General features: G+C 40.4%; 1 protein-coding gene and 5 non-coding genes across 11 annotated transcripts; 2 read left to right on the top strand and 4 right to left on the bottom strand.

Annotated features, from left to right (window-relative positions):
- Positions 1 to 10,994: 10,994 nt before the first annotated feature.
- Positions 10,995 to 11,066, bottom strand: TRNAH-GUG (transfer RNA histidin (anticodon GUG)). The gene has a single exon. It is a non-coding gene; the product is annotated as a tRNA-His (tRNA).
- Positions 11,067 to 12,506: 1,440 nt separating this feature from the next.
- On the bottom strand, positions 12,507 to 12,578 carry TRNAH-GUG (transfer RNA histidin (anticodon GUG)). The gene has a single exon. It is a non-coding gene; the product is annotated as a tRNA-His (tRNA).
- A 70,016-nt stretch (positions 12,579 to 82,594) lies between these two features.
- LUBEL (Linear Ubiquitin E3 ligase) lies at positions 82,595 to 454,013 on the top strand. 6 transcript variants are annotated; one of them, XM_067145436.2, is made up of 23 exons: positions 82,595 to 82,693; positions 209,936 to 210,022; positions 273,763 to 273,916; positions 296,872 to 297,023; positions 299,821 to 299,955; positions 324,754 to 324,862; positions 325,784 to 326,043; positions 341,574 to 341,897; positions 344,314 to 345,406; positions 346,232 to 346,710; positions 355,691 to 355,891; positions 369,581 to 369,874; positions 370,073 to 370,222; positions 372,361 to 372,624; positions 382,080 to 382,332; positions 405,530 to 407,847; positions 409,296 to 409,493; positions 422,780 to 423,052; positions 423,138 to 423,227; positions 429,356 to 429,703; positions 442,112 to 442,278; positions 443,026 to 443,194; positions 453,729 to 454,013. In XM_067145436.2, exons 1-23 carry the CDS (start codon positions 82,688 to 82,690, stop codon positions 453,756 to 453,758), a joined length of 7,554 nt encoding a protein of 2,517 aa, XP_067001537.2. In that variant the 5' UTR covers positions 82,595 to 82,687; the 3' UTR covers positions 453,759 to 454,013. The 6 variants fall into 6 exon arrangements, with proteins under 6 accessions (XP_067001537.2, XP_067001536.2, XP_067001542.2 ...); XM_067145435.2 differs by lacking the exon at positions 443,026 to 443,194 and adding an exon at positions 443,217 to 443,385; XM_067145441.2 differs by lacking the exon at positions 443,026 to 443,194 and adding an exon at positions 443,217 to 443,385 and having other exon boundaries at positions 405,530 to 405,609.
- Positions 239,016 to 239,087, bottom strand: TRNAH-GUG (transfer RNA histidin (anticodon GUG)). Its single transcript has one exon. It is a non-coding gene; the product is annotated as a tRNA-His (tRNA).
- TRNAH-GUG (transfer RNA histidin (anticodon GUG)) lies at positions 244,819 to 244,890 on the bottom strand. Its single transcript has one exon. It is a non-coding gene; the product is annotated as a tRNA-His (tRNA).
- Positions 250,024 to 250,095, top strand: TRNAH-GUG (transfer RNA histidin (anticodon GUG)). Its single transcript has one exon. It is a non-coding gene; the product is annotated as a tRNA-His (tRNA).
- Positions 454,014 to 525,139: the final 71,126 nt, after the last annotated feature.

Consider the following 525,139-nt stretch of genomic DNA (forward strand, 5'->3'; position numbering starts at 1 on the left):
TGCTTTAAGTCCTCACTTAACACTTTCTGAGCTTCGACCTTATTTCTACAAAGATCACCATATTATGCAAGGGCAGAACACCCCTCAATACATGGAGCACTAGCTCCGTGATTTACAATGTCAAGCCTCCTAGAGGCACTTTTACAATACTTGAAAAGAGCAGACACGCTCTCAGCTTTTCCAGCCTAGTCAAGGCAACACCAAAAATGTCTTACACTTTCTGGCCTTCCATGGCCCAGCTTACAAATTGAAACAGGGGTATCTCGTACCCAACCTACAGGGCCTTCGAGTAAAAGAAATAACCGTTAAATAAATGGCCCAAACAAAAAAGGAAGAAGGCGGATACTTGCACTCCTCTATGTAGCTTCTTAAAACCTAAAAGGCACTAGGCCAAACTATGGAGGTGACTCGTATAAGAATTGTTTAAGACATTAAGGAAGAGAAGAAAACCCGTTACCAAAACGTAGTCACATCAAACCAAAATAAAGGGGAGCTCGAGAGGGTAAATCACTCTCTATCCCCGAATTACAGTTACAGATTTAATTAAGTTTTTACATAAGCCGGCAGAAAATTACATGTTTAGAAAGATAGGTTGCATGGTAAATGTTTCGGACCTTTCCCGCGGGTTAAACTGCTGACCTAGCAAGACATAAAGATGTTAAATGGCCATTACCTTGCTGAAGACCTGCTGCCTGATGAAAGAGGCACCACCCGCCTCCTGCTTCACATCCACACACTTAGATAGACGTTGATCAAATGGCCAAGAGACGTGAAAATCCGCAGTTTATAAACCCTCAGGGAAGGTTCGAAACCTTTCATGAATAATCAAGCCACGCCCTCTCACTTTTATTGGTAGATGGAAAAATTACGCACAAAATCGAAGAAGAAACCTGTGATAGGCTGAAAATTAATTACAGAAATTAGGGGTTGGCTGAATTCAAAACTGGTGGAAAGAAAAGGTTATTATTATTATTATTATTATTATTATTATTATTATTATTATTATTATTATTATTATTATTATTATTATTATTGTTACCGATTTTTTGTGGTAGTTATGCGTGAAAGAAGGTGCGGGGTGGTGAACGGGTCTCAAGCTACTAAAGTAAAATTAATTTAAAATTAAATCAGGTTATATTTTCTTTTCAAAAACAAAGAAATAACAAGCATGGCAGGTACAAAGAAGCAAGTCCAAGGGTAGTTACAATATTTACAGAATTTGGGCTTCGAGCCCTGAAAACACAATGCTTGGGCAATCAGCTCAGTTTTACCTCCAAACACAAGTTTCAACAGAGGGGCAGAAAACCCCATTCATGCCTAGGAGCCCTAGCTCCAAATTACACTGAAAAGCCTCCACGAGGCATACAACACTCAATTTTCAAAAGAGCCACTCGCTCTCAAATTTAAGCCTCTCCCAGGCCACACCAAACTCCACCTTCAAGCTGTCCTCAACGGACGTAAACACAGGGGTAAAATACCCAATCTACTGAGGTCTATTAAAAAAAAAGGAGGTTAATTAAATGACCTCTAAAATAACAATTTGAGAGGAGGCGAACTTGCACTCCTAATACACTTTGATTAAGACCTACTTGGCACTAGGCCGTTAATACAAGGGCTAATCCCATACTAAAGAGGTGACTTAAGAAGAGAACAATTTGTTTTACGTTAACGAAGAATAGGTTGAGAAAAAAGTTCACCTCAAAACAATATGAGTGGGAGCTCGAGAGGGTTAGCACTCTCTATCCCAGTATGTAGCTTTAAAAGAGAATATATAAAAGGAGTAGTTACATTTAGGAAAAGGTTACATGGTGGAACGCTTAGAACCCGCCCCGAGAGTTAAACTGCTGAGCAAGCAAAGAAAGAAGTTATTAATCGGCCATTACCTTGTTGTTGACCGCTGCCGAGGAAAGAGGCGCTTCCCGCCTCCTGCTATGTACTAAATACACTGAAAGATGGAACAGAAGTGGCCCGGAGACCCTAAAATCAGCAGTTTATATACTCTCGCGGAAGTTTCTAGGCGTTAGGGGAATGAGAACACCCTTCCACGAGGATTTTATTGGTTCATCCATAAACCCCCTACACAATACTAAGAAGAAACACATAATTGGTGGAAAATTAATTTAAGAAATTCGGGATAGGCTAGATTTAAAACAAGGGGAAAGAAGGGGTTAATATTGCCAACTTAACCAATGACTGAAAGAAATTTAGCAAAGAACGAACATTTGAAATAAAAATTTCTCCAACAAAATAGTTCTTTTACTCCGCACTAGGGTGCACTATTGTTGATCTTCAGTAGTGTCCTCTAGAAGAGAAAGTTCACACTTCTTACTTCAAGCAAAACAAAAACACATCAAAAAATGACACAGTTCAAAAACTCAAAATTTTCCACGTGGTGACATCTTCTGAGAAGGTAGCGAATTAATAGCGTATATAAAGTTCAGACTTCCTCCAGCAGAGGAGTTTCAACTGGCGCAAATTTTAAATTAGCGGCGTGGAGGTGTACCGCCCGGTACAGACCTCCCCCCCCCAAAAGTACCTCCAGGGGTGACACATGAAATCTGTTTGAAACAAGGTCCAAGTTATGCTGTGGATATGAAGATTGATTGCAGAAGCATTTATAAGATTTCTTAATTTGGTTTGATTCAGTTTCAAAATTTTGTTGTTGCAGGTGAAGTAAAGTCTTTATATTTGTAGAAGTTGAATTTCAGAAGATAAACTTTTAATACTTAGAGGTGAAGAAAAATTTTGCAATTGCCACCAAATATTGCTGTTAAATTCCCAAGTGTAGTCATTGCTTATCGTAACTGTCCATGTAGTTGATGTTGATTAAGTTGAATGGCCAGACCGGCCGTTGCATCTTGCGTCCAAAGGGAGGCCGCTCGGACCCCTCAAGTACCCTGAGATACCGCTCGCCCGCACTAAGAGGGGAGCAGAGGTGTTGAAACACGCCGCGCCCGCGGTGAACATATACAGGCTGCGGGCAAGTAGCAGGTCGTGCGCCGCGCATCAGCCTTGGCCGGGAGGAGAGCTCCGGCTCGCCGTGCACCTGACGTACTCGCTGGAGAAGAGGGGGCCCGTCCTCTGCCCCAGTTGCTGCACGGCGCCGCGCAGCTGCGGGGGCACTGAAACATTAAAGCTAGGCGGCAGAATTGTGTTGGACCATCATCTTTTTGAGGGCACAGGCTTGGTGAAGAGGTTGAGGGGTCAGCGGCGTGCAGATGTCCATGGCATTTAATATAATTCAGCCACAGTGTGTATTGGAGCAGGAGACGGGAGCGTGGTAATGGCCGAGGCAAGGACAGGATGGCAGTTTAACAAATCGGGGGAGGTTTCACACAAATGCTTACATATAAAACAAAATGTTATAGAAAGGGCAGAAAGCCTTAAAAGTGAAACTCAAAAAATATATATATATATATATATATATATATATATATATATATATATATATATAACCTTCATATTCCTTTCAAAATAATATGAAGCAAGTTAACACGGAAATTACACCGGTTTCACCTGTGACAGGTGAACCCTAAATATCCTCTCGGTGGCTGGATTGCTTACTAACAACGTAACTGGCGTAAGAAAATCGAGAATGATACAAGGCCCATGAAATCTGGGGGCAAGCTTGCCCGCGGGAACAAAGTTCTTGACCATCACCTGGTCACCTACATTCAAAGTGGTGGGTCTCCGTCCACGATCATACCTTTCCCTAACCTTTTCATGAGATACCTTAAGATTGGCTTTAGCCTTCTTCCAAAGATCTTTAATATTATCCGGATCTATTGTCTCGGGTAGAATGTCACTCAGAGACCAGAGGTTAGAGAGCGGCGAGTTGGGAACAAACTTGAACATCAAAGAAGCTGGAGTAAATTTATGTGATTCATGAACCGCCGAATTCAAAGCAAAAGCTAACCAATGCAGGGACGTGTCCCACCTGGAATGATCATCATGATGATAGGCAATAAGTGCGGACCTGAGATTACGATTAACCCGTTCAGCCAGAGATGGTTGAGGGTAATAAGCAGAAGTAGTTACATGAGAGATGGATAAGTCAAAACAGAATTTACGAAAAAGATTTGATGTAAACGCCTTAGCATTATCGGACACAATATATTGGCACGGACCAAAAGAAGCAAAAATAGAATTTAGGCAAGTAATGGTGGACTGAGCGGTAGCCAGCTTAGTCGGAAATAACCAGGAAAATCTTGTAAAACCATCTACACATACAAAGATGAATTTGTTGGCATTTCCCTTCGACTGGGGGAAGGGTCCTACATAATCAATATACAGGCGTTCCATGGGGCGCGATGCTTGATGCGAAGACAAAAGACCTACCTTGGTGGACATGGTGGGTTTACTGAGCAAACAAGATTTACAAGCTTTTACAAGTTCACGGATTTCACCGTCCATACCTTTCCAGATGAACATTTCACGAATCTTTTCACGAGTTTTAAATATTCCCAGATGCCCCCCCAATGGGGTCTCATGATAGTATTTTAAGATCATAGGCACAAGGACAGCTGGAACGACAACCTTCATCATCTTGTCATGCCTCGAAGGGCAACATAAAACACCATTCCTCAGAACATAAGGGACGACATGTTCCCCAGAAGAAAGGGTTTCCATTATCGGAGCCAGCGTCGGATCTTCATGTTGGTATTTCTCGATATCCCTAAAGAGCATGGGGGCATCCGTTAAGATGGCATTAACATCAGATAGTATGGACTCGGGAGGTGATGAACTGTCGACCGGTTCTTGGGTCTCGACGTCGTTTGAAAACATACGGCTGAGTCCATCAGCGACAATATTTTCGGTACCTCTGATATGTCTAACATCAAACTGGAGGGCAGAAATACGGATGGCCCAACGGGCTATACGACCAGTACGACGCGGCCTACCTAAGACCCAGCTTAAGGCTTGATTAACTGTCTCCAGGTCGAATTTAACATGTTCCAGATAGAGACGGAACTTCTCTAAGGCGAATAAGACTGCCAAACCTTCGAGCTCATATATGGAATACTTGGCTTCTTGAGCCGACAAGGTCCTAGATGCATAGGCGATGGGTCGCCTCCCTAGTTCAGTCTCTTGAAGAAGGACTGCAGCTACTGCTGACGACGACGCGTCGGTTTGGACGATGAATTTCTTCGAGAAATCAGGCATAGCAAGTACAGGGGCATTACAAAGAGCTAATTTAAGGTCTTCAAAAGCGGCTTGTTGAGAAGGTCCCCACTCGAATTTGATGCCTTTCCTACGAAGAAGGTTTAAGGGCGCCGCTCTATTAGCGAAGTTAGGAATAAACTTCCTGAAGAAATTCACCATACCAATAAACCTGGCGATGCCTTTGATGTCCTTGGGAGGTTTAAAATCACGGATGGCCTGTATTCTAGAATGATCGACGGCTACACCATCAGGTGACACAATATGCCCTAGGAAAGACATAGAGGGCTTAGCAAAGGCAACCTTGGACAACTTAACAGTTAACCCAGCTTTACGAAGGCGATTGAGAACTTCTCGCAGATGATCTAGATGCTCTTCAAAAGTCTCTGAAAATACGACGACATCATCCAAGTAGTGATATAAGTACTCAAATTTGATGTCGGAGAAGACCCTATCTAGCAGCCTAGTGAGTACAGCTGCTCCCGTGGGGAGCACGAAAGGCACGCGGTTGTATTCATATAAATTCCAGTCCGTGGCAAACGCTGTAAGGTGTTTAGACTCTTCGGCAAGGGGAATTTGATTATAGGCCTGATTCAAGTCCAAGATAGTAAAGAACTTGGCCTTACGAAACCATGAAAAACAAGAATGAAGGTCGGGAAGGGGCACAGATTGTAACACCACCTTCCGATTGAGAGCCCTGTAATCAATGACAGGCCTGAAGCCCCCTTGGGGTTTCGGGACTAGAAAAATAGGCGAGGAATACGCTGACTTAGAGGGCCTAATAATACCGTCCTTCAACATCTGATCGATAATTTCTTTCAGAGCCTTCATTTTAGGTGGAGATAGCCTATACGGTGGAAAACGGACAGGAATCGAATCCGTGACCTCAATTTTGTATTCTATCAGGTCAGTAACACCAAGAGTATCAGAGAACACCTCTGGAAATGACTGACATAATTTACGAATACTATCAGCCTGCTCCTCAGGTAGATGTCTAAGGTCTAACGACATCTTATCCTGGGTAGGCGAAATAGAAGAACATGATGCAGAATTACACTTTAATAGAGGGATATTACAATTAGAGGCAAATTTGAAAGTGCAAGACCTACTCTGAAGATCGAGCACAAGACCAGTGTGAGAAATAAAGTCCGCTCCCAATATAATGGGGCAAGACAAGAGCTTGGCCACAAACAATTTAACTTTCCAAGTGAATTTAAAAATACGAATTTTGACCAATAAGGAACCTAGAATTTCTAATGGGGATGAATTAGCCGAAACATATTGAACAGGAGATGAGACATAGTCAGGTAGTTTACAAACAGATTTCAATTTAGAATACCATTCAGCCGAAATAACCGAACAAACACTGCCTGAATCTAAGAGAGTTGTAATAGGCTCGTTATTTAACTCAATCTTAAGAAAAGGAACAGGTGCGGGGGAATCCGCCGCAATCCTAAGACACTCTTTGGGACCTTCAAAAGATAAATTTGAAAATTGCTCGTTCCCTGAATTTACAACCTGTTTACCAGGGGCTGAGTCCCGGGAAGATGGATTAGTCGACTCAGCCGAAGCCAGTAGTCACTTTTTATTATTGGCATAGGTAGAATTTGCACCAGAAGTTGAGCAGGAGGGGGTGCTATTCGAGTTTGGGCAATTCTTGGCGATATGTGAGAAAGCCCCACATTTAAAACAGCCTTGTGCTGAACCAGCTCCATTATTTGCCCTACTAGTTTTGACCAATGGACATTTATTGCGAAGATGGTCAGGCGACCCGCAAGCATAACATTTACGGGGTGTGACTGGTCGGCGAGGTGGAGGCCGAGTATTACTAAACGAAGGAGGGGGTTCTTTTGCCACACGCAAAGAATCGGCGTACCTAACTCCTTCCGCTGAGACGGCCAACGCTTCAAATTCAGAGAAAGTTTGCGGGCACGCCGCGAAACACAAGTATGACCTATAAGATGGCGAAATACCTTCCACAATAGCTTGTACAATTTGATCCTCAGGGAAGTGAAGAGCAAACACCCTAGTATAAAACTTAATGTCTTGTATGAAATCAGCCAAGTTCTCATCCAAGCGCTGTACACGATAATAGTACTTCTGAATCAGAGATGACCTCGCGCGGGCAGGAATAAAATTTGCAAGCAAGTGTGCATGAAAATCTTCAATAGATGACTGTTCGGCTATGGCTCTTACTATTTTGTCAGAAAGAATACCAATTGCATAAGGATAGATGATTTGCAAAATTTGACATGGAGAAAAAGAAAACACAAGGGCATGATCCTGAAATTCAACCAGAAATCTTAAAAATGAGATTACTTCACTGGTGGTATTAACCGAAAACTTAGAGATACCTCTGAGCAACATTGCCAATGGATGAGGCAAGCTGCTAAACCCGGGTGACATAGTAGGTAAAGGTTTCAATGGCAAGGAAGTTAATTCAGAACGGATGTTACTCAACGATGCACGGCGTTCAGATTCGTTGTCCAATGGGGCAGAGATAGTTTGAGCGGCGATGGTTTTCCTATTAACTTCTCCCTTATGAGGCTCTTCCTCGCTACCTACATTCACTGTGGTGGGTAGATCGCTTTTGGGAGGAACCTCCCCTGTTAACAATTGAGTGACCTTGCTAGATAATTCAGACATATTTTCAAGCAGCGTACTAGCTTCCTTCTTCTGAACGTCATTCAACTTTAGAGACAACAGATCGTTAACTCTATTGGAAAAATGAAACAGCCTAGCTTGCACACGCTTAATTTGATTAGGAGAAGGATCATTTTCATCAAAAAAACTAACTACAGAAGCTAGCCCAGTAATATTCTCCGTGATCGTGGAAAGAGAGTCGTCAATTTCTTTCTCTCCCAAATTGGGGATGGAAATGGGCAAATCTAGGGACTCTCTAAGCTTGTTTGTGTCTACTGCAACCGTGCCTCCAGATTGTACATTTCTAATAGTCAATTCATAGATCAACTCCTCCTTGCGCAAATAGTTAAGATGGAGAACATCGCGAGGGCCGGGCATGGTGACAGAACAATTTTGAAAAACTCAAAAAATTCCAGCAACTGAAAAAATAGTTAGAGTTCGGAACAAAACAATGTTTAGCCGTCAAAAGGGGCTAAATTGAGACCCATTCAACCACGCTCTGCTACCACTTATTACCGTGTTTTTGTGGTAGTTATGCGTGAAAGAAGGTGCGGGGTGGTGAACGGGTCTCAAGCTACTAAAGTAAAATTAATTTAAAATTAAATCAGGTTATATTTTCTTTTCAAAAACAAAGAAATAACAAGCATGGCAGGTACAAAGAAGCAAGTCCAAGGGTAGTTACAATATTTACAGAATTTGGGCTTCGAGCCCTGAAAACACAATGCTTGGGCAATCAGCTCAGTTTTACCTCCAAACACAAGTTTCAACAGAGGGGCAGAAAACCCCATTCATGCCTAGGAGCCCTAGCTCCAAATTACACTGAAAAGCCTCCACGAGGCATACAACACTCAATTTTCAAAAGAGCCACTCGCTCTCAAATTTAAGCCTCTCCCAGGCCACACCAAACTCCACCTTCAAGCTGTCCTCAACGGACGTAAACACAGGGGTAAAATACCCAATCTACTGAGGTCTATTAAAAAAAAGGAGGTTAATTAAATGACCCCAAAAATAACAATTTGAGAGGAGGCGAACTTGCACTCCTAATACACTTTGATTAAGACCTACTTGGCACTAGGCCGTTAATACAAGGGCTAATCCCATACTAAAGAGGTGACTTAAGAAGAGAACAATTTGTTTTACGTTAACGAAGAATAGGTTGAGAAAAATAAGTTCACCTCAAAACAATATGAGTGGGAGCTCGAGAGGGTTAGCACTCTCTATCCCAGTATGTAGCTTTAAAAGAGAATATATAAAAGGCGTAGTTACATTTAGGAAAAGGTTACATGGTGGAACGCTTAGAACCCGCCCCGAGAGTTAAACTGCTGAGCAAGCAAAGAAAGAAGTTATTAATCGGCCATTACCTTGTTGTTGACCGCTGCCGAGGAAAGAGGCGCTTCCCGCCTCCTGCTATGTACTAAATACACTGAAAGATGGAACAGAAGTGGCCCGGAGACCCTAAAATCAGCAGTTTATATACTCTCGCGGAAGTTTCTAGGCGTTAGGGGAATGAGAACACCCTTCCACGAGGATTTTATTGGTTCATCCATAAACCCCCTACACAATACTAAGAAGAAACACATAATTGGTGGAAAATTAATTTAAGAAATTCGGGATAGGCTAGATTTAAAACAAGGGGAAAGAAGGGGTTAATATTGCCAACTTAACCAATGACTGAAAGAAATTTAGCAAAGAACGAACATTTGAAATAAAAATTTCTCCAACAAAATAGTTCTTTTACTCCGCACTAGGGTGCACTATTGTTGATCTTCAGTAGTGTCCTCTAGAAGAGAAAGTTCACACTTCTTACTTCAAGCAAAACAAAAACACATCAAAAAATGACACAGTTCAAAAACTCAAAATTTTCCACGTGGTGACATCTTCTGAGAAGGTAGCGAATTAATAGCGTATATAAAGTTCAGACTTCCTCCAGCAGAGGAGTTTCAACTGGCGCAAATTTTAAATTAGCGGCGTGGAGGTGTACCGCCCGGTACAATTATTATTATTATTATTATTATTATTATTATTATTATTATTATTATTATTATTATTATTATTATTGTACCGGGAGGTACACCTCTACGCCGCACATTTAAATCTTGTGCCTATAAGATTTCCTCTATAGGAGAAACACTGAACTTAAAACTAGACCAGTAAATCTACCGACACGAGGCTGACGTACTTGAGCACCTTCAAATACCACCGGACTGAGCCACGATCAAAGCTGCCAAGTTGGTGTCAGAAGGTCAGCGCCTCAACCGCCTGAGCCACTCAGCCCGGCCCAAAGAACATTTTAAAACTTGTTAGAATAACCCTCATCTCCAAACACGGCACGTAAAGGAAATCAATTTCATCAGTGATTAAAAACCGCCTCTGTGGTCTAGTGGTTAGCGTGATTAGCTGCCACCCACGGAGGCCCTGGTTCGATTCCAGGCTTTGCCACAAAAGTGGTACGAGGACTGGAACGGGAGGTCAACTGAGTAGAGGTGGGTTCGATTCGCACCTCAGCCATCCTTGCAGTGGTTTTCCGTGGTTTCCCACTTCTCCTCCACGCAAATGCCGAGATGGTACCTAACTTAAGGCCACCGCCGCTTCCTTCCTTCTTCCTTGTCTATCCCTTCCAATCTTCCCATCCCTCCACAATGCCACTGTTCAGCATAGCGGGTGGGGCCCGCCTGGGCGAGGTACTGGTCCTCCTCCCCAGTTTCATCCCCCGACCCAATGTCTCACGCTCCAGGACTCTGCCCTTGAGGCGGTAGAGGTGGGATCCCTCGCTGAGTCCGAGGGAAAAACCAACCCTGGAGGGTAAGTAGATTAAGAAAGAGGGAAAGTCTCCCATGAACTACCCTATCAAAAGCCTTATATACGGTAAATTGCGATACAGTCCGTAGCTTATAGATCTTTTACCCAAATAGAGTTCTATAGTGTGTGTGTGTGTGTGTGTGTGTGTGTGTGTGTGTGAGTGAGAGAGAGAGAGAGAGAGAGCGAGCGAGAGAGAGGGGGGGGGTGAGATGGGGGGTAGGTAAATCCGCCCTTATGGGTATTTTGTGCTGTTGAGTTGATATTTTATTTCCTTTTTATTACAGTGAACTATAAGGATATTTCACGTAGGAATATTGGCATATATTATGTAAGTCTGATTGAAAGCGAAATAATGTGGTAAAAATGCCTCTACCGTGACAGTGTTCTACCACTGCCGTGACCAGGATTCGAACCTGGGTTATTGCGGCCACAACGCAATGTCCTAACCACTAGACGATCACGGCTAAGCGAGGCTCATGGAGCGAGGCCTGTTGACAAGACACTTGAGCGCTGCGATGCGACCCACTTACCCGCAGTGCAGGAAGAGGAACTCTTGGATTGATTGGGCCGGGCATACAGCGCGCTGTTTTTAAAATCTCGGCAGGGCAGCCGCTGAAGGAATGTGATCAATGTTTGACTGTGGTAATGGACTGGTCTGAATTTGTTCATCGAGTTGTACGTATTGTCGGAGGCGGAATAAGTCTGCAATGGAAGCCAGGGGATTAAGAAGCATTCAAGTCCATTATTGTTCAACTTTTGAGAAAAACGCAAATGAAACACTTTTTCTGCCCTTCTGACTATAATTTTCACATGATTATTTTCTGGTAAAATTAGAGAACAATATACCTTTTTTTTCAAAGTCGTGACTCTTTTGTAAGAATCCAAATGTTTACTTAAAACTTGCAGTAATTGAATGGTTATTCATCTCAATTAATAAATTGCTTTTCTAAAGAACAAAAATATTGATTTATTATTCTACAAGTTTTATCTGAGTGGGGAAAGATAAGTAAATCGATATTCCAACCCTCGGCAGCCCTGAAGACGGTTTTCCATGGTTTCCCATTGACATCTTAATTAAGGCCACGACCACTACCTTCCTCCAGTCCTAACCCTTTCCCATCCTCGCGTCGCCGAAAACTTTCAATATGTTCGTGCGACGTTAAACCATTAGGAACAAACCAATAATATTAATAATAATAATAATAATAATGCCCACCTCTGTGGTGTAGTTGTTAGTGTGATTAGCTGTCACCCCCGTAGGCCCGGGTTCGATTCCCGGCTCTACCACGAAGTTTGAAAAGTGGTACGAGGGCTGGAACGGGGTCCACTCAGCCTCGGGAGGTCAACTGAGTAGAGGTGGGTTCGATTCCCAGCTCAGCCATTCTGGAAGTGGTTTTCCGTGGTTTCCCACTTCTCCTCCAGGCAAGTGCCGGGATGGTACCTAACTTAAGGCCACGGCCGCTTCCTTCCCTCTTCGTGGTCGATCCCTTCCACACTTCCCATCCCCACACAATGCCCCTGTTCAGCATAGCAGGTGAGGCCGCCTGGGCGAGGTCCTGGTCATTCTCCCCAGTTGTATCCCCCGACCCAATGTCTGAAGCTCCAGGACACTGCCCTTGAGGCGGTAGAGATAGGGATCCCTCACTGAGTCCGAGGGAAAAACCAACCCTGGAGGGTAAGCAGAGGGTACCAACAAATCTATCAACACTGAACTGGGATCGAATACGCCAACGTGGACTCAGAAACCCAGCTATCTACAGTCTGAACATCTGAACCTTGTAATATATTTATTAATGAGGAAGTTACTTTTATGGAAATATAGTAAAGAAAAAGAGTTACGTTGGCATGAATTTATATGTTTTAATGTGGTAAAAATAGCCTCTACCGTGACAGTGTTCAACCACTGCCGTGACCAGGATTCGAACCTGGGTTATTGCGGCCACAACGCAATGTCCTAACCACTAGACGATCACGGCTAAGTGAGGCTACTGGTCTAGCGAGTGGAGATAAGTAAATACTTAGCCTACATACTCAACGTGACGTTCCGCTTTCTTATCTTTGTTTCAAGTTGCACAGTTTGTGTCACGTGCTGAGCAGGGCCGGGAGTTGCACCTCTCTCACCTCGGTCATGCTCTTTTTTCTTTCTTCTCTCAGAGAATATTAAATGTGTAGCACAGCTAGTTAGCGACTACCAAGCTGCAGAATCCAATACCAGATGGCAGTTTACATTTATGAACACTTAACTGCGAGAAATCCTTGAGTGGGGGTTTATAATTATTGTTTGTTTATTACTCAGCCCAAAGACTTGTTGGATCCTCACAGACAGCCTAGGCTTCGCTAAATATGAGTACTGGGGAAATAAGCCTAGCTAAGATGTTTTATTTATCCCTGATGAGGCAGTTTTCCGTTGCTTTTCTCACTGTGCCAGAAGGTGCTAATGCATATCGTTCTGCGAAGTCCACTGAAATGCACACACCAATTAACCCTAGGAGTGATAGTTTCACACCATTCGATATAGGGACTAGCCGCAGAAGGAATGGTATTTCCAGTTTTATTCATACACCAGATTTATAATTTAAAAACATTAAAGATTTATTTGACAAAATTATTGGAAGCGATAGGCAAGGATGAGAAAAGGAAGCGGCCGAGGCGTTAAGTTGGGTACCATCCAGGCATTTACCTGGAGAAGAGGATAGCTGAGGTAGGAATCGCACCCCGTCTACTCAGTTGACATCGCGAGGTTGGGTGGACCCCGTTCCAGTCCCTACACCACTTTTCAAACTAAAGAAAAAGAATCATAATTCCTCAGACTGTCCGCCTCTGTGGTGTATTGTTTAGTGTGATTAGCTGCCACCTCCGGAGGCTTGGGTTCGATACGCGGCTCTGAACGAAATTTGAAACGTGGTACGAGGACTGGAACGGGGTCCACTCAGCCTCGGGAGTAGAGGTGGGTCAGCCATCCTTGAAGTGTTTTTCCGTAGTTTCCCCACTTCTCCTCCAGGCAAATGCAAAGATGGTGCCTAACTTAAGGCCACGGCCGCTTCCTTCCCTCTTCCTTTTCTATCCCTTCCAGCATAGCAGATAAGCCCGCTTGGGCGAGGTACTGGTCCTTCTCCCCATTTGTACAACCGACCAAATGTCTCACGCTCCAGGACACTGCACTTGAGGCGGTAGAGGTGGGATCCGGTGGGATCCCTCGCTTAGTCCGAGGAAAAAACTAACTCTGGAGTGTAAATGGAAACAGTGACGTCATCATCATCATCATCATCATCTGTTTACCCTCCAGGGTCGGCTTTTCCCTCGGACACAGCGAGGGATCCCACCTCTACCGCCTCAAAGGCAGTGTCCTGGAGCTTCAGACACTTGGTCGGGGATACAACTGGGGAGAATGATCAGTACCTCGCCCAGGCGGCCTCACCTGCTGTGTTGAACAGGGGCCTTGCGAGGGGGGTCTGATTGGAAGGGATAGACAAGGAAGAGGGAAGGAAGCGGCCGTGGCCTTAAGCTAGGTACCATCCCGGCATTTGCCTGGAGGAGAAGTGGGAAACCACGGAAAACCACTTCCAGAATGGCTGAGAAGGGAATCGAACCCCCTCTACTCAGTTGACCTCCCGAGGCTGAATGGACCCCGTTCCAGCCCTCGTACCACTTTTCAAATTTCGTGGCAGAGCCGGGAATCGAACCCGGGCCTACACCACAGAGGCGGACATATTAATAAGGTATTTATCAAATTATATTTTACATTCCTGCATTTTTTATATGGGCAGAGAAGTGGACAGGGACAGTTTATTTTTATATTAAAAAAATTAGTTAATTGTTGTCTAATTTAAAAATAGTTTCAATACGCTATGAAAATCGTCCAGTTCATCGAAGTACCTTCTAATTTCCTGGAATCGAACCCGAGCCTCCGGTGGTGGCAGCTAATCATGCTAACCACTACACCACAGAGCCGGACATATCAATAAGGTATTTATCAAAATCACTCTTGCATTTTTCATATGGGCATAGAAGTAAACAGATACTGTTTATTATTGAATAAAAAATGACAGACAACTGTTGTCTAATTTAAAAATAGTTTCAGAACGCTGTGGAAAGTTTTCGTCTTATTCATTTTGATTAAACCACAGATATTAAGGTGTCATTGTCTATCAGCACTTCACTGATGTTGTGATTACAAAAGTTCGCAAGGTGCTGGTGGTGGTGATTATTGTTTTAAGAGAAAATACAACTGGGCAACAATCTTCTATGGACATTAATCAGAGGGGAAACGTGGAAGGGGTCCGGCACTTCGACAAATGAAGGTGTGGGATATCCCACAAATTGAGTCGCACTGGAATAACCATTCCTACACTCGTACTGCTGTCTATAAAGCCAGTTAGTAATTTTTTTTTGTTATTTGTTTTACGTCGCACGGACACAGATACGTCTTATGGCGATGATGGGATAGGAAAGGCCTAGGAATGGGAAGGAAGCGGCCGTGGCCTTAATTAAGGTACAGCCCCAGCGTTTGCCTGGTGTGAAAATGGGAAACCATCTTCAGGGCTGCCGACAGTGGGATTCGAACCCACTATCTCCCGATTACTGCGACTGCAGCTATCGAGCTCGGTAGTTAGTAATTTCGAAACGTGTCTAATATAATCAAATACAATAATAATAATTTCCCAGAGTTTACACGCAACACATGTCAAGCCGACTAGCCTATAATTTATCCGCTTTATGTTTATGTTGTGCATTGGGACTACTGTGACAACTCTCCTTTCATTTTGTGATGCCTTCTTCACGCAGTCAGATGAGTTCTTCAGGTATGGCTTATACTGTACCAACTCATTGCCTCTTTGGTTAGTATATCCCCAGAAATCTTATCAACTCCAGCTCCGTTTTTACCTTTCAACGGTGGTGGTGATGGTTATTATTTTAAGAGGCAAGTACAGCTAGACAAGCATCCTCTATTAACACTAAGCAGAGGGAAAAGTGTGAGTGCGATGCTAATGGAGTAGGGGAAAAAAATTCTAAAAACGTAGTGTTACTTTTTACCTTCGTGTGGGTGAGAAACTCGGCTTTCATCTCATTTCTCAAACATCGTTCGTTCGTTCGTAATCTGTTTACCCTCCAGGGTCGGTTTTTCCCTCGGACTCAGCGAGAGATCCCACCTCTACCGCCTCAAGGGCAGTGTCTTGGAGCTTCAGACTCTGGGTCTGGGGATACAACTGTGGAGGATGACCAGTATCTCGCCCAGGCGGCCTCACCTGCTATGCTGAACAGGGGCCTTGTGGGGGGATGGGAAGTTTGGAAGGGACAGACAAGGAAGAGGGAAGGAAGCGGCCGTGGCCTTAAGTTAGGTACCATCTCGGCATTTGCCTGGAGGAGAAGTGGGAAACCACGGAAAACCACTTCCAGGATGGCTGAGGAGGGAATCGAACCCCCCTCTACTCAGCTGACCTCCAGAGGCTGAGTGGACCCCGTTCCAGGCCTCGTACCATTTTTCAAATTTCGTCGAACCCGGGCCTCTGGGGATGGCAGCTAATTACACTAACCACTACACCACAGAGGCGGACCTCAAACATCGTGGAATGTTAAAAAGCTAGCCTATTTTACGAATTAATACTGCATTATAAAATATAACTAATTCCACACATATTTTGAAAATTCATCTGAGAACTCTTTTACAAACGTTTTGTGACAAATTGTCATGTTTACTTACTGTAGTTACTATTCTCTTCTCACATATTTCTTTTCCCAGAGTCGTGTGTATAGCGGTGACGTCTCTTATTTGCAGACCTTTCTGCACACAGAAGACGTTGCGTTGCTTGTCCACAGCTTCCGGTGTCGAGAGAACGCCTCGGCGGAAACTTTTGTTTGCAAGAGTTCCGGCTAGATATCGATTTGCAATTAAAAATACACTCCTACCCAACATTTACATCTTGTTGTGATCTCAGTTACAGCTCGGCAGCAAGATGTTACATGCATATAGTGTCTGTTCATGTGCTTCGGGTTCTAAAGTAAATGTTATTTGCAGTTATGGTCATTTCATGCATTCATTACAGTTCCTGTCATTGAATTATCTTTGGCGCTAAAGATTCCGTCTGAATTGTCGAGTTAAACCCAACATATCGTACTAATCCTATATCGGAACAAGCTCATGTAGCTGGTCAAGGGCTTGGCGAATGTGCCGTCGGGGCATGCATGCTGCGTGTTCACTCAACTTAGCTCAGTGGCTCACAATAAGGCCTTATTCAGTGTCTTGCATCTGTGAGTGAGGGAGGTACATGTAGGGCCCCAAGCGATACTTCCGTGCAAGGGCGCCCATGCCCGGGGCAAGGAGGGCCGCCCCCCACCTAGCTCTCAGGGAAAGGAAAAAATCTGATGTAGTCAGGTATTTTTCTTTCAAGAAAATGATTTAGAAGTCGGTATTACGTAGAAGTGGTAGTACCGCCCCCTCCCCCCACCAACAGACAGGGGATACTGTGGCTGTTATTCTACCGCGGAATACAAGTCGCCATTCATCTTCCAAAATATTAAAAATAATACATACCCCCAGGTCAAGCCCCCCCACCTTACAAACTGTCATATGGGCGCCCATGCTTCCGTGCAAGCAGTATTAAAGGCAAATGAGACATATGCCAGCTTGTGACGATACTATGTGGCAAACTCGTTCTGCTCATGTGATCGTTCTGAGAACGAAGTTTTTTCTTTTTTGCAAACGAGTGCTTAAACGTAATATTGTCATCGCTTGTCGCGAGCCCAATTTGCCGCTTGTAACAAAAAATAAAAATATTATTGAATATAGCCATACCATGATATAGATGTTGATTTCCATAGGTAATCTGAAATATCTGTCCCGAATGAGTAAATTTATAATACCAATATAAATGGTCCGTTATTGGACATTATACATTTTCTAGCTAACTCGTTCCTGGTTGCCAGCGTTTCGCCCCCGTGTGCTAGGTTGGGCTCGTCAGTTGATACCTAGCACACCTACCAAGACGCATGGCTAGTACAAACCGTGGAGGCCACTGCGTAGGCTACTTGAAGCCACCGGCAGTGCCAATGCACTATGAGAGACTTTGTCTCACTATCAAAAATGGATGCCCAGCACACGGGGGCGAAACGCTGGCAACCAGGAATGAGTTAGCTGGAAAATTTATAATGTCCAATAACGGACCATTTATATTGGTATTATAAATTTACTCATTCGGGACAGATATTTCAGATTCCATATGGGAATCAACATCTATATGGCCAAGCGGGCATCAATTTTTGGTAGTGAGACAAAGTCTCTCATAGTGCATTGGCACTGCCGGTGGCTTCAAGTAGCCTACGCAGTGGCCTCTACGGTTTGCAGGTGTTGGTAAGTGTGCTAGGTACCAACTGACGAGCCCAACCTAGCACACGGGGGCGAAACGCTGGCAACCAGGAATGAGTTAGCTGGAAAATTTATAATGTCCAATAACGGACCATTTATATTGGTATTATAGCCATACCAGTTTTGTAACTATAAAAATACCAATTTCCTGATTCCTGACCTTGTCACTGCATAATTTAGTACATTTTTAGCTATTGACTGTAAAATTAGGTCTACCGATAATCTTTGTTTGGTACTTTAACTGTATTCATTTCTAAAATAATTACTTTTTTTATTCCAGGTCCCTCGAGGAAATCCTGTTCTATTAGTCAGAAGCGGTGTCAAATGAAAATTTCGGGAATACTGTGCAGAGACTCCTATTTGAACCTAAATACAGACTACAGACCTCATTGATGCAGTCTTTTCGCTGATGTCCTTCTCTTCCTAAGACAGGTGGTTGGATCCTGTTTGATCTCAGTAGCAAGTACTTGGAGTCGTTGCCTTGCTGTACGTTGAGTGACATACAGATACCGCCATAAGTATTCGTACACCTGTGCTGACGAACGGTGTGTAGCATTGAGTTGTTTGCTATACGATACCTGTTGGAGCTAGAGTAATAGGACTGATTTGAATAAATCGTGTGCACAATCTCTGGTATTAAAGAAATAATGTCAAGAAACACAAAAAGCTATCTTGTCAAAAGTATTCGTACACGTGTTATGTTTGTTGTGAACGAACTGAATCCAGTCTTTCTCTAGATGTTAAATACCTCGTTGGGTTTCATTTAGCTTTAATGGCAGCTTGACGACGCCGTAACTTGTTAAGATAAAGAGCAACATTGATAGTAGACATCCTTGACGTACGGACCTATTAATTGGAATTCGACGTGACAAATGGTCGTTGATCAGTAGCTGTGATGTAGCCGAAAGGTACAAACCATGGAACCACTTATCCGGAGACTAAAGAGCACTCTGAATGACCTTCGTTTAAACACTGAACACTTTATGTTGCGTGCTTAAGAAGATGATTTGACGATACTCCTTACCGATGGCAATGACCTGCCAGACGTGCGTCGTGTGCTGGTGGAATTTTCAACTGCGTCAGGGGCAAAGGCAAACTTTGAAAAATTATCCATGCTCCTACTAGGATCTGAGCAACGCACTATTCGTGCAGAAGAGATCGGTAATCCCCCGACCAACAAGTGCAAAATGTTGGGTATCACATTCTGCAAGAACATACTCGAGACAATAAAACTGATAATTCTCTCCAACAAAAGACTCTGCAATTAGACGTTCCACAACGATCGAACAAGAAAAAGGTCGCAGTCCTATGGTTTCTAGCCGCTACCATTCATTATAAAATTTCTGGCTATAAACAAGCAATGTTCCTCACCCTCACTGGCTCACGATCATCTGAGGAAGGAACGATGGAAACTTTCCCGACACTTTTGATATTCATCAACATAATGGATGTCCTGCAGTCGTGGTACATTTGGTACATATGTTTCAGTGGCTAACTAGGATGCTAGAGACTTAGTCACTTTAGTGATGGAAAATTCCAGGCATAAGGTGACCAAATTCCTCAGGAAAAGTGTCCTTCTTTTTTCCACCGAACTGAATGGCATACTTGTAATTATGAGTGTTTTAGATATGTTTGTAAGTTCTTGTTTCTAAAATATTTGGTTGAAATTATGTTTATAAATATCTAATCCAATTATATAAAACAATATAAAAAGTGCAGTTCTTAAAAAGAAAATATAAAATTATTTGCAACTTTCTTGTATTTTAAATTTTTTACTATTGTTATTTTCATTTAATACGAATATTACCATTTTGTACATTATATTCATAGTGGTTTATTATTATTGCTTCTATTATTACTATCTCCGTGGTGTAGGGGTAGCGTACCTGCCTCTTACCCGGAGGCCCCGGGTTCGATTCCCGGCCAGGTCAGGGATTTTTACCTGGACCTGAGGTCTGGTTCGAGGTCCACTTAGCCTACGTGATTAGAATTGAGGAGCTATCTGACGGTGAGATGGCGGCCCCGGTCTAGAAAGCCAAGAATAACGGCCGAGAGGATTCGTCGTGCTGACCACACGACACCTCGTAATCTGCAGGCCTTCGGGCTGAGCAGCGGTCGCCTGGTAGGCTAAGGCCCTTCAAGGGCTGTAGTGCCATGGGGTTTGATTTGGTTTTATTATTGCTATCTCTATTTTTGCTCTTAATTTGATTATTCTCATTTCCTCATCAGATACATTATTGCATTTGTAGCTGTGTTGTTACTTATTCGTATTATCATGTTATTTTCTAATTTGTATGTTGTTCATTGTAAATGAATCACCCAGAACAAATCCTGCCGTTTTCCACTTCTCGTATCAAGTAGCCCTGGTGAGGGTCCCATGCACTGGGGTCTTACCAGAGACTTGTACGTCCTCTCCTTTACATCCTTACTACAACCCCTGAATACCCTCACAACCATGTGAAGAGATCTGTAATCTTTATTTACAACCTCGTTTATGTGATTACCATAGTGAAGATCTTTCCTTTTTTTTTTTTTTGCTAGTTGTTTTACGTCGCACCGACACAGATAGGTCTTATGGCGACGATGGGATAGGAAAGGGCTAGGAGTGGGAAGGGAGCGGCCGTGGCCTTAATTAAGGTACAGCCCCAGCATTTGCCTGGTGTGAAAATGGGAAACCACGGAAAACCATCTTCAGGGCTGCCGACAGTGGGGTTCGAACCTACTATCTCCCGAATACTGGATACTAGATCTTTCCTTACTCGTATATTAAAACTTAGGTACTTACAGCAGTCCTCATGAGGTACATTCACTCTTCAACACAGTAATTAAAAGAAAAAAGGACTTTTACTTCTGGTGAAATACAACCTGACTTTTAACCCCGTCCATCATCATAGCATTGTCTGCCGTCCATCTTATTCCAAGTACAGTATCAGCTAGTAATTATTATTACATAACTATTTACAAAGTGGTTATACTTCATATTACTATTTTATTGTAATAGACAATTATTTATCCTAACAGTGTTTAAAATGTACAAATAGATAAGCAAAACCTATAATGTGTATGAATAAATTGGTTCGTTTTCCCCACTGTGAAGTTATGCTTAACAGTGTGTATGTTAAATATTCATCCCAAAGACTGGTTTGATTGTCAACAGTTCCGCCTTCAGCTGTCATAGATGGCCTAAGTGTACCTGTAAAGGCATACTAGGAAAATCAAGAGTGAGTTAGTTTCCCGTTGCTTTCCTCGCCAAGCCAGCCGTTCCTATTCCATTATATCAGTCTGCCAAGCCCACTGAAATTCTCGCACCAACCGTCCTTATGAGGGACATTTTCTTACCATTCATAGCAGGGACTGGCTGCATAAGGAATTGTATTACTAGCACCGCTTATACCTCAAGTCACTTGCATATTGTCAAACCCAAAGATAAGACTGAGACAGGTGAATGAAAGTACTTAAAAATTTGTTCTAGCCCATATCAGAAGACAGAGTGCACTGTAAATAATAGGTCTCGCCAGCAATAGTTTATGGTAATTGTATCCACGGCAGTGGCGTATATTGAGGGCTACCAAGGCTATCAGTGAAGCCCAAACCTCAAATGCGAGCGATGGAAATCTAAAGCACGTTATATTGTAAGCATCTGACACATTGTTCCATTTGCAAAACTTGAAAGCAATGAGAAAACACGTCGCACGTATTTCTCAGCACAAGGCTTCGGAGACTGATATTGCAGCCCAGACTCTCGTCCCTTCCCATCGACTCGCCTCACGCGACTTGCTGCTGTCTGCCTACAGGCGCAGGGACCGGCGGAGGATAGCTGTGCTAGGCTTCGGTCCGTCAGATCGACACTGCTATCACCATGCGTTACTCATCGTATATACTTCCTCACCTCATCCTTCTGCCTTAAATAAGATAGATGACGGAGTGCTGGTATTTCACTCCCGTTTACTTCTACATCCTTGTAGGAAGACATTGCAGGGCTGCTGTTATAGGAGTATTATAGTTTTCTTTTTATTGGTAGATCTGCTAAAATGAAACGCAATCTTTCAGGTTTAGTGTTCTCTTTTGTTGGTTGGAATCGAACCCGTGATCATGGGACGGACACCACCACTGATCTTCCGAGGAAGATAATTAACCATTGAACGATGGGCACGACCGCTGTAAAATTCAACAATGTTATTTAATAATAATAATAATAATAATAATAATAATAATAATAATAATAATAATAATAATAATAATAATAATAATAATAATGGTGCAAGGCATCTACATAGGCTTGGTGGTGACCTAATAAGGATAAAATGAATGGCGAAGACGTCATAAACACCCAGTTCCCAAGTCAGGGGAATTAACACTATGAGGGGGTTGATTCTGAAAATTGATCCGGGGCCCTCGGACCAAAGACAAAGCATTCTATTCATTTAGCTTCAAAGCTGGACTTAAATTTGCTAAACCTTAGGCTACCAACTCGATTGATCAAGTGTTGAGTATTGACGGTGGCAGAGGCCAGGGCAGTAGCTTGTGAAGCAGCCTTGACACCACAGCGGGCAACTCCGTTGGCTGTTGGCTGCAGCTCAAAATGCTTAAGGCTTGATGTTCCCTAAACCAACTATCGAAAAGGGGTAGCCTAAGTCTAGTGGTAGCCCACGTCTTGATACCAGCATACGCCACTGATCCACGGCAGAGTACACGAATGTGCTATGCCGTTGTTAATAACGCTATCCATGCCGTTTTTGACTAAGTTGTTTCTCTAAAGAAAGAAAATACGTATATTAAAATAAAATGCGTCCATGTGCAGCTAAAGGAATTTTATTTTATGTTAATATATTATGCTGTGTGTCGAGATTAAAATTAACCGCACACTTGTGGCGAAAACTTCTTCGAAACTATGAAAAGGCCCAAGCACACGATATGTTTGTAAAGTTAGTTTCACTCAAGCACGGATTTGGAGTTCACGATAATAGGCTGCACATGTGTGAAGGAACTGACTTCCTCCTCCGTGTTGTTATTTATAGGGCGAGCACAACTACTTGAGGTGGCGTCCTTTCTCTTGTTGGTGATGTTGTTGTTCATCTATATATATAAAATAAGAGTTTTGTCTGTACATTGCTCAGAATTTCAAAAGAATGGTATTTCTGTATCGGTCATTTCCACAGTAACAAGGAAATGAACTTTTTACTTTTCCGTAATTTCTATCTTGTCTGTCTACGCACATCACGAGAAAACGGCTGAAGGGAATTTAATGAAAATCTGTATGTAAAGTCGAGGAATGAGCCAATAGAATCTAGGCTATAAATCATATTATTCACGCTGAGTGAAATTGTAGTTTAGGGGAAACCACGGAAAACCATCTTCAGGGCTGCCAACAGTGAGGTTCGAACCCACTATGTCCCGAATGCAAGCTCACAGCTGCACGACTCTAACCGCACGGCCAACTCGCTCGGTGAAGGCGATGGTTAGAATTCGTTTTTAATGATTGACTGTCGGAGCCACTCAGCCCGGAGAAATATTATGTCAACTGTCAACTATGAGTTCTAAACAAACCCGTTTATGGCGATATTTTAGAGGGTTTGCAGGAGGTAAAGGTAGGACTGAGTGAGCTCACTACTTCACGAGCAGTAGCTGACAAGTAGACGTCCCCACTTCACCAGCGCGCTAGTAGGATGATGTAAAATACAACGTATACTACGCAACAGTAGAAAAACAGGTTTTAATTGCTAATAATCACGGAGAATGTAGGAATAATGTTTAAGTGTGATGTTAAGGAATCGATAAGCGCAAACCATTATATTTCTGGTGGTGTGAAAGATGAGATCCGATGGCTGTAACTCTAATAGAGAGTCTTGCATGAACAGCCGGCCGAGCAGGTTGTCTGGCCGGTCCGATGATAACTTGACGAGGGCAGTAGTGTGGGTGTTTGTTTATTTGCAGTTCAAGTTGTTGAAAGAGTAAAGCTAGGCAAAATAGCATAAAAATTTGCACGACAAAACACGCTTAAAGTGGTTTTGGACAAGGATCAGCAGAGACCAAAATCCCATGAAATTGACCAGTGGATGGAAGACGTTCTAAAGGTATGTGCATGTTAGTGATCGGTAACCATACTGAGTTTGCGATAGTGCTACTGGAGTAAGAGAATCAGCCGTCTAGGAATAGTCCTAGTCCGTTGTCCAGGAGACATCCGGATGTATGACGATATCACATGTAAATACACCCTTCTGGGATGTTTCTCTACTCTGGAATCAGAAGATCCCTTTTCATCCAGAACGCTTAAAATTGGAGAAAAAGCTTCCCCCTGGTCATGAACAAACCTGGACTACATGGAAGGCACTGAACAGACTAAGAGCAGGCGTTGGAAGATCAAAGGACAATATGAAGAAATGGGGCCTCCTGAAGGGCGATCAGACCCTATGTGAATGCAGCGTGGTATAAACGACAAGGAACCTTATTCATTGCCCTCTATGCCCTGTTAAATGTACAGACCATTATCAGTGCTGTTAACGTGGCCAAATTCTGAGCCGATATTTTGTAAATAACTGTTTAATTTTATGTAATATTGTAATTTCATATATTTTATATAATTTGCATCTGTAATCTATACTGTACAACTGACACGAATAAATAAATACTGATCGGTAAACAAGTATAACAAATATTGACGGTAAGCTGTCACCATTGTAACGGTCGCAGGCTTTTGAGGCTTTCGTAGACTTATTTATTAGAAATAAAATAATAAATTATATAAATGATAAATTTTATTCAATAGAACGTGGTGCACTTGGAGTAACTCGGTGTTGTATGGGTCTGTGATAGGGGACAAGAGTTCGGGAGTAATATTACGAGTCAACTTTTCTTGTCTCCTAACAAAGTCGTACTTGATGTAGATACACCTTCATTTACTTCAAAGTAGTTACACACTGTAAATTGTTTTCGCTGTTTCAATTTCTCATATTAACGCCTATTATGCTTTTTTTGTTTAATTTATTTTATTCTTTCATCATTCACTTTTTTGTTTCAACTCTTTCTTTTGCATGTCTTTGCCGAATCCTAATAAAATCTTTCTTTTCCATGATTACATTTGTTTTTCTATACAACTGACCACGATGTATTCACAACGACAGCTAACCTCCAACTGAGCACGCCATCTTATAACAGAGTATGCGTGTGACGTCACATATTTAGCACAAATGTTGCCTTACTTTGAAGCGCTATTTTATGAAAACTATGATTCAGATTTTCAATTTGTTTTATGCAACAGGTAGCCTCCTCTTTTACCTGTCAAATAAGATATTAAACATAATCGCAAGTTAAATACTCTGGGTGATATACGCGTCCTACCCAGACACTAAAAGTGTCTTAACATTTCTTTTTCCATGTACGGTACCCGTTGTCGAGGAACGCAAGTCTACGTTAATAATAAGAATTTATTGCAGCCAGATGGCCATATAATGGGATACAAGAATAGGTTTCAAGGTTACAAAATAAGAATGAAATATTGTCACACTACATACTGCGATTCACAGATGCTCGAGGCGGTTTAGTCTTTGCTATAGTCAACTGTGCTCTTTTCCCTTTTACTACACAGTGTTATGTGATATTTGTCGCATGGATTCTCACACAGAGAACATATACATTCTTTGTTCGGTTCATGATATTTTATGTTTTTGCAAATTTTGTGATGGAAGCCGTGTACGGCGAGTCTAGTGATTACGTTTCTTAGTTCCTGATTTTCCTGTGTCCATCGGTTATTGCTTCCGTTGCGTAAAAATCCAGTGGTATGTCCTGTTGTTTCAGATGCTTCTGCTCAAGTACCTTCTCCATTTGCAGGGTAGATGACAGGTGTAGTTTGAATCGGAGGTCTTCTATATAGAAAGGTTTCCTTGCTAATTCATAGATTAGTCTGGACGGTGACGATCTTGCCACGCCCAGTGCTCTCTTAAGGAACAGTGCTTTCACGTTTTCTATCGTGGTGAGGTCTGTTGTGGTTAGCCTTTCCCATATTATCTCTAGGCCGTATGAGATAGTGAGAGTTATTTTGGCGTTGAAGAGTGTCATTGCTGTTCGTAGTGAGAGTTTGGTTATGTTCTTCAGATCGTATATTCCTCATGTGGCAGCTGTTGCTCGTTCCTTATGTGGTGTCTGAAAGATTGGCACGTTGTTTGCAGGGTGACGCCGAGGTATTTGTAGGTATTGACCGACGTGAGTTCTTGTTCGCCGAGAGTCATTTTGTTTTCCGCTGCTAGTTTTCCCCCTTTTCAGAATATGTCTACGTTAACAAGTATGTGATGATGAACTGCAAGCCATCCAATTAGTAGAAAAGCAGAATGCAGGAAACCTAAAATTTAATACTGACAAAAGCTATCAAAGCACTTAAATTCGTTTATAGGTACACTCGAAATATTTAGTATCTGGTGGCCAGAAATATTTATTTCAGGCAAGAAATCAGTACAGCCCTCAGAACCACTCACTACCTGCTTACACACTTTCTCTTATTGCTCACATCCATTAGACGCGTTAACACATCCACACAGCTGAAGAGTGAGGGGAGGAGGAGAAAACGAAGTACGAGGCGTACTGACCACGATGTATTCACAACGACAGCTAACCTCCAACTGAGCACGCGAGTCAATACAACGCCATCGTATAACAGAGTAAGCGTATGGCGTCACATATTTAGTACAATTAAATGCCATATATTGGGATGGGATTGCATTGTGCACACTTCATCGCAATTAAATTACAGTTAATTACTTGTTTTCCTTCATTAGGAAATGCTAGTATAGCAAATCACATAAACATGTCAATCAGTTCCCGAAAAAATGGAGTTGGGAGTGACCTCTGAGTACGCAACGTCGCAAGCCACACCTCCTGGAAGACGAACACATGTGACGTTGCCATGGCTACTTCTGCTTCATCCTCAGGGTTGGCCAAAATCTTCGCCCAAACTTTACCTGTTTCCCTTTCCACCCGGAATTGTTGTGATCGCGATTGTACAACTTCTCTTACATTAATGAATGGCGATTCATTGACTGACCGTATGATTAATGAATATACCATCGGAAGTAAAACACGAGCGGGTGCAGTACGTACGTACTCCAGAATTATGGAAAAGTACAACGGATAGAAAACCAGAAGTGGTCAAATAGATATCGCTGTCGAGTCGATAGAGGAATAAGTGTAGTTCAGATGTTAATTGAAAACCCTAATTCTTCAACCCTCTGTTTAGCGAGTTATGAGGCATAGTAACCTATCCCGAACAGGAGCAATAACTTTTTCATGTGGAAGTTCTTCTCATATTCGGACTAATTGCCCCACTAGATTCACTAACACCAAAACAACAGCGATCTATTCAAACCTCCCTCTTTTGACAGCCCACGGTCAGATACTGAAACAGCTCTCACGGGACAGTGCAGTAGACAGGATCATAGGGAACATGGTAAATGAAATGGCGTATGGCTTCTAGTGCCGGGAGTGTCCAAGGACATCCTCGGCTCGCCAGGTGCAGGTCTTTTGATTTGACGCTCGTAGTCGACCTGCGCGTCGTGATCAGGATGAAATGATGATGAAAACGACACATATACCCAGCCCCCGTGCCAGCGAAATTAACCAATGATGGTTAAAATTCCCAACCTTGCCGGGAATCGAACCCGGGACCCTGTAACCAAAGGCCAGCACGCTAACCATTCAGCCTTGGAGCCGGACACAAGTCATGGTAATAAGTTAGAACACATGGAAGTAGTAAGACAAATATTGTTAAACAGAGACTCACATTAAAGTCGAATGACATCTAAGACTCAGACACCATCTCACAAGGGGGCATTCCCTACTCGTCACCACCGATTTCGCTCAAATTTTTAGAACATGCAGGACTTGGCTAGAAATGAAAGCACCCGAAGTGGGAACTCCAGATGGCCTAGCGTATAGAAAATAAAAATAAAAATAAAAATGTTGGCGCGGCTCTCGCACCGTATAAGCCACTTAGCTTATTGCGCCCGTTGAGCAGTAGTTGGCGTAGCGGTAGGAGCTTGGGCTAATAATTCGATGGTCGTGCGTTCGAATCCCTGTGTGGAGACTTTTTGTTTGTCTCTCAACTTTTATATTATTCATTTTCCAATTAAGCAAAGAGATGAATAATTCATTTTATTTATTTATTTATTTATTTATTTATTAATACACAAAAGGCATAGAAAAGGTAAGACATTCGGATTTCATTGTCAGACTTTTTAACAAGGGATTGTAATTAAAGCTCGTACGAAAAGACTTGCCGCCTCTGTGGTGTAGTGGTTAGCGTGATTAGCTGCCACCCCCGGAGGTCCGGGTTCGATTCCCGGCCCTGCCACGAAATTTGAAAAGTGGTACGAGGGCTGGAACGGGGTCCACTCAGCCTCGGGAGGTCAACTGAGTAGAGGTGGGTTCGATTCCCACCTCAGCCATCCTGGAAGTGGTTTTCCGTGGTTTCCCACTTCTCCTGCAGGCGAATGCCGGGATGGTACCTATCTTAAGGCCACGGCCGCTTCCTTCCCTCTTCCTTGCCTATCCCTTCCAATCTTCCCATCCCTCCACAAGGCCCCTGTTCAGCATAGCAGGTGAGGCCGCCTGGGCGAGGTACTGGTCATACTCCCCAGTTGTATCCCCCGACCAAGAGTCTGAAGCTCCAGGACACTGCCCTTGAGGCGGTAGAGGTGGGATCCCTCGCTGAGTCCGAGGGAAAAACCGAACCTGGAGGGTAAACAGATGATGATGATGATGATGACGAAAAGACTTTGTACAATTTCTACAATTATGCGCTCATTAAAAATGACGTCCTATATGCCTTTTGCATATAAATAAATAAATAAATAAATGATATAAGTTATTCACCGCTTTGCTTAATTGGAAAATTAATAATATAAAACTTGAGGAAAAAAGTCTCCACACGGTGGTCGAACACACGACCATCGAATTACTAGTCCGAGCTCTTATCGCTACGCCAACTACTCCTCGGCGTGCGCGCTAACGTACGTGGCTTATACAGTGTGAGAGAGGCGTCAACATTTAAAATGTTTATTTTTATTTTCTATACGCTTGGCCATCTGGATTTCCCACTTCGGGTACTTTAATTTCTAGCCAAGTCCTGCATGTTCTAAAAATTTGAGCGAAATCGGTGGTGACGAATAGGGAATGCCCCCTTGTCGGTAGAAGACACATTAGGAACCAGGGACTTGCACGTATCACATCAAGGACATTTAGAAGGAAATAAAGCGATCACAAAAACACTGAGACTTGAAGACCAACAACATGACACAATGGCCATCACTCTCCAACCATTGAAAAGGTCAGGAGCTGCGAGCCAGCGCCCCCAGGAAAATAATTAATCTTCGTCTGATGTGGATAGTTTTATGAATAAAGAACAGAATCCTCCCAATCTAGAATCGTGAAGCAGTCAGATGGAACTAAGGAAGTAAGAGTTAAGGAGGGAGGATCCTGTAGCGGAAGTATCGCTTGAAATAACAAAAATCACCCAGGTCAGCAGAAAATCGGCAAGTCAGCAGAAATGAAATGGCTTATGGCTTTTAGTGCCGGGAGTGTCCTAGGACATGTTCGGCTCGCCAGGTGCAGGTCTTTTGAATTGACGCCCATAGGCGATCTGCGCATCCTTATGAGGATGAAATGATGATGAAGACGACACATACACCCAGCCACATGCCAGCGGAATTGGTTAAATTTCCCGACCCTGTCGGGAATCGAACCCAGGACCCCTGTGACTAACCATTTAACCATGGAGCGAGGTAAGTCAGCTAATAAACCAAGAACTCATCCGTACAAGGCAGGGTCGAGTAAGCAAGAATTATTTCCCCCGTCTATAACTACCAATATATAGTCTGAGGAATATTGATATGTGAACAGCTTTCTATATTTCTCTGTGTTGTAGTGTCCTGACCCTCACAATAACAGTGGGACAGTCAACTTCAATAACAATTCTTCACCATCTCTACTGACATTTCTACACTGTCAGCATATACAGTAGATATTGTAATGCTGCAGGAGGTCTCCGTCAATGATTTTTCTTCGGTATACAACTACAATGGTTATGCAAACACTGAAAGAGATAACCTAGGTACTGCTATTCTTACTTCAGTCAGGTATTAAACTGCAGTCAATAGAGAGGCTTCCCTCTGGTCGTAGAATGAGCGACAGATTTCAAGATTACCTGTTTTACAATGTTTATGCGTCATCTGGGAGCAACGCCAGGGAAGAAATTATTTTTCAGTCTGGCTTAACATATTACAGTATTTCGCTCCTTGCCTACGCAGCATGTGCTAGGGGATCGGAGGGGGGGGGGGGCAGTATATATCCATCGGGTAGGCGCAAGGCCAACTTTTTATTTTATTTTATATTTTATAGATAGACAGGCCATAAGGCTACCCCTCCACTTCGGACGCTACGTCACACGAGCCGCCAGCCGCTTCACTTCTCGCCAGTGACTTGTAGGCTGATCTGAACCTCGCAGCAGTGAGGCTATCGATGGTGTTGAATGATTTAAACAGTGGCGTATCCTGGAATCTCCACGGAGGCATGCAACTAGTAACCGTGCAGTTAACACAATGTATTAAGTAAATTTCAATTCTACTCACCCTAATTACATGTAGGTGAACTCGAGCCAAACAGTTTTACTGTAAGTTTCTGGATTGAACGTGCGTACACAATACTTGTTTTCTGTTTTTAAATTTACGAGGGTCCGCCTCTGTGGTGTAGTGGTTAGTGTGATTAGCTGCCAACCCCGGAGGTCCGGATTCGATTCCCGGCTCTGCCACGAAATTTGAAAAGTGGTACGAGGGCTGGAACGGGGTCCACTCAGCCTCGGGAGGTCAACTGAGTAGAGGTGGGTTCGATTCCCACCTCAGCCATCCTCGAAGTGGTTTTCCGTGGTTTCCCACTTCTCCTCCAGGCAAATGCCGGGAGGGTACCTAACTTCAGGCCACGTCCGCTTCCTTCCCTCTTCCTTGTCTATCCCTTCCAATCATCCCATCCCCCGCAAGGCCCCTGTTCAGCATAGCAGGTGAGGCAGCCTGGGCGACGTACTGGTCATCCTCCCCAGTTGTATCCCCCGACCCAGAGTCTGAAGCTCCAGGACACTGCCCTTGAAGCGGTAGAGGTGGAATCCCTCGCTGAGTCCGAGGGAAAAGCCACCCTGGAGGGTAAGCAGATTAAGAAGAAGAAGAAATTTACGAGGGAAGGTAGAGGTCTCCCGGCTTTAACTATTTGAATCTTTTTATCAAACGAACGGCCAGTAAATCGCTTTTCAAACTGATTTACAATTATATCCGTTTTAGACTCATCTATCGTTAATACCACATGTGCGCAAAATATAATAAAACACCGAAAACGACGAATAGCACAGGAACAGCACACACAGAATGAACTCACTAATCAGCAAAACACACAATGGATTAACTCACTAGTTAGCCACAACTCAAGCACTGGAGGTAAATCACCCCAGTGGCATTGGTCAGTTTCGTCACGTTGGGTTCTCGCTGGGGGGTAATTGTGGGTCCCGTTCGCTGTAAACATGCCGACTTTCTCCAAGTTGCTAACAGATGGCAGAGGGTAGCACGGGTATGGGGTGACAAATTCTGACCAAGTTTCAATTGCAGCGACATCGTTCGGAGGGTTTCAGAACTACGTCTGCCACCGAATGCAATTTTAAGATTGAATGCCTTACATCCTTAACTCCTCCATTTGCTGTCTCTTTCTTCCTAGAGTGGAGTAGACGGCGGGACTACACGGGCACCACACGCAGTCAAGCAACGGAACTAGTACAGCTGCGCGGAACTTTTGAACTTCTGAGAGATGAAATCGGTAATATTTGACTTGAAACAACCTAAAATCGTACATCAGACAGTTCTTTGTGTTATCATAATGCATGCAATGAATGCCTTGCATTCAATGAGAATACGCCCCTGCTAAAATCGTACATCAGACAGTTCTTTGTGTTACCATAACGCATGCAATGAATGCCTTGCATTCAAGGAGAATACGCCCCTGGATTTAAACGTGTGTGAACATTGTGAATTATGGCCACGTCGTGTTGTATACCTGGTTGTATTTCAGTGTTTAAATTTCCTACTGACTTGTTTCAGAAACAAAAGTGGATCATAGCCATCCATCGAACCGAATTCGTCCCTTCAGCAAGCTCAGTTGTGTGCATAAAACACTTCGACGAAGTTTCGTAATTAGGGACGATTCTGTTAAAAGACCTGATGAGTCTATTTTAACTGTAAGACCTAACCATTTAAAACTCTCAAACGACGCTATTCCTAAGTTTGAAAATGTACCTGCCTATCTGTCTAAAAATCTTCCAACATCGAGCAAAACTCCTATTCAAAGACAAGAAGAAATTGAAAAACGGAAAGAGGAAGGAAAAAAGAAAGCTGAGGAAGAATATGACAGGATCAAGGACTTCGATGACGTTCAGGGTAATTTCAGTATTAAACACAAATTAGATTTGGACAAAGTTTTCGTCAATTTTAACATCCAAAGTATCTGTATTTTCAAAATGTATATGACTGAGGAAAATATTCCAAAAATTGGTACTTCCTTAACATTAAACGAGGCTCTTGATTTTAAAGCCATTAAACATGATATTTTAATGAGTGATAACCCTGATATACGTGCATTAGGTGACGGGGGCAAGATATTAAAATGGTCATATTAGAAAAGTATTTATAACTTCCTGTTTAGACCTGCTTGTAACTCAAAAGTGACTGTCCACGACAAAATAGAAGTATAATTTTGTAAGGAACAGTTAAATATAGCCTTTGCAAAGAAAGTATCTTAGTCCTGTATACTAATAACATGGCTCACTTCAATATTTTTCGCATTTCCTGGGGCGTAAAAGAAGATAAGACAGTCAACGTTTCTTACAATGCCTCACCCGGTTATTCACAGTCTTTTACTGCAAAACTAGGCACGGGAAATTCAGGTATTGATGATTCACATTGGAATTACTTGAAAAAGAAACTAAAATTGTTAAAGGAGCATGAAAGATTTTGTAACTTGTTGGATGGAGTTTACGTAAAATGTGAGCTGAACTATAAAGGAGGACAGGTTTTATTTTTTATTTTTGTTTTTGCTAGTGGCTTTAGGTCGCACCGACACAGATAGGTCTTATGGCGACGAGGGGATAGGAAAGGCATAACAGCTGGAAGGAAGCGACCGTGGCCTTAATTAAGGTACAGCCCTAGCATTTGCCTGGTGTGAAAATGGGAAACTACGGAAAACCATCTTCAGGGCTGCCGACAGTGGGATTCTAACCCATTATCTCCCGATGCAACTTCACAGCCGCACACCCCTAACCGCACGGCCAAATCTCCCGGTAGGAGGAAAGGTAGAGGGAGTTGCTTTTAGTAATAAAAGCGGAGACAATACCACTACATTAGCTACAACTGCACAAACTTTTATGTTGTCATCCAGTCTTAAAAAAAAATAAAGACGTTGTTGATTTGTTTCCTTGTAAGAACCTAACGTGACATTTCTTAGAAGAACTAACTTTTCAAGTCTTTAAAGTATTAACAGATAGGCCTATGGCTTATAAGGTAGCATGCATAATTTCTAATAATAACAGTGTTAGTAGGAAAATGTTTGAAAAGCTGTGCAAAAGCAATTTACAAACCATTTTTCAAAACCCATTTGACGAAACACAAAAAGTAAATAATTGTTTGATACTGGTCATTTATTTAAAATTTTAATAAATAACTGGCTTAATCAAGCTGACAAGTTATCCTGACTTTGACAACCCTGAGTCAGGCAAAAAATGTCTATCTGATTCTATCTAGTGCGGCCTTGGTTTGCTCTTGCCCTGGACCAAAAGGTGTTGTACCAGACTCTTTTAGAGCTACAAAATGTAAACCTGTATACTGTTGTTTTTACATGAAGATTCTCAGAGAAAAATTCTGATTTCGCTTGTCAACAATGTTCTGGAAAACGAAAACGTCATGTTTAAAACATGCAGTGATTAAATAAATAGTTTTAAACATTTCGTTGACAAATGTATATACATCTTTTGTAATATATTATTGAATAACAATAGAAAAGTTACCGTAGACAAACTCATGGCTAAGAAGAAGAAATTCTCAGGAAAATAAAAAATGTATAAACTGAAACCTTAGGAATTGTTAGGTAAGTTTTAAGTTGCAGCTTAATTTCTAAAAAAGGTTTCAGACTATTGTTGTGAATTGCCATCATGTATTTTCCTAGTAACATTACAACTATTTGTATACGTCTTATGCGTTCTAATCTTTTACATGATACCGTGTTCAGTTACAAGTGACAGACGTCAGCATAATTTTACGTAAAGAAATGTACATATACTGCCCAGCCAGTTTTCTCCCCGCATAAAACTGGTGTAGTATACAAGCCTAAGTAAAGCCACAATTGAAGAGTGTTCAGTTATATCGTTAAGGTTGAATAAATGAACAATATCATGGTGAAAGTGAGAGCGGGCCCTACACTGCCATGCTGAACGCCAGCCACTCTTGTGACGTCACGGTCCGAGCCTTGTGGCCTGTCTATCTAGTGCGGCCTTGGTAGGCGCTACTGTTGGTAATCGTCTCTGTATTACTTTGTCAAGAGCAGCGGCCCTTTTAGGGAATGATGAAAGAAGCCCTGCTAACCCAGACAAGGTCTGAAAAATATACTTTGCATTCCTTAATGTTGTGCCGTTCCTGCGTCCAGGGCAGCTCGCGAAGAAATCCAGACTAGCCCATTTTTGTCTAATTTCCATTTAAATTTCATCTTGTGGTCGTGGATTTGAAGAAATTGCAAATGATATTATGTTTGACGGCTATTTCTTTTGTCGATGATTCCGATGGACGTCTCCACCGTATCAACCAACCTTTCTCGTAAAATATAGTTTCGTAATTCCCTAGTACGCCTCTTCAGTGATGCCTAGGCCATCTATGACAGCTGATGGCAGAGCTGTTGAGGATCCAACCAGCCTTCGGGCTGAGGACTAAACATACATACATACAATTCTTAAACTAGAGTTGATTATGTTACTATAATGCTTACACTCTCATGAATATCATCATCATCATCATCTATTTACCCTCCAGGTTCGGCTTTTCCCTCGGACTCAGCGAGGGATCCCACCTCTACCGCCTCAACGGCAGTGTCCTGGAGCTTCAGACTCTTGGTCGGGGGATACAACTGGGGAGAATGACCAGTACCTCGCCCAGGCGGCCTCACCTGCTATGCTGAACAGGTGCCTTGTGGAGGGATGGGAAGATTGGAAGGGATAGACAAGGAAGAGGGAAGGAAGCGGCCGTGGCCTTAAGTTAGGTACCATCCCGGCATTCGCCTGGAGGAGAAGTGGGAAACCACGGAAAACCACTTCGAGGATGGCTGAGGTGGGAATCGAACCCACCTCTACTCAGTTGACCTCCCGAGGCTGAGTGGACCCCATTCCAGCCCTCATACCACTTTTCAAATTTCGTGGCAGAGCCGGGAATCGAACCCGGGCCTCCGGGGGTGGCAGCTAATCACGCTAACCACTACACCACAGAGGCGGACATCTAGCATATTAAAGAAAAGAAATGAAATATTCTTGGAAAGAATGACTAAAATTGGTTAGTTATCTTGAATCATTTTATCAAAGATTATTAAAATATTCATAATTATGTACAATGGAAAAATAGAAAATTGGAATAATTCTGGAAAATTATATCCATGTAAATTAAAATCACATTTGTGTTTCATTTTTCATGTGTAAAAGATAACATTCCTAACATTCCTACTTTACAGTAATTAATGTTATAAAAATATTTACTGATCCTCCTGGGAACTCGTTTGTTTCAGCATCAATCATTTGCCTTTAACTATAGGTATTCTGGTCTTAAATATTTACGTCTTCAAGTTATAATATAGAGGATTAGGAAATGGTTTTCATGTATGCATCAGGAAAAAAATAAGTAATAAGTAGAGCCCGGATTTCCATGCACTATCAAATCTCAAAATATGCATGCATACATGCACTATCATATGGCAAAATATGCACAATAAACTGGAAAATATGCACTATCAAAATTCAGTTCCTTTTGAAACATGAACAAAAACTACCCTAATTTCTCCAAATTGTCTTGATTTAAGCTCATCCGTTTATCATTCAGCACATACTTAAGCACAGAAAATTATCTTTTTACGTCACGAGAAGTAATAGATGCATAATTCAATGAAGACATTTGGACAAAGTGAGGTCAAATTGTACGTCCTTTGCATTTCACCACAATACGTCTTTTATAAGCTTGACGAATTCAAAATCAGGATTTGAACGAATTAGTTTGTTCAACTTATTTCTATCTGCGGCAGCTGCTTCTCCATGCAATGATTGCAGACACATTTGAATGTCCTCAATAAGTGGCAACGATTGCTTGCTGCGATAACACAGACGTGTGACGATTGAGAGTTCCGGGTAGGACATTCCAGGATAACAACGGTAGAGGGTTCGATGAAAAACTAGAATTTGTAAGCTGCTATCCCAGTAACGCGGCGCCACAGAAGTGCGATACAAGGTTTCTTTTGTTCGTCTAATAGACGAAAAATGAGCCATCAATGATTAATGCACAATTTACGGTTCAGTTTATAGCATTGTACAACTGTAAAACTGGGACACCTTATTCCTAAGAATTAGATTTCGACGTGGGGCCTTCCGACTTACGTCATTGTTTACTCAAGCAACAGATAAGAAAGTGTTTGGTTAATTGCATTATACCGTATGTAGGCTACTAACTATGGTTGTCACATAGGATGCCAGGAATACATTCTCTCCGTCTCTCAGTAATAGACATATGCATTATGCATGAATTTTCTCCGAAAAATGCCAAAACATGCAAACATGCACGGAAAAAGAACGGTTATTTGGAATTGTTAAGCCGTAAAACGAATATTTGCAAAGTTTGAGAAGTGTAGCTAGCTTATTTAAAAACATGCATAAGTCATTTACATCATATGCTTCTTTTTCTTCTTAATCTGTTTACCCGTCCGCCTCTGTGGTGTAGTGGTTAGCGTGATTAGCTGCCACCCCCGGAGGCCCGGGTTCGATTCCCGGCTCTGCCACGAAATTTGAAAAGTGGTACGAGGGCTGGAACGGGGTCCACTCAGCCTCGGGAGGTCAACTGAGTAGAGGTGGGTTCGATTCCCACCTCAGCCATCCTGGAAGTGGTTTTCCGTGGTTTCCCACTTCTCCTCCAGGCGAATGCCGGGATGGTACCTAACTTAAGGCCACGGCCGCTTCCTTCCCTCTTCCTTGTCTATCCCTTCCAATCTTCCCATCCCTCCACAAGGCCCCTGTTCTGCATAGCAGGTAAGGCCGCTTGGGCGAGGTACTGGTCATACTCCCCAGTTGTATCCCCCGACCAAGAATCTGAAGCTCCAGGACACTGCCCTTGAGGCGGTAGAGGTGGGATCCCTCGCTAAGTCCGAGGGAAAAACCGAACCTGGAGGGTAAACAGATCATCATCATCATCATCTGTTTCATCGGATTCAGCAAGGGATCCCACCTCTACCGCCTCAAGGGCAGCGTCCTGGAGCTTCAGACATTGGGTCGGGGGATACTACTGGGGAGAATGACCAGTACCTCGCCCAGGCGGCCTCACCTGCTATGCTTGAACAGGGGCCTTGTCGAGGGATGGGAAGATTGGATAGGACAGGCAAGGAAGGGGGAAGGAAGCGGTCGTGGCCTTGAGTTAGGTACCATCCCGGCAAAAGTTCGTCCTGCGAGTGTATCCAGGGGAAAAAGGACGTTGAAGCGTGGCAATCTGGCAACACTGTAACCACATGTAGGATAACTACCTCTGTCAACAAGTATTACTCGTACTCTACAGTTGGTGCAGTGGAAAGAGTTTTGGGTTAGCATGCAGGAGGTCGAGGGTTCGATCCTGGGTTGAGGCGTATGTTTTTTATTTCGTAAATGTAGTCCAAGTGGTATGGTATCTGGCATCTTAATCGTCAACAGCGATTGCAGTGGGTCCTTTAGAAACCATTATTTGCACTTACATACTACGATGTGGTTAGCGTGATTAGCTGCCACCCCCCGGAGGCCCGGGTTCGATTCCCGGCTCTGCCACGAAATTTGAAAAGTGGTATGAGGGCTGGAACGGGGTCCACTCAGCCTCGGAAGGTCAACTGAGTAGAGGTGGGTTCGACTCCCACCTCAGGCATCCTGGAAGTGGCTTTCCGTGGTTTCCCACTTCTCCTCCAGGCGAATGCCGGGATGGTACCTAACTTAAGGCCACGGCCGCTTCCTTGCCTGTCCCTTCCAATCTTCCCATCCCTCCACAAGGCCCCTGTTCAGCATAGCAGGTGAGGCCGCCTGGGCGAGGTACTGGTCATTCTCCCCAGTTGTATCCCCGACCAAGAGTCTGAAGCTCCAGGACACTGCCTCCCTTGAGGCGGTAGAGGTGGGATCCCTCGCTGTGTCCGAGGGAAAAGCCGACTCTGGAGGGTAAACAGATGATGATGATGACATACTACGATCCTAGAAATGGACGAACATTCGTTTTCATTGGTCAGCTTTGAAAGACGCTCATTCCACTTCGTTGACGTGAATTACACGCACCACTTCATCTACTAGATGCGTTACAACGTGTTCAGCGTTACTAAATTTTGTAAATGTAGGATACATGTGACCTAAGGAACGGTGTCTTACTGTATTACAGTATGTAATGTCCGATGGGAAAGAAAACAAAAGAAACCCCGCCTCAACCTAGGATCGAACCCTCGACCTCCTGCATGCTAACCCAAAGTTCTATCTACTACACCAACTGTACAGCACGAGTAACATGTGCTGACAGAGGTACTTACCCTACATGCGGTTACAGTGTTGCCAGATTGCCACTCTTCAACGTTCTTTTCTTGCCGGATATACTCGCAGGACGAACTTTTGTGAGAGACATTTTTTTTATGCTAGCATGTGAGGAGTCGCGCTGTGACGCCCGAGTGCGCGAATTTCGCTTCACTCTGTATATGTTTCATTCATTACATCCCTGACCCGGTCAAAGACTGGAAAACAGGTTGTAGGTTTTCAACCTTGTCATAATAATGGATGTGGTAAAATAAGTGTCATGTATTTGTTTATCAAGTAATCACCATTATGGTAGATATATGGGTTAATTTTGGTTAATATTCTACTTAACGTTCAATACATTCATTGATGACTTACATGTGCCTAAACTCTGCATATGATCTACATAATATATTTTTAATATGTTGGATATGGAATATCTAAGAATTATCACTCATCATGGAATTAAGTAGAATATAAACCCTAAATTGCGTCAACCCTCTTAGTTTAATCATTACAACAAATCATTCTCTTCTTTACCGGCAAAACAATAAATATCACTATCATTACTCTTCTTCATATTCAATCACTATTCATATACCTTTTCCTTCATATTTCATTATCATATGTCTTCTTTCATTTGCCCAAAACCTTCATATACACGTTGACATGACGCATTGAATTCCGTAAACATCATCTATCTATTTGATTATTCCATTTCTTAATCCATTTCTCTTTCACTTCATATCATTCTCATATCCTCTCATATAATATATATAAAATATATAATCCAACTATGTTCTATATATGGCACTGTACTATCTCAGTCTTATAAGATACTAACCCTAATTTACTCATAATATTAACCATTATATCGTTATAGCTCTTATAATTCACATATGATAACCTCATCTTTCGGATTAAATGTCATTACGAACGCACTTACATGTTATATATTTCACATACAACCTAGCCAAGAATTAGTTATATTGTATAGATGACTACCTATCATACCTTCACTTCGACACAAATGTATTATTTCACGAGAATCCAGTATTTCTGAGCTAAGTTAAAGATCTCACTGCTTCACTATTTGTTCACCACAAAAGAAAATATAATTTTATTAAAAAAATATTTTACTTCCTGCACTAATGTGTATGACTTATCTTTTTCCATCCGCTCCATTGACGTTTGCGGTAGATGTACTGGGACATGTATGGATCAGACACGGCCGCTACATCCTTCGCTGGTCACTGGAATGTTATGGGATAGGCCGGGTTTCCCTTGCCGTCATCTCAGGCAAGCCTCCTCCGGACATCGGGCCATAGTCTTTTTAGCACATCTTGACAGCCATTTCTTGCGCAAATGCAACAAAAATACACAGAGAAGGAGTCAGTTTCGTCATCATAGGGATTTCATAGCCTTCTAACATACAGTAGTAATGTCTATATCAAGTGTGCCGTTTTTTAAACTTCAATTCTAATTCTGCTTGTAGATCACCAATATGTCTGCTTTAAGTTCAGCTATTTGTGTTACAGTTGCTGTTCGATACGTTAATTCAGTTATTTGCCGTGGCTTAAATATCACTTTGGCAGCTATTAATGGTTATCCCTTGCCAATTGGAAGTTGTGACCAGTGGCGTATGCTGAGTCCAAGATGTGGGCTGCCATTAGACTGAGGTTACCCCTTTGCGATGGTTGATTTAGTGAATGACAAACGTTTTAAGCGTTTTGAGATGCAATGAAGAACAGTTTCCTTATGGATAATACAGGATAAACAGGGGCATAATTATCCAAACTACATGGTCTTAAGAGTAAAAGAGAAAAGGTTGCACATAACCGGCCATTAACAAAAGGCGAGGAGGTGACACTTCAATACTCCTTATGTAAATTACTAAAAACCTAAGTGGACTTACGGCCCAAAGATACAGAGGTTAATCCATACTATAAGAAGGTGTCTAAAGGAGGAACTTTTAAAGCCAAGACGAGATTTACAAAATTTAGAGTTTGAACACTTTAGTCACCCAATTGCAAGGTTGAATGGGAGACGGCAGAGGGTCACCACTCTTCTTTCCCTTACATTACATATTTCCCGGTAGGGAATAGAAACAGAGACCTCAGACTTCGCCGAAAATCCTACTTTCAAACCACCAGTTTACAAAATTACATTAAAAGAAAACGGTTAAAACCTACCCCTCAAACTACCCGCAGGCGCTGTCACATGTTTAGGAAAATTCTGCCATTACCTTGTATCGCTGGATATTCTTCAAGCAGGCCGCGCCCCTGCCTCCTAGGCCTCCGTCAAGTCACACTCCCAGGCACTGGAGCAATTCAGACAAGACGGCTCTAAAGTGCCCTGCTTATGTAGTTCTGTAAGGGGAAGCTTCCCGATTAAATTGAACCACACTTTGCTGATAGGCTGGATTCCTGTACACAACCCCGATTTTGATTAGCTAGAGAACATATTTACAAGCATCTGATATTTAGATTACAGTAGAGGCGGAACCTGCTGAAGTGTTGACAACATCGGCACATTAAAAAGAAATCAGTCTTCAGAAAAAGGTTGCCAATAACAAAAATGAAATTTCCTAAGTTCTAGTTTTGTTTTTTGTGCGTGAGAGTGAGCTAGCAAATCGATGTTAGAGCCATCTAACTGTAGAAGACGAAATTCTTTGGAAGTTTACAAGTTCAAGTCCGTTGGCATAGATGGCCGTAGAGAAGGCGCGCAGTTTAAATAGCCGGAGAACCGCTGGTATTATTATTATTATTATTATTATTATTATTATTATTATTATTATTAATATTATTATTATCATCTTCATACACTTCATACACACTAAACACATCACACTACCATCCAGCACAGAAACACGTAATACTGATGACGTTCCACCACACAGCGTTGGCGTAAGGAAGGATATTCAGCCGTAAAACTAGACCTAACTACGGTACGGGCTGACTAATGATTTTAGTAATAGGACAGGAACAATAATAGCAATAATAATGTTACTTTCCCCCTGTGGGTGGGACCGGTAGAATACACTCACGAAATCTCTAGTCTGTCGTAAAAGGAGACTAAAAGGGGTCCTAGAGGCTTTCATTTTTGTAGCATTTTTGAGCCTGACATTGCTTCCAGTTATTTGTGTCAGGCTACTCGCTTTCGTATTTCCTATCCGACCTCCCTTGGTCAACTGTTGATTTTTTCTGTTCCGACGGAGTTAGGTTTCCGAGGCCTGAGGAGTATTTCATTTTCAAGCCCTTTATGGTGCTTGTATTTCTTTGGACAATACATTCATTCTAAGCATTGTTGGAAGTTTTCAAATTTTGCTTAGGATGGTTGCCAAGTTATACTTCCTATTGAGTCAATAGAAACTTGATAAACTGCATTCCTTCAGACCATTTACAAATGAAACTGACCAATTAAAGGATGATGTACATGAAATACAGGCATTAGTGTAAGTAATCACCAAACACACAGTTTCCTTGTGCGTGCGTGCGAAAAGTTTTCATTCCCCGCCCTGGAGGGGTGGGGCGGGCCATCTAGAGGGTTACGCCCTCTCTCTGGCCAGGAGAGGTGACGGGGATGAGGAGAAGCGTTCAAGGAAGGAGAGGGGTGAAGCTGTGTTGAAATAAGGAGAAGTGGCCGGGGGGGGGGATGCGACCTCTGGGCTAATTAATATGAAATGCTTTATTGAGAATAACACGACATAACTACAAATAGCAATGACAATAAGCGTAATGGTGTTAGTCTAAGTTAGAGGGAAAGAGGTGAAGGGCTATGGTATGGTAATAGGAGGAGAAGTGAATCAGGGAGGTAAGGATGAGGCGAAGGATGTCACAGGACGGTGGGGGTGTGAAGAAACTAGGGATAGGTGGGCGTGGATAGTGGGGAAATGAAAAACTAGGTGGGGAGGCAGGTGTGGCAGGCCGGGGGTGACTACGATGTGGTGGGGGATGGGGAGAAGTTAGAGGAGGTGAGCGGGAGGGTTCAATTCTATGGTGTCGGCCATGGAGGTTGATGCCGTTGGCAATGAGGCGTTCTGCGTCTTCCAGCGTAGGGAGATTAAACCGCATTAGATAGGTTGGACCATCCGCGTTGAATATCCGGAAGACGCGTTGCAAGGGAATCCCTGTCCGGCGAAGGTCCTGGATGATGGTAGCTGGTGTTATGCTGGGGTCCACACCACAGACTACGCAGCTGTAGGTAGAAGCGCCGTTAGATGGTGGTGTGTCCAAGTTCTCAACCGGAGCTGGAGATGTGCGTCCCTCGGTGGATGATGGAAGTGCAGTATTCAAAGTTGGGGTAAGATGAGTGGAGGGAGAGAAAGGAAGAGATGATGTCATGAGAGAGGGGGGATGAGACATAGTCGTAGTAACTAGGGACGGGCAGGAGGTATGGGCGAAAGTGTTGATGGCAGTAGTAAGAGTAGTAGCAGTAATAGTAGGTGTGCAGGACACGATTGGCGGGGGTGAAGGGTAGGGAAGTGGTGGAGTCGCGGTGTGGCGAGCGGTGGTGATAGGCAAAGGCGATTCGCTGTGCACGAAGACTCTCCGAAGTGGGTCTACGTAGTAGTCGAAATCACCGATACGGGCGCCATGTTGCAGAAGGGTAGAGACTTCAGAAGATGTGCGGCAGTAAAGCAGGACTCGGCGGACGGTTGGTAGTTGGAGCTGTTGAGAAGCCGAAGAGCAGAAGAGACTCCGGATCGACTGAGGGCGGTGGCGATGGTGTCGTCTGTCAGCTCAAGAGGGACAGAACGAGCGACGCAGGTAATGAGCATGATGGGAAGGCCGACCTCCTTCGTGGTGCCAGCCAATTTTGCTTTGTTGGGCTCGGCCTGTGATATGATCGAGATGAGTAGTCACCCGGCCGAGGAAAAAAAAGTGCGTCGCTTCAGGAATAACAGTCGCTCTCCTCCCAAGGACCAAGGGGGATGTTTTCATTCCCCTCCCCGAAGGGGAGGGGCGGGCCACCTAGAAGGTAACGCCTTCTCTCTGGCCAGGAGATTTGGCGGGGTTCGGGGATTTGGAATGGTTTGAAGTTAGAAAGGGGGAGCGTTAGGTTTTAGTGAATTGGGGGAGTTTGACCTCTTGGCTAAGTGTGCAGCATGTGCCCTTGTGCTTTTTATTAAGAATTTCTTACAATGGTTACATGTGATTACAATAGAATACAAAGGTTGTACATTAGTTTCTTACTTACTAGTGAGTAGGATGGGAAGGATTTGTTGGTAAAATGCGGTGATATTTGCTAGGGACGTGAGTAGAAGGTGGAGGAGGTTCGTATTATGGTGTGGATTCGGGAGATGGTGTTGGGGACGGGGTTGGTTGCGAGGTGGGTTTGGGCGGTTTTGGGTTTTGGGTGAGGAGCGAGATGGTTCCACTCGGTGTTGCTTCCCGAAGAGCTGAATTCCGTGTTGGATGAGGCGCTCTGTCTCTTCGGGAAGCTGGAGATGTAGTCGCACCATGTAGGTCGGCCCGGCTGCATTCTGGATTCTGGTGGCTTTCTTTGGTTGGAGTCCTGTGTTTCTGATTTCCTGCAGGATGAGCTCCGGTGGGATGGCTGGGTTTATGCCTCGGATGACGCAGCTGCTGGTGCTTTCTTGTGTAGGTGGTGATGGTGACTGGGTATTTCGGTGAGGCCCGGAGTCGGACTCGGGAGCTGGTGGTGGTGGTCGTTCTGTTTCCATTGCGCTGTTGTGGACTTCTTCTTCTGTTGTTGGTGGCCGGGTAGGGCTGGGGAGGGTTGATGTGGTGGGAGACATCATGATGGGAGTGGAATGGGCCATGGTTGTAGTAGTTACAGGAGTAAGGGGAGCGGTTCGGGCGGGGGTAGTAGCAAGGGTGGTGGTGATGGTAGTTACTGGGGTGGTGAAAGGATGGGTTGACGGTTGGTGTGGTGGGAGGTATGGTGGGGGGGTGTAGGGTGGTGGAGGTATCTTCGTTGGCGTTCGAGGTGACTGGGGTGGCTGGGTTCCCGGGTCCGGTCCGAGATCGTTTGCCATGTACGGTGGGCATGGCTCTGCTAGGTGTGGTTTGCCGTGGATATATATACCATATCTGAGGGCTGCGTGAACTGCCCGTTCTGTGGCTAGCTTGATTAGCACTCTGTCAGTAGGGGTGAAGTCAACTTGGATTCTTGAAAGATTAATTGCTGGAACTCCTTCGTTCTTGAGGTAGGCCAGTAGAGCTGCATCGCTGAAGGAGAGATCTACACCGGATAAGATGATGTTTGGCATGATAGGGGAGGCCGGCTTCCTGCTTGGTGCCTGGCCTGATTCTGTTTTATTGGGACGGCTAGGGCACGATAGTAGAGTTGTGGAGTCCCCTAGCCGTAATAAAAACGGTGTAGATCGTTTCTCGGATGATGGAGAGGCGATGCTCTCCTCCCCTCCAGTTTCCTTGAAAGTGATTCAAATTTTGCACAATGAATGATGATGACATTTCATTAATAATAATAGTTTGTATGTAGATACAATGATCTTTCGTTGTTTTTTTCTTTTTTTTTTTTTTACAGAGAACTTTGCGTCTTCAAAAGATAATCTCGTCTGTTCACGAGTAAGATCTCAAAAAATGAATGAAGGTTTGAATGACTTTAACTTAAGAATGCTTTACCGTTGTCTATAGTAAGTGGTACTCTCGTTCGCCACTAGATGGATCCCTGTGCGCAGTGCGAACCATCTCGTGGTGAGGAGAATACGAATTTGAAAAATCGGAAAGAAATAATAATATTGAAAGGACACCTATATAAATGCTTAATGGCTGGCAACCGCGTATTGCTTAAGTGACAAAGAGTGTCCCTGTTGAAATACGTATTTTACAGCTTCCCGTAAAATCCCAGACCTGTAGTGTTTAGTGTGGGTAAGAGCTTGAACATTGGGTCGGCGGATGCAGGGTGAGCCTGGGCCTACAAGTGGTCACGGCTGGTCCGTGGTCCAACAGCTCTGCACTCTGACCGACCAACCGAGCAGAGGAGGGATGGCCACGGCTCTACTCCTCTGAATTCGGGAGACGGAGAGGGGATGGTCCCCACCTTCGGCTGTCTTGAAAATTGTTTTCCGTGGTTTTCCATTCTCCTGCACTAAGGTGAATACCGAGACAGTTCCTAGTATAGGCAACGAACGCCCACCCCCTCACTTTCTCCAAGCATCTCCTGGTCTGAGAGACGGCGTCACCGTCTAAGGGGCTCATCTCTCCCTTCAAGGAAGAAATGAGAACATGTTAGTAGTAGTCGAACGTCTTGGAACGCGACATCATGACCCGTTGATAGGGCGTGCTCAGCTATTGCTGATTTGTCTGGCTGGTTGAGACGAATATCACGTTGGTGTTCCTTGATGCGAGTACCAGTGGAACCGGAATGTTTGGCCAATGTATTACCTTGCCGCAAGTACAGGGAACTTTGTACACCCAGGGTGTATTTTGTATGGCTTATTACTAAGAGTGGTGCAGCCTTTGTAAGGCAGACCCTTCAACGATGAGGGGCACCATGTGTTATAAGTACAATGTACCCTTAACAAAATAAGGAAACAAGATTTTGCACGGAGAAACTTTATTTTACAGGCAAATAAAATAATACACATTAGTACACACTGCTATTCAACATACTCACTATTCTTATCCAAGCTCTTGTTCCTCTACATCAAGACATCGATGTTTGCAAGGCAGAAATCTGCTTCCAGTTTCTGAAGCCACGTCATGACGTTCATCCCCGTGCTTCATCAACGATCCGAAGAGATGGAAATCACTGGAGGCCTGGTCGGACGGTCATCGCTCAGCCCAGCTCGACAAGGTTTGCCTTTTTCTTGAGCTGTGTTAGTATGTGTCTTTTGTGTGTGTGTGTGTGGGGGGGGGGGTGCCGTGAGGCTCCGCCCCGCCTCACAGCCCGTGGTGACCTACCTGTTTGGACAAATGATCGACAAGCGAGTACTAACGCAGGAACATAGCCTAGTACAAGAGTACAGAATAACTTGAGGTGCAAAGGCTAGTCTTCTGCCAGCTACTTCCACCCCTCCGTAAAGGAGAAGTTATGAGAAACCTCCCTAAACCCACCAGGCAATCCCATATCTCCTTTCGGCACTGGTTACCCTGTCGCGGTCATACCAAGACATCCCCGGCGTTAGACCACTGCCGCTCAAGAGCCACTGTCACCCCCGGTCCATGGCCGCCTGCAAGGCTTTCAAGTAGAAAATGGGGAAGATAATAAAATAAAAAATACATTTTGACGCGCGGTCGAGAGAGAATAAATAAAAAGCAGTCTTGCAAGCGACCATGCGGATGGCCAGTAATGCGAAAGCTCTTCCCAAAGGAGCTACTTCGCATACCCCCTTCAAATTAGGATATTATTGCAGCCACCTCTTATAACATTAAGGACGGACCGCACAGAGAATATGGTGCCGTACCATTGTTGTCATAGCGGCGGTGGTGAATATTGTTTTAAGTGCACGTACAACTGGGCAACCATCCTCCGATAACATTAATCGGGGGAGGGAGGTAGAGGGGATCCGACAATTAGAAAAATGAAGGTATCAGACAAAGAAAGACAAAGTCCACTACGGGCATGAAAATGAAAGACTCCCTAGGCCTCGTAACCTAATACTGTCGGGGTTTGAAATGAACAAGAGTTGATCAACTAAGGGCGGGCAGGACAGATGAAAGTGAGGAGCCTGGCACAGCAATGCCAGGGCTCAACTAAAGACCCCGTGGTCGCCAAACCTACGCTCCCAAGTTAAGAGTCCTTGGAGCCCCTTTTAGTCGCCTCTTACGACAGGCAGGAGATATCATGGGTGTTATTCTAATACTCCCACCCACAAGGCAAGTTAAAGTATAGGCTATTAAAGCTCTCCCACAAACTTTACGTCTGCTAGAAGAGAAATAACTGACATGGCGAGCATCACATCTCGACTAGTATTCATCTCTGGTCTTCTGGAGGTAATTCCCGTAATATTAACGTTGTTACTGCTGATTGTTTGACTAGATACTAAGGAATAGTACACGGCAAGGTATATTGAGGAAATATTAAGGTTGTTGTCAAGAAAGGTTACAGATTTCTCCACACGGTTATGGGGGTATTTAGGGGGTGTAGTACGGATGTAAGGAGAGGGCGTGTAAGTCTCTGGCAAGACCTCAGTGTATGGAATTCTCACCAAGACCACTTGATACGAGAACTGGAAATGATTCAAAGGAAAGCAGCACGATATGTTCTGGGTGTTTTCCGACAAAAGTGTAGTGTTACGAAAATGTTACAAACTTTGGACTGGGAAGACTTGGAAGTAAGGAGACGAGATGCTCGACTAGGTGGTATGTTTCGAGCTGTTAGTGGTGAGTTCGCGTGGAATGATATAAGTAGACGAATATGAGTGGTGTTTCAAAAGTAGGAAAGAAGTATGAAGATAAAGTTGGAATTCAAGGGGAAATTTGGGCAAATATTCGTTTATGGGAAGAGGAGTTAGGAACTGGAATAATTTACCAAGGGAGATGTTATATTTCCAAATTCTTTGCAATTATTGAAGAAAAGACTAGGGAATGTGCCACCTGGACGACTACCCTAAATGCAGATCAGTGGTGACTGGATTGATTGATTGATTGATTGATTGATTGATTGATTGATTGATTGTTTGATTGATTGACTGATTGATTGACAGGCAGGAGATATTATCGTGGGTGCTATTCTACTGCATCCACCCAGGAGATCGATCAATTGATTGATTGATTGATTGATTGATTGATTGATTGATTGATTGATTGATTGATTGATCAGTGGCTTATGCTGGGATCAAGACGTGGGCTACCAGTAGACTTAGGTTACCCCTTTTCGATGGTAGGTTTAATGAACGCCAAGCCTTCCGTGTTTTGAGCTGCAGCCAATAGCCAACGGAAATCTGCTTCACAAGCTACTACCCTGGCCTCTGCTGCTGCCAATACTCAACCCCTGATCAGTGGAGATGATAGCCGAAGGTTTAGCAAATAAAAATCCGGCTTTGTGGCTAAATTTATATAATGCTTGCCTTTGGTCCGATGGCCCCGGATCAATTTTCAAAATCAACCCCCTCATACTGTTAATTCCCCTGGCTTGGGGACTGGGTATTTATGACGTCTGCCATTCCTTTTATCCTCGTTAGGACACCACCAAACCTACACAGATGCCATGCACCATTATTATTATTATTATTATTATTATTATTATTATTATTATTAAATACACATGCTGAATTTTACAGTGGTCGTACCTATCGTTCACTGGCTTATTAGCTTCCTCGGGAGATCAGTGGTGGTGTCTGATCCATGATCACGGGTTCGATTCCAATCAACAAAAGAGAAACTGAAAGATTGCATTTCATTATGGCAGTTGTACCTATAAAAATAAAACTATATTGCTCCTATAACAGCAGCCCTGCAGTGTCTTCCTACAAGGATGTGGAAGGAAACGGGAGTGAAATATCAGCACTCTGTTATCTATATGATTAAGTCAGAAGTATGAGATGAGGAAGTATATACGATGCGTAACGCAAGGTTGATAGTAGTAGCATACCTATCCCCCCCGGTTCCCGCTCCTATCCGATATACAGCAGCAAGCCGCTATGGGCGAGTAGAGGGGAGAGGGATGAGAGTCTGGGCTGCGATATCAGTCTCCGATGCTTAGCTCTCAGAAACTGGTGCGACGTTTTTTCTTCAATCAATCAATACAATTAATCAATACTAATCTGCATTTAGGGCAGTCGCCCAGGTCGCAGATTCCCTATCGATTGTTTTCCTAGCATTTTCTGAATGTTTATTTAGTTTTTTGTGAGTTTCTGTTTATCTTATTTTTGTAAAAATTCCATGGGGTGGAAGGGGGACGACTCTGAACCCCCCAGTGATCCCCCCTCCGGGCACTGGCTACGCCTCTATGTGGATAAGATGCTCGTTCCAGGCGTTCGATTTCGGCTACGATATGTCTTCTTATTCCTATCAAAGGTTTTCAGTGGGGGGTTGGTTATAGACATCGTACCACCTCATTAACAGAGGCATCCACAGGGTGAGTCCCGCAAGGGTTGCCGTCCTTTCTGTATGCTGCGTGTCGGTAAACGAGAGTACAGCCGCCGTCATATCGTTCCCGAGCTCACGTAGAAAATCCATCAACTTTGATAAATGGATAATCAGACTAGAACACAGACATAAAACAATACAAATTACTTTATTACAGTAAAAACGATGTTCTCCCGCGGTCCATTGTCATCTCGTCTCTGAGGACTCTCTCCGTTGTACTGTCTATGAATCGTCACCTTGGTCGTCTTCTCATCGTTTTGCTGGTAGCTTTACTTCCAAAATATCCTCATTAACATGCCAACACCACCTTTGCTCAGCTGCTTCTTTTACTTTCTGCGAGATTTTCCCCACCTTAAGCTTGTCTCTTACCTTTTCATTTATCATTCTATCCATTCTTGTTCATCCAATGGTAAACCTGATATTTTATAATTTCGGCCACACTCAGCTTATCTCCCTACTCCTTTGTCAACTGCCATATCTCTGTTCCACGAATCATTGCTGGTCTATCATCTTGTGCCCTGTGCCTTCCAGGTTATTCGGCACCTTTTTATCGCACACCGCGCTAGATACCTTTCTCCAGATCAGCCAACCTGTTTGTATCCTGCTTTTTATCTCTTTCTCAAGTCTGCCATCTTGTTGGATAATTGATGATGATGATGATGATGATGATGATGATGATGATGATGATGATGATGATGCTTGTTGTTTTAAGGGGCCTAACATCGAAGGTCATCGGCCACTAATGGTACGAAATGAAAGAACAAAAATTACAAAAGCATCCACTGACCAAAATAAAAAATAAAAAAAATGTCATGAAGAATGAATGGATGGACAGGAACCCAACAAAACACAAAACAAACAAACAAAAACCAGTGGATCGGATTCAATAGAGAACGAAAATAACATTATTACCGACCAAGGGACCACTCATAAAGCACAATGATGCTTAGTGTCTAAAAGGGGTGCAAAATCCACGTCTAAGGCCCCACAGAATGGTACATGTCGCGAGTAAAATAGAACCATGGCATGTGTCATGTTGGGGTATTAATCAGAAGTAGCGAAGACTCACGGTGTTCCACACAAGATGGTACTACTCACAAGTATTGTACTTCGTACAGGTAACGCAGACCTATGTTGTTTCGCACACAATGGCGTCACTTACAGCCAACGCAAACCGATGAGTTTCCGCACCTAGGGTACTAGTCACGGGTGCCGGTCCCAAGGGCCCCGTGGTGTTCCGCACATAGTGAGTACTAATCACAGGCAACGCAGACCCACGGTGTCGCTCATATAGTGGTACAACTCACAGGCTACGCCCAGACCCGCGGTGTTGCCCGCATGGGTACAACGCACTGGTACTGGAATCCACCCGGCCAGGCTTTTTACTGCAACGAATCACAAACATATTTCGTACCATATTAGTAATACTACTCGCAAGTACATGCAACCCATGGTGTTCCCCGCATGATGATACGAATCAAAAGTAGTTGCATGGTTCTAATTCATTCATCCCTTGGTCGCCCCTTTTAGTCGCCTCACACGACAGGCAGGGGATACCGTGGGTGTATTATTCATCAGCCTCCCCCACCCACAGGGGGTGTGTGTTTGGTCCGCGAGAGGTATTTTATTTCCCTCAAGTCCGCCGGCAAGCCGGTTAGGACCCCCCTATCCGCCACCTGGGACGCGCCACGTGGGAGTATCACCTCTCCCCGTGCTACGCCTGCGTAGCAGGTTCGTGGTGTTGGATAATTGATCCAAGGTACAGTACGCGCACCTTTTAGCGACACATGGACACCCTAGTGCTGAATAGGTCGACCTCGGGTATCTTCGAGATTCGTATTGGCAACCTTTGAAACCATAGCCGACTACAGTTACAAGCCGGAGTCATATAAGTTTGGCAACGTCCAGTGGAGGCCAAGGTGAAAGCGCGGATCTATCTGTGTATGCTGATGTCTAGTGAACTTCGTCTCGTGTTTTTCGTTTAATTTTTAGCGAATATGTTCGAGTACCTATATATAACAAGATAAGTGATAGAATAAGCATACGTAGAGCCTATTATCGAAATAATGTGAAGGCTAACCAGGGCTGAATAATACATTTATTATTATTATTATTATTATTATTATTATTATTATTATTATTATTATTATTTGCACTAAAAGGAAAAAGGATTAGGCCCTACTCAAAATGTTTCGTTTGGAACTGTGAAAGCAAATTATTTACTGTCAAGAAACTTTCAAAGTGATAACTTAGAAAGAAGGTTGAGTATAGCTTATTGGTTGTAACTACAATGTTACTGCACCTGAAGTCCTAGAAAGTGAAATGAAAATTAGGATTAAGAGTGTTCTGGGGTTGCGGTGGTGGCGATGGTATGTAAAAGTGAGGTTTGGCTGTAGCCAATTAGAAATGTCTTGATTCCATCAAGACAGATGTTATTGCGCTCAATATGGAAACAAGAAACAAGTTAGACTCACATTTATCATGTGAACTTTTGGTGGGCATTTTGAGATGTCAGGGGCAATATGCGGTACATTTCTGGGTATACACTAAGGACAATATCAAGGATAAGCTGTGACACTTGTTTATGTCTCCTGCAGACTGATGAAACAGGTGATTCCTATTTTGAAGAACTTGAGAGAGGTGCCATCACATTGTATTGCGTGTGTGTCTGCAGAACAGTGGTATACGAAGACCATCTGGATTGTGAAAATTATAAAGAATTTCTCTTTTCTCTATCCTGAGCTGCTTTAGCAAGAAATGACAATCAACAGTTCTGGTTTGAACGCCGTCATTGTGGGCGTGACAATAATGGTGCGATATTGTCTTCATTTTGCAATGTCGTATTAAATAAGTGCTAAAAGCAGATGAAGAACACGAGTTATGTCAGCAGTGAGGATAAAAAACACTAAGCGGAGAGAGCTGTCAACACTCCACACTAATCGACCTTGTGAGTACTGTTCCTAAAGTGTTTTGTTTTTATTCGTGTAAAATGTGTATTCCTAACTTCAGTGAATTCATTTACTGATGTGTGTTTCTTAGCACCATTTTACGAAGAGTGTGCATTTATCACAATCGTCGTGTTGGTCTAAATGTAGTGAATATGGGCGAAGTCATTCAAAATCGGACACGCCCCCTTTTCCCTCGGCCTCCGCTTGACAGATAGATACAGCGTTGCCAAGCGTACCTTCCGGCTTTAACTGTAGATGGCTCTGTTTGAAACACGAACTATGAATCGCTTATGCATCGCTGTGCGACATCTGGCGTACACTTTCCGTACTAGTACTGTTGTTGTCACGGCCGACTGGATACCTCGCTGCGCTCCTTATACCGGCCTTGACAATCGCTTGTGAAGCCCAGCATAAAGCTGTAATTGGAAAGTTTCACCATAATGCCGCTGGAGCGCTGCCCTACTACCCACTGACAGGAAGCTGTATACCGCAAATTGCTGCATTTCCAGTTTTATATTTTGGTTTTGCAGTCGTAAATGTTGGCAATGTGTTCACAATGAGGAGCTTGTTGGCTTGATAATGAGATCTGATAGTTATGCGCTAGTGAGTTTATTTTTTATTGTGTAGTGTGGTGATTACATTTTTTAAATTGTGTTTACAAATCTTGGAATTTGAGACATTCTTGTGCACCTTTTCGTACTTCGAGCAGAAATTTTATGGAAACAAGAACAAAGTGATTTCTCGCTGTAACTTCGTCCTGAACAAGGATTTTAATTTATGTGCTAATTCGTTTTTTAATGGTGTGTTGATTTGCTTTTCTTTAACTGTGTTAGGATATATTCGAATATATATTGCTGTGTGCCTTTTTTGTATTCCGAACAGGAAAAAAAGCAAAGGGACACTATCATTTCACGAATTCTCTGTAGACCAGGACAAAACTACGGAGTGGCTAAAAGCAGGTTACACTCTCGTCTTAGTTTTCCGTTTCTGTGTCGGGTATTTACCTTCGTTCTTTCTTTCTCTTTTCTTACTCTGTTTACACCTCCAGCGTTGGCTTTTCTCTCGGACTCAGTGAGGGATCGCACCTCTACCACCTCAAGGGTAGTATCCTGGAGCGTGAGACTGCGGGTCGGGGATACAACTGGGAAGGATGACCAGTACCGCACCCAGGCGGCCGCAACTTCTATGCTGAACAGGGGCCTGTGTTGGGGATGGGAAAATTGGAAGGCATATCCAAGGAAGAGGGAAGGAAGCAGCCGTGGCCTTAAGTTAGCTACCATCCCAGCATTTGCTTGGAGGAGAAGTGGGGGGAAACTATGGAAAACCACTTCGAGGATGTCTGAGGTGGGAATCGATACCACCCTCTACACAGTTGACCTCCTAAGGCTGAGTGGACCCCGTTCCAGCCTTCGTACCACTTTTGAAATTTCGTGGCAGGGTCAGGAATCAAACCCGGGCCTCCGTGAGTGGCCGCTAATCACGCTAATCAGGTATTTTTACCCATACATTTTCTTTCATAGAATAATCCTTTAGGCGGTGTCGTGTTTGCCATATGACAGCAACACAAAACATTTTTGTTCAAGATAATCTGAACTTTAACATTTAAACATTGACAAGTAAGAATCACTACCGGTATGACGGTAAGGCCAACGTATGATGTGTTGTTACCTGAGCAATGGAGCCGATGACCTAGATGTTAGGCCACTTTAGACAACAAGCATCATCATCATCGAGCAGAGAACAGTTTACATTTTATTTACTCAAAATACTTTTCTCTCACTGAATTTTTATTTAAAATTCTTCTTCTTCTTTCGCTATTTGTTTTACGTCGCACCGACTCAGATAGGTCTTATGACGCCGGTGGAATAGGAAAGGGCTGGCAGTGGGAAGGAATCGGCCGTGGCCTTAATTGAGGTACAGCCTGATGTGAAAATGGGAAACCACGGAAAACCATATCCAGAGCTGCCGACAGTGGGATTCGAACCACTATCTCCCGGATGCAAGCTCACAACTCACAGCTCCACGCCGCGCGGCCAACTTGTTCCACCCTACTGCATTTCAAGTAAAATTTATTTTCTGAATTTAGCATGGCCGGCTTGCCCGGTATTTAATATTCTAGTGAAAGGTATGAATGAAATGTAATCTGAAACTATATATATTGAAATTAACATTTAAACATGTTTAAGTCAAAATATTTATGTTCTGCATACAACGAATATGGAAAAAGTAAGACTCTTATGTTTTGTCCAGCCCCCTTCCTGAGAGCAGCGCTTGAAGAATTTTAAAACTCTAACTGAACAATGACTCTTAATCTCAATATTAACATCAGAAGACAAAAGCATTGTGGTAAGTTCTGCTACGTATCTAAATGCCATGATAATAAAAACGATTACTATTATTCCTCACAATTAAGGAACGTCAGTTGGACTACTCCATCATACGCAGGTTCATTTCACGACGTTGTTTTAGCACATATCAATGAAAGTAGCCTTTAGGATTAATCATTTTAACAATATTAGTCAATGTAACGTACTATTTTATTCCCTAAATTAAGATACATCGGCAATCAGAGTCAATATCAGAACGTCAGCTGGACTAAGTCATCTCCCCGCAGTTTCATTTCACGACATCATTTTGGTAAATATCAACGAAAGTAACCTTTAAGATGAATCATTTTAACAGTATTAACCCATGTAATATTCTCCATAGCTCTAAATTACGATAAATCGGCAACCAAAGTCAATATATTTTCCATAAAGAAGTATGCATTTCTACCGCAAATAGGTCGGCCGCCAGCGCCGCGTGTCGAGTTGTGTAACTACTCCGATTACAGTGCGTTGACCCGATTGTCAAGGCCGGTAAGGAGCTAGCTAGAGCGACGCATCAAGTCGGCCGTGGTTGTTGTTTACACAGCAAAGCCAAACTATAGAATTCATGCTGGGAACAAGATTTGCATCGAGAAATGTTATATAATGTGTGTGTGACACAGTTGTTGGCTTAAGATAATAAAGTTTTAGAAAATTCATATCGATCGATCATATTATCGATTCAATTCAGATTTCATTTCCATTCAGTTGGCAGTATTACTGGAACCGGGAGAGCTCCCTCCTTACTCCTCCAGCCCGTACAAAGAAATATCGTTAAAAGGTGCGCGGACTATACTTGAACTTAGTTAATGTTGGTATATCCGTCCCGGCCAGTTTCACACCTCTCTGCTTTCCACCCAAACTCGTGAACTCTGCTTTACTCCTAAATAATTAGCTAATTTCTCTATCTAGATCTTGAGAGAAATTATCGCATATATCTAGTCTGAATTTGAAGCGCTGTTTGAAAGTTACATGGCTTGTTAAGAGATCACATCGCTAATAGTTATATTATCTGGATTGTAGCCATGCTGTCCAGCTCCATTGCTAACTGGTTAGCGTGCTGGCCTTTGGTTACAGGAGGGTCCGGGTTCGATTCTCAACAGGGCCGGGAATTTTAACCATAATTGGTTAATTTCGCTGGCACGGGGACTGTGTGTCTGTACGGGAGTCAAATCAAAAGACCTGTATCTGGCGAGCCGAATTTGTCTTCGGACACTCCCGGCACTTAAAGCTATACGCCATTTAATTTTGTAAACGTGCTTCCACTTTCCTCCATGAAATGAAGCTGACATCTTTGGGTCATGAATGAGCTTCAGCCCAGTTTTCAAGCTGTTCGCCATTAATATCTGTTTGGCGGTATCTCCACGCGGTCCTACGACGATTAAAGTCTCCTATTACACGTTTGTTTATATTTTCTTTCTTTCTTCCTACCTTCCTTTCTTAATCTGTCTACCCTTCTGGGTTGGTTTTCCCCTCGGATTCAGTGACGGATCGAAACTCTACCGCCTCAGGGTCCGTGTCATAGAGCGTGAGACTTTGGGTTGGGGGATACAACTGGGAAGAAGGGCCAGTAACACGCCCAGGCGGCCTCACATGCTATGCTGAACAGGGCCTTGTGGGGAATGGAAAGATTTGGAAGGGATAGACAAGGAAGAGGGAAGGAATCGGCCGTGGCTTTAAGTCAGGTACCATTCCGGCATTTGCCTGGAGGAGAAGTGAGAAACCACGGAAAACAATTTCGAGGATGGCTGAGGTGAAAATCGAACCCACCTCTACTCAGTTGACCTCTCGAGGTTGAGTGGACCCCGTTCCAGCCCTCGTACCTGCAGGGTCTCTAGGGGTGGCAGCTAATCACACTAACCACTACACCACAGAGGCGGACGTTTTAATTATCTGATTATTAAAATGAACAGGTTCACTAAATATGAAGTTGGTATTGAATGACTTTGTACAGACGTTCCAGTACGGGACTATTCAATAGTAAGTATTTCTATATCATTAGTGCAACCTACAGCAGTTGAAAGGACGGCTGGTCCAGCGTTCTGGGGATAGCGTACCTCCCTCTCATGCGAAGGCCCCGGTTTCGATTCGCGGTCAGATCAGGGATTTTTACCTGGATCTGATAGGGCTGTTTCGAAGTCCACACTCAGCCTTCGTGATTACAATTGAGGAGCTATCTGACGGCGAGATTGTGACCCCGGTCTAGAGAGCCAAGAATAACGACCGAGAGAATGCATTTTGCTGACCTCATAATCTGCAGACCTCCGGGCCGAGCAGCGGTCTTTTTGTAGGACAAGGCCCATCGGACCTGTAGCGCCATGGGGTTTGTTTGTTTTGACAGGACGGCTAGCGCAGGTTTTATTAATACGGCACTTCCATACTGGTGGTGTGGTATTTCTAGAACTGGATTATGTCCACTGATCTTTGGTTTTTGACTATACCCGTATTATTGAAAGAAGCATTCTGACAGTTAGGGTTGGAGGGAGGAGCATTGCACGAGCCATTGCATGGTGTTGCCACATTCTCCGCCCTCCCCCTCGCTTCTGGCTCACTTTCGTTCAGACCGTTCAGAAATGAGAAGTTTGGCAACTCCAAGCAACACCAGCCGGCCAGCAGACTTACTCCCATGGCAATTGCAATGGGTACGTTCACGTTTCCATGGCAACCATACCTCCTACTCCCTTCTTCCCACCCAGGCAGGCAGTAGACGGACTTCCGTCTAAGAATCGTCAGAACGCTTCTTGCAGTATTACGACCACAAATGGGCCTCTATGGATCTTTGCAAGAACAAAATATCATAGTTTCATTCTTTACACGCATTATTTTTTTAAAAAATGTCTTTATTTGCAGAGAATACTTCAATTTTTTGAAGACTTCGCTAGAGTTAGTTATAAAACAACATTTTCGTGGTTCCGATGTTTGAAGGATTAGCCACTGACTCTTAACTCGCCTGCGTTGCCTAGGGATAGACCAATAGCAATTATTGGAGATATTTGTGTTAACAGTCTTCTGGGAGGCTCCTTTAGCGTACCCCATTTACTTTAATTGGATATGGAACTCCCACATGTTCACAGTAAGTGGACCTTCAGTCTACTGAATTGCTTTCAAAGCTTCCCTTAAATGCCACCGACCTTACATTTTGGGAACAAGTCACTGACTAACCTAATGTCCCTCTGAGGTCACCAACTACTGTTTCTTTGTTATTAGTTGTACGTCCCCCTAACTAATTTTACTGTTTTCGGAGACACCGACATGCTTCAAATACCACCAGAATGAACTTGGATTGATCCCACTACCTGAGTCACTCAAACCAGCCATTCGCTGGCAATTCATAGATACTGTGCACACTTTGACGGGGTTCTGTAAAATATAGCCTGTCATTCGTCTACGATGTAGGCCTACATAAAATTTTAGTTCAGCTTCTCAGACGAGAAATGGAATAACTTGAATTTCTGAATATATGAGTATTAAGATCCGCATAACAAGTGTTCTATCCCGTTATCGCCATTTCTCTTCAGTATGAAGCAGCTGGGTGGCAGTAGATATGGTTCATCACCACATCATTATTTCATTTACAGTCCGGCTCCTTTGGTCCAGAGAGTCAGTCCCGGGTTCGATTCCAGAGGTTTTAACCTTTATTGGTTAACTCCAGTAGCTCGAGGGACGGATGTGTGTACCGTCTCCAGCATTAGAATTGGTTCAGCTCCATCCTCACAGACGCGCAGGTCGCCTATAGGATGTCATTTCTAAAGACCTGCACCAGGCCACATGCCATTAATTAAATTTCATCTACAAAGCTTGTTAAGTAGGTTAATTAGCTTTACAGACAATTCTCTGCCGAGGTATTCAGACGCAGATTGCACTCAGCGGAATACAATTCTTATCTTTCCCCACAGCACGTACGAATACTTACAATGCTTATTCGTATCACAGCAGTAAAGTTCCTCGCCATGATCCTTTTTTTTTTTACTGTTGTCTTCACGTCGCACGGACACAGAAGGGTCTTATGGCGACGATGGAGTAGGAAAGGGCTAAGAGTGAGAAAGAAGTGGCCATGGCCTTAATTAAGGTACAGCCCCAGCATTTGCCTGATGTGAAAATGGGAAACCACGGAAAACCATCTTCAGTGCTGCTGACAGTGAGGTTCGTACCCACTATCTCCCGAATATTGGGTACTGGCCGCACTTACGCGACTGCAGCTACCGAGCTCGGTCCTTCCCATGATCGACCAGATTGGCGACGTTGTTGCAAGGTTGAAGGATGCTGTTCAGTAATATTAATTATAATAACTCATGAAAAATGCTTTATTAACATCAAGAACGACCTGCAAGAAATTGACGTCACAGAAAAAAGACATCTACGACAGAACCATATTTAGGAAAAGAAAGATACAGATATTTGAAGGGATTCTAGATACTAGAAACAGCGACTAAGAAGAAACAACTTTGGAAAGATGAAAAGAAAAAAAGAAGCAAGCAAGAGATGAGAATGAATTTAAACTGGCGCCAAAGAAAATTGAAATAATAATAATAATAATAATAATAATAATAATAATAATAATAATAATAATAATAATAATAATAGCCTCAGTTACAGCGTTCTAAACATTTTAGTTGACCCCGATTAGGCTGCCTGTCTGTCAATTTGGACGTTCCGTTTTCCTCTACCAGATGACAGAGAAATTGGTGCTGTGTTGGACGATCTATGGCTGAGTTTTAAATGCATTGACGGGTAAACACTAATTGTGTCACCAGAGATCTTATACATGCCGATATCGCACGACATCGAGTGCCGAAAGGACTTTCTTTCAAACTTCAATAATCGAATAGAGCGAATAAAGGAAAAGATAATAATGTTAGTGTTTTTCTTTCTTTCTTTCTTTCTTTCTTTCTTTCTTTCTTTCTTTCTTTCTTTCTTTCTTCTTATTTCTTAACTAGCAAGATACCCGTGCTTCGCTACGGTATTATAATGAAATTTATAATTGAATGCTTAACGTTTTATATTTAATTCAACGAAATTCCCGATCTAACTCGTTTTCTGAGAGAATCCGCCAACATTCGTGATCTGACTCGCTTTCTGAGAGATTACGGCAAAGTTCCTCCCATTTTTCAATCTTTCTTTCCAGCAATCGATTTCGTACTTCCCGGGCTAAGTCCCTAAATCTTTGCCATCTTTTCCTATAAGCATTTTAATATGGATCAAATCCTTGAGGAGGTCCGGCGTGGTGTCGTCTTGGGTGCCTTGGCTGTACTGAATCCGCGGTCGGACTGCAATCGTAGTCATTACCCGGCCAGGACCCGTTTTCAGCGCGGTCCGCACATTTTGACGACGGTCCAGAACATTATTATTATTATTATTATTATTATTATTATTATTATTATTATTATTATTATTGATGGTCTGGAACCCACAGCAAGATACAAGACTGCTACTTGGTGGTAAATTACATCCTCTGCGTTGTCATTGCTGACAATGTGACCAGCACCATCGTCGCGCGTAGGCAAGTGCGCAAGATTTCTGGCGACACGAATTATATACTTCCGTGAATTATTGACACGGTCAATATCATTCATATCGTTTATTTCAAATGTGTTTAAATTTTTATTTATAAGCCAGGGGAATCTACTGTAATCTCTCTATGTACTCCAAAGGAAAAGATGGTTCTTGAAAACGAACCCAGGAAAGATTAAAAATGATCAGTTTATGATCAGAATAAGTACATTGTGAACAGTAAAATCAATTGGTCTCAATTCCTTTTTCACCCCACTGCCGTTAAGTTGATTTACCCCCCCCCCCCAAAAAAAGAAGGCGTGTTTCCTTATGTTTAAAGGAGATTCCAAATACCAATGTTCACGTCTGTTATCTTCAGTTCTGAGATATAAGTATCCCCATAACAATAATTCATTTTTTTCACTTCCTTTCACACTCCCCCCCCTCTTAAGTGAATTTCCCGTTAAAAATACTTGTCTCTTTAATAGTAAAGGATCTTCTAAATATCAATTATCACGACTCTAACATCTTCAGTTTTTGAGACATGTGTCCACATAAAAGGAATTCAACTCTTTTTCACCCTCGCCCCCAAAATGATTTCGCCCAAAAACCTTTTCTCTTTGTTTTTAAAGGAGATCTAAATATCAATTTTTACGTCTGTAACAACTTTAGTTTTATTAGATGTAAGTATCCTCATACAATAAATTCAATTCATTTTTCAATTTTTCACCTCCCCCCCCCCTCTTCATTGGATTTTCCGAGAACACGTGTTTGTTTAATTTTAAAGCAGATTACAAATGCCAATTTTCACGTCTGCAAAATCTTTCGTTTTGGAGATAATAGTATCCTCATACGAATAATTCATCTAACTTTTCAATTTCCCTCCTCCATTTAGGTGGATTTCCGAAAACAAAAAAATACGTATTCCTTTATTTTTAAAAGAAATTCCAAATACCAAATTTCACGTCTGTGACATCTTCAGCTCTTGAGATATCAGTATCCTAATTAAAAGAATTCAACCCCATTTTCAGTCACTTTTACTCATCCACCCAAGTGGATTTTTAGAAAACAAAAAAGATACATGTTTCTTTATTTTCAATAGAGATAAAAATACGATTTTCCACTTCGGTAACATGTTAAGTTTTTTAGATATACTGTAGAAATGCTCATTTTAAAATTTTACACGCTTTTTAGTTCCTCTTAAGTGGAGTTTCCAAAAACAAATCACCTATGTTTCTTTACCTTTACAGGAGATTCCAAATACCAATTTTTACGTCTGTAACATTTAACGTTTCTGAGATATACTCTAGATATAGTCTTTCTAAAAATTTACCTCAATTTGTCACTCCTGTTTAACCCCCATTAATTAGATCCCCGCCCCCCCAAAAATACGTGTTTGTTTATTTTCGAAGCAGATCCCAAATACCAACTTTCAGGTCTGTAATATCTTCTGTTTCTGAAATATAAGTATCCTCATTTAAGGCATTCAACCCCTTTTTCACTCTCTTTCACCCCTCCTATTGGGATTTTCCGAAAACAAAAAATATGTGTTTCTTTATTTTTAAAGGGGATTGTAAATACCAATTTTTACATCTGTACACTTTAAAAGTTTGAGATATATATACACTCATTTTAAAAATTCACCCCCCTTTTCAACCCCCCATTAATAGGATTTTCCTAAAACAAAAAATATAACTTCTTAATTTTTAAAGGAGATCCAAATGCCAATTTTCAGGTCCATAATATCTTCACTTTCTGTGATATAAGTATCCTCATTAAAGGCATTCGACCCCTTTTTCACCCTTTTCCACCCTTCTTTTGGGATTTTCCGAAAACAAAAAAAATTCGTGTTTCTTTATTTTAAAGGAGATTCTAAATACCGATTTTTACATCTATAAACTTTCAAAGTTTCGAGATATAGATACACTCATTTTAAAAATTCATTCCCTTTTTCACCCTCCCATTAATTGGATTTAAAAAAAAAAAAAAAAAAACGCGTTCTTTATTTTTAAAAGAGATCAAAAGTACCAATTTTCAGGTCTGTAATATCTTCAGTTTCTGAGTTATAAGTACCGGTATCCTGATTAAAGGCATTCAACCACTTTTTCACCCTTTCTCACCCCTCCTATTGGGATTTTCCGAAAACAAAAAAATACGTGTTTCCTTATTTTTAAAGAAGATTCTAGATACCAATTTTTACTTCTGTCAACTTTTAAAGTTTTGAGATATAGATACACTCATTTTAAAATTTCACCCCTCTTTTCACCCCCTTAGCGACGGGATATTGAAAAATCCTCTCTTAGCGAGCACCTACATCTTAATATGAATGTATCCCCAAAGTTTCATTTCTTTATGTCCAGTAGTTTTGGCTCGGCGTTGATGAATCAGTCAGTCAGTCAGTCAGTCAGTCAGTCAGTCAGTCAGTCAGTCAGTCAGTCAGTCAGTCAGTCAGTCAGTCAGTCAGTCAGGACAAGTTATTATATATATATATCCCACCTCTACCGCCTCAAGGGCAGTGTCCTGGAGCGTGAGACTTTGGGTCGGGTATACAACTGGGGAGGAGGCCGTGTACCTCTCCCAGGAGGTCTCACCTACTATGCTGAACAGGGGCCTTGCGAGGGATGGGAAGATCGAAAGGGATAGACAAGGAAGAGGGAAGGAAGTGGCCATGGCCAGCGCCTCATCTGTTTGAGGCACCCAGCCCCACTAAAGAAAAAGAAGAAGGGGAAGAATCATTTGAGTGGAAGTCCGTCTGTTATGAAGTTGCTCTATTGAAGTTCCTTATTTTTAAATTAATGTAAATACTATACAAGCCATCGATCCTCTACTGGGGCTCTTAACTCGGGGGCGAGATGTGGCCCTAGCTGAACCTGCCATTGGTTCCAATTATTCTCCTATCATCAGGGTTAAGCGGAAATGCTTAGCTCGTTGTATTTCCCCTTAATCCATTAATTAATCTCCACCATCGCGATTACTGACCTTTATTAACAGAATGCTACTTGTCTCTTGTAGCGTGGAGGTAAGATTGATTAACATACTCGGAGGTTTGTTCAGCCGATTTATCGGGAACGAACTGCTTTAGCGAATATCTCAAGAACCGGGAGAAAGCAAACTTGTAGTTTTCGTGACTGCTGATATCGTTTATACGGGATTCGAACAACAGGGACGCGATTATATATATATTTAAAGAACCTGTGCATTGGTCCAAATGACTTTGGTGAAGAGCCATTGACAATACCACTCAGATTTCACGCCCTTAGACGGGAGAATTCGTGTTTGATTTGTTTAGTGACATCGAACTCTCAGTCTCGATTTAAGAGAAGGGTTGGCTAATGACCTCGCAGTTTTGCTTCTCGGATATTTGTAGTCCGCATTGTATTCTACGACGTATGTTACTTTACTAGGTCGTAATGACGATGCAGTTTCTCTCCTATGAAGGTACTGTGTACCAGGCAGTTGACGATGGATGGCTACCCAGAGGTCAGGAGGATCAGAGCTGCAAGGTCGTCAGGCCAGCATGAGAGCTGTTAACTGGTGTCAGTCAGCAAGTGTTGCCCTCACTGCACGAGATGAGTTTGTTGACTTCTATGTTTAGCTACGTCTCGGTGCGCTGCCAACAACCATTCAACCCTGGGACCTTTATGTCACGACAGCCAAAAATACCGCCTCTTTTCCTTCCTTACTTCCTTGATGAACGACCGGGCGTGGTAGCGAGTTATTCCCTTCTGTAGGGATGACAGAGACGGAGAAGTTTCAAACAGATCTTAATTTTATTCCGTGCGTATCGACTTTAATGGCTGATACCAGCACAGTGTGCTATACGAACCGTCAATGGTTGTTCTTACGTGATATACACGGTGCACAGCAATGGCGCATACTAACCCAGTTTCATTGGCTGGGTATCCACGGCCTGAGTGACTAATACTTCCCCGTGGCTGCAGCAATGGCTCATGCTATAGGTGGGCCGGCACAAGGTTGCACTTGACAGTTGTAATTCATGTTGGCACCACTGCAAAAATGAAATGAAGAACGTCACCTGTCAATCAGAATCACCAATCTACTACTTTTTATGTCACATACAGTTACGCATTTTATTCATGTTAATTCGTATTTCATTCCGTATAGTGCTTATAATATTTTATTTGCTTACATAAATACGAGCATTTTAAAAAATATTATAAGGTTTAAGCGAGCCACAGAATAAATACGAACTATTTTCAGTTGATTGTTGTTGGCAATGTGGGTAGTACAGTGGTGGCATCTATATCTAGCTTGACTACCATGTTGGAGTGTTGCCATTTCGTCTGTCGTCGCTAGCACGTGGTCAGGTATGATTGGCGCGTTTGTGAACGTTTTGTTTTCTTTGTGAGATAATTGTAAAATTTTATTTTAACTAATGCAGTGCGATGTCACGGGAACGACAACATAGTTATGAGGCGCGAAGTGATAATCCTTTGCGCCGTGAAGTGGCCCTTAATAGTCAGGCATTAGAATTAGTGCGCAGAACTCGTTTTATGAGAGGGAGAGGAAATTCGTACGCTTGTATAGACGTTTCTCTGTTCCTGCAGATCAAGTTGTGTAACGCATTTGTCGAACATTAGGGCTTTCAAAGCGTACTGTTATTCAGACAGGTGTTCGCCTCCAAGAACAGAAGGAAAAAGGGACTGGAGAATATAGCAGTAGCGGAAATTGGGCTTATAGTAGGGACTTGTTTCACAGCACTCCGGGAAAGAAACGAATTAAGCTATCTCCTGTAACAGGAATTAATTATTTCCAGGCTGATGCAATACGAAGACACGAGTACGATTATTACAGCTCAAAGTCCCTTCTGTCATTGTTATGGACAATGCACCTTACCACTCCTTAATAATGAACAAGACCCCTACTTTGAGCGCCCGTAAAGAACTGTTAGTGGAATGGCTGCAGGAAAGAAATAACCCAGCGAATGTGTGTATGACTAAATTAGTCGACGAGGTAGCGAAGGAATAAGGACACGAGGTTATTAGTTTGCTGCCGTACCACTGTCACTTCAATCTCATTGAGTTGGTACCGGCACGGTATGGGGTGAAGTAAAACATTACGTACTCACTAATAACAAGTCCTTCACAATTACTGGAAGGACTGTTCCGGGAGAGTATTGCTCGAATGAATGCGGCTTTATGGAGGAAGAAAGTTAGCCATGTCGCAACATTCATTAACTCGGCAATGGCAATACATGGCATCAACAGTGACTATCAGGGGTTGATAATCTGCCTAGACGACGATGACAATAACAACGAAGGCGACGGTAGTGATAGCAGTGATCTGGAGGGTATTGAGCCTCTACCTGTATGAATCAGGTATGAAAATAAGGTTTCTGAATTTTCGTAAATTTTATAGATTTTGCTTGAAACCTTTTGTGTTAGCACCGGTGTATATTATGGTGCATTTAAAGTGAGATTCTTGCCGGCTGATTTCTTCCGTATTTTCTAACATCACGATGAAAGAACTTCGTAGTACATGTATCTCGTATCATTTAGTGTGATGAAAATTTTTATTGTAAACTTAATCGATGTGTTGAAAGTTCGATTTTTGTCGGCCGATTTCATTTGTATGGTATATCATCGCGATGATACTAAAATAATTTCTCCCATGATATTAAAAACTCACGTGTCGTGCAATCAGCTGTGTTGCGACGGCTTAGCGCGCCATTGCAGTGTGACCAACATTGGGCGCAGCTGTCATGTGCAACCTTACGCCGGCCCACCTATAGCACAGTCACAGCCTTAGTAGCTACAGCATACGCGGTCAGTACATGCACGTAGACACAGTATGGTTCATACCCGCTCAGTGTCACTGGCCAAAATACGAGTACCTTCTGTTCGAACGGACACCAGATTCTGTGTGGTCATAGAGTGTCCATTCGTCCCGCTTTTTCCGGGACAGTCCCGTTTTTTGGCCAAACGTCCCACTGTCCCGTAAGTTTTATTGGAGACGCCCAAATGTCCCGCTTTTTGTGATTCTGCTTGGCCAATATATCTTACGCTACATTGTGTTGTCTCGTTGTTTACTTTGAAGCGCCAGTTGTGCAACTTGCTCAATAATCTTTGCCTTTTACTTTCAATGTTTTGTGTTATTGGTAACACTGGAACGATTTTCAATTGTATTTTGACCAGTTTTATTTTTAAGGTAGCTGTTGAGTTTAGTTTAGATAAATAAAATTACTTTTTTCAACGTGCCGAAACGAAGGTGTAATTTTTAATAATAATAATAATAATAATGTTATTTGTTTTACGTCTCACTAACTACTCTTTTACGGCTTTCGGAGACGCCGAGGTGCCGGAATTTAGTCCCGCAGGAGTTCTTTTACGTGCCAGTAAATCTACCGACAAGAGGCTGACGTATTTGAGCACCTTCAAATACCACCGGACTGAGCCAGGATCGAACCTGCCAAGTTGGGGTCAGAAGGCCAGGTGTAATTTTAACAGCAACATAAAAAGTTAGTTTCCTTTTATCACCGGTAGTAGAGAGACTGTAAAATGCACGTTGTGCAAATCAAAATGTGATATTGGAAATGGTGGACGATGTAACATTGTGAATCACGTTAATACGAAGAAACATCGCATGAGTGTCTAAATGACCGAGCTCGATAGCTGCAGTCGCTTAAGTGCGGCCAGTATCCAGTATTCGGGAGATAGTAGGTTCGAACCCCACTGTCGGCAGCCCTGAAGATGGTTTTCCGTGGTTTCTCATTTTCACACCAGGCAAATGCCAGGGCTGTACCTTAATTAAGGCCACGGCCGCTTCCTTCCCACTCCTAGGCCTTTCCTGTACCATCGTCGCCATGAGACCTATCTGTGTCGGTGCGACGTAAAGCAAATAGCAATAAAAAAAGTCTAAACGAAAGAGGAAGGGGAAATTACTTTAGAAAATTTCACAGTTATGCTGACATTTTCTATGACGCTTGCATTGAGTAAATTAATGAATGGTGCTTATCTTTTCTTGCATTTTAAAATATTTGATTGGATGATTTTTGAATGGAAGACTATTCAGGATTGTTGTGCTTTTGTTAAAAGTGTTGTACCAAACATTTCTGCTGACGAAGACAAACTGTTTAGTACCGGGTGAGTTGGCCGTGCTGTTAGGGGCGGGCAGCTGTGAGCTTGCATTCGGGAGATAGTGGCTTCGAACCCCACTGTCGGTAGCCTTGAAGATGCTTTACCGTTGTTTCCCCATTTTCACGCCAGGCAAATGCTGGGGCTGTGCCATAAGTAAGGTCACTCCTAACAATTTCCTCTTCCATCGTCACCGTAGTATCTATCTGTGTCGGTGCGACGTAAAGCTACTTGTGAGTTTTGTGAACTATTTGATGAATTTTCATGCGTTCAGAACTACTTAAAAAGTGGAACTGAACGCAGTGATGCAAGAAACAACGTAACTGTTTATGGAAAGTGGTGCAAAATTATTGCCTATTTCAATAGTAAAAATATTAACATTAACAACGTGGGTGAGTTAGTAGGGTTTTGTCTGTTAGTTCCTGGGTTAAATGCTGCTGTGGAATGTGTCTTCTCTCTAGTGAACTCTTTGTGATCAGATGAAAAAAAAAAAAAAAAAACAGAATGAAAACTTTAACAGTTAAGGCCTTGCTCATTGTCAAATACACTTCAATGGGATATCATGTGCTGACTTTTATGACAAAACATCAGAAGAAAAGACACTTCTTGATACAATGCATAAAAGTGCGAGGTTGAGGCATCGCGGAATAAATAATATATATCAGTCTGTAGAACAAATTTAAGAAGTAATTTTGGATTATTTATATGCACGGTACGAAGATTTATCGTCAGTATTCACTAAATGTTGTCAACAACATTTTTGTCCCTTGTTTTTCTTAATTTGTCCACGTTTTTTCTATTTTTTTAGATGTATATTTTTCATTAAGACAATACTGTTGAGGGAGATTGCAGCTTCATGGCTTAGAGGCTCGTTAGACTGGAGAGGTTCACATTCGGAGACTGCAGGGTGGAATTTTCATCCAGTACGTAAAATTAAAACAAATAAAAATAAAAATGGATCCGTTCTGTAAAAGTTCTTAATTCGTCCTAGTGAAATATATGACATAGATAATGTTACATGATAGCAGCTTCGGTAGACCATAAGTAGAATCGTGGCATTCCATGTTAAAATCTCAGATTGTGTCCACTGGGTCTGTCTGACAAATTAATTCAGCCATAGGAGCCGTTCAGTAGGGTTCAGCTTCGGTGTTAGGTGGTAGTACAGTACAATCGGAACGTCTAAATTGGTACGTAGGCCACCCGAATGGCACCACTCAAGAGGTGTGCAACCTGGTAGCTGAGGTCATATTACTCTGGAAGAAGGAAACTGACCTGAGTAGTATCAAATTCTCATACTGATTTGTCTGGTTTGATGGTGGTGGTGGTCAAAGACTTTAATATTAATTATCTAGACTCACAGAGGGCGCTGGTGCTATGCGGAGAATTGAATATCTTCGCGCATCGCCATGTTGCGGGCACTTTCATTTCGAATGCATGGTTAACACGTGGAGATGTTTACAGTTCCTTGTGTGTTTTTCATGGTGATTCCTATCGGTTAGCGGATCTGTGGTTGTGTTGTGATAATTTATAGTACTGGCAACTATTTTTAGTGATAAGTGCGAGCTTACATTGATCGGCGATATTAAAGGAGAGTAGGCCTACGTTAAGCCGTACACCTAAGTGCGTAGTGGAGAACTATTCACGATGGTGACATCTTGTGCAGCTTTTAATGGTACAAATCGCATTAACATTTCGATAAACACGGGCCTAGAATCTGGAAAATATGATTGATAAAGCTTGATAAAGTCATCTATTTTTAAGTCAAAATATGGCTTCAAATTATGAACAATTAACAGAAAAATAATTTGTTAATATGATTATCCGTGTTTTCACATCTCCTTCATAATAAAATAACCGTTAAGTATGCTGTTCCAGAGAAGTTTGACTAGGCTGACTCCTACTTTGCACTAGAAAACGCTAATCAAACTACCTGTTTAACTGTTATATTCATCTATGCTTGATATTCAAGCTCCTTTATCTTCTTCCTTATATGAATCATAATGCTCCCGTAATAGAAAAGTTAGCATATATCTTCAATTTTAATTTGTGTTCAGAAAATCATTCAGTTCGAGTTCATAAAATCAGTAGGCTTAATATTGGTATTTAAGATAAGAATAGTGTGACAGGGAATTTTGCATCCTAAATGATATATTTTTCCTCTCTTATATCTAACCAACTACTAAAAATATATTTAGCTCAGAGAAACTCAAACTAAGCTAGGTATTCTTTTCATTGTTAGAGACATTTAGAATTATGAGGTAGAGTAGCACCATTTACAAACCTGATCATTATAGTAGGCCTAATGTTAGCTACATAGGGCCTATTACTTTTTGAAGATTATTAATTTAATGTACAATGTATATACAATGCTTTTCTGTTTCTAGAGAGTGTTCTCTAAGACATCTGTTTATCTACCTAGGTATATATTTACTATCATTTGTAGTGTATTTTGAAATCTTCTTATCCAGATTTCTAAATGTTGTTTTATTGCGCCTGTTACTTATAGGCCAGCTATCCAAACTATTTGTGGAGATTAGTTCAATAACAATGCAAATATGTTCAATGTGTATGCATAAGTATCAAAACAGACAGCGGTGCTATGTCTCAGGATGGTTTCCGTTATGTCAGCCAGGTTGGGGCCATCATAACCAAGGCCCTACACCGCTGGCTGCGCAGTAGCGTGTACCCCCAGAACACCTACACATCCCCGCCCCTCTACACTCATTACACAGTGCTACAATTGCCTGAAAATGGGCCACTCTGCGGCTTCATGCACAGAGGCTACAAAATGCAATAGATGTGGTGGCGCTCACCGCCACACTGTCTGCACGATACCTAAAGCACAGGCGAGGTGCGCTGACTGCGAAGGCAGTCACGCTGCCTCCTATCCTGGCTGCCCCTACATAAAGCAGGCAATTAAAGCACACCACAAACACTCACAACACTTACACACACACACACCCCTCCACAGTCCCTCAGCCTCTCTTTCGCACAGTTAACAATTCAAACCCAGCACTCACTCCCACCCACACCCCCGCCCTACCAAGTCTCGACAACCCCACCCTGCTCAACCTGCTCCTTATCCAGTTACTTACGTCCCTCAACCAGACCATGCCAAGTCGTCAGTTAATTATCAACTAATCCCCCCCCCCCCCTGCTCAAACAGCACCCTGCACCAAGATGTTTAACTCCTCACCCCGTGTTACACCATCACCCACACAGACTGCCCTAACCTTCCTCCTAACGATTAGGTAAAATCCCACTACTATATTATGACAGCAACATTGGGCGTGGTCACCTATTGGATGGGTGACCACCCACCTGATGCCGTCCCCCTTTCCGTTGGCCTCTTCTAACTAGAGATCCAACGTCACTCCCCAACCCCCGCCCTAGCAGGGCACCCTCCTCAGGCCATATTCTGGTCAGTTCGATCCCCCACACAGTTCCACTCCACACATCCATTATGTCACTACCACCTTAACTAAGAAATAGCACTCAAGGCCTTTAACTGGTCGATGGGCTATAACCATCATTGGTCCCTCGGGACCACTGATAATAGTGGCGTCTTAATATTTGTACGGTATATTTATTGCGTGTATTCGCGTTAGTCGGTGTAGACTGTGCAATTTATCATTAATGAGTTAGGACCTGGGAATGGCTAAGTTTCCCTGATGCTTGGAATGAAACAGTATTAGACGCTTACCGGAGATTAATATGAAGGAACACAGAGACTTTCACACTTCAAGATCCACTGGTACTATTCAGACCTCAGGATTATTGTTCTGTATAACTTCTCCGAGGCTTTTGATTTAAAATTAGTACAGTTGTTTTGGTTTGCGAACTGACGGGAATTTCCGTACGGATCTTCTGCTTTCTAATGCGACGCCTATTTAACATCTTATTTTGGATGTATCTGACGAACATGTCTTACCGTGTTATCCTGTATTGCAGGACAGGTGTTTTCATTCGTGCGTAATGGAAGTTAATGCATGAATTCCATATTACGGTCTCCTCGGCGAGCTGGGGAGTGCCCGCAACATGGCGGTACGCGCATGGACAGCTCTTCCCCAGTCACACGCTACTGCGCAGCCAGGGGTGTAGGGCCTTGGTGGTGGTGGTGGTGGTGGATATTGTTTTAGGGGGAAGTACAACTAGACAGAGGAAACAGAGGACATATGGAATCAAACCTCTGTACCTGGTATTTCTGTACATGACGCAATATACAGTACAGTACATCTCGTATAACCTCCGGCCACCGAAAACCTCCCAGAAATTTATTATCTATCGACCATTGAAAAATATAAATATAGACTCTTCGAGGACGCAGGCAAAATACCCTGGCATAACATAACGACCTATAACAAACTAGACGAAAAAGTCACCTTCTTTAACAGCAAAGTAACGGAAATATTTGACAAGCATGCCCCTAAGCGGCGAGCGAGAATATCCAAAGGACCCTTCCCGTGCTTAAATGACGACATTAGACAACTAATGAAACAAAGAGACTGCGCCCACAGACAATACAAAAATGACCCTACGAATATAGGATGTTACGAAACAAGACAACACAACAAATACGGAATGCTAAACTGCGGCACGCTTACAGTTTAATTACGCCTAACGGTAGAACAGCGACGACATTGTGGAAATCTATGAATAACCTTGGACTTACGAAGGCCAGTCTAGCCTAAGTAAGCAACGGGTACGGGCGTGCTGAGTCGAGTGTGCCGGTATAGTGGGAGTTGAGTGAGATCGGGGAGCGGACAGGTAGAAAGATTGTAGAACAATATCGGGTCGTTATAGAAAGATGGCAGGGGAGAAGGAAGAAGGAAACAACCAAAGGAAAGGAAATGGAAATGAAGGGTGAGATGACGTTGGTGGCAGCGGTGACAACTGTACTGCTAATTATTGGGGGTGTGGAAGTAAGCCCCGCCCCGAATACAAGTGGCAACATGCGCTGGACCGAGCTCGATAGCTGCAGTCGCTTAAGTGCGGCTAGTATCCAGTATTCGGGAGATAGCAGGTTCGAACCCCACTGTCGGCAGCACTGAAGATGGTTTTACGTGGTTTCCCATTTTCACTCCAGGCAAATGGTGGGGCAGTACCTTAATTAAGGCCACGGCCTCTTCCTTCCCACTCCTAGCCCTTTCCTGTCCCATCGTCGCCATAAGACCTATCTGTGTCGGTGCGACGTAAAGCAACTAGCCAAAAAAACAAAACAAAAATCAGCTGGGAGGACGTGGAAGTCATAAGGAAAGTGATAAAGGAGGCAGTGGAAGAAGTTTGTCCGTTTGAACAGATCAAAAAGATGATGCAGGAACAAGTGAAGGGGTTCGAAAATATGAGGTAATGGATACAGGAAAAAAACGGATGAAACAATGAACAAAGTGGGAAACAATGAGAGAGAAATTGTGTTACTAAGAGAGAAAATAAAAAACATGGAAGAGGAGCTGCTGAATCTGAAGAAAGAAGTAGAAGACAGCAGTCATGAACGTAGCAAGAATTGCATATTTTTAAATGGTGTGCTGGATGAAAAGGAAGAAGACAAAGTGGACATAATTTACAAAGTAGTGGAGGTCATCCAGAATAAAATGAAAATTTAATTTTAGCGAAGTTGATATAGATGATGCGGAAAGGGTAGGTATTGTGAGGGGACGCAGGCCTATAAAAGTGAAGTTGTTATCCACATTGATGGTGGAAATAGTGATAAGAAACGCGGGAAATTTACAGAGTGAAAAAAAATTGTATTAAGACAGACATGGGAAGAGAAGGGAATAAGAATTTGAAAATTTTAAAGAAACATTTAGTGAGAGCCATACATCAAGGACTAAGTGCGCACATTAGGGGCCAGCAATTAGTGGTAACCAATAGTAGATGGGTACGATTTTGGTCAGTGATGAAACTACGGGTAACAGAAGTGTGACTGAAGCAGGAAGAAGTGATGGCGACGAGATCGGAGGAAAGGCAGTTAATAGAAAGCAGTGCCGGAGAAGACGGACATAGTGAAAAGGAAAGAACAGTGGGAAACAGTGAGTTAATAGAAGTGTTTGTGGAAGCAGTTAGGGAACCAGGAAGAGATATGACTTTGGAGGGCCGTGCAGAAAAAGGAAAGCAGGAGGTGTTGGGGGAGGGAAAACCTCAAGAAATAGCAAGTGGTCACAGGCATAGTGAAAATGAAGGCTCGAGGGAGGTAGCAAAAGTAAGAGAAACTATGCACGAAGGGAGAAGTCTAAGTTTAAAGGAGCTGTGGGGATAGAAAGCCAAAAGTGACGAGGGCATAGTAACGAGAAATAACACTTTAAGTAATATTGGAGGTTTGTAAAGAGTGATTATAATTAAGTATATTTGAAATGGAAGTTAGTGTGATTGGATTGGAGGTTTGTATAGAGTGATTGTAAAAATGAAAGGAAATAAGGTTAGTTAAGAGTGATTAAGTGGCAGAGATTGGTGAAATAATGAAAGTTTGTTATAGTTAAGTATAGTTGAAGTGTAAGTTAGTATGAGTGATTGGAGGTACGGTTTGTGGAGTATGGCTTGTAAATATTTGAATGGTAAGATAATTTTAAATAATATTGGTAAGTTAGATAATGATGTCCTGGTGAGTAACGAGAGGCAACATGAAAGTAGAATAATGCATAAAGTTGAAACGTGAGAAGAATGAGGGGCACAGACTCAGCTGATGACGCAATGTTATGACTGGATCAGCAAGCTTTAGTAGGTCGCGAGTGAATATGGTATGTAGGTGTGGAATGTGTAAAGACTTGCTGTTTCAGTCAGGGGAGGAAAGGAAGGGCATTAACCTTCCCATGGGTGGCCATGGGCCATTTTACCGTGTTGCCGATAATTTTATCTTGCTTTATTTTGTTATTTTGTTTATTTGTTCATTCAGTTGCCGTATTGCCATGGCTATCTGATCTCCGGATAGGAGTTGTCCGTGGGCCATTTGGTCGTGTTACCGATTACTTTATTCTAATTTATTTTGCTTTTCTTGTTTGTTTGTTTATTTATTCATTAGGTGGTATATACTTGTTTTGTTGTGCTGATTTGATTGTGTGGGCTGATGACATTATTTTCTCCGTAATATGATCGAATAGGTCTTGTACTGTAAGATCTGGAGATAAATAAATAAACTTACGAAGACCAATAACGAAGACGAAATTACAATACTGCTCGAGATTCTTAACGAGTACTTTATTGTTAGTTCTTCCGCAGTACGACCTGTCGACAAACAGAAACTTATGAACCTTTACGATACACACCTCGCCCCCGAGAGAGATAAATTCTATTTCAGTCACATGTCACCTCTCCAAGTCAGAAAAGCAGTCCTTAGGATGAGCACGAAAGCGAAAGGAATTGATGACATTAGGACTGACATGGTCAAACTAATTCTTGATTTTATATTACCAACCCATATAATCAAGTTCTCTTTTCTATACTCGACATGTCTAACTCTCTGGAAGAAGGCTCTTGTGCTACCTATTCCGAAAAGTCAAACGCCTTCGAACGAGGGAGACTATCGTCCAATCCGTATTTTATCAGCTTTATCTAAAATCTTCGAATATATAGTCCATACACAAATGTCAGAGTACCTCCAAACGCACAATCTCCTTAATCCTTTCCAGTCTGGTTTCCGACGAGGACATAGTACAACTACAGCCTTACTTAAAGTGACTGAGGACGTTTGACAAGAAATAGCCAGAGGACGAGTCACAGTTCTAGTACTACCAGATTATGGTAAAGCTTTTGACAGCGTAGACATTGACGTATTAGTTGTAAAACTGAAGGCTCTACATTTTCTCAGAGTACGATTTCTTGGATGCAATCCTATCTTCACGGACGTCAACAATGTGTGAAATGTAATAATGGAATCGTTTCCTCTTGGTGCCACGTGAAGAGAGGAGTCCTTCAAGGCTATGTACTTGGACCTCTTCTTTTTGCACTCTGTGTGAATGACATATCATCGAATTTAAAACACTGCAAATACCACATGTACGCTGACGAACTTCAACTCTACACAGCCTCTAAAGCACAAGACCTTTAGGAAAATATTTGACTTACTAAACATTGATTTACAGGCTGTTAGTGAATGGTCTGCTGCCCACGGCCTGAAGTTTTAGTAAACATCCATTGCCCAGAGTAATCCTTCAGAATGTTCCAATTCCTTTTGTACCACAAGTGAAGAACCTCGGCGTTATCATGGACGAACGCATGACTTGGTCTGGACATATCTTACATATCTGCCAAAAGGTTTTCTCTGCTCTTCACTCTTTATATAAATATATATTTCTAATAAAACTTAAGCAGAAATTAATCGAAGCTCTTGTAATGCCGAAATCGACTATTGCGATGTTGTTTTCAATGATGTGAGGCCACTGTTGTCCCTAAGGCTACAACGCGCTCAAAATGCATGTGTGAGGGATATATGCAATCTAAGAAAATATGACCACGTGTGATCATCTTTCCTAGAACTAGAGTGGCCGCGACTCCATATTCTTCGTAATTATATTCTGTCTCTCCTCCACCGAGTCCTTACTACATCTTCCCCATCTTAACTTTCTTCGTACCGTATTTTCATTATTTCTCAAATGTGCATAACAGAGATACAAGGGTTCAAACATCAAACCTGCTCGTCATTCATCACCATCGAGCAGCCACATATAATAACTCATTTCTTGTGTTTGCCGCCCGAGAATGGAATCGTTTACCGGATGACGTCAGAGGAATACCAACCACATGGTCATTCAAAAGAGCGTTAAGAGGTATAGGAGGATACGAATGCACTGTGCATTTCTAGTCTTTTTACTGATCGTGCTAGTACATTATTACCATTAGCTATTATTATTAATCATATACAGTCATATCAGCACACTAAATTTTATTTCAAAACCAGTTCTCGGACTCTAACGTCCATCATCTATGTTGAAATTATTTTAAAAACATTTGATTTTACGAGTGTGTTGTCACACTGAGTATTAAACAGTTAAACAGGGCTCCATTTACGTTTTATTCTAGGCCTGCTAGATGGCAGACAGAGTAAACCGAAATTCTCTTGGGCGTCTGTGGCTGAGATTTAATGAATTTTGTCGGGTAAACACCAAATGTGTTATCAGAGATTATTTACATGCGACATCGCACGACGTGCTTTGTCGAATGGACTTTTTTCCGCCCTTCAAAATCCGACTACTTCTGCCGGGTTTGAACACGCTATCTTGGGATCCGGAGGCCGACATTCTACCACAGAGTAATTAGCAATAATATGTTCTTCCTACATTCGGCTGTATGGAAACCTGCGTTGTGTGGCGGATAGGCCTACAGTGGTAGCCTACTCCCACCCAACGGGTTGGGGGATACCGTCTGGGCATTCAGGGTAGTCACACACGTAAGAGGGCCCTCCCCAAGCAGCACGCACATCAAATTTTGATTCGGTCTGCAACCAACCCTCAAGAAAAAATAGAAAGTAAAGAGGGGACCGATGGCCGCGAGACCCTTTTAGTCGCCTTCTACGAAAGGGAGGGATTACCTGTGGATCTATTCAGCCCCTCCCATCCCCAGGGGTATAATTCATGGTACCAAAGCTACAATCCATTTCCGCGCCGTGGCTGTATTGTTCAACTGCGTTCCCCACTCACAGTGGGTGCCAACGGTGGGATTCGAACTCATAATCTCCTGAGTGCAGGCTCACAGTTACGCGACCCTAACTGCGCAGCCAACTCACTCGGTCACACTGTGCTGCAGCCGCAATAAATCCATGCTATTATTATTGAAACAAACACAGATTTGAATGTAAGTATACACTGCTGGCAAAACATATCTATTTATATCTGTATATATACAGTTCCGCCAAAAGTTTAGGGGCACACTGTGATAGTACATATATCACACCCCCGAATTATATGTAGAAGTTAGAGATATTATTGTCAGTATTCGATTTATTATTATTATTATTATTATTATCAGTATTTCATTTGTATATTTTGCCATTTATATTTGTAAGCTGGAAGATATCCACATATGTAGGTATGAGTAATTTGTTTTGCACGAGTGGGAAAACATTGCTTTAATAACTCTGGTAATTTGGATGAGTCATGTGGCTACCCCAGTGTTTGTTGTGATGTACTTGTGTCGGGAAATTCAATGAGTCATGTATATATCACAGCCTGATGAGATGAGCTTGTTGTGGTATTAGGGAAGTTCGTTGACTCATGTAACAAACCCCAGAGTTTGTTTATCTCTTGGGAGCGAGGAGAAGTTCAGGGCATGGTCTTGACAAGAGGTTCACTCATGATTGGCTGGCAAGCACCAATCCAGACGTATCATCTGAGAGGAGGGGGATGCTGATGTCTAGAAAGGTTGATCATACGGCGGCAACCAGGGACATTGTAAAGGAACGAGAAGGAAGACAACTACAACCAGTGACACTGTATAAGAGAACCACTCGGTACGGACAAGAAGGACAACTGACACACTGTACGAGTAGGAAGTACTGCTGGATATACGGTATTCGAGCGATACGGCTACAATGGACTGGACTTCAAACGTTCATGGAACGTAGTCTTGTTATGTTCGTGGAAAGTGGCTGATCAACAAATTGTGGAGGGCGTATGCATTAAGTATTGTAGTACTTGTGGAGGTCTGGCATTATATGTTGGTGAAAGCTATCTCAGACTTTCCATAATTTATGTTGAGGATCGACAGACGTGTGTATATATCTTTACAACAAGTGTTAAAATATGTGAACACAGTATTACAAGGTACAGTATCTGTGGGATGTGAAAACTGCCGATTATGAGAATCGGTAAGTTGAATTGATATAGAGACAGTGAAGGGTATTTATCTTCGTACATGTACATTGTTCATCGAACTATCTACAAATGGTAGTTTAGTTCTCGCTTTCGTTTTCCCACTGTTTTTCATTGTTGTTGTTGTAAATATGGAGTCTTCCAGCAATATTTTATGTGTGTATTATATGTATAATTTTGTGTGTTGATGAGGTGCTCATGCATGGATGTTGTTAAGAATATAGTTAGCTATTTTAGAATCAGTGGAGTTATTGATGAACCTAGGTGCAATTCCTACGTATTTAGTCGTTTTCAGGAGGTTAGGTAAGGCCTGCAGCAGATGTACCAGTACGCAGCATTATGTACACGCCCTTTGATATAAAGTTTATCATGCTCTATTAAAATTCGAGGGATCCATTCTGGTGAAATCTGACGCCCATACTACGGACATTTCGATTAAATATTTTATTAATTTATTTCAAGTATTCTATGAAGTTTTTGAGCAATATTTTATTCATGATTTTATTTATCAGTATCATCAAAAAGGTTACAACACTACGATTTCATCATACGCGACCTTGTCTATATTACTAGATGGCATGACAATGTTTTCAACTGATAATTATCGTAGGGAACGAATAGTTTTTGGCGCAAACTATGTGTTTCTACAAACATGGTTACTGTTTCTACAAAATTGTAGCAAACGAAAAATTCTGACCTTTTTGACAATATAGGCTAATGCAAAATAACTGAGTAAATAAGTGTGATGCAATTTTGGTTTATTGCTGGATTGTTGATAACATATTAAATTTAAACTAGCAAGGATTAAATATCCTTTGAGACATTATTTCGTAAACGTCCGAGCACTTTCTGAGTTCTGGCGTTTCTAGACCAGCGCACGCGGGACCTGTCTCACCTACAGAGCGGATCACAAAGAACGCTGCTTCGCAAACCGTGACGTGCTAGTTGCTTCCATTTGGAAGTTATATCAAACAACTTAGGCCATGATTTTCTAGAAAAAGAAAAACTTAGAAAACATCTGGACGTTTATGAAAAAAAAATTCAACGACATTTCATCCCTATTAATTCAAAACATAATACGTTAGAAACATTCCAGCAATAAATCAAAATATATCACATTTAGTTACTCAGTTATTTTGAATTTACTATCAAGAGATCAGAATTTTTTTGTTGACTTAAAAATTATGTAATTTTCAAAAAAAGAGTAACCATCGTCGTAGGAACGTCTAGTTTGCGTCAATTTTTAAAATAAATTCTGAATGTTAATTAACAGTTTAAAACATCGTTATGCCATCTAATAATACAAGGACAGGTTCGCATATGTTCAAATCGCAGTGTGTCCCTGAACTTACTCGCGAAACTGAAAATATATTTATACTGTACACAGTAACACTTCCTCAATTTTGAGGTTGCCTAAAAGACAAAGTATACTTTGTACGAACTAATACTGTGTAATGGACAGATAAAGAAAAAACAAACAATCGGCAATAATAATGCATCCGTCAGAAACCCTTGCATGTGCAGGCTTCCTGTGAGTTCTACTGTGTCTGATTTAATGTCAGGATCTTGTGAATAGCAAGAGATTACTCAACGCAGGGGTATCCAACAGTATTTGGCAGCCGGCCGTTAAGTATTTCTGTCGTCTTGGTCATGGCTCACGCATAAAACATCCACTTGGGACGCTGTATTGCTCTGCAACTTCTGCGTTAAGCAGTTCTTGAAAGAAACTCATCCCGAGGATCTGATGAATACACTCATGGAGAGAGTATAGCAAATGATAGATAATAATAATAATAATAATAATAATAATAATAATAATAATAATAATAATAATAATAATAATAATAATAATAATAATAATAATGGCGTATGGCCTCCAGTGAGGTTTGGGGCAGGTAATTCGAACTGACGCCTGTAGGCGACCTGCCCGTCTGTGAGGACGGGGTCCTACCTGTGGTGAATTCTAATTTCAAGACAGTTCATACACCCAGCCCCGAGCCAGAGAAATCAACCGATTAAGGTTTAAATCTCCAACCCGACCGGGAATCGATCCCAGAATCCCTTGGACCAGCCATTTAGCCACGGAGTTGTACGAAAAATTAGGTAAAATGGTCAGATGCACATTGAAAGAAATCTTACAATTTCCCGCTGATATGCCAAACAACATGCTGTATTTCGTGACAACATACGTGTGTGAGTGTGCCTTTTCTCTTCTCACACAAATGAAAAGGCAGTGCAAACCAGAGCTAACGTAGAGGCTGATCTTCATTTCAAGTGACTACGCTTGTGAAGCGCTTGGTCTTTCGAAAACAGCACAATCCGTCCCATTGATCAAACAACCGCAACAAGTGATTTTTTAAAAGTAAGTTTTCAGATCCAGACTTTTGTAATTATTAGCAAAGTGTTACATTGTTTCATAATTTTTGTGCATTTATAAAATATCTGTATGTAAATGAAGGGAAATTAAACTTAAGAAAGTAAATATTAGTCCTAAATTATACGAATAAAATCAAACATGGTATCATTACAAAATTCTGGTTTTTGTTTACTGAATGCAGTACTATGTTCTGTTGCTAAGGGGTCCTTGGTCATGCATGTGATATGTTCAGGGGTCCTCAGAGAAAATAAGTTTGGGAAACTCTGTCGTATGTTGCAGAGCCTACCCTGAAATATTCAATCCAAGTCTCTCGTATTTGACAATGAAATCATATAGGCCTACGTCTACAGATACTAATCAGTCATTGTACAATCAAATCCTCACAATTACTTTAAAATTTCCCTTGTTTTACTGTATAGTTTGTCCTCAAGGGTATTCTCCGGTTGGGGAAGTCGAAATAAAGAAATAAATAAATAAATAAATAAATAAATAAATAAATAAATAAATAAATAAATAAATAAATAAATAAATAAATCATCGGTATAAAACACACCACAGAATCACGCAGTAGAGAACATATCCCTCTACATAGGGTTGGCGTCAGAGAGGACATCCGGCCGTAAAACTTGGCCAAATTCGCATGTCATGTGGACCCTAAGAAAATGAGACAAAATCCAGGAATAATAATAATAATAATAATAATAATAATAATAATAATAATAATAATAATAATAATAATATGGGCGAAGATTCGCCTTGAAGCAGCAGAATTGTGGATATGGCGCAAAATTATAAGAACGAGCAGGACTGAAAGAAAACCATTTGAGAAGTATGAAAGGATGTAAAGGAGAGCGGAACATTGTTAAAAGGAATAGCATCTTGGAAAAATTAGATAGAACATCTTCATGACTAACACACCTTTGAGCACGGCTGAGTGGCTCAGACGGTTGAGGCCCAAACTGGCAGGTTCGATTTTGGCTCAGTCCGGTGGTATTTGGAGGTGTTCAAATATGTCAGTCTTGTGTCAGTAGATTTACTGGCACGTAGAAGAACTCCTGCGGGGCTAAATTTCGGTACCTCAGCGTCTCCGAAAAGTAGTTAGTGGGACATAAAGCCAATAACATTATTATATATTCACACTTTTGAAGGGGAAAGCGTAGGCTACCAGGAGGACGGCAGTGGCAGAACAGGAAGATGAAACGAGAAGATAGATAAGAGTGGTTGTATCGACAAGGCATAACATCTAAAAATGAAAGATGGTTAGGCTAAGGTGCCGGAATTTTCTCCCTCAGGAGCTGGTTTACGTGCTGGAAATTCTATGATATGAGGCGGAGGTATTTGAGCACCTTCAAATACCGTCGGACTGAGCGAAGATCAAGCTCAGAAGGCCAGTGCTCTACCGACTGAGCCACTCAGCCCGGCGCTACCTACCTCTACTAGAATCGAACTCAGTATCTTAGGAACAGAAGGATAACGACTGACCGACTACACCACTGAGGTCAGCGATGGCGTATGTATGTAGTTATCGGTCTATCTTACAATAATCAAGTTGTCAGAGCCAGTTGTAGCGGCAGACGGCGACACCAGCGCTCCGAGCCCAGTTTAATTTAAGCCTCGTTCCGTGGAATGCTCACGTTGGATAGCACAAGACACAAAACTTGGCTACTTTTCAAAACAGCGGGCACTGAAACACCAAAATTAGCAACTGAGAGGGCAGGGCAGGGCAGGGTGCGAGAGGCGTTCAGTAGAACGCCGAGTGTCGGTCTGATCAGTGCACCTCGCTGGGGATGTACCTGACGAGCCGCCGACATGAATGTGAGTACCTCTTATCCTTGATTGACAAGTGAGATGTGTGCTGCGGCTTGCCTCAATTCCAGGGGATACCCTCTGCTATATCCGATGGCATCAATATCAGTTTTTTGTTGATCATATTGCTATGTGATAATTACGTTATGGAGATCATACATTAGTGCTTATCGTGTGGTCAAGTTGTTAGTGCTCCGTTTATGAAACTGTGGTCATCAATACGTGTGGTTATATATTGAGTACAACTTATCTGATATTATTTGTGTGAATATAGAGTCCGTATATTTTATATGGGAGCATTCTGGCAAAGATGTGATTCTAGACATGTTGAAAGTCTCTTTGATGCCATTATCCTGGAGCTGAAATGGACTATCACTTCGAGGGATATCGTGATATGTTTACAGTGTGTTTGAAACAATTCCGATAATTTCTACTGGAGTAATGTCTCTGCTTTATAATGAAATGGGAAAGCAAATTGGGTATAATGTGTAGAAAAGTGTCATCAAAGAGGCTGGCTGCAACTGAAGTGGGGAAACCACGGAAACCATTTCTAAAGTGACCAATAGTGTTGAGCTAGCTTGGTGGCAGATTTACGCTACTCTAAATCTGTTCTTTCTCGGGGAATCCCAATTACTGCATCGTGACTTTCAGTAGCGAAAAATCACAGCGTATGAACCTGGATTAGGACCACAACCACTTAGCTGTTGATATAGTTATGCAGTAAATACGCCAGATAGTGAAATTCAAGACCATTTGCCTCCCGGTTATGTGGATAGGGACCCGTAGCCATTGCTTAAGTGGAACTTAAGTGGAACTTCCATTTTTTCACTAAATGCTGTTCAGCAATCAGTGCTTTCTCTGAAAGGATGTGTGTCGATAAATAGTTAATATTTCAGAACTAGTGAGGCTTCTATGCGAATTAATGTCAAGAACTGTCTCGAATCCGAATCAATGCGTGTAGAAGAATATCACTTAGTTTACATGCCGAAAGTTGGCTTTTCTAAGGTTCGAACTACATAGATTTACGCTACTCGAGATCTGTTCTTTCTCGGGGAATTCCAATTACTGCATCGTGACTTTCAGTAGCGAAAAATCACAGCGCATGGACCGGGATTAAAACCACAAACACTTAGCTGTTGATCTAGTTATGCAGATGTTCGCCAGATAGTGAAATTCAAGACTTGTCCACGATCCATGTGCCCTGGCGCACTCTACGATGCAGGCAAGCAGGTGCTTCCTGAGGGAGATATACGATATCACTGGTAGTCTGTTATTTTTTTGGAAGGGGGAGGACACAGTTAGAGAAGAAATTGTAGGTAAGTCTTTTTGGAAATTCTAGTCGTAACACATTCACGCTGTGGCGGTGTGTGTAACTTAATGCGCGCGGCAGTCACGTGTCCTGCGCGTTACGGTAATGCGCACCTCTCTGTTGAACTCTCTTCCGTATATTTACCTCTTACCGACACTTGCTATGCAGTTAACCGGTAGATATGCTTTAGTTTATGGACTTCAAGTGTATTCTGACACTAAAGCTAACCAGACTCCTGTACGGAAGAATCAGCGTATGATCTTTTGAAATTAAATATTTCTTGTCTTACTTTTTAGTATAAGTTACATTTGCCTGCGGTGATCATACGTCCTCTTTTTCCCGGACATGGTCTCTTTTATTGGGTAATATGAACCTACAAGTGGTTTTATGGCCATTCCTGTAATGTCCTCTTCCTTGGGATTAGGAGCAAATTTTTTTATTAAGTCGTCGGCGTTGCCTCTCGCCATCTACCCAACATCAACTAGCCACAGCAAAGAGCATTCAGTCACGGTCACTGTAGATGCCGAAAGATTGATTTCTGTAGTTTATTTATAGTGGATAAAAAAAGGAAACAGTTTTAAGTAGAGACAGTAAAATAACTAATAAGTGTCCAATACAATTTAAAACATTCAAACTGTTCGGAACTTCATCATTTTTTTTTTTGCTAGTGGTTTTACGTCGCACCGACACAGATAGGTCTTATGGCGGCGATGGGATAGGAAAGGCCTAGGAGTTGGAAGGAAGCGGCCGTGGCCTTAATTAAGGTACCGCCGGGCTGAGTGGCTCAGACGGTTAAGGCGCTGGCCTTCTGACCCCAACTTCGCAGGTTCGATCCTGGCTCAGTCCGGTGGTAATTGAAGGTGCTCAAATACGTCAGCCTCGTGTCGGTAGATTTACTGGAACGTAAAAGAACTCCTGCGGGACTAAATTCCGGCACCTCGGCGTCTCCGAAAACAGTAAAAGAGTAGTTAGAGGGACGTAAAACGAATAACATTATTTAATTAAGGTACAGCCCCAGCATTTGCCTGGTGTGAAAATGGGAAACCACGGAAAACCATCTTCAGGGCTGCCGACAGTCAGATTCGAACCTACTATCTCCCGGATGCAAGCTCACAGCCGCGCGCCTCTAACCGCATGGCCAACTCGCCCAGTCATAAATATTTTACTGGTAACAAATAGTTGCTTAAGGAAACAGGTTCTCAAATGAAATATTCTTGGTATCGAAAGGAAGATAGATATTGTAATGACGAAAAGTGAAATAGTGAAAGAAATGTCAGTATTGATGAATAATGAGATAACAATTACCCAGTGCTTAATTTAAAACTGAAACTAATTGCGGAAATGTTGCTTTCGAACTCGTTCTGAAGAAGTGCATTCTTTTATTGGCAGAATATAGATAAACATTTAGCTTTTAACAAACCAAGAAATCTGTATGACAATGTGGCGTTTATTTTCGATAGTGCTTGTACTCGTGGAACTTCAAGGAACTTCATGTATACTCATGACACAAAAACTAACCAAACACTTGTGTGGAAGAATCAGCATCAAAACTTGTTTATCTCATCTCCGGATATGGTCCTTAGAAATGAAATATTTCGTGTATTACTTTTTAGTATACATTTGTCTGGGATGACCATACATCCTACTTTCTCCCGGACACGACCTCAGCCGGGTCACTTGTTCGTATCAGGAAGTGAATATCACTTACATGATGGCATGAGTTTGACATCCTAACATCTAGCACCACTTGTTAGAAAATAAGGGGATTTAAGAAAATCTTCGTCCCTTGAATGTTGTTAAAGTTTTAATATATTCTGACTCTTACTGCCTTATCTGGTTCATGAAGCACGATAGTGGTGCTAGTGTTTGTATATTTAAAGGGAAAGGTAAACATACTTTCCGTGTCCAAGACAAAGCCATATTCATCCAAAATCTTGGAGTCGCGAAGGCATCGGATAGATCTTGAATAGTGCAGGCTTCTCTTCGTCAGCTGAAGGGAATTCTGTATGTCACCGCATTCACACGCTGTGTTGAATCCCACAGGTTGCAAGCCACCTGCTGGTTAAAGGATTTAGCCGATTGATTATAAGTTACAACGTAACGTGGGGTACGCGGAGGCTTCATCTTGATAGCCAGATGTTATAGTTCCACGGACACAGAAAGGAGAAGCGTTATGACTTCTCCAAGAAAGTATAAAAGTTTTAACCGGGTGAATGTTAAAGAACTTCCAGTCAGTTAACACTGTCTTGTATGAAAAGTCAAGACATAAGATATGTCATTTAAACGTTATTATATACATAATGAAGAAGTTGTCCTTTCGGTCGGACAAAGCACGTGGTTCTGTATTTGTTGAGCCCTTGTTTGATTTTGCAACTATTATTCTATTGTTTATTATGAATAGTTTTAGACCAACTGGAATTGTTTCACATTCTCAATTAGTACTTGTTTTAACGAACAGATTGCATACTGTACTTCAACCGAAAAGTAGTTTAAAAACTACCTCAGTACATTTTTGGATAATTGAACATTAATAATAATAATAATAATAATAATAATAATAATAATAATAATAATAATCGTATGGCCTCAGCTACCGTGTGCAGACATTTCAATTTGACGCCATCTGGCTGTCTGCTCGTCAATTTCGACGTTCCGTTTTACTCTAGGCCCCCACTAGATGGCAGACCGAGTAAACCGAAACTCTCTTGGGCGTCTATGGCTGAGATTTAATTAATTTTGTCGGGTAAACACCAAATGTGTCACCAGAGATCTTTTACATGCCGACATCGTACGACATGGAGTGTCGAATGGACTTTTTTCCGCCCCTTCAAAAACCCGACTACCTCTGCCGGGTTTGAACCCGCTATCTTGGGATCCGGAGGCCGACACTCTACCGCTGATCCACAGAATGTAGCCTTGAGGGCTTGCGAGCGATTCACTCCTTGGCATATCACACAGCCAGTACTGTACTGGTTATTTTTTTTTCTGAGTGTAGGTTAGGTATGAATAAGCGGTGACAATACACTTTGTGTGTGTGTATGTATGTATATATTTGACTTGAATATTGTGTTTGTTTGTCCGACTCGTTGGCTGATTGGTCAGCGTTGAGACCTTCGGTTCAGATGATCCCGGGTTCTATTCCCGGCCGGGTCGGGGATTTTAATCCCTTCTGATTAAATCTTCCGGCTCGGGGACTGGATATATGTGTCCGTCCCAACACTCTCCTCATCATATTGAGACAACATACCACACTACCAAGCACCACAAAAACACGCAGCAGTGATTACATCCCTCCATATAGGGTTGGCGTCAGGAAGGGCATCCGGCCGTAAAATAGGGACGAATCCTCATATGTGTGACGCAGTTCGCACTCGTGGCCCCACAGGTGTTGGAAGAAGCGGTAGAAAAAGAAGAAGATTGTGTTTGTTTGTTTGTTTGCTTGTTTGTTTTGGTTGGTTGGTTGGTTGGTTGGTTGGTTGGTTGGTTGGTTGGTTGGTTGGTTAAGGCTTCAGTCTGATGACTGGTAGAATCCCCACGATTTTAACAACGGATGTCATAAATGGCGGAGACATCACTGAAGAGGGCTATTTGCAATCATAAAGCAAAACAAAAAAGTACGGTAATCCTCTTGTACAAAAAGTAGCTAATACTCTGATATTGGTTTGACAAACACAGCATCATGTTACATACAGGTTAATACACTGAACGCAAATACATGTTGACAGTGATCGGTTTCGATAAAACGAAAATTATTCCTCGTCAGTAGATGTAACTACTTGTGTGTACCGAATTTAAGTTAGAACTTTTCTGAAAAATGGTTTAGTTGACTTAGGTTTGACAAGACTTTGTACTTCTGAAAACATGTCATATGGCACAGTTATTGTTCGCAACATAAATTGAGTTATGATACTTGGAATTCTACCACGTGCACAATATGTTCAAATGAAACAAGATGAATTTGGAAGAAAGTTATTTTCTGCGATGGCCAATTTTTGTGCGATTGAGTGAACATTATTAATTTATTACTTCCGTGTTGGGTCAGTTAGAGGGGCGTGTCGACTCAGAAGTACATAGTTGCTTCTAAAGCTTAAGATTATTTTTAAATATACATTTTCAGTTTTAACGTTGAGTGTATGTTGGGGATCTATCTATTAGTGGATGTCTATACTGTAAATGTCTAGTTCTTCCTAAAATGTTCATTTTTATCCTGTTTGGATGAGTGTGTACAATGGCGAGAAATGTCTGTATGGTAGAAGTGCCGTCAGGTGTTCTTGAAATGTAATGTTAAATCATCTTTTCGTTTACCCTATGTAAAATCATTCACAGTTTTTACTGGTGATTTTATATGTACCAGTTTTTTTGAATTTATGTGCTGTATTGACCGAGTGTGGTAGAATCTTCTTTTCCTACCGCTTTTCCCACACCTGTGGGGTCGCGGGTGCAAACTGCGTCGCACACGTGAATTTGTCCCTGTTTTACGGCCGGTTGCCATTCCTGACGCTAACCCTATATGGAGGAATGTAATCACTATTGCGTGTTTCTGTGGTGGTTGGTAGTGTTGTGTGTTGTACGAATATGAAGAGGAGAGTGTTGGGACGGATACAAACACCCAGTCCCAGAGCCAAAAGTATTAATCAGAAGCGATTAAAACCCCAGACCCGGCCGGGAATCGAACTCGGGACCCTATTAACCAAAGGCCAGTACGCTGACAATTCAGCCAACGAGTTGGACCGAGTGTGGTAGAATCTAATAGTATAATATTCTCTGAAAACAATTTTGTGTAGGAATACATGCCACCATTTTACCACCTGACGATGGAGCTGTCCGCCTCTGTGGTGTAGTGGTTAGCGTGATTAGCTGCCACATCTGGAGGTCCGGGTTCGATTACCGGTTCCACCACGAAATTTGAAAAAGTGGTACGAGGACTGGAACGGGGTCCACTCAACCTCGAGAGGTCAACTGAGTCGAGGAGATTAGATTCGCATTTCGGCCATCCTCGAAGTGGTTTTCCATGGTTTCCCACTTCTTCTCCAGGCAAATACCGGGATGGTATTTAACTTAAGACCACGGCCGCTTCCTTCCTTTTCTTTGCCTATCCCTTCCAATCTTCCCATCCCCCCTACAAGGCCCCTGTTCAGCATAGCAGGTGAGGACACGGGCGAGGTACTGATTCTTCTCCTCAGTTGTATCACCAACCCAAAGTCTCACGCTCCAGGACACTGCCCTTGAGGCGGTAGAGGTGGGATCCCTCGCTGAGATCGACGGTAAACCGACCCTCGACGGTAAACGCATTATGAAAGAAAACAGGAAAGAAAGACGATGGAGCTAAGTCTCTGAAACGCACAATAGAGTGAATAATTTAATAAACTTGTAACAGTGGTTATTATTTCACAGTCACGGACGAGGTCTGCATGAAAACATGGATGTGTTTCAAACGCACTCACTGTACGAGAAGACAGTACAGCTGTTTCTAGAGCTGACTTTTCTTAGCTGTTGTCTTTCTACACAGACGGCCAAAGAGTCTGAAGTGGAATTTTCTACTGAAAAATTACCTGGCAACAGGAAGAGTATCTTACTTTACCCTCATCTAGAGGGTGCTTACAGAGGTCTCAGATATGGCTGAGGATTACTGTTTCCTGTCTGCAGATCCGGCCATTTTTAAGAATTTAATAAAAATCAAAACCTAAACATACCAAGCAGGCCCTTCAAACTGTAGATGTATAAATCCTCTTATTTCCACTTGGGATGAAGCTGGTTCTACGTAAGCGTTTTGTAAATATCTGTGAATTATTTAATTGCAAACCGACGAAAATTAGCCAATACACGAAAGGAAAGAGAAAATAAGCTGGAGGGTGGTTTTATTAATGGGATATTTCTTCAGTTTTGCGTGTTTGAAACCTGCTGACACCTTGTTTTCATCAGCAATTGTTCGAGGCATCTGGTGTTTACAAACAGCTTGACCGACCTAGAGTCTTTTTCTTTCACCGATCGACTTACCTGCACCATATGGACCGCGTAGCTGTAGACTTGTATTCGGGAGATAGTTGGTTCGAACCTCACCCTCGGCAATCCCGAAGATGGTTTTCCAAGGTTTTCCTTCTTTCAGTTTTGCACCAACCAAATACTAAGATCTGTACCTTAATGAGGCCATGGTCACTTCCTTACCAGCCCTAGTTCTTTCGTAAATATTATTCTAAAACAGGTGCTATGAGCTTCAGTGACGAACTTAGCTACTAGAAAACAATATCTGTTTCACACTTTTTATTTGTCGCTAACAGAATCTAAGGGATATTGACACCTTGTTTGTAGGCAACCAGAAGCGCACAGTGCGATTTCTCCTTATTATTTTCACTCTTCATTGACGCCTAGGCCACCTATGACAGCTGCTGGCGGAGCTGTTGAGTATTCAAACAAGCCTTCGGGCTTAATACTCCACGTATATACTGCATCCTTATTGAGCGATAAGTTCTACATCGCATGGAAAATGGAAGAATCATAACAAAGGAACAATGAAAGAAGAAAAATAGAATACGATTATCGCAGTGATAAAAACCTCATCCGTTTTAAAATAATGTGCACCTGCTGTGCCATTCTTTGACGAGTTAATGTACAGTAATATCTGACAATCGTAGTAGCAGCTACATAGGCTACATCATTTTAGAAACATTATAAATTTATAAACATCAACTGATAGATCCAAAAGACATCCTCAATTATACAATCGAAAAATGAACATGTGAAAATAGTGTTAAGCTTTAGCAGCAAATGTATATTTCTGAGACGACATACACCAGCCAAATACTAAGGTATTGTAGTGAATGTCTATTGATGATGCTCTGCTGACCACACTCCTGTCTTTTGAGTGATAACAACAGGCCAGGTTGAGTGGTTCAGACAGTAACACGTTGACTTTCTAAGCACTAGTTAGCGGGTTGAATCCCAGATCAGTTCCGTGTTATGTGAGGGTACCCACATATGATAGCCTCGTGTTGGTAAATTTACCTCCGCGCAAAGAGAACGCATACCGAACAGAATTCTGGCACTTTGGCGTCTCCGAAAACCGTAATAATAGTGGAATGTAAAACCAATAATGAATATTTAATTTTTACGACCGCATTGTAATCGAAATAGGTTGAATGTCGGTTTCAAGAACCAATAATGTTATTTTGATAACAATGGAAGTATTCATTTTAAATTGTTATTCCATGTAAGAGACGTCGGATATCTTGGTAATCAGGCCTGTACACTTACTATATCTGAAGTGTCTGTACTGGTCCGTGAATATGCAATTATTTGGGCAAGCATTGTATTGGAAAAGGTCGTGATCATTACTATCCCAGCTCCATCCCAGATATTCAACTGGAGTTGCATTGAGAGGTAAATGCAACAAAAAGAAACTTTTAAGGTGATCGAGCGACTTGGCTACGAGGTACGTTTCGTGAAGCTTTGCGCCTGCTTTCGGAAGGTATTTGGTTTGGTTCGACAATCAGGCAGTTCATTCATTCAGCCAGTCACTCATTCATTCATGCACTCATTTAATAATAAAAGCTCTTTCCCCAACTGTTGATTATTCGTGGCTGGGAGAGAGACCTCTCTTCATTCATGCATAAATACAGATCGCTCGTTGATGCAATCATTCATTAAACATTCATTCATTAATTCGTCATTCATTCTGCCATGCGTTCATCCTCATGGAGTGTTCTCATCATACCTGCTGGAGTTCCGTAGATGTAGCCTGAGAGCATTCAACACATTCAATCACTTATTCATTCATTCACTGAATCATTCATTCATCATGCACTTATTCATGCAGTGTACTAATATAACCCAATCAGGCAAATCATCCATTTTGTCATCCATTGATTCATTGATTAATCGATTCATTCATTCATAATGTCTACTGTAAGCTAAGGATAACTCTGTTCAGACTAGTGACACAAATAAATACTACTTGTACTAACACGAATTAATAGGGGTAAGATACATGTTGTCCGAGACCTAGACTATGTTAAGGTCTAGGACAAAATAAAAAAATAAAAATCTTATAAACTACAATTTAGAGATTTGGTGTAATTAGTGAGTAGGCGTAATTGTAATATTTAAGGTAGTAAGAGATAAATTAATTGTAACAAAATTATGCATGTATCAAATAACTTGTATTGTCTCTCTCTCCATTCGTTCTACTCATGACTGAGTATCGTGACCCAAGGACTTTGTTGTTTCTTTCATAAGCTGATACCATTCTGTACGTACTTGCGTTTTTCGGACAGTAACTCTCCATGGTAAGTCCATGATCTCTCTTACTTGATCACCCCATCTTTTTGCGACGCGTCCTCGTGTCCTTGTGCCGGAAACTTTTCCCTGGACAATTAATTTTTCCCGGTTGTCATCCTCTCTTCTCATAATGTGACCAAGAATTGCAGGATTCTCTGGTACACAACTTGGCATAGACTTTGTTGTATTCCAATTTCCCGGATGACAGAATCATTTGTTCGCCTGGCTGTCCACGGTATTCGCAACATCCTTCTCCAACACCACACTTCAAATGCGTTGATTCGGTTTCTGTCTTTAGTTTTTATGGTCCAAGTTTCGCATCCATACAGGAAGATCGAGAACACAAGCGAATGCTTGCTCGTCCCCAGTTCTTGGCGATCTGGAACTATGAAATGGGAGTGTTCTAGTCGATTCGAACCTCCTTGTCGACAGCCGTAGGACATAGTTCATAGGGACTTTGGAGTGTATTATCCACCCAACCGATTACTTTCCACATGTTTAGGAACTACGGCATGGTCCAATCAGGACGAAGAACGCACAGTGATTGTAGTTCAACAGACCGCAGAAACATCAGTCGTTTACTTCACTTTCTTCGCCGCTTTTCCTCGACATAATGGGGTTGTGGTTGCGATCTGTGTCACACTTGTAGATGTGCCTAGTTTTACGAACACAAGCACTCAGCCTTCACTTCAGACGTCTAAAATCCCCGAACTGTGCGCTGATCATTGAACGACCAGACACCGTGGAAGCCGCAACGTAAAAACGTTATTGTATTTACAAGCGTTCTGCTCTATAATGAACAGACAGCAGCACTAAATGGTTTCTTATTCCACCGCTCTGCTCACACACTGGTGGTGCGAGCTGTGTAGCACATGACAACTTGATTCGGTTTTACGACCGGCTGCCCTTCCTGACGCATCTATAAGCTTGTTCCTATGCTGGTTGGTACTGTGGTGTATTGTGTGTATATAGTCTCCGAGTCAGAGGAATTAACAAGAACCGAGTGAGTACGGCGTGCGGTTAAGGGCGCGCAGTTGTGAGCTTGCGTTCGGGAGGTAGTGGGTTCGACCCCCACTGTCGGCAACCCTAAAGATGGTTTTCCTTGGTTTCCCACTTTCACATCCTTAATTAAGGACACGGCCGTTTCCTTCTCACTTCTAGCCCTTTCCTACCCCATCATCACCTTAACACCTCTCTGTGTGGGTGAGACGTAAAGCAACTTGTAAACAAAAGTGTTACAGTTCCCGATCCGGACAAGAATCGAACAGGGAACTCTCTGAAACAAAGGTCACGACAATGAGCATTCAGTCGAGGAGCCGGACACAGTAGAGGATTTAATACTGAATTAGTCTATTAATTCGTGTCATCTTATGTGGTCAGTCGACAGGAACGACGTTCTCTGACTCTCAGATTGGTGGACAGCTGCTTGCTCTGGTTCTCATCACACTTAAAAATAATGTGCTGGCTCCCATCCCGGAAGTTCGTCCTAGCTATATTTATTTGAGTTCTCTGCAAAATACGGACTTATCCTCTCTTCGCGGAACGAGTTAGGATCGTTATCTCGCTTCTAACATACAAGAGTACTTTATATTGAAGACAGGCTAGTACGTTTCTGTCTACTGCACGCCGATATTATTATTATTATTATTATTATTATTATTATTATTATTATTATTATTATTATTATTATTATTATTATTATTATTATTTAATCTTCATAAGTTGAAATAATGATAGGTGAGCGATTGCTGGTTTACCTTTTTGAAATTTTATTTGGCTTTTATCCCCATCAGCCATATAACCAGCAAATCATTAAACATTTACAAGCCACACAGCAATGTATACCTATATATAGTACATATGGCAAACGGCCTGAAGAAATTACAGAAATGGCAGACGGAAAGTATCACCTGAGACAGTCGGCACTGACCGTGTTGCACTATACTTTGAACAAACAAATACAACGTGTTTCAAATCTGCGACACACGGAGCGTCGCACTCACACGTGAGAAAGTCCAACACTTTAATACGGCAGAGATGGTCGCCATAATATCCGTGACTGCGATAGAAGGCAGTTCGGTTTTAGGAAAGGTTATTTCACTGAAGCTCAACTTGTAGGATTCCAGCAAGATATAACGGATATCTTGGATTCAGGAGGTCAAATGGACTGTATCGCGATTGACCTGTCTAAAGAATTTGATAGAGGGAGGCTACTGGCAAAAATGAGTGCAATTGGATTAGACAAAATAGTGACTGAATGGGTTGATATATTTCTAGAAAATAGATCTCAGAGAATTAGAGGAGGCGAAGCTTTATCTGACCCTGTAATAATTAAGGGGGGAATTCCACAAGGCAGTATTATTGGACCTTTATGTTTTCTTACATACAAAATATATAAATGATATGAGTAAAGAAGTGGAATCAGAGGTAAGGCTTTTTGCGGATGATGTTACTCTGTATAGAGTAATACATAAGTTACAAGATTGTGAGTAACTGCAACGTGACCTCGATAATATTGTGAGATGGACAGCAGGTGATGGTATGTTGATAAACGGGGTTAAAAGTCAGATTGTGAGTTTCACAAATAGGAAAAGTCCTCTCAGTTTTAATTGCTGAGTTGATGGGGGTGAAAGTTCCTTTTGGGGATCATTGTAAGTATCTAGGTGTTAATATAAGGAAAGATCTTCATTGGGGTTATCACATAAATGGGATTGTAAATAAAGGGTACAGGTCTCTGCACATGGTTATGAGGGTATTTAAGGGTTGTAGTAAGGATGTAAAGGAGAGGGCATATAAGTCTCTGGTAAGACCCAAACTAGGGTATTGTTCCATTGTATGGGACCCTCATCAGGATTACTTGATTCAAGAACTGGAAAAAATCCAAAGAAAATCAGCTCAATTTGTTCTGGGTGATTTCCGACAAAAGAGTAGCGTTACAAAAATGTTGCAAAGTTTGGGCTGGGAAGAATTGGGAGACGAGCTGCTCGACTATGTGGTATGTTCCGTGCTGTCAGCGGAGAGATGGCGTGGAATGACATTAGTAGACGAATAAGTTTCAGTGGCGTCAGTATTGATTGATTGATTGATTGATTGATTGATTGATTGATTGATTGATTGATTGATTGATTGATTGATCGAGTCTCATGCGTATGAGTGACGTGATGTAGTGTCTGGCGAGTATGATGCTGTCCAACCATGCTTTCTAAGGGTACTAGCAACTAGCTTGAAGTGCGGCATAATATCGTCCTTTGCAGCCCATTCCGTTCATCACCATTTTCTTTGAGCGTTCATACGGATAAGGGGGAAGCCGGTATCTCATCAACGCGGCGACAGTTCAGTTCCCCGTCATATACCTTCATCAAATGCAATGTTTTATTTAAACCACAAATCAACATATAAAATAAAAAATATATATTCTACTTACCGAATGAGTTGGCGACGCGTTTCGGGTCGCGTAGATGTAGTCTTGCATTTGGGAGATGGTGAGTTTGAATCCAACCGTCGGCAGTCCTAAAGATTGTTTTCTGTGACTTTTCTTGGGGCTGTATCTTAATTAAGGGCACGGTCACTACCTTTTCATTCCTAGTGTTTCCTCGTGCTTGTGTTGTTGAAAATGTTCAGTGTGTCAGTGCGACATTAACCCACTAGCAAAACATATGTTCAACCACAACTCACGACGAGTTTGTTCGTCATGTCAGACATAACCTGAGCATAGGAGGCGAGTATGATCAACTACACTACAGTATACAGGTGGAGGATACTTGCCCAGAGACGGAGTAGACATGATTGTGTTTTCCTGGCTTTCTTTTTTTTAAATAGTGTTTTAACGACGCAACAACACATTGAGGGTTTTCGGCGACGCAAGGACGGGAAAGTGATAGGATTGAGAAGGTAGCGATCGTGACTTTAATAAAGGTACAGCCCCAGAACTTGCCTGGTGTGAAAATGGGAAACCAAGGAAAACCATTTTCAGGGCTGCCGGCGATGGGATTCGAACCCACCATCTTCCGAATGCAAGCTCGTAGCTACGCGCCGCCTACCACGCAGCCAACTTGCTCGGTGCTAGCTTTCTAACATAGGTTGGGCAAAGGGTTAAGTCTGACAAGGAAGCGTGGCCGTGGTCTTAATTAAGGTACACCAGGTGGGAAAGAACGACTGCCAAAGGTAGGATTAGAATCCATTACTTCCCGAAAGCAAGTTTACAGCTACACGATCCTGACCGCGCAGCTAACTCAGTCCGTGTGCTTATTTGCAAGTGGTCTGCTTGTAATTCTAGCTTTACTCTAAGATCGTTCGAGTCTTGTAAAGTTAATGGAAAGAGAAATTCTAAAGCGCGAGTAAATGAAGCTAAGAACAACGGACACAGGAAAATTGACCTAAATAAAGCAGGTGGAGACCGGTATATTCACCGGCTAAAAGGCGTTAAGAAATCTCTCTCTGGAAACGTGCCAACAGAACTATTAGCAAGACCTTAAGACCGACGGTAGTTAAAACAACCTTGTAGTTTTTACCTGCCTATTTATAACGTAACCATAGCTATAGAACCTCCAGATGTATATAGAATCCGAACCACCGGGTGAGATGGCCGTGCGGTCAGGGGCACGCGGCTGTGAGCTTGCATCCGGGAGATAGTGGGTTCGAATCCCACTGGCGGCAGCCTTGAAGATAGTTTTCCGTGTTTTCCCATTTTCACACCAGGCAAATGCTGGGGCTGTACCTTAATTAAGGTCACGGCCGCTTCCTTCCAACTCCTAGGCCTTTCCTATCCCATCGTCGCCATAAGACCTATCTGTCGGTGCGAAGTAAAGCAACTAGCACAAAAAAAAAAAAGAATCCGAACCACAGAAACGTGACTTTTTATTTTAAAATTGCACACGCATCATGCTGACAATAATCCTGGTCGCAGAGTTAAGTTAGCCTACAATAAAGAAATCCTCCCACCACAGTTTCTAGTTATCCAGAAGTGGGGGAAGGAAATGTAAAGTTGAGAGTTGTTTTCATGTTAATGCATACAGATCATGGATTTATCATATGTTCGTGTTCTGTATCGTAAAGATATATTTTTAAATCTTATTGATTTTACGCCCCTCTAACTATATTTTTATGATTTTCGAAGACGCCAAAGTGTCGGAATTTTGTCCCGCAGGAATTCTTTTAAGTGCCAGTAAATCTACCGAAGGCCTTTGCTGGCAAGATGTAGTGTTTACAGTTCACTATGTCTTCTGGTATGGGCTAGAATAAAATTGTTACTTTCATTGACCTGTCTCAGTCTTATACTTGGCTTTGACAATATGAAAGTGGCTGAGGTATGAGTGACGCTAGTAATACCATTCCTTATGCAGCCAGTCCCTGCTACGAATGTTGTGAAAATGTTGCTCATAGGGTCGGTTGGTGCACACATTTCAGTGGGCTTGGCAGACTGATGTGCAATGGCAACTTGTGGCTCAGGGAGGAAGCAACGGGAAACGACCTCACTCCTCATTTCCCTAGTACGCCTCTTCAGTGACACCTAGGCCATCTATGACAGCTAATGGTGAACCTGCTGAGGATCCAACCAGCCTTCGGGCTGAATACCCAACATACATACAATCTACCGAAACGAGGTTGTAGTATTTGAGCACGTTCAAATATCACCAGACTGAGCCAGGATCGAACCGGCCAAGTTGGGCTCAGCAGGCCAGGGCTCCACCGCCCGAGCTACTACACAGCCCGGCTGTCGTGAAGATATCAAACCAGTCACACACATGTTGTGTATTTATTTTATCTTCAACCTCTTCTTTCTGGCCTTTTCACAATTATCAGGAGTTGGCACTAATGTGAATTAAGCCTAGTTTTACGGTCGGATACCCTTCCGGGTGTCAACTCTATGTGGAGGAATGTACGATACTCATATATACATTTATTCAGATAATAAACTCTTCCCCCCATAAGGAGATTGCCCACGTGGACAAAGTATACTAAATACGTTTATGACCATAAAAATTATTTCTCAGTATGCATAATGAACCTTTCAAGGCTTTGAGGGCCATATTCTTGTCAATCTTTAATCTTGAGCGAAATTCTTCGAAGAACTTAGGAATTGTTCCTCTTGCACCGATCATGAGGCCTATAACCTCGATTTCCAGTCCGTATTCACGTCAGTAGAAGGGGATAGTTGGCTCGTAAATGATTTGTTTTTCTCTTGTACCTGGTTAGCGTACGATTCAGACTCAACTGTAGGATCAATAACATATCCATTGTTATTATTTTTGAAGGCTATTATATCAATCCTAGGGGTACTGTCGTTCTTTGCATACTGTATACTGTAACCAGCGCACCGTAATGACAGCGATGGAGCTTCGTATCCCGTGGTGTCTTTCGCCGTAGGAACAGTATCCCAAGACATGAGAAAGGGTTTCTATCTCGTTGTGGTTGTTGTCCTGGTACCTGCCTGGCACGGCTTGAACGGCTGCGATCATCTCTAGAGCATCACGTCAGTTATTGAATGGTTAATAGTGTGATGTGTTGTATGTATATTAAGGCAAGCACAATCACACAGTCTCCGAGCCTGCGGAATTAACAAGACGCGGATTAACACCCCGACACGACCAGAAATCCAACCGGGCATCCTCTGAAATGAAGGCTTTACAATATTTTTTATTTTTTTTCACGAGGTATCTCATTATATCGATCCTTTTTGGGCCGGCTCCATGATCACCGTGTCTTTTAACAGAACAAGCTCAATGCAACGAAAGGAAGATTACTCAAGATCTAGGATCGAATACCGAAGCAATAGGATGGCATTTAAGAACTGCGAGGAACTCCGTATCAGGTCATCAGGGTGACTGACATTTTAAAAGAGGACATAAGTATGAGAATGCATACTTATTTTATATTTTATTTTATTATTACAATTTGCTTTACGCGCACCGACGCAGACAGGTCTTATGGCGACGATGGGATAGGAAAGGGCTAGGAGCGGGAAGGGAGCGGCCGCGCCCTTAATTAATGTACAGCCCCAGCCTTTTCCTGGTATGAAAATTGGAACCACAGAAAACAATCTCCAGGGCTGCCGACAGTGGTGTTCGAACCCACTACCTCCCGAACGCAAGTTACCCAAACCACGCAGCCAATCGCTCGATTGAAAAAATATCATGTGACTAAGTTTAAAGGCACAACTATTTTCTTTGTATTTTTAAACAAGCCATTCCACAAATTTGTAGTTGTCATTTTTCTTCTCTGGGACCAGCAATATGAAGCTCACCGTTCCCATGCACTTTTCGCCCTAGTGAATTCTGCTGAACGATCTATGTTATTGTAATGCCTGCACTAGTGTTCACAAAACAATGCATTGTTTTAGAAATCGCTTGGGAAATGAACCATTGTAAAATAAATTTGTAAAATATAACACCTATAACACTCATATGTATAGCCATGATGGTATTCGCATCAATTAATATAGTCAGTTTTGTGAGAGAAAAAGTCTGCTTGTGGCTTTGCATTATTTGGACTTTTCTGACAAATGAAATGCAATGTATTACAAGGATCGATTTAAAACTATTTGATTTTAATTATTCTAAATATTTTCTCATTCGAGCAAAGTTTTGATGTTTTGACATACCACTCTTCAAAAGTAAATGTTTTTGGAGTGGTTTCACTTAGAAGACTGTGGTTTGCTGCTATTCTACAGTCTTCTACACTGTCACCGAATCCTGAAAGGATAGAGTAACGGTCTATAGTTATGACGTATGCAAGTAAGGAAGCAAGTAGTTTTTTATACTTTCAGTCTGTTACCAATTCATCCTGTCTTAGTTAACATTAGCCTTCAAAGCCTCCACCCATTTGTGGTTTGTTGTGTTTGAAAGATTAAAAAAAAAATGCTGTCAATTATTGCAGCTTCTAACTTGCTTTTCTGAAGAAAAAAAAAGATCTTCTCAAAACATGTCATATTTATCGCTAGAATCATAAGGCCTAGGCATCTTAAACTTTTAAAGCAGTTTTATAATACTTGAACACACAAACTGGAGCTGCAAACGTAATAAAATATTGAACATCTGTAAAATAATAGCGTTCATGTTACTTTTCTTTAAAATTTAGCTTCCCGTGAACAATTCTAGATTTCAGTCAGATCCACCAATCTTATTTCTAAGGTTTATTAAAATCTAAGGATATATCTTAATGGACTGTATAAGTTTCAGGATACTACCTCTCATTGGTTATGAGAAAATTAATGTTGTATACAGCTAATTCAACATTATCGAGATAGGACTAGCACACTCCTCTTAAAATTGCTTCAAAATGTTTATGCTTTTATTGTAAATGCGGAATAACAATAGCTGTCCTGGTATTACTCAGACTGGCACTATATTCCGGAATCATAGGAATCTACTTTGCCTTCCCAGTCGCCTAAATAGCACAGCTTCTGGTGGTGTCATTAAAAGGTCTGAGCATCTGATATCCTGCTCTGCTTACACGTTTAAACGTTACTATTGAGTAATGTTACACTGTCTCTGGATCTCACTTCACTGCTTGTACGAAAGCTTCTGTTTCACAGGTTACTCTGAAGATTGATATCTTCAAAGGAATGTGTAGCTCGAAGCCGACAGGAAGGAAATAAAAACGTTCTTTGAGCCAAGTTCCTCTCTACAAAGAAAGAATCCATCAAGGAAATTGAGGTTTTGTTTATGGATGGATTTACTGCTGTCAGCCGACGCCAGGCTGACGATCTTTTCGACAGTCTGATACAATCATGTGAGGGGAAAATATACTGTAGGTTGTACCCGAATTATGATATTGATATAACTGTTTGTAAGAGATTGATACATACATACATACATACATACATACATACATACATACATACATACATACATACATACATACATACATACATACGTCACCGAGCTCGATAGTTGCAGTCGCTTAAGTGCGGCCAGTATCCAGTATTCGGGAGATAGTAGGTTCGAACCCCACTGTCGGCAGCCCTGAAGATGGTTTTCCGTGGTTTCCCATTTTCACACCAGGCTGTACCTTAATTAAGCCCACGGCCGCTTCCTTCCCACTCCTAGCCCTTTCCTGTCCCATCGTCGCCATGAGACCTATCTGTGTCGGTGCGACGTAAAGCAACTAGCATACATACGTCATCAGTATAGACTGTTAGTCTATTCCTTTGAGGGTTCAGTCTGCAAGCATCTGTGAATTAACTACGCTCATAATCCTCTATTTATAACTAGCTCTGTGACCTCGTCTAGTTCTTTAAATCACACTTACCTGTGCCACTTTCATCTATCCTATCCGACCTTCCTTGGTCAATTCTTGCTCTTTACTGACCCCAACGATATTACGTATCGAGGCCTAGGGAGTCTTTCATTTTCACGCCCTTGGTGGCCTTGTCTTTATTTGGCCTATACCTTCATTTTTCGAAATTGTGGACCCCATCCATGTTTCTCCCCCTGATTAGTGTTGGTTGCCTAATATTGTAATTCCTCTTAAAACAATAATCACCACCACCACCACTGTTTATAAATCATTAAAAACTGAGTCTTAACTATCGTTGCCTTGTTTTTCCTCTCATTCTGTTACCCTCCATAACCGAGTTCATTAATCTCCTAGGTAACCTGTTCTCTTCCATTTGCCTCACATGACCCTGTCATCGAAGCCGTTTCATGCGCAGAGCTTCTTTAATCGAGTTCACTGAGCGTACCCATACCCTCTTGCCATTGTCCTCACCTGTTTGCACCAGCAACCATTCTCGCTACTGGTACCTTCATGTCTGCTACTTCCAAATTATAAATAACTAGCTGATGTACCTGTGCTTCGCTACGGAATTCTACATTGTATACAGAATTCTATGTAGTGTACACCTTATGAGCAAGATTGTACTATATTGCATAGCAATGTTACCCTAGAAACGCGACGGGGAAGTCACCAAACGTCTTTTCTCATATGAAGACTGGATTAGGGAATTTTCATTGTGATGGTTGGTCTGCTTGCCTATCTTTTTGACATTTGTTTTACGTCGCACCGACACAGATAGGTCTTATGGCGACGATGGGATAGGAAAGGCCTAGGATGTGGAAGGAAGCGGCCGTGGCCTTAGTAAAGGTACAGCCCCGGCATTTGCCTGGTGTGAAAATGGGAAACCACGGAAAACCATCTTCAGGGCTGCCGACAGTGGGGCTCGAACCCACTATCTCCTGATTACTGTATACTGGCTGCACTTAAGCGACTGCAGCTATCGAGCTCGGTTGCTTGCCAACTATAAGTCACAATCAGGATGGGGAGTTTTCATTGTAATGGCAGACACTCACTGTCCACCTGCTTTTTTAAGACTGCCTTAGTGGTTTTCCCAAGTCAAATGAAAATAGGTCATTACAATGACTTCAGTAGGAATGGCGCGATTAAAAGCAATATGAAATACTCGATCAAATGAAAAACCACGCATTTTCTCACTTTTAACGAACAGTACTCCGCTGCCAATCTAACAGTCCAAAGTTCCAGAGCTGGGATGGCCAAGCCGCACAGCCTTGATCCGTGAACACTCTTCGTCTTTTTTCGTCGGGGGGGGGGGGGTGGAGGTCGAATAGCGGGGAGTCCCAGGAGGACAAATCTATGCCCTTTCACCAATCTCTTTCCTAGGAGTACCGGATGAGTCGAAAAATCTCATTTCACTACACTGGTGGCGGAAAAATCTAACTGACTTGGAGGCAAATTTTTCCTCCAAACCAGAGGAGAAAACCCCTCTTCACTGCTAATTTGGAACAAAATGAATGTAGAATTTAATAAAAGTGAAGAGGAAGACGCGTTTCTTAAGTAACTTCTTTTTTCAGGGTTGAATTTTGAATTATTTAGTGAATTGTAGTGCTATAATTTGGAATACACCTAAATTGTAATTCTAGACCAGGTCATACTACTATTACTAAGTGAGCCTCTGCCAAATGTGCACACTGCTCATTCAAAACAGCAGGTCAGGGTAGGGAACGAATAGCTGGAATACTCATGAACCAGTGTGTTACGTACCAGCAGTATCAGACAATGTATGAACCTGAGGAATGGCGTGCTAAAGAAAAACGTTTCCTAACTCCCCAGCTCTTTCCCGCCAATATTGAGTCAGGCTGTTATACTCGGCATGCAACAGTAATCCCATCTATCGGAGTTGAGGGCACCATAAGAGACAAAGAACATCACAACAAACAATGGTCAATGTAATGTTATTGTTGATCAATTTTATGCGCTTTCGATATTGTAGGCCTTCGCATTTAGTTTTTTTCCGACTCTGAAATACTACTCTTATCACAGTCGGTAAGGTAAAACTGAATAAAACATAAATGATCGGAGATTGTATTCCCTATAACTTTTGTTGTGTAGTACTTTTCTATAGGAGCAATAACGAAGGTATTTAAAAATTACATTTTAGGCGTCTACCCCTAAACTACCATTTCACCCAGGTTCAGTAAAATTGTTTATAGCTTAGACTACAGTTTTTTATTCCCCGACTCTATATACCGATTTTCATTAACTTCTGTTCACCCATTTTCTCGTGGCTCGGCGTTGATGTGGACTTAGCAACAACAGTCGAAATTCATAAATATCAGTGTTATCATAGCCGGTACGGTAAAATTGTATAAGACAAAAATGATCGGAAATTTAATTCTATATAACTTTAGTTATGTAGTATTTATCGACAGGACCACTTAAAATATAAATATTTGAGAATTGAATTTTTGGCCTTCCCCTAAACTACCATTTCACTCAGCGTGAATAAAAGGATTTATAGCCTAGATTGTAGTGGCTCATCCCCCGACATTACATACCGATTTTCATTACATTCTCTTCAGCCGTTTTCAAGTGATGCGTGTACATACATACATACAGACAGACAGACAGACAGACAGACAGACAGACAGACAGACAGACAGACAGACAGACAGACAGACAGACAGACAGAAATTACGGAAAAGAAAAAAGTGCATTTCCTTGTTACTGTGGACATGAACGATACAGAAATACCATTTTTTTCAAATTCTGAGCAATGTACAGACAAAACTCTTATTATATATATATAGATATAACTGAGGCTTCCTTGAAACAGATCGATGTAAATATTATTTCGTCCGCGTGTTCACTTCTTTGTTACTATAAAGACTCATCGTTAATATTTTCTTACGATGCGCTGCACGATCACCGTGGAACATTTTAAGCGAAAATTTGGTCGTTATTGCAAACTGAGCTGAAAATGTGAAAAATTATTATCTTGGAACTTGAAGCGAACTCCACATTATATGCTATGAAATTAAGCAATTCCGTAACTATAGTAAAGTTAGGTCAGTTGGGAAAAATTCCTAACAATATTGGTTTCCAATTGGAAGTAGATATTAGAACAAGTGACCATTTCAAATTCTTAGAATGTGTAGTGAAGGAAATCGACTGATATAACAAAGCTAATACAGTGAGTTCTTAGTGTATAAGAAGGACGTGTGTTTGCAATCAAATAACGTCACAATACAACGAATTTCCGACCTCAATAAATTGGGGAAAAGGCTATAAGGAAGAATAATAATGTTCTTCGTCTTCTTCTGATGCTGTCTCTTCAAAGGGCGATATTCATTTGTGTTTTGCGACCGGACTGCGCCCCTTCTTTCGAAAATACGTGTATAGCACTGACTTATAAAGTGGACCTGGCTGTGTTTGCTGGGAGATACAGTCAGCCAAGATCAGTGGGTGGTCTGCCAAATAGTCTTGAGGCATGATTCACCCGCTTGTTCCACTTTTGTTCTCGCGTGCTCTTTCGTGCGACAGGTCAGTCATCTTTCATACGGAAGTGAATTGGAAGTAAATATTATCCTTGGACAGAGCGACTCTTCGATACGGCAAAAATAACCCCAACTAGTTCTCATATTTATACGCTGTGCCGTGGGTCGTTCTAGACATCGTACTTCTCTATTTTCTGTTAATAATATTACTTAACACCTCATTTATTGCTCGTGACACTGGCTTCTCACGTAGGCAGCCGCGGTTTAAATCTTCGCTAATACATGTGTGATTGTTGAAATGAGAAGTCAAGTCCCTGCGGTTCGGATTTCCCGTAAAACTGGAGGTTTCGTGGTTATGATCATGATATCAACAATTGTAAAAAGAATTAAATTTCGATCCCTTGAGTTTCGTTTTCTCTTTACAGAATGGTAAATGCCCTCTAATCGCTGAGGGCAATATCTAAACTTCAGAAATCATGTCTGTCCGTTGAAGAACTACTTGTGATGGTCTACGTTTTGAAGATGTGTGTTCGAATCCCATTAGCAGTCATTGTTGATTTTATCGGTAGTTTTTCTTCTTCTTCTTCTTCTTCTTCTTCTTCGTCTTCTTCTCCTCCTCCTTCTTCTTAATCCGTGTACTCCTACAGGGTTGGTTTTCCCTCGGGCTCAGCGAGGAATCCCACTTCTACCACCTCAGGGGCAGTGTCCTGGAGAGTGAGACTTTGGGTCGGGGATACAGCTGGGGAGGAGGACCAGCACCTCGCCCAGGCGGCCTCACCTGCTATGCTGAATAATAATAATAATAATAATAATAATAATAATAATAGTATGGCCTCAGCTTACCGTGTTCAGACATTTCGATTTGACGCCATCTGGCTGTCTGCTCGTCAATTTCGACGTTCCGTTTTACTCTAGGCCTACTAGATGGCAGACAGAGTAAACCGAAACTCTCTTGGGCGTCTATGGCGGAGATTACTTAATTTTGTCGTGTAAACAACAAATGTGTCACCAGAGTTCTTTTAAATGCCGACATCGTACGACATGGAGTGTCGAATGGACTTTTTTTTCCACCCTTCAAAAATCCGACTACCTCTGCCGGGTTTGAACCCACTATCTTGAGATCCTGAGGCCGACACTCTACCACTGATCCACAGAGGCAGCTTTGTGGGGAATGGGAAGATTGGAAGGGAGATAGATATAAGGAAGAGGGGAGGAAACGACCGTGGCCTTATAAGGTACCATTCCGGTATTTGCCTGGAGGAGAAGTGGGAAACCATGGAAAACTACTTCGAGGATGGCTGAGGAGGGAATCGAACCCCCATCTACTCTACTCATTTGACCTCTTAACCATGGAAAACCACTTTGAGGATGGCTGAGGTGGGAATCGAACACCCTTCTACTCAGTTGACTTCCCGAGGCTGAGTGGACCCCGTTCCAGCCCTCGTACCACTTTCTAAATTTCGTGTTAGAGCCGGAAATCGAACCCGGGTCTCCGGGCGTGGCAGCTGATCACACAAACCACTACACCATAGAGGCGGACTTATCAATAGTTTCCCATTATATTTCAAGGAAAACTTCAGACTTAGTTTAGTAAGCCTACATGAACCAAAACAAAACAAAACAAAACAAAACAAAACAAAACAAAACAAAACAAAACAAAACAAAACAAAACAAAACAAAACAAAACAAAACAAAACAAAACAAAACAAAACAAAACAAAACAAAACAAAACAAAACAAAACAAAACAAAACAAAACAAAACAAAACAAAACAAAACAAAACAAAACAAAACAAAACAAAACAAAACAAAACAAAACAAAACAAAACAAAACAAAACAAAACAAAACAAAACAAAACAAAACAAAACAAAACAAAACAAAACAAAACAAAACAAAACAAAACAAAACAAAACAAAACAAAAAAGAAAATAAAAACAAAACAAAACAAAACAAAACAAAACAAAACAAAACAAAACAAAACAAAACAAAACACAAAACAAAACATAATACAAAACAAAACAAAACAAAACAAAAAAGAAAATACAAAACAAAACATAATACAAAACATAAAACAAAACAAAAAAGAAAATAAAAAACAAAACATAATACAAAACATAAAACAAAACAAAAAAGAAAATACAAAACAAAACACAACGTAAATGAAATGCTACCGAGTTTAAGTAACAGATTTACGTTTGCAGGTTTCATTATTAGGGTATCGAACATATTCAACGCTATTATAGAGAGATAAAGTTCTATATTTTTTTACTTCAGCTTCCATGTAAGAAACCTGTCTAATTTGATCTCGCAACGACTATTTCCTACGTAAAACACGATGAGCATACAGCTGCAAGTGCTAGTTCTTTAAAAACACCACACACAAGAGATGAGTGTCTTCTTTCAATATGGCTCGTGAATGTGGCTTTAGAATTGTCCACATCATCTATTTTTCTAGCTCTGTAACGAGAAGACATGATTCAAGCTACTTTAAATTAATATATCGTGGACGAACTGCAGACATACTTTCTCTCTGGGACTGCATAGCCAGCCTTCTCATTATTATTATTATTATTATTATTATTATTATTATTATTATTATTATTATTATTCCTGTCCTTTTCCAAATTTGGGTTGGCACTTGATGTGGATCTGGTCCACTTTTACGACCAAATGCCTTTCCTGACGCCAACCCTATACGGAGGGATGTTTTCACTATTGCTTTTTTCTGTGGTGGTTGGTAGTACACCGTACCCAGGGGTAATAACCCTCTAGGACGATGCCTCCATTCCTGTATAAACATCCGACTAACTCAGGTTTGGGCAGAGAAGTGGGTTGGTTGTCGAGGGGCAAGTCTAAATGTCGAAGTTTATCACTTAATTATATGACAGGAAATGGAGGTTTAACTCGAATGAGAAACAATAATATGGGGTAGGATGTGTTTTTTCAATAAAATAACCCCGAATCATACTAACACAAATGAGATTCAAATAATCAAATGAGTATAAATTGTCAAAGAAATAAAATAGAAAAGAAAATGGACATCAAAAACGTTAAGTTCGCAATCAATTAAATGCAAGAAAATGAAAGTTCAAACACAACATTAAATACTTGTGAACTTCAAATGACTTCACATCATTGTCCAAAGTTCATGTCCATATTTGTATTCGTATTCGTATGCTTATACGTATTTGATTCGTATGGAGTAGCACGATTTTAAGCATCACAACGATACGGATTTAAATTCAGGAGAGTTGTCGCAAAAAATTAACATTAAACGAAAATTAAAACGCAATAGGACATAATATGAACTATGACAAATACTAGTGGCATTTACCTACGCTATATTTACAATGATCACAACTTAATTAAAACATCTCAAATATTTACATCGGATTAGGAAAGGGAAATCTTATATACTACACTGACTCGACGTGAATTGCGGTTCACCAAAAGGATCTAGCGAGAACTAGATTGACCACCAACATTCACTCAGCACTCGGGCTGTTCTCCATTAAACAACAAGTCAACATACCAAAACAACATGAAATTGCACAAAACACCATCCTGTAAGAGAAAACATATAATATACTTTAATAAACATGTGGAAAGCAATGGGCAACAGTGCGTTCCTCTGCTGCATTTGCGTATCAGAAAATGCGTTCATCTGTCACATATTTCCTGCTGTGCTGTGGGCTGAAAAGTAATGTTAAAACTCAATACTGCACTGAGGGCTTGGTCACTCTTCGACAAGATTGTATTACGGAAACGACATCTCATTCACACTGTCTATATAAACACGGCTGATAAGTAAACCTGTAAGGTGAGCTCATATTTCCTCAACTGCTCGGAAATTCACATACAATCGTAATTCTTGCTAGCATGCTATTATAATTCAACACACACATCAGACTCACTGGCCTGACATTAATTTCCCGTCAATTATGAAATTCAATAATCTCTCAGAATACAATTGCAGCACTATTCTCACTGCACACAATTCTTATCACTTCATCAGGCATGCAATCGGCCTGCATAGTCAACTTCATAAATCAGCATGCATTAAATTCTCTTGTATTTCGTACAATCTCATCAGCCTTCCTCATTATAAATCCGGGTTCGATTCCCACTCAAATCATTGTACGAAACAGTTTCCAACCCACATTGGAAAAATCCTATTCTAGTCATCGTTGCGATGCAGCTCTACACGGGTCACAGCTCCTGAAATAACATGCGTCATGCAATCTAAATGTTACTAACTTTCTAAATGGAAAAATTGAATTTACTCTCAACGCAGCAAGTGTTTAACTCGGAAAGTGGATGATCTTGCCACTCTAATCCTCCTATCTCTAACATACAAGAATATCGGAATAATTCTAAGCTAAGTAACATGCATAATGTCACAAAAACAAAATAAATCCTAACAACTCCCTCAATATCCCATCTAACTAATCGTAAAGTAAAAGAAAAATATAGAAATCATGCGTTCCCCTCCTATCCGTATCTATAGCATCACAAATGCAAAATAAACACATGCCGTCCGGCAAAAATTACGTTAAGAAAAATCCCTACACTAAGCTTCACTAATATTAAACATAATTCATATAACATGCCATCTAATTTAAAAACATGCGTCTTATCTTTAACAACTCCTTGGACATCGGCAACGGCTCACATCCTCGCACTGATGACATTCTATTCCATTTTCAGCACAGCTTTAACACATGAAAACTATCTTCTTTCTTCTATGGGCGGTGCCATCTTATTGATGAAAGTTCCTGTACACTGCAACACAGAAGACTTCAGGTAAATACCTCTTCACCGCTCGATGTGCACGTGCCGAATAAACACTTGTCAGCTGTGAACTAAGCCAACATTTATCTGACAGAGCAAACACACATAAAATTAAGAACATTAATATTTAGGGTTTAACACAGTTAGAGCGCCTCGCGGTTCCATACGAAAGTCCTTCGCGATACGCGAGCGACTCGAAAATGCAATGCAGCTGAGCGTCTCTCCTTCACTCACCAGTCTGCGGCTGATATTGCCGTCTATGACTTTAGAGTAAAACTTTGCGTCATAATGTAATCGGCAATTTATCACTATACCAATTAATTGAGCAAACTTCACAACTAAATGCACTGTTTTTCGGTCGAAATGACCATACAATGTTATATGTCTACCCACGTGGCAACATTTGCGCACAAATATCAGAGCAGTATAGACCGACGTTCACTCCCGGCGATTCACACTATCAGAATGACGCTCCCAATGCTTGGGACGCTTACGAAGCTTAGCTAACGCCGTTGTCGCTAGGGGATTCCCGTATGTTTAAAGAATCAACCAATCAGCGTGCTTGTTATTTACAATGACTTTTATATTAATTACAATTTACATTAAACACACTCCTGATGACTTACAAATGACTCAGATTATTTCTATAGTGTATTCCTTATTATTTTTCACTTTCAGACCTGTGGAAATCCATCAACTAACAGAATTGATTCCTCTAGATCCGTGTCTTCTTCACGCAGATATCCATGTTGGTCAACCTGGGATTTTAATTCCGCGCGATCCCGACTTCATATTGGCCACAGCCACGCGTTCTAATTGGCTGAATGTTCCTCTTGGCCAACGTTTTCTACACGTGTCGAGATGTGCTAACTTCTTGTAACGCTGAACATTTCGCACGGTCCCAGGGAAGCATCGCGCAATATTCAGCGACTTTATGTTTCCATGGACTTCCGGTCTCAACTATCCTACAATCTACTACTTTTACAATGCCTGACTGAAGTTTATCTCAATATAATTATTTAATATGGCAAATATATATCTGTCCGCCTCTGTGGTGTATTGGTTAGCGTGATTAGCTGCCACCCCCGGAGGTCCGGGTTCGATTCCCGGCTCTGCCACGAAAATTTGAAAAGTGGTACGAGGGCTGGAACGGGGTCCACTCAGCCTCGGAAGGTCAACTGAGTAAAGGTGGGTTCGATTCCCACCTTAGCCATCCTGGAAGTGGTTTTCCGTGGTTTCCCACTTCTCCTCCAGGCAAATGCCGGGATGTACCTAACTTAAGGCCACGGCCTCTTCCTTCCCTCTTCCTTGCCTGTCCCATCCAATCTTCCCATCCCTCCACAAGGCCCCTGTTCAGCATAGCAGGTGAGGCCGCCTGGGCGAGGTACTGGTCATTCTCCCCAGTTGTATCCCCGACCCAAAGTCTGAATCTCCAGGACACTGCCCTTGAGGTGGTAGAGGTGGGGTCCCTCGCTGAGTCCGAGGGAAAAACCGATCCTGGAGGGTAAACAGATTACGAACGAACGAAATATATATCTGATTGTCTCTTATGGACCGTTAGGATACGGCTCAGTTGTGTGGTTTTGTTGTGTGTATATAAAGAGAAGTGTTTTAAGATGATCACAGACACCCTTTCCTCGAGCTCGAGGAATTAACCGAAGGTGTTTAAAATCCCTGACCTGGCCGTGAATCGAAAATGGAGCCCACTGATCATTCGCCCAAGTAGCCGGAAAACCTTCCCATTATTATCCTACTATTAAATGGCAGAGCTATTGGTTTATACAGGAAGTACTGACTATTTTTCACAGTAACAATGATGGCGTGTGGCCTCCTGGGAGACCTGGTGCAGGTCTTTCGAGTTGACGCCTGATAGGCGACCTGCACGTCTGTGAGAATGGGGCCCTACCTATGATTCATTTCTTCAACGTAGAACCGGGATGTTCTGGAGGAGATGATGATGATGGTGCTTGTTGTTTTAAGAGACCTAACATCGAAGGTCATCGGCCACTAATGGTACGAAATGAAAGAACAAAAATTACAAAGGCATCCACTGACCAAAATAAAAATAAAAAATGTCATGAAGAATGAATGGATGGACAGGAACCCAACAAAACACAAAACAAACAAACAAAAACAAAAACCAGTGGATCGGATTCAATAGAGAACGAAAATAACATTATTACCGACCAAGGAACCACTTATAAAGCACAATGAGGCTTGGTGTCTAAAGGGGGTGCAAAATCCACGTCTAAGGCCCCACAGAATAGTACATGTCGCGAGTAAAATAGAACCATGGTATGTGTCATGGTGGGGTACTAATCAGAAGTAGCGAAGACTCACGGTGTTCCACAAAAGATGGTACTACTCACAAGTATTGTACTTCATACAGGTAACGCAGACCTATGGTGTTTCGCACACAATGGCGCCACTTACAGCCAACGCAAACAGATGAGTTTCCTCACCTAGGTGTACTAGTCACGAGTGCCGATCCCAAGGGCCCCGTGGTGTTCCGCACATAGTGAGTACTAATCACAGGCAACGCAGACCCACGGTGTCGCTCATATAGTGGTACAACTCACAGGCTACGCCCAGACCCGCGGTGTTGCCCACATGGGTACAACGCACTGGTACTGGAATCCACCCGGCCAGGCTTTTTACTGCAACGAATCACAAACATATTTCGTACCATGTTAGTGATACTACTCGCAAGTACATGCAACCCATGGTGTTCCCCGCATGATGGTACGAATCAAGAGTAGTTTCATAGTTCTAAGTCATTCATCCCTTGGTCGCCCCTTTTAGTCGCCTCGCACGACAGGCAGGGGATACCGTGGGTGTATTATTCGTCAGCCTCCCCCACCCACAGGGGGTGTGTGTTTGGTCCGCGAGAGGTATTTTATTTCCTTCAAGTCCGCCGGCAAGCCAGTTAGGACCCCCCTATCCGCCACCTGTGACGCGCCACGTGGGAGTATCACCTCTCCCCCTGCTACGCCTGCGTAGCAGGTTCGTGGTTCTGGAGGAGAACAATTCTAACAAATAATAATCGAATTTTCATTTATTCTGCCTCTGTGGGGGTAGTGGTTAGTGTGATTAGCTGCCACCCCGAAGGGGCAGGTTCAATCCCCGACTCGGCCACGAAATTTAAAAAGTGGTACATGGTCTGGAACGCGGTCCACTCAGCCTCGGGAAGTCAACTAAGTAGAAGGGCGGTAGATTCCCTCCTCAGTCATTCTCGAAGTGGTTTTCCACTGTTTCTCACTTCTCCTCCAGGTAAATGCCGGGATGGTACCTAACTTAAGGCCACGGCCGCTTCCTTCCCTCTTCCTTGTCTATCCCCTTCCAATCCTCCCATCCCCCCCAAGGCCCCTGTTCAGAATGGCAGGTGAGGACGCCTGGGTGAGATACTGGTCCTCCTTCTCAGGTGTGTCCTTCCGACTGAAAGTCTCACGCTCCAGGACACTGCCCTGGTAGAGGTGGGATCCCTCGCTGAGTCTAAGGGACAAACCAACCCTGGAGGGAAAACGGATTAAGCAAGAAAGAAAGAAAGAAAGAAAGAAAGAAAGAAAGAAAGAAAGAAAGAAAGAAAGTTTCATTTAAACAATTTAGCGGTGACTGAAATAAGTGGAAATCGTAATCCTAAGTCTACAAATATGGGCATGGGGCTAGGTATGATGCATCCTCGAACAACTTCCTGTGGATGACTGAAAGCGCTGCAAGTCTCGCATTGCCTTGTTGGAAGCACGATACGGTGTTAGTTACCTCTGGCCTTTTTGTTGGAGGTGTTTTGCAACTGTATGCAGAATACATTCAAGTGGATCATCTGTTTGTGTTGGAGAATCTCATAGTAAGGGATAGCATTGTAAACATTCATTATAGTCTACCAATTGTAATTTCTTCATTTCAAAAACGTTTCACAAATGCTAGCAGAGTATTGCTCCTACTCTTTTTGTCGAAGGTTCCGTTTCCCAAACTCAGTAAGGAAACAACTTCCAGTAATCGGGAATGAACTTCCCTGAGGGACGCCAGTCGAACATTATGTTGCTACTTGCTAGTGATACAATAGTCCGGCCCCATGGCTAACCTTTGGTCCAAGGGGGCTCGAGTTCGATTCCCGGCCGGATTAATTCCGATGGTTCGGTGTGTATATGCCGTCTTCAGCATCAGCATTAGAAGTCATCAAGGCTGGGCTCCTTCCTCAGCGCAGGTCGCCTATAAGGTGTCAACTCGAATGACCTGCACCAGGCCTCTTCCAAGAACACAATATATCTGGTGTATTCATTCTGAAAAACTGCAGGTGGTACATTCAAACACGAACCTGTCAATGATACTCAAAATCTTCTGAAAAACCCAGTTCTGATTTGTATTCGGAACATACAGAGAACTCTACAGAATGTTGCATAAAATGTTAAACATGTGAGCAGTTTTGTGCCACCTCGAAATGTTAGCCAATAATCATCAATCGTTATTCATCCAGTGTATGTCAATGTTGAGTGATAAAGTCTGATTTTTAGAAGAGTAGATAATTGAAGCAACTGTCAAGATTCATTGTTTTAAAGGTTAAGGATTAATGGGTGGCATTTCAGTAACCACGGCAACAAAAACTCCCCCTTCCCAAACGCGATGGCGCAACAGCCCCAAAGGACCATGGCCTACCAAGCGACCGCTGCTCAGCCCGAAGGCCTGCATATTATGAGGTGTCTGGTCAGCACGACGAATCCTCTCGGCCGTTATTCTTGGTTGCCTAGACCGGGGCCGCCATCCCACCGTCAGATAGCTCCTCAATTGTGCTCACGTAGGCAGAGTGGACTTCGAACCAGCCCTCAGATCCAGGTAAATGTCCTTGGCCTGTCCGGGAATCGAACGCGGGGCCTCCGGGTAAGAGGCAGGCACGCTACCCCTACACCGCGGGGCCGGCAACAAATCTCAGGTAGCCTATATATCAAGGAAACTTCCCGTTCAAAGAAACACAACCCCCGAATCGAATGTCCCGATGATGATGATTAACGGTGTAAAAGAACGGGATTATCAGTCCCACATTTACAAGCTCTCCGAAACCTCCAAGTTACAGCACGAGCACTACAGGTTGACCTTCAGCAGGCTTCTGGAGTACGAGTTAGTGCCCAAACAGTCAGAAACATGATTCGAGAGGCCAATTTAAGATCCTAAAGACCCACGCAAGTACCTGCACTGGGCATACGACATCGTGGAAGGAGATTGTAGTTTCCTAGATATTATTTGTACAGGCAGCCAAGACACTGGCGTCCTGTGATGTTCTCGGATGAATCCCATTTAACGTTTTATCATTCGTATGGTCCTCTGCGAGTCTGGAGAAGACGTGGGGAGCGATTTCATCCGACAGCTGTACAGTCTACCGTTGCTTATGGAGGTTGATCTGGTATGGTGTGTCTTGACACGAAAGCCGATCTCTCTCCTGATTGTTTGCAATTGATCCTAAACTGGTCGACGACACGTGGTCACATGGGATTCCTCGCGTGAAGCAACTTGAGGAAACGCATTATTCATGCATGATAATGCTAGAATGCATCATCCCAATATCTTTCGGAGATATTTGCAAGAGTAACACGTGCAACGAATGGAGTGGTTATCCAGAAGTCCCGACTTGAATCCGATCGAACAAGTCTGGGACCAGCTGAACAACGCATCCTAGCAAAGAACCCACCGTCAGAACCAGCTCTTGAGGACACCATTTTGGAAGAGTGGGGACGTCTGTCTTAACTGAACGTACGGCGCTTTGTCGGAAACATGGAAAGGCGTTGTGAAGCTGTTATCTGTACGAGGGAAGGTGCTCAATTGTCAGGAAGACATTTTGGTGTATGACCAGGAAGCACACCACTTTGTTTATGGAACATTGTGCAATTTCGTCGTATATTGAGTGTCAAAAGAATGATTTTAATTCTTACTGAAATTGTCGCAAACAAGAAGATTTTATTTCCATTGCGTTTCTGTTTTCATTTAAATATATATGCGGATCAGAGAGGTATGAACACATAAACGAGTAACCAAATTTCCTTTTTGAGCAATGTTAGAAAGGGTGTCACTGGCACATATTTCCCTCTGGCAAACTAGCAAACGTGACAAACTAGCGAATCTAGAGTATGAAATTAAAGTACAAATGTTACTATTTATATTTTATCTACCATCTGTCAATGTCTCGCATCTTCCGCTTTCTTTGTATGACTAATACATAAAGTCAAGTATAAAAGTGAAAAAAATATTTTACATGAGAAATTACTTCTTGTTTTAACTCTCTCTCGAGATTTATTGACATTTTGCACTTTCGTTATTCTGTCAGAGGGAATAATACGCGTCATCTTATTTCCTATGCACTCTCGTAGAATGAAACGAGCATGTCGTGCCGTTGCAGACTTGGCGCAAGCTCGCGGAAGATGAGACTGATCTCAAAATATCCTGCGCGTCAGCTCCACTGAACTCTCCGCACGTATCGATACGGGCTGCAGATATCCAAGGTCATCTGTAACATTATTGTCACTGCTTATTCAACATATCGTGTACTTACTTTCCTATATCTACGATGGTACATTCTGACTTACCAGGAGGCACCACGCTCTATACCACCGACTTATTTACACTTTGGAGAGATGAAAGGGCACCTCTTATGGTTTAAAGTGATGTATAGCTTGTGGTGTCAATAACCCTCCTTTTAGATATATTCACGATTATTGGAAATGAGTCGTGTCAAGTATCGATTACGAAAATCTACGCCTTTAGCTTTCTGCAGCTCAGTACAAAGGCGCTGGAAAAAGATTTTAGAGACCCGGGTTGAAACCCGATGCCCACGAACGTTTTCGTCTGTAATTATTATAATGTTTGCTCTTTATTATGGTTATTTTTGTTTTCATTATTATTCTTCAAGTTCGTTTTGTCCTTCAAAATATTTTACACTTTATTTCGTTTTATACTGTACATTTTATTGGTTGTATTAATAATAATAATAATAATAATAATAATAATAATAATAATATGAATAATATGAATAAATAGCCGAAAGCCGTCAATGGGATAAATATTTAGTGAAGGGTTTCCTTATAGGCTATATGACATTTTTTGAGCAATTTCGGTTGGGTAGTATTGCAATCTTAAGAGCGTCAAAAGATTGCACTCTCGACATTGCAGCATTTGGAAGTACACCAGTAGAAATCGATTATAAGGAACAATAAAGGATTGTTGATTTCCACATTGCTGCCTTGTACAGGTTTGGTATATGTTCTTTGACTTTTTTCCACTGCAATAGAGTTGATAGCCATTCGCATTCTCTTTAGTTTCTGGAAATAATCTTCTTACACCTTCCATCATTCATGCAAAGTGAATTAGGATTGATAAAGCCACATGTGTGTCTTTACTTTGCACAATATGGATCTGGTATTTCTGAAGAAATATTTTATCAGTGTCACAGATTTCTCGTAATTTACAAGTATCCGGAAGACATACTAAAAAGTTTATATGAGGTAAACCTCGCTTTGGATCTCAACTATGCGTAACAAAGTTTGTACCTCGCCAAAAATTTGCTTCTGATTACTTAAACGTATACACGTAGGCGTTCCTCTATTGACATAAATATATCGTAGAGCTGAGGGTCAGCCGATAATTTGTGTAAGGAAATAGTGTTTTGTAACAAAATGTGTGACGGTAGAGTAACTTAGCAACCATGCAGGCTGTGATGATGGCTGGCCGTCAACCGAAATTAGCAACCTTTGTGGATGGCCATAACCGAGACATATAAGACGTTATGATAATTTGATTTTCCCATAGGGAAATGACTCGATTTTTTCCATGAAAAACGAGAACGACGTCAGGTTTTCGTAATGGTGAAAAAAATGAAGAGATCCAGCTTATCAAGTTTTCTCACAATTGCCATTGCATCTTCATAATTTATATCAAAAATGAGATGTATGGCTTTTCAGGCGTTTGTTCTATTAACCAGCGTTTCGTCTTAGGTCTGACACTAGACTCTTCAGAGTGGGATGTGTGAGACCCTACCCACTGACGCTGGGGTGTATGCAGGTTAACTTATCAGAAGCCTATTTAACAGGCACAGTCTGATAACTGCATACGGGAGATAAAACTCCACAATGGAATTAATGCCCGCCTAGCAATTCCGAATGGAAATTCTAAGTTCCCATGGAGGGAATAAGATATTTTTCCACCAATAGAGCATATCAAAATACAGATCAAAAATTAGATGAATGGCTTTTCAGACGAAATACTGGTTAATAGAGCAAATGCCTGAAAAGCCATACATCTAATTTTTTATCTCTATTTTGATATGCTCTATTGGTGGAAAAATATCTTATTCCCTCCATGGGAACTTAGAATTTCCATTCTTGATAATTTTGCAACAAATTTTGGGGGACTTCCAATGAAGGATGAAGGTAAAATAGCGATACAACCCGCTCTTAAACTATCATTTTCTGTTCTAACGTGTAAGACATCAGTAAGACAGACATAGGTATCGACAAGCAGTTTTGTTTGTTGATTGCGAATTAATTTCAGTCTATCTCCTTCTATTCGACAATAATAGTAAACTCTTACTGTTGAGTAAGTTTACCAACATTAATTAAAGTGCTGAACTTTCCTGCAGGAGGACAACCTCGAATCGACCGTCTACAGTATACAACATATATTAGCGCATTGTCATATTTTGCCTAACATTCGTATTATGATTTTCTCCTGTTGGCAGTGAACTATGCCAGCCTGTTTCTCCGCAAGGCCAGACTGAAACATAAGTTAAGGGATCACAATGCATAGGCCTACTGTCAACCTCAATTTTTTTTAAATTCCCTAATTAGAAAATGCTGTTATGTGAGGGCGTGAAGCCGGAGCACCGTCATTTGTTTCAAAAAGAGCGGCAGTCCCTGAGGAGATTGGGTCTAGAATCTGCTTGAGGTTCATGGTAGACATGCATGACAAATCTAATGGCTGACGTTCTTCTCTTAAAGCCAATTCAGGTATTTTTTATATGCGTTACCTTGTGCAATTGATTATACTGTTACAAAATGTTGGTTGAAATATGAAGCGTGTCTTCCCTGATGCAAGAATTCGCTCGATTTGCTAGTCTGGTTTGATTAGCCTCTAAGCAATCGAATATGTACAACTAACCGTAACAACTGTCGCTAACATTTTTGGAACATAACGAACATTTTTTATCATCATATAGATATTGAAACACCAATACAAGCCTCCTATGAATGACAATGCAATTTTTTCTTAGTTTTTAAGATGTTAATTTTGTGTGCAATAAGCTTTGAAACTAGATATTCTTTAACAGCACCTTGATGATGTAAAATTTCAGAAATGTTAAATTAATATGGACCGTATCCAGGTGGCGTGGAGAGATTGCCACCAAAGGAAATTTTTTTCTTGTTTTACGAGTATTACTCTAGTTACAATTGTATGTGTTTGATAGTGAGTTTCAAAATGCTTATAGCTCATAACATTTCTACATAACTTACTAACCTCGCTTCTTACTTTTCCAGCTCTATCAAAATCCTCGAACGGTTTACTTTTAATGCGAATTCTACAAGTATTCATTTTTATGTTTTAACAATCAACATTTCGCCTTTTATTTTAAACGGCGAATTAATGAAATGTTCACAAATAATGTACTGTGGGATCTAATGAAGAAACTAGCTCAACAAGAAATGATATCGGAGGAGTGGACGTTTTTATATTATAAAAAATAACCTGAGAAAATAATGCAAGCAAATGACTACAAATAATCATATTATTAATAAGAAAGAGCATGTTGTAAAGCAACTTTTATTCGATTCAACCATTATAAACACGATCGTAATACCCAAATGCGCTCTGTATGAGTAACAATATACTCATGATAGTTAATTATTACACACAATACTGAGTTACCATAATATTTCTCCTCCAGATAAAGTTTGCAGTAGATGTTTATTTAATTTCTTTATTCTAGCAATAAATGTGTTATTTAAAATCTGATAATTTCATTAATTGGTTTAATTTGAAAATTTTCTTGTTATTCTTCAAACTTTCAATTAGTTTTTGATTTCTGTGAAGATTTATAATTTCAGAACTACTTTTCCACTCACAACATAGTTTTTAACGCTTGTGCTTTTCCTTCCTAAACAAGCTCTTGTGAAATATACTAACTTCGGTATGAGAAGTACCCATGTTTAAGTCATCTGGAGACTATTTAATGGAGATCTGTAATAGTATATTTTAATTGTTTTCGGAGAGTGTACTGGTCTGCAACCTTGTTTCATCTCCCAAGGCCAGCCAATGTGACACCATTCTTGTGTATATTAGAAGCATTTCGTAAATCCGTCTCAGTCGTAATCGATCAATGCATGTACTGTAGAAATTGCCAATATTTTTCAATGTTATGTATACATTTTTATAAGTTATTTTTTTTATCATCACCTGTATATTGAGACACCACTACAAGCCTCGTATGAAGGCAATGCATTTTTTTTTAGTTTTTAGGATGTTAATTTAGTGTGCAATGCGCTTTGAAACTATTCTTTAACAGCACTTTTAAATTAATATTTGTTTTAATTTTAATGGGGAAGCATTAAATATATTTATACATTCATTAAGAATCCCTTTTTGGTAACATGTTTAGATGGTATTTTATTTTTTATTCTGGCGTCAGAAGCACTAAAATCGGCTACATATAAAAGACAAAGTTTTCAATATTACAGTATATACATATTAACAACAAAACATAAATAAAAACAAATAAAGAAAGAAAGTCGAAAGTGTTGGATCTGGGCGGTGTAGATGACTCTGTACCAAGCACAGCGTTTGGAGATGAAGATGCTGCGTCGGGATGTTGACTCCTTACTATGAGGCCAGCCTTCAGAGGGGATTAAATACAACAGAAGGAATCTAACAAGGACGACAAGCATGGAGAATGAACGATCTTATATACTGTAGTTGCTGACCAGAAATTACTTTCAGAGAGTCCGGTGATGTATTCATAAGGTCTTTGATGATATATTTTTGTATTTGATTTATGTAGATCCACATTTTTTGTGAGCATGCAAGTTTCTGGTAACAATCTGCTATCTGCTCATTATTAATACATATGTTTACCTGGAAGAGCGTCCTATGTCGTAAACCTGTCATTATGAAGACTGATTATAAAACATGAAAAATCCAGGAAAATGCATACGTGAATACAAGGAAAAAGGGGGAAAAGTATATATACAGAAACTCCATTATCCCGTAACAACATTAATGTGGTAATGACGACAGGTCAAGGCACAATAAATTACATAAGAAAAAAATGTTAATAAAATACAGAATCATATATGGAAGAAGGAAAAAATACTGGAAAGAGAAAGGAAAATAGATAGCCTCTCAGACAGTTAGGTTTCTGATGCAGTACCTACGAACCAATTTTTCGAAATGTTTATACACCGCTTTTTAAATATTCTATTTCTTACCTTTTGTAAATTTGGTGAGAGTGATAAGTGTGTGTTATTGATGTCCTGCTCTATGCTATCCATATGGGAGTTGGAATCCATTAATGTCCACATTAACAGTTTTAGTCAAAAATATTCAAACTCTTCAGCCCTTTTCAATCGTGATATTACTAGCGTTTCGCCCCAGTGTGGCAGTGGGCTCATCATTTGGATTGCCACACCTTTCCAAGACAATAGGGGTTAGTGCGGCACTGAGACACTACTACAAGCCTCCTATGAAGGACAATGCAGTTTTTAATTTTTAGGATGTTAATTTTGAACCACTAATATCAAACTCCCACCCTTGTTTGACTGGTATAGGTTATTACTTTTATTTTATATCCATTGGTTCACAATTATTCGTGGAGCTATGAGCTTGCATTCGGGAGATGACGGGCTCGAATCCCACTGTCTGCAGCCCTGAGGATGGTTTTCCGTTGTTTCCCATTTTCACACCAGGCAAATGCTGAGGCCGTACCTTAATTAAGGCCACGGCCGCTTCCTTCCCACTCTTAGCCATTTCCTATTACCTATGCCATCGTCGCTGTAAGACTTATATATGTCAGTGTAACGTAAAGCAGATCGTAAAAAAAAAAGATACGATTAAATGAGGGTGAATTAGCTTTTTTTGTAGTTTTATCGAAGAGTCTGGAATATTTGTATATGGTCTGATGGTGGAAGAGTCTGGAATAATACTCTAAGTATTTAATACGTTATTGCTTTATTCAATGTCACATGGCATTAGGCGTCCGACTCGTTGGCTGAACGGTCAGCGTAACTGGCCTTCGGTTCAGAGGGTCCCGGGTTCGATTCCCGGCCGGGTCGGGGATTTTAACCTTAATTGGTTAATTCCAATGGCATGGGGGCTGGGTGTATGTGTCGTCTTCATCATCATTTCATCCTCATCACGACGCGCAGGTCGCCTACGGGAGTCAAATAGAAAGACCTGCACCTGGCGAGCCGAACCCGTCCTGGGATATCCCGGCACTAAAAGCCATACGGCATTTCATTTCATGGCATTAGGCGCGAGTACGTGTCGCGGCACAAGGCCGGGTTCAATTACACTACGATTACGTCATAGCATTACATGAAGTGTTACGATTTTTATAACACACAATGAAACATTATTAACCCGTTACAGCTTTAATACCGCGTTTACACTTACGTTATAAAAGTCGTATGAACTACCTACCCACACTGGAGATAAATCACCGCGCGCAGCTTAAACGCCTTTGGTCTATGTTCTGAATCACTGTCGTTGGTGACCTTTGGCCTTGTTGTTGCGGTAACAATTTATACATGGTACAAGCAGTAACATAATTTTGAGGGCTACACGTTATACGTCTATACCAACAACTCTATAATGTGCGTACGAGTTGCTGAAGTAAGGAATCAACACAACTAATTAATACGCAGAAAATTCCAGTCGGTTTTGAATACCATAATAACATCAATAGAATTAAATCTTGCTTTAGTGATCTGCATTAAATTCACAGATGTGAATGACCACAGAGATTATAAATGACCCCAAATGTGATTGGCTCAGATTTTTTAATTTTGTGACAGGCCACAACATTTTATTTTTAATGAATGAACCCAGACACTTTATTTTATGGATGGCCCCAAATGTTTATTTTTATAAATGACCCCAAATCTTTATATTTGACAAAGACCCTGGATTTTTACACTTTTTTTGTGATCCCAGATTTTACACTTTTGGTGAATGATCCCAGATTTTTATTTTTAATGAAGGAACCCAGATTGTTATTTTGTGAATAATCCCAGAGTTTTGTTTGCAATGGCTCGCAGATTTCTTGCTTATTCTTCTTTACTGACATACTATACGTTTCCAGTAACTGCACTATGTAAAAAGTAAAGCCAAGTACATTTTATAGCAGTACGTATTATGAGTATCTCAACCATTCTTAGTCATCAACGTATTTTGACTGAACATCAATGATGCACATTTTGTAATTCGTATACGACTTCTAAATACTTTCATTGTTCAATTGGCGTTTTTGTACTAGTCATTTTATACGTTTTTGTTCGATTTTATGGATCAGCTGAATGAGTGAAGGGGTATTATGTACAATCTGAGGCCATGCTACCGCCACACTAGACGGTAGCTGCCACGACCTTAATTTAGGTACAGCTTCATGTGAAAATGGGAATCCACGGAAACCCGTCTTCAGGGCTGTCGACGGTAAATTTGAACCCATTATCATCGAATGCAAGCTTACAGCTTTATGGCACATTCCACGAGGCAAATACCTTCGGTCCTTCAGGCTGATGTCTGGATCAACAAAAGCGAGACAATGTTTTCAGGTGCACAATAGGAACAGACAAAGAAGATGGATGGAAGTTACTGGTTACGAAAAGATAAATAACGTTGTGTCTACTTGAAAAGCACAACACCGAGCTCGATAGCTGCAGTCGCTTAAGTGCGGCCAGTATCCAGTATTCGGGAGATAGTAGGTTCGAACCCCACTGTCGGCAGTTCTGAAAATGGTTTTCCGTGGTTTCCCATTTTCACACCAGGCAAATGCTGGGGCTGTACCTTAATTAAGGCCACGGCCGCTTCCTCCCCACTCCTAGCCCTTTCCTGTCCCATCGTCGCCATAAGACTTATCTGTGTCGGTGCGACGTAAAGCAACTAGGAAAAAAAAACACAACATACTTCATTACACGACAACACAGGTTTCTAAGACTCGCACCCCATGTGCGACTACATCTGGCCAACTCTCCGGCAATGTTCGGTGAAAGTATGGTCTAATTCATACCTGACGAATATTTGGCCAAGACAGTGAGCTCTACCGGATATTTCCTCAATGTGAACGAAAAGTAGGCCTATTACACTCTGCCGAGTGATGTGACGAGTAAAATGACCGAATGAATGAAAATAAACGGCTTCTCTTTTCTTTTTTGCTAGTGGCTTTACGTCGCATCGATACAGATTGGTTTTATGGCGACGATGGGATAGGAGAGGCCAAGGAGTTAGAAGGAAGTGGCCGTGACCTTAATTAAGGTACAGCCACAGCATTTGCCTGGTGGGAAACTGGGAAAACACTGAAAACCATCTTCAGGGCTGCCGAAAATGGGATTCGAACCCTCTAATTCCCGGATGCAATCTCACAGCCGCGCGCTCCTAACCGCACGGCCAACTCGGCCGGTCTCTTTTCTTGGGAGAGTGGATGCCCTCACTACCTGTGGCAGTAAACTAACGTGAAATAAACTAAGTGATGCTCTCTCTCTCTCTCTCTCTCTCTCTCTTGCCTTTGTATGTCCTTCACCCTCACTATAAACGATCTCTGATTTCTACTGCCCCTACTACTCCAGACATCCTGCCATATGTAACCCATACCCACCCTTTCCACATACATTTTAATCTTCGAAAGCCAACTCCCAGCATACATACTCTTCAGTTGTTGCTGGTAAGCCACTTGCAGCACTATACCCTCTCCCTCTCTCTAAACACATCCAATAGTTACTATCCTCTTTACACATTACACTTCTATGTACTCCCTACGCATGACTACCGCTCCGGCACTTGCTTTACACTGTGGGAATAGCATTACCGTTTTACTAAATTTACAAATAATTTTATTTAGCATATCTCTTTATCCTCTAGAACCCATAATTAACACTTGTCTTTAACACCACCCTTGACTTCTATAATTTATACCCGGGAACTTTGTCTCTAGAATTTTGACCACTGAGAGAGCCGCGACCCCTTCCATTTCGCTCTCTTAATTTGATCCTCCCATCCACCTCTTCTATTTATAAGCACTCCTAGATATTCCAACTTTTCTACTTCTTCAATCCTCTCTCCCTCGACCACCCATTTCCTTTCCTCCTTTCTCCCCCTATTCTTACGCACTACCATAACCTTCGATTTATTAGCGCTAATTTTTAGGGAACACTTCCTAGCATATTCCGAAACCACATCCAAACTTCTCTGCAACTCCCCTCCGGCCCCGTTAAGGTCAATAAAATCACATCATCAGCAAAAATCAAACCTGGGATCTCTAAATCGTTTACTACCGGCGCCGCCCAGTTATTTTCTCCGTGACCTTGCAGTATGTCGTTTATGAATAGTAAAAATAAAATCGGCGATAAGGTGCAGCCCTGTTTTGATCGTATCTTACATTCTATCAAACTGCTTACCAAATTTCCTTCCAGTTTAATACAACAATAGACATTCTCGTATATCGCCTCAATCGCTCGGATAATCTTTCTTGACACACCCACCCTTCCTAAATTTTCTATTAACGCTCTTATACTCACTGTACCGAATGCTTTTTTCTAAATCTATGGCAGCTAGATATACTTTACCTCCTTCTCTGTTCAGATATTTTTCCAGGATCATCTTCACTGTCATATGATCTGTCATCCTTCTACCCTTTCTAAACCGACGCTAAAAAATTGACAGTATCTACTGCTCGTCCGCCCAGTCTCTCAGTCTATTCGCTAGTACTCCCGTGTAAATGTTACTCAGGGAGTCTAGTAAGGTTTGATTACTCTTATATTGGGCATATAATCCCTATTTTCCGCTCTTTTGGAAACCTGCCACAATCAAAGATTCTGTTGAATAGTTTTACTATCTCCTCTATCATCTGCTTGTGTTTACCTATTTCTTTCCAAAACAAGTTTTTGGTACCATTGCTTTCCTCCGCCGACCTACCCTTAAGTTTACCTATCACCCCTAGTACTTCATGTTTAGAAATTTCTTTATCAAGATCATATATCTGTACCTCTATATCTCTCCACGTTATATATAATTCCATTTATCATTTCCCCCTAAATATTCTTGGAAGTAGTCCACCCATTGGTCGTAATCAATACTAGGTTTATCAAACCTCTTACCCCTCTTATTAATTCTATTTATTCTGTCCCATATTCTCTCGGGTTTATTCATCCTGCATTTCCTTTTTATTGACTCTGTTTGTTCCCTCATCCAAAATGCCTTCCTCTCAGCAATTTTAAGTTTATATTCCTTTAGCTCAGAAAACTTCTCTTTCACCAAAACAAAGAATACTGTATGACCTGAGGTGGTACGTTTGGAAAGTCCTTTAAACCTGCAAGTTACCGAGAACCACCATTTAAGCAAAAGAACGCATGCATACATAGATGGAGCGGAACACTCGAAGAACGTTAGCAGGTTGCTTGTGAAGTCGAAGATATTGCTAGATTTTATAACATTAATGCAATTTCAGTATTTCTGAAATATGTCCCCGAGCCGGGTGTTGCATACCTAGATCTACCAGTTAAAGCTGGAAATAATGGAAAACGTTCTCAGCCGAAAGAGAGAAAGAGCTGATGGATAAATCGAAGTCAGTCTTAGGTCTTTCGAAGCGTTTCGTAAACATACTTACTGACAGACCAGCAAAGCGACTGTACTGCTGTCACGTAGCCAGACTGCTACTTCTTCCCTTGATACCACAACTACACCGTGCTCGGCGCGCTGGGCAGGATAGTAGCAACACGGAAACCGTAAGTTATTCAGGGGTGTTTTGTGTTAAGGACCACAAGATCACGCGAACACCCTGGTAATCTCAAACAATTGCAATTTACACGATAATGTATGATGAGAACAAGATTTTGTACGTATTTAAAAAGTTGTAGGTGCCGATTCACTTTCCGTCTCCATTTGAGTAACGCGCCTCGCCAGCTCGTTTAGAACACAAAGTTGGGCGTATTGCATACCTAAGGCTTGAAGGGGCAATGCCGTAGGTATGGCGAATATGAGCACAATTTCCTGTGTGATCGCGGTCCGCTGGTCTGCTTCTAATGCCTTCTCCTAAAGTTCTTCTCAGATCCCAAAGATGACAGCATGAATCCCGTAGAGTGGCAGTAGATAAAGCACAGGGCGTGAGCTGCTATCAAGGGGTTAATTGTCAGTTGCAGATGAAGCGCAATAATTGCTTAATGAACAAGAGGCTTTCAGCTAACTGCTTGCTAACAAAATAAATTTGTACTTTCAGCTTGTGTAGTTGAAACTATTAATTCATTACAATTATGTTGGCAACCCTTCAGTAGGATAGGCGTGTATATTCGTTGAAATGGAGGGAATAATTTGTTTCACAGCAATATTACCGGTATGGAAGTTATTTTTAAATTTCGGGTGTTAACTTCATATTTGTATTCATGTCTGTTTATTATATAATATTATTGACAACACAATATAGACTACGTGGGCAGCCGTTAAGGGGCACTCATACATAGATTTTTTGATCTACTGTCTACTCTGTTTGCACACCCAAAGATCTTAAGCATGTGACGCTACTGAAGTTATTCAATCAATTGTTACTTCTTATCATTATTTTCAGCCTTATTATTTCTAAAAGAGAAACGTTCAAATATTAGGCTACTTACCGTATTATTAAGATGTTACAAATGACTGGCAACAACTTACAGGGACAGAAAGGGCATTCCCTAAGAGTGTGTGCCATGTAGCACTGTCCTGCGCTCGTACTGTTAAATTGTTTCCTCGTCAGCGGTCATTACGACTTTAATATTTTGCATTTTCAAAGCATTTTAATGATCTTTTAATTTTTGTGCTTCTTTTACAAGCTGTGCTGAGTAGCTCAAACGGTAGAGCGCTGACCTTCTGAGCCCAGGTTGGCAAGTTCGATCCCGGTCCACTCCGGTGATATAGGAAGGTGCTCAAATAGGCCAACCTCGGGACGGTAGTTTTAGCGGCACGTAGAAGAATTTCAGCGGAAACAAAACTCTGGTAAACAGTAAAGGTAGTTATTGGAATGCAAAGGCAATAACATTATTACTAGTAGTAAATATAAATGTAGAATATTTAACTAGTTTGTTCCTTCCTCCTGAAAAAATGAAAATATGAGTTATCTCCTTTTTATATCGAGGTTTACAACAGTCTAAAAGTGTGATGAATATTCTCTTATTTTTATCGAATTTGGTCATTTACGGACACATTTTTTTCAATTTGCTTCATGTCGCACCGACACAGATAGGTCTTATGGCGACGATGAGACAGGAAAGGGCTAGGAGTGGGAAGGAAGTGGTTGTGGCTTTAATTAAGGTATAGCCTCAACATTTGCCTGATGTGAAAATGGGAAACCATAGAAAGTATCTTCAGAGCGGCCGACAGTGGAGGTTTAGAACCCACTATCTCCCGAGTGCAAGCTCACAGCAGCGCGATCCTAACTGCACGGCCAACTCGCTCGGTACTACGGTCAATACATTTACTTTCCTTCTTCTTTCCTTGCTTTCCAATACATCATCGTCCTTGTTCCATCTCTTTCTTCTGTAAATACGTTATTATTTCTTTCCCCTTCTCGTTCTCCTGTGAACCCTTGAAGTTTTGTATCAATCTTCTAAACGTTGTTCAGTTTTGTTTCATGTCTTCTGTTATCCTCATTTATGCCATATTTCTTTTTATTTCTTGGATCTACTGGTTGCTATTCTTGCTGTTGTGCACGTGCTTTAACAATAATTTATTACTGACCATAGAATCTAAAACTCTACAAATTATAACACTGGGCCATGTACAGTACCTCAAGGGGCTGCCTGACCGAGGTGGTTAAGACGTGCTCAGTTCGCTCGGAAGTACACGGGTTCGATTCCACGTCAGGAAGTCGTCGAATTTAAGAAACGTGATTTCCACTTTCGGAGGTGCACATGGTCCTGAGGCTCACTCAGCCTACACCAAAAATGAGTACCAGGTTAATTACTGGAAGCAAAGGAGGCCGGGCGTAGACCCCATCAAGTGCCGAGGTTATGGATAGTCGAAGCCTTTACCTTCCACCCCTCCAAGGACATTCATTGCCTGTCCGGAAATGACTTTGCTTTGCTTTTTATGTATAGTACCTCTTTAAGGGATATGACGGATATTTGTGTCATGAGCTGAGATATCCTCGGGGGTGGCTCTCCTCTCGATGTTGAACTCCCGCCCTTACATGCTACGCAGCATTCATTACATCCGCTGATCAATAAAAGAACGCCACTGGAATTCGACTGTGGCACACACAGCATTATGTATGGCCGGCCCGCCTGGAGCGCTTCTTCTCTGCAAAATTGAAGGCAGCAAGCCATCTCATCCTCCCATAGGAGAGGTTCGGTCCTGCTCCAAGTTTCTTATCGTAGATGCAGACCGGGCACTGGGCCATTCCCTAGAGACATTATCTGCTACCTGCTGAGAAACTCTTCTAGAATTTATTACGTCTGGTCCACTGAATAATTACCTTCTCGTTCTGCGGTACGAGTAAATAGCCTCTGTGTACCTCAGCGGTCACACCAAGTGGCAACCACGGAGATCCGTCCGAGTCTGCCATCATTCGTACTCACTTATCGCCTTTCTTCCGTCAATTTACTCAACTTTTCTTAATAATAATAATAATAATAATAATAATAATAATAATAATAATAATAATAATAACAATAATAATAATAATAATAATAATAATAATAATAATAATAATAATGTCCGCCTCTGTGGTGTAGTGGTTAGTATGATTGGCTGCCCCCCAGAGGCCCGGGTTCGATTCCCGGCTCTAACACGAAATTTGAAAAGTGGTACGAGAGCTGGAACGGAGTCCACTCAGCTTCGGGAGGTTAACTGAGTAGAGGTGGGTTCGATTCCCACCTCAGCCATCCTCGAAGTGGTTTTCCGTGGATTCCCACTTCTCCTCCAGGCAAATGCCGGGATGGTACCTAACTTAAGGCCACAGCCGCTTTCTTCCCTCTTCCTTGTCCATCATTTCCAATCTCCCCACCCCCCAACAAGGGCCCTGTTCAGCTTAGCAGGTGAGACTGCCTGGGCGAGGTATTGGTCCTACTCTCCAGTTGTATCCTCCGACCCGAAGTTTCACGCTGCAGGACACTGTCATTGAGGTGGTAGAGGTGGGATCCCCGTTGAGTCCAGGGTAAAAACCAATCCTGGAGGGTAAACGGATTAAGAAAGAAAGAAAGAAAGAAAGAAAGAAAGAAAGAAAGAATGGAATAATAATTATAAGAGAAGAAGAAACCGAGTTAGTTGGCTACATAGTCATGTAGCTGTGAGCTTGCTTTCAGGAGACAGTGAATTCGAACCTCACAGTCGGCAGCCGTGAAGATGGTTTTCCGTGGATTCCCGTTTCCATTCCAGACAATTGCTGGGGCTGTACCTTAATTCAAGCCATGACCCTACCTTTCAGATCCCAAGTCCTTTCACATGCCAATAACTATTTATGTGTTAGTGTAGGAAAGAAACAAACAAACACAATATATGGTGTTGGCCTGCCAAGACGAGTGCTTTCCAACAAGAAGACCTGCAGATAGTGAGGTGTCACGTGGTTAACATGACGACATCCTCAGCCATATTGTTCGGCTTTCTTCACCGTTCCGTTGTCTCTCGTATCAGGTTCCTAAATGGGCCACACAAGGCTCAGTGAACCCCATTCCTGGGACTGGCTGGGAATCGAACGTGGAGCCTCCGAGTAGAAGCTAGGCACGCTGCCACTACACCACGGGGCTGTAATAATAATAGTAATAATAATAAAACAATACTACTACTTTTTTTGCTAGGGGATTTACGTCACCGACACAGATAGGTCTTATGGCGACGATGGGATAGGAAAGGCCTAGGAGTTGGAAGGAAGCGGCCGTGGCCTTAATTAAGGTACAGCCCCAGCATTTGCCTGGCGTGAAAATGGGAAACCACGGAAAACCATTTTCAGGGCTGCCGATAGTGGGATTCGAACCTACTATCTCCCGGATGCAAGCTCACAGCCGCGCGCCTCTACACGCACGGCCAACTCGCTCGGTACTACTTCTACTACTACTACTACTACTACTACTAATACTACTACTACTACTACTACTACTACTACTACTACTACTACTACTAATAATAATAATAATAATAATAATAATCTTTCACAACCACATTATACATGAAATAGGCTTTCAGAGATGTTAAATGAAAAGCAAAAATGAACAATCAGACGCCGGTGATGTCAAACCCACGGCCTTATGAATTTTATCTGATTGATCTACGGTTGCTTTTCCACCATGTGGCCAGAATTTACGAGTCTGAAACGAAAAGTACCACATAATTTAGTTATAATATATCTTAAAAGCAATAGTACCAACACTTAGTCAAAATTAGTGCATATGAAAACCATTGCACCATCATTTCTTCTATTCACGTCACTCAGTTCTATATTTATTACCGCACCATTCTTTCCCCCAGTTTGTTGTGGTGGTATTTGTAATGTGTGATATTTTCAGCACATCTAACCTAACTGTAAACGATCAGAACCAAACTGGTCGCTATTTCTTGTCGAAACAGACTTTTAGTGTTACAAATTCTCGATACTTCTTCCATCGAGCTGAACATTTAACGACGACTTGGCCAGCTGTAGAGTTTCGCACCTTCAATAACCACTGCTCTTGAGGACAGAAGGCTGGTTTACTGACCACATAACCACAGAGCTGGTAAACGATGCGATAAAGTGTTAAGTTTACTTTTTCATGTAGGATGCATACTGAACCTTACAGAGATGGACAAGATTATTGTGATAGAGGCGAATCTGAATATTGCTATATAAAAATATATACCTAATGTATATTTTTATTTGGATAGTATAATAATAATAATAATAATACTGAGAGCCTCCGTGGCTCAGACGGCAGCGCGTCGGCCTCTCACCTCTGGATACCGTGGTTCAAATCTCGGTCACTCCATGTGAGATTTGTGCTGGACAAGGCGGAGGCGGGAGAGGTTTTTCTCGGGGTACTCCGGTTTTCCCTGCCATCTTTCATTCCAGCAACACTCCCTATTTTCATTTCATATCATCTATCAGACATTAATAAATCACTTTGGGAGTGGCAACCCCATCGTACTAATAGCCTATATCTGATTAATTCATTACATCCCTGACCCGGTCATTGACTGGAAACAGGTTGTAGGTTTTCATTTTTCAATAATAATACTGTAATACAGTCGAATTCGTTTATTGCGACATCGCTTTTAACGACATATTGGATATAACGGGGAAATCTAAATCCTATATAAACAATGTATTTAAAAATCGCTTATACGACATATCGTATAAAACGACGTGTTTTGACCACATTTTCGGAGAAATGTATCGGCTATAACGTCCTATGTTGATTTTTATTTGTAACGTATTAGGAGCTTTGTGGACCGGGACTGCGAGGAATTTAATTTACACAAATCAGTCTGTCTGTAAAGTAGTCAAGGCAAGCATCGCTGTGAAGATGTCGCAAGAAAAGGAAAGTGTTTAATATTGAAGGAAAGTCGCACTTCATATGGCGATTGGAAAACGTCAGCATCGCGAAGGAACTGGGCGTACCACACTTAACTATTTCTACCATTTGGAAGGATAGAGAGAAAATACAGTCACTTTTCGAAGAAAATTGTTTTAAAATCAAAAGGGCCAGGATATCTGAGTACAAAGGTATAGAATAATCTTTACTTAGATGGTTCAAGCAGCAAAGAACAAATAATTGGCGACCATTCTTCAAGCGAAAACCAATTAAATTTCTTGCAGTCTCACTCCACAAATACTGTACTTACTTCAGTTAAGTTTTTTGAAGTTTTAATTCTGTTAATTAACCATGTAAGTGTGCTGGCGAGGTGGTCGTACGGTCAGGAGCGCGCAGCTGTGAGCTTTCATCCGGGAGATAGTGGGTTCGAACCGCACTGTCGACAGCCCTGAAGATGGTTTTCTGTGGTTTCCCATTTTCACACCAGTCAAATGCTGGGGCTGTACCTTAATTAAGGGCACGGCCGCTTTCTTCCCTTGATATTTAGAAATCTCACGATCCGTATTGAAGTGGGATTACAGCCGCCCCCTCCAATACTAAGCAGTTAGACAGAGCAGTGTCCTTCTTTGCTGCAATTGTAAGGAACAGAAACCCCAAGCTCAGAAATCTGTCTACGTAGCAGGTATTAATGGCAATTAATGTGTCACCGCTGCACATCAGGCGACAGGTAGCTGACCTGAGTTTCCTCCACGAGATCTTAAATGGACATTACCGCTCGGAACATCTTGTTTCTCTCTTCTCTCTCCGCGTTCCTTCCCGCTCCACCAGAACCAAAGACCTCCTCTACATTCCCCACACTCAGCACTCAATATTTCGACGATCTTTCCTAATCCGCCTCCCAACACTCTTTAACAATATTAATAGGAGACAAGAGCTTGATATAGCATCAAATAAAAGTGTATTCGAGAGGTGTGTAAATAGTATCTTAAAGATAAGTTGATATGAAGGGATTATACCGCCATCTTGACCCACGACGACTTGGCTATGAACATGGACATTCTCATGGTTTTCGATTTGGACAGTTATTAGTAGTATGTGTATCTGATCTTGTTATAGTTTGTTATGTTTGTTATATTTTATTATGAAAGTTTACGTTTGTTAAATAGTCTGTTGACAGTGCAAGTGAAATTTGCTCAGTGTAGCTGTATCTTGTGCTTCGTGAATAAATAAATAAATAAATAAATAAATAAATAAATAAATAAATAAATAAATAAATAAATAAATAAATAAATAAATAAATAAATAAATTTAATTAATTAAAATAAATTAGTTTCGGCACTAAACTTGCGCCATCATCAGCCTACGAGTCAAATCAGGCAAACACAATACAACTTTAAAACAACTTTAAAACACACTGTAACACCTGCTTAGTAGAATATTAAATAAAATATGGTACATGATGATATTGCACTTTAGTATAAAATCCTTTTAAAATGACGATGACTCCGTTGTTTTGTACATATGGTGGTTCGTCCAGCTTGCATATGACTTTAGTTCTTTGATCTTGTTGAAATTACGCTGGGGAATTTATCTAATATTCATCTAAGCAGGTGTTACAGTGTGTTTTAAAGTTGTTTTTAGGTATTGTGTTTGCCTGATTTGATTCGGTAGCTGATGATGGCACAAGTTTAGTGCCGAAACTAGTACCTCATATGAACGACGTGTGATTGATTCACATTAATAAATGTCTTTGTGTTGAATAGGAGGACCCTTATTAATTTCCATTATTGCGCTTTCTTCCCACTCCTAGTCCTTTCCTCTCCCATCGTCGCTATAAGACCTATCAGTGTCGGTGCGACGTAAAGCAAATTGTAAAATTGTTTAAAATGTATGTCATTTGTAAAATTTTTCGGATCATCTTACTGGATTTTTGCCGTCAATTTATAGAACATCTTTTTAAACATTTTTAGGTGAGCGAACTCCTGGCCCTGGTCATCATACAGGAGCTACTCAAGCATTACCCTGATTCCGCTCCAAAGGACACGCGACATGTTTGAAGTGATTACCTCGCTAACGAAAGCTCTGTAAACTTACCCTCCTGGCCTGGATTCGACGTCTGCGTGAGGGAACGTGACAGAGGACTGCTAAATTACGGTCAGCCACGCGATGACCTAACTTTTCTTCACGGCATGCTCTGCATAGAAAGATGTTCATATCTTAGCTAACTGCGTAGATAACGAATCGTTGTTGTTGTTGTTTGGGTCATTAGTCCATAGATTGATTTTATGCAGCTCTCCGTGTCTCCCTGTCGTGTGCTTCTTGATTTCTATATAGCTACATTAGTACATCCTACATGTTCTTTAATCTATCCCTACCATTACCATCTTCACTTTTCTAAAAAATATTGAAAGGGGCTGCCTTGGAGTCACAGCCGCAACCCTCCTATGGGTGGGGGCGGTAGAATACATCCACGGTATTCCCTGCCTGTCGTAAGAGGCAGCTAAAAGGGTTCCGCAGGCTGCTGCTGCTACTACTACAACTGGTGGGAACGCACCGTCGTTCTAACTTCAAATTGAATCCGTGTGATTCATTCAGTTAACAAGACATGTATGAGTTATTTCTTAAACATCTGAAGTACAAACTTAAGACATTCTTTCTTTCTTTCTTTCTTTCTTTCTTTCTTTCTTTCTTTCTTTCTTTCTTTCTTAATCCGTTTATGCTCCGGGGTTGGTTTTCCCTCGGACTCAGCTAGGGATTCAACCACTACAGCCTCAAGGGCATTGTCATGGAGTGTGAGAATTTGGGTCGGTGGGATACAACTGGAGAGGAGGATTAGTACTTCCCCCAGCTGCCTCGCCTGCCATGCTGAACAGGGGCCTTGTGGGGGGATAGGAAGATCGGAAGATCGGAAGGGATAGGCAAGGAAGAGGGAAGGAAGCGGTCGTGGCCTTAAGTTAGATACCATCCAGCATTTGCTTGCAGGAGAAGAAGAAAACAACGGGAAACCACTTCGAGGATGGCTGAGATGGGAATCGAAACCCCCCCTCTACTCATTTGACCTCCACATGCTGAATGGCCCCGTCCCAGCCTTCGTACAAGTTTTCAAATTTCGTGGCAGAGCCGGGAAACGAACGCGGGTCTCCGGGAGTGGCAGCTAATCACACTAACTACTACAGCACAGAGGCGGACAACAGAAAATATTTTAATTAAAACTCAGCCAAACTGGCATATTGTCTCTTTACCTGATAGAATAGAATACGTAAAGTAAAACCTCAACACTTTCAAGTAACGAAGCTTTGTGACTGAATTCACGCTCATATTTTGAAATAGAAATTACCAACAACAATGCTACCAGTGTCCTGGTTCTAAAATTACAATCGAGGCTACACGGTAGACACGTTGCCAGGGCGCTAGCCGCCATCCTTGTCGGCTCTTCATTTATCTTTCGTGCGAGATAAGTTGGAGACTCGCGGAATGTAATTCTCTTCTCTGATATTTTTTTACCTCTGTGTCTGTGACTATGATCACGATATCAATCGCCTCGTAAAACTGTACGCTCAATCGTTTCCTTGAAGGATTTTAGTTGCAGAGTTACATTTAATATGATTGAGACAGCCCTGTGGTGAAAGGGTAACGTGCCTGCCTCTTGCCTGTCGCACAGGAGTCGTAATCCTGGGCTGTGGAATGGAACAGGTATTTGAGAGGCAGCGGACTCGGTCAAGATAGCCAAGTAATATGATACAGCGTATCGTTACGCTGACCACATAACGCTGCAGGCCATCTGACTGGACACCAGTCGTCCTGGCAAGACAAGGCTCTCACTGAGCAGTGTACGTCACGGGGTTTGCTTTTTCTTTACCTGTGTTGAATATCAGACATCGATGACTTTTAGGTTTAGCTGTTTTCGTCGTGTTATAGTTTTTTGGAAATTTGCTTTACATCGCACTGACACAGATAGGCGACAACGGGATAGGAAAGGCCTAGGAGTGGCCTTAATTAAGGTACAGCCCCAGCATTTGCTTGGTGTGAAAATGGAGAACCACGGAAAACCATTTTCAGGACTGCCGACAGTGGGGTTCGAACCCACTATCTCCCGGATGCAAGGTAACAGCTGCGCGGCCGTAACCGCACGGCCAACTCACTCGGTTGTGGTTTTATAGTTCTCATCAACCATAGACTGACGTGTCAAGGGTTAATCGATAACAGTGTTCATGACAACTCCAGAGGGAATTCAATATGAGCGAAGAGATATAAGGTCAATTTTAGTGCTTCCAGAGTTCAGTGACTGTGATTATGTATGTGCGTTCCACGGCGATGTAATGTCAATACAAAAATAAATAATTTCTATAATTTCGTGCGGCTATTTCTAGCCGAGTGCAGCCCTTGTAGGAAGACCCTCCGATGAGGGTGGGCGGCATCTGCCATGTGTAGGTAACTGCGTGTTATTGTGGTGGAGGATAGTGTTCCGTGTGGTGTGTGAGTTGCAGGGATGTTGGGGACAGCACCAACACCCAGCCCCCGGGCTATTGGAATTAACCAATGAAGGTTAAAATCCCCGACCCGGCCGGGAATCGAACCCGGGACCCTCTGAACCGAAGGCCAGTACGCTGACTATTCAGCCAACGAGTCGGACACAAAAATAAATTATTCTCTTTCATGAAAATAATGTTGCATATCTGGTGCATAAAGTTCATAAATGTATCATATTGTTTTGATAATTGATGGTGAATGTTGGAAATGCAATGATTCACTATATTGATCACTTGGTCACAGGGGTTGCCTAGCCGAGGCGCTAAAGGCGTGTTCGGTTCACCTGGAAAGACGTGGGTTCGAACTCCATCAGGAAGTCGAAAAGAGATTTCCACTTCTGGAGTGGCACACGGCCCTGAAGTTCTCTCATCCTGCACCAAACTGAGTACCGGGTGCAAGGGCGGCCAAGCGTAGAGTTAACCACTCTACGAGCTCCAAGGGCCTTCCTAAGCCTGCAAGGAGATGACCTTGCTGTTTCCTTCATTGCTTTATTCCTCGTTAAGGAGCAGCACCGCGCCACATACCGAGTCCCGAGGAATCCCCTGTTACCAAGTTTTCTTCTACGCTTGTGTGATCACGAAGTTCTTAACCAGAAATCAACATACCTACTACAGAATACAGGCAGCAGGTGATGCTATAAGCTAATGACACTGAAATATTGCAACGCCCACTCCACGTGGAGTAGACATGTAGCTCCTGCCAGTAGCGTAGCCTGGATCGACCGATGGTTGAGTGTGGGGGTGTTATAGTTACAAACGGATGACAGAACACAATGAAGGTGCTTGTGAGTGTGTGGTGCGCGCATGCGTGAGTGTCACAAGGACACTGCTACAAGTGAATTACAGTATGTTGATATTCAGATTGCAGTACATTACACAATCTTACAATGAAATACAGAACAAGAACAGTGTGATCAAAGTGAATATTTTACCGGCGAATGGTATGTTTAGATTACAATCTAAAATCCTACTTTCGAGGCTTCCTAGAAAATAGATTCAAGAGATCTGTTGCTTTGACTATTTTGTCTTATGAATATACGTAAGAACCAACCCATTGAGTCGACTTTCACTTGTTTATTGCCAGTGTCTGTTTATTCTCTTTTGTAAAAATTCCAGGTGGTGGGGTGTTCTATACCCCTGTAACTCCCCTTACCCACGCCCCTGGCTGCTGCATTACTGTTCTCGAAAAATGAGACAAATGGATGTAGCTTATTGCGACGGTAAGGAGAAACAGATTCAACTACTCCGCTAACATTGTTACCAAACACCTGCCGATCGTTAACAAGGATAACGTGCATATCACAACAATTTTGCTTTACGTCGCACCGACACAGATATGTCTTATGGTGACGATGGGATAGGAAAGGGCAAGGAGTGGGAAGGAAGCGGCTGTGACCTCGTGGCTTTAATTAAGGTACAACGCCAGCATTTGTATGACGTGAAAATGGGAAACCACAGAAAAGCATCTTCAGGGCTGCTGACAATGGGGTCCGAACCCACTAAATACCGAATGCAAGCTCAAAAATGCACAGTGCATATTCACGTGTATTGATGACAGCCCTTGTTTATTACCAATTATGCCGATATGTCGAAAAGATGAAGAGCCTTATATGTTAATCGTATATGACGAATATACAACGGTACTATATTCGTGTTATCTTGATTATTATTATTATTATTATTATTATTATTATTATTATTATTATTATGATCATCATTATCATCATCATCATCATCATCTTCATGTTTAAGGATTGGCACTGGTCAACGTGAAGGAAGATCGCACTATTTGTGATATTGGTATATCACTCGAAACTTACTAATTGTCCAGTGGTAAGGGGAATAGGCAAAGCCCTTAAATTTCTTTGTTGGACTGAAGATAAACATAAATTATCATGGTAACAACAATGCCAATTGTAATTGACGCTACTCACTCGATGCAAGTATTCGTGACCTCTCTAGCTGCCTTTGCTATGCAACTGCGATGGCTGTTACAAGGGTTGCATCTCGTGGGACTGGAGGCGCAAGTCAGCTCTGGCCGCCCTGGTCCTCGAGTATCAGTTTAGTCCACTTCTCAGAAATAATCTTATGGTACCAGGACATAATTTAAAAATGTATAGAAACATAGAATTGGCATATGACTTCCTGTTCCAAGTGAGACGACAAGAAAGAACCCATGAAACTGATATCTCCACGCCACTTCACTCCACCCACGAAGGCGGAAGAAAGAAATGTTTCTTGAAGCGGCTGGACAGCGGTGATATCTCATGTTTATGTTTGTGTGAGTCTAGACAGCAGGAGTCGTGTGTGAGGGGAACACACAATTGGCAGCGCGCCCGAAGAACTCTGGTGACAGGTACATATTATACCCACCCTCCTTACATCCTAACCATAGAAATAGTAGCTTCTTCTTCCCCATAGTTCTCCCATTTATTGCAGGTTGCTCCTATACGTGTAGTAAGCCCAGTTTTACAAACGGAGGTCCTCTCTGACGCCATACTTACGTGGATTGATCTATTTATAACTGCACTTTTATGTGCTGCTTGGTGGTGTGATATGCTGTATTGGATAGGAACTAACCGGATGTAGCTAAAATCCCCAGCATGATCGAGAATCGAAAGCAGGACCCTCTGCCAAGGAGCAGGACATTGAAATTTTAGCTTTTTCTTCGTATGTTTTGCATCGCAGGTCATATGGCGACGATGGGGTAGGACAGGGCCAGGATTGTAAAAGAAGCGATCGCGGACTTAATTAAGACCCAGCATTTGCCTGGTGTGAAAATGAGAAACAGTGGAAAACCATCTTCACGGCTGCCAACAGCGGAGTTCGAACCCACTATCTTCCGAACGCAAGCTCACAGCTACGTGACGCAAACCGCGTAGCCAACTCGCTCGGTTAGCACAATTAAAGAAAAACAGTTTTTATATAATTGTTGGGAGTAAAAATGAAAATCAAATTATGTATTTTCTGAGAAATAGCTTTTTTTGTTTTCATTTGCTCTACGTCGCACCAAGAGATGGTCTTATGGCAACTATGGGATAGGAAAGGGCTAGGAGTGGGAAGGAAGCGACCTTGGCCTTAATTATGGTACACACCCCCTGTGGGTGGGGGACGCAGACGAAGAATACACCCACGGTATCCCCTGCCTGTCGTGAGAGGCGACTAAAAGGGGCGACCAAGGGATGATCAAATTAGAACCATGAAACTACTTGTAATTAGTACCATCATGCATGGAACACCATGGGTCACTTTTACTTGCGCGTAGTGCCACTATGTTAGGTACAAAATAGGTTTGTGATTAGTAGCGACAGTGTGTGGCTCAGGATGCATTTTACAGTACCCGTGATTCGTACCCCTATATGAGCAACACCATGGTTCTGCCTTGGCCGTGCGATTAGGGGCGCGCAGTTGTGAGCTTGCATCTGGGAGATAGTGGGTTCGAATCCCACTGTCGGCAGCCATGACGATGGTTTTCCGTGGTTTCCCATTATCACACCAGGCAAATGCTGGGACTGTGCCACGGCTGCTTCCTTTCCACTCCTAGCCCTTTCCTATCCCATCGTCGCCATAAGACCTATCTGTGTCGGTGCGACGTAAAGCCTTTAGCAAAAAAAAAAAGTTTTGCCTTGCCTATGCTATGTGAAGAACATCACGGGATAGTGCGGGCCCCTGTGGTTAGTCCACTTGTGTGAGGAACGCCATAGGTCTATGTTACATGTGTGAATTTCCTTACCTGTGAGTAGTACCATAATGTGTGGGATACTGCGAGTCTACGCTACTTTTGATTAGTACCGCAACATGACAAATAGCATGGTTCTATTTTCCTAGCGATAAGTATCATTATGAGGGGCCGATGACGTGGATTTTGGACCCGTTTAGACTACAAGCATCATCGATTCGGTATTGTGCTTTAGAAGCAGACCCTTGGTTAGTAATACTATTGTTTAACGCTAGTTTCTGGGAATGTGGGGCATTGCGGGTCGGATCCACTGATTGTTTTAACTTCATATCCATCCATTCATTCCTCGTCCTCACGTTTCTTAATTCTGGTCAGGGTAGGATTATGGATTTTTTAAATTGTCACAACATTTCGTCTCATTTCGTACCACTAGGGGCCGATGACCTAGATGTTCTTTTTTTTTGTTATTTGCTTTACGTCGCGCCGACACAGATAGGTCTTATGGCGACGAAGAGGCAGGAAGGGGCTAGGAGTGGGAAGGAAGCGGCAGTGGCTTTAATTAAGGTACAGCCCCAGCATTTACCTGGTGTGAAAATGGGAAACCACGGAAAACCATCTTCAGGGCTGCCGACAGTGGGGCTCGAACCCACGATCTCCCGAATACTGGATACTGGCCGCACTTAAGCGACTGCAGCTATCGAGTTCGGTGACCTAGATGTTAGGCCCCTTTAAACAACAAACATCATCATCATCAATTATGGTATAGCTCCAGCATTTTCGTGGTATGAAAATGGTAAATCACGGAAAAGCATTTTCAGGACTGCCGACAGTGTTCTCCATTAACGTGTGTCGGTGTGGTCTATGTACTGAGAAGCTCAGGCGATGGGAATCGGTCCCTCTGAACTCAAGTTGGCCGCTTCTAAAGGTGCTCAAACGCGTCAGCCAAGACGCTGGAAATTTTGTCCCGGAGTTCTTTTACGAACGGGTAAATCGGCGTATTTGAGCACCTTCAAATACCATCGAACCGAGCCGGCATCGAACCTATCAACTTGGACACGGAAAGCCAAAGCTGTACTGTCTGAGCCACATATCTCGGCTAAATTCACATACATGTTTCCTAAAGTAGAATCGTAGAAGTCCACGAACATATAAAGTCTCTTTCTTCTACTTCACAGCCTTTTTCTGGTTACATGCGCTGCATATAGACTGAGTGCAGTTTTTCGGTCGATTGCCTTTCCTGACGCATTCAGTATTGCGGGTTTCTGTGATGGTTGGTAGTGAGGTGCGTTGTATGTAGATAAATATGTATATTAATATGAACACAAATGCCCAGGCCCCGAACTTGAGGAATTAAGCAGACTCGGTTAAAACCTCCGGCCCGGCCGGGAATCGATCCCAGGGGCCTCTGAACCGAAGCCCTCTACACTAGCCATGCAGCCAAGGAGCCAGACCTACGAACACATACAGTCCATTTCGAAATGTATAACGTTGGATGAAGCACTGCAATACTTCATTTTTTGCTATTTTGCTTTACGTCACACCGACACAGATAGGTCTTATAGCGACGGTGGGATAGGAAAGGGCTAGGACTGGGGAGGAAGCGGCCGTGGCCTTAATTAAGGTACAGCCCCAGCATTTGCCTGGTGTGGAAATGGGAAACCACGGAAAACCATCTTCAGGGCTGCCGACAGTGGGGTTCGAACCCACTATCTCCCGGATGCAAGCTCATAGCTGCGCACCCCTAACCGCACGGCCAACTCACCCGGTACAATACTTCTAAAAAGTCCCATGCTCCTAATAAAGAGTTAAATTACTTCTTTCCTTTTAAACGTTATTTGATTCACCTGTCTTAAAAGAGCTAATTGAAAATAGACTATCTTGACTATGTCGTCTTTTGTAATTATATCACGTGACGGAGTTAGTTGATGACAAGCAGGACTACATTGTTAACTTTTAAACACAGGAAACCCTTCATTTAACGGAACGCCAGGAGTAACAAAGCCTGTTCTGGATGCTGTATGAGATGTTACTGCCATGAATTACGTTAGAAGAGCTAACTTCGTGCTCAAACTTTCTAACAAATTATGGACTAATATAATAAAAGCTGCTATTGTGTCTACCAGGAGTTAACTTGGAAATATGTTATAGTTCCATAACTAAGTTGTAGAAATCGCATTACTCGTGCAGACATTCGCCCAATGAGCCGAAAATGATAGGCCTAAAGAACTGCGGCCTGTTTTTGTGAGTGTTTGAGAGAATTATTGTGTAGGTTGTAACAATGAAAGAAAGTAAATGTGTACGCGAGAAAGTGAATGTTATTGATTAATGAACTGGCTGCTCGAGAGAATGAATAAGCAGTGAGAAATTGCGATACCTATATTTCACACATTATTTATTTATTTATTTATTTATTTATTTATTTATCAAACTATGCAATTATTGTACATAATATAGGGTCCATGCATAAGTTCGTGCGGTATCTTTTCGGTTGGGAACAATGCGGCGTGAAGGGATTGCTTATGGTGATTCCGTTGTTTTAACTGAGCTTGGAGTTTGTGTGATGTGAAACACAGGTTTTCTTGATTTTTTTTTTTTTTGCTAGGGGCTTTACGTCGCACCGACACAGATAGGTCTTATGGCGACGATGGGATAGGAAAGGCCTAGGAGTTGGAAGGAATCGGCCGTGGCCTTAATTAAGGTACAGCCCCAGCATTTGCCTGGTGTGAAAATGGGAAACTACGGAAAACCATTTTCAGGGCTGCCGATAGCGGGATTCGAACCTACTATCTCCCGGATGCAAGCTCACAGCCGCGCGCCTCTACACGCACGGCCAACTCGCCCGGTGGTTTTCTTGATTGTGAACGTATTATTTGCTTATATATTTCAGACAAAAGGATATGGAATGTCAAGTTGAGAAAAGTGAGCATTTCCGACACATTTTACTCTTTGAGTTTAACCGAGGATCTAGTGCAGCAAGAGATGCGAGAACAATTTGTGAAGTGTATGGGAATGAAGCAATTGCTGAAAGAACAGCACAAAAAATGGTTTTCCCGCTCTCGAGCAGGACGGTTTGACTTGTCTGATGATCTACGTTATGAAAGACCTTCAGATTTTTACGAAAATCGCTTAATGAGTTGCTTCATGAGAATCCTCGCCAAACAATGCGGGAAATGGTGCAAGTTTTTGAATGTGATCAGTCAACTATTGTACGCCATTTGCATTCGATGGGTAAGGTACAGAAGTTGGGTATATGAGTACCACATCTGCTAAGTGACAGTAACAATAATCAACGAGTAAACGTCTGTTCGTCATTGCTTGCCCGGCACCGGTTGGCTTGTGATTGGCACGGAGCATTCCTTTCGAACATTGTCACCGGTGACGAGAAATAGTGCCTGTATGTCAACGTCAAAAAGAGGAAAGAGTGGCTCAGCCCATCAAAGAAAGCTACTCCCCGTGCCAAGGATAGTGACCATCCACAGAAAATCATGTTGTGTGTTTGGTGGAACAAAGATGGTATTCTTCACCATTAACTGCTTCCGAAAAACGTAACGATTACCTCTGCTGTGTATAGTGACCCGCTAAGACGGCTTGCCGTTGCTATTGACAACAAAAGACAAAGGCAACAACCATTATTATTATTATTATTATTATTATTATTATTATTATTATTATTATTATTAATTTTTTTGCTATTTGCTTTACGTCGTACCAACACAGATAAGACTTATGGCGACGATGGGATAGGAAAGGCCTAGGAGTGGGAAGGAAGCGGCTGTGGCCTTAATTAAGGTACAGCCCCAGCCAGCATTTGCCTGGTGTGAAAATGGGAAACCACGGAAAACCATCTTTAGGGCTGCCGACAGTGGGGTTCGAACTCACTATCTCCTGAATACTGGATACTGGATACTGAGTGCAGCTATCGAGCTCGGTGATACTTTCTTCAGATAATGGGTAATGGAAGTGTGTATTGGACAAATTGTGTTAAAGGCTTAAACAAGAAATATTACGAAAGATCCTAGCACGAGATGAGATATACGTATATAAAGTTAGACGGTGATTCTCAAGTATAGTCACTCAAAAAAAATTGAATGCATGGTTTTGTGCGTTTCTCGTATTTAATATTTTAAGATATTTATTTTTAATTATTATCAATATATAATTCACATCCCATATAGATAAAAACCCTGGGGAAACCCACCAATGGGTTGAATTATTTCTGAGAAATTTGTACCTGTGAGGAACTTTACTTCCATGCGATCGTTCTTATTTTGAGCAACTGTACAACAGTCCATTTAGTTGTAGTATCGGCATTCTAACGCTTGTGAGCCGTATTATACGGAATTATTTGAATGATTCTTTCCACAATGTAGGTTAGGATAATTACATGCATCGTCCCTCTTATTTGTTTAGAAGGACTAGTATTTAAACACAAAAAAATCCTAGAGGGAATACAATCGAAACATAATAACATAAAACGAAGTAACCAAAAGAGAAGACAGAATGGACATTAAATAAATTATAGAATATACAATCAAATATAAGGTGCAAAGCACTGCTAAAATGATACACTCTGCAAATGAATATTCAATAGGTTAAAGGAATTCTATATTTATATTCTGTTTGTAATTTGTTATATGTTCTAAATAGTGGTGGTGGTGGTTATTTTTTAAGAGGAAGTAGAGCTACAACTAGGCAGCAATCCTGTATTAGCCCTAACGAAGGGGGGAGGGGGAATGGAAGGGGTGCGACACTACGGAAAATTAAGGTATTGGCACGATGGACAAGAAAATGGAAGACTCCCTAGGCCTTCCAAATTTAATACTCTCGGGGTCGGAAAGGAACAAGAGTTGACTAACGGAGGTCGAACAGGATAGATAAAAGAGAAGAGCTCCCAACAAGAAAGTGGAAGCAATACCAGGACTCAGCTAAGAGCCCACTGGTCGCCAACCCACTCTCACAAGTTAAGAGCCCCTTTCATTCGCCTCTTACGGCAGGCAGGGGATACCGCCCCTAGCCACAGGATGTGTGCTCCCAATGGAACATATTTCTTGATAGTATTCTCCTTTCTGCATCACAGGTATTGTTTATTACAAATTCTGTGGAACAAACAGAATCACAGGGATAAAAGAGATAGATGATTGTAACATGTGACAGAGTGTTTATTGGCCTCACTCTTTCTGTGCTGGACCTGTAATACAACACACCTGTGGCTGGCCGCTACATTGATCGCTCTGACTGCATGCAGGAGTAGTGGCTAATTCGCACTTGTATTTGGGCTGCTCTACAGGAACTCCTCCCTAACCAACCGAATGCTCAAAAGTGATATTGAAGAACGTAAAGTATTTTCCAGAAATGTGATGATTTCCTCTTCCCTCTCGATGTCGTTTTGAATGTTTTGGGGAGAATGATGTCGGGCTTCATGAGATCGGTTCCTGCACATACAGCATCGGTTAGTTCATTGTAAATGCTGTCATATCATAGTTTGGGTCTTAGTCCATTCAATAGTTTGAAGGAGTTTTTCATACCATCCTATACTATACTAACATCTTCATCTCTTCATAACTACTGTATCCTACGTCTGTTATATTAATATATTTATCAGTCTTACAGTATACCCTGTCCTTTTCTTTCTTTCGTTCTTTCTTAATCTGTTTACCCTCCAGGGTTGGTTTTTCCCTCGGACTCAGAGAGGGATCCCACCTCTACGCCTCAAGGGCATTCTCCTGGAGTGTGAGACTTTGGGTCGGGGGATACAGCTGGGAAGGAGGACCAGTACCTCCCCCAGACGGCCTCACCTGCTATGCTGAACAGGGGCCTTGGTGGGGGATGGTAAGATTGGAAGGGATAGACAAGGAAGTAGGAAGGAAGCGGCCATGGCCTTAAGATAGGTACCATTCCGGCATTTGCCCGGGGGAGAAGTGGGAAAGCACAGAAAACCACTTCGAGGATGGCTGAGATAGGAATCGAGCCCACCTCTACTCAGTTGACCTTCCGAGGCTGAGTGAACCCCGTTCCAGCCCTCGTACCACTTTTCAAATTTCTTGGCAGAGCCGGGAATCGAACCCGGGCCTCCGGGGGTGGCAACTAATCACGCTAACCACTACACCACAGAGGCGGACCCCTTTCGCTAAATCATTCACTCTCTTACCAGCATGACTATGTCTTAATTTGGATTTTGATCTACTCACCTCCCTTCATCATTCATCCCGTTTCAAAAGTTTCTATTCTCTTTCACTCTGCGTCAGTTATTGTCCGTGATTCACACCCATACAGTGCCACATTCCACATAAGGAATCTTCAGAAAGATATTGATTGATTGACGAGAAACATCTTGAGACAACCAGGACTTGTTCAGTTAGTTCGGAAATTGTATGGGATAAAAAGAAGTAAGTAGAGGCTAAAGCGAATTAGAGTAATAATAATAATAATAATAATAATAATAATAATAATAATAATAATAATAATAATAATAATAATAATAATGATGATGATGATGAATATTTTTCGTCCTAATAACTACTTTTTGCGGTTTTTGGAGACGCCGATATGCCAGAATTTTGTCCCACAGGAGTTCTTTTACGTGCCATTAAATCTACTGATACATGGCTGATATATTTGAGCATCTTCAAATACCACCGGATTGAGCCAGGATCGAATCCATCAACTTGAACTTAGAAGACCAGCGCTCTAACGTCTGAGCTACCCAGCCCAGCGGATTAGAGTAGATAAGGGATACAATCTATATTTGAGGTCAATATGTTTCATTTTTTTAACAAAATAACGCGTTCCTCGCTTGGGCAAGAATGAATGCATGTCCTCTTTACTTCTGCCGTCATTAGTCATTTTTTAAAAAATTCTTATTATTTAATCCGTTCGCCCTCCAGGGTTGGTTTTCCCTCGCACTCAGCGAGAGATCCCACCTCTACCGCCTCAAGGGTGTTTGGTCGGGGATGCGACTCGGAAGGAGGACCAGTACCTCGCCCAGGTGGCCTCACCTGCTATGTGGGATGGAACGATTGGAAGGGATAGACAAGGAAGAGGGAAAGGAACCCCGTGGCCTTGTTAGGTATCATCCCGGCATTTGCCTGGAGAAGTAGCGGAAAACGACTGAAAACCACTTCAAAACCGAACACTCGTCCTGCATGTTCAATTGCAGCAATGTAGCACCATTCCTTCTGGGTGTTGCAATTTCCATTTTCTTCAGTGTACCATCCCGACATTTGCCTGGAGAAGTGGGAAACCACGGGAAACCACTTCGAGGATGCCACAGGCGGGAATCGAACCCCCTCTACTCAGTAGACCATCGAGGCTGAGTGGACCTCGTTCCAGTCCTCGTACCACTCCCAAAAGCATTAACAATGTCTTTGAACCGTCATGTGTATTTCTAACACCTCACAATTTCACTAGATATTTTCTAAAAAAACTCACTTTCACAACATTTTATTTTATTACTTAATTCAGCTGTTACAGGAGGTTAATGTACGTCGTCGATCTAGGAAATGAAGAAGAATTTGGTCACTTTCGTAAAATGTTTAATTTGTATACTACAGAATAGTATAGAGTGTAAATAACAGATCATCGTTGTGTCTGTTTAGTTTTAGTATTTAAGTTCAGAACTCCAGTGCAGTTCGTCTAGTTTTGACGACGGTGAGTCATGATTCAGCCACTAACATGGAAGTCATCAGCATCAAAAATGTTTCATGGTAAACTGCTGTCACTGGAGACCTGATGGGGTGGATTTGGTGCTGAAACAGAAGGAATACCATTACATGTGAAACAATGTAATATAATGTAAAAACTGGATTTCTTTCGAGCAGTTAGACAGTGTCGGAATGTATACATTTTATTAATTTATTATTAATAATTATTATATTATTAGTTAATTTAATATTAATTATTAATATATTAATTGATTAATTAGAAGCGCGATCTCGGAGATAACAATTTCCTATTAGATGTTGGTTGCGGAATCTCACACCATGCCATAAATCAAACAAGCACTCTCAGCTAATTAACGTATGTGATGTGGAGGACGAAGAAGGCAGCAGAATATTCCACTTGATATTATTGACACTTCCCATTTTTATTCATTTATATTCCTCTTACTTGTTTCCGCACCGGTTAATCGCTTGGTTACTCTTTTAGACCTGGAAGCTAAGTTTGTTTGTCGAATCTGTCTCAAAATATGTCAACCACCGTCTTCCGAACTTGCATGAAACTGATCCGTGCTGCCTTTGCGAATGTATTTGAGCAAATCTTATACCAGCACACCTTTCAGGATGTTCGATTTCCCATAAATAGCTCTCAGCATTGTTTTATGTCCAAACGATCTACCGTAACGAATTTAATGGAATTCACTCATAGAATATCAACTGTCCGCCTCTGTGGTGTAGTGCTTAGTGTGATTAAGCTGCAACCCCTGGAGGCCCGGGTTCGATTCCCGGGTCTGTCACGAAATTTAGAAAGTGGTACGAGGGCTGGAACGGGGTTCAATCAGCCTTGGGAGGTCAACTGAGTGGATGGTGTTCGATTATCGACTATGGCATCCTCGAAGTGGTTTCCCGTGGTTTCCCACTACTCCTCCAGGCAAATGTCGGGATGGTACCTATCTTAGGCCACAACTGCTTCTTTTCTCTTCATTGTCTATCCCTTCCAATCTTCTCATTCCCCTACATGACCCCTGTTCAGCATAGCATATGAGGCCTCTGGGCGAGTTACTGGTCCTTCTCCCAAGTTGTATCCCCCGGCCCTAAGTTTCACGCTCAGGACACTGCCCTTGAGGGGGTAGACGTGGGATTCCTCGCTGAGTCCGTGGGATAAAGCAAACCTGGACGCTAAACGAATTAAGAAAAAAGAAAGAAAGAAAGAAAAAAGAAAGAAAAAGAAAAGAAAGAAAAAAAAGAAAGAAAGAAAGAAAGAAAGAATATCAACAGCCATGGACAATGGAACTGAGGTGGGTGTGATTTATACCGACTATATGAATCAAGACGTTTTGCACTGTGAATCACAACATACTTTTACGGAAATCTTGCGGATTTTGTAAAAGTATGTTGAAATTGCTCGTGTCATACATTCATAGTCGCCAGCAATATGTTTCCTACGTGGGATATGACACGTCCACCTACTACATTCGATCTGGTGATTCCTAAGCTTCGAATCTCAGCCCTTTGTTATTTTCATTGCTCAATGACCTGCTACTGTGTATAACTCATTCTACTATTCTACTTTTCGCCGATTATATACAGATTTTTAAATAATTCAACCAGTTCAGGATTGTAGAAAATTACAGGAAGATCTTAATTGTGCTTTACAATGGAGTAGAGTAATTCGCTGCGCTTAAAAAAACATTAATGTTATGCTCTGTTATTACATTTACTAAAAACCAGGCTAAAGTCAGCTTTGAATAACAGATTGTGTTGAGAATTCTTTAAGGACTTAGGTGTTACTCTCGACTCAAAAATTAACTTTCTATTCTCATATAGACCTAAAGCATTAGTTGCTGTTGCATACAAAATGTTAAGGCTTCACTAACCCGAATAATATTACCTTACTGTTCAACTCGTTTGTAAGAAGCAGGCTGGAATATGCTACTATCTTTTGGAATCCTAGGCGCCCGAAATGCAGTGTAGCTATTGGCAGGGTGCAGAATAAGTTTCTGAGATTTCTTCAGTACAAAATCACAGGCATTTAACCGAAGCATGACAACTATCCCGATATCCTGACATCATTTGCCTGCATGACTCTAGCCAGCAGACGAAAGCTTTTTTTGATTACATAAGACATCCATAAATTAAGTTTCCCTATTCCTTTTCCCGTAAAGTAAATGTATTTAGCCGGGAGATGTGAGCATGACGTAGCAATCATATACCGGTCGGACAAGTCCCGCCTGGTGTCAGTAGCGCAGCACCAGTGGCTCGAAATGGTGACCCGTATTCTTTCTCCCGCCGCGCCAACTGCGAGGTTCGGTTTGTGATAAAGTTTCTGCGGAAAGTGCGATAGAACATTCAAAACAAGAGGCATGGAATGCTCACTGCAGGTGTTGTGCTCGCCCACATGCGCTGCAGGAGTTCGGCTGGGAGGTATTTGATGATTAGAGCCCGGAAGTTCAGGCATTTCTTTTTGCTAAAATAGCAGGCAAATAAGCACTTAACATGCAGGGAATAGGCAATAAAATAATTAAAATAGGCATATATAATGACCAAAATAGGCACTAAAACAATACCGATGGTCTAATGTAAGCTACGTAACACACATCTGCTTCATACTTTAGTACTTAATCTTACATCCTAGTGTGGGTGGGGATGACAGAATAAAGTCAACGGTATCCCCTGTCGTAAGAGGCAACTATAAGTGGGACCAACTTGGGAGTGTGGTTTGGCGACCATGGCTCTCCTAGCTGAGTCGGCGTTGCTTCCACTTCCAGGTTCCTCGCTCTTACCTTTCCTGTCTGACCTCCCTTGGTCAACTCTTGTTGTTTTCCGACTCCGACGGTAGTAGATTTGCGAGGCCTGAGGAGTCTTTCATTTTCACGTTCTTCGTGGGCCTTCCCTTACTTTTACCGATACCTTCATTTTTCAAAGTTTCCCACTTCTCCAAGCAAATGCCGGGATGGTACCTAACTTAAGACCATGGCCACAGCCGCTTCTTTCCCTGTTCCTTGCCTATCCCTTCCAATATTCCCATCCCCCGACAAGGCCCCTCTTCAGCATAGCAGGTGAGGGCCCGTGGGAGAGGTAATGGTCCTCTTCCCAATTGTATCCCCCGACCCAATGTCTCACGCTCCAGGACACTGCCCTTGAGGCGGTAGAGGTGAGATTCCTCGCTGAGTCCGAGGGAAAAACTAACCCTGGAGGGTAAACAGATTAAGAAGAAGTAAGGATGTACGCCTATGTGATGTAGTGGTTAGTGTGATTAGCTGCCACCCCTAGAGGCCCAAGTTCGATTCCCGGCTCTGTACGAAATTTCAAAAGTGGTACTAGGGCTGGAACGGGGTCCTCTCAGCCTCGGGGGGTCAACTGAGTCGAGGTGGGTTCGATTCCCACCTCAGCCATCCTGGAAGTGCTTTTCCGTGGTTTCTCAATTCTCCTCCAGGCAAATGCCGGGATGGTACCTAACTTAAGGTTACGGCCGATTCCTTCCTTCTTCCTTGTCTATCCCTTCCAATCTTACCATCTCCCACCAAGGTCCCTGTTCAGCATAGCAGGTGAGGCCGGCTGGGTGAGGTACTGGTCATCCTCCACAGTTGTATCCACGACCCAGAGTCTGAAGCTCCATGACACGGCCCTTAAGGCGGTAGAGGTGAGATCCCTCACTGAGTCCGAGGGGAAAACCTACCCCGGAGGGTAAACATATTGAGAAAGAAAGAAAGTAACGATGTAAAGGATAGGACATAAGAGTCTCCGGTAAGGCCACAGTTAGAGTATGGTTCCAATTTATGGGATCCACGCCAGAACTATTTGATATGAGAACTGAAAAAGATCCAGAGGAAAGCAGCACGATTTGTTCTGGGTGATCTCCGTCAAAAGAGTAGTGTTAGGAAGATGTTGCAAACTTTGACTCGGAAGACTTGAGAGTAACGAGACGAGTTTCTCGACTAAGTGGTATGTTCCGAGCTGTCAGTGAAGAAATGGCGTGGAATGCATTAGTAGACGAATACGCTTGAGTGGAGCTTCTGAAGGTAGGAAAGACCATAATATGACGATAAAGTTGGAATTCACGAGGACAAATTGAGGCAATATTCATTTATAGGAAGACGATTTCTGTGGCAGCAATGTTCCTGCGTTCACTCTCTTTAAGAGTTCTCAAGTGTCTTCAGAGTTGAGTGTTCTTCGTATAACAGACTGAGTGTAAGAGGCTTTTAGTCTTCGGGTCCTCGAAAGAGAAGATAAGTCACCTACTTCAGCCGCATAGTCTTCTTCTTCTTCTGCTTTATCTGTTTACCCTCCAGAGTCTTTTTTTCCCTCGGACTCGGCGAGGGATCCCGGCTCTACTGCCTCAAGAGCAGTGTCCTGGAGCTTCGGACTCTGGATCGGGGATACAACTGGGGAGGATGATCAGTACCTCGTCCAGGCGGCCTCACCTGCTATGCTGAACAGGGACCTTGCGGGGGGATGGAAAGATTGGAAGGGATGGACAAGGAAGAGGGAAGGGAGCGGCCGTGGCCTTAAGTTAGGTACCATCCCGGCATTTGCCTGGAGGAGAGGTGGGAAACCACAGAAAACCACTTCCAGGAGGGCTGAGGTGGGAATCGAACCCACATCTACTCAGTCGACCTCCCGAGGCTGAGTGGACCCCGCAGCCGCATAATCACTGCTAGAAAAATCGTGCGAGTTGGCTACGCGGTTTGCGTTATGTAGCTGCGAGCTTGCATTCGTGAGAATGGGTTTTGAAGTCCACTGTCTGCAGGCCTGAAGACGGTTTTATATGATATTATATTTTATATTAATTCAGTTTCCTATTTATATAAATTCGTCTTTAATACTATTAATTTAATTTTAACTATTTTTGTTTTTTAAAATCATTTAAAATCATTTTTGATTTAAGTTGTAAGCACAATGTAGCCAAGTGTAAGAGAGGGCCTGAAGCCCAATTTCGCCACTGAACAAGGCAATAAAATAAATAAATAAATAAATAAATAAATAAATAAATAAATAAATAAATAAATAAATGAATAAATAAATAAATAAATAAATAAATAAATAAGTGTATCACAGACCAAGAAGACTCTTTATATCACTATTTAGGAAGAACGTGTCCCTCAGTGTTGAGGTAAAGTCCTTGCACTGACGTTTTAGGGCTGCTGCTAGTTAGATTCGAACCCACCATCTCCCTAATGAGAGATTACAGCATCACTCAGCGTACCCGCTCAGTACAGGAACCAGATGAGCTTGACTCACTCATGTTGTTCTATTTCTTTAATCGATTTTTTTCTCTACGTATTTTACGCCACACAGGTAAAGACAGATCGTATGATGACGATGACATGGGGCAGAGCTAGAACTGTGAAGAAAGCGACCGTGGCTTTAAATAAGGAACAGAATAGCCCCAGAATATGCCTGGTGTGAAAATGGGGAACCATGGAGAACCGTCTTCAGGAAGCGCTTTGTTTTCTGGTGACTAAGTTTTCAAATTCTAAATTTTTCTACCTTGCTTTTTCGGGCTTAAACCTTTTCTGTCTCTCATAGTGTGTCACTAGGCCTTGTACCCCATTAGGTTTTGTTTGTTTGTTTGTTTGTTTAAAAGGCCCGGCTATTAGTTTTTATCGTAAGTCTTGTACTGGGAGTGCGTGAGTGGGTTCAGCCTCATTCCTTTTTTTTTTTTTTTTTTTTTTTTTTTCTCGGCCTTTCCATCAACATTTGTTTTCCATTTCTTGGCCATGTAGTATGAGTTTCGGCTCTTGTGTTTTCTGGACCTTTCGATCCGCTTTCGGGTGTGTCTGCTCTCTTGAGGGTAGTGAGTGTGAAAGCTCTGTAAGCTTTTAAGAGCAGAAAGTGGAATTTTGATAAATGTAACTAGAGGAGTTTTGATCTGAAGTCATTAATGTAAATTTATTAGCTAACGTGAGTTCGAGACCCATAAGGGCATTGTAAAGAGTAAAATGTAAACTGTTGTTCAGGGTTTGAGATCCTTCCAAAATGTAACACTGAAGCTGAGTGTTCGATTTCCCTCGCGGTAACTTTGTTCTGGAAACACCTGCTTCTTTCTCCTCCTGCTGAGGAACTTTTTATGTAAAGGCTAATTATACCAAAGACTTCTATTTTATAAGACCTGTTGGTATATTTTCGACTCTTAGGTCTTGTACGAAAATCGTAGTCCTTTCTACTCTGGTTCTGAATTAACTAAGTTCTTAAGCTTATCTGTTATTTTCTATTCTTTAACCTTATCTCGATTGTTATTGTTATTGTCGTTTTTTTCAAGAAAAGGAATGTAATTTTTGGTTCGTGCTTTGTCCAGCATCTTTCCTTGTGTAGTCCACTGAAAACAAGGTAATAATAATAATAATACTAATAATAATAATAATAATAATAATTGTTACCGATGTTTTTGTGGTAGGTAGAGGTGAAAGAAGGTGCTGGGGTGAACAGGTCTCAGGCTACGAAATTAAAGTTAGTTTAGAATTTAACAAGGTTATATTTTCTTTGTAAAATCAAGAAATAACAAGCATGGCAGGTACAGAGTAGCAAGGCCACTATTCGAGAATATACAATTACAGAGTTATAGGATGGGCTCCGAGAGCCAAACCCACAATACTTGAACAATTAGCCCAATCTTACGATATACAGAAATTCAACCAAGGGGCAGAAGACCCCAATCATGCCCAGGAGCCCTTGCTCCCAATTACACAGTAAAGCCTCCTCGAGGCATACAACACTCAATTTTCGAAAAAGAGCCACTCGCTCTCAACTTTAAGCCTATCAAAGGCCACACCAAACTCCACCTTCAAGTTGTCCTCTAAGGACATAGACACAGGGGCAAAATACCCAACCTACTGAGGCCTACTAAGTGAGAAAAAGGTTAATTACCTGACCTCTAAAATAACAATTTGAGAGGAGGCGATCTGCACTCCTAATACATTTTGTTTAAAACCTAATCTGGCTCTAGGCCGCTAATGCAAGGGCTAATCCCATACTACAGACGTGACTTTAGAAAAGAACAATTTACATTACATTAAGGAAGGATCGGTTGTGAGAAATAAGTTCACCTCAAAACAATATGAGTGGGAGCTCGAGAGGGTTAAGCACTCTCTATCCCCATATGTAGCTTTAAAAGAGAATAGATGCTAAGAGTCTTTACATTTTAGGGAAAGTTACATGGTAGAAACGCTTCGGACCCGCCCCGAGAGTTAAACTGCTGAGCTAGCAAGAAAAGAAGTTATTAAAAGGCCATTACCTTGGTGTTGAACTGCTCCCCGAAGAAAGAGGCGCTTCCCGCCCCCTGCTATGTACTTTACACACTGAAATATGGTACTGAAGTGGCGCAGAGACCCTAAAATCACCAGTTTATATACTCTCGCGGAAAGTTCGAGGCGTTTCAGGAAAGAAAACGCCCGCCCACAATCATTTTATTGGTGGATAAAGAAAACCCCTACACAAGATAAAGAAACACATTATTGGTGGAAAATTAATTAAAGAAATTCGGGATTGGCTAAATTCAAAACAAGGGGAAAGAAAGGGTTAATATTGCCAACTTAAACAATGACTGAAAGAAATTTAGCAAAGAACAAACTTTTGAAATTAAATTTTCTCCAAAAAAAAAACAGTTCTTTCACTTCGCACTAGGGTGCATCGTTGTAGTTCTTCAGTAGTGTCCTCTAGAAGAGAATGTTCACACTTCTTACTACAAGCAAAACAAAAATACATCGAAAACAACACAGTTCAGAAACTTCAGAATTTCCAAGTAGTGACATCTTCAGGGTAACTTGAAAATTAACACATAAGACAAAGTTCAGACTTCTTCCAGTAGGGGAGTTTCAACTGGCGCAAAGTTTGAATTAGCGGCGTGGAGGTGTACCGCCCGGTACAATAATAATAATAATAATAATAATAATAATAATAATAATAATAATTTCCTGGCGCCACTGATTATTATGATTCCTTTATAACCATTGCTATTTTCCTAGAAACCGTAGCCTCAACTTATTACGAATACGTGGATAGTGCAGAAAACACAATAACCCAGGTTACCGCACTGAATTCGTACGTATAATACGTTGTGTTTGATCGGACTGAATTCGCACGTGTATAGGGTCGTTGAGAGTGACATTCTGAACCCTAAAACTAAAGAAGCAACTAAATTTATATAAATAAGAACGACTTTTTCAGAGTATCAGAGTCATTTATCCAAGTGACTGGCAGAAGACAGGGTCGTTGATTTTTATCTCCTTTTAGGAAGCACCGAACTTTTAGCCATTGTAAGGGATCCCAACATCGCAAGACAAGTAATAAGGAGATACAATGAGCAGGATAAGGAGTGAAGTGATTTGCCATTGCTTTCTCCAATCAGCTATGAATGCACTCTACAATACAACACCACCTTAGACGGGGGAAACACTGCTTTAGTGGGACGTTAGACCAACGTAAAGTAATATGCTATGATGACGTCACGTAGAAGTACGAGCTTCTCAAAAATAACCGTGCCACCACATCTCATTTCGCTGCGGTCTGCGCTCTAAAGTATAAGATAACCCAGAGCTTGTTACGGTCAGCCTTACTTTATGAGGTGCAAGCTGAGAGCGTGATCAATTTTGTGCGCACGTTTATTACAAACTGGGTTCTAATAGTGTAGATAGCTTACAGCGTCCCCAGGTAGCGCAGTGTGCTGCAATGTGACTGAACATCCCTCCAGTGGCAACCTGGGGGCTCTGATAACTCACCCTGTTGTGTTGGTAAATTGACTTTTGGAGCCTTTCTACTGTGGGATATTGAGTTTATGTGTCAATAACAGTCGAGAAGTACTGCGATTGACACCCTTGTCAACCTCGTTTCTGAAAGGGCCGTGTGCTTTTGTCAGGAAAGCAGCTGGATTTTTGAAGGGCAGAGAAAAATCCATTCGATACTCCATGTCGTACGATGTCAACATGTAAAAGATCTCTGGTGACACATTTGGTGTTTACCCGACAAAATTCATTAAATCTCAGCTATAGACGCCCAAGAGAGATCCAGTTTACTCTGTCTGCCATCTAGTGGGCCTAGAGTAAAACGGAACTTCGAAATTGACGAGCAGACAGCCAGATGGCGTCAAATCGAAATGTCTGCACACGGTAGCTGAGGCCATATTATTATTATTATTATTATTATTATTATTATTATTATTATTATTATTATTATTATTCTATATTAATATTATAATTATATATTATTATATTAATATAATAATAATAATAATAATAATAATAATAATAATAATAATAATTGCCGTGGTCAGTTATCTTAAACCAACGTTAAGTATAACTTCAGACTGTGAGCATATTTATATGTCCCATGTTTCTCTTCTCTATTTGTGAATGTTGAATAGTGTTAGGGAAATAATAATAGTTTATTAGAATAAAATAATAACAGTAATAATTATAAACACATTCCAGGCAGTAAAACTTACCAATAGCAGACATCTTCGGGGACGGAAACTGTTTCCGTCTTTGGGAAGTGTCTGTTATTAAGAAATTTTTTTGAAAGTCCCGAAAAACAAAAATATCTCCTGTAGTTAAAAACGTTTTTGGACCTGAATCTACAATACTCTGCTCCTACTCGCGTGGCTTTTAGGAATGACAGGGCAAGCTGACAGCCAACTTCTGTGTTTACACTCAATAACATACAAAAACAGGGAATTTCACTATAACACTAGGCCTCCTGCGTCAGTTCAGATATGTACAGGATGATAAATAATGTCCATTAAAGACACTAGGCTAACCTAAGGAACTGGTAAAGTTGGGTCTACTTTACACTTTACACTGATAATGCTAATTACTTTCTCCATGTGCATTTAAAGATATTTAAAATTCACAATCCGTCTGAGTCACCTTAGTTCAGGAAGTAGAGCTTTAACTCTCTTACTCCTTCAACAGCTTGTTTTGCAGGTTCGCACTCTTTCAGGGCTGTTAATTTCGTAGTTAGTGTCCGTTAACAAGTGCCTGGATACGTTTTTAGGAATATCTAGAATTAAGAAGTTACCTATATATATAAAATAGCATGTCCTGGCTGACTGACTGACTGACTGACTGACTGACTGACTGACCGACTCATCATCGCCGAGCCAAAACTACAGGACATAAATAAATGAAATTTTGGGAATATATTTATATTACAGTGTGAGTGCTCACTAAGGGACGATTTTTGGATATTCCGTTGCTAAGAGGGTGAAAAGGGGTGGTGAAGTTTTAAAAAGAGTATATCTATATCTCATAAACTGACCGGTTTTAAGGCATGACATTTGGTATTTGGAATCTCCTTCTTAAAAAAAAGGAAAAACGTATTTTTTATTTTCGGAAAATCCACTTAAGAGGGCAGAAAATAAGTGAAAAAAGTGATTGAAACGTTTTTATGAGGATACTTGTATTTAAAAAACTGAAGATGTTACAGACGTAAAAATTGGTAAACCATGACGTCATGTAGATGCGCTCAGACTCGTAGCACAACCTCCAGTGTGCCTCCTGCATTGTCAGTCGAAACGACCAACTGTCAGTGTAACAGAGCTTCCATATACGCCGAATTGTTGTAATCGATTGCTTCCATCAGGTCAAAACAAAGGAAACAATTTTGAATTATCCATGAATGAGTGAATATGCATTAGAACTGAGTGTTTCCGTGCTCATGTGCTCCTGAGAGCCCACCGCCACTGGTCTACCAGTATAAGCATTTAAACAAAAGTACAATAATTAATACATTTATAGCTGACCTTTCAGTTTAATTAATATTACACCAATATCTGTCTGGCATATTGCAAAGGTTCCTTGGGCTTCATGTAATAATCAGAGTATCTCTGTGGCTATTTAACCACTTCCTGTTCGAATAAAGGTTGTTTTTGTTGTTGTTGTTGTTGTTGTTGTTGTTGTTGTTGCTGTTGTTGTTTGACTCATCAGTCCATAGACTGGTTTGATGCAGCTCTCCATGCTACCTTATCCAACATAAATACTACATCCTACTTCTGCTCTAACGTGCTTGTCATATTCATACCTTGGTCTACCCCTACCGTTCTTACCGCCAACGCTTCCCTCAAAAAACAACTGTACAAGTCCTGGGTGTCTTAAGATGTGTCCTATCATTTTATCTCTTCTTCCCGTAAATTTAGCCAGAGTGATCTCCTCTCACCAATTCGATTCAGTATCTCTTCATTCATGATTCGATCTACCCAACTCACCTTCATCATTCTTCTGTAATACCATATTTCAAAATATTCTATTCTCTTTCTTTCTGAGCTAGTTGTGGTGCGTGTTTTACGTCCATACAATGCCACGCTCCAGGCGAAAGTCTTCAAAAACATCTTTGTAATTCCTAGATCAATGCTCGAGGTGAATAAGTTTCTTTTCTAAAGAAAGCTCTTCCTTGCTTGTGCTAGTCTGCATTTTATGTCCTCCTTGCTTCTGTCATCGTTATTTATTTTTCTACCGAACTAACAATACTCATCTATTTCCTTTAAGATTTCATTTCCTTATCTAATATTTCCTGCATCACCTGGCTTGGTTCGACTGCACTCCATTACTTTTGTTTTGGACATTTATTTGCATCGTGTACTCTTCCCCCAAGACTCTGTCCATACCATTCAGCAATTTCTCGAGATCTATATAATCAGAAAATCTTAAGGTATATCTTATTTATTCAGTTCTAGATCATCGCTGATTTCCCACACAAGCTGTTTTGAGCTATAATAATAATAATTTCGTGTGGCTATGTCTAGCCGAGTCCAGCCCTTGTAAGGCAGACCCTCCGATGAGGGTGGGCGGCATCTGCCATTTGCAGGTAACTGCGTGTTATTGTGGTGGAGGATAGTGTTATGTGTGGTGTGTGAGTTGCAGGGATGTTGGGGACAGCACAAACACCCAGCCCCCGGGCCATTGGAATGAACCAATGAAGGTTAAAATCCCCGACCCGGCCGGGAATCGAACCCGGGACCCTCTGAACCGAAGGCCAGTACGCTGACCATTCGGCCAACGAGTCGGACGTTTTGAGCTATGAAGAGCTCTAAGAGACTTTCTAACTGGTATCGTGACTTTCTTGGTTATTAAGGCTGGGAGATACAACCAGACCGTGGATCAGGTCCAACTGGCACCGTCTTAGCTGCATCAACACACGAGGTAACCTTCGTCCCTCTGGCGCGCAATCTGTCCGAGTGATATTTTTTTTTTTTTTTTTTTTTTTGCTAGGGGCTTTACGTCGCACCGACACAGATAGGTCTTATGGCGACGATGGGATAGGAAAGGCCTAGGAGTTGGAAGGAAGCGGCCGTGGCCTTAATTAAGGTACAGCCCCAGCATTTGCCTGGTGTGAAAATGGGAAACCACGGAAAACCATTTTCAGGGCTGCCGATAGTGGGATTCGAACCTACTATCTCCCGGATGCAAGCTCACAGCCGCGCGCCTCTACGCGCACGGCCACCTCGCCCCCCGAGTGATATATCACAGAGGAGTTGGAAATAAATCCCTTCCCCCCAGGTGTTCACAACAAGTGGAACGTGGACTCGTGTTCATGGAGGTCACAATCAAGGGTGAAGTAATAGACGAAAAGTGAATCAACAACGAGATCTTGGCATGGGTCCGTACAAGTGTAGATACTAGGGCTAGACATACCCGAGTACTCGGTTACTTGATTATTCGGGTAGCTCCTGCAGAATAGGAAGCGGGTACCCACATTACGCGAGAACCTGTTCATATTACCTGGATACACGTTCGTTGCAATCTATAATGTTATCATAATAAAGACGGTGAGATTTTGATGCTAACTCATGAAGTAACAGAGTAATGGTTTTTCTATAACAAACTGCACCTTATTTAAAGTCTGTGACATATAAATGACATGTGAATACCGATATCAAATCGCTATATTTTTCTCTTGCATGTCCACCAGTTTGCTTTTTTTTTTTTTCTTTGCTTTACGTCGCACCGACTCAGATAGGTCTTATGGCGACGATGGGATAGGAAAGGCCTAGAAACGGGAAGGAAGCCGCCGTGGCTTTAATTAAGGTACAGCCCCAGCATTTTCTGGTGTAAAAATGGGAAACCACGGAAAACCATCTTCAGGGCTGCCGACAAAGGGATTCGAACCCACTATCTCCCGGATGCAAGCTCACGGCTGCGCGCTCCTAACCACACGGCCAACTCGCCCGGTCCACCAGTTTGAAAGAGAGGGATTTCCTGATAGAGAAAAGTTTGTGCCATACCTCCACCCCCACAATTGAGTAGGAATGTTTATTTAAGTCGTAAGTTATTATTTTATTCTTCACAAGTTCTATTCACAGAAATAACGAGACGTGAACAATTGTCCAAGCTTTGTGGACACCGGGGGAAGTTAAGATGACGTTTCCCCATCCCTCTCAATTTCTTAAACTTGTTTGCCTGCATCCGCGTTTACAAAACAAGTATCCGTGTTGGTTTTCAGCTTTTGTCAGACAATCTTCTAGTTAAGTCTTGAGTTCAATGCAGGTGCTATGAGTTCACAAAAAAAAAAAACAAGAAAAAACAACGTACTCTGTGAACGATAAACTGAACAACATTTTTCGAAAATAAGATCGTAATTAACAATATCATACTGGCTAACTGATGTTACATAATTAAATAATGCAAGGAGCTGGCGGAGGTACTGCAATGCAGCGCTACTACCCCTCCCAATCTTTCACCGCAATAAATACAAGAAGCATCTACACACGTCCGCCTCTGTGGTGTAGTGGTTAGCGTGATTAGCTGCCACCCCCGGAGGCCCGGGTTCGATTCCCGGCTCTGCCACGAAATTTGAAAAGTGGTACGAGGGCTGGAACGGGGTCCACTCAGCCTCGGGAGGTCAACTGAGTAGAGGTGGGTTCGATTACCACCTCAGCCATCCTGGAAGTGGTTTTCCGTGGTTTCCCACTTCTCCTCCAGGTGAATGCCGGGATGGTACCTAACTTAAGGCCACGGCCGCTTCCTTCCCTCTTCCTTGCCTATCCCTTCAAATCTTCCCATCCCTCCACAAGGCCCCTGTTCAGCATAGCAGGTGAGGCCGCCTGGGCGAGGTACTGGTCATACTCCCCAGTTGTATCCCCCGACCAAGAGTCTGAAGCTCCAGGACACTGCCCTTGAGGCGGTAAAGGTTCGAATGTAGGTCCTTAAATGTTTTTGCCGTTAATCAATAATCTTCCTGAGCGAGCAATACATTTCATTTGTCTGTTATATGCTGTTGACTTCATAATATTCAGTTCCATTTCTTCAACTAGTGATTGTGATGCACTAAAGCTCGACTTTTGCAAGGTATCACATTGGTTTGTAGAAAACAAATTATGCCATAACCTTCTCTAAATGTGTTTTAATGTGTTTCACCCAATGAAAAGGCCCTATTTATTTCATTTACGAAACAGTACGAATAGTAAATATTACTTGACGAAGAACTAACTTGTTCCAGGGTTTTATACTTACGAATATAAAATCATTTAAAGAAGAAGATAAAGCAAAGAAAAGCCATCTCCATACAGGCCATGAAGTAATGGAAGGTAAAGGCTTCCACTATCCGTAACCTCGGCACTAAGTGCAATAGAGTGGTTAGCTCTACCCTTAAAGAAGCAATGTACAGAGAAAGTTGGCTACGCGGTTGGGGCACTTAGGAGATAGTTGTTTCGAACACCACCGTCGCCAACCCTGACGATTATTTCTCGTGGCTTCCTATTTTCACCCCCGGCAAATCCTGGGACTGAAAATTAATAATAATAATGTTATTTGCTTTACGTCCCACTAACTACTTTTACGGTCTTCGGAGACGCCGAGGTGTCGGAATTTAGTCCCGCGGGAGTTCTTTTACGTGCCAGTAAATCTACCGACACGAGGCTGACGTATTTGAGCACCTCCTGATACCACCGGACTGAGCCAGGATCGAACCTGCCACGTTGGGGTCAGAAGGCCAGCGCCTTAACCGTCTGAGCCACTCAGCCCGGCGGGCTGTAAATTAAGGACTCCTTCCCACTCTTAACCCTTCCCTATCGCCATAAGACCTATCTGTGCCCGTGCACCGTAAAACAAATAACTTCCTTAGACAAAGATTCGAATGTATGAAACCTGGCTTTGTAGACGCTGCCTGAGAGTTGTGCGCTGGTTATTTTAGTCACTGCCATTTGCACAGTGGTATACTTAGCGTCACTATTTTTGCTTAAAAAAGGGCTAAAGGTGGCCTAGCCCTTGAGCCGTCACGGTCACCTCCACTGGAGCGGACGAGCGTGTTCCACACCGGTGGCTTCAAAGGTAAAGGCCACCGGTTTGTTCGGTCCAGTGCACCCAGCGGGGGATAGCGAACAGTAGCCAGTCTCCGTTCCAAGATCTGTCATCGTAACACTGTTTCTGGTCTCAAGTATCGGTAGTGTATGAACACTATATGCAATAATAAGGTAAGGCAGATGAAGGTTGAAAAGAAAAGTGAAAAACGAGGGACATATTTCAACACAAAAACGAGGGACATATTGCAACACAAACCAAAAGAAAAAAGAAAAAAAACCACTTTATACACCGTGGGAGAAAGAAATATGATGCTGAAGTTCAGTTCTCTGTAAATTTTCTCAGAGAGGATAGAATGAACGTATTAAAACTACCGCCAGTACCGGATCAACAAGTAACCCTTTTAAGAGGCAGTCATTCCTCAGTAGGGAATTTTAGACTATAGTAATAATAATAATAATAATAATAATAATAATAATAATAATAATAATAATAATAATAATAATAATAATAATAATAATTGTTACGGAGATTTCCGTGGTAGTTAGAGGTGAAAGAAGGTGCTGGGTGGAATAGGTCTCGACAACGAAATTTAATTTAATTAAAAATTTAACAAAGGTTATATTTTCTTTTCGAGATCAAGAAATAACAAGTATAACAGGAACTCAGTTGTATATCAACAAATTAAGAATGTACAATTACAATTTGCTACAGGATTTGGGCTTCGAGCCCCAGACTCACAATTCTTGAGCAATTAGCCCAACTTTACTTATGTATAAGGTTCGACAAAGGGGCAAAAAAAAACCCAATCATACCAAGGAGCACTAGTTCCCAATTACCCAGTAAAGCCACCTCGAGGCACACAGAACCCAAATTTAAGAAAGAGCAACCCGCTCTCAAAGTTCAAGCCCATCAACGGCCGCACCAAACTCCACCTTCAAGCTGTCCTCCGGACACATAAAAACAGGGGTAAAAAATACCCAACCTACTGAGGCCTATTCATTAAAGAAACAGGACAATGACATGGCCCCAAAATACCAACTTGGGTGGAGGCGTACTCAGCACTCCTAATACACTTTATTAAAACCTAATTTGGCCCTAGGCCGCTTATGCAAGGGCTAATCCCATACTACGGAGGTGACACGAAATAAAACGTTATTACATTACGAAGAGATGGGAAACTGTTATAAAAATGTAGCCACCTCAAAACAATATGAGTGGGAGCTCGAGAGGGTTAGGCACTCTCTATCCCAATTGTAGTTAAAGAGAGAGAACTTTATACCAAGAGTCTTTTATATTTTAAAGGAAGGTTACATGGTGAAAGTTTCGAACCTGCCCCGAGGGTTAAACTGCTGAGCTAGCAAACAAAGAAGTTATTAAAAGGCCATTACCTGATGGATGAACTGCCGCCTGAAGAAAGGGGCGCTTCCCGCCCCCTGCTATATAATCACACTAGGAAAGATGTTACTGAAGTGGCACCGAGACCAGAAAAATAGCAGTTTATATATCCTCGTGGAGGATTCGAGACGTTTCATGAATAATTACAACCCGCCCACAAAATTTTATTGGTTACTGAACACAGTTACAGAGCAGGTTGGGGAAGAAAGCCCCGATTGGTCGAAAATGAATTTAAGAAATTCGGGATTGGCTAATTTCAAAACTGGCGGAACGAAGGGATTAACATTGCCAACTCAAACAATAACAGAAAGAAATTTAACAAAGAACAAACTTATGACTACAAAATTTCTTCCAAAAAAAGTTCCTTCACTTCGCACTAGGGTGCACAATTGTAGTTCTTAAGTGGTGCCATCTAGAAGAGAATGTTCACACTTCTTGCTACAGAGAAAACAAAAACGAATCGAAACTGACATAGATCAGAACACTAAAAAATTTACAGTAGGGACATCTTCTGAGAAATCTTAGAATTAATGTAGTAGTTAAAGTTCAGGCTTCCTCCAGTAGAGGAGTTTCAACGGGCGCAATGTTTGAATTAGCGGCGTGGAGGTGTACCGCCCGGTACAATAATAATAATAATAATAATAATAATAATAATAATAATAATAATAATAATAATAATAATAATAATAATAATAATCTTTTTAAATTTTGCTTTACGTCGCACCGACACAGATAGACTAGGTCTTGTGGCGATGATGGAATAGGAAAGGGCTTGGAGTGGGAAGAAAGCGGCCGTGGACTTAATTAAGGTACAGCCTGGTGTGAAAATGGGAAACTACAGAAAACCTTCTTCAGGGCTGCTGACAGTGGGGTTCGAACCCAGTATCTCTCGGATGCAAGCTCACAGCTGTGTGCCCCTAACCGCATGGTCAACTCGCCCGGTATAATAATATCCCATCTGTAGTAAGATATAAAGTGTCTTATGGTATGGATTTCGTTGTTATTATTATTATTATTATTATTATTATTATTATTAGCCTCCGTAGCTCAGGCGGCAGCGCGCCGGCCTCTCACTGCTGCGTTCCGTGGTTCAAATCCCGTTCACTGCATGTGATATTTGTGCTGGACAAAGCGGAGGCGGGACAGGTTTTTTTTTTTCGAGTACTCCGGTTTTCCCTGTCATAATTCATTCCAGCAACACTCTCCAATATCATTTCATTTCATCTGTCATTCATTAATCATTGCCCCAGAGGAGTGCGACAGGCTTCGGCAGCCGGCACAATTTCTATCTTCGCCGTTAGATGGGGGATTCATTCATTCCATTCCTGACCCAGTCGAATGATTGGAAACAGGCTGTGGATTTTCATTATTAAAATGGATGAGAAAAACATACCATAAAGATCTCCCACTGTAACAAAATTACTTACCTACAAATGACTCATCTTATTAATGTTACTGGTTTTACGGTTTTCACAGACGCCGAGGTGATTTCGCCACGCATGAATTCTTTTGCGTGCCGATAAATCTACAGACACGAGGCTGATGGAAATACCATCGGTATGAATCGAACTCGTCAACATGGGCTCAGAAAACCAGTGTTCTACCGTCTGAGCCTTTCAGTCCGGCTCTCTTAAGATCTAAAAGCAAATAGCAATAATGAATTGCAATGTTCAAAATCACGGATACATTACATAAATTAGAATGCATTTCCCTAGTGTAATTCGGAATACAGCAGTCTTTTAAAGGCTAAATAACCCTGATAATTCGTTGCTGTGATAGGTTATGACTCGGTTGTGTACAAACTGCACTACTTACATAAGTGGTCGATAAAGAAGAGCCACGTTGGGAACACAGTTACTGTGAGGGCACAGCTGTAACCTTCAAGGCGAGGAACACACGAGATAACACCTGTGTCTACACTCACCCTAATTGCGTGTCTGTCACCTGTATTATGTCTGGCCCCATGGCTAAATAGTTAACGTGCTGGCTTTTGGTCACAGTGGTCCCGGGTTCGATTCTCGGCAGGGTAGGGAATTTTAACCATAACTGGTTAATTTCCCTGGCACGGGGACTGGGTGTATGCGCCGTCTTCATCATCATTTCATCCCCATGACGACGCGCAGGCCGCCTATGGGTGTCAAATCAAAAGACCTGCATTTCCGGAGGCCACACGCCATTAATACCAGTGTTTTGATATGAGGTTATAGTTGCCACTGTGGAAGTGGAGAATGGGGCTGTTCAGCGTTCGTCTAGGTCTAGGCTATCCTAATTCTCCTCTTGACCTTTTTCTCATTGTATTAGGGTCGGCACTTGATGGCCATTTCTCCCAGTTTTAGGGCAGGATGCACTTCCTGGCTCCAACCCTATACGTAGGGATCTTCCACGTTGCGTGTTTCTGTGGTGTGTTCTATGTACAGTGAGTGTAAGGAGTATTCGAACATTAGCGAGTTGTACTAAAAGGGCAATGTACCTCCCGTATCCATAAGTTTAGCCACTATATAATATACTAGCTGTTAACCACGGCTTCGCTCGCGAGGATTTCGTAATTTGATAAAAATTACTTGTTCCTCGGTACTGCACTAAGACATTGTCTGTAAATCCCTAAAGTATAAAAACTCACTGAAAAATTGCATTTAATTTACCCCAGGACCTCTTTGTAATCCACATTTGTGGCATTGCCTTTTGGGGCTAAGATGACCAGGCTACTGGAAGACCTAAATCCAGAACACGGTACATGGAACTCTATGTGTGAGAAACAGTCCTCTTTTATGTCGAAAAAAGTTTTCTTTATTTCTAAAAGAGATTCCAAATGCCAATTTTCACGTCTGTAACATGTTATTTATGAGACATAATGTAGATATACTCATTATAAAAATTGCTCCACTCTTTGGCTGAGTGAACAGCGTTGAGGTCTTCGGTTCACAGGGTTCCGGCTTCGATTCCTGGCTAGATTGGGGTTTTCAATCGCGTGTGATTAATTCTTCTGGCTCGGGGACAGGTTGTTTGTGTTTGTCCCAACACTCTCCTCTTCATATTCACTCAACACACCACGTTACCAACCACAGCAGGAACACACAATAGTAATTACATCCCTACACATACCGTTACCGTAGGAAGGGCATCCAGCCGTAAAACAGGGTCAAATCCACATGTGCGACACAGTTCGCACCCGCAACCCCACAGGTGTGGGCCAAGCGGTAGAAGAAGTACTCATTTTAAAAATTCACACGCTTTTTTATTCTTTTCACCCCCTTAAGTGAATTTTCCAAACAAGAGTGTGTTCATTTTTAAAGGAGATTCCAAGTACCACTTTTAACGTCTGTAACATCATTTTCTGAGATATATGTATCGTCATATAAATAATTTAACTCCTTCCTCACTTCTTTTCACCCCCGCCCCACCTTCAGTAGATTTTCTGAAAACGAAAATGTGTGTGTGTTCTTTTATTTTTAAAGGGGATTCCAAATACTAATTTTCATGTCTGTAACATGTTAGGTTTGTGTGATATATTGTAGATAATTTTGCTGCTGTAGAATCCTGGAGCTGACGTTGCCATGGTTACGACAGTTCATCTCTTTATCGGATTCCTAGAGCAGGGGTAGTGTGGTGCCAATATCTACATAACGGTTGGTTTTCGGGCCTTAAAACATGGTTTTCAGGCCCATATGGCTTACCGAGTTTTGTTCTTTGCGTCAAGGGGATTACATTGGGTTTTGTCTCGTCCTTGTACGACAAATTCGATATTTTGCCTATATTAGCCTATTATTTTTATATCTCCCCCTCCCCGTGCCCCCCACCTCGAATTGTTTTAAAAATAAAATACATCCCATGTTACTGACTGGCAATGTAGCTTTCTATAGGTGAAGTAATTTTTAAAACCAGTTCAGTAGTTTTTGGGTCTGTCCGTTACAAACAAATATACAAACGTTTTCCTCTTTATAATATTAGTATAGAAATACTCCTTTAAGTGTGCAGATACTGATACTGATAACTAATCAGAAATATTACCCTGGCCGCGCACCAAGAAATACAAATTCATATCTGCGCCATTATACAGGCGAAATAAGTATTCAAACAGTAGAACTGTATGCACGCTTCTCCGCACTTCACTGTCTTCAGTACGGGTTTTGGCAACGCGACAGTGTTACACGCGTGTCCTTGTACCTGCCTGATGTTTCAGCTGCTGTGCTGTTAGCATGTTATTGAGAACATCACTCTAAAATTAGACGGAAGGTGAAAGAACAATAATAATGTTATTGTTTTTACGTCACACTAAATATTTTTGACGGATTTCGGAGATGCCGAGGTGCCGGAGTTTAGTCCCGCAGGAGTTCTTTTACGTACCAGTAAATCTACCGACACGAGGCTGACGTATTTGAGCACCTTTAACTACTACCGGACTGAGCGAGGACCGAACCTGCCAAGTTGGGGTCACAAGGCCAGCCCCTCAACCGTCTGAGCCACTCAGCTCGGCAAAAAGGCGAAAGAAATTACTTTGGAAGAGTGGAAGAGAATTATTAGATTGCACAACCAATGCAAATCAATGCGAGATATTTCTAGGATAGTGCATAGACCTGTAACAAGAATCCATAATGCGTGTTTATTATTTTTGTTACAATTGGCTTTACGTCGCACCGACACAGATAGGACCCACTATCTCCCGAATGCAAGCTCATAGTTGCGCTCCCCTAACCGCACGGCCATCTCGCTCGGTATCCATAACGTCAGTGACAAGATGGGTGAACGAAAATCGTTACAAAATTTGCCACGAACTGGACGGCCAAGGAAATTCAGTAACGCTGATGGCCGAACTATTCTAAGGAATATCGAATGATATCCGATGATCAGTGCACTCACTATTGCAGCGGAGCTGAAACAAGATTTCAACATAAATGTATTGTACCCATGATCGAGATATGGGTGCGGTATGTAATTGCACGGTTGGAAATTTTCTTAGAAAGAGCGACTGCAATGGAAGAATTGCTCGTAAAACATATTACAGCAGTGAAATCAACAGGGTCCGCCTCTGTGGTGTAGTGGTTAGCGTGATTAGCTGCCACCCCCGGAGGCCCGGGTTCGATTTCCGGCTCTGCCACGAAATTTCAAAAGTGGTACGAAGGCTGCAATGGGGTCACTCAGCCTCGGGAGGTCAACTGAAGAGTTGGGTTTGATTCCCACCTCAGCCATCCTGGAAGTGGTTTTCCGTGGTTTCCCACTTCTCCAGGCAAATGCCAGGATGGTACCTAACTTAAGGCCACGGCCGCTTCCTTCCCTCTTCCTTGTCTATCCCTTCCAATCTTCCCATCCCCCCCGCAAGGCCCCTGTTCAGTATAGCAAATGAGGCCGCCTGGACGAGGTACTGGTCATCCTCCCCAGTTGTATCTCCCCACACTGCCCTTAAGGTGGTAGAGGTGGAATCCTTCGCTGAGTCCGAGGGAAAAACCGACCCTGGAGGGTAAACAGATGAAGAAGAAGAAATCAACAGGAAGAGGTGGTTGCAGTTTGCAAAAGCATATAAAATCTCCCATGGACTTATGGAATATGGTTATTTTTACTGATGCGAGAAAATGTTATGCTCTTGCTTCTGATGTGAGATGCAAGGTGTGGAGAAAGAAGAACACAAAACTGAAAAAGAGAACCACTCTCAAACAGCAATAGCCGGTGGAGGCTCCGTAATGAATGCCGCAGGTATGGGAGCTCAGCATTTAATTGAAGGAAACATCGACTACTAGTACTACATTAATGCATTAAAGCTTCATCTCGTCCCCTGCTGCAGAAAAAATGTGGCTTAAATGCAATTTTGTATTCATGCAGGATAACGATCCCAAGTACACAGTTTGGAATACAAGAATGTGGATCCTCTACAATATACCTAAATGCCTCCAATCCCCCACCTCCTCCCTCCCCCCGCGCAGTCTGCAGATGTAATTTTTCTTTTCTAGTGGTTTAACGTCGTACTAGCACATTGAAAGTTTTCGGCGACACAAGATTGGGAAGGCAGCGGCCGTTGCCTCAGTTACGGAACAGCTCCCGATGTAAATGCCATTTAAAATATGTGGGATTACGTTGAGAAAAGAATTCGTACTTGACACATTTTTTTCCAAAGCAGATCTGAGACGAGCACTCGCAGAGAATGGAACAACAGTCCCGCGGCTACCGTGTCTTTCATTGCCAAGACGACTCAAGTCCAAAGACTTTCCCACTTAGTACTGAACGTGGGAAATATTATCATTGCCGTGTGGAATTAAGAAACGAAAATTTCCCATGAACTGAGACTGTTCGAATACTTATTGTGCGAGTGTTTTGAATGAATATTAAAATTTTTTCTTTATTTTTTTGATACCAAATAAATATTTATAATAATAATAATAATAATAATAATAATAATAATAATAATAATAATGTTATTTGCTTTACGTCCCACTAACTACTTTCAAGGTTTTCAGAGACGCCGAGATGCCGGAATTTAGTCCCGCAGGAGTTCTTTTACGTGCCAGTAAATCTACCGACACGAGGCTGACGTATTAGAGCACCTTCAAATACCACCGGACTGAGCCAGGATCGAACCTGCCAAGTTGGGGTCAGAAGGCCAGCACCTCGATCCTCTGAGCTACTCAGCCCGGCAAAGAAATATTTAGTTTTTTCTGTAGCCTAATTATATAACTTTTACATGTGAAGGAACATGCAAAAAAACAGATGATTTATGTCCTCAATCGACTGGCCATCACATGTGCAATATGGTGTGTCCAGTACATTGATACGATAAAGGTGACTTATCATGATTGAATCGCATTCGAGTGATTGTCGAGATGAACCTTCGTTTAGTATTCCATTGTGTGAACCAAGGACATCACAGGGGATTCTATTCGATCATTGAGTAATATTTACCTTTATGGTCCTTTGTATCTTCCCACTTCTTTGTCCATTGACTATAGGCTCTTTTGTATATAATTACTGTATAATCCATGAAGTTGCTGATAGTATTCATGATCTGTCCACTGACACATGCTTCCTTTGCTAAGGCCTCTACGTATTCATTATGTGGTTTCCCGATGTGGGCAGGGATCCATACGAAGTTTACCCTGGAACCGCGTCTTTGGATTTCATATGTTTTTTTTAAAATAATACTGATGTGTTATATATTGGGTTTCTGGAGGATACGCGGTGTAGATAGTGTCGAAAGGACGCTCAGTTAATCGGTAAGGATAGTGATACGTTTACGGCACAATCGTCTGGCATATTTGAGGGCTTCTATAATGGCAATAGTTTCTGCTGCATAGATAGAACTATGTTCTTTTCTCTATGATCCCTGCCTTTGAACTAGTGGCATCCTATCGCCATTGCTGGAGGAAGTCAGAGTAGAAATAAACAGGACTTAATTTGCAAAACATTCAGTTGAACATCGCTTGTAGTTGCAGACACTATACCTGAGCCGCTGAAACATTGCACGTGCCAGCTACGTGAAATGTTGATTATGGCGCGATAGCGAAAGTTCCGATGTTTCCTCCATCTAAATGAATTACAATAGTAATTGATCGTCAGAAGACTAATCTGTTCTATGGATTCAACGAAAGAATCGTGTTCCCAAGAACGTTATATGAACAATAGCTCTTTAAGCGTTAATTTGTTATAACAGAAAGACGGACACATATTTGGACGAATTTCTTTTCCTACTCGTAAAATTAGCGAGTTCTTCATACTTAAGTTGTATGCGCGATTATTCAAAGATATTCCTTCAAAGCCCACTGCTAAGACATAAAACTTAAAGTGTGTACCCGGAATAACATCATCCGGAAACATACCGGTGCTACTTGTGGGGGAGGCCAAGCGTTATTCGCACATCTGCTGTTCCTTTGTGTTTCGCTGCTGCTGAATGTTCTGCACCAGTCTGTCAAATTTCCGTTCGCGCAAGTGAAGCTGATATTGCTTAAATGGAGCAAGGCGTATTGTAACGGGCTACTACAGACTAACCTCTCTCAACAAACTTTACTCTCTGATGGGCATAGCACCTCGTGACGTTATACGATGAACGGCAGCAGAAGTTGAGAAGAAGAGGCAGGGAAACGATCCTCGATGCTTGTTGTTTTAAGGGGCCTAACATCGAAGGTCATCGGCCGCTAATGGTACGAAATGAAATGTCAACCAAAAATATAAAACATCCACTGACCAAAATTTTAAAAAAATGTCATGAAGAATGAATGGATGGACATGAACCCGGAAAAAACCAACAAACAAACAAATAAACAAAGAACAGTGGATCCTAATCGAAAGAAGATCAAAATATAAGACTATTACTGACCAAGGGACTACTAACAAAGACAATCTTGGAAAAAGGATACTTTGCGGTTAAATGGGTCCAAAATCCAGTTCTAAGGCCCCTCAGAATGGTACTTATCGCTAGTAAAGTGGAACCACGGTATTTGTCAAGTTGGGGTACTAATCAAAGGTAGCGAAGACTGACGGTGTTCCACACATGATGGTACTACTCACAAGTATTGTACGCCGTACAGGTAACGCAGACCTATGGTGTTCTCACACAATGGCGCCACTCATAGCCAACGCAAACCAATGGGGTTCCTCACCAAGTTGTACTAATCACGGGCGTCGGTATTCCCGTAGTGCTCCTCACATAGTGAGTACTAAGCACAGGCAACGCCCAGACCCGTGGTGTTCCTCACATGGGTACGACTCACGGGTACTGGAAACCCACAGTGACCCTCTCGCTGCTGCTACTAAGCACAAACCTATTGTGTACCTAACATAGTGGTACTACTCGCAAGAAAAGGCGACCCATGGTTTTCCCCGCGTGATGGTAATAATCAAAAGTAGTTTCATGGTTCTAATTCCTTCATCCCTTGGTCGCCCCTTTTATTCGCCTCTCACGACAGGCAGGAGATACCGCTGGTGTATTCTACATGTGCGTCCCCCACCCACAGGGTGTAGTGTGTTTGGTCCGCAAGAGGTGTTTTATTTCCCTCAAGTCCGCCGGCAAGCCGGTTAGGACCCCCCTATCCGCCACCTGGGACGCGCCACGTGGGAGGACACTGCCCCTTCTTGTAACCTAACATATACAACGTGGAGGGCTAGTGTGTCTCGTTGTAAAACCAACCTTGAAAGGTGAGGCTTAATAACAACAGATGAATTCTGCGTTTGCGGAAACTTGCAGGATCCTGAACAACTTTTGGTATGCAGAGCGCTAGAGGAAGCCTGCACACAAGACCTCGCAAGGCTATCCGGACTTCTGAATTCTGGGCTTTGCACATTATACCCGACCTCATATATAAACGGGACAAGGGTTGGAGATACACATTGTGTCTACTCCTGTCATTACGTTTCACATATTGTATTGTCTTACTTAATTTCATGTTAGTATATTCACGTTAGTAATCTCATGTCCTGATACGTAAAATAAATAAGCTATCGACTAAGTTTCTGGTTCCACTTACGCGGTGCACCTTCAATAATATTGACATTACCAGTCTGTTGCTGTATAATAAAAACGTGGAATTCTGTGGGATTGGTCATGTGATTAATTCGTATTAATTTTGTCGGGTGATATCGAGGGGACAACTACAGATCTTTAACATACCAACGACAATGACATGGTGCGCCAAGATTTTTGATCCCCTTCAAATGTAGACTACGTGGGGCGAAATCAAACCCGTGAACTTGGGATCGTGTGTCGGACGCTCTTGCACTGATCTATCAGGTAGCTCAGAGGGAATATCGTAAAGAAACTACCTTCATGATTAGACATAGCTTGCTGTGCAGCACGGTTGTTTAGACACTCGCATCCTAAATTTAGCATTGTAGGTTTACTAAGGAACTAACTAACCCCATGACACAACAGCCCTAAAGGGCCTTGGCCTATCGAGCGACCGCTGCTCAGCCCGAAGGCCTGCAGATTACGAGGTGTCGTGTGGTGAACAAGACAAATCCTCTCAGTCGTTATTCTTGGCTTTCTAGACCGGGGCCGCTATCTCACCGACAGTTAGCTCCTCAATTCTAATCACGTAGACTGAGTGGACCTCAAACCAGCCCTCAGAACTAGGTAAAAATCCCTGACCTGGCCGGAAATCGAAACCGGGGCCTCCGCGTAAGAGGCAGGCACGCTACCTCTACACCACGGGGTTTACTGACATGTTAAAGTCACTTTGAGTACGATATTCAGACACTAAGATTTCTTTACAAAGTTTAGTGAAGTCGTATAGTCTCTTTACACCAAATTATCTGGCTATGCAATTCAGCTCACATTCGGGAGATGTCTGTCTGTTAGGTCATCAGCCCAGAGGCTGGTTGGGTCCTCAAATAGCACCACCAAAGGTTATGTGGTTATAAGAAAACCCCCAAAACCAATGACAGCACCAAAATGAGGCGTACTAGGCAAGATGAAAAGTGAGGTAGTTTGCCATTGCTTTCCTCACTGGGTCAGAAAGTACTATTGCAGCACGACTGACCCTATGAGCAGCACCTTTCATAACACTCAGATGCGCCAGTCATGCTCTGAATGTCATTACTCAGCACTACCCATACCCCAGCAACTTCCATATTGTCACAGCCATGGATGTTGACTGGGACTTCGGTGGAAGCTACACTTTACCCTGGCCTGTGCCAACAGATGGATGCAAAAGTACTGTATCCATCAAGAAATGACAGCAGGCAGATTCGGGAGATAGTGGTTCGAATCCTACCGTCGGCAGTCCCGCTGATGGTTTTACGTAGACCGGGCGAGTTGGCCGTGCGCGTAGAGGCGCGCGGCTGTGAGCTAGCATCCGGGAGATAGGTGGGTTCGAATACCACTGTCGGCAGCCCTGAAGATGGTTTTCCGTGGTTTCCCATTTTCACACCAGAAAAATGCTGGGGCTGTACCTTAATTAAGGCCAGGGCCGCTTCCTTCCAAATCCTAGACCTATCCTATCCCATCGTCGCCATAAGACCTATCTGTGTCGGTGTGACGTAAAACCCCTAGCAAAAAAAAAAAAGTTTTACGTAGTTCCCCCATTTTCATACCAAGCAAATTCCTGGGGTGTACCTTAATTAAGACCAAGCCGATTACCTTCCCATTCCCTGTCCTTTCCTGTCCTTATGTCACCGGAAACCTTGTGTCAGTGCGGCGTTAAACCACTGATAAAGAAACATCTCCTTTACAAGTGGCAGGGGAAATAAACTCAGAGGACGTAAACTAATCTACGGGAAGCTGGCGTACTTGAGTACCTTCGAACTGAACCAAGAACGAACCCGCTAACTTGGGCTCAGAAAATCAGCGCTCTACCATTTGAAGCACTAATATTGAGGACTAGTGCAAACAACTTTCCCCTTCTTCTGACCATCCTCCTTATTCTTGCAGTTGGTTCACACATCATTAACCAGCCACTTTGAGATTGTCTGAATTGCAAGATTAGAGAGTTACATAACGGAGATGGCAATGCTGCAATATTGTATCCGTACGGCTTCATGCGAACCTGCGCCCCAATCAATAGCTCAGCCTACCTCCAGAGGCAAGAGCGCATTGATTTGCAAGCAGGTCGGTGGGCGAAATAAACAGCTTACTTTGGAAGATCTTTTTCCTTTAATTGTCCACGTGTGATATCATAAGCCTTGCGTGAACTCGTCTTCTTCAGTTTAGTATTCACCTCCTTTAAATGACTTAAAATTCTCGTCATGACAGTAATAACTAGTGGGGGGTGGGGGATGTTGTTGAAATATCGTCTTTATTCCCCTTTGCATTAGGACGTTGTCCAGCTCCATGGATAAATTGGTAGCGTGCTGGCGTTTGGTCACACGGTTCCCGGGTTCGATTACAGGCAGGGTCTAGAATTTTAACCATAATTGGTTAATTACCCTGGCACGCGGGCTGGGCATATCTGTCGTCTTCATCATCATGTCATCCTCATCACGACGCCCAGGTCGCCTATGGGCGTCAGATCAAAAGACCTGCACCTGGCGAGCCGAAGTCCTCGGATACATCGCGGCACTAAAAGCCATACGCCATTTCATTTCATTAGGACGTTGGTCATTAGTATAGAAATCCATTCTGTGATATAATAAACGATAGTAATACGTTCTTATTTTGCAATCTTTTGCATTTTTGGCCGATTTGGGATGATTAGTCATTATTTCAACATTCAAGAAGGTTTTAGGTCAATAAATAGAACTTTTAGATCATTTTAAAACTTTTTAAAACATTTATCAATTATTCTTTATTAAAGTTTGACCTCTCTTTGCATATCCAGCAAATCATTATGTCCATATTTGCATACACTTTCAAGTAAATTAGGAGATAATTATTTCTATAAAACAACAACAGGGATATATTACTTGTAAAACTATTGTTACACAGTCACCAAAATTTAGTTTGGTCAAATTTTTAAAGTAATTTTTTACTCGTTTTATAGCATTTTCCAACAAATTTAAGGGCATTTTAAGTGATTTTTAGGTCACCAACATCCGTCCCTAATAATAATAATAATAACAACAATAAAAACCAAAAAATACCAGCAGTCAAAATATCCACTGTAAAAATGCATTTACAAATACCAAAAAAAAAAAAAAAAAAGAACATTACAACATGGTCATTAAACTAGAATTCTTTTTGGGTCAGAGACACTCATTTTTAACATTGAAAAGGTAAAATCTAGGCCCAAAACATACAGCTGTACAATATAGACTCAGAAAAAAAAAACAGGAAATGGAACAATGCACATACACACACATTCACTGTAATATTAGTAAACGCAAATTAAAATGTTAGGGACACATGTAAAGAATGAACCCTGACAGAAGTCAGGAAACAAAGAGAGCCCAGTCAAATTCTAAGTAAACAGGAATAAAGCCAAAAGAGTACTATGAAGTGACCGGCAACATCAAAACCAACCTTAAACTGGCAGAAATCACACAACAGCACATTCAAAACAGAGAGAGCCTTAAATACAAAATTCTTAAATGGCACATTGACCAATAAGACAAACCATGTTACAACGCACGACTTTTAGGTCAGGAATGTAATTCATGGCCGATTGAGACTTGTGGCCAGAGCCTCTATATTAACAAAGTAACTCTTTCAGAGAGGTAATTGAACCTTAAACTTTGTTTAACTATAGAGAATTATTATTATTGCTATTTGCTTTACGTCGCACCGACACAGATAGGTCTTATGCCGACGATGGGACAGGAAGGGGCTAGGAGTGGGAAGGAAGCGGCCGTGGCCTTAATTAAGGTACAGCCCCAGCATTTGCCTGGTGTGAAAACGGGAAACTACGGAAAACCATCTTCAGGGCTGCCGATAGTGGGGTTCGAACCCACTATCTCCCGAATACTGGATACTGGCCGCACTTAAGCGACTGCAGCTATCGAGCTCGGTAAACTAACTAACGATAGAGAAAGAAGCTAGATTTTCCACATCAAGTTACAATAACGGAGGGGATTAAACCCTCGGTTTCAGATGATTACATATCGGGACGGTCTCGAAACCTTATGTTTCAATTATCCATGGCCGGACGGGCAAAGAATTCGCATCAGGTGCCTCTAATTACACTTAAGAGCTCACTGACTCTTATACCACGTGGCACTCGCTGCCCTTACACAAAAAATACGGATCGAATGATCCAGAAAAACAGGGAGCTGAAGCCCATACCAGACGACCAAGGAAAGGGAAAACAATGTTAATCGAAATACCGAAAACAAAATTAAATGGGATGCTGAACACCTGACATGACTTGCCATAAAACCTAATGGGGCAGACACCGTGGATAAGCCATCTGCGGTGACTAAAACCAGAAAGAAAGTTAAGTCCGAAAAGCAGGATAGAAAATTAGATATTAGAAAAGCTTAGTCACCAGAAAGCAAAAGTGAATAACGTAAGCGAGTATAAACACTCAAATGTCCTTAAATTACATAGTACCCACTAGGGGGATTACATTCCGTCCGCAGACAGCCTAGAAACCTACATGATAGAAACTATAGTGCTATTAAAACAATGTGCGTGTTCTGACAGTTCTCAGCGTGGTAGTAGGAGGTGGCAGTTACTATGACAACCAGTACATGCCTCCCGTTTCAGCCAATCCCAGCTCGACATGCACTCTCCCTTTTTCTACCCCCGCTGTAAGACAGCTTCTAGAGGCGGTCGGTCCGAGTTCCACGTTGCCAATATAGTATACCTTAGCACATGTAGCTGGGCTATATAACAATGTCTATTTTGAGTGATATCATTATCTGTAGGCTATATTGTGTTTTTGAAATCAGCTGAATATTATAGTGCTTTTGTGTTCGTGTTAATAAGTGTATCGTTATCGAGGCTGGAATTCTAGTGTAGTGTAAATTTGATATAGTATTGTGTAGTATAGTGTCATTTTAACACCATCTCATTTACAAAACTCAGAATGTTGCAACCCGTTCAGAGCGCCGCTAAACGACAACGAGGGCGACCTAGAATTCATTCACCTAGAAAAAAGGCAAGCGTAATGGGGAGGCATGGCTTCGCTATTCGTGGTCAAGCTCGCGATATGGTATGTGCCTTACGGGAATATTTTGAGGCTGAAAGGGAAAATGGAGGCCCACTGATAGAAGTTAACAAAGTTGTAGAAAGAACAGCAGCAGCTTTAAAAAATTCTCAAGCTACAGTAATTACAATAGGGAAATAAAAACAAAAGAAATAAAAGGAGATCTGAACCCAGAACGTTGAGCAGACCTGTCAAAATGCCATTCTGATACTAAAATCTACCTAAAATTAAAATCAATCTTCCGGAGATAGACTGATCAAAGCCTATGAGGAAGGGGAATGAGGAGTTTGTCTTACGATATTTGAGCTGATAAAATTACTGCTGAGCCAGCAACGGTATTTAATGTTTTTCTAACTCTTTCATGATCGCCGTTAATGGATATTATTTTCCGCAGAGCCTAGCGCAGAACGAGAGATGTTAACTGTGATGTAGTAACTCCTGCCGGATCATGTGGCAACACAGCTCTCCCACTCCTTTGTTCGGCGCCACGTGCTGCGAACTGTCAGAACACGCACATTGTTTTAATAGCACTATAAGAACCCCACATGAAAACTAAAGGTAATCCTAAAATCACACGAACTGTTACATGCTAGAGGGGAACGCTGATATCTTCCCGACGCCTCACGCAGATAAGTTCACATTTTAGGTTAAATTGCTGCCTACCTTACTGGTGATTGGTTGATTTAGAAATGAACAGGTAATGGTGGCAACTTAGAAACAAATGACTCAAGCCAGTATGTGCCATACCCAAAACAGAAGCAATTCTCAACTAAGTTGAACACAATCCGCGGCCCTAGGTGGTACTCAAAATCAACAGTAATGCCATCTTTTAATGAACATCAAATTTAAGTAAACATCATTCAGTTCAGCCCGTCTCCGTGAGACATCACTATTTACAGAAGGGATGCCTACAACTAGGGAGAGATCGTACCATTGGTACAGTTCTGCTTGTATGTTCGCACATCACGTGAAAGTGGTTGAACACAATTCAATTACATTTCGTATTGAATACAAGTAATCTCCCACTTAAAACATAGGCCATAGGTTATATGAAATAATTTGACAGGAGTGGCGAATATGAGACATGCAATCCTTAGTAACGCATTAAATATGTATCGTTTAGAAAAATGTTAAATAATAAAATTTACGCAATTCGAATTTGCAATAACATTTACTGTGTACATAATTTCGATAAAGAATATCTGACAGAAAACGAGATGTCTAGTTATTTCCTATCCAGCATCTCGGCATCTCCGAAAACCCTAAAATTGTCTAGTGGAACTGAAAACTAATAAGGTTGTTACTGTTGTCTCTTCTGCTGCAGTCCTCTTAGCTGATGATTCTACCGCTACAACTGTACAAAACTAACCCATCAACGACTGGTACAGCAGCTATTTCAATATAAATACTGACTCCATGAATAGAAATAAAGTCCCGATAATAAATGTTCCTTGCTACATTATATGTAATATTTTTAATACTTGCTCACATAGGCATATCGTATTTAACGTGTATGTATTTCGTTTTCAGAAATTCTCAAGTTTGGATTTTCGTAATAACATTTTATTTTGCAAGAGAAATATACCGGTATTTCATTTTAAATTGCATTTGATTTTTTTAAACGCATCCCACATAATATCCAGTATCACTTCCTGATTTTTACGATTTTAAACAAATAGTTAAAAAATAAAAATTGTATTCGTCATGGTCAGTAATCGGTGAATTTAGTGCGTGTAAAGACTTCCATATAACCTGCGTGATTACGGTGTCTACATCGATGTATATATTTGCAATTAAATTGGTCTGAGACAAGGGAGAATGTAAAGTAGTTGTTGTCTTCGTACTAGGCACCGTCACGGAATTCGTCTGGAAAACCTGTGAATGTCCGAGAGTGAATTACCTACTTTTCTACAAGGCTGAGGACACCACGTTTGAGTCCCTAATATCTGACCTAAATGACAGTAGCTGTAAACAATTATGTTAGAACGATGCAAAGAGCAAGAATGTTAGTCGTTTTTTGTGACTATTAATACGCTATGGGACCTACATTTTTACATGGAATTATTTTATGTGAATTATTATGCTCCTTGTATTCATCTGCCCATTTCATGAAATAGTCCAACCCCATGTTATCCTTATGAAGGTAGTGGCTCCCTATGTGAATTTGATTTGCGAAATTTTCTTTTAGAATCTCTTTCCGCTTCAGTTAAGGGTGGTAGTTCCTCACTTCTTAATTAGAAATCAATTCCGCCGTATCGAAGTTCTCTGTTATAGCAGTCTTTGAGGACTTCAATGAACTCCTTGCAAGCGGTACTTACTGGGTACCAACAGACAAACCTAACTGAATCCGTGTCTTTTGTCTTCTTTCATTGTACCATTATCCATGGCTAGCGAGAAACAAAGTCCAATTTCCCACTTTTTTGACCTCGGTTAGTCGGATAGAACATGACTTCTTACAATAGGAATCTCATCTTTATTTGCCGGAATACGCACCATGGAACTGACGCACTCCAATGGAAAGAGACATATTATATTATTTGTATCCAAAGGGAATTAATACTTTATTTATTTATTTATTTATTTATTTATTTATTTATTTATTTATTTATTTATTTATTTATTTATTTATTTATTTATTTATTTACCGAGTGAGTTGGCCGTGTGGTTAAGAGGGCGCAGCTGTGAGCTTGCATCCGGGAGATAGTGGGTTCCAACCCCACTGTCGGTAGCCCTGAAAATGGTTTTCCGTGGTTTCCTATTTACACACCAGGCAAATGCTGGGGCCGTACATTTATTAAGACCACGACCGCTTGCTTCCCACTCCCAGCCCTTTCCTATCCCATCGTCGCCATAAGACCTATCTCTGTCAGTGCGACGTAAAGCAAATTATAAAAATATTTATTTATTTATTTATTTATTTATTTATTTATTTATTTATTTATTTACTTGAATTTCTGGCGAAGTTAGGCTTACGGCCCTCTCTTATAGTTAACCACTTTCAATAACAACATGTAAACATAATAATAAAAACAAAACATAGTAATTCTACTAAAACTAAATACTAGGGACAAATACGCAATACTTCTTTTAGTTCCCTTAAGAGATTTTTAAAATAATGCTCCTTAGTTTGAGATACGATAAATTTGTGTGCATTCTACAAGGCGTTGACCTTATTGACGTAAAGAGAATTACCGGGCTGTGCTGCGTTGTGAATGTGTTTTCGTGGAACCACAAGTTCACTCCGCGATACACACAGGTCATGTTTTGACTAATGAGTGCGTCATGCAGGATATTCTCAGTAGAGTAGTCGGTCAATAGCAGTTCATAGTTCTCAAAACAGGGTCCGCCTCCTTGGCTGCAGTCTCGAGGCTGAGGGTCGGGGCTGGAACAGGGTCCGCCTCCTTGGCTGCAGCCTCGAGGCTGAGGGTCAGGAGCTGAACAGGGTCCGTCTCCTTGGCTGCAGTCTCGAGGCTGAGGGTCGAGGGTGGAATAGGGTCCGCCTCCGTGGCTGCAGCCTCGAAGCTGACGGTCGGGGGTGGAACAGGGTCCGCCTCCTTGGCTGCAGTCTCGAGGCTGAGGGTCAGGGGTGGAACAGGGTCCGCCTCCTTGGGTGCAGCCTCGAGGCTGAGGGTCAGGGGTGGAACGGGGTCCGCCTCCTTGGCTGCAGCCTCGAAGCTGAGGGTCAGGGGTGGAACAGGGTCCGCCCCCTTGGCTGCAGCCTCGAGGCTGAGGGTCAGGGGTGGAACAGGGTCCGCCTCCTTGGCTGCAGCCTCGAGGCTGAGGGTCAGGGGTGGAACAGGGTCCGCCTCCTTGGCTGCAGTCTCGAGGCTGAGGGTCAGGGGTGGAACAGGGTCCGCCTCCTTGGCTGCAGCCTCGAGGCTGAGGGTCAGGGGTGGAACAGGGTCCGCCTCCTTGGCTGCAGCCTCCAAGCTGAGGGTCAGGGGTGGAACAGGGTCCGCCCCCTTGGCTGCAGCCTCGAGGCTGAGGGTCAGGGGTGGAACAGGGTCCGCCTCCTTGGCTGCAGTCTCGAGGCTGAGGGTCGGGGGTGGAACAGGGTCCGCCTCCTTGGCTGCAGCCTCGAGGCTGAGGGTCAGGGGTGGAACAGGGTCCGCCTCTTTGGCTGCAGCCTCGAGGCTGAGGGTCAGGGGTTGAACAGGATCCGCCTCCTTGGCTGCAGCCTCGAGGCTGAGGGTCAGGGGTGGAACAGGGTCCGCCTCCTTGGCTGCAGTCTCGAGGCTGAGGGTCAGGGGTGGAACAGGGTCCGCCTCCTTGGCTGCAGCCTCGAGGCTGAGGGTCAGGGTTGGAACAGGGTCCGCCTCCTTGGCTGCAGCCTCGAGGCTGAGGGTCAGGGGTGGAACAGGGTCCGCCTCCTTGGCTGCAGCCTCGAGGCTGAGGGTCAGGGGTGGAACAGGGTCCGCCTCCTTGGCTGCAGCCTCGAGGCTGAGGGTCAGGGGAGGAACAGGGTCCGCCTCCTTAGCTGCAGTCTCGAGGCTGAGGGTCGGGGGTGGAACAGGGTCCGCCTCCTTGGCTGCAGCCTCGAGACTGAGGGTCAGGGCTGGAACAGGGTCCGCCTCCTTGGCTGCAGCCTCGAGATTGAGGGTCAGGGGTTCGTTTCCTGGCCTGGTTGGGGATTTTAGTTGCGTGGGGACTGGGTGTTTTTGTTTGTCCCAACATAATCTTTTTCATGCAACACGCATAACACACTAGCAGCCACCAAGGAAACACGCAATAGTGAATACATCCCTCTACACAGGAATATGAAGGCTTGTATTTACTGTTGTGTGTTTCTTTGGTGGTTAGTGTTTAAGGAGAGGAGTGCATAGGACAAACACAAACACCCTGTTCCAGAGTCAGAGGAATTAATCAGATGAGGCTAAAATCCCCGTCTCGTCCGTACGAACTCGGGACACCACTGAACCAAAGGTCTGGATGCTGGATATTCATGCAAGGAGTCCGACAATAATAATAATAATAATAATAATAATAATAATAATAAGCCAAGCAATATGGCTATGCGTTTTGGGTCACGTAGCTGTGAATTTGCATTCGGGAAATGGTGGGTTCGCACCTCACTCTTCGCAGTCGTGATTTTCCATACTTTCCCATTTTCACATCAGGCAAATACTGGGACTGTTCCCACTCCTAGCCCTTTCCTATCCCATCGTCTCCATAAAACCTGTCTGTGTCAGTGCGACGTAAAACAGATAGAAAAAAAAAACCTCACAGCTCTAGAAGATAAACTAACTAGAAGAAACATGGGAAGACCTACAAGAAAAGCTTTTTTTTTATTTGCTTTACGTCGCACCGACACAAATAGATCTTACGGCGACGACGGGATAGGAAAGGCCTAGGAATTGGAAGGAATCGGCCGTGGCCTTAATTAAGGTACAGCCCCGGCATTTGCCTGGTGTGAAAATGGGAAACCACGGGAAACCACGGAAAACCATCTTCAGGGCTGCCGACAGTGGGGCTCGAACCCACTATCTCCCGGGTGCAAGCTCACAGCTGCGCCCTCTTAACCACACGGCCAACTCGCTCGGTAAATAAATAAATAAATAAATAAATAAATAAATAAATAAAGTATAAATTCCCATTCGATACAAATAATATAATATTTCTCTTCCCATTGGAGTGCGTCAGTTCCATAGTGCGTATCCCGGCAAATAAAGATAAAGAAGAACTACTCATCAGTGCAGTCGGTTAGCCGTTGTCTTTCTTCTTGCAATATAAAGGTTTCGATTCCAGATATTTGAAAATGTTTAAATGCAACACCGGCGTATCGTTCGCTTTTGGTTCGTTCAAGAAATTCTGCGAGAGAAAATTCTGACATCCTGGCGTCTTTTAATGTCTTGTGCAATTGAATTAACTAAAGCACTATTGCTGTTGTTGTTGCTGCCGTTGTCATCGTCAATAGACGGGTTTGATGCAGCTCTCCCTCCACGCTCTTCTGTTTAACCTTTTCATTTCTACACAACTACTACATCCTAATTCTATTCTAATCTGTTTAATGTACTCATGTCTTCATCTACCCCTACCTCCTACACTTACCTTAAAAACTAAGTCCTGGCTGTCTCCAGATGTGCCCTATCCCTTCTTCTAGACAAATTATTATTATTATTATTATTATTATTATTATTATTAATAGTATTATATTAGATTCTATGACATCTACCCCTACCTCCTACACTTACCTTAAAAACTAAGTCCTGGCTGTCTCCAGATGTGCCCTATCCCTTCTTCTAGACAAATTATTATTATTATTATTATTATTATTATTATTATTAATAGTATTATATTAGATTCTATGACATCCTAGTATGTATATTGCATTATGTGGTACAGATTTGTATTCCCCAATTTCTACATAAAATTCATCTATTTTTCTAAAGAAACAATTCAGGCAAAATTTCCTCCTTTTCTTGTGTGTGAATAATCTGGCAATTCTTTTCACAGTAGTTACCCTCGCACAACCCTGTGTTACCACAGAACTTCCTCCTCGTATCACGCTGGGTGTCAGATTCTTCACTATCATTCCTATGTGCCTGGCCATAGGCAAGCCTCTTCTTGTTGACACTGAGAGCTTTCTACAAGCTATCTATCAGTTTTTGTAAAGCACATTTTGTACGGTTTGAATTGTAGCACATTCATTGTAAGGTTACTTTCCTTGCAATATGTCAGTTGTTTTTAAGAAAAAACTTAAAAGTCAACTTCTAGGTGCATTTTGACTGCAACTCCATGTTTTCTTAAAATGGTATGTTATATTTTTGCCGGTAGTGATTGGTCGCCTAGTAGTTTTGCTCATATCCTTGAATGATACTTTTATAAATAGACACAGTATTCTTCTTCAGTTGTTTCTTCGTTCTGTGTCACATGCCTGTTTTCAGACAAGTATACTTTCCCAAGTACAACAGTACCGGGCGAGTTGGCCGTGCGCGTAGAGGCGCGCGGCTGTGAGCTTGCATCCGGGAGATAGTAGGTTCGAATCCCACTATCGGCAGCCCTGAAGATGGTTTTCCGTGGTTTCCCATTTTCACACCAGGCAAATGCTGGGGCTGTACCTTAATTAAGGCCACGGCCGCTTCCTTCCAACTCCTAGGCCTTTCCTATCCCATCGTCGCCATAAGACCTATCTGAGTCGGTGCGACGTAAAGCCCCTAGCAAAAAAAAAAAAGTACAACAGTTGACTAGTAATGACCATCGATGCAGCGAAGAAATGTTCGTCTTACGAAGTTCTGAGTTTCCTAGATCAATTACTTGTTAAGCATACATAATTTTCTTTGTCTCCTTGCCTTCCTGTTTTTTTTTTTTTTTTTTTTTTTCAGTATTTCTTCGTTCATTCACTATGCACAATATTCCCTTCTTCTTTCCTCCGTCCAGGCAGATTTCCTTTGCTCTTTCTCCTAGAGCCCCAAAACTTCCTTAATCCATTTTCTGAAAATAGCTTTGCGTAATATCTCGGTTCTCGTGGTATAAAATTCATCCATAGCCAGCAATTTTAGATTGTAACAGTTTTTTAATGCTATTTGTTCGGGGCGTCGACGTATTGAGATCTTTTGCCCCTACTTAGACCAAATGATATGAACCTGCATGTAACTGGAATTGCGGAATTGTAGAGTGTTGAATGTGAGGATAGGAACGTTAAGGACGACACAAATACCCAGTCCCCAGGCCGGCGATATCAATCGTTTACAATTAAAAAACCCTGACCCGGCTGGGAATCGAACCCGGGGCCGCCGGGTGGACGCGTTACCCCCTACACCGCGGAGCCGGACACGTTACCTAACAACCAAATTAGTTTGCTTTCTAATCTATGCCTGCCTGAAAGTCCGGGGTCTAGTGATTAGCTTGATTCTTCTTGTACCGAGCGAGTTGGCCGTGCGATTAGGGGCGCGCCGCTGTGAGCTTGCATCCGGGAGATAGTGGGTTCGAGCCCCACTGTCGGCAACCCTGAAGATGGTTTTCTATTTTCACACCAGGCTTCCGCTTCCTTCCCACTCCTAGACCTTTCCTAACCCATCGTCGCCATATGACCTATCTGTGTCGGTGCGACGTAAAGCAAATTGTAAAAAATAAAATAAAGATTCCTCTTGTTTTATAAGAAATATCCATTATCTGAATTGCGTTTAATGTTGTTTTGTACCGAGAAAGTTGGCTGCGTGCTACAAGCCGCGTGGCTGTCATCTTGTATTCAGGACATGATGGGTTCGATCCCCACCATCGGCAGCCCTGAAGATAGTTTTCCGTGGTTACCCATTTTCACATCAGGCAGATTCTGGAACTATCCCTTAATGATGCCACGGCTGCTTCCTATCGGACCATAAACCTATCTGACGTTAAGCGACGAGCAAATAAACATCTACTAGACCAAAACCATTCGCACTCATTGTAGGTCAAAGCCGCTTCCTGCACAGCCCTCTCCTATTAATTACAAATTCACACACCAGTACAGACATCACGTTCACACGGGTTTTTAGACAAACGTTCCACTCTGTAAGTGTTGTTGATTGCGATGCCCCCAAGCTCCGGATATGAATGAACAACATCCTGCCCTTTGTCTCATCTCCACCACATCTCACCTGCTAAGCAGCGGTGATTAATTTCTGTCATAATAGATCATTAATTAAAGTAGATCGAGTCTTCTTCCGCTCATTAATCTTGTCTTGTTCTGACCCGCCACGTTTTATCTTCTTCCTCTACCGTCTCCAGGCTTTCCATCAAAGATTATCGGCTTCTTCTTTTTCTTAAGAATAAGGGCGTCTCTATGGGTCAACGATTAAATACTAGACCTATTGCAATGGTAAACCATGTCCAAGGATCTATTATTATTCAAGACCTGGAAAAAATCCACAGAAAAGCAGCTCGATTTGTTCTGGTTGATTTCCGACAAAAGAGGAGCGTTATAAAAATATTGCACAGGTTGGGCTGGGAAGACTTGGGAGAAAGGAGATGAGCTGCTCAACTAAGTGGTATGTTCCGAGCTGTCAGTGGAGAGATGGCGTGGCATGACATCACTAGACGAATAACTTTGAGTGGTGCTTTAAAAGTAAGAAAGATCACTATATGAAGATAAAGTTAGAAATCCTTTATAAGAAGGGGAGTTAGGGATTGGAATAACTTACCAAGGGAGATGTTCAATAAACTTCCAGTTTCTTTGCAATCATCTGAGAAAAGGCTAGGAAAACCACAGAATAGGGAATCTGCCACCTGGGCGACTGCCCTAAATGCAGATCAGTAGTGATTGATTGATTGATTGATTGATTGATTGATTGATTGATTGATTGATTGATTGATTGATTGATTGATTGATTGATTGATTCTGAACTGCCTGCTCACGCGCAGTAACTCGACGGGCGTTCCAACATAATCGAGAATCGGTTCTGAACTCCCAGCTTGCTGTTCCAACATAATTCAGAACTGATTCCGAACAGTTCTGAACCGGTGAAAGCGGTTCTTGGTCCAGAGCGAGAACAAGACGGTCTGGTCATGCGCACTAAAATCTGCATAGCTCCATCTGATGATGATGATGCTTGTTGTTTAAAGGGGCCAAACATCGAGGTCATCGGCCCCTAATGGTACGAAATGAAATGACAACAAAAAATTCAAAAAATCCACTGACCAAAATAAATAAAAATGTCATGAAAAATGAATGGATGAACATGAACCCAAAAAATAACAAAAACAAACAAGAAACAAACAAAACCAGTGGATCCGACTCAAGAACGGTCATAAATAATAGTATTACTGACCAAGGAACCACTTATAAAGCACAGTCCTGAATCGATTATGCTTGATGTATAAAGGGGTCCAAAAACCAGGTCTAAGTTCCTCAGTATGGTACAAGTCGCGAGTACAGTAGAACCATGATATTTGTCGAGCTGCGGTACTAATCAAAGGTAGCGTAAACTCACAGTGTTCCAAGCATTAAGGTACTACTCACAAGTATTGTACGTCGTAAAGGTAACGCAGACCTATGGTGTTTCTCACACAATGGCGCCACTCATAGCCAACGCAAACCGATGAGGTTCCTCACCTAGGTGTACTAATCACGGGCGCCGGCACTCCCGTGGTGTTCCTCACATAGTGGGTACTAATCACTGGCAACGCAGACCCACGGTGTCGCTCATATAGTGGTACAACTCACAGGCAACGCCCAGACCCGTGGTGTTGCTCACATGGGTACAACTCACAGGCAACGCCCAGACCTGCGGTGTTGCACACATGGACACGACTCACGGGTACTGGAAACCCACACTGAACCCCCCTCGAGTGCTACGAATCACAAAAATATGGAGTACCTAACAGAGTGGTACTACTCGCAAGTAAAAGCGACCGATGGCGTTCCACGCGTGATGGTACTAATCAAAAGTAGTTTCATGGTTCTAATCCAAGCATCCCTTGGTCGCCCCTTTTAGTCGCCTCTCACGACAGGCAGGGGATACCGTGGGTGTATTCTTCGTCTGCCTCCCCCACCCACAGGGGGTGTGTGTTTGGTCCGCGAGAGGTATTTTATTTCCCTCAAGTCCGCCGGCAAGCCGGTTAGGACCCCCCTATCCGCCACCGGGGACGCGCCACGTGGGAGTATCACCTCTCCCCCTGCTACGCTTGCGTAACAGGTTCGTGGAGCTCCATCTGAAAAGTCGTCGGAAAACTGTGTAATATTGTTCCTTTGGTGATAGCTTTTAGTATAGTATCGAATCAAAATCTCACAAAAATGTTGTTACCGCACTTCTGTTGGTAAATTGTCAACCTTTACCTCTGTGTCAAAGTATTTGCTGCAAGTTATCCCTACATTTCTGAGAAAGTAAGGAAAATGAGTGATTTGGATGGTGACAGTGACATTTTCGTGGACAGTTCAAGAGGTGAGGATGAGTTAGAGGTGAATATTCTGAGAACAAAGAACGAAAATTATTTTTATAAATAATAATCCAACCTTTATAATTAGATTAGGCCTATAATACTGAATGTTTTAACTTGATACTTTATCTTTTTCACGAGATTTCAATCCTGGTGGAAACTTTATCAGTATACCTCCGTTCAGGCAAGTATTACGATTTGTTGAGCTTATTTCTGATGTCTCGATTTCGAACATACGCAATAAAGCAAAGGAAACTTCTGACTTAGCGCATCTATGTCACGTTTCTGAAATAGACGGATAATATAATGACGAGCCGTTTGAAACTACATTAAAACTTGGCAGAAGTTGTCGTTTACTTTCTGCCCCTGGAACGTAAAAAATGCACTTACGGTAGAGCATAAAATTACGCGATTTGGAAGACACGTTAAGGAGACTGAAAGCACCACGGTATGCTCTAAACCACTACAGTAGGAATGAGTCAACTATGTAACCTTCCCGTCGATTTTAGAGCTTATTTCAGTTATTTCTGAGAATTCGTGATCTGATATTACAAGATTATTATTATTATTATTATTATTATTATTATTATTATTATTATTATTATTATTATTTGTTACCACCAGGTGGACGGAGAGTGGGGAGAAGCGGCAAAGCCAGGCACTAGACAGAAACTACATCAAGAAACGTTTTGAACTTAGAATGTATTTTCAAGTTATCTTTTCTTTTCCTTTGGTAGATAATCCTTTCAAGCTACAACAACAATAGCAAGTTTTCAACAAGAAATACATTTTTGAAAGCGATAACAATGAATAACAGTCTAGGTTTGAAGCTTAGCTTAGTTCATAACCGGGGAGAAAAAGGGCCCATTTCCCGTACAAGACTTCAAGCCTTAACCAGACCTAACACATATATTTGGGTCTTTATTTGTAACAAATAAAGTTACAATATAGAAGGAATATCAATCCATGGACCGAGTTTCAAAACGAGCTAGAGCTTCTAAAATCACTTTATGAGAGGGGAATCAAACCCCCTGCTTTCAATACTTGCCTTTTCAGAAGGGTGTCGAACCCTGAACTACAATTTCAATTCCCAAAGGTCTAAAGGCCCAAGAATTCACTCCATGTACCTTCAACTACACTTAAGAGTGCATACGAGAACATCCTTTTACGCGTGGTGTAAAAATAACGTGCCTGCCTCATACCTGGACGCCGTGGGTTCCATTCCCGGCAAGTTCAAGCTGAAGTCTGGTACGGGATTCACTTCGACTCGCAAGATCATCCGAGGGGTTGTTTGATATAAGAGGTAGTGGACCCGGTCGCGGAAGACAAGCAATAGGGTGAACATTTCATCATACTGACCACGTGACCCTAATATCTGATAACTACCTGGCTGGGCAGCAGTCGTCTTAGCAGGTCAATATGCGCCGCGAGAAAAAATGTCACCATAGTAAGGAGACCTGTATGAACCGAGCCTAAGTCCTGTAGCTGTAAGAAGGTGGGTTCGAGTCTCAACATAGGCAGTCCTGAAAATGGTTTTGACCGGGCGAGTTGGCCGTGCGCGTAGAGGCGCGCGGCTGTGAGCTTGCGTCCGGGAGATAGTAGGTTCGAATCCGACTATCGGCAGCCCTGAAGATGGTTTTCCGTGGTTTCCCATTTTCACACCAGGCAAATGCTGGGGCTGTACCTTAATTAAGGCCACGGCCGCTTCCTTACAACTCCTAGGCCTTTCCTATCCCATCGTCGCCATAAGACCTATCTGTGTCGGTGCGACGTAAAGCCCATAGCAAAAAAAAAATGGTTTTGTATAGTGCCCTAAAGAACAACTCCAACATTAAGTCCATGGCTAACCCCCTTTCAGACCTAGTCCTTTCTTACGTCAGTGTCGCCGTCAGCATTACTCTAATGTTAAACATTATCTCTGATGACAGCCTGGACAAGGCAGCTATAGGGCTCAGTGTTGAAGTTCCTCTTTGCGCGTTCAACGCTAAAGTTTATTGTCCCATGTTGTGACAAGTGCTGGTCATTTGCTCCATTGTGGATGTGCCATCGTCTAAAATAACATGCCAGGTGATATTGCTGCCTAGGGCACAATATAGCCACACTGACACCCCCAATGGATACTGCCCAGTGAGATAAAACAGGGTGTTCCTCCAGCATGAACAATACTACCCTTCTAAGCCTAAAAGGCGTATCTCAATTTTTTATTTTCAATTTTTACCACAGTAATGTTTAGGGGTCACTCCACCTATTTCCCTAGCAAATTAGCCGTAACTAATTAAGAAAATGATTAAATAAACTGATAAATAACAGTATCATGTTTTCCTTGAGAATGTAGTCATAACTCTGAGATATAAGGAAATGTAATTAGCAATAATACGTAACATAAATATATTATTATTTTTTATTACATATAGGCTAATTCACAATTTTTATAATTGGGTTTATGAGCTTCTTCGGTATAATGTACATAGAAGAAGTACTATTTAGTACATATGCACATATGCTTCATACATATCGGTATATACTTACATTGTTGAGAAATAAATTTGACAGATATTTATGAGATATTTACTATACATAAATGGTCAAAATTATTAGTGGACGATTTTCATTAGTCCTCTGTATATGGTGGATGGTTCATGCCAATAAACTTTCTTACTGAATGGCAAGAGGCCAGGACTGCTGCTTTTTGTAATTCTCTGTAAGTGAGAGACTGGAGATTAAGAGCTTCAATGCTCCTGTGTAGTGTCTTTGGTATAATACCATTACATCCAATCACTACTGGAATTATGATAAGATTGTTGAGTTTCCATATGGTTTTTATCTCTGTAGCCAGATCTGTGTATTTGGAAATCGTCTCTGTATGTGTTGATTGGAGGTTGTAAGTATTAGGGCAAGCTATGTCAATTATGAAGCAGATTTTCTTGTTTTTATCTACAGAAGTTATATGTGGTCTATTGCAGGTAATAGTTTTATCAGCGATGATACTTATATCCCAGTAAAGTTTGTAATTATCACTTTCCAAGACTGATAGGGGTTTGTACTTCCAATATGATGTGATACAATGGGTTAGGTTATTTTGTCGGGCTAATTTCTGGTGAATGATTTTTGCAATTTGGTCATGTCTGTACTTGTAGTCTGTGTTTGCCATTAATCCACAACCTGAGGTTATGTGCTGGATGGTTTCTGGATATGTATTACATCGTCGGCACAGATCTGAATAGACAGACGGATCATGCAGTATATGCTTTCTGTAGTTCCTTGTGGCAATGACTTGATCTTGTATGGCGAACGTGAAGCCCTCTGTTTCTGGGTATATATCCGAGTGTGTCAGCCACTCATGCGAAGCTTGTTTGTCGATATATGTATGGCTGATTTAACTCATTTGGATACCATCCATGAAGAGGTTTCTTTTTCAACAGAACGATCTTTTCCTCATTAGTGGAGAATGACATTGTAAGTGAAGCTGGGGTGTAAAACCGTTATCTGCTACAACCATTGCACTATGTAGGGCAGAGCTTTCTGATTTAGATTTGAAGTAGCACTATATTGATGCAATTTTTTCATTGTGTAATTTCTCAAGGTCTATTAGTCCATGACCACCATCAGAACGAGGCAGAGTGAATCTTTCTGAGGCTGATTTTGGATGATGCATGTTGTGTTTTGTCAGTAACACATTCACTTTCGTTTGAAGACCCTTCAACTCAGTTGTAGTCCACTTTATGACTCCAAATGAGTATGTGAGAACAGGTATAGCAAACGTGTTGATGGCCTTAACGATGCTTTTTCCTGTGAGCTTAGAACGCACGATTCGTCTTACACGTTCAATATATGTCAGTCTCAATGCCTGTTTTGTGTCCTGTTGAATCCTTGCTGATTGGTTATATCCAAGATATCGATATGTTTCATTTGTTGTCAGTGGTGAGATATCTGTTGCTTAAGAGTGGATGCCCTGTGCGGAGAAAGAGCCCCTCCTAATTGTCTGAGTAGCACATTTATCGAGTCCAAATTTCATGCAGATGTCTGTGGAGAAATTGTGGGTAATTGAAACAAGGTGTTCAAGTTACCTTTGTGATGCAGCCTACAGTTTCAGGTCATCCACATACAGTAGATGTGAAATTTTGTAGACTGTTATTTGCTTATCTTTGATTGTGAATCCATAAGTTGTTGAACTCAGTAAGTCTGATAGTGGGTTCAGAGCAAGACGAAACCATAGCGGAATGAGGGAATCCCCTTGGAAAATGCCTCTTTTCATTGGTATAAGGTCAGTTATCACACGTTCTTCTCCGTTGTGGAGGTTAATAGTAGTTTTCCAAGTCTGCATGGTAGTTGCTAGGAATGTCACTATTTTAGGGTCAACTTTATATACTCTAAGGACCTCAATAAGCCAGGAATGTGGCACTGAGTCAAATGCCTTTCTGTAATCTATGAAGAAAGTGTGCAAATTTCGGTTGTTATGGTATGCTTGTTCCATGATTATACTATCAATTATTAATTGCTCTTTACAGTCTTTTGTGAACCGTTTGCAGCCCTTTATTATTATTATTATTATTATTATTATTATTATTATCATTATTATTATTCGTTTTGCCTCATGGCTGAGGCGTCGTAACTACCACAAATCAGCCATCTAGATGATGAATCATACTCCGCTATTCTTCTCCATCCAAAGCCTTCATTGATGTTACTCGGAGAGAACTCTCTAACGGGCCATTCACCCTAACGATTCATCGTGCTGGTACTCGTCCTCCTGTTATGATTCCTTGGACTTTGCCCTCAACAATCAACTTTTGAAGACTACCTTACGCCGGTGTCGCCGTCCACATTAGTCGAACGTTAAACATTAAGAATAAAAAGGACGGGGACGCCGCTATCTCTGATGACTACCAGGACAAGAGCTCACTCAGTCTTTGTGCGTTGAACGCTGAAGCTTATTGCCCCATGTTGTGACAAGTGTTAGCGCATTATATGCTGGTGTTTGATCCGCTGACGGACCTTGCATGACAGACGAACTTTTATATGAACTTAGATTCAAAATCGACGTGTTCGTGCGATAAGATGTCCAAGGAATCCTAAAAATTTTCCTCCAGCATCACATTTAGAAGCTTTCTATTCGTGCACCATCACGTCACAGGATGGTCCACGTATCTGCGCCATACAACAAGACTGAGAAGATGCAACGAGCTTCTATTGGTGGTGATGGTATCATCTTTTAAATCTTTCGCAGACGGATCGTTGCTACCTTTGCTATTTCAAACCTTTTTTTTTTTTTTTTGATCTTTGGAACCACCAGAATTTGACAATAAGGAGCCTAGATATACATTTCGATTTACAACTTCACATCTTCCAATCTGCTGGATAGGTAGACTGTTGTTCTTATGATCAACAATCATGACCTTGATTTTCTGTCGATTTAGTCGTAATCCAATTTCTAGGCTTTTTTCTTCCACTCTGTTTATCAGCTCTGTCAACTCCTCTTCACATGATGCTATCAAGGTGGTGTCATCAACAAATCTAAAATTGTTGTTCTTGCATCCCCCAACGGAAAATCCTTCATCCCAGTTATCTAGTTCAGTTATCATTGCATATTCACCATAGGGATTGAAAAGTAGTGATGACAACAAACCTGACGGACTCCAGTCTTTGTATTTTCCTTATATAGAGACTTGAGGAGATCAATCGGAGTTGCAAAAACATGTCATCCAAAGTTTTCGTGAGATGGTTCCATTTGATGGACAATAAAGCACAGGTATACCAGGACACCTTTTCAATGAATTGACTAAAGATCTGTTCACGGGTGCCTTTTCCTTTCATGAATCCAGTCAAGGCCTTAGTAATTCGATACTCTAAGAATGCTCTAAGAATCCTTAATTATGGATTGAGATAAAGGTGGAGTGTACCCATTCCTCGGGTCATCTTATAGATTTCCATATTGTCTGGAAGATGTGATTCTTGAAGGCTGTGTTAGTTATAGTGAATCTGGTGTGAATTCCAAACTTCAGAAGCCTGTCTGTCAGTTCATTTCTTTCTCCAATTCCGTATCTTCCCACTGATGTTCTAACATGTTCATCGCATTGTGTTCAGCCGATTTTGGCATTAAAGTCTCCCTTAACAATATATATCTCCTTTTCTGGAAAATATAAAATAGCATCTTGATAGAAGAGGTCGATGATTTCAGATGAACCGCTGTTGGAGCATAAACCTGATTGATATTGATTGGAAGTGGCTTGCATTTGAGGCTTAGTGTTCCAAAGCAATCACTAACAGGTTTGTATCCCTTCACTAATCCATTCAGCTTGTCACTGATCATAATTACAACTCCATTACTCCTTTTTCCATCATTCACAGGAAAATAGACCCTATGATGACCACTGTTAAAATGTCCATTGTTCACTCAGTCCAGTCACTCTTTTCTTGTACTTTTTCAGCTCGTGTATTGCCAGGAGAAGTTTTCGAGGACCTAAAAGTCATCTTACGTTCCAAGTAGCCACACACTGTTTTGTTCTTCCAGTCGCAAACGTGGCACAAGCCCAGTACACACCTTGCAGCCTGCAACCGCAGAAGCGCCAGTTGTCAGCCGGGTCACATGACAAATTCAATCCTTTTAAAGCAGAAATCATGAAGGTGTAGTAAAGTCCCTCTCCCTTCCACACCGGAGTACCTCAACTGAAAAACCAAGCATTTTGGTTACGCTTATCGTGATTTTAAAGGTGATGTGGTTTATTATTTATGACGTTACTCATTTACCAAACTTTTACAGTTCTTGAGATACGCCGCTTTGGCTTAGGACGGCAGAATACATCGAATAAGAACGAGCTTGACTAAAACTAATAGCAAGTTTCTCATTAGCACTTGAGGAAAAGAAATACGTAAGAAACGAGGGGAGAAGGTCCATTAGTTTGTTGTACCCACAAAGACGCACACAAAATGCTGTCAATTCTGTACACAGTTTCATTTACAAGTTATTGACGCATATGTTGTACACATGCACTAATGAACTGCCATCTTGAACAAAAACCTGACTGCTACAGTAGCATGTCGCAACCAACTACCAACATAACCAATTCACATACTTGACTTCAAACACTCGGCTAATACGACTTCCACACAAGTCTCACTAAAACTACTCTACTCCCAAGACTACCTCTTTATATACGTTGCCTGGCCAGGCTTCTAGAAGAATATGACACATCATTTCTTCTCGTAATTTCGAGAGTCTCCAGTAGCCTATTTACAATGTAATGAATTTTCTACACAATGCGAGTTGCACATTGCGTTGTTCTAGACTATTACAGTGTGATTCACAATATTGCAGTGGATTATACGTCATATATACAGGTAATAATAAATTATGTACTATTAATTACGTGTTCTTACATTTAATAAATACCGGGCGAGTTGGCCATGTGGTTAGGGTCGCGCAGCTGTGAGCTTGCATTCGGGAGATAGTGGTTTCTAACCCCACTGTCGGCAGCCCTGAAGATGGTTTTCCGTGGTTTCCCATTTTCACACCAGGCAAATGGTGAGGCTGTGCCTTAATTAATGCCACGGCCGCTTCCTTCCCATTCCTAGGCCTTTCCTATCCCATCGTCGCCATGAGACCTATCTGTGTTGGTGCGACGTAAAGCAAATAGTAAGAAAGAACATTAAATAAACTCATTAATATATATACAGCAGATGTTTCATGACATAACCTCACTCCAGGACCTACAACCGCTCCTTTGTAGTCACTGCCGCGAGGCTGTGGAATACCCTACCTGCTACCATTAGGGATTTGCGTTCTCGTAGGAGATTTAAGATGGATTGCCGAAATCACTTTCTGAATACCTCTAGCTGACTTTTCGATGTGTGTAGTGTGAATGAGTGCGTGAATGAGCATATATTCATAATAATTAGAAATATATTTGCCAGTTATAGGTTTTTTTCTGTGTTTCCGTCTCTTATTATCACTAGTGTTAGTTTTATATTTATTATCATGTACACTTAGATTGTAGTGTTGTACATTCTATAATAGTTTTTTATTACAATCTCCAAATTTTCTATTAGTACCATATTATTTTAAAAGATCTGTTGCATTTAAATATTATATGTACGTTAATCATTTTAAATATTGTGGTTAAGTGTAAGAGAGGGCCTTGAGCCCTAACTTCGCCACGAATAAAGACGAATTACTTACTTACTTACAAATAATACGACGAAATAAAGTTCGTACACAACTACGTAAATAATAATACTAATAGATGTAAACAACTTCATCGTCGTATTATTCTCTACGATAAACACTCCATTTCCAGCAGAAAATTTCTGCATAGACGTTCTGAAAAAAAGAGAAGCAGCAGGCGGGGGGGGGGGGGGGGGGCTAGGAGACAGTAGTATGCCTCAAGTTTTACCGATTTCAAATAAGAGGTGTAGAACTTGGGTAGACCTGTTTCTGTTAAGTCATCAGTTCGGAGGCTGGTTGGATCCTCCGACAGCACCAGCAAAGTTTATATGGTTATATGGAAACCGGAAAAACCAATGGCGGCACCCAGATTAGGAAAGATGGGGAGTGAAGCTGTTTGCCATTGCTTTCCTCACCGGGCCAGAGAGCTAGTTTAAAGGAGAGGATGTAGTTAAAAATAAATGTGATGGGAAGGAAGGTCATAATAGTAGGACTATTAGGCAGTACCATATGAGTGATAAATCAGGCATGAGAGAGATTTTAAACAGTAATTATGATCAGTGGAAAACGGTATATAAAAATGTAAACAGACTCTGGGATGGGTTTAAATTAATTGTTGTGGAATATGAAAACAGGTATGTACCTTTGAAGATGGTGAGGAATGGTAAATACCCTCCATATTATAACAGATAAGTAAAGAGACTAAGAAGGAGGCGCAGGTTAGAAAGAAATAGAGTTAGAAATGGTTGTGGAAGTAAGGAGAAATTGAAGGAATTTATTAAGAAATTGAATCTAGCGAATTTAAGTCAACTAAAGATAACATGATAGCAAGAAATCTTAGATAATCTTTCCTGCTTCACTCATTTCCGATGGCTCTACTACCAAAGCCGGTTCCTGCACATGGAATTCATTACCATCTTGGCATTTATCTCATCACTGCGAGTGCCCACCTGCCATCGTGTCCATCTGTTTGTAGCAATTATCATTTCTGTCACTTTCATGTCTGTTACGAACAAATCCTGAGTTCACTCAGCTTTCAACCCTGCGCAGCAAGGTCGGTTTGAAAGCAGAGCGATGTAAGAATACGTTTTATAGAATGCAGTTGATCTCAACTATAAGGTCACTGCATTAGCTTTGCTTTAGCTTGATTAGACTTTACTTACTATACTACTATCCTAGGAGAATACACGTCCGTGGTTTCCCATTTTCACACCAGGCAAATGCTGGGGCTGTACCTTAATTAAGGCCACGGCCGCTTCCTTCCAACTCCTAGGCCTTTCCTATCCCATCGTCGCCATAAGACCTATCTGAGCCGGTGCGACGTAAAGCCCCTAGCAAAAAAAAAAAAAAAGAATACATGTCATAATTACCAGAAGGATTACTGGTAGAGTTCATGTATTCCAAAATTATAAATACCCTGTTGATGAAAATATTGCTGTTTAACGGCTAAAGGAGGAAAGATATGAATTGTAGAGTAAATTTTGACTAAGTATGGTCGATCATGTAGTGTAGGAGCCTTAGCCAGCTCGCGGAGGGGCCTTTAACCCTGGTCTAACAAGGGGGCATTCCCTACTCGTCACCACCGATTTCGCTCAAATTTATAGAACATGCAGGGCTTGGCTAGAAATTAAAGTACCCAAAGTGGGAACTCCAGATGGCCAAGCGTATAGAAAATAAAAATAAAAATAATAATGTTGACGCGGCTCTCGCGCCGTATAAGTCACTTACGTTAGTAGGCGCACCGAGAAGTAGTTGGCGTAGCGGTAAGAGCTTGGACTAGTAATTCGGTGGTCGTGTGTTCGACTCCACGTGTGGAGATTATTTTTTCAATTTTTATATTATTCATTTATTTTATTTTATTTATTTGTATGCAAAATGCATATAGGGATCATTTTTTTAATGAGCGCACAAATGTAGAAAATTTGGAGTTGCAAACTTTCCCGACGTGTTCAAACAGAAATTCTTCTTTTTTTCTCCTTTATTGGCTATCTCCCCTCCCTGGGGAATGTGCCATAAACGTGAATAGTCGTTTCGCTGTAAGATTGGTTCGTTCGTTCGTAATCTGTTTACCCTCCAGGGTCGGTTTTTCCCTCGGACTCAGTGAGGGATCCCACCTCTACCGCCTCAAGGGCAGTGTCCTGGAGATTCAGACTTTGAGTCGGGGATACAACTGGGGAGAATGACCAGGAACTCGCCCAGGCGGCCTCACCTGCTATGCTGAACAGGGGTCTAGTGGAGGGATAGGAAGATTGGATGGGACAGGCAAGGAAGAGGGAAGGAAGCGGCCGTGGCCTTCAGTTAGGTACCATCCCGTGGCCTTCAGTTAGGTACCATCCCGGCATTTGCCTGGAGGAGAAGTGGGAAACCACGGAAAACCACTTCCAGGATGGCTGAGGTGGGAATCGAACCCACCTCTACTGAATTGACCTCCCGAGGCTGAGTGGACCCCGTTCCAGCCCTCGTACCACTTTTCAAATTTCGTGGCAGAGCCGGGAATCGAACCCGGACCTCTGGGGGTGGCAGCTAATCACGCTAACCACTACACCACAGAGGCGGACTTGTAAGATTGGTTTTCACCTGACAAGTGAACGTTGCTCCTGGCGGCTGTACACAAACAATAGATTATTGGCGCAAGTAGAAAAAAGTCTGACAATTAAACCCCAATTTTTTACCTTTTCTATGCCTTTTGCGTATAAATAAATAAATAAATAAATAAATAAATAAATAAATAAATTGAAATGAATTATTCACCTCTTTGCTTAATTGGAAAATGAATAATATAAAGGTTGACAGAAATAAACAGTCTCCATACCGTGAGTTGAACCCACGACCACCGAATTACCAGTCCGAGCTCTTATCGCTACGCCAACAACTGCTCGGCAGGCGCACTAACGTAAGTGGCTTATACGGTGCGAGAGCCGTGTCAACATTTTTATTTTTATTTTCTATACGCTTGGCCATCTGCAGTTACCACTTCGGGTACTTTAATTTCTAGCCAAGCCCTGCATGTTCTATAAATTTGAGCGAAATCGGTGGTGACGAGTAGGGAATGCCCCCTTGTAAGATTTGAAACATGGTTCATTCAACATTTCAACTGAGAAGATGCCTATAGAGGACGCGGTTGAGGTAGTTGTCCTCACCACGTGTAACCCCAATAACTGCAGCACATTTTTCTGAACAATTGCTGTCCAAGCTCATTAGGAGTTCTATGTCCCACAAGTTAAATCTGCTTTTAACTTCAGTACTCTCTTCGTACTCGCCACAATGCCGAGGCTCCTGAGAGGTATGCAGAGTGAGAAACAGACGTGCAGCGCAGGATGCGTCTACAGTGATCATCATCCTACTGCAGCACTATGCTATGTGTCAAATGAGAAGTTCTCTCCGCTGCGGTCGTTTTTAATAAGTAAAAATGCTTTGAATTGGCGCAAGTGATAAATAATGCAGTGAGATTTTTCCGCGAAGCGCAGCTCGTTGAGTGGGTGGGATAACGCGACAACATAGCAGCTGCTTGTTTGGACGATTCCAAATAGCCTCTCGATGCCAAAACACTTTCCATTTGAAACAGACTATAGACCTTAACACTTTACAATTAGTTTGCATAATAGATAGAATGCAATATTAAAATTATCTAAATTCGGGACATAGAAAAAATTAAAAGAAAAACACAATATTAAAATCTTGTGTGAATGTAACTGAAATCCTCTGTCCTACAGATAATTTAAATTTCCAATCACTCGAACTTTTCGATCGACTGCTGACTTACAAGTCATCGAATAAAAACCACGACTGTACTTGGCAGTGTGAAAAGAAAATGCACACTCACTCGCTGCTAAATCGAAAAAGTTGCTGTCAGATTTAACGGGTACAAAATGTTCGTTTTTCGGAAGTCAAAGCAGATTGAAGAGCTCATTTATATTTTTGAGAGTTTAAATGATATGACAGTAAGCCATGTGCTACGAGATGCACTAAATTACGCTTTAAAGATACAACTGTTTGAATTGTCGTTGTGCTTCTACCCCTTTAAGTATGGAAACTCATTTCGTAGTTTATCATTAAACTTGCATTTCCGTTTAGGAATCTTTGTTTTCTTGCAAATCTGCTTTACGTCGCACCGACACAGATAGGTCGTATAGCGACGATGGCATAGTGGAATAGGACCACGGCCTTAATTAAGGTACAGCTTGGTGTGAAAATGAGGAACCACGGAAAACCTTCTTCAGGGCTGCCGACAGTCGGCTTCGAACCCGCTATCTCCCGAACCGCATAGCCACTTGCTCGGTCGTTTAGGAATCATTACGCAAGTCAGACCACATCAACAGAACCCGACCGCCCTTATTTCACTTGCCACATCTCAAAACCGAACTTCAACAATAGCTTAACACCTGTTAACTGATGCCCTTTGTTGTGTGTTTAAAATGAAATAACAGCTGATTCGCAAACAATGAACGAATGAGTTTTAAGATTTTATATTACCACAGGTCGAGGATAGGCTCGTTTATGAAAATGCTTCCGAACTCTTCATGGTTACGATATATATGTAGGCTTATGTATGTATGTATGTATGTATGTATGTATGTATGTATGTATGTATGTATGTCTACCCCCTCAATACCGTTTGCCGGACTGAGTGGCTCAGACGGTTGAGGCGCTGGCCTTCTGATCCGAACTTGGCAGGTTCGATCCTGGCTCAGTCCAGTGGTATTTGAAGGTGCCCAAATACGTCATCCTCGTGCCGGTAGATATAATGGCACGTAAAATAACTGCTGTGGGACAAAATTCCGGCAATTCGCCGTCTCCGAAAACCGTATAAGTAGTCAGTGGGACATAAAGCTATTATTATTATTATTATTATTATTATTATTATTATTATTATTATTATTATTATTATTATTATTAATCTCGTTTCCTAATACGGGATTGAGGATGAGGTGAGATTAAATTATACGGCACGATTTTACGACCGGATGCCTTCCTGTCGCCAACCTCAGTTGAGGAGGTAATAATAATAATTTCGCGTGGCTATTTCTAGCCGGGTGCAGCCCTTGTAAGGCAGACCCTCCGATGAGGGTGGGCGGCATCTGCCATCTGTAGGTAACTGCGTGTTATTGTGGTGGAGGATAGTGTTATGTGTGGTGTGTGAGTTGCAGGGATGTCCCCGAGCTATTGGAAGATTAAAATCCCCGACTCAGCCGGGAATCGTACCCGGAACCCTCTGAATCGAAGGCAGTACGCTGACCATTCAGCCAACGAGTTAGACAAACTTGTGTCCTCATCCCGAGGTGGTGCAGCTCTTTTCAGGCACACCCCCAATGGAGGTGAACTGCATGCACCATTTCAACCACATACCAGCCCTCCTGCCATTCTTAAATTTCTGGCAGTACCGAGAATCGAACCCGGGCCCACTAGGACGGCTAACCGTTACGCTACGGAGACGGACAGTTGAGGAACTAATGAAGATCAAATTAATGTTGGTGAATGAAATTGGGTAAGGAAATGGAAGTGAAAATGAGAAACCACAGAACATTCTCCGTACAGCCGACGGTGAGGTTCGAACCCCCTCACATCCCGAATGCTGAGCGTTGCTCCATAGCCGTAGCGCGTTAACACACACGGCCACTCCGCTCAGTACTGTTTCCATATAGGTCTACAAAAGTACATCCAATAGACATGTGCATAAATGCATGGTGATTTTTAATGTTCCGTACATGAAGTAACGTTCTATATTTATTTTAATGATATGTCCCGAAAAGTACTTTCGGGGCACCGGGAAACATGCCCGCAATTCGATACTGTCCCGCAAAATAGGTGTAAAGCACACCGTGAAGTAAGGCTTGAATCTTCTACAAATTCAATTTATTAGTGCTTAAAAGTCTTAAAATTTACAGCCTCTATTCTTATATTAGGATCAGACATCTCTCTTTGAACTTGTTGGGTAGAATGTATAAATACACCCGACACATAAATAGGGTGCGTTACGGCTATAAATGCCGTTATCTTTGAGTATTTCATTGATTAAGGAATGGACTCGCGCCCGAAATATAGCAACGTGAAGTACTCACAGTACAAGTGCTGTACCATAAATCACAGGGAACTATTGACCCAGTGGAGCCAGCACTTCCGTGTTGTTATAGCAGAGGTAGAGGTCGACAACCGGCCTTAAAATAGTTCCTTGGCGCCCGCAGGCTCAGCATTGTTTAAGATTCTCCATCCTTGAGTCGGAGAGACGAGAACCATGGATCCTGATAATATGGAGCGGCTGGCAGTAGCAGCATTACCTGTCCTGCTATTCAACATCCTACAGATGAACACGGACATAGACCACTCAACTTGAGAGAGCAGTGTGTTGCTCAGTCTCCGCGTCTGTTCCAAGTTCGAGACTTGAAGAGGCCAAGGCTAGACGACGAATACAGTACTCGGTTTCGAGGGAGTTCGCACAGGAAATAAACACCACTAATAATCAACAATCAACCAATAATGGATTGGCCAAGGGCATGGACATGTTGAACCACCGGATTCCGTGAGATTTCCAACGTTGAGAGTCATCGGGCGTGGTCACCAGGAACTGCTGTCCGGCTCCATGTCTAAATGGTTAGCATGCTGGCCTTTGGTCACAGGGGTCCTGGGTTCGATTCCCGGCAGGGTCGGGTATTTTAACCATAATTGGTTAATTCCCCTGGCACGGGGGCTGGGTGTATGTGTCGTCTTCATCATCATTTCATCCTCATCACGACGCGCAGGTCGCCAACCTGCACCTGGCGAGCCGAAGTCCTCGGAAACATCCCGGCACTAAAACCCATGCGCCATTTCATTTATTACCAAGAACTGACCAATCTTCCTCAAGTTAACCCCGACTCAGGTATCCTTGGCTTACTGAGTGTTTCTATTCGTCTTAACACACACTTCTTCACTGTGATGCAACATACCACATCACAGAAACACACAATAGTGAATGCATCCTTCTACATCAGGTTGGTATCCGGAAAGGCATCCGACCGTAAAACTGCGCTTAATCCACATTTAATGGCGACCCCAAGCTGAATTATTCGTGAACACTTGTCCAGTCCATACAAGTGATTCCTAAGAATGGTTATGGAACCCTTCAGAGTACTGATTGCAACATCCTCTATTAGGCTGTTATCTAGTCCAGGTAGAACCAGATAAAATGACGGGTGATGGTTCCTCTAAAGCAGGGATGGCGAACCTTTTCCGGCTAGAGTGCCAGTTTAAGTCTCATTTATTATTATCAACTGTTTACTGTGCCACTTGTTGCTTTCTAAGGAATAGCTACAACCCCTTCCCCCTACTCCCCTCCCACCTACTTACTGTCTTAATTCCCAATTACCGGGCCAGTTGGCCGTGCGGTTTGAGGCTGCGTGCTTGTATCCGGGAGATGGTGAGTTCGAATCCCACTGTCGGCAGCCCTGAAAATGGTTTTCCGTGGTTTCCCATTTTCACACCAGGATATGCTGGGGCTGTACCTTAATTAAGGCCACGGCCGCTTCCTTCCAACTCCCAGCACTTTCCTATCCCATCGTCGCCATAAGAGCTATCCGTGTCGGTGCGACGTAAAACCACTAGCAAAAAAATCACAATTATGTTTCATAATATGTTATTCATTCATTTAGTGATTTATTTATATATTTACTCATTTATTTAATATCTTGTAAATATATTTCATTGCATGTTTCGTGGTTGTATTTTTCAAAACCATCAAAGTACATTTTTAAGCATGTAAGTTTGGAGAATACCTATCATTACTTGTAAAAATACGTATAAGCTCCCATTGTAACATACTTCGTCATCAGATGTTATTAGATATACGGTAACAATTAAACATACTAATATTGCTAATGGACTTTAAGTGTACCGGGCGAGTTGGCCGTGCGGTTAGAAGAGCGCGGATGTGAGCTTGCATCCGGGAGATAGTGGGTTCGAGTCCCACTGTCGGCAGCCCTGAAGATGGATTTCCGTGGTTTCCAATTTTCACACCAGACAAATGCTGGGGCTGTACCTTAATTAAAGCCACGGCTGCTTCCTTCCAATTCCTAGGCCTTTCCTATCCCATCGTCGCCATCCGACCTATCTGTATCGGTGCGACGTAAAGCCACTAGCAAAAAAAAAAAAAAAAAGACTTTAAGTGAAATATTGTTCTCACATTTAGCAACCATGTCATTTATATTAGGTTCATAACTTCTTGTCTGCAATAACACACAAGAAGCACTTAGGTGTGAACCGGGACGGCTTCTAACTGTTGACTTTACAACGTTCATTGTAGGAAATAGCTGTTCGTAGACATATGATGACCCAGACAAAGTAAGTAATGCTGTAGCAAGTTTCTTCATCACCGAAAATTTTGTGGGAGGCTGTCCCATTGTTCACGTATGAAGTTGTCTGGTTTCTGGAGAGAGTATTCACCATAAACAGCCTAGTCTATTTTCACCCATGATTCACCAAGCTGTACGAATTTGTTCACCCATGTACTGCTTTCTTCACATTCAGTCAACTTCATTTCTAAATGGTCAGTAAAAATTGACCTTAATGTCACTCATTTGAGCAATATGAGGTTTTGCAATAAGTGCAATGTTTCTTCCAAATCTCGAAATTGGGAAAATCTCTTGGTAATTATTTGTTTTGAATTTTGTGAGATGTCCACATACTTCTTACAAATACTTCTTTTTGACTTCAAAAGTTAATTGATTTACAAAACTTGACATCAGTTCAAGTTATACTTTAAGTGAAGGAAAGTACTTAACATTCCTTGTTTCAACATCCCTGAAGAATACACGTTTTCTCTGGAATTATTTTATGATCTCAATCTATCTGCAGTATGTACGTTTCCTTACACTTCTTTATTCATAACATTGTATACAGCTGTAAAATCACGGAAAAACATTCATTCACACAGCCAAATAGGGTCCGTAAGTTCTGGGAATTCTTCGTACTCTTCTATCATGAAGAAGCGAATTTCGTCCAAGAGTTAGACAATCCTCTGGAATACTTGCCCAAGACTCAGCCAGCAAACATTATTGTACATTATAAGTACGCCATGCCTTTGCTGACGAGATGTAGTGTCTTCTGGTATGGGCTATATCAAATTTGTTACTTTCATTGACCTGTCTCAGTCTCATCCTTGGCTTTGACAATATGAAAGTGACTGAGGTATGAGTGATGCTAGTAATACCATTCCTTATGCAGCTTGTCCCTGTTATGAATGGTGTGAAAATATCGCTCACAGGGTCAGTTGGTGCATGGATTTCAGTGGGCTTGGCAGACTGATATGTAATAGCAACGGCTGGCTCGGTGAGGAAAGCAACGGGAAACTACCTCACTCCTCATTTCCCTAGTACGCCTCTTCAGTGACACCTAGGCTATTTATGACAGCTGTTGGTAGAACTGCAGAGGAACAAACCAGCCTTCGGGCTGAATACCCAACATACACATACAAGTACGCCACAGTGAGATTCCACTTCGTGTAAAATTTTCAAGAACTGGGGATTATTTAGAGCACGTGCAGGAAAGAAGTTCACCATTTTAGTTACCACGGAGAGTATTCTTTCAAATGACAGCATACAGTACCTTCTTTCGCACATAGGGTTTCCTGGTGTAACATACGATGGAAATGTAAAATAGGGTGTTTAACTTTTTTAAAAGAAATTTCACAAACCCATTAGGAATACCCACCATACTTGAGGCAGTATTCTGTGAGTCAAACCCCATTTTAATACAAGTTCTTGCCTCACATATTTCATTATATCTTTACCTATTGTCATACTTTGTAAACTCAACATTTTAACTAATTCTACCCTCATCACATTTCCACAAGGGAATCAGATAAAAACAGCAATCCTTTCTTGTAAGATCATATCCGTGTTTTCATCAAGACATACTGAATACATCTGGGAGTAATCCGAATCAGCTTTCAATTGCTCCGAAACATCTTCACTCATTCTTATTATTCTACCCATGACAGTACTTCCACTGACTGGCATTTCTTTAATTCTGTTAATTGTTTGTTAGGAAAGTCTTCACTTAATGTATCGGACGTCTCTTTCAAGAGCTCACCGTCAGAAATCGGTTTCCCTTGCTCTAATATGCAGTGAGACAGATGGAAACAACCGCACTGATACTATTCCTTGGCCTAAAAGATGATAAAAAACAACTCGTTTTGTTCTGTATTGTCTTCTTTCTTCATTTGGCACGGAACGAACATTTAAATGATCCGTCTCGAAATGGCGCTTTATATTAAAAGTGCGGGACACGGCGGTTTTCAAGCACAGGCAACACAAAGCTGTATTGCTTCTTTCTATCGCTCTGAATTCCATTGTCCACTGTTCTTGAAGAATCCGGTCACCGCCTTTGTTAAGTTTATGGATTTTTTTTCGGCACCGAAAACATGTGTGTGAGGTCCTATACAAATGACATTCAATAAACAGTAACCCACAACGAATAATTATGCGCTACTGGCTACCACACACAAGTCAAACTTCACTCACTGACTGACTGACGGCCAGGTTTTCGATATTTATTTTTTACACGTGAAACACTATAACTATACGATCTACGGGATATATATATATATTTTCTGTAGTACAATATTTATATAAAAACTTGAATATTTTCATGTGGCGTGCCACCGAATTCCTGTTCGCGTGCCACCTTTAGACATAGTAACAAAAGTCAAACGTGCTTGTATTAATCTATACCGGTATCTCAACAGGAGGGAGAGAGGTTGTTGCGAACTATCTAACATAACCTGTCCTGAATTCGCACTTAGGAAGTTTATTATTATTATTATTATTATTATTATTATTATTATTATTATTATTATTGCTATTGGTTTTACGTCGCACCGACACAGACAGGTCTTATGGCGACGATGGGATAGGAAAGGGTTAGGAGTGGGAAGGAAGGTGCCGTAGCCTTAATTAAAGTACAGCCCCAGCATTTGCCTGGTGTGAAAATGGAAAACCACGGAAAACCATCTTCAGGGCTGCCGATAATGGGGCTCGAACCCACTATCTCCCGGATGCAAGCACACAGGTGCGCACCCCTAACCGCACGGCCAACTCGCCCGGTCACTCAGGAAGTATAGTCATCGGAAGACTAGGGCTTGTTTTATGGCTACAGACGCATACCTTATGTAGAGGATGTATTCAGTACTGGTGTGTACGGTATAGGAACAGCTGTGTATTGAGACAAACACAAGAAATTTGCTCCCGAGTCAGAGGAATTAACCAGATGGGGCAGCTAAAATCCCTAATCCGGCGGAATTTGAGCCCGGGACACTCCAAATCCAAGGTAGCGACGCTGACCATTCAGCCAAAGAGCCGGACATTACTATTATTATTATTATTATTATTATTATTATTATTATTATTATTATTATTATTATTATTATTATTATCATTATTAATGTTTTGTTTTGTTTCAGAGTTCGGGTAGCGAGAGATGGCGCCCCATGGCCATATCCAACCCGTCCACGAGGTTGAGAGCCGCCCGTGCCATGCCCCAGTGGGTGGTGAGTACAACTGCTTTACACATAACAATAACATTATCAATTATTAAATTGGTCTTACAATTTTATACCAAGAGGTATAATAAAGAACAGTAGTAATGAAAACTAATACAGTTCCGATCGGGCACGAACCTGAAATTTTAAATTCTACTCCAATATACTCTTCCTTCTGTTTCTTTCCCCTGTAGGGGGGGTGGTACAGTATAACAAAATTCAAAGTATCCCCTGCCTGTCGCAAGAGGTGACTAGAAAGGGTCCCAGGAGCTCTTAACTTGGGAGCATGGATTGGCGACCCACGGGTCCTTAGCTGAGTCCTGGTTTTCGAGACCTTTTTCTTTTTCAGACTCTTCAAGATCCATCCGGTTCTTTTACCGATACCTTAGTTGCCACTGTGGATCAGTGGTAGAGTGTCGGCCTCCGGATCCCAAGATAGCGGGTTCAAACCCGGCAGAGGTAGTCGGATTTTTGAAGGGCGGAAAAAAGTCCATTCGACACTCCATGTCGTACGATGTCGGCATGTAAAAGATCTCTGGTGACACATTTGGTGTTTACCCGACAAAATTCATTAAATCTCAGCCATAGACGCCCAAAAGAGTTTCGGTTTACTCGGTCTGCCATCTAGTGGGCCTAGAGTAAACAGACGAGCAGACAGCCAGATGACGTCAAATTGAAATGTCTGCACACGGTAGCTGAGGCCATACGATTGTTATTATTATTATTATTATTATTATTATTATTATTATTATTATTATTATTACCGATACCTTCATATTTCGAAGGATAAGACATCTTCTCTTTTCATCTCTCATCAGTGTTAATAGAGTATTCGGGAGATAGTGGGTTCGAACCCCACTGTCGGCAGCCCTGAATATGGTTTTCCGTGGTTTCCCATTTTCACACCAGGCAAATGCTGGGGGTGTACCTTAATAAAGGCCACGGCCGCTTCCTTCCCATTCCTAGCCCTTTCCTATACCATCGTCGCCATAAGACCTACCTGTGTCGGTGCGACGTAAAGCAACTGTAAAAAAAAGTGTTAATAGACGATGTTTGCCTAGTTGCACTCTCTTGAAACAATAATCACCACCACCTTCTATGTCTCTAGAAAACAACAATGGCTGAGATATACCCTATTCGTTTCTCCATGAATGTACAAGAGTGAGAGAGAGAGAGTGGTGGTGTTGATTTCTGTTTTAAGAGGAAGTACAACTAGGTAATCATCCTCTCTGAACAAATTAAGTGGAAAAGAAATTTAAAATAAAACAAAATCATGCGTTTTGTACCGAGCAGTTGACTACGTGGTTTGAGTCACGTAGCTTGCATTCGAGAGATAGTTGGTTCGAACCCCTACTGTTGGCAAATCTGAAGATGGTTTCCGTGGTTTCCCACTTTCATACCAGGTATGTTGTGGGACTGTGCCTTAAATAAGGCCATGGTCGCTTCCTTTCCAGTCCCAGCCCTACCCTACCCGACTGTCGCCATATAACCTGATTGAAATGAAATGGCGTATGGCTTTTAGTGCCGGGAGTGTCCGAGGACAAGTTCGGCTCGCCAGGTGCAGGTCTTTCGATTTGATTCCCGTAGGCGACCTGCGCGTCGTTATGAGGATGAAATGATGATGAAGACGACACATATACCCAGTCCCCGGGCAAACGGAATTAGCCAATTACGGTTAAAGTTCCCAACCCTGCCGGGAATCGAACCCGGGACCCCTGTGACCAAAATACAGCATCATTTAACCATGGATCCGGACGCTATAAAACCTGACTGTGTCGGTGCGACGTAAGATAAATAGCTATGTCCACACCCACTCCTTGAAACTGCTTGCTCTTTGATTTAATTCTGCCAAATATACACGGGCAGTTAGTAACATTCTTTAAAATATAAGCTTTTAGTTTTGTTATCCAAGAATCTACAATTTCTTCCAACTATGGAGAATAAAATCCGAGTTTTTATTATTTGCAAATACATCGCAATTGAGTAATATCCCGATGAAATCATCACTTACAGGAGTGTAATAATGAAGTAAAGTTAAAGCATAATTACGCAACAACTACAACAAGCAACCATGGAGAGAAAATATTACAAGAAATACTACTAGTTTAACATTCTAAATTCAGCATCATCATTATACAAATTATACAAATTCACATGCAACTTAAGTATTTCCAGTGCTTAACACTACGGCTTACAATACTATAGGTTGAGCTTACTACTAGCTTAACATTACAACACAGTCATATACTAATTATATTTCAAAATTTTACACTTTGTTTTACAGTGGATTGAGCGGCCCAATTCTTCTTCTTTCATAATCTGTTTACCCTCGAGGGTTGGTTTTTCCCTCGGATTCTGCGAGGGAGTCTACCTCTACTACCTCAAGGGCAGTGTCCTGGAGCGTGAGACATTGGGTTGGGGGGATACAACCTGCTATGCTGAACAGGGGCCTTGTGGGGTGATGGGATAGACAAGGAAGGGGGAAGGAAGCGGTCGTGGCCTTAAGTTAGGTACCATCCCGGCATTTGCCTGGAGGAGAAGTGGGAAACCACGGAAAACCACTTCCAGGATGGCTGAGGTGAGAATCGAACCCACCTATATTCATTTAACCTCCCGAAGCTGAGTGGACCCCGTTTCAGCCCTCATACCACTTTTCAAATTTTGTGGCAGAGCCGGGAATCGAACCCGGGCTTCCGGGAGTGGCAGCTAATCACACTATCCACTACACCACAGAGGCGGACAACGGCCCAGTTAGTAACTATTAACTTAGCATTGTAAATACAGCACGTTCATATATAAATTCACACATACCTTAAATGATGCAGATGCTTTAATGCCACAATTTATAGTGCATTAAAATATGACACCAACACATAGAAATTGACAAACAATTGACAGAATGCTGGAGTCTATTCTTGAAGCATCTTAATTTTTGGAAAAAGGCTCTAAGACAGCTGCAGGTAGTGCATTCCAGTAATAAATTCCCCGATTTACAAACGAATATTTACCATAGTTTTCTGCAATTTACCTTTTACTTTTTGCGGGTGATCTGTCCTGCTTATATACACGTTGACCTGCGCAGGTAAACTGGAGGGTGGATGGCACCTACGTTCGATGAACCTGCACAGGTGGCCAGACCTGTACAGGTGAGCCAGGAAGAATCGAAAAACAATTCCGTTACCTGCGCAGTTGAACATAACTGCACGTCTGTGTGATTCACCCAAGACCTGCACAGGTTTCAGCTCAGTTGAAACAGGACAAGCGTACGAAGAGGGTCTTGCGTTCTGTTTATTTGTTTTTACAAAACCATTCGGTTTGTTTTGTTTTGTAATTTCTTTTTGGTTACCGGTGAATTTTTTGTTTTGTTTTGATAGAATACCGTACGAAACATGTCAAACCGTAAGCGAACTCAAGTTTTAGAGGAGTTTATCGAGTTGTACAAATCTGAACCTTGTCTGTGAAGAGCAAGGAGTATCATAATCGTGCACTGAGAGATGCCGCTTATACAAAATTATTGACAAAGTTGAAGGAATCCGAGGAACTGCCGTGTCGATGCCATAAGGTCAACTGTACAGGTAAACTTCTCCGGTACACCGCAACGTGTACGGCTGGCCTTACACGGCTTTTCAAGTCTCCCCAAGCTGGCTTATTCGTGTAGGCATTACACATAACGTGTTTGTTTCCGTCTAGTCCCCAGTGTCTCCCACCCAAGTGTTTCTATCATACTTGTCACACTACTTCTAGGATTGTTCGCTTCCATGGCTAAATAGTCAAAGGGGCCCCAGTTCGGTTCCCGGCAGAGTCGGGAATTTTAAGCATCATTGGTTAATTTCGCTGGCAGAGGGCCTGGGTGTATGTGTCGTCTTCATCATCATTGCATCCTCATCACGACGCGCAGGTCACCACGGGTGTCAAATCAAAAGACCTGCACCTAGCGAGTCGAACTTGTCCTCGGACATTCCCGGCACTAAAAGCCATTTCATTTCATTTACTTCTAGGATTTAAATAATTAAGAACGAATCTTGCAGCCTTCCGCTGTGCCATGTCAAGCTCCTTAATGAGCCATGTTTGGTATGGATCCCATACTACAGGACTGGCCTAATGAGTGATATATAGCCTTCACCTGCGAACTGCTGCCCTTTAGCACACTCATTGACTTACTTGACTTCCTGAATCTCCTAAGTGGAGCATAGGGCATCAATGAACTTCCGCCACCGGACTCTGTTCTGCGCCATCGTCCTGATCTCTGTCCAGGTCTTCCCTCCTTTCTCCATCCCTTCTGCTATTACATTCCTCCTCCATGTGTTTCTTGGTCTGCCTCTTCTCCTGCTACCTTGTGGGTTCCATTCCAGGGCTTGTCTTGCTATGTTGTCTTTATCTCGCCGTAATGTATGCCCGATCTACTTCTATTTCCTACGACGCATTTCAATATCAGTGGGTGTTTGATGTTTTTTTTCCCCACAGTTCTTCATTGGAGATTACTTGTGGCCACCATATCCTCAGGATATTCCTCAAACTTCTGTTCACAAATGTTTGAAGTCTGCTAATCAGTTGTTTGTTAGTCTTCCATGTTTCACACCCATAGAGCAGTACTGACTTGACATTTGTATTGAAGATGCGTAGTTTGGTATAGGTGTTAAGTTCCCAGATTGGTCTCATCATTGCAAATTCTCCTTTAGCCTTATTTATTCCATTTCCTATATCCTCCATAGTTCCTCTCTCAGGGGTGACTATACTTCCCAGGTAGCAAAACTGGTTGACTTGTTCGATCTCTTGGTTTCTTAAAAATAATAGTGCCTTGTTTCGGTTATTATAGCGCATCTCCTTGGTTTTCTTTCCATTTATCTTCAATCCCACCTCTGATGCTTCGGTTTTTAAATCATTCAGCTTTGCTTCCACATCCTTAAAACTGTTGGCTAGCAAACACAAGTCATCCGCAAAGTCCAAATCCTCCAACCTGCTTGTCAGTCCCCATTGAATTCCTCTTCAGCTATTCATTGCCCTTTTCATCACAAGATCCAGCACCCTCATTACGCTTTGGTAATTACATTTCCTACGTGGGTATACGAGTGTTTAAACGGGGAAGATTTCATGGAAATCGTCGTACAGAGAAGAACGGGGAAGTTATGGAACCAAAACCTCAATTAAACATTGCAGCTTCATGGTCCAAAATTGGTCATTACTGAAGACCAGCTGAATTCAGCGAAGAAAAACTGAATTTTGACATAAATACTGTATGTCTTATGGCGGAGGATCATCTGAAATGTCTTGTTCTTTCTTTCTTTCCTTCTTTCTTTCTTTCTTTCTTTCTTAAGCCCTTTTATCCCTCAGGGTTGGCTATTCTCCCGGACTCAGTGAGGGATACCACTTCTACCGCCTCAAGGACAGTGTCCTGGAGCGTGGGACTTTCGGGTCGGGGGTATTCAACTCGGGAGGAAGACCAGCCTCTTGCATAGGTGGCCTCACCTGTTATTCTGAACAGGGGCCTTCTGGAGGAATGCGACGTTTGGAAGGGATATACAAGAAAGAGGGAAGGAAGCAGACGTGGCCTTAACTTAGGTTCAATCCAGGCATTTGCCTGGAGGACAAGTGGGAAACCACGGAAAACCACTTCAAAGGTGGTAGGAGGGTAAACGGATTAAGAAAGAAACAAACAAATTAAATTTTAATTCAGTACTGCAAAAGCAGTAATCTCCATGGAGCCCATGAAGACCCTTGGAGAGGTGGAAGGTTTACATTATCCGTAACCTCGGCACTTTATGAGGTAGAGTGGTAAGCTCTACGTCCGGCCACCTTTGACCCCAGGAATTAACCTGGTGCTCAGTTTTGGTGTAGGCTGACTGAACCTCAGGACAATGTCCACCTCCGGAAGTGGAAATCTCGTTTCTTAAAATTTTCGACTTCCTGGCGGGAAATCACACCCAAAGCCACGCCCTTCCAGGTAAACCGAGCACACCTTTGTTGCATTGGCCAGGCAGCTCCTAATACAGTATTGCAACAGGTCTATATAAAATAGACATAATTTTAATGTTATAACTTATAACGTACGGTTCCTACATGTACAGTATCTGTCGATATTGTCCGACTCGTTGGTTGAATGGTCAGCGTACTGGCCTTCGGTTCAGAGGGTCCCGGGTTCGATTCCCAGCCGGGTCGGGGATTTTAACCTTCATTGGTTAATTCCAGTGGCCCGGGGGCTGGATGTTTGTGCTGTCCCCAACATCCCTGAAACTCACACACCACACATAACACTATCCTCCACCGAAATAACACGCAGTTACCTACACATGGCAGATGCCACCCACACTCGTCGGAGGGTCTGCCTTACAAGGGCTGCACTCGACTAGAAATAGCCACACGAAATTATTTGTGGATATTGCTTGTAGCATTTCAACAGGCAAGATAACAACCAGTGCCTTGTAAGTTACCGTGTGTAGTTATTACCAATCTTTGTCTTTGGTCAGCGTCTTCGGTTCAGAGGCTTCCAGGTTGGATTACCAGCCGGGTCGGAGATTTTAACCTTAAGTGTTTATTTGCCCTGGCTCATGGACTTCAACTCACACACAACACTATCCTCCACTACAAAGCACGCACCCTCGTCGGAGGGTCTGCCTTACGAGGGATGCACCAGGCTAGAAATAGCCACACGAAATGAATTACTTCCTCTTCATAAGCTCGTCCTAATGTACGTGTAGTCTTTACAATATTATTTTCTTCCACGTGTTTGCTGCTGATCAAACAACTATTCAAATATGTTTGCCCTGCCATTTAGATATATTAAAAATTAAGTCCATTACTCTGTCATCTTATCTCTAATTCATAAGTTCGAAGTAACAGTCATGAAACTTGCGAGAATGATTGCTGGTACAAACAGGTGGGAACAATTGCAGGTGGGGGGTACCCGGAATGAGGAGATAAAGGCTAAGTTAGGAATTGAACTCGTTGAATGAAGCTGTACTCACAAACCGGCTTCGGTGGTGGGGTCATGTGATGCGAATGGAGGAGGATAGGTTACCTAGCAGAATAATGGACTCTGTTATGGAGGGTAAGAGAAGTAGACGGAAACCAAGACGACGATGGTTATACTCCGTTTCTAACGATTTAAGGAGAAGAGGTATAGAACGTGGCAGATGAACCGAAGGCGATGACGCTGACCAACGACAAAGATTGGTAATAACGTGGCGACGTTTAGTAAATTCACAGATGAGAGTAAGATTAAGGACGTCACAAACACCCAGTCCCCAGGCCAGGGATATCAACCATTACAACTGAAAACCCCTGACCCGGCCGGGAATCGAACACCGGGCCGCCGGGTGGCAGGCGGACGCGTTGTCCCCTACACCGCAGGGCCGGACATAAATATATATATGTACTCTGTCATCTAATAGGCCTAGAGTAAAACGGAATGTCGAAATTAAGTAATATATGGTATTAGCAGTCACGAAGCGGTTTTTGTTGTAGTTAAAAGTAAATGTGATAGAAAGGGAGGTCGTAAAAGTAGGACTATTAGGCAGTACCATATGGCTGATAAAACAGGCATGAGGGAATTTTTAAAAAAGAAACTATGAACGGCGTCCGCCTCTGTGGTGTAATGGTTAGTGTGATTAGTTGCCACCCCCAGAGGCCCGGGTTCGATTCCCGGCTCTGCCACGAAATTTGAAAAGTTGTACGAGGGCTGGAACGGGGTCCACTCAGCCTCGGGGGGTCAAATGTGTAGAAGTGGGTTCGATTCCCACCTCAGCCATCCTTGAAGTGGTTTTCCGTGGATTCCCACTTCTCCTCCAGGCAAATGCCGGGATGGTACCTAACTTAAGGCCACTGCCGCTTCCTTCCCTCCTCCTTGTCTATCCCTTCCAATCTTCCCGTCCCCCACAAAGCCTTTGTTCAGCGTCTGGGGGACGTACTGGTCCTCCTCCCGTTGTATCCCCCGACCCAAAGTCTCACGTTCCAGGACACTGCCCTTCAGGCGGTAGAGGTGAGATCCCTCGCTGAGTTCGAGGGAAAAACCAACCCTGCAGGGTAAACAGATTAAGAAAGAAAGAACTATGATCGGTGGAAAACGGTAAATAAAAATGTGAACAGACGCTGGGATGGGTTTAAAGCAATTGTTGAGGAATGTGAAAACAGGTTTGTACCTTTAAAGGTGGTAAGGAATGATAAAAACCCACTATATTATAACAGAGAATAAAGATACTAAGAAGGAGGTGCAGATTGGAAAGAAATAGATTTAGAAATGGCTGTGGAAGTAAGGAGAAATTGAGGGAACTTACTAGGAAATTGAACCTAGCAAAGAAGTCAGCTAAGGATAACATGATGGCAAGAATAATTGCCAGTCATATAAATTTTATTGAGAAATGGAAGGGTAGGCTATGTATAGGAACTTTCAGACAGAAACAGGTTCTAAGAAGGACATTCCAGGAACCTTAATGAACAATGGGAGTGTGTATGCGAGGATCTTCAAAAGGCAGAGGTATTCACTCAACAGTATGTAAATATTGTTGGTTACAGGGATAATTTCCAGTTATAGGAGGTCACTAATACTAAAGAAGTATTAAAATTTACCTATGCTAACGATATTTACAATAAGGTACAAAATTTGAAAACTAGAAAAGCGCCTGGAATTGATAAGATTTCGGGGGATATACTAAAGACAATGGGTTGGATATAGTAACATATCTGAAGTACTTATCTGATTATTGTTTGCATGAAGCAGCTATACCAAATGAATGGAGAGTTGCTATAGTAGACCCTGTGTATAAAGGAAAAGGTGATAGACATAAAACTGAAAATTACAGGCCAGTTAGTTTGACATGCATTGTATGTAAGCCTTGGGAAAGCATTCTTTCTGTTTATATTAGACATGTTTGCGAAATTAATAACGGGTTCGATAGAAGGCAGTTCGAGTTTAGGAAAGGTTATTCCACTGAAGTTCAACTTATATGATCCAGCAAGATAAAGCAGATATCTTGGATTCAGGAGGTCAAATGGATTGTATCGCGATTGACCTGTCTAGGGCATTTGACAAGGTGGATCGTGGGAGACTACTGGCAAAAATTAGTGCAATGGGACTAGGCAAAAGAGTGACTGAATTGTTGGCTATATTTCTAGAAAATAGATCTCAGAGAATTAGAGTAGGCGAAGCTTTATCTGACCCTGTAGTACTTAAGAGGGGCCTTTAATTGGACCTTTATGTTTTCTTATATATAAATGATATGAGTAAAGAAGTGGAATCAGATATAACGCTTTTTGCGGATGATGTTATTCTGTATAAAGTAATAAATAAGTTACAAGACTGTAACTGCAAAATGCTCTCGTTAATGTTGTGAGATGGACAGTACGGAATGGTATGTTGATAAACGAGGTTAAAAGTCAGGTTGTGAGTTTCACAAATAGGAAAAGTCCTCTCAGTTTTAATTACTGTGTTGATGGTGTGAAAATTCCTTTTGGGAATGATTGTAAGTACCTAGTTGTTAATATAAGGAAATATCTTCATTGGGGTAATCACATGAATGGGATTGTAAATAAAGGGTACAGATCTCTGCTTATGTTCATAAGGGTGTTTAGGGGTTGTAGTAAGAATGTAAAGGAGAGGGCATATAAGTCTCTGGTAAGACCCCAACTAGAGTATGGTTCCAGTGTATGGGACCCTCAGCAGAATTACTGGATTCCAGAACTGGAAAAAATCCAAAGGAAAGCAGCTCGATTTGTTCTGGATGATTTCCGACAAAATAGTAGCGTTAAAAAAATGTAACAAAGTTTGGGCTGGGAAGACTTGGGAGAAAGGAGACGAGCTGCTCGACTAAGTTGTATGTTCAGAGCTGTCGGTGGAAAGAGGGCGTGGAATGACATCAGTAGACGAATAAGTTTGAGTGGTGCCTTTAAAAGCAGGAAAGAGCACAATATGAAGCTGGAATTCAAGAGGACAAACTGGGGCAGATGTTCGTTTATAGAAAAGGGAGTTAGGGATTGAAATAACTTACCAAGGGAAATGTTCAATACATTCTCAATTTCTTTGCAATCATTTAAGAAAAGGCTAGGAAAACAACAAACAGGGAACCTGCCACCTGTGCGACTGCCCTAAACGCAGATCAGTATTGATTGATTGATTGATTGATTGATTGATTGATTGATTGATTGATTGATTGACGAGCAAGCGGCCAGATGCCGTCAAATTAAAATTTATTATCATTCGGGAGATAGTAGATTCGAACCCCACTGTTGTCAGCCCTGAAGACGGTTTTTCGTGGTTTCCCATTTCACACCAGGCAAAAATGCTGGGACTATATGTTAATTAAGGTCACGGTCGCTTCCTTCCCAATCCTATTCCTTTCCTATCCCATTGTCGTTGGTGCGACGTAAAGCAAGCTGGAAAATAAGTAAATTAAATATTCGTATACGACTAGATAATTATAATCTACTACTTCCAGTGTCTACGAAGCAAATATTGTGTGGGTTAGATAACCAGCCTAGAATCGCTAGTTAATGGTCTTCCCGATAACTGATCAGTTTTCGTAAATGGTATTCATTCATGTCGATGAAAAGTAAGTGCAGAATTCCACGTCATTATCACTGCCTTACAGATTGTTGAGACACGCTGGCTTAATCAACTTCCTCGCCCCCAGAACACGTGATGCGTGATGTGCCGATACGGATAAGACAGAACGAATGTAAAATACAGATGATATTTCAGTTGGTAGCTCCCTCTGCGAATCAGTACTTTTTGCTAGTTGTTTTACGTCGCACCGACACAGATAGGTCTTACGGCGACGATAGGACAGGAAGGGGCTAGGACTGGGAAGGAAGCGGCCGTGGCCTTAATTAAGGTACAGCCCCGGCATTTGCCTGGTGTGAAAATGGGAAACCACGGAAAACCATCTTCAGGGCTGCCGACAGTGGGGCTCGAACCCACTATCTCCCGAATACTGGATACTGGCCGCACTTAAGCGACTGCAGCTATCGAGCTCGGTGAATCAGTACTAGGAGGTGGACCACTGAATCCCAAAATCACTGTTGTCGGGGAATTAAATGACAGGAAAAATCCATTTGGCACTTCATGTCGTACGATTTCGGTATATACAGTGCTCACAATAAGTTTTGCATATTACGATTTCACACGATATATGCTTCTCTAGACGATACCACAGTCTAATATATACAGTCGCGAAGTAGAAGGCCAGCGTTCTACCACGGTGGGTCACTTGCTTTCTTGGCTTACGCTGCCTGAACCGTCAACGATAGACCCCAAGTGTAAGCGTACGAATTATAGAGCATAGAAACATCTACAAAAAACGTCTGCGATGGTATATACTTATTTCGAACCGGTTGCCCTCTAAAAGCGATTTTATATTATAGTCCGCGATAAAGAAAAATAACTCCTTAAGATTAAATAAATATTTCGATATTATCCTCGAACTCCTCATCGAAATAAATTGTTTGACCTCCTCCACTATTTCATAAGGATTACAATAACCTTATCAGGACATTATTTGCATGAATGGTTCAGAAGTTATGATCATTTTAGACTGTAGTGGTAATTCGTTCCCTGTTGTCTGCTAGCAAGTTGCCTCTACCTGACCGCTTGGGGCGCTGTGGTCGCCTCGGATGAAAAATATCATCAGAGCTTCGCGACTGTTATATTAGACCGTGACGGTACTATGCTGTGCGTCTTTGATGTCCCTTGCCTTGTACCGCGCCGAAGACAGCTTCGGTAGATTAGGGGGAAATCTTATTTGACGTGAGCCGTACCAGTGAGAGCTCTGTGGTATCCAATGAAAACCTGAGAATTCTGGAAGACAGTTTCTTGTCAACTCCGCGTGGAGTGACGGGCTGGGTTGCGACATCTTGTCGTACATATTTCACAGGTTCGATATAAGTGGTATGGGTACTAAGGAACTCACAACATGAAACTCATTTGATCAAACCACAAAATAAATACGTATGTAGTGAGCAGCAACTTGAAACAAACAAACATTGCACTGCAGAAAGGAAACTAACAACTTCGGTTCCCATCTCACTCACTTCTAGGCAGCCCACTGATGGCTGGTAGCTTGGGTAGCAGTAAGCCGAATAGAAGATGACTGGCGTCGTAAGATGGCAGCGAGCGCATGGTGCAATAGACCACGAGGAGCGCGCTTGCTTTGTTTATGCTTAATTCAGTGACGCCAGGCCTCTTGATTGTAGTTTCACGAGTGTTCTGTGCTGTGTTATTGCAAAGTAAATAGTAGTGTATTTTACGAATTTAGGTTCGTTGCCTTGTAGTATGCTTATGAATTACAAGATTAAATTTAAATATGTATGTGTTTATCTGAAATATGAATGAAGAAACATTCTACGGGGTATTAACATACCGCAGTATTCAGCTTATGGATGTACAAACAGAACCGATCAGCAGAAGGAGAAATCATTTCATCGGGGAGTTTTAATAATAATGTTATTTGCTTTACGTCCCACTAACTACTTTTTAAGGTCTTCGGAGACGCCGAGGTGCTGGAATTTAGTCCCGCAGGAGTTCTTTTACGTGCCAGTAAATCTACCGACACGGGGCTGTCGTATTTGAGCACCTTCAAATACCACCGGACTGAGCCAGGATCGAACCTGCCAAGTTGGGGTTAGAAGGCCAGCGCCTTAACCGTCTGAGCCACTCAGCCCGGCTCGGGGAGTTTTATACTGTACATAAGAATCTTCCTAGGGTAGTGTTTTGAGTTTTAGGTTTATTGTATCTTATTTCGCATATTCCGGGAGCAAAATGGCAATTAATTTTTGTAGGTTTCCTTTCTCGAGACCCGAACATCTAAGATCATCGATTAGGAGTATCAGGCGGGAGAATTGGGAGCCTTCTAAAACAGCTGTTCTCTGCTCGGATCACTTAGAGGAAGACTGTTTTGATAGAAATGGACAAACTGTACACCTTAGAAGTGATGTACAGCCAACTGTTTTCAATTTTGCTGAACATTAACTGCAAGTAAAGATTTACTTATATTTTTTTCCTCATAATTAAACTGACGGTTTCGATGAAATAATTGACGTGACCTTATAACAATCTTAGAAAATGAAGTCTGGAGGAATTCTAGACCTTATTTACATCAGTAATAATTATGGGTTTCAGACACTGGAGTGGTGGGAGAAGGGAAAGTGTGGTGGGTGTTTGGGGCTATTCCATTATACTATTCGTGGTATTTGAGACTCTTTTAACTGGTGTTAGATATTTCTGATGATGACTATCAATATCGCTTTGCTAGCTGAATTTAATTAAAGAGTTCTGTAATAGTACATTAAGCTGGAGGTAATGTGATATATTGACTAGTTTTGAATATTTGCTGGTTTTATAAATGTGTACATTTGCTTCAATGATATTTTAATTTGATAATATGCGCGTTATTTCTTGGAAACAGGAAACAGAAATTCATTATCAAGCACCGATTACGATATGTCGAATCTAGGCCTGTATATTGAGCTACGTTTATAGGTACATCATTTTAAGAATGCATAATTTCGTGGCATACATGTATACATTTTACAGCAATGTTTCCAGAAACTGGTTTTCAGTCGTATTGTGTTACCGATCGCTAATTGCATGTATTCAGCACCCAAGTTAATATTTGCCGTCCGTTATTATACACTCATTTTTATTGCTATCCCGGAGATTTACTGACCTCGGAATGACGTGTCAGTGATCCCAATGTCCTTATGCTTTGAGTGAACATGTCCCTATATTTTTAATTATTCCAATGCGCCATTAATTGCGACTTAAAATTGACTATATTATCATTGCTTCCCCATAAGGAGAGCTCGAGGTTGGGTACGCCAACATGGCGAACCGCGCGTTCAACTTGGCGTACTTTCTCCTGCAGCGGAGACCTGCCATCAGCGATCCATGTATAGAGATCAGTGAGGCAGCCCTTTGAGGTGCCACTGTTGTTAACCTGTAAAGAAGCACAATAATTCAGTAGATCTTCGATATATGGAATCACCTAGGGAGCTAAATTTTATTTCGAGTTATTGAAATTTCGAGACATACAGAATACCGTTTTTGAGCATGTATAGCACATAACTGAATCATGTGTATCTACAGGCTTATACTGAATACGGTACATTATTTTTAACAATATTTAAGAATATAAAAACTCTGTTTCACGGCATCACTTCAATTATAACCAGTGGCGTATTCTGGAATCTCCACTGAGGCATGCAACTAGTAACCATGTAGTTAACACAATGTATTAAGTAAATTTCAATTCTACTCACCCTAATTACACGTAGGTGAACTCGGGCCAAACAGTTTTACTGTAAGTTTCTGGATTGAACGTGCGTACACAATTCTTGGTTTCTGTTTTTAAATTTACGAGGGAAGGTAGAGGTCTACGGGCTTTAACTATTTGAATCTTTTCATCAAACGAACGGCCACTAAATGGCTTTTCAAACTGATTTACAATGATATCCGTTGTAGACTCATCCACATATGCGCAAAATATAATAAAACACCGAAAACGACGAATAGCACAGGAATAGGACACGCAGAATGAACTCACTAATCAGCAAAACACACAATGAATTAACTCACTAGTTAGCCACAACTCAAGCACTGGAGGTAAGACACCCCAGTTGCATTGGTCAGTTTCGTCACGTTGGGTTCTCACTGGGGGTAATCGTTGGGTCCCGTTCGCTGTGAACTTGGACATGCCGACTTTCTCCAAGTTGCTAACAGATGGCAGAGGGTAGCACGGGTATGGGGTGACAAATTCTGACCAAGTTTCAATTGCAGCGACATCATTCGGAGGGTTTCAGAACTACGTCTGCCACTGAATGCAATTTTAAGATTGAATGCCTTATATCCTTAACTCCATTTGCTGTCTCTTTCTTTCTAGAGTGGAATAGACGGCGAGACTACACCAGCACCACACGTAGTCAAGCAACGGAACTAGTACAGTTGCGTGGATCGTTTGAACTTCTGAGAGATGAAATCGTTAATATTTGACTTGAAACAACCTAAAATCTACATCAGACAGTTCTTTGTGTTATCGTAACGCATGCACTGAATGCCTTGTATTCAATGAGAATACGCCCCTGATTATAACCCTTATTATAGTACCTTTTTTTTTTAAAGACAGGATACAGTATATACAGTAGTGAAACAAGAAACATACCTCGGTTAACACCTTTGGGGGAAAAAAACCGTTAGTCTCTTCTGTTTGTTACTGTTAACCTTTCCTCCCTTCACGTTGAAACTTCCCGTCGGTACCAAGCAGTCCAGATTCGTAAATGGAGCTTGTCATCCGCGACTTCTAGGGCTGCTTTCGTACGTGACCGGTAATTAATTCATACCCGAGAAACAGAGAGGCTTCGCCAATTTTCCGATCATTGTAAATTTTAGTTTTTCGGTTCCCGTCATATTAGCCCCGAGCATCAATGTAAACCTTTATTTACTTGTCAACTTTTCCTCGCAAACCACAAATGACGTACTGCACAGTTCATGTTGCTCAAAATGGTTATGAGGGTGTTTAGGGCTTGTAGTAAGGATGTAAAGGCGAGGGCATATAAGTCTCTGGTAAGACTCTAACTAGAGTATGGTTCCAGTGTATGGGACCCCCACCAGGATTACCTGATTCAAGCATTGGAAAAAATCCAAAGAAAAGCCGCTCGATTTGTTCTGGACAATTTCCGACAAAGGAGTAGCGTTACAAAAATGTTGCAAAGTTTGGGTTGGGAAGAACTGGGAGAAAGAAGAAGAGCTGCTCGACTAAGTGGTATGTTCCGAGCTGTCAGCGGAGAAATGGCGTGGAATGACGAATAAGTTTGAATGGCGTTTATAAAAGTAGAAAAGATCACAATATGAAGATAAAGTTGGAATTCAAGAGGACAAACTGGAGCAAATATTCGTTTATAGGAAGGGGAGTTAGGGATTGAAATAACTTACCAAGGGAGACGTTCAATAAATTTCCAATTTTTTAAAAATCATTTAGGAAAAGGCTAGGAAAACAACAGATAGGGAATCTGCCATCTGGGCGACTGCCCTAAATGCAGATCAGTATTGATTGATTGATTGATTGATTGATTGATTGATTGATTGATTGATTGATTGATTGATTGATTGATTGATTGATTGATTTACAGAGTACTTTCTTTTGCTTCAAGGGAGGAAATGTTTGCTTTGAGAGATCGAGAAATTCGTGTAACCGAATTTCCAGTAATAGAGAAATAAATACACATGAAGAATAGGACAAATGGCCGGGAAATTTAAGTTACTTCGAGATACTGAAAATTCGAGTAATGAAGGTTCGAGATATCGAGATTCGATTGTATATCAAACATGTTTACAGTATGAACTGTAGGGTAATGTCTAAAACAGACAGTGACGTTATACCAAGATCATATTCGATATTTGTCCGTTCAAGGTATTTGCCTCGTAGGTCAGTTTGATAATATCACTTGTAAGCGATGTTGAAGGGAGAAACACTGACCTGCAGCACATGTATTACTTAGAACGAAAATTCGTTGATAGAGTTCTTGCAATAATAATAATAATAATAATAATAATAATAATAATAATAATAATAATAATAATAATAATAATAATAATAATAATAATACGAAATTTTTCAATTCACAGAAAAAATCACAGATACCATCAGAAAGAGACGGCTAAAATTCTGCGGACACATACACAGAATGGATAACAACAGGCAAAGAAAATTCTAAATCTAGCTCTAACCCTGAAAATCCGCAACAATTGGTTAGCAGAAATTCATGAAGATCTTCAAGAAATGGGTATTGAGGACGAAACCATTCAAGATAGAATGAAATTTAGAAGCTTAGTAAACAAACATAAATTTGCAGAGAAACCAACAAACCGGGCGAGTTGGCCATGCGCGTAGAGGCACGCGGCTGTGAGCTTGCATCCGGGAGATAGTAGGTTCGAATCTCACTATCGGCAACCCTGAAGATGGTTTTCCGTGGTTTCCCATTTTCACACCAGGCAAATGCTGGGGCTGTACCTTAATTAAGGCCACGGCCGCTTCCTTCCCACTCCTAGCCCTTTCCTGTCCCATCGTCGCCGTAAGACCTATCTGTGTCGGTGCGACGTAAAACAACTAGCAAAAAAAAAAAAGAAACCAACAAGAAAAACTACAGGCTGGACAGAAACACGCAGAAAGGAACACAGTGAAAAAATGAAGAGATATTGGGAAGAAAAGAAGAAGAAACATTGTGCAAAATAAGTTCAAACGCGCTTCACAGTTGGGCACAACGAATCAAAAAAAATACCGTTATTGTCTTTACGTCCCACTAACTACTTTAACGGTTTTCAGAATCACCTAGGTGCCGGAATTCAGTCCGGCAGGAGTTATTTTACGTGCCAGTAAATCTGACGTATTTGAGCACCTTCAAATACCCTATATTTTGTGAATCACGAAAATAAAGAGCTATGATCAGCAAGGAAAAAAAACAGCATAATCTCACACTTACGAAATGAACGTAAGAAAAGTAACATGCGTATACAATAATGTGCAAGTTACTACGAATTTATAACTTTCAAGTTTCTATCGAAACTAATTCAGTATAACATAACTTTAATTAGTGGTGTCTTTTTCCAGGTATAATATGTTAATAAACGTTTCCTTTTTCAGTATTTTTAGATATATGTTATACTGAATCAACTCCGATAGAATGAAGAAACCACAGTTATAAATTAACGAAGTGGATAGAAAGTGAAGAGAAATGCCTTCAATTATAACAACAAAACATATACCAGTACTACGAATTGACAACAAATGCCAATGAACTAATAATAACCCAAAATAATGTACTTGTTATGTCAGTCCAACACACAATTATAAGAAATGACATTCAGAGAGGGAGATAGCAGGATGGGGAAAAGAAATGGCGTAGTGCCGGGAGTGTCCGAGGACATGTTCGGCTTGTCAGATGCAGATCTTTTGATTTGACTCCCGTACGTGACCTGCGCGTCCTGATGAGGATGAAATGATGATGGAGACGACACAGACACCCAGCCCCGTGCCAGCGAAATTAACCAATAACGGTTAAATTTCCCGACCCCGCCGGGAATCGAACCCAGGGACCCTGTGACGCTAATCATTTAGCCATGGAGCCGGACAGGATGAGAAGAAAGAATGCAGTAACGTACCTCGTGTTTCTATCCCCGTGCCACTTATAGAGACGTCTGATGAGCCTCCGTTGTCCACAGAGATGATGAACCTCTCCTTTGTATTGCAGAATATCTTCATTTCCCAGGCTTTCTGAATAACTTTCTTCACGTGATTCAATGGACGCGTCCACCTCTCTTCTGACACATGTTCACTTACGGCTTGCCGCGTTAGATTTTCTACCTCCTCTACGGACCACGGAACTTTTGACCTGAGCCCAAAAGAGCTCACGAGCGTTGACGTGGCAGTTATACCGTGAAACACTGTGCCCATGTTTTTGCCCACCTCAAACGAGCTACCAGAAGAGCTTTTGGCGCAGGCCTCCCTGATATCATTTTCCGCCGTGCAACCGATTCCGCCCTGCCTAACACATTCACTCCTAAGATGCTGGCGGTACGAGGTAAATATAGCAGTAGGTTTGCAAATACCGTCCCTCTCTCATAGCCCGTGACATTAGGAATGGCGAAAGCGTACGCTCTTTTCTAATGAGATCACCATAAGCTTGCACCCACATAACAGGAACTTCAGAGTTTGTGGAGAGATGGAATGAGCACCATCAGCAGCAAGGGATTTCCGCCATATTTTGGAGTGGGATCATGTATGATCGACGTATGCCTCTAATTCCTATCCAGGGTAACATGGTATACAGATATGACAACATCATCCAACCTGTAACTGCAAGATTTTCTGCCGCTATTGGCGAGGGCTTTATAACAATAGTGGATGATAAAGCTTGTGCCCATCGAACCAGAGCGGTCAAGCAGTTTCTTGAGACACATGCCATACAGCGAATGGTGCGGTCGACGTATTCTGTGAACATTGACTGCCTTAAAGAAGATGCATGGCGTGAACTGAAGAGGGAAATTGCCCACCGTCCTAATCATCCTACTAACATACAGCACCTGACTGAAGCCGCTAGCCAAGAGTGGGAAAATCTGATTCAAAACAAATTGGATTATTTGATGCTTAGTATGCACCTCATATTCAGGCATGCCTTAGAGCCCGAGGTGGCTATACACAATATTGATCTAACACACGATGAACGATAGTTATATGTTCAAAATCCCGCGTTACAAATTCCGTGTATTGTTGCACTACTGTTAATTTTGTATTGCTGACTGAATGTTGTACATACCATTCGTAACGTAGCAGCCTATAATGTATACAAGTATGATAAAAATGTATACATCCACCTGCCCAATAAGAGAAATATTTTTTCTTTTAGTTCCCTCTCCAAAACGCTCAGAAGCGTTTATTTCCCACTGTTCCTGCTTTCCTGATTGCTCCCCGTCAGATAAATTTCGCACATCAGTACCTTCCGTAATGGGCTCCACAATGGGTGATCGCTAAAGTAAACAAACACTCTCCCGTAACTCAGTGAACGCAGACAAATGGGAAATGCCTATGGCCACCGCAGAGTGTCGCGTCGTTTGTAATAATAATAATAATAATAATAATAATAATAATAATAATAATAATAATAATAATAATAATAATATTGAAAATCCATAGTCTGTTTCCAGTTTCAACCTGGTCAGGAATGGAATGAGAGAATCCCCCATCTAGCGGCGAGGATAGGAATCGTGCCGGCTGACGAAGCCTGTCGCACTCCTCTGGGGCAATGATTAATGACTAACGGATGAAATGATATTGGAGAGTGTTGCTGGAATGAAAGATGATAGGGAAAACAGGAGTACCCGAAGAAAAACCTGTCCCACCTCCGCTTTGTCCAGCAAAACTCTCACATGGAGTGACCGGGATTTGAACCATAGAACTCAGAGGTGAGAGGCCACGCGCTGCCGCTTGAGCCACGGAGGCTGGCTTCTTAATAATAATAATAATAATAATAATAATAATAATAATAATAATAATCTACAATTGGTTTTACGTCGCACAGACATAGATAGGTCTTATGGCGACGATGGGATAGGACAGGGCTTGGAGTGAGAAGGAAGCGGCCGTGGCCTTAATAATAAGAACAATAACAATGATACTAATAAAAAATAATAGAAATAATAACCCCATAGCGGCCTTCAAAGTGACTGCTGTTCAGCCCGAAGACCTCCAGATTACGACGTGGTGGGCTTAGTAGACCTCGAACTAGCCACTAAAACCAAAAGAAAACTCCTTACCTAGTGGAAATCGAAACTGGAGCCTCCGGGTAAGAGGCAGACTCGCTACCCCTAAACCACGGAGCCAGCTTATTATTATTATTATTATTATTATTATTATTATTATTATTATTATTATTATTATTATTATTATTATTATTATTATTATTATCGTCGTATCGTATCGTGGTCCGTTTACCCTCCAGGGTTGGCTTTCCCTCGAACGCAGCGAGGGATCCCACCTCTACCGCCTCAAAGGCAGTATCCTGGAGCTTGAGACTTTCGGTCGGGGGATACAACTGGGGAGGTGGACCAGTACCTCGCCCAGGCGGCCTCACCTGCTATGCTGAATAGGGGCCTTGTGAGGGGATGGGAAGATTGGAAGGGATAGACAAGGAAGAGGGAAGGAAGCGGCCGTGGCCTTAAGTTAGGTACCATCCCGGCATTTGCCTGGAGGAGAAGTGGGAAACCACAGAAAACAGCTTTCAGGATGGCTGAGGAGGGAACCGAACCCTCCTCTACTCAGTTGACCTCCCGAGGCTTAGTGGACCCCGTTCCAGCCCTCGTACCACTTTTCAAATTTCGTAGCATAGCCAGGAATCGAACCCGGACCTCCGGGGGTGGCAGCTAATCACACTAATCACTACACCACAGAAGCGGACATTATTATTATTATTATTATTATTATTATTATTATTATTATTATTATTATTATTATTATTATTATTATTATTATTATTATTATTATTATTGAATCAAACGATTAAAAGCTGGTCTTTCACCGTTCCATCCCCAAGTTGTCATCATCATCATCATCATCTGTTTACCCTCCAGGTTCGGTTTTTCCCTCGGACTTAGCGAGGGATCCCACCTCTACCGCCTCTAGGGCAGTGTCCTGGAGCTCCAGACTCTTGGTCGGGGATACAACTGGGGAGTATGACCAGTACCTCGCCCAGGCGGCCTCACCTGCTATGCTGAACAGGGGCCTTGTGGAGGGATGGGAAGATTGGAAGGGATAGGCAAGGAAGAGGGAAGGAAGCGGCCGTGGCCTTAAGTTAGGTACCATCCCGGCATTCGCCTGGAGGAGAAGTGGGAAACCACGGAAAACCACTTCCAGGATGGCTGAGGTGGGAATCGAACCCACCTCTACTCAGTGGACCTCCCGAGGCTGAGTGGACCCCGTTCCAGCCCTCGTACCACTTTTCAAATTTCGTGGCAGAGCCGGGAATCGAACCCGGGCCTCCGGGGGTGGCAGCTAATCACGCTAACCACTACACCACAGAGGCGGACCCCAAGTTGTACTTCCTCTTAAAACAATAATCACCACCACCACCACCACTACCACTCAAACAATGGAGACACCGTGTAAAATTTACTCTACGACTACAAATAGTGGGGGAGGGGGGTGATTCTTTCTCAGGACCTCCCAGTTCAAACCATGAAGACCATGGAAAATTTATTCTGGACAAAGCGCAGGAACAACAATCACTCAGATCAGACCACGGAGACCATGGAATATTTATTATGGACACAGCGTAGTGGGAACAAGTTTACCCCGGAATCTCTCAGATCAAACCACGGGTTACATGTAAAATTTATTCTCAACAAAGAATAGAACGAGCAAATTTCTTCGATGATTTCCCAGATCAGACCACGCAGACAACAGAAATTTATACTGGACAGTGAGTAGGGGGGAAAAGGTTCCTTCTGGGATCTCCCAGATCAAACCTCAGGGACCATATAAAATTTATAATGGGTAAAATGTAGTGGGAAGGGGGACAAGTTTCTTCCGGGATCTCCATTACCAAACCACGCGAACCATGTAACATTGATTCTGGACAAAGAGTAGGGGCGTACGTTCCTTCCGAGATATCCTAGAGCAAACCACGGCAACCATGAACAAATTTACACTTGTTGAAACGTAGGAAGAACATGTTCCTTATTGGATCTACGAGATCAAACCTTGCGGACTATGCAGAACTTATAAAGGGCAAAGAATAGGGAAAGAAATTTCTTCCGGATCTCCCAGATCGAACCACGGAGATCATGGAAATGTATTCTACACAAAACGTAGGGAAAATAATTTTCTTCCGAGTTCTCCCAGCTCAAACTATGGGATACTTTGGTAAATGGATGTTTTTAGTTTATTATGTGGAATAGTTAAAACATAGGATGAAGACATGTTGTGTATACAAAGTTTGAATTTGAATAGTGTACATATGAGTTCTGTTTTTGCAGAAGTTATTAGATTGTTAAAATACCTCACATCTTCATCACTGTGATAAAAGGAGTATTATGCCAGTATTTCAAGGCCATTTGTGTTACAACAGTACACATGTTCTTTTCTTGATAATGTATTTTTTACAAACAATGTATATTTCAAGTTTCGTGTATTTAAAACCCAAAAGTACTATAGAACCCATGATCTAACTATCTGGTGATATACAACTTTCTTCCAGAGAGTTTGCTGTTTTCTCGCTGAAATCCTCCTATGATACCATTTGCGTGCAAATATCAATCAATCAATCAATCAATCAATCAATCAATCAATCAATCATTACTGATCTGCATTTAGGGCAGTCGCCCAGGTGGCAGATTCCCTATCTGTTGTTTTCCTAGACTTTTCTTAAATGATTGCGAAGAAATTGGAAATTTATTGAACATCTCCCTTGGTAAGTTATTCCAATCCCTAACCCCCCTTCCTATAAACAAATATTTGCCCCAATTGGTCCTCTTGAATTCCAACTTTATCTTCATATTGTGATCTTTCATACTTTTAAAGACACCACTCAAACTTATTCGTCTACTGATGTCCTCCCATGCCATCTCTCCACTGACAGCTCGGAACATACCACTTAGTCGAGCAGCTCGTCTCCTTTCTGCCAAGTCTTCCCAGCCCAAACTTTGCAACATTTTTGTAACGCTACTCTTTTGTCGGAAATCACCCAGAACAAATCGAGCTGCTATTCTTTGGATTTTTCCAGTTCCTGAATCAAGTAATCCAGATGAGGGTCCCATACACTGGAACCATACCCTTGTTGGGGTCTCACCAGAGACAAATATGCTCTCTCATTTACACCCTTACTACAACCCCTAAAAACCCTCATAACCATGTGCAGAGATCTGTACCCTTTATTTACAATCATATTTATGTGATTGCCGCCTCTGTGGTGTAGTGGTTAGCGTGATTAGCTGCCACCCCCGGAGGTCCGGGTTCGATTCCCGGCTCTGCCACGAAATTTGAAAAGTGGTACGAGGGCTGGAACGGGGTCCACTCAGCCTCGGGAGGTCAACTGAGTAGAGGTGGGTTCGATTCCCACCTCAGCCATCCTCGAAGTGGTTTTCCGTGGTTTCCCACTTCACCTCCAGGCGAATGCCGGGATGGTACCAAACTTAAGGCCACGGCCGCTTCCTTCCCTCATCCTTGCCTATCCCTTCCAATCTTCCCATCCCCCTACAAGGCCCCTGTTCACCATAGCAGGTGAGGCCGCCTGGGCGAGGTACTGGTCATACTCCCCAGTTGTATCCCCCGACCAAGAGTCTGAAGCTCCAGGACACTGCCCTTGAGGCGGTAGAGGTGGGATCCCTCGCTGAGTCCGAGGGAAAAACCGAACCTGGAGGGTAAACAGATGATGATGATGATGATGATGATTTATGTGATTACCCCAATGAAGATCTTTCCTTATATTAATACCTAGGTATTTACAATGATCCCCAAAGGGAACTATAACCCGTCAATGCAGTAATTAAAACTGAGGAGACTTTTCCTATTTGTGAAACTCACAACCTGACTTTTATCCCCGTTTATCATCATACATTTGCCAACTGTCCATCTCACATTATCGAGGTCATGTCCGACTCGTTGGCTGAACGGTCAGCGTACTAGCCTTCGGTTCAGAGGGTCCCGGGTTCGATCCCCGTCCGGTTCGGGGGTTTTTAACCTTAATTGGTTAATTCCTACGGCACGGGGGCTGGGTGTATGTGTAGTCTTCATCATCATTTCATCCTCATCATGACGCGAAGGTCGCCTACGGGAGTCAAATAGAAAGACCTGCACCTGGCGAGCCGAACCCGTCCTGGGATATCCCGGCACTAAAAGCCATACGACATTTCATCGAGGTCATTTTGCAGTTGCTCACAATCTTGTAACTTATTTATTACTCTGTACAGAATAACATCATCTGAAAAAAAGCCTTATCACTGATTCCACTTCTTTACACATATCATTGATATATAATTATATATATATATATATATATATATAAGGAAACATAAAGGTCCAATAATACTGTCTTGAGGAATTCCCCCCTTAATTATTACAGGGACAGATAAAGCTTCACCTACTCTAATTCTCAGAGTTTTATTTTCTAGAAACCCAGCCACCCATTCAGTCACTCTTTTCTCAAGTCCAATTGTACTCATTTTTGCCAGTAGTGTCCCATGATCTACCCTATCAAATGCCTTAGACAGGTCAATCGCGATACAGTCCAATTGACCGCCTGAATTCAGGATATCTGCTATATCTTGCTGGAATCCTGTATGTATATATATATTATATTATATTATATTATATTATATTATATTATATTATATTATATTATATTATATTATATTATATTATATTATATTATATTATATTATATTATATTATATTATATTATATTATATTATATTATATTATATTATATTATATTATATTAGGGGTATTATATTATTTAACCGAGAAAGATAAAGTGTAAGTTTTATTTACAAAAAGAATGATACCCAGACGCTCATTATATAAAGAAATACCTGTGTTTTCATTCCTGTAAAGTTGCCAATATGATATACAACTTTCTTTGAGGGTAGTCTTCATATAGGCCTCCAGACACAAAAGTAGTTTCTTGCTGAAAGTGGCAAACTGTAGCCTATGGAGCTTTGTTATTTTCGTGGATGTAATTGATAAATTGTACGAATCGCTCTATTTTGAAGTAGTTGTCTATTAAACATGACAGAACGGTCATATAATTGGACGTTCAAAGTTACGCTCAAGAGTTCTGTAACCTCACACCCAAAATGTAACTAATGAAGACAATTTCTTGATTGTTATAAGCTCAACATTGTGTGGTTCTTTCTCTTCCGGATTTCATGAAGAGGCAAGTCCTAATAATAGGTCTACATTCTAATCGGACATCGTTCAGAATGAACTCTGGTTGATAGTACGGCCTGCAAATCAGTTCCGTCTGCACACACCGCACAAGAACGGTCGACATATTCTGTTTCATTAGTCAGGGCACTTGGCTTTATTAGCCTGGCGTGCATCCATTAGCGTTATCACTATTCGTGACTGCTGTGCTGACCTCTCACAAAGCAGTTTACATTGGAAAGGAGGTTCTTTGGTCTCACATGGAATCACAGACCTCTTTCACTTATTTCCTTCATCGTGAAATGCAAACTGAGCAATTCAGTTCAGAGGAGGAGTTACGAATTTGTTCTGGCGACATAAGAAATATTCTTATTATAGTTTTTATTGCTGCTGTAGCTGTAAGTGGTGGAGAGCAACATCTCTGTCATTCATCCTGTTCGATTTCCCGGCTGAGGCGTGGTTCGCTCAGTCTTGTGAGGTTAACTCAGGTGCACGGTAGTGTACACGATCATGACGTGAAATCTCCTATGGGTGGGGAGGGGTTAGGGGCTAGGGGGTAGAATACATCCACGGTATCCCCTGCATGACCTAAGATGTGTCTGACAACAATCGGGGGCACTTATATCCACCTCTTAAAATAGTAATCATCACCTCCACCTCACCAAGAAAAAAGGAGTCGTTAACATAGACAGACCAGTATCTGTGGGTCATCTGGCTGGGCAGAAGTCGATTTGGCAAGTCGAAGGTTTTTAATCTGTTGTAAGGGCCATGCCTCTTATAGTTATTTGAAATGCTGTTCTATTCACTCACCATGGGAAATGACATTACGCCTTAAGACATCATAAATAACTTCTTGTATTTACCTACTTTAAATGCGATGATGGCGATCAGGGGCGCCGACTCCGGGAGTGCTACGGTACTCCAGCACCGCCCCCCCCCCCTCATCAAACATTTTTGTGCGGGTGCCCAGCAATTCCCACAGACAAGGAAAAGAAAGACTGAAAAAGAGATAACAGAAAGAAAGAAAGAAAGAAAGAAGAAAAGGGGCTGGGAATTTCTTGTCATGGTTCTTAACACTAGCATTACCAAGATATTTTTGTCCCTACACTCCCAACGGGGAAGGGGGGGGGGGTTCAGAAGAGCCCACTGATAAACTTTCGTTTACTTTAATCTCAATCACAACTGAGTTATATGGATATTTTATTTTATTAATTAAACCTGATTCATCCAAAACTTCAGAAAGGGTATTGATTCTAGAGGTAGTTAAGTTTGCAAAAGATCGCTTTTAACTATACCCATTTTTATATGTACATTAGAAGTTCTTTTTCCGCCTTGAGAAGATTCAAAACTTATTTTCGCATTAACATGACGCAATGAAAATTGAACAACAATTCAATCATACAAGTCCATAATCTTTCTTTCTTTCTTTCTTAATCTGTTTATCCTCCAGGGTTGGTTTTTCCCTCGGACTCAGCCAGGGATCCCACCTCTTCCGCCTCAAGGCCAGTGTCCTGGAGCTTCAGACTCTGGGTCGGGGATACAACTGAGAGGATCACCAGAACCTCGCACAGGCGGCCTCACCTGCTATGTTGAACAGGAGCCTTGCGGGGGAATGGGAAGATTGGAAGGGATAGACAAGGAAGAGGTAAGGAAGCGGCCGTGGCCTTAAGTTAGGTACCATCCCGGCATTTGCCTGGAGGAGAAGTGGGGAAACCACAGAAAACCACTTCCAGGATGGCTGAGGTGGGAATAGAACCCACCTCTAATCAGTTGTTCTCCCGAGGCTGAGTGGACCCCGTTCCAGCCCTCGTACCACTTTTCAAATTTCGTGGCAGAGCCGGGAATCGAACCCGGGCCTCCGGGGGTGGCAGCTAATCACACTAACCACAACACCACAGACGCGGACACTTCTTGTATTTTTCCTACTTTAAATGCGATGATGGAGATCTGGTTCGCCGACTCCAGGGGTGCTACGGTACTCGAGCACCCCCGCCTTCCTCAAACATTTTTGTGCGGATGCCCAGCAACCCCCACAGACAGGAAAAAGAAAGACTTTTCCTACTCTAAATGCGATGATGGAGATCTGGTTCGCCGACTCCAGGGGTGCTACGGTACTCGAGCACCCCCGCCTTCCTCAAACATTTTTGTGCGGATGCCCAGCAACCCCCACAGACAGGAAAAAGAAAGACTTTTCCTACTCTAAATGCGATGATGGAGATCTGGTTCGCCGACTCCAGGGGTGCTACGGTACTCGAGCACCCCCGCCTTCCTCAAACATTTTTGTGCGGATGCCCAGCAACCCCCACAGACAGGAAAAAGAAAGACTGAAAAGGACATATTAACAGAAGGAAAGAAGAAAAGGGGCTGGGAATTTCTTGTCATGGTTTTTAACACTAGCATTACCAAGATATTTTGTGGATTCTGAAGAGCCCACTGATAAACTTTCGTTTACTTTAATCTCAATCACAACAGAGTTATATGGATATTTTATTTTATTAATTAGATCTGTTTCTGTCCGCCTCTGTGGTGTAGTGGTTACTGTGATTAGCTGCCACCCCCGGAGGCCCGGGTTCGATTCCCGGCTCTGCCACGAAATTTGAAAAGTGGTACGAGGGTTGGAACGGGGTCCTCTCAGCCTCAGGAGGTCAACTGACCAGTACCTTGCCCAGGCGGCCTCACCTGCTATGTTGAACAGAGGCCTTGCGGTGGGGGGGGGGGAGAGATTGGAAAGGATAAACAAGGAAGAAGGAAGGAAGCGGCCGTGGCCTTAAGTTAGGTACCATCCCGGCATTTGCCTGAAGGAGAAGTGGGAAACCACGGAAAACCGCTTCCAGGATGGCTGTGGTGGGAGTCGAACTCACCTCTACTCAGTTGACCTCCCGAGGCTGAGTGGACCCCGTTCTCCTCGTACCACTTTTCAAATTTCGTGGCAGAGCTGGGAATCGAACCCGGGCCTCCGGGTGTGGCAGCTAATCACGGTAACCACTACACCACAGAGGCGGACACTGTACTTTCATGAGGGTTAAATAGCAACACTTTATTTTTTCTTTCCCCTTTATGGACTGTGAGTTTTTACAATTTACTTTACGTCGCACGACACAAACAGGTCTTATGGCGACGAAGGGATAGGAAAAGACTAAGAGTGGGAAGGAAGCGCTGACATTTGCCTGATTTGAAAATCGGAAACCACGGAAAGCCATCTTCAGGGCTACCGACAGTGCGTTTCGAACCCACTATCTCCCGAATGCAAGCTGATAGCTACGTGACCAACCACGTAGCCACTTACTCGGCTGGACTATGAGTTAGAGCACCCCCACTAATTTTCAAAACCCGGCACCCCGATGACGATTATTATTATTATTATTATTATTATTATTATTATTATTATTATTATTATTATTATTATTATTATTAATATCCAAGCGGAAATGTCTCAGAAACTGAAGTCATATTAAATATATTCGAAACTGTAATGTGATATAACTTGAGGTTTGTTTCATCAGTGCGAGTTCTGTCAGACATTTCTGTGACTTATTACCTTGTATAAGTTAGAAAGAAATTAAATCAATGAGGTAAAAATGACCTCTTCCGTGACAGTGTTTTACCACTGCCGTGACCAGGATTCGAACCTGGGTTATTGCGGCCACAACGCAATGTCCTAACCACTAGACGATCACGGCTAAGCGAGGCCACGTGGAGCGCGGCCGGGTGTGGCCAGTGTATTGCTACTGTGACGTGTAAAATCACTTTCTTGACAATGATAGGAGGCTTTGGCTGATTGGGACACTAGGCAGAGCGCCACACTTAAATGTTGAGCAAGTAGTAACTTAAGTAACAGATTGCAGTACAGTATTTGAAGTATTTGTTATCAGTACCACTGACATCGTGATCGTGAACGGTTAGACCGACACCAGGAGAGGGACAGGGTCCATGACAATTCCTCTCATCGGTTAAACATCAATTTAACATGGCCCGCCTCTGTGATTAGTGTGATTAACTGCCACTCCCGGAGGCCCGGGTTCGATTTCCGGCTCTGCCACGAAATTTGGAAAAGTGGTACGCGGACTGAAACCGAGTCCACTCAGCTTCGGGAGGTCCTGTGAGTAGAGGCGGGTTCGATTTCCGCCTCAGCCATCCTTGAAGTGGTTTTCCGTGGTTCCCCACATCTTTCTTCTGTTTACCCTCCAGGGTTGGATTTTCCCTCGGATTCAGCGAGAGATCCCACTTATACCGTCTCAAGGACAGTGTCCTGGAGCGTGAGACATTGGGTAGAGGGATACAACGGGAGGGGGGGAGACCAGTACGTCACCCAGACGGCCTCACCTGCTATGCTGAACAGGGGCCGGGGATGAGAAGGTTGGAAAGGGGGAGACAAGGAAGAGGGAAGGAAGCGACCGTGGCCTCAAGTTAGGTACCATCCCGGCATTTGCCTGGAGAAGTAGCAGAAAACCACGGAAAACCACTTCCAGGATGGTTGAGGTGGGAGTCGAACCCATCTCTACTCGGTTGACCTCCTGAGGCTGAGTTGCCCCGTTCCAGCCCTCGTACCAATTTTTTCTAATTTCGTGGCAGAGCCGGAAATCAAACCCGAGCCTCCGGGGGTTGCAGCTAATCACGCTAACCACTACACCTCCCGACGCTGAGTGGACCCCGTTCCATTTCTCGTATCATCATCATCATCATCATCATCTGTTTACCCTCCAGGTTCGGCTTTTCCCTCGGACTCAGCGAGGGATCCCACCTCTACCGCCTCAAGGGCAGTGTCCTGGAGCTTCAGACTCTTTGTCGTGGGATACAACTGGGGATAATGACCAGTACCTCGCCCAGGCGGCCTCACCTGCTATGCTGAACAGGGGCCTTGTGGAGGGATGGGAAGATTGGAAGGGATAGGCAAGGAAGAGGGAAGGAAGCGGCCGTGGCCTTAAGTTAGGTACCATCCCGGCATTCGCCTGGAGGAGAAGTGGGAAACCACGGAAAACCACTTCCAGGATGGCTGAGGTGGGAATCGAACCCACCTCCACTCAGTTGACCTCCCGAGGCTGAGTGGACCCCGTTCCAGCCCTCGTACCACTTTTCAAATTTCGTGGCAGAGCCGGGAATCGAACCCGGACCTCCGGGGGTGGCAGCTAATCACGCTAACCACTACACCACAGAGGCGGACCATTTCTCGTATCACTTTTCGAATTCTTGACAGAGCCGGGAATCAAACACGGTCCTCCGCGGGGAACAGCTAATCATGCTAACTGCTACATCACAGAGGTGGATATTATTATTATTATTATTATTATTATTATTATTATTATTATTATTATTATTATTATCATCATCATCATCTGTTTACCCTCCAGGTTCGGTTTTTCCCTCGGACTTAGCGAGGGATCCCACCTCTACCGCCTCAAGGGCAGTGTCCTGGAGCTTCAGACTCTTGGTCGGGGGATACAACTGGGGAGTATGACCAGTACCTCGCCCAGGCGGCCTCACCTGCTATGCTGAACAGGGGCCTTGTGGAGGGATGGGAAGATTGGAAGGGATAGACAAGGAAGAGGGAAGGAAGCGGCCGTGGCCTTAAGTTAGGTACCATCCCGGCATTCGCCTGGAGGAGAAGTGGGAAACCGCGGAAAACCACTTCCAGGATGGCTGAGGTGGGAATCGAACCCACCTCTACTCAGTTGACCTCCCGAGGCTGAGTGGACCCCGTTCCAGCCCTCGTACCACTTTTCAAATTTCGTGGCAGAGCCGGGAATCGAACCCGGGCCTCCGGGGGTGGCAGCTAATCACACTAACCACTACACCACAGAGGCGGACCTATTATTATTATTATTATTATTATTATTATTATTATTATTATTATTATTATTATTATTATTATTATTATTATTTCTGTATGAATCTGTTTACCCTCCAGGGTTGATTTTTTCCTCGGACTCAGTGAGGGTTCCCACCTCTACTGTCTCAAGAGCAGTGTCCTGGAGCGTGAGACTTTGGGTCGGAGGGATACAACTGGAAAGGAGGACCAGTACGTCACCCAGACAGCCTCACCTACTATGCTTGAACAGGGGTTTTGTAGGGAGATGGGAAGATTGGATGGGATAGACAAAGAAGAGGGAAGGAAGCGGCCGTAGCCTTAAGTTAGGCACCATGCCGGCATTTGGCTGGAGGAGAAGTGGGAATCCACGGAAAACCACTTCAAGGATCGCTGAGGTGGGAATCGAACCCACCTCTACACATTTGACCCCCCGAGGCTGAGTAGACCCCGTTACAGCCCTCGTACCACTTTTCAGATTTCGTGGGCGAGCCCGAAATCGAACCCGGTCCTCCGGGGATGGCAACGAATTATGTCAACCACTATACCACAGAGGAGGACATAATAATAATAATAATAATAATAATAATAATAATAATAATAATAATAATAATAATGAAATGAAATGTCGTATAGCTTTTAGTGCCGGGATATCCCAGAACGGGTTCGGCTCGCCAGGGGCAGGTCTTCCTATTTGACACCTGTAGGCGACCTGCGCGTCGTGATGAGGATGAAATGATGATGAAGACAACACATACACCCAGCCCCCGGGCCATTGGAATTAACCAATTAAGGTTAAAATCCCCGACCCGGCCGGGAATCGAACCCGGGACCTCTGAACCGAAGGCCAGTACGCTGACCGTTCAGCCAACGAGTCGGATAATAGTAATAATACTCGAATGTTCAGGAGAATGTCTTCTACAATAATTAGGATTTGAATTTAAGAATGCCTTACTAGTCCGCCTCTGTGGTGTAGTGGTTAGCGTGATTAGCTGCCACCCCCGGAGGTCCGGGTTCGATTCCCGGCTCTGCCACGAAATTTGAAACGTGGTACGAGGGCTGGAACGGGGTCAACTCAGCCTCGGGAGGTCAACTGAGTAGAGGTGGGTTCGATTCCCACCTCAGCCATCCTGGACGTGGTTTTCCGTGGTTTCCCACTTCTCCTAACTTAAGGCCACGGCCACTTCCTTCCCACTTCCTTGTCTATCCCTTCCAATCTTCCCCATCCCCCGCAAGGCCCCTGTTCAGCATTGCAGGTGAGGCCGCCTGGGCGAGGTACTGGTCATTCTCCCCAGTTGTATCCCCGACCAAGAGTCTGAAGCTCCAGGACTCTGCCCTTGAGGCGGTAGAGGTGGTATCCCTCGCTGAGTCCGAGGGAAAAACCGAACCTGGAGGGTAAACAGATGATGATGATGATGATGAATGCCTTACTGTGAACAATCGAGATTTTCTTCTGAAGATGCGGAGTAAAGATTTCTGTGAAACGTAAAAAGTTTCACCTTGTTTTCTTGACACGGCTTAAGCCCAAAAGCCCATATCATGTCTATATACATATTCGTAAAAACCAGAACACATTGAAAGACTAGAGATAGGAAGTTCATATTCACAGAACAAGTGCATTACTATGTTCTTAAGAATTGATTAGCATTTGAACCATGTCGGCCCTCAGGTTCAAGGTCCACTTCGATATCTCGGCGCACCACCACCGACTGGTAAAATGTGCCTAACCGAAGGTAATAGATTAATGTGACTTGAGCAGATGTGCAGGATGCCTCGCAGACGTACGCGAGAACCGTACCGTCATATGAATGAGTTCGAAATGAGTCCGGAAAATTGCTGCTCGTGTGGGATGAAGTGTGTCGGCAGTGCAACGGATGTATACAGAATGGTTCACAGAAGGCCGTAGAACACAATGAGATGGGTCTGGCCGTACCACCCAGACCACCTCCCGAGAAGATCGACACCCCATGCGAATGGCATGGCCCTCCTCGGCTCTGGCGCAACAGTGGAACAGTGTAACACATCGTACACTATCAGGAGTGACAGTCCGTCGCCGTTTATTACGGTCTGCATTCGCACAAGACATACAGCGCTAACTCAAGGCCTTATGGTGTGGGGTGCTATTGGGTAAAACCACAAATCACAGCTGGTGCGTGTCCAGTGCACTGTGACCAGTTTCACCTACGTGAATTATATCCTGCGACCCATAGCCATACCCTTTCTGCACGACACCCCAGACGCCATATTTCAGCAGGACAATGCGCGACCTCATGTTGCTGGACGAACACGTGCCTTCTTGTTGTCTCAGGATGTCAGAATGTTGCCCTGGCCCGCCCGTTCACCGGAGTTGTCACCAATCGAAAATGTGTCGGATATGGTGAAACGAAGGGTACGGCGCTGTGACCCAGTACCAACCACCAAAAATGAACCAGGTAAATGCAGCCTAGATGGCTATACCCCAGGATGTCATTCGCGTCTTATACGCGTTGATGCCATCACGCATGGAACAAGTTATCAGTGCCCACGGAAGACCCAATGCCTACTAGGCAACAGGACACATGCTGAACTTACGAGACTGAAATGCTAATCGTTTCTGCAGAACATACTAATGAATATGTCCTGTGAATATGAACTTCCTATCTCTAGTCTTTCAAGGTGTCCTGATGGTTATGAACATGAGTGTATATTGCTCTTAGTTTTAGGTCCGTCTATCAATCACTACTGATCTGCATTTAAGGCAGTCGCCCAGGTGGTTGATTCCCTACCTGTTGTTTTCCTAGCCTTATCTTAAATGATTGCAAATAAATTGAAAATTTATTGAACATTTCCCGTCGTAAGTTATTTCAATTTAACTCCCCCTTCCTATAAACGAATAATTGCCCCCCAATTTGTCCACCTGAATTCCAACTTTATCTTCATATTGTCGACAAAGATAAGTCTTGTAGCGATGATGAGATAGATCATTCTCAGAGTTCTATTTTCTAGAAACCGAACCACCCATTCAGTCACTCTTTTCTCAAGTCCAATTGCACTCATTTTTGCCAATAGTCTCCCATGATCTACTCTATCAAATGCCTTAGACAGGTCAATCGCGATACAGTCCAATTGACCGCCTGAATTCAGGATATCTGCTATATCTTGCTGGAATCCTGTATGTATATATATTATATTATATTATATTATATTATATTACACTAGCAAATGTACCCGTGCTTCGCTACGGTATTCTACATTGTATTCGAATATCGAAGTAAATACTGTACATACAATAAATAAGATAAATAAGGGCAGGGACCTGCAGGGAAGCGACCGTAACCTTAACTTCAATTAAGGTACAGCCCCAGCATATGCCTGGTTTGAAATGGGAAACCATGGAAAACTATTTTTAGGGCTGTCGACAATGACAGGGGCTCGAATCCATTATCACTGGAGTGCAAGCTCACAGTTACGTGACCCTGACCGCGTAACCAACTTGCTCCGTAATATCAGATTATTTTCCGTCAATATAATTGATATCACGTTCAAGTAGATGATGTTACTCTGTTTACACTGGAAAGGAACTGAAATAACGAGTTAAAATAACCTCCACCGTGACAGTGTTCTACCACTGCCGTGACCAGGATTCGAACCTGGGTTATTGCGGCCACAACGCAATGTCCTAACCACTAGACGATCACGGCTAAGCGAGGCTACGTAGAGCGCGGCCTGGTGGGGTCGGTGTGTTGCTACTGTGACGTGTAAACTACTTTCTTAGCAATGATAAGAGACCTTGTCTGATTGGAACATCGGAAAGAGCGGTACACTTCAATCTTGAGCAAGTGGCACAGTTAGCTAACAGACTGATGTAAAGCCGGCTTTACATTTACGAGTAGGCTAACTCTTATACGAGTAGGCTACTCGGACTGACTCGGATAAGAAATCGTAAATGTAAACGATGACTCGTACGTACTCGTAGCTCGTATACGAATAGCAATCAAAGTAGAGAGGCGACTTGCATCCGAGTTAGACTGTTTTAAAAATGGCGGAGACTAAATACTGCGGGATGTCTCGTGAAAATCTGGAGGAGTTCATTAATTTATACTACAGAGCGGAGTGCCTGTGGAAAGTTAAGTGTTCTCAATATCGGGACATCAATGCGAGAAATAAGGCCTATGAAGTTAAACATAACTACGGATCTAGTTAAAAAGAAAATCAACAACTTTTGGAACGAACAAGGAAATAGTTGAGGCTGATATACGCGTCAAGGATTCTAATGATTTGAAGCTATCTCCAGTAGCTAAAAATCTGAGTCACTGGCAGTTGCAGCTGAGAATTGATACAACTTCTAATCTGAGTGTTTTCTTTGGGGATATGAGGGGCAACCTAGAAAAAATTATCATCATCATCATCATCTGTTTACCCTCCAGGTTCGGTTTTTCCCTCGGACTTAGCGAGGGATCCCACCTCTACCGCCTCAAGGGCAGTGTCCTGGAGCTTCAGACTCTTGGTCGGGGATACAACTGGGGAGTATGACCAGTACCTCGCCCAGGCGGCCTCACCTGCTATGCTGAACAGGGGCCTTGTAGAGGGATGGGAAGATTGGAAGGGATAGGCAAGGAAGAGGTAAGGAAGCGGCCGTGGCCTTAAGTGAGGTACCATCCCGGCATTCGCCTGGAGGAGAAGTGGGAAACCACGGAAAACCACTTCCAGGATGGCTGAGGTGGGAATCGAACCCACCTCTACTCAGTTGACCTCCCGAGGCTGAGTGGACCCCGTTCCAGCCCTCGTACCACTTTTCAAATTTCGTGGCAGAGCCGGGAATCGAACCCGGACCTCCGGGGGTGGCAGCTAATCACGCTAACCACTACACCACGGAGGCGGACTAGAAAAAATTAATTACTAATAATATGCCAGTATTTAGCATATCGGTACCGGTATTATAAAAGTCATTTCGTCCACTTACCAAATGTACCAAAATCCATCCTTAAGAAGTCTCTATAACCATCTCCTCCCTCGTTTAATAAATCAACTAGTAAATGTTCCTGTATTCCAAAAACGGGTCTTTTCTTCAAGGATTCTTTAACCCAAAAGCTCCTGTCTTTTTTCGCTTCATTCTGTTGTCTTGTTTTAAAACACAGCAGCAAGATACCAGCCATAGCAAGACGTTTTCGTCTGCTTGGAGCCGTATTGGAAACTGTACTCTTATACGAGTAAGCACCATAAATGTAAACGCGTTTCCTACTCGTATACGAGCGCTCGTATACGAGTTACTCGTAAATGTAAAGCCGGCTTAATATATTATCAATACTTTTGACACATTACGATTAGATCGGTACCAGGCGAGTACGTCGTGCGGTTAGGGGCGCGCAGCTGTGAGCGTGCAACCGGGAGATAGTGGTTTCGAACCCCACTGTCGGCAGCCCTGAAGATGGTTTTCCGTGGTTTCCCATTTTCACACCAGCGCATGCTGGGGCTGGAACTTGATTAAGGCCACGGGCGCTTCCTTCCCACTCCTCTCCCTTTCTGACCTATTTGTCGGTGCGATGTAAAGCACAATTGTAAAACATTGGTATAGTTGAGGACAAAACATGACGACCTCGCCTCACACCACTACTCTCCAGCGGCAGCCCGGTGTCCGTTAGGGGCTACAGCATTTACTACGTCTGCCATAGTCAGAGTTGCCAAATCGTGCACCTCATTAGCACCAAACGAGCCGGAGCAGGAATAAAACATTTTTATGGAATTTATTTTCGATATAAACTAAATTATTATTATTATTGTTATTATTATTATTATTATTATTATTATTATTATTATTATTATTATTGTCCGCCTCTGTGGTGTAGTGGTTAGCGTGATTAGCTGCCACCCCCGGAGGCCCGGGTTCGATTCCCGGCTCTGCCACGGAATTTGAAAAGTGGTACGAGGGCTGGAACGGGGTCCACTCAGCCTCGGGAGGTCAACTGAGTAGAGGTGGGTTCGATTCCCACCTCAGCCATCCTCGAAGTGGTTTTCCGTGGTTTCCCACTTCTCTTCCAGGCGAATGCCGGGATGGTACCTAACTTAAGGCCACGGCCGCTTCCTTCCCTCTTCCTTGCCTATCCCTTCCAATCTTCCCATCCCTCCACAAGGCCCCTGTTCAGCATAGCAGGTGAGGCCGCCTGGGCGAGGTACTGGTCATACTCCCCAGTTGTATCCCCCGACCAAGAGTCTGAAGCTCCAGGACACTGCCCTTGAGGCGGTAGAGGTGGAATCCCTCGCTAAGTCCGAGGGAAACACCGAACCTGGAGGGTAAACAGATGATGATGATGATTATTATTATTATTATTATTATTATTATTATTATTATTATTATTATTATTATTATTATTATTATTATTATTATTATTATTATTATTATTATTATTATTATTATTATTATTATTATTATACAGACAGGTATTTTAAACCCCATACTTTTCAGAAGACGACAAAGTGTCTTAGCCCATACGGAAACTGATAATCTGTTCCAGCTGTCTTCTGCTTCATTGATTCTGTTAGGTCACCTATTGTTGAAGATTTACCGTCCCTATAACACTCAAAAACTGTTCGACGAAGCAGGTCCCGAGTGAAATCGTCTATTTTATCATATTCAAATTTCTGCTTCCGAACTTTCTTTTTAGTGGGGTTTCATAGGTATTGGCATAACTTGTTTTAACTATTTTTTCACCGTAGTAACACAGATTACTGTCGCTACCGATGCTAAATTATTTAAATTTTTACCAGTTATAACACCGCCATTTCCTAAAGAAATATTTAATGTTCCTCGCCAACATCACGGTTTGTTTTCGTACTTTAACACCTCTGCCAATCACATTTTTGCCACTTTTAGTTGGAGTTCTTGGTGAGGAAGGAGAAGAAGAAGGTCCAGGCAGCTGATTTAATTCTGCTTCGTTACACTGTGAGTCTGGATTTACCCACGGCCGGAATACCGACATATTAATGCTCTTGCGCTAAACTGATAAGTTATAAATATTACAAATATCAGTTATTTCATATCTTACTATTAATAATGCTCACTAGGTCACTGCCCTGCACTCGGCATGAAGAAAGAGTCAAGACTGAAGAGAGCGGTTTGGCAACATCGCCATACCAAGCAAGGATCACATGGAGCTCATTAACTCAGCAGGGTGCAGGGTGGGATTAACGGCTGGCTTCCAGGTCGCTTCCAAGAACTCAGGTCGTCATGTTTTGTCCCCAGCTATACCGAGAGGGGCCTATGAGCCATGGTCACCGCCATCATTTCATCACGTTAGGAATATATCCTTGTTTACTAATAAAAATCTGGTTCAAATATTTAGATGTAAGGACAATTTCGTGTCACTGCCGTCTGCTTGGTTGGAATGTGGTCAAGTATTGTCACTACTGCATACTTCATAGTAACAAGGATACCAAACAACATTAGCATAGTGTATATCTACGTGAAAGTTATCCTTTAAAGAAACTAAAGCAGCACCAGCAACTACATTTATATTAATACAAATTTTCCGGACCGGAAAGTTCGAGCAGGCACCTCGAGTGGTTCATTTTCAGATTTTTTTTTTTCCGCCACACTCTACCAGGTCGGAGGGTGGAGGCAAATACGGCGATACCTTCAGTAACTCTTCATTCACATACGTCATTTTCTCTAGTGTATGATATTTGTTTTTTGCTAATGGCTTTACGTCGCACCGATACAGATAGGTCTTATGGCGACGATGGGATAGGAAATGCCTAGGAGTTGGAAGGAAGCGGCCATGGCCTTAATTAAGGTACAGCCCCAGCATTTGCCTGGTGTGAAAATGTAAAACCACGGAAAACCATCTTCCGGGCTGCCGACAATGCGATTCGAACCCACTATCTCCCGGATGCAAGCTCACAGCCTCACGCCGCTGACCGCACGACCAACTCGCCCGGTACCATATTTGAATTATGATGATCAATCACTCAGAATATGTTTTCAATTAACTTTCGTTACAGATGTTTACAAGTGGGTAAATTACTAGCGTTTTATATATTTAAATAGAGAAAGTCCGCCACTGTGGTGTAGTGGTTAGCGTGGTTAGCTGCCACCCCCCGGAGGCCCGGGTTCGATTCCCAGCTCTGCCGGGAAATTTGAAAAGTGGTACGAGGGCTGGAACTGGGTCCACTCAGCCTCCGGAGGTCAACTGAGTAGAGGTGGGTTGGACTCCCATCTCAGCCATCCTCGAAGTGGTTTCCAACTTCTCCTCCAGGCAAATGCCGGGATGATACCTAACTTAAGGCCACGGCCGCTTCCTTCCCTCTTCCTTGCCTATCCCATCCACAATCTTCCCATCCCTCCGCAAGGCCCCTGTTCAGCATAGCAGGTGAGGCGGTCTGGGCGAGGTACTGGTCATCCTCCCCAGTTGTATCCCCCGACCCAGAGTCTGAAGCTCCAGGACACTGGCCTTGAGGCGGTAGAGGTGAGATCCCCCGCTGAGTCCGACGGAAAAACCGACCCTGGAGGATAAACAGATTACGAACGAACGAACGAACGAACGAACGAACGAACGAACGAACAGCAAGTACCTATCTTGAATGGTGTATTTTTGGTTCTTTCTTCTCACACGCAGTAACAGGGTTTGCTTAAATATAATAATAGTCACGATCATCGTATCACTCGTATTGATAATAGATTAAAACAATATGTTACTTAAGTGTGCTACTTGCTAATCATTTAAATGTAGCGCCGTCTGACGTTCCAATCAAGGTCTTCTGTCCCTGTTAAGAAAGTTTACACGTCACAGTAGCAATATATAGACCCCACCAGGCGGCGCTGTACGTGGCCTCGCTTAGCCGTGATCGTCTAGTGGTTAGGACATTGCGTTGTGGCCGCAATAACCCAGGTTCGAATCCTGGTCACGGCAGTGGTTGAACACTGTCACGGAAGAGGTCATTTTTGCCTCATTATTTCAGTTACATTCCAACTTAAACAGATTTAATTCCTGCAGAAGAACCTGATGTAATTTAACCTGACGAAAAAATTATTATTATTATTATTATTATTATTATTATTATTATTATCTGTTTACCCTCCAGGTTCGGTTTTTCCCTCGGACTTAGCGAGGGATCCCACCTCTACCGCCTCAAGGGCAGTGTCCTGGAGCTTCAGACTCTTGGTCGGGGGATACAACTGGGGAGTATGACCAGTATCTCGCCCAGGCGGCCTCACCTGCTATGCTGAACAGGGGCCTTGTGGAGGGATGGGAAGATTGGAAGGGATAGGCAAGGAAGAGGGAAGGAAGCGGCCGTGGCCTTAAGTTAGGTACCATCCCGGCATTCGCCTGGAGGAGGAGTGGGAAACCACGGAAAACCACTTCCAGGATGGCTGAGGTGGGAATCGAACCCACCTCTACTCAGTTGACCTCCCGAGGCTGAGTGGACCCCGTTCCAGCCCTCGTACCACTTTTCAAATTTTCGTGGCAGAGCCGGGAATCGAACCCGGGCCTCCGGGGGTGGCAGCTAATCACGCTAACCACTACACCACAGAGGCGAACATTATTATTATTATTATTATTATTATTATTATTATTATTATTATTATTATTATTATTATTATTATTATTATTATTATTATTATATTCAGGAATGGATTTAACATCACAGCAGTAGGTTGGTGAATTTCCTTGTTGAATACGTGTTGACCGCCTTAAAGGGATGACTCATCTTGGAAGACATTGATATGAAATTTAGAAGTGGGGCTCCAGATTCCTGATAGGCTCATAGTACCTGGTTCACTCAGCCTACAATCGATATGAACAGAAAGTTCATTCCTAGGGTAAAGGCAGGCAGGCAGACATGTACAGCTCATGTCATCGATACCAGTTAGTGTAGAGTTTTCGAAATGGAAGACTTTACCTTCAACTGTTTCAAGGACATTGATGGCACATTTACGACAGATAGTAAACACCGCAATAACATAATTCGACAGAATCCACACACGATCAGCTGAGTAGCGTAATTCATTACTTATTGAAGATGATGATGATAATAATAATAATAATAATAATAATAATAATAATAATAATAATGTCCGCCTCTGTGGTGTAGTGGTTAGCGTGATTTACTACCACCCCCGGAGGCCCGGGTTCGATCCCCGGGTCTGAAACGAAATTTGAAAAGTGGTACTAGGGGTCCACTCAGTCTCAGGAGGTCAACTGAGTAGACGGGGTTCGATTCCCACCTCAGTCATCCTCGAAGTGGCTTTCCGTGGTTTCCCACTTCTCCTCCAGGTATAATGGTACCGGCCACGGCCGCTTCCTTTCCTTCCCTCTTCCTTGTCTGTCCCTTCCAATCTTACCATCCCGCACAAGGCTCCTGTTGAGCATAGCAGGTGAGGCCGCCTGGGCGAGGTACTGGTCCTCCTCCCCACCCGATCCAAAGTCTGAAGCTCCAGCAAACTGCCCTTGAGGCGATAGAGGTGTGATAATACTAGCTTCGCTCGCGAGGATTTTGTAATTTGATCAAAATTAGTTGTTCCTGGGTACTGCACTAAGCCATTATGTGTAAATCCCTAAAGTAACATGTTAGGTTTTTGTGATTTATTGTACATAATTTCACTGCTGTAGAACCCTGGAGCTAACGTTGCCATGGTTACGGCAGTTCATTTCTTTATCGGATTCCTAGAGCAGGGGTAGTGTGGTGCCAATATTTCCGTAATGGTTGGTTTTAGGGCCTTAAAACACGGTTTTCGGGCACATAGGGCTTACCGAGTTTTGTTCTTTGTGTCAAGAGGATTAAATTGAGCTTTGTCTCGTCCTTATGCGACAAATTCGATATTTTGCCTATATTAGCCTATTATTTTTAATCGCGTGTGATTAATTCTTCTGGCTCGGGGACAGTTTGTTTGTGTTTGTCCCAACATTCTCCTCTTCATATTCACTCAACACACCACATTACCAACCACAACAGGAACGCGCAATAGTAATTACATCCCTACAAATGCGGTTGCCGTCAAGAAGGGCATCCAGCCGTAAAACAGGGTCAAATCCACATGTGCAACACAGTTTGCGCCCGCAACCCCACAGGTGTGGGTAAAGCGGTAGAAGAAGAAGATACTCATTTTAAAAATTCACCCGCTTTTTCATTCTTTTCACCCGCTTAAGTGGATTTTAAAAAAGTGCGTTTATTTTTAAAAGAGATTCCAAGTACAAATTTTTACGTCTGTAACATGTTCATTTTGTGAGATATATGTATCCTCATATAAATAATTCAACTCCTTCCTCACTTCTTTTCACCCCCACCCCCTCAAGTGGATTTTCCGAAAACGAACATTTGTGTTCTTTTATTTTTTACAGGGGATTCCAAATACCAGATTTCATGTCTGTAACATGTTAGGCTTTTGTGATATATTGTAGACAATTTCGCTGCTGTAGGATCCTGGAACTGACGTTGCCATGATTACGGCCGTTCATTTCTTTATGCGATTCCTAGAGGAGGGGTAGTGTGGTGCCAATATCTCCATAACGGTTGGTTTTGGGCCTTAAAGCATGGTTTTCGGGCCCATAGAGCTTACCGAGTTTTGTTCTTTGCTTCAAGGGGATTAAATTGAGCTTTGTCTCATCCTTGTATGACAAATTCGATATTTTGCCAATATTAGCCTATTATTTTTATATCTTCCCCCTCGTGCCCCCCACCTCGAATTGTTTTCAAAATAAAATACAGCCCATGTTACTCACTGGCAATGTAGCTTGCTATAGGTGAAGTAATTTTTAAAATCGGTTCAGTAGTTTTTGGGTCTATCCGTTACAAACAAACATACACATTTTTCCTCTTTATAATATTACCAGCTGTAGCACCCGGCGTTGCCCGGATAGTTTCTGAATATTTACCTTTTAAGATGTGCATTACCAGTTCGTTATGTGTGAAGTGAAATTTGACAGAATTCCTTTTTTGACTTGCAGATTGATATGTTACGATCTATTATGTAGTTTTAGAATTGTTTAGGTGTGTTTGATTTCAAGTTTTAGATTATTTAATTTTTGAGTAAAACTTCGTCCTTATGGAAGCTCGAATTTCATTGGGAAGTATTTGATCCTGTCAAAAATTAATAAGTGATAACTATATGTATTTAGCGGTCGCACTATAGATACGATGTACAGGATTTTTCAACTGTCAATGAGACCGTCCTCCTCTCCCCCCCCCCCCTCCCCACCCCTAAGAGATAAAATATCTGGATTGTCGCCATTCATCTCAGTGACCCCAAAAATTGTAGATTCGACACAGTAGTAAGATTTTTATACTTCACCCCCTTTCCATCTCCGCCCAAAGGAGCCCTATGAGTGCCTTACACAACAGTATATTTTTTCCAGATAGTAAGTCTTATGTGTACCAATTTTGGTTGGCAGCTATGCCCAAACGTACATGCATAATCACGCTGCTCTAGAATCCTGGAGTTGACGTTGCCATGGTTATGGCAGCTCATTTCTTTCCGATTCCTAGAACAGGAGAAGTGTGGTGCCAATATCTCCGTAATGGTTGGTTTTAGGGCCTTAAAACATAGTTTTCGGGCCCGTAGGGCTTACCGAGTTTTATTCTTTGCGTCAACAGGATTAAATTGAGCTTTGTCTCGTCCTAATACGACAAATTCGATATTTTTTCCTATATTAGCCTATTATTTTTATACCTCACCCCCCCCCCCCCCCGCCTGTGTCCCCCACCTCGAATTGTTTTGAAAACAAAATACAGCCCATGTTAATCACTGGCAATGTAGCTTTCTATATGTGAAGAAATTTTTGAAATCGGTTCAGTGGTTTTTGAGTCTATCCGTTACAAACAAACATATAAATTTTTCCTCTTTATAATATTAGTATAGATAATTAAGTATAGATAAACTCATATTATTACATCTGAGGAATAATGGCCGAGAGGATTCGTCGTGCTGACCCCACGACACCTCGTAATCTGCAGGCCTTCGGACTGAGCAGTGGTCCCTTTGTCTGTGCTGTGTCATATAGTACCCCCCAGATATATGTGCGGGTATATGTGATAAAATATAATTGAATCGAGATCTTCCCATCCATGGGAAGGATTCCAGCGGATGTTACTGCATTTACGTCCCAAACGAAACCAAATCCAACCCAATCCAACCCAACCCCATGACGCAACAGCCCGAAGAGTCTTAAAACAATAATCACCACCACCACCACCATGGCCTACCAAGCGACCATTGCTCAGCCCGAAGACCTGCAGATTACAAAGTGTCGTGGGGTCAGCACGACGAATTCTCTTGGCCGCTATTCTTGGCTTTGTAGATTGGGGCCGCTAACTCACCGCCAGATAGCTCCTCAATTGCAATCACGTAGGCTGAGTGGATCTCGTACCACCGCTCAGATTCAGGTAATTATCCCTGGCCTGGCCGGGAATCGAACACGGGGCCTTCGGGTAAGAGGTAGGCACGCTACCTCTACACCGCGGTGCAGGCTCTTTTACGTCCCTCTGACTAAGGCGCCGTGGTGCCAGCATTTTGTCCCAGAGGAATTCTTAAACGTGTCAGTAAGTCTACCGACGCGAGGCGACGTATATAAGCCTGGATCGAACCTGTCAACTTGAGCTTAGAAGGACAGAGCTCTATCGCCTGAGCTGCCTTATGACAATTTATACATACAGTATGAATACGTAAATGTACAGTATGTAAAGGTACATCTGTAGGCCTGCATACAGTACGTGTTGCCAATAAATAAATAAATAAATAAATAAATAAATAAATAAATAAATAAATAAATAAATAAATAAATAAATAAATAAATAAATAAATAAATACATAAATAAATAAATAAATAAATAAATAAATAAATAAATAAATAAATAAATAAATAAAATTATTATTATTATTATTATTATTATTATTATTATTATTATTAGCATCATCAACAAAAACTGGAGAGATGATAATACTCCTTATCTCTCACAAGACAAGAGCTCTGAAATTTAACACACAGAGAAACGACGAGCGATCAGGACAGAAACGTTGTCTTGCGTAACTCCGAGCAGTTTTCATGTCCTAGATCTAGAACTATCGCTAAAGTTGGTTGTAACATGTTGCCTTCACAAACTAACACTTTGTAGGCCAACGAGCTCTTTGCGAGTGAAACTGGACGTTCATTGCGAGATAGTGGATTTAAACCCAGAAAAATTTCTTCAATGGTTTCCTCCTTCATTTCAAAACAAGTGTTAAAGCCGCAGCTAAGGTACTGTCAAGAATGTAATTTGCATTGGCCAGATACTGGATGGATCTTATAAGAAACCACACATTATTATTATTATTATTATTATTATTATTATTATTATTATTATTATTATTATTATTATTATTATTATTATTATTATTATTATTATTATTATTATTATTGGCCATGTTATCCTTCAACACCTTTTCTCTAGTTGCGGAGATAATGGTGGCAGTGTTGGTGATTGTATTATGCGGCTTCATCCCCAGTGGCGGAGATTTTGGCGCTTCGGAAACAACTTGTGCGGTTCGAGCAGACAAGAAGATACACTGTATAAATCTTTGTTCCAGAACAAAGTGTTCAGCCAACATACACACTTTGAAACGTAGCTGGGAAAAGAATTTGGTCGTAGTAGTAGCTTTATTCTTGGGAACAAGTGTTGAGAAAACTGCATTGTTTTTTGATTAATTATACAACCTAACATTGGTCTAGGTGCCCTGAGAGTTCGAATGAGACACAACATTTTATTAGAGTAAGGGTAGGGAGAAAAAGTCAAAAGCTACGTTTAAGATAGCTTCTGTCAACGCCGATATTCAAACCGCTGATTCCAGAACAGTGCAGTTTCCTGATCCGAACGTTGGGCGATATGGAGGATGTGAGAGCGTTTGAAACAGCGCTGCTGCAACTATGTAAGCCGCTGATGAAATCATCAACTTCCTATAAACTCTCGGCTTATCATAGCCACTGGCCCTCTTTAGTCATGCTTCCGCCCCGCCAATTAAAAACCAGAGCACGACATTCGCATCACAGAACTAATTAGTTAGAGCCCTCATCACCGCCAAGCTTCCTCTAATTGCTGATCTGTGGTTTCACAAACCGCGCAGCAAGTGTAGCCAACATCCCAAGTCAGCTTCTGTATACCATCGTGCGGTGTGACTTGATCTCATGGATGTATCCCTATAGTAGTATAGATGGTAACATGTATCAAGTTTCAGAAGTTAAGAAACGAGAAGCTCACAGAAGAAAGAAAAATGCCAATTTCTACAAGCTTTGAGTTTGTTACACAGGCAAAAGCTTCTTTGCATGAGGGTAGATGGACAAGCAGCGTGTGAACAGATTTTCATTAAAAACAGGGAACGCGTTCCTTTTAAAATTATTCGTCTAAATTTACGGTAGTACTACCACTACTACTACTAGTAGTAGAACATAATCATTGCATTACTGTCAAAAAGTCCGGCTCCATGGCTAAATGGTTAGCGTGCTGGCCTTTGGTCACAGGGGTCCCGGGTTCGATTCCCGGCAGGGTCGGGAATTTTAACCTTAATTGGTTAATTTCGCTGGCACGGGGGCTGGGTGTATGTGTCGTCTTCATCATCATTTCATCCTCATCACGACGCGCAGGTCACCTGCGGGTGTCATCGAAAGACCTGCATCTGGCGAGCCGAACTTGTCCTCGGACACTCCCGGCACTAAAAGCCATACGCCATTTCATTTCACTGTCAAAAAGACATACGTATCTAACTGACAAAGTCGATCACAGAGTAAACTGCAATTTGTATTCACTGTACGCATTTTGTGGGAAAGTACACATTTCCAAAGAAAGTATGTCATTTTTATGGCGGAAATGTTGATACATCCTTTAAAACAAAAGTTATAAATTGTTCAATCCCAGGAATTCTGTATCACCCTGTGTTTACTGCACCTATTCTGCCACCGGTTAAAGGCTTTTCTATTGCTCTCCTAAAACAATATAACACTCAGTACATTGTATATTACTTTTATAACAGCATTCTCCTGACTGTCAAGCTGGATCAACTTTGTAGGCTTCAGTGTTTGTACATGCGTATTTCGCAGTCATCAGGACTAGTTGCTATTCCCCTAAAATTGCCATGTTGTTTTCGTATCCAGAAAGCACACATTCTAGCTGACGCGAGTGAGTTCTGCCACAGTAATGTTTCTGATTGCATTTGTAGCCTAATGTTTTCTTTCAGTTCCTCCAATGTGTGATGATTTGTTCGATACATTTTTTCTTTCTTTCCGTTTACCGCACAAGTAAAAATCATATACTGTTAAATCGGGAGAACGATGGGGAAATAGACCAGCACTGATCACTGTGTCTGCAAACACTTCGAGATTGTAAGAGCGGGGGCTGAATATTGTTGAAACCACACACGCGATTTTACTTCTTCCGTTAACGGGCGGAAGAACGGTGTCAAAATGCCATCTTGGTACCTCCCTGCATTTACTGTCGTCTCGAAAAAAAGTAGGCCCAATTATTCGTCTGGCACTAACAGCACACCAAACACCAATCTTCCTATCACGATGAAGGACTTCATAAACAGCATTAGGATTTTCTGCACACCAACCAGGCCTCATCCGAAAGAACACAAGCTGTGGGTCGATTAAACGATCATTTAATGATGCAAGATACCATTCACAATATCTCACTCTTGTAGTTTGATCAGCAGGTTTTAAACAATGGGCACGTGTAAAGCTGTACGGTTTGATGTGCAACAGTTTTGTAGTTCTGTGTGCAGAAGAAACCGAAACCCCTACTTGTTGTGCTAATTTTGTGAGTGATTTATTCGGTAACCGTTCAAGATTCGCACCAATGTCATCTAGCTTTTTCTCTGTTAAAACTGTTCGTGTGCGCGCATGTTTTTTATTGAACATTGAGCCATTAGTTTAAAATGTATTTGCTCGTGAAGCTAGCACTTCACCAGAATACTGCTGAACAACTGGCATCGCGTACCCGTCGAACCGACTCATACTTAAAATAACTTTTACATACGAAAATGCCTTGTTGCAATGGTAACTGTCTCACCATGTTAACAGCTGAGATTTAGAATGGCGACTCATGCTTGCTAGGTCGAACACGTGCAGGCTGCTTGCAAGATCAAGAATTATGCGCGCGCCTCCCACACTGCAGCTGCCGTAGCCCAGAGTACAAACACCGTACGTTCGGTCTGCGTTTTATATGAGAGACCCTGTACGTCCCTCTAGAAGAAGAGCTTGGGTTTATTCAAGAGCAGATAATGTACTTTTAAAATCTCTTGTTGAAGTTACATACTGTAAGATTTTGTTTTTCCTCAGTACATGTTTTATAGATGAACTGGTTTAATTATCATAAGTGGTTCAAATTGTTCTCCTTGAATTAGGTATAAATCAGTTTCTACTGCATATAGTCATACTGATGGAAACTGTTCAATATTTCATCACCATTTGAATCAGCGACGCTGGATGTACGTCTGGGTTGTTGCTGCTTCTGTTGTTGTTGTTTACAGGCAAGGGACCTAGATTATGATGGTCAATAATCTGTTGTACTTAACATTGAATCTGATAACCTGTGTTGCTGAAGTGTTTCTATCCTCTGGGCTTCGAGCAGGCAAGAGAAACATTGAAGAAACGTTTTGCAATTCAGCTAGCTGCTTCACTTCTCTTGCAGTATGAGGACGTTTGTAATCATGAATGGCCGTAGATCAGGGAAGAGCAGACGCCCTGACCCGCCCAGAATAACCCAGGAGCTTCCGTAAGCCAAAATAACTTCAACGTGCCTGCTTCCTTCGAGCATTGCGGGCTACATACACAACAACATTCCACTATCCATCGTTGGTGCATACGGCGAGAGAAAATAAATACAACTCGCTTTCAAGAGGACCATCAGTAACTCTATCTCCTATATTTTCAAAAATATTGAGTGGATAGGTGTTTCATTTAACACTTTGAAGCGAATTTTGGCATCGAACTTCCACTGAAGAACGTAATCTTAATTTTACTTTTTATGAGAGTTAGAATCAAGTTGAGACTCGTGGCCAACAGCACATTAAAGGCACTCCTCTATATTTTAAGGGCCATTTTATAGGTTCATACCTAAGAAACTGTTTGTTTTTCAAGACAATAAAACTTTGCTCACTGCTTTAACATAGGTAAAATCAGTGATAGGGAAGAAAGTAATTACAATGGGCTGAATTACAATTACCTGAGAAATATTTTACACAATTGCAACTACAGGTGACTTTTTTCGAACTCGATTTACGTCGCACCGACACAAATAGATCTTATGGCGTCGATGGGATACAAAAGGCGTAGGAGTGGGAAAGAACGGACGTGGCTTTAATTAAGGTACAGCCCCAACATTTGCTTGGCGTGAAAATGGGAAACCACGGAAAACCATCTTCAGGGCTGTCAACAGTGGGGCTCGGACCCACTACCCAGATGCAAGCTCACAGCTGCCCCTAACAGCACGGCCAACTTGCCCAGTAATGAGTGTTTTTAACAAGTAACCTGTATTTGAAGACGTCCATGGCTTGGCGGTCAACGGAAGCCACAGAAGGATCGACATCATTGCCTTCAAAAATAAGACGAGGGGTTACATCATCGACCGTCCGGCTCCATGGATAATTGGTTAGCGTGCTGGCCTTTGGTCGCAGGGGTTCCGGGTTCGATTCCCGGCATGGACGGGAATTTTAACCATAATTGGTTAATTCCGCTGGCACGGGGACTGGGTGTATGTGTCGTCTTCATCACATCATTTCTCAATCATCACGACGCGCAGGTCACCTAGGGCGTCAATTCAAAAGATCTGCACCTGGCAAGCCGAACTTGTCCTTGGACATTCCCAGCACTAAAAGCCATACGTCATTTCATTTCGTCATCGACCCAACTGTCCGCTTTGAAAGCCATAAGTTTCAGCCCTCAGATGTCAACCTCGAGAGAAGGAATATTTACTTACCAAACTACAGAGATGAATACCGGCTAGAGAACATCGACATGGTGGGTCTGATGATTGGAACGAGGGTAACAATTCCCGGTTTTACCGCCATTTTTTGGAATATCTCTGCCAGTTACAACGTTAAGGGAAATTGCCATCATTGCATTAAGGGGTTCATTAATAATAATTCTAAGAAATAATTGTTACAGTTAGGTTACCATTTAAATTTCTGAAGTGTTTCTATTTATTTTCTAAAAATTGATGTACAGAGGTGGCCAAATGATTAGAGTAAAGCTTGGAAAACAACATATTTAATTTTCCTGGGTAGCCTTACAAATGAAAATTAAACATGCATGTGCCTCAATACTTTGTATGAGTCCCTTTGTTTGAAATAAGCATTTATACCCTTTTAGGCATACTTTCAATGAGTGTTGGGCAACTGTTTTTGATGTCAATGTCATGGTGGCAAATCCGTACCAAAGTTTCAATCAACCCAATTTTTGTTGTAACAGTGGTTTTCTTGATTTTCTTCTTCACAATAGCCCACAAATTCTCAATGGGGTTCATGTCCGGGCTATTTCCGGGCCACGGAAGCACAGGAAGTTTTTTATAGCCCCGGAAGCACAGGAAGTTTTTTTATCATTGAGGAACTGAGTCACTTTCTTGGCCGAATGACAGAGGGCACCGTCATGCATGAAAACACAAGGATTTTCCCCAAACCAATCCCTTACCTGAGGTAAGGCACTTCTGAAGGACATTTATATAGGCCTATTTGTCCTGCTTCATGGTACACTCTACAATATATAATGTTCCGGTTCCATACACTGGCATCACACTCTAAACCATAACCTTTGTTATATACACTAGTGATGAAACTCTTCTTCTGGCCTCCTACGAACGTACTGACTATTTTCTTCACGTAGACCTACTTCAAATAATGATTCATCACTGAAGCAAAACTTGAAACAAATTTTCGTTTTAGTAGTGTATTGTCGGCATTGTTACAAGCTATAAAAGAACAATAATAATTTTACACGTTTTTTATAAGTTTTCAGTGAACATTGTTAAACCTATGATAAAAGTAGTTAATGTTTGTACCGGTATAATTATTGTTTTGATGTTACATACCTTCTTCCAGTCGTCTGTAGAGCAATCTTGCAGGCCCTTTGCCCATTCCAACTTTTTAATCATACCTGGAGTGATCTTGGCTTTCCTTCTGGGTCGTCTAGATTTCAATCCGCTATTGTACAATGTTCTTACAGTTCTAGCAGATTAATCTTTGCCACTTCTCTTTAAATTAATTCTTAGATCATTGCTAGTAGCTGAAGGATGCTTTCGTGACATTGAGATAAGTTTTCGTACAACTCTAGGGCTTAATTTACTCTTCGTACCACATTTTCCTTTTCGTTGTGACTGGTAAACCTTGTAGTTTTCTTCCATTTTATTAATTCGACTAACATTGTGTGTGTGTGTGTGTGTGTGTGTGTGTGTGTGTGTGTGTGTGTGTGAAATATTAACTCTTTTTGCTATCTCCTTTTGTGCGTAGTATCCTTTAGCAACCAACAATTTCCCTCGAGGACATATCACCTTTCCTCTCCATAAACTTAAAATTCTCTTGATACGTCGATGTTATGCACTGTCTTCTAATGACACTGTAAATATAGGTTTAATATAGGTTTAAATATATCAGTAGAAAGCACCAGAGCTCTGCTCATGGAATTAAGTGATAATAGTAACTAGACAATCTCTAAATTGTTGGTAAATTTCAAACAAACAACCACGTGTACACAGAACTAAATACAGTCCTTGAGACAGCAATCAATTATAACAGTGTTGCCAAACTATGAGAGAGAAAATATTGAAAACATTATCCAAATATCCCTATATCATTGTGACATCTCCAGAGTCAGTTCCCATGGAAACACAAATATAAGTGTACTCAACAAAATTGAATAACGGATTTTCAGACCTTTAGTCTAATAATTTGGCCCCGTCAGTAAAATATACTTTGTCGAAAGACAGCCTCTGCATGAGAGGAAGTATTTCATAAAATAAATAAAAATGCAATTACAATTATTAGCAGAACGCCAGTCTTACTTAGGAAATCATTGGCATTTCTTCTGCGGCAGCAGCATCTTTTAGGGCCTGAATCGTTAGTAGTGACGGTTGTAAATTGCTCTTTTAAAGAAGGTCCACACATTCATTATGCAGTTCATGTCCGGCGAAGATGCTGGCCAGTCTATTCTGCGGATCCCACGTTCCTCTAGGTATCCATTCGCAACTGCTGCACAATGAGAACGAGCGCTATCTTCATATAGAGTAAACCCATGTCCTACTGTCTCTGTAAAACCTCTTACTGTGGGTCGAAGATTTTTCGTACACTGCGGTCTTCATGTTTCCTTGAATATGGACGAGTGGAGTATGGTTGTCGAACATGATACTTGCCGAGAATAGTGCTGAAGTTGCAAAATACTCGTGACGTTGTGAGAATGATTCATTGTAACGTTCCCCTCTTGTCCTCCATGTGCACAGAGAGACGTGGAGTACTGTAGACTAGATGTTACACAATACTTCTATAGCTTAGCCTGTATGCAGTTAAGTGTGTGTGTGTGTCCAACCCTTGTCCCGTTTCTTTACGGGGTCGGGTATGAAATGAGATGAATCTCCGTAGCGATATTTTACGACCGGATGCCTTTCCTGACGTCAACCTCATCAGAGAGGAGTTGTGTATTACATGATAGTACAAAGGGAGAGCGAGGTTGCCGGCGCATAGTCTACTCCTGTCGAATAGCACCAAGGAGTCTGCTCAAGGCTTAACGTCTCAGTCCGACGAACGAGTCACCATCAACAACGTCATATAAACACTGAGGAGAAGTTTGGGACTGAATTCAGGCTTTTGGCATGCAATCTAGTGATTAGAAATCCTGCCAGCCAACATTCTGAATGTGAACATCTTTTCCGCCAACGGGACTCGAACCGGCTAACCACAGTGTCAGACAATCATGGCCACCAACAGATAGAATATCTTATTTGTCACGAGGATAATGTTCTGACTATTATTGTATGCAGTGTTCAGTGGTCCGGCTCCTTGGCTGAATGGTCAGCCTTCTGTTCAGAAGGTCCCGGGTATGATTACCGGCCGGGCCGGAGATTTTAATTGCATGTGCTTAATTCCTCTGGCTCGGGGAGTGAGTGTTTGTGTTCGTCCTAATACACTTCTCTTCATTTACAAACAACACACTACACCGCCAACCATCACAGAAACACACAATAGTGAATACATCCCTTCACATTGGGTTGACGATAGGAAGGGCAGCCGACTGTAAATCAACGTCAGTTGCCGACCCCAAGCAATTGGGGAAGAGGCAGGAAGAAGAACAAGGTATACAATTTTCAGTGCTTTGTCTGTTAAGTTTTCAGCCCAGAGGTTATGTGGTTATAGGGAAACCGCAAAAACCGATGGTGGTGCCATAATAAGGCGTACAAGGCATGAAGAGGAGTATGGTAGTTTGTCATTGCTTTCCTCACTGGGCTAGAAAGTGCTATTGCAGCAGGCCTGCGACCCATACCTCAGCAGCTTCCGTACTGTCACGGGCATTAATGAGACCTAGATTTCAGCGGAAGCTATAAAGGCGCTTGAAAATCTAAGGTGACAAGAGCTCTTATAGGTGACACATTCTCCTTCGTGTTCGAATTTTCCGCCAGGTTTAAAGCAGGAAACCATGGCATTATCATGCAGCTGTTATATGGTGCGTCAGAGTCCCGCAACATCGGTTGAAAGATGGATGCACGCACGGTGACGCAGTGTGATCCGGTTTTTGCGTGTGAAAGGCACCTCATCAGCGGATATTCACTGACAACTTGTTGTCGTGTAGAAAGTAGTTAGTGGGACGTAAAACAAATATTATTATTATTATTATTATTATTATTATTATTATTATTATTATTATTATTATTATTATTATTATTATTATTATTATTATTATTATTATTATTATTATGTTGAGGTGTACGGTACGAATGTTGAATGCCAGTTCACAGGCAGCCAACAACATGCATGAATTTTTACGACACTTCCGACCTGGCACCCAGTGATTTCCATCTCTTCGGGCCAGTGAAGAAGCACCTGGGTGGTCAACGATTCAACGACTATACACCGTTTGGCGTGCCATCAGGACGTGGCTTCAAGGACTGTACATGCTCTTCCATGGCGGCATCAAAGCCTTGGTGTACCTTTGGAACAAGAATTGTGACTATATTGAACAGTAATGCGTATCAGTGCTCTACTACTATCCATCCTTATATCTGCCTGTAAAATAAAGTTTCTTCGCGTGAGCTCTTGTTAATTTTTTTTTGAAGCGAACTTGTATATTTTACTCTAGCCTATACCAAGAAACACATGCAAAGGTACTGCTTCCATCAAGAAATGGTAACAGGTGATATTTTTATATCCTATTTTACTTAAAGTGAAATGCTTTATTTAAACAAGAACTTCCGACAACTTAGTCAATGCACTGATCAGACATTCAGAGCAGGACTTCACTGAAGGAAGGGTGGTCAATTCCTTTTCAGCTCCAGTGCATACTCAAAAGTACAGACTCTATCTACTCGTATAGAAATAAAATCAGAGTTTTGTCTGAATTATGTAAAAAATGTAAAAAAAAAAGTAATGACAATGAGTGTGTTGGGCAGATTTAGAATAAGAAGGAAATGCGAATTTTAAAGCTCCGTCATATCTGTATGTATGTATGTATGTATGTATGTATGTATGTATGTATGTCACGAGAAAACGGTTGGACATGATTTATTGCAAATTGGTATTTAAGGTCAGGGAAGAATGCGCTACAAACTGCATTATATATCATTTCATTCACGGGAGGTAAAAGGACATTTCTAAATATTAATTCTCCAAACATCTCCGTTGATACTGGTCCTGCCGATAAGTGCTAGATAACAAAAGTTGTAGAAAATGAAATTTCCGATCTCATGCGTAGTACAAGTTGGCCCTACGGCGAATAATAAGGGAAATATTTAGAATTTAGAACGTAAACGCGCCGAAAGTACGCAACAGTCCTACTCGCCTGAAAGTAAAGACGTTATACATGAATATCACTGATTTCGATATTTTAACAGGCACTGGAAGCGGTGAAACTGCATTAATACTGCGTATTCCCCCCTAATTATCCTTAACAATTTGAGCGATTTCAGTGTCTGCTTTGCCATGTCCATAAAAAATTCACAAAGCCAAACGGTCACTACCTCTGGGGTAGAGCTTAGACATTCAGGATGTTTCTTATATGGTCGATTGTACGTTACTTGCTCTTGAGTCAGGTCCTCCGATATTCTCCTTTCATAGTTGAACTACCGAGCGAGTTGGCCGAGCGGTTAGGATCGCCTAGCTGTGAACTTGCATTCGGGAGATGGCGGGTTCAAATACCACCGTCGGCAGCCCTGAAGATGGTTTTCCATGGTTTCCCATTTTCACACCAGAGGGTGTGCCTTAATTAAGGCCACGGCGCCACTAAATTCCCAATCCTGGCCCTTTCCCATCCTTGCATCGCAGGAAACCGGTGGTTAGCGTGACGTTAAACCACTAACAAAAACATTTGTACCAGAGGGTGAGACCCAAAACATTATTTATACCGAGGCTCTCCAATAGAAAGATATCACTAACAGAAGGAATGTCTCGAGGTTACTCAGCAGCATCCACAACGTATTTCACATCCCTCCAACACTACTCTCACTGTTAGGTTTATTGACCCTGAGGATCTGAGGATGGTTTTCCGTGGTTTCCCATTTTCACACCAGAAAAATGTAGGGGCTGTACCGTAATTAAGGCAACGGCCACTTCATTCCCACTCCTAGCCCTTTTCTATCCCATCGTCGCCGTAAGACCTATCTGTGTCGGTCCGACATAAAGTAAAACAAACGTTTTGTTTAATAGTTTATTTACTAAGGAGTCTGTCCTTTTACAGAGATACCGCTATATTCATACTTTCACTCTAGCCATGAATCCGATTTTTTAAAATTAACTATTTACCTGAACCACCTACATAGCTGACCTATCAGAAGGTAGGTACAAAGCTACTCAGGCATACCGTGTTATGATGAACGACGAATACAACTTACTAAAACTACAGTGCAAAATCGATGGCTGACATCGAACGAGGTACTCACGACTAAAAGGTGGTATCGTATTGAGGCTGAGGGTGAAGAGACTTTAGCCAAATTAGGGCCAGTCTTCATTAATTATTTACATTCAGAGGTCGACGCCCCGAACAAATAGCATTTAAAGTAGTAATAATAATAATAATAATAATAATAATAATAATAATAATAATAATAATAATATACATGGAGATGAAGACGAATATAATTTAATGTATAAGGTAATATGTAAATGGTATTTAGCCTTTAGGGAGGGGGGGAGGTGATAACAATTTTGTGTTTTCTTAACGAAGATAGAGTTCATTACTAGGTTCGCTCAAAACTGTCTTAAATTTGTTGCAGAGCCAGGAACTGAACTCAGGCAAACCGGACACAGTATGCAGGCAATTCGCTTGACTACAACAGCGGATACAAGTGTCGCGAGCAAGGGGGTCGGCCAAAAATATTGGTGTAGGCCGTCAGAAGCATTCAGCATAATCCTATCTCTTGTGAGACCCCCGGGAGTTAGATTTCTGGTTCGAGTCTAAAGCGAGTAAAATACTGTTATCTCTGTATTTTACAAAATGTTTTAAAATGGATGTAATCCGCAACGAAGAATATTGCAGGTGAGTATGTTTTAATAATCTGCACTGAAGAAGATACTTGATAACGAAACCTCTCCCTGGCAACTACCAATATCTTACGCGATTGCCAGTCATATCGTGTGGGCGACTTACGTCTCCCGAAGCCAGGAATAGAATAAAGTGCCACTCTCATAAACTGCACACGTTCCGCAGATTACTGGGCTAATATTACGAGTAAAGTGTGTGAAAGCTAAAAATAATGCAACAGTAATTCATTCAGTTGCACGAACAAGATTCCATTTTCTCAGATAGAACTAACACGGTGGTCCTGAGATTCGTCGTCTCTTCAGTTCTGGAGGCCTCCTTCGTAGAGATTGATTAAACAAACTCTGACCAACACAACATCAAAAGTTAAGTTCTTGGGAGAAATTTCTGAACCGTTCGAAATCAGAACTGGCGTCCGACAGGGAGATGGACTATCCCCACTACTATTCAATTTAGTTTTGGAAAAAGTGATTCGTGAATGGAGAAAAGAAACTAAAGGTATAAACATTGGCAGACTTCTTAAAGACAAAATTCACCTTGACTGCTTAGCTTTCGCAGATGACCTTGCGATCCTTTCGAACAACAGACAAGAAGCAATCCAATCCATAGAAAAATTGAATGAAATAGCCGCAAAAACCGGACTTCAAATTTCATTTGAAAAGACGCAGTTTATGGAAGGAACTAAATCAAGATTCGACAATCAACCATTAATCACCAATTGTGGAATAATTTCCCAAGTAGACAAATTCAAGTATCTAGGTGAAATTATTCAGCCAGCAGGGTTAAATCAGGAAGCTAACAAAGAAAGAACTGCTAAACTGCAAAGGGCTTACAAAATCACATGGAACAGATACAACAAAAGATGTATATCAAAAAATGCAAAATTACGACACTACAATACAGTCATCAAACCAGAGGCACTTTATGCATCTGAAACACTGATTATTGGCGGCAGGTCACAAATGAAAAGCATTGAGAAACAAGAGAGGAAAATTCTCAGAAAAATCCTAGGACCAAAGTTCGAAAATGGAATTTGGATGAAAAAGAAACCACACGAAATTTTTCAATTCACAGAAAAAATCACAGATACCATCAGAAAGAGACGACTAAAATTCTACGGACACCTACACAGAATGGATGACAACAGGCTGACAAAGAAAATTCTAAATCTAGCTCTAACATTGAAAATCCGCAACAATTGGTTAGCAGAAATTCATGAAGATCTACAAGAAATGGGTATTGAAGACGAAACCATTCAAGATAGAATGAAATTTAGAAGCTTAGTAAACAAACATAAATTTGCAGAGAAACCAACAAGAAAAAATACAGGCTGGACAGAAACACGCAGAAAGGAACACAGTGAAAAAATGAAGAGATATTGGGAAGAAAAGAAGAAGAAACATTGTGCAAAATAAGTTCAAACGCGCTCCACAGCTGGGCACAACGAATCAAAAAAAAAAAAAAATTCAGTCATGAGTTAAGCCTCCCCATCTGTTTCAAACTGCCGCCGACCCCCTACTGTGATGTTATCTATGTTCTACTATCATATTGCAGAAGTTTTATCTTTTAGGAACAGATGTCCCTAGTAGGTATCTATTTTCTAGAGGTACCTAGTGTTCATAAACTCTTAACTACCATCGATAATGTTTGTGTTTTGATGTTGGATAGTTCGTCTGCCTTCAACTGTTTATTAATCATTTCGCAGTTATCATCCTTGTGATTCAATTGATCCACCGATGATATCACATATATCAAAATCCTATCCACCTATCAAAATTCCTGTTATGTAATTTATTCTGGAACTCTCTGCCAGTAACTGTGAGTTTCTTGAAACTCTTGTCTTGCGGCAGTGGATTACTGAGTGTGTTACGTGAAGGAGAGATCTCTTAGGAGGAGATGATGGGGACGGGGGGCCGGCAGTCCGACTTTAGCAAGTTGGCGCAGATTTTTAAACATGTGATCTCTCTGCGCGTGAAGATAGGGAACATTTCGGTTTCAGCGTACCCCTTTAGCATCGAACTGCAAGGTCGTCCGTCTATCTAAAATTTTAATGTAGGGTTTCCTCTTCTCAAATTAAATTTAAGTTTTTCTAGCCCGTCTTTGGAACTTAATATTTTATCGCTAATGGGAATTTGTTAAAATATAAGGACGCACGATTGTTTACCCTCGTTCCCTTCTAATTTCGTTTTGGGTGGCTGAATATTTCAAACCTTCTAAAATTATTTTTCTCTCTTCGACCTTATATGTTCTCTTCATTTAGTCACCTTGTAGCATGGCTTAGCCTCTGGATCATCGGGTTTTCCGCCTAGTTAGGTATCTACAATGCTTGGAGTTGGTGTTGCAGTCCCCAGTCTCATTTTGTTCTAGGCTTTTTGAGTGTAAACTCTCTTTTTTATTTCTATCTCTTAGTGTCCGTGTAGCGTGGGCCTTCTGCCCCTGTTTACTTAGGGATCTTCCGATCCTTTTGAGAGTGATGCCGTGCATTGGATTAGGGTAGCGAAAGTATTAATGAACCTTTTTTAACAAATTGGACAAGTGTTAGTCATTTGAAATTAATATGATCTCCTGGCCCAAACGGGCGTATATATAGTAAATGTAAACTCAACTCCAGAGTTCGAGACCCGTCCGATGTAAAGTGTTCTAGAAGCTATGGCTTCCTTTCCTGATTTATACAGGCTAGCCTATTTTCTCAAAGTGTAAAATTTAGAAGACCTACGGGCCAGAAATATTTGACTCTTTCATTTGAAAGGTTTTCTAAGTTTAAAAGCTCATCTATTGCAAGGTTTTCTGAGCGTACAAGCTACTCTATTGTAAAATTTTCTGAGCTTACGAGTACATTAGTTGCAACTTTTCGACCTTCTCAGCTCTTTTGATGAAGCGTTGCTTGATATTCTATTAATGTTTGAAATATTCTAATCAAGGAAGGAAAGGAAGGAAAAAAGAAAGAAAGAAAGAAAGAAAGAAAGAAAGAAAGAAAGAAAGAAAGAAAGAAAGAAAGAAAGAAAGAAAGAAAGAAAGAAAGAAATTTTTCACAGATTTTGTAAGCAGTTTTAAACTCAGATTTATGCTTTGTCCAGCCATTCACCCCACACGCTTCTTTAATAATAATAATAATAATAATAATAATAATAATAATAATAATAATAATAATAATAACTAGCCGAAACCCATCAAGAATGACTGTCAATGGGGTAGGTAAATATTTATTGAAGGATTGCCTTATATACGACATTCCTTGTACTTTATATTCTGATTACAGTTCCAAGTTGGTGTAGTTTCAGTTTCACTGTTTTACCAATAGAGGAGTTCAATTAGGCGCTAATTTTGAATGCGTGGCGTTGAGTTGTACCGGTACAATTATTATTATTATTATTATTATTATTATTATTATTATTATTATTATTATTATTATTATTATTATTATTCCGGGGATTCTGTGGAACACAGAGGTGTAAGAAGGTGCAGGCATGAGTGGGTGGACAGAGAAAAGATGAGAGCACAATTTAAAAACACTAAAATTCCAAGTTTTATTTCTCTCCTTTTTTTATTTTTTACTTTAAACTTGGTAAACAAATAACATTGGGTGGAATAATGGTGAGCTCGTCAGCTCTTATAACAATAGTGATTTGAAAACCTAAAAACAATCAGGTACTTTGGATATAATGGTTGTTTTTTTTTTTTTTTTTGCTAGTTGCTTTACGTCGCACCAACACAGATAGGTCTTATGGTGATGATGGGACAGGAAAGGCCTAGGAATGGAAAGGAAGCAGCCGTGGCCTTAATTAAGGTACAGCCCCAGCATTTGCCTGGTGTGCAAATGGGAAACCACGGAAAACCATCTTCAGGGCTGCCGACAGTAGGGTTCGAACCCACTATCTCCCGGATGCGAGCTCACAGCTGCGTGCTCCTAACCGCATGGTTGACATAATGATTTTGAAGAGATATATTTTCAGTTCAATAGGTTCAGTAGGTTTTGTCGCTCAAAGGTACACAATTACCAAGAGCACTTTTGCTCCACTCAGTTAAACTCTAGGAGACTGAGCTCCAACATCTACAATATGCCAGCCTCTCAAAAACACAAGTTTCTAGTTCAAATTTTACATTAGATTCCTCTGACAACACTGTTCACTGTGCTTTCAGTTCGACAGTCAGATCCACAATAGACTATGAGTAATAAAAAATTTTAACGGAGGCAATAAGTGCTCATTCTACATGGCCATTGGTGATCAAAAGAAAAGGTTTAAGAAATCGGCCATAAACAAAATGCTAGGAGGTGAAACACTTGTGCTCCTTTTGAAATATGCCTAGAAACACTTAAGATCTTATGTGGGCTTATGGCCTTAAGTTACAGAGGCTAAGCCTATACTACAGAGGTGACTAGATGGGGAAAAATATTAAGTTCCAAAAGAATAGATAAAATTTACAGTTTTACAAAATCGTAGTCATCCTAATACCAAGTTGAATAGGAATTAAAAGAGGGTGAACACTTTTCATTCCCAAAGTATCATTTTTCGTTTCAGGGATTTGAATAAAGTTCTTAGACTTTCTTGAAAATATACATTTAGAAGATGATATTAAAATTTTAGAAATTTACATTAATAGTGAATTTTGAAACCTTCCCCTCAAGTCAGCTTTCTGAAACTATCACATAATTAAAATACACTATGTGATAAAAAGTATCTTGACACCCCCAAAAACATATGTTTTTCATCTTAGGTGCATTGTGCTGCCATCTTCTGCCAGGTATTCCACAGCAACAACCTCAGTAGTCATTAGACATCATCAGAGAGCAGAATGGGGCACTCCGCGGAACTCACAGACTTCGAACATGGTCAGATGATTGGGTGTCACTTGTGTCAGAAGTGTGTACTCGAGATTTCCACACTCCTAAACATCCCTAGGTCCACTGTTTCTGATGTGATAGTGAAGTGGAAACGTGAAGGGACACTTACAGCATGAAAGCATACAGGCCGACCTCGTCTGTTGACTGACAGAGACCGCCGACTGTTGAAGAGGGTCGTAAAGTGTAATAGGAAAGCATTTATCCAGACCATTACACAGAATTCCAAACTGCATCAGGATCCACTCCAAGTACTATGACAGTTCGGCGGGAGGTGAGAAAACTTGGATTTCATGGTCGAGCGGGTGCCCATAAGCCACACATCACACAGGTCAATGCCAAACGATGCCTCGCTTGGTGTAAGGAGCGTAAACATTGGACGACTGAACATTTAAAAAACGTTGTGTGGAATGACGAATCACGGTACACAATGTGGTGATCCAATGGCAGGGTGTGGGTATGGCAAATGCCCGGTGAACGTCATCTGCCAGCGTGTGTAGTGCCAACAGTAAAATTCAGAGGCAGTGGTATTATGCTGCCATTGTGCTTTTCATGGAGGGGGCTTGCACCCCTTGTTGTTTTGCATGGCACTGTCACAGCACATGCCTGCATTGATGTTTAAGCACCTTCTTGCTTCCAACTGTTGAAGAGCACTTCGGGGATGGCGATTGCATTTTTCAACACGATCGAGCACCTGTTCATAATGCACGGCCTGTGGTGGAGTGGTTACACGACAATAACATCCCTGTCATGGACGGGCTTGCTCAGAGTCCTGACCTGAATCCTATAGAACACCTATGGGATGTTTTGGAACGCCAACTTCATGCCAGGTCTCACCGACCGGCATCGCTACCTCTCCTCAGTGCAGTGCTCCGTGAAGAATGGGCTGCCACTCCCCAAGCAACTTTCCAGGACCTCTCGCAGGAGAGTGGAAGCTGTCATCAAGGCTAAGGGTGGACCAAACCCATACTGAATTCCAGCATTACCGATGGAGGGCGCCACGAACTTGTACGTCATGTTCAGCCAGGTGTCCGGATACTTTTGATCACATAGTGTATGTCTGCCATTACCTTGAGCTGGTGGACTTTCTGACAGCGGGCAAGGGTTTCCCCTGCCTCCACTACGTACACACTCTAAACCTCTAGACTGGAGTGATGACAAAGACAACATGCTACCAGCTTTTATAGCAGAGAGGAAGGTTCCAGAATTCCCTAGGCTGATGGCCTGTAGACCCCCTCAATTTTGATTGGCTAATTGAATAAATATCTAAAATTTCTGATTGGCTAATAATTTCATGAAGAAGGAAGAGATAGAAGTGCTAGCAACCTTAGAACACAAAAAACAATCTACAAACACTTCAGTTTAGAAAACCTGGAAATAGCAAAATTCCTATGAAAATTAATTGTCCATCCTCCCACCAGAGGGGGACACATAAGTGCCACCATTATTATTATTATTATTATTATTATTATTATTATTATTATTATTATTATTATTAATAATAATAATAATAATTGTCCATCCTCCCACCAGAGGGGGCACATAAGTTGATAGTAGAGAGATCTGAAGTTTAAAGTTCAAACTTCTTCCAATACACAGTTCAAGGTTCACATTACAGATGGCCTTCTAACAGTCGCTTAGTTTAAATGTACAGAGCAGGTGTACCTGTTGTTATTATTATTATTATTATTATTATTATTATTATTATTATTATTATTATTATTATTATTATTATTATTATTATTATTATGAGAGAAATGCATACAATGTGCACTCACAAAATTAATTTAATGTCAGTAGCCTTTAGGTGCAAATGAAAGCATGAAGTCTATCAAATCCATTTTTTTAAAATCAACAATAATACTTAACCTAGACTGATGAGTGCAGCATAAACTACCTACTTTGTTCTTTGACTTGCAAAGAAATGAATAAACAATGTATATACTGTATTTATGTATGAACATATTGAAATGTAGGCCTATAGTCTAATAGTAGGCAAAGATGTTTATGTTAAATTTATGGGTATTTGTGTGTTTCAGCAAGCTCACAACAACCGTAAACAACAAGATGAAAACAGCATACCACCCCCATTACCCACCACCGAGCCTCCCCCTCTCAATGATGCCGACTACGAAGTGATTGATTTTCCTAGTCAACAACAATACAGCAACACTCCACCTGTCGGCAAGCAAGGTAAGAAGGCATTTTATTTTGTAAGATTTGGTCTGTACACAGTTCAAGAATCTTGGATAGCTGAAGTTGGATCATGCTTTTAAATCAGACCACTTTTTTAAATATATGAAAACTGTTTTTTGTAGTTATTTAAACCATTTGTATAATTTTTCAGTTTTTTGACTTCAAGCAAATTTCTGGGAACACGGAGCGAGTGTTCAGTGATCTAGTATGGACTTTTGTCCACAGGTGAATGCTGTTTGCATTGAGCTAAGGCAATGCCTGAGAAAGCGCCATTGATCGACATATTTCCCAAACAATTTTGATACACATAGTATTTCTTTTATTTCATAACCAGCTGTTGGCCCATCATTGATGGGTTATAATGCTATGAGGGCTGTAAATAAAGTAGTGGCAATATTTAATGAACTAACAAGTACAATTGCATTACACACCTTCACTGTAGTCACCCGCAAAGTCTATCACCTTTTGCCAAATGTCGGGAAGGCATATGGGACCGTTGGCAAGGCGTCTCTGTTGATGACAGCGATGGAGCGCCCTACTGCGTGGAGTGCAGATGTCATGTCAGGAAATCGGCGGCCTTCGAAGGGTTCTTTCAACTTTGGAAACAGGTCGAAGTCACAAGGATTCATGTCTGGTGAGTACGGAGAACGTTCCAAGACCTTCCAATGCCACTGTTGTAGTAAGAGTTTGACATTGTTTGTGACATGACAGAGTGTATTGTCATGCAACACGATAGGGTGATTGTCTCGCAATAAACATGGCCATTTGTGCCGCATAGCCGGACACAGTGGTTGCTTCAGAAATCGACTACAGTAGTTACTGTTGATGGTTTGTCCCTCAGGCACAGCATGCATAAAAATAACACCCTCAAAGTTGTATGCCACAATCAGCATAGGCTTCATCTGGCTGGGTTCCTGTCAAAATTTCTGTGGATGTGGCGAACCTGGGTTACACCATTCATTCGATTAATGCCTTAATTCAGGCTCGTGGGCTCGCATCAATATCAACAATACGCTGCAGAAATGCGTCACCTTTGTTGTAGTATCCGTCCAGGTGGATGCCAGCCAATGCATACTGGTGCCATTTCTGTACGCTGGTGAGTTGATGTGAAACCCAACGGGACACAATTTTCCTCATGTTAAGACATTTCGTTAGTATTGCCACACTCTTTGATGACTGAGACCAATCTCTATGGATATTTCCCGGAAGTCCATTGATAGTCTACGGAAACGAGACCTCTCATGATGTCAATCTGATCTTGGGGAATGGACGGCTGACCTATGCGGTGCAAATCCGCAGTCTCATTCTGACCAGCACGAAACGCCTTGACCCATCGTGCAACCATCCTATACGGTAATACATTCTCGCCACAGGCTTCACGTAATCCTCGATAACATTCTGATGCAGTTTTGCCACGGACAAATTCGATTTTAACCCTTGCGAAGCAGAAAGTTTTGGCTTGCGAGCGTAATTATTTTTTTCTTAAATAATTTTTATTCTTAACACACGTGAAAATGCAAATATGTAAGTACCATAAGGTTTATTAAGTCATTCATACCTGATTTCAGAAGGTAAGCTTGTAGGTATCCATATAATCCTGGAAAAATAAATCCTTAACTGCTGGTTTTAGTGCAAAAATGGCACAAGGCACAACACAAAGTAGTCTCGATTAAGATCACTTAACAACAGAGCTGTAATTCACATTCTACCCTACTTCACATTTCACTATGACTACTGCTATAAATATTGAACTGACAAATTCACTAAAAAACATGTACAGTAACAATCTGACTAGTATTTATGATACAATTTTATACACATGACTTTGAGTCTTCCCTGACAGTTTAGAAACCTTCACTTGTGTGATACATTTCAAAGTACATATCAGGGTGTAAGAATGGCTTTGCTGTGCAAGGTTTACAATAATAAATGGTCTCTTTTCTTACTTTTTGGGCCTTACAGACAGCATGGGCCACAGAACCCTTTTTTCCTCTCTGCGAGCCATGAAATGACATCCTTGAAGCCTCTTCCGAGGGGGTCCAACAGCTTTCCTCTCTCTCCTAATCTCATTTGAATTTCTCCCCATAATAGTAATCATGTCATGGACTGAAGAGAGAACAAACTGCTTCCTAAATTTCTTATGTGAAATGGGCTTTTTGAGGTCCTTTTGCTGCACCATTACATACAATAAGTAGGCATTTACTATGCTAACTTCAAGCAGCCAGAAAAGCATCTCTCTGTACCACTTCTTTGTTTGACGCAAAAAAGAATACGATGCAACATAATGGTCACTACGGTCTACACCTCCATGGGTACTTGGTATAATCCAATGTGACATTAGGTTTATTTATTAGTGATTGGTTTAGGAACTTGGAGGGCACTGCAGTCATATGTTCCTTTGTGCCTTTATGAAAAGTACTGAACATCATGACAATTCTCTTATCCTTCCATGCAAGAGCTACTTTGTTACCCTTCCAATAAGGAAGCACATCTCCATGCTTCATTTTTTTTTTTTTTAATGTACCTTCTTCAGTTGTTCTGGCATGCCCTTCCTTGAGGGCATTACAGTTCCTGTGGTTGCCATTTGCATGCTTGATGACTCTTCTGCTAATTAGTGGGAGCTGTAATATCTGTCAGAGAAAATGTGATATCCTGTTGGCAGGTCATATGGATCCTTGACAAGATCAGAGCACAAATCCTTCACACCTTGTGTTGTCTTCAGAAGGTCTGAATTTACAGTTTCTATCTTCCCAAAATAGGGTTTGAAATTGTATATGTACCCATTGCTACTGTCTGAAAGTACAAATACTTTTGTTCCAAATTTTGAAGGTTTATTTGTTTTATATACTTTGAAGGAGACTTTACCTTTAAGCAGACCCGGCCAACAGCTGGAAACTGCAGATGATGATGATGATGATGATGATGATGGTGGTGGTGGTGGTGGTGGTGGTGGTGGTGGTGGTGATGATGATGATGATGAAGAAGACTTTACCTTTGATGATATAGTGCTCTCATCAACTGCAACATTGGGACCAGGACAGGAAAACAATTTGCATTTTTCCTGAATTTTATCTAAAATAGTGATTTGTTGAACATTAGTTAGCTTTTCATTATCAATAGAATGAGCAAAATATAAGTTCCAAAACAGAAGAAGAAACTCATCTCTTGGGAAAATATCTAAATAAAAACGCATTCTATCCACCCACTGCCTGGAAAAGTAATCTATTATCAGGTAGTGGCTGCAGACCCATGTTTATTGTAACACCTAGCAATGCAGCAATATCAGTCCTGGAGGGTGCATTCCAACTACTTAGCCTTGACCTTTTCTGAAGAGGGGTATTCTTCTTTATTCTTTAATTCCCATACAAGTGCTTTCACTTACAATAACACTGAGAACTTCAATCCTAATTAGTCACCTCATACCACTGTGTGGTCTGCTTATCACTATCACCATCACCTTCTATCAAATCATGTTGATTAATCCCACCGGTAAGAACTACTTCCTCATCATCTGTATCTGCTCTGTCACAGATTATTTTCACACTCACTTGCAATGATTTCATTTTCGTCGCTTTTCCACTCATTATCAATCATTCCTGGGTATTCATAACCACTATTTAATAATTGTGATTCTATTTCACTGTCGTTTTGAATATATTTCCACAATATAAGGTATAGAAAATGCAAAACACAAACTTTCACAATGTCAACAAATATGAATACACCAGCATGGAAACCGCGTTTCAGAACAAACACCTTCTTTTTAAAAATTCCAAATCCCTGTGTTTAGCCTAAATAAAGGCCCTGTCTATATGCTCCTAGCATCTATTGGCTAATATTTCAACCCTAAGAGGAAACATACGGTCGCAAAAGCGCCTAATTCAAAATTCCAAATAAACACATCTATCGCTTGTGCGGGAGTAGACAGGTTCTGGGTAAAGATGTGTAATGCTTGGCTAAGGTTAATCCAGAAATGCTGATCACCTTTTGAAAATATGCTTTAGAGCGGTGAAATCGGCACTCTTCACTTCAACGTTATACAGCAACAACACTCCCAACTGGATGCCCGTCAAATGCACATTACACATCGACAACAGCGCACCTAACCTCTCTCATATCCCATTTGCGCATGCTCATCTTCTGCGAGTGTATGGACTACGTTGTCACTACTCTATTTACAGTTCTCGTATATAGTGGAGATGAGTGACAGCTGAAGAGAAAGAGAGAGCATATCTCAATAAGAGTCAGTGTAATGTTGATCAGTTTTATGAGCTCAGGACATTGTAGACAACATTTAGTTTTCTTGCAGCTCGGTGATTTGAGCACATCCAAGGTCGAGGGATCTTTAATTTCCACCTCCTTTCATTACTCCAGTTTTCTTGTATTTTTTCTTTGTGTTTTCATTCTCATTTCGATGGTTATCTTAATTATGTTCTTGATAAATATGGGCTGGTGATCATGTGGTTTTGTACCATTTAAAAACAATCATGTCAATGGAAACCATCATCACCATTTAATGCATTACCGGTACCATGACCATTGACTAATATTTCCATCAAAGTTGCCAGGCATCCCAGATTTTTATGGGATAATGCTGTATTTGTGCTACATGTCCTATGTCCTGGGCATTTCCTATCCAGAATGGCAATTATCCTGTATTTCACCATATTTTGGAACCCTAATGAAATATGCTAATGTTTCAACCTCTGATGGATACCAACGGTTTACTCAAATTCATTTCAAAAAGGACAGATTTCTTAATTCTGATTTGAGAGTTGTTCCTTACATTTTTGGCGATTCTAGGGTTGACCAGCTTTGCGGATATGATGCATAATAGTGGACAGCTATGGTCTGATCTGTGTAACCTGCTGCCCGATGTAAACAAAGCCAGAGAATCCAGCCGCCGAGAATACTCTCTGATCAATTAGAAATATCTCGCCACGTGGAGAGGTGTACAGTAAATTTAAATCCAAAATAGACCACCTAAGCCATTAAAAGTTTGCTATTTGAAGAATAGCCTAACAAGTGTGAAAATAATGATAGGCCCTGCTCACTTGATGATATTATTTGTATGCTTGCAAAATGAAAATGAACAAACTTTATGAAATTGACAATAACCTTGAGATCGAAACTGCAATATCATCGTCGTCAGCTGTAACTCGATCCGAGTATATATAACTTCTTCCTGCATACATTGAGCAGTTCAACTCAGTTTATGGATGTGTTTACGATGACTAAACAGACTAATCCTGGCATAAAACATATACGCACACAAATCACACTGGATGGATGCAGGAGGGCGGGGTTGTAAGTGACGGAGTTTTCTTGCTTGTCGCTTGGCCTCTTGATGTCTCCAGCCTTCTCTTTCAAACAAGTCAACAGCAGTGGATGTAGTGTTCTGCCACAGTGAACAGTCCACAGCACATTATTCCCATGTCTGCATATTTATACCAGTTGTCTTCATGATGTGTTTTAGCTGGTCCTTAAAATGCTTAAGAGGGGCTCCAGGAGGTTTACTATCAGAGCAAAGTTCACCATAAAGAATTTAACAGAGAAGCCTGGTATCACCCATGCGGGAACATGGCCTAACCATCTCAGTTGATGATCGATGATTGTTGCCTCAATGCTATTTAGCTGCGCTTTGTCGAGAACTGCCATGTTGGTCACATAGTCTTCCCACTTAATATTCAAGATGTATCTCATTTCTGTTGGTGGAAGCACTCACGGCGATAGAGTGTCCAAGTTTCACAGCAGTACAGCAGCGTGAAAATGACAACAGTTTTGTACACCATGAGTTTGGTATGCAGTTTTAGGTCGTTAGTCATGAAGTCTCTGTGCATTAACGGTCCAAATGTTGCATGAGCATCCCCAATGCTTTTAACAACACCTTGTTCACAAGTATGCCATTTATACAAGATGCTTCCAAGATATGAAAAGTGATCAACCTGTTTCAGTGTTGTGTCTAAGATGGAGATACTGAACTCAAGAAGAGTTAATCGTGGGGCAGGTTGTGCAAGTACCTTTTCTTCCCCCACATGAAGGGCAAGACCAAAGCGATCACATGCAGTTTTAAAGCAGTTGACTGACTGTTGTAGTTCTGCAGGTGTTAGAGCAGGAGATGCGGTGTCATCAGCATACTGCAGTTCTGTCACTTGGGAAACCAGAGTACGTCTTTGTGAGATTGAAAAGGCCTCCATCAAAATGAAATTTAAACTCTATGCCTAAATTGTTTGCAGATGATTCAAGCAGCATGGCAGCCATTTACAGTGCAAAAAGTGTAGGAGCAAGCACACAGCCTTTTTTCTATCTATGAGTGATTGGGAACGAATCTGAATATCTGATACTGAGTTATTATGAAGAACCTGTCCAGACATGCCATCATGAAGAGCTTGAACCAATTCCACATAATGTTCAGATATCCAAAATGTATCAATACTTTCCACATAGCACATCTTGGTACCGTACTGAATCAAAGGCTTTTTCCAGATCATAGAAAACTAAATACAGAGGCTGTTGTTGCTCTCTGCATTTTTCCTGCAGTTGTCTAGCACAGAAGATCATATCTGTTATACCTGGAGGTTCGGAAACCACATTGAGACTCAGGCAAAATCCTCTCTGAGATAAACTGGAGCCGGTTTAATATTATACTTGTGAGAATTTTACCTGTAATTGACAAAAGCGATAAACTACGGTAGTTCCCACGTACACTATGATTGCCTTTCTTGAAGATAGTGATGATGGTAGCATTCTTCAAGTCAATTCTTCTCAAGTTTCCGAAATCAAGAGGATGAGTGTGAAAAGTCTAGTCGTCAAGGATATACCTCCATTTTGTATCATTTCCATAGGGATGTTACCAGGACCGGGAGCCTTTCTTGGTTTTAGTTGATTGAGTGCTTTGGTGAAGTCTCTATATATGGGTGGAACTGCCATCCATGGTTGTTGGGGCTGCTGAGGGACATTATGAAGAAAGTCCTCAGCAACCATGGAGGCATGATTTAGAAGCGCAGAGAAATATTCCTTCCAATGCTCTAAAAATTCTCCATTATCAGTTAAAATGATGGAGCTGTCAGCAGTCTTCAATGACCCCGATGAAGATCAAAGTGGACAATATATCTCCTTTATGCCAGGATAAAAGTTTTGCAGGTCACGGGCATCAGATAGTCTTTGCAGTACTTCAGCTTTTTGTTGCCACCAGTTATTCTTGATTTCTCTCATTTTTGCCTGACATTTTCCTTTAAGTTCCAAGAAATGTGATTTCTTCACATTGAAGTACAGATCTTGAATATAGGCTAGATGGGCTTCCCATTTGGCATTGATCAGACATTTAATATCTTCATTATTTTCATCAAACCAGTCTTGTCTTTTTTCCCTCACAAAACCAATTGTTTCCTCAGCTGACTCAGTGATGACCTTCTGAAGCGTGGCCCACTCCTGATTTGTACTATCACTGATGACTGGATGACTATCCAGTACTCGCAGAAACAAATTGCACTTAGCCACAAGTGACTGAATTCATTGCCAATAAAAATCAGAATAAATAACACAAGAACAGACAGAAACGACTCATAAATAAACAGTAGGCCACAAACTCAATGTACATTGTACTTAGGGTGCGTAGTCTCATCAGTCGACTTCTGGCAGTAGTTTGATTTGCTAACTATCTGTCAGGGTCCTCACCTACATTTGACAGTGATGAAGGATGAAGGATTATGAACTGGTCAACCACAGAGTCCTTAACCCCACCAACTCCTAGAGTTGTCCCCCTTCCTTTACTACATGGTCAATACACGCCTTTCTCAACTGTTATAATGTATTCAGATTTAGTTTGTACTTGACGTATCAATAGATGTTGCCAAGTTAAAAACAATTGATGATCGACTTTGTTTTCTCACAATATCAACAAATGACAGCCATTTCAGCTGATTAAATCACTCACAAATGTAAAGTTCACTTGGAAAATGCAAGATGTCAAACATTAAATGATCACACGCAAGCACTTACATTACTTTGGGTATATGTTGTATTTATGAAACATTAAAACAAGAGCTAGAATTATCCTGCTCTTAGAAAATTAAAGTCATAAAAGTAACATGCATATACAAATAATATGCAAGATACAGTACTAAGAAATGACAACAATTAACAATGAAAATAATAACACACAATAATGCACTTGCTATGATGATATCGAGGCTGTCAATCCAACGCACAATATTATAAGAAATTACATGCAGAATGAGCGTCTGACTCATTGGCTGAATGGTCAGCATTGAAGCCTTCGGTTCAGAGGGTCCCGGGTTCGATTCTTCTGACCCGGGGACTGGGTGTTTGTGTTTGTCCCAACACTTTCCTCTTCATATTCATACAATACACTAGACTACTAACCACCACAGAAACACGCAATAGTGATGCCAACCCTATTTGGAGGGATGTAGACAGGAAGGGCAGGAAAAAAGACAAAAAGTGTGCAGTAACATACCTCATCATTCTATCCCTGGTCATGTGTAGAGCCACCTGATGAGCCTCCACTGTCCACATAGATGCTGAACTTTTCCTTTATGTCATCCAGAATTCCTTCATTTTTCCAGGCTTCCTGAATGATTCCCTTTGTGTGATTTGCTGTGTGTACCTATTTCTCAGTTGTGACGTGTTCATTACTTAGGGCTTGTTAATTAGATTTTCTACCTCCCTTAAACTCAAATTGTTATGGGCCATGAAATCTTTGACCTGAGTCCAAATTAGCTCAACACATTGACACAGTAGGAATTCGAAACCTGTTATCGGATATGGTTCAAACTCAAAAATCAAAATTCTATAAATACAAAAACTATGAAGCTAACAAACAAAAAACAAATCACTAATGAAGATTCTCAGACAATGAATAATATGTGTAGCTATAGCCTAACAAGAAATGCAAAATCAAAACCTTACTACAATCAATCAATCAATACTGATCTGCATTTAGGGCAGTCGCCCAGGTGGCAGATTCCCTATCTGGTGCTTTCCTAGCCTTTTCCGAAATGATTTCAAAGAAATTGGAAATTTATTGAACATCTACCTTGGTAAGTTATTCCAATCCCTAACTCCCCTTCCTATAAATGAATATTTGCCCCAGTTTGTCCTCTTGAATTCCAACTTTATCTTCATATTGTGATCTTTCCTACTTTTATAAACGCCATTCAAACCTATTCGTCTACTAATGTCATTCCACGCCATCTCTCTGCTGACAGCTCGGAACATACCTCTTAGTCGAGCAGCTCTTCTTCTTTCTCTCAATTCTTCCCAACCCAAACATTGCAACATTGCAACTACAATTAACTATTAGTGATCCATTTTTTGCTCTTATGGTAAGCAATGCATATACCATAGTGGCAGACATTCTATTAAGCAGGGATGTTTTTACCATATTTATCTGTCAGGCAGCTCTTTCAACATCAGCATTGAATGAAGGTAACACTAAAAGAGCAATGGCTAATTTTGAAAACTTCTTTGCAAGGATTTAAACCACTTGCATCTTTATACAACTGCACTTCATTCAAGAACTCTATGATATTTTTGTAGTTTTTCCACTCCCTGATTATTTGGACCATTGGAAATTAATTGTTGTTATACTACTGTCAGAATATCGTAACTCCTTACTAAGGGTTATATTCGCTCCTTTAATATATGAAGACACTCTTAGAGCAACCAAAAAGACTTTCCATAACACTACTACATTGTGGGGCGGTCAACGTTGCAGCTCAGCAGCTAGGCACAAAAGGTAATTCTCACATCTATATTGAAAGATTTTTCACTTTCATTACTAATTTCATTATTTTTATGTTTGAAAAAAAAAAAAGCTTCAACTTCATAGCCAAGATATATTTTGGGAGATTTCATGTTTACTAACATTTATTCTCAATAGATCACCCTTGTATCCTGGAAAAAAATTCTTCTAGTGCCACTGATTATTACATAGAGGTCATTTTTAAAGGCTGAGAATAGTTTGAAGAGTTTGACTGGAATGAGTTATTTATTTTCTGACATTCTTCTAAATAGGGTTTCAGGAAAACTAGATAAAGCTCGTTAATAATATCACTGTAAATGCTGTACAGGAGATGATGCTTGTTGTTTAAAGGGGCCTAACATCTAGATCATCGCCCCCTAATGGTACGAAATGAGACAAAATGAAATGACAAATTAAAAGCCCAAAAACATCCACTGACCACAATTCAAAACGTGAGGACGAAGAATGAATGGATGGATATGAATTTAAAACAATCAGTGGAACCGACCCACAGTGCTTCACGTGCACAGAAGCTGGCGTAGAACAATAGAATTACTGACCAAGGGACTACTTCTATCGCACAATACTGAATTGATGATACTTGTAGTCAAAAGGGGTCCAAAATCCAAGTCAGCAGCCCCTCACAATGGTACTTATCGCTAGGAAAGTAGAACCATGGTATTTGTCATGTTGTGGTGCTAATCAGGAGTAGCGTAGACTCACGGTATTACGCATATTATAGTACTACTCACAGGTAAGGAAATTCGCACATGTATTACAGACCTACGCTGTTTCACACATTCAAATCAAATCAAAATCTCTTTATTTGCAAATGAGGTGTCTAACTCGGTGGCAAACGGTACACTAAAATACATCATTGTCAAGCTCTAAATTTTAAATTAACAAGAGTAGAAGAAAATTTTCCTACAATAAAATATTATACAATTTACACAAACATTTTTCTATTAAACACACAGCTCATCCTTAATAAATTTATATTGTTTACAAAATTCTACTTATAATATCTCCTGTACTTCAAACATATCAACTCATATACAGTATGTGAGATTATTCAAATAATACTATACATCTGGTATAAGATTAAAATTTACATTGCATTTATTTACTTATTTATTTTTTACCCATTTTTGAAAATAAGTAGCATAACAACCTGCTGCGTCTTAACCAAAGCCCCTTTTGCCACCACTTTTCAGACCACCTGAAGGGTGTTCACAGCTACCGTAGCAGTCCCAGGGCCCTCAAAGTCCCCACTGTACTTCACCCCTATAGGCAGTCCCCTACTTCAGCTGTCCAAACTCCATGGACCAGGGGATGGAATTAATTTTTTTTTAACACACATTTTTTTATTTACAATAACCTGCACTGGTCGAATGCCCTCTAACATTTCATTTATTTTCTCTGTTGCTGTTTATTCTCTTCTTGGATATCTGTACAGATTTTGGAAAAGGATCAAACACTACCCCTGGTAAACTGTTCCACTCCTTCATGCCCTTCCCAATGAATGAAAATTTACCCCAGTCGGTTCTGCTAAAACCTTCTAAATTTATACTTGTGGTCAGTCCTGCCGATATAATTATTTTGCAACTGAAGCCTCTTATGGATTTCTCCCCATGCTTCTTCTCCTGTATAGGCTCTATATCTATATATATAAAATAGCTTGTCCTGACTGACTGACTGATTCATCATCGCCGAGCCAAAACTACTGGACATAAAGAAATGAAATTTTGGGGATATATTCACATTATGATGTAGGTGCTCGCTAAGAGAGGATTTTTGGATATTCCTTCGGTAAGGGGGTGAAAAGGGGGGTGAAATTTTAAAATGAGTATATCTATATCTCAAAACTTTAAACGTTTATAGATGTGAAAATTGGTATTTAGAATCTTCTTTAAAAATAAGGAAACACGTATTTTTTTGTTTTCAGAAAATTCCAATAGGAGGGGAGAAAAAGGGTGAAAATGGGGGAAAATGGGTTGAATGCCTTTAATCAGGATACCGGTACTTATATATCAGAAACTGAAGATATTACAGACCTCAAAATTGGTACTTTTGATCTCTTTTAAAAATAAAGAAACACGTATTTTTTTGTTTTTGGAAAACCCAATTAAGGGGGGGTGAAAAGGGGGGTAATATTTTAAAATGAGTGTATCTATATCTCAAAACTTTTAAAGGTTATAGATGTAAAAATTGGTATTTAGAATCCCCTTTAAGAATAAAGAAACACGTATTTATGTTTTCGGAAAATCGCAATAAGAGGAGTGAAAGGGGGTGAAAATGGGTTGAATGCCTTTAATGAGGCTACTTATATCTCAGAAACTGAAGATATTACAGACCTGAAAATTGGTGTTTGGGATCTCCTTTAAAAATAAAGGAGCACGTATTTTTTTGTTTCTGGAAAACCCAATTAAGGGGGGGTGAAAAGGGGGGTAATATTTTAAAATGAGTGTATCTATATTTCAAAACTTTTAAAGGTTATAGATGTAAAAATTGGTATTTAGAATCCCCTTTAAGAATAAAGAAACACGTATTTATGTTTTCGGAAAATCGCAATAAGAGGAGTGAAAAGGGGTGAAAAATGGGTTGAATGCCTTTAATGAGGCAACTTATATTTCAGAACCTGAAGATATTACAGACCTGAAAATTGGTGTTTGGGATCTCCTTTAAAAATAAAGAAACACATATTTTTTTGTTTGTGGAAAATCCAATTAATGGGGGGAGGTGAAAAGGGGGTGATTTTTTAAAATGAGTGTATCTATATCTCAAAACTTTTAAAGTTTATAGGTGTAAAAATTGGTATTTAGAATCTCCTTTAAAAATAAAGAAACACGCATTGTTTTGTTTTCGGAAAATCCCAATAGGAAGGGTGTAAAAGGGTGAAAAATGGGTTGAATGCCTTTAATGAGGCTACTTATATTTCAGAACCTGAAGATATTACAGACCTGAAAATTGGTATTTTGGATCTACTTTAAAAGTAAAGAAACACGTATTTTTTTCGTTTTTGGAAAATACAAATATTGGGGGGTGAAAAGGGGGGGGTGAATTTTTTAAAATGAGTGCGTCTACATCTTAAAACTTTAAAATTTACAGATGTAAAAATTGGTAGAATCTCCTCTAAAAATAAAGGAACACGCATTTTTTTTGTTTCCTGTAAATCCTAAGAGGAGGGGTGTAAAAGGGGTGAAAAATGGGTTGAATGCCTTTAATGGGGATACATATATCTCAGAAACGAAAGATATTACAGAACTGAAAATTTGTATATGGTATCTCCTTTAAGAATAAAGAAACACGTAATTCTTAGTTTTTGGGAAATCCAATTAATGGCGGTTAAACAGGAGTGACAAATTGGGGCGAATTTTTTGAAAGACTATATCTACAGAATATCTTGGAAACGTAAAATGTTACAGACGTAAAAAGTGGGTGTTTGGAATCTCCTGTAAATGTAAATAAACATATGTGATTTGTTTTTGGAAACTCCACTTAAGGGGAACTCGAAAGGGGTGAAATTTTAAAATGAGAATTTTTACAGTATATCTAAAAAAAACTTAACATGTTACAGAAGTGAAGGTATTTTTTATCTCTATTAAACATAAAGAAACGTGTGTTTATAGTTTTCGGAAATACCACTTGGATGGAGGGGGGGGGTGGTAAAAGTGACTGAAAATGTTGAATTCTTTTAATTATTCTACTGATATCACAAAAATGAAGACGTTACAGACGTGAAATTTGATATTTGCAATCTGCTTTAAAAGTAAAGAAACACGTATTCTCGGAAAATCCAATGAAGCGGGGGGGGGGGGGAGAATTGAAAAATTAATTGGCTTAATTGTATGAGAATACATACATCTAATAAAAACTAAAGTTGTTACAGACGTGAAAATTCGTATTTGGATCTCCTTTAAAAACAAAGAAAAGCGCGTTTTGGTGGGGAAACCATCTTGGAGGGCGGGAGTGTAAAGGAGTTGAATTCCTTTCATGAGGACACATACATCAAAAACGGAAGAAGTTAGAGTCGTGATCATTGGTATGTAAGAAGATCCTTTACTATTAAAGAAACAAGTATTTTTTGCGGGAAAATTCACTTGGGGGGGGGGGAGTATTGTGATATGAAGTAAAGAAAGTAAATTATTTTTATTGGGATACTTATATCTCAAAATTGAAGGTAATAGACGTGAATATTGGTGTTCGGAATCTCCCTTAAACATAAAGAAACAAGCATTCTTTTAATTTTGGGGCGGGGGGGTGGCGTTAAATAAACTTAACGGCGGTGGGGTGTAGAAGTAGGTGAGACCAATGGATTTTAGCTGTTATTAATGTACTTATAAGGATCCTCCGTTGCTCAGGCGGCAGCGCGCCGGCCTCTCACAGCTGGGTTCCGTGGTTCAAATCCCGGTCACTCCATGTGACATTCGTGCTGGACAAAACGGTGGCGGGACAGGTTTTTCTCCGGATACTCCGGTTTTCCCTGACATCAGCCATTCCAGCAACACATAATAATAATAATAATAATAATAATAATAATAATAATAATAATAATAATAATAATAATAATAATAATAATAATATTCCGGACCGTCGTCAAATGTGCGGACCGCGCTGGAAACGGCTCCTGGACGGGTAATGACTAAGAATGCAGTCCGGCCGCGGGTTCAGTGCCGCCAAAGCACCCAATATGACACCACGCCGGATCTCCTGAAGTATTTTATCCATATTAAAAATGATTATAGGAAAAGATGGCAAAGATTTACGGACCCATCTGACCGGGAGGAATACCTGAGCCTAGCCCGGGAAGTACAAAATCGATTGCTGGAAAGGAAGATTGAAAAATGGGAGGAAACGTGCCGTAAAATAATAGAAAACCAGTCAGATCGGGAATTTTGGAGGGTTCTTGCAGAAAACGAGTCAGATCGCGAATTTCGTCGGATTATATATCTAGAACAATAAGCATTCAATTATAAATTTCAGTATAATACCGTAGCGAAGCACGGGTATCTTGCTAGTAATCCTATAAGTCTAGTTTTCTCCCTTCTCTTACTTAAAGTTTCCCACCCAACTCCCTCTAACATTTCTGATACACTACTCTTTCTCCTGAAATCCCTTGTTACAAATCTTGCTGCTTTCCTCTGCACACTATCTATTTCTTTTATTAGGTATTCTTGGTGAGGATCCCAAACACTGTTTGCATATTCCAATAATGTACGAACCATACTTATGTAACTTTTCTCTTTTAATTCTTTGTTGCATCCTTTAAGTAGCCTCATTATTATGACATGTAACGATCTGTATGCTTTCCCAACAATGTCATCAACATGACCCTTCCAGTGCAAATTACTTTCAAATCTCACACCTAAGTATTTGCACTTGCCATCTTTTGGGATAACTACCTCATCCAAAGTATATTCAAATTCAGTTTTAAAGCTCCTGTTTGTAAATGTTGTAACAGTTGATTCGCTTCCATTAACCTCCATATTATTTTCTTCAACCCATTGTTGGATACGGTCAAGGTCCCTTTGTAATTCTGAACAATCCTCAATGTTATTTATTTCCCTATAAACAATTATCTCACCTGCATAAAATTTGATGTTATATTGTTCCTAAATCATTTGTGTATATTAAGAAAAGTAACAGACCGATTATACTACCCTATTTTCCTACAATACAATATTATACAATTTACACTAACATTTTTTCTATTAAACACACAGCTCATCCTTCCTCTCTTCCTGTGATACATTATTTCCTACTTTGACTTTCTGAACCCTTGAATTTAGAAATGTTCTTATCCAACGTGTAACTCTTACGTCCAATCCTATTCCTTCCAATTTTTTAATAATATTCCATGTTCCACTCTATCAAAGGCTTTGGAAAGATCTATGGCTACGCAATCTAACTGGCCTCCTGATTCCAACTGATCTGATATGTGCTGCTGAAATCCCACCGGTTGTGCCTCACAAGAAAATTTCTTTTTAAATTCATACTGGCTCCTCAAGAACCAATTTTTATCATCACATATCACTCTGATGTACTTTGCTATTAAACTCTCCAGTATTTTACAAACTATACTGGTCAGGCTGATTGGCCTGTAGTTCTCCAGTTTCCTTTTATCACCCTTTCCTTTATAAAATGGTATTATTATAGATTCCTACCATTCCTTTGGTATTACACTATTATTTATGACATAGTCAAAGATAAATTTTAAAGAAGGCACTATGTACCACCTCATTGTCTTTAATACCTCCCCAGTAATTTGATCACTTCCTGCTGCTTTTCCTTGCTGAAGCAGTTGGATTTCTCTAAAAATTTCTTCATTTGTGAATGAGAAGATTCTTGTTTCCCTATGTGTCTCTCCCTCTCTATCTTCTGTTTTGGTTTCCAACTCTTGACAATCTTCTACTGAATCTCTAAATTCCCTACTAAATAGATTTGCTTTCTCAGTGTCTGTTAAATAGTTTTCACCCCCCTTCTCTCACCATTGTAGGAATTTGGATTCCTTTTCCTTTTTGATTCCTAATATATGAATACAGCTTTTTCCATTTCCCTTTGTGGTAATTACCCTCTTGAAGTATGCCATTCATATAATTCTCTTTTGCTTCCTCTTTCACTCTATTCAGTTCCCTCAATAGCTGTTTTCTAGTTTCTCTACTCTCCCCACCTTCTTTGATTTTCCTGTTTACTATTCTACATTTTCTTTTTAATTTTCTTATTTCCCTTGTATAATAAACAGGGTCTGAGGTCATTTTACCCTTCTTAACAGGTACAAATCTCTTCTCTCCTTCCCAAATGATTCCTTTAAATTTAGCCCAAAGTGTATCCACATTTCTCCCTTCACTTATCCAACAACTGAATTGTGATTTAAGGTAAGTTCCAAATTCATCAACTTTAGTTTTCCTGTACAATTTCTTGTCTTGTGTGACCCTCTTATTAAGCCTTTTTGGTATCAGTCCTACATCCATTATTACAGCCTTATGGTCACCTGTTCCTTCAATTACCTCAATTTTATCAACAATTTCCTATGGTTTAACCAAGAATACATCTAGCAAGTTATTGAGACGAGTTGGTTCTTGTACTACTTGTGAATATCCTCCCTCCCAAATTAACTTATTTGCCAGTTTCTGTTCATGGGCTTCACTTGCAGCTCCATTCCATTCAACTTCAGGCAAGTTTAGATCTCTCCCAATTATTACCATATCATTAGTATTGTTTTCATGAGTATAATCTACTATTTTTTCAAATATTTCCATGTCACTTTCCTTTCTTCCAGGCCTATATGTTCCTATAATTCCCACCTCCTTCATATTATTACAAACTGATTTTATCCCTAATATTTCATCCCTTTCATCGGTAAACCATTCATGTGAACAATAAGTTTCCTTCACCAGAATAAACACCCCTCCCCCTCCCATTTTATCTCCTCGATCTCTACGATAGACTGTATACCCTTCTGGAAAAACTTCTCTATTACCTACCCCTTCTCTCAACCACGATTCCACTCCTATCACCACATCAGTCTCATAAGATTCCATCAATGTACTGAATTTTAATTGTTTAATTACATCACTCTGACAGTTTACCAAGAGCAATCTCAGACCCCCTTCCTCCCTAAAACTTGACTGTTGCAATTGGGTAACTTGAAATTCCTTACTTTCCTGAGGTTCACTTTCTAGTTGACTGAGCCAGCTTGAAGTACAGCTGGCTCTTTCTACTAGTTTTCCTGGTCAGTACTATAACTCAAGGGAGTTGCCTTTTTTACAGTATATATCTTATGATTAATAAAATCTAGAACAATATTTGCAATCTTTCGTTTACCTGAATTGTTTAGATTTAGGCCATACTTTGTGTAACAGTCTCTCTTGAAACTGCTGCATTCAATTACCTGAGTATTACAAAAATGTTTACAAATTTTAACCATATCTGTATTAACTTTGTCCACTTCAATGTTCACACACGAGTCTCGAATCAAATCATGCCTGTGGGGTGCGTTAACATTGCGGCGCCATTTACAGGCGATGCAAACCTATGCTGTTCATCACATAAGGGCACTAACCACAGAGACTCGTACTATTCTGTGGTGTTCCTCATATAATGGGTATTAATCATAGGCAAGCCAGAACCACGGGTTCCCTCATCCCATGGTGTCGCTCATATAGTGCTGCTAATCACAGGAACTGTAAAAACTGTCGAGCCCTCGTTTGCTACGAATCATAAACCTATTTGGTACCAACATAGTGGTACTACGCGCAAGTAAAAGTGACCCATGGTGTTCTCCACATGGTGGTACTAATCACAAGGAGTTTCATGGTTCTAATTTGATCATCCCTTGGTCGCCCCTTTTAGTCACCTCTTACGACAGGCAGAGGATATCATGGGTGAATTCTTCATCTGGGTCCCCCACCCACAGGGGGGTTGTGTGTTTGGTCCTTGAGAGGTATTTTATTTCCCTCAAGTCCGCCGGCAAGCCGGTTAGGACCCTTCTATCCGCCACCTGGGAGTATCACCTCTCTCCCTGCTACGCCAGCGTAGCAGGTTCATGGGTCACAAAGACTACTTCAAGTACAAGGAATATACAGCTGCTCAAATAAGTATTTGTCTGCGTATGTCATGTGAGGACTATAGCCAATAGCATACTTCCTAGGTACCGGTACTCTATTTGAAAGCTGATACTTATTGAACATTATCTTGGTCTATCTTGATGTTTGCCTTCTTCCCTCTTTCTTGTTACTAATTCTCATTGTATATTGCTCACATGTTATATTCAGGTCTGCTAGCATTATATTTAGGACTCTTTCACTCTGTGCTAATAACACCATGTCATGTGCAAATCGAAACACCCTAGCCTCCTGCCACCAATACGTACTCCTCTTTCTCCATTGGGGCATTTCCCAAAAAAATATCTAGGTTAACATTGAACAGTATGGGAGGGAGAGAGATCAACCTTACCGGTAGTCCATCAATTCCACTTGCCTTGTGATTCTTCATGTCCTTCAATGCCCTTTCCACCTCACTTTCCAAAATACAATATCCTTTTTCATCTTCTATTACTCTTACTTCATCTTCAATTTCAGTGTTATTTTGTCTTTTGTCACACTTGTACAGATTCTCTACATACCCTTGCCATCTTTATAAAAGATCATGAGGTTCACTGAGAAACATACGGTACCTTGTGTTTTCATTCCAGCTCTTCTTCTCTTACCATCGAACACTATCTCCATAGCTATTCAATACATCATTTTATTTTTTCCCTCTTTTTCCAATCTCTCAATTTCTTTACACCGGGTGAGTTGGCCGTGCAGTTAGGGGCACGTGACTGTGAGCTTGCATCTGGGAGATAGTGGGTTCGAACCCCACAGACCTGAAGTTGGTTTTCTGTGGTTTACCATTTTCACACCAAGCAAATGCTGGGGCTGTACCTTAATTAAGGCCACATCTGCTTCCTTCCCACTCCTATACCTTTCCTATCCCATCATTGCCATAAGACCTATCTGTGTCGGTGCGACGTAAAGCCAATTGTAAAAAAAATTATTTACATGACTCTCTCAGCCATACTTCTCTTGCCCATTCTGTTTCTCTTCTCATTTTATTATTCAGTCTTCTGTATATCTGGTTTCCTTCTTCTGTCCCCACAGTCTTCCACTTCCTTCTTTCTTCCGTCTTGCTCAACATGGCCTTCATTACCCATTCTTCTCTTCTAGGTCATTACTTTAGAGTCCCCTACAGCCAACTATTACAACAGTTTTGATTTGGACAAGAAACTCTTAGATGAAAGAATACACTGTACTGAAATGCTAAAGTTGGACAGAAGAAATTCACCTAGGAAGTGGAAGTTGCCAAACTGAAAAAAAGGGGAGATAATTGTTAGATATGCTAATGGAGTTATGATTTGCAAGTGAAAAGACAAACGAGATGTGAGTTACGTCTCAACACAGTATGGGAATAGACTTGTGGACGTGGAAAATAGAGAGAAAGAAACAGTAAAAAAATAAAACCTTTGTCATTTGTTAGTTACAAAAATTCATGTATATCTTATTATCTGTCCGAAAGGAAAACTATTCATTGGCATAGAAACATTTCATATGCTTTGCTGAATGATTCTGAATAAGTAGGCCTACTCTAGTGTCAGTATGCCACTTTGATTTCTGACTGAATGTCATCAAGCAGCTTTTACCTTCAGTGGGTGAAAAAATCACCAATCATATGATGTGCCACAGCAGCATGTTCTCGTAAAGCATAAACCAACACCAGGGAAGAAACAGGTTATGAGGAACAGATGTACATTCTATGCTCAAGAAGGAAGATGAATGGACACAATGTTGTGAAAGCCCGGCATGTCGAGGTCAATCATGACATTGTATACAGTGCAGTGCCATCTATCACAAATGGATGTAAAGTTAAAGCCTTCAGCACTTGTACCATTCCTGAGCATTATGTGGACAAAAGCTGCTTGTTTGTGTTTCTATTATTTGTTTCACAATAAAACTGGAATTCCCCATAATAATTGGCTTTTTTTTTAACTTCATGGACACATTTTTGATTCAATTTTGAACCATTTATTAGGATTGACAGATACAGCCAAAACAACTCCTGGTTCGTACCCCACTGTCGGCAGCCCTGAAGATGGTTTTCCGTGGTTTCCCATTTTCACACCAGGCAAATGCTGGGGCTGTACCTTAATTAAGGCCACGGCCACTTCCTTCCCACTCCCAGCCCTTCCCTGTCCCATTGTTGCCGTAAGACCTATCTGTGCCGGTGCGACGTAAAGCAACTAGCAAATCTATATATATAAAATAAGAGTTTTGTCTGTACATTGCTCAGAATTTGAAAAGAATGGTATTTCTGTATCGGTCATGTCCATAGTAACAAGAAAATGTACTTTTTCTTTTCCGTAATGTCTGTCTGTCTGTCTGTCTGTCTGTATGTATGTATGTACACGCATCACGAGAAAACGGCTGAAGAGAATTTAATGAAAATCGGTATATAAAGTCAGGAGATGAGCCGCTACAATCTAAGCTATAAATTATTTTATTCACGCTGAGTGAAATGGTAGTTTAGGGGAAGGCCTTAAATTTAATTATCGAATATTTATATTATTAGTGGTCGTGTCGATAAATACTATATAACTAAAGTTATATAGAATTAAATTTCCAATCAATTATGTCTTATACATTTTTACCGTACCGGCTCTGATAACACAGATATTAATGAATTTGTATTTTTGTTGCTAAGACCATATCAACGCCGAGCCACGAGAAAATGTGTTAACAGAATTTAATGAAAACCGCTATATAGAGTCGGGGAATAAGAAACTACAGTCTAGGCTGTAAATAATTTTATTCACCCGAGATAAATGATAGTTCAGGGGAAGGCGCCTAAAATTTACTTTTTAAATACCGGTACCTATGTTATTGGTGCTATCGAAAAGTACTACATAACAAAAGTTATAGACAATACAATTTCCGATCATTTATGTTTCATTCGGTTTTACTGTACCAACTATGATAAGAGTGGTATTTCAGAAGGCCTGTAATATCGAAAGTGCATAACACTGATCAACAATAACTTTACATTGACCATTGTTTGTTACTGATCAACAATAACTTTCCATTGATCATTGTTTGTTGTGATGTTCTTTGTCTCTTATGCTGCCGCTCAACTCCGATAGATGGGATTACTACTGCGTACCGAGTATAACAGCCCGACTGAACATTGGTGGGAAATAGCTGGGGAGTTGGAAAACTTTCTTCTTTAGCATGCCATTTCTCTGGTTCATACATTTTCTGATACTGCAGGTACGTAACACACTGGTTCATCATAGTATTCCAGCTATTTGATCCCTACTCTCACGCGCTGTTTTGATTGAGCTATGCACACGTATGGCAGAGGCTCACTTAGTAGTAGTAGTAGTAGTAGTAGTAGTAGTAGTAGTAGTAGTAGTAGTAGTAGTAGTAGTAGTAGTATGACCTGGTCTAGAATTACAATTTAAGCCTATTTCAAATTATAGCAACTCAATTCACTAAATAACTAAAATGTCAACACTGAAAAGAGCCGTTTCTTAAGAACAGCTTCTTCCTCTTCACGTTTATTAAATTCTGTATTCATTTAATTCCAAATTAGCAGTGAAGAGGGGGCTTCTCCTCTGGCTTGGAGGAAAAAATTGCCTCCAAGTTAGATAGATTTTTCTGTTGCCAGTGTAGTGAATTGAGATTTTCCGACTCATTGGGTACTCCTAGGAAACAGATTAGTAAAAGGGCATAGTTTTTCCCCTGGAACTCTCCACTATTCGCCTCCCCTTCCACCCCCACCCCCACACACCGCCAAAAAAAAGACGAAGAGTGTGCACAGATCAGAGCTGTCTGAGGCTTGGTCATTCCAGCATAGTACTGTTGGTTAAAAGTGAGAAATTGTGTGGTCTTTCATTTGATGGAGTATTTCATATGAAAGCATTGCTTTTAATCGCGCCATTCCTACTGACGTCATTGCAATGACCTATGTTCATTTCAGTTGGGAAAACCATTAAGACAGTCTTTCTGAGGATGTAAAATGACTGGTGGAGAGTGAGTGTCTGCCATTATAATGAAAACTCTCCAACATTGTGGTGGCTGATGGTAGGCAAGCGGGCCTATCATTACAATGAAAATTCCCCAACACAGTCTTCATATGAGAAAAGACGTTTGGTGACTTCCCCGTTGCGTTTCTAGGGTAACGTTAAGAGCTGTGCAATTTAATACAATCTTGCTCACAACGTGTACACTACCTAGCCTAGAATTCTGTATACAATGTAGAATTCCGTAGCGAAGCACAGGTACATCAGCTAGTAAAAAGATAAAAAAACAACTCCTGAGAAAGGTCTTTCAGAACATCCCACTCTTAGTCACGCCTTACGACAGGCAGGGGATACTGTAGATTTATTCTACCACCAACAGGGGGATTATGTATGTATGTATGTATGTATGCATGTATGTATGTATGTATGTATGTATGTATGTATGTATGTATGTATGTATGTATGTATGTATGTATGTATGTATGTATGTATGTATGTATGTATCATCGTATTGCACAGTAATATTGTTTTTCAAATATGTTACACGTAAGTTAGGGGCAATTCTCCTCTACACACTGGTTCACATATGCTTTCTTACTCTGACATAAGTGTGAACTGTTCAATTTTCAGGTGAGGGTCGCCGAGGAGATGGCCGCCACTGTGATCTCTGTGGCTGTTCCACCCCCACTGTAAGGTGTGAGAAGTGCTCACATCAGTCTTTCTGCTTGTCCTGTGATGACATGTATCATCGTCATCCTAAGCGTCAGAGTCATGTTAGAAAGGTAAGAATTCCCCTTATTTCTTTGTTATGTAATATTTGAAAGATTTCAATTTGTTTAAAAGCTGCAGTGAATGTTCCACAGAGAGAACAGTGTGTGCATATCAAAACTATCAAATGGAGAAAAATGGTACGTTGTGATTGAAATAATCAATCTAGATCAGAGGTGCTCATGCTGGGCATTTCATCCCGTGGGTGCACAGTACTGTAAGAAGGCGGGCAGGCAGGCGATGAGCATATGCTATTAAGCCACAGTGGTATTGTGGTTACGCCACAGGCCATGAAGGTTGGGCGAAGTTCTCCCAGTCACTCCTGATCGCTACGGTGATGCCTGAGTTTGAAATGGAGGCAAAAAATAATTACAATTTTCACTTTTATATTTTAAGAATTGCTTTAGAAACATAAGTCATGGCAACTATTTTTTTTTCCTCGCAAACAGGAGACATCACGGAAAATCTAAGATATGCATTTGGAAATATAGGACATGTACTTATGCATAGTGCCTGAAGACAAATTCTGACTTCAGGAGATTCTCATAGGAAAGTGACAGAACACAGGTCATTGGTAAGCATTGTTTTATTATGGTATAGACAGCAAACACACAAGACTACGTACAAAGTACACGTCTCCACTGGCTACAGACCTTCGAAATAATCACCCAAGGTTTCCACTGTGCGTTGCCAGTGGTGGGGCAGGCGCTGAATACCATTCGCTGCATGTTTATTACTAATGTTCTGCAGAAAGAACAGTGTGTGCATATCAAAACTATCAAATGGAGAAAAATGGTACGCTGTGTTTGAAATAATCAATCTAGATCAGAGGTGCTCATGCTGGGCATTTTGTCCCATGGGTGCACAGTACTGTAAGAATACACAAGACTACATGCAAAGGACAGGTCTTCACTGGTTACAGACCTTCAAAATAATCACCCAAGGTTTCCACTGTGCATTGCCAGTGGTGGGGCAGGCGCTGAATACCATTCGCTGCATGTTTATTGCTAATGTGTGACACCCACCCACCTTGCCACTGTTCTATAGGGCATGGCATGCACACCTAATGCTTCCCGCAGCTCTGCATGACATTGGCGTGAATTTCTGCCATGGAGAACTGCTATTTTAATATGCAATCGTTGCTCCTGCTTGTTGACTTCCATTTTGTGATGCACTCACTTATACAGTGAACTTGGGGGCATGCTTAGACCCACACTGCTGTTTACATACACCATCTAGTGGCATCATAGACAAGTAAATACCGTACGTTTCCAAATGCATATCTTATATTTTCCGTGTTGTCTCCTGTTTGCGGGAGGGAAAAAATAGTTGCCATGACTTATGACTCGACCTACGTATAATATGGAGTTAAGGTTATGCTTGTGATTGCTTGGATTTAAATTAATTTATCATTGCTGCCGGTACAAAACCTCCTATGTGAAATATTTTAGCTTAGAACTTTGGCCGGTAAGGTTTTGTCATCTAAGGTGCAATATTGTGTGAATATTGTCAAGGCATTCTCACTCTTCAGAATGTAGGTGCTGCAGGTCAGTATTATCTCCAAATACCTGGGAGTGACACTGCAAACCACTGCCAGATCTTTCAGGATACATGTGAAATCCTGTGCTGCATCTGCCACAAAAGCAATTTTTGACATCAAAGAATTATCCAGATTATCATTACCAACCGCTATGGCCTTATTCAATGCAAAAATAGTTCCCACCCCAACATACGGAATAGATATTATTTGGGATAAGTTAAGTCTAAAAGATCTAATGACTTTGGAAGCAGTTAAATCAAGATTCTTGAAAGCCGCTCTAGGTGTTTCGAAACACACAAAGTCAAGGCTAGTATACGAGCTCGCGGGAGAACCATTCTTTATAGAAGAACTGCGTATGAAACTCCCATCTACCCACAGCTCGAATAAACTGCTCCTTGAAAGACAAAAGAAACAAAGAGAAATTTGGCTGTACTTTTATACTACAGAAGCCATGGTAAATAGATCCTGGGTCAACACGAATCAAGACCTCCGACACCTGGTGACCTCAATAGCTGTGCATGTTCAAAAGAATCGCACTGAAGAACGCTTTAAAGAAAGCAAAACATGTAAATAAAATATTGAAATAAGAATTGCAAAGTATGCCTGGCAGAATAACTGTTTAATTTTATTAAAATTAATTGGTCAATATAGATTAATGTAGTAGGAATTTCTTCTTTTAATACTTCTCCACTTTTTGGCGCTATGCCCCTGTGACAGCCTTGGCCTCTCATTCACTTTCCTTTTCTACCTCTGCACTTTCTGTGAGGTTATCATCTATTGCCTTCCCAACAGTATTTTTATGAGGACCAGGGACTCTTCTGTTAGAATTAGCATACGTTAAATAAATAAGGTTAAAAGTTGATTTACTAGTCAGTATTTTTTATTCCAATAAAAAGTATTACATTATTTAATTGGTCAATATGGATTAATTCAACTTTCTTCTTTTATCATATATTAGTCAAGATGTCCCCATTTTAAGACACCAAATTTGCCCTTGTCTTTCCCTGTTTAAAGATAGGACTCGCTTGAAGCACTAGCAGAAAACCTGCCAGGTACGCATCTCTTGAGCTTTACCAAAATATTAACCATTCATGATCCTCTTTTATCCAGGCTTGGAACTAACATCTAGTTGGATTGGATTAAAATCCTAGGTAGCTGGGTTTCTTCTTTTATTAAGCAGCTTTTATATTCATGGAATAGTTTGGAAATATATGCTTCAACATCTAAAAAAAAAAAAAAAAAAGAATGTTTTTGTTTGTTTATGTCCACAGGCTCTGGATGCTACACGATTTAATACATTTCGTCCCCCACTGCCACCTAAAGGGGAGCACGTACTTGCTCCAGTACCTCCTCCAAGGAAGAACAAGCGACCTGGAAGTCGAGCTGAAAGTCCCATGCTAGGCCAGGTAAAGCGTCATCAGTCCTGTATTCTCTCCTGAGAGTATATGATGCAATTCTTTAAGAAATCAATTGTTTAAAATAGGAGATTAAGAGCTGTTAAATTATGTTCACTATAATTAATCAGCAGACCTTGCATAATTTTCAACAGAAGTCTTTCAGCTATTGTACAGTAAAACCTCTCTATAAAGGATACCTTCAAGACTGAGAAAGAGTCTGTTATACGGGGGTGTCCACTTGAGAGAGTGTGTGAAACTGGTACCATTAAAAATAAGTAGGAACACAATAACCCTTTTATGTATGTAACAAGAACTCTTGCAAATTAGTTGTACCATACAGTAAACTGTAGTATGTTTCTGCAATGTATTGTACTCACATGAGGAAGTTACTTTTTGAATCTCTTTAGTCAACCATTCAAGGCTTTGAAATCCCCAATACCATACCTATGTATGCTGTGAATTCTAATGCTTTTGCTTGTATCATTGGTTCTGACATGGGGTTCTTATTTTACTGAACTGCTCTAGTGTTGTCTTGTCAGCAAGAGCTACACTGTCACTTTGAAACTCTTTCATCCCCTGTTTGCTGCCATTTAAATGCCATTCTTTCATTAGCTCCTCCTGGTTTTTCACATTTTACGTTGCCTGTGTCTTTCCAATCTTAAACACTTTGTACAGTTCAATGCACACTTCTCACATTTACGATAGTAGATTATGCCTACCATTTTTTTAGAGTTAAACACTTTCTTGGAGCCATGTTAAAACACACTAACTTACTAGTGTAAAACTAAACACATCAAAGGCACATGAGTCAATTTGAAAGTAACTTGACAGTGGGAGTATGAATTCCAGCATAGCACTTCAGATAACAGAACTGCCATGGCTGAGAGTATAGTTTCCAAGAATGTGAACAACCTGTGTCACAAGTTACCATGAATGAAATTCTTGGAAATACCCTGCGTCCAAGAAGCACTACTACATTTTTCTCTGATATACGGATAAAAGCATACACAGCTTATAAATCTCATATTTTGTCCTATACTGGCTCAACACAACTAAGGTTAAGTTAATAAGGAGATTCCCACCTTCCAATACTTGTCAATTTCTTATAGCTAGTTTATTGTTTACATGACAAAATCCAGCTTAATCTCTAGGTGTATACTAAATAGAATATGTCTCGTTCCGATTATAGAACATCTTCAGCTGAAAGATTTAGCAAAAAATGGCAGGACAATTAAAACACATGTAATGAATGATTTTGGTGATGAAATAAAATGTTCATTCATGTTGGGTTAAAATTTCCAACAAGTTAATGTCCAAGTTCTGTCAGTTGATGACACGGCATAAGGGAGGATGCTAAATACAACATGACCGACTATGAGACTCATTTTAACAGTCTAACTTCAAAACTCAACTTCAACTATGGCTGTTTTCAAGAGTTCCCCTGACAACCATGTTTTAAGAAAATCTTTTATATTCTTAATTTTATCATCAAGATCAACAAGCATATACATCTCCAGCATAAAAAGAAGACCCCTCACACTGATTTTATTCGTTACTTGGACATTGACTTGTTGGAAATTTTAACCCAACATGAATGAACATTTTATTTCATCACCATAATGATTACATGGGTTTTAATTGTCCTGCCATTTTTTGCTAAATCTTTTAGCTAAAGATGTTCTATAATCGGAACGAAACATGTTCTATTTAGTATAATACACCTAGAGATTAAGCTGAATTATGTCATGTAAACAATAAACTAGCTATAAGAAATTGACAAGTATTGGAATGTGGGAATCTCATTATTAACTTAACCTTAGTTAAAAGCATAGAATCATGGATATGTTCTGGGCTTAGAAGATGAGAGAGCAAATTATAACATGTAACTAAGAGCTTATGTTCTTATAGCAATGTATAGATGACGCTACTGACCTAGTGTACATAGATGACAAACACTGGTTGTCATGGTTACAGTGGTGTCGAGAAATTGGTGACGGCAATTCTAGATAGACCCCAGCCCAAAAACATATCCTTGTTAAAAGTAAGTGAATACTGTACTGGTACATTATCTTCATACAAAATCAGCACACATGTATTTGTTTACGAGAGGTTTAATTGGAATTTGTACTGGTTATAATGTGTCTGTATCCATATAAAAGGGTAAATTGCTCATATACAACATGGGATTTTATCATGGATCTAGAAAATAATCCATTAAGGAGGGGTGTCCACCAGTGAAAGGTGTCCGTTAAGACAGGTTTTACTGTATGTATATTGAAAGAGAAATGTTTGCAAAATCCCCAAAGCAATTTCTGTACCGTCATATAATTCATCTGAATTGTTTATAGAGTAGCTTCAGACAGTAAGGTATCAACACAACTTGCAGAACTTCTGTTCAAAATCATTCTGCAGTTACGTGTGAGGGAGGTGGTTCCATGTCAAATGAAAATATATACACATTCACAGTTTGGCTAATAGACATGTATAACCATAATCTAGCACAGTCATATTAATTAAACAATTTATCTTAATTGTTTTTTCTCCTTGTCTTAATTTATTCAGTAACTGGGACTACTATAGATATGATATCCTTAAAGTGGAAGTTGTATGATATTTTTCTTACTGCAAGATTTAGTTCTGTATGAATGTGATATGGCTATTATGCATGGCTTACAGTCAGAATGGCAGCTAGAAAGACATATCTTTCTTAGTATAGGCTGGTTCATGATCAGTTGACTGCATATCTTATGACAATATTAATTATTTTCAATACAGCTAAAGAAAGTACAGTGCAATTGCCTCCATGTAGTCCATTCTAACAATTACATAGCAAATTAGAATTTCCTTGTTTCATGTGTAGATTCAGAATAAAGTTACAAGATCCTCTTAAGAAAACAGAATATCAATACTGTATTTGAAAAACAGGTATCAATATTGTGCTCAAATAATGAGATTATGACATGTGAAACGGTATTACTTCCTCTGCACAATGAATCACTAGAACACAACAGACATCAGCCTCATGTATGCACATATCTGCTATCTGTATGTATTTATAGGGAGGTAAAGGGCTCTAGGAATTTAAACGTAGAATCTCAAACCATGGTCTAAATTTCTGACATCACTTGCATTAAGCACAACTCACAGTAGATCTGCAGTTCCAAAGAAAATGCAAATGATGTCTTTCTCACAAGTTGTAGCTAGTTCCTTCTCAGCTGTACATTGCTGTATTCTGGATAAATTTAAGGTGAAAACTTCACCAAACTTTCTTCTCAAGATCAAAATATCAACTTGCACATCATATTTGTAATGATATCCTTTTGGTACTGTATAAAATTCTGTTCTCAATATTTCATTTTCCCTTCTTAATATTATCATCAAATTTTTTTCCCTCTTTTCAAATAATTTTGTCATCAATCTCCTTTTCTGCATAGTATTCATACGTGTACTTTTCACATTCTTACCTTTTGTTCTTCCATTCAAGTATTGAAACTCATGGTCTTCCTTTCTCTAAGAATATACCTTATTTTTCTACTAGCTACCCCTACCTTCTTACAGTTTCCTAATCTTCTAAATGTTTTTATTTAACTAATTTAGTACACTTGCATTTCTCATTATTTGGATTCCTATAGACTACTTAATGATTTCTTTATGAATTTCTATAGTTTCATCCACATCTAAGTTATCTAACATTTTCTACCTACCATTGCCAATCTTCCCAGCTTTTCTTCTTGTGACTTTATTAGTTCAGACACCAGAAGTGTTAATTCATCTACAAAAACTATTTGTTTATATTTCTTCCTTTAGTGTAACATTAAGTTCTTCCTCACCATTTTGTCTGCCTTTCTCTATTTTTTCCTTCAGTTTTATGAAATACAACTACTAGTTTGTGATCCACCCCTGGAAATGCCTTGCAGCTAAAAATCTATGGTAGTTGTAAAACCTCTGTCTGACTTTCACTCATTCAGTTTATTACTTTGTCATATCTTCCAGTCACATTCAAAATTGTTTTGAACTGAATTGAATTTATATAAGTCTGCTTCATTGTTTAGTAATTTTTTTCAGTCCCTACCCCCCTGTCCAAATATGCTAGCAAAATTATGGTGATGATTTTAAGGGGAAAACAATGCTATTTTCAGTCCCTTACAAGGATAATTGAAGCAGGAAGAGAAAACATTTTCAACCCTAGAAGAATAGAGGTACTGACTAAAGAGAAGGAAGGGCCATGGTAGGTCGGATTGTGAAAGATTATCTACGACTTGCAAAACTAATAACATCAGCATCAGAAGAGAACTAGAGTCAACTGAGGAGGAGGAGCCTAGTATAAGGAAGTTGAAGCATTGCTAGACACAGCTAGACCCCCATGATCAGCACTCAGATCTCATAAGCTGTGAGCCCCTGATATTTGAACAATTTTCACTTGTTAGTCAGGAGACACATTAGTCAATGAATAAATCTTCATGACCGAATTGTACTCCAAATAAACTTTCAACAGTGGGAAGATTGTGGGTTTGAATCCCACTGATGTCCGATTGATCAGTTTTGTTCTTTATTTAACATCTGCCGGGCTGAGTGGTTCAGACAGTTGAGGCACTCGCCTTTTGACCCCAACTTGGCAGGCTGAGTTCAGTGGTATTTGAAACTGCTCAAATAAGTCAGCCTCGTGACAGTAAATTTACTGGCACAAAAAAGAACTCCTGTGAGACAAAATTCCAGCACCTCCAAAAACTGTCAAAAAGTAGTTAGTGGGACATAAAAACAATAACTTTATAAAAAACATTTAAGAGCTTAAATGCTTAAATGTTTTTTAACATTTGCAATCGATAAGATTAAATTATGGTTTCCTTCTGGGAACTTAATTTTTTGAAATAACTTTATTATTTAACATCTTTTTGATAGGTACTTTATTTAATAAACATGCGCTAATATGTTGAAAATTTCAAACACACTAGTTATTATGCCCAATTGACATGGGAGTAATGAAACTTATAATGGTAAATACATCAGTAAAGCAAGCTTTAATATAAACAACATAACAAGCATTATTTGCTGATGGGTTCCTATGAGAAAATCTCAAATTCTTCTCATAGAAAATTCAGTCATCCAAATTTCATATTAATGGGAGAAATTTGTTATTTTACATTTATTGTAATAGTCTATGCTTATAGTAACTATCCATTACTCTGCAATTAGTGATGGGTATAGATCATTTTGTTTAACATCCTGGTCATAATTTTGAAATAAAAGCCTTCTGTAAGCCATGCATTATATGTTAATACGTCTGATAATACTTTAAATCTGAACACTTTACAACTTAGTTTAGTGTATATTATTAAAGAAATATTTTTTCACTGTTCTGTTTACCTATATGTATATATAGACTTAGGAAGTGCTTCAAGCTCATTACAAAACTTTTGTATATTCACTGAAAATCACACCTTTTTTTATGCAGTAGAGGACCACATTGTTCTAAATATGTATAAAATATGTTAAAAGTTAATATTTTATTTAAATATGATTCAGTAGTAGTTTCAGGATCATACATATATTTGTTTCAAACCTGACACTCTATGCTAGTAACTATCCATTCTATCTCTTTGATCTCTGAGGGAAGTGCCTATACAAAAATGATAACTATTTTCTTGTATTGTTTTTAATCAGTGTGAATCTATTATACTTGTGCATCCAACAAGAATGTGGTATTAATCATTATAAGCTTATATTGTTGATATTATAATTGTGCAATATGTATGCCAAGTTTATGCAAATAAATTCACATTAAAATGCAATAACCATAAAATTATCTTATAGCTTCTAGAAAATAATCAAGAATAATAACATATGTAATGTAGAAGGAAGTGAAAGAAAGATGATTTAATGATAAAGACAATAGAAATGATATTCAAGGCATCTGTTCATTAGCAAAGCTGTAGAAATTCTCTCTACCCTGGGAAAGAGTCAATACAATCTTAACTTTTTTTTTTTTTTACACTTTAAAGAACTTTCTAGATTTGCACATTTTAGTAAAGAAATATATCATAATGCAGTAATTTTTCCTATTTTGTGTTTCTCATATCAGAGTAATTCTACCATGGATATTGAACAACTGTCAGATGTTCTGTTCCAGAATAATCTCTGCCATATCTGCATTTCCCCTCTATGATCAGTTGTATCAGACTGTATTTGTAATTTCAGAAGATATGACTGAAATAGGCTGCTTTCCTCATTTTGTGAAGGTTAATACTTTCTGTGATTTTCCGCTACAACAGAGTACCTCCTCGTTAATAGTATACAAAATTCACTGACAATCTTGTTCATTCACTGCTTATCCCACACTTTGGTAGGGTTGTAAGTATGAACTGTGTTGTACACATGGACGTAGTCCAGTTTTATGGCTGGATGCCTTTCTTGCCACCAACCCTATATAAGTGCTGTATTCACTATTGTGTGTTTCTGTAATGGTTGGTAGTGAAGTGTGTTGTGTTGTATGTATGTGAAGAGGAGTGTATTGTGACAAGCACAAACATACAGTCCTCGAGTCAAAGGAATGAACTAGATGCGGTTAAAATCCCCATTCCATCTGGGAAGCGAACCCAGAACCTTTGGAACCAAAGGCCTCAACACTGACCGTTCAGCAAAGGAGCCAGGTTTTACTGACTATCTTTAAGTCCAAATAATATTAAACACACTTAAGAGTAACACTTGTTTGTTTCTTTATGTTACTGATCTAATTACGTAGGCAGTGACATATTTAAGAATTATTTTGAGGGAGGAAATCAATAGTATAAGAGTGGGAGTTGGAAAATATATTTGCAGGGTTAGTGATGGCTAAGTGATATTGTAGCTGGCTTCCCACCAAGATGATCATGATTCAAATTCCAGCAACTACAAGCATACTTGCTTGCATCATTGAAAATATATTCAGGTTCCTATAATCATATCCATGTTATTTACAGTAATACACTATCCTCTGTAATATACATCAGTCTAATACTATAATAAAGGTTCAGTTTCTAAGATAACAAAAATAAGGAAAGTAATAAAAATATACAACAAAAATATATAACTTCTACATGATTTTATGCAAATAAATGATGTTATGTGAATACTAGCCAAAGCCTATCAAAACATGACAGTCAATGGAGTAAATATTTAGAGAAGGATTTCCTTATATATGATATTCTTTGTACAATTATTTTTGGCACTACTGCAACTTTAAGTGTATCAAATGATTGCACACTTGATATGGCAACATATAACTGGCCATGGCTGAAAACTGGCTGAGGTAAATAGAGACCTACATGTTCCAGTGTTTCCCCTTGAGTTTTATAGATTGTGATACAAAGTGCCAAGCATATTGGAAATTTGCACATCTCAAAAGAAAACGGAAGTGTTTTATCGAATGGTGTTAAATCAACCCAAGGGAAATGTACCATAATAGTTCTTCTTCTCTCTTTCTTTCTTTCTTTCTTTCTTTCTTTCTTTCTTTCTTTCTTTCTTTCTTTCTTTCTTCTTCTTCTTCTTGTTCCCTTGGTTTTGGAAGTGTAGGCAGTAAGAACGGTAGGTTAGACCAAAGTATGAATATGACAGACAGATTAGAACAGATGTAGGATGTAGTAGTTATGTAGAAATGAAAAAATTTAGCACAGGATAGGATGGCATGGACAGCTGCATCAAACCAGCTTTATTGTTTTCAAATCTTTCCTGAGATTGTGTCATCATTGCTGGGGGATCTTTCAAAAGATAGGTCAGCCAGCCAGAATTGTTGCTTTGTTAACACCACACAGGAGTCATGTGTAGACATGAAGCAATACTATACCCCCAGATTTGGAAATATTAATCTTCATCTGATTTTTGACCCAAAAGATCATGGTACTTTTTGATCAGCTGCATAGAACAAGATTATAATCATGACTTGTGTCTTGTTACCAGCAATGAGGGAGGACACCTCTTAAATGCTAATTCACAAAGTAATGGAAAATTTTCCTCATAGTCAATATTGACCCATAATATTGGAAACTGGTATTGAAATTCCTATTTTATGGCGAATACTATATGCTCGATGCAACTTCAGAGAAGCCAACTGGGTTGCATTCTCTGCTGAAATGGATAAATGCATTTGGTGGATTCCTCTGAAGCACTACAGGTATAAGTGTTTTGTTGGTGCAGTTAAAATGGCAGCTACCTAAGAAGAGTATGCTCAGAGACCATAGAGAAAGGAATACATGCTTGGTTGCTATCAGCTTGCATTCAGGAGATAGTGGCTTCGAACCCCACTGTCAGCAGCCCTGAAGATGGTTTTCCATGGTTTTTCATTTTCATATCAGGCAAATGCTGGGGCTGTACATTAATTGAGGGCAAGGTCACTTCCTTCCTACTCCTAGCCCTTTCCCATCCCATTGTTGTATCAGTGCGACATAAGGCAAATTGTAAAAAACAAAAACAAAAAAAACATTCCTGATTGGAATGCTTGAAGTGATGTACTCTACAATGATTACCTACAGACTGGAGACCCAGATCCAGATATTGCTGATGAACTCCTGTGCAGTATGGATGCTACTTGGAGGGAACGATGGATCGAAACAGTAGAGAATATCAACTTAACTCGTTCCAGCAGAAAGGCATAGGGACTCCTCTGAAAACTTGGAGAAAGTAACGTACATTTATTCAGGTCTGAAAAATTATTTTAGCGGAGCATACAGATACAGATAGGACTGAAGTTCGTAACAGGTCAAAGTGAGCTACTGCCAAGCTCTTTATCCTCATATTGCTTTGTCCAGGGTTTCAAAGCTATTCTCAGAAACAACCCATAGCGATAAGCTGTAAGGAAATTTTCATTGCATGCCATCATTCTTCCAAACTAGGTACAGTAAATTCCTTGGCACTACGCCACTCAAGATAATAAGGGTCGGTAGCATCCAGCCTCTTCACATTCCTAAAGGATTAGGTAAGAGCCATGTTTCCACTTGAAGATAAAGTTTCCAGGTTCCTGCCCATAATTTTAAATCAACAGTTGGTGATATTCTGTATCAGGTATACTCTGAACACTGTGTGACACTTCTGTACCCTTGCTGCCAATGGTAGATGGTGGCAGGTGGAGGGTGGCATTATATTGAGGTAATTCATATGCTGCTTTCATTAGGAATATCTGTTTGTAGCTCATCATGAGCAATAACTGAGGGAGGCAGTATATAGGGGGTTGACTGTGATAATAATAATGATGATGATGATGATGATGATGATGATGATGATGATAATAATAATAATAATAATAATAATAATAATAATAATAATAATAATAATAATAATAATAATAATAATAATAATAATAATAAATATATAAAATAATTAAATTATTATTGCAAGGGACTATGAAGAACAGATGGTATGGATCAAAGAAGGAACCCAGATGTTGTAATGCCACAATAGAAAAAAAATAAGATGAAGAAGAAATGATAAACATGAAAGATTGAAAATACTGACCTCAACAATATAAAACCCAATTTTATCCATTAGTCAGAAATGAATGCAAATCTTCAACTTTTAGGTTCTGATTACTGACCTCTGGTTACCAATGACTAGTAGCTTAAGGTGTGGTCATTATTTTGTTGTTTGGATCATCAGTCTATAGAGTGGTTTGATGCAGTCTTCCATATCACTCTATCCTGTGCTAACCACTTCATTATTTTGTACATGACTACAGCATCCTACATTTACTCTAATCTGTTTGTCCTATTTGTTTCTTGACCTCCTCTTTCTGTTCTTACTTCTCACACTTCCTCAAACACCAACCAAACTAGTGAATTCAACTTGAGGGATTAGAGTTCTCTGCTCAGCTTTAAAACCACTTATTAAGAAATATGTCTAAGGAGCATAACTATAACTCCAAATTGTAGAGTAGAAATATGTAGAGGCAAACCACAACCTAGGCCACCATAGCTCACAGAACATCTAATGCAAAATTAGAAGGTTGTGGTCTTGGATCCCACTGGTGTCTGGTTGGCGATTTTTGTTCTGAACATAACATCTTTTCAATATGTACTGAATACAACCTAATACATTAAAAGTTTATTTCAAGTACTTCATACAATGCAGTCAAGAAAATTAAAAATTCATTAAATATTTGTCATTTTAAAAATACATTAAATTTGTATTTTACTCTGTTTTTAGTTTTTTGCTATATGGCCATGAAAGCCTTTATTGGCATCTTGGAATCTGTTGTTGAACTCATATTTTCAGAACAGTAAAGTCTATTAAAATATAGTTTAACATTAAGTTTGACAATACCGAGCTGCAGCAACTCTAGTAGTAGGCACCAGGTTGTGCACAGCTGGTCTAAACTGTGTGTCTTGAAGTGCATTCATACGAGATATAAAAGAAACCAATAATGACAAATCAACAATTTTATGAACTCTGGAAATGGGTGACTCACTTCTAAATACTGCTTAAATTTATCACAAAAGACAAATTAAGGAATACTCAACTAAAAGCAGCTCACCTTTAAATTATTATAATATGATAATTATGATATGATAATGTATGAGATAGACATGTATGATGGTAAACAGGGTAAAAAGTCAGGTTGTAAGCTTCACCAATCAGTTTTCTCTCAGTATTAATTACAGTGTTGATGAAGCGAAAGTACCTCACAGGGATCATTGTAAGTGCTGTACTTAGGTGTTAATATAAGGAAAGATCTTCATTGGGGTTTTCACATTTATGGGATTATAAATAAAGGTTACAGATATCCTCATATGGTTATGAGGGTATTTATGGGTTGTAGTAAGGATGTTAAGGAGAGGGCTTATAAGTTGGTAAGACTCCATTCACAGTATGGTTCCAGTGTAAGGGACCCTTACCAGGATTACTTGATTCAAGAACTGGAAAAAATTCAAAGGAAAGCAGCATGATTTGTTCTGAGTGATTTCCAACGAAAGAGTAGTGTTACAAAAATGTTGCTAAATTTTTTGCTGGGAGAACTAGGGAGTAAAGAGACAATCTATTCAACTAAGCAGTATGATGGAAGCTGTCAGCGGAGAGATGGCATGGAATGAAATTGGTAGATAATTAAGCTTGAGTGGAGATTTTTAAAGTAGGAAACATCTTAATATGAAGATAAAGTTGGAATTCAAGAGGACAATTTGGGGCAAATATTCATTTAGAGGAAGAGGAATTGGGGATTGGAATAATTTATCGAGGGAGACGTTTGATAAATTTCCAGCTTCTTTGAAATCATTTAAGAAAATATTACGAAAAATTGCCGATAGGAAATCTGCCACATGGATGATTGATTGATTGATTGATTGATTGATTGATTGATTGATTGATTGATTGATTGATTGATTGATTGATTGATTGATTGATTGATTGGCTGACTGACTGACTGGCTGATTGATTGATTGATTGATTGATTGATTGATTGATTGATTGATTGATTGATTGATTGATTGATTGATTGATTGATTGATTGATCACAATTAAATACTTATTTATTATTTCAGCCCTGGTAGGAACAACTGACAATATCTCATCAATGTCCAACCTTGCAATAAAGGCTTACAGATAATACACTGGGTGGCCAAAAGTCAAGGGAAGGGGTGCCCACTAGAAAAAGTGCCATGTATGACCTCTGAACATCGCAGCCAGCTGCGGCATAGCTGAGCAGTCTGTCACAGACACCAGTGTTCGTGAAGATGGCAACACGTTACAAGTTAACCGACTTTGAACGTGGGATGGTCATTGGTGCATGGCATTGAGGAGATTACACATTTGGGTTTCCAAGGTCAACAGTGTCGAGGTGGATCTTCAATATCGCAGAGAGAATGTTATCACCTGCGTAAACCGCCGCATGGGAAGACCACAGGTGTTTAATGAATGGACATCGCATCACATCCGCAGAACCATACTGGGTGCTCAACAGTGTACTGTAAGTTAGATCACCATCCAGTTGAATGTTGGGAGTCAGGAACCCATTTCTACCAGGACTGTAAGGAGGCAACTGCACTGCATGGACTTCACCAGCCGTCGACCAACTCATGTCTCTTTGTTGACACCTCGACACAGAACTCAACGATGTGCATGGGCCAGTGAACATCGGCAATGGACGTGTGGTTTGGTCCGATGAATCCCGGTTTCAGTTGTATCGAGCTGATGGGTGCGTAAGAGTGTGGCATATGCCCCATGAAGGTATGGATCCTGCGTGTCAACAAGGTTGTATCCAGGCAGGAGGTGGCTCAGTTCTGGTCTGGGCAGCATTCTCATGGTTGTAATTAGGCCCCATTGTCCAGCTTCAGGGAGCGCTGACAGGTGCACATTATGTAGACATTCTTTCAGAATATCTGCATCCCTTTCTGGCCCTAGAGTAACCTGATGGAGATGCCATATTTCAACAGGACAATGCACCATGTCACCGCTCTGTGGTGACACGCAGATGGCTGGAGGAGCATTCCAGTGAAGTTACGACCATGGATTGGCCCTTCAGATCCCCGTTCAATCGAGCATTTATGGATGCTGCCGATGCTGGTGTACGCTCCATGAACCCCGCACCAACTACACGGCACCAATTGTAGCTACCAGTGCAAGATGCGTGGGTCCAGATCTCTCCAGAACGATTCCAACACCTTGTAGGGTAGATGCCTCACCGTATTGCTGCTGTTTTGAGGGCTTGCAGAGGAGCAACTCATTTTAACATCACATTTAGTGTCTTCCCATGACTTTTAGCCATTCAATATATCACCAATGGATCCACTACCTAAAAAAGATCAGCTGATGATATTTTCTCACAGAAATAAATTTAAAACATGTTTTCCTGAAAAAAAGAAAAAAGTAGTTTTCTCAACATTTTGGAGGAAAATCATATTGATATCAGTTACAACTTACTGGTACGTTACAGATTGATGAAAGGAGAACTCAAAATACGCTTTAGTTTTTTCATTACACCACCTGATAAACAGCTGTTCATTTAAGGCACGCACATGACTAGTCCTAAAAGTACTGCAACTACAGCTACTATTCAGAGATATTTGAAATATTATTTTAACTCTTTTTTTTCTCAGTTCCTTCTCATTACATATGAAATTATATCTTAAATGTATGTCAGTAAAGGATCACTACTTGTTACTACTCATAATTTGAAGAATATTAATTGTTTAGAAACTTGAGGTAGGTACTTGATTGCATAAAACACAAAATGATAATGGATCATGTTGGCACCAACATAATACAACATAAAATATTTGTATAAAAATTTGAATTCATTAAGGTAATTTTAATGATTAACTTTCTTGTAATCAGAATAAAATAATTAAATAAGAAGTTCTGTTAAATATTTTGCTCATAATGAACATACATTTTTTTCATCATAAAGAAGTTATGGGGCTCTTTGTCCACTGAATTTTTTTTGGTAACGGTTGTGTTAACATCATATAATATAAATAGAGTTGATAACTCTTACATATGACTAAGCATATTAGTGTGTAGCAAAAGGTAGTTTTTATGAAAATCCATCTCAGTATACTACTAAGCTATAGAGTTTCATCACTTAAGAAAAAAATTGTCAGATTGAGGCAATTCAAGTCTAGCTTGATTTCTTGCTACTCAGGTGCCATATGAATACATACTGTATTTTTTGATAGGGGATTAATTACATAGTTTTACCAAGCACCATATGGAAAGACATACTAGAAACAAGAAAAATGGGTCTCACTTTGACTTTGGACAATACTTTAGGAGATAATTTGTATTATTTATTATTTCAAAACTTAACTCTTATACCACTGATCATCTAGATGGAGTGACTTAGACTGTACAGCATGGAATGACTAACCCCAATAAGGCAAGTTTGTTTCCAGCTCAGTCTGGTGCTATTTGAAGGTGCTCAAATACACCAGCCTTGCGTTAATAGATTTACCAGCATCTAAAAGAACACCTATAGGGAAAAATTCTGGCACCTCTTGATATGTCTGAAAGCTGTAAAAGTAGTCAGTGGGATGTAAAAACCATGATTATAACCCTAACAAACTCGGAATGAAAACTGATGGTCATAAAAAAAAAAAAAACACATACAAAGGTCAATCAAATATAAACAGGATTTTTGTTCCTGAACATCAGCCGTTGGTAGGACTGACCCACACTTCTGCTATGCTTAGGCAGGACTGTTTGGAGTGGGGAGAACGTGCTGTTAGATATTTCCTGACATTTCATCAGTAACGCTCACGATGTCGGAGCAACAGGTGCACCCTGTCACTGCGCAATGCATAATTATAAAAATATTTTGCTCGTGAAGGAGTTACAGTGGCATAAATTTGCCAGAGATTGACTGCACAGTTTGGTGATCAAACATTGTCAAGGATACCTGTGTTTGCCTGGCATAAAGAGTTCAAGGAAGGACGAGAATGTGTGGAAAATGAGCAACACGATCGCTGTCCTAGGACCGGCATTACAGATGAAAACATTCGCTAATCTTGCGCTTTGTGGTATACCTTTTTGGCCGGTTTATATTCTAGGGATTTAATTTTAGAGATTGTTGGGTTATCTTATATTAATATATTTAGTTTTTTTCTATATTTTTTCTCTACAGGTTTAACTGTATGTTATTCTTTACGGTTCTTTGTGGTTAAAGACATTATTGACGACGATCGACGGGCGAGAGTATCAGAAATTGGAGAACAAGTTGGAATCCGTTATGGGAGCTGTCAAGCAATCATCACAAATGACCTACAGTTCCGTAAAGTGTGTTCCAGAGGGGTTCCTCGTCTTTTGACCGAAAATCTGAAGTTGAGACGTTTGGAGGTCTGTCAGAGGATTACAGCAAGGTTTGCAGAAGAAGGTGACGCATTTTTTAGTTGGGTCGTCACCTGTGACGAAACATGGGTCCACCACTACACTCCCGAATCCAAACAAGACAGTAAGGAGTGACGGAGGAAAGGGGAGGCAGCACCAGTGAAAGCCAAGACTCGACTGTCAGCTGGCAAGTTTCTTGCAACCGTTTTTCTATCAGCAAGGCATTTTGCTGATTGATTGTTTGCATGAGTGATGCACAATCAATGCTGCTTACTACTGTGAGCTGTTGAACAAGGCAAGGGTTGCATATCGCAGCAAAAGATGAGACCAACCAATTCGACAGGTCATTCTCTTCCACGACAATGCGCGGGCCCATACTGCAGCTCTAACTGTCTCCAAGCTACAGAAAATGCACTGGACTACACTTCATCATCCTCCATACAGCCCGGACTTATCGCCCTGCGATTTCCATTTGTTCGGACCGCTTAAAGAAGCTTTAAGAGGGCAACGATTTGAAGATGACGAGAGTTTGGAAGACTTTGTGCACAACTGGCTGGTGACACGACCCTGTTCCTTTTACAATGAGGGCATCAAAAAGCTGCCCATACGCTGAGACAAATGAATTTCTAAAGCAGGAAACTATGTGGAAAAATAAATTGTAATTGCCTTGTGCTTTTCAAAAGTAGTTAGTGGGATGTAAAAACCATGATTATAACCCTAACAAACTCGAATGAAAACTGATGGTCAACATACACACACACACACACATACATACATACATACATACATACATACATACATACATACATCATTATAGACTGTTTTGCCTTTCAGCATTCAGTTTGCAAGTCCCTGTAAATTTCCTCTGTGGCCTCATTTAGTTAATATCTCTTATCTTTAAATCATTACAACCTGAATCTAACCATTGTCATCTTGGTCTCCCACTATTTCTCTTACCCTCCTGACTGAGTCCATTATTCTCCAAGGTAACCTACCCTTCTCCATTCGCCTCACATGACCCCACCACCGAAGCTGGTTTATATGTATAGCTTCATCCACCAAGTTAATTTCTAACTTACCCTTTATCTCCTCATTCCAAGTACCCTCCTCCTGTTAATCCCACCTGTTTGTACCAGCAATCATTCTCGCTACATTCATGTCTGTTACTTCTAACTTATGAATAAGATATCCCGAGTCCACCCAGCTTTCACTCCCTTACACCAAAGTTGATCTGAAAACAGACTGGTGTAAAGATAATTTTGTTTAGGTGCTGACTATGCTGTTGATTCCAACTGTGAGTTCACTGCATTAGCTGTGCGGCACCTTGATTCAATCTTAGTATACTGCCATCCTGAGAGAATAAACATCCTAAATACTTGAAATTACCTACCTCTTCCAGTTTTGAATTCCCACCTGATATTCAATTCACCTAGGTTTCTTTCCCACTGACATGTCCAGCTCCATGGCTAAATGGTTAACATGCTGGCATTTGGTCACAGGGGTCCCAGGTTCGATTCCCGGCAGGGTCAGGAATTTTAACCATCATTGGTTAATTTCGCTGGCATGGGGGCTGGGTGTATGTGTTGTCTTCATCATCATTTCATCCTCATCACGACATGCAGGTCACCTACGGGTGCCAAATCGAAAGACCTGCACCTGGCGAGCTGAACATGTCCTTGGACACTCCTGGCACTAAAAGCCATACGCCATTTCATTTTCCCACTGACATAACTTAAGTCTTGGAGAGACGAATTTTAATTTCATACTCATTGCATCTATTTTTAATTTCCAAGATATTAGACTGCAGGCTTTCAGCACAGTCCAGCTTCCTCTGTGAATCAGTCGTAGAGAGTCAGCCTCCGTATCCCAAGATAGCGGGTTCAAACTCAGCTGGTGTAGTTGGATCTGTGAAGGGAGGAAAAACATCCATTCAACACTCCATGTCATACAATGTCAGCATTACAAAGGGAAAATTAAAAGTATCCTCCTCTGTGAGGTGAAAACCGTCAATACGGAATGATTCTAATATCTTGTAATGTCAGCATTTATAAGATCTTTGGTGATACATTTGGTGTTCACCTGACAATATTAATTAAAACTCAGTCATAGATACCCAAGAGAGATTCGGTTTACTCTGCTATCTAGTAGACCTAGAATAAAATAGAAAGTCGAAATTGATGAGTGACCAGCCAGATTGCATCAAGATTATTATTAGCATAACCTGCCATTAAGAAAAATTCATCGGCATAGGCCAAACTGTTCACTACATTACATCCTAATTGAATTCCTCCCTGCCACCTTATACATCTCAGTAGATGATCCACATAAACTATGCACAACATAGGTAAAATATTACAGCCTTGTCTAACCCCTGTAAGTACCCTTGATTGCTTCTAATAATCTACCCTCAATCCCATAATCCCCTCAGTATGGCTAACATATTTTCCCTCAGTAATCTCTCATATGCCTTCTCTAGATCTATGAAATATCAATATAACTGTCTATTCCTCTCGTAGCATTTTTCAATTACCTGGCGCATACTGAAAATCTGATCCTGACAATCCCTCTGTGTTCTGAAACTTCACCTGCTCCTGAATCCACTGACTGATCCATATCACTATCCTCTTCTTCCTCCACCACAACTGTGCGTCCGTGATTGTCGTCCTCGTCAATTCAGTTTGAAGATCTGGATCATCATCGGAAAGCTCTAGAAGGACTTGATGAATGTCCTCCATAGTTGCCAAACTTTCAGCCCTTTCAAAAGAAATAGATAAGTAATCTTTTGAATGTTTGTTTTGATCAAGAAACAATTCACAAACAAATCAAAAGGAGTACTATGTTCACAGTAACAAAATCGATCTGAAACATATCTGCCGATGTGAAAAATAATATTGGAACATTCACAGCGAGAAGAGTTATATGAAGATACATTACAATGGATGATCTGTCTGAACTATAAACCAAGCACACACGGAGCAAACACGTCCTACACCAAGTGAGAAAGGAACTGTTATGAGAGTGGGCATGCACTTAACTCAGTGCAGTGTCATGGTGCCTGCCAAATTCCACAGCCCACAGACGACTGATAAGAGACAGATAAGCAATCAATTGAGCTGAAACCTACTGGTCATATAACGAACATAGCATACCTTGGCTCCCAAGGCGGGAAATAACTACATTCACGAGCAAAGTGAAAACAAACTAATTTGCCGCAATGAGTGCAGCCGCGCGCCCACCAGAAGGCTAGTTTTTATCCTAACGTTAAATTAACAGTTCCAGACTCATGGAGGGGTAAATTGCTCCTTATCTCGAGGGATGGACTCAGCCTTGTGAGATCAAGCTGAGGATGTCTTAATGCTAACCTTGTGGTTCTCCAATATATCCAGACCATCTGGCTGGGCAGCAGTTTTCTTGACAGGTTAAAGTTAGTAATATCTCTAATAGGACTTCATGGATGGTCTTTTGAGTTTTAGAGATAGTATGTTGAAATATACCAAGGAGCCCAATAGAATGTGTTATACCCTTTATTCATCAATAACTTTGGAAAAAAATTGAAATAAAATGTTCAGGTGCAGGATTTCACTGACAAGCTTTGATCTCCTTCCATGTTTTTTTTTTTTTTATTTTTACTAGAGGTTTAACGTTGCACTAACATATCAAAGGTTTTTGGTGATGCAAAGAAGGGAAAGGTCTAGAATTGGGAAGAGAGCAGCTGTGGCCTTATTTAAGGTATAGCCACCTAATGTGAAAACAGGAAATCATCTTCAGGGCTGCCAATAGTAGGATTCAAAACCACCATCTCCTGAATGCAAGCTCACAGCTACAAGACCCTAACTGCACGGCCAACTCATTCAGTCCTTCTGGGATCTGGGATATTATGCCATGTTGATATTACTGTATAATTATGTTGACATTTCAACAGTTATTCAGTAGATCTTGTCAAGATGAAATGACACAGGCTGAGTGGGTATCCAGAGATGGCTAGGTGGTGACAGTATCGACTTGCCTCTATCTCATGACTGGTGTTACTAGGATGCAGTGTGATCCAGTGTGGCCATTCTTCAGTCATCTAGTGGCAAGTAGTAGTTGCCAAACTCTGCTAATCTGTAGCCCCTCTTCTTTCTTATTGCAACAGTTGTTATGTATGGTCTACCATTTTTCCTGGTTTGTATCAGAAGTTTTATATTGGGAGATTCAAATGCACCATTAACAGCAGGCTGATGGAACATGTTCAGTGTCGCCTCATCCAATCTGAAAAATCTTTAGTGTTCAAGCATTCACTTTCTTTTCTTGATCTTGAAATAAAATTTGAGGAAACCACAGTTTTGGCTACCATCTACCATTATTACACATGTGTCTACCAAGAAGCTAATGAGATGATAAAACATGACTGGTCAAGATTGTAAAAGTGAATTTGAGTATCTTGTCTCCTCCAAATACAGTAAAGGCAATGGCATTCCAGATCCTTATGTCCATATCAGTACTATCTGTATGAAGTGGAGCCAAGTGACTAGAGTCTTATGCTGGCCTGTGACAGTAAAACATGAACAGTATCTGCACATGATAGAAATGTGAATGCTCCAGTGGTGTCTTGAGCTAATGTTATTCAATCACGCCAGAAAGGAGGATGTTCAACAACGACTAAAAACTGTGTCAATCATGGTCAAACTACAGGAAGGAAGATTTAAATGCTCTGGACATGTTACATGCAGCACAGACAATTTTGTAGCAAAAACAACCATGTGTCTGGACCCTGATCGGCAGTGACTACATGGTAGACTGAAGAAACAGTGGATGGATTAAATTAGGGAGGATAAAATAGAGATGGATGTGCCGACAAGCAGTCTCTGCCATACTGCGAGAATAATGCTAAGAAGAAGTTACATATAATATTACAGAATTGTTTAAAAATCACTTTAGTACAAAATGCATTCAGAAATTCTGAAATACTAATCACAAAATGTTATGAACTAGCAGGTGCCCCAATGTTTTGTTAATATGCCATATTTAGTTCAGAATATTTTTATTCTGCAATATCAGTATTAAATAATGTGATGCAGTTGAATAGAATCAACATAAGTTACTTCCCTGTGGGCCATAATACACTGACTGACAGAGCAAATGCAACACCAAGAAGGAGTGGTCAGAACTTTATGCCAATTGCAGGGTAGACTGACGTCACTGAGGTATGCTCATGATGTGAAATGCGCCGCTGTGCTGCGCACGTAGCGAACGATAAATGGGACACGGCGTTGGCGAATGGCCCACTTCGTACCATGATTTCTCAGCCGACAGTCATTGTAGAACGTGTTGTGTGCCACAGGACACGTGTATAGCTAAGAATGCCAGGCCGCCATCAACGGAGGCATTTCCAGCAGACAGACGACTTTACGAGGGGTATGGTGATCGGGCTGAGAAGGGCAGGTTGGTCGCTTCGTAAAATCGCAGCCGATACCCATAGGGATGTGTCCACGGTGCAGCGCCTGTGACGAAGATGGTTGGCGCTGGGACATGTGGCACGTGCGAGGGGTCCAGGCGCAGCCCGAGTGACGTCAGCACGCGAGGATCGGCGCATCCGCCGCCAAGCGGTGGCAGCCCCGCACGCCACGTTAACCGCCATTCTTCAGCATGTGCAAGACACCCTGGCTGTTCCAATATCGACCAGAACAATTTCCCGTCGATTGGTTGAAGGAGGCCTGCACTCCCGGCGTCCGCTCAGAAGACTACCATTGACTCCACAGCATAGACGTGCACGCCTGGCATGGTGCCGGGCTAGAGCGACTTGGATGAGGGAATGGCGGAACGTCGTGTTCTCCGATGAGTCACGCTTCTGTTCTGTCAGTGATAGTCACCGCAGACGAGTGTGGCGTCGGCGTGGAGAAAGGTCAAATCCGGCAGTAACTGTGGAGCGCCCTACCGCTACACAACGCGGCATCATGGTTTGGGGCGCTATTGCGTATGATTCCACGTCACCTCTAGTGCGTATTCAAGGCACGTTAAATGCCCACCGCTACGTGCAGCATGTGCTGCGGCCGGTGGCACTCCCGTACCTTCAGGGGCTGCCCAATGCTCTGTTTCAGCAGGATAATGCCCGCCCACACACTGCTCGCATCTCCCAACAGGCTCTATGAGGTGTACAGATGCTTCTGTGGCCAGCGTACTCTCCGGATCTCTCACCAATCGAACACATGTGGGATCTCATTGGACGCCGTTTGCAAACTCTGCCCCAGCCTCGTACGGACGACCAACTGTGGCAAATGGTTGACAGAGAATGGAGAACCATCCCTCAGGACACCATCCGCACTCTTATTGACTCTGTACCTCGACGTGTTTCTGCGTGCATCGCCGCTCGCGGTGGTCCTACATCCTACTGAGTCAATGCCGTGCGCATTGTGTAACCTGCATATCGGTTTGAAATAAACATCAATTATTCATCCATGCCATCTCTGTTTTTTCCCCAACTTTCATCCCTTTCGAACCACTCCTTCTTGGTGTTGCATTTGCTCTGTCAGTCAGTGTAATAGTAGGCTAAGAACATGGGTCCAGACTTCAGAAAGCAGAATTAATTATGTTCTGTGAGTTGAGAAGGTATTTTTTTTTTTCAATTTTCGAAGCAGATTTAATTAACCTGTAAAGAGTGTCTCCTCAGAGAGATACTTCGATGAACAAAGTTTTTCTTAACTTCTCAGATTCAGATTTATTTAATTTACATCTTGCTTCTAAGAAGTCATAGCTTTTAGAACAACCCAGTATTTACCCAAACAAACTGCAATAAATATATTTTTTTATTGTACTAACCATTACATAATGCTGGTAAATATTACAAATAATAATACCAATTTCACCAGAACATACCATTCTGCACAAAAGATCACACCAATGTACCCTACCTCCAGATGCTAGTAATTACAATCACACTCTCACTGACAGCCTCCAATACAAAATAAGGTTCAACAACACGACATTCTCAAAAACCAAAAGTAAAAGTAAAGTAAACTCGTGTCCTCATCCCGAGATGGTGCAGCTGCTCTTTTCAAGCACACCGCAATGGAGGTACCAGATACCAGCCTTCCAGCCATTCTTATATTTCTGGTAGTACCGGGAATCAGACCCCTGAGGACGGCAGCTAATAACACTAGCTGTTATGCTACGGTGGCGTACAAAACCAAAAATAAATTTATGTTACACCAGTAAATTTCAATACACACACAAGCTTCTCCAAACATTCAGAAAGGGTCAAAGACAGCATTTAGAACAAAGAACCCATAATAAAACTTATCTGAGGCTAACATCTAGCACACAGACATGTGTTTAACATATCTGGTATTTAGAAACTCAAAGCCATAAATGGCTCAAATACTATTAAGGACAAATTGGTTGAAATTTCAAGACAAGGTACACAGAGCATACAAAAATATAGAATAGGTATGGTATATATTTGTCAATCACTCTCCAGATACATGACTCAGATATGCAGACATCAACACAAACATGGATATTCTCTGCATCAGCCCCAAAGAACACAACATTAACACTAGAACATTATGAGACAAACACACAGTACAAACAACAGCATTCTCATCATGCAGGCATAATTCAAACCCCATGTGCACAAGACATCAAGCGTACCTGTCTTAGGAACCAGTTGTTGAAAATTATCATTAAAACACATTAACAAAGTTTGTATTATTCTTTATAAGGTTGTTTCTTTAGATGGTATTTATACTTCCAGAATAATGTCTTATCTATCTCTATTCATACTGAATTGCCATATAAAGGATGAATAAAGAAAATATAGTGAAACTTAAATTCCTTTTCATCATAGGAATATTCCTCCCTTGTGCATTCTGCAGAGTGCACAAGCTTAAAATAATTTATAATTTTCAAAGCAGTATTCAGGAATGCCTTTCTTATTATTGTGCTGACACTTTCAGCCATGCTGAATTGACATAACCATTTCCCCTTGAAACTCCTTGCTCAAATACAGTAGCTCATGAAATTGATTTTATCAAGATAATGGAGATAAAATGCTGCAAGTGAAAGCCATGGTTCCACTGCCCATCAAACATGCTTTTACTGTATCAACAGGCACAAAACGTTGTTACTGACAGTTTCTTGCCAAGAGTTTAAGGCACAAAACGTTGTTACTGACAGTTTCTTCCCAAGAGTTTATCTATCTTTTTATGTTAAATGTTTGCAATGTTCTGTGTGTTAATGTGAACAACAAAAGTTGTAAATATTTATAAATATTTATAAATATTTATATACATTTGATATTAGTTACATTCATACAGCTAATCACATGCATCAGTAATATGCAATATACAACTGAGTTGGAGAAAACATTGGTATCATGTGTAAAAATGATTTGCAAAACAATTCTAAAAAGCACCGTAATGAAAATCCTGTAAAACAGGCACAATATGGATTATAAATTAATATGAAACTAATTGTAAAAAAAAAAAATTCTGGTCATTTGGGTCAACTGCTAGTTACTGGAATTAATGCCATGGCCAAGGTGTATGAATTCAGAACATCAACACAACTTCAGTGCAGAGGATGATTTCCACCTGATTTCACCTCTTTCCATAAAATGTATTATTATTTTTTAATGTCTTTCTATTATTTAAACAAGGTTACAGAGAAACATCCTTATTATCTGAAAGGATGTGTATTAGATTTTCTATCATATAGTTGAGATATCTGTAAACTATATTACCACATCTAGAGAGTATTTAGTTAGACTGCATAGCAATGAGTATCAGGGCAATTCCTGGAATACTGCAGGCCAGGTATTTGTTTGCTTTCCATTACTCTATTGATTTTGATGGGCTGTATGGAGATGATTTTGCATACCGTATACGATTAAGGAGCAACATTGGAATACATAACACAGGAGACTAAAGAGTATTGCCTCCATCTCTGTTTTCTCCAACATAGTTTTCGCATGTGTGTCCGGATGTGCATCTTGAGAACAACAGTGAAATGCTCATGTCCAATATTATTTCTAAATTGAGCTTCATAGATATGATCCTGTAAGAATGAGAAGAGTATACCTTCAAGCTAGCAACTGCAGACAGTTGTTCTGAAGGAGGACTGAATCCAGATTTTGTTTAAATAGCAGTCAAGTGTGATGCTGATTGAGCCACCAAGAAGAACTCTAGCCAAGATGATTCAAATCCACAAGAACAGTCATATGCAGGCATCATTTCTTGGTGAAGCTAAAGTAAATCAGGTGTCTAATCAGTGTTCAAAAGAAACTAACTTTAATACCAGTATCAGATGAGAATAAAATCATTATGAAGAAGAAATAGTTGCACAATCAGTTACAGTAAATTAAACACTTCATGTAAGATAGTAATGTACTTTTGTTTATGTCATACTTTTATTCTTAATGTTCAGATTCATCCATATCATCAATATCATTCCAAATATTAAATAAGTATTTAGAAGGACTGATATGGTTCTGATGACTGTATATTATTTGTAGCACAGTGAGAAAGTTTTCTTATGATAAACCTTGCTAACTATATTAAGTTAAAATTGTATTTTTGAGCTATAGCAATATTACATGAAGTCTTGTACACAGTGCGCTTTGGCAGGATAAATTACTCCATATATTTAAGAAGTGTGCTTTTATAAAATAAGGACATGTTTCAAAATACATGACACCAAACACCATCAGGCTACCACACAACATAACTGTTTCCAAGACAAATTTCAGAGTAAAGAGATAAACAGCAATTGTCTATGAACTGAGTAAGGAGAAACCTCTGATTAAATCTCAGACATTCTATCCTTATTCTAACTACGTAGCAGAGAATTTTTAATACTTTGAGTATTTGTTCATCATGTTAGTACCGTATTGTAATAACGTACCTTATCAGTAAGCCTACAAAATTCATTGCTCTGTGTCTCATTCAGGAAGAAGTGATATAAAGAAGGAACCAGAGTTACAAACAGAACCATAACTGAGAAAATGTATTTTATGTGAATATAATATGTCTGCTGTCTTGTTTAAATCAGGGTCCAGCTTTACCCAAGAAGGAAATCTCAATCAAGGATAAGATGGGCAGCCTGAAGCGAATGATGGGTACTCGGCCTCTGCCACCTACACCCACCAACAGATTTCACAGTAAGGAACCTCTCTAAGTTTGCTTTTAAAAACCAGTAATTCCCCTCTGAGGTTCCATTAAATTTATATGCCCTATTTAGCAATTTTTAATGATTTTCCTCAAATTACCATTTTTCCTTCCATCTTTCTGCTCTGTAAGTAATGACTATTATTTATTTGCTTGGAATCTAACATTATCATCATTCATTATTATTTGTAGTCATCCTTGTTTATTCATTTGGAAAGTAATGATTGAAGACAATAAAAACACAAAAATTCAAATATGTTTTTTTAATATAGGATAAAATGTAAACATTATTGTGTCCTAGAATTGATCATTTTCCTAGCTAATATGACCAAGTAGAGTCTTGAAGATCCCCCTCTTTTCTTGTAATTTAAGTCATTGTCTTCTTCTACTTCTTCTTTGGGTCAGTATCTCATTCTTTTAAATTCTACCCCATCTCAGTATCATATCTCCTTATTTATTCTCTATTTTTTTTATAACCACCAATACTTCAAGAATATTTGTTCCTCCAGGAATTTGTCACTGATTTAATTCACAATTTGCCTGTTTTTGTATTTCTAATAACAGTACAGTATAAGAGTCTATCCATTTCAATCATTTTGGTAGGTACTTTGAAGAAAGTTTGTATAAAATATATTCTACATGAATTTCAAAGGACTCAAAGACCATTTCACATTAATTTAACATAAGAAAATACATCAATTTCAATAAACATTCATACCAAAGCTCCCACTGGAGGCAAGATAATTTATTTCTGAATGAATTCTACAAAACATTAATTTTCTCAAGAAGGGGACTACTGAAATTCATTTTAATATCGTTCTTCTGACTGTACAATGGAAGATGTCACCTCAGGGAAGTTTCACTGCATAGGTCATTTAGTATATACACAGAATCTTATCAATGTCTGTCCGCAGCAATGCGAGATGAAGTGGATCGGAGTCCTCCTACAATAAGATCAACCCCTCCAGAGCAAGCAAGAATGCCTGCTGCACATATGGCTGAACGTTTGGGAACATTGCAACAACGTTACCGCCAGCATCAAGCTGCAATGCGCGGTACTACTCCCAACATCCCCCTCACTGTGGTTGAGATGAGTGGCAGGTCAGACAGTCATGACACTCGTTCCCGCAAGAACAGCTTGAGTGCTAACAGCTTCACCAACTTACATGATCAGGTAAGTTAACTAATGTGAGAACCACCCACCAATAGACTAGACCTACATTTATTATAAAAAAAACTCCTCAATCCATGCTGGACAATACATTGTCGTGTCTGCCTAGAAGTTCTCTCACTCACTGCAGCGAGCGTTAGCATTCAGCTGTCTGTCACAGTGGTATAATGTTCAAGTGAAGCATGTAAATTACTATGGGGCTATAGTATGTATGAAATAAAGATCAAAGAAGACTTAAATGTAAATATATTATAAAGTTGCTTTAATAAAGATAAAACTCATCAAATGCAAACTAAGAAACAGCACGAGTGAAGGAAAATGTGTCACTACCTGTACAATTATACTCGATCTTAGGGTTACCACATGTCATGGATTTCATGGACAAACCATGTTTTTTAGAATAAGAAAAATACACCCAGGCCAAAAAGATGAATGTCTGCAATATTATATTGTTATTTAGAAGTTTTGAAAGTCAATTTTGGGTAACTTAAATTCTGAACTGCTTAAAATTGTTCCTGGGCATACTGTGAACATGGAGTGTTTTCTATATTGTCTGCCTGATCGACAGAAGAAATGAACTCATTGACAACATCTGTAGGTACATTAGGCCTACATCATGAAATATGTAAATTGTAGTGGGTTTTGATAATAAGAAAACCAAATGCTCCTTTATCACCAACTAAGTTTTGCTCTTCTGATGATCTATGACATGCGAAGGTTGGAACTTAAATAGTGGCAACTATTTATTTACAACATATACAAAAGAGTTACATGTTAGCAACCTTTACTGTCCTTCAATGTAGTCACCAGCGTTGTGTATAACCCGTTGCCAGTGATGTGGAAGTCGTAGTATACCTTTAGAAGAGCCTGTTCTGTTGATGGTACGAATGGAGCGGTCTACTGCCTGTCGAATCTCCGCAACAGTTCTGAAGCGAATGCCACAAAGTGGTTCCTTCATCTTCAGATTCAAATCAAAGTCACAAGGACTTAAGGCTGGGGAGTACGGTGGATGGTACAGTACTTCCCAGTCCCATCGACTGAACAAATCAGCCACAGCTTGCGCTGTATGCACCTGAGCATTGTCGTGCAAAATAATGGGTGGATTCTGCAGAAAGTGTTGCCGCTTCTTTCTCAAAGCTGGTCGCAGGTGGTGCTCCGAAAACAAACAGTAATACTGTGCATTGACGGTCTGCCATGGAGGAATGTAATGCGTTAGGATAACACCATCACAGTCATACACGAGGATCACCATAACAGGGCTCTGACAAACTTTCGACGTTCCTGGTGACCCATAATGACGCCATTCGTTTGATTGGCGTTTCAGTTTTGGCTCGTACGATTTGGCCCATGTCTCATCCAGGGTTATGATACAGCGTAAGAAAGTTTCTCCTTCATGCTCATAGCACTCCAAGTGCATCTAGCAGCATCGTAACGCAACCATTTGTGCATTTCCGTCAAATCATGCGGAATCCATCATGATGCAATTTTTTGCATGCCTAGGCATTCCTTCAAGATGTGAAGCACAGTCGTATGCGCTAATCCGGTTTCTTAGGCGAGCTCACGAATCATCTGGTTTCGATCACTGTCCAGTAACGCGGCAAGAGCATGCACTTCTTCTTCACTGACGCTCGTAGGACGACCTGCCCGATGAATGTCCGCCACAGTTTGCCGACCATTGTTGAAGGCTTTTACCCAATGTGCCACTGTTCTGTAAGGCAATGCAGATTCCATGCAAGTCTCTTTAAGACCTTGATGACCCTGTCGTGCTGTACGACCTCTGGCACATTCAATCTCGATCCAACTCTGTTGTTCCTGTTTGGAAAACATAGTGACAATGTTAAGTTAGACCGCTAGCTCACAAGTGACTGTGTTTCTCTCGCTTGTGTGCACGCAGGTGATGTGGGAATGGCGGGTCCATTTGCTCTGAGGTAAGGAAGGTATGTAACCAACGTGTGCTATCAGCGACAATATTAGATTCCGTTGCATAGCAACTACACAGCGGTGTTGCCACTATTTAAGTTCCAACCCCTCATTTAAGCTGAGTAGTGTTTTTTTGAACAGGTGTCAACATAGTGCTCATATGCAGATGGAGATTTGTTTTTCCATAACATACAGTATCTGACAACTATTTCACTCCCCTTGTGCTTAACTTTCCCAAAAGCACATAACTGCTCTTGAAGGCAAATCATCTTCACATCATTATTTTCAGAAACACTTTCTAATTTGCTTTTATTCATATTTTCAAACTTTTTATCATTCTCACCCTGTTGACTTTTCAGTTTCATTACAGTAGCCCACAAGAATTTCAATTTATGACTCAGTTTATGATTTGCACACTTTAAATTACTGACCTCCCTGCACTTACGAACTACAAGAGTTGGATAATCAGTCTGGACAATGCTGTCTATTTTTGATACAATATTGCTACCTACGTCATCCTGATCCATTGTATCATTGTCGCAGCATGCACTATTAGTAATATTTCCACTACACATTTTTTTCTTTTTTCATCACAATTAGAATGTACAAGGTTTCATTTCAACTACCTCCTTGGTGCATTTCATTGTTTTGCATTTAGGGAAATTAGGAAACACTGATGGTACACTTCCTAATATTCTATATCCTTTTGTGATTCCACTTGTACAATCTTCAGCGATAAAATAAATGCATTTTTGTTTTATTCCGTAAGTACAGTAGACTCTCAGCTATCCAGCTCGTGACTATCTGGCCTACTTAGTGTTATAATACAGTATAATACTTTTCCAAAGCTTTAGCAAGCGGGCTGCTGCTAGAATCCTATGTGGTCTTTCAGAATGTTTTATGCATATCTTATGCTTCTGGTACATGTGGAGTCACAATTATAAGGTACAGTACAGTATTGTTAATATATATATATATATATATATATTGAATAAATTATCAGGGAAAAAATCTTGAAAAAATGAGACATAGAAGGCCTCTTTTTGTGCTCACAAACAACAATGAATACACCAGGTCTGTTGGCATATCTGTGTTCTTTGTTTTGTCAGTTGTTTTTTGGATGTCCGAAGTGCTTACGTTGGTACATTGCTGTTTTGTGCACTCCATTGTGTTTAAGTTAAAGATTGTGAAAGGGATGATAAATGAAAAAAGTTGTAGTAACTATGGATGAGAAACTACATACTATAAGGTGGCTAGATTCTGGGGTAACAGCAAAACTATTGCTTTGGAGTTAGGGATAGGAAAAAGTACAGTTGAAGACTGGAAGGAAAATCAAGCAGAAATTGAAAAGCGGTGTCCTGCCCAAGATAGTGGAAGTAGAATGAAAGTAAGAAAAATTATGTTGAAAGGTGAGCATAAAGAAGTTGAGGAAGCATTATTTTTGTAGCATAAACATTTAAGAGGAAAAGGCATGCCCATTACTGGGCCGATATTGCAGGAAAAAGCATTGCAATTTCAGCAGCAAACAGAACGTGGTATTAATTGTATTGAATAGGTGGGGTAATACACTTAAGAAAATGGAAATTGCACACCATGAAGGCATTGGTCGTTTGTGTTGATTTTCAAGATATGGAACGATGCCATGTAGGTATGTAAACGATCAGAGTTTCAGACCCATTGGATTGTTGCTAGAGGTCTCCCCATGTGATGGTTCACGGAGGAATCAACTCCAGTATACGGACTCTGATGCAGCATAGTTGACTTGCAGTCTGTGCAGTGAAGTGTTCCCCGTCAAACATGTCTCAACGACAGAGAAGAGCACGCTATCAACAACTGTCACTGTTTGAGAGGGCTCAGATAATTGGGCTGTGTGAGGCTGGATTATCGCTAAGGACTGTCGCTGTACGTGTTGGCCGACAGGCATCTACGGTACAACGTGTATGGCAGCGGTGGTCAAATGAAGGTACCCACACTCGCAGACCTGGCACAGGCCCAGCGCGACAGACAACTGTGAGAGAGGATAGCTGCATCATTCGGATGGCCCGGATGGAACCCCATGCAACAGCAGCGCAAATTCGAACAGCTGTGGCACCCCACGTTACACAACAAACAGTTGGTAATCACCTGCGTGCAGCTGGCTTATGAGCCCGTGTCCCTGCAGAAGGTGTTCCATTGACCCCACAACAGCAATGTGTAAGGCTGGCCTGGTGTCGAGAAAGATCGACGTGGGTCGACGAATGGCATAGGGTCGTCTTAGTGATGAATCGCGCTTCTGTCTTGCCTGCAGTGATCGCCGGAATCGTGTGCGCCAACGTACCGGGGAGAGGGGCCGCCCAGATTTTATTGTCGAGAGGCACACAGGGCCAACACCAAGCATTATGGTCTGGGGAGCTATTGGCTTTAATGTGAAATCACAATTAGTGCTTGTTGAGGGCACTATGACTGCTCGACAGTACATTGATAGGGTACTCTATCCAGTGGTTGTCCCTATGATGGCAAACATTGCTAATGGGATGTTTCAGCAGGACAATGCCCGGGTTCACACTCCACGCATCTCCAGAGAATCTCTCTACGACATCACAACCTTAGAATGGCCCGCCAGATCCCCGGACCTCAATTCTATTGAGCATGTGTGGGACTTGATGGGTCGACAACTGGCCAACCGTCCTCAGCCAGCCGCAACTCTGGAACAACTGACCCATGCAGTGAAGCAAGCATGGGCCACAATTCCTCAGGAAGCGATCCAGGGCCTTATTGACTCCATGCCTCGATGAATTCATCAATGTATTGCAGCTCGTGGTGGGCACATCCTGTAATGATTGTTGTCCAAACTTGTGGTCAGAGGGACCTGAAAGTGTAATCATCGAATCACAACCAAACACTCGTCGTGCATGTTCAATTGCAGCAATGTAGCACCACTCCTTCTGGGTGTTGCAATTTCCATTTTCTTCAGTGTAGATATACTCCTTTTGTAAACTAAGTGAGACTCTGGATGATGCTGTTAAAGTGAAAATTCAGCCCCAATCAGAATGGGAGTTAGAAGGGGTGAAAAAGAACGGCCAAAATGACCAAGGTTATGAATGTACAGTATGTATGTTCCGGCATAGTTCTCAACCAAACTTCATACACAGATGACTTACTATCTGGAAATAAAAAAAAGTACTTTGGGGGTAAGGCACCCCTAGAACCCCTAGGGGCGGGGTTTGAAAGGGGGTTAAATATGAAAATAATAGGAAACAATCAATATTAATGTAGAATAAATCATTTTCAGAGTTTCTGGGATAAACAGTGACACTCTGGATATTGATTAAGTCCAAGTTGAGTAAATCCAGCATGGGGTTGACAAAGGATGAAAATGGAAAAGAAAATGCCCAAATAGATCAAGATTATAGATGTGTATGTTCCAGCATAACTTTCAACCAATGGTACACATACGACTTATGATGTGTCAACGTTACTGTGAGAGCAAGACGCCCCTAGCACTCCTGGTGGTGGGGGTAAAGTGTAATATTATTAAAAAACGACCAATATCAGTGCCGAAGCCATAGTTTTCAAAGTCGTTGAAATGAACTGTGGCATTCTGGATGCTATTTAAGTCAAAATTCATCCCCAATTGAGGAGCGTTTTTTCCAAACTCGATAAATGCAGAAATTTTCAAAATCAAGTTATGCATGCTAACGTTATCAGTTTGACCTTGCTCACCGTCCTGCACAATTATCTTTTGCATAGGTCAATATTTGCCGTGTATAGAAGTGATTGAAATCACTATGAAAGTTAAAGCAAAACTCAATAAATGCAGTTAACTATTAATCATGTGGCATTCTCATAGATAATCGGAAGTGTTATTCTATGGAATAATGAAATGCCAGACTCCGTTATTGAAAGGATGTATTCTTGGAACTGGATGCCACATGTTCCCATGATTAGCCCTCATTGTTGTCGACAAAATGAAGCTCACTGTGTGAGGAACTATTTCACTCTACAACAGTGAAGATTTCGAAACTAGCGTGCCGGTTCAGGAATGTGTTGGTGGAAGAAAGTCAAGATACAAGAAGAGAGTACCTGGAAAGCTGGTTAGAACTAAAAATGAACCTAATATTAAATGCATTCATGGACTCAAAGACTTGCCCACAAGTACAGAAACTAAAAGGATGAAACGATGCAAAGCTGCTGAACTCTGCTGTCAAGATATCACAGAATGCCATCATCATGTGACTTCTTTACACAAGATCAATCAAGACAAGTTTCTATTGAAGTATATGCACATTTCCACACCTCAGCTCAGGGTAGTGAACATTGAAAGTGCTAGGAAGAAAACTGGTGAAATACTTCCTGGCTGTACTGCAACTTTTCAAGGAATTTCTGGCATGTTAAAGGGCAGATTATCTTATCTGGCAGCAGTGGCGGTTTCTGGTATAGTGCAATGGAGCAATGAACCTCCAGTTCATATCAAATTTTATTCAACTACTTAATATTCATAACTCCCTTGTCAATCTCGAAGCTCTTGCTTAGCCCATCTATCCGTAATATACTCGTACTGGCTTTCAATTTTTGTGAACTGCGCACGTTCCGTGGCTGGATACTTGTCTGGAATGAACCCCCTTGGAAGGAAATCTCTCCGTCCGTACCTGGGCGAAGGGAGTGGCGAGGTGCAGGGGGGACATCGGCCGGCACGTAGACAAGACCAGGATATCGCAGAAACAGATATCCTTGGTTTACGCATGCGCAATATGCCACTCTCTCTAGTCGTGTTGTCGGGGGGTGTTGGAGCAAGGTCTGTCCAGACTGACCTTGTGTTGAGGTAAGTATGTGCCTGCCATCTGTTGCCCTTACAGGAATTCAACTACGTAGCAGAAAATAGTGTATATAATTAGCTCTAGTGTTGAAGAGCATCATTACTGCTAGCAGTCACATTAAACTGCCAAATTCCAATTGATGTCTTTTCCCAAATACATCAATATTTACTAAATATCTATTCATTTGCTTTCTTTGGAATAATTACTTTTTTGAGAGAAAATTAACTTAAAAATCACCGAGGCAACGAGTAGCGGGAATGTAATACCAAAGAAAACGCTAATTGCCTAGCCACAGGAGTTCTTAAAATTAAGTTACCAACATTGCGAACATGTTTTTCAAGTGTGATGCTAGTGTTTACAACACTTTGCAATAGTTATCATAATTCGTAATATTATTGTACGCTGTACAAGCGTGTGAGTGTTTTTCTGCACTGTTGTGCCGTTCAGAAACTTAATTGTTAGGACATAAAGAAGTTACAATATTTTCTCTGTGTGTGTATTTTTGTGCACTGTAGTTGCGTCCATAATTTTTGTTCCCGGGAAAGGTAAGGAGCTACATAATGAGTTTGAACGGTGATATGATACTTAAGAAGACAAACTTTTCTTCTCTTTCTCTCTTGAGCGTAAACTTAAGATTAAGATTAAGGATGTCGAACGCCCAATGCCTGATCTTGATATAACGAGGCATCCTAAAAGTAAAAGTAATTAAATCATGCGTAAATTCAGAATGGATTTATACCGTATAAAAGAATCAAGTGGATCTGTGGGTGCGAAATTACTAACATGTTGATTTGTTTTCCTTTTTTATGATTCATGAGTGATGAAAGCGAAGGGACTTGGACCAAAGTCGGAGTGGTAGATATAGGTTATTTGTCCAAAAAAATAATAATAAAGAAACACAGAAGTTCTAAATCTGCTTGCCCAGTTTCAATTCGATCTCCTGGGAAGACACGATAACCGTCAGTAATTTGACTGTGCTTACAGGCAGTCTGTGGAAAGAGACAACGACCAAGTATGGAAAATTTGTTATGTGCTGTGTAAAGTTCTGTGGTGCGTTTGAGATGGCATTGCGTGGGCATGACGAAACAAGTGAATCATCGAATCCTGGCATATTTCGAGGCCTCGTCAATTTTAGTTCTGAAATTGACGTTGCATTAAGAGACCATCTGTCCAAAACTGCTGTTTTCAAAGGCACCTCAAAAGACATTCAGAGTGATTTGCTTTCGTGCATTTGCTTTTCTCTGTTGTGAGAAAAAAAAAGAAATCACCACAGCGCACTTCATTTCGGTAATCGCAGATGAGACCACCGATATATCAACTACAGCACAATTCTTCCCAACGGTAAGCCAGTTGAAATATTCTGGGGTTTCCTCTACCCTCTAGTCATGATGCTAAGACAATAGCAGAGTGTTTAAAATTTTCTTTGAGCGAAGTTGTGGATAATAGAGATAAGTTGATTTCACAAGGTTACGATGGAGCAAATGTAATGAGTGGTCACCATTCAGGGTGCAAGTTCTCATCAGGGAAGATTTTAGGCATGCACATTATGTGCACTGTTATGCCCATTCTCTGAATTTAGTCATGGCACAGGTGACAGGGGGGAGGGGAGATATTGAGGAAGATATTTTTCCTTCTGTTGAACCCCCAGTGATGAAAGTCACGTGCCGCCACTGTCTGGCAGTAGGTTTCATCATACTGGGAAGTTACCTAAGGAAAATTGAGATGGTGACAGAACAGGCAAGGAACACAAGGACATAATGATTGCCATTAAGAATCACATCAAAAGGTATAAATGCAGAGATATCCATCATGGCAGAAGAAAGTCTAAGAGAGGATATTTACCGTCATATCTCTCAGTCAATAAGATGTAAAAGACATTCTGTGAAGAAAGGAAAGTTCTGGATTGAAACCACGCTCACTGTCAAAACACAAGTACCAGCGTATATTCTATAAGTGTTTCAATCTGTCATACAAAACTCCTCACACTGATACCTGCTCCACTTGTAAAATTAGTCTGATGAAAATAAAGACAGAAACATGCCTAGAGAAGCATGAACTTCGTGCAAAGCAGTTTTATCAAATAGTGAAAGAAGAAAACCCAGGTGTCATCAAGATATGTTTCGACATGAAACAGAATCAACCAATTCCGAAGTTATCAGTGAGTGAGTTTTTCTATGTTAGACAAGTGTGGCTATACAATCTCTGCATCATGATTCACTCAAAGGAGCAGAGAAAAGACATATTTTTCCATACTTGGCTAGAAACAGAATCCTCAAGATGTTGCAACCAAGTTGCTTTGGCTTTATTGGACTTTCTTTTTAACCTAGAAAAGAAACTGCACAAAGATGGCCCTACCATGATACATTTATTCTCAGACTCTTGTAGCAGTCAAAACAAAAACAGTGTCATACTGGCCACACTTATGCTCTCTTGGAAAAAATACATTATTCTATAATATTCTCCATTTCTTCCCTACTCAGGGACACAGCTACATGGTGCCGGACAGAATGTTCAGTATAAATGAGAACTCTTACAAAAGACGGGAAAACATACTGTCTCCCAAACAGATATGATATCTTAAAGAAGCATGGCACCCTTAAAACTCTGAGCAGGGACTGCAAAATCAAAGATCTAAAAGAGAGTTCACAGAAGGTACTATGAACTAGGTTACCATTTAAAATGTATAGTCAACGTGTTATCACATATAATAAGAGACATAAGAGAGTCTCCATATCAGTACAGGATACCTACTTTGCATACCCAGTGGAAGCTGAAGTTCTGAAAATGAAATCCAGCCATGAAGCATTGCTGAAGTCCTCTGTTTTATCAAAGAAAAGTATGGTGAGCAAAGAAAAGAAGAAGGTTGTTCACGCTCTGCTGAAATTTTTTGAAATACCCAGATGATGCTGTGGATTTCTACAGTGTCATGTTAGAAGACAAGTAACAGCCTTCTGATGGCTATGTGTTTTGATGAATTCTTAAATATTAATTGAGTAGACTTTATTTTGTAAGACTTAATTTTAATTTAACCTGTGTGATATTAATGTGTTCATTCATTACAATAGGATTGATAATATAGGTTAATACCTTATTTTGTTATATGTTACATTGCTTGATGCTAAGCAGATTAGAATCTAATAACATTATATAATCTTACAATACCAAGTAGCCTATATTATAAAATGTATGACAATGGAGCTAAAAAAACAAAAAATATTATTCACAAAATAACAAAAATAAAAATAAGTAAATAATTCCATAAACAAAGATATACCATTCATTTAGAGTATTAATGTGAAGTTCCATTTTACCAGAATATATTGCATATATCGACTTTTGAAAAATCTTGAGAAAATTATCTTCTAATCTTACCTCATACAACTTAAGTTTCAATGAGTTCTATTCTGGTACCAAGCTTATCTCTATTGGAACTAATATCAACAAAATTTTGAAATGTTTTATGCATATGCTTCTAAGTGAAAATTAAAAAAAAAAAATTTCCTGAAAAATGCTGTTTGCTGCAAATGTCGAGTTTTGAAAAACTTCTCCTCAATTGGAATGGGGGTTAGGAGGGGTGAATAGAGGATGGTTGCCCAGTTGTAAAGTGGAACTTGGATAATTCAAACTTCTATAATTCAAAATCATCTTTAATTTGAATATTTTGCTTGGTCCCTAGCATTTTGTACATAAACAAGGTTCATGGGTAATTTAAATTTGAATGTTTTACCTCAACAATAGGCTAGACTGTGTTGGAATGGGCTGAAGGCAGGAAAGGTCCATCTCCTTACCCCTCCGGGCCGCCTGTGAGGTCAGTTTTCTTTCCTCCTACCCATCCTGCCCCTCCCGAACACTCCTTCACCCTTGTTTTGAACTGACTGTTGCATCACAGAATTAAGTGGTTGAGTATGCTTAGTGATTATGGTGCCGTTATGAGGGACTGAATTGTTTGTGCATTTCTGTTTGATCTTTTGTTGAGTGTGGATTGTGTGACAATGTCCTTGTCAAAACCTAAGATGTACAAATCATTAACTTTAGCCAAAAAGGTAGCAGCGATTAGGGAAGTGGAAACGGGTCTAAAGAAGTAATCTGAAATTGCTAAGGAGTTTGGAATCCCACCTGACATGCTATCAACTTATTTGAAAATAAAGACAAAATTTTGAGCAGTGGAACTGCCCATGGGAAAGGCCAGAAAAGGACAAGAGAACTAGACAACCCAGATGTAGACAACTGTGTTTTGAAATGCTTAAAGAAGGCACAAGACAAGAAAATTCCGATCAGTGGCACTATATTACGAGGAAAGGTTAAACAGTTTGCCTTTGAATTGGGGAAAAATTATTTCAAAATTATTTCAAAACCAGCACAGGGTGGCTGGATGGTTTCAAGGAATGGAACAAAATTTATTTTAATTCTGTTTGTGGTGAGAGCATCAGTGTGAAGCTGAACAAGGGAAGAAAAAACCTGCAAGAGGTGATTGAGGGCATGGAGCCTAAAAACACTTTCAATGTTGATGATCATTTAAAGATGAATAATGCCATGGAGGAAAGCTTAGTAAAGAAAGAGTTGCACTGTTAGTTGGAGCGAACATGGATGAGTAGGAAAAACTACCTTTGTTGATGACTGGAAAATCTGCTAATCCTCGATGTTTCAAAAATGTAAAAACAAAACCAGTTGAGTATGCATCCAGCAGAAGAGCTTGGATGACAAGCAACATTTTCAAGAAGTGGCTGCAGAAAGCTGGTTTCTTGATAAAAGACAATAACAGTGCCAATGAGATTGTGGATGAAGCCATGCCTTTGGTTGACGGTTGATAGGAAATCATATCTGTTCCTATCTCCTATGAAGAATTTGTCAATGTTGAAGATGTCGGTGTGTGTGGCAAGCTCACTGATGGGGATATAATGACCGATGTAATCAGCAACTCCCACTAAGCTGCGGACGGTGCGTCTGGAGATGAGGACGTTGATTCTTTAGAGGACCAAGAACAACTGATTCCAAGTGCGACTGAGGCATCCAATTACATCCATCAACTCAGAAGTTTTTTTTGTTGAAAATCAGAACAATGTAAGTGATTCTATTTTACAGCCACTAAATCGTACAGATCCATACATCATGAGCAAGAGAATTAAATCAATCAAGAAAGCAAGCTATGATCTCTTACTTTTTTAACAAAGAGCAAATGTGATTTCTAATGGCATTACGGTATTTTCAGTACCTAGCTAACGTCTAAAGATTAAATACTGTACTGTATCTATATACAGATAAAGTAAAGTAGATTGTAAAATATGAATGTATAGGCCAATAATGTCTCAGATGAAGTTTCTTTTGTAAAATCAAATGTTGGAGTTATTTTTTAACCTTTTTGCTTAATTCAAATTTGTGGATAATTCAAATTTTTTAATGTTCCCCTGAGGTTCGAATTATCCAAGCTCCACTGTACTTCCTCTTAAAACTATAATCACCACCACCACCACTTAAAAAGGATGTAAAAGAATGTCCAAAATGACTGAGATTATGGATGTATGTATGTATGTTCCAGCACAGTTCTCAACCAAGCTTAATACTGGAAAAATACTGCTGTAGGGTAAGACATCCATATCACCCCTAGGGATGGGATGGAAAGAGAGTGAAATATAAAAATAACAGAAGATGACCAATATTAATGTAGAAACCATAGTTTTAGGGGTCACTGAGATGGATAGTGCCACTTTGGATGTCATGTAAGTCCACATTTAGTCCCCATCAGTACGGGGTTAAGAAGGGGGGAAATGAAAATGTCCAAAATGACCAAGATTATGAATGAATGTGTGTATGTTCCAGCGTAGTTCTCAAACAAGCTTGGTACACATACAATTTACTACCTGGAACAATTACTGTGGAGGCAAGACACACCTAGCACCCCTAGGGAGGAAATGAAATATAAAAATAATAAAAAATGACCAATATTAGTATCAGAACCATACTTTTCAGGGTCACTGAGATGAACTGCGACACTCTGGGTGATATTCGTGTCATATTTGAGCCACTGCCAGAATGGAGGTTGAGAAAAGGTGAAAACAAAATGTCCAAAATGACTAAGATTATCGATGTATGAGTGTATGTTCCAGTATACCTCTTAACCAAACTTTTTACACATATGACTTAGGGCTATTATCAATAAAAAATACTTTGGGGTTAAAACACCCATAGGGGTAGGAGTGGGGAGGGGTGACATGTAAAACTAATCTAAACGACCAATATTAGTGTTGAATCCAAAGTTTTAGGAATCGCTGAGATGAATAGTGAAAATCCGGATGCTGTTTAAGTCCAAGTTCTTCTCCCACCGGCATGGAGGGCAAGAAGGGGTGAAAGAAAAATGTACAGCTCTCCACCAGACTTGGTACACATACTCTCCACCAGACTTGGTACACATATATGACTTACTATCTGAAAAAAAAAAAAAAAATATTGTGGGGGTATGACATCCCTAGCACATGTAAGACCGGGCGAGTTGGCCGTGCGCGTAGAGGCGTGCGGCTGTGAGCTTGCATCCGGGAGATCGTGGGTTCGAGCCCCACTGTCGGCAACCCTGAAGATGGTTTTCCGTGGTTTCCCATTTTCACACCAGGCAAATGCTGGGGCTGTACCTTAATTAAGGCCACGGCCGCTTCCTTCCAACTCCTAGGCCTTTCCTATCCTATCATTGCCATAAGACCTATCTGTGTCAGTGCGACGTAAAGCAACTAGCAAAAGAAAAAAAAAAAACAACCACATGTAGGAGAAGGGTGATGTGTAAAATTGATTGAAAACGACCTCTATCAATATCGAATCCATAGTTTTTGGAGTTGCTGAGATGAACTGTGACACTTAGATGCTATTTAAGACCAAGTTCAACCTCCATCACCATACAGGTTGAGAAGGCGTGAAAAAGGAAAAGTCCACAATGACCAACATTAGTGTCGAATCTGCAGTTCTCGGAATCGCTAAGCTAATTGATGACAGTCTCAATGACAGCTGGAATTGTATACATATCTATAGAGCACCATAATTAAGGTACAGCCCCAGCCAGCATTTGTGTGAGGTGAAAATGGGAAATCATCTTCAGTGCTGCCAACACTGGAATTTCAACCCACTATCACCTGAATGCAAGACAACAGCTATGTAACCCTTACCACATAACCAACTGACTCGATTCGCATGTTTCAATGTCCCATAATGATGGCATGTTTCCGTCCTGTGCTCTGTCAACTGGTGTCTGTAAGGCTTGGTAGATGTAATTTTGCTTTACCCTTGCCTTCTGTGGAAGTATGTATCTGGAACAGTGAAATGCCTTCTTCCAAAGTAAGCTCCACTCTGATTATTCTGGGAGACTGACTGCCTCTCAATATTACTCTTGGTTGTTAAATATTGCTAGAACAGTGCCAACTCCCTCCTTGCTTTCTGATCTTTATCCACACCCACACCCATTGTCTTGTGTATGATAGATAGATCCTGCTACCACACTGACAGAATCGTAGTATTACTCATGATTTAACTGTGCACCCTTATCATTTCTCCACGACCTTTCACTAATTCCTAGTAAAGAGATTTTATATTCCTCCATTTTATCAATAAGTTCCATGTCCTTTCCCATGAAAGAAGTTATGTTCCATGTGACCTATCACATAGTCCTTTTCTTGTGGGGGTCATATCATGTTTATCCATTCAGCTTTTCTCTTTATTCTCTGCTAACACTGTGGCAGGGTTGCTTCCTCATAGCCCCTGCCTGCTGTTCTGTCAGAGGTCACACTTAGCTAAGCTCATTTGCCTTCACCCCTCTCTTTACAGGGCTTGCCTACCAAGAATAGGATTTTTAGTAAATCTACTCAACATTAGTCTCTCCACCAAAAATCAATAACCAATCATTCATCCTCCTTCATTCTCAATTGGGCTTGGAACTGAATGTGGCAGAGTTAAGTTTGGTATTGGCTTCTTTAATGACAGCCATCCATTCTATTTCCTTCTCTATCTCTTTATTCTTGCCTTATCTAACCATCATAGGTTTGACCTTTCAACATTTCCCTCACCCTCTTGTTTTGCATCTAATACAAGTTTTGGGAGCCCCCCTCCCCACCCCACCTTTTTTCTTTTTTTTTTTTTTTTCATTTGAATTCCATGGCCCAATCACCTACGTCTTGAAAGTTCCTCCTGTAGATTTGCAATGCTGCACAGTGAAATCATGAGTAATACTATGATTCTGTCAGTGTGGTAGCAGGATCATCTATCATACACAAGACGACAATGGTGGTTTGCAGAAAAGATTGAAAGTACTCTTATCATCTGAGGAGCTTCTGGCAGCATGGAATCAAGAGTGTGAAAATGTAACCAAAGAAAAGTGGCAGAGTTGGTTCAGTGACTTGTCGAAGTGTATTGAGTGTGGTGGAAATCATTTTGAGAAAGTCTATAGCATTCATCACACTGCAAAACTTTCCTAGTGCCCTTTATACATAATATTATTTAAGTATGTGTTTGTGAGTTAGTTGTATATGAAATGTAAGACTTTTACTGATACTATTATCAATATAATTGAAAGTTTGCTTGCTGAAGATATTTTGGCATCCATTTAACATGTTAGCTGATTGTCAGTCACTCTTTATGAAGATTGTTGAACATTGTTCCCTTTTGCAGAATGTGGTTGGTTGGATATTATTTCCTTTATTTCCTTTTTTTTTATTTTTTTTTTATAGAAAGATGCCATGGGTGTTTCTATTTCATTATTATTATTATTATTCTCACAAATTTATATAAACAATTAATAATGAACAGCAAAGGCGGTAATTAAGAAACTGTGTTCTGTGGCAGCCTCCAAGCCGTGACAGTGGCTACCCAGACTGGGAAGCAGAACAATGGAGTTCAAGTCCTCGTCATCGTTCCGGAAGTATCTCTGGCTCATCAGGGGTGGACACCAGTTCACGGAGATATCCTAGTGGAAGCAGTGGTGTACATGACGTTTCGGGTTTTGCCACTACCTCACGTAGACGACCAAGCGAGTTCCAGCCACCTCCACCACAGCACACAAATAATGGCTTCTTTGGCCGGGGTCTCGTCCAGAGTTCTTCCGTGACCGACCTGCCAGCTATGAACAATATGCCTCCTCCTCAGACAGGATTTCAGACAATGCATCAGGTATGTAAAAGAATTCAAATGCTTGTTGATCCAACTGTACCTGATTTCTAGAATATATAAAAACTATGTCGAAGGAAGGCCATGGTTACTTCCTTCCCACTCCTAGCTCTTTCCTATCCCATCATCGCCATAAGACCTATCTGTGTTGGTGCAATGTAAAGCAGATTTAAAAAAAAAAAACTTCACTGAACAAGGAAAATAAAGGAGCTACAAATAAAGCAGTTTGAAATAATAGCAGTTAATCTCACATTTTATCCTGTTAAGAATAAAACTTATTTAGTAGTTTTGTTCCTTTTTTGGAATTACTTTTACTATAATGAATGATGTACTTCAACAGGGGCTAACTCAAAATTAAATTAACATTAAAATCTGTGGACTTAATAGAAGGTCTGAATACAAGCATTAAATAAATGCAGAAATACTTTAAGATAATTAACTTTTAAATCATACTGTATGTTACTATATCATTCAACTAGCAAGATACCCATTCTTTGCTATGGTATTATAATGAAATTTATAATTGAATGCTTAATGTTTTATATATAATCCTCTTTATTTATGAGCTTCATGTTCATATCGATGGATTACACATGGATGGAAAAGAAAGGATTCCACCTGATCAATACAATTTATTATACTTGTAGTCCTTACAGTACTGGTTTTGGCCTATTTGGCCATCGTCAGCTGGCTAATGTTGATGTTCTGCATGAATTACATTTACAATATCTGAAGGAGCTTCCAAGTGCCTCTTTTACTTTTGGAAATGTATATTCAGGTTATAACTGGTAGTGATTATATAAAAATGCACATTGTCATTTGGCTGTGCAGTTAGGGGAGCACACATCGACCAGTCAACAGTACTATATTACTAGCATGTCCAACAACACAACCACAAGGAGGGAGCATCTGCACCTATTCAATATCTTGTAGCGAGATTAGTACCAAAGTAACTAATGACACACCACAATATTTTGATGTAAATCATACAACATTCTCAACTGTATGAACGCACAAGATAAACAATTCACATCATTGAACATTCTAGAATGCTTGGTACAAACATATCTGTGAACGTACACAATGCTTTACCAACATTAATATAAATCCAAAGTGTACAACAAGAATACTGTGAACATTTTATGTTACAGAACATTGTATTTTAATGTACTATGTGTTACTAGTTTTTATCACATCCATATCTTGGAATATTCTAGAATGCTTGGTACAAACATATCCATGAACGTATGCAACGATTTACCAACATGAATTAAACTCCAAAGTGTACCTCAAGAATGCTATAAACATTTTCAGTGTAAAAATTGTATTTTAACAAATTTTCTGTTACCCACGAACAGTACACCAGAATTTAAAGTAACATATGCATGTCATAAAATATCGACGCTTGTTTGTTAAACCAGAGGACACATAATACCATTATACATTTTAATATTATCACTCATATTATGTAACTTTCTTCATTTGATTTAGTAATGTTTTTTAAATTATATGTTAAGTTTGGATCCTGACCAGCTGAGGATGACCTCTGTGAAGGTCGAAACTGGTACTGCATAGTAATAAGACATAATAAAGTACTGATTAGGTGGATGGTACCCATTCTTTGTGATTGTGAAAACAAATGGTACATGCGTGTAGGGGAGACAATTGTTATGAGATTAGATATTAGATTAGAGATTAGATATTATGAAGAGGAATGAGAGATTGGAATAATTTATCAAGGGAAATGTTCAAAAACTTTCCAAACTCTTTGAAATCGTTTAAGAAAAGACTAGGCAAACAATTGATAGAGAATCTCCCTCCTGGGCGACAGTCCTAGATGAAGATCAATGATTGATTGATTGATTGATTGATTGATTGATTGATTGATTGATTGATTGATTGATTGATTGATTGCAAGGGCAATTTTGGCTGCAATAGAGTACTGTTAGCTAGCCCCTATCAGTTGAAGGCTGTGAGGGGAGTCTACTTGTACGAGACTAGTGCAGTACCATTTTCTGTGTTTGGAAGTTACTTTAAATCTGTAATTAATGTAGTTTCACACTGGAAAATAAATTACGTAGTGGCCAGTAACAGATTAGCTGAGACATAGGAATCGACATGCCAGATCTCACAAGCTGTGAGCCGTTAGGCAATACTCAACTTGCTTTGAAGCATATTTTACAGTTATTAAATTCTACTACCATGATCTCTCCAGTTGGGAAGCTAATGTCTTGCACACGGAGCCTTCAAAGCTCATAAGAAGGAAAGAAAAACTATTTTTGAGGATGCCATCCTGTGATCCTCACATCTGTCCCTCCACCAGCTTCTAGAATCCCTACAAACAAAGACTTCACACCTGTTTAAATTCATTTTTCTTGATCTCTATGAAATAATGACTATGTGTAATATTCTGTTACAGGCACAATCTGTGGCCCATTTGAACTGCCCCAGCTGTCATCATGGGATGATGTGGATGCCTCCCAACCCATGGGATGGTGGTGGAGGGCTACAGGGTAGATCACCGAGTAGTCATAGTATAAACATGATGCCACCTCCTCAAGCCAGCTATCATGGTATGGATAACAGTGGTGCCTTCATGCCAATGTGGGCAGGTGGAGTAAACAACATGGGAACCTGGCATGGACCTCCTCCAAACATGTATCCTGGGTCAACACCTTCAAGTCCTCACATGGGCTCCTACCCAATGGGCATGAACCAATCCCAGGTTCTGATGCCACCACCTCCTGCACCTCGTTCAGTTGCATCTCCAGCATGCAGCTCCAGCGCTGGTCAGCAGCAGCAAAGACGAGCAGCTTCACCTGCTCACAGCATAAGGTCACGCAAGTCTCACATGTCACGAGCCAGCCGTAGCCAGTCCTTGTCCAAGCATCAACAAATCAACATCATGAACAGCAATGCATCTCGTCTTCGAAACAACCATGAACGCCCTCTATCTTCCGAGAGCTCTGAAGAAGAATACTTCTCAAATGGACAGCCTATTGATGATGATGATGAAGATATGAAGGATTTGGATATTCCTCCTGAAGATGTAGATGATGAATCACCTCCACCTCCAAAGCCAATCATCCCAACTCATCAATGGGAGTGCGAACACTGTACATTTGTCAATAAGCCTGGAACACGAGTATGTGCCATTTGCTGCAAGACACCAACTAGAGTACCAAAACCACCTAAGAAACCTGCATCAGAACGAGAGAGACAAAAACGTCACAATACACGACAAAAGCAACGCAGGACCAGAGACAGTGACAGTATGGTCAGTCAGCGGCGACAAAGTGAACTGGGTACCAAACGGCAATTCCATCCTGCCAGTGATAGTAGTCATCCTGATGACAGTGATTTGCCTTATGATGAGGGTTATGTTGTGGCTAAGTTCAACAAGCAACTGCGCATCTCACACAAAGAAGACAAGCCTGTAGAGAAGGATGATCCTTATGAAAGTGTGCAAGTAAAATCACCAGGCATAGAATCAACAAGCAGTAAGAAGAAAGGTAGGGGTCTCAGAAAAATATCCTTCTGGCCTGGGACAAAGTTCTATCAGTAATATTGTTCAGTATCAGCAGCCAAAATTGTGCTCTTTACCTTCCTTATTTATATTTCAAAATAAGTGTTCTGTGAATAATTTTTTAATAATTAAAAATATCTTGTAGGAAAATCTTGTTTTGGTAATTTTTCCTCTTGATGAATGAAAGCAAAACACAGGAGATGGGGTATGATGATGCTAACTTAAACTCTATATTTTTTGAAGGTCTGTAACATATGCATTTCTCACCATTCCTTTTTACATACATACATGCATACATGCATGCATACATACATACATACATACATACATACATACATACATACATACATACATACATACATACATGCCATATTTCAAATGCTTATTAATGTTGTGTTCAATGCAGATTTACAGAAAAGTTTCTTCTTTAAAGGCTTGAAATGGAAAAAATAAATACAATTTTTATTTGATAATTATTAACTATAAACTAGGTCTATGTGTTTTTAATTTAGTTATCTTTTTAAGATTCCTTATAATGATGTTTGAACTTTTTTTTTTAAAGAGGTACCTTAAGAGTATGGAGTTCTTTCCTCTTCTTTGTCTACAGTGTCAATTTCTCGTTAATCTTTTCCTCTCTCTTGTTTTTTAATTTTTTTTTTATTGCTTCCTTCCAATCTGTTCAGTGTTCTATAAATATGTCAACCAAATATGGAGTTTAAATAAGCATATTCACACCTTATCACTCTGTGTAAATTACTTGCTACAGTTCAGAGAACATAAATATTAATTAATTGAGGAACCCATTTTGTAGGAAAAAAGATGGAAGAGGCGAAGACAACCAAATTGGCGCAGACAAGATCTCGCCATGCTGAACAAAGTGACAGTGTATCTGAGACTAAGTCTGTTCCTTCAGCCTTTTCCGACATGCATACCACTACTACAAATACCACCTCTGACAACCAATCCCAGACCTCAATGATCTCCATATCTCCCCTTCCTCCAGTTACAAGTAGTATCTCCCATATCTCATCACCAGCCCCACCAGTATCAACAGGAACAAGTCCCATTCCTATTCGACCAACCAAAGTGTCGACAGGTGTGGGTCCCTCCCCACCTCGAGACATCCCTTCGCCGAGCATGGAGAGTAGGCATGCCGTATCCAGCAGTGTGCAAACTACTAACCATACTCAAACAACTGCCATGCCTATTAAAAGAACAGAACCGCAACAAAAAGAGAAAACGGTGACTTCCACAGGGACATCTCCTCCTCCTCAGAGCATCTCAACACAGGTAAGTAGCAGGTTGTATGACAAGCTGTGCTCTCTTTTGAATGCTCTATCTTGCATTTTACAATATTAACAGTTACTATGTACTTTCTAATGACAGGAAGTAAGAGAAACCTCATATTTTCCCTTCAGAAATCAACAATCTCAGCCAGTATCAAACCTATGATCCACAGAGATAGCCATTAAATCGTAGTACTGATAGCAATTATAACGAATTGTATAGACTTCATTACTGTCTTTTAGTGGTAACATCTTGATAGAACACTTGTAATTGACTTGCAGGACAGAAGTGCTTCATATCTTGCATTTATTGCCAACATTGCAGTTAGAAAGGCATTTATGTATGACTAACCACTGAACCCAAGTTGACAAGTTAGATTCTGTACACTTACAGGAGTAATGCTGATGAATGACAACAGGACCAAAATATGTCAATTAACAATAGTCAGTCAGTATAATATTATTTTTTGTTGACATGACAGTCAACATATTGACTTAGCACAAAAATCTAAATTAATGCAAATCTCTTATTATAGTTCACACAGCAGAAATGTATCAGATATAAAATGGAAACTGGATTTTCTATAATTAAGTTACTTTTTTTAAAGATAGAACTAATATTTCCAGAGACATTTGAGAGTTTGTGAAATGTAATACAGTAACTGTCAATATCTCTGTTGTTATTCCTCATATGTTAAAACACATGGAACATAAAATATTAGAAACTATATTTTGCAAAACTTCTATTACGTACAGTTTCTTGTTATAGCTAATATTAACTGAGAAATTTAACATTTCCTGTTTTGACTCTTTAATATTGCAATGCCACTGTATACTTGTCAATTGTTATATAGCCTAGTGCACAACCTGGCTATTCTTGAAAAGAACAAAAACAGTTTTTAAGAAATTCTGTTAAGCTATTTTCCCATGCTGTCATAACAAACAAACCAACTGATAGAGAGACAAAAATGATCTGAACCTACTTTTTACTTTTGTATACCTAATCTAAGAAAAAACAAAGTATGAGACAAAAATTTGAAATATCAAATTATTTATTTATCCTGGCTGATCCTAGGGTGAAGATTTTCATCTCAAGAATCATGTGACATCAGGAAGGGCATCATCATCATCATCATCATCAATGTCCTACTCCAGTTGCCCAGGTGTGGTTAACAAGTCTCCTCCACTCCTTTCTGCCCTTCCACTTTTTCTGCTCCATTACTTCTGCCACATCCAATCCAGCTTCTCTAATGTCCTTCCAAATTTGATCCATCCACCTTCTTCTCGGTTTTCCAACTGGTCTCTTTCCCATAACTTCTCTTTCCAATTCCCTTCTTGCTACCCATTCCTTTCCCATTCCTTTTACATGTCCGAACCATCTCAGTCTTGCTTTCTGTATGCTCTCTACTAACAGTTCTATATTTAGCTCTTCTCTGATTTTAATATTTTGAATTCTATCTCTTCTTTTCTTTTTAACCGATGTTCTTAAAAATTTAATTTCTACTGCTTGGATCTTACTATCTTGTCTCTTATTAGTTACCAGCATTTCTAGTCCATATTTTACAATTGGTACGAAATACTGTTTATATAATGTTAATTTCATTCTCTTTGGTACTTTGTCATCCCATAAAAGCTTTCTGACTTGATGATAAAATGTTGTATCATTAATTAGTCTGTTATTAATTTCAGGATTGAGTTCACTACTTCCATTAATAATGGTACTCAGATATGTAAACTGTTTTACATTCTCTAACCGTTCTCCATCTATGTTCACTTGGCTTCTCTTTTTCTCTTTTCCACAGTGCATGACTATAGTTTTCTTTTTACTAATTACCATTCCAAACTCTGGAAGGGCATCGGGTTAAAAACCGCAGCTGAAACCAAAATGAGCTTGGATGGCTCCAGCAACCCCAGAAATAACTAGGACAAAAAGAAGAAAGTTCATCATATAGTGCATGGGATCTGAATCATGAAATGTTGGTCATTGAGATTTAGTTTGAATGTATATTTCTGCATTCTAGAACAATATACTGATTACTGCAAAATATCAATAAATATAGGTCCTATGTCAAAGAATTTATCTTCATTTTCACTCCCCCTTGGAACATAAAATGTTATGTTTATTATAAAGTCTTCCTCCATCTGGAGGTTCCCCAAAAATGAAGAATACACAATGCAGTGAATATTGATTTTAAATAAAGTTTATAAAGAACTCTAAAAATTAAAAGTGATTGTGAAGTTAGATCTACATATTTAAACAATACTGAAAAACAAATTAATTAAAATTAATTAAACAAATAAATGAAAAGCTACAAAAACATTTAAAACATTTGAAATGTTTCAAGAACAACTTGATAAAAATTCCTACCAAACTTAAAAAAATATGTATGTTACAGACTTGAGGTCAGTTGAACTTATCTGATGAGTACAAGTGATATCTCAAAATGAGGCTAGACTCCCTGAGAGCTTTTAACCCCCAGTCCACAAGTTGATCAGTGCTGATTCCAAAGACTCATGATTTCAACAACCTTTTTGGGGATCATACCCTGGCAGCGATCATAAGACCCATCGCTTGAATATCCTCAAACTGGTATTTTTCTGTGTAATATGGCACTAACACATGGATAAAACAACTGGGGGTTCACTGCTTTGAAAAATAACGTGATCAAATTTATTGTTATTTGATGTTTACATGGACATAAAATAGTAATATTGCTTGATTGGCAACACGACTTTCCTTTGAAGGCACACGGCTGCAGCTCGAAGAAGTTACCAAAACAATGAGAATTGAAACAGAGAGAGAATATGAGGTGTGATTACAGTAAGCTAATCCAGTTTTATCTGATGTTGAAGATTTTGCTGGCATTGGAATAACTGCTTCAAGAATGTGTTAAGCAGACTACTATTATTTATACTCTCTTGTAGTAATATCATTTTCTGATTACTTTTCATCAAACACTAATTAAAAGTTTACATTAATTATATAAACTTTGGCTAATTATGCCTAATAATGCTGTCCAAATCATAGTTGCCTAAATATTCTGGTTCATTTCAGTTAATTATATCACAAACGCACAATCATCAAAGTGAAATTTCTTCAAAACCTACCACATTTGACTAATTTTAACTGCGCACTTTAGACAATGCTTCTGTCTATTTCAGGGCTGCCCAATGTAGCTTGTGTCTACCACTGGTCCACTCACCAACAATATCTGGGCTATGTTCTTGGTCTTCCCTCCTTCCTTCTCATAGTCCCATGCTTTGCGCACACTCCTTACATCCCACAGCCCCACCTCTTCACTTCAAAAATTGAACCTCTTTGCTGGTTCCAGAGAGCAACTGAGCGTTGATGTCAAAATTACTGCTAAGTGTACAAATATACAGAGCTAATTAAAGGAATAGGTCCTTGATAAACCATTTTACTATGGGGTTCTCTGAACCACTGAACATATAGAATGCACTGTGCCTGAATACCAATCTGCTTTCTTCTCGACATTTTACAATCCCTATACAACAGTTCTGTAAAACTGCATCATCAAGAGAGCAAAGGTCAATTGAATTCAGTCTTCAATCACCTTTTTCCCACATCTTGGTGGGTCGAGGGTGTGAACTGTCTCGCACATGTGGACTTGGCCCTGTTTTAGGACAAATATCCTTCCTGATGTCATCCCTGCATGGAGGGATGCATTCACTTTTGCTTGTTTCTATGGTGGTTACTAGAATAGTACGGTATATAGCCCATATGAAGAGAGGTGTGGTGAGACAAACACTCAGTACCCAAACCACAGACAGGAATTCAACCGAGACTGCAAATCTGAACTGAAGACTACAAATGCTGACCATTCAGCCAAGGAGCCAGACATCAATTGAATTCAAACATTTTGGCATTATTTAAAAAGTTGAAGTCAGTTAAAGTTTTCTTATTATGAAGCGGAGCAAAGTCTTCGCAAAAAATTAAGTTTAATTATATCGTATATATATTTTGAGAAAAGTTGACCTTTATTCAATACTATTATTATTATTAGCATTTGGCAAGGAAATTATATATGTAATATTCAATATATACAGTATAGTGGATTGAAAACTTGGACATTCAGATATAAATATTGCACTATAACTATTGAAAAGATTTTAAGCCTTACACAGAGCATGACAAGATATCATATTCCTTTGCAAGGTGGCTGAAAGGTTTACTGTTGCTTACTTAGAGGATGGCTCTTCAAGTGTCTCCTTTGTAAGGACTCTCTGAAGTGAATCAATGTTTTTCAATACTTAATACTTAAAACAATGTATTCACTGGTTAAAAGGTACCAGTACATACAGTTTTCCTGTAGTTTGTCTCCTTCATTGATATGAACCCAAAAGATTTATCATGTCTGTCAAACTGACCCGTGAAAACATCTATTTATACAAACATGTCATCTCCCCTATTCCAAAGTTATAAGTAAAAGGTCACAGTGCATTATAAAATTTAAACAATACAGAGAAAATTGTTCATATTTATGCATATTCATTCAAATTGAAAATTCTCCTGTTATACAGAATGATGACCATAGATATCTCGAGCCCTTAATATGAAACAGCGATCATAGCTCTTTCATAGGCACCCTCGTAAACATTTGAGGCTTGTGGGTTCACAATTGGAAGAACAGCAGCACTATACCATCAAAAATTGAGTTCAGCCATTGCTGTGTTGTTCTTGCGTGCTTGCGTAACATATGAAGGTGTAAGACATAGACATAAGCCTGGAATGAAACATCTGGTGACGAGTAACATACAAATTTCGAAAAACACCGAGACGAAATAACAATAGTGAAGCTGTTTTAAAAAATTCTGAGCAAACTGCTTGATGACCACTCAAAACTTTATATCATCTGATAACTGTTTGTCTGACAGAAACTATCTTGGTCAAATAAACTGGTCTCAGTTTTTGGTTGAAAATACAAAATATCAATTGATTAATATATTACTTTATGCTGTGTTATCCGTCAAAGATTTTACAGCATAGTAGAAATGGATGTGGCTAGAGTGTTGGTGGGAAGCATGAACTTCCTCCTCCAACTTGTACATAGCGTCAGTCTGTTCTCTTCATCATCAAAAGTATGTGCTGAAATTGATATCTATTTTCATTGAAATACTGTATATTTGGCACATTCAAAGGAAGTTCTGTGACACTTGTAACTTGGATGCGGTAATGTGACTGATCACTCTCCTGATCTGATTTTATAGGCCTCAGTTCATGTTCCCTCTCTATTTGAGATTTTTCCCACAAATAAGGATCATCAGAAGAGGATGATAGCCAAGTGGCATTGTCACAGGCTTGTCACCACGGCCTTTCAAGTCACAAACTATACACATGAAATTTTCTTTTAATTAAGATCCAGTGGCTATGATTACAATGTTGAAAATAATGTAAAAATACAAGCTTGTTTGCTTTTAACTTCGAATAACACATACTGAGATCAGAGGAACAAAATGGTCATAGATCTCTATAGATCAGCAAACACATTACAATATTATTTTATGTTCACTAATCATAGATCATACACCCATCATTAAGGGGTGCTTCATGTATGTGGATTTTCATTGTCCCTTCTGGCCACCTATGATTACAGCACCCAATTACAAAAGTTAGTGCAGATGATAATGATGTATAACGTTCAGCTTGTGCACTATTGATACTATATAAGGGAAAAAATGAAAAGATTTTAAGCCTTACACAGAGCATGACAAGATATCATATTCCTTTGCAAGGTGGCTGGAAGGTTTACTGTTGCTTACTCAGAGCATGGCTCTTCAAGTGTCTCCTTTGTAAGGACTCTCTTCATTCTCATTTTGTTAACCTGTAAGGACACGTTTATGAATTTGAAATACATATTTCAGTTACTTCTAACATATTTTTCAGGCCTCCCCTCTCATTAAATTTGTAGTGAACTCTTCCAAATGTCATGATCTTGAAAATGCTGTGCAGCTTTGTTAGTTCCGCTCATAGTGTGAGTGAAACATCAACTGGGTAAATTTCACTCATGCGCATGCTCATACGTTTCAGAACGCCATTGTTGTTTATTGATAACTACTTTGATTTTAGACATGATATTGTATAGGCTTTTGGGCTTGTTCTGTGTCAAGAAAATAAGGTGAAATTCTTAACGTTTCGCAGAAAACTGTGCTCTGCGTCCTCAGAAGAATTCTTGTCTGTCCACGAGAAAGACTTCTTAAACAATGACACTTTTGAACTTGGAACGTTATAATAGAAGTAGAAATGGAAATTGTACGTTCATTCACCACCAGATGGCCCCCAGGATGTGGCACAATGCTAGCGTTCAAAGCAGAAGCTGACCAAACTCTCACAATCTGACTAAGCGGTTCACATAACGTGCTTGCGTAACATATGAAGGTGTAAGACATAGACATAAGCCTGGAATGAAACATCTGGCGATGAGGAACGTACAAATTTCGAAAAACACCGAGACGAAATAGCAATAGTGAAGGGGCAGGGAAGGGAACTACCTACATAAATTCTTAATGGCTGGCAACCAGGTATTACTTAATTGATAGCCAGTGTCCCTGTTGAAATTGTTAGGATTTCTACGTATTTCCACAGCTTCCCGTATAATCCTGGACCTTTAGTGTCTAGTGTGGGTAAAAGCTCGAATATCTTCGAACATGACATCATGAACCAGCGATAGAGCGTGCTCAGCTATTGCCGATTTGTCAGGTTGGTTGAGACGAATATTACGTTCATGTTCTTTGATACGGGTACCAATGGACCGGCATGTTTGGCCGATGTATACTTTGCTGCACGTACAGGGAATTTCATATACCCCAGGATGTAAAAGTGGGGACAATTTGTCCTTGGTTTTACTCAGAATGTGAGCAATTTTAGTGGCAGTGCCAAACACGGTTTTTATATTGTGTTTGCGGAGGACCTTGGCAATTCGATCTGTGGTGTTGTGAATGTAAGGCAAGTAGGCAGTTCCCTTCTCTTCTTCCTTCTGTGAGATTTGCTTGGTCATTTCTCTGGGATGCAGGGCTCTATGAATTTGCAAATCGCTGTAACCATTACCCTTAAATGCAACTTTGAGCGTGTCCATCTCCATCTGGATATGTATGGCTCACAAATTCGTCTCACCCTCTTGGCGAGTAATTTTGCAGACGGACAGTGCAGTAATTATTATTAGACAAATGTTATTTATAGAAAGTATGCATTTTTTGGAAAAATTATGCAAAATTTTACTGAATTTCAGGAATTGAAGATATATCATTCTCTGAAGCAGAACAAAATTTCAGACTTCTTAGAAATACATATTTTAATCACTAACAATACATTCCAGCTTTGCAGATGAGCAATAATAGGCCTTAGAAGATTTCCTTGTAGATGACATTAGTTGTCTTTTTCTTCTAATGCCTGTATGCATCTTAATGCAGCATTCTACCAAAGCCCTTCTGGTCCTCTGTCTGTCATCTCACTCCTTTCTTCCCAAGTGATTTAACCCTTTTTGTGCTTTCACTAAAATGGAGATAAGTCAATACTGTAGTCTTGCTAGCCACTGAACATAATGAATCTCAATGGCTGCATGTTGTAATCACCTAAATGATCAGTAACTATCATGTTCCATTCTTTGGTCTTAGTGGAAGATAACTCCTAAACCATACATGATTATTATGTTCTGTAAATGGTATTTTTAGTAAGATTATTGAGGTGAATAAAAAATTTATTTTGATAAGAATATGTGATTTATCTCAAAATATGGTTTCTAATTTTAAGGTTTATATCTTTTACTGAAAACTATAACATAAAAATGCTTATTGAGAGATATTTAGAGATAGATATATATCATCACAGACATTTTTGTTGAGATTTTTATGCTCAATAATTCACACACACACACACACACACACACACACACACACACACACACACTTGGGGTTTATTGTAGACGGTTTAGGTAATGTACACCAAGAAAGTACTCAGATGGCTGTGTTTTCTTTGACTTCCTAAACCAAAATTAACACTGCTCAGCTCCCTTTGGTCATAGATTCATTTTTTTCCACAATTTGCTTTATGTCACACCAACAAACATAGATCTTATGGCAATGATAGGATAGGAAATGGCTAGGAGTGGGAAAAAAGCAGCCCTGGCCTTAATTAAGTTACAGCCCCAGCATCTGCATGGTGTGAAAATGGGAACAGATTAATATTTAATACCGTACACCTAAAATGAAAAATGAAAATCCACAGCCTGTTTCCAGTCATTTGACTGGGTCAGGAATGGAATGAATGAAGCCCCCATCTAGTGACGAGGATGGGAATTTTGCCCGCTGCCGAAGCCTGTCGCACTCCTCTGGGGCAATGATTAATGAATGATGGATGGAATGAAATGGTATTGGAGAGAGTTGCTGGAATGAAATATGACAGGGAAAACCAGTGTACCCGGAGAAAAACCTGTCCCACCTCCGCTTTGTCTAACACAAATCTCACATAGAGTGACCGGAATTTGAACCATGGAACCCAGCAGTGAGAGGCCAGTGCGATGCCACCTGGAGCCACGGAGGTTCACTAATATTTAATACACCTAAACATCTCCTAATAAATGCTCTACAGAATCCATCTGGTTGTTCTAGAGATTAGTCTGCACAAACATAGACAGACACCTACCAGGGACTTAACAATATTATGTACAGATTTTGAACTGTTATAAACTGGGATATGACATACATAGATTTGGGTAAAAAATATTGGAACTAATAATTTATTTTATGATTGTGAACATTTAAATCCTTAAAAATGAGGTTTCTGCTACTTGAAATAAAGCATGGCATCATGAAAGAATGCATATTATCATTTAAAGTAACAAATACTACACATTTCTTTGAAAGGATCTTTATTTCTTCATTTTATTTTCTGAATGTTTTATGTTTGCTTGCACTTTTCTTTCTGGTTTGGTGCTCTGTAACTCTTTAACTCATTTCTGACTTAACAGACTTATGATGTAGCTCCTAAAGTATCGGTACAAGACTCGACGGTGGGCCATAAAGAACCAGATTCCTTGTATCGGCCTATCCCCAGGTTGAAGCGTGCTGTATCACTTCACATGGGCACTCAGACTCAGACCGGTGAGCTCGATCCTTGGCACCACCCATATCGCTCGCTGAGCCGTCAGTCACTTACAAGCGATACTCAGGTAGGCCACTAACATGCTGGAGCTCTTACTTTTAGTTCTCTCTATCTCTCTATCATCTCTCTATCTATCTATCTGTCTTGTACTAGAGGACATAACAGACAACAGAATATTCACATGACCAAAAGTATTCACATATTTGTTACTATTATAAAGAATATTAGAAACTAGTTTTCCTGTCCTCTGTTGTCCTGTCTGGAGAACTCGGTATTCATTATTGATAGGCTGCTGCAGAAATCAGCCACTATTCCCTAAAAGAATCGTGAGTGAGGTCAGTCATTAGTACTGGGCATGGTGATCTGGATTCCAATCTCTGTTCCAAGATATTTTGTAAGTGTTTAATGATGTTTTGATCGATCGATCGATCAATCAATCAATCAATCAATCAATCAATCATAGTAATTAAGCTTTATTACAACAATGTAGTCATCATAGTCTTGCATAAACCTAGATCCATCTCTAGCAAGATGTAGTGTTTACAGTGCACTATATCTTCTAGTATAGGAGGGTCATGATAGCTGAGTGGCATAGTCACTGACTTCTTAACAAGGTGGCCACAGTTAAAATCCCAACCAGTGCACTTGGGACTTTGGAATTGAAAAGTCATGTCCATGTGGTTCGAATTCCACATAAAACTAGAGGTTCTGTGGTTATAATTATAATATTGACAGCCTTATAAATATACAAGTATGCTCACTTCTTCTGGTTTAGGTGACAATTGTTACTCTTATCAATTTTCTTGTTACCTGACAGAAGCATGAGATAACACCATTCCTCTCAAAGCCAGTCCCTGTGATGAATGCTGTGAAACTGTCATTTATAGTGTAGGTTGGTGTATGCATTTCAGCAGGTTTAACTAACTGATAAGTTAACAGCACTTTCTGGCTCAGTGAGGAAAGTAGCAGTAAATAATCTCCCCCCTTTCATTTTCCTAGTATGTCTCCTCAGGGGCAATTGGACTTCCTATGATAGCTGGCATTAGAACTGTCAGGACCTGACTAGCCTTTGAACAAATGATTCAGCATCATACATACATCCTTTCTTTAGAGCTAGGTGCATTCTGAAGCTGTTGGAATAATGAACAGTCATCAGCGTTAAGTACACATGTCACTGGAACAAGAATGCCCTGTACAAAACATAAGAAATAGCCCAATACTAATTTCACTCATTTGACATTCAAATATTGCTCATTATAGCTAGGGAAGGAGAGATGAATAAGAAAAATTGTATGGTTACACAACTTAAACATTTAGCCTTTGAAGAACAAGAGAATGTAATCTTCAAAAGTAAAGGACCATACACAGTGAAAGAACAGAAACATAATTGTTTATCCCAAAATCTTAATGAGATAGACATGTAACGGGTCTCTGACTAGGTATTCTTGCAAACACTAGCTATATTTTCCTGAGAAAGTTGCCTACTTTCTGATCGGTAACCTTTGAAGAGGGAGAGTTCATTTTACGCTAAATATCAAATTGGATTAAATTACTCTGCTTATGATCATAAAAATGTTCCATGCAGCATATGCAGCGAGTACCATGTTGAGATTTCCAGTATACTCATACTCCCTTGGTAAGCGACTCTTCAATCAAACAGCTGCATTTTCATTACTCCAGAGTCTTCATATTTTTACCATTAATATTGTTTGAAGTGCAATAAAATGTGACTGTTTCGTTATTAAAATCTATTGCTTTCAACTCTAAATATGTAGACTTTATTTGTACTGGAATTTCCTGATAAGTTAGCACTGTTAATTATTGTCATATATGAAAAGATAGGAACATAAAAAGAAGAAGAACAACAGAAACCAAAACAAGGACAAATATGAAAACACAAAAGGACAAGGTCATTCCCCATTTCTTCATACACCACCGTCTTCAAACAGTTAGGCTTTCTTCTTATTAAATCCGATTCTTCTATATCAATTTCTTCTCAGACCCCGGTGAACACATTTCTGTTTCCTATTTTCATCAAGAAACATCAATATTTTCATCAACATTCACTGAGGGGCCATCTTGATAGATCTTCAGTCTTTATGTGGGAAATGAAGGATAAAGAGACAGCCAAATAAAGACAGGGAAAAAAAAAAAAAAAAAAAACGGAAGAGACAAAAATATAAATACAGGTGGTAAAAATGATGTTAATTATTGGTATAACATGACATGCTTCAAATAAGGTGTATGGATACTTCTGGTCACTTAGTGAATCACAAAATAACTGCATTGCACAGCATGAATTTAAAATGTGTATGCACTGTAATATATAGCAATTACCATCTACTACAGATTCTTAAACTTTTAACTTGTGTCATATTTTTGTAAGACGGCACAACAAAGATTAGAGAATATTAATATGAACTAAAATGTGTTTCCGGCCAGGATCTGAGCTTCAACAAAACACTGTATCCTTATTTTGGACTACTTATATTTCTAACAGTCCAGACACAAATACTAACAGGTTATGAACTGGAATGCCAAGACAGAAATATAAAAAGCCCCAAAATAAGGTAGCAGTGACCAAAGTTGTTCAATATGGCTTGACTTCTGTTGGATGAGAATTTTTCAATAGTGTTTCTTTTATCATTTAAATATACATTTGTCATGTAGTTTCTGCATTAATATAGTACCTAACTGCTTTGTGAAATAAGCTGTATGGTGTTCATTTCAGTATGTAGGTACTGGAAAGAGATCAAAATTTTAAGTGATATTATGCAAAATTGATTGAAACTAGATTTACATTGTATCTGAACAAAATTTTACCATATGTACAGTGTAAACTTGGACTGAGCAGAGTGGCCAAATGTGTTAACATGCTACGGCTATGGAGCCAGGCTCTACACTTGGGAGATGTGTGAGTTTGAACCCCACCCCCCAGCTGTCCTGAGAGTGGTATTCTGTGGTTCCCCATTTTCATTCCAGGCAAATGCCAGTACAGTTCCCATTCACAAGCCATAGCCTATTCCTTCCACTTCCTACTAAATTCTGTCATCATTAATTTCATCTTTATTAGCTCTTCAACTGAGGTTGGCACCAAGAAGGACATCTGGGTATACAAAACATCCACATAATTTCATCTCACCTCAACCATCTGAGCAACTCACCCCGGCTTCTAAGATTAACTAAAGAGGGAAAGAGTTCTGACCTTTCTGAAAAGAAGGGTATTAGGAGAAGGAAATTGCATTGTATAGAAATGGACCTCAGATGTAAAATAATACAAAAAGTGGTCATGGTTACTTCCCACAGCACAGTCTGATGAAAGTACCAATGTGTTATTAGTGGAAAGCATAAACTAATTATAAAGGAAAAAAGACAGAGCTCTCTTGTTAATTCAACACAAGACAAAGTATCCAACTACCTACTATTTTTGTCTTTACTGTTCTTGAAGCATAGCTAATTAGTGTTATTAAAGAGTTTGTAGAGTTCATCACAGAAATTGAATCCAAGCAGACAGTTTTAAAGCCTCTTCAGATTTACAAACTGTATGGGTTCAATGAATATTGACAGATCTACAAAGAATATGCAGTTTACCATAAAGTACAGGTTGTCCCGAGTGTTTTCTCAAAGGACAAAATAATAGAATATTCATGAGCTGTAGAATGTGAATCAAGTGTTTACAAACAGCCCTCAAGAAGGAAAGTTTCAAAATGTTTGAAAATGCTTCTACATGAACAAAAACAGCAACTTGGAGCCTCTGGAAATTTTTCATTTTTCTCTATGATATCTATCTAGCCCTACTACTAGGACATCTCTGAATATAGATGCATAAAGGAATGCTACAATTAATATACGGTAATCCTTATTAGAGTACATTACATATTCCAGCTATCTGTGAGATCACGGTGACAAACTGTCTTTGTATGCAAACCTTTCTGCTTGCAGTCTATTTGCACTCAGTGCTGTTTGTCCTTGTACTTCCAAAGACCGAACAAGCCAATTCTAGCATTAAAGATGCATCCATATGATGGATGAGAGAGGATATGGCTGCACCTGATGGAGCATGCAATTTCATCATACAGTACAGACTCTGCATGCCTGCAATGTTCTTGATCAAACAATTCAACAGCAATTGAGATGATTTAGCACAAAAGCAAGCAGTTCCTGGCAAGTGTGTTCCAGGTTCGAGGGTTGAAATTTGTTACTTTCATGGTTTGTTTGAGGTGGATTTTACAATGCTTGCAAGGACCACCATGAGCTCTTGAGCCAGAGCAAAGTTCACTGTATAGAAATTGGCAAGAAGCCTGGTGTCGCTCATATGGTTGACGTGCTCAGTCCACTTAAATCGATGACCTATGATGGAGGCTTCTACACTGTTCATGCATGCTTTCTTAAGAAATGTGAGATTAGAGACATGTTTCTTCCATTTTATATTTAAGATGGAACAAAGATTTTGTTGATGAAAAATGAATTATACAACTTACACTTATATGTGAGAAAGTCTGTAACCAGATGCACCCCTGATGCAAATAAATGCATAACATTTTGAACTCTTCTGATTACCATGTACCAGGTGCTTCATACACATACTCCGCGGTAGAATAGATGGTCTACCTGGTCCATTGTAGGGACTTCTGTTGTGATGCACGAAACAGCTACCTGAAACAACAAGTCAGACATGTTGCATGAGCTACAGACTAACCAAGAACTATAGCATACAGCAGACCAGGTGGGCCACCCATTCATGTCAAACACCCAATATATCTTGTAAACTTATCTTGATAACAAATTTGATCAATTTTAACCCTCAAGCAGCAGTGGCAGTTATTTTTACATTAGCAGCAGCATTGTGCAAAACTACTACCAACTAGTTTTCCATGACAAATTATCAAATTATTTATTATAATAGAATGTACTACCAGATACACAAACTTTATTCAATATTAACTATTGGCACAGCGAGTAGAAGAGAAAGTGTGATCTCTCTCCTAGTTCATTGGTCCCTCTGCTAGCTGGCTCTTCCTCCAGTAATTGAACTTGAGTTTACAAGTCAGCATGTGAATAAAAGACAACTACTGAATGCACAATATTATGCTTTTGCTTGCCAGACCAGAAATAAGTTGTCAGATAGTTTTGATAGCTTCCAGGTACACTTTGTGTTCTTAGAAGATTTCAGTTCCTTTCTCATCTGCCTTGTTACAAAATAAAATCAACACTTCATATAAGGTGAAAGAAGTTTAAGATAATGTCCACATCATAGTCATCAACTCATCACCAATCCCTGATTCTTTGGAATTAATTGCAATATTGTGTAAATTGTCCAAACACTTATGAAATATATTGCCCCATAGACTATGTTAATATGAGAGTTTTTGATCCACAACATTTTCAACATGCACAAACACATTAAAAACAGCTCTTGAAAGAAGTGTGATAACTGCTACCAGTGCTGTATTTATTTCTTCTTTAGGCTTTCTCTGAAGCAGGATGACACTTTTATGATATTTTGTGACCTTGGATATGTTGCATATTATATATCCTCCTAATAAAATAAAAAAACAAAACAAATACACCTTAGCAAGACTGTGGCTATCAGTACTAAGTAGGCCTACATTGTTCTTCCAGTCCAGTGAGAGGTCATCCATATTCTCAGTAAAATCTAGTGCTTACCTTGTTTTATTCTTTGCTTTTTCTACTTCAGTCTTATTTGTCTCTTCTGTCTCCTTAGCAAGTGTTCTCATTTGACTGATGAATGGTGTCAATGGCAATTCATATTTAGGCTCACATTTATTACCCAATGACAGGGCAAGTTTTGGAGGGTTATAAAAATAAACTGCAACATGTATAAATTCAGAAAATCTATTGTATAAGGGTGGGTCACAACTTAACAAGCATAATATGGTACCAAAGTGGCATTCTAGAAGATCTTAATTACATCTTGCTGTAAGCACATATCAGAATCCATTATTTCATAAATACTGAGACACCTGTCTGGTGCTCTCAATTCTTGATCCTAGGGATTCAAGAGTTTTTCTGAAGCAAAAGTATTCTCGTTCCCACTGAGTTTATCTCTCCATTTAATTAACCCTTTTGCCGTTAGGCAACAAATAACTTTTCACCTGTATAAACGGATAAATATTGTAGACAGAGGTAGTTTTACGGCACACCTTCAACTGTACAGTCAACTAAACACATATCCCAGTGATGCCTTGTTTTTTTTTTTACATAACATAAGACAAAACAGCCCTACAACCAAAGGTACTCCTTCGCCCGTCAACATCCACGCGTACCAACCACCGTTTATTTTACGTGGGCTTAGCGTAAAATCGTGAAAGATCATATATATATTCCACTATGGCAATCCACATCACATACAAGTGTTAAGCTAAGAATTACTGGAACATCTAAAACACTCAGCGTATGATCTTCCCTTCTTTCTCATTTATTTCTGAACATAATTTAATTACCTTTTTATTAGATTGACTACTGTCTGTGGTGAAACCAATAGTTCTAGCACCAGTTAGCTCTGGTTATAAGACCACCTAGTTTAAAATTTGTGACAAATTATCAGCAGGTGTGGAATTTCGACTTGCATACACAGCAACCAGTGGAACCTAATTCTGCAGTAGAGGCACAAACATGAACATCAACGCATGATTTGAGAGTTACCATTTACAAATCCATCAACTGTTAATGAGCTCATATTAAACTGAACCTCTTCTCTTAATTTTAGCTGATCAAATATGAGAATTCCCTTGTGACTGTTTTCATTCTTCTCATGATATAAATAGTTCTCAACATGTTCACCCCATAAGGGCATTTAAGACCTTGAACTAATTTTCTCAGATGAGCCTCCAAAGAAAGGGAAAGCATGTCATGCCTTAAACAGGGCTTATAGCTCTTAGGGATTTAATTTTAAATAAGAGACCATCTACCTCATCCCTTTCTTATTTCTTAGCTGGCATATTTTTGAGCATGCTGTTGGGTCACTTAAATATAATTTGACTCTATTGACTTGGAATCTCTTAGTTTTTATCTGGCTTTCAAATCTTAGCATCAGCTATTTTCAATTTATTATGAATAATCATTAAATTATGTTCCTGTTTCTTTGGTTTTTTTTTTTAAGTGAACTTATTATCATTTTACTTGTGTCTGAACCCACTTCATTTTTTAGCACTCTCCGAACAAGCATCAAAATTTCATTCGCAATGAGGTCTGTATGATTTGTTTCTTGAACTTTTCACTATTTTTGGAGTCTGTCTTTTGTGGGGCAAATTTTATTTCTTTAATTGTTTTGTGAGATATTGTGTCAAATTGGGAAATATATGAGGGACAACACCAGTTTTCAGTTTCCATCTATCTCAAGGAATTTTTGCCTGTTTGCTGTATATTACAAATGAGGCTAATTTAACTATAAATTCATCACAAAAAATTTGAATTGTTCACATAACACTTAACAGAAAGATTTTTGTCTTTTCTGGAAATCACTTTTTACCATTTTGAAAATTCTACTTCATCTTTGGGTGAAGAAGTGTTTACCTTTAGAAGTTTTGTAACTGAACTTACAGCTTGGAACGAAGCAAGTGGGCACTTTTCCTCCTCGGTGTTTGTAAGTTTTATAAGCTCAGCAGTACGTTAACACTAATTAAATGAATACCATCACCTAACCACATGCTCTTGATTTCAATTAATACACTGACTGACAGAGCAAATGCAACACCAAGGAGGAGTGGTTCGAAAGGGATGAAAGTTGGGGAAAAAACAGAGACGGCACGGACGAATAATTGATGTTTATTTCAAACCGATAAGCAGGTTACACAATGCGCACGGCATTGACTCAGTAGGATGTAGGACCACCGCGAGCGGCGATGCACGCAGAAACACGTCGAGATACAGAGTCAATAAGAGTGCGGATGGTGTCCTGAGGGATGGTTCACCATTCTCTGTCAACCATTTGCCACAGTTGGTCGTCCGTACGAGGCTGGGGCAGAGTTTGCAAACGGCGTCCAATGAGATCCCACACGTGTTCGATTGGTGAGAGATCCGGAGAGTAAGCTGGCCACGGAAGCATCTGTACACCTCGTAGAGCCTGTTGGGAGATGCGAGCAGTGTGTGGGCGGGCATTATCCTGCTGAAACAGAGCATTGGGCAGCCCCTGAAGGTACGGGAGTGCCACCGGCCGCAGCACATGCTGCACGTAGCGGTGGGCATTTAATGTGCCTTGAATACGCACTAGAGGTGACGTGGAATCATACGCAATAGCGCCCCAAACCATGATGCCGCGTTGTCTAGCGGTAGGGCGCTCCACAGTTACTGCCGGATTTGACCTTTCTCCACGCCGACGCCACACTCGTCTGCGGTGACTATCACTGACAGAACAGAAGCGTGACTCATCGGAGAACACGACGTTCCGCCATTCCCTCATCCAAGTCGCTCTAGCCCGGCACCATGCCAGGCGTGCACGTCTATGCTGTGGAGTCAATGGTAGTCTTCTGAGCGGACGCCGGGAGTGCAGGCCTCCTTCAACCAATCGACGGGAAATTGTTCTGGTCGATATTGGAACAGCCAGGGTGTCTTGCACATGCTGAAGAATGGCGGTTGACGTGGCGTGCGGGGCTGCCACCGCTTGGCGGCGGATGCGCCGATCCTCGCGTGCTGACGTCACTCGGGCTGCGCCTGGACCCCTCGCACGTGCCACATGTCCCTGCGCCAACCATCTTCGCCACAGGCGCTGCACTGTGGACACATCCCTATGGGTATCGGCTGCGATTTGACGAAGCGACCAACCTGCCCTTCTCAGCCCGATCACCATACCCCTCGTAAAGTCGTCTGTCTGTTGGAAATGCCTCCGTTGACGGCGGCCTGGCATTCTTAGCTATACACATGTCCTGTGGCACACGACAACATGTTCTACAATGACTGTCAGCTGAGAAATCACAGTACGAAGTGGGCCATTCGCCAACGCCGTGTCCCATTTATCGTTCGCTACGTGCGCAGCACAGCGGCGCATTTCACGTCATGAGCATACCTCAGTGACGTCAGTCTACCCTGCAATTGGCATAAAGTTCTGACCACTCCTTCTTGGTGTTGCATTTGCTCTGTCAGTTAGTGTAATAATGCACAGCACTTATGTTCTTGTTTTCACAAACAACACTACCAAACATAAACATTCTGCAATTACAGACCCCATTCCTCAAATAGCAGTGCTCCTGCCTCTAGCAGATAAGTCACCACAGTCCCTATTCTAGTCAACAGTGAACAACTTAAGACCTCACACTTCCTCTTCTACTTACTATGTTATTGGTTTACTACAAATATGAAATAATTATATGGCACCTTTACTCATATTTTCCAATGCTTTATCCATTGGGCCTACTTATTTTAAAAAAGTGTATATCTTAACATTTAAGATAAATATACAACAATTCAAACTTCCAAATATGTACACCCACAAAACAGGAAATGTAACAAAAGAGAAAATGACATTTATTTAGTGTCAGATTACAAATGGCCATTTTCACACACATTACAAGTTATGGTATTTTTTGAATGATCCTTGCAAATAAAGATGTTGCTCATGCTGCATTTCAACTGTGTAAAGTTGTTTTTTGCTCTGCAACAAATCGCACATCTACTTATTTTCTTCTCTAGTGGCTCCATGTCTCACAATTTGTCTTTTACTTGCTTATGCATGTCCAAACCTTGTTCTATTTCTCTGTGGATTCAGGTATGAAGTGAGATGAATCTTTGTAGCAAGTTTTTATAACTGGATACCCTTCCTGACGTCAACCTCCTCAGAAGAGTTAATGAAATGAAATGAATGCTGTGATAATATGATAGTAGGAAGGGAGAAGGTGAAACCTGGTGCTGGCATGTAGTCTGTCCCTGTTGAACAGCATCAAGGGTTCTGTTCAAGGCTTAATGTTCCCATCCAATAGATGATTCGCTATCAACGGCATTATATGCCCTCACTACAATCTTGTGGAGAGGTTTGGAATTGAATCCAGTTTTCTGGCATATATTCTAGTGATTAGAAATTGTATTTACCACCTCTCCTACGCTGCCAGACAACATTCTGATGGTGAAACATTTTTCAACCTACAAGACTCAAACTGGCTAACCACAGTGATATCTTAACTATTATGGTGGGCTTCTTTATATCTGATGTTGCTGGTTCAGTGAGGGAGGCTTCATCAGTTGGAGGGCCAAATTCTATAAAAATGTTTTTCTATTTATTGGGTAGCTTTCCAATTTGCTTTATAAATTATTAAAGCATTTATATCAGCTCTATTCAACAGCCATAGAATATTGCTAGTGGCACTTTCTTGTGATAAAGGAAGCAGTGTATGTGCCAGACAGCTGATCCACAGTGTCCATGCCTCCGATGGTCATATTGTAGTCCAAGATAATTTCTGGCTTGTTATTTTCCTCAGCAACAATTCCCTCATTATGCACGATCGACAACTGAACTGCTATTTATTCCTTTTAGGAACGTATGACACTCGAGTTCTTCTGATATCCACAAATACTTGAACCCACTGGCCAATCTTTATATGGTAGAAATTGGCTTGGAATATCTCTCTTGTTCCAATTGTTCCAATCATGGTGATACCTTGTGCCAGGAGAGATAATGCTGTTGGGTAACTGGTATACCTATTCAATCCAACAATCTGTGATATCAACCTCTCAACGATATCGATGAGCTTGCTTGAGACACAAAAAGAATCCTTCTGGCTGTTTGCCACAATGATCTTCAATGTTCAAAGTGAAGAACGTTTTTGCAACATACGTAGCAAATACTTTGATCCCATATTTGGCAGGTTTGCCAAGGATGAATTGAAAAAGCTGCATCTCCTGTTAAATGGCTCAAGTATTTTCATCAACAGTGACAAATTCATTCAAATTATAGTAGGATTTACAATATTTTGTGATATGCCTAGGACTTTTTCAATTGGGAGCTAGCTTGTCACTTTTCAGTCAGTCGGCTCTTGTGTCCTTGTTGTCAAATCTCATTCACCTCAAAAATTGTAAATATCACCCAATCAGGCACATAAAATCTGAATACCACTACCATCAGTTGCCCAGAGTTCCTTTACACTTGTATGGCTTCCCTTTTTCAGTACCAGTCATGTTGTATAGCAAACCAAGCAATGCTAACATTTCATTTTTAGTCATTTGTCTGCAATTTCTCTCCCTTGTGCATTGAGTTCTACTTTTATTCTGTCAATATATACAAGTTTGTGCATGCATTTAGCTCATCAATTACACTATCATCAATTACAAAAGAAAAAGCTTCTATTACTTCCATTTCCCATGCAGCCCAGGTAAGTTTCAAATAATTTTTCTCTGGTTAGTCTTGGAAAATTTAGAATAATGCACTTTCCACCAACGTGTAGTTCCATCTCGGCCTGTATAAGCATCTCTAGAATCTTCATCACTGTCTTATTTGTCACTACAGTCCAATTCAAAATGGGAATCATGATCACAGTCATAACTGTCTATCACTTCCTCCTCCCCTTCAGAAAATATAACCTCATTTATATCATTATCTTCTCCTTCTTCTATTTCTCATACAATATCATTAATATCTTCTTTTCAATTGAGATCTGAAGGTAAATTAAGTAGTATGAATATGTAATACAAGATGTCTACAGCCTATATATGAAGGTTCTGAAAATAAAAACATCATTTACGTACATGACCGGCAGTGCGGTGCAATTTTGATCCACAGATGACCTTCAAATCTTCACTTAATTCCTTCAAACACTCCTTGTCATAGAGAAATTGTAAACACAACTGAAATCTTTAATAAACCCTTTTTAATGTGCATCTGTCATTGTTGCATCAAAAAATCAAAAAGACATTTCACTGGTAGCATATTTGCACCAAGGGACAATGACCTAGATGTTAGGCCCCTTTAAACACCAATCACCATCATCATCATCATCATCATCATCATCATCATCATCATCATCATCATCATCATCATCATCATCATATTTGTACCAGCACTGCTGCTTCAGGGTTAATTTCATGTTATTGGTTAATATAGATTTATTTGTATGTTTTCATAAATACCCTGTATATATCTGTTCACAATTTATGTATATAGTATACAATATATATATATATATATATATATATATATATATATATATATATATATATATATATATATATATATGCATTGGTATTGAGCTTTATCTAAAGATTTTACTAAGTCTCTTAAGAGATTTTAACTGTGTGAATTATAAGAAAATACAGGAATTTAGACTGAAACTGCTTTAGTTCCTGTCTACAACATCATTTTGACTAAAGCAAGTACCTAACATTCCTAAGATGTTGTTTCTTTTCAGTTTGTAAGTTTTATAATATGAAAAATATGGTAGTTTATACCATCTTCATGGCAATAAATACACAGTATATATGTACAGTATATGTTACACATTTCAACTTTTTACACAGCATTTTATAAATAACACTACATTTGCTACCTTGAAAAATGCTGTATATTTGCAAAATTTCAGAAATATCACTACTCGGTATAATAGATTCTTATTAGTGTGAAACTTGATAAGTTACATAGAACTTTAGACTGATATATATTGGATATATTTATGAAGAAGTCATCAAGGTAGATGGCAATAAAAAAGAGAGACAGTATCCTAGTCATTTCATAACAAACTTTCCTAGTAGTATTATGTATGTATGGATATTATCTTCTCATATTTTAAAAATTAATTATTAGACTCACTTGACTCTTTAGACTTTACTCCTCAATATTTACATTTCAAATCTTTGACATGTTACTCTTAAATATAAGGCTCCAGAAGAAGGACGAGTAAAGATTATTAAGGTCAGCACTCTCCAGATTTTTATTAAAATAATAATTTATGTTCATGTTTATTCTTTCAAACTTTCAGTTAACTTAGAGTGATCTCTTTTTTGGGATTTAAACATTGTTTTTAATATAATCATCACAGAGTTCTGACAGACACTAACACATGGGATTCCAGCATGTTAATGAAGCTATTACATTTGATGTTTAATACCAAATAAATGAATTATAGATGTTGGTTTAATTAACATATTTCTGCCATGTCAAATGACAGTCTAGTAGCTTGTAGGTACATAACAGTAGATTAAATTGCATTTAACACTTAATCACCACTGAATCTTAATTACATCTTGAAACTGAAAGCTGGCTTATACAAATACTTATCTAGATTGTATCTCTGATGCAAACTCTAAGTGTGCCTTCCAAGCAACATGGAGATCTTAGGTTCAAGTTCTCAACAAGACCAACATTTTTACCTCTAAGGTTGTCCGTACATAACAGATTTTCATCTGATTTCACAGAGCATAACTCAAACACAACAACAATTTTAAAGAAAAGAAACCAAGCAAGTAATGAAAAATGGTATATACCTAGGAAATGTTAACTGCTAGAATGACCGTTAATTAAGAAAGAAATGCTCTCATAACTCTTATGAAAACTTAAAAAGAGGACAGTGATCATACAAAACAAATATGGAAGGGATTATTAAAATTTAAAGTTACATTCAGTAAGTACTGCTAAACTCTCACTTAACCAAAAAAATTATTTGACTGCTATTTGATGCAAAGAAACCTACTATACAAAATGAAAAAATTATGGTTGCTAAAACCTAACAATTATATGCTATGTGAAGTACAATACACTTATAGTTCCTTTTGACTTTTGTTCATGCAGCATTCCTCAGTTGGCTTTCTGTTCCAGAGCCTGCCTCCATCAGCCTCTGGTGAGTTGAGTCCTAGTTTTGGCAGTAGATACTTGGATGAAGAGGTGATGATGTACTCAGAAAAACAGATGGGCTCCTACTTTGGAGGTACCGTCGGTGATCTACGTAGGGATGAATATGATTCCAGAGGTCGGTCGATACTGGAAACTAAACGCAATCCTCCTCTGGGTGAAAGTGCTCGCAGCCATATGGACCTTCGTCGTGCTGCTGATCACTGGGAACCCAGGAGATCTTCATATGCAGAACCTCCAGGATACAATAATTATCCAAGGGTGTGAATGGATGACTGTAGTAGGACAAATGTCTTGCTCATTTTCTTGTAATTTATTTTTAAGATATCAGGAGTAATAAACTTTAGAGAGACAAATTTTATGAGGTGTGGTTTTCAGTGTCTCTAATGATATTAAAACAATGTAATATAGGGTTGTGTGTGGAGCTATTTACTAAGATGTTCTGTTATTTACCAGCAGCTATTGGACAGACCAGTTCGCAGGAACAGCATAGGGGGTAGAGCAGTGTCACAACCCCCAGACAATCTTGGGAACCTCACAGAAATTGTACAAAGACAGCGCACTGATGCTATGAAGTCCCAAGGGCTGGAGCTGGTGAAACTGCTCAGGGTAAGAACTATTTATTTATTATAAAACAGTATTCATCCAGAGTCATTAAGACATTCCCTTCCTTTTTGTAAAAGCATGAGCCATTTATATGACAGGAATTATCTAAGGGTGTGAATGGATGATTGTTGTAGGATAATAATGTTATGCTCAATTTTTTGTGATTTTCATTTATCTTGTATGTTATATAAACAAAAAAATAACTAATTTAAACTTTTGCTTCATACCTCACATTAAGTATACAAAAGTTGAAAGCAGGTTCAGTTCAATTTTTGCCTGTGTTTGTTTGTTTGTTTGTTTGTTTGTTTGTTTGTTTGTTTGTTTGTTTGTTTGTTTGTTTGTTTGTTTGTTTGTTTGTTTGTTTGTTTGTTTGTTTGTTTGTTTGTTTGTTTGTTTGTTTGTTTGTTTGTTTGTAGCAACATCAGGGGGAATTGCTCAATAGGATTTCTTGAAACTCTGTATTTTAAGTTCAAGGATAACCAGAGTATGCACTAGACTATATATAATTTTATTAGTAAATAGTGGCATAACAATATTCTTCTTCTTCCTCTCCTCCTAGCGTCTGTCCCACCTAGGTGTAGGGTCCACATTTTTTTCATGCTGATTGCTATTTCTGTAAATCAAGGGCATCATTGGGGCTGACAATGAGGAGTTTCATGTCCTCCTTCAGCTATTTCTTTAGTCGGTCACAGGGTAAGTGTCCTTCTAGACTGAGGCTAAACACCTTTCTGGCCACAGCCATACCAACGCATATGAGCTTCTTGCATTTTTTCTTGGATGGACACCGTCTCTGTTTGTGATATAGTCTAGTCTCGTGAAACCCAGCATTCATTGGAGTATGCATATTTCCAAGACATGCACAGAGCTTGCTCACGTTTGATGGTGATCAGCCAACATTCGGATCCATAAAGGGCGACTGCGCACACGGCACTCTTGTAGGCCTTGACAGTCACAGATGACTCCAGTGACCTGTCTCCACTTTAGCCACGTGGCCTTGACATGATCACAGGTATTGGGAAGGGTGTCACCATTTACATAAGTGAGAGACCCAAGGTAATTAAACAGGCCTGCTTTGTTTAGATCCTGGCCACCAATTTGAATGGTTCCATCTGTCTGTTTTCTTGATGTTTATCTGCAGTTCTTGTTTCACAGCCTGGCTTCCCATGCTTGTGTTTGTTCCTGAAGATTCTGATGCTCTTCGCTAGCCAAGTAAACCTCATCGGTGTATAGGAACATCCATCAGTGTGGTGCTTGGATGTCTGCCATCACTATGTCCATGCAAAGGTTGAATAGCATAGCTGACAGAGCCAATTAGCATGATCTTGGCAATGTTGTAGAGATAGATATCAAGGATGCACTCTAAGATCTTCACTTTATGATAGAGCACTCTTTGATATCACCCTTGCTCTCCCAAATGGGCACCATAACTCAGGCGGTCCAGGCTTGTAGCGTTGCACCTTCTTCCAGAATATTAGCAATATTAAGGGGACCAAAATAGGCAATGTCAAATTTCTCCAGGCAGTTTAATGGCATGTGAGGTCAATCTGGAAGTCCCACATAGTAAAAGACTTGATCGAGTCTACTATTGTTATGACAAGACTTCAGTTTATCCCAAATAACTGTCTCAATGCCAAGTTGATAAATCATTTGATTGTTCTTAGAAATGTTTATTAGAAAGGAGTGAAGAAGTTATTAAGTTCTTTATAAATGTGAAGTTTTCACTAAATGTACTGCTTCCTGTCACAGACGAAGAGGTTATATGAGTTGTCCCAGCACCAACCAATGACAGCACAGATTGTAAAATGGCAAAATGTATTAAACTTTACACTATGATGGTACTGTAGACTACAGTAATTCTTAATTCTATTAAAACCAACTCTTGAAACATTTGTTAAAAAATATCATGAGAGTGACTGTTTCCTGTTAGCAAACAAGATTGTTTCTTTCTTCAGTATTTTAAGAACTGTTATTATTTTGAGGGATTATGCAAAAAAAAAAAAAAATGATACGAGACCGTTGCAAACTATTAATTCTTAAGGTACTTCTTAAATTTTATAAGAAGTTTAGACTGTCTCCTTCTGCCATTTTTATTTGTTTATTCACTTTATATATGGTGAGTGAGCAGAATCTACTTGTTACAGGAAGCTGAGCAACACAACTTCACCACAGAAGATCTTCAAGTAGCCATGAGTCACTGCGGAGACAAGAATCCCATTACATGGCTACAAGAGAACTGGCGCAACATGATCGACACTGTTGTAACACTCGCTACTAACTATGGTCATGAACGAAAGGAGAATAACATTGGAACAATTTCTGTAGCAGAGGCTCGCGATGCTTTACGTCTGCACAAGGGCAACGTATGGTCTGCAGTCACTGAATGTGTGGAACAGCGCCAGAAAAAGGTTTGTTATACCTCTTATTTCATTTCATTTCTTTAAGATATTCAATTCAGATTATCCAGTGATAAAATTAAATACAGGTAAATGAATAAATTCACATTAAAAGTTTTATAATGTGACCTATAGATAAACGTATTTATATCTTTGAAATATTTAAAGCAGAAACATGGTTATCAATGGGTATAAGTATTCAAATGATTAAGTTATTCATTACTTAAATATGAAAAATTGATTGTTCAATTTCCTAAATTGCTTTCAGAATGCACCATTTTCAAAACATACAGTTATACATTTTACTATTCAGATTGCCGACCGACCTACCTACCTACCTACCTACCTACTAGCATTTAGGACTCTTGCCCAGATGGCAGAATTCCCTATCACAGATTTCAAAAAACTTGGAAAGGTAGCTCACCTGGTAGCCATGATAATTAAGGCATCGAGTCTATAAGGTCTGACACCAGTTCGAGTCCTGTTGGTAGAGAAAGTTTTCACTGTCAGAACGTTGGCCACCAGGGTAGGAGAGGTGGCGGTATATAATATTAAATCACTAGATTGTGTGCCAAAAGTCTGGATTCAGTTCCAAACCTCTTCGCAGTGTTCATATGGAGTGAGGACATATGATGCTCTTGACTGTGATTCGTCCATTGGATGGAGACGTTTAGCCTTGAGCAGACCCCTTGGTGTTATTTAACAAGAGTAGGCTATGTGCTGACACCAGGTTTTACACTCTCCCTACCTCTTTATCACCACCACCACCACCACCACCACCATCATCATCTCACATTCAGATGTGCATGTCACCCATGGGAGTCAAATAGAAAAATCTTCACCAGGCGAACCCAACATTTCCTCGGACTCTCCTAGCACTAAATAAAATAAATAAATAAATAAATAAATAAATAAATAAATAAATAAATAAATAAATAAATAACATCTTCAAAGGTGTGACAGTGATACATATTCCAACACAATAGACAAGGATGAAATGAACATATTGAAAACATCAGAAAATTGTACGTCCAGCAGTTTTAGCTCATATCAGCTACCTCCAGGTAAAAAACACACCAAACTATTGAAACATTTGTATTAGTCAATATGATGCAAATCATTTACTGAGTGATGAAAGTGGAGAAAGGGAGTACTTTCCATACTTGCATGATAAATAAATGAACAAAAGACATAATATTCATCATTATCATCATTGGTTTGCAGTCCTAAGACTGATCATTGCCATAAAAGATTTCCAGATCATCCTGATAGTGGAGCTTCCTTCACTGTTACATAATTCTGTGCCTGAATGTCAATTAGAATTTGTTGAACACGTTCACTGCTTTGCAAGTCACATGTGTCTTGTACAACACTAAAATGTGGTGCTGGACAAAGCACAGATTTTATTCCTATGCTGCTACAGTGATAACTTTGCATAACAGTATGACAGCTAGTCACAGGGGGTATCTATGATGTTCTATGGCATAGGTGTAAGTTTAACAACTACCTTTTACCACGAGGCACTGGTGACTCATGATGCATGGATGTAATACAGCTTTTACTATTTGCTAAACAAGTCACCAGTGCCCCTCATTTTTACTAGATGGCCCACTCAACTGCAGTGAACAATAGGAGCTATACATTGTTAATCGAGTATTATCGTGCTGTAACCATCATTATAGGCTGGCAAAAATATGTTGCCAGAGTATGTGAATATCCTTGTCAGTGTGTGAAGTAACCACAAGATTTACAATTGGGCATCTTTTCTATGCAGCATCATGGTAAGAACATTACTTATAAACAGATTAAATCATCTTATTCTCAATTATAAGCATAAAAAGCTATGTAATGTGTGTGTGTGAATTGTTTCAGATGAAATGTAGATTAGTAGACTGTGAGCTACCCAGAGAGTGTCTTAGTTCGGACTTTTCACAATGAACCAGGAGATCTCGTTTAGAAAAACAATTAGAGGAGTCAGATATTGAGGATGTTTTAGGATATGAATATATCGAATGTAGTGATATTGAAGATTCCAATTTTTTATTATCAAGTGCCCTCTAGAACTGGCACAGAGGTAAATGATAGCCACAGTGAAAGTGACAGTGAACAAGCTAAAACACAATCAGGAAAAGCAGACTGCTCTTGGGGTGATATAACCAGGAATGCTTTACGCTTCACTGTTTCTTGTGGGGAAGCAAAGGTTCAGTTGCAGTTAGAAGAGGAACACCCCATTGATATATATACTCTCACTTCGTGGATGACAGTCTGCTAGAAATGATGGTTCAGAAAACCAGCAGGTATGCCATACAATTTAAACAAAATCATCATGAGAAAAGCAAATCCAGAAATATGAAATGGAAGGAAACTAATATTAAAGAAATGAAACAGTTTCTATAGAAGTATCATGTGTATGGGTCTTGTTCCTCACCCAACTATCAAATCATACAGGTCCAAGAATGAATCATATAATGCGCGACTTATTGGCTGGGTTATAGCACAGGACTGTTTCCTTCTTCTCCTGAGATTCTGGCACTTTGCAGACAATGAAGCTAACCATCAACCAGGCGATTGTCTCTGTCGAATCCAACACCTCCTTGGTAAATTAAACCAAAATTTTGAGAATGCCTTGACAATGGGGAAAGAAATGGTTATAGATGAAACTATGGTTCCTTGGAGAGGCCTTTTAGTTTTCAGAATGTACATTCCTAACAAAACTCACATATATGGAGTTAAAGGGTATAAACTGTGTACCAAAGAAGACTATAGTTAGAACAAAATCTATGCAGGAAAATCCAGTGTGAGTGAAAGCTGAGTGGGTCATACTCATTCTGTTGTAATGGAGCTCCTATGTGGATTCTAAATGAAGGCAAAACTTCTGTGCTGATAATTTCCAAACCAGTGTACCTCTGGCAGAAGAACTTCTGAGGAACTAAACATTTGTGTGTGTTATTCTTCATAGCAATAGATGTGAACTACTCTTGACAGTGAAACAGAAAATGAAGAAAGGAGAGGTGGTGGGTAAGATGTGTCAACACGGTACTCGAGTTATCAAGTGGCTTGACAACTGACTTGTTCTAATTCTTTCAACACTGCCAAGCCATAGTGACTGTCTAGTAGACTCTGGAAAGAAAAACAGAGTGAACCTGTCAGGAAGCCTCTCCCTGTTCTCAATTACAGTGGAGCTAAAAAGAAAGTCAACTTCAGCGACCAAATGTCTTCATATTATTCAGGTCTACAGAAGGATTAAAATGGTGCAGGAAAATTGCCCTAGAAGTTAACATTGAAATGGCCTTGATTACTGCTTGGCACTCTATTAAAGATGGAAGGACCAGCCACGAAAGTTCGAAGATGATGTGTAGTTTGCTATATAACTCGGCGAGAATGTGGCACATCAAAAGGCACTGAGAAGAAACCAAAGCAGGTGACAAAGTACTGTGAGGAATGCCAAAACAAATCATTCATGTGCATTAGATTTTTTAACAAAGTTCATAAATTCTAACATTGAACTTATTGTGTTCAAAATCAAAATTTCCATTGTATAATAATAAAATTATTGAAATCATGAGTGTAAATATTTTAGAGAATTTTGAGATTAGTGAAAATGAAATGGCGTACGGCTTTTAGGGCCAGGAGTGTCCAAGGACAAGTTTGGCTCGCCGAATGCAGGTCTTTTGATTTGACTCCCTTAGGCGACCTGCGTGTCTTGATGAGGATGAAATGATGATGAAGACGATATACACCCAGCCCCCGTGCCTGCAAAATTAACCAATTAAGGTTAAAATTCCTAACCCTGCCGGGAATAGAACCTGGGACCCCTGTGACCAAAGGCCAGCAGGCTAACCATTTAGCCATGGAGCCAGACTTTGATATCAGTGAAAAATATAGACAATTAGGTTTAAATAGAGAACAGTACTATTTTAAAAATATTATTTTAAATTCATGTGCAGTGCCTTTATTATTAAAAATAATGAAACCAAACCCCATGGTGCAACAGCCCCTAAGGGCTTGGCCTACCAAGCGACTGCTGCTCACCCCGAAGGCCTGAAGATTATGGGGTGTCATGTGGTCAGCATGATGAATCCTCTCGGCCGTTATTCTCGGTTTTTCTAGACCAGGATCACCATCTCACTGTCAGATGGCTCCTCAATTGTAACCACGCAGGTTGAGTGGAACTCGAACCAGCCCTCAGATCCAGGTAAAAATCCCTGACCTAGCTGAGAATCAAACCCAGGGCCTCTGGGTAAGAGGCAGGCACGCTACCCCTACACCACAAGGTCGGCGCCTTTATTATAAATCAAATAAATATGTTCATTTATTGTTTTCTAAATACCCATTTATACTCATATAAATCAACCTTTACCAGCATGTATTATCCGCACACTTTATCTTGCTGCATTTACACTCTAGTGCTGAATCGGTCGACCTCGGCGATCTTCGAGATTCGTACTGGCAACCTTTGAAACACAAACTATGAATCACTTAAGCATCGTTGTGCGACATCTGGCGTACACTTTACGTACTAGTACTGTTGTTGTTTACACAACAAAGCCAAAGTATAGAATTCATGCTAGAAACAAGATTCGCATCGAGAAATGTTTTATAATGTTATATAATGTGTATGTGACATAGTTGTTGGTTTAAGATGATAACGGTTTAGAAATTTCATATCGATCGATCATATTCTCGATTCAATTCAGATTTCATTTTCATTCAGTTAGCAGCACCAGGCAGCACTATCGATGCCGGGACAGCTCCCTCCTTACTCCTCACCCCCGTACACAAATGCACCAAGATAAAGTGTGCGGATAATAGAAAGGGATGTTAATGCACTGTTCTGTGCTATGTGAGGCACAAGTGACTTGTGAACTTCAATGATCATTGCCGTTAAAGCAAACACTGGTGGATCCCCCTCCTGAGGAATGTGAAAACTTGACATGACCTGCAGCTGCCAATCTCACTATTTCGAAGTAATATACTTTTGCCATCCACCAGCAGCTCGCAGAACTACTTCCGTAGCACAAGTCACATGTGCCTCATGATGCATACCAGACCTCCTAATAATGATGATGCTTGTTGTTTAAAGAGGCCTAACATCGAGGTCATCGGCCCCTAATGGTACGAAATGAAATAACAAAAATTTCAATTTCATCCACTGATCAAAATAAAATAAAAAATGTCATGAAGAATGAAGGAATGGACATAAACCCAACAGAAAATAAAATAAACAAACAAACAAACAAACAAAAACAGTGGATCAGACTCAAAAAAGGATCACAAATAATAGTATTACTGACCAAGGGACCACTCATAAAGCACAATGATGCTTGATGTCTACAGGGGTACAAAAACCACGTCTAAGGCCCCACAGAATGGTACACGTCGTGAGTAAAGTAGAACCATGGTATTTGTCATGTTGGGGTACTAATCAAAAGTAGCGAAGACTCACGGTGTTCCACACAAGGTGGTACTACTCACAAGTATTGTACTTCGTACAGGTAACACAAACCTATGGTGTTTCTCACACAATGGAGCCACTCATAGCTAACACAAACCGATGAGTTTCCTCACCTAGGTGTACTAGTCACGGGTGCCGGTCCCACGGGCCCCGTGGTTTTCCTCACATAGTGGATACTAATCACAGGCAACGCAGACCCACGGTGTCGCTCCTATAGTGGTACAACTCACAGGCAACGCCCAGACCCGCGGTGTTGCTCACATGGGTACGACGCACGGGTACTGGAAACCCCCCGGCCAGGCTGCTACTAATCACACACCCATTTCGTACCGAATATAGTGGTACAACTCGCAAGTACAAGCAACCCATAGTGTTCCCCGCGTGATGGTACGAATCAAAAGTGGTTTCATGGTTCTAATTCAATCATCCCTTGGTCGCCCCTTTTAGTCACCTCTCACGACAGGCAGGGGATACCGTGGGTGTATTATTCATCTGCGTTCCCCACCCACAGGGGGTAAGCAGAGAGAGAAAAGAAGAAGGGATCCGTCACTTTGAAAGATGAAGTAACGGAAGAAGAAAGGCAAGGGCCACGAAGGGTGTGAAATGAAAGACTCCTTAGGCCTCGAATGCTCTAATACCGTCGGGGCCGGAAAAGAACAAGAGTTGACCAAGGGAGATCAGACAGGATAGACGAAAGTGAGGAGCCTGGCACAAGTAAGTGGAAGCAATGCCAAGACTCAGCTAAGGGCCCCGTTGTCACCAATCCACACTCCCAAGTTGTGAGCCCCTTGGGCCCCTGTTAGTCGCCTCTTACGACAGGCAGGGGATACCGCGGGTGTATTCTGCATGAGCGTCCCCCACCCACAGAGGGTAGTGTGTTTGGTCCGCGAGAGGTATTTTATTTCCCTTAAGTCCGCCGGCAAGCCGGTTAGGACCCCCCTATCCGCCACCTGGGACGCACCACGTGGGAGTATCACCTCTCCCCCTGCTACGCCAGCATAGTAGGTTCTTGGTAACTTCCTAATAAGTAAGGTTACAAGTAATAGTTTATAATAACATCTGCTACCACTGTGCAAACACATTGTTACACAGAAACATATTTTAACGCAAGGAGGAATGATAATAAATTGCACGAAATTAAAATCTAAACAAACAGGTTAACAAACATGACGGCTAAGAAAGGATAGTGTGGAAGGTGGCTAGGAACCATATCCAGGCGGTGGAAGGTATTGGCATTGCTGAAGAAGCAAAGTCAGTGATGATTCAAAATTAATATAGTTTACTTAAAATTAAATTGAAATGAAAGCTCAAATGATCCACAAAATTACACCTTTTAAAATCGGAAATAAATCAAACAATAATTATAATTATTACCCAGAAGGTCCCAATTCAGTGATTCTACTTCATACAACTTTAGGTCAGAACATTTCACACATGGCGTAATGTTTAAATTACATAAAAGTGACAGAAGGAATAAAATTTAGGTAACATAATACCGTTAGAAGGCTATTCATAGAAAATGAGGAAAAAACATTGAAGATAATTATCCTAGTGCAGCGCACCCTTAGTAGGCAGCCTCCTCAAAAACACTTCTGAGGAAGGTGCCTGTACTAAAAGTGAATACTTCTAGGATGACATAGAACAGAAAGACAGCCCCAAAGGGAAATTAATACTTTATCATTACATCGAAAGGCGTTGAACACACAATTTATGAAAACAACAAAATGGGAACTGTCTCTTTACAAATGTGACGTAACTTACCGAAAAGCTTAAGTCACATTAAAAAAATTTGGAAGCTGAAGGAAAACACGGGTAAGCTCCAGCGAGAGAAATTAAATGAAACACTACATTTGAAAATAAATACCTGAAAGATGAAAAAAATTAAGTGCTTACCTGGTGGAGGCACCAAGAAAACCCGTTACCTTGTAGAAGGCAACCTTTCTCTTCACTGGTCAAACAGAAAAGACGCCTTGGAAGAGCAAGGCTCTAGCAAAACGCTTCTCTCCGGAAATTAGGAAACCTTACAACAACCAATGAGCGTCCAAACTTTTTTATTCACCTACCAATCACACTTACGTTTATTTTCTCCAATTAGGGCCCAGAAATTAGTGCTGACAAAGAACATTGAGAAGCATCGAGAAGTTACGAAATCGATGCAATATGCTGAAACCGGAAATATCCCACGCCGATCCGGCGCGTGTGCTACAGGGTGTTTCCTAATACATCTTGCTTTAATCTTACCCACGACAAAGAAACAATCTTGAAGCCATAATAAATACATTACATACCAAATTAACACATAAACGTATACAATTCCTCGCCGTCTTCCAAGTCCAAGTAATCAAATCCAAGTAATCACTACACCAGCAAAGTACAGTATGAGACATCTGTGACTCATGATGCACACATGCTTAATGTCAACAGTGCAACAATAGTAGCATACATGTTAAGGAGTGTATTTCTAGGTCTTTTCCATAGGAGTTACCCTTCAAAGAAACCTTCTACCATAGTTCTCATTAAATTGTGATGGCGCATTGTGTGACCCTACCATAAAAGCTGACGGTTACAGACTGTGCACAGGATTGATATTTGTTGATTCACAGTGTCTAGAACTCTGGCATTTGGCATCTTATTTTTCTGCATCATGTTCATCATCTTATGATAATATCACATCTCAAAGGCTTTAAGACAGTTCTTTTCATTTTTATTTAGTGTCCACATTTCACAAGCATTGATCCTTGCCCTCTTGATAAAACTCAAATGCAGAAACAAACTTATCAGGTGCTGAGAAGAAATGAATGTAGAAGTAATGGGATTGATGAGGAGAGAACTTATCTATTTGAAGATGGCAGAGATTTTCTTTGTCCATTTGTGTTTCCACATTCATCTTGTCTCATCTTTTCACAACTGTGTTTATCCTATTATGTATCACTATTCATAATCTTTCCGTTTTATATATGACTTGATTTGACACTTGTTTGTTCCTTTTCATGTCTTAAATATGTTTTTTGTTACTAATTATACTGTATAGCCTCTGCTTTGACACTATTTAGGCTGCTTGCCTATCAGTTTCAACCACTTACTTTATCAGGTGGCAGAGAAATTGCAGGTCTATTGTATGACCAAATGCTGAGTTATTAAATTAATTTGGTTGGGTAAACACTGACTGTATTACGAAAGATCTTTTACATGCAGACATGACATGGAGTGCTGAATGGACATATTTCCACCCTGAAAATTTGTCTGCATCTGTTGGGTTTCAACTCATGATCTTGGAATCAAAGGGTAAAAATGGAAATTGAGAATGGCTTTTAGTGCGAGGAGTGTGCGAGGACATGTTCGGCTCACCATATGCAGGTCTTATGATTTGATGCCCATAGATGACCTGCACGTCATGATGAGGATGAAATGATGATAAAGACAACACATACACCCAGCCCCCGTGCCAGCAAAATTAACCAGTGATGGTTAAAATCCCCGACCCTGCCGGGATTCGAACCCGGGACCCCTGTGACCAAAGCCCAGCACGCTAACCATTTAGCCATGGAGCCAGACAATTAAAGGGTGATGAATTATTACTGATCCCCAGAGGGAGTTACTAAATGTGATTTGATAATGGACATACAGGCAAAAGTAATGCATGATTTTTATATTTTCAGCTAAATAATATTTCAGGAAAAATACTACCTCTACTATTATTAGATTTTTCAAAGCATTACTATACTCAGCTTGAGGTTTCATTTTATATATTAAACTTGGTAACAGATCCATTGGAAACATTTGTTTTGATGTACAATACAATAATGTTAAAGTGAATCTGTGCTCAGCTTGTAGTTTAATCTTCAGTCCCCTTTTAACAAAGCAATATATATATATATATATAAATGAAAGTACAAGAAGTAGTGTAAATAATAAAGTTTAGAGAGAAACAACAAAAATCTGTTGACTATGATTTTATGAAACTCCCTTGAGTATCACTCTTGATGTATTATTTTTCTTATCTTTATTCCAGTATGCAGACCTGCTGTCAAGAGGCAACTTCACTCGAGAAGACATTGTAACTTCTCTGACTGCAAATCATGGCAATCTTGAAGCAGCTTACCTTGAACTTAGTAAAACACAGCTAAAGCCATTCCTCATGCGTATATGGGGGCCACCAGTGGGGACGGACAATGAGAGTGGGAACATGAGCTTGGAGGATGGGGTGGGGGCATTTAACAGACTTCCAGAGTCCACTATCAAGAGTCCGCAAGCGCTTGATGAAGGTAAACGATACACCACGTATTTCTCCATTTTCAAATTTATCACAAAACCTATGTTCAAGAATAATAATGTAAAGAAGTAATTCAGCTAAATGTTTAGTGACTGTTATGTTTTTTCTTTTAGGAAAGAATATGACAAACTTATATACCTAAGAAAATAAGCACTCCATTTTGTTTATAGACTAATATCCCTTATAACCTCTGAGAACTGCAATTGATGGGAAGAGAGTCTATCTATTTGAAGACAATTGTAATACCGGTACCGTATAAAGATGTAGAGGTTGTTCTTGTCCTTTTGTATTTTCATGGTTCATTCGATTAGGAGATACTTTCTAAGTTCCTCTCTCTGTATATGACTCAAATTGAACATCTGTTTCATTAGTTAACACAAATCAGTTATACATTCATTAATAATAATAATAACGTGTGGTCTCCGAAGAAGTCTGGTGCGGGACTTTTGAGTTAGCACCGTATAGCCGATCAGCACATCTGCGAGGATGGGGGCCTACTATGATGAATTCTAATGCTCAAGGCAGTACACACGCTCAACCACCGAGTCACTGATGAAGCCAATGGAAGGTTAAAATCCCCGACCCGGCTGGAAATTGAACCCGGGAAACCCTGGGCCAAAGGCCAGCACACTAACCATTTAATTATGGAGCCAGACACACGTTCATTTACCCAGTCATTTACAAGTAGATCCATGTTTCAGAATCAAAAGTCTCAAGCTTAAATTTCTTGTAAATAGTTGCAAATACCTTTAGTTTGAAGAGTTCTTTCTTAATGAACTAATCTTTTTTTTTTTTTTGGGATATGAATAATTACACCTGTCAAAAAGAAAAGCATGTTATCCCCTTCCCCTTCCTCAGTAATTTAAAATTTATACTTTGTATTTCTTGTGTAAGTGAATTGTACTATTCTTCTTATTTTTTCAATGTGCTTTACGTCGCACCGACACAGGCAGGTCTAATGGCGACGATGGGATAGGAGAGAGCTAAGAGTGGGAAGAAAGCGACCGTGGCCTTAATTAAGGTACTGTCCCAGCATTTGCCTGGAGTGTAAATGGAAAACTATTGAAAACCATCTTCAGGGCTGCTGTTGGCGAGGTTCGAACCCACTATCTCCTGAATGCAAGCAGATAGCTACGTGACCCAAACCGCACAGCCACTTGCTCGGTGTACTATTCTTAGAGTAGATTTCAGTTTATACCTAGTGTTTGCTTTTCTTTTTATGTTTTTGTTGTTTGCATGACAAGTTCCTGCTTTCATTAGCATATTTACAGTTATTAATTGCCTGTCCAAGATTATTAGCCTCTTTCATTTAAGTGTTGACTAACTGAATTAGCCTAAGTTATTTTGTAATCAATAACCTCAGCAACCAGCATGAACCTAGAACTGCAATTGGCTATAAGCCATGTAATAGAAAACAGAGTAAAATAGAGTGGCATTTGAGCTGACACCATCTGAGCCAATTGAGTGTCACCTTTAATGCCCTATTTTCATTTTTACTAGTTGCTTTACCTTGCACCGACACAGATAGGTCTTATGGTGATGATGGGATAGGAAAGGGCTAGAAGTGGAAAGGAAGTGGCCGTGGCCTTAACCAAGGTACAGGTCAAGCACTTACCTGGTGTGAAAATGGGAAACCATGGAAACCATATTCAAGGCTGCTGACAGTGGAGTTTGAAGCTATTATCTCCTGAATGCAAGCTCACAGCTGCACGGTCATCTTGCTCGGTCTCTATTTTGGTAAAACAAAGTTTTTGTATGTGAATTAGAACGGCAAGAGAATGGAATCCAACAGTCACCAAAGGTATTCCTTTGCATGCTGACATGGCCAATAAATGAACATGTTATGAACTTCCTCATCTTCAAAATCTACCTATCTGAACCCATATCCAATCTCAGATCTGGTGAAGAAGAAGAATACGCCTTTTCATTTCCCAGGTTCTGACTAAATGAAGCATTTCCATTTTTAATGTTATTGGTTTCTACGTCCCACTGACTAGTTTTACGGGTTTGGAGATGCCGAGGTGCTGGAATTTTGTCCCGCAGGAGTCCTTTTATGTGCCAGTAAATCTACTGACATGAGTCTGACATATTTGAGCACCTTCAAATACCACCAGACAGAGCCAGGATCGAACCTGCCAAGCTGGGGTCAGAAGGCCAGCACCTCAACCGTCTGAGCCACTCAGCCCAGCATTTTTCCATTTTTCACAAAACCTAGACATCATCAGACCTTTCTGCAGACTCATCTTCATCAGTGATGTCATCAAGCAATAATTCAAGAATCTGTATGTCTTCCAGAGTTTTTCCCCTTCTCCTGTCAAAAATGTTATTTGCAAAAATAAAAAATAGCATGAAAGACAGTTTGCACCCTTGTCTCACTCCCAAATTTGACTATAAACTATTAACTCTAAGATTATTGCCCTCAGTCATTACTCTATATTACACTAATTCATACACATTCTCAATTGCGCTTGTCGTCGTCTACATGACTCCCTCATCTTCTTCAGCACTGATATTGAAATCACCCTCTTCCTCATACTGCCAGCTGTATACATCATGTTACTATTCCTAGAGAACAAGAAACTCACTACTTTCTCATAAACAAAGACAAAAGGAACCAGTTTAATGGTAATGATGTACCGGCATGATAAAGTATCATGCAAATCATTCAGGGTCACTAGCTATCATCCTGACTTGTCATTAAGTGGCTTTTGTATGTGGGAATAATAATAATAATAATAATAATAATAATAATAATAATAATAATAATAATAATAATAATAATAATAATAATAATAATAAACAATAACATACATACATACATACATACATTATCATTATAGACTGTTATGACTTTCAGCGTTCAGTCTGCAAGCCTCTGAGAATTTACTAAACGTCGCCACAATCCTCGATTTGCAACTAGTGTTGTGGCCTCATTTAGTTCTATACCTCTTATATTTAAATCGTTAGAAACCGAGTCTAACCATCGTCGTCTTGGTCTCCCTCTACTTCTCTTACCCTCCATAACAGAGTCCATTATTCTCCTAGGTAACCTATCCTCCTCCATTCGCCTCACATGACCCCACCACCGAAGCCGGTTTATGCATACAGCTTCATCCATCGAGTTCAGTTCTAAATTAGCCTTTATCTCCTCATTCCGAGTACCATCCTGCCATTGTTCCCACCTGTTTGTACCAGCAATCATTCTTGCTACTTTCATGTCTGTTACTTCTAACTTATGAATAAGATATCCTGAGTCCACCCAGCTTTCGCTCCCATAAAGCAAAGTTGGTCTGAAAACAGACCGATGTAAAGACAGTTTCGTCTGGGAGCTGACTTCCTTCTTACAGAATACTGGTGATCGCAACTGTGAGCTCACTGCATTTGCTTTACGACACCTTGATTCGATCTCACTTACTATATTACCATCCTGGGAGAACACACAACCTAAATACTTGAAATTATCGACCTGTTCTAGCTTTGTATCACCAATCTGACATTCAATTCTGTTGAATTTCTTACCTACTGACATCAATTTAGTCTTCGAGAGGCTAATTTTCATACCATACTCATTGCATCTATTTTCAAGTTCCAAGATATTAGACTGCAGGCTTTCGGCACAGTCTGCCATTAAGACCAAGTCGTCAGCATAGGCCAAACTGCTTACTACATTTCCACCTAACTGAATCCCTCCCTGCCATTTTATACCTTTCAGCAGATGATCCATGTAAACTACGAACAGCAAAGGTGAAAGATTACAGCCTTGTCTAACTCCTGTAAGTACCCTGAACCAAGAACTCATTCTACCATCAATTCTCACTGAAGCCCAATTGTCAACATAAATGCCTTTGATTGATTTTAATAACCTACCTTTAATTTCATAGTCCCCCAGTATGGCGAACATCTTTTCCCTCGGTACCCTGTCATATGCTTTCTCTAGATCTACGAAACATAAACACAACTGCCTATTCCTCTCGTAGCATTTTTCAATTACCTGGCGCATACTGAAAATCTGATCCTGACAGCCTCTCTGTGGTCTGAAACCACACTGGTTTTCATCCAACTTCCTCTCAACGACTGATCGCACCCACCCTTCCAAGATGCCAGTGAGTACTTTGCCTGGTATACTAATCAATGAGATACCTCGATAGTTGTTGCAATCCTTCCTGTTCCCTTGCTTATAGATAGGTGCAATTACTGCTTTTGTCCAATCTGAAGGTACCTTACCAACACTCCACGCTAATTTTTCTACTCTATTAAGCCATTTCATCCCTGCCTTCCCACTATACTTCACCATTTCAGGTCTAATTTCATCTATTCCTGCTGCCTTATGATAATGGAGTTTATTTACTATCCTTTCCACTTCCTCAAGCATAATTTCACCAACATCATTTTCCTCCTCCCCATGAGCTTGACTGTTTGCAACACCACCATAATGATTTCCTTTTACATTGAGAAGATGTTCAAAATATTCCCTCCACCTCTCCAGTGATTCCCTGGGATCTATTATGAGTTCACCTGAATTACTCAAAACACTGTTCATTTCCTTTTTCCCTCCCTTCTTAAGATTCTTTATTACTGTCCAGAAAGGTTTTCCTGCTGCTTGACCTAGCCTTTCCAGGTTATTACCAAAATCTTCCCATGACTGCTTTTTGGATTCAACAACTATTTGTTTCGCTCTGTTTCTTTCATCTACGTACAAATCCCTGTCTGCCTCGGCCCTTGTTTGGAGCCATTTCTGATAAGCCTTCTTTTTATGTTTACAAGCTGCTCTCACTTCATCATTCCACCAAGATGTTCGCCTTTTCCCATCTTTACACACAGTTGTTCCTAAGCATTCCCTTGCTGTTTCTACTACAGCATCCCTGTATGCCACCCATTCACTTTCTATATCCTGAACCTGCTTACTCTCTACTGTTCGAAACTTCTCACTAATCATATCCATGTACTTCTGTCTAATTTCCTCATCCTGGAGATTTTCTACCCTTATTCGTTTGCAGACAGATTTCACTTTCTCTACCCTAGGCCTAGAGATACTTAGTTCACTACAGATCAGATAGTGGTCTGTATCATCGAAAAATCCTCGAAAAAACTCGTACATTCCTAACAGATTTCCTGAATTCAAAGTCTGTTAAGATATAGTCTATTATGGATCTGGTACCCCTAGCCTCTCATGTGTAGCGGTGAATAGCCTTATGCTTGAAGAGTGTATTCGTAACAGCTAAACCCATACTAGCACAGAAGTCCAGCAAACGCTTTCCATTCTCATTAGCTTCCATATCTTCCCCATATTTACCAATCACCTTTTCGTATCCTTCAGTTCTATTCCCAACTCTCGCATTGAAATCGCCCATTAGCACGATTCTATCCTTGCTGTTGACCCTGACCACAATGTTACTCAATGCTTCATAAAACTTGTCCACTTCATCCTCATCTGCACCCTCACATGGTGAATACACGGACACAATTCTAGTCCTAATTCCTGCAACTGACAAATCTACCCACATCATTCGCTCATTTACGTGACTAACCGAAACTATGTTGCGTGCTATGGTATTCCTGATAAACAGCCCTACCCCAGACTCTGCCCTTCCCTTTCTAACACCCGTCAAGTACACTTTATAATCTCCTATCTCTTCCTCATTATCTCCCCTTACCCAAATATCACTTACTCCTAGCACATCCAGAAGCATCCTCTTTGCTGACTCAGCCAGTTCTACCTTCTTTCTTCCATAAACCCCATTAATATTGATAGCTCCCCATCGAATTCCATTTCGTTCGCCAAGTTGATTCCAAGGAGTCCCTCGCCTGTCAAATGGGAATGGGACTCCATTACTCCCATAGGTCCGAGGCTTGCTTAAAGTGTTCTGAGCTCGGTAAATTCATGAAGCAGGATGCTGCCCTACTTGCACATAGTCCAAGTGAGGATCTCTCCTCTAACGGTTATGGACCACCGGTGAATTGTATAGTCCTAGCCGCCTGAGCACAAGGAGGGCCACGACTCAGAATATGTCCGAGATGCCCACTCCCATTCCATAGCAACTGGTATCCCGACTCTCAGGACCACTTACTAGGCCACTCAGCCGTTGCCCATGGTTCACGAACTAGGACGTGACTACAGTAACCCGCAATAATAATAATAATAATAATAATAATAATAATAATAATAATAATAATAATAATAATAATAATAATAATAATAATAATAATAGATCTAGAAGAGATTGGTATCACTGAAGAAACCATTCAAGATAGAACAAAATTTAGAAGCTTAGTAAGCTAATATAAATTTGCAAGAAACCTAAAAGAAAATATACAGGATGGACAAAAGAACGGAGGAAGGAACTTGGTGAATGAACGAAGTGAAACTGAGAAGAAACATTGTACTAAATAAGTCTAAATTTGTTCCTGTGTTGGGCATAATGAATCAAGAAAATAATAATAACAATAACAACAACAAAAAAACAACAAGGAGTTCTACAGAACATTTAAGGAAGAACTACAACAATACCAAATTCCAAGTCTCTGTTTTAAAAGAAACGACAGCACACTAGCATTGAGTAATAAAGAGAATTGCTAATCACTTCAAAACCCTTTTACACTGCAAGGTACCATTGGAAAATCTAAAATTTAGAAGCCAACAAAGATGAATCCACAGTCAAAACCACCAAGCCTCATGGATATAAAGAAAAAGATGGGATAGTAGCTGAAATGTGGAAAATTGGAAGAGATAAGGCAGCAAAGAACTTAATTGAATCTGTGATATTCAGGAAAAGGAAAAAATTCCTATGGACTGGAAATGTGCCCTTGTACATCTGCTCTATAGGAAAGGAGATCACAGTGACCCAAACAACTACCAAGTAATTTTGCTATTACCTATTTCTTATAAAGTACTTTCCAAGGCACTACTAAACATAGTAGAAGAACAGGTAGATCATCAAATAAGTAAATATCAAGGGGGCTTTAGAAAGAAGATCCTGTGTGGGATAGATCTTTAGTCTAAAATGCATCCTGAGGGTAAGAGTTATACGAGATAGAAACATGGTACCGGTAGTTGTTTTCATTGACTTCAAAAAATCCTATGACTCCATCGACCGGCAGGCACTCTTCAATGTTTTGGAGGAATTTGGAATTGATGGTAAAATGAGGACAATTATAATTCAAGAATTTTTAATTGATTGCAAAACAAGGGCAATTATAATTCAAACACTAACGGGAACCATCTCCAAAGTTAAAATTTATGAGGAAGTCTTAGAGCCCTTTGAGATTAAGACAGGTGTCAGGCAAGGAGATGGACTATCACCAATTTTCTTAAACATTGTTCTGGAAAAATAAATGAGAACATTGAGAAAAAACATAAAAGAAGAAGGGTTAGAAGGAATCTATTTAAGTACAATGAAGCAGAGTGCGAAGGTGGATTGCTTAGCATTCGTTGATGACATGACATTACTAGCAAAAGATAAAGAAGAAGCCTAAATAATGCTTGAAAAATTATACAAAATCACAGAGAAAACAGGACTCAGGATCTCACATGAAAAATCGGAGTGCATGAAATACAAACATGACAAAGAAAAGCATCTGGAAACAAAGTATAAGAAAATCAAGAGGTCGAATAAATTGAAATATGTTGGTGTATGGATCCAGCTGAATGTGCTTGATAAAGAAGCAAATAAAGGAAAGGCCAGAAAGATGTAGCTAGCCTACAGATTAGTGCAGAACAGATACAACAAGAGAACAATATCCTAAAGGGGAAATGGAGAAGGTAGAGAAGAAATAAATAAAAATCTTGAGAAAGATCTTAGGACTCGTAAAAAGAAAGAGGAGAAATGAAGATCTATACCGACAGTCAGAGAAGATCACAAATAACATACGTAAGAGGAGACTGAAGTTTTATGGGGACCTCATGATAATGAATAAGGCAACAAATGAAAAAAATCTTTAACTACATCACCAAAAATGAAAGCAACTGCAAAATTGGTAGAAGAAATCAATCCTAAAGAAATCTGGAATAGAAATTTTTTAGCTACGATTAATAAATTCAAGGGGTTCCAGGAAAAGCGAAATAAAAAGACCAAGAACATGTGGTCAGAGGAGAGTAAGAGGAATCACAGTGAAATGATGAAGAAGTTGTGGGAGAAGAAAAGGCAAATACTGTATATCAAACATGCATCACATGTTATTGGCTGATCTATAGTAACTGCTCGAAGTTGCTTCCATTAGCATCAATACACATCTCAAGGCATTGAATCAATGTTGTCTGCAAATTCAACTGCACATGTTAGCTAGAACAAGTCCTCCATTTATTTTCTTACTTCAGGAGACCTAGCAGCAAAGCATACAGAACCATCATGACTAATCCAAAATCTGGCCAAGTTACGTTCAAATGCTACTTCACAGTCCTTCCTCGATGTGCTGGTCCTCCTTCTTGGGGAAACTACATTTTTGAACTAACTGGAGTAGTATGTCATCCATTAGTTCTGGAAGGGCATCTCGCAAAAAAAGTAAGGTACTGGTATGTGTGTGTGCATTTAGTCTGTCAGGTAGAAAATATGGTCCTACTATGTGACTTTCTAAAATTCCAACCTACATGTTTACTGACTAGCTCTGTTAGAAGGCCCTTTCACAATGGACATGAAGGTTGGCAAGAGCCCAGTAATGGGCACTGTGGATATTTAATGCTCCTTCATTTGTAAATGGGTCTCATCGTTCCAGAGTACAGATGCAGTAACGTTTGCAACCTGATGACTATATTGTCATATCTATGCACAGAATTCTACCCTCAGCTGATGATCCTCTGATCTTAAATACTGCACTCTTGCGAAATGGAAAGGGTGTAGATTTTCCTCCTGCAGTATCTTGCACAGTCAGCCAACCTGATACATAATGGACAGATGTTCGAAGATCATCAGGCAATTCATGCAAAACACATTGGTCATTCTCTGGTGTCCTGATGGTGCGATATCACTCGGTATCATGCCTGTGAGGTTTTAACATCCCTGTTTCTCTAAGATGGTGATCCAGGTGTAAAAGTACACTGTAGTCTGGATGATGCTGACATAGATAGTATTCCACATTCACATGTGCAACCATGCTAGCCACACGTCGACAGACACACTCTACATATGAGGTACATGTCTGCATACTCATCCCAGCTGTACTCCATACTGGACGAACAGGCCAGTAGCCTACAGTGTCCAACGTGCTGGCAGCACAGATAACATTACTGTTTCACCACCAGGTGCGCTGAATGTAAAGACCATATATTTTGGGTTATATGTGTGAACTTGTGTACAAAAGAATTAAAGAAACCTAATGTGAACAAAAATTAGTAACAAATAAAATGTAAATGGACAATCATAAACTAATAAAAGAGTTACACAGTTGGAAGATTTGAACTATAAACTGTATGCTCGTGAGACAAACAAAAAGGAACAGCTAACACTGCAGCATGCCAACTGCTGTCTTCCTAATGCAAATGAGTACCACGCTTCTAATGCAATATTGCCAGGTGCTCAAATTTAACAGCCAAATCTGATGCATGAAAACACTTAGAAAAATATTAACTGAGATAAATGGACTTAGAATTCTCTACAATTTCACATACTGGGCTTCATGTATGGCAGTTTCCAGACACTCTGCATAGAAAAATAGGAATATGAAAAGGAAGAAACACATATGGTATTAGTATAAACAATGACAGGTCAGTGGGAAGCAGGAGTAATACAACTTGATATTCTTCTATTAAGTATGTTGTCCATCATAAATGAGAAGACATGAGTTTCCACACACATATAAAATGAGAAAAATTTAGAGCACCTCATAGAGGTACTGAAATATAGGGAAAGAGCAGATTCATTAAAGAAACCTCTAATGAACAACATGTCACATTCTGTTTCATTGAACACAGATAAACATGAACTTGCTGCTATTGACATGGAAACATGTGATGCAGAGTTGCCTGTGGAAGAAGCAATTCAACCTGAGGTCAAGTTCTGCAACACTCAAGAGTCTGGCCTGGAGATACATAAATGGTCATCACAAAGCACAAGCTACAGGGAATTGTATGTACTTTAACTGAAATGGATAGTTAGCCATGACTAATGGTATATACCAACTCTCTCTGGCCACATCCAATCAGGATAGTTGCCTCTATCACATATTTGTGAAGAGCTTTCATATGAAGTCTGGTCCCGTAACACTACAGTGTATTAAGGAGAGCTCAGGTTATGCATGGGTATGATTGGTAGTTTAGTGTACTGGGAGCCCTAGGGCTATTACCAAGTTCAGGAACTCAGGTGGATAGTGAACTCTATCATCAAAGTTGAATAGTTGATTTGCTGATGAATGAGCTGCCTCTTCATCATGGAATGTATAAAGGATAGCTGAATGTACACCACCTCTTCATAACTAGAAGTTAAGATTGCCCTGATGCATTGCCATTATCTAAGCTTGTTACTGATGTAATCTACATCCATGTATACTAGAGCTTCAGTGTTAGAAACTGACATACAAATTCATCTCTTTCACTACCTCCAATTGACCCATACTCAATCAACAAAAACGTTTGGTATATACTGTATATGTTTTTGTCACCTTCCAGAAGTATCCCTATATTTTGAGACAAGAAGAGTTTGTTGATATGTGGTTAAAGTAGCAATTGACTTTTTCAACAAAGTATTTACCTCATCTGTTTTTATCCCTCTTGGAATACTGGGGAAAGTTTGGCAAAAATCCACAGAAAATAGGACAGGAACACCCCCAACACCCCCAAAGAAGTGCAATAGTGCAGTCACTCTATATTAGAAGACTGGTTCCTTGATGAAGCTACTGCTACAACAATGTTACCATATCCATTGATCTTGGACAGAAATGTTTTTCCTGTTCATCCTTGAGCATCTAACAAAAACATCTTAATTTCTAACAAAATTTAATACTTCCTGCTTGTTTGTAAGTAGCTTGCAGTATTCAGATAGAAAATTGACTTAGAGCAGGAATGCAATATTATGTTCAGTAACAATAATAGCAGGAGACAGAAGTCTCCTTAGTACTATTTGAATATGACTGTAACCTGCACGGTACATCACAGCATGGCAGGTTCATGCCCCTTTCAGCTGCTACCCAATGAACAACCATGGGTTCACATGAATGATGATGAACTCTCTTTGGACATTATAAAGGAATATGACAGTGTTCCTCTCAGAATAAGATCTGGGAATGCCTTGAGGGTCTTTAGATCCCAAAATTCTTGATTGACAAAGTTAAGATGCTTTACCAGAATTGTTACAGCTGTGTCTGGATAGGCAAAGAGAGGAGTCCAACATGGAAATGCCTCAATGACACTCTTGTTCATCATGGTAATGGACCGGATCATAAAATCTATCAAGGAAATGGATAATAAACCAAACGGCTTGGTATTCTGACTTGATTGATATGGGGAGAAACAAAGTGGAAGTACAAGAGAAACTGGCTCTTTGGAATAACAAGTTCAAAGGATTCGAGAATTTGCCAAGATTCTTGATTGACAAAGTAAAGATGCTTTACCAGAATTATTACAAGATGTGTTAGTGCAGCAGTAAACCATTAAAAAAAATGTTTCTGAGAAAAGTGTACTGGCACAAATTGACTACTATGCGAACACTACATAGAAAGATAATGAACTTGTACCAAGAATACATGCAGCTTTCCAGGTTGTTCGCACCACATCAAACATCTTGAACAGAATTCAAAGGTCACTACAACACTGTTGTGAACTGTGCATCGAAGTAGGAGGAGGCCATGTTGAGCATCTACTGTAATCAAACCATCAGGCATATTGTTTCCTTCGTTCAGTATTTCTTTCCATTTACAATGTTGTGACTGAATGAATACACAATTGTGAGGTGGCAGCGTTGCATTTTTGGGCATGGTAAAAAATAAAGAACGTTACTATGACCAACAGACGAGAGAAGAAACGATCTGGTGCATTCCTCGACTGACAAGTGTGGCTTAATTACAGTGTGTTCTTGTACTGTGTGTGCAGTCATCCCAGAATTCTACAATTTTCATGCCTATGCGATACAGTGTGTGAGAAGAGGAAGACCAGCGGGCGGTGTGCTATGCATCATCAAACCACAACTGGCCCCCTTCAAACTACTATTAAGAGAAGAAAACATGCTGGTTGTCAAGACAAGAATTGGAGTTATAGTAGCAGTCTACTTTAATCCAGATCACACCGCGACAGACATAATAGATAAACTAGGGATGGCCTTGGATCATAGTAGAAGTATGGATAAGATAATCATTGCGGGAGATCTGAATTGCGCAATAAATAGGCAAGATAGAAAATGCAAAGAAGTAATGGAATATCTAACAAATGAAGGCTTTACAATACACAACAGACAGGAGGACTGGAAATACATAGGGCATAACGGAACTAGCACAATAGACCTAATAATCACAAAGGGCTTTAGATCAAAACACCTTGCCACCACAGTGAAAAAAAGAAGCAGCAGTCATCCGTAAACACATTCCAGTACAATTAAATATAGAAAACGGTAGAAGTAGCAAATTAGAAGAAAGACGAAATATAACATTTGGCAAGACCCTGGACATGAAAAAAATTAAAGGGAAAATGAAAGAAAAAGATAAGGTTGAAAGAGCAATAAGAGCAGGAAATATTGATGAGGCCGCCATGGTTCGACAGAGAATGTTATGAACAAAGAAAATTGACACTGAAAACACTACATAAAACTAGAGGACAAATGGCAAGCACAACCACCGAAGAATACCAACGAGAATGAAAGAAATACAAGAACCTAATAAAAAAGAAGAAAAAGCAACACCTGGAAAAAGAACATAAGAAAATGGTAGAGGAGGCAGAAGAAGACCCCTACCGAGCTCTGAGGCCAAAAGGGCAGAAAATACAGCCCAACATACCTATAGAAACATGGATAGATCATATAAGAATAGTAATTTGCTCAAAAGAAACAAGACCCATGATTAAGACACCTATGACTCCACAAGCTGATGAGATCTTCACCACGGATGAAATTGCGAAAGCGATACAGATAATGAGGAATAACAGAGTACCAGGAGTAGATGGAATAAGAAGTGAACACTTAAAGCAGACAGCACAAGAATACTTACCGATATGGAACTCCCTTCTAAATAAATGTTTAGAATTAGAAAGTATACCAGACGAATGGAGAAAGTCAACAATCAAGCTATTATACAAGGGAAAAGGAGACACAGAGAACCCAAACGCGTATAGAGGAATAGCGTTGGAATCTACATTACTGAAACTCCTAACAGGAATCCTCGCCAAAAGGCTGGCAGAGAAGCTAGAACCCCTTCTACCAGAGGAACAGTTTGGTTTTAGAAAGGGAAGGTCCACGACTCTGGCAGTAGAAAACCTGTTGGAACAAATAAAACAGACGATAGAAAGACCAAAAGGAAAACTTTATGTGGTTTTTGTTGATTACTCAAAAGCCTTCGATACGGTCAACAGAAAGGTATTAATAGATAAACTGGAGGAACTAACTGGAAGAACGAGCACAACGACCCTGATATCGAATATACTGGCAGAAAACTACATACAGATAGATGATGGAATAGGCATATCTGACTGGCTGTCGCAGACGAACGGTGTCCTCCAAGGCGATCCACTCAGCCCTATCCTGTTTAATGTTCTCACGAACGATGTCACCAAAGGAATGGCAGGAACAAGCACATACGTATACGCTGATGACATGGCCATCGCAGCGACAGATATAGATAAACTGCAAGTATCGCTAAACACACTATGTGAATGGGCAGAGAGAAACGACATCCAGATAAACGAAGAGAAGATGGAATTGGTAGTATTTAGGAAAGGAGGAAGACTCACTGAAGCAGAGAACATCAAATGCAATGGCAAACTACTCAAGAGGGCTAACAATTTTAAATATCTAGGTATCACAATTCAAACAACGGGAAAGAGTTTCAGTTTACATATAAGATCTAGAGCAGTGGCAGCCACTAGGGCTATGAATGAAATCAGGAACATCACACAACTATCGATCAGCACAGCTATGGACTTGTTTAGGTTAAAGATACTACCTGTTCTGACGTATGGCCTAGAATTAGTGGCAGAATACCTCACGTACAAACAGCTGGAAGAATTGGAGCGAGTAAAGGCTAGATACCTGAAGAGAATTTTAGGAGTCCCGCAGAATGCAAGATCGAGGCTAGTGTATGAGCTTACCAGGGAGACCTTCTTAATAGAGGATCTGAGATGCGAGCTCATACTTCAAGCTAGTACCAGCTTCAAACAGCTTATACAAGATCTGCATGAGAAGAAAAACAACATACCAGAGGACTTCTATGTAACATCTGCTATGCAAGACAGGACCTGGATGGAAGCTAATCATGATATGCGACACGTGACGACGAGATTGGCGATCCATGGTTTCCACCACAAGGTGTGCTGCAACAAACTATTTCACTAACCAAATGACGAATGTGTGTGTGAGTTGTGCTTGGAATTCTGTGATAGATACCATATTGTAAAATGCAGGAATAGACAGAAATCCATCGTAGCTTATAGCAAAGAAAAGTAATGTGTATGTAATGTAAATGTAATGTAATGGTATTCTGCATGGCATGTGCGCATTTTTCAATAATAAAAAAAAATTAAAAAATTACAGTGTGTTCTTGTACTGTGTGTGCAGTTAATAACTGAACTGTGGATATTGCCTGTAAGAGACAGGGACAATGCTGTGCATGTCGAATGAGGAAACTTGTACATATGTGCACCATACACCCCACTTCCCCTCCCTCCCCTTCTCTTCCACGAAGCACAGCAGCGGCTTATGTTCTGGCATAGCAAATATGGTGAGTTTGTCAATTTGAATCATGTGCCCTAATTTTCTCGAAATTTTTTTTTCTGCCAATCCGATTGCACCATCGTTCTAAATAAAACATGAAAAGCATCCCTGATTATTTTGTTGGTATAGTTCTGATACACCCTGTATATCACGGGGATTATTTTGAGAAACTTTGCGCCGTGAGCATAGAGGCGCGCGGCTCTGAGCTTGCATCCGGGAGATAGTAGGTTCGAATCCCACTATCGGCAGCCCTGAAAATGGTTTTCCGTGGTTTCCCATTTTCACACCAGGCAAATGCTGGGGCTGTACCTTAATTAAGGCCACGGCCGCTTCCTTCCAACTCCTAGGCCTTTCCTATCCCATCGTCGCCATAAGACCTATCTGTGTCGGTGCGACGTAAAGCCTCTAGCAAAGAAAAAAGAAAGAAAGAGAAACTTTGCCTTATAGGGTTTCCCAAAGTTAATAATTACAGTAAGTTAGGTCGACTGATTTAGGGGACCATAAACCTGTACTAATTATCCAGTCATCAAAAACTGGACTAAAGAATCTGTAGAATTAAGAGTAGTATGGGCTGTGACACCATCCTACTGAAAAAATCCATAATCCTGTTCTTCCTGTGCCAGTTCATTAAAAATTGAATGCAAAACTGTTCTCACTTACACACCTGAATTCAAACGGTCATTGAAAAATATAGTCCCAATCATCTGCCACGTGCTTACAACACATCATGCCCCTATTTTAATGAGATGCTGTGGCACTGCCTGTACAATATATAGGTTCTCAGTACTCGACAATCGTACATTTTGAGAATCTACATGTCCAGAAGGAACCATACCTCATCAGACATAAACATTAGCTGTGGATTTAAATTTCCATTGTAATCACTTTCAGAAAATCTGTCTGGTAAAGTTCCTGCATAAATCTCAATCTATTTATCTATCATTGATACATATTTAGCGCTGTCACCTAGGTCACAGATTACCTATCATTGTTCACCTAGTTCTTTCTTAAAAGATTTCAAAGAACTTTATAAAATGTATCAAACATTTCCATTGGTAAATTATTCCAATCCCTAACTCCCCTTCTTCAGTAGTCTGATCACTTTGTGGGTTGACCCATGGATATGTTTCCTGTGCTAGACAATTAAGTCATTTTCTGAGACTTGCTTCTAACCGCACCTGAATATCCCCAAGTTTATCTTCACTTACGAGTAAAACATTCCATTTCCTCTGTACATCACAAACTGAACCTGTTATACATCACTTTTTCATTACCTTCAAAGTACAAGATTTTGAAGGAATCGTAGGGTCAGGATATTTATGAGCAAATCTCTGAACGCATTTTTTATAGTTATTGTTTTTTTAATGCCATTCCACCAAATAAATTTGCTGTTCAACCGAATACTTAATTTTCCAATTGATTACTTAATACACGAGCAACTTTTTTTTTTTTTTTTTTGCTTTACGTCGCACCAACACAGATAGATCTTTTGGCGACGATGGAACAGGGAAGGGCTGGGAGTGGGAAGGAAGCGGCCGTGGCCTGGTGTGAAAATGGGAAACCACGGAAAACCATTTTCAGGGCTGCCGACAGTGGGGTTCGAACCTACTATCTCCCGAATACTGGATACTGGCCGCACTTAAGCGACTGCAGCTATCGAGCTCGGTATGAGCAACATACACACGTTCCAGTACAGTTCTCAGAAACAACTATTTGCTGAAATGTTTCGTCACCTATTTTCCTGCGCTGTGGTTGAGAGAGCCAGAAGTTGATCTGTGGCAGAATGATACAAATTTTTCTCGTAAAATATTATGTTCCAGGCTGAGAGACATAACATGCCATGTGTTGCGGCCATATGGGGACAACAAAATAGAACATAACTTGGCAAGGCTAACTTGCACAGGTCCTATCCTCCCATATGTACATGCAATGGGTAACCATAGCTTCCAGTGTTCACTCACTTCTTGTGTCTGCAAGTGTGCATATATTTCTTGAGGTAACTAAAATTTGAGGGGAGTCCACCTTTTCAATATCAATCATTGAGGGCTGACCAATCATTGCATTTCTGGAACTCATCAGTACAAGCAGGCCATTCATCAATCAAGTTGCTCACTTACCGATTGTAACTTCATTCCTTTTAAACTCATGGTATGAAGACAGAAATTACATTATTTTTCCTATAGGTTCTCTTTCTGCTTGTCTACACAGTAGATCCAGGATTTATGTAATAATCAATAGGTTTTTTTTGTTTTGTTTTTTTGTTTTTGCATTGATCATTGATCAGTATTGAAAATATGTACTCCCCTCAATTTTTAGTTACCTCAAAAATTCTTTGTCAATACAGACTTTAAATATGAAATTTATTTCATGTAATAAGTATGCATATAACCCACAGATAATTTGGCATCCTCTGTTAGATATGAAGGCAATAACTGAAACAGATAAATTGCATAAATTTAAAGACAATAGACAGCTACACTGTTGAGTCCTCAGCTGAAAGTTTGTTTGGATGCCTCCAATAATTTCACTGTTATTTTTCATAGAAAGTCCAAGTATAACTGAAAAGACTTGCTAGGGTAGAAAGGCGTTTCCTATTGATTTCTTCACTGAGCCATGAAGTACTATTACAGACTAGTCTGCCAAGTCCACTGAAATATAAATATCAACTAACTCAAGCCATACTTTCACATTATTCATAATAGGGACTAGCTCCATAAGGAATGGTCATGCTCATACCTCAGTCACTTTCATATTCTCATTCCAAAGCAAATTGTCCAAGCAGACTAGAGATAGATTGATGAAAATAATAAACTTGTTTCATCCCATACTAGAAGATACAGTACACTGTAAACAATATGTTCCATCTGGGCTTACTGTTAAATTAAATTAAATGAAATACCCTGAGCGGCACGAAAAATACAACACTTCAATTTCTTTCAAAACTGAAATTTATTTTAAATTTAGGACACTTTTATGACACTAATCCACTATCTTATGATAGAATATTGTGGTATGGTCCCATCTAAGTGTCCAACAATGGAAAGAAAAGACGATTATAAACAAATTGAACAAATTAACCCAGAGATGCACATTTCAAGGAAATATTGAGTAAGCTCATAAAAGTAATGCACTTCTGTTTTGATGTTATACACTTCACACACCTTGGAGACAATCTCGGGGACCTCTGTTCAAATCTTCAAAAGCGTCTTGCACCAATGATGGCATTCAACCTTTCAGCCATGCTCCTGATTAATGTGGTAATGTCCTGTTGAGGAATCATCTCCCATTCTTCCAGGATGGCATTCCGTAGGTCCTGTAGGGTCTCTGGATGGTGCTGACAGGCTCTTCTCCCCAGCTGGTCCCAAACATGCTCAATAAGATTCAAATCAGGGCTACGAGCAGGCCAAGCCATAGAAGGAATCCCCATTCCATCCAAGAACTATTGTACAATATTGCAACATGTGGGTGTGCATTGTCGTGCATTACTGTAAAATCATCACCAATAAATGGAGCGAAAGGCACAACATGCTCCAGAAGACCGATGTGAGATAAGGGTCCCATTCTCCATGAAGACCAAGTCCGTCCTTGCAGCTGTAATGATTCCTGCCCACACCATCACAGAACCACCCTGAAAAGGTGTCCTGAATGAGAATGTGCAAGGGAAATATCTTTCCCCTGGCCTTCTCCAGACTCTCTTCCGTCAGCTGATCAGAGGCCAAATCGTGACTCATCGATGAACGACACTCGATCCCATTGTTGTACTGTCCATCCAAGATGTTCCCTTGCGAAACATAATTGAGCTGTGCGATACTCTCTGGTGAGTTCCGGACCTGTAGCAGGTCTTTTGGACTTAAGATTGGCTTCTTCCAGTCTTCTTCGAATGGTTCTCTCACTAACATTGACCCCTCAAACTTGGTGGAGTCGATTTTGTGCTTCAACGGTGGTGGTGTGATGGTTGCAGAGAACTTGAAGTTGTAAGAAGTGGTCATCTCTCCGATGTTGCTCTTCTCAGGCCTGATCCTGTTCTCCTTACAAAGCCTCCAGATTCCCTGGAAATCGTGGAAGGGGTAGTCCTCAACACTTCTGCAAAGTAAAGCATGCTGTGACAATCTTCTACCAAAGCAACAGCTTTTGCAGCTTGTTCAGGACTTAATGGCATGTTTACTCCAGGAAGCTGATTAACTTTTATAGTGCCAGGCAGCCGATCTATCGGCCATGCAAGCTGCTGTTAAAAATGTCGGGGGCCAATCTGTCGACCACATTTTTCTTTCGCCTGTATCTTCAATTCCTGCTGCACAATGGAAGCATAAGTAATACTGCTGGGAAGATTGAATCATTTACTTTCCGAATATACTGATAACATGTGATATCGATATCAGTGAAGTTTCCGACTCATTGTATGTTTCGAGCGTGGTAGCTCTGAATTCTAGATTATTAAAATATGCAATGTTTTAACATTAAGTGATTCATTAGAGAATAATTTATTGATTGACAAGTGTTTGAATAAAGAAGAGGTTATTGTGTATTTAACCTGTGCATGCATAATTTTGTAAAAATTCATAATTCTCAGAAAATACTATCAAGAATTGCATAAAACATCAGTTTTTTAATTCAAAATTAGTTGAATATTCTCACAAAGGTATCATAAACCAAACCCCATGGCGCAACAGATCTGAAGGGCCTTGGCCTACCAAGCGACCCCTGCTTAGCCCGAAGGCCTGCAGATTACGAGGTTTACGAGGTGTCATGTGGTCAGCACAATGAATCCTCATGACATTATTCTTGGTTTTCTAGACCAGGGCCGCCATCTCACTGTCGGATAGCTCCTCAATTGTAATCACATAGGCTGAGTGGATCTCGTACTAGCCCTCAGATCCAGGTAAAAATCCCTGATCTGGCCGAGAATCAAACTCGGGACCTCTGGATAAGAGGCAGGCACGCTACCCCTACACCACAGGGCCAGCTTACAAAGGTATCGTACCCATGATAAAAATACACTATAAAGGTAAAAGTTAGGTCAAATTTTGATATTTAAATTTTTCAAAAAATAATTCAAAATTCGTATGCTTTTAAATGAAACTCTAATGGAATTACAGTCACACTCACATGTTCTGTATTCACCTGTGTGCTATGGAAGAAATGAACAGGGATTTACCTCTAAAAATGTAAGTAGGAGAACATTTTTTTCCTTAGTATGTACATTTTCGTTAAAATTGTCTTGGCATTCTTAGCACAACCACTATATTACAGCTTGGCATCAGAAGGGTTAAGACAGTCATAGAAATATCCTACAAACACGTGTGATTGAAAGGGGAACATATAACCATGACGAATAGAATAACAAGTGTGATGACTCAACCGTTATAGCGTGGTAGTTTGTGGACCCGCCACTGGGAGCATTGCAAACGATGGTGTCCAACACGTGCTTCAGTAGACCGGCAAACCATGTGTTGGAAACTGCGGGAGATGTTATTGTGCGAGATATTTCAAGTCAATAAGTTGAATTTTCTTTGCTTTCAGTTCCTAAATTCAGTTCATTGTGTGTTGTGCACTTAAAGCACGTATGTTATGTGGCTTGATTAAATTAATAGTTCAACATGCCGTACTGTTTTGTGCCTGACTGTAAGTCAGGCTATGGTAGAGTAGCTAATGGTATTAAGATACTTTTCACCACCGAAGGGTATAAATAAATTTGTTAAATGGGCCAAAGCCATTCCACTGAAGGATACTGTGTTAACGCGTAATAATAGAATTTGTCAAGTTCATTTCTCTGATGATTTTATAGTAAAATCAAATAATGTTATAGTGAATGGTGAAAAAGTGGTTATGTCTCGTGTGAGATGGAAAATACGTCCAGGAGCAGTGTCTCACATTGTCCCTAATTTTCCGAAATACCTTTCAAGTGAGATTAAGTCCTGTGAAACTAACAACAGGAAAAAGAATCTAGACACCACTAGGAAAAGAAGAAACGAGATTGAAGATGGCAGGGCATCAGCGAATGGAGAATTATGTCAGTCTATATTGATCAAAATTTGTGTTATTATTCTGATGCCGTAAACACCTTTTCATCACCATTCGTTTTAGATTCTAGTCGATACATTTTGAAGTTTTAATTTGCATTTCGTTGCACTTGTACCATTAGTGGCCGATGACCTAGCTGTTAAGCCCCTTTAAACAACAATCATGATCTTTCTAATACCTGTTTCAGTGTTCGAAGTGAGTAAATGTCTTTTCCTTGCTCGTGCTATTCTGCATGTTATTTTGTCCTTACTTCTGCCATCGTTAGTTATTATTTTACTACCCAAGTAACAATATTCATCCACTTCCTTCTAAGTTTATTAAGTGTTCGCCCTGTGCCCATTCTCTACGTGACAATAATCAAAGTACATTCTCAGCCCTCTCCCAAATAACAGACTACGGTTCAAGCAACAATGAAGTATTTTTAACACGACCTTCGAAAAGTATATGCGACATTCTTTTCCAGTAATACCAATATAAATGGTCCGTTATTGGACATTATAAATTTTCCAGCTAACTCATTCCAGGTTGCCAGGGTTTCGCCCCCTATGGGAATCGACATCTGTATCATTCTTTTCCAGGCCGAGAAAGTAATTTGTGAAAAACTGAACTAAAAATAGATGTGGGGCGAAATATTTTTTGATTGTATCGATCCTGTAGACAGCATTTCAGTTGATCCTTCAGGAGCTAGCAGTTGTCTTCAACGTGTTATGGATATAATCCCCAGACTTGTTTATCATTATCTGAAGTGCCGATTTTTCTTCAGAATGAAAGAAATCTGGTGAGATTTACAATCTCGATCATCCGCTAAATCTTCAAGCAAGCTTTCGAAAGTCCAGTAACCGACAAACCGAGTTGGTGTTTATTTTAATATGCTGGGAGTTATATGTTATTTATGTATATATACACTCGAGTAACTTGTGCTTTTCGCAACATGTGATGAAGGTCATAGCTCTTATTTCCGTGTATGATATGTTTCCATTGTTCTCTGCCGTGGTATTTTAATTGTAATCTCTCATTTTTTTTAAAAAAAGACAGTGTATACTTATCATTTACGGAGTAATGCGTTTCCTGTGTCACTATTCCTAAGACCAGCTGATCGGTATTGTGGAGCTACCATACTCTAGCGCTGCCTGGCGGGGCGCGCCAGAACTCAATGAGTCATCACACTTGGTTCTTATATTCGTCATGATATAACAATAAGTGCTACAAGAGCAGTAAAACATTATTGGCTCACATCCAGTGATGTGTTTTCCAGGTTGCGTGGGGAAAAACTATTGAGGCTAGTGCAATAAACAAACAACACATCATTGTTTGCTTTGCAAAACAATGCCAATACCATACCCTGTCTTAAAAAATTACTTGAAGTGCTTCACTTTGATTAAATAGATAATTATACAATAATGACACATCATTTATTGGGTGTTGTGTTTTTCGTGCTGTTCAGTGTAGAATATCATCTTCATATAATTATTGCTGTTACTCTTTGCTTAGAAAAATAGAACAAACATGAGCATTTTCCAAGGAACACCTAATTTTATATAATTCCATTTTAGATTACAAGCAAAAACTTCCAAAATCTGCCCATAACATTTGAGCGATCTAATTACTGGTACAATGATTTACATGATAAAACGGCTTTGCCTTTTATGCATCTGATGAAAGATTAGGTACTCGTTAACAAACCAGTCACCTTTTTGTACTAGACTAGCATTCAATATACTACCTCTTTATTAAATAAGAATAGAAGATATTTGTCTTTATATTTTTTGTAGTTTCTCACCAGATAATACTTGATAATATCTTCATCTATATTTGATTTAGTAAATTCATAAATACAGTTTCACTTCTATGAACCTGAATTTCCTTAGGGAAGCCATCGCACTGTGGCCAACAGACAGTGCCACACTACCTGTGCCACTGTGTGCATGTTAAGCTGAGCAAATCACATAGCAGAGTAGCCTGCAATTGGATGTCATTTCCAGTGAGCTCTTGCACATCAGATTTGTCCACCTCCATTCATAAAGAAACTTGGCTATAATTATACATTCTGATAGATCTTTTATTCTGGAACTCATCAGTACAAGCAGGCCAGTCATCAGTTAATTGCTCACTTACTGATTGTAACTTCATTCCCTTTGTACTCATAGTATGAAGACAGAAATTACTTGCACTATTTTTCCCTATAGTCTTTCCTTCTGCAAGCAGTGGATCCAGGATTTATGTAATAAGCAATGGAGATTTTTTAATATTAAATTTTATTTTTACCTTCACATGTAGTTATTTGATAAATAGTAAGCTGTAATTAACTGTATTTGTCTGTCCCTACAGATGACAGTCTGTCAACAACAGACTTTGTTGATGCACGCTCTGACGTGGGTCTCGACGATACAACCGATGAGAGCAAAGCGGTGAGTCCGGTCTTTGAGTCAAAGAACTCTGAGGCTGCATCACATTCTCCTACCAAATATGGTAGCATAGATAAGCCCCATAATCAGGTATGTGATAAAAATACACACAAATCCGATGATAATCGTAACATTCCAATCAATGAGGAGACAAGATCAAAAAAATTACCTACTTCAAAAGAAGACAATAAAATTAACATTCCTTCCTCCAAGACTCGAGTCCGTCGCCCCAATGTAATTAGTCAAAGTAACTCCATTCCAAAAGATACTGAGGATACATATAGAAAGCCAAGTTCAGACCAAAAAATTATCATAGAAGAAAAATCGAATAGTGATCTTCGAATAGAGAGTGCACTCAATGACTCAGACTTTGAGACAGAAGAAGAGGAAGAGATGGATCAAAAGCTTCTTGTAGAAGAAGATCAATCAGTTAATAATACAGAAGAAAAAGAAGACTTGCCTCCAAGCACTGAAAATTTACCCCTTGTATTAAGTAGAAAACAATCACGTTCTCTCCCAGAAATTAACATTTTTATACCATCTCACCATCAAGAAAACTCTGATGAAGTGACACAAGACAGGAAAATAATACAAAAGAAGCCACTAATATCATCAAAGAAACAAGGTAAGGCAAGACCTCTTTCCCAAGTTTATGACAGTTTTTCATCAAACAGTGAGATAAAAGATATAATTCAGAAGCCAGCAGACACGAGTGAGGATAAACATCAGCCTGTTTCAACTAAAACAAGGCAAGAGGAAGAGGTAGTCAAATCAGAAAACACTGACAAGGAAATTGTTCCAGATACTGAAGAAAAAGTATTAGCCATTAAAGGAGGTGCAAAAACTTTACACAGTGGTTCCATGCAAGATGATCACATGGAAAAAGCTAGTGATGAGGCAAAAACTGAAGTTAATAAAACTGTTATAGATATATCTGAGATCAGAGAAAGAAGTCAGGCTAAACTTCAAGAAAATCAAGATCAGGACAAACTTCCACTTATGAATGTACCACAAGAACCTCCCCCAGAAACACCTATGCCATCACAAGATTTACCTTCTGAGGTCCCAGTAAGACAAACCAATAAAGACAAAGCTCCTCCAATACCACAGCAAAAGCAACTTACTGCTCCAGTAAGACCTCAAAGAGAGACAAAAGTTGCTGCAAAGAAAGGACCTGTGAGGCAACCTAAGGTACCTCAGAGACCACCGAGAGATTCCAAGTCTGCTGCTTCAAAGCAACAGAAGTCATCTAAAATACCCCAGGTTTCCAGAGGAACTCCTGTGAAATCCTATCACAAACTAACAAGGGCACCTCCCATTCCAACAAAGAAGTCAGCTGAAACAACTCAGAACAGAGCACAAGACAAAAAAGGTGATGAAAATGTAACAGAATCTGTAGATAGTAAGGATTCTAAAGAAGAAAATTTGAATGACCAGCATTCTGTAGTCCAAGAAGCAGAAACAAAAGAGAACAACTCTGATCGAGAGAAGGTCAGTGATAAAGGTGAAGAAAACAAACCATCAACTCATGAACTTACTACCCAACAAAAGCCTCAAGAAATAACACAAGAGGCAAATCCAAAAATAAACCATGCTGAAAGTGCTATTACAAATAAAAATGAGGCAGTTCCTGAAGTAATATCAACAGATACTTCACCTGAATCTAACCAGCAAGTAGTCAACAAAACTAAAGAACAAATCAAGGCAGAACATCTCTCAAACGATCTTAGTTCTTCACAAACTAATCTAAAAGTAGTCCAGCAGAGTGAGACAAATGCCTTTCAGGAGACACCTGAGATGAGTACAGTGCAAGAAAATAATTTGACTGAAATAAAAGAGAATGAAAGCAAGCTTCTAAAACAAGATGAAATTAAATTAGAAGAGCAAGCAGCTACCACTGAAAAAGTGAAACCTACTGCAAAATATGATATGATTCAGGAACATTGTTTAGATAGCGACGAAGAGTATGTCACAGATTATGGAGAAGATGAAGTGGTGGCAAACAGTGAAGTAAATAATTCACGACAGGAGGAATCACTCTCAGAGAAAACAGACACTAATGGGGAAGTTAAAACAGCATTAGGCGTTTTATCGAATTCTAATTTGCATGATACTTCTGATATCCTGGTACATAAATTAGAAGATTTTCCAAAATTAATTCTAGCTAAAGAAGAGAAAATTGAAGATTCAACCGTTTCCGCAGATGCAATCAACAAACCCTCAGACAATTTCCAGCATGAGGTAAGATATACATCTTCAGTTTCCAAACACTTTGGAATATGTACATGTTAGAACTTTTTCATTCATCTGCTGAATAGAAATCACATGCAGTAAATTACTTATTTCCCTTATTCTGAAATTTGAATAAAATATGTTTTATTGTAGAGAAAATGTAAATTATGTTTTTCTCATTAACTTAAAGCAGCACTTTGCCTCACTTTTCAAGTACGGTATTACTGCTTTCATTATATATAAGGTTGTGGTGCTGTCACATGGAGGGTTGGTTTATCCTAATACTTGGTCTCTGTCTCTTTCACGTACCATAGCTGGCTGGAGAGAACAAGAAACTCCTCCACATGCATTACTATAATTATTCAAAACAGAAAATTCTATTCTTGAATTAACATAATTCTGTTATCTCTTTCATTTCCATCCCTTGCACCAAGAATAGTCATCCTTTTTCAAACACATGCATAAAAAAGCTGAATTGTTTAAGCATGCAATTGCGCTGACTCTAGAGTTTGAAAGAAACCTGAAAGGCTTATAGTTACTTCTCCATGAAGTGGAAAGACTTATATACTTGTTTAGTCCTAATGATCAGGAAGCCTCTCTCTATGGCCCTGCTGATAACAGGATAGAGTTCTGTTGAACTTCTTTTCTGAAATGGCTAGTCTGTCATAGAATTATTACATTGAAAATCCACAGCTTGTTTCCAGTCATTCGGCCAGGTCAGACATGGAATGAATAAAGCCCCCATTTAGTGGCGAGGATAGGAATTGTACTGGCTGCCAAAGCCTGTCGCACTCCTCTGGGGCAATGATTAATGAATGACAAATGAAATTAAATGACATTGGAGAGTGTTGCTGGAATGAATGATGACAGGGAAAACTGGAGTACCTGGAGAAAAACCTGCGCTTTGCCCGGCACAAATCTCTCATGGAGCGACCAGGATTTGAACAATAGAACCCAGCGGTGAGAGGCCGGTGCGCTGCCGCCTGAGCCACGGAGGCTTTAGAATTATTACATTAAATACCTAAATATATAAAATAACATTTTAACTCCCCCCCTTACTGTTAATATGTGTGTAATTCAATTTTATTCATTTTCCCAGTGACTTATTTTACACTTCAATTAAATGTGTGATATCCAAGTTTGCTTGATCCAATATTTTTACTAGTAAGTTAACAAGTCCTATAAGAGTTTTTTTTTTCCCCAAACTTTAGCCCTTTCCTATCTTCAACTGATAACCTTATTCTTCAAACAACCAGAACTCTTCTTATTATTATTATACAATTGCAGAGATGATGAACTTGTTAATTATCTTCAAATGAATTCATTAATCAATTAACCAAATTTGCAATGAAATGTTACTCTTATTGCATATCAAAGAGAAAAGTTGTCCATTTAGATCAATACTAGGACCTTATTTTGAATCAGTACTAATGTACCAATTTGTGTTGGGTGAGCAGCGGCAGGTACGGAGGTATCTGGCTGAAGGTCTTGTGTCCACTTACGAGCAAGCAGAACTAGCAGTGCGTCTCATGGACCTTAAATTTGAACATGAAGAAGCTCTCAATGCTGCACGTGAGTGTCACTCGCTGTATTCAGCCATTTCCTTCCTTCAACAAGAGTGCGAGCTGTGCACTGGGAAATACCCAATGAAACAGGTAAGTTAGTGATTTACCCTTTCATATTTAAGATTTGCAGCACTGGTTATCATGTCTAAAAATTTCTCTTGTTTCCAAATCAAGTATTTAATTTCCTTTTATTCTACTATGTACTCTCCATAGAATCTTGAACCTTCCTTAAATCATAGGCTCATAATTTACAGCTTGAATGTTCTTCCTATTCACACTTAGTTTACCTTTCAATCAAGCCATATATAGACATGACATTGTATAGACTTTTGAGCTTTTGTCGTGTCAAGAAAATAAAATTTGTTTTATTGTAGAGAAAATATATACACTGATTGATATACATATATATATTTTGATATACATATATACATATATTGATACATATATATACATTGATGAGCAACTAAATTAGAGATAGCTAGCTAGTAGCGTGTAGCACCACCTCTCGCCCTGATGACGGCCATGATGCAGAGTGAGATATGCTCGACTAGACACCAGAAGAATAGAGCAGCCATTCTGATCCACAACTGCTGCAAAGCACCCCATAATGCACAGAGATTTGTTGGAACAATGTCCAGGGCATGCACATCTCTCTCAACAGCATTCCACAGCAGTTGCCCAGGTGCAGATTCCCTATCTGTTATTTTCCTAGCCTTTTCTTAAATGATTGCAAAGAAATTGGAAAATTATTGAACATTTCCCTTTGTAAGTTTTTCCAATCCCTAACTCCCCTTCCTATAAACGAATATTTGCCCCAATTTGTCCTCTTGAATTCCAACTTTATCTTAATATTGTGATCTTTCCTACTTTTAAAGACACCACTCAAACTTATTCGTCTACCGATGTCCTCCCATGCCATCTCTCCACTAACAGCTCGGAACATACTACTTAATCGAGCAGCTCATTTCCTTTCTCCCAAATCTTCCCAGTCCAAACTTTGCAACATTTTTGTAATGCTACTCTTTTGTCGGAAATCACCCAGAACAAATCGAGCTGCTTTTCTTTGGATTTTTCCCAGTTCTTGAATCAAGTAATCCTGGCGAGGGTCCCATACACTGGAACCATACTCTAGTTGGGGTCTTACCAGAGACTTATATGCCCTCTCCTTTACATCCTTACTACAACCCCTAAATACCCTCATAACCATGTGCAGAGATCTGTACCCTTTATTAACAATCATATATATGTGATTACCCCAATGAAGGTCTTTTCTTATATTAACACCTAGGTACTTACATAATGATCCCCAAATGGAACTTTCACCCCATCAATACAGTAATTAAAACTGAGAGGACTTTTCCTATTTGTGAAACTCACAACCTGACTTTTAACCCCGTTTATCTTCATACCATTGCCCACCGTCCATCTCACAACAATATCGCGGTCACCCTGCAGCCGCTCACAATCTTGTAACTTATTTATTACTCTGTACAGAATAACATCATCTGCAAACAGCCTTATCTCTGATTCCACTTCTTTACACATATCATTGATATATATAAGAAAACATAAAGGTCCAATAATACTGCCTTGAGGAATTCCCCTCTTAATTATTACAGGGTCAGATAAAGCTTTGCCTACTCTAATCCTCTGAGTTCTATTTTCTAGAAATATAGCCACCCACTCAGTCACTCTTTTCCTTTACTGCCTACTCTATACAAACATTGAAAAGGAGGGGGGACAAAATGTAGCCTTGTCTCACCCCTTCTGGATTTCTGCTTCTTTTTCATAGCCCTCGATTCTTATCACTGCAGACTGATTTTTATATAGGCTGTAAATAATTCTTCTTTCTCAGTACCTGAGCCCGATCACATTCAGAATCTCCCCTTTACCATTTAACTGTGCTCTTGAAAAAGTTGCCAGAGAGTGGAGAAAAGGAAGTGCACCATGCCAACGACTAGGACCAAAAATTAAGGGTACTGACGTAGACTGTGTAGTGTTCGCTGATGATATAGCACTAATCACCAAAGACATCTCTGATACACAAAAACATATATACTATACTGGAAGAGCAAGCAACAAAAATAGTACTTAAAATCTCATATGAAAAAACTAAATTTATGACAAATATCAAAACTGCTCCACCTGAACTTATCACTGATATGAATAATATTGCAAGAGTAAAGGAATTTAAGTACTTAGGTGAATGGATCACTGAAAATTGCAATGAAAATAAATCAGCAGCTTCAAGAAGTCAGAAAATGGAAATTCCTTTTCAGCACGCAAAGAATGTTTTTAACAAAAAATGTTTGCTCTGGAACAGTAAAATTTGTCAATACTTAACAGTGATCAAACCTGAAGCTCTTTCTGCTTCAGAAATGCTCAATTTACATCATTAAAAAAATCTTAAAGCCAAGAATTAAAAACGGAATACATTACCCCAAACCCAACTCAGAAATATATTTCAAAATATCTAAACTTCCTGATACAATGAGACTGTAATGAATTCAATATTTAAGCTATTTGGAAAGAATGCATAACAACAGACTTACTTATCAAATACACAAATTTTTGCAAATCAAACATACGAGATCAAAATGGTATAAGCAAGTAGAGAAAGACCTCACTGAATTAGGATCACCAAATCTGCAGGATGGAAATATAATCAGTAAAATTGTTCACACAGGAAGACGAGAAGAAACCAACACGACGTACTTGGTCGAAGGAACAGAAATCACAACAATTGATGAAAATGAAGGACTATTGGGCAAGGAGGAAAGCTCAAGAAATGTTGATTCTACGTGGTCCTAAGCAAAGACCCATTTGTACAGAAGAAGAAGAAGAAGAAGATAACGGTTTTTTATTCTTGTTTTTCATTTTGCTTTTAAATAAATGATTTAAAACATCTAATAAATGTGGGCAAACCCGCGGATACATCCTAGCATATATATACAAGTGTATATTACCTTACAGTCTACTAATGGAGAAGAAACCTTCCATATTTTATATGGAATGAAAGTGAAGTTCTTATATTTGTATAGGTTGTTTCACTATACAATAAAAACTAAGGTTATCATTGCCTTGGAAACTTCGAGCAGAAGAACTGGAAACAATTGTTCAAAGATTTATTTAGCACAAATCCCAGGTTTATGGGACGATTAGTTCATGAGAAAGAGGGCATGTACTTTGGTGTTTTGTCGTCCGTTATCTGGTCGCACACACTATACACTCCCATACTTAATATTATGTGTCCACTCTCACTTCACTCAGTTTAGTCTGGTGTAGTGATGTTATCGTCTGATTTGTTCAAACTTAATAACTTCACTTTCATTCAAACTATGCCGTGCCATATTTCCACATCATGCAATATCATATCTCAAAGTGACGAGCCAATAAATTATGACTAGGGGTGGATTTCTATGGCAAGTCACATTTTTTCCTTAACATTATATCATGTAATCTTGTATTTTCAACATATTTCCATGCATGATAATCAAAATTAAATAGGTTTTCTTGGGCATAAAAATACATATTTAAGCCTTTTTTTTAAGTTTTATGGCATATTTTGAACAACATCTCATTATAACAACATATTTTGGTCATTTTTATTTGAATTTCATTTTATAAAAATCAGAGTAAGATCTAGAAATTATTTTTCATGATAGACTTGAATATGCTTCTACTGAAGAACCATTGAAAAGTAGTGTATGGAATGTTTCTAGCAGATAAGAGCTATTGTTTGCTGGTTGGGAAACCGGGCTATTGTTTACATGGAAGCAGAGGTAATTCTGCCGTTATTTGTCATTGTTCATATATCTCTCCTGCGCACTTCGCTCTTCCTCCTTCAACACACTGAATGACCTTGGTTATTGAGGTAACTTCAGTCATTCAGTTGCTTTCAATATGCTTGAAATGAAAATCTCAGTGAGAAGTTGCAAAAATTTGTTTGTGAATTAGTGAAAACATAATGAGTACAGATGGAGTGTGTTAAACACATAGCAGATATTCTGGATTCAGGAGGTCAAATGGACTGTATTGTGATTGACCTATCTACGGCATTTGATAGGGTAGGTCATGGGAGACTATTGGCAAAAATGAGTGCAATTGGTCTAGAAAAAAGAGTGACTGAATGGGTGGCTAGGTTTCTAGAAAATAGAACTCAGAGAATTATAGTAGGCAAAACTTTATCTGACCCTGTAATAATTAAGAGGGGAATTACACAAAGCAGTATTATTGGACCTTTATGTTTTCTTATATACATATATCAATGATATGTGTAAAGGAGTGGAATCAGAGATATGGCTGTTTGCAGTTGATGTTATTCTCTACACAGTAATAAGTAAGTTACAAGATTGTGAGCAACTGCAAAATGACCTCGATAATGTTGTGAGATGGACAGCAGGCAACGGTATGATGATAAACGGGGTTAAAAGTCAGGTTATGAGTTTCACAAATAGGAAAAGTACTCTCAGTTTTAATTACTGTGTTGATGGGGTGAAAGTTCCTTTTGAGGATCATTGTAAGTACCTAGGTGTTATTAGGTGTATAAGGAAAGATCTTCATTGGGGTATCACATAAATATGATTGTTAATAAAGGGTACAGATCTCTGCACATGGTTATGAGGGTATTTAGGGGTTGTAGTACGGATGTAAACGAGGGGGCATATAAATCTGGTAAGACCCCAACTAGAGTATGGTTCCAGTGTATGGGACCCTCTCCAGGATTACTTGATTCAAGAACTGGAGAAAATCCAAGGGTGATTTCCAACAAAAGAGTAGCGTTACAAAAATGTTGCAAAGTTTGGGCTGGGAAGACTTGGGAGAAAGGAGACGAGCTGCTCGACTAAGTGGTATGTGATATAGATGTTGATTCCCATAGGGAATGTTTATTCTCAAGTTAGCACATTACGGCAAAATGCTGGCAACCAGGAATGAGTTAGCTGGAGAATTTATAATGTCCAATAATGGACCAACTACATTGGTATTATAAATTTACTCATTCGGGACAAATATTTCAGGTTCCCTATGGGAATCAACATCTATATCATCTGATGGCCAGGCAGGCATCAATTTTTGGAAATGAGACAAAGTCTCTATAGTGCATTGGCACTGCTGGTGGCTCCAAGTAGCCTACGCAATGGCCTCCACGGTATGCACTAGCCATGCGTCTTGTTGGGTGTACTATTCACCAACTGATGAGCGCAATTTAGCACACTGGGGCGAAACGCTGGCAACCAGAAATGAGTTAGCTGGAAAATTTATAATGTCCAATAACGGACAAACTACATTGGTATTATAAGTGGTATGTTCCGAGCTGTCAGTGAGAGATGGCGTGGAATGACATCAGTAGACGAATATGTTTGAGTGATGTCTTTTAAAAGTAGGAAAGATCACAATATGAAGATAAAGCTGCAATTCAAGAGGATAAATTGGGGTAAATATTCATTTATAAGTAGGGGAGTTAGGGATTGGAATAACTTACCAAGGGTTCAATAAATTTCCAATTTCTTTGTGATCATTTAAGAAAAGGCTAGGAAAACAACAGATAGGGAATCTGCCACCTGGGTGACTGCCCTAAATGCAGATCAATAGTGATTAATTGAACATTATTACACTGGTTATGAGTTTCACAAATAGGAAAAGTACTCTCAGTTTTAATTACTGTGTTGATGGGGTGAAAGTTCCTTTTGAGGATCATTGTAAGTACCTAGGTGTTAATAGGTGTATAAGGAAAGATCTTCATTGGGGTATCACATAAATATGATTGTTAATAAAGGGTACAGATCTCTGCACATGGTTATGAGGGTATTTAGGGGTTGTAGTACGGATGTAAACGAGACATTCTGCACTTGAAAATAGGCATCATCTGCTATTCAAAACCCCGACATCAAGTTCACAGTGTTCACAATTTTTGCAAGATCTCTGCAGCATGATGATGGTTTTGTCTCATATTCTTTTAAAAAAACTTAACAACTGAAGCTTCTGACAAGTTCTTGAAAAATATACAAAACATCCTGTTCCCAATAATCTACTCTCAGGAAGGAATATCTGACCCCTTGTTATGAAGAGATGTTGAATATAATAAGGCGTGGCGTGGTAGACTAAAATAGGGGTTTCAACAGAGAAGACTACAGATGTTGAGGGAAAGTATGTAGTAAATGTGATTGTTGGCACACTGAAAGAAGACTGACCTGGATATACATTCCTCCTGAAATGTTAAGTGCTAGAGAAGACAAATCATTCCACCATTACAGTTCTCTTTGACAATTCAGTGAATCTGTTGCAGCCAAATGGGGCAAAGAGAGAGCATATTTTTTCTATTTGTAACTGATGCTGCTCTGTCTATGGTGAAGGCAGCCAAGGGACTTAAAATGCTATACCCAAAAATGATACATATGACATGTCTTGCACATGCCTTGCATATGGTAGCTGAAGAAGTTAGAAGTAGCTATCCTGAAGTAGATAAATTAATATCCAACTGTAAGAAAATGTTTGTTAAAGCTCCATTCCACGTTAAGAAATTTTAAGGAGAAGTACCTCCACTGCCTCCACCTCCCCAGCCAATAGTAACGTGTTGAGAGACTTGGCTTGATGCCGCAGTGTACTATTGAAACAACTTACTGTACATGTCATGGAGAAGAATTTAAAAGTCTTTTGATCCTGCAGAATTTATTTTTAAGCACCACATTAAAAGTGGACCTGGCTTACATAAAGTCCAATTTTAATTCTTTATCTGGATCAATCATGCAACTGGAAGTTTCAGATGCAGAACTAAGCAATGCATTGGATGTTGTAAAGTGCACTGAATAGGAATTAAAGCATGTGAAAGGAACAGTAGCATCAAGGGTGTGTAGAAAATTATAAAATGTACTGGAAAAGAACAGTATACATTTTTACCTGCATGGAATAAGTGACATTCTGTGTGGAAAACCTTCATCTGCATATTTACTGAAATTTTCTCCAAGTGATTCAACTCTATTCAAGTACTCTCCCATTACATCATGTGATGTCAAAAGATGTTTTCATCGCTACAAGATGATACTCAGCGAGAACAGGAGAGGGTTCTCATTCAACAACATTAAGATACATGTAGTCATAAATTGCAACAATCCTGATAATGGAGACTAGATCAGGTATGAAAGCTTCATCCCAATAACACATATTTTGTGTATAACATAAAACTGATTTAATATTAAACAGTGAAAGTAACTGTAGTGTTCATGTCTTCCACAGAGTCCATCCTTGCCTAGGAGTGAGTTCATGAACTATTCAGAATTATACCATATTTTCTCACATAATTAACGCCCTTGCAAAATTTATGCATCCCAATACTTCTGGGTCCAAAGTTCTGGATGCGTTTTGAAATAAAGATGTCAACTACTCAAGCAGCAGCCTTCCTATTGTGAAACCGGGCATTCCAAATATTGCAACCAGTAGGAAGTACAGGAAGTTCAGTGAATGAATCAGTGCAGAAGTGACTGGTGACGCTCTTTTCCAGTCTGGTGCAAACATGTTTTACAAGTGTTCTAGGTGTGGTACATGCATTTTCTGTGATCTCAAAATTGTCTGTTATTCCACAATGGGCAAGTAGTAATACTGCATCGTATAAACTCACGGTGATCAGTTGTGCCAAAACATATGGGAATAGGGTAGTGGGCCACAAGTATTCAGTGTCCAAATGCAATGTGTGCTACTGGCGGAAACACAAACGTGTACTTCAAGTGACCAACAAGTCTCGCAAAACATTTCGCAGACCAAAAAGTGGAGGATCTGCTTAAATGTGAGATTTTGTTACACAACGATGGATATGCTGTTTCTCACGAAATGCTGAATTTTAAAGGACGAGTAATAGCTGCTGCACATACAATCAGTGTCTCAGATTTTAAGGTTATCCGAGGCTGGATGATTAATTGTATGAAGAGAAATAGACTTTCTCTTCAATGAAGAACAACATTATGCCAAAGAATGCTGAATATTTCAACCAAAAAGTAATTGATTTTCATCACTTTGTGATTGAGGAGTGTAGAGTGAAGGAATATTTTCTCTCCCAAATAGGAAACGCAGATCAGATGTCAATAAGTTTTGAAATGCCACGAAGTCAAACAACATTAAGAAAGGGACATCAAGTGTTATCATATGCACTACAGGAAGCAAGAAACAACGAAGTACTGTAATGCTTGCTGTAAGAGCTGATGGCAGAAAGCTAGAAAGCTTGCATCTTATGTTGTTCTAAAACGAAAAACAATGCCCAAAGTAAAATATCTGCAATGGATCCAAGTTCGTATCTAAGAAAAGGGTGGATGGACACATCACTCATACAAAAATGGATATGATCGGCTCGGGGAAATTGAGCAGGGCCCCTCCTTCGATGCCCAGCCCTTCTCGTGTTGGACAGATTTTGTGGCCACCTGATGGAAGACACTAAGAAATTATTGGAAACCATGAAAACCAATTTGGAAGTTATTCCTGGTGGACTGATGTCAGTACTTCAACCCTTGAACGTTTCGATAAATAAACTATTCAAGGACAATGTGTGAAAAATCTATCAGTGCTGGATGGCAGAAAGTGTGGATGAACTTACTCCAACAGGCAAGATTTGAAAACTGCCTGTGGAACTCCTTTGTGAGTGGATATTGCATCTTGGGACAGGATTTCTTCGAAGGGGATTGAAAGAGCTTCAAGAAAACAGAGAAAAGAAATTTGTTAGACGGGAATGAGAGATATGAGCATTGATAGCAGTAGCAGCAATTCTTCCTCCAGTGCTGGTAGTGAACTCAAAGACGGTAGCCTATAAAAGGTAAGACTTTTCTTTTCCGCTGGTATGTCATTATTATGTACTTACATGAATTGTACTTTAATTAGTTTATATTTATTTCACTTCAGGTAGTATTGTCAGCTCATAATGGGAAGAATATTTTTCAGTGTTGGTACTTCAAACCAGTGGGTCCAACTTACCTGATGTACCCAATATGACTTTTCAGAAAGAAACTCACGCCGTAATTTTACACCAAGTGACAATAACTGCAAATGTGTTGAACCAATTGTGTGTATACTATATTTGGTGTATCTTTTAAATGTAAATAAATGTTAAATATTTTTTTAAATATCTGAATTCCTTGAATAATTTAGACATCCATATTTTTTTTGCAAGAAAATGTGGTAATTGACTTTTAGGTTAAGGATTTCAAATAATTTAAACTATTTTAACACTACATTAATTGCAGCCTGTAGCAAACATAATAAAAGTGCTTTTGTATTTAATGTAGATGCTATTCATTAAGTCATAATTTGAATTTTATAGGTCACCATACACTGGGGTGAATAGGAACATATTTTAAGCTTTCTTAACAATAAATCCAAAAATAAGAGTTGCAATATACTTACTGTTCTTTGAAGTGAAAGATTATGTCACATGCTGTATTTTGAACCAAGTATCATTCACATCATCATCATCATTTCCCAACTCCAGTTTCCCGAGTGTGATTTACAAGCGCTCGCCATCTCCTTCTGTCTTCATACACCTTCTGATCCAGTACATCCTTCCATTTGTATCCTCTCTCCTCCAGATCTCATCTTACAGTCTCTATCCAATGCTTTCTTGGTCTTCCCTGTGGTGTTCTTCCTACAAGATTAAGGTCAAAATATTTTCTGGCAGGTCTTTCCCTGTTCATTCTCATTACGTGCGCATACCACTGAAGTCTGTGTTTCTTTATGGCACTGACAATAGGAACCTCAATACCAGCTACTTTCCTATTCACTTCATTTCTGATCTTGTCCTTTCTGGTTGTTTGATTCATGGTTCAAATGAATCTCATTTCAGTTGCTTGGATTCTACTGAAGTCTTTGTTTAGTAGGGTACATGTCTCTAAACAGTACGTGAGGACTGGCACGAAGTAAGTGTGGTACATGATTGTTTTCACTTTTTGTGGTATTTTGCAGTCCCAGAGGAGATTCCTGACTTGACTGTAGAAGTTTGATGCTTTCTGTGTCCTGCTGAGTATTTCCTGCCTAACAGTGTTGTTTTTCGATATTGTGCTTCCGAGGTACTTGAAGTGGGAAGCTGATTCAATTTTTGCTCCTTCCAGAAATATAATAATTCACATAATATTTCAAAATTTTGAATAATTTGCCATTAAAATGTGTCCCTATTCACTCCGGGGATGGGGTCATTAGGGACGATCATGCTTAAAAATACAAAATCTTATTCCAACAGCCATTGGGGTTATTAGGGACACAGATAAATGTAAGAAAATACATTACAAAATCCATCAGAAGAAACAGTACCGGTACAGAACACAATCATTACAGTTGGTTCATTCATAATTTGAACCACTTGCTCTTTTGCCAAATTCACACAAATCTTCCACATTTGGAAAGACATAAATGTTTTCATCCTTGGAGGTTTGTCTCAAGAATGGTGCCTCATAAGTAACTCCTTCATGCACAACAGAAGTAATTTTCCCAATTAAACATTTCGTATCTCCCTTAACGCTCTCAAAGTTCACTTTCACCCACTGACCAACATGTAATGCCTGTGCACCATTTTCTGCAGACTGTTGATCAGGGTTTGTGGTTGTGATAGCTTCTGTCTGTCCAGTGTTGTGATCATGATCGCTATCACTGTGTTCTTCCGCTTCTTCCATTGGCTGTAAATCATAAGCACGGACACTTCTGCCAGGTGGTACATTCAGTTTCCTTTTCGTGCCGGGTTTGTGTAGGCTGCCGTTACCCCACCTTTGTTTTATTTGGAACTCTGTTAGGCTGTCATTGACAGAGCTATGTTCCTCATTATGTTCATCTGGCAACATTTCAAGCACATTGTTCATGTTAAAAGGATAGGTTCCTGTTTTTCTGAAACCAGAGCAAATGTCTTCTTCTATTGTTGGAGATACCATGTCAAGAATTTCTTTCAGCAGACAACGAAAATACTTCTTATCAATTCCTGAAAGTTTGTTAGTTCTACTTTCCCAGTTTCCCAGAACTTTTTGCCATGCTCTTTTCAGGGGTCTAAACAGTGCTGTGTAATGTGTGTGGAATTAAGTGGTAGAAAGACAAACTTAATGCCATTTCTTTCACACAAATCAGTGATAGTTGGGGGAAGGTGGGAGATTAAGTTATCGCCAATAATAACATTTCTACCCAGAAGGCAATGATAGTATGGTATCTCTATCACTTTAAACCAGTCCAGGAAGCATTGGCCATCCATCCATCCTGATTTACTCCTGTTGTATCTGGTCCCTGCTGGGCCTCCTTCACTCCATAGATTATAGAGATGCTTAGCCTTATATATCACATAAGGTGACAACAATGTAACATCAGCTGTGGCAGCAAACATCACACTTACATTGGATTTTGAGTGATTTATGATCCTCTCAGGGTATGTGTAGCCTCTCTTGTACAAAAGCTTTCGTGGTCCAAGATCATTGGCCAAATTTGTTTTGTCATAATTTAAAATGTTCTGTGGAGTGACTCTTAAAAATAACATTTAATGCCTTGTGGTGTCACACTAGCCCTGTTCTATGATATATTTTGACATATTTGAGGAGCAAGTATAACTTTGTGTTTATTTATGAATGTCTGAATGCAATCTGGGCCTGGAAGATTATTCTTGAATTGTTTCATTACTTTCCCTTCCCTGTCCAAATGGTACTTCACAAAACACCACAGATGAAAGGTACTAAACAGATAACCCAATTTTGAACAAGCAACAACACTGTGCACAATCTTCATTTCACATTGTTTGTCAAGAACTGTTTGGCTGTCTTTGTTTCTTCTGTTTTGAAATGGCATGGGAGACATTGTACCGTACCTTTGCAAAGTAGATTTTGACATTTGAAACATTTGTGCAGCAGTTCGGAGTGACATCCCTCTTCTCATAGCCTGTAGAGTATTTTTCAGGTCTTCCTACACAATAGGTTTATGGTGACGTCCTCTAGGGTCACTTTTATAGTTCTGAACAATGTTGTCCCTTTTCACCCCTTAAAGTAAAAGAAAATGACATCATAAGGTAGAAAGTTTGATAACTTGTATTAACCCCAAGCATTATTGTCCGTTAAGACAAATTCTTCTCCAAAATGCTGGTGATATGGTATCACAATGGGTCGGAGGATGTCGTCCCTGTGTGATACAACTGTGGCATTGCGCTGCATGACTAAGAGTGGCGTACAGTGGATCCACATAATGTCACCCCAAAACATCAGGAAACCACCACCTTGCTGCACATGCTGAATAGTGTTTCTGACACGTGAAACCTGACTACATTGCTTCCGAGCACTTTGCTGATGATCGTCAGGAACAAGGCTTATGCATCACATATTGGTGAAAAGGACTTTATGCCAATTCTGTAGAGAACATTCAACATAATATTGGACCCAACTGTGCTGCACCCTTTGATGTTGGTTTGAGAACTGGTCTTGCCTTGGGTGGCAAGAGTGAAGTTGTGCATTATGAAATCTGTTTCTCACAGTTTGAGCTGAAAAGCAGTGACCTATGGTTGCCCGAAGATCATTATTCAGCATGGTGCTATTATGTTCAGGGTTCTTCTGAGCAAAAATTCAAAGGTAACTGCCATCGACCTCTGTGAGGCAAGTCATCAACAGTTCCTGTCTCCTCGTACAGCTTCTGTGTTCGAACCAAATCTCTCTGATTACCACACATCGAGCAACTACCCTTGTTGACCACCCTTCTTAACTAATGTGATGATGCATAGACATTCACATATCGACACTGCATGTCATCAGTCAGATCAAAAATTAGATGTATGGCTTTTCAGGCGTTTGCTCTATTAACCAGCGTTTCGTCTTAGGTCTGACACCAGACTCGTCAGAGTGGGATGTGTCAGACCCTACCCACTGACGCTGGTTAATAGAGCAAACATACATCTAATACATCTAATTTTTGATCTGATTTTTGATATGCTCTATTGGTGGAAAAATATCTAATTCCCTCTATGGGAACTTAGAATTTCCACTGCATGTCATGCCATCTTAGATGCTCACTACAATGCTTAGAACACACCTCTGATGCTTCCGTATTAGTGCTACAACTTCAATTGAAATACCAACTCCCATTTGAACATGGGTTCTGCCTGTGGGTTGGAGTACTTATAGTTGTGAGTATATTTACAAACATCCTAAAGGTCACTTTTCCAGTCTACACAGGACAGACCAAGATAGCAACACCATAAAATAACACACAGAGGTGATGCAAAACTTTTTTTTTGGATGTGTGTAGTTGACTTCTCTTTGAGCATCATCTACAGTCAGACTAATACCATTATTACATATTCTTTTACAGAGCTCATATACTTTATAACAATATAAGACCATAAGCAAAATATCAACATCATAAATACATGGCACATTTTCTTTTTTCAGATGGTATCGATGCTGAAATGCATTCACTGCTGCTGTAAAGAATGTGCAAAAAATTACTTCACAATCCAGATCACAGATCGCAGCATTACTGATGCAGTGTGTCCTTTCTGTAAAGAACCTGAGTTACAGAATGATGATGAGGCACTGGAATACTTCAGTAATTTAGATATTCTTCTCAAGAGCTTTCTGGACCCTCCAGTCCATGAACTTTTCCAGAGAAAACTGCGTGATCGCACACTCATGCAAGACCCCAACTTTAAGTGGTGTGTCAAGGTACTTACAGATTCACGTGTATCTGATGTTAATCAGTGTAACAAAATAATTTAGTTATTTGATCAATTCTTCTTTTCTCTTTCAGTGTTCATCTGGTTTCATTGCTAATCCACGCCAGAAACGATTAATTTGTCCAGACTGTCGCTCTGTGACCTGTGCATCATGTCGTCGACCAGTGAGTTTCAAACTGATTGACTTGTATAATCTGTATCATAAACAAATGGGCAGGAAGTTAAAATATGTTTAATATCTCTTTGTAACCAATTTTAAGGGATTTTAAAATTAACATTGATAAAGGGAATTCCTTTGGTGTCATATAAAAATCCATGAAATGATGGCCAAGTGATCTACAGAATATTAAAATAAGGTACAGCCAAACTTTCAAAACACATTCCTCACATGCAGAAGAAGAAAAGACATGAGTCCGGAAATGCGGAAATGCTGAAATGCTCTATTTCCACATTACAACTCATTTTCTAAACTCTACATAGTACAGTACATTAATAATGGGAAACACACAGGAACAGAACATACAGGCATGCTACCACTGATGAACACTAGTAAACAGTTACATGCTTGCCAAGTCTGTAATGAACACTAAACATTTGATGCTACATTGCTAAGGCAATGACGTGAGTCGCATGTCTACATTACTTGCAGTCAGATGGAACACAAAACACTGGTGGTGAACTTAAGAATTACAATTTAACCAAATGTAACCAACAGACCATATACAATATTCCTGGGAATTTTTTTACTTACTTTTATTTTTTAAGAACTGTTATGTTCTTCAGTCTGCTAAAACTAATTTTAAAGAAATAAAATTTATAAACTAACAGAATTACACCTGAAAAAGAATCAACTTATAACTCTTTACCATATGTTTTCTTTTTTGGGTAATTTATAAATTTATTTATTCAAAATTAGTTTTGGCAAGCTGAAGAACCTAACAGTCATAAATTAACTGAGTCAAAACTGAAAAGAGATGGCTTCAGATATCAACAAAGAAATAAAAAAAGTACTCCAGGGATACATCAGTGCCTCCGACATTCAATGCAACAGTAGTTGATGCATGCATGAATGCTAGGTAACAGAGGGCATTTTGAACATTTCATGTAAGAAAGTTTCATGTGGTATGCTACTTTCTGTTCATGATTAATGTACTGTGCAGAGATACAGAAAATGAATTCTAACATGGAAAAGAAGCATTTCCAGATACATATTCATGTAACCAAGAGGTTTGCCATTTGATTAGCACACTCTCTCCTTTTAGTTCATTAATTTTGACTATAATTTATTTAGGTCAGCTTCATGGACACCGCATTGAATTGTGAATTTCTACCAACTGCATTCTATGAACTGCCAATTAATCATATCTTCGTGTGCCGTTTTTAACAATCTCCATCAGCATTTTCAAGAATATTTTAACAAGAAGTACTAACATTTTAATGTGAAGCAACGCATCCAAGGACTTTAGTTTTAATTTTATTTCATTTTTTGTTTTGTGTGCATACATTTATTTTTATTAGCTTTTAATGTCATTTGTGTTTGTGCATTTGTTTTAGTTATATGATGTATTTGTACAATTTTATGTTATGGCTGATGATGGCCTAGTCAAAGCTGAAAACAGTTCTAACCAAGATTAAGAATGTAATGTAAAAATTGCATGATATAGTATTGAAAAGGTGGACCATAAAAACATAAATTTAATTATTATTGTGATCACAATTCAATATGGATCAAATACCATGAAGTTTATATCCTATGACCATGTTCATATAACATATTTTCTTCTTCCACATGTAAAGAATGTGTCCTGAAAGTTTGGCTGTTCCTTATCATTACACGCTGCATAAATACACACTGTAAATGATGCAAAATTGGGAGGTTGTGGGTTTGAATCTCACTGGTGTTCAGTTGGCCATTTTTGTTCTGTACTAAACATTTCTTCAATACAGTATGTACTAAACATGACCTAATAAGTTGGAAGTTTATTTTGAGCTGTCTTAAGGTTTATTGCTGTGAATTCTCATGCTGTGTATTGTACCAGGAAAGCCTATGTCCTGGCCCATATCAATCGAAAGAAACGTTATTCCAGCATAAAATATCCGTCCGACGTACGAACATCTAAGTAAAGAATGTTCCAGTATGTGCCAGACTCCACGAGTGCACTAGGCGAAGTCAAGTGACGTCACCTGACGCTTGAAGCTCACCTCCCCTAGAGATATTTCTCGAAAAGAATTTTCTTTTCGCAAGCTTTTCAACGCCTTAACCAATTTCAACAGGACAAACGCTGAATCGTAGCGGACGTCATAAAAGTTAATCCCTGTGAATTTCGAATTAATTCATCCCATGGTTGTTGAGTTATAATAATTTAAAGTCTAAGGAATTTAAACACTCACGGTCACATGGCCAAGAGAAATCACCCCTCCCAGCGCCAGCATATATATGTCAAGGCTAACAGGCAGAGCAGCGCATTACAAGGACGAGTATACAGATGTGTGTGAGTGAGACAGAGGAGAGACCGACCCGCGTACAGTATATTCGCGCAGTCACGGTGAAAGTACTTGCCGTCGCCGTTACAATTTTTGTAATTGTATTAATAATATGTATTAATTTGTACATGTCAACTACTAACCAGTTACCTGATTTTTTACCTTGAGGTGATATTTTGACTGATGATGCCCTCAATGAAGGGCGAAACATGTCTCAAGTGGAATCAATAATAAATTCCTAATTTATAAAATTTATATGTATTGAATAGGTGGAAAAGACAAACCTTTTAGCATCCTACATGAAGTTATATCGCCGACAGAATTATAAAAGACGTCACACTGTATTTCGTACGTCGCGTCGCGACTACAGTCTAATTCTAAAGACATTTGAGAATATAATACGAGTGAACTTATTGAAGTGCAAATACCAAATATTTAACGTTCACAGAATATATCATTACGTGTAGACTTAGGTTACTTCACATGATATTGAACTTCTACAGAAACTAATGTGTAGAATCACCAGAACTCATTTCTTTTCGAGTATTGAACTGTATTTCTTTATTCACGTCATATTAGTATACGACTTACAGTAGTAATCTGGGTGAATACTAAGAACTTTTCTGAGGTAATGTGACGTTATAATAACAAGATAAGCAGAAAATAATCCTTAGTGACTTAATGACTGTGTTCAAAGACTGTGATTATAGACTATGATTTGCCTTTTCAAGTGTGAACTGTGTAATTATGGACGTTTCAGTAACGACTTTAAATAGTATTTCATACAGGAAGGACTGTTATTATTCATTTAACGCCTTGAAGTTCAATTACGCCATAAATTGTGTTCAACAGTAAATGACAGTCTCAGTGATAACTACTCGCACTAAGTGAATTTTTCGTGTGCGAAAAATCACCTTAACAAGCTGCAATTCTACATGATCCAGTTCCAACCGTCATCACCTCATCAGGAACGTCAACATGGTGCGTTAAGGGAACATCGCCGATCCTGATTCTCCACGGAATATTCCAGATGTCCATCTTTCAACATTTGTAGCAACATTTCTTTCATTAAGTGAGTAGTAACAAACTGACTAAAATTTTCTCATTAATTTTGAACAGTGGAAACTTCAGTGCCGCGTGTGAACAAATATTTCAGAGTTCTCATACTTCCTCAGAAGTGATTATTTTAATTTCAAATTTCATTTTCATATCTCATAGAAAGACTTTAGGCTTTTCAAGTGTGCTATATATCAAGGTTTACAAAACTGAAAACTTTTAACAGAAATTTAATTTCTCATATCAATTTGCAATTACAAGTGTGTGCTTATGTTTAGAAAGACTTTAGGTGGAAATTCAATACCTCATATTCTCACATATGAAAGACTTTGGAATCAGTGATATTTATTTAATTTTCGTGAACAGAATTCAGGAAGATTACGTTCAAACTTTTAATTTCAATGCCAGATTTGAGTCAAATAATCATATTGCAGGGTGAAGAATTAATAAATTGTTTAAAACATTTTTTTAACCATCTATTATTCGCTCTGCGAGTCTATCCTACTCTGTATCGGCTCCAAAACCAAGTTCCACTCCCTGAGGTCCTACTCATGCCCTTTACCCAAAAACTTTTCCTGGTACAGTATTTTTGTGAACATTATCTACAACAGTTAGTCTTGCTTCTAAGTCAGGTCATAATGGCTCTTTCACTTGAAAATGTACCAAGGACATTAGTGGAAAATGGGTGCAGTACATGCTAGATAGCATCAACTTCACTTTGTTCTTACATGTACAGAATTAAAAGGTTCTGAGAGAACAATATCTACACCAGGGCTGGTTCGGGTCATAGGAGAAGAACTACTGAACGCGATGATCACTTTCTCATAATAAAGTTCTTTGTGATTGACACACAACAGCTGTGGAGGCCAGAAATCATTTGCAGCAAGTATTGAGTATAAACATTAGCAAAAGGACAGTAAGGAGATTGCATGAAGTGGATTTACAGCCCAAGGGGCCTGCACAGGACTTCAGCTTACGCGCGAGTACCACGATTCTCGGATGCAATTCGCCAATGCTGATCAAAACCAGACTGTGAAGCAGTAGAACTCAGTGTTGTTTATGGATGAATCCAGATTCTGTTTGAGGGCACCAAATGATACAGAGAGAGAGAGAGAGAGAGAGAGAGTACTTTCTCTGCAAGGACACCATTCAATAGAGGTTCTGTCACAGTCTGGGTTCAGATTACCATTGATGCACATAAGAAGCTTGTGTTCATCAAGAATGGGAGTTTCATACCATAGTCTACCAGTTCATCAAGGAGATGTTGGAATGGGGATCAAACATCTCTGCAACAATGTTGGATTACGATCTGAGTTAATGTTAGCTTCTAGATACGATTTTACATGTTTTACACAATTTCAATCATAAAGTCCTGACAATGACTTGGGGAGTGTTAAGAGGAGATTGCCAGAATAGATGATGAAGTGGTATTGGAACCATATTCATGATGATTAATTCCTTACCCTGGCAGAACTGAGCAATCTACCACCCTTTTCATTTCCCTGCCTGCAGGCTCACAATCATATCAACCTGTCCTTGACCTATTTTTGCATTTAGGTCTTCCATAAGCACATATATTTATTTCATAATCCTTCAAGGCTCCCATTAGTTTTTCAAATTGTTCATAGAATTCTCCTATTCTCCTCTTGTGATTACCAGCAGTTGGTACATGGACTTAGATTACCATAAATTGATGTCCTTGGGGTGTCCTTTCAGTTAAAGGAATATACATCAGTTAGATTACAATGCAAAGTTCAAAATGTACTTGATCACGTGCTGAGACTCTAGATTCTTAAAATATGACCTAATATTTGATGGGGTAATGGGGAGAGACACCTCTTTAAAAGAAGCCTTAATCCAGCTGGCTTTGCTGGAATATCAAGAAAGAGCCCCTTGCCTCTGTGAAGTTCTCAATGGTGGGTTCAGCAGAGGAGTCCTTCAGTACAGTAAACTTGGCAAAAGTAGTCTTCTTGGGGTTAATAAAGAATACAGTTTTGGAGCATCTGTGCCTACACTGGGTAGCTTCTGTAACTCATTGGCTTTTCATGGCTGCAATCATTTTACTTGTAGCCAGTACAAAATATGAATTTTGCTGTGGCTATGGCAAGCCCTTCATGATGGGTACAAAATTTGACATTAGTCCTTACTGTGCCATACATGGACTTCATACTTACAATCTATGCAATTGCCTCTTTTACTTCTGTGGCACTGCTATTTTACTATATGAAATTTTACTTCCATTTGTGAGTGCAATGGGGGGACAATATGATCAAATATTACTGGATTAAGAGGAAATCCATTCAATAACATTTGCATGCAAGACAATTGTTTAAACTAGAATACAACAATTTCAAGATGAAAATGTTGTATGATTCTTTGATTTATTTGTTATAGAGTGGAATACTAGACATGATATTCTTTTAGGTTTATGGCATGTGAAACATGGTATCTCAAATATCATTTCCATTACTTGTTAATTCATGGCTATTTTAGAATTGTTTAAGCAGGATGAAGTCTTCAAGGAATGTCAAATTTTCCAGCATTTTGTATTGTTTCATATGTCATAAATACAAAAGAATATCATATCTAATGTTATATGGTGTTTCTCTGTTTGAGTAACATAAAAGTCCATATCAATTTTATAGAATCACCATATTTTTATAGGTGCTGTGACATTAGATTGAGATATCTAAAGGCTCATGGTACTTTATATCTGCAACCAGTGATACAAATTGCATTTTGTATATTGCAGTGGGAAAAACAGCATGAAGGAGTTTCCTGTGAAAAGTTTGCTAAGTGGAAGGAAGAAAATGATCCTGAGGTCCAAGCAGCAGGATTAGCTAAGCACCTTGCAGAGAATGGCATAGACTGTCCCAAATGTCGCTTCCGTTATTCATTAGCTCGTGGTGGCTGCATGCATTTTACTTGTAGTCAGTGCAAATATGAATTTTGCTGTGGCTGCGGCAAGCCTTTCATCATGGGTGCAAAATGTGATGTTAGCGCTTACTGTGCTAAACTTGGGCTTCATGCTCACCATCCACGCAACTGCCTCTTCTACCTGCGAGACAAGGAACCAAATGAACTGCAGAAACTTTTAAAGGTAAAACTGTTTTAAGTTAATTCCTGGATCTTCTATATAATGTTTTCTATGTGGGTTTTGCCACAGATACTGCCCTAATTTTTAGATATATGAAACAGGAGGAAATATCTGTAGAAAACATTTTGGCAGAAAAAATAAAAGGATACGCTTACTTGCATATGGTTTACCTATGTTAACATGCTATTTAAAGGTACTGTGCCTCTATATAAAATACTGTTTGCAGGTATTGAACCTACATATGCTATTGGCAGGAACTGTACCTAAGTATAAGACATTATTTGAAGATAGGCTACTGTACTGTATATGTGTGCGTGCGTAAGAAAAGGGACCACTTCTCAGTCAACAGTTCATGAAATAATTGTAAAAAAACCACTCAAGGGAGTAAAATGTCAAATTTTTTGTTTTTGATACCTATGTATAGCTTAGACCATCATCTACTCACTGCGTGAATTTAAAAACCTTCTGACAATAATCACTGCTAAAATATGAGATTTATTTAATACTAAGAAAATGGACCACTTTTCACATCGTAAGCAAGGCTCCACACACTTACTCGCTCACGCTCATAGCTGCGCGAGCATAAGATAAGATGACTGATATCTTATGATAAATAAACCCTAGCTGGGCACTTTTAAAAAAGGTAATAGATTTCATAAACATCCTGTCTGCTCCAAATATTTCTGATACCGATGCAGTCTTTCAGTATATTTCATACTGTGGAGAAGTGTGCGATGAATGCATTAGTATGAAACCAGCCAATGACGACAGCTACTAAGAGAAAAAATTATGACAGGAAAGAAACTTACACAATTTATCACTTCAGAGGGCAGGAGGTGTGTCAGTCATTCTTTCAATTTGTATTCTTTGACCCCCTCCCTCTCCCCCCCCCCCCCCCCACGCTTAGAGACTGGTCACATAAATTTAGCACATATAAAACAAAGTAATAATCAAAATAACAAACCTGAAGGAACATACGTCAGCTGATAACACACCAATAAAAACATCTCAAATTTCAAAAACATACACATGGCTAGTAACAAAGATACACAGGATTACCAACATGACAACTAGAGAAAGGATATAGGAAGCAGGCCGGGAACCCTAAGAGGACTTGTTCTTACGTGATGTTGTAGGGAAAAAGACGTGACGGCATTTACCCTTCAGTTTACATTTACTAACAAAACAAGAAATTGAAACATAGTTGGATAACAGCAATTATAAAATAAACATGATCAATAAAGAAACAAGATGGATCAAACCATGATGTTCCTGTCGATGATTCTTCAGAGAACCAAAATTGAAATAAAATGTTATGATTACATTTAAGAAGGTGAGCATAACTTCGGCAATGAAATTCACAAGGAAAATTTAACAGGGAATATAAACATAATTACAACCATCTTACAAGGCAAACGGAAAAAGAGCTTTACAGATTATTACCAATAGTTTACAAAGAAAATGACAACGGAATTCAAAATTTAATGCAGAGGCCTTTAGAATTGCTGTCCTCTCGTAATACGCATCAACGAGAGATGCATAACTCAACAGGCGTACACTAAATTGATACTGGACTACGGGAGGGAACCCCGGATGGAAAATTAAATTTTACATTACACAAAAGGTTAATAAAAGGGAATTGCCTCCAAAACAAAGGATATGCCTAGCTGACGAATTAAGCCATTACAAAGCAAAACGGCAAAAACCAGGGTCTAAGCTAAACTCCGAAGCAAATAAATTTACATGTTAATTTAAAATTCAAGAAAAGAAAACATGCTTATCCTGAGGTGACTGTAGCCGCTGATCGGACCACCCTCAAGGTGCGTCCGACCGTGAGGACACATGAAAACCAAACACGCAGACCAGAGCCCTGTTCCTACCGAGGAGCCAAAGGCCAGAAATTGAGAAACACGCAAACAGCCAATCAGGAAAGCTTAGTACGATTCAACCCGAAATTTTCGCCAATGAAAATGGTTGTTATTCCAACCAATAAAAATACATTACCTAATATGGGTATATGGGCAACACATTCTATAGGTTTCGATTGTGAAACACAGCGATTTCGTGATCGAAGCTTCCACGTGGCAAATACAGGGTGATACAAATGTTTAGTTACAGCAAGCACACTACTGGAGATCTCCAATACCAAAATCAATGTCTTTCTTCCATCACTCATAATTATTAAACAAATATAATTAACTGTCTTTCTTGTGAGTCCTGAAAATTGTTATTAATATTTCTACATAAATTAAATTCACAACAAAAAAAAAAACCTCACAAATTTTTACTGACTTCTTTGAAAATGTCTGAGAGTACCTTAGTTTTTTCAATGGCGATTTCACAAAACTTTTAGCACAATGACAAGAATTAAATAATCCCATCCACTTTACGAACTTCTTACCACCAGCGACATATTCGCTTGTGGCTCTAAGAGGCTAAAAAAAAAAGGACAATTGAAGAAAGAAGGGGTGCAGCCTAAAAGTTCACTGAAACCTATTAAAGACTTCTTAGATAAAATCTATTCCTTTCGATGATCATAAACATGCAGTCGACATTATGAATAATTTCAGTGAACAAAATGCACTTGTCATGCCAGACCGGATCCCTACAAAACGAAGAAGTGATCTCATGCTTCTCCCAAACAGCATGGCTAAGAAGTATGTTCATACATTATACTCTGACAGTTGTAAATCATTAGAGAGAATTCCTGTATCATTCTCGTCCTGGTATCCCATCTGGCGTAAATTTTGCAGTAACATAGTAGTTCAGAAACCCAAGACTGATCTTTGTATGACTTGTAGAAGCAATTAAACTGTAATAGGGAAGCTGTCAATTATGGATGAGGAGGAAAAAAGAAATTGATGGAGAAGGCTATATAACATCTTAATCATGTCCAAGCAGAGCGGACTGCTTATGAAAACACCCTAGACAATTGTAGACAAGGGATTAGACAACTGGAAACTCCATTGTCTCTTGGGCCACATAGCCGTAACACATACAAAGGCACAATGCATGATAGTTTTGATTTTTCCCAACAGGTGCACTTACCATATAATCCGCAACAAGTTGGACCCTTTTTCTTTCTTACAGGCTACGAAGTGGGGTCTCTTTGGTGTAGTGTATGAACCATATAACAAAATTGTTTTGTACATTATTCCAGAAGCTTATATTGCAGGTAAAAGGGTAAATACTGTCTTATCTCTTGTACATGACTTCTTGGAAAATTTTTCAGTAGGTGAGGAGCATTTAGAATTCCATACTGATAACTGTGTTGGACAAAATAAAAACTACTTAATGGGATACCTCATGTGGAGAGTTATGATGGGAAAGAACAGCAGTTGAAAAATTTCATTTTTGCTAGTAGCACACACAAAATTTCAACCTGATTTGTATTTTGGTTGTTTCAAGAGAGTATTCCAGAAAAATGAAAGTGAAGTTATTGAAGATGTAATTAATGTCACCCATAAAAGTTTTCAGGTTTCTAGCTCTATTATTCCTATCACTGTTGGCACAGAATCCGGAAATGTAACAATTCCTACTTATGATTGGCAATACAAGTTCTGTGCTGGAATGAAAAACATTCCACAAATAAACCAGATACATCACTTTGTGTATATGAAAGGGCACCCTGGTGTAGTGTTGACAAAGAAATCCATAGTCTCTGACGAAGTACCCTACACCATCCTTCCAGAAGATCCACCGCCTGGCTTCAGTGACCTTCCGCAAGTCATCAAACCTCAAGGAATTAGCATCGATAGACAGATGTATCTCCATGAAAAAAATAGTCCCTTTGTATTAGTAGATAAGAGTCTGACTCGTTGACTGAATAGTCAGTGTACTGGCCTTAGGTTCAGAGGGTCCCGGGTTCGATTCCTGGCCGGGTCAGGAATTTTAACCTTCATTGGTTAATTCCAGTGGCCCAGGGGCTGGATGTTTGTGCTGTCCTCAACATCCCTGCAACTCACACACCACACATAAGACTATCCTCCAGCACAATAACATGCAGTTACATACACATGGCAGATGCTGCCCACCCTCATCGGAGGGTCTGCCTTACAAGGGCTGCACTCGGCTAGAAATAGCCACACGAAATTATTATAGTAGATAAGAAAGATATACTATGTCCTGCTATAACATTTTTCCCTGCTCCAACAACGCCACCACCAACCACCTCAAGTGAAAATCTTACGGAGCCGGCTTCTGTTTCTCCTCCTCTGCCAATAATTACACCATCATCATCTTCTTCAAAAAGTGTAACGCCTAAAATTACAAGTAAGGCTCAGAAGAGAAAACCACCAGCTCCGAGAAAATTCTCCCCAAAGAAGAGGTGTCGACCCACCTGCAGCTACTGTGGAGAGGTAGGACATCGGGACCAGACTGTGAAAGGGCATATTATATGCTCAAAACGCATATTTGTGCCTTATGTTGACTGTGATTAACGATCATTAAGGTATGTGATAATTTTTGTAAAGTGCAGTAGTGTTGCAATTAGTTGTCTGCAGTGACCTTCTGCAAGTCATAAAACCTCAGAGACTTAGCATCGATAGATAGATCTCCATGAAAAAATTAGACCGTAAATAATATCTGTTGGTAATTTTCATTTAAAAAATTCTATGTCAGAATAGCGGTGAACGTGAAAATGTTAACGCCGACATAACTTCCAAATAGTTTAGAAGTTATTTGTGTCACAAAGTAGCCAAATTTTTAAATAGCTCTACTGAAAATTTATGAAATCTCATGTTGTAACATTACTTGCTAATTTAAGGCCTTAATTTCTTTCGGAGGCATTCAATTCAGTTACATGATATTAGTTACATATTAAGGAACACGACAGTACCTTTATCTCAATACCCGACATGTGGTCCCTTTTCATATGCATGCACACATATATAAAATGCTATTTTCAGTTACTGTGTTGAGATGAAATGATTTATTATATAATTACTTTAAAATACTGATAAAAGCACTGAACTTTTTGTGCTGCAAATTAACCCCAGCTACTTTTACACAATTTGAATGAGCTAATCTTAACACTGTGTCCAATACTGTTGTAGATATTATTTATTTTCTAAAAATGGTGATAAAATTTATGAATACAATACAATATGAAGAAAGGGAAAAAGCCCCCCTTACATATTTGTATCTTCATGGATAAATTAGATATTATTTACATCATCATCATCATCATCATCATCATCATTTCCCTTTATCCAGCTGTAGCCGGGTAGGGGCAAATATGGTTCCTCTCCACTTTCTTTGGTCTTTCCACCACTCCTCCTCCAACACTGTGTCCCAGTCCAGGTTTCTTTCCATAATGCTGCGTTGGATGGTATCCTTCCATCTCAATCGTGGTCGTCCATGGCCTCTCCTTCCTTGGATTTGCATTTCCATCACCTTTTTTGGCATTCTTTCATCGCTCATTCGCTTTACGTGCCCAAACCATCTCAGTCGGCTCTTCTCTATTCTATCATTCATTTTTTCCACTCCGATTTCTTCCCGGATTTTCTCATTCCTTATTTTGTCTCTTCTACTCTTCTGTATCATACTCCTCAAGAATTTCATTTCGGCTGCCTGTATTTGACTCTCATCCTTCTTTGTCATTGTCCAAGTTTCTGCTCCGTAAGTTGTTATGGGTACGTAATACATCTTGTACATAGTATCCTTTGCTTCCATTGGCACATCTTTGTCCCATAACATATTTCTTACACTATGATAGAAACAACTTCCAGCTTGAATCCTTTTACTAATCTCAGCATCCAGTCGAGCTCCATTAATTCACTCCCCAGGTATTTAAACGTTTCCACTACTTCCAAGGGCTTGTCTGCAAGTCTAATCTGACCTTTCCCTTCTTTCTCCCCTCTAGTCACAACAAGAGTTTTACTCTTTTCTACACTTATTTTCAATCCACATTCTTCAATCTTCCCATTCACCACATTTAACTGTTCTTGAACCTTCCTGTCGTCTTCTCCCCAAATCACAATATCATCTGCAAATAACATCATGTTCATTTCTCTTCCTCCATATGCTGCTTTTGCCATTCTCATGATGTCATCCATTACTATTGTAAACAGGATTGGTGATAGAACACTTCCCTGTCTCAGCCCGCTAGTGATTTTGAACCAACTTGTCCTGCCAACTTGTGTTTGCACGCAACTACAACATTCCTTATACAATGCCATGATCATATTTACAATATGTACAATAAATTTACCACACTCACACATTCTCTCTCTCTCTGTTACATACATATGTGTGCGCGCACACACATCTTCACTTTGGGACAGAACTCAGGTAAGGACAGCTGTTCATTTCAGCTGAAAGGCTGTTCCAAAGCCAAGTAGACTGGCAGTAAAATCCTGTAAGGTATGCTGTTCTTGCAAAAGGAGGGGATAGAGATACACTTTGTACCTCTTATGCAGACAGGTAAGATAGCTGGAGGTGGAGAAAAGGGGGCAATTCAATTACATTGAATGGGGATTTATAGAGGAATGTAATCTCTATTTGTCTAATAGATACTTAATGGCTAGTAGTGGTTTTGTAACTTTGTTACTTGATTTGTTAATTACTATTCCACTCGTCTTTGAATTCTTTCCAGCTTGCTCATGGCGTAAGCAGTGATGAGGTGCCAGGCACTGGTACTGGCCTCACCATTGAAGCGTAAGCAACTTGGAGGGCTTGATTCCTGGAACCCTGTAAATTCAGTTGGATGAATCCAAGGATCCTAACAGCCTTACACCTTATTTCCTCAACATGCATATTCCACTTTTGATCATGACAGATAATTAATCTTAATATTTTTAATGACAAACATTTTGAATCTCACAGTGACTATGAGATAGGCTATCTGGTTCTACAACAGATATTTTTATTGACATTTAAGGACATTCTGTTTACTTGATGCAATATAGAAAGAGTGTCTACATCTTCCTGTAATCCTTTTCTGTATCACTTTATCTGAGCGGGTCCAACTGGCTTTGTTAAAGCATGGGGGTTGGGTTTTCTACAAGCAATTTCATATCTCCTATTCCAAGAGGAGGCTAGTTCGGGGGATGTTGGATGGAAATGTCCTTGGCAGGTACATTTCTTCTGTATGGTGAAGTATTTTTGGAGTTCACTGCCAAAAGCACAGGCTATACCTTGGAATCAAGAGAGCAAAAATTCAAGGTACAGAAAGATGCAGTTTCTATCATTACTTCTGATGAAGGCCCAAATTTTCTTAGGAATGAAGCTCAGACTGTACATATATGAAGTGTAGGCTTCATAGAGTATGGTTTTGGTTTTATTCTTAGCCAGCCTACATTCTTCCCACCTACTGTCACTTGGGCTCTTTTTCCACTTCTTGTAGAGCTAGTTTCTCTTATGTGACAAAATACTATTCTCATTATGCACAGTGCTTTCCTTTTATTTCTTGTGGCTACTTTGGGTTCCATTTCATCCATGCATTCAAGTTTTTTATTTATTTACTACTCTATATCGTCGTCCGCTGTAACTCGATCCGAGTATGTATAACTTCTTCCTACATAAGGTGCGCAGTTCAACTCAGTTTATGGATGTATTTGCAATGACTGAACAGACCAGTCTTGGCATAAAACATATGCCCACACAAATCACACTGAATGGATGCAGGAGGGCGGGGTTGTAACTGACAGAGCTTTCTTGCTTGCCACTTGGCCTCTTGATGTCTGAGGTGCTCTCTTTCAAACAAGTTGACAGCGGTGTATGTAGTGTTCCGCCACAGTGAACAGTCCACAGCACATTCTTCCCATGTCTGTATATCTATACCAGATGTCTTCATGATGTGTTTCAGGTTGTGGTGGTGATTATTGTTTTAAGAGGCAGTACAACTAGGCAACCATCCTCTATATAACACTAATCAGAGGGAAAAATGGAAGGGATCCGACACTTCGAAAAATGAAGATATCGGTCAAAGAAAGACAAGGGCCACGAAGGGCGTGAAAATGAAGGACTCCCTAGGACTCCATACGTAATACCGTCAGGGTCGGAAAAGAAAAAGAGTTGACCGAGGGAGGTCGAATAGGAGAGATGAAAGTGAGGAGCCTGGCACAAATAAGTGGAAGCAATGCCAGGACTCAGCGGAGGGCCCCATGGTTGCCAACCCACGCTCCAAAGTTCAGAGCCCCTGAGGCCCCTTTTAGTCCCCTCTTACGACAGGCAGCGGATACCGTGGGTGTTTAGAGCAGGAGATGCAGTGTCATCGGCATACTGCAGTTTTGTCACCCGGGTAACCAGAGTACGTCTTTGTGAGCGAAGTCTTGCCAGATTGAAAAGGCCTCCCATCAAAATGAAATTTCATCTCCATGCCTAAGTTGTTTGCAGATGATTCATGCAGCATGGTAGCCATGTACAGTGCAAAGAGTGTAGGAGTAAGCCCACAGCCTTGTTTCAATCCATGAGTGATTGGTCTTCAGTGACCAGGATAAAGATCAAATTGGATCATTTATCTCCTTTATGCCAGCATAGAAGTTTTGCAGGTCATGAGCATCAGATAGTCTTTGCAGTTCTTCAGCTTTTTGCTGCCACCAGTTATTCTTGATTTCCCTAATTTGTGCCTGACATTTTCCTTTAAGTTCCAAGAAATGTGATTTCTTCACATTGGAAGACGGAGCTTGAAGATAGGCTTCCCGTTTGGCATTGATCAGAGACTTAATTTCTTCATTATTTTCATCAAACCAGTCTTGTCTTTTTTTCCCCTCACAAAACCAATTATTTCCTCAGCTGACTCAGTGATGACCTTCTGAAGTGTGGCCCACTTCTGATTTGTACTATCACTGCTGACTGGATGAATAGCCAGTTTGTTTGAGATTGCATTTCTGTAATCTGTAGCAATGGATTCAATTTGAAGTTTATAAGTATCAAATTTCTTTCTGGACAGGTTGTGGATGGATCTTTTTAGTTTGCAACAGATTGAGATACTCAACCAGCAAAAAAAAGTAGCTTATGATCTGTCAGCACCCATCGACGTTTCTTGCAGTCCTTGTAACAAGGACATCTTTTTTTTTTATCAATTTGCCTGGTGATGACATAGGCAAGGATGTGCCAGTGCTTTGAGCGAGGATGCATCCAAGTGGTCTTGTAGCTATTAGGCAGGCGGAACTGAGTGTTAGCAATAAAGAATTCATGTTCAGCACATAAAGCAAGGAGCAGCAGACCACTGGCATTACATTTGCTAAGTCCATGTTTTCTCATCACATTGCTCCCATAACTGGCAATCTTTACCAACTCTCGCGTTGAAATCGCTAAGTAGTAAGAGCTTGCCTCTTGGTGGTACTTTGGTGATGGTAGTGCTCAGCAGATTGTAGAATTGGTCTTTAGCTTCTACATTAGCATCCAAGGTGGGAGCATATGCAGAGATGAGGGTCATAAGTTCAGCTCCAGAGAGTGGGATTCGGAGAGTCATAATTCTTCCGCTGACAGCGGTTGGAATTAGCTGATAATCACTCACCAATGTCGTCTTCACAGCGAATCCAACACCATGAATGTGGTGTTCTCCCTCATCATTTCCCTCCCAGAAGATTGTGTAACCTGAGCTGAACTCTGTAAGTTTACCTTCGCTGGACAGTCAAGTTTCACTTAAGACAGCAACATCAATGTTCATTCGTCCAAGCTCATGGGTGACAAGCGCTGTTCTTCTCTCAAGTTTGTTATTATCTTTCAAATCAAGTAGGGTTTGAACATTCCAGGTTCCTACAATTAAAGTTTTGGTAATCTTCGTTTTTTGACCGCATAAGGGGCGACCTGTTGGGTGCAGCCTCCCAGCCAGCTAAGAGTGTGACTACTGATGTTTAGCCCACATTTTCTAGGTCCTTCCCCATTCAGGGTGGGCAGTGGTGATCCTAAACATGCCTGCCCAACCACAGATGCAGGACCGAATTCCTAAGTACTCAAGGGTTCTCAGAAATATGACTATCACACATCTGCTGCCAATGTGCAGGTCCAAACTAGAGGCTTTTAGTTTCAACCCGAAAACCTGCCTCCACCATCCTTATCCCATTGCCGTTGGACTTGAGTTGAAGGGTGTGACAGCAGGAAAAAGTGCCACAAGCGGGATTTTGTTTAAGGTGGATTGCAGCTTGCAAGGAAGTGACCCACTCATTATGATCTCGGAACTATACCCTATGGCACAAATGAAATGCGATGTGCAGGTTCTAGTACCACAACTGCAATGGACTGCCATAGACTCAAAATACCATTGAGACAGTCAGTCTGGCTTGACCTCATCCGCCTCGACGGCCGTTGAGAACCACAAAAAGGAGGTTCCTCCGTCCATTCTGCCATTGGGCCAAAAACACAGATGATGGGTTCCAGTGTCATTTTCTACACTGAGGGGACAATAATCCCACCCAAAGGGGCTCATCCGCCCAAAGCCGTTGGTCCCTATGGGGGGTCGAGTTATTTACCGCTGCTCGACACTCAGTGTTAGCAGTTTTTACGGCTGGTTGCCAAGCCAGCCAACCCTCCTCCTTTCCCATTCCAGACTTGGGACCGGACAATGGTGGTACTAATCTATATAGTACAACAAGATCTGCAAACTGCCTTATCTGTAATTCCATTCTTTACTAATATCATTTATTTACATAAGAAAAATATAAAAGTCCAATAATACTGCACTGCAGGACATGGACACCCCCTCTTTATCAGTAAGAGGATCAGTTAATGCTTCGCCTACCCTGAGTTCTGTTTTCTAGAAAATTTCGGCCACCCATTCAACCGCTCCAATAGCCCTCATTTTCATTTGCAGTCTCCCATTATAGACCCTATCAAAGCTGTGGATAGGTCAGTAGTGATACAGCCCATTTGACCTCCTGAAACTAAGTTATCTGTAGTAACTTGCTGGAATCCCACAAGTTGAACGTGACTGTAATAACCTTTCCGAAACCCAAACTGCCTTCTATCAGACTAGTTAGTAATTTCAGAACTAATCAGAAAGAGTGATCTCCCAGAGCTTATGTGCAACAAATGTCAAGCTGACTGGCCTATAATTATCTGCTTTATGTCTATCACCCTCTCCTTTGAACACTAAGGCTACTATAGCAACTTTCCATTCATTTGGTATAGTTCCTTCACGCAAACAGTAATCAAATATGTACTGTACTTTAGATATGGTACTATAACCCAACCCATAGCCTTTAGTATATCCCCAGAAATCTTAACGATTCCAGCTGCTTTTCTAGTTTACAATTTTTGTATCTTTATTGTAAGTATTTTTATCATCCATAAAATTCAGTACTTCAGTAGCATTAGTCACCTCTTCTGCCTGGATTGCTGACTGAATACTTCTGCCTTCTGTAAGTCCTCACATATACACTCACCAGTTTCCTTAATGATACTTGGAATGTCCTTCTCAGAACCTGTTTCTGCTTTAAGTACCTTTACATACCCTTCCATTTTTCCCTAATATTCATCATCATCTTCTTCTTCTTCCTCTTATCTTCCCATTTCCAGTCTTCTGGGTCAGGTTGTGAATCAAGGTCCTCCACGGTTTTCTATCTTTCTACCACTCCCTTCTTCCCTCCAATATTTCTTCTACTTTTACTCATCTCTTCTCTATACTCTCCTTCACTGTATCCATCCATCTCATTCTGGGCCTTCTCCATTGTCTTCCTCCTATACTGCTTGACAATTGCTAAGGGACAACCGACCAATGAGAGGAAAAGGCAATGTAGAGGATGGAATGTATTATCTGCAGCAAAGACAATGCACGAAAACTCTGTATTTGTTCAACAGTGTGGTGTTTGATGAAGAAATAAATATATAAATAAGAATTTCATAGAAAAGGAAGTGAAAAGAAGAAAAAAAAACATGAGAGAGCAAGGCAATGTAATGGACCAAAACATTGTGACTTATTCTTATTGACATGTTGAATGGAGGAATCATAAAGATAAACAAGTGTGTAGTACAGTGGGATTGAAAATAATTATTAATGCTTCAAAAAGAATGTTAGGCTACCCTGAAATGTCATTTAAATTATAAGCAGGATTGTGAAAGTTCAATATACATTTTCTATGAATGTTTGTTCCATATTGGCATATTGAAAAGCTGGGACAGAAAGCAGAGACAAAACACACCATATTGTTCTACACTGCAATTAAAGATATTCTACATTAGTTCCGGGTAAATTGTGGAAATTGTTAAAATTGAGAGAGAGAAGGGAGGTTAATGTTTCCATTCTTTTCACATTAATATTATTACACAGTGGACATCAATGTTCAAATTATTATTTCATCAGTATGATGAAGTTTCTCAGTGATCCTGGAAATACTGTATCAGAATCAGAAATATAACTGGTCACAGGGGTCTGAGACATCCACAAGAAGTTATTAAATTATAAAAATTACATTATTTGAGTTCACTAGGTAAATTATTTTCTAGTTATAATTTTTCTTATTACAGGAAAATGATATAAGATATGACACAGATGTTCCTGAGGAACTCAAGACAACTCAAAATGAAGGAAAGGTTCTAAATTGCTTGGTCCAGGTACAAAAAGAGACTCCAACTGGACTGATAGATGCTGTCTGCAATGGAGATGTGCTTGAAGGTCATGCTGGTCTGTGCAGGTTAGACTGATTTTGATAGTTTCTGTCTCCCATGATTGGTGTGCTGCATTCGCTTGTGTGAGCTGTACTCAACTAGTCTGTGAGCCAAGGCACTGCTGCCATTGACTGAAATTAAGCAACAATAGAGCCATATAACTATAAGCAGTGTCAGCCTTAGTTGAAAGAGAAGTAAACATAAGACAGGCATTTCAGACTATAGGTAATTTATTTATGGTCATGGACATTTTCTAATAATTTAAAATTGAATAACAGGTTCTTTTTGTAAAAGCAACTGAGAGTGAGATAGTACAACATTGTATTGATTAAAAAAATCAATCAATCAATCAATCAATCAATCAATCAATCAATCAATCAATCAATCAATCAATCAATCAATCAATCAATCAATCAATCAATCAATCAATCAATCAATCAATCAATGAAAAGGGAAGCTGCATACTTTTCGGTGTTGAAGTTGAAAAATTGTAACTAGTGCTATTTAATAACAAGTTAAATTTATCATATAGAATGCCTGTGAAAATGTAAAAGAATGGAGGAGATTTTAGACTGAAATCCCCAATAGTTATTATGATGAACATCAAGTTCCATTTCAAAATAAATTAAATATATTTCTTCATAATACCAATGTTTCAGTTCACTGTAATATTATATCACAAAACCTTGCTAAATAATATTCACAAAACATCTTAATCTTTCTTTAGCATTCTTTGATTAATTCACAAACTAGTGTTAATCTTATCATTCCAGGATGCACTATCTAGAGTATTTAAGTTCTCTCATCCAGAGGAACAAGTTGGATACGCTTAGCATCCTAAGCAATGATGATCTTGAAACAGTTATTAAACGAGCGCACAAGCGAATGCCACCCAATCCATACGGGACGCCAGTGGATGTCTTCCGGGAGAGACTGATCAAGGTACTTTTTCTTTTCTGTTCAGGCTACACTACATAGAATATTTAGTGGAACTGATAACAAGGCACAAGCTTGACCCCATCAGTATTTTTGATCTGGTGGATGTACAACAGGAGCTCAGACGCAGAGGCAAGGCCCTGCCTGCCAGGGAAGCAAGTACAACGGATGATCAATACAGGATTCTCTGTGCTAAGGTCTGTCACAATAACTTTTGTCAGTGTTTCCATACTTAGGACCTGCTAACTTCTTATTTTAAAAAATGAGAATAGTATCTGGACTATTTAAGTTTTGTTATTTGATAGTATTAATTATTTAAAATCCATAAGGAAGGTCTAGATAAATACTATTGAAGGTAAGAAGGTAAAAGCACTTATGTTAATAATAATAATAATAATAATGATGATAAGACTTTATTGACCAAGTTACAGTACATGTCCCTGTAACTAAGACATCATTACATAGCTATAAGGGAGAAATTGGTATTGTAATAACAATAATGAGATTAATAGTACAGTGAGTCAAATAAATCCAGCTTACTAAAGGTTATGTATTTGGCACATTATCTCTTCTGGTATTTTTAAAAAGTATAGGATGTGAGCAGTTAAAAATATCAATATCTAATTCACATTTTGCATCATTCTCTGTATAGAACTGTGGAAGGCATATTGTTTTTTTATGCCAGTTGGTTTCAAAAAACTGATTGAATCTTATGCACCTAGATGTTGTCCAGCTCCATGGCTAAATGGTGACCGTGCTGACCTTTGGTCACAGGAATCCTGGGTTCGATTCCTGGCAGGGCCGGGAACTTTAACCATAATTGGTTAATTCCCCTGGCACGGGGACTGGGTGTATGTGCCGTCTACATCATGATTTCATCCTCATCACAACCTGCAGGTTGCCTACAGATGTCAAATCAAAAGACCTGCACCAAGCCTCTCTGGAGGCCACACACCATTATTATTATTATTATTATTATTATTATTATTATTATTATTATTATTATTATTATTATTATTATTATTATTATTATTGCTGCCTAGATGTTCAGTTTCTCCAATAATTCAGAGTATTTTATTTTTAAGTTACATAATTTATGAAGCTAATATATTGTAAGTTAAAAGAGTTTTCCAGTTTCATATTCTATGCAGTAGTGGAGAGGATACCAATTATGTAAGAGTAAGTACATAAAATTTTATGTTTGACAGACTCTGTCCTAAAAATGAAAAGAGTACAGTTTAGATTCCATGACTGAGTACAGTATTCCAGTAATGGATGCACCAATGTTATGTATAAGTGTTTATAAGTGAGCAAATTGGATCTAGAATACCTCATTATACAAGGATTTATTTTTTAAATACATTTATTACATATTTTGCTTAAAAGAGCATTCATTCTACAAGCCTCCATGAATTAGCTAAACAAAATAAAGAAATACATTCCAAATACAATTATAAGTTTTCTGTTTATGAAAATATTATTGATGCAGGCATAAGGCCATACCTGATGAAAACTGTACAATGTGTACAGGAATGACATAAGCTAATTTACATATTTCTAAATCAAAATCTGGCCAATTCTGCTAGCTTTTCTTCAGTCAGTTTCATACTGTAAACAGCCTGCTCTCTCGTCAGAGGTTGTGGTGGTAGTGGTGATCATTGTTTTAAGAGGAAGTACAACTACACAAACAACCTCTATATAACACTAATCAGAGGGGGAAAATGGAAGGGGTCCAACACTTTGAAAAATGAAGGTATCAGCCAAAGCAAGACAAGGGCCACGAAGGACTCCCTAGCCCTCGGAAATTAATAGCGTTGGGGTCGGAAAAGAACAAGAGTTGACCAAGGGAGGTCAGATAGGTTAGATGAAAGTGAGGAGCCCAGCATAAGTGGAAGCAGTGACAGGGCTCAGCTAAGGGTCCTGTGGTCACCAACCCATGATCCCAAGTTAAGAGCCCCTGGAGCCTCCTTTTAGTCACCTCTTACGACAGGCAGGTGATACCGTGGGTGTTATTCTGCCGCCTCCACCCACAGTGATCTCTGTCAGAGTTTTTATTAACTGTTTAAAGTGGGATTAACTACCAGTACTCAGTTTGCTAATCACTGCTATCACTAGTTTAAATGTCCAGCTCCATGGCTAAATGGTTAGCGTGCTGGCCTTTGGTCCATAGGGTCCCGGGTTCGATTCCCAGACGAGTCGGGGATTTTAACCTTCATTGGTTAACTCCAATGGCTCGGGGACTGGGTGTGCGTGCTGTCTTCATCACTAGAATTCATTACAGGTAGGGCCCCATTCTCATAGACACGCAGGTAGCCTAAATGGCGTCAGCTCGAAAGACCTGCATCAGGCCTCTTCGGAGGCCACACACCAACTCTTAGAAATTAATAGTAAGTGTAGGCTTACATTATATGGAGTAAAAAGGGACAAAGACCATCTCCACATCTTTATACACTGCTATTTTCGTAGATCAATTCCAATTCTTCTACATCTGTTTTTAATAATAATGTTATTTGCTTTATGTCCCACTAATTACTTTTACATATTTTTGGAGACACCGAGGTTCCAGAATTTGGTCCCGCAGGAGGTCTTTTACATGCCATTAAATCTACCAACACGAGGCTGACATATTTGAGCAGCTTCAAATATACCACCAGACTGAACCAGGATAAAACCTGTCAAGTTGGGGCCAGAAGGCCAGTGCCTCAACCGTCTGAGTCACTCAGCCCTCATAGACCTTGTTTCAGCTTCCCAGCTTCATCATGAGGCTGCAAGATAATTTTTTATCATGAAATGATGGGTCATCTGGTGTATGTCAACTAAGAACATGAAAGGCATATACAGAAAGATAGGAACTTGGGGAAGACCCTGCATTAGAATAAACACAATGACATGTAAGTGTATGAAAAGGAAGCAACAGAAATAAGACAGGAGGACAAACAAGTAACAAATAGTCATATAAAGAAGGATAGGAATACGTACCTCTTGAGTTTTCACCAGGAGGGTATTCTATATTTATCCAGCTTTCTTTTCATCTAACACTTCCCACAGTAAGACTGAAGATCTATCAAAATGGGTGGCAATGCCTATTTTGTTTTTTCTTGCTCCTCTTCTTTCTGTTGCTTCCTTCTCCCACACTGACTTATCATTGATACAAGGGCGAGTCAATAAATAAGTCACAAAACCGAATTGAGGCAAAAATAATCAAAGTAACTTTCTGACATTTATTTCACTTTTCCACATATTCATCCTGTACATTCAGGCACTTATCCCATCTCTTTACAAGTCCTTGAAAGCCAGCAGCAAAGAAGTTCTTTGGTTGCTGTTGCAGCCAACATGTAACCTCATAGATTACGGCATCATCTGTATCAAAATGACAGCCACCCAAACGATTTTTTAGGGACCCAAACAGATGAAAATCACTGGGGGCTAAGTCAGGAGTTGATCCACACGCTGCAATGTGGTTGCAGTTGACACCTCCGCAGGATGACCAGGACGCTCCCCATCTCTGATGCTTTTCCTTCCATGGTTAAACTTCTGGATCCAATTGAACACAGCTTTCTGTGAGAAACAGTTTTCACCATAGACGGGATGCATTTCGCGATGCACTTCTTCTGTGGACAGTCCTTTGGCCCACAAAAAACACACAACTGCACGCTGTTCTTCTCGTGTACAGCCATGCAACACATTTCCCATCGTGCACTAACAGCCTCTGACTGACTGAGTGCCTGCAAGATGTCGTACAACAAGCATATATATGCTGCCATCTGCTGGCAAAACTGCGCGCATAATTTCAAATGGTATAAAGCACACACATGTTTACGACTTATTTATTGACTCACCCTCGTATGTATTCCTATCCTTCTTTATACGACTATTCATTACTTGTTTGTCCTCCTGTCTTATTTCTATTGCTTCCTTTTCATACACTTACCTGTCATTGTGTTTATTCTAATACAGGGTCTTACCCAAGTTCCTATCTTTCTGCATATGGCTTTCATGTTCTTAGTTGACATTCACCATGACCCATCATTTCATGATAAAAAATTATCTTGCAGCCTCAGTCTCTATAATAGCAGTCGATACTTAAATGTTAGGTATATCAAATCAGTCACTGGTTGTTCTTTCTGCAAAAGATGTAGCTGTGTTTGTCCAGATGGAATATAAGTGTTGGTGGTGGAGCCACTTCATTCAGAGAGAACTAAAAAGTTGTCAGATATAGTGTTAAATCTACCTTACTGTAAAGTGAAGAGAATAGTGCAAAGTAAAAAAAAAAAAAAAAAACACAGAGGGCATAGCTAGAGAGAGTAGAGTTGAAGAGGGGCAGAATTATAGTCAAAAATGGTCTTCGAGATAAATCTTGGCTTGGTAATTTTCTTTTTCTTTCAGTAGTATGGCCTATCCTTATTAAACTTGTTAATTTGAGGGTATATGTTCTCAGCTTGGGTTGGTTTCAGGTATAAGAAAACAATTTACAATGACCTGTAAATTCAACTCTAACTCATCAGATTTGTTCTTGATGTTAAATGTTAGACTGTCACACATCAAAGAAATCTGGGACTAGGAGTGAAAAGTTTCCTTTAAGCAACAATATATTAGTTGGATGGAGTCTATTCTGATTCCTAGAAAATTGTTACAGATTCAACTCACAAACTGAGTAAACCACAATAATCCATCACATTGAAAGAAAGGTGCCATAATCCGGAAACAATTAATATTTTTGAATAAACCAGTACTTGTGTAACAGTGAGGCCTAGCTTCGTCAATATATCTTGTTTTCTTCTTTTTTTCTTTTTCTCATTATGTGTGTGTACTAAGAAACATTCATTGTACTCAGTTCAACTGTATTTTATTGGTATTTATACACACTAGTGAATGTATGGACAGCACATTATGGTCATCAGACACTATCAAAAAGAATATATACACTTTGTTCATTTCTTTAATACTGTATATCCACATAACATGCCATACTTTGCAGCTGATGAACAGACAATTGTGAAGGTGAAAGTAGCTTGTATCATGCTACAGGTGCATTAAAATTAATTTGAAGTAGGCAACTATCCTAGTTGAGCACGGGATCTGCAATAGCAAACATGCATTCTCATTTTTATCCTACAGAACACAAACAGGCAGTCTAGCTCCTTGGCTGAAAGATCAGCATTGTGTCCTTTGGTCCAGAGGGTCCTGGGTTCAATTCCTGTCTGGGCAGGTATTTTTATCCGTGCCTGGTTAATTACTTTGGCTCACGATACTATACAACTAACCACCACAGAAACACTCAATAGCATATACATTCTTCCATATCAGGAAAGGCATCCAGACATAAAATTGAGCCACAGTGCCAAGCACAAGTAATTGGACATAAGGCCATGAAGGAGGGAGAGAGAGAGAGGGGGGCAGGAGGGGGGGGGGGGGCTCATAAACAGATGACCCTGAAGCTAGAAACAGTTGCATGCACTATGTTACAGATCTGTAAGAGTATATTTAAAGTAACAGTTGCCCCTTATGTCACTACACTTTGTCTCTAGAACTGTTCAATACATCCATCCCTTGGACAGGATGCATATCAAATCACCAATAGGCAATCACAAAGATCTGTTAACAGTGTGGCATTTAGTCTGTTTTACTATGTGGCAATCTCTTTGCTGACAAAGAAATTAATTAATTTTAATCTAGTTGTACATGTTTATAAACTTTCCTTTTTAAGTGCTGTCGGTGCCTCCTATAGCCACTCTGCGATCTAGGGATAGTGAGCCTGCCCCCTTACCTGGAGGCCGTGGATTCAATTCCTGACCTGGCCAGGGATTTTTAATTGGATCTGAGGGGTGGTTAGAGGTCCACTCATTTTACATGAGAACAACTGAGCAGCTATCTGATGATACAGCAGCCCTGGTCCAGAAAACCAAGAATAACGGCTGAGAGCACTTGTCACACTGGCCGTGCGTCACCTCATAATCGGCATGTCTTTGAGCTGAGCAGCGGATGTTTGATAAACAGAGGCTCATCAGGGCTGTAGCACCCTATGGTATTTTTGGGAGGGTAGGTGCCTGCCATAGATCTGTGTGTACCTGCTGGATAGTGAAGAACAAACATGTTACCTTGGATTTCTACATAAGCCTTGGGAATGTGATAGAAAAATACGGTTTCTATTGAAAAGTATATGTCATGATGTTGAGGGCATCCAGACATGAAGCCTGCAAGTTTTAAGGCCCATTTTGTAAGTTCATAACTAAGAAACTATTAGTTCTAAGACTATCAAACTTTGCTCTCCTCTTAACCACAACTGAGGAAAAATACATGCATAAGAAGGGACAGAATTTCTTTCTGGGAAATATTTGGTTCACGTACCTAAATCTATTGACTTGGTTTTGTTTGCCCTCTGAAATGCCACAGATTTTGCAATCTAGAGCATAGGAGATAAGTAACTAACTATCCATCCTGCAGGGCTAATCAAAACTTATCATGCACTTCCTATGCAGTATGTTCAATTGTAAAGCTAACAACTGAGCAATATTGATTGCAAACAATAAGGGCAATAAAGGCATTAAAATACTTCACTTACTGAAGTAAATTATTTTGAAATGGATGAAAGAATTATCTGGTAGGCTACTGTTTTTTCTAATTGAATTTCATTTTAAAGTACGTTTTGCTTATAATACTTCCTATTTAATTTGGACTCTGTCTGGCATGAAGTTTGCATCATGTTTAGGTGTGCAACTAACTACAGCATATTGCTCTATGAGTATTGGTTATCTCTTTTGATGGGTAGAGAATGTATGAGTGTACTTGACCTCCACCACAGGAAGAGGTACAGAGAAGGGGAGAGGATCAATTATGATGTCAGGTTAGAACGAGTAGAGTCATGAAATGAGGGAGAAATAAAGATGATCAGGGTAGTTCAGATAAGAAGAATGCAGCATGGGCTTCCTAGCCCTGAGGCTCTGCTGTTGTCATCCATTTCCCAGAATTAGAGGACACTTGGAGAATTATTATTATTATTATTATTATTATTATTATTATTATTATTATTATTATTATTATTATTATTATTATTATTATTTACAATTTGCCTTAGATTGCACCAACACAGGGAGGTCTTATGGAGACAATGGGATAGGAAAGACCTAGGAGTGGGAAGGAAGCGACCGTGGCCTTAATTAAGGTTCAGTTCCAGCATTTGCCTGGTGTAAAATGGGAAACCACAGGAAACCATCTTCAGGGCTGCTGACAGTGGGGTTCGAACCCACTATCTCCTCAATGCAAGCTCGCACCTACGTGACCCAAACTGTGCAGCCATTTTCTGGTTATTATTATTATTATTATTATTATTATTATTATTATTATTATTATTATTATTATTATTATTATTATTATTATTATTATTATTTACATTTTATGGCCTTCATTGGACCACTCTAGCCAACTTTATACAAAGAATTTTTCAGTTTCCTGTCAGCCCAGTACTTCTTCATTCTCTCTGATCTTATCCTTCTTTCTTCATCGGAAATCACCCTTCCTATTGTCTGTTTGTTGATTCTGATTTGCAGTCTGGTTTGTTTGTCTGTGAGTTTCTTGATTTTGTCGGTTTTATTTCTTAGGTCCTCCACTGTAATTTGTAGTTCATCCATATCTTCCTTGATTTCTGTAATCCACTTAATGTTGCACTTACTATTCCATAATTTTTCTATTATTCTCCTGATGATCCTGTTCTCTGGTGTCCTGATTAGATGTCCAAAAAATGAAATGCGTTTCTTCCTGATTGTGCTCATTACTGGTTCATTTCCTTGTAGACTGTTTCATTAGAAGCTACTCTCCAGTGTCCATCTTTTTGGTATGATTTATTGATGCACGTTCTAATGATTCTTCTCTCTCTCTTGAGTATTTTGTTTATTTGTGCAGTGTTAGTTGTTTTGAAGATGGTTTCGCTTGCGTATGTTATTACTGGTTGAGTGACTGTTTTGTAATGTTTTAATTTTGTTGATCCGGGAGATAGTACGTTCGAATCCCACTATCGGCAGCCCTGAAGATGGTTTTCCGTGGTGTCCCATTTTCACACCAGCCAAATGCTGGGGCTGTACCTTAATTAAGGCCACGGCTGCTTCCTTCCAACTCCTAGGCCTTTCCTATCCCATCGTCGCCATAAGACCTATCTGTGTCAGTGTGACGTAAAGCCTCTAGCAAAAAAAAAAAAAAAAAAAATGTTGCTCTTGACATGCCCTTTTTGTTGTAGGTATTCTTGGTGACATATTGTGCTCTAGTCAGTTTATTTATTCTGTTATGCCATGCTGGCTTTTCATTGAGGTTATATGTTATGATTTCTCCAGAAATTAAAACTTATCTACAATTTTGATTTCTTGGTTTTCTATGGCAATTTTGTTTATGAGTGGTGGGTCGGTAAACATGATTACTGTCTTTTCAACAGATATTCCAAGACCAATTTTCTGTGCTATTTCCTGTAGTGATATAACTTGTTGTCTGGTTTCCTGAATATTGTTGGACAAGAGAGCAAGGTCATCGGCAAAACTTAGGCAATTTAAACTTATGTTGTCTTTGGGTCTTCCAATCTGGATGTTCTTTGGGTTACTCTTGTACCATTCCCTCATTATATATTCCAGGCACAGTTGAACAACAGTGGTGACAAGCAATCTCCTTGTCTTAAGCCTGTTTTTATGATGAATGGCTCAGAGAATTCCCCTCTGAACTTGACTTTTGATTTAGTGTTGGTTAACCCCAATGCATCCGTAAGCGGACTGGTACGCGCTCGAGCACCTGGGCCAGGACTCCGTAAGCGGACTGGTACGCCGGAGTGCAAGGTCGCATATTAGAGACGTTTGTGACATCTGTAGGCTTTTTCTGGAAACATTTCTACTGGAAATCTGTTCTTGGTGTCTCATAGTGTCCCCAGAGTGCTCTGGTATGCAACTTTGGCAAAGAGAATTGATTGAAATATCGATCGAGAAATCTGTATTCTGTTGTTGACAAGATGGATGACTGAGAAGGAAGTTGCTTGCTCGCGCGAAATGCTCAGTAATAGCGAAATTCAAAGCATATTTGATGTTTTAGGCTCTGATTTCAGCAGTATTAGTGAGGAAGAAGTTATTAGTGATCCTGTGCATGAATGAAAACGAAATATATCACCAGAGATCTTTCGCGTAGTAATATCGTACGACATGGAATGCCGAATGAACTTTCTCCCGCCCCTCAAGATCCGATTGTGACTGCCGGATTTGAACCTACAATCTTGGTACCTGGATGTGAACACTTTACCACTGATCCTCAGACTTAATAATAATAATAATAATAATAATAATAATAATAATAATAATAATAATAATACACCGAGAGAGACATACGGCTGAAAGTTCGTATTTGGGATATAGGTTCGAATCTCTTCATTCACTTACTCGTGATTTGTTTCCCATTAATTCCTTATTTCCACATCAGGCAAATGTTAGGCTCATGTCGTATTGGTTTTCTATTATTTCCTTATTTCAAATCAGGCAAATGTTAGGCTTGTGCCGTATAATTAAGGCCATAACACACACTAAAGAACTTCTGAGGTGATATAAGGTAATGAAAAATTTAAGATTTCAAAGGGATTTTTTATGTGTTATATTTCTGTATTGTTCTGTTTTTGGTGTCATGAGCAATAGTGTGGAATTTCTCAATAATATACAACAGGTCCCATGATAATACGCACAGTCGATCACCCACTATTCTGTTTTAACCGAAAGCTTGCAACACCCAGGTTGCATACTAAAAAGTTGGCGGATTCCTAGCAATGTCAGAGCAAAGGGCGGGTGGATGCATATGGGTTAAGGTGAATTCAATCAATTTGATTAATTTTGGATGGAGCCCGAAATTTCTTAAAATTTTCAACATTGAAGGTCTATGGATACAGTCGTAGGCTTTTTTTAAAGTCCACGAAGGTTAGTGTAAGAGGTTTGTTTTGCTTCTTGTAATATGCTATGGCTAATTTTAAAGTGATGATTTGTTCTGCACAGCTTCTCCAAGGTCTGAAGCCTCCTTGGTTTTCACCTAATTCTTCCTCTAGTTGCTCTCTGATCCTCCTGTATAGGATTCTGCAGAAAATCTAGTATGTGCAGTCTAAGAGAGAGATACCTCTGTAATTATCTGGATTGCTTTTATCTCCTTTTTTTGTGGAGTGGGTGGATTATGGCTGTGGTCCAAAGTTCGGGGAACTTTTCTGTTATCCAGATTTTTGTTAGGGCCATGTGTAAGGATGTTTGGAACTGTATCACTGGCATATTTCCACATTTCTGCGAAAACTTGGTCTTCTCCGCAAGCCTTATAATTTTTCAACTCTTTGAGTGCTGTTTCCACCTCTAGGATTGTTGGGGGGTTTATGAGTTCAGGTGGGATTATTATTATTATTATTATTATTATTATTATTATTATTATTATTATTATTATTATTATTATTATTATTATAGTAGTTTCCATACAACAAATGTACAGTTTATTTGTTTTTTGTTATTGGTATGACAAATTTCAGTAACTTCAGTCCTTATATTTTCAGGTGGTTCAAGAAGAAATTCCATTAGACTGAGATTGATGGCTGACAGTTAATAACAAAACTTCTGCATGTGAGCCATGCTGCATTATGTCTACTCTGAAATTGAGCAGAATCAAATTTGAAAACAGGAAGGTTTGATGTATTACTTACTACATGTGAAGAAAGACTAAAGACAAAGTCATTTTTCATTTTTACTGATATGGCATGTTACAGAATTTTCATATGATTATTATGTACATTTATTACTTGTTTTAGATAAAAATAAATTACCATTATTACAAAAATTAATGAAGCGTTTTCATGAACACATCCTTATACTGAAATATTCCACTGAGAAACAAAGGTAAAAAGACTTATGAGGAACCCATCCCACTATGTTGTTGGCGTCAATGAGAGCACCACGCGATGTCCATGTCTTCGTTGCATGCACTATATCACTACTAATAGAAAAACTTGTTACTAGGAGGATAATGGAAAGTGTACTTTTGGGCAGAGCAAAAAGTATCTGCTTCTGAATAGGAAGAGGATCTACAGGAGATAGGAAATACATATTTCACCATGCAGTCATCATCAGAGTTCACAAAATGATTATAGCAGACTTTTAACTTGCAACATGAGCAGTGAACAGAGGACAAGTCACTGCACAGATCATGAAAATTCACTCCATTAAAATAAACAACAATGTACATTGACCAAAAATATGGCTTCCGATTGAGATAGCTAAATAACTTTCAATTCTCCTCTAGTACATCGGCACTGCATTGTGCTTATCACAGGATAGCTTGCAGTGGTGTCGTTACCAATGTGCTTGCCGGCCACAGTCTTGGGAAGATGCGGTATCCAACTGATGAGCCCATGCTGCACTGGGGCAAAACACTGGTAAATTTTTATGATTTGAGTTTCCTGAATTTCATTTAACAATGTACTTTCTTGAACTTGAAATTAGACAGATTCTTTGTTTTGTCAGTTTAAATCGCCTACAAAATTCCCCCAAATTTCAGTGAATTCAATGGAAACATAAACAGGTAGTAGTAGTAGTATTCTTTTTTTTTTGTTTTTTTGTTATGGCAGGGGAAAATCTTTTAAAGGCACCACTCCGTGTGGGAGTTGGATTTCCACCAACTAAAAACCCCTGCCCTCTTCACTCAGACCATTCTGGAACTGCTTGTCGGCATGACATCAGAATGGAGTGATGTATAATGTTAAGTTCTTCCTTTCTCTTCTTTTTCCTTCATCCCCATAATGCTTGTCGCCATTGCCTTTACTGTGTTCCAGGCAAATGGACTCTCTAACATAATCTGAACCAGATTCCCTAGCGTGAGTTGTCGGCCAAGTTGTTGGCAGGCTTTCCTTCGTTCTTCTTCCCATCGAACACAGTAGAAAAAAATGTGTTCTACGGTATCCCTTTCAGAACAGTACCAACAACCATCTCCCTGCGTCTTTCCCATCTTCATGGCGTATACGCCGAATCTCCCATGTCCTGTCAGGATCTGCGACAGATAGTAATCTACCTGCCGATGTCTACATTTAAGCCAGTCTCCTATGTCGGGTATTAGCTTTTTTGTCCATTGGCCAACATCGGTTGTGCCATCCCATCATTCTTGCCAGTCTAGTAAGAGTTGGTTCCTCAAGGCTTTCTTTTCTTCAGCAGATATAGTCGCACCCCTTTCATGCCAAAGTTTTCTCTCTACAACGAGGAGGTCAATGGGAATACTGGCAGCTACAACTTGTAAAGCTGCTGTCGAAACAGTTCGATATGCACAGGTAACTCTGAGCAGCATTTTCCTCTGTACTCTTTCCATAGCTCTTCAGTGAATCTTCCTCCTGAGTGCAATGTGCCAGATAGGTGCAGCATAAAGTAAAATGGAATATATTGTAGAGCACATAATCTGTTTCTTAACTGTTCTCGGTCCCCCGATGTTAGGCATAAGTCTGGCTAATGCCGATACCTTCTTCTCTGCCTTTTGGGTTACTGCCTTCACATGTGCACCAAATGTGCAATTCCTGTCAATAAGAACCTCATGGTATCGTACAGACTTCCCTGGGATAATCACTGTATCATTTAATAAGAAACGGACATTTTTCCAATTCCTGGAACCTTTCAAAATTACAGCCTCAGTCTTGTGTGGAGCCAATCTCAATTTATTATTTACCATCCAAAGGTTAACTCATCTCAGTGATTCATTTACTCGGAAGGTCAGTTCTTCTACATTCTCTGCTATTACCACTATTGCAAGGTCATCTGCATAACCAATAGATGTTGTCCCTTTTGTCAGCTGCAGGCATAAGACACCATCATATAGAATGTTCCACAAGGTGGGTCCTAGGACAGATCCCTGTGGAATGCCAGAACTCATTTCAAGGTCTTCTAAAATCATGTAGTAGTAGTAGTTTTTTTTTGTTATGGCAGGGGAAAATCTTTTAAAGACACCACTCTGTGTGGGAGTTGGATTTCCACCAACTAAAAACCCCTGCCCTCTTCACTCAGACCATTCTGGAACTGCTTGTCGGCATGACATCAGAATGGAGTGATGTATATTATTAAGTTCTTCCTTTCTCTTCTTTCTCCTTCATCCCCATAACGTTTGTCGCCATTCCCTTTACTGTGTTCCAGGCAAACGGGCTCTCTAACATAATCTGAACTAGATTCCCTAGCGTGAGTTGTCGGCCAAGTTGTTGGCAGGCTTTCCTTCGTTCTTCTTCCCATCGAACACAGTAGAAAAGAGTGTGCTCTACTGTATCCCTTTCAGAACAGTACCGACAACCATCTCCCAGCGTCTTTCCCATCTTCATGGCGTATACGCCGAATCTTCCATGTCCTGTCAGGATCTGAGACAGAAAGTAATCTACCTGCCGATGTCTGCATTTAAGCCAATCTCCTATGTTGGGTATTAGCTTTTTTGTCCATTGGCCAACATCGGTTGTGCCATCCCATCGGTCTTGCCAGTCTAGTAAGAGTTGGTTCCTCGAGGCTTTCTTTTCTTCAGCAGATATAGTTGCACCCCTTTCATGCCAAAGTTTTCTCTCTACAACGAGGAGGTCAATGGGAATACTGGCAGCTACAACTTGTAAAGCTGCTGTCGAAACAGTTCGATATGCACAGGTAACTCTGAGCAGCATTTTCCTCTGTACTCTTTCCATAGCTCTTTGGTGAATCTTCCTCCTGAGTGCATTGTGCCAGATAGGTGCAGCATAAAGTAAAATGGAATATACTGCAGAGCACATAATCTGTCTCTTAACTGTTCTTGGTCCCCCGATGTTAGGCATAAGTCTGGCTAATGCCGATGCCTTCTTCTCTGCCTTTTGGGTTACTGCCTTCACATGTGCACCAAATGTGCAATTCCTGTCAATAAGAACCCCAAGGTATCGTACAGACTTTCCTGGATAATCACTGTATCATTTAATAAGAAACGGACATTTTTCCAATTCCTGGAACCTTTCAAAATTACAGCCTCAGTCTTATGTGGAGCCAATCTCAACTTATTATTTACCATCCAAACGTTAACTCGTCTCAGTGATTCATTTACTCGGAAGGTCAGTTCTTCTACATTCTCTGCTATTACCACTATTGCAAGGTCATCTGCGTAACCAATAGATGTTGTCCCTTTTGTCAGCTGCAGGCGTAAGACACCATCATATAGAATGTTCCACAAGGTGGGTCCTAGGACAGATCCCTGTGGAACGCCAGCACTCATTTCAAGATCTTCTAAATCATGAAATTGTATTCTTCGTCCTTTGAAGTACTTAACGATTATTTGTTGTAGATACTGAGAAATGTTCATCCTACGAAGTTCTCTCAAAATAATGCTCCAAGAAGCAGTGTTAAAAGCATTTTTGACATCTAGCGTTATCAAGGCAGCCCATTTCTCACTGCTTTCTGCCTGTTTTTGAATCATCCTCTCAATAGCTTGGGTTGTGGTTCTACCCTTTCTAAATCCAAACTGGTTCGAAGAAAGTCCTCCCTGTTGTTCAAGTTCTTTCTCTAGTCTAGTTTTAATCAATCCTTCGTAAAGTTTGCTCAAGGTGTTTAATAAACAAAGTGGCCTGTATGCTGCTGGATCTAATGATAGTTTCCCTGCCTTCAATAACAGCACTAGCTTGGCTACTTTCCACTCATTGGGGAATTCACGCTTTTTTAATAAATCATTGAAGACTGATAAGATCCAACCAGGTGCCACCTCAACTGCATACTTGATGGCTTCTGGTAGGATTCCATCTACACCTGGTGCCTTACCAGTCTTCATATTGCGTGCTACCTCTTGTAACTCAACCACAGTGAACGGTTCTGCAACACAAAAATCTGATTCCGTTTCAAGTCTGTCATTAGTACAAGGGAACCACTCCATTGCTATGGCTTTCCTTCTATCAGCTGGGAGCTGAACTGGTACCCTGTTGATTATTCGACCGGTCACTATCTTATATCCCGCTCCCCAGATATCACTGTCTAGATCTTCGCATAGCTTTTGCCAGAGATTTCTCTTAGAATCCTTTATTAGCTTCATTAGTTGCCTCTTTGATGCCTTATAGTCAGCTTCTAATGGTATTAAGTTGACCTGTCTGATTTTTTTCCTAGATCTTGTAAGAATTCGTCTCTTGCGATTGCAGTCTTTCCTTTGCATGTCTATTTCATTGTTCCACCAGTAAGGGACTCGTGTTTTATATTTTGTTGATCCCCTCAATTGGCTGGTCCTACAAGCATCTTTAAGAACAGCAGTTACATCTTTTAGAGTATGTTGCACTGTATCTACAGTTTGTGACATCCACTCGATTACAATTTTAAAAGTTTCCCAATTATAGATCCACACCGTTTTCGTGATATCATTAAGCTTCTTCGATCCCTTAACTTGAAAGTAAATAAAACGATGATCGCTGACAGATTCATCTTCCATAACTTCCCAGTCAACAATGAATGATGCTATACCCTGCGTTGAGCAGGTGACGTCTATGAAAGACTCTGAGTTCCCTCTGGAAAAAGTTGGTAAGATTCCAGTGTTATGAACCACCAAGTCTAGGGTCGCTATCCATTCTGCCCAATATTCTTCCCTACGATCTGCAGTTGGTGCCCCCCACATTTAGGTCTCCGAGAATGATAGATTCAATACCTGACGCCATGCAGTCCTGAACTATTGCATCTACTTCAGCTTTGAAAATATCAAAAGGGATGTTAGGAGAGATATAACAACAATAAATCTGATATTGCTGAAGTTGAATACACAAATATCCTTCTTCTGCCCTTATGCTTAGCACCTCCAACTTATCATTTAAAAAATATGCAGCTACATCACATCTTTTGTCCGTGAACCAACCACCTTCTGCTACTTGCCATCTGTGTGGCTCGCTAACAAGCATAGTAGTAGTAGTAGTAGTAGTAGTAGTAGTAGTAGTAGTAGTAGTAGTAGTAGTAGTAGTAGTAGTAGTAGTAGTAGTAGTAGTAGTAGTAGTAGTAGTAGTAGTAGTAGTAGTAGTAGTAGTAGTAGTAGTAGTAGTAGTAGTAGTAGTAGTAGTAGTAGTAGTAGTAGTAGTAGTAGTAGTAGTAGTAGTAGTAGTAGTAGTAGTAGTAGTAGTAGTAGTAGTAGTAGTAGTAGTAGTAGTAGTAGTAGTAGTAGTAGTAGTAGTAGTAGTAGTAGTAGTAGTAGTAGTAGTAGTAGTAGTAGTAGTAGTAGTAGTAGTAGTAGTAGTAGTAGTAGTAGTAGTAGTAGTAGTAGTAGTAGTAGTAGTAGTAGTAGTAGTAGTAGTAGTAGTAGTAGTAGTAGTAGTAGTAGTAGTAGTAGTAGTAGTAGTAGTAGTAGTAGTAGTAGTAGTAGTAGTAGTAGTAGTAGTAGTAGTAGTAGTAGTAGTAGTAGTAGTAGTAGTAGTAGTAGTAGTAGTAGTAGTAGTAGTAGTAGTAGTAGTAGTAGTAGTAGTAGTAGTAGTAGTAGTAGTAGTAGTAGTAGTAGTAGTAGTAGTAGTAAATCAAATACTGTAAAATGCTGACATAGGAGGTTAGCAATATAACTTACCCTAAACAAAGTTTCATTTGTGTTTCTATAATGTTGAGAAAGCTTCTAGGTGTGCTTGTGCTGATTGAAGAGAACTCTGGAACACTGAATTAGCAATGACAGCTCTGTAATAATTGTAAAACATTCTGGATATCTTGTGGTAAGTAATAGGATGTTGTCACAAATCAAGAATTATCTAGAAATTTAACCAGATAATATATGTCAGCACAGTTCATGGAGTTAGTGATAAGAGCAAAGTGAACCAAATAGAGTAAGATGTGTATAGATACCGTTCGATGGATTAAATGTGGATTATGTGTGAATGCGTAACAATGGATAATGGATAACATAAGATAAAAAAAATTATACAAGTAGTCAGTGATAGTTGTTTTATTTTTACTAAATTGTTGCATTGCCAATACCGGATACTCAATTTATTTAGCATGTGAAAGACTGGAAACATGCTGCAGTGGCATTGCTTTGTGAGTAAACCTGCTGTTCCTGGCCAGCACTGCTTATCCGTTATTCTAACTATATACTTATGTTGAAAACGGTATAACCAAATTAGAAATGATAGAAAATAACACAGTCTCCAAGGAAACCAGTAATTGTACGAAACGTAGAGTCTTACATCTTTCAGCTCTGATGGGAAATAACGATTAATAGAAGTTGTTTGCATTCACATTGACTCTCAGCAGTCACAGATTCCTCTACACACCACCTTTAGTACCGAGGTTGGCTCCTTACTGACAAAATGCCCAAAATTCTACCCAATTACCTGAGTTGAATGATATTTGTTTCAATCCCCAGATGGACGAAATTCTGTTCCAACAATTTCATACTTCATTTAGAATACTACTTGAACTTCAGAGCACCGAGCAAGTTGGCTGCATGGTTTGGATCATGTAGCATGAGCTTGTATAGGGAGATAGTGGGTTTGAAGTAGCCCTCAAGATGGTATTCTGTGGTTTCCCATTTTTACACCAGGCAAGGCTACACCTTACTTAAGGCCATAGTTGCTTCCTTCCCAATCCTATCATACCACGTTGTCGCCACAAGACCTATATTTAAATTTAAAAATTTCATTTTTAAGTCCGTATTGAACTGAAAATAATAGATAAGTAAAATTAAAAATCCACCTTTTCAATACTAATATTAAACTAAATAAGTTATAACATTTACTTGGAACTAGTTTCGACACTGGTGAGCATCATCTTCAGCCAAATATGAGAACAGGCAATCGTAAATAAACATATCAAAAATATATCAATGCACATATAAACTCTTAATATTGGACTTACGATGCCCCTAAAGGTATGTGGAGCAAACTTCAAATAAACACAATTTCAAAATCTTCAAGTCACGATTAGAACGTCACTTAACCCAACATAAGTCTTTTCACTCAAGTTAGAACTTTGAAAGTATTGAGTTCGACTTAGAACTGTAAGATTCTCAAATAAATAAAAAGTCTTTATTTTTTTTGGCTTTACGTCGCACCGACACAGATGGGTCTTATGGCGACCATGGGACAGGAAAGGGCTAGGACTGGGAAGGAAGTGGCCGTGGCCTTAATTAAGGTACAGCCCCAGCATTTGCCTGGTGTGAAAATGGGAAACCACAGAAAACCATCTTCAGGGCTGCCGACAGTGGGGCTCGAACCCACGATCTCCCGAATACTGGATACTGGCCGCACTTAAGCGACTGCAGCTATCGAGCTCGGTAATAAAAAGTCTTGTCATAAATGAAATGTTATACAAAGGTCGAACCACATAGAGTTTCTCTGTAAATATGACGGTCCCAATTAGAACGACACTTTAACATAACATAATTATTTAACTCAAGATGGAATCTTGAAAGTCCTGAGTTCTACTTAGAGTAGGAAGATTCTCAATTTAAATAAAAGATCTTGTCACAATTGATCAGAAGTACAAAGGATGAAACATGTATAAAGTTCATTTATAAACACTAAAATTATTCTTGAAAAACTAACTGTGAACAGTCACCAGCTTTAAATGTTGAAAATTGTTTCTATGGAAACTGTATTAGAGCTATGGATAGTTTCCTTTAATTTGAATATTGAAATCTATTTAAAAAGTTGGAAGTTGTAATATTAATAAGAACTTCAAGGGAATATTTCTCAGTTCAATGCGGAGTCAAAGGAGTAAAAAGAAGAATAAAGAAACGTAAATAATGCAGAAAGAAACAAGGGGAAGTAAAAGTTCAAAATAAAATAAAGTAAATTGTCAGGTTGAAAAAGGAAAGAGAAGAAGGTAGGGGGACAAGAGGAGGTGAGACTGGTAAGAGAGGTAAGGGAACTATGGAGGGTATAGCCAAGTACACTGACTGACAGAGCAAATGCAACACCAAGAAGGAGTGGTTCAAAAGGGATGAAAGTTGGGGAAAAAACAGAGACGGCACGGATGAATAATTGATGTTTATTTCAAACCGATATGCAGGTTACACAATGCGCACGGCATCGACTCAGTAGGATGTAGGACCACCGCGAGTGGCGATGCACGCAGAAACACGTCGAGGTACAGAGTCAATAAGAGTGCGGATGGTGTCCTGAGGGATGGTTCTCCATTCTCTGTCAACCATTTGCCAAAGTTGGTCGTCCGTACGAGGCTGGGGCAGAGTTTGCAAACGGCGACCAATGAGATCCCACACGTGTTCGATTAGTGAGATATCCGGAGAGTACGCTGGCCACGGAAGCATCTGTACACCTCGTAGAGCCTGTTGGGAGATGCGAGCAGTGTGTGGCCGGGCATTATCCTGCTGAAACAGAGCATTGGGCAGCCCCTGAAGGTACGGGAGTGCCACCGGCCGCAGCACACGCTGCACGTAGCGGTGGGCATTTAACGTGCCTTGAATACGCACTAGAGGTGACGTGGAATCATACGCAATAGCGCCCCAAACCATGATGCCGCGTTGTCTAGCGGTAGGGCGCTCCACAGTTACTGCCGGATTTGACCTTTCTCCACGCCGACGCCACACTCGTCTGCGGTGACTATCACTGACAGAGCAGAAGCGTGACTCATCGGAGAACACGACGTTCCGCCATTCCCTCATCCAAGTCGCTCTAGCCCGGCACCATGCCAGGCGTGCACGTCTATGCTGTTGAGTCAATGGTAGTCTTCTGAGCGGATGCCGGGAGTGCAAGCCTCCTTCAACCAATCGACGGGAAATTGTTCTGGTCGATATTGGAACAGCCAGGGTGTCTTGCACATGCTGAAGAATGGCGGCTGACGTGGCGTGCGGGGCTGCCACCACTTGGCGGTGGATGCGCCGATCCTCGCGTGCTGACGTCACTCGGGCTGCGCCTGGACCCCTCGCACGTGCCACATGTCCCTGCGCCAACCATCTTCGCCACAAGCGCTGCACCATGGACACATCCCTATGGGTATCGGCTGTGATTTGACGAAGCGACCAACCTGCCCTTCTCAGCCCGATCACCATACCCCTCGTAAAGTCGTCTGTCTGCTGGAAATGCCTCCGTTGACGGCGGTCTGGCATTCTTAGCTATACATGTGTCCTGTGGCACACGACAACACGTTCTACAATGACTGTCGGCTGAGAAATCACGGTACGAAGTGGGCCATTCGCCAACGCCGTGTCCCATTTATCGTTCGCTACGTGCGCAGCACAGCGGCGCATTTCACATCATGAGCATACCTCAGTGACGTCAGTCTGCCCTGCAATTGGCATAAAGTTCTGACCACTCCTTCTTGGTGTTGCATTTGCTCTGTCAGTCAGTGTATAATACCAATATAAATGGTCCGTTATTGGACATTATAAATTTTCCAGCTAACTCATTCTTGGTTGCCAGCGTTTCGCCCTCGTGTGCTAGGGTGGGCTCATCAGTTGGTACCTAGCACACCTACCAATACGCTGGCTAGTGCATACCGTGGAGGCCACTGTGTAGGCTAACTAGAGCCACCGGCAGTGCCAATGCACTAAGAGGTAGGTGTGCTAGGTACCAACTGATGAGCCCACCCTAGCACACGAGGGCTAAACGCTGGCAACCAAGAATGAGTTAGCTGGAAAATTTATAATGTCCAATAACGGACCATTTATATTGGTATTATAAATTTACTCATTCAGGACAAATATTTCAGATTCCCTATGGGAATCAACATCTATATCATCTGATGGCCAAGCAGGCAACAATTTTTGATAATGAGACAAAGTCTCTTAGTGCATTGGCACTGCCGGTGGCTCTAGTTAGCCTACGCAGTGGCCTCCACGGTATGCACTAGCCAGCGTATTGGTAGGTGTGCTAGGTACCAACTGATGAGCCCACCCTAGCACACGAGGGTGAAACGCTGGCAACCAAGAATGAGTTAGCTGGAAAATTTATAATGTCCAATAACGGACCATTTATATTGGTATTATATATTTACTCATTCAGGACAAATATTTCAGATTCCCTATGGGAATCAACATCTATATCATCTGATGGCCAAGCAGGCATCAATTTTTGATAATGAGACAAAGTCTCTTAGTGCATTGGCACTGCCGGTGGCTCTAGTTAGCCTACGCAGTGGCCTCCACAGTATGCACTAGCCAGCGTATTGGTAGGTGTGCTAGGTACCAACTGATGAGCCCACCCTAGCACACAAGGGCGAAACGCTGGCAACCAAGAATGAGTTAGCTGGAAAATGTATAATGTCCAATAACGGACCTTTTATATTGGTATTATAAATTTACTCATTCAGGACAAATATTTCAGATTCCCTATGGGAATCAACATCTATATCATCTGATGGCCAAGCAGGCAACAATTTTTGATAATGAGACAAGTCTCTTAGTGCATTGGCACTGCCGGTGGCTCTAGTTAGCCTATGCAGTGGCCTCCACGGTATGCACTAGCCAGCGTATTGGTAGGTGTGCTAGGTACCAACTGATGAGCCCACCCTAGCACACGAGGGCGAAACGCTGGCAACCAAGAATGAGTTAGCTGGAAAATTTATAATGTCCAATAACGGACCATTTATATTGGTATTATAAATTTACTCATTCAGGACAAATATTTCAGATTCTCTATGGGAATCAACATCTATATCATCAGTCAGTGTATATGCGTAACGTAAGAAAGTGTTATACATAATACGAAAGATAGAGCTGCTGTTAGGAGTTTTGTTATTAGTAAGAAGTAAAATAACAAAATCAAACAAAATTTTCAGTTTTTTGGAGATGACATTTAAATCTAGGCCCACATTAAAATATTGGTCCAAGTGAATGTAACAATTTTCCATAACATCAAGCAAGGGACCTTTGTTTAGGACCTCCAATATCTCAATATTCTCTCAGGTGTTTTTCTTGTATTTTAAAAAAAATTGTACGGTGAGAAACTTCTAATTATGCTCTCAGACTCAAAAGACGCTTACAGACACTTGAAGTGTGCCTGCGCTATGATTTGTGTTAGTGATATGTGATATGCTGTTTTTACATTGGTTGTTCCCCCTCCTGTTCCTTCCCCTTCTCTTCTCAAGCGTAGTCTTGATGGCTGGTTGTGTTCAGTGTTTATGTCTCATTATTTATTTGTCGCTGTACCAGAGCATCTACTTTGGGGTTCCTTTTGAACCTGAGGCTGCTTGGCTGCGAACATCAGAGCGTAAGTTGCGAGTGAATGTTGCACGTGTATATTGAGTGAAAGGTTACTGCTTGTGGCCACGAATGGGTGTGTAATTGGGTTAGAGTTGTGCTTCTGTGTGTGCTGTGCTGTGTGGATGTGCCAGGTTCGTAGCCCAGGGGCCTATGGCCAGTTGAAGGCCGTTTCTTTTTCGTAATAAGTATTTCTTTAATGTTACATTCTAGTACTGCTTGTATTTCTTTTATATTACCTGTGGGTAATAGTTCTTCTGTTCTCTGTTGAATGTACGAGGCTAATAGAAGTTTATTGGTTTACTATTGAAAGGGTGCTTCAGTTATGATACTGTAAATATTTCGTTACCTTTGAATAAATGATGGATGAATTTACGGATGGAAAACTCCCTAACCTTGGTCCACATCGCTTCCTTTCTGGGTATGTTTCATTTTTACTAGGCCCGAATGCTAGCACTTCTCAGGTGGTAGCATTATTGCGTGGTTTCCATCAGTAAATTCAATCTTGTCTATTATTCTTTCGTATTTAAAGGAGCAAATATGACTGATCCTAGTAAAGATGCACAAGGGTCAATGGGACCTGTTAATGAAGATAAGATACGCGAATGTTTCGGTCTCGAATTGCTACGAACTGAGGACTGGGGCATGAAGTGAGTATTAGGGGCGTTTCTCCTGCAGGCACATTAGACGATAACATTAGATTACTTTGTTCCTCGTTAAGTAACCCTGTTAGTTTATCGAGCTGTCAAACTTCCACTGTTACAGAAAGTGCGTTAGGTCGTATCAGGCTTTCTTTGTCTCAAATAGAGTCCACGTTGGACGAGTTTAGTCAAGGTCGAGGTGATGTCACACAAAAGCAGATTCGTCGTATTAAAGCTTGCCTGTTTCAGTACAGGAACCGTGTGTCTGATCTCCAGGTATTATTTGGTGATAGTATGGGCGATGATGTGAAAACCTTATTAGTTTTGTGGTCTAGTAAAATTGAGTCCTTTTTGAGGATGGGAGATAGTTTGTTTTCTGTCTCTATTGAAAATAAGCATGCTGAAGTTGCTGAACTTACTGAACAGGGGATTTTGCAACCACTGTCTGGTCACCCCATTTCATCCGGCGATGATTCATGTGCGACAGAATATTTCTTCAGTCGTTAATTTCACAAAGCTATCACATCTGCTGCAATTACTTATTAAAGGGATGAAATCTTATTCTATAGACTCTATCGAACAAGTTATTGAGTTCTTGCACACTCTAATTGAATTTCTCGAGCACAGTGCTGTATATGGTGTCAAAGATGATCTGATTTTTCAAATAATTTATCCGCATGCTTCTGGAAACATAACCAGTCGCATAGCTGTGGCTATGTCTGAACGTGATTCTCTTGGGGATTTCCATGTGAAACTATTACATTGAATGCATTCCTACCAGAGCATTATCATCTCTAGTGCAGCGACACTTCTTTCGAGTACAACGAAGTAATGTATCACTCTCAGAGTATGTTAGGGACATTAAAATGTTTTCGAGAGTCTTTGGCTTGAAATATTCGGAAGGTGAGATTGTAAGTTCTATTGCTGAAGGTCTGATGCCCGAGTATAGGTCGTACTTGTAATTTTCATCAAGGCTAAATTCTTTCCTTGAGCTAGAAAGCACTTGTGTTGCTGCAGAAGAAGTGAAGTATGCGGACTCACTCAGTTATATCGATAGACCATCATCTAGTAGTGCTTCTGTCCCTGTTTCGCCTTCTGCAGACAAAACACGACGTTGTTTTCTGTGTAAATCGGCTGATCATCTAAGAAATGCTTGTCCTCGAGGGCAGTTTTCTAAACCTAGCAGTTGCTTAATTGACAATTCATGAAATAATTTATTATTTACTTGAGTTAGGAAGAGGTTCCATTGTGCACTCGGGAGAAGATTAGCAATTTCTGGATGTGTTTCATATAATCTGTTGTTTAAAAATGATTTTTTCTTGTATAAGAAACAAATTTCATTTTTAACCAATTTTATTTATTTATTTATTATTTCAATTTTAACTGTAAACCTAGCAGTGGTAACTCCGGTTCTCAGCCCATAGAACGGAAGTGTTACGAGTGTGGGTCTGACATACATTTACGTCCTAACTGCCTTGAACTTCAACAAAATCATACCCAATCATCTAGTAGTGATCGCACCAACAGGAGTTGACTAGGAAAGCTATCATGTAACAGAGTTGCAGAAGGAGTGCCTGCCGTACTCGACGGTCATCCGCCGATGTTCATTTCCGAAACTGAAGGTTATTCTGATCTTTCAAGTTTGTTTGAAAGCCGTTTGTTTGGGTCTCCTAGTAATTTGCGAGATGGACTCGAGTAAAGGCCATTCATCGACCTCAACTGCCCTATTTGAATGTTAACTTGAACAAGGTACCCATGTCTGCCCTAGTTGATTCGGGGAGCGTAGTGTCCTCCACTGATAAGAAACTTTATGAACTGCTAAAGAGCTCCAATAAGTTTAATAGACTAGAACCTGTGTCTTCTACGTATGTGACGGTGAGTGGCAGTAAGCTAGGTATTCTTGGCAGATTTAGAGTTTCTGTAAGAATAGCTTCCTTTTCTTGGAAATTCAGCTTTGTGGTTGTCAACGAGTTATCCTGTGCAGTCATACTGGGAGCCGATTTCATTGCACATTCTGGGCTCATTCTTAATTTGTCTGCAGGTTCTATTCATTTCAGTTTCAGCCCAAGATATTGATCCCTGTGTTTCATCAATATCCTTCGAATGGAAAGGTAAAGTTGAATGAGACAATGTTGTCGTCTGTTGATGTTGCCCTACCTGATGTGTCTCATCTGACGTCTGAGCAAGCAGTGTGTATTCAGAGTTTGTGTAAGGAATTTTCCAATGTCCTCAGAGATAAACTTGGGCTAACAAATGTCCTCGAGTACAAGATCGAACTTACCAATCACCCTGTTAAATCACCGCCTAAAATGAAAGTCCTCAAGGAGCAAATCCAAGCTATGTTAGATCAAGGTATCATTCAGAGGTCTACATCTGCCTACTTGTCACCGGTATTTCTGGTTCCTAAGCCACAAGGTGGATTTCGGCCGGTTATTGACTATAGGGTACTGAACAGAAATATTGCTATTGAATCTGTCCCATTTACAGTTGTGTTTTGCTTGGTTCAGTAAGGCCAGTGTCTTCACTTCCTTAGATCTGAATCAGGCACATTTTCAAATTCCCCTGGCAGAGGAATCTAAACATTTATCAGCTATTGCTACAGGTTGGAACCTTTTCGAATTCGAGAGAATTCCTTTCGGTTTCACCACGGGTGCTTCTGTTTTAACTGGTTTGTTAGACACAATTCTTTCTGACATCAAGCTCGTCTTCAATTATTTGGAGGATCTGATTAAATTCAGTGAGGATTTTGACCAATATGTCATTCACCTTCAGGAAGTTTTTAGCCGCCTAGAGAAAGCAGGTTTAACTGTCAAACCTACCAAGATCTCGTTCGCCAGACCACAGATTTTGTTCTTGCGACCATATTGTGTCACCTAGTTGAGTAATTATGGATCCTGATCGTACCAAATCCATTAGCGAGTTCCCTCCTCCTCGTAACGTCAAAGCTGTTGCCCGTTTCATTGGCATGTGTAATTTCTTTAGAAAGTTTGTGCCCAATTTTGCTCAGAGGGCTCTTCCATTGAACTATCTTCGGAAGAAAGGAGTCAAGTTTATTCGGGGATCTGAACAGCAAGTTGCTTTTGAGGATTTAAAACCTGCTATTGCTAACCCTCCTGTCTTAACTATCCCAGATTCCTCCAAGTGATGTATTGTTCAGACGGAAGCTTCTGGGAGTGCTATTGCTGGGGTTCTTCTCCAAGACACTAAGCTAGGGCACCGTCCAATTGCTTATGCGTCCAGAACGTTAACTTATGCAGAAGTAAAATTCTCTGCGTACGAGCTCGAAGCGCTCGCTGTGTTGTTCGCTTTGGAAAAGTTCCGTTTTTACATTGAGCACTCTGAATTTGACCTTGAGACCGACAATCAGGCTCTCTCTTGGGTTTTACGGAAACCTCGTTCGACTGGTAGACTCGCTCACTGGACCGTCCATATTTCTGCTTTAAAGTTCTCTGTAAAGCATATTAAGGGCTCCGAGAATGTCGCTGCTGATGCTTTGAGTCGTATGTTTTACCCTGGTACCGCAAGAAATCTCGGAAGTGGTGATGCAGTAGTGATCATCGGCGGGACGAACGACGTAGCTCACAACGACGCTAAGAATGTAATTTCTGAACTTAAATGTACACTAGGTAAGCTGACTCACACTAACATCTTTGTAGTGAACAGGCTCCACAGGCATGATTTGATTAGAGACGTGTGGGCGAACATTGAAGTGGACAAAGTTAATACAGATATGGTTAAAATTTGTAAACATTTTTGTAATACCCAGGTAATTGAATGCAGCAGTATCGAGAGACACTGTTACACAAAGTATGGCCTTCACCTAAACAATTTAGGTAAACAAAAGATAGCAAATATTGTTCTAGATTTTATTAATCTTAAGATATGTACCGTTTCAAAAGGCAACTCCCTTGAGTTATAATACTGACCAGGAAAACTAGTAGTAGTCAACTAGAAAATGAAACTCAGGAAAGTAAGGAATTTCAAGTTACCCAAACACAACAATCAAGTTTTAGGGAGGGAAGGGGTCTGAGATTGTTCTTGGTAAACTGTCAGAGTGTTACAAGATATTAGAATCATTCCGTATTGACGGTTTTCACTTTACAATGGCGAAAAATGAAAGTATCCTCCTATTCAATACATCATATATTCCGTCATTAGACGGAGTAAACAAGTTCAGACATGTTTCGGTTCGTTTGAGCCATCTTCAGTGAAAAAAATTAGGGGGGTTGGAATAATTATTTACATAATATGAGTTGAAAAAATGCTAAAAAACATAATGAAAGCGCAAATGAAAAAACAAACAAAAGAGAGCCTAGACGGAAACAAAATAGCTCAAATATACAATATTTACATCAATATGCAGAGCAAAACAACTTATTGCGACAAAATTCAGTGAAACAGGTGTTAATTTGAAATAATAATTGATAGTAAAACTGCGTTAACCTAAGAAACAAGGGAATGAGAAAACAAATGATGCAGATGGAAATGAATAATAGTAGCACATGGTGGGGTTGTGGACCTCATAGTTTACAAATTATTAGTTTATAAAAATGACAAAACAGTTTGAAATCGCTGTCAAAATCCTAGTGGAAACCCATCACATCAAAATGGTCAGGAGGAGAGCGGGAGCAAACATTTTGAGAGAAACCAAGCCTGAATTAACCTGCAGGCGAAAAGCCTGTGATAAGGAGAAAAAAACCTTAAATTTAAGGCTTCAGAAATAGCAGCATTCTTAATATCTTCTCAATCTAGCGGTCCCTTTCTTCATTATTGTTTCATAATGTTGGCTGGTGTTTTGCCTTATTATAGAGGGGTCGGAAGGGCCGCATATAAAAATATGAGAAGCTGTGTTAGGTAGAAGACAGATGCATAGTAAATTGTAGTAATCTAGTGGAAACCGTCAATGAAGTTCTAATCTGTAATGGAAAAAATGAGGTTGTATGAGAAACATGGGTTGATAAGTAAAAAGTGTGGAATGGTTGTGAAGAAAGCTTAAACTTACGGTGTGCAGTAGGTGGTTGTCCTCTCTAGTGGCCTGGCTTTCTCAAAGTAACGGTCTCGTTCGCGTGATCGAGTCTATTGTTGGTTCAGCTGTGTCTGCTAGGATGGAAGGAGCGGAGGGGGAAGGGGAGGTACAGGGCTGGTTTGAGGAAGGGAGGGGTGTTGAGTTGGAGAGATGGAGGTGGGTTTGTTTGGCAAATATAAAGAATGAATGTTTCAAGAGGATGTTAGTTTACTCGCTGACTTCTAAAGCTCGAATGGTGTGGCCTTCTTAAAGTGACGGTCTCGGTCGCGTGATCGAGTCTATTGTTGGTTGGCTGTGTTTGTTAGGTTGGAAGGAGCGGAGGGGGAAGGGAGGTGCAGGGCTGGTTTGAGGAAGGGAGGGGATGTTGAGTTGGAGAGATGGAGGTGGGTTTGTTTGGCAAATATAAGGAATGAATGTTTCAAGAGGATGTTAGTTTACTCGCTGACTTCTAAAACTCGAATGGTGTGGCCTTCTTAAAGTGACGGTCTCGGTCGCGTGATCGAGTCTATTGTTGGTTGGCTGTGTTTGCTAGGTTGGAAGGAGCGGAGGGGGAGGGGTGGTGTGAGGAGGGGGGGTGGGGAGTGGTGGTGAGTCGGGGAGATGGAGGTGGGGTTTGTTTGTGTTATGGAAATTCTGACAAATGTATGGAATGAATGTTTCAAGTAGAATGTTCTTTTTCTCGCTGACTTCATTTAAATTGTGAGTGGGGTTCATAAACTGATCTAAATAGATGTGGATGCTCTCGAGAATGTTGAGCAAGGTGCCTTTTTGCTCATAATGCAAGATCTTCAGGTCTTTGTCTATTGAAGTGTATTCGTGGCTGGATGTTTTATGGTGTTCGCTCATAGCTGAAAAACGATTATATTTGAGAGCGTTGCGATGTTCGGCGTATCTTATGACAAAATTGCGGCCTGTTTGACCTATGTAGCTGGAATTACAGGATTGGCACTTTAATTTGTAAACTCCGGAGTTCAAATATTTGTTGTTGATGTTGCTATTGTTATTGTTGACAGTGTGTGGATTGAAAATGAGTTTGGAGTTGGTGTGGGAGGTTCTGTAAGCTATTTTGATGCTGTGTTTCTTGAAAATATTAGAAATTTGGTAAATGCTACTATTATTGAAAGTGAATGTGGAAAATTTTTCTTTTGGAGCAGAATCTTTTACTAGGGTAGTCTTGGGTCTGCTTTTGTATCTATTGATGATTCTGCTGATGAAGGTTCTATTGTAACCATTGTGTTCTGCAATGTTGTAGATGGTATTAATTTCTTTTTTGAAATTCTTGCAAGATAAAGGGATAGTTAATGCTCTGAGGACCATGCTATTGCATACCTGCCAACTTTACAAAACCAAAAATCAGGAGATTTTGATTTTAAAATCAGGAAAAATCAGGAGAAATCAGGAGACACAATTGGTCAAAATTGCTTATTCTACATGTCTTGCACAACACAGTACTACGATATATTTATAACACTTATTGTCTCAAAGCCTGACTGTTGCTATACGAGGCTACAAAGCTAAAAATTACACATCTCTATTCCCTCACAGGGAGTGCGTGAGTGGGATGATCGGTCTCTGATAAGCCTACCGAAAATAGTATGAACTCATGCTCCAGATGTGTGAATCAGTCATGCACTTAGATGCCATTACTTAGCAAATGCATAGATTAATATATTGCATCAAGCGCCCGGCAATTATGCGAAGCGCAATGCTATTTGGATCAAATAACTAGCTGATGTACCCGTGCTTCACTACGGAATTCTCAGGAAGACTGTCCTTATAGTTTTCCCAACTGAATTCAACATCTCATTACAACGACGCCAGTATGAATGTCGTGATTAAAAGCAATGATTTCATACGAAATATTCGATAAAATGAAAACAGCACATTTTCTCACTTTTAGCGAAAGGTACTACGGTGTCAATGTAACAGTTCAAAATTTCAGAGCTAGAATGACCAGGCTGCAGACAGCCGCAAACACTCTTGTGTAATTCTTCTGTTTAAGTGTGCACACTGCTCATTCAAATCACTACCTCCGAGTAGGGATCGAATAGCTGGAATACTATGATGATCCAGTGTGTAACGTACCAGTAGTATCAGAAAATTTATGAACCAGAAGAATGGCATGCTAAAGAAGAGAGATCTAACTCCCCACTCCCCAGCTTCTTCCCGCCAGTATTCAGGCAGGCTGTTATACTTGAAACCCAGCAGTAATCCCGTCTATCGTAGATAAATGGCAGCAGAATACACAAAGCACATCACAACAAACAATGGTCAATGTAATGCTATTATTGATCAATTTTATGAGCTTTCTATATTGGAGGCCTTCACATTTAGTTTTTTTCTGAATCTGTGATATCAGAGCATCTAATGTAAAGTGAGTCGTCCTTTCTTTCATGACTCCCTCTTGTGGTATTATTCAAGCAATCGTTCCTTCATGACTTTCTTCATTATTATAATCTTCAAAATTTAATCACCATCACCACCAATATTATTGTAGTCAGAACAGTAAAACTGAATAAGCAAATTATCACAAAAATAATTCAATACAAGCAACGTGCTACGTGGATGAAATCTACATAATACAATATACACTTCTCAGGGACATGTTTCGCCCCTTGTTTCTTCTTGCTACGGGCTTTACGTCGCACCGACACAGATATGTCTTATGGCGACGATGGGATAGGAAAGGCCTAGGAGTTGGAAGGAAGCGGCCGTGGCCTTAATTAAGGTACAGCCCCAGCACTTGCCTGGTGTGGAAATGGGAAACCACGGAAAACCATCTTCAGGGCTGCCGATAGTGGGATTCGAACCTACTATCTCCCGGATGTAAGCTCACAGCCGCGCGCCTCTACACGCACGGCCAACTCGCCCGGTCGCCCCTTGTTAACGGCATCATTAGCCTGTAAGTAACATTAAGGTCAGATGTCTGAAACATTATCTATTCATATATGGATTACAATGAAAAGTATGTTACACATTAATCCATGTATAAATAGATAATGTTTCAGACATATGAACTTAAGGTTACCTAAAGGTTGATGATGCCCTTAACAAGGGGCAAAAAATGTCCCTGAGAAGTGTAAGTTATACGAATCAATCATGAGAAGTGTCTCTCGCAAAACTGAATAAGACAAATAATCGGAAATTGCATTCTCTGTAACTTTTGTTATGTAGTATTTTTCAATATGACCACTAAGATAGGTTATTAATTTTTTTTTTGGCACCTTCCCCTAAACTACCATTTCAAATAGAGTGAATAAAATTATTTATAGCATAGACTGTAGTTCCTTATTCCCTGACTTTACATACAATTCTGTTCACCCATTTTCTCGTACACCAGCGCTGATATGGACTTAGCAAAAAAAATTCTAAATTCATGAATATCTCTGTTATCACAGCCGGTACGGTAAAAATGTATAAGGCATAAATGATAGGAAATTTAATAATATATAACTCTAGTTATGTAGTATTTATCATTAGGGCCAATAATAACAAATATTTGAGAATTAAATTTTAGGTCTTCCCCTAAACTACCATTTCACTCAGCGCGAATAACATTATTTATGGCCTAGATTGTAGCAACTTATTCCCCGACGTTATATACCGATTTTCATTAAATTCTCTTCAGCCGTTTTCTCGTGATGAGCCTGCGCACGTACAGACAGACAGACAGACAGACAGACAGACAGACAGACAGACAGACAGACAGACAGACAGACAGACAGAAATTACGGAAAATTAAAACTTATTTCTCCTTGTTAATATGGCCACGACCGGTACGGAAATATCATTCTTTTTAAATTCTGAGCAATGTACAGACAAAACATTTTATTTATATTGAGATAAATTAAAATTAGTCAGAATTGTCTCCAAATGGCTTCTAAAATCTCTAGAAAAGTCACCCGTCGTTATCATTGAAATTATGTCACTATATTACTAAGAAAGCGACTAGTCTCTAGAATCGACCAAAGAGGATGGAATCGACTAGACTGACGTGAACGAACACGAACATAGCACGCGAGAACGAGAGATTGACAATCGATATGGGCGTCGCGATATACAGGTTTCAATAAACATCGCACATTCGCGCACATTTCTCGCATTAATAAACTTCGATATTTCGTTTGAAAGCGGCCATTGAGCGAAGGACTTCCGGCCACTGACGTAAAAAAGCTGAAATGGAGGGATTTGAAAACAAATGTTTGAAGTTCACCAAAAAATCGGGAGAAAAGATAGAATATTCGGGAGGCGGGAAAAACTGTCGAAAATCGGGAGTCTCCCGCCTGAATCGGGAAAGTTGGCAGGTATGCTATTGTAAGCTGCTTTTTTATGTATGTCTGGGTGCACAGAGGTCTGATGGATGGTATTGATGGTGTGGGTGGGTTTCCTGTATATATTGAAGGATAAAGTGTTGTTGCTGTTGTGCATAATGGATAAGTCCAGGTAATTAAGGGCTTTATTGTTTTCTGACTCTATGGTGAATTTTATATGTGGGTCAATAGAGTTGAGAAATCCAAGTACTGTGTTGCTGTTGGTAACGTGGGAGTCTAAAATAACAAAGGTGTCATCTACAAAGCGTGTCCAGTGTTGAATGCCATTGATCTTGCCAATGATGTGAGAATGTTCTAAATGATCAATGTAGATGTCTGCAAGGATTCCTGAAGCTGGTGACCCCATGGGAAGACCTATCTGTTGGTAAATGACATTATTGAAAGTGAAGAAATTGTTGTTCAAAGTAAATTCCAGAATTCGAATAAATTCATCTATTTCGCCTATACTTAAATTGCTGAATTTGGAGAGATTGTTTTTGATCAATTGTACGGTGCTGTTAACGGGAACATTAGCGTACATGTTAGTAATATCAAAAGAATGAAGAGTGTGGTGTTTGGATAAATTAAAGTGTTTAATCTTATCTTATTGACCTTGAAAAATCCAAAATGATTATCATGAATCCGAAACTTCCCACAGCCAAAGCGCTACCCAAGATCCATAAAACAGACATCCCCATAAGACCCATTATCAATTTCAGAAACAGTCCGACCTATGAAGTATCTCGTTTCATTCACAAATTCCTCAAGTCACACTATCGTTTTCAAGCCAACACATCAGTAAAGAACTCCTTAGAATTCTGCAATAAGATTAAACACTTTAATTTATCCAAACACCACACTCTTCATTCTTTTGATATTACTAACATGTACGCTAATGTTCCCGTTAACAGCACCGTACAATTGATCAAAAACAATCTCTCCAAATTCAGCAATTTAAGTATAGGCGAAATAGATGAATTTATTCGAATTCTGGAATTTACTTTGAACAACAATTTCTTCACTTTCAATAATGTCATTTACCAACAGATAGGTCTTCCCATGGGGTCACCAGCTTCAGGAATCCTTGCAGACATCTACATTGATCATTTAGAACATTCTCACATCATTGGCAAGATCAATGGCATTCAACACTGGACACGCTTTGTAGATGACACCTTTGTTATTTTAGACTCCCATGTTACCAACAGCAACACAGTACTTGGATTTCTCAACTCTATTGACCCACATATAAAATTCACCATAGAGTCAGAAAACAATAAAGCCCTTAATTACCTGGACTTAACCATTATGCGCAACAGCAACAACACTTTATCCTTCAATATATACAGGAAACCCACCCACACCATCAATACCATCCATCAGACCTCTGTGCACCCAGACATACATAAAAAAGCAGCTTACAATAGCATGGTCCTCAGAGCATTAACTATCCCTTTATCTCGCAAGAATTTCAAAAAAGAAATTAATACCATCTACAACATTGCAGAACACAATGGTTACAATAGAACCTTCATCAGCAGAATCATCAATAGATACAAAAGCAGACCCAAGACTACCCTAGTAAAAGATTCTGCTCCAAAAGAAAAATTTTCCACATTCACTTTCAATAATAGTAGCATTTACCAAATTTCTAATATTTTCAAGAAACACAGCATCAAAATAGCTTACAGAACCTCCCACACCAACTCCAAACTCATTTTCAATCCACACACTGTCAACAATAACAATAGCAACATCAACAACAAATATTTGAACTCCGGAGTTTACAAATTAAAGTGCCAATCCTGTAATTCCAACTACATAGGTCAAACAGGCCGCAATTTTGTCATAAGATACGCCGAACATCGCAACGCTCTCAAATATAATCGTTTTTCAGCTATGAGCGAACACCATAAAACATCCAGCCACGAATACACTTCAATAGACAAAGACCTGAAGATCTTGCATTATGAGCAAAAAGGCACCTTGCTCAACATTCTCGAGAGCATCCACATCTATTTAGATCAGTTTATGAACCCCACTCACAATTTAAATGAAGTCAGCGAGAAAAAGAACATTCTACTTGAAACATTCATTCCATACATTTGTCAGAATTTCCATAACACAAACAAACCCCACCTCCATCTCCCCGACTCACCACCATTCCCCCCCCCCCCCTCCTCACACCACCCCTCCCCCTCCGCTCCTTCCAACCTAGCAAACACAGCCAACCAACAATAGACTCGATCACGCGACCGAGACCGTCACTTTAAGAAGGCCACACCATTCGAGTTTTAGAAGTCAGCGAGTAAACTAACATCCTCTTGAAACATTCATTCCTTATATTTGCCAAACAAACCCACCTCCATCTCTCCAACTCAACATCCCCTCCCTTCCTCAAACCAGCCCTGCACCTCCCTTCCCCCTCCGCTCCTTCCAACCTAACAAACACAGCCAACCAACAATAGACTCGATCACGCGACCGAGACCGTCACTTTAAGAAGGCCACACCATTCGAGCTTTAGAAGTCAGCGAGTAAACTAACATCCTCTTGAAACATTCATTCTTTATATTTGCCAAACAAACCCACCTCCATCTCTCCAACTCAACACCCCTCCCTTCCTCAAACCAGCCCTGTACCTCCCCTTCCCCCTCCGCTCCTTCCATCCTAGCAGACACAGCTGAACCAACAATAGACTCGATCACGCGAACGAGACCGTTACTTTGAGAAAGCCAGGCCACTAGAGAGGACAACCACCTACTGCACACCGTAAGTTTAAGCTTTCTTCACAACCATTCCACACTTTTTACTTATCAACCCATGTTTCTCATACAACCTCATTTTTTCCATTACAGATTAGAACTTCATTGACGGTTTCCACTAGATTACTACAATTTACTATGCATCTGTCTTCTACCTAACACAGCTTCTCATATTTTTATATGCGGCCCTTCCGACCCCTCTATAATAAGGCAAAACACCAGCCAACATTATGAAACAATAATGAAGAAAGGGACCGCTAGATTGAGAAGATATTAAGAATGCTGCTATTTCTGAAGCCTTAAATTTAAGGTTTTTTTCTCCTTATCACAGGCTTTTCGCCTGCAGGTTAATTCAGGCTTGGTTTCTCTCAAAATGTTTGCTCCCGCTCTCCTCCTGACCATTTTGATGTGATGGGTTTCCACTAGGATTTTGACAGCGATTTCAAACTGTTTTGTCATTTTTATAAACTAATAATTTGTAAACTATGAGGTCCACAACCCCACCATGTGCTACTATTATTCATTTCCATCTGCATCATTTGTTTTCTCATTCCCTTGTTTCTTAGGTTAACGCAGTTTTACTATCAATTATTATTTCAAATTAACACCTGTTTCACTGAATTTTGTCGCAATAAGTTGTTTTGCTCTGCATATTGATGTAAATATTGTATATTTGAGCTATTTTGTTTCCGTCTAGGCTCTCTTTTGTTTGTTTTTTCATTTGCGCTTTCATTATGTTTTTTAGCATTTTTTCAACTCATATTATGTAAATAATTATTCCAACCCCCCTAATTTTTTTCACTGAAGATGGCTCAAACGAACCGAAACATGTCTGAACTTGTTTACTCCGTCTAATGACGGAATATATGATGTATTGAATAGGAGGATACTTTCATTTTTCGCCATTGTAAACTGTCAGAGTGTAGTAAATAAACAATTAAAATTCAGTACATTGATGGAATCTTATGAGACTGTGGTGACAGGAGTGGAATCGTGGTTGAGAGAAGGGGTGGGTAATAGAGAAGTATTTCCAGAAGGGTATACAGTCTATCATAGAGACCGAGGAGATAAAATGGGATGGGGGGTGTTTATTCTGGTGAAGGTTACTTACTGTTCACAAGAATGGTTTACCGATGAAAGGGATTAAATATTAGGGATAAAATTAGTTTGTGATAATCTGAAGGAGGTGGGAATTATAGGAACATATAGGCCTGGAAAAGAGGAAAGAGACATGGAAATATTTGAGAAAATAGATTATACTCATAAAAACAATAATAATGATATGATAATAATTGGGAGAGATCTAAACTTGCCTGAAGTTGAATGGAATGGAGCTGCAAGTGAAGCCCATGAACAGAAACTGGCAAATAAGTTAATTTGGGAGGGAGGATATTCACAAGTACTACAAGAACCACCTCGCCTCAATAACTTACTAGATGATGATGATGATGATGCTTGTTGTTTTAAGGGGCCTAACATCGAAGGTCATCGGCCCCTAATGGTACAAAATGAAAGAACAAAAATTACAAAGGCATCCACTGACCAAAATAAAAATAAAAAATGTCATGAAGAATGAATGGATGGACAGGAACCCAACAAAACACAAAACAAACAAACAAAAACAAAAACCAGTGGATCGGATTCAATAGAGAACGAAAATAACATTATTACCGACCAAGGAACCACTTATAAAGCACAATGATGCTTAGTGTCTAAAGAGGGTGCAAAATCCACGTCTAAGGCCCCACAGAATGGTACATGTCGCGAGTAAAATAGAACCATGGTATGTGTCATGTTGGGGTATTAATCAGATGTAGCGAAGACTCACGGTGTTCCACAAAAAATGGTACTACTCACAAGTATTGTACTTCGTACAGGTAACGCAGACCTATGGTGTTTCGCACACAATAGCGCCACTTACAGCCAACGCAAACCGATGAGTTTCCTCACCTAGGGTACTAGTCACGGGTGCCGGTCCCAAGGGCCCCGTGGTGTTCCGCACACAGTGAGTACTAATCACAGGCAACGCAGACCGACGGTGTTGCTCATATAGTGGTACAACTCACAGGCTACGCCCAGATCCGCGGTGTTGCCCACATGGGTACAACGCACAGGTACTGGAATCCACCCGGCCAGGCTTTTTACTGCAACGAATCACAAACATATTTCGTACCATGTTAGTGAAACTACTCGCAAGTACATGCAACCCATGGTGTTCCCCGCATGATGGTACGAATCAAGAGTAGTTTCATGGTTCTAATTCATTCATCCCTTGGTCACCCCTTTTAGTTGCCTCGCACGACAGGCAGGGGATACCGTGGGTGTATTATTCGTCAGCCTCCCCCACCCACAGGGGGTGTGTGTTTGGTCCGCGAGAGGTATTTTATTTCCCTCAAGTCCGCCGGCAAGCCGGTTAGGACCCCCCTATCCGCCACCTGGGAAGCGCCACGTGGGAGTATCACCTCTCCCCCTGCTACGCCTGCGTAGCAAGTTCGTGGCAACTTACTAGATGTATTCTTGGTTAAACCATGGAAAACTTGATAAAACTGAGGTAATTGAAGGAATAGGTGACCATAAGGCTGTAATAATGGATGTAGGACTGGTACCAAAAAGGCTTAATAAGAGGGTCACACAAGACAAGAAACTGTACAGAAAAACTAAAGCTGATGAATTCGGGACTTACCTTAAATCATAATTCAGTTGTTGGATAAGTGAAGGGAGAAATGTGGATACAATTTGGGCTAAATTTAAAGGAAACATTTGGGAAGGAGAGAAGAGATTTGTACCTGTTAAGAAGGGTAAAATGACCTCAGACCCTGTTTATTATACAAGGGAAATAAGAAAATTAAAAAGAAAATGTAGAATAGCAAACAGGAAAATCAAAGAGGGTAGCGAGAGTAGAGAAACTAGAAAACAGCTAATGAGGGAAGTGAATAGAGTGAAAAAGGAAGCAAAAGAGAATTATATTAATGGCATACTTCAAGAGGGTAATGACCACAAAGGGAAATGGAAAAAGCTGTATTCATATATCAGGAATCAAAAAGGAAAAGGGATCCAAATTCCTACCATAGTGGAAGAAGGGGGTGAACACTATTTAACAGATACTGAGAAAGCAAACCTGTTTAGTAGGGAATTCAGAGATTCAGTAGAAGATCGTCAGGAGTGGTAAACCGAAACAGAAGATAGACAGGGAGACACACATAGGGAAACAAGAAGCTTCTCATTCACAAATGAAGATATTTTCAGAGAAATCCAACTGCTTCAGCAAGGAAAAGCAGCAGGAAGTGATCAGATTACTGGGGAGGTATTAAAGACAATGGGGTGGTACATAGTGCCTTATTTAAAATTTCTCTTTGACTATGTCATAAATAATAGTGTAATACTAAAGGAATGGAAGGAATCTATAATAATACCGATTTATAAAGGAAAGGGTGATAAAAGGAAACCAGAGAACTACAGACCAATCAGTCTGACCAGTATAGTTTGTAAAATACTGGAGAGTTTAATATCAAAGTACATCAGAGGGATATGTGATGATAAAAATTGGTTCATGAGGAGCCAGTATGGATTTAGAAAGAAATTTTCTTGTGAGGCACAACTGGTGGGATTTCAGCAGGACATATCAGATCAATTGGATTCAGGAGGCCAGTTAGATTGCATAGCCATAGATCTTTCCAAAGCCTTTGATGGAGTGGAACATTGAATATTATTAAAGAAATTGGAGGGAATAGGATTGGACGTAAGGGTTACACGTTGGATAAAAGCATTTCTTAATTCAAGGGTTCAGAAAGTCATAGTAGGAAATAATGTATCGCAGGAAGAGAAAGTTTGGAAGGGAATTGCACAGGGTGGTATAATTGGTCCATTATTTTTCTTACTATATGCAAATGATTTAGGGAATAATATAACATCAAAAATAAGACTGTATGCAGATGACATAATTGTTTATAGGGAAACAAATAATATTGAGGATTGTTCAGAATTACAAAGGGACCTTGAGAGTATCCAACAATGGGTTGAAGAAAATAATATGAAGGTTAATGGAAGCAAATCAACTGTTACAACATTTACAAACAAGAGCTTTAAAACTGAATTTGAATATACTTTGGATGAGGTAGTTATCCCAAAAGATCGCAAGTGCAAATACTTAGGTGTGAGATTTGAAAGTAATTTGCACTGGAAGGGTCATGTTTATGACATTGTTGGGAAAGCATACAGATCGTTACATGTCATAATGAGGCTACTTTAAGGATGCAACAAAGAATTAAGAGAAAAAAATTACTTAAGTATGGTTCGTCCATTATTGAAATATGCAAACAGTGTTTGGGATCCTCACGATTACCTAATAAAAGAAATAGATAGTGTGCAAAGGAAAACAGCAAGATTTGTAACAGGAGATTTCAGGAGAAAGAGTAGTGTATCAGAAATGTTAAAGGAACTTAGGTGCAAAACTTTAAGTAAGAGAACAGAGAAAACTAGACTTATAGGATTATATAGAGCCTATACAGGAGAAGCAGCATGGGGAGATATCCGTGAGAAGCTTCAGTTGGAAAATAATTATATCGGCAGGACTGATCACAAGTATAAAATTAGAAGGAATTTTAGCAGAAGTGATTGGGGTAAATTTTCATTCATTAGGAAGGGCCTGAAGGAGTGGAACGGTTTATCAGGGGTAGTGTCTGATCCTTTTCCAAAATCTGTACAGATATTCAAGAAGAGAATAAACAGCAACAGAGAAAATAAATGAAATGTTAGAGGGCATTCGACCAGTGCAGGTTATTGTAAATAAAAAAATGTGTGTGAATAAATTAATTCCATCTCCTTGTCTAAGGAGTTTGGACAGCCAAAGTAGGGGACTGCCTGTAGGAGTGATGTACAGTGGGGACTTCGAGGGCCCTGGGACCACTACGGTAGCTGTGCTCTGAAAAGTGGTGGGAAAAGGGGTTCTGGTTAAGATGCAGCAGGTCGTTATGCTACTTAGGTTCCAAAATGGGTAAAAAATAAATAAGTAAATAAATGCAATGTAAATTTTAATCTTATACCAGTTGTATAGTATTATTTGAAGTAATTCCACATACTGTATATGAGTTGACTTTATTTGTAAGTACAGGAAATATAAGTAGAATTTTGTAAACAATATAAATTTATTAAGGATGAGCTATGTGTTTAATATAAAAAATTGTTAGCGTAAATTGTATAATATTATATTCTAGGAAAATTTTCTTCTCTTGTTTATGGTAATCTAAAATGTAGTGCTTGACAATAATGTATTTTAGTGTACCATTTGCCACCGAGGTAGACACCTCATTTGCAAATAAAGAGATTTTGATTTGATTTGAAGTTTGGGATAGCTAATTCTGTTCTTCTAGAAATTCTCTAATTGTTTCAGGGATTGCGTGAGCATCAAGAAAAGGATGAAACTCTTGCTGGCATTATCCGAAGAATTTCTGAGGGAGAAGAAGTCAAGCCATACGTCATCAAGGATGGTGTGCTGCTCTGTGTTGCTTGTTATGATCGTAAGTTGAAAGTCGTTCTTCTATCTAACATGGTCCCTATGATTTTCAAATATTTCCACGTGCCCCCTTATGTGGTCATCTTGGGATCTTCAAAACTCGACCAAAGATTAGACATCATTTTATATGGACATATAAAATATGTACTGTCTGTTCCTTAAGTAAGCCAGCTCAGAATACCCAATTAGGTTTCCTTGCCTCTGAACAAGCTAATCACCCTATGGAGAAACTGTTTGTAGACCATTTAGGACCTTTTCTGCGTTCCCGGTCAGGCCGTAGATATGTGCTAGTTTTTGTTGTTGCATTTTCCAGTTTTGTTTGGTTATTTCCCACACGTGATGCCACAACCAAAAGTACTGTCTTATGTTTGAAACAGATTTTTGGAACGTTTGGTCCTTGCCAGTATCTGGTGTCGGACAATGATTCAGTGTTCACTTCTCATGCATTTAAGAAGTTTTGCTTTGGGTTAGGAATAACCCATATTACTACTTCTCCCCACTATCCAAATCTTCATATGCGGAACGTTTTAACTGCAACTTGAGATTAGCCTTGATTGCCTATCACTCTAATGATCACTCTCGTTGGGACTCTAATTTGGAATGGTTGTCCTTGGCTTTCAACTCAGCTAAGCATGAATCGCATGGGCAAACTCCTATCAAACTCATGTTTGCGTTCTCTCCTAATTCTTCATTAGGCAATCTCTGGTCAATTAATGACATTTTGCCAGAGGTTATTGAACCCTCCTCCATCTGTGAGACTTGGACTAGCACCCGTTGTAATCTCCTTGCTTCTCACACTCGTGTGGAGCGTTATTACAATAAGGGTCGCAAAGCTGGTAATTTCAAGGTTGGAGATTCTGTCTTCATTAGGAATTATCCTGTGAGTTCTAAGGCCAATCGTCAGGCTGCTAAACTAGTTCTTCGATATCAAGGTCCGTGGGAAATTGTGAAGTATATGACGCCCGTCACTCTTTTGGTTCGGGATAATCAAATGGAAAATTGACCCGTGTATATTTTTCTCACGTAAAAGCCACTTAATGCTTTATTGAGAGAATGTCTTGGTAACTGTGACGTTGGTGACGAGTATTAGCTCTCCCCAACCATATTTCGAATGCTGCATTTGTGTTTTTTTAAAATTGTGTCATTCAGAATTATTTCAGTCTTGTATTCTACAAGTACCTTCTATGTGGCCTTGCCCACTTTATTTTATTGATACCATCTTCGTCATTGTCACCATGAGATTATATTGCTGTAATGTTTTCTCTTGCAATCCTTAATCTTGGTCTGGTAAAATTACGTGCCCTAAGTTGGTGGGCGAGTCTATGACTTTCGCTTTCTGTTCTGTGGGGCCATGCTCATTATCGGTGTGGTCCGCCATGAGTCTTGCCTTGAGTATGATGGAGGAAGGACGTGTGATTACTCTGCTCCGGCATTTGGTTTCTAAATGCGACATGAAGCCTGGATAGATGGCATTTGTATGAGGGCTTGCCCTCAAAAATCTTCTCAAACACCTTTCAACTGAACGTCCTCTGAGCTATTTAGTTTTCTTATGATGTGTAAAGTACTTGAACCTCTACGTAAGTAACGTGTTTCTGCAGCTTCAACCAACATGTAAGTCTCTTCATAAATTCTATTCCTTTGGCCTCTGGATTCTATTGAAGGTGGTGTACAAACGGTGTGTCTCAAGATTCCTGGTGTGTGAAACTTCTAAAAGCGTCCATCCTCACCTTCTTTGATTTTAGTTAGGGCATTATTTTATTCGGGTTCCCTATTGTATTTTGATAATATCGCCTAACTGTTTCTGAAAGGCGTGGGTAGTGAAATTTAAGAAGGTTACTTCCAAAAAAGAATTATGATTTCATATTTCTTCTAATTTGAAAAGGCAAATTGGTTTATATCTATCTAACGTTTTCGGAAAGTTATGTGTAATTGGAAAAGTAACTACGCTGTATATAAACTATGGAGCATGAGAGGTTTCACCTGAATTTCAGTGAAATGTTTTTCTGCCACATTCTAATTCTGGGTAATTTTATTTATTCTCCTAGCCTTCTTTTTAATTATGTTTTTGGGGTTTCTTTCCCTCCGGTATTTGTACCATTGTTGCTCTTGTTTGATTTTGGTGGTTGCTATGGACGCATGGGATGTTTACGTTTCCATAGTAACCGGTTGGGTTGATCTCTGCTACTATTTTATTATCATTATTTTCTTGGGTGGGTTTCTGTCTTTACGTCGTTTTCTAATTATATGTCTTGGGCTGGCTCTACATCCTGGTGGCGTATTAACTTGTTTTACTTGCCTTTTCCTTCTTTTTTTTCCCCTCTTATTTTTCTCTGCGAATTGTTTTATTTATTTATTTATTGTTTGTTTTATATGGCGGGACTCAGGCTATGAAGCCTAACTCTGCCTGGGTGGTATGATTTATTACCTTTTCTGGCAGTGAGATACGTACTGAATTCTGGTGGAATCTCTGGATTGTAGCTGGTACTGTTCAAATTAATAATAATTATAATAATGAAAGTAAATTAAATTGTTTGAAACTATTAAGAGAATGATTTAAGTAAAGAAATGGTCTCTGCTGAAGTGTAAACAGGTTACTAAGTCCTCAATTTCTGGGAGGTTTTTAAGAAATATTGAAAGTATATTATTTTCTTTTCGTTCGGCCGAACGTTTTATATTCTTGCATCACCTTTGCATTTTATGTAGATTGTAGTTTCTTTTCGAGGGCGTTCTTTCATTCATTCATTTTATACTGATTATGTCTACTTTTACCCTTTATTTATTAAATAAAATATTATGTACCTTGTTCTCAAAGAGCATCTTGCTTTCTTTGGTAGTGTTGAAACAACTTATTGCCATACCAAGGGTAATTTTGGGTTCATGGTCTCTGGGTAACTGTTGGGTAAACCTATGTAATGGTAAGTGTTTAACATTAATGTTTTTGTGTCTATTGACTTTATTTTCTTGTGTATGTTTAACTTCTACTGCTGATAGTCGGTAAGGCGGTAGAGTTAATTGGTAGCAGCTCTGTGGTTATTTTGTTTGGGTGTTGTGGGATTAATGTAGGTTTGTTGCATCCTCACTTTTGTAATCTGGTCTGTTGGGGGTGTCTGTGCTGATAGTTTATTATTTTGTGTGCCGACTGCTCTTATCTACTGTAGGGTGATTGCACCCTTCCTTGGTTTTATTTTAATGGTACGGTATTAAGTTGTTGAAAGACTATCTGAGGCAAAAACAAAACAAATATTGTGATATAAAATTGTAAAAAAGAGTGCAGTGATCTTGTCTAATTCCTTATTTGTTTGTTTCATGTATCTGCCATTTGGAGTCCCCTGTTTTACTTCTTTTGCACTTATACTGAGCTGTATGATTATCCAATGTGCTGATTATGATTTTGAAACCCTTCTGGTAACTGTGTGGTGCTCGCAGCCTCTCTGCTTGGATGTTTTGAGGTGACCTGTAAATTTTCTTCCTTATTCTCGGCGGATTTGGTGAGTGATTGCATTTAATTATTTATCCTGGGTTGGTGGAAGTTGTAATTTTTGAACAACTGGTAGTTGAGTATGACTTGGTTGACTCAGGGTTACATGTGTACTACCATTGGCTACATGTGCTGTATTATGTGTACTGGCTGTCAACCTTGTATTTTTACTGCCTTCCTGCGTACTGTGGTTGCGATTTCAGGGTGGATTAATTTGGTTTTATCTGGAAGAGCTTTTCTGATCTTTACTTTTAAGTGGAGTTTGCTTGGTTGCTTGTTGGTGAGTGATAGTGTATCACCTGGGAGCATTTTATTGTGTTATTGATTCTGGCTTTGCTTTTGGCTCCCAGACTTAATGTTGTTATTTATCATTACTATCATATTTCCGGTATTGTGCTTCGGTGGTGTACATGCTAATTGTTAATTTATCTTCTTCTAAATTATATTTTCAACTGCGTTAGCTCTGGTGTGTGATACCGGTTAATAAGTTAACCTAACCTCTAGGCATGTCCTATTATGGCTAATTATATGTGTAAACGGTTATGTGCTGAAGTATACGGTGATGTGTTATGCCCTATCATTGTTGTGAACTAAGATCTGGTATTTTGGCGTTGATGGTTGTATGTGCGTTCCATTTAATTGGTGCTCTGTCGATATATTTATTTGCCCTTACTAACTTATGGCTAACCTCTGTCGTTTTCATGCCAGTAACTGTCCCTTACGTTGTTAATAGCTGATAATCTGGTGAGCAACATCATGGTATTTTGAAACTTATCAAGCCTGTAATGCTTCTGTGCACCTCATTTACTTTGGAAATTGCTTAACCTTATCTGTATTATTATTATTATTATTATTATTATTATTATGATTTCCTTAATTTTGATTTAAGTTACTACCTTTCTGTAGTGTAGTGAACTTGCAGTGTGCCGTTATATATCCATCCTTGTATGATCATGACTGGGTTATTTCACCAATTTTTAGTAACTTGTTCTCTTCCTTGTGTGGAATTTGGTGTATTAAAAAAAAAATGTATATTGTGGGACTCAATCATTACTGAGCTTCTGTGTGCTTGTTCTTTGGCTGGGTAGTGTGCGTGGTCTGTATGCAAGTCCTCTCATTTCATCATCCTACCTGTGTATATGTGTGTGTATGCTTGGTCTTGGTTAATGATTTGAGCTATCCTCTGTGTCATCTGTTTATCTGGCTGTCATCGGTTATGGTTGGGCCATGTTGGCCGGTATTGGGTTGGAATAACTAGATGGCCTTGTGCCTGAGCTGTTATAGTTTTAACTGGTTTTTGCCTTCCTGTTTATTGGTCGGATGGGTTTAACTATTTCTGGTGTGTCGTGAACCATCTTCCTTGTGTAACCTATCAACTAGTTGAAGGATATTTATCTGGTGTCTGGGCCACTTCAAGTTTTCCTACTCGTGACTTGTCTTGCTGTGTATTAATTAATCTAATTGACCTTTTCTGAACTACTGCTTGGGTTTTCATCCTGCTGTAAACATTACTTGGTAATTTGGTGTTTCTTATGCCTGCCTATTCTCTCCATTTTGGTATTGTGCACTGCCATGGTAATTATATGCCTGGAATATGTGTTGTGAAAAATTCTGCTAACCTATTCTTTTTTTTTTTTTTTCCTAATTCCTTTGAGTTGTAGGTTCTAGTTTTCCCTACCATATCTGCTTATTGGGTCTTATGTTCAGTTGTTGATGATCCTCTGCCTGAGGGGTGGTATATGCCCTTTTGAACCTTGATTGGGATGGCTTTGGACATATGTAAGGTGGTTGTGTTGTGACGGTACCGTGGATTGTTTTTGGGGAATTATTCTGGGGTGGCATGGTGACTTCACGGCATGTTGTTGAGGATGTTTGTGTTCCTTTAATCCCTTTGTGGGGCTGACACATGTCCGGTGTGGTTTGTCATGGTTGGGTTATTCTTGTTGTGTTGAATTATTGGGTGATGTTGGCACCTTGGTATGGGCAGTGTTTGTGCCTGTCTTTAATTTACCTCTGTGTCCTGTGGATATGGCCATTTCTTCCTACACGAAACTACTACTCTCGGAATTAGCTTGTTGTTATAAGAAAGGTGTCTGTTCAGTATGTCCGGGTTTCTTCTTTCCTGTCTTCATGCATTTCCTAATTGATCCGATGTCGCCTAGTGTTTAATATTTTCACCTGTAAAGCTCATTTTAATTTTATCTGCCACTCTTTGGTATTTTTTCTCTCAGTGGATCTTCTTGTGTCTGTTGACATTGGTGTTTGTCATCTTACCGTGCTATGGGTTTGCTACTCTGGTATGGGACGGATTAGGATTCTCTTAGTCGGTACTGGATTCTTCCTGCTAATAGATTATGGGGTCTATTAGTTGAGAACTGCCTTCTTCATGCTTCTGTGAGCATTTTCCATGGACTTGCCTCGTATTCCGCCACTTATGTTTTATTTGCCTGCTCCCCTGGGAGATAGGGGGAGGCACCTGTTGGCTGTAGAGCGACAGTGTGATCGGAAAGTCACGTATTTATAGACCAGGTAATGCTGAGACCCTATTGGGTAACCGGTAGTGTACGCTGTGTTGGTCAGTGTTCGTTATTTTCCTTTTGGGGTCTGCTGATCTGAGGTTTTAAATTTCCTTTTGATTTGATTGGGTGTCCCTTTGTGAAATGAATTGTGATTATGTTTCCATGCAGTAGGTTAGTTACCTGATTCCAGATTGTGTTCCCTCCTGTGATTCTTCTGTCCCTATTTCTGTCCTGTTAATTCCATGTTGCTTATTAGTGTCTAATGAAGTGTCTGTTAGTTTGGTGTTAGTTGGTTGATCTGTTGTTGATGACTAACCTGATTGCGCCCCCTACACCTAATAGTACTAGTGGTCTCCAACCGATCGTGCCTACTCTTCCCTTGCTATGAATTTGTTTATCTTTTAAGCCTTGGATTTTTCATATTTAATACCCTATCCCTGGTACCTTGAAGTATAATTTATTAATTGCGTATTGGTAGCTTGTCCTTATTCTTATTCAACTAGGTGATGTATTCTGATGTGGGAAGTTGAACCTGTGTTCGTGAAAAATTTACTTGATGCTCTTGCCAGTGTATTTTGGAAATTGTTAATGATTGTTTCCTCTCCGTGTCGTAATCCGGTATCTGCTAAGTTCTAAAATTTGAATCTGACCCTGCTTCCTTGGATTTTATCTGTGTAATAACTTCTTCTCCGGGAAATATTTCCCTTGATCTATGTCATATTAACTTACGTTTATCCGGTTGTTGTAAGATGCTGTACTGTTTTTATGGTGCCTGTAATCTTGGTCGTTGCACTCTGAGTATCTGGTTAGGCCTACCGTGGGATGTTGTCATTTTGGTACTGTGTTTGTGGTATCTTAAGTTGTGATTGATGCTCTTGATTACGAGTTATTGTTTAGTGGTGATCCTAAACCTGGGTATTGGGTTGCTACCGACCCGAGTGATGAATTAATGAGTCCCGTTTGACTTGATGATATGTAACGTTGCTTGTTCCATTGTTGTATTATGGGTTCTCCTTGTGCTACTTGTACTTACGCTATCGATTTCCCCCTGAAGTGTGGGCTTTCTGGTGTTCTCTGTGTTTTGAGTGGTACACTTGGGCCCTGACTCAATCAAGTGTAATAATCCGTGTTGATCTAAATTTTGAATTTGGTTATTCTGTATTTCATTCACCAATTGCGTCTCCTTTGCCCTCCCTTGCGCCTTTGCGTTTCCTTTATCTTTTACCGATGCTAATTTATTTGCCATGAAACAAGATGTTGCGCTCTTTTACCATGGAAACCCGATAGATAGGATTAATATTATGATGATAATCTTGAAGCCTTAAGATGGACGCATGTCGATAAGAACTTTATTAAAAAAGAATCAAGATATAAACTGTGGGTGTTGATTTTCAAGGTATGTGCAGGAACCGTGGGATGCTAAATTAAAAGGGCATGATCCTTCTAACAATATGTGAGAACTTTTGAATGCCTAGCTGGTGATTATACCCTTTTGGTTGCCTATGGTTAACAATTTAGTGTAACTAAGTAATTCAAATCTACTGAACTTTAAAAAGAAAATTAACCTTCATTTGGTATAACAAAAAACTGGAACTACTAGGATGTGTATTGTAGAACTTTCTTAAAGGAACACTCTATTCAAAAGAAAAAAGATATTGATGTGCGAAAAGTAAAAAAAAAGAGGGCTAATGTAAAATATGAACTTATATTTTGGCTACAAGTATGCTGAACATTTGACCTTATTTTACATTGTAATCTGTCTAAGTAATATGAGTATGGTGGTATATTATGCATCTTGCAAGTGTGGTAAAAAAAAAAAAAAATTGGTTCAGTGATCTTTCTCTCGTGTGATTGGTACTACAAAAAATTTTCTTGTTCGTTTGATCACTGTATGGTAAGAGCATTATGTGTGGTTTTTGGGGGGGAGGCTGTGACGTTGGTGACGAGTATTAGCTCTCCCCAACCATATTTCGAATACTGCATTTGTTTTTTTTTTAAATTGTGTCATTCAGAATTATTTCAGTCTTGTATTCTACAAGTACCTTCTACGTGGCCTTGCCCACTTTATTTTATTGATACCATCTTCGTCATTGTCACCATGAGATTATATTGCTGTAATGTTTTCTCTTGCAATCCTTAATCTTGGTCTGGTAAAATTACGTGCCCTAAGTTGGTGGGCGAGTCTATGACTTTCGCTTTCTGTTCTGTGGGGCCATGCTCATTATCGGTGTGGTCCGCCATGAGTCTTGCCTTGAGTATGATGGAGGAAGGACGTGTGATTACTCCGCTCCAGCATTTGGTTTCTAAATGCGACATGAAGCCTGGATAGATGGCATTTGTATGAGGGCTTGCCCTCAAAATACTTCTCAAACACCTTTCTCCTAATTCTTCATTAGGCAATCTCTGGTCAATTAATGACATTTTGCCAGAGGTTATTGAACCCTCCTCCATCTGTGAGACTTGGACTAGCACCCGTTGTAATCTCCTTGCTTCTCACACTCGTGTGGAGCGTTATTACAATAAGGGTCGCAAAGCTGGTAATTTCAAGGTTGGAGATTCTGTCTTCATTAGGAATTATCCTGTGAGTTCTAAGGCCAATCGTCAGGCTGCTAAACTAGTTCTTTGATATCAAGGTCCGTGGGAAATTGTGAAGTATATGACGCCCGTCACTCTTTTGGTTCGGGATAATCAAATGGAAAATTGACCCGTGTATATTTTTCTCACGTAAAAGCCACTTAATGCTTTATTGAGAGAATGTCTTGGTAACTGCTGTTCTCGCCAAGTTTTGGTAATATACTATTGGTGTCGTGGTAAAGTCTAAACACAATCATAGTTAAGACCACTGACCTAACATTAATAGGAAAATATATCGCACCAGATAATTTAATAGAAGATGTAGTAGAATCAGTACTTAATGAAATAGGGAAAGTAAATACTATGGAAGAAGTGATAATCGCGGGTGACCTCAACTGCAGGATAGACAAGCTGAACGTAAAATCAGAGTTAGTTATTCAGATCCTGAGAGATGAAGGTTTCACAATGATAAACAAAAAAGATCTTAAAACATACTTTGCTCCAAATGGCTCCAGCGCAATTGATCTTTTATTCTACAGAGGTGAAAGATTTATGATAAAGAAACAGAAAGGTCTATGGTCCTCAGGGTCAACGCTAATCAGAAAACATATACCCATCTTCACAGAAATTGAACACAAAGAGTCACGGAAAACATTAATCCTCGATGGTAAGGGCATCACACTTTCAAGAAATATTGATGGAACGAAACTGCAAGACCACCCAAATATACAAAAAGCAAGAGCACTTGTAGTTCGAGGACACCTAAATGAAGCAGTAGAAATCACTATAAATCTGATACAGGAAGCCGCTTTGCCTGCGAAAGAAAGGAGAGCACAAAAATGGTTTGACAGACAGTGCTACATAGCATGAAAAGAAACTTTACGCGCGTTATACTCAGCCAGAAAAATGGAGACCGCTGATTACTTGGAAGCATATGCCATCAAAAGAAGAAATTACAGAAAACTTCTAAAAGAAAAGCGAGCTGAATACCTGGAAGCAGAAGCCAAGAAGCTTGTAGTCGAAGCAGAAACAGACCCATTTCGGGCCCTCAAGAAAAAGCAAGAGTGTAGAGCGAGGGAAATACCAATGGAAACATGGGAAAAACACTTCTCAGAGCTTCTAAACAGGGACAGCAGAGCAAAAGATGACACCGCAAACCACTCTATTGATCCAGAACATGAAATTAGACTAACCACGGGGGAAGTACAAATGGTAATCAGCAAAGGAAAGGGAAGACAGCAGGACCGGACAACATATATACAGAACACTTAAAAAGTACTCAAGACCACTTACTACAGCTTTGGACAGAACTATTCAACAAATGTCTAAATTTAGGCATAATACCGGAAGTTTGGAGAACGGCAACGCTGAAGATTTTGTAGAAAGGGAAACTGACAACCCCGACTCATATAGAGGTATAGCTCTAGAAAGCAATCTATACAAAGCATTTGCAACTATTGTAGGGAATCACCTGAATAACGAAATAGACCCATTCATACCAGAATGCCAACTAGGCTTCTGCAAAGGAAAAAGCACGTTACAAGCCGCAGCATACCTGAAAGAAAAAATTGTAGAGGCACTGAGGCACCCAAAAGGGAAGTACTACATTGTCTTTGTTGACTATAAGAAGGCTTTTGATCTTATCGATAGAGATATCCTGATAGAAAAATTAAAACAAATGATTGGTGACAACACGCTCGTGAGAATCGTTGAGACCAATACAACCTAATCCAAATTGGAACATCCTCATCCGGGAAAGTAATTCAAATATGGGGTGCTCCAAGGAGACCCCCTAAGTCCGCTACTATTCAACGTAGCAACGGCAGATATTACACAAATAATGACAGACTCCCCTGAGACTATTCTAATAATGTACGCTGATGACATGGCTCTGGGATCGAGCTCAAAGGCAGAACTACAGTCGACAGTGATGAAGTTAGAAGCTTGGGCTTCAGATAACAAATTTGAAATTAACCAGGAAAAGACCGTACAGATGGTGTTCAGAAAAGGTGGCAAGGTCGCCAAGGATGACGCTATATCATTAAATAATAAACCACTATAAATAGTCAAGAAATTCAAATACGTGGACATCACGTTCCAAACGAGCATGACATCCTTCAATAACCACGTCATAGACAGAACGACAGCAACAATCAGAGCCATCCACAATATCAAGAATATATCTATGCTATCCCTTAACACAGCAATGACTTCATTCAAGACCGCAATAACCCCAATTCTATCATACAGAATCAAAATAATATGGGACAACCTGACAATCGGTGACTTGGAGAGGATGGAAAGGGTCAAAGCAAGGTTCCTGATAAAGGCCCTAGGAGTAGGTAAACTGGCACCCTCCAGACTTGTTTATGTACTGGCACGGGAAACCTACTTCACTGAGGATCTACGGCTCAATCTACCTCTGCCATCTACCGGCCCATTCCAAGAGCTTCAGAAAAAACTTCTTAAGAAACGCGCGGAAATAGACCCCGAATTCTACGGAAATGACGCCATGATCGATCAAAACTGGACCAAACAACTTCAAAAGCAAAGACATGTCATAACAAGATATGCAAACATGGCTTCCACCACAAAATATGTGCAAAGACAAAATTCCACAACCGAACAGATGACTCTCTTTGTACACTGTGTAAGGAAAAGTGCTCCTTATAAATATATATATAAAGTCTAAGTTATGAGGTGTTCTGGCTTTTAATATTGTAACTTATTCAGGAACTGATGACCGACATGGTAAATGTTTGGACCACTCACTGAATGTCAGGTCAATAATAGGATATGTATTATTCTATTTCCCTAAACTTATGCCTGGAGTTATGATTTGTCAGGTCACATTTAAGATATTGTAAAGTTTATTTCCAGGTTACTACTGTAAGTTCTGTATATATATCTTCTCAGTTTGACAAGTCAATTCTTTGATTTGAGGCCTCAGATTAAGTATATGTACTGTGTGTGTGATGTCCTGTCGTTCATTAGTTTACTACATTTGAGAAGTATTCCTTGTTCCCCAATCCTTTTACCTCATTTTGGTGCCGCCTTTCTGCTGTGTTTGATTTATGTCACAGGAATTCCTCTGGGAGCAAGCGTGGTGTTAACAATACTTTGGGGCATCCTGAAATCCGATCCTAATGGTTCAAGATGGCTAGTCGATCCATTAGGAGAAGTTTGCAGCCTCCCTCTTTGGTGCTTGGTGCTGTGCTAAGTGATGTTGGGGCATCATTATTCTATTCCTGTAACCCGCTGCCTCAACGAGGATATGCCGTGTGCTGTCCTGAGACATTGCTTGTCGCCACTGCGATCTAGTCTGCTGTCCAGCTGCTGGAGACTTACATCTCCTCTATGCAGAGTGTGCTACCCGTTCTGTTTACCTTCTATGAACTCGTATCAACAGTCGGAACACCTGGGGTAGTGAGTGTGTGTCGCGTGCTAGAAAAACCGGTTGGATAACTGACCTTGTCAACTAACTCTCAGAAACCTAGCTACATGTTATATCGACAACTACTGCGTGAAGTGTGTGTTCACTGCCACGCCTATGTGTATATTGCATCCCCGATGGACGAATAAAACTGTGTGAAGTGAGTTGTATGGGCTTGGCCCGGTCTCAGGCCGGGAGGATCCCACAGATGTTAATCTTGTATTTTTAAAAAATGTATAGCAAGAAACTTCTAATTTCGCTCTCAGAATCAAAAGAGCTTACGGACACTTGAAGTGTACCTGCACTATGATTTGAGTTATTGACATGTGATTTACCGTTGCTAGATTGGTTGTTCCCTCCTTTCCCTTCCCCTTCTCTTCTGAAGCGTAGTCTTGGTGGCTGGTTGTGTCCAACATTTGTGTCTTATTAATTATTTGTTGCTCTACCAGAGCATCTACTTTGGGGTTCCTTTCGAACCCGATGCTGCTTGTCTGCGAACATCGGAGCATAAGTCGTGAGTGAATGTTGCACGTGTATATTAAGTGAAAGGTTAATGCTTGTGGCTGCGAATGGGTGTGTAATTTCGAACTCAAGGCTGCTGGGCTTCGAACATAGGAGCGTAAGTCGTGAGTGAATGTTGCGTGTGTATATTGAGTGAAAGGTTAATGCTTGTGGCTGCGAATGGGTGTGTAATTGGGTTAGAGTTGTGCTGTGCTGTGTGGATGTGCCGGGTTTGTAGCCCGAGGGCCTATGGCCAGTTGAAGGCCGTTTCTTTTTCGTAATATGTATTTCTTTAATATTACATTCTAGTACTACTTGTATTTCTTTTATATTACCTGTGGGTAATAGATCTTCTGTTCTCTGTTGTATGTATGAGGTTAATAGAAGTTTATTGGTTTACTATTGAAAGGGTGCTTCAATTATGATATTGTAAATATTTTGTTACCATTGAATAAATGATGGATGAATTTACGGATGGAAAACTCCCTAACCTTGGTCCACCTCGCTTTCCCTCTGGATATGTTCCTTTTTTCCTAGACCCTAATGCTAGCACTTCTCAATACCTTGACCAAATTTAGTAAAGGAATGATTAGAATCCTTCATATGTTGGCCTACTGCAGAAAACCTGTTATATTTTCTTGCATTAACATGTTCTGCGTACCTGATTTTGAAGCAACGGCCTGTTTGACCTATATATGAGCAAGACCAGCCATTACAGCGAAACCTATAAGACAAGCAAAGAAACAAGGAGGGTTTAGCGGAAATGCTCGAACATTTTGCATTCCTTTCTTATTCTCTGTTGATTTTTTCTTAACAATGTTAGCTTTTCCATAATCATTTGCCCTTTGACAGTAATCATGAGATGAAATTCCTAACAATTACGGAAAATCCATAATAGTTGGCAGCTCTGCATTTCTCTGGGACGTCCTGATTCCACACTATACCTATCACACACTGGTAAAACCCCTGGCTTTCTGGATTCTCTTTTGAATTTCTTTGTTTATTTTCCCATCTTCTACAAGTATACTCCCCAAATATTTGAAGCTTTTTACAACTTCTAATGGTTTTCCATTTCAATATTCCTTCTTCCTTCCTTATTACCTCTTGTCATCACTATTGTCTTACTCTTCTCTACTATTACTTTCATTCCACATTCCTCTATCTCCTGATCCCATACAGTAACTTGTTCTTGTAAATTATGGAATTGAAATCAGTATGGAAAAGAGTAAGACAGTGATGTTGAGTAAAGGAGAAAGGGAAGGGAAAGGCATTATAAAAATAAAGGGACAAAACCTTGAAATTGAGGAGACCAAGTACTTCGGAAGTGAACTGATTCAGGATGCATGGCTGGACAGGCCAGTGAAATGAAATTTTTAAAAATATGATAGGAAAGACAAGAAAGGTCAGAGTAAGAAATGAAGACCTCAGAAAGGAAATCCGAGTGGAAAAACTTCATGACAAACGGAGAGGGATCTTAGATGATTTGGACGTATTAAGAGGATGGAAGAGGGAAGGATGCTGATGCAGATGATGGAGACCCAGCTAGAAGGAGGAAGGGCAAGAGGGAGACCGAGACTAAGGTAGTTGAAAATGATCAAGTATAATTAGGAAAAAAAAAGGATTGAAACAGAGTTAAGAACGAATAATGGTGGTTGGTAAACATCCCAGCCCAGCAGGAGCTGGAAGGAGGAAATGGATGGTGATAATGACTGCTTCAATGGATAATCATAATTCAAAGCTAACTAAACTTACAATAATACCATGATTAGATATAATGCAAGTAGCCAAAAATTAATAATTAATACGAGTTGTTTTACGTCGCACCGACACAGATAGATCTTATGGTGATGATGGGACAGGAAAGGGCTAGGAGCAGGAAGTGACTGTAGCCTTAATTAAGGTACCACCCCAGCATTTGCCTGGTGTGAAAATGAGAAACCATGGAAAATTATATTCAGAGCTGCTGATGGTGGGGTTCGAACAAACTATCTCCCGAATACTGGATACTGGCTGCACTTAAGAAACTGCAGCTAACAAGCTCGGTCGTATGCAAACAAGCAAGTTGAATATCCAATCATTTTTTCAGGTTGACGGTCATCATTTGCTGCTTAGATCACATGTGGCTTGAAACAATCTTAAATAAATAATAATCATCACATGGCACCTCACAACTTATTTTTTGGTGAGTACATAGTTCTTCTAAGGACAGACAAAGAAATGAGCTCATGGTATTGTATAGGCTAAGTTCCTTGGTGTAATACAACACTTTTCTCAGAAGCAACTGAACCTATAGATATCATGTTTGTTGTTTGTATCTAAATAAATTTTGAAAATTAAGTCTGATAAAACATTGAATCCAAGCAACAAACAATACCATGTACTCATTCTTTCTCTGAGCAACTATACATTATAATGTCTAAGAGGTAAATCTCTCTCTATGGCTGAAGTAACTGAAGAAGCTGAGATCGATGTTGGAGCACTGATGAGTTCCACTACTAGAACCTGGAAACTGGAAAGTCTAAACGCTGCAGCAAGGAACAATAATAATTTCAAACCTTTCAAAAAAATGCATTGTGTTTTATCCAGGCAACACAGCCCACGAAAGATCCCTTGTGCAGAGGCCAATTCCAAGTCCCCTCTACAAGCAACCATCATTTAACAAATATAACAATAGATATTTATAATCAGCAACAATAAAAACTTTGACAAGTATTACTAAACAATAAACATAAAAAATACCAGTCATGGCACAGAACTGACTGAATTTTTCAGTACATTGACAGTAATAACTTATTCAATACTGTGTTAAGAAGGAAGCCGTATTTTCCAGTGTCAACTCAGTTACATGTAACTTAAAAGCTTTTCAGCCTGTCAAACACATAAATTCAATAAAAAATGTAACACTACAACATACCTGTATGTTTGTTTAATAGTGTGTATTTTTACAAGTATATTATAGTATATTATATTATAGTGTCATATTTTTTATTGAATCTGTGTGACAAACTGAAAGCTTTTAAGTTACTTTTAATCAATACTGTACTTAATTTAAGAAGTAGTAACACTGTAACTATGAAGTGAACATATAATACCAATGGTACGCACTGGTAACTCCATCACCTAGAAGCCAATAGGAACCAGACAAGTGACCATTTTATTCACTCCTGCCAAATCAGTCATTTTCTTATGATTTATATAGGTCTATAATAGTAACAATCTTCTTTTGAAAAATATGAATTTATATTCAAAAATAATTTTATAGTAAGCTTTGTTAATCTTGGCAACCTCCAGTAACGCAGAAAGCTGAAAATGTTTTTCAAAACATAATCTATGGTGATAAATGAAAATCAGGAAATAAACTTCATATTTAAGAGGGAGCAGTAATGAAGGCAAAAACAGGAGCCATGTTGAAGTAATTGTAAATATTTACAGTATATTTACAAGCTTATTTAAAAAAGATACACATAATAATTTATATTAGAAACATTACATACTACATATACATAAGAATTTTGAGACACAATATTCCCAACAAGATAAGAAGTATTCTCTATTATACCCCCTGCAAAACAGAATGTCCTTAAGTATGGCATCAGATCCTAATGTAGGCAATGACTAACCAAATATTTAAATGTTAAACAATTAGTATATAGATATGTATTTACATATATCAGCAATCACTAGTTGAATTCACTTTCAGGCCCCACTGAAACAATTGACTTCAGATATAAACTCCCTGTTTGATAAGTACATGTAAGAAAGGTAAGAACAGTGTTTGATTTATAGTGTTTTGAAATGCCAGAAAAGAAAAATTACCCTCAACTAGTCACATATAAGAAAGGCATCATTGAAATAAATGTTTATTTCAAACCAGCAAGAAAGTTCTGTAACTTCGATGCACTATTCTGTATTCCACTCTGTGATGAACCCAATATCCTTTGTAGAGTATCTTTTCTTCTGAATTCCTTTGGGAGAATCTCAACTTGTGATTTTTTTGGGTTGCTTTTTACAAGAGTTTTTTGAGGGATCCTTATATTTTTCTTAGCAACTGCTGTGCCCTTCTTCATTTTTGTCTTCACGACAGTATTGTTCACTGCTAATACAGCAGAATGTTTTAAACCAGCAAAAGGATCTTTGAGTTTTTTCTTTTTCTTTCTATCCTCCTGTACAGTGGATTCATCATCAATCTTTATATTTCTGTCAACTTTCTTCATCAATATAACAGTTCTCTTGCAACACACAGAGCAAGTCAATTCCTAAAATACAAAATGAGAAATAAGAGTGGCACAAATCTGGACAAATGAACACAAATGACAAGGTTATAACATCAGAGAAAATACAATTTTGTTAATCTAGTATTAAAATAATGAATAACATTTAATATTCAAGAGTCCATTACCACTTATTTGACTCTGTTTGAAATCAGAAGCCAAAGGAAAGCATCCTTGTCCTATCATAAGGTTTGGGCCTGCTGTTCTTAACTCTAGCATCTCCTGTCCCCCTCCCTACATAGCACTACAACCTAGCCTGCCTACCAAGAGACTGCTGCTCAGTCCGAAGGCCTACACATTCCGAGGTAATGCGTTGTCCGCATGGCGAATCCTGTTGGATATTATTCTTGGCTTCCTAAACTGGGGTCACTATTTCACCGTCAGTTAGCTCTCAACTTTTCTTATGTAAGCCAAGTGGACCTTGAAACAGCCCACAGAACAAAGTAAAAATCCCTGACTTGGCCAGGAATCAAACTCGGAACCTCCATGTAAAAAGCAGGCTTGCTGTCCCTAGACTGTGGGGCCGGTTCACCCTAGCCAGTCAATCATATTTAATAAGTCAAGACGGTTCGATGTACATTGTACGTCTGGTGGACTACGCTAATTCAGTTGGTTCAACGTACCATGTAACGGCTGGTGCATGCGGAAGTTAGAATGTCTATTACACATGCATCACTGCTGCTTTGCAGGATTTTTTTACTTTATGATTCGAGAAGTTGAGTACTTTCATACCATCTCTGTTTCATAATTAGATATATATTGCTTTTGACTCGCATCAGTCAGGGATAAAACAAGAAACATGCTCTATTGAGTTTCAAGGAAGCTGCTTTAGAAGGCATCATGTCCTTTCCTCTTGAGAGTGCTTTGTGAACTATATCTAAGTAGAAAATTCTTGCCAGACATAAAGGAGAAGAACCAAAAGCAAATACTTCATAGGTATTTTTCTTTTGCAGGCTAGAGGCTACTCAGTCGCAACAGAAGAATGGCTGGGCCATCTCATTCTCTTAAGGGCGCAGAGATTACTGGTTTGATAGATGTAAGCAGTGAAAGTGATGTATTGGGAAGCGATACTTCTAGGTTTTATTTTTACAACTGGCTTTACGTCGCACCGACACAGATAGGACGAATGGTGACGAAGGGACAGGAAAAGGCCAGGAGTGGGAAGGAAGCGGCCATGGCCTTAATTAAGGAACAGTCCCAGCATTTTCAAAGCAGAGATGAAGAAACAGCTTCAGCTGTAATAACTTCATCTGGTGTTTACTGGTTGTGAGGAGAAGTAACTTCATCATTAGCATACAAAAGATCACCTTCATGGGTGTGCCGGGTACCAAACAACATTTTGAGTCTGTTTTAGATGTTTTTCTGCTCTTTTTTGATGACAAAGTGATTGACCTAATTGTTTGAGAGACAAACAGGTACGCGGCAGAATGTACACTTGGCGCCCCCTTGAAACCAAGGTCAAGAGCCACGAAGTGGGAGTCAGAGAAAGGGGAGGAAATTTGTGCGTTCTTAGAGTTTGTAATGTTGATAATGTAGAAACCCACCTTGAAGAGTTATTTCACCAGGGATGGATTTTTAGAAAGCCCTATATTCCCTCAAACAAAGGCAAAGGACAAGTTTGAACTGATCTTGCAGTAATTACACTTTTTAAATTTCAGTCTTTCCTGGAAATTATAAATGAAAATTTTCACACTGCCTACATCCCCAGCAGAAGTATTTCTTGCTTGATTTGTAAACATACTATACTATACGGTGGAACTTATCCAAATTATATATTTTTTAATATATTTTGGGTGGTTATGGGCAACCCTGAACTGCAGTCTTCACATATATTACTGAACAAGATTGGACAAAGATCTTCTTCTTCTTTTATGCCCACATAGGATCACTTTAATCAGTCCATCGTTCAGGTCTCTTTGAAGGGATTGTTCAGACTTTGCGGTCCTCCCAGTACTTCTTCAGATGCTCCAATCTTCGTGCCCTTTCCTCAGTTGAAAATATGCGTGTTATTGGTTTGTTTTGTGTAAGGGTAAAGCGGAGGTTTGTACTCGAGTTTTGTATTCAATTTTATCTTATTTGTGGTGTCTTCCATTGTAAGGCCTATTTCCTTCAGATCCCCTCTTACTTCTCTGGTCCATTTACATCCTGTTGTGGTATTTTTTGAGACGAGATTGTGTTGTACTAGTTGTTTCAGAAGTCTTGAATCCTGCATCCTCATGATATGTCCAAAGAATCCCAGTCCCCTCTTACGCATAGTATCTGTAATGGGTTCTAGCACTTTGTACACAACTTTGTTAGGTATTATCCGCCACTCTCCATCTTTCTGATATTTTTTGTTGATGCAGGTTCTTCAAATCCTCCTTTCAATTTTCTGAAGTCTGTCAGTCTTTGATTGTTTATTCAGGTGAAAAAGTGTTTCTGCTGCATATGTAGCTTCCGGTTTTATAACTGTGTTGTGTTTTATTTTTGCATTTATTGATAGACATTTCTTTTTGTAAATATCCCATGTTCATTTTGGACAAAGATCTATGTAAGTAGTCCTAACATATCCATTACATAATGTTTTGTAGATTTAGCATTATGAATTCTTTAACTTGATAGTGTCTAAACTCTGATGAGCTTCAATTTAAATACTGCCTGGGAAGTGAGCAGCTTGGGATTAAACTGCCAACTTAAAGGGTTAATCAAATTTTATAAAATGCTTTCTCTTTAAGATTTCCCATTTCCTTCAGGTGCCCAGTTACATTAGTAAACGCATACTGTAGCCTAACTACATGTGGAGTATTAATATAAACTCTGGATGCATCCTTAACCCCTAGCAGGTCTATGGTATGAGCCGTTTCACATCAGACAACGGGTAGAACTTTGTGTACATGTATTTTTCAGTTATATTAAGTACTTATTTTTGGACTGGCAGTATTTACAGAGTTTAGAGGGCAAATTGAACTATTTTAGTTAATTCATTTCACTTACTAGAAATCTTTTAATAAGGAACTGGTAGATGAAAAGCTCCTAAGAAATAAACCACTAAGAGTAAAATATACACAGGTGAATCAAATACAGGTCAGAATTTTGAAACTCATGCGGTACATTCTTCTTCTTCTTCTATACCCTCCAACAGACACTCTGCCAGATGGGGATAATGGACCATTGACCATCACCTCTGCCTGTTCTTTTACCATTCTCCTCTGAACACTCTGGGCCAGTTAACACCTTTACTCTCCATTGCTTCTCTAATTTGGTTATCCACCTCTTCCTTGGTTTCCCCCTCGGTCTTGTTCCAGTCACCTTCCATTCGATCTTTGCTCTAAGGGTTCCCATTATTTCCATCCTGCAAACGTGGCCAAACCACACGTGCTTCTAAGCAACTTTACTTCCACTTCATGGATGCTACATTCCCCTCTGGATGTTTACTCCATCTTTCTGCTTCATATGTGAAAATAAGGCAAAATAAGTATTATATAACACCTTTCTGCATCTTCATCTCATACTATATCCCTTATGCTCAGGTAAGATATGATATTGTGTGTTACAGTGATGCTACACATACCAAGTATTTGAAGGTGACAACTACTTCTGGATGATATTGTTTATCTTTTCCTCTTCTAGATCCACGCCTCCTTGTCACCACCATGGTTTTTATTTTTGTATTTACTTATTCTCATGCCCCAGTCTTCTATTACTTCAATTCAAGTATAAAACTAAATTTGTTTACTCTCACCCCATCTCACAATATCAGCAGCAAATAATAAAGCTCTGGTATTCTCTGGCTCCATCTTACTTTTGACTTCCTTCTGTACTTTGTCGGTTATAATGACAAACCAGAGGGAGGACATACTTCCCTGTCACAGTGCCTTCACTTTAAACCAATCTGTCTTTCCAATCCTCATTTTCATTCTGCTTTTACATTTCCTGTACAATGCCTCCCTCTGCAACTCCTTTATTTCTCAATGCTCTCCATACTCTTTCTCTGGGTAAAGAGCTATCATATGCCTTCTGGATGTCAATAAGTCATCACTATATCCTTATCATACTCTCAATTCCTTTTCTATCAATTGTCTTATCACAAATATCAAATCTGTGTCCATTTACATTAGTGTTTATATTAAACACTATATCTGTATACATATATATATCTTATATGCTTAAAAGCATTATATTATCTGGGTTTGAGTGAATTATCTATTCAAAAGTGTCCATTATTCTGTATTCATCAAACAATATTACACACAATAAAGCTCATGATAATTCCCTATTACAAATGATGAATATTACCTCTTATGAGAAAAATTTTATCAGGCCCACCTTTTAGTACAATTTGAAACACTTTACACTATAAATGAACAATACATTCAGTCATCCGAAAGCATTTTTCTCTATCAGTACATGTTTTGGTCTTAACTGGACCATCCTCAGCTGGCTAGCACACTTGACAAAGGACATCATAGTGCTACTAGAAAAGTATAAACACATGAATACATAAACTGAAATTTCTTTAGAAAAAGAAAACATTCTGAATGCCAAATTATACAGTGCACATTTTATCTCTCCCCTTTGTTTGGCTTCATTTAGAGTGGGACTCTTTCCAACATCATATGGAGCAGAAACTAAAAACAGAGCATTTTAAGTAATAAGTCAGTAAATCCCCTTCAATTTCTTCAACTTCAGATGGCATTTCATGACCAACACATTGTGGTCAGAGTCACGTCTGCGCTTGGGAAAGTCTTGCAATCTAACACCTGGTTTCTGGACCTCTGCCTAATCATAATGAAGTCTATTTTTGATGCCTTCCTGTGTCTCCAGGCTCATCCATGTAGACAGCCATCATTTGTGGTGTTTGAACCAAGTATTAGCGAGGACTACATTATTATCAGTGCAGAATTCAATCAGCCATCTTCCTCTTTCATTCCTTTGTCCCAATCTGAATTCTCCTACTGAATTACTTTCTCTTCTTTGGCCTGCCACTGCATTCCAGTCTTCGACCACAATTAGATTCCTATCACCTTTTACGCATTGTATTAAGTCTTCTATCTCTCCATGCATTCTTTCAATTTCTTCATCATCTGCTGAACAGCAGGCATATAAACCTGCATTATTGAGGTGAGCTTTGGCTTGGTGTCTATCTTGACAACAATAATCCTTTCACTATGCTAGTCGTAGCAGCTGCTCTATTTTTTTAATACATTATTAAACCAATTCCTGCATTTCCCCCATTTGATTTTGTATTGATAATTCTGTAGTCACCTGACCAAAAATTCTGCTCTTCCTGCCAACATACTTATAACAACTACACTTCACTTTAGTTATCCATTTCGCTTTTCAGATTCTTTAACCTACCACAATGATTCAATCTTCTAATATTCCATGCTCCGACTTGCAAAATGTCAATATCCATCTTCCTGACGATTGCCCCCTCTTATGTGGTCCCCACCCAGAAATCCGAATGGGGGACTATTTTATCCCGGGAATATTTTAACCGAGAGGGAACCATCATCAGTGCATCATTTAAAGAGCTGTGTGTCCTCGGGAGTTAGTTACAGCTGTAGTTTCCTGTTACTTTCAGCCGCATAGCAGTATCAACATAGCTAAGCCATGTTAAGTATTATTACAAGGCATATCAATTTTTTTTTTTTGGTAGTGCCTTTACGTCGCACCGACACAGGTAGGTCTTATGGCGATGATGGGATAGGAAAGGGCTAGGAGTTTGAAGGAAGCGGCTGTGGCCTTAATTAAGGTACAGCCCCAGCATTTGCCTGGTCTGAAAATGGGAAACCATGGAAAACCACCTTCAGGGCTGCCGACAGTGGTATTCGAACACACAATCTCCCGTATGCAAGCTCACAGCCGCGCCCCTGAGGAAATGGCCAACTCGCCCGGTAAAGGCCATATCAGTCAATCATCTAGACTGCTGCTCTTACATTTTCCGAAAGACTGCTACCCCCCTTTTTCGATGAATCATTCGTTAGTCTGTTCTCTAGACTGATACCCATCTGATATGGTTGCACCTCCGGCTTGGCTATCTGCATCACTGGGACGCACAAACCTCCCCACCGCGGCAAGGTCACTTGGTTTGCAGGGGATATCCAGATAACATGTAGCATACGACAGCAAGAAAACCCAAGCTACATAATTTATTTCCAAAGCGTAATGCTAATGAAATCTGCCTAATGTTTAAAAGGACTTATATGGAAGAAAAATTAATGGAAAAGAACAAACAAGTGATGAATAGGAATATGATACAGGGCAATGAGAGAAGAGGAAGAACCAGAAACAGGAGACAAGGACCAGTATCAATACAGGGTGTCCCAGGAGGAATGGTCAATATTCAGGGATATGACAGGAACAATCATTTGAAGCAAAAATATTCACATGGACGTACGCCCTACTCCGAGTGATTTCCGAGATAGAACACATTTAACGTATATTTGTTTTTGGGCTAGTGGCGCGCACGTATGTATTACCCACCACCTCTTTGATGTTTTATTCTAGCCTAACCTACCTCATGGCTTTCAACCTCATTGCACTAATGTCTCTCTGCCATTAAACTAGCCTGCTAAATGTGCAGTTGTCTATCGTGTGTTGTGAGTGAGGTAGCGTGAGGGATCGACAGTGTATCAGAGAGAAGCATCGGTTAACTGTGTTTGTACACACGCTGGCTAAAATGCCACACATTTACACTAATGAAGATTATGCAGATATAGTCAATGTTTATGGCTTCTACGATGGTAGTGCTCCTGCATCGTTGGAGTTTTGCTGATTGTAGAGTGGTTACCAGAGTTTTCAGCACATTGCGTGAAACAGGTATTCTTCCAAGTCCCCATTTTCCTTCTGAACGTGTAGTTCAAAAACCTATGCAGGAACAGCAACACATTGTTGATATGGCGCAGCATAGTCCTACTACCAGCAGATGGTGCCATTCTGCACGTGTCAGTATCCAAAAAACACGTGTACGGCGAACGTTACATGCAGAAAACTTGTACCCATTTCAAAATGTCAAAGAGTTTGGGTGGATAACACACACATGTGCGCGCCACTAGCCCAGAAATAAATGTACATTAAATGTGTTCTATGAGGGGGGATCAAATATAAACAGGATTTTATTTTTATTTAAATTCATTTATTGAAAAACACAAGGCAATTACCATTTATTTTTCCACATAGTTTCCTACTTTGGAAATGCATTTGTCCCACCATATGGGAAGCTTTTTGATTCCCTCATTGTAAAAAGAACAGGGTCGTGTCACCAGCCAGTTGCGCTCAAAGTCTTCCACACTCTCGTCATCTTCAAATCGTTGCCCTCCTATTCTATAAGCGGTCCGAACAAATGGAAATCGCAGGGCGAGAAGTCCGGGCTGTAAGGAGGATGATCAAGTGTAGTCCAGAGTATTTCCTGGAGCTTGGAGACAGTTAGAGCTGCAGTATGAGGCCACACATTGTCGTGGAGGAGGATGACCTGTCGAATCGGCGATATGCAACTCTCGCCTTGTTCAACAGCTTGCAGTAGTAAGCAGCATTGGTTGTGCATCGTTCATGCAAAAAATCAATCAGCAAAATCAGCAAAATGCCTACCCGAAAAAAAAAGAAAAAAAAACAGGTGCAAGAACCTTGCCAGCTGACAGTTGAGTCTTGGCTTCCACTGATGCTGCCTCGCCTTTCCTCCGCTAGTCCTTACTGGCTTCTTTAGATTCAGAAGTATAGGGGTGGACCCATGTTTCCTTTTTTTTTTTTTTTTTTTTGCTAGTTGCTTTACGTCGCACCGACACAGATAGGTCTTATGGCGACGATGGGACAGGGAAGGGCCAGGAGTGGGAAGGAATTGGCCGTGGCCTTAATTAAGGTACAGCCCCAGCATTTGCCTGGTGTGAAAATGGGAAACCACGGAAAACCATTTTCAGGGCTGCCGACAGTGGGGTTCGAACCTACTATCTCCCGAATACTGGATACTGGCCGCACTTAAGCGATTGCAGCTATCGAGCTCGGTGGACCCATGTTTTGTCGCAGGTGATGATCCGACTAAAAAATGCACCACCTTCTTCTGCAAACCTAGCCGTAAGCCTCTGACAGATCTCCGAACGTCTAACTTCCGATTTTCGGTCAATAGACGAGGGACCCATCTGGAACACATTTTACGGAACTGTAGGTCATTTGTGATGATTGCTTGACAGCTCCCATAACTGATTTTGACTTGTTTTGCAATTTCTGATACTCTCACCGGTCGATCGTCATCAATAATGTCTTTAACCGCACAAATGTTTTTGTCTGTAATGATGGTCAAGGACGGCGATCGTGTTGCTGATTTTCCACACGTTGTCGTTCTTCCTTGAACTTTTTATGCCAGGCAAACACACGCGTCCTTGACAATGTATGATCACCGAACTGTGCAGTTCATCTGTCAAATTTTCACCACTGTAACTCCTTCACGAGCAAAAAATTTTATAATTATGCATTGCACTGCTCCGACACCGTGAGCGTTACTGAAGGAACTGTGGAAAATATCTAACAGCATGCACTCCCCACTCCTAACGGTCCCGCCTAGGCATGGCAGAAGCGCAGGGCCAGTGCAACCAACTGTTGATGTTCAGGAACAAAAATACCATTTATATTTGATCGACCTTCGTATCTCAGAAACCATTACAAGTTGTCCATTTCATGACCGTATCGAAGAATATAATCAAGAAGTTAGTAAAATAACCACCTAATCGATACTTTATTATTGCCTCAGGCAAAATTGAATATAAATTAGCACTTACAGGACATGTTTTGACCACTCTTCAGCTGTATAAAGAAAGAATTGAGAAGAAAAAACATTAGGACAATAAGCACAAATAATAAAACATCGAACAGTGCAAAGATATGATTCCTATAACGTTAAGACTTTCCAAAAGCTTCTTCTTTTATACCAGACTTTCTAGTTTCTCTTTCTTTTCATATATTTTACATTCATTACATTTACATTAGTGTAAATTACAGTAAATTAGCCCCAAGAATATTGAGCATTCAATAATGCCAATATTCACTAAATAACAGCTGCCAAAAATGTCTGGTGAAATCACTTTTAATACCATACCCCTAACTCACTCTTATCAAAGATAACAATGTTAAAATATTCATACCATTTTATTATGATTTTTCTTTTCATAGTTAGAAAGAAGCTTCCTCTCATAAGAAGTAAGTAATTCTGGAGATGATGAATTTTTATACAATATCTTTTTCATACGCTTCTGTGTAGCTTTCTTAGGCAAAATTCTTAGCTGATATTTCCCATCACTCCACAATGTGCAACAATGTTGACACATGGGATTCATCCCAAATAATTTACAATGAATGCCAATATCATTCTTCCTAGCAAACTGTTTACATTTGGATCTGAAACAAAACAAAAAGAAAATATGGTTGTAACTATTACTGTAACCAAACATTTACCTGAAGAACAAATAACCTATTAATCTATACAGAGGGACAAAACTGAGTTGTTCAACCTGTATAAGCAGTGACTGTGATGTAAACCAAGGTGTGCAACTTTGTGAAGTGAATGAAAATGAAAATCTACAACCTGTTTTCCAGTCTTCGACCGGGTCAGGGATGAAATGAATGAACCATATGTAGGCTATTATTACAATGGGGTCGCCACTTCCAAGGTGATGCTATGAAATGATAATGGAGAGTGTTGCTGGAATGAAAGATGACAGGGAAAACCGGAGTACCCAGAGAAAAACCTGCCCCACCTCCGCTTTGTCCAGCACAAATCTCACATGGAGTGACCGGGATTTGAACCACGGTATCCAGCGGTGAGAGGCTGACACGCTGCCGTCTGAGCCACGGAGGCTCTTGTGAAGTGAATAAATATCAGAAACTAATATACAAGTCGCTTGAGAGGTATAAATTCAGAAAACTTCTTCACTGTCTTCAGCCCAAAGGTTAGTTGGATCCTCAACGAATACTACCATTAAATGTAATAGATAAGAAAAATGTTCCACCGATCAATACATTTATTGTGGATGAATTATTACACTAGTACCGGTTTCGACCTATCTTGGCCATCATCAGCTAGCACACAAATTTACAGTCATGGGATAAATTACAAAGAAGTTACTTAAGAGCATCCGGATGTCTGATAAAAAATGGAAGTAAAATATATTGCAGTATGTTGCGTTAAAATAGCTCTGATTAAAAGTAGTGATGGTTAGAAGAAACTAAAACCTATTGATTGAGCATGGACATGAGTACATAACACATTAAAATATATATGCCAAATCATAAGACACTAAAAATATATAGCACATTAAACACATTAAAACATGGTATATTTTATAAACGTCTATTAAAATTTGAGTTCATGTTGCGTTGCATTCATTCTTCAATCCTCTTGTAGTTCTTGTGTTGATTAAGTTGAATATCGAGAATGTTCTATGGTTGATATACTTTGTATTGGTATGTTATAAGAACTCTTGTCAGTAAAATTTGAAAATTAAGTTGATGTAGCAAGATAGGTTTTAATATCAGAGTAGTTGGTGGTGACACTTCTCTCGTCTATGCACGTTATATGGTCGTTATCTGTAAAGAAAAGCTAATATGAGTATAGCGTATGTATGAAGGAATGCCTGGATGTATGTGTGAAATGAAAAAATACTTACTGTTGTTGCTGTGGAGGTTGTGTACCGATATGTTTGGATATTTGTTGTGCTCTGCTGCGAGTACGTCTGGGGCTCATGTGAGCTGTGTGGATGGATGTTGGTGAATCCAATCAATACGGAATATGAAACTTATAAATAATAATACTACCATTAAATATTTTGCGACTGTAAAGAAACCCCAAAAGCCAATGGCAGTGCCACAATGAAGTATACAAGGCATGATGAGGAGTGAAATAGTTTGTCATTCTTTTCTTCACCGAGTCAGAACGCATTATTGCTGTACAACTGGCCTTATAAGCAGCACCTTTCATAACACCCAAATGCACTATTTGTGCCCTAAATATCATTACTCAGCACCACTCACACCTAGCAGCTTCCATAATGTCACAGCCATAATAGTCACTTTACTTTTATTATAAAGTACAGTATACAAAACGTGACAAGTCAGGATCACCCTGCTACCGTATGACAGCCAACCCATGTTCCCAAGTTGAGAGTCTCTGGTGCTCCTTTTAGTTGCCTCTTATGATAGGCATGGAATAACATGGATGTTATTCTACTGCCCCTACCCACAGGGGAAATGAAATAAGGAGTGGAAATATTTTCCTATTCTTCTCTGCCCACATGTGCCAAGTAGCAAAGTTTGTCCCTGTGCTTATCTACGAATATTTTCCTAAAATATTGTATCAATGCACATTATTAATAACGTTAAGACCTGTGACTATCTGGCCGAGGATCAAGCGACCATTACCAAACTTGACACCTAAAGGGGGGACCAACGGCTATGGGCAGAGGAGTTCTCCCTTAGGAGGCCAGGTGAAACTTATGTGTAGGAAATGATACATGAACTCACCAAAAGTAGAACATAGTCAACGGTTCAGGTGGCGAAGAGGACCCCCCCCCGTCCCAACAGTAGATAAAACAAAAGAACTTTCTCCTGTCGGCAACGTCTGTACTCCAGTGAAGCATTTACAGAAGACATCTGTACTCCTGAGAAGCGGCCTACTGCCGGGTGTAAAATGCCTCTGGGAGTGGCAACCCCACTGTAACCATAGCCTAAATATGAGAATGGTACTTTGACTTGCCTCGGAAACGATCAGGGTGTTGATGCAAGTGTAATGGACTAGTATAACTTGGAAACAATATTCTCTAACCCATGGGTAAATAATGAAAATATCAAGCTTGACAATAATAATAATAATAATTATTATTATTATTATTATTATTATTATTATTACTACTTGTGAGGTGTGACTATGAAGTTGTATACATCTATTAGTATTAGTTATGTGGAAACCTCCGTGGCTCAGGCGGCTCTCACCGCTGGATTCCGTGGTTCAAATCCCGGTCACTCCTTGTGAGATTTGTGCTGGACAAAGCGGAGGCGGGACAGGTTTTTCTCTGGGTACTCTGGTTTTCCCTGTCATCATTCATTCCAGTAACACTCTCCAATATAATTTCATCTGTCATTCATTATTCATTGCCCTACAGGAGTGTGACACGCTTCGGCAGCTGGCATGATTCCTATCCTCACCACTAGATGGGGGCTTCATTCATTCCACTCCTGACCTGGTCAAATGACTGGAAACAGGCTGTGGATTTGAAAACAATGATTATTATTTATGTACAAACTTGGTTCGATATAAATCATGATCGTGAGGTTATGTCATGAAACATCTCCTGTATGTATATTAATATGAGTTTATTTAATGTAAGAACGCGTAATTAATAGTATATAATTTATTATTATCTGTATATATGATGTATGAATGTAACATTGTGCAACACACTGTAATAAGTCCAGAACAACGCAATGTGCAACTGGAGTTGTGTAGAAAATGCCTTACATAGTAAATAGGCTATTGGAGACTCTTGGAATTACAAGAAAACATGTTGTGTCACATTCTTCTAGAAGCCTGGCCAGTCAACATATGTAAAGAGGCAGTCTTGGGAGTAGAGTTGAGTTGTTAACGAGCTGCTAGTGAAAGTCGTGAACACGTGTTGTGATTCTGTTGACATGCTAATGGAGCAGTATTCTTCTTATTCTTTGTAATAGTATTTTGTTTCAAGATAGCAGTTTATTAGTGCGTGTCTGTATAATATGTATATATAATTATGTATAAATAATTTGTGAATATAATAATGTACACAACTGACAGCATTGGTGTGTGCGCCTTTGTGGCTACAACAGCGTTCTCTGCAAGCGATGTTCTTGGGTGCTGGGGGAACTGTGAAAAATATGCGACCAGTAGCCAACATCATGAAGGTGGGCACAATCAACCTTATGCCCTTGACAGAAAGGCACAAGTAATGGTGGATTTTATGGAGAAAGAGGGTACAGAAACGATAATGTTGAATATAAATGGAAGGGGAAAAGAAAGAGAATGAAGAAAGGATATACACTATACTGGAGTAGTGGCCGAGATGAAAAATAGAGTAGGCCTGATAATTTCAAATTTCAAAACAGCTGGAGGAGTATGTGGATATGGTAGAGTACATCAGTGACAGGATAACAAAAATGAAACTGAGAATGAGGAACGAAGAGAAGGACTGCATAAAAGAAGAGGATTCAACAATGATACAAAAGTTTACTGAGATCCACCTATTCAATACACATTGGGTTCTTAAAAATTAAGATTTACATCTTGTCATACTAATTTAACGGGACATGTTTCGCCCATTGTATGGGCATCATCAGTCGTAACCTCATGCCTAAAAGATAAAGATCAGGTTCCTGATTAATCTAGTCAAAATGTTACATAGAGAAACATATGTGTTATAAAAATGAGGAAAACTGGTTACGAGTTCCTAAATGACAATGTACACAATTAAAATGTGTAAAAATATGTATGAAAAAAAATGAGTAATGTTGGTGCAATCTTACAATGGAATCCTTAAAACATTTTTGAAATAGCCAAACTGTCCTTATTTACTCAATGATAAGAAAGTCTATGGCAAAAATTATGGCCTTGAGGTACAAGATCAAAATGAATGGAATCTGGTTAAAGACAACCCCATCTGAAGTCGTAGAATGGTTACAATGAACCTTAGGTGGCTTAATCATTTAAAGAAGACATTAAATTTTCTTGTAGAAAGCTTATAGTATTATCATAGAGTATACAGATGTGTGACTGATGGAGTTGTTGTTGTTATTAAAGACACATTTGTGAGGTGTGTCCACAGTCTTATGTTTGTTGAAAAAATGATAGAAGGTTCATGGCTGAATGTTGCAGTGTGTGTCTTTACTAGCTGATGCGATTGTTTCCTCATTGTGCTAATAGTCGAATGGAAACGCTCATGCTTGATTTGGCTATAGCTTGAATGTTGATAACGACTACTGGTGGATGTGTGGTGAAGAATCCCAAATAAGAGGAGGGTACAAAAACTTTAAGTTTAAAGAAAAGAAACGCTGTGTATACACTTACTTACGCTCAGTTGCCTTTGCAGCGTCAGAACGAATGACACTTGCATTTCTTGAATTGTATCTCTGTGGAATTGAGGGAGGGGGTGTGGTGCAGGAGAAGAGATGGCAGAGCGTTAAGCTTACGTGCTGTTGGCTGTGGGAGGTAGTAGGGGGCGGACACGGAGGGAGTTACCTTTAATGGAATGGTGGGAGCTTTTGTGGAAGTTATTTTAAGACTTAAGAATTAAATTTAAATTAAATTTAGTGATTGTAACAAGTTGGGTAAACTCTCGTATAAGGGATTTTTTACTTCAATTAAGTCGTTGAGATAAAGGTTTTTATTCTAGTATTGATCTAAATAAATATAAATGCTTTCTAATTCATTCATTAATTTCCCTTTGCCCACTCTTTTGATAGTTGCAAGGTCCTGTTCGATAGTTTTAATATGATGCCGTGTATCTTTCATATGAGAACTCATGGCTAAGAACTTCTTGTGTTTATTGGCATTATAGTGCTCTTGATATCCTGTAAATAAACTCCGGCCTGTTTGCCCAATATACAAAACATCACATTGCATGCGTATGAGTCTGTATATGCCTGAACTTCAATAGATGCTACTGTCTGAGTTGAGTGTGTTGTGAATGAGGAACAGGTTGCGGTAGGTGTTTGTTGTCCTAAATGCAATGTTGATATTTTGCTGTTTAAAGGGATTTGTTACCTGGTAAATACCTGGATTATTGTAGGTAAAAGTGGCGAACTTACATTTTTTGGGTTTATCTTCTTTAAATGATTATGCCACGTAAGGTTCATTGTAACCAATCTAAGACTTCAAATTGGGTTGCCTTTAATCAGATTCCATTCATTTTGATCTTATACCTCAAGGCCATAATTTTAGCCATAGACTTTCTTATCGTTCATGTAAATAAGGACAGTTTGACTTCTTTAAAAATGTTTTAAGGATTTCATTGTAAGATGCACCAACATTACTCATTTTTCTCGTACACATTTTTAAACATGTTTTAATTGTGTACATTGTCATTTAGGAACTCACAACAAGTTTTCCTCATTTTTATAACACATATGTTTCCCTATGTAACATTTTGACTAGAGTAATTAGGAACCTGATCTTTATCTTTTAGGCATGAGATTACAGCTGATGATGCCCATACAATAGGCGAAACATGTCCCGTTAAATTAGTATGACAAGATGTAAATCTTAATTTAAAAAGCCCAATGTGTATTGAATAGGTGGATCTCAAACTTTTGTATCATTGTTGTATTAATGTGCATTTCAATACGGACCAGTCATGAGATTTGTAACACGTAAAGAAGAGGATATAGAAGAATTCCTGGAGAAACCAGAAAAGGAGATACTGTAACTTATGTGGAAGTGATTATAATAGGAGAGTGCACAGGTGGGAAATGAAAGACAGGGAAAGGAAGAAGAAATTGGACCATATGGATATTGGAAAAGGAATTAAGGAGGAAAGAAACTACTGCATTTTGTGAGAGGAATGTAATAATTTTGGGCAACACATAGTTTTGGAAGAAAAACAGCACGAAAATGACAAGATATCTTTGGGGAGACAGAAGAATAAAATCAGTAATTGATCACTTTCTGGTGGAAAGGACAAATCACAGACAGCTGATGGATATAACAGCTTTACCAGGAGAAACATTCGATGGAGATCATAAGAGTTGTGATAGCAACAGATGAGAGTGGGGAAAATGGAAAAAATAGAGGAGAGAGCCCCTTTTAGTCACCTCTTACGACAGGCAGGGGATACCGCGGGTGTATTCTACATGTGCGTCCCCCACCTGCAGAAGGTCCTTTTGACTTTGATGTAACTCCAAGTATATATGCGTTGCACTGGAATCTGGGATTTATCAACTTTTCAGAAATTATTAGGTTGCGGACCTGACATGTTTAACCAAAATTGTTCGGATACTAACAATGCTTCTGCAATATCATGAGATCACTTTGATTTTGTATTCTGACATCTACACATGAATGATGCGAAAAAAAATTGGATAAGGAAGATAAGTTGGCCAAAGTGCGACCTTTATTTATTTATTTATGTACATTCAAACTTCTTTATTAGTCATTAAGTAACATAGTTACAATAGACTTCATCATTAAGTTCACATGTACAAATGTATTCATGTCAGAAGTATAAAATATGAAACATGAAAACATTTAAAAAAGAAAAAAAGAAGCTTGAAAATGGACACAAGTACAGAAATATGTGTTCATCAAGTGACTTCAAACAGTTTTCACCCAAAACGTAGCCACTTCGATAAGCATGCTGAATGATAAGTTCAAATCATATTTGCTTCAAGTAGAAAACCACAGCATTGATGAAGTTATGGTACCATATTATGGGCACCATGGATGCAAACAATTTATCCAAAATAAGCCTGTAAGATACGATTTCAAATTTTGGATTGGTGCAACTGACAGTGGATTTATCATTTGGTTTGAGCCATACCAAGGAGCATCAACAACAATAAAGGACTGTTACCAGGAATACGGCCTAGGTGGTAGCGCTGTATTACAGTACTGTGATGTTGTGAGGTCTATGAATCCAGATGCAGTCTATCATTTCTTCTTTGACAATTTCTTTAACAGTGTCCCTTTGCTACTACATCTAAAAGAACGGAAAATCAAGGCTACAGCCACAATTCGAGACAACACAACATCGAATTGCCTCCTAGTAGATACTGCAGAAATGAAGAAAATGTTGTTGCTATTTGCTTTACGTCCCACTAACTACTCTTTTACGGTTTTCGGAGATGCCGAGGTGCCGGAATTTAGTCCTGCAGGAGTTCTTTTATGTGCCAGTAAATCTACCGACACGAAGCTGACGTATTTGAGCACCTTCAAATAGCACCGGACTGAGCCAGGATCAAATCTGCCATGTTGGGGTCAGAAGGCCAGTGCTTTAACCGTCTAGGCCACTCAGCCCGGCACACCGACACAGATAGGTCTTATGGCATGAAGAAAATGAAGAGGTTTTTTTAATTTTCAAAATTGCTGAGGAACAAGGGATTGTTTTTAAATGGAACGATAATAACAATGTAAGTGTTGCATCAAATGCTGTGCCTCTGTACCTGCTGCAATGTGTTTCACGCTACTCTAGAAAGATGATGATGATGATGATGATGATGATGATGATGCTTGTTGTTTAAAGGGGCCGAACATCGAGGTCATCGGCCCCTAATGGTACGAAATGCTTTTTTTTTTTTTGCTAGTTGCTTTATGTCGCACCGACACAGATAGGTCTTATGGCGACGATGGGACAGGAAAGGGCTAGGAGTGGGAAGGAAGCGGCCGTGGCCTTAATTAAGGTACAGCCCCAGCATTTGCCTGGTGTGAAAATGGGAAACCACGGAAAACCATCTTCAGGGCTGCCGATAGTGGGGTTCGAATGGTACGAAATGAAAGAACACAAAATTCAAATTCATCCACTGACCAAAATAAAATAAAAAATGTCATGAAGAATGAATGGATGGACATGAACCCAACAAAAACAAACAAACAAAAAAAAAAAAACAGTGGATCAGACTCAAAAAGAAAGTAGTGAATTAAAGTATTACTGGCCAAGGGACCATTTATAAAGCACAATGATGCTTGATGTCTGAAGGAGTGCTAAATTCACGTCTAAGCCCCCACAGAATGGTACATGTCGCGAGTAAAGTAGAACCATGGTATTTGTCATGTTGGGGTACTAATCAAAAGTAGCGAAGACTCGCAGTGTTCCACAAAAGATGGTACTACTCACAAGTATTGTACATCGTACAAGTTACGCAGACCTATGGTGTTCCTAACACAATGGCGCCACTCATAGCCAATGCAAACCGATAAGGTTCCTCACCGAGTGTACTAACCACAGGGACTCACACTATCCCGTGGTGTTCCTCAACATAGTGGGGACCAATCACAGGCAACGCTGACCCACGGCGCCGCTCAAAGCCAACGCAAACCGAGAAGGCTCCTCGCCGAGTGTACTAACCACAGGGACTCGCACTATCCCGTACTGTTCCTCAACATAGTGGGTACCAATCACAGGCAACGCTGACTCATGGTGCCGCTCATATAGCGGTACAACTCACAGGCTACGCCCAGACCCGCGGTGTTGCTCACATGGGCACGACGCACGGGTACTGGAATCCACCTGGACAGGCTCTTTACTGCTACTAATCACAAACCCCTTTCATACCGAATACAGTGGTACAACCTGCAAGTACAGGCAACCCATGGTGTTCCCCGCGTGATGGTACGAATCAAAAGTAGTTTCATGGCTCTAATTCAATCATCCCTTGGTCGCCCCTTTTAGTCGCCTCTCACAACAGGCAGAGGATAGCGTGGGTGTATTAATCGTCTGCGTCCCCCACCCACAGGGGGTAAAGAGAGAGAGAAAAGAAGAATGAAGGGATCCGTCACTTCGAACGATGAAGTAACGGACGAAGAAAGGCAAGGGCCACGAAGGGCATGAAATGAAAAACTCCCTAGGCCTCGAATGCTCTAATACCGTTGGGGTCGGAAAAGACCAAGAGTTGACCAAAGGAGGTCGGACAGGATAGACGAAAGTGAGGAGCCTGGCACAAGTAAGTGGAAGCAATGCCAAGACAGCTAAGGACCCCGTGGTCGCCAATCCACACTCCCAAGTTTTGAGCCCCTTGGGCCCCGTTAGTTGCCTCTTACGACAGGCAGGGGATACCGCGGGTGTATTCTACATGTGCGTCCCCCACCCGCAGGGGTCTACTCTAGAAAGGAAGGGAGGAACATTATAATTCCTCAGCCTAATAAACATATGGGCGGAGTCGATCGTTCAGACCAAAATACATCTCTGTACTGAGTAGCCATTTGTGGTAAGAAGTGGTGCTTCCCATCTATAATACACTGCATCAACAGGGCACAGCAGAATGCGTGGCTTCTTCACAAACAAAGTGGAGGGAGGCTCGACCACCTGGCTTTCAGGCGATATATTGTTACTGCCCTCTTTGAAACAAATAAGCAGGCTACTAAAAGGGGGGCATAGTAAACCATCATAAATGGAGCACATTGCTTCTAGGTATGACCGGCTCGACCATTTGATCATTCCTCAAGAATTTCAAACAAGATGTTGATATAATCACCAGAAGACAACACTGTGCAGAAAGTGTGACCTTGGTTTGCATGTCAAGTGTTTTGTGGGGTATCATACAAAAGAATAGGTTCAGTGCTCAATAACTTTTATTTGATTATGTGATTTGTGTGATTCCCTGATTATTTATCAATAACTGGAATTATCTGTTTCATTATTAAACATGCCATTGTTACAAATGGTACACAATAGATAAAATGTACATCCTGGCATTCCATATAGTTTGTCCAAATGTTCTCCTCTAAAGCCTACCGTCCTATATATACAAGACACCATTTATTTCACACACAAGCCTTTGAATGGCCAACTGTAATGACTGTTACACCATTGAAAACATTTTTGAGAGAAAATAAATTAACCTGCGGAAAAAAAAAGTTTCAGGTTTATCTTGGTCTTGCAGGGCAGTATAATTGGACCTTCATGTTTTCTTGAAGTCAATTAAGACGGATACAGAACCAGGTCCAGATCAATTAGTAATGAGAACCGTTAAAAGTGAAAACGTTGCAAAAATCTTAGCATTGATTTTTACTTGTATGTCATTAAAAAGCTATGGTTCTCCATGTCTTCATAAGGCTGGAAACATATTGATCCATAAAGGTGGCAAAGAAACAGATATCGGAAACTGGAGGTCAATAACAATTTGTTCAATGTTAAGAAGAATTTTAGAGAGAATACTTGACTTTAGATTATGGAGCTAAGTCAGTTTCCACAGAAATCAACAATGTCTCTCTTCTTCTTCTTCTTTTTTTTTTTTTGCTTTACGTCGCACCGACACAGATATGTCTTACGGCGACGGTGGGATAGGACAGGCCTAGGAATTGGAAGGGAGCGGCCGTGGCCTTAATTAAGGTACAGCCCCGAATCAACAATGTCTCTCTTCTACTTTTTTTTTTTTTTTTGCTTTACGTCGCACCGACACAGATATGTCTTACGGCGACGGTGGGATAGGACAGGCCTAGGAATTGGAAGGGAGTGGCCGTGGCCTTAATTAAGGTACAGCCCCGGCATTTGCTTGGTGTGAAAATGGGAAACCACGGAAAACCATCTTCAGGGCTGCCGACAGTGGGGCTCAAACCCACTATCTCCCGATTACTGGATACTGGCTGCACTTAAGCGACTGCAGCTATCGAGCTCGGTGTCTCTCTTCTTGTCTTGGGACATGTATGAATCTAACACTTCTGTACAGTATCTTAAGAACTGCAAAATTAAGAAAAGACGATGTGACCATAGTATTTCTAGACATCACTTCAAGCATTTGATACATTAAGCCATTTCCACATTGAGAAAACATTAGACCATCTAGAAATAGGCCTACCATCCAAACCAAAGCAAATAATAGTTCAGTTGCAAACAAGTAACTCGACTGTCATAGAAGCAAATGGGGAATGGTCTGCATCGATCCAACTTAAAAGAGAAGTTGTGCAAGATGTGTCACTTTCACCAGCTCTATAAAACTTAGCTATGGACTTCATATTTGGATAAACTTTTGGAGGAGTCTGTCTCCTACGAGTATGGTTTTCAGCTTATTCCTGGACTTCAGAAGGTAACTTGGATGAGGTTTACAAATGACACTGTTATAATAACCAATAGCCAAGAACACGCTACTGTACTAACCAGCATGGCCAATGAGGCATTTAGACGAATTGGGCTTCATCTAAATCAGTGGCTATAAATATTGTAAACGGAAGGCTTTTGTTATGGACCTTTGGTAACTGAAGAAAGAATATTGGTACCTTGAACCAGACAAAAATATTCAATATTTCGGAGTAAACTTTCACAATAAAATTATATTTGATCAACAAAAAGTTATAAATGACCTAAAATACAAACTCGATAATGTAACAAAGAGTCTTCGGTTAAAAGTAGAGCAAAGGTTCTTTTTTGCTATTGGCTTTACGTCCCACTGACACAGGTAGGTCTTATGGCGATGATGGGACGGAAAGGGCTAAGGACTGGGAAGGAAGCAGCTGTGGCCTTAATTAAGGTACAGCCCCAGCATTTGTCTGGTGTGAAAATGGGAAACCACGGAAAACCATCTTCAGGGCTGCCGACAGTGGGGTTCGAACCCACTATCTTCCGAATACTGGCCGCACTTAAGCAACTGCATCTATTGAGCTCGGTCACAATAAAAAAAAGTTCTTGGTTGTAAATCAGTTCATATGACCCACTCTTATATACCTTCTGTAGAATGCTAATACCACTAAAAGTTTGTAGCTCTTCTTAATTCATGCTGAGAAGATTGTGCAAAGAAAATGAAGGGGCTGGGGCTGTTGAAGGCAGAATGGGAGGAACCACTTCAATATCTTAACATCTGTCACTTACTACAGAAGCCTGATAATGAGTACACGACATCAATGCGCAATCTGGTACAAGAGAGAAAACAGTATATTCGGAGACAACCTAAGAAATGCAGATAACACTCAACTAAAAGAACTCAACGCAAGGAAGTTACGAGAAATGTTAAGGAAAAAAGTGTAGCAAATGGAGTGCATTAACGCCTCACAGTAAAGGAGTCATCCTCTGTCAGGAACACGCACCAGCTAACCGGTGGATCGACACCCTAAACAAACTCTCTGGATCAGAGTGGAAAGACGCACTGAAAATGTAATACAACATGGTTCCTGTACGGGCCCTGGATACAGCTGGGATGAGGTACGTAAATAATAATGGCTTTACGTTCCACTAACCACATTCTGTTTTCTTTTAAAAAAAAAATGGTTTTCGGAGACACTGAGGTGCCAGAATTTAGTCCCGCAGGAGTTCTTTTACGTGCCAGTAAATCTACTGACACGAAGCTGACGTATTTGAGCACCTTCAAATACCACTGGATTGAGCCACGATCGAACCTGCTCGTTGAGGTCAGAAGGCCAGCTCAAACGTCTGAGCCAGTCAGCATGGTGAGGTACCGGTACATGGAGAGGTGGCATGTGTTGCTGACAATGGAAGCAACTGGAGGAAAGATATAATTGCAATTGACCGAGAAAAGGATTTTGCAAATATTCTGGACCCCACCATTATACTGTATGTGAGGTCGACTCCAGTCAGCCACCATAGATATACGTGGAGAAAAATGAAATGTCGTATGGCTTTTAGTGCCGGGATATCCCAGGAAGGGTTCGGCTCGCCAGGTGCAGGTCTTTCTATTTGACTCCCGTAGGCGACCTGCGCGTCGTGATGAGGATGAAATGATAATGAAGACAACACATACACCCAGCCCCCATGCCATTGGAATTAACCAATTAAGGTTAAAATCCCCGGCCCGGCCGGGAATTGAACCCGGGACCCTCTGAACCGAAGGCCTGTACGCTGCCGTTCAGCCAACAAGTCGGACGACGTGGGGGAGTGAGTCATCTATGGACCAACCATCAGCTATTTCAAAGAATCATATAACAACTCTAGTATAAGGGTTGTAGGACTTTTCATCGGAGCAACAGAAACCATATCAAAGTTCTAATTGAGTTTTTCAAAAGTGTGGGCATTCTCAAGAAGATATATTATGATTTAGCCATTTTGGCCATTAAATTTATTTATTTATCACAGATAAGGCTATTTGCAGATGATGTTTTACTGTATAGAGCAGTAAATGAGTTGCAGGATTGTGAACGACTGGAGGGGGACCTATACAATATTGTGAGATGGACAGCGGACACTTGTATGATCGTAAATGGGATGAAAAGTCATGTTGTATGTTTCACCAAGACAAGAAGTACTCTCAGTTTTAATTACTGTGTTGATGGGGTGAGACTAGCTCATGGGGAACACTAAGTACCTAGGTGTTATTATAAGGAAAAGTGCATTTGGCACTCCATGCCATACAACGTCGGCATGTAAAAGACTTCTGGCAATGCATTTGGCTGGAACTCAGCCCCAGGTCAATCAAAAGATTTCCACTTTCTATGGTAGAATAAACTGACATGCAAGGAGCCTAAATGGTGTAATATGGTAACTGAAACCGTACCGATGCCCTGCCACGCAAGCTTTATAACTTTACAAGGAAGGAGAAATATTGGAAATCTTACATGTAATTCATTTCAGAGGAGACATGTGTTCACTTTGATGTCCAGGAACCCATTAGCCCGCCCCCAAAAGTACCGTACGCGCACCTTTTAGCGATACATGGACACCATAGTGCTGAATAGGTCGACCTCGGGTATCTTCGAGATTCGTATTGGCAACCTTTGAAACACAAACTATGAATCGCTTATGCATCACTGTGCGACATCTGGCGTACACTTTACGTACTAGTAATGTTGTTGTTTACACAGCAAAGACAAACTATAGAATTCATGCTGGGAACAAAATTTGCATCGAGAAATGTTATATAATGTGTGTGTGACACAGTTGTTGGCTTAAGATAATAAAGGTTTAGAAAATTCATATCGATCGATCATATTATCGATTCAATTCAGATTTCATTTCCATTCAGTTGGTAGTATTACCGGAACCGGGAGAGCTCCCTCCTTACTGCTCCAGCCCGTACTAAGAAATATCATTAAAAGGTGCGCGGACTATACATTTACTTTTATAACCTAATGAAGAGTAGCACACAGCATTCTCCATTATTGAGGTAGCTACTAGCATTGCTATTGGATAACATAAAATGCGTTGTGACACCAATCTCAGGAATGACGAGAATTAAATTGTTACCAAACCTCGCAGAATAAAAGCACGAGTAAATGGAACCTGTAAAGAAGCATACTGTGTGCATAGCAAGAAGAAAGGTCATTTAATAGCTGTAACTTATTTTTGCACATCCACGCTAATCTCTGTCATGAGAACAGAGGCCTATTTGTGCCCGCACTCCCTTCAAAAGGCAGTGGCGCACACTTGTCCACATGGCAAGAAAAGAGGTAATTTAGTAGCTGTACCCTATCTTTGCACATCCAGGCCAATCTCTGTTAGAAGAAGAGTGGCCCCTCTCCCTTCAAGAGGTCTTTTCCTATGGCTGCGGTGCATACTGTCTCCACAGCAGAAAGAAGGTGTTTAGTGCTTATCTTAGTTCCTAAGTAGACAGGTTGGCAATCTTGTGCATGGCCCGATCACACCGTCCACGAAAAGGCAGTTGCTCCATGCATATATGTTTGCAATACAAGTAGTGACCCTTGGTACTAATGTTTTGTGGCATGAAAGTGAGGAGCCTGGAACACAAATAAGCAGAACTGCCAGACTTAACAGACGGCTCATGGTTGACATGTACTCCGAAATTCCCAATCCCTTGGGAGATCAACCTCTCTTTCTTTGTAGTTTTTCTGACTGTTGATATCGGGATCATAGCAGCCGGACATCAAGTTTTATATGGTATCCAAGTCATAGCAATGTAAATTTGAATTCCAAAAATCCCACATCGATTGCATGGTAGGTATTTCAATTGCAGCTACCTCAGTGAAAGTGGTGGTGAATATTATTTTAAGAGGAAGTCTAACTGGGCAACCATCCTCTATTAACATTAATCACAAGGAATGGATAATGCCCAACACTTCAAAGAATGAAAGTACCGACAGAAGAAAGGGAATGGCGATGAAGGGCATGAAAAGGAAAGACTCCCTAGGCCACACAAAACTACCTGGAACCAGTGGCGAAGCGTGAACTAAGTAAGGGGGTAGACAGAGATTTATTTTAT

This window comes from Anabrus simplex, chromosome 4 (genome assembly GCF_040414725.1).
Source record: "Anabrus simplex isolate iqAnaSimp1 chromosome 4, ASM4041472v1, whole genome shotgun sequence".
Lineage (NCBI taxonomy): Eukaryota > Metazoa > Arthropoda > Insecta > Orthoptera > Tettigoniidae > Anabrus > Anabrus simplex.

Bases quoted from the DNA above. Each gene is read 5' to 3' on its own strand.
- LUBEL (XM_067145436.2), top strand. The intron at 407,848-409,295 runs GTAAGATATACA...TTGGGTGAGCAG, and splicing joins CAGACAATTTCCAGCATGAG to CGGCAGGTACGGAGGTATCT. The intron at 429,704-442,111 runs GTAAAACTGTTT...TTCTTATTACAG, and splicing joins AACTGCAGAAACTTTTAAAG to GAAAATGATATAAGATATGA.